The sequence below is a fragment of the Python bivittatus genome, unplaced genomic scaffold (assembly GCF_059951505.1).
Source record: "Python bivittatus isolate LINGU-HERP-01145 unplaced genomic scaffold, Pbiv_v1 ctg000980_np1212, whole genome shotgun sequence".
NCBI classification, from domain to species: domain Eukaryota; kingdom Metazoa; phylum Chordata; class Lepidosauria; order Squamata; family Pythonidae; genus Python; species Python bivittatus.
Window position 1 is genome coordinate 47,125,896 of NW_028277125.1, and position 486,923 is coordinate 47,612,818.

At 37.4% G+C, this 486,923-nt stretch overlaps 4 protein-coding genes across 16 annotated transcripts; 2 read left to right on the forward strand and 2 right to left on the reverse strand.

The window, feature by feature from the left end:
- The first annotated feature begins 4,690 nt into the window (after positions 1-4,690).
- On the forward strand, positions 4,691-152,233 carry NEURL1 (neuralized E3 ubiquitin protein ligase 1). 4 transcript variants are annotated; one of them, XM_007423233.4, is made up of 6 exons: positions 4,691-5,325; positions 102,624-102,865; positions 107,684-108,005; positions 130,115-130,795; positions 141,404-141,550; positions 142,507-152,233. In XM_007423233.4, exons 1-6 carry the CDS (start codon positions 5,241-5,243, stop codon positions 142,746-142,748), a joined length of 1,719 nt encoding a protein of 572 aa, XP_007423295.1. In that variant the 5' UTR covers positions 4,691-5,240; the 3' UTR covers positions 142,749-152,233. The 4 variants fall into 4 exon arrangements, with proteins under 4 accessions (XP_007423295.1, XP_087988535.1, XP_025019192.1 ...); XM_025163424.2 differs by lacking the exon at positions 4,691-5,325 and adding an exon at positions 82,162-82,356; XM_025163423.2 differs by lacking the exon at positions 4,691-5,325 and adding an exon at positions 82,375-82,468.
- A 146-nt stretch (positions 152,234-152,379) lies between these two features.
- On the reverse strand, positions 152,380-413,585 carry SH3PXD2A (SH3 and PX domains 2A). Of its 6 annotated transcripts, none has more exons than XM_088132404.1 (15): positions 412,549-413,585; positions 380,741-380,821; positions 350,023-350,098; positions 316,426-316,502; positions 307,078-307,169; positions 263,562-263,590; positions 247,444-247,488; positions 232,985-233,116; positions 190,279-190,392; positions 187,806-187,889; positions 176,875-176,989; positions 168,679-169,013; positions 166,192-166,241; positions 165,361-165,480; positions 152,380-165,229 (listed from the first exon to the last, which is right to left on the reverse strand). In XM_088132404.1, exons 1-15 carry the CDS (start codon positions 412,618-412,620, stop codon positions 163,334-163,336), a joined length of 3,318 nt encoding a protein of 1,105 aa, XP_087988530.1. In that variant the 5' UTR covers positions 412,621-413,585; the 3' UTR covers positions 152,380-163,333. The 6 variants fall into 6 exon arrangements, with proteins under 6 accessions (XP_087988530.1, XP_087988529.1, XP_087988531.1 ...); XM_088132403.1 differs by having other exon boundaries at positions 176,875-176,992; positions 412,549-413,584; XM_088132405.1 differs by lacking the exon at positions 247,444-247,488 and having other exon boundaries at positions 176,875-176,992; positions 412,549-413,584.
- Positions 413,586-418,993: 5,408 nt separating this feature from the next.
- Positions 418,994-442,738, reverse strand: STN1 (STN1 subunit of CST complex). 3 transcript variants are annotated; one of them, XM_007430244.3, is made up of 10 exons: positions 442,617-442,738; positions 437,596-437,799; positions 434,408-434,503; positions 432,199-432,270; positions 429,812-429,982; positions 429,445-429,556; positions 428,128-428,293; positions 424,727-424,849; positions 423,903-423,975; positions 418,994-422,590 (listed from the first exon to the last, which is right to left on the reverse strand). In XM_007430244.3, exons 2-10 carry the CDS (start codon positions 437,726-437,728, stop codon positions 422,433-422,435), a joined length of 1,104 nt encoding a protein of 367 aa, XP_007430306.1. In that variant the 5' UTR covers positions 437,729-437,799; positions 442,617-442,738; the 3' UTR covers positions 418,994-422,432. The 3 variants fall into 3 exon arrangements, with proteins under 3 accessions (XP_007430306.1, XP_025023706.1, XP_025023705.1); XM_025167938.2 differs by lacking the exon at positions 442,617-442,738 and adding an exon at positions 442,491-442,585; XM_025167937.2 differs by lacking the exon at positions 442,617-442,738 and adding an exon at positions 442,469-442,585.
- A 135-nt stretch (positions 442,739-442,873) lies between these two features.
- SLK (STE20 like kinase) lies at positions 442,874-481,945 on the forward strand. 3 transcript variants are annotated; one of them, XM_088132590.1, is made up of 20 exons: positions 442,874-443,054; positions 443,377-444,157; positions 454,032-454,196; positions 456,307-456,355; positions 456,953-457,102; positions 458,109-458,181; positions 458,367-458,561; positions 458,934-459,015; positions 460,102-460,230; positions 461,221-462,672; positions 466,472-466,602; positions 466,872-466,995; positions 470,292-470,471; positions 472,330-472,422; positions 478,160-478,289; positions 478,740-478,864; positions 478,984-479,172; positions 479,552-479,677; positions 480,217-480,330; positions 481,326-481,945. In XM_088132590.1, the coding sequence occupies exons 2-20, from the start codon at positions 444,008-444,010 to the stop codon at positions 481,470-481,472; spliced, it is 3,804 nt and encodes a 1,267-aa protein (XP_087988716.1). In that variant the 5' UTR covers positions 442,874-443,054; positions 443,377-444,007; the 3' UTR covers positions 481,473-481,945. The 3 variants fall into 3 exon arrangements, with proteins under 3 accessions (XP_087988716.1, XP_007430307.1, XP_087988717.1); XM_007430245.4 differs by having other exon boundaries at positions 442,875-443,054; positions 461,218-462,672; XM_088132591.1 differs by lacking the exon at positions 472,330-472,422 and having other exon boundaries at positions 442,880-443,054; positions 461,218-462,672.
- The last annotated feature ends 4,978 nt before the right edge of the window (positions 481,946-486,923 follow it).

The following is a 486,923-nucleotide window of genomic DNA, read 5'->3' on the forward strand; positions in this document are numbered from 1 at the left end:
CTGCCTGTCCAGGATGGATAACTAGAGACAGATTAAGGGTCCTCCCTTGTGAGGTACATAGGATGTGGACCAAACAGCAGACTTCTCTAGTGGTAGCCCACACGGCCTGGAACACCTTACCTCTGGAAATATAAGTAGCCCCAACCCTCCTTGATGTCTGAAAGAAAGTTAAAATTTAACTACTTCAGTATGTCTTCAGTCTCTACCTGGCATTCATTATAAATAGTTTATTACTTATGGTTTTTAACTTATTATGTATTGAATTATCGTTTGCCATCTAGAGACTATGTGGATTTGCAATTGGAAACTTGACTAGCAATTAGCTGATCCCTATTAGCTCATAACTTTAAAAACTACTTGCAGTTTTCAGACTGGGATTAACCAATCATCACATGAATAAGGATAAAAAAAATACTTTCATTCCAAGATCTTTCAAGTTTGTCTTTCCGCTTTTAATGTTGGAAATATACAGTAGTAGAAATTTTAATAAAAAAGGAGTGAAGCCTCTGTCTTGTTACATAATAATTTTCTAGCTGGGTCAAAGTGGTTTTTGATTTTGGTCACTAGGATTCCACTAGAATAATAGAAGTCAAAGTATGCTCAGTGACAAGCTGAAAGCCAGGAAAGATATTTCCAAAGAAAATATAGGACTTCCCATAAAAATGGTATTAATAACTTATCAATCAACTTAAAACAATGTAAAAGATGTTAATGTGGGATATATATAAGTATATATACATGTACTTATATCAAAGTAATATTCCTTATCATACTGTGAAGCTATCTTTCAGAAATAAAAAGAATAAGTTTTGTATTAGCAGATTTTCTCTGTATCTGACTTTATAAAAAATAAATGATCAGCTCTGACATTTTTGATGTAAATTACTATAGCAGAGGCACAGGATTAACTAGATTCATGCTGCACATAATCAGTGCAGATTAAGGGCCATCTATCCAGAGTTTAGAAACTATATGTGGAAGCTTTGATGTACAAGAATAAGACAACATGTAACACCAATCCACTAATCTGCAGCCTTTGGGAATATGTAGTCAGGAAAGAAATCACCATTCAGTCAAAGGACACACATGCGTTGCTTATAAAAGGTCTAGATTTCAGTTTCTAGTCCTAAGTAAGACTAGATTTTACTGTAGATCTGATGCTGGTTACTTTAGAGAATTCCAGGCCAAATGGACCAGTGATCTGACTGGTGTAAAATTGCTTTCTATATTTCTTTGTAGAGCACAGCTGTTTACAGACTTTTATACCATAGTGAATGGTGTGACTATGAGGTTCTAGAAATCCTCTCCAATACTGGCATGCTGAAACAAGACAACCTCCCTTCCTCCCTCCCTTTCAATTTATCCATTTTCAACATTGAGTAATCCCAAGCATTTAGACAGGTAATGCTCATAATGATAAAAGAATCAGTTGTATAATTCATACATTTAGAAATTTTGATTTTTTAAAATTTGGAACAGTTCAAATTTCATCTTATTCACATATTTTAATTAGAAATGTTTTTATATTTTAAAAAGTTTTCTTTGCCAATGGTTGCTATGGCTGAGTGAGCTACTATGATATTGCACAATATTTACAATATTGTAGATTAAACTATCAACTTAAAAGCTCCAGAATCAGACTGAGACTATCTCAAAGGGGTAGAAAGAATGAAATGTAAATGATAAATATATATTAATTTAGCAGTTGTGCAATTTATCTTACAGCTGCTTTCATAGGAATTTGTGATTTTGCAAAAAATAAAACCACATATTTGTATTAAAAGCTGGTGATTTCTAATTTGAATTGCTTGTTTAATTTACTCTGATAATGTAAAGACTGAAGATGGTGAGCAGGAACCAGCAGTGCATCGGAAGCCACGTCTTTAACTTTCTTTTCTCTTTTCCTTTCTTTATCTGTATCGTTTCTAGCACTTTTTCTTCTTTTTCCTTTTTCTATTTCCTCTTTATATACTCTTCCTTGTTGATTTTTTAATTATGGAAAAACTTTCAATAAAAATTATCTATATCTCTATGGGAACCAGCAGTGCTCAGGCCAGACAGAACTGTTGTGTAAATATTGGGCAGGTACCTCATATTCTTAAGGCTGGGAAAAAACAGATAAAGGACAAAGCTTAAAGACTTACAGCTTCAGTTCTGTGTTTTGCAGTAAGCAGATCTACATATGCATGACTTGCAACCTTGTCTGTAATTAATAACCTCATTAATCCATTGTTACATTAGTGAAGTGAACATCTTAACTAGCTACTGAATGCAGGACTTAGTTTCTAGAGAACCAACATTCATTGCTGTGAAGTCTGAACAGTCTGATTTATAGATGTACTTTAGCAGCTCAGGCCAGGCTACAACTGCAGAATTTGCAGTGCATGTTTTATAAGAACAGAGATGGACCTTTTTCCCCCTTGAATGTCACCTTTCAGAGTCTCCAGGCTGCAGGTCCCATCTCCTTCTCCATATCTGCATCCTTCTCTTTTGAGATCCCAAGGTCCATATTTTGTAACCAGAAATCTTTTATTCACTATCCAGAATATATGGAATTTATCATCCAATTTTCATACTATGGTGGGGGATCCTAGGGTTCTTTGGAAATAAAACACTGACCCCCCAAAAGCGCCTATCAGGAATAGTACACTAGCTTATTTGAAAAACAGTGTACACACTATTTCTTCTTCTGCAGCAAAATACAGAACTAGGAGTATTTCCCCCCACTTCATTGGATTACCCAGTGCATTTTTCCCACACTTTGCATAATTTTAAAGAGTCTATGAAATCCCATTACTCCCCCTTTTTAAACCAAACATTATGTCTCAGCCCACTGAACATTTTGTCTGCCCTTTTCTGGTCCTTTTTCAGCTCAACAGTATCCTTCCTAGTAAAGATAGTTAAAGTATTGATACGTTAAAAGAAAAATCTTTTATATATGGAATACAACAGTGGGGAAAACACTGGAGAAAAGAGAGAACTTGAACAGATCCTTCTTCCCAGTGAGCATAGGCTGCTGACTGGAGATATATGGAAGTTTTAGTTCTTATGCACCTAGATTAGGAAAAAATGGGGGTAAAGCAAAAATCTAATGGTCCTGGTATTCATAGTATAACAGAGACTGCCTAATTCCCAGAGGCCCTAAGGACTTTCCTCTGGCACAAGAAAGGTTGAGTCATCTGGAATTATTTACATTCACAGCAAGCAGAAATGCAAATACACCTGCTCTCAGCTACTTACAGAGATCTGAGTTCTATGGAGAATTATCAACAGTTTGGATAGGCTTCTTGTGTCTTCTGGTTGCTGAAGTGTTTAAGGTGAAGTACATCCCTTTTCAGAATGTCTAATATTTACCTAAATATTTTAAAAAATCTGGGAAGGTAAGTCACTATGCAATTAATTGCAAACATATATTGTAACAATATGGTGTGAAGTTCAGACATACAGATGCAATAATAAAATGTATGGTTCTTCCCAAAATGCATTTAGATAAATGTTAGTATACTTTCCAATTCTCATATAATGTACTTCAGATAGTGAAATTAGATCCATATAAGAATATTTGTGATTTCACAGATTGATTTATAGTTGAAACCCTCCTAAGATAATAAGACTGTCCTAATGACTGGAGTGCTTCAGTCTGGCAACTCTAAGTATTAGACAGCATTTATACAGAGATCTGGTTCCTTTACTTCCTTTAGTGTGCAACTGTAGAAGAGCAATCTTTGGGCATCTAGTTCTTGGACAAATGTCTCAGACATGCGCTAGACATAACTGATTATATCTACCTGACCTTTGGATACAGATATGCCTCACGTTGCCACCAAACACTATTCTTCCCTCCTACCTTTGAGGAGCACAAGAGCTCCAAAAGTATCATTAGAAGAACAAGCACATGGGCAGGCCACAGATTTTCAGCGCCTGCTTTAATCCACGCGGCGTAAAACCCGTCCCTAAGAGGAGGGGAAACAACTGGGTGAGAAGGGAAATATTTTAGGGACGTGCCCAAGACCACTCGTGTTCTTCATTCCTGCTACTGAAAACATACGCCGCTGTGCATTTGGTGAACCTGCCGGTTCGTGACTCTTGCATATGGCACCCTTTCCGTTTCCGCGCGTACAATACTCGCTCTTTCCTCAAGATCGCGGCACACACACACACAACGGAGGTCAACCACCGACCCTCTTCTCCAATTCCTCCTGCAGCAGAAACGCGCGCCTGCAAACACACATACTGTACGTCCCCCCCCCCCCCCCGCATTCTACATTTCATCTCGCGCTGGGGCGCCGAATAGGTGCGCGTGCACCCGCCCTTCTCGCCGCCGCCAGCAAGAGCCTGGAACTGCCGCTCGCGCAGTTTTCACTCCGAGACGCTCGAGGCGATTTGGTGCCTCCGCACCGCACGCAGTGCCCGATGTATGGCCAGGCGACGCTCTCCGGCATCTACCTGTTGGGCCTGTCGCTCCTAGAACCCGTGAAGAAAAGAGGAGAGGTCGTGCGCTGAAACGCCTCTCGGCCCCGCCTCCCGATCCAGAGGTGGCACAGCTGCTTGCCCACGTGACTCGTCCGGTCCCTTAAGTGCCTAGTCTGAGGAGGCAGCAATCTCCATAACAACCAGATCGGAAAGGGGCGCCGCAGCCCCCAGATAAGGAAGAATTACCGGGGGGGGGGGGCGGGAAGGTGATCGAAGGATTAGGAGACGCCAAGTTTCAGGAGCAGCTGTGGCTGAGCGAAGACGGGGCCAGGTGACATCTCTCCTCTTGCTTTGCCTGGGCAAGGTAAAGTGGACGGAGTGAGCCAGTAGGAGGGGAGAGGGACAGAAGGGACGCCGAAGGAGAAGCGGCACTCGGAGCCAGGACTGACAGGAGTCCTGTTCACCTGAACTCCCCGAGGGAAGCAGCGCAGCGCAGCGCAGCGCAGGGCAGCGCAGCGCGGAGCGCTTCCAGGCTGTTAGCCCGGCCGGGAGACAGCTTCTCCCCGTTCGTTTCCCTTGCCAGCCAAGGCGATGTGGACTTAGCCAAGGAAAGGCACTTTCTCTGAGGAAGAAAAGACAAAGGGGATCCTAAGCCGAAGGGACAACGAGAGGAGGAGGAGGAAGGTCCAGAAGAGGGGAGGGGAGAGACCAGCCCTTTGCTCCCCTCCCTCCCCGCCCCCACGTCACCAAGAGCAGCGGAACAAACCTACCGAGGCAGAGCCTTCCAGTTCTTGTCATCCCCTTAGCAGTTAGCTGCCTTTGATGCCATGGGGAACAGTTTTTCCAGCATCCCAGCACTGCCTAGGGGCAACCCCAACCGCTTCCACAGGGTTCATCATCAACATCTCAAAGGTAAGAGGCTTATCTGGTCTAGAATTTACTGTTTAGATGCTGAAATGCTAAGCAAAGCCCTTGAAAGTTTGGACCATTAAGGGGGTCCTCAATCACTGCTTATACTCACTCGAATATCAGCCTCTAACACCCCCTCCCCATTCTATAATACATTCCAGGATGGTTAGAATTACCTGAAGCCCTTCCCCAATAAACACCCTTTTTCTTTTTCTTTTTTACTCTTGTAATGGACAATCTTGTTGCAGAAATAGAAAAATCTCCTTGATTCCTCTGCATGGGTTGCAATTCTGTATCTGGGTACTTGGAAGTAAATCTCTTTCCTTGGAAATAAGTCTCAGTGGATTTTACTGCCAAGTTGTTGCAGGGAGATGGGTTATACCTGTCCTGACTTTTTCTTCAGTTATGAATAGGGTAAATAACACATTAGGATGACATCAAAAAGAGAAGGAGGAAGAAAATGTCTTAAGGTACTAGGTGATATACTTCTGAATGAGTGTACTGCAGCTGCTGTTGTCTTGGTAACCCCAGAAATGTCAGCTTTTTGAGTGGGAGGATCCATTTTAAGAATAACAGATTTTATGTGCATCAATGATAAACTGATCCTGGTGGGTTGTAGTTCAGATTTGATTAGTATTACAATCCTTTCTAGTTGCTGTTATGTTTAAAAATCTTCATCTTGGGATATTGACATAATTCCCAGTAGACTTGTTTGCATATCTAAAGACATAGTAAATGAATCACCTGAGCTGCTTTTGGTCTACCAGGCTCTTAAGCATCTCACAAAAATGTCCTGCTGGGTCACAAAACATGCAGTCAGTGTATACTCATTCCATAAAATGTTTGGGACTAAAGTGACATCAGTTATACCTAATTAACTGACTTCTGGATCATAGGCACAGTCTTATTTTAGAAAGTATTCCCAGCTATTATTTATTTATTTACTTATGTTGTTGAGCAATACAGAATAGTAGGTATACATTTCATTGCATATTACATTAACTCATTCAGTTCTAGAATAAGATGGCCAGGGTTGACTGTTAAAAAGATCGTTCAGGAAAAATGATCCTTCTGCATCCCGTGTTTTCTACTCTTTCATGTTTTTCATGCTTGTTGCTTCATTTGTTCACACCATAAAATTTGGATCTTTATTTAAGGGGAACAGCGAATTACAGATTGTCAATGGGAAATGTTTGAAACCAGATTTTCTATGGTTATTTTAATGAAGCTTCTATATATCTTCAAGAGTATTAGTAGTTTTTGTCTAGTTCTGCAGAGGATGGTCAGGAAGACAATCCCAACATGGAATGAGTCAGAGAGAAATCAGGGCAGGCAATTGCTCTATTTAAAATTAGATGTGCAAAACAGGAGGCAGGCATCAGAATCTTACCCAGAACCCCACCATTCTCTATCAGTGCTGCAGTAGTTGGTATTCAGTTGTAAACTGCCAAGAAAGATTTATCATTAGAACAAGCTTCTCAACTGGAAATTCTTCTGGAAGAAACTTAAACAAATTTTAGAATCCATAGGCTGACTACATGCATCTTCATAATTAATTATTATTAGCTCATGCTTATGCATCAGAAATGCAGCTTGGAATAACCTGATTTGAATTGCTTTCATATGACATGCTTGGTTTTTGGATACATTTCATATATCTTCCTGATCCCCAGTTAAACTGGGTTTGGTTGCTGGGCTGTCACTGCTTATGGCAAAACAACAAAATGGTTTTTGTGTAGTTTAAATGCTAAAGGACTGAAATCATTAAAATGAAGTGTTAACTAAGCTTTCCCTCTCCTTGTATTTTAAAAACAATCCTGCCAAGTAACTGCCAGGGACAATATGTGCTTTTCCCATTTTTTTTTTTCCAAAAAGAAGATTGCCTTAGGTCCTACTTTTACATGCAGAATAAACAAGTTTGATTGTATTTGACAGGTTCCTGTAAAATGCTTTGGAGGCATAGCAGCACAAAATTATGAACGTGACACTGTTTTGTTACATTTATGGATATATATATTTTAACTGAAGATGCATTTTATTTCAATCTGTTTTCCTAACAATGCTTCAGATTGGGAGGGATACAGAAATACTCATAGCTTCAGCAATGTCTGGCTATCTTTAAAATAAAGACTTCGTGCTTCTCTTTGCAAACAGAAACGTCTTCTCTAAACCAGATAGTGGTGCTAATGCTAAAATTCAGGGTCTATAAACATTATATACAGTGGTGAAGAGTTGTAGTCTGTCTCTCTCTGAAAGTCTCTCTCTCTCCAATCTGTTGCCCTCAAAATATATTGGGACATTTTAGAATATGTACTTCTAACCCATCTGGAAGACATCGAATTGGGGAAGGCTATTACTGTACAGTCCTTGCAACCGTACAAATGGACACTTTTCTGTTTATCCAAAACATTTTAAAGAAGACTAGCTATAACTGGATCTGTGAGTTCATGTAAATTTCTCCAAACTCATCAATTTCTGTAAAGAAGATTCAGAGGGAATTTGGTAGCATTTTTTTACACCTTTAGTGTTACCAGATTCCTTTAGATTTTTGGTTGCCATAGACTAACATGGCTTTCCTCCTACAACAAGATTATGAATGACATTTGGTGACTAAGAATGAATCAATCTATCAGTTTCAATTACTGTCGGTTTCTTATTTTCCTGATCTACAGTACATTCACTGAAGCCTATTTTAATCAATCAATACATTCAGCAAATAAGAAATCTGCATGAAAATTCACAACATATTTGTGTGTATTTCTCCTAATACCAACATTGTTATATGCATTTTTCCTTGTGTACATGCTTTTCCCCTAATACAATATATTTTGTACATGTTTCCTTGTTTTACCCATTACTGGATATTGTTTTTCAATACACACTTTTTTTTTGGTACCTTCGGGTCAGTCTTGACTCCTGGTGACTGCCTGGACAAGTCCCTGCAGTTTTCTTGGCAAGATTTCAGAAGTGTTTTGCCACTGCCTCCTTCCTAGGGCTGAGAGAGAGTGACTGGCCCAAGGCCACCCAGCTGGCTTTGTGCCTAAGACAGGACTAGAACTCACGGTCTCTCAGTTTTCTAGTCTTCTAGCCTTAACCACTATACCCAACTGGTTCTCATATACATTTTAGCACTATTTTAAATTGAGTTGCAAACTGTGTTATAAAATATTGAAAAGGGTTAATTTCGGCATGCAAGTGTGCTTCTGTAACCATATACTTTCAGGAGAGATTAGTTAGATAAATGTAATAGAAAAAATGGATCCAAACAGATTTCTTCTCAAGCCCCTCCATTGCTACTGATGACAAGATGATGTTTAGAATTGCTGTGGTCTTAATAGGTTCACATGGAGCTTTTATGCTTTTGAACCTCACCCATTGTATATAATATGCTTCTTGTAAGTTAAAGATCTTCTGAAAACTAGCCAGGTCAAGTACAAACAGGACCTCGATTGGGGATCTCAGGGAGCTCATGGGGGTTCTCTGAGCTTGGTTGTTTTCTTGCAAACGTTTTGTTACCCGGCTAGGTAACATCTTCAGTGCTAGAATGGAGTGGAGTTTGCTCTCTTTTTATATGCAGTGGCTTGCCTTGCCTGTGTTAGTGTGTTTTTTTAAATTGGTAGTTCCTTGATTAGGGTATTGTTTACTGCTTGATTGTGTGTCTGGTGATAATCTTGGTGTTTATCTCTGCTTATCTGGGTGATGACTGCTTGACTGCTGGTGTGGAGATGTTCTGATGTTTTGTTTCCTTTTTATTGTCTCTTTTGAATAGTGTGTAGATGTTGTTTTCTCTATGTGCCTGTTGATGGCTACCTTGTCTGAATACCAAGCTTCCAGGAATTCCCTCGCATTTTTGGATTTAGGTTGGTTTAAAATGTTGACAGTTTCCCAGTTGAAACTATGGTTAAGTCTGTCCATGTGTTGTGAGATTAAGGAGTTTTCATCGTGTCTTCTGACTGCTAGTTGGTGTTCATGGATGTGCTATGCTAGCCTTCTGCCTGTCTGTTCTACATAGCAGCTGTTACAGTCCTTACACTGTATGTTGTAGATGACTCCTGTTTTTTCTTCTTGGGCTAATGGGTCTTTTGGTTTATTTAAAATGTTCTGGAGGGCTTTAGTTGGTTTACAGAGATGCCATGTGGTTGTAATAGTCTAGTTGTTTCTGAGACGTTTCTGATGTATGGCAGTGTTATCCTTTTCATGGCTTGTGATGGTTGTGTTGTAGTAGGTTGAGTGGTCAGGCACTTTCTGATAAAGTTGCGTGGATATCCATTTTGTTGGAAGATGTTGTATAAGTGGTCTGTTTCTTTTTTCTGCTGTTCTGAGTTGCTGCAATGTGTTTATGCTCATTTGAATAATGTTCTTACACAGCTCCTCTTGTGGGAAGTTGGGTTGTTGCTTTGGTAATGGAGTACATGGTTAGTGTGGGTTGTTTTCCAATAGACTTGAGTTTCTAATTTACTGTTGTTTCCTCTGCTGATGAGGATATCCAGGATGGGTAGAGTGTTGTTGTTTTCTTCCTCTCTGGTGTATTTTATTCCTTTGAGGATGTTGTTGATAGTTTCATGTGCCTTCTCTAGTTGTTCCTTTTTTATTATAACAAAGGTGTCATCTACATACCGGATCCATACTTTTGGTTGTATGCGTGGAAGTGCTATAGTTTCTAGGCATTGGATTACAACCCTAACCCTAACACCAAGGCTTTCTATATGGGCAGGGATCCAGAAATGCACTTATCAGTTGGGGATTCCCAACCTTCCCCCCCAGTCCAAAAAATGGAATTGAAACATTCCTAATCTATTGATGCTGAAAGGGAAAGAGTTTGATCCTTTAGGTGGAATGCTATTACATGCAGACCAAATAGAATGATAAACTACCAGGAAAAGTTAATAGAAAGTTAGTAAACTTTATAATAACCAAGAACACCTCTGTTTTGTCAGGATACAATTTTAATTTCTTTACTTTCACCCAATTCCATTTGAAGACTAGGCAATATGTAAAAAAATATCAAAGTGTAGTTTCTGTAAATAATTAAAAGATTATTTCAAAGAGGCTTTAAGGAAGGATGATTTCTAGCTCAGGGAGTTTTTTCATAGAATTAAGTGATACTGACTTTGTTTTGTTTCTGCACTTTATTTAAATTATAAGGTGCTTAGTTGATTTTAATTGAAGTGGCATAAGAGGAGTTTTGTTAGCAAATAAATAAATACAAAACTGGAAGACAAGGTTTCCCCCCCGCAATAATTTCCACTTTAAAATTTGCAGGCACTATTTTAATTGAAGCAAACAAGTATTTTTCTCTCTAAATTTCTATGTTTTAAGGGAAGCAGGGCAAAAAGCAGGACAGCAGGATTACCACCATATTCAAGGATATAGAAGGGAAGTTCCAGAGGGTCTTGCCAAATGACCCCTCAAATCTTAAAAAGCTCTGTCATCTTTATTTTTAAAAAAAATATTCTTGAGGTACCTGTCAATTCTGAGGATAAAATGTAGCTGGATAATTATGTGGATGATAAACAACTGACAGAATAATTTCCTAAAAGGTAGACTCAGGCATGATTGTGAGCTGCTTTTTGTTTATGCAGTTATGTTTCATATTTAAAAGATATGAATAAATGCTAGAGCAGCTTTTCTTAATCTGGCATGGTCCAGATACCTTGGATCTCAACTCCCATCATACCCAAGCCATACTTGCTGGTGAGAATTATGATCCAACAGATCTGAAAGGAACTGGTTTGTGGAGGATTATACTGGAGTGCTTCAGTCATTAATATATTTAGGCACTGGCACTAGCAGAGGGAGAAGAAGAGGTAAATGTATGTCATGAAATCATAATTCTTTCTTCAATTCCATATTCTGTTCTAAATGTATTGGCCTGTTAGGATCCAAGTAGATATACACTTTTCACCAAGAAATTGATAGTTCATCTTAAAAATGAAGTGGATATCTTGGCAGGATGAGGCTGTTAAATGTTATACACACACACACACACACAATATATATATATATATATATACACACACAAACACACACACACATTTAAACATCTTCATCCTGTCAAGATATATTGCACATAATTTCAAAATCTTAGATTCTTAATTGGTTTTAAAAAATGTCATATGGTACAGGGTTCAGATTTTGGATTAGGAATAGAAGAAACCTATATTCAAGACTTCACACAAAAATGGAGTTCTCTGGATGACTATGGACCAGTCCCTCTCTCAGATTTATCTCATCTGGGTCTTATGAGAATAAAACTAGAAGGCTCCATTTGTGCTTCCTAAAGCTCTTAATATGTAGCCTTGAGGGGAGTAAGGACAGAAATAGAATTATAAATAAAGATCAAAGTTGCTTGTAAATCTTGTTAAATATATCTTTTATTTTAGAAGCATTTGTCCTACAAGAAGTAATAGCATATAAAAATAAATTTGAGGATGAAGATGAATTAATTTTGTTAATTGGCTAAAGTTTGAAATCTGATATAAGTAGATTTATTTTATATGAGGCTCTTTTTATGAAAGTGATATTTAGGGGAGATCTTTAATACTTGATTTTTAAAGATTTTTGGTCAAAACCAGACCATTTTAAATCAATGGAAGAAAATGATATTATTTCTGGAAGTTGAGTGTGGACTTCTTTATTGAGATTCTAGAACAGGCTTTTCTTCCAGCCAGCATAGCAGTTGAAATTCCATCATGAAGGCATTCAGCGTGAAGTCTTCTTAGTATAGTTTAGTACTTGTAAAGTGTTGCAGTTATATCCCTTATTAAATCAGAATGATATGCTTTAAAATATAGAATCAGACTTTTAAACCCCAAAGCAACTTGTTATACTTAACTGGGGAGGAGTAGATTGACTTCTTCATTGTATGCTGCAATAGAATATTATCCTGAAGCCAACTCTGTAGCAGCTTTCTTCAGCCAGGAATTTTCTAGATAAGTTGAACTACAGCTTTAATTATAGTGAGAATAAACAGAGTTATATTCCAAGACACCTGAAGGACATCAAGTTAGAGAAGGCTGCTCTAACCTGATGGAGGAGATTACATCCTTTCTACTTCATTGGGGATGTATGTAGATTACACCTGTCCTGCTTCATACATGCATGTTGGTTGAGTTTCTTCAGCTAATGTGAACTCTGGATTTTGACTTCTCTGCCAACTACTGATTTGCAGTCTGTGTTAATAGCTTTTTTAGTAGTAGTGAACTGCAGTAGAACACACAGAGCAAAAAAGCTGTCAGCATAAAGATGACTTTTCTTGTTTTGCATTTGTTTAATCATACATACACTTGGCTCTGCAATGTAGAATAAGCTTTACAAATGACTGTTTATAGAAGTTTAACTTTTGTAAATAGAACACAATAAATCTACAAATCTCAGATTCTGTTAATGCCTGAATATTCACTTGTCTTGTTTAAAATTGTTTTACTTTTGTTTAAACATGCACAGAACTTGGATCTGTAGTTTAAGCTGATCTTTGCAAGAAATAGATTGCTAGAATTTAAAAAGTTTAGAATTTAATGTGATATATCACTGAGGTCAGTTTGAAAGATTCTCCCAAATTGTGAAAGCTAGGGTTAGATGTTCAAGACAAAGTGTATATAGATGGGCTTAACTTATAATAAATTACATATTACAGTACAGTAACATGGATTTACCCTTTATATCAGGTATGAGCAATGCAGAGTCTACATGTTGCACTCATCCTCCATATTTTGTTTTTGTGGTCCCAGAATCAGTCCAGAACATACAGCTGAAATTTAGTAACATAGCTAAAAAAGAAAAGAAATAAATCAAATAGGAAAGTTAAACCATCCCAAAATGCTGAGATGTTTTCTCCCAATAGTGACATCTCTATCATATTCCTGTATCCCCCAGAGGCTGATTTTTTTTTATTGAAGTGTGGCCCCACCTCAAAAAAATTGCCAGTTATTGCCTTATATAATGCAGAAGTCAATGTTGGACTCCTAACTTATGTCTTTATTCATTTATTCTACTTGTGTTCCACCAAATCAATAAGGACTCATGGTGATTTACATACTGATAAACAACATACAGTTAAAATATCCATTTTAAAAAATTAAGAAACCAATAATTGCAAAAAATATTAATAACCAATAATAGAAGTATATAACTAAGTTACAAAACCAACACAAATTAATTTGAAAATAAAGATAGCATAAAATGGAGACTGTCAACTAATCTCCAGATGTTCTACAGAAACGTTAGGTCTTAAACAACATCTAGAACATCAAAAGGGATGAGGGAAGTATTAATTACAAGGGGACATATTTCCAGAAAGCCAGAGCAGGCACTTAGAAATGGTGCCTCTGAGGCTCCATTCCTTTTATGTAAATGAAGTGGGGTATAACTAAAAACATCTCCTGGATAGAATGTACCGATGGGCTGATTCTGTGCTTTTGAATGGAATGTTAATTTGTAAGAAATGTAACATTAACCAAAGGTTCTTAGATGTCAGAATTATCTTTTAGATATTTTTAATTAACCACTCGACCCATTTTTTGAAGCTGGAATACTTTCAGTTGCCAATTAAATCCACTAAAGCTAAGAATACTGGCACTTTATTAGACAATATGCAAAGTAGTTTTTCTTATCTCAGCATTTTGAAGCAAAACAATAATGAATAATTCACTTTCCTTTGTGCACATGCAGTGGCATGAATACACATATGGACTTCATTCTCAATCTGTTTCCACTTGATAACTAAATCTCCTTTGAGAGTTTGTGCTGTAGTTTGTAAAATATCATTAAATATTCACATAATGTTTCTAATAGTAAGGCAGGGTGTTCATTGGGTGATAAATTTTGAGAAGAAATCAATAAGGATATCTCTGTCTCTCTCATGTATAGGTTGCATTAACTACTAAAGAGGTATGGCATGGCCCAACTCCAACAATTTCTGATCTTTGAGAAACTGAAGGGAAATACTGTTTATCTCTGAATGAGTCAAACAAGATATCTCAGATATTTATATTAACAACTGAGGAGTAGTTCAAAATATTCCTGGTGTGATAGACTTCAAGAATATTTCCTTAGATGCTTAAGAATTTTCTCTGCTTGCCACTCACAATGGCAGCGTTACTGAACACGTATTTTGCCAGAGTACTACCACTGACTGCTGTATCCTCTTGCTCCTCATCTTCCTTATTTCAGCCTCCACCATTCCATCCCCAGCACACATCTGTCTTGAAGACTTTTAGAAGTCATTCTGGAGATATTACTGTTGGATGGAGTGCGAATGAAGATTGAGTATGGAGAAGGACTACTGTTTAATAGTAGAGCATCAATTTTGCAAATAGAAGATACAGGAGATACCAGATCCAGGTCCACTCCCTGATACCTCAGGGAGGTATATTTTACTCAGGGAAAATATTTTACTGGAAAATTTCTGACAGAGTACACTGCAAAGCAAAGAACCTTGTATATGTTAATGAGCAATTCAAGAAAATGATTGAAAGAAAACAAATTTCTTGTAATTTGGAACATTCATCACATCAAAAGTTAATTTTGGCCTGTGAGAAAAATTGTAGGCCCATGTATATAATAAATGTGAAGGTTTTATAACTCATTGCTTGGAGTTGATTTATTTAGCTTTAAATATCATTTGAGATATATTGAGAATGAGTCATGTATTTCAGTTAGGTAGATTGTATCCTGCATATGTGAGACAATGTACTTTTCGTTGAAAGGTTCTGAGTGCTCCTTTCTCTGGTAACATGAAAGATGAAAAAAAATATGATAAAGTATATAACGATTCTAAATGAAAACAATGATATTTGCCCCAGCTCCCCTAAAATTCCATGAATGAGACAGATTAATTGAAGAAATAATGTCTCACTGGAATCACTCTAAAGTTGTGGAGTATTACTGCAGGCAAGTCACAAAAATTACTATTCTTCCAGTTTATGGAAAGGTGGTTATTTGTATGGATTTGTCTTTTGGACATACAGTAATCGTTCAGATTTGGCACATGTACAAATTGCAAAGTTACCATGTTCTCAGTTCTATATTTCCCATGAGCACAGGGCCCTGAAACTGTGGTGGAAATAGACCTTAAGCATGCTCTTGAAGTGCATGTATGGACCTGAGATATGTAGTAACATTCTTTTTTCTTTCTCAGCCCAGAGTCCTTACTTTTATTTAAGAATTCTGAACATTGAGTAAACATGATTCCAGGATAAAAAGAAGTTCAAAACTTTATTGTTAGGTATGACAAATATATTATGCAGTTGCCCTTCCTTTGTGCTGGTTTTAATCAGGTGTTCAAAAAGAACTGATACTTAAAAGTGAGCACTGTATTGTTCCATATCTTGTATGTATAATAGCTGTGGTGCATAGAATTGCCTGCACCAGAACCACCTAGATTTATCCCCTATAGGTTTCCTCCAGCTATATGTGGGACAATTGCTGATAGTGGGATCGCAGCTGCTCTTTCCACTTGGCCTTGTAACAATGTGCTACAAATATTGTTTCTCCTCCCATTACTATCCTACTAGTGTGAGGTCTCAGCAGAGACTCACAGCTTTAATGCCGTTCTTCATTTAAGGTGAATCAGAACCATTCTTCTACCAGCTCTTTTGCCAAGAATCAAGAACAAGGAAGAGTATAAAGTTTCATTTCACAATGGGATTGAAGATAGGAATTGCAGAATTTTTGTTGCAGTTTTTATATTCTTCCAGAGTGCAAACTGGGTGCATTACTGTACCTCTCCATTTCAAAACAAGAAAGGTTTTGGGCAGGATGATCATTTTCTCCCCTTTCCCAAATACTGGTGGTAATCGGAAGCAGAATAGTTCTCCAACATGGAGCTCCGTCTATTCCTTCAAGCCCCATTAAGGCAAGAATGGGGACACTCACTTACCTACTGCTGCACTGTGTTTCATATGTGCTTGGAAATAGTCAACCGATCGGTGTCGCTTTCTAGTGTCACTGCACACCCAGGAAGAGTCACAGGAGCCAGGAAGATGGGGAGGGATGTTTTTGCCCATTCGCATAGAGATAGTCCTCCCCCCCCCAGTCCAATGCAAGGGAAACTGCCCGAAAGCTCAGGGAAGGGAAGGTGTCACTTATTTCATGCTTCATCCCCAATTGTGGTTACCAGAAAGAGTGAGGTTGATCTGTATTTTAAATAGCAGGTGAGCTACCTTGTTTTTCCATTGTGGCTGTTTCCATGGTTAGTGAACAGCAACTACTAATTACAGGAGTGTGAATGTGTGAGATATAATTTCCATTCATTTAGCACCCACCTGCCTTCTGCCACCTTGCTAGTTTTCACCTCTGATATTTTATTTCAACCCTCAGGCTGCAGCTTTGTTTCCTATTTATTTAACTGACTTGTACTGTTAACATCTTACTCCCCATAAGACAAAAGTCACCTCAGGTTGGTCTGACACTGAAATACACAGAAATTCACACCCCATCACCCCATGTTTGTCATTTCCACCCTCTGTTTCACAGGGCTGTAATTATTGCGCTTTTATTTACTTTACTCCTCAGTTCCTTTTTTTCCCCCTCGCTTCTTCCCTAAAAACCTCAATAGCTGGTACTGGTTGGTCAGGGTAAAGGTTACTGAGTAAGAGACTGATGCTGTTATTAAGATAACCCAGCAAAGGAAAGGCTGCATCTGTAAGTCAATATTTGAGTGGCAAAAGTGAAAGGGTCGAGACAATTCTTTTTCCCAGGAACTGAGATAAGAATCTTAGCACGTTTATTATCTGCTCCAGCCACTTACAGCCCGTGGATGCCTCTCCCAACTGAATGCTTTCCAGCTGCATTATTCCCAGAATTCCAGCCGGCATGACCAAATCTGGGGATGATGGTATTCCTGACACATTTGGGGAGCAAATGTTGAGGAAGGCTGGAGTACAGGGATCTGAATTTAGTAGACAATTCGTGTGCTAACTTTGTTTGCGTATTTGTCATATACAAGTAGCAGTCCTTGATTGTAGCTTTAGAAATAATATCTGAGATTGATTCTAACTTTTATTTTCAGTTATAAAGTATCTGTAGGCATCTGCAGGAGGTGAGGAGGGGACAGGCGGGGCAAGTAACAAAGCATGCAGTTTATGCAGACTCTGCCCCTTATATACTAGCATGCAACGTTGTGATGCAAGTACAAAAGGATTGAGCTTGCTTTGTGATGTCATGATGCACACTTTGTCATTTTGGTGTCATTGTGTTCAGGAAAGGAAGCCTGTATGTCTGGGGTTAGATTAATATTGGTGATGGCTAGGAAAGTAAAGGACAGGAAAGTCAAGAAATTGGGAGCAGAAGAAATGGTTGTTTGAGGGTCTGGGAAGTTGTTGGGTCTCAGGGTTTCTCTCTAAAATGCAGAAAGCCCCTTAGTTTCAAGGGCTTTCTGCTTTTAAGCCTGTTGTAATGTTGTAAAATATTGTAATATGTGTAGTTGCTTATGTCCAGGTTTAGTTGATAAAAATCTGCTGCAGATGAAGAAATGAAGTTATAAGTGGACTGAAGATTAAATAGAATGCAATTAATAAGCTTTCTTAAGATGTTTTCTGGGAGTTGGGGTGATGTCATCAATATTTCTGGGATGATTGTTCCTTTAATCTTATTTCCCATGAGGAGTTGAAGGAGGCAGCTGAAAACTGTAGATAAAATAATTCCTTTCTTCTACTCCATCATTTGTTAGAAGATGAAAATAGGGAGAATCCAAAGTGGCCTTTTGTGCAAGGGTTATTGAAATGAGCAGGGTATTTGTAAAATAATTTATGCAAACTCTTTTCATACCAGTAAATAAGTCTTTTCTGCAGACAGAGAGAAAAAAAGATGCTTTTTAATGATTGCTGTGCTATTAACTGTAGAATAAGAGGCAGAAATTCAACTAATGCAACTTTTTATGTTATCTCAAAAAAGAGAGGCAATCTTCATCTGCTGAATTTCTGCCTATTATATCACTGTTGAAGACATAGGAGCTCTTAAAAAAAGATGGCAACTCTATTTCCTATGTAATCTGAAATATACAGTGGTAAAGTAATCTATTTTTAACACGAGAAACAATTTGTAGTAATTTTGGTTGTAGGTAAAGATGTTAGACTCTGGTTTGAAGTCAACAATCTCTTGTTATTTGGGACCTAGCAGGTACATTCGGATTTCAGAGTTTTCATCCAGCATGTGATTGTTCTGATGGAGACATTATAAAAGTTGAAGTCAGAAAATCTGGAGGATGCTATATTACAATGTGTGCTTGTACTAATAGCTATTTATCCTTTTATAAAAATAATGTTTTGCCTATTTCCCCAATCTAGATTAGAACTGTGAAATAGGGAGGGGAGAAGGTATTTTTTCATATACCTTATACCCAGCTCTTCTCAAACACTATTTGGATTATCTAGTTAATATTGAGGATCAAGCTTATTTATTGACTTGGTTGAGATTCAGTAATTTTTAACCTCAGAAGTCCAAAATTGTAATTCACATTAAAAAACAGGAAACTGATTGCCAGAATATTATACACTGTTGACAGCATCTAAAGAATGCTTTTGTGTATTGTTCTCATGATTGAGTAATTTCACTGGCGGGTATCAAAGATTGGTGTCCTTGCATGAGCTAGCTCAATAAAATTAAATTAAAATTTGTTAAGCCTGAACTGTTTTTGGATAAACTTATGCCAAAAGACTGTTCCATTGTCAAGTGGAAGATTTCATTTTCTGAAGATCCTGGTTAAAAAGGACCAAGAATGTGGCTCAAGCTATTCAAATGGGAAAGTTCTATTGTAAGATGACACTATCCTGTGATTATATCTTCTGGCTAAGTGGTATTAGGATGTTGTGGAACTTTTATTGGCAGTTTGGGGATGTCACTCAATCCAGGGCCCTATTCTGTTCATTGAATTGTTCAGCTCATGTTCAGAAGGACATGGGATCTTTGAACTATAGATATTTCCAGTTCTGTGAAATATGACTAATTAAGCTTTTAAGGGGGTTTATCTATTATCAATTCATTTTTATAAACTGGGAGTTCATTCTGTAAACTGGGAAGGGCCTGCATTCTAGTGCACAGTATCTACTTCAGTCTCTCCCAACCTGCCATGGATCAGATATGTCAGGTACAACTCTCATATTCCTATATAGCATAGCATGGCCAGGCTATGATGTCTGGGAATTATGGAACCTATAGTCTGTCACATCTAGAGGGACACTGAGCTAGGGAAGGCTGATCTGGACAGATAAAGAGAGGAACATGGGGAAAAAGCTATTACAGTTTTTAAGTAGCTGTCTACAACCATTTGGTTAAATGGAGAAATCCAATAGACTTTACTGCTGTGACAGTTTAATTTTCCTACCAGCACAAATGCAGTATGTGAAGGTTAAGAGCACAGTACCTAATTTAATCATGTTGCTTTAGCAACACCATGTGGGATGCAAAATAGTCTCCTTGGCAACACTCCTATCTGTTTGATTAACAATAGTCATAAACATGGAAGCCGATTTTAATAAGAAGCAGACTCATAGACAAGTTCCTTTTATAGCTACAGAGGTTATGATCTGATACAAGATCCAATTCTGAAATGAATGGAAACATGATTATCTGATGGCCTGGCAAAGAAGTCATGTGGCTATAATGGTGATCCCATCTTATTTAAATTTGCTCTTAAGATGAGGGAAGTAACAGCTGGTTTGTGCCCTAATCACACAGATATTGTCAAAGTTCAGTGGAGTTTTTCCTGAAAGTAAACTCAAATGAATTAAATGGAGCTTCTTTTGGATTGACACATATAGTATTGTGTTTTTTGTTGTTTTGATGATTTTTGTCATTTCTTTTCAGAATTACAATTGCTGTGAATTTCATTAACAATTCTATTTTTTTTAGAGATTTGTTTCTAACTACCAGTATTAAGTAGAGACATTTTAATATTTTAAGTGCTTTTAACTGACCATTAAATGAGTGTTTGGTTTTCAGTTACTATTCCATTCCTTACCTTCAAACTGAGATTAGTATTTACAAATTCAACTATATCTGTAAAAAAAAAAAAAAAAAGATTGGCATTGGTAGATGTTTACAACAGTGTAGGCTACCTTAAAGTGCTGCCAGGTGGCCTTTGGTACCACAGAAAATAAGGTTGTTACAGACAAAGAGATTACATTAGGTAGAGCAAAGGGATGCAGTAGGAGGAACCAGCTATAACTAATTAGGCATTGCATTACAGTTACTAACTAAACTAAGGCATTGTCCCATGCTAATAGTAGTTAACAAAAGGTGAGAACTATAACACTGGCTTCTGCAGTGAAATAATAGATCTTAGGCCACCACCACTTCCTACAACCAGATACAACCCTGGTTCAAGGATTGAACAGTATTCCTTGAACAAGGGTTTGGCCCTGGAACATTTGGAAGAACAGCTTATCCAGAGTTGGAAATTATGCTTATCAATAAACCTCAGCCTTTAAAAAATGTTTGGAGTACAATACTTCATGTTTAAATTTTTTTAAAAAATTGAAGCGACATTCAAATAGAGCAGGCCTGCACAACATAGGGCCTGTGGGCTACTTGCGGCCCACCAAAGGATTTCATGCAGCCTGCATCGCTCGTGAGCGCGAGGTCCGAAAATGCAGTATGTGTGTGTGTTTTTTTAAATAAAGTTTCCATGATTAACTGTCGCAGGGGTGATTTCCGGGAAATAACCAATCAGCGCTCAGCCTGTGAGCGCTGACACGTTATGACGGCGATGAGGGCGACAAAATTACTCACCGAAGCAGTGAAACTCTAACCGATGAACATTTGGAAGATATTTTGAAAACATCGATTTCAAACATGACTCCGGAGTACGATAAACTGATTGCTGACAAGAAGTATAATACCTCCCATTAACGAAATGTAAACGGTAAGAAAACCTTAAAAATATCTTCAAACTTACCAAAGTAATATTTTTTTTCTTAAGTTAGGGTTAGGTAATAAGTGTAATAATTGAACTTTCCCTTTTTTATAATATGGTTTATTTTATTTGCAAAATAATTTAATCATTAATTATACTATAATAATTATAGTACAATTAATGTTTAAACTATTTTGAAAATAAAAAACATTATTATAACTTTACCTGGAAAGTGAGGCGCTAAAAACCTATCTGCGGCCTGAAGAAGTTTAGCCTATTTAATTTTGGCCATTACCTACTGCCAAGTTGTGCAGGTCTGAAATAGAGTATCAGACAAAGCAGTCTTCTGAATGTGCATCAGCTATTAACTGCACAAATAATAGTAGCAGAGGGTAGTAAGTAAGCACAGTAGAATTAATTGTGACAAACTAACTCCAAGATCATAACTTTAAAAGAAAGGGATGAGATATACATATAGAAAATGCACAATATCCTCCAATAATGGAGGCGAATATGTGTAGCTCAGGGTTGAACTGTGGAGTCCTTGGGGTTCTCTGAGCTTGGTTCTTTTCTTGCAAATGTTTCATTACCTGGCTAGGTAACATCTTCAGTGCTAAAATGAGCTGAGGATTTGCTCTCTATTTATCTGCTGTGGCCTGCCTTGCCAGTGCTGGTAAATAGCACTACATACTATTCAAAAGAGACAAAAGACCAGAAGATCGCCTCACCAGCATTCAATCACCAGCAATCATCACCCACATAAGCAAAGGTCACCACCAGGCACACAATCAAGCAGTCAACATACACTAATCAATGAACTACCAGAAGAACAAAACAGAACCCCCACCCCCACCAGCACTGGCAAGGCAGGCCACAGCAGATAAATAGAGAGCAAATCCTCAGCCCATTTTAGCACTGAAGATGTTACCTAGCCGGGTAATGAAACGTTTGCAAGAAAAGAACCAAGCTCAGAGAACCCCATCCTCCAATAAGGCAGAACAATTGCAAAGTTGCTTGTATCTTATAAAAGAAGTCATCTCTCCTGAAGTTCCTTAAAGCTGCTATCCATATTCAGTGGTTAAATAACCATTACATATATCAAAGGAAAAGGAAAGTGTTACTTCTGAGCCTAATTGGCGATTAAAAGCCTCACTGTGAACTAAAGGGCTTGTCTGAGCCTTCAATCTATCCATCTATCTACACGCATACAGTATATATAGATGCAGTAGATATAAATATATAGATACACACACAAAATATAAGTGATCGGTTTTATTTAATTCTTTCTTGAAATAGGATTATAATTTTGAAATGACGGGGTTTTCCAGGAGGAACAAGGTAACTAGGTTTGTATGTTTTGCCTTAAAAAAGTCTAAATATGTGTTTATCCTTTCAGAGGGGGAATAAAAAATTACAAAACTGCTCTGGGGAAGGCAAAGGTAGAAAGTTTAGTGGTTTTTGACATTTTGGATATTAGCCATGAGCTACTTTTGATTACATGGCTGATTTTGATATCATGAGCTCCAGCAACAGCTGCCTTCCTCTCTGTAGAATCAGCTTCTGCTCTTCTGAGTGTCTGCTGTAAGCACACATCGCAGGAATAGCAGATTGAACAACATTTGAAAAATAGTCTTGAAATGATGGAGCACTGAAGTGGGAGGGAATGGCAAAGCCATGTATCATTGTTGGATTAGGGTAATATTCAAATTGCCACTGAGCCATGAAACTCCTCAAGTGACCTCAATCCAGTCACTATTGTTTAGCTTAACTTACTTCACATGGTTGTCATGAGGACAAAATTGCAACATGTTAAGTTCAGCTCTTTCAATATGTGCACCCTGAAGGCATTTTCAGTTAAACACATGCTTTACACATGACCAAAAAGGCCCAAGTTTAAAGAAAAGGATTTGTCTCTGCCACATTTAGACCAGGACTTAGTTTAAACTCTGTTTCAGAATAAAAGGAGATACCAAGGCAAATACCACAAATTAAAGCTAATAACATTGTCTGCTTTTCTTGTAAAGCAAGGTTGTCTTTTAACAAATGTATCACTGAATTTATCTAACTACAGCATCTGGTATTTTCATCAAATTACCTGTCTGGCCCAAGGATCATGCTGGCATTGCAAACAAAACCATTACAAGTAACTAAAGTAAGTAGAGGGACCTCATTTGATGATCTACCTTAGAACTGTATTGGAAAGACAAAACAATAAAATGAAAGCTTAACACTGCACTCCCTCCCAGCCCATTGCACTCATGTTCTTAAAGCAGTTTCTCTTGATTACCTCTGTTTTGTTCAGTTGTTTTGTTCAGTTGCTAGATTAACAAAATTTGTATCCAAAGGACTAATTATTAAGGACTGTCTCCCTCACTTTGCACTCTGCATCTTAAAGCTGTTTATTGGGCTTGTGCACTGCTTCAGAGTCAAAGGCAAAATGATGTTTTGGGGTGCAAACATATCTGCAACTCCTCAGAGTAGCTAGCCATGTCATCTCAGAAAAAACACATTTGGAACATAAACAGTTAAATGTGGCTCCAAAGAATTACAGTGGTACCTCTAGTTACGAACTTAATCCGTTCCGTGACTCTGATCGCAAGTCGAGTTGGTCGCAAGTCGAGGTAAATTTTCCCATAAGGTTCAATGTAAATACGGTTAATCCGTTCTGCCCTCCGAATTTGGTTGCACCACGAGGCAAATTTCCCCATAAGGTTCAATGTAAATATGGCTAATCCGCCCTCCGAATTTGGTCGCAAGTCGAGGCAAATTTCCCCCATAAGGTTCAGTGTAAATACATACGGTTAAACAGTTCTGAAACATATGCATTTTATTTTTAAACCACAAAAACATGAAAAAAAGTACAGTACAGCACAGTATGAAGAGGGAGAATGGGGTGGGGAGGCAGTTATTGTTTGGAGGGAGAGTCCCCCTCCAAAAGGACATCGGGGAGATCTCCTTCAGGGGTTTCCTCTCTTCTTTGCCTCTTAGCTGCAGGCTCAGTTCTGGGGAAAAACCTGTCTAAAGTCAGTTGTTTTTTCCTGCGCTGAATAACCCTCCGGAAATGAGAGAACATGGTATCGTTCATAAGATTCAGCATTCTGCTTGTCACAGTTCTGTTGGGGTGGTGCTTCTCAGTGAAATCCTGGCGCTCATTCCATTTCTCCATGATGGATTTTATCGCATCACTGCTCACCTCCTCCCCCTCCTCCTCTTCCTCAGTGGAATGCTCCTTGCCAAGTGCTTTCTGTTGCTCACTCTGGAGCTCAGCAAGTTCTTCCGTGATCAGCTCCTCCTTATGGTCCTCAACAAGCTCCTCTATGTCCGCATCATCCACAACCAGATCCATGCTCTTGCCCATGGACACAATCTCCTCCACTACCTCTGCATCAGACCCTTCAAACTCATGTTCAGCGACACATTCTGGCCACAGTTTCCTCCAGGCTGAGTTTAAGGTCCGGCAGGTGACATCTTCCCAGGCTTTGTCAATTAGGCTGATGCAGTGGAGGACACTGAAATGTTTTTTCCAAAACTCTTTGAGAGTCAAGGATGTTTCTTCAGTGACATTGAAACACCTGGTGAAGAGCGCCTTTGTGTACAACTTCTTAAAGTTGCAGATCACTTGCTGGTCCATGGGCTGCAGAAGAGGTGTCGTGTTGGGGGGGAGGAACTTGACCTTTATGAAGTCATACTCGGCATCCATGTCATCCACCAAGGCTGGAGGGTGTGCCGGGGCATTGTCCATCAGGAGAAGGCACCTTTCAGGCAGCTGGTTGTCAGACAGGTATTTTTTAACACTGGGTGCGAACACCTTGTTCCATGAACAACTGCCTTGTGACCCACGCTCTCTCATTGGCCCTCCACATGACAGGCAATCTGGCCTTGTTCACATTGTGTTCCCTGAATGCACGAGGGGTGTGGGCGTTCGCACACAGCAAAAGGGTCAATCTGTCCTTCATGGGCTTGTGCCCTGGCAGTGCCTTTTCCTCCTGCATGATGTAGGTTCTGTTTGGCATCTTCTTCCAGAAGAGCCCTGTCTCATCACAGTTGAACACTTGCTGAGCGACGTATCCTTCCGCCTTCATGAAGTCCTCAAAGTCTTTCTGGTAGGCTTCTGCAGTAGCCTTGTCAGAACTGGAAGCCTCACCATGTCTTGCCACACTGTGGATGCCACTTCTCTTTTGGACTTTCTCAAACCAGCCTCTGCTGGCTTTAAATTCCTCACTTGCTGCGCTGGTAGAGGGGTTTTCCCACAGTAAATCACTGTGCAGCTTCCTGGCTTTTTCACAGATGATAGCTTCACTCACGCTATCACCTGCCAGCTGTTTCTCATTCAGCCACACCAACAACAGCTTTTCCACCTCTTCCAGCACTTGTGTCCTCTTCCTCGTTAAGATCATGACTCCTCTTGCCACATCAGCTCCTCTGATGGCATCTTTATTCTTCAGAATAGTCGAGATGGTTGACTTCGCCATCTTGTACTCCGAGGCCAGATCAGTCACACGAATACCACGATTGTGCTTTTCTATAATGTCCTTTTCAGTTTGATCGTCACTTTTTTCTTCAAAGCCTTATTCTTGCCAAGCCTGCTCTGCATTTTCTTTGGAGACATGCTGACAAGCACACCAAACACCTTCCAAATGCCACAAAATACACCACAAGCCTCACCGAACGTCTCCTTGCTACCGCAATCTCGCCCACAGGAAGCTGTGACTGCGTGGCAGCAGGGCAAATGGCCGCGGATCCGGTTCGTAGCTCGAGGCGGAGTTTGCATGTTGAGGTAAATTTTGGGGGCTGGAGCTGGTCGTATCTCGAAAAATTCGTAAGGAGGGGTGTTTGTAACTAGAGGTACCACTGTAGTTTTTAATTAAGGTTGATCGACTCAAACCTTTATTTTAAAGTTAGATCTTGGAGTTAGTTGGTCACAATTAATGTTATGTTATGGTTATTTAACCACTGAATATGGATAGCAGCTTTAAGGAACTTCAGGATAGATGGCTTCTTCTTTTATAAGATACAAGCAACTTTGCAATTGTTTTGCCTTACTGGAGGATATTGTGCATTTTCTATATGTATATCTCATCTCTTTCTTTTAAAGTTATGATCTTGGAGTTAGTTTGTCACAATTAATTCTACTGTGCTTACTTACTATCCTCTGCTATTATTATTTGTGCAGTTAATAGCTGCTGCACATTCAGAAGACTGCTTTGTCTGATGCTCTATTTGACTGTCTCTTTAATTTTTAAAAATTTTATAATAAATAACTGCTGAAGGGAGTGCATTGAATCTGGCCACAGCCAATGCTCTGCAATGTCTTAGAGACTGTTATTAGAGATTGACGATAATCAGTTATCTTGGTGGTAAAAGACAGTTTCCAAGACTTATGTAGCCTTGGTGCCAAACTAACGTCATGTTGCCATCCTGTATCAAGAATCCTCTTCTAAAGTGATCTTTTTGTTTGGTTATATCCTATCCTTTGTATTGCCTCATTAGACAAGCCATAGGCTACCGATTTTTCTCTGATGGATATCTTCCTGGAAGATTGGAAGTTATCTCCCCCTATTAATGAGGGATGTCAGGCCTGTTGGGTTAAAGAGTAGTTTTAGCCAGTAATTAAAAACAACAATCCAGATCTTGGCTTCTATCCTTATAATTCCTAGTTCTAGTCTTAAAGCTGTATTAGATATGCATCTAGGGACTTGCATGATCGATCTTAAGAACTTGGACAGTACTCTCTCAGCTGCAGTTAGGTTAGTGTATGGCCTCACTTGAATCCCATATAATAGTTGTGCCGTAGCTTTTGCCACAAAAGCTTTTAGGGCAGCTGGAATATAATGGCCACCTTTAGAGAGATAAAAGAACAGATAGCTGTGGCATTCCTCTGGGCAACCTGCGATATGTGGGCCAAGTGTGGGTCCCTGCATCCTGAGGAGTGAAAGATAATTCCCAGGTAGTTAAAGCATTTGACTTGCTCAATATTATTGCCATTGATATACCAACTATTAATTTTAGGTCTTTTGTTAAAGATCAGGATTTTTGTTTTTTGGTAATTTATTATCAATTTTTCTTTTTCACAATATTCAGCAAAGGCTCTAAGGGCTCTTTGCATCCTTACCACAGATAATGACAGAATAACCATTTCAGCATACAGGAGAACTGAAAGGTGTCTATCAGCTAGTTTTGGTGGGGAAAATTGCCATTATTGAGGTGTTGTGTGACTGAGTTTATGTAAAAATTAAAAAAGCAATGGAGCAAGGATACAGCCTTGCTTTACTCCTTGTGCTGTTACAGGCAGTCCCCAGGTTAACTCAGACAGTAACCCAGGTTAACAGTTGTCCCTATTACAGACAACTCATATTTTTGAACAGGCTGCCATTACTAAAAATGGCAGACAACCTTCTTCCTTGAGGTGACGAACTGATGAAGCCGGCTGATGTTTTTATGAACTGCTGAAGCTGCATGTTTTTAATATACAGCCAGTTTTCAGCAGTTTGTGAAAACATTGCGCAGCTTCAGTGGTTTGTTGGCTTGAGGAAGGAGAATGCTGTCTGCCATTTTTAGTAATAGGCAGCCCATTTGTAAATACGAGTTCAGACTTATATACAAATTCGAGTTAAAGACAGGCTTAGGAATGGAAGTCGTTCTTAACCTGGGGACTGCTTGTACAATTGAGTTGGTTAGCTGCCCTTGGGGGATCACATCTTACCCTCAGGTTGGTATCGCTACAAAGTTTATATATTAGTAAAAGTAATTGTTTATCTATGTTGGTAAATAGCAGCTTCTTCTACAATAGTTCTCTTGATATGGAGTTAAATGCAGATTTGAGATCTACAAAAGCTGCATAAAGAGAGCCTTTGGATGCAAAGGTGTATTTCTCCACAAGGTGTTGTAGGATTATCGCTTGGTTTATGGTACATTTTCCTGGTCTAAAGCCAGCCTATTCTTCAGCTAGGACATTGTTGTCTTCAATCCAATCATGAAACTTTTCATACAGATGTTTGGCATAGATTTTGCTATTTATATTAAAAAGACTGATTGGCTGGTAGTTGACCAGATTTTTCTTTAATCCTTTTTTTTTTTTATAGATTGGAACTATGATAGCTGTGCCCCAATCTCCTGGGATATGAGTGGTATTATTAATAAAAGTGAAAAACTCTCTTGCTACTTGGACTTTAAACGGAATTATTCAGGCAAGCACTCTTTGCAAAGTCCTTGATTTATGATTCTGTCCATTGTTATCTGCTTAGCTGTAGTAAAAACCTCAACTCCTTAGCAACTGTGTGTGTGTGTGTGTGTGTGTGTATGTGCCTGCAACCCAAAACAGAATAGGTCCTTCAGTGTTTCCAATGGTGCATCCATCACTACTGTAATTGAGTCCATCCACCTTGCTGCTGATCATCTTCTTTTTCTCTTTTCTTCCACCTTTCCCAGCATTATAGACTTCTTCAGGTTTTTGCATAAAATGTCTAAAATACGATAATTTGAGCCTGATCTTTGGTGCTTCGAGTGATTTGTTCAAGGAACCATTTGTTTGCTTTCCTGGCTATCCATGATATTCTCAGGAGTCTTCTCCAACACCGACATTAAAAAGTGTCAATACTCTTTCTATTCAGCTTCTTCAAAATCCAACTTTCATTTCTATAGAGTGTCACAGAGAAAATAACTGCCTGCCCAGTTGTGATCTTTGTAGGTATATACACATCAAGGAATCTGAATATCTTTTCCAAGGCCTTCATTGCAATTCCACCAAGTGCTAGCATTGACTGGTATTTCCTTTACTGTTGATAGTCAAACCTAAAAGGCAAAAGCTATCTACTATTTCACTGTCAATACCTTCATTATCATTTCTACAGCTGGTTGCTGTATCTGTTGTCATTAGTTTGGTCTTCTTTATATTTAATTTTAATTTAATTTTTTTCTCCATGTACCTTGACTTTCATTACCAATGAACTACCCTTAGCAGAAGGTAAAAACTAACCAGCTGTATTTGCTTAGGGCATTTTCTCAAATTATATTCAAGAAGGTTGGCATGGGTCTGTTTTTAAAAGACATGGATTTCTGGCAAGAGGCAAAATCATATTCAAGTCCTATTTCTAATTTTTCCTGGGTTCTTGTAGTGTTAAGGTTAATACAGCTTTCTTTTCAACAAGATCTCATTCTCAAGCAAAATAATTTCAGAATGTTTGTGTTACTTGATTTTCTTCATTTATACCTTTCTTTTATATCTTTCATGTCAACACTTATTAATTCTGATACATAGACTCTTCTTTATATATTAAATATACTTAGTACAGTTAAGAGGTCATTCTCAGGAGATCAGTATACCAAGGGCTTCAGCTTTTGAGAACAAATTGGCAGAGAGCTATTCCTTTTGCAGAACCTAACTGAATCCTAGGGAGAAATTATGATTTTGAATCTTTCACTATAAGAAAAAACACTGACTTAAGTTCTTGTGTATTCTCTATCTGTAGAAGCATCACAAAGCTTTGGTTTGTTTCTTTGTACCTCTTTCTTTCTTTCTATCTGTGGCCAAATTATGTTCCTTCTTGCTTTACAATATTATAGAAACATAGTCTTCCTTCACTGCCACATATATTCTAATCTGTGGCCTGACAGATTTTGGATCTAAACTACAATTACTTTAAAGGGAGCTTCTCAATTGCAAATTTTGTAACCATTCATGCTGGACATACATTTCTAGGAGCTGTACTTCCAACGCATCTGGAGGGCTCTAGGTTGGGGATGGCTGGTTGAAAAACCTAGCATATCTATCTATCTATCTATCTATCTATCTATCTATCTATCTATCTATCTATCTATCTATCTATCCATCCATCCATCCATCCCCAGAGAAAACATCTGGAAGACCAGTATGGATTGCTACTTCTGTTGAATTGCTAATTGAGTATTTATATTGCCCCAAAGTGATTCATTATAATAAATGTGCGTAGGAAATAGTTGAATGACTGTTCTGTCATCTCCAGCAATAGTCATGATTATAATTGGCTGTTAATATAGCTACCTAGTAACTCCATCCTCATCCTGTGTTAGCACAATTCAGCCTTATTTCCACTGGAATCAAATCAGTACTGCAGATTCTACTGTTCTGCTTATCAGAGTTTTTTATAGTTTACCAAATCTTGGAATAAGGACAGGCATTTAATAATTCTGAGTGTGCTGTTCTTTTTTCTACTTTTTCATGTATTTCCCTTCTGCTTCACACTGTTCTTCCAACAACAGTCTGCTAATCCCTTTTTTAATGTCCCCTGGAACCTGCCAAGATCATGTTACTGAAATTTGATGGCAACTATTGAAAAATTGGTGTGCAGTTTTCTGTATTTTAAAAAGAAAACTATAGATTAAATAGGCAAGCTAAACTTTTGGTAGGCTTAGCTTACCTATTTTATTTTTAAACTCCTCTAAAACCTGCAATTTTTTTTTTTTTAAACTACATGTTGTACGCCAGTTATGCCCTTTCCTGGATCGGGAGTCCCTCCAATCACTCACTCATGCCCTAGTCATCTCCCATATAGACTATTGCAATGCACTCTACATGGGGCTACCCTTGAAAAGTATCCAGAAGCTACAGCTGGTTCACAATGCAGCCATATGGGCAATTTTGGGTGCCCCAAAGATGGCACATGTCACACCTTTGCTGCGTGAGCTGCATTCGGTCCCAGTTTGCTTCCAGGTCCAATTCAAGGTGTTGGTTATCACCTTTAAAGCCCTACATGGCATGGGACTGGGTTATCTGAGGGACCGTTTCACCACCATTACATCGACCTGTCCCACTGGTCAAGCAGAGAGGGTATGCTGTAGACCCTGTTGATGAAAGAATGTTGACTGGCGGGGTCCAGAAAGAGACCTTTCTTTGCCGTGGCCCCTGCCTTATGGAATTCCCTGCCCCCAGAGGTGAGGCAGGCCCCAACTCTCTTGACCTTCTGGAAAGCAGTCAAGACCTGGCTCTGCCAACTTGCATGGGGCGATAAGAGGAGCAGCCAACCCTGGGGGTGGCTAGCACCTTGAGATGCTCCCGTATGTTAATATCTTCTCAATCAACAGCACTTTGGAAGATATTATTATTTATGTATGTATTTGGTTTTATTGTATTTTTATACTATTTTTATTGTATTTTAACTAATATTTATTTGCTGTTTTTATTGTAAACTGCCCAGAGTCACTTCCTCATGAGATGGGCTGTGTATAAATTTGAAATATAAAATATAAAATAAATGAATAAAAACAAGGCTGACAAGTCGAGCTGTGACCCCTCTAATGATATTACTGTTCGTGTGCATGTATATAAATATTGCCCCTCGTGTAAAAATAGGTTACTCCTTTATTAATTTGCATCAAGCAGTGTGTGAATAGTGGTAACTCTTGTGTAAAAAGAGTACTTCAGGTGCTGCTGGAAGCTGTTTGACAAACCTGTATGTGGATGATCATTTGCAGCACGTATCATTGCCCAGGGCAGCTCTCTGGTGTTTCTCTGAATGCAAAAAAACCCTACCCTGTTTAATCTCTAATGGATCATTAATGAAATTGTCTCCAATTGCTTACAGGTTATGCTGTTGGGAGCAATAATTTCAATAATACATTAGCAACTACCCAGGATAGAAATTCATTTAGACGCCTTTTTATAGAACAGTTGGTACTCTTTTTTTTCTGTATAAAATGGCCTGAGACTTTCAGTTAAACATCAGCAACTTATTTACAGTTATAAAATTATATAAACTTCTGATAGTCCTTCAGTTGCTTTTCCTAAGAGAAACTTCACACTCCAGCATCTTTCTTCCTTCCTTCCTTCCCTCCATCCCTCCCCACCCAATATGGCCACCCAAGTCACAACAGTGACTGTGAGTGACATGAAAGGATTAAAGCAATAATTACAGGATATAATCCATTAGACACAAGGTTCAGTCAATAAAGGCCAAATCACAAAAACCACAGCAGCAGAAGAGCTCATCTTTACCCTACAAGATATTGGCACTGCCTTCTGTTCTTTGAATACTGGTGCACCTATGTTATAATTTCAACCTGACTATGGAATAGGGTTTTAAGTGTTCAGTAATTGCCTTGCTCCTGTGTAACAAGGTTAGGAGCTCCTTTGAAACCAGGCGTTGAAACAACAGGACAGATCTGTCAGCATTCCCTAGCCCAGGCACTGTTCCCATGATTTCTGACTGGAAAAAACTACATAAATGAGTCACACATAACGTGATTTGCATATTGAAATAGGTGTCATTTGCAAGGAACTCATTGATTGGTGATTACCGATTTTAAGCCCGTAACTCTACCCTACGAATCTTCTTGTAAAGGTCCCAGTTTATAAATAATATTGGCTATATGAAAGAAGTGGAATAGGTTGAAGAGCAATTAGCATCTCAGACTACAGAAAATAAAGAACCATTATTGATTATAGAGTCATAAATAAACAGTTGCACTGTTACTGCTTTGAAGGATTAGTGGTTCTTTTAGGAATATTTATCTTTGGCTCATGAGCTATATTAAAAGGTTAAGGAAGTGTTATCTCTCAAAAGTGAACTTGACCAAGCATGGGTATGTGCCCATGGCCAGCCTATACCACCGAGTGGTGGACTTCTCATCCTTTATTGCATCATTGGTTTGTCATCCAGTGGCCCTTTTAGGGTGGCGCCATCAGGGAGGTCTTCCCTCCCAGCCATTGTGACCAATGTGCATAGCACTTTGCTGGGAAAGTTGCTCAGATTTGCAGTCTTGAATCCGCATTGGCAGAAACTGTAATAGTGTCCAGAGCATCATTTTGCCCTGTTATCTGGAATCTTTCTGGTTTGTGAGCTCTGTGGAAGTGCATAGGGCACTATCTAGACTATCCTCTGCACCTGTGTGTTGGATTGCTGTCCATCCTGGCTGTTGCAGGGATTGGTTGACCCTGTGGAACTGTGAGCTTGTCAGTGCCTCCTTACATGAGGGGTAGTTAATGGCTGCCTTAAAGAAGCCATGGGGTGCCCTTTGCTGAAGAAGCTATCTCTTTGCCCTGTGATCTTGGATAATTATTGTTCCATCTCCAACCTTTCTGTTGGAAGGCTTTTGAGATGGTGATGGCAGATCAGTTATGCAGCACCCTAAAGGAATTGAACCCAAACAAGATGGCATTTCAGTTTGTACATTAGGGTTTTCCTTCGGTGCCAGAGTTGCATCTAGATGGACATGGCCTACTGTCCAGGAGCAGGTTTGTGATTTGGGGGTCTTTCTGGACTCACAGCTCCTGCTTGAACTGCAGGTGGAGATTCTAACTAGGAGGACCTTTGTAGTGGCAGGTGCCTTAAAAAGATCCTGACATTGGAAGCAACTATATTGTGGGCACTGCACTAGATGTCAATTCAGTTCTGAATACAATTTAAAATGCTGGCATTAACCTATAAAGCCCTTCCTGGCTTGCCATCTGGGTACCTACATGACTGCCTTCTCCAAACAGATTCAGCCTGGCCTGTTAGATCATGTACAGGGGGACTCCTTATTGTTGCAGATTCTGGAATGTCAGGGGAGTTGAAGCTTCTCCATAGCAGTGCCTAAGCTATGGAATGGGTTCCCCATTGAGATCAGACTGGCCCCCCCTCCCTGATAGCTTTTAGAAAGTTGTTGAAAACTGGGCTTTTTCAGAGTCCCATTCCATAACGTCACCTGCACATCTTATTCTTATTTTTCTTTCCTACTTTGGTTTTGATTTTGCAATTTAGGTTATTAAGTTTTAATTCTGTTGTTATTTTTATTGTGAAATTGTAATTGCCGAGAGTTGTGAGATTATAATAAAAATCAAATAAATGAATGGTAGAAAAGAGTTATTTCTCATTCCTATCGAGGGCTATGATGCTTTGCTATTTCAGAGAAAAAGTATTGCTTGGATATCCTTTCCTAGAGCATCAGTTACAATAATTGGTTCTTAAGTTACAAGTGTCAATAACATCCATATGTTATTTTATTTATTTATTAGTACATTTATATTCTGCTGATCTGCTTATATAAGGACTCAATACAGCTTACAACAATAAATGTAGAACACAATAAAATCAATATAACTAAAATCAAAATTAAAACCAAGGCAGTTGAATTCTACAAATGGTTGAAAGTGTAGTGAAAGAAATGTATTTTTGCCATTTCCCCAAATACTATGTGGGAAAGGCAAAAAACACCTCCCCAGAGAGAGCATTCGGTAGTCACACAGAAGAAAGTTCTCTCTCACACCTACTAAATAGTCAACCTTTGGGCACAGGGCATCTTCAAAAGAGGCTCTCCTGCTGATTTAAGTAACTGGGCAAGTTAATCACTGATTGCTTAGGGAGATACTTCCTAAGCTGTTAAGTGCTTTAAATGTCAACACTAACACCAACATTAAATTGTAAGCAATTGGGAGCTAGTGCAAATATTTCAATACAGGAAACATGTGACCCCCATCATTTAGCACACTGGCCGCCTCCTTTTGCACCCCTGCAATTTCCAATCACATTTCAAGGGTAGACCCGCATACCATGCATTGCAGGAGTCAGGAACTAGGGTAGTAACCAAGGTATGGATAACTATTGCTGAGTCTGACCAACTCAGAAACACAACTGTGCAACTCATGCCTCACCTGCAGATCCAGTGATAGTTGGGGGTGAAAGAATAGTCCTAAATTATGGAATTACTTTTTAAAAAATGTATTTTTAAACAAAGTAATATAGAGGCTTACCATTTCACTATTTCATTCCAGGAACATTTTTATCAATTTCAGAATCAAAGCATCTAAGAAATTTGTATGTAACTGACTCATTTGCATTAAACAATGTGGTTCTTTGATGTGCATGATGGGAATGCCATAATATTGCTATTGCTATACAGTATCAATTTCTAAACTTGAAAAAAATGTTATACAGAGAACAGTTTAGCAGTTGTAGAAAAGGAAATCCTGAAAGTTGAAATAGTTCTGTCTTTTCACTAGAAATATTCTGCAATAGGGGTTGAGAATAGAGTGAACAACTGATTCTTCAGTTAGTTTCAAATTTCATAATTTTTTGTTTCTTGAGGACTGCTTCATATGTTACATTTCTGTAGCTGTCTGTCAAAGCATTTTTAGATGTACATCTCACCTACAATATAATATACAGTCAGCTGATACTGCAATACAGTGTTGGAAAGCCCACTGTGCCTTATCAGTACCCAAAGTACTTGCTGTTGTGTAGTGTGTGAAATTGACTTTGGTTGCATTATAGTGGTGCTCCCACTGGATTGAAAGTTTTGTTCTGCAATGCTTGTTCAGAAGACACAATGAAGTGCCCTGGTTTTGATTCATACTTCCTTCAGAGTAAATTGAATCTCATAATTAATTCCTTGGAATAAAACGACACCTGCTCCACTGATAGTTTTATTGCTTGTGACTTCCTCTAACAGAGTAGCTTCCAGACCAACACAGTACTGTGGCTGTAAACTAAGACAAGGAATTTCCTGTGTGGGCTGTCTCTGTGTTCTCTTGGAGAATACTGAAGCGTTCCACTGAGTTCTCTCAAAGGGCTACTGTATAAGCTGAACCATAAAATGAAAAGACAGAGTGTAGCTGGGAGACGGAGAATGGAGTGATAGTGGGAATAACATGTTTTTCTGTGTCTGCCTTTATACTTTCGCTTTATCTCTTCTATAGCATTTGCAATACCAGATCAATTAGATTCCATTGGATTCAAATTTCATTTGAATTTTTTAAGGGTTGAGTTCATAAAACAGGACCACCACAAACAAAGGTCACTAGGCTGTTTTTCAGTAAAATACAAGCAAGAGAAGAACAGCCTAAGTTTAATACTGCACGTCTCAGATATGAAAGTAATGTTCTAACATGGGCTAGGATTTAATATTTTAAATTAGATAAATTAAATTAAATCCCGTGTTTAACGTGGTTTTTTTCCTGACAGGTGTTAATGATTAAAAAAGAATTTTATTCGGTTGTTGTTCAAGTTCTACAAATACAAGCAACAAGGTGAAACAGGATAGAACAATACCTTCATCCTGTTTAAAAGTTAGATAAAACAAATGATGGGGGAATTGGATTGGACATGTCTGGCATGCATTTTTTAGAAATAACCAGATATGCATAAGAGCTATAAAATAACAATTTGGAACCTTAAAATATCAAATTTCTTATGGACTGACCAACTTCCAGAATCCTGGCTTTCATGTTGTAGTCAAAGACAATTTCAAAGAGATATATATTCAGTCTGTTGCACCAAAACAAAACTTGAGGGTCCCAGGTTTATGATCCAATGGAAATATTATTATAATAACTCTATATTTCACAAACAACATAGAACACTGCCTTACCTGAATCATATAAATAGTAAAGGTATTTCAGCATAGTCTATCTGATTGGCAGAGGTTGTAGGTGAGTCAAGAATGTTTTCCATGTCTGCTAAAGATGCCAGGGATTGAACTTGGGATCTTTTGCATGCAAATCATATTATTTATCATTGAGCTGAGCTTTTCTTAACTGCAACAATGTCTGGTATACATTTTTGCATGTCAGCAAGACACTTAATCATTCTGTTCAGACATTATTTGAACATGTAGAACAATAAAGATGGGATTGTATGTGCCTGATCTCTGCATATTTATCAAAATGTCTAAAAGAGTTTAATGTACCACAAAACAATTGAGTCAAATGGCACTCTAAAGGCTGACACATTTACTATGGGAAAGGTCTAGGGGACTATAGCCTTCTTCATCAGAAACACGGAGTGTTATCCTGAGATCCTCAGCCATCATTTCTGGTGCAAGAGACTGTAAATAGTAAAATGAGAGGGAAATGCAGAAGGTACAGAAAGTGAAAAATAACTTACTGTTATATTCTGTGACCAGTTACAAAACAGTTCTGAGTACAGCTCAGACAAATTTGCATTGGTGAGCTGATTAAGATATCTAGTATAATAGAAAAGCCTCATTAAAATCACAGGATATAGAGTTGAATCTTGATCAGTCCCTTCTCACACTGGGAAGTCAACATGTTGCTCCATGGTTTTTTGAATATTGCACTTCTGATGTCAGATATGTGTTGTCCATTTATCAGAGGGATAAGCAATCTCATGGCCTCCAGATGTTCTGGATCACAACTTCCACAGTCACTTGCCATTGTCCATGCAGGATGGTAGAAATTAAAAGAGAGAATAATTTTTGTTGTTATTCTCAGCTTTCTTATAGTATTTGAATATTATATTTTCAATGGGTATATATGTGTATGGAAGACCGAATGAATAATATTATTTGATAGCTTTTTTGCATTAACAGGACTAGTTTAACACTCAATGAATCTGTCAGTCTTGTTGAAATCCTGGATATGCATTGCTCTGAATCTCAACAAATATTACTGCCTTTCATGTTTTTCTCCTTTGCCAAGCCTTAAATCCCAAAGTTCTGAGCCTGAGTCTTCAAAGCTGGAAGACAGCTGTACCCATTTAACTTGAAAAATATTTTGGTACTATTACCTCTTGTTTTTCAGAATTTTTACACAAATGACTACTAGGCATGACAGCTATATACTGACTCCCAAATCAAAGGCCTATATCTCTGGATTTCATTTTCTAGATTGAACAGCTTGAAGAAGTTGCTATTGTTCTTATGTCCTACTTTCCTGGTTGGCCACTGGGGAAAACTGGATGCTGAACTAGATAGGTCTTTGATTTAGTACAGCAAATGCTTATATTCTTCTGAGTGCTGCCATCTGGTCAGAATATAACACACAGTTGCTTTTTTCTCCTCCTACCTCTACCTATTACTGTTTGCTGTAAGCACTACTTCTTGGCCTTTCATGATATGATTAATACACTGCTTACCTCATATCATAGCACTACTGCCTTAAGGTACTACTTCTACCCACACTGTACCTACAGTGAAATATTTCAATGACCTGACAGAATTTACATTTTTGTAATTATGTTGTCTATTTAGGAGAGAACTAACCATTCTTGCTCAGTGTCATTTTTGTAGACCTTATGTTGGCAAAATTGGGTGGAGTAGCTCTCAATCTCTGTATTTAAAGTATGTCTTCAAAAGTGATGTGTATATGCAACTCTCTGTTGTGTAGTGCTACAGGGTCAAAATAAAGGCGGTTGAATTGGGAACAAATGAAGCTGTGAACTTATTTTTTATTTCATGTAGCTTATTATTATCTACCAAATCTTAATCTTTTTAAGTAGAGAGACCAAGGAGTGTACTTGTGATCTGTTCTACCACTGTATTATGATCCTGTCCATTGAACTGTGGTGGTAACAAAGCTTAGATTAAGGCTATTTTAGTGTGAGGATAAATAATTAGTGACGTCCAAAAATGTTGGAAGGCAACCATAATTCTTGCCAGTATTCATACTGAGTAAATGTGAAGGAAATTTAAATCCAAAACATCTGGAGAGCATTAGGTTGCTTAACCCTGTGATATAATTCTTATATATAATGCTATGGTGTCTGTCTGTTTATCTATCTGTTCCATCTTTGAATGGTAAAGGAAGCAACCTGGTACTCTTCAAGTGTTTTGAAACTCAGCTGACTATGCTGGCTTTGTTGTTCAAAAACATTTGAAGGGGATCAGGCTTTTTACTCTTGTCATACAGTTATGGCTTACATATATATGACACATATCTATGGCTTTCTGGTGTGCTTATTGAAGTATGTGTGTGCATTCAGTACAAAATGTTACAATTGTGCATGATGATATATCTGTGATTGCTAAGTTTTTATATATGCAAACATATTTTTCATGTAAGAAATGTTTGAATTGTCTGAAATTGAAAAACACGTACAACTTATGGATTGAGCTCATGTGCCACATTTAGAGGATAACTGCAACATTTAATCCAACATTATAGGGTGCATGCATTACACATAGGTTTCCATCCAAAGTCTGAGCAATATTGCATCTGATGTTTACTTAACTGAGAAGTTGTTTAGCTGGAACTGTGAGAAATTTGTGAACTGTGACCTAGGGAAACAGTATAGTAAGCTAATACAGGTAATTAGCATTGGAAGCACATGCTGTTTGACAATCATTCTGTGAGTGCTGTTTTAATACAGAAGAACTCAATTCCTTACCCCTGATGAAAGTGTTAAATAAAGTCCATTGGTCGATTTATTTGCATTAATACCCTGTATTTTAATACTGTATCTGCTCCTGAGATTTACTTCTCTTTCTCTCTCTGTAAATTACTTTTGGGTCACCTTCTTCTGTAGTCTATTAAATAGGTGAGAAAATCTATTTCTTACTCTGTGTGATGTGTATACCCACAATTTTCTTGGTGATATTCTTTGTACCTATTATTTATCACACATCTTCAGCACTAATTAATTGTCTGTGCTCAGAACACAGCTAAAGGAAGTAGGCTTCTTTATTAGCTTTTGTTTCAGCAGCCTATAGTGGGAGAAGTAATGATGGATAATATATATTGACAATCAGATCCTTCATTTACTCATTAAGTTGGATACTAACTGGTTAGGTAGTGTTATATAGGTGGGGTTCCTGGGAATAAATACATTTAACTCACTAGTTGGGTTCACTTATTGCTTTAAGCTATATGTGGTTTTGGCTTAGCATATTGTATGAATTCAGGTGTCTGGTTTGTAAACCATGATTTGAGGCTTAGCATGATGGATGAACAGAATCAAATGTGGTTCCATCAACAACTTGTACTTTTAAAATAACGGCCTAGTGTAAAATGTGGTACCAATTAGTATATCTAAAATGCAGAGAAGTATAGAGACAGGATGATACTGGAGAAAGAGTCCATAACCTATTGGGGCTTGGCAGACACATTGAGAATTTTGAGAGTATGTTTCACGTTTTCAAAATGTAGGCTGGGAAGGGCTTGCCTCTGCACCGGAGTGTTGACAGGGGAGATTTAACCAGATACAAAGCATGGATGTATGCTACAGTCAACCTTCATGCTTATGATGGCTTAGAGATATTTTTAGAAATAAAGTTATTCTGGAGGCTTTGTAGTATGTGAGCTTCCTATTTTTTAAAATAAAAAAAAATGTTTAAATTGTAAAAAAAATAAATAAAAGTAGGTAGGTAGGTAGGTAGGTAGGTAGGAAGCCTTGTGGGCATCAAGGGATTATCATGGGCACCCTGTCATTCTTAGGGGCAACACTGAAATTCCTGCCACAGTTAGAGAGAGACATAGAACAATGTGAAGTACTATAACAAAAATCCAGCAAAAAGTTACTTTTTACTCCATACTTTTCCATGCCAATTAAGTGCAATAATTCATACACTTCTTTCTTTTGCTTCACATTTCATTTTTTTTTCTTTACAGAGCTCTTGTTTTGACAGATAAGACAGACATAGTAATATGCAACTATCCTGATACAGCTAAGCAAATTGCATACCAACAATCATGGAATCGGTTGCTGTATTCTGACTCCTGCATGCAGAGCTTAGACTCAAGGATTAAGTATTAATAAGGATGGGAAAGAGAGGCCTGTGTTGAACTCATTTATGAAGCTCACTAACCATTGGCCAGTCACTGTCCCTTCCTATAACCAACCTCATAGGTTGTGTGAGAAAAAAAGAAGTAGGGAAAATAAGTTACACATGTAATGAAATGGGATGAAAATATAATTACTTCTTTTTTAAAAACCAATCATTCACAGGCCTTGTTCATACAAAAAGTTCAAATAGTGCTATATTTTCATTCATGCAGTTTTGTAACTTCCTGACTGAAATATAAAACAATGGCAGTGCACAGAAACATACCAGTTTCCATATGGCCTTGTATGACACCAAACATGGGACTTCTGAGTGGTTTCATACATTCAACTCCTGGTTGATCTGAGGTACAGTGGTACCTCGAGTTACGAATTTAATCTGTTCCGTGACTCTGGTTGCAACTTGAATTGGTCGCAACACGAGGCAAATTTTCCCATAAGGTTCAATGTAATTACTGTTAATCCGTTCTGGCGTGGAGGACAGGGAGGTGGCTATTGCTTGGAGGGAGAGTCAGGGAAAAATGGCTGCGGACCACGTGTCAGGGGCGGAAAATGGCCGCGGACCACGTGTCAGGGGCGAAAAAATGGCCGCGGACCACGTGTCAGGGGTGGAAAATGGCCGCGGACCACGTGTCACGGGAGGGAAAATGGCCGTGGATCCGGTTCGTAACTCGAGGTGGTTCGCAACACGAGGTAAATTTTTGAGGCCGGAGCCGGTCGTAACACGAAAAATTCATAAGCAGAGGTGTTCGTAACTCGAGGTACCACTGTATATTCTCCCCAGGACATGCATCATTAAAGTGACATGCATGATCCTTTAGAATAGGGGGTTCCTATTCTTTTTTGCCATCACACCTCCCTTTAGTTTAATCTTAATGTACAAGCCTCTCCTAAAATCCTCAAACACCAAAATGAACACAAATGAACAATGTAAACAATACAATGCCTTTAGGAAAGGTGGATTTATTGTAATAATGTAACTAAAAGGTTCTTCACACCTCCCCTGGACTCTGTCTGCACCTTCCCAAGGGAGGTACCCCTCACGGTTTGGGAAACCCTGCTTTACACGTTGCTGTACAACAATTATTTGCATTTGTTCCCCCAATGGGATGTTTATAGTTTCTTCAGCCAAATGTGTAGAATGGGCCTTCTGCAAGGAACTCTGTCATTTATTTAAGAATATAGTGGAATGAAATGACCTAGAGGTATGTAGCTGAGTCTTATATTTTAATCACTAATTTAATAGGAAAGACAACTTTATTTTGTGAATAAACAGCAATATTTTTATGTCATGTTCAGGTTGAAACATTCTCCATTATTTAACACAAGGGTCTTAGGGAACGCAGGAACCTCTGGATAGGGATGAACTACAACTCCTAATAGCCTTTGCCAAGCTACACCATCTGGAGAGCTACAGTCCCCCAGAATTTGTTGGAAGTCACCATCTTTCTTTTTGATTTTGATGAGGGAATGGTATGTGATCCAAAATGCCTTTGTGTATAACTGCTGGTGTTCTTTGCATTTGAAAACTGTTACTAATTGATCTGAGATGTTAAAAACATCATCAGCTCATCTGTTAGGCAGCAGATTGTTGAGGGGGCAGTTAGGTGTTGAGGAAGAACTGAGATCCTTACTGCCTCTGTATCTGGTGCTGTGGCAGCATGAAGAAGATGGTCCATTGTCAATGGGAGGAACAAATATGGCTTAATTCCATCAGAAGAACATTTGGCAAAAGATACTCCCACCCCAACCACACACCTAAGCTGCAGTGTTTCAGCCTGGATAAAGATGCAGATTTATCTGCCTGGCAGATTTCTCCATTAAAGGGAAATTGATGGGAAATTGATGGGAAATTCCCAATAGGTTGTTTTAACTCTGACATTCCCAGAGCTGTCACTAGATGTCACCCTTGTCCCACTAATATACTGCTAAGAACACCACTTGTCTGGCAGTGAACTATGTTAGGAGGACTGAATAAAATAAAGAATATTTTGAAAGGTATGGATAATGCTCGCCCCCCAAGTCCTCCTGTGCTGCCTCATTGTGGTGGTGGGATGTTCCTGGGAGGGATGAGCGAAGAACGTTGGGATGTATGGCAAGAGTGTATGTTCCCAGCAGGATCGCCCAATGCATGAAGGTCATCCCAGCTGTCCAGCTAAAGCAAGCAGGCATCTATATAGGGCAGCAGCGATATAGGAAGATGCTGGAGACAGATGATCACTTTAATGACCACCCCTGTATTTTTACCAAGAAAACTACGTGGATAGAAAATATAAAATGATTGAACACAAAACATTATTACTGATGTACTCTGGATAATTGAGAAAGCCAAAGAATTCAAAAAAGAAGTCAGTATGTGCTTCATTGATTATTGAAAGGCCTTTGATTGCATCAACCGTGTCAAGCTCTGGAATGTGCTTAGAAAAATGGGAATCTCAAGACATCTCATTGTCCTTGTAAGAAACATATATATAGGTCAGGAAGCCACAGTGCAGACAGAACATGGTAAAATAGACTGGTTTGAGATTGGCAAAGGAGTGAGACAAGACTGTATACTTTCCCCTTATTTATTCAACCTACATGCTGAATATAAATTAAGGGAAACTGAATTGAAAGATGAGCATGGCTTTAAAATTTGAGGAAAAAACTTCAATAACCTAAGAAATGTTGATGTCACTACTCTAATAGCTGAAAATGCAAAGGATCTACAAGCTGTAGTAATGAAAGTCAAGGAGCATAGTGAAAAAATGGAAGACCAAATTAATTACAATAGGCACAACAACCAACCTTAGAATTGATAATGAAAATATTGAAGTGCTAGATAGCGTTTGCCTTTTAGGCTCATCCATCAACAGTAAAGGAACAATGCAGTCAAGAAATACTAGCACTTGGTAGAGCAGCCATGAAGATCTTAGAAGAAATATTCAAATGCCCTGATGTGCCTATACCTTCAAAGATTAGAATAGGGCAAGCAATGGTATTCCCTGTAACACTCTATGGAAGAGAAAGTTGGACTTTGAAGAAGCAGGATAGGAAGAGTATTGATGCTTTTGAACTTTGGTGTTGGAGAAGACTCCTGAGAATACTGTGGACAGCCAAGAAAACAAACAAATGGATTATTGAACAAATCAACCCAGAGTTCTCACTGGAGGCACAAATTATCCTACTTTGGACACATTATGTGAAGTCCTAGCTCTCTAGAGGAGGCTCTAATGCTGGGAAAGGTAGAAGGGAAGAGAAGAAGAGGATGACCAACAGCAAGGTAGTTAGACTCAGTTACAGTGGCCATGAGTGCACTGTTGGAAGACCTGAAAGACCAGGTTAGGGACAGATCGTCATGGAGGAAATCTATTTATGTGGTCTCTAAGAGTCAATACTGATTGATGGCACATAATAAAAATCAATGGCTAATACTAACAACTGAGATCTTTGGACCATGAGTAATTAGTGGATTACAAAATAGACCTCTCTGATATAAAATTGATTTTTTAAAAAAGTTATCACATAGTGTACTTGGTTTTTTCACCTTATGAGGAATTTATTTGCATATTCCCCCTACATGTGTTAGCATTGGTTTGTGATTTACTGTTCAAATGACTTTTTAAAGTATCCATTTTTAAAATAGTTTTAGTCAGAGACATTTTTTATTCCTTATGTTGATTTAGTGCTATCTTTTTAAAGAACTGCTAATTTATGAATTAATGATTTATTGTATGTGGTAAAAATTTGGCTAAGGCAATCTTACTTCATATTGCCGAGATCTCCAGTGTTCCATTCTCAGCTTGCTCAGCACAAGGCTAACACAGAAAAAGAGAGAGGAGCAGTATTTTCACTGCTTTGCCTCCTCTTCTTCAGAGCCTTTGAATGTTTAAATTTATTTGGAAAAATATCAAGGAATGGATCTTCACCAGCACCAAGGCTGGATCAGTAGTTAGTTTGGAGGTTTGTCTGAGGCCAGGAAGGTAGTATCTTCTGCTGTTCTCCTATGCTCCCTTTGGTGTGTTTATTTTCTCCCAGTGTCAGAAAAGAATCCCAGTGGACATTTCCATATTAGTTGAAAGGTGATATATGCACTCAGAACTTGTCTTCTGCAATTAAAACTTTAACTTCAAAGGCTGACATCTTCCTGAGCAATTGAGAAAGGGGGAGATGCTAAAACCTTTCTGACCTAAACGTGACTACACCCATTTAGGATGTAGCTAAACAAGCATGTGAGCGACCAAACAATAAAATGTACCCTTCTCTAAAACGTAAAAGAACATATCAAGCAAGAAGCCTTGTTGTATGCTGTGTTTTTAAAATCTTGATTCTGTTTCTTTGTTTCTGCTTCCAAACTTGAACTTGCCTTTGCTTTCCATTCTAAGTTACAATATTAGATTTTTCCCTTCCTTCCTTCCTTCCTTCCTTCCTTCCTTCCTTCCTTCCTTCCTTCCTTCCTTCCTTCCTTCCTTCCTTCCTTCTCTGTCTCTCTCTCTCTCTCACGCACACACACACACGTATCGAGATTAGGTTGAATCCAACTAATCCTCAAACTTTGATACTTGATTGGACTGAATCAGCCTGGCATTATTTAGGATTAAATCTTAATTTATGACATGGAGCAAGAATGCTGAATAATAACATCTGGAATATAGTCTGATTTTAGACATTAGTTTGAGACATCATGACAGTAACCTATTTATTGGACCACACAGGAGTTCATTGGCCACCCATAATTCTACTGGAATCTATAACGAAACTCTGGTCTACAAGGTCAAGGAAAACAACATTTGAGCCATTATATTTTATTCAGAGGAGGCAGGGATAATTTACAACTGCCATCTATTTAGATTAGAACTCCTTTGGTGTAAATCATTACCCTTTCAAAATAGAAAATGAGGAACTGGAAAAAGAACAGAAGATCTTTTTCACATATAATTAATTAACTAAATTAGGATTACAGTCACATATCTTTTGCTATTTGTATTTTGTTCTTCTCTAAGTTTGTCATTTGGTAAAAATTTTTTTTTTTTATTTTGGTGTTGATCTGTTGGCTGCAATCCACCAAATTGGAACATTAATTAAACACAGGGAGACCCACTGAAAACACATGATGAGGGAATGTGTTCTTTGAAATAGCACAGCCAGCTTCCTGGGAGAAGGAAGCTGATCTATGAATTCTGTTCCTGCTTTTGTATCCCATGATCCAGCTTTCCATCTCTTCCTTTCCACTTGATATCACTGAAAGCTGATTCTTTGTTAAGAATTTGGGCCGGGAATGCTGTAAAAACACCCAACCGTTCTAACTATGCTCCTGTTCTTTAGTATACTTGGAGCTAGTAAGTACATATACTTTGAAAATGTTGTCAGTTTATGTTCATGTTAGAAAAACATTTTCTTGAAAAACTTGGGGGATTAATGTACAGTTTGCAATATGTTAGAATAATTTGTGAGGGAATTCATACTTCTGTTCTTTTGACAATTATAATGGGTTTCTGATTACAGTCAGTCAAAGATGATATGAGTGATATTGGCATTAGTAGTAACTTCATTCCTGCGGGCAAAATACAGCAGATAGATTTTATTGAAGCTGTTGTATTGGGAATTGAGAGTGGGGGAGAGAATATAGGAGTTGCAGTTCAACACATCTGAACGGCATCAACTTGGGAGAGATAATATACCAATTGAGGAAATACAAATGTAAAAGATTAGGAATACAAGCTGAATGATCCTCTCTCCATCTGTAAGCAGCATGACTATTTGTATTTGTAGTAGAAAAATAAATGAATCTTGAAACTCCTCTAAACCTAACATATAAACTGTCTCTATTTCAAAGACCTTTTACTGCCTTCATCTGATGAAGTAAGCTCTAGTCCATATGCAAGCTTTTGCCATAATCATAAATTAGTTCATCTTTAAGGGAGCCAGAAGATTTCTTTGGCTATAATGGATCGATGAGACTGCTTCTATGTGATGTTTATGATAAATTATTCTGCATGTTTGTTGTACTAGGTTCATGTTGCAGCCTCAGCTAGCAGGAAAATGCAGTTGTCTGCATATACATGTACGTGGCCCATGTGAGTTTGCTCCTGATAAAACAAAAGGGGAATGAGGAAATTTTAGACAACCATCAGAATGAGATCAACTCATTTTCCCCTTGTTCCTTGTTTATGCCAAATTAAATCTGTTTCTTTTATGTGGAAACTTGATAGGCTGAGTGCTATAGTACTGTAGGGTCCAGAAAGCACTTCTGAGAAAATAAAACTTTTTCTCTTTCTTTCCCTCCCTCCTGGAAACAAACAAGCAACTTTTCACTTTTAGTGGTTAATACTGAAAATATGAAGGTCTGTTTAGTCTTGTCTCTCTAACATAAACCAGCCAGAACAAGGCAGCTTGAAGGAAGTCTGCAACAAGTTTCCTTATTTGGAATAAGAGCCATTGTTTGAATGTAACTGGTGTGAACCTTGTGTTGGGGGAGCAAAATTCTGGACAAGGGAAACATTAGAAGCCCAAGAAGCGAGATGAGGAATCATTCCAAATGATCATTTTTAGAATATTTTTAGAAATGGGTTAGTGAAAAATTTGACTCTGTAACCTGCACATGAATGTGTGGTGTTACAGTATATTAGTAGTATTCGATGTACCAGAGAAATGTAAGCACATTCTCAAGGTAGCAAAAGGGTGAAAGCAGAGGAGGGTCTTGCGTCAATGTCAGAGCTTAAACTACTAGTTTCAGTCTGGTTTCAATTATGTTCTCTTCATTGTCAAAAAGAGGATACAAAAATATGTAATGAATTCTCCATGACCAAATCACAGTGTCTTTCTTTGGCTTCTTGTGAAGCACTTTATATTTAATTCTCTCTCTTTTGCACCTGGTGCAGTATTCCCCACTCCTCATTATGGTGACAGGCTTGCAAAGCACTCATAGGAACATGCTTTATACTTTATTCTGCTTTATACTGAATCAAATCATTGGTTCCTCTGATTCAATATTGTTGATGTGCCAGGGCTTGAAGGGAGGTTTTCCAGTTTCATCTGGAGATGCTGAAGATTAAACCTTGGACTTTGTGCACGCACCGTATGTGCTTTAGCTACCAATAATACATATTATGTATACATAATAGAATTCATTGTGAACATAACTGTAGAGGAAAGGAGAGATGCCTCCCATATTTCAGGGGAAGAAGAGGAAGTTTCTGTGTGCTTCTTTATCAGTTGTATTTGTCACTTTTAATCACCCCCCCCATAGTGGTTGCCCAGCAGCTAATCAGTTTCAGTTCTACATTACAGGCCCTGGTTCATTGCACAGTCATAACAGGATGTCTTCCTCCACTCTGGAGCTACTTCTGCCTTGGTGTCTTTTCATGTATTTCAACATTTCATACAATTTTAAACTTGGAATATGTCTAAATAGGGTGTGGGAGAAGGAGCAGATAAGGAGAAAACAGGCAGAGTCCAGGTCAGACCCAGTCCGTTCCTGCTGCAGTGCCCTGATTGGGGAGTATTTTCTCCACTGTCTGGTGATCAGCTGAATGGGGATGGTATGGTAGCAAAGCCAGAGGAGAAAACTCGTCTGCTTGCTTTTATGAGTTGCCACCACTCACTAGCCAGGGAGCAGTAACTCAGAATTAAATCACACAGAAGCAGGGTAGGGGCTGGCATGGGGAACAGCAAATTCCAGGGTGGCATTGCTCCATGCTGACTCAAGGATGCAAGAAATGTCCTATAGCTTCCAGAATCTCCTGCTAGCAGTATGTTTGTGGGTGGGTGGCTGAGTGGGTGTTTGCTGTGGATCCTGTTGCTAAATTTGGGAAGTAGGGAACAGCTAAGGGTCAACAGAAAGGGAACTTGCATGCTCATGAAAACAAACTCCTTTGAAAGTGGTAGAATGGCTCTTTTAAAAATAGTTTCCAGGGGCCCCTATGATCATGTAAACCTTCCAGCAAAATGAAGCCAGGGTTATACAGTCTTCTTTTATTTATAGTTATCACATGCGATCTGTAGCCTACTGCCTCTGTGAGATAAATACGATCCATTCTTCAGCCTTAAAAGCACATGTTTATGTATTTATTTACAGTCATCAACTGGTTGCTGTAATACTGAGGGTGAGAATTTTTCATAAATAATTCCCTCCCTTATCTGTTAAGTGAACGGTATTAGATGTGTAGAAACTGTAACTTGAAGCAACCAATCACTGATTCCATGGGATTGGACTATGCTGTGGTGATGGAGAGTTAATCAGCTAAAAGGGAACACTCTGCATGTGAGGGAACAGATTAGCAATCTGTTTTGGGCAATTTTATTTAAGCCTCACACAGCCTGTGCCATCTGTCACACATGGTCCAATTCCTACACAGTGCAAGCAGGATGAGAAGGGGAAGGAAGGACCTTTGCTCTGTGCTGGTTTCCTTTAACTGTCTTTCTCTGTAGTAACTTGTCAATGTCAGTAATCAAAACATGATGCCTATTTAAGCTGGCATTTAGGATGGTACTTCTCAAATGTCTTTAGGTGTGGTTATAGAAATATATTGGCACTTGGAGGTGGGATTCCAATCCTGAGTCTGTTGATGTGAGGCCTGTTCTCTGTCACCACACTAGAGTTGTGTAGTGCAAATCAGTACAAATCTGGTCTGTTTTACTGTTTGCCTTAGTAGGCTTTTTTTCCAGATTTGAAGAAAAAAGGACTATGAAAGCAACCCACATATGATTGCTTTCACAAGCTTTTCTGTACAATTTCTCATGATTAGGTATAGCTTTTAATGCTATTTCCTTAACCTATATTTCCCTGATATCATTTTATAATATAAATTTCCTCAAAGCAGATTTTTAAACATACATTTCTCTCATGTGTAAGTGCTCCCTCCGTATTGCTCTCTCTTTTTACTTAATTCATTATTTTTGTATGCAGCCTTCAGAAATACACATTATTTCTTGGATATATCTTGTGTTTGTGTGTCTGTGTGAAAGAGGAAGAAAGAGAGAGAGAACCTTTGACTGGAAAAAATTAACGCTAATTCCATTCAGTTCTGCTTTTTGCTGTGGCAGAGTCTATTTTGGCAGTTCTTGTAAATCCTTCCCTGTCACAAATGGTGACACATTTCAAATCCTCACTTCATACAGGCCATTTCATGAAACTTGGAAATAGTGAGCAACATGTCAGTAATAAAGGAGATGAAAGTCATACTGCAGCATCTTCTTGTAATATTTCTGGATACCACAGCTGGCCAGCTCATAGTTTGTGGGCTGTAGTTGGGCTGTAGTTCCCAAGCCCCCCCAAATCTGACAGCAAAATTGCATATTTTTTTTGCATCATTGATTTCCCTCTTCTAAAAAACAAATGAATCCCTAAAATACTGTAGATGTATTATGTTTTTAATAGGCTTTCAACTTTCAACGTTATTGATTAGTCTTACAACCATATCAACAAGAATAAGAAGCATCAGCAAAGGTGAAACAAAATCCATGATACAATAAAATATTATAATAATAAAATGGGATAGTACTAAATATAATACTACTATAAAATAATAATGTTTCGCTAATATCATAAATCCAGATTCATATAAGACCATCACCCCTACATGATACTCCAGTCTGTTCTATATATCGGCCTCTTAACTGAGCTGCCTTGTCTACAAACTTGGCAGTCCTACTCACAATAAAGATATTTGTGCCTGAAAGAAAATAGGATAATCTGTGTTTGGAGTCCCAATGGACTGGTTTTTAATAGGCTTAATGAAGCCAATCCCTCCTCACCCCTCCAATCCTTCCCAAAACCAAAGTTTTCTGTCTTTTCCCCTCCAGTAACATCACTGTATCACTGCTAGGCCACTGAGGGGGTCTCCATCCAAAAGCAAAATAAAAATGGCTGCATTTGTACAAATTATTCTGTTAATTATTTTTGTTGTTCAGTCGTTAAGTCGTGTCCGGCTCTTCGTGACCCCATGAACCATATTGCGCCAGGCCTTCCTGTCCTTCACTGCCTCCCTGAGTTTGCTCAGTTTCATGCTCATTGCTTCAGTGATGCTATCTAACCATCTCATCCTCTGCCGTCCTCTTCTCCTTTTGCCTTCAATCTTTCCCAGCATCAGGGTCTTTTCCAAAGACTCCTCTCTTCGCATTAGGTGACCAAAGTATCTGAGCTTGAGCTTCATTATCAGTCCTTCCAATGAGCAATCAGGGTTGATTTCCTTTAAGATTGACTGGTTTGACCTCCTAGCAGTCCAGGGGACTCTTAAGAGTCTTCTCCAGCACCACAGTTCAAAAGCATCAATTCTTCGGCGCTCAGCCTTCTTTATGGTCCAGCTCTCACAGCCATACATTACTACTGGACTGTTAATTATAGTGATTCATAAACTAATCAAACAAGCTAATTTTTTATAACATGCCAAAATCTAACCCAGGTTAAAACTAACAAATGATTGTGCAAATGCAGTTGCTAGGTCTTTAACTTGCCTAGATAAGCCTGTTGTGTCTCCAACAAGAGAAAAATGGATCCTTCTTGCTTTACACTCTATCCTTCTACCACCTGATATCCTGCATATAGTGGGACTACAGCTCCTAGAATTCTCAGCCAGCAGGTTCCTATTTCCCTGCCACTGTGTTGCTTCATGTATCATTTCTTCCTAACTCTATGCACTGCTTCAGAATGACTTTAACATAACCATTTCCTTTTGTATAGTAATTTTATTAAGCATTACAATTAAAAAGATAAGAGCTAATACAAACTAAAAAAAAGAATAAAAAGAACACATCGAAAGTGCAGAAAAGAAGGAAAAAATAGAAAAATAGAAAAGAAAAAAATAAAAATTTAGTAAAGAAAAATAAAAGAAATATGTAAAAAAATGTCTTCCCCCTTCATCACAACAAGTATAAACAATTTTATATGTATCACCTTCTTATCACCTTCTCTTAAAATAAAACAAGTGATCTCTTCTTCCCATATCCCATCTCTTATCTGTAAACAAATCTTTAAAGCCTCATTATTCAGTCCTGGTCAGCAAAAGTCCATTAAGGGTTACCAGAGATAACAACATAACTAACCTTGATCAAATAAACCAACTTTATATTCCTTCCTTTTACTTTTAATAATCTTGATCTGTAATCCCTTCTAATACTGTCCTAGAACTTGATTTCTTTTCATTTTTTCTTTGTCTTTTCTCACAAAATCTTTCAAAACTTTAACAAGTATCTTTTGTAAATCCAATATAGGAATGGTATCTAGATTACTCTTTTGGTTATTTGTATATCCTTTTTAATTATTAAGACAGCAGCAAGTTTCATTTGTATATCCAGTGTAGCATCTTTTCCCATATCATTCTTGTAGCCTGTCATTTTTAAATCCACTTTAAAATCAATCTCAGTCTTGTCAGGTAAAACTTGTTCCTTTTCCATAACATTTTTTAAACATACTCTGTCTATAGTGGCAGACATTTTAAAAATTAATTTCTGGGTCCATTGTTCACAAATATCTTTCAACATGTCCAAAGTTAAAGTATTTCACTTCATTCTGTATTAGTAAGTGTTCTTCTCCTTTAATTGTAATCTTTAGTTCCTTTTGGCTCCCTCTAGTGTCCAACCTTCAGAATCCCATCTTATCATTTTTTATTTTTTTTTAAGAATTCAAAACAACAGTTATATCCCACAGGAAGGATTCTTATAATTAATTTCAAAATCTTATTTCAAATCCATCTGGACCCCTAGTCTGTTTGTAACTTTCCAAAATCAGTGTTCTAATCACTCTTTTGCTATTTATTAAAAAAAAAAAAACAGATTTTTTTTTAAAGTCCTTAAACTTGTATTTAAAACTTCTTTTGCTAAGGATTGAAGGAGATTCACCCAGTTCTCTAAAACTTGTCATTGAAAAGGTTCCTAATAGATAAAAAGCAGCTAAGAAGCAATCTCCAAAAGTGAGAAATGAGGCTCAGCAACCTTATGTCCACATAGGCTATATTATAACTGTGAGCTTGGTTGAAATTCCTTGACTCCCAGCTGTTTGACTCACAAGTCGACCACAAAAACCTCAGTTCCTGCAGTCTACTTATGAGAAGCAGCTGTCTGGAGTACAAGTGGGCAATCTCACAATCTCTCCTTTTTCTGGAGAGACTTTGTTGGCCAGAATTCACCATCTGGCTGCCGATCTCTGCCTCAGTGTAGTCCCTGCTCCTTCAGGGATATCTAGTTCACCATAAATCCTCACCGGAAGTCCTTCCTGACCATTTCCTAAAAAGACCAAATGTTTCCATATTTCTAATATAAGTTTCATTAGATTGACAACATTCATTCCCAGACACTGTTACCATGCATTGTCCATTCACATGTACAATACACATTAGCGTGTGTGCATTTTTCAAAATGATCATGGTTAGAGATCTTTTGCAGATAAGGCATATGCACAGTAGAGTTACGCTCTGTGCTTCAACTAAATAAGAAATAGCTAACTGGTAAAAATTAACTCAATAATTTAAACTCAGAATTAAAGACTTAATTTTAACACATATAGTTTGCTTAGTATGTCAGTCTATTGATATACTGTTTCTAGTACCTATAGTACAGAGTTAGAGCAGGACAAAGACTGAGAAATAAGGTGTGGAGAGATTGCCAAATAAGGCATGGAAGGAAATAGGAAGGCAGGGGGTGCTATACTCAAGCACTCCTGGTGAAATTAGTTAGCAGCAAGATAGAAATAGAAAGTCACTTCAGAAAGGAAAAGAAAGGAAATAAAACAAAATAAATTATATTTATCTTGTCCCAGGATGCAAATATTTTGTTTCACGTTGCTTAAGTATTCTTGGGAACTATGTATCCTGAAAGAGTCAATTTACAGGTACCCTCATGGTTCAGCTGGCCAGATAGTAGCTTGGCAGCTAGGCAGGCATTTGCACATATTTTCAGTTCCATGGGAACAGATCCTTTACATTTCATCAACAGTGGAATTGTACAGACCATTAGGTTCTGACCTGTCTGCAGCCACCCAGGACATTCTTCTCAGTTCTGGCTGGCAACCTTCATGCTTATGGCTTGGCTTCCTTTTCTAGAATAAAGGCATTCTTGAGCCAAGATGCCATGGTACCATCAACAAAAACCCAAAGCACAAGTTACACGTGTACAGAAAGTTGGCAGGTTCCAGCTTGTCTGAAGCAACATTCACATCCCCCCTCGTTTTGTTCTTTTTTTTCAAGTTCACTACAAAGAATTGTTTTCTCTCCAGGACAACAATCTTCAAAACTGCTATCTTCTGAGACATTTCAGTAGTGCACTACACTGATTCATTTTGCTACCCTGAGTCTGAATCGTCCAGGAGGAGATTCAAATGTGAACATTGCCTTATAGGCATAAAAAATTATCATCACAAGTCTAATTAGCCATAAAAACTGCTCTGTTCCTTTTCACCAGGCTAACTTTAACCCTAACCTGGGGCTTTGGCAACTGCTCTCTCTTGCTCTGTGAAAAGCTATTGCCCCTTTCCCCATTGTGTTTTGCCAGTTGCTGAGGTCACTTTTATTCTGGCAGTTTTTTTTATTGCTTGTGGTTAAGGTTTTGAATGTTCGGTTTGAACTCTCACCCTTTCTTCAGTTGTTTTATACAACATTCTGAAATATTAAAAGCTGCCTTTGGCTTGATTTTGTGTCTGCGTAGACAGGATGTGCATCCATGCTCATTCTTTGAGAAATGATGGAAATGGTTGTACCACCAATGAGCTGGTACCCAACAGAGATTTTAAAAATGTTCAGACTCTTTCCTTTTTCCTCAGTGGCTGAAGGAGAGTTCAAACTGGACAGCATTCCATGAGTCCAAGAAGTGTCACCCTCTGTAAAGGAGAATGGCCTAAACCTGAAAATGGGTCTATGCGTGAAGGTAGATGTGTTAAAAGAAGTAGTTCTTTATTATCAAGTCTCTTATATGGAATTCATGAACTGTTCTTATGAAACAGTGATTCTATTGCGGACACAAGATTAGCAGCCACTTGCTAGTCCTTCACCTTCCAAGGTGGACTCATTAACCTTTGGAGTTGGATCTCCTCCCAGTCTTCACATTCACATGGTTACTGTCCTGGAATCAGTGAATTATAAGGAATTTGTACATTTCACAGCAACTGCAACATGAATTGAAAACCTTTCCAGTCATTTAAGATGCAGGATTCCATAGCTTTTTGTAAATTTGAGATTTACACACACAGAGAACAAAGACAGTCTAGCAATCCTACATACAGTATAATGCTCTGAGTCCTTTGGAAGGAATTCAGTATAAAATATAGTAAAGAAATTATTTTTGAGATTTTAACAGTCATTGCTTTTCCAACTCAGTCACCATTACTAAAGGTTTTTTTTTTTTTAAGGCAGGTGGAGAATCTTGGTATTATAAGTGCAGTTAAAGAAGCAATATATAAAAACCTTTGCAGAATATATGCAGCTATCATTTTAAGTTATTATTGCTTTGTAAATAATAAAGTCAATTATGTATGTATCTTTTAAAGTTTTTTCTGTTTTGAGAAGCTCTAAGCATGTGACTGCAAACCTCAGCAACATCGTTTTATAGTTATTTGCTAATCAAAACAATATGTAAGAAAACAAATTGAAAATAGTTTTCTTTTTAAAAAAACCCTACAGCAGTAGGAGGTAACCTTCAACCAGCTGGTTTCTAAGCTTCTTTAATCATAATTCTAAGTAAAATCCTCTTTGACTATAGTAGTATTACAGTCTTCTCTTTGACAGGCGGCCTGTGGCTTGACTTTTGTCATCTGCTTTGTGGACTATTTGTAGTTCTGTGGAAAAGAATGTGTACATCAGAGGAGCAAAAAATAGTGCATACAGATGTTGTAGGAAGACGTGAGATCAGTTTATCAGATAGAAGAACCAAGCAGAGTCTCAGTTACTGAATGCAGGTACAGAGAACAAACTCTTCTGTTGAGAAGCCTGGCTTAAGGTGGTCCAGCCTTTCTTTTGTCAGTTACAGCACTTCCAGTGCACAAAATATCTTATACGTTTCCTCTATTAATCTTGTTTCATATTCTGCAGTAGGATACTGCAAGTTGTAAGTGGAAATTATGGCTCATGAGGACCAAACTGCAAGCTAATAAGGCTATCTTAACAGCTGCTGCTTTTGCTCTGAGGGCCATTTTTGGCTTTTCAATGGTTGCCTCAGACTGCGCTCCAAAAATGAGAGGATAGGCAGAAGGAAAATTTGTTTACATTTAAATGTTATTATATTTAATACCAAATATAATTAATGTGACTTCTTCCCAATACTTGGTAATTACCTCTCTAAAATTGCAGGGACCACTTTTGGAAGGACTTTGAGCCACACCCAAGGATTTGGGAAGCTGTAAGCTGGGCACTCCTGCTCCAGAGGCAAACAGGACAGCAGGGAATTAGTTCCAGATAGATACAGAGGAGAACTGGCAATTTGCACCATGAGTCTACAAAGCCATGAATGTGAAGCACCTTTTCATGATGCAGCCAGATAATGTGAACAAATTAAATCTAGCCAATTTAAGACTGGACACTTAACTGGAAATAAAACAGGGCTTCAAAGTAAAACAGAGCTGGATAAGGGATTAAAGTGTGTACTGTGGATTGTCCTAGGGAGATGTACTTTTCGTTTCAAAGGTTTTAAAGCCAAATCCCCTCAGTGCTTTCCTTTTGTAGTAAATGGTAGCATGGATTAACAGTGGTAAGAACAGCACTGATGCCTTTGATTTCTATAAATAGCTGCCTCTACACTTCCACAGATGCACTGTTTGGAATGATTCATATTTGCTGTCTTGGTGTGCTTTGGCCTTTTGAAATTGGCACAGTTGGCTCCTGTCTTTGATGAGCAGTCATGCACCACACAGCCATATTTTAAGCTCATAACTCTAAATGAGAATAGGATACAAATTTTAAACAGGTTTGCGTGTGAAAATATCAACACTATAAATGATCTCAGAGGATGTTTACCACCTATAAGGTTTATTCACTCTGACTCAGGCGTGGACCATGGGGAAACAACGTATCTGATAACATCACAAGAGGACAGAAGAACTTGAGAGCTGCCCTGGTGATACTGCGAACTACCATCTTTTGTAGCATCTTAGCCATTTTTGTGGCAGCTGAAAGACAATCACTTCTTGCCTTTGTGTTATACATATATAGCTTTTTTAAAACAATGTAAGATGACTCAAGTGGGATTTGAGCCAACACTGATGGGGCAGAGGAAGGCTTAGCCTCCCTCGCTTTGCTTTGCTTTTTGTTGTGCCTTCATGTCAGTGTTGACTCGTGGTGACTGCCTGGACTAATCCCTGCAGTTTTCTTGGCAAGGGTTTTTGGAAGTGGTTTGCCATTGCCTACTTTCTAGGGCTGAAAGAGAGTGACAGGCCCAAGTTCACCCAGCTGGCTTTGTGCCTAAGGCAGGACTAGAACTTGCAGGTTCCTGGTTTTTAGCCTGGTGCCTTAATCACTACACCAAACTGGCTCTCCCCTTTTCATTTATTACCCCATATTTGTTTATTGGAGTGAATAAGGAAAAAAAAAATAGCAGTTTCCTGACTGTTGAAGATCTAAAGAGGCGGCTAACCTGAAGCCCAAGAGACGGCTAACCTGAAGCCCATCTAAAGAGACGGCTAACCTGAAGCCCACCCCAGTCCTGCTCAACTGGATAGTCCAGAACAAGGATGACAGTAAGCTAACAACTAACTATGGGTACAATGTGTAGTTGAGGTACAAGGTTCTAGGGTTGTATGATACACTAGGTTTTTAAATAACTTTGCTTAGCATGTCATGTGAACATGCTCTTACTCATTCAGTCTATCAGACTACAAGTTGTATATAACCTATGATCTCATAACTTTCCACCTTTGCTTATGTGTATATATAAACCTGATGTTTAAAATTGCCTTAGCACTTTCCTCGGTCCTGTGTGACTGTAAACTATGTAAAGAAATTCATGCTTTTCTGAGTTCATTCTTCTCAATATGTTATGGTCTGTAAAAAAATAAAAACAAAAACCAGCCTGGTCTTTGCTAGGAGAATTCATCCCAGTTGCTTAATATTTAATGATGCAAACAGGAAAACTTCTATTTAAGGTATTTCCCACCATCAAGCTTTTTTCACTGAACATATCAGTAGATCACATGCTGCCTTTGCATCTTTTCTCCTAGGTGTTTAACTTTTATTTCAAGGCAGCAGATATATTTCTTTAAACCCACTTGCTCACTCCTTAATGCTCATGCTTTTCTTTCTAATTACTCCATTCAATCTAGTGATCCCATGTTTTAAGTTCATCTTATTACTTGACTTTACTGTAGCTTGTCTCGCAGAAATTAAACAGGGAGAGCTTTATTTTCCCATTATTTCATCTTCCTGCCAAGAAAATCTTCATTTGCTACATTTCTGCACACTGGACTGCTGTTAAAAGGACAATCTATCCCTCCTCTCCATGATTCTTTTAACATGGCTTGCCTGTTCACTGAGATAGAAAGATCCCTGGGGAATTTCCTCATTACTTTTTTTCATTCAGTAAAAGCAACAGCACTGATCCCTGCTTTAGATAACATATATTAGGACTGGCAGGAGAATTACTTTGCTATTCTATATAATAATATAGAGGTAGACAATCTGCATCATTATTTCTGCAGCCCCCAGAACACCAGAAGATGAGAACATAGCCTACCAGAGGGTAGTGACATCACTGCTAAAGATCCCTTTGGTGTGAGAAACAAGAACATAAAAAAACACATAATATCACCCCTGAGCCAGAAGAGATTGTCTACCTGTGCTAATAACTATTCCATGCTTCCAGTGGAATAGTTTATGGACTGAAGAATAAATTAAAATATATTCACTGCTGTACTGAAATGTAGAGGATTATGTTGGTAAGACATGGCCCTTCTGCTTACCCCATAACATTACTTCTTGAAGACAAATGACCACAAGCATTACTGTACAGTTTATGTTAATTAAGGTAAGGTAAAAGAAAACTTGTCTTGGAGAACATTGAATCAGGATCTCTGAAGAATTCAGTGTCCTTCCTCTAAGTTTTTAAAAAATCTTCTTCTGAAAAAGATATTACCCTTCTTTCCTAGATAGGACTAGTGTAATATTTTCTGTGATTTAGGAGAACAGTAGGTGATTGGGAGACTTTGTGCATCTTCCAGTTCACCCATGTTTGATGCAGTAATGTCAGATGGATTATTCAAAACATATGTGAAAGCAAATTTTGTAAGGTGTGACCACTGGATTTTTCTTCAATCTCAGAAAGACAATTTGATGCTACATTACAGGGATGAAACACTTGACAGGACAGCGATTTATTGATATGGCAAAAGTTTGCACATTTAATTAAGGGCCAGGTTTGGTAACTAGTAACATGTGCAATGGATTCCAGCTCCCATCTTCACCGAAAACATGCTGATTTTAATATAGTCACATAAGTTCACTTAGTTAGGAAGTTTGTTTTGATATTTAACAGCTTCACTTTGTATGAGCATTTCCACAACAACCTGGGCAGTTTGTGGTTTAGAATGCAATAGTTTTGGAAAGTCATGAAGAAACACAGCTGGAAACTAGTATACTTGAAAAGAAAGGAACACTGTTCCAGCTGAGAAGGTCAAATCATAGTGTCAGACCAGTCCCACAAACGCTGGGTGAAAACACACTTAGGGTATTTCATGCTAAGATCCATATGATCACACATACTTATTGATAGATTTGCTTTTTTTCCTCCCTTTGTGTCTTCTCAACATGGCTCTAAGCTTATTTCTTCAGATCCTCTGGGGTCCATTGCCAAGCATGTAGGATTGCTGCTCAAAAATAGCATCATGGGTTGTTCCTATCTAATTAATGTTGATGGTCTGTGCCAAAATTTTGTCTTAAGCCAATATCTGGCCAGCCTAGAGTAGACAAAAGAATTTTAATAGCCGGATGTTCAGATGATGCTTCTCTATCAAGAAAAGTCATCTTCCAACAATTAGTTCCTATTAAAAGACCACTTTGGAATGTGCTAAAAAGATAGAAAGACGTTTTAAAGGAAGGTGACACATTCCTTCTAGCCCCATTGGAGGTAGGGACACGCTAGGTGTGAGCAGAAAACAGTAAAATTACTTTGGCAGGCGGACAACATGGAGAGACAGACTAGAAGAGATATACAGAGGTTGCTTGTCTTAGCTCTGAGCTAATGGCATCTGCAGAAGCATTTTTGCCAATGATGAAAAGTTAAGATGTAATTCTGCTTATCTTCAGTTTAGAAATAATAAATAGCACAAATATTACAGAAATAGCTTAAGGATCTCTTCCTGCAAAGGGGTTCAGGACTTTGTCTCTTTATTTGTCGGCAGAATAATTAGCTGAAAACCACAAAATCAGACTGAATTTGGTTTGGAGGAGAAAAGTTGGCAAAAGAAAGTTTGAAAATGGACTGGATCCAGAAAATAATCCCACAATGCAAACAGTTGAGCGGAGGCCAGTTGACTTTCCTGTATGGATCACTGGGATGGTAGTGTATCCATAGGAATAAATATACATTCCTCCTGATTAGACCCTCACACACATACATACGTAAGAGGATGCACCCATCCTGGTAACGTTCTCTCTCTCATGTATACACAACAAACACATAGACAACATTTATGTATATACTCTGATTAGCCCTAGAAAGTGCACACAAATGTAACATATTACTTTTACAGAGGAAAATACAGATGTCTCCTATGGCCAATACTTGTTGGAAACAACTCCCTAACATCTCTGGAAATGACATTACACTGTTCCCATGGTTCATTCTGTTCAAAATTACCAAAGGCATGCCAGTAGGTTGTTGAGAGACAAGTTACTGCTCATTTAAAAGTTCTGTTACCCCAAAGCAGTAATAATCCTTCCTACTTTCTGGGGAACATCCATAATGAGGGCAGAATATCTGATTCAACCTTATAGGCACTACTGGAAATGAAATCCCCCTTGAGTCAAGCTAGATTTCTGGTGACTTTATGGATACCTCCACGCAGTTTTCATGGCAACAATACAGAAGCAATTGACATTGCTTTTCAGCTTCCCAGTCTAGCCTTTAGTGCTGTAGCCTCTGCAGGTCTTCCAACCAAGTGCTAACCAAGCCGCCCTTTGCTTAGCTTCTGAGCCCAGGCAAGGAGGGCCCTAATAAATGCTGTCTGCCTCCAGTGCTAAGGATGTTATGAAGTCATTCATCTTTCAGCTGATTTTTTTCAAGATTTGGATGATTCAAAACTTCCCAGGATATCTTCCATACCAAATTCCACAGAGGTTTTGTTTTGTTTTAGGAGGAATAGCATTCCCACACTTTAAAGAGAATGTAACCATAGGGCCACTTATGCAGCTTTGTAGGAGGAGAGCCATGTTAGTCTTTGGTAGTCAAAAATCAGAAGGACCCTTAAATACGTTTTCAGACTAACAAATTGTGTTAGTCTGAAATGCATCTAATGAAGTGAGCTACAATTCATGGAAGTTTATCTCTTTTAATAGAATATGTTAATCTGAAAAGGTGCTACTGGACTCCTCCTGATTTTATGTAGCACTGTAATCTATATCACCATAAGCCAGTTGTTTTGTTCTCCCATTCAGCACTATGTGTTAAAATAGTGGTGACATTTTAGTGTTACTAGCTCATTCAGTGAAGGTTGTACAAAGTTCAGTCCATTACCAGTTACTTAGCTTATCTGTATTGGCTGCATCATCCCCATTCATCAAATTGTTTCCTTCACAGTGCAGAATGTGGAAGGGATCACTTGGTATCCATCTCTGTTCTGCTGCCATTATTTAAAAGGCTTAAACCTAGAATAATCAAAGGCCGCTCCCTTTGGGACTTTCCATACTAATTACCTAAGTACTGTTTCCAGTGGCTCTGGAAAGATGGCTGTCCTTTTGATATGGATACAGTATATAGATAATGTAAATTCTTGTTAGCTGTTCATGTTTCTCTCTCCCTGCTTTGTCTGCCTTTTATCCAATTTTACGAGGTAACTGTTTTTTTATGTTTCCTGATGTTTAATAAAAAAAATATCAAGCTATATTTTTGTTAGCCATATTGAGTGGCATATGTGTTTGCTCTAATCTGGATATAGGAATTGACTGGGAGTGTGCTGCGTGCAACCTAACTGAAAATTATCCATGGTAATGTTTCAACAATCTGTACATGTTCCTACTGGAAGGCAGTTCTCTACTAACGGTTCCTTGAATTGCATATCTCCTTCCAATAGCATGTATTAAAAACACTCAGTACTCTTGCATTTTAAAAAATGTCTGTCCAAAACCTTGTCATCTTTCTTGTTTGGGCTGTATTAAAAAGAATGAGTATTTCCCATGCACTTTTAAATCAGTTTTTTTAAAAATTAAGTTGCTGTTAAGTTTGAAAAATAAATGTATAATAGTGCACAGTCTGTAAACTACAGATTATAATCATTTGTTATCAGACACTATCTATTCCATTTTCTAAGACTCTAAGCAGAACCTGGCTGGACCCGGTTGTAGATCTAGCCCATCATTCTGTATCCCAGAACGCCAGCTGGATACACTTGGAAAACTCAAAGCCTGGACTGGAGACCGAGAACCTCTTTCTACTGTCACTTTCTCATAACTAGTATTTAGGACTATTTCTAAATACTAGTTATGAGAATATTTCTAATTGCCTATTTTCTAACTGAATTTTGTGAGCAGTAGTTATTTCATTTATTTCATCCTTTAACTCACTGCTGCTTTTTCAAGTGGAAATGTTGCCATTACCATATCCTTGTCTTTTTCCTGTTTAAAAAAGAAAGAAATATGTTTTCTTCTGTGAAAGCCCCAAAATCCCGTGGAGGATTAGACTGTCAGAAGAGGACCAATTAAACCCATCTGATTGTTCTAGTTGAGGTTCATAGCTACTTCCATGCTTTGTGGAGAAACCCTAAAAGCAAAAGGACAATATCCAGTTTGGGGTGCCACATTTTAAGGAATGAAACAATGTGAAGTGCAAAGAATCAATCAGGGAATGGGAAACCAAAATTTAGAAGAAGCATTTGAAGTAACTGAGTATATTTAGCTTTGAGAAAAGAATGACCGAGGAGGAATGCAATAAGCTGGAGGCGTTGGTACCTTCAACCCTGTGAGATGAAACAGGCCACCAAACTCCCTTTGTTTTATATTTCCAGATAGGTAAGCTGTTATCCCTCATTGCAACAATCTATAACTATTAAATTTCTACCAGAACACATCAGAAATTGGATTTAAGGTTGCACTTCTAGAGAAGGATAGGCCCCTTTTCCATAGCTTTTCTTTTCTCTCCTTAAGAACCAGGTAAACGGATACACCAAACTTATCCAGCAGCCTAGCACATCATAAGAACATTTCCCACCCTTGGGAAAACGATTAAATGACCCCCTCCCCCAATTTAATACACTTATTAAGGAATCCAGCAGAGAGGGATCAAAAAGAAAATAAATAATAAACATGATTAATTAAAACTTATCCTACTTAGCTAAAGTTTCCTTATAGAGCTATTCTTTCAGATTTCCCATCTGGGTCTGGCCTTTCCTGCCTATCAGTCTCTTGAGGGGGGAGAAACAGTTTCACTCAACAGGGGATTTTTTAGGAGGCTGGGAGTAGCTTCCCATATATTCAGACTGACTGATAATGCCTTGGGTGATCTGATCAGCTTCTTCCAGATGAGCGTAGGATTGAGTCATAGGAAAACCACCCTGGAATGCAAATTCAGGTAAGTTGGGGTTTGGGCTTGCCTAGAAACATCCTTTGTTCAGAGGAATGGCCTTAGTTGAGGAATAGCCATGTAGATTCAGCATATCCTTCAGAGTTAACATTTCTTTGGCAAAAGGAGCACTATTATGGGAGAAAAGTACCCATTCATACACTTCTCGCATTGTCATATGAGCTGGCTTGACCTGGTTCTTGAAGGGTTTTTTTTTGTTATATTAATTTCCTTTCATTTAGCTGGTATGAGCTCAATCATAACAATACACCAGCTGAATCCTCTACCAGAAACTAAATTCTTCCTCGTTATATTTATGCTTAGCTGACGTTTTGTGTCACAAAACTGGATATGCATCAGGAATAGCAGAACAATATGCCTGTAGAGTGTCCAAAGGAAACAAGTTTTCTAACAAGAATATTGTTGTTGTTCCCATGTTAACACCTGCAGGGCACCTTAAACAGTAAGCCAATAAAGGTCTTGAATAAATCATGTTGCACTAAAGATAAGATGCCCAAAGGGCTGTGACAAAGTTCAAGTGTGAGTCCCTTTCTTGATGTTACTGTGTTGTTAACTACTTAATGACTACAGTGGCACACTGTTAAAGTCATCTATAATTGAGTGAGTGAGTGATGCTTTGAACAGCTTAATTAACACATTAACAATGTAAAAGTGTATGTGCTTGGTTGCTAAAAATAAAATATAATTCCTGAAAGTTACAGGTGCTTAATTTGGTTTAATTAAGTATGCATCACAGTAAATGCAAAAGAAGATAATAAATCTGTCTTCTACCACTAAGTGGTGGCTTTTGTTTTCTAAATTTTCATCTGGGTCAAAAAAGCCTTCATTTTGTGATCTGGGAAATATGAAAATATGTTTATATTTAACTAATAAAAATCTAAATATTAACCTATTAAAACTGAGTAAATTAATTGGTGCTAGCCCTAGTTTTTGAACTGTAATATGTATTCTGAATGCTAAGGGGAGAGATAAAAAGGGGAGGCTTTGTGAATGGTGAAGCAGATTAGAAAACAGAACCCTTAATTAGCATTTCTTTTGAGGCAAAAGCAGAAACACAATCTGAATCTGAAGTCCTTCCGAGACAAATGCAAAAAGGAAGATAGGAAAAGTTTTGCACATCCAGAGCCAGGTATCATCTAAGCATGGAACAAGCAGTTCTGACTTGAATGCTCATGTTTTGGATGGTCCTGCTTTTTGGGAAAAAAAATTAACTTTCATTTTTCCTTCTTCATGATGTAGCATGAAGCTACTTTTGATTCTGGGCAGTATGCTTAGGCATGCTCTATATCATATGCTATCATTTGGCTTCCACCAAGAAGAGCAAACAACATAGATTCTTCATAATAGTTAGGCTTTCCGATCAATTTCCAATGTCAATGAGCTGAAGAGTTTGGGTACCATTTACCATTCAGGTAAAGCCACCATATCTGGCTGCCAAACTCCAAGTGACCACTGGATGGCAGCAAGGATATAAAGAAAACTCTAATTCTATGCTACTACTGTTTCTAGATGTCATCTGAGTTTTTGCAACTCACATGTGGTAACCATACCCTCATGTAATGAAAAAAGACCATCTTACTCAGTACAAGTCAATGTAGAGACAAACAAGTAGAAAAAAGAAAACATGGAAGGAGGGAATGGGGAAAATGAAAGAGAGTGACAGAGGAAATTGAAAGAGCTGAAGAACTGCAGATAGACTGGAAATAAAGACTATCAGGGATTATACATCAGACAAAGAGACAAGAATTAAGGAAGGGGCAGGGATCAAAGCATATGGATTTGGGGGGAAAGAGCGGTTAGAATAAATCTAGGTCTCTTTTTCTTTATCTTTTAATCAATCCTCCCTAAAGACTTTCTAGCAGAGACACAGTCAGCAGAGCAGCAATTGTCCGAGTGACTTCATAGGTGGGGTTTTTAAAGGTGATAACGTTCATTTGTTGGCTAATGTCAATATAAGAGATCTCTTCAGGCTTTCTCAGCTTTGTCTACATATAGAAGGAAAGTTGCAAAAATGTTTGAGGCTGTAAGGTCAGAACATGCATTAAATCTCCAAATCTCTAAAGCAATTCAAAGGAACCTGATTTGAATCAAAGGGATGATTTGATCAAATCTCCCTTAAAGTGAATCATCTTTAAGCCTTACATAGCTAATGTTCAGGTCCTATAGTTCTTTATATTTGTGTCCCTTTGTGTTTACTTGTGGTAATAACCATGCATGCCTCCTGATATTTAAGCTGTTTTGGGATCTCTTGAAGTGGGTTGTGTTTCATGTGATTTAAGAAATTGCTCTACTGAAGGATACACATGTAACTGAATAGCAGTTGTAGAGAAATTAGTAAAACTCTGTAATTGCAGCCTCCAGGCATAACAATTTAAAGATAAAAATACATGTTCTTTAAAGCCATTGCATGCTGTTTTGATATTAATAAGTGTTTATCTCTTCTAAGATCAAAACATTTCCAAATACCAGCCTTTAGTAAATTAAACTCTTAGCTTCTCTCTCCTCTGATAACCTCCCACCGTGTAGTCTTTATTGCACTTAAAGAATAAAAGCAAGAATATGTACAACTTGGATGTGACTATAGTACAATTAGGACCAAATAAATAATTTCCAAAACTAATTTTAAAAAATATTGAAATTTTATGATATATTTGAATTTGGCAATATTGTAAAATATTGAGTACTGGGGGGAATGGGGGCATTGGGCTATTTCATGAGATTTAGTGATGGCACTTAGAGTCAGAAAAGGTTGCCAACTGCTGTTATAAGGTAATAAATACATGAGATTATACCATTCTGCAGGGAGGTAACGCTGATGGAACTCTGGGGCAAAAGTGTTTATCTCTCTGATGGGAGTATTAAGAGTGATAATAGAAGATAGTGGGACCAGTCTATTTATCTGTCTCCATCCTTGTCTTCATTATACTCTAAACACAATATCTGAACAGTGTGTGTGCAATTATTTATGCAATAATTAAAAGTGTATAGTGTGATATGAAGCATACTTCAGCCAGCCATACATACATACATAAACTTCTATACTTCCAGCTCAGTCAACCAAAAGGCACTGTACAGTTGTTCCAACGTTTGTTCTGGATTATTTGTATTAGGATGATATCCCTTTTCCAAAATCTGTTTATTCTACAACTTATCCTAGAAATGGATTCTTTAGCTCTATTACACCTGTGCTGGTCTGTGACCATAATATATTATCTCTATCTCATTTTCTCTCTCCTCTCTCTAAATTAGGTCTGATGTTTTAAAAATGTTGTCATGGCAAAACTCCTCTAGGCACCAGAAATCGTGAGACTTTGTCAGCCTTCCATGAATTGATATGGGATGCCAACAGGATTGGGCCAAGTCAGATCAGCAAAAGGAAGTTTTCTCCTGTTTATATGTTTACATAACATAGTAATAGGACTTGTGTTTGATTATAAAACATTTGTCTTTGCACAAATATGTTCAAAATGAAAGACAGAACATGAGGAAGTCGGGGTAATCTTTGGTAGTTAACTGAGAAAGAACAATTGGAATCTTCCTGATGGGCTCTTTATCTCCTCCCTTGACTTTAATATTCTTTCCTTAAATACTAGCTTGAACTTTCTGCTGTTTTTAACTGAGAATACAAATTGGGTTATATGGATTTATCCTCCATGAACAAAAGAGCACTCTGCTGTGTCTTCTTTATCTCCTGAGCATGATAACCAGGACAAAATTATGTTACCCAATTCATCTGACTTAATATGTGCTATTCAAATACAGAGAGTCACACAATACAGTAATTAAATATGTGATGTTTTGCTGTTATCTGAATGGTAGTAGTAATCATAATATTGCTCCACATGTGGACTGGAATTCTGTTTGGATTTTTTATTGTTCAGCAGTTGGATTTTGATAATATGTTTTGGGAAAAGGGGGCTTTTCTGTTCTTTTATCAGCTTTCTCACTTGAAAAGCATACATCTATGCTGGGTGACCTTGAATTTTTGGGTCTTGAAAATATGCTCACTGCAGACCTTAACAGTTATGGCAATCTGACCAACCAAGCATATATGTAGTTAGAGGCAGTTTATTATAGCTCTCTTGCTGTGGAATTTCTTTTAACTGCTTATATTGCCACTGATTTATTTCATTTGGTGTTGCTCCTTTACCAGTTCTGCAGAAGGTAGAATAATAGAAGATAAAGTAGAATAGTGTTGCTGGTATGAGACTTACAGTAGTTGACAAGAGCAGCATCACACTAAAGCTAATTTTCTGCTTCTTTAGGAACATTTATAAATTGGTATAAGCAGAAGTCTCAAGATAGTAAATAGGAGATTTTTTGACTTGTGCTTAATCTATTCCTTCTGTGGCCCCTTAACAGTCTACATTTTGTAAGTGAATTAATGCAAGAACCAAAGACTGATTGGTGCTCTCCATCAAGTACCATTGTTTGAACTACAAACCACCCAAATTACTGCCCTCCAGATGTGTTATACAATAATTCCCATAGATGACATGAGTTCTAGATCAAAATATGTGGATGCTACTAGGTTGGAGAAGATTGGTACCATCTACTGAAATTGACAAACATGTGGGTTTTCCAAAAATAATTTTGGGGAAATCCTGGCCCAAGTGTTGGAAAGATTATGGGAAGTCCCTCTTATCTGTTTACCTTTCACTCTGAACGTGCTTAAATATTTTTGGGCCCCAGATTTTTTAAAAATGGTCTCATTTTAGTCTCTGGTCTTAGTAAATCTGAGCTGTACAGGTAGTTCTTGTTTAGCAACCGTTTGCAGGTATGATGGTGATGAAAAAATAACTTTGCTACCAATCCTCGCACTTACGTTCTTCGCAGGTCTGTAAAGCACAAGAAAGCTGAAGATCTTAAGGACTGGTGCAGTTTCACTTAGCAACCAAGTTGCCGGTCCCAACTGTTGTCACTAAATGAGGATTGCCTGTAGCAAGAACTATATGTATCTGCTAAATATTTCTGAATCAAAATAAGGCTTGGCCATTTCACTGTAACTTGAATAGCATAACAACAAGCATTATTTTTCCTCCTGTCCCATACTCAGGCAAGTACTGTCTTTCAAGTCCTAAAAAAACGATCTTCACATATATTCAACAAACAAGGCAACCAAATGATTGTTTCTTTGTGTTTACTCATTATATTCACTCCAGAAGTAGAGGGCTGTTTATAGTTCCATTCTGGGGAAGATTTTAGGGCCACCTTCTCCCCCCACTTTTTTTTTAATGAGATCAAAATAAATTGAGTATCTAACAGAAGAAAAAAGAAACTCTTCTAAAACAAGCAAGGCCATCTTCAAACCTACTCAGAAGTGAGTCTCACTGGATTCAGTGTGTCCTGCTCCCAAGTAATCTTATGTAAGATTGTTGCCTCCATTCAGGGAACTAAGCAATATACTTGCCACATAAATTACACTGCAGCCTGTTCTAGACATCCCTTTTTTCCCTGCTAGTACAAAAATCTGACTGATTCTGTCTGGGACTGGAAATTGATGCTGGTTAGTACTTGGATAGGAGACTACTAGGGAATATACGGGCTGTAAATTAGAATGGGAAGTAAAAACAACAACAGTGCAAAAGAAGACCTTGGCCATGTGTGGTACGGTATTGTAGTGTGTTCTGTCCAGAAAACTGTGTGGATGGGCCCATGTAATTCACCTGGAATCCAGTTCAACTGGATAGCAACTTTACTTTTGCCTCTGCAGTTTGCAGTACCTGGCTGTCTTCATCTGGACTTGAAAGTTAAGCAGCGCTGGGCCTCACATGGATACCAGCCATAATGTAACCCTGTGAGTCACTTATGTGATGTATCCATGTAGGTCACAAGAAGTCAAGCTGACTTGAAGGAGACCACATTTTGAAACAGAATGAAATAACACATTTAGAACCAGATAGCACTGAATGTATTTGCAACTTTGCAGCAGCTTCTGAAAAATGATTAAAGAACCCCTTTATCTTCTTTTCTTTAACTTACAACACATGACAAAATGTAGTTAAGGAAAACATTTATAATTTATGCCTCAGGCTATATGTATTGGAACAATAAATAAATAAATAAATGTAGCTAGAGTGGGTCACTCAAGAACCAGTCTGCTCTGCTCTCAGCTTTTGCATAAGCAAATATGAACCTCCTGGGTCCTAAGGGAGACAAAGTTGTTGATTTGCTATTATCATTTGCTGTTGTCTTTGATCTTAACTGGATTTCACAATTTCAGTAACAGGAGGATGACAGATCCTGTACTGATAAAATGGGCATCATATGAGTACATCCAGAATAACTCCCTTGGAAGAGAGTGTAGCTGAAATAGCATTAAGCCATTCAAAAGTATATTAAGTTCAACTGTTTGGAGGATTTTCCCATGGCAAAATTTTATTGTGGAACCACACTTTGAAAAGAATATGTCAGTTTCATAAAATTTGTGACACATGTTTAGTATGTACTTTGATGTTCATATATGTTCATTTAATGTCCAGAGGAGCATTTTAATGTCTGAAGAAACTCAGATGAAATCACTCAGAAATGCTACTGTAAAAGGCCACAGATTTCGCTAACATGTGAGTTCTTCACAGTTCATATCTACACATAATGATTGCTAGGTCAAAACTAGATCATAATTACTGGAAATTCTCTGAGATTTGCACAACTGCAATTTGGAATGATGGGAGCAATAATTTATGTTGCCTACATATTCTCAAATATTTACTTGGCTGGCAAGGATTTGTAATAACCAGGATATCCTGTTACTATCTTTCATTGAAACAGCATAATATTATCTCAAGCTCATATATAATGCCCTCTCTAACTTATCTTATTGTCTTAGGTTGTTCAAAGGTGTAGAAAGGAAGCTAGGCTTTGATCGGAAGAGAGAGAAAAGAGGGGTCTCTGGATCTGGCCAACTATAAATCTCACAGAAGGATTTTTAAAACATGGCTTGAAGGCTAAATAAATATATTCAGAGTTTCTAGAAGCTTGTTTATACTAGATACGACCCTAAGGTATAAGCCCTCTAAATATGTGCTACATGGCCTTACTACCAGTTTGCACATACTGTAACAATAAGAAGCCAGAATTCTTGAGAAGTAGGCAAGTTATTGTGGGCTGGAGATTGCCCTTAATATTTCTGGAAGAGACAAGGGTAAGCAGGTGATGCAAAGTTATGTGATGGTGGTGGTGGTGGGGACAGTTCCAAGACTCCCCCCCCCACCTTTTTAAATGATGTTAAGTCTAATTTAAGGTTTACACTACAGTTTTCATGGTTTCCCGCTTCCCATTGGAGGGAAACCATGCCATTATTTTTCCAGCAATTGTGGTTGGAAGGAATCAAGGATATAATCCAATCTAAATAAACCAGGATGTTTGTTAAGCATTATGTGTGAATTACACTTCCTGAACTCCTGGTCTAATGAACCAGGTTCCTAACTAATAAATCGTGGCTTATGACTCTGGCTTGCTAGAGGAGGAAAAAATAATACTGAATACAAGCAAATCTTTTGTGTCTCATTTAGTTGCTTTCCCTCTAAGAGAGCACAATCAAGGAAAATCCACAAACAAGTGTGTTTGATCATTATAAACCCAAATTCCAAATTAATTTGGCTTATCGTTACATGTAAAAAGGCAAACTAACTTACCCACTCAATATCGGTAATATTTTTAATAGTTTTCTGCAAACATTTTTGTAGAATAGGGAACACCTATAAGGAATAAGGAACACCTATAACTGCTTGTTTTTTAAAAGGGGCAAGGGAAAGAAAATTGAAACAAACCATGTTTTGCTATTTTTTTCCCCTTTACTTCATACAAGGGATGTATGCATTTGCAAATGAGAGCATATTACAACAATATCCAGAGCAAGATTTCTTAAAGCTGGTGTTAGTCTATTTCAGTATTTGGTGCTGGTTATAGTGACTGCTGAAAATTCTATTTTACAAAGATAGGTTGGAAGAAGAAATAAGACCTTTGGTGCTTTTCACTTAAAAATTATTCTCTGTGAACTTTTCTCTGTGTCTTATATTGATGTTTTTTCAACTATTTCAATGTTATGTTCAAGGAGGAATCTGCCAACATCTCTTTGTTCCTGGTAACTGAGTAAGCAAAATTGAATTGATTCAAAACCTATAAAAAAACCTTCTTGGATCCTGAACCTGCTTGTCAAACATTTTTAGATTTTTGGGACTGAGGAATAGAACATAGTTAAATAAATGCTGTTGTATGCTTAATAATTCTTCATCACAAATATACTACGCCTATACCCAAGGAATAACTTATCTGGTAAAATCAGTATGTGAAATTTTGCCCCATTATACCTTTCTGCCCACTCCGCTCATGTGAATAAAACAGTTCAATTCCTGTTTTCCAGTTCTGCTTCAGTCAAGCTCTATTAACAAATCTTGAAATCTGTTTCTCCACATCCATGCCACCAGCTTTGTATTGCTTTAAAATACAAGCCTCAAGTTTTGTTCTACCACTCACAAATATGTATTAGCATTTCAAATCTGGGGGTTAGTTACAAAACAAAGCACAACAATATCATATTCACTCATATGCCAAATTCTGTACCTTTTTCCCCCACAAATTCCTGAGTTTTGTAACCCAACCCAAGGAGTTTATCTGACACATCATGTGGCAAACTGTTATATCAGTTTTGTATTATTTTGTACAAGAATTTCCTGGGTTATACAAAAGTGAAACACTTTTTTGGACCTCACATTTCCAGCTCAAGCAGGGACAGATATATAAGACAAGTAACTAGGATTTTTTTTTTTTAGTAAACGTGTAAATTGAATCTTGCTTGTCTGATGCCACAATCCTTTGCTACTTTCGTTGAACATGCAAGGAATATCAGAAAAAAATTGTAACACCATTTAAGAAGTAATGTGTCATGCATAAATTCACTAGGTGAGTTTTCAGTGCAGTGTGTTTGCACACATAAATTGCTAGTCCTAAAGCATATAGAAAATTACAGATGTTGCTGTACTAACTCAAAGGTTATGTACTTTATTGCTGATTTGTTTTTATGATGACTTCCTACAAACTACTGTGTGACCAATCAAATTCGCATTTAGAAGGAAATATCCACAGCCTGAAACAGGCCTGCAGTATCTAGCTTAACTTGCGTAATTTTAAGGATAACCTGACAGCAAAATAAGGAAATGATTAGTAGTTTACCCTAATTTCTCAGTACAAAACTTCACACTGATTTTGCTGGTGATCCTCCAGCTTCAGCAGTGCAGCTGCAGATTTACTGCAGTTTCATTGCTAAAAACGCAGCAGTGAAATTAAGTAGGTGCTATGGAAATGCTTTCCAAACATAAACATACTGATTCACGAAGAATAACACTACCTCAGGACTTGAAGCATCTAGTATTATTGCAGCTTCTTATTTTTCTTATTCATATGATGCTTTATTCAGGACTGTATCTACATTGCAAAATCTGTCATTGGAATGAAATGCTGCCCATACTGAGGTGGAGAACCCAGTATCAGCACAGCTTCTTGTAGGACAAGAAACATGTTTTTTAGCTACAGAGATAGCAATTTAAGATAAACAGAGCAATTCAGTATTGGAATGAATTGACCAGGAAAGTTATGGATTTTTTAAATAGGTGGTTTACTGGTAAAGCAGCAGCAGTAAATAGCAAAAGTGTAAATTGCTGGAGATACATATTTTAAAATATCTGGTTTCATGTTTGTGGATTGAGGAGCATTTGCGGCAGATGAGACTAAATGGACATAATTATCCAATCAACAGTTTGATGACTTGCTATTGTCATTTTATTCCTGTGCATTTGACAAAATTATTACACTAATTTATTTTTCATCAAGTGTATATTAGGCCAATGAATAAAAATCCATTCATGCTTTTTAACCATTTGTAAGGAGACATTGCAGGAACAAGTGACAGATATCGTTTCAGGCTGGCATGATTTTTCTTTTCCTTTCCCTCTTATTCCTGTTTCAAGTTCCCAGGAGTGCTGACAGGAGATAGGTTGGACTGTGCAATAATGACTGTCTTTGCCTGAAATGCCTCTGACTTCCAATTAAGTATTGCAATATTGGAGCAAGGTCCCATGGGGGAGAAAAAAAAATTGCTGTTGCCATTGCCTAAGTTGACCCTTCCCTTTTCAATGCCAGCCATAGAAAAGAAAAAGGTTAATGTCTTCTCCTTAAAATCTTGGTATCAATATTTATTCATGTTGTCTAACGTGACCATACATACCAGACTTGCTTCATTCCAGTAAGTTAATTGGCTACAATGCAGTTCCATATACAGATGGTAAGTTTGAGCTTTTCCTCTTTTCCAGTCTTCACATACTACTAGAGTAAGTGATGCTTAAATCTGAGTAAGATTTTAAAATAAAGAATAGCAAAACTGCTCTGAAATATGAAGAAGCTACCTATGCCCTAAATATAGGTTTTCAGCTTATGCTACAAAGAATGTTTAATAATGGAAAGTGTGTTCAGAAAACCATATGGTTTTACCATAATATGGAACATAAGAAATATGTTCATATAACATGCCTTTTAAAAATTATTTTCATTTTTTGGATTCATCTCCTTTCCTTCAGTAGCTCAAGGCAGCACACATAAATAGTGCTCTGTCATGTAAATTTCGTAACAATAGCAACTCTGTACTATAGGTTGAGCTGAGACTGGCTCAAAGTTATCCAATGAGCTTCCAAGGTAGATTTGAATCTGGATTTCCCCAGTTCAGTCAAATACTTTAACCATAATTCCGCATGGCTCAGAAATTTTTTGTTGCAGAATGCAGAAGGTCTCTTCGGCAAAGGTTGGGAACTGTTTAATCTGCTATTGTTTTGATCACAGAATTGGTCATATCAATTGCAAATGAGTTAGTACAAATATAGGCAACCTGGTGTTCCCTCACAGTCCCTTATCTTTAGCTATACTGTGTGGGATTGGTGAATGCAGGGATCCAAAATCTATAAGACGCCTATGGTAATGTGATCTGGAATTGGGGGATGTTACCATCAATCCATTGCCATGGATGGATCACTCCCTGTTGGCTTTGGTGCTGCATCTCCCTGCAGGAGGCAGGACTTACATCTGTCCCAGGTACCTGCTGGACCCTGTTAGGTTCCAGGGAGAGCTTGGGGTTGTTCCTGGGACTCTGGTACACAGTTTGACTGAAGTCTTAGTTGCTGTTTGGAATGAGATGGCAACCTTGGCCTTGGATCAGCTCATGCCTATGCAAGCCTCTTTATGCATGTAGATCCCAGAGGGCTCCCTGGTTTTCAGAGGACCTTTGGGTGATGAAGTGGCATAAGAGATACCTAGAACACTGCTGGAGGAAAACAAAGAGTGAATCTGGCCAAACATGTACCCCAAGAAAGTGTAAGAGTCTTTCTTGGGGATTACTTCATGGTGATAAGTTCAGTGAAATGTAGCTATTTCTCTGCTCTTATAGTGTCTGTAGAACACCAACTGTTGGCTCTCTTCAAAGTAACCTGGTGCCTCCTTAGTAAAGAGGGGTTGTGGGAATACCTACAGGGGTGTTGTGAAGACTGTTCTAGGCAACTGTCAGATCAGGTTGCTTGGATGTACTTGGAATTGGAATCTGTGGGCCCTGATGAAGTGGTCAGGATTCTTGGTGCTGTGAGTTGGCCAAACCACCTGTGTTTTAGATCCCTGTCCCTCCTGGTTAATTAAGGTCATCTAGGAGGTGACAGATGGTTGGGTTAAGGCAATGGTGAATACTTCTCTGTGGAAGGGGGTAGATCCATCCATCTTGAAGGAGGCATTGTCTGCCCCCTCCTTAAAAAACCATTGCTGGACACAACAGATCTGGACAATTTTTGTCCAGTCTTCAACCTTCAATTTTGGGGAAGGTTATTGAGAAGGTAGTTGGCTGACTACTCCAGAGGGCCCTGGAAGAAGCAGATTATCTGGACCCTTTTCAGTCAGGATTCAGGCCTGGTTATAATACTGAGGCGGCATTGATTATGCCTGTGGATGACCTCTGGCTGGCTCAGGATTGGGGTAGTGTATCTAGTCTGGCCCTCCTTGATTTCTCATCAGCCTTCAATATCATCAATCAGGTCTATCTTAGGGGATTGGAAAGCACTGTGTTATGGTGGTTCTCCTTCTTTGAGGCCAGTTCCAGTTGGTGTTGGTAGGGGGTGAGAGGTCAAGCCAAAGGTCCCTACTTTGTGGGGTGCCTCAGGGTTCTACCTTCTCAGCACTCCTGTTTAACATCTATGTGAAGTCTCTGGGTGAGGTCATCTGCCAGCATGGGGTGCAGTATCAACAGCATGCTGATAACATTTTCCACCTTGGGCTGACCAAGTGATGCCACAGAGGTCCTTACTTGGTACCTGGAGGCTATGAGGGTCTGGACAGGGGACAGCAGGCTTCAGCTTAACCCTGGCAAGAATTGAGTGTGGGTCTAGAGATTTTCTACTTCTAACTCTGCCTGGGAGGGCACTTCCCCAGTCAGAGTCAGTGTGCAACTTGGAGATCCTTCTGGGCTCATGACTCCTGCTTGAAGCCATGAGCTAGGAGAGCCTTTGCTCAGGTTTGGTTTGCGTACCAATTTGTAAAGGATAGAGCTGACACAACTGCACCCATTTCTGGATTGGGAGGTCTTGCTCATGGTGACTCATTCCTTAGTCACCTTCTATTTGGATTACTATAACACACTGTATATGGGGCTACCCTTGAAGAGCATTTGGAAGCTGTAGCTGGATCAGAATACAGTGGAATGGGCAGTTTTTGTTGTCTCTTGCCACACCATATAACACCGCTGCTCCATGAGTTGCGCTGGCTCCCAGTAGGCTTCCAGGTGTGATTCAAGGTGCTAGTTGTTATCTATAAAGCCCTGCATGGCACAAGGCCAGGCTACTTGCTGGACCAGCTTTCTCCCATTGTTTCTGCTTGCCCCACTAGATCTAGCACTGGGAGCATGCTCCAGGTCCCTTCCATTAAACAATGTCATATTGTTGGACCCAGGAGTCATGCCTTCTCTGTGGCAGTGCTTGCCTTGTGGAACCCGATGGCCCCTACCCTGTTAGCCTTTTGAAAGGCTCTGAAGACCTGGCTGTTTCCCCAGGTATCGGGGCCAGGTTAGGCATGCTGTGTTGTGCGTGGGATTTTAGGACTGGAATGTATCATTTACTTTGGGCATTGCAGGTTATTGTTTTCAACTATTGGGTTTTTTTAAATCTTTGTATGCTGCCTAAGGTCACTTCTGTGAGATGGGTGGCCATATAAATCATCTAAATACATACATACATACATACATACATACATACATACATACAGTACATATATACATAAGACCTGCCATCTGTACTAGTGATCTAATCCATTAATTCAGGGTTTTCCATATCTAAAGACTCTGTTCTAGGTTATCCTGCCCTGCAGCAGAAAGGTCAATTGTTAAGTTATGCCTGGTAAAGATTCTGCTTGTGTTCTAATTATAGATCTATTTCTTTAATAAATATGCATGCTTAGCTTTGAAAGATTTAATTGCTACTACTTCAGTGCATAGACTTCAAGGTACTCTTCCAACTGTAGTGCAATATGCTCAGGCAGGTTTTATGCCAGATTTATAGTTGATTTAATTCTTGCTTTAATTCATAGACAAGACCCTGCAGCTATAAGTTCTTCGGATACTGAGAAAGCCTTGGATTTTACTATATAGTATTTATACAATATATAGTACAGTGGTACCTCGGTTCACGAACGCTTCTGTTCACGACCAATTCGGGTCACAAACACCTCCATTCGCAAAATTTTCCCTCTGTTTGCGAACGCCGGATCGGGTGACGAACAGGATCCGCGGCCATTTCCCCTCCCGTGACACGTGGTTGCGGCTTCCTGTAGGGAGGGGGACTCTCCCTCCAAGCAATAACCGCCTCACCACCAGCCTTCCTGTCCTCCACGCCAGAAGTCGCGTCGAGCAAGGTTAGTGTTCTCTCTCTTCGTGCTGTATTTTGTTTCATATTTTTGCGGTTAAAAAACAAAACAAAACATATGGTTCAGAACGGATTAACCATAATTACATTGAACCTTATGGGGAAATTTGATTTGGGACATGACCAAAAATCGGGTCGCAACCAAATTCGGAGGGGTCAGAACAGATTAACCGTATTTACATTGAACCTTACGGGGAAATTTGATTCGGGGGTCAATTCGGGTCGCGACCAGAGTCGCGGAACGAATTAAGTTCGTGAACCGAGGTACCACTGTACATCATACAAATTAAATACAACCCAGGCATATTGTATATTTTATTTTTTTGTATATTTTGTATATTGCTTTATAAACTGTCACATTATTCCTTTGTAATAGAAATTTTTAAATCTCTTTACACCACCTAGAGCCACCTTGGTGAGATGGGTGACTACATACTGTAACTATTATAAATACATAAATAAGTTGATGATATCTTATGTTTTATAGAAAAACCAGGAATCCCTATTCCTAATTTAATTTAAGTAATACCTAAGTTTAGCATCCTGTCTGGTTATTCTATAAACTGTAGTAAATCCAGGTTGATGCTACAAATTCACAGGAAAAAATCCAGAAAATAGTACAGACTGGGGCCTTTGATTATGGTGTGACTCTTTTCTCAACTGTTAAAGTTCAATTTATCTCCTGCTTTGATACAAATGAAAGAAAATCTAGACAGATGGTCTAGAATTCCTTTGAATATCTGGGGTAATAGAAATGTGATTAATATGAATTTAACACAGGAGCTGATTTACATTTTGAGAGGCCATTCCACATTTATTCTGTTCCCTGATTTTAAACATATTTATAAGACGCTGAATACATTTCTTTGGCAAAGACATTCTGTGTGATTTCTGTTGCACAAATTACAATGATATGTTGAGGAAGGTGTATTTAACTTTCCATATTTTCAGGCTTATTGTTGTGCATTTATTCTAGCTTTGGTTATTGGCTAGAATGAAGAACTTTAGAATTCAGCTCTTCTCTGAGCTCTGCTCAAGAGATATTATTTGACTTCATTGAAATCCTGGCAAGTATTGAAATCTCTGTTTCTTCAGGCATTGATTTCAGTATTACACTTAATGCTTCAAGGCTTACATGGCAATTATTAGGTCTCAGATATTATTTTGATCCTTTTCCCAAAAAATCTTATATTATGGGATAAACTTAGTTTTAAAATGGCATTTAAATCTTTTTTGGGGGGGTGAGAATAAACTGGATTTCTCACAATGTTATCACTTTGGATGAGCTCAGTTCTGATAAAAAAAATTTTAGAAGACTTTTGCAGAATTAAAAAAACAAGTTTGATTCATCTCAGAGTACTTCTTGGCAGTCTATTCAATTTAAGCATTTCTTATTTGGTTTACACCACATCTGAAGTTCTACAGTGGTTAGAGGTTTTGGAAGAAGTGACTATGTCTCCTAGCTAGGAGCCTTTTTTAAATAGAAAGATGATAAAACTGATACTGGTTGTTTATGTGACCTGTAGCTTAAATCTTCTGTCCTGATAAATCAATGTAGGTTCCCTTTAAACATGCAATTAGTGTTGCATGATCTTAAAATGAGATTACTGCAACAAAAAAGTTTGTTTCATCTATATTGGACATTTCAGAGAAATTTAATAAGAGTTTATTTACTTATTTTAGTATATCTGTATGATACCCATCTACCAAAGGGTAGTGGTGAACAGAGATAAAAACGGAACCAAAGTCACCATTCATTACATGAAAACAACAACAACAACCCAAGTCAAGGCCTCCCAGAAATCTCAACAGCAACATAATAGACATACCAGCACCCACATTAGAGGTCTATTAATACCCTGGCCCCAGAAGGCCAAGTTTTCATGGCCTTCTGGAAGGCCAGCATCGTCAGCGTAGTCCACATCTAAGGGGAGAGGCTGTTCCACAAGGCTGGCACAACAACAGAGAAGACATGCTTCTTAGGAACCACAAACCTCACTGCTTCACCAATGGGACCCAGAGCATGCACATCTTGCCCAAATTGGTAGGACAGACATAAATCATAAGGGAGAGGTGGTCCCATGAATAACCTGGCCATCTGCCATGGAGGGTTTTAAAGGTGACAACCAAAATCTTGAATTGTACCTGGAAACCTTCTGGGAACCAGTATAGCTCATGTAGCAATAGTGTTTCGTGAATGTTCTGTGGAGCACCCAGTACTGCATGGGCTGCTGTGTTCTGGACCACCTGAAGCTCCAAATGCTCTTCAAGGGTAGCTTTGTGTAGAGCACATTGTAACAGCCCAAATGGGAGTTGATTAAGAGGTGAGTGACCGTGACCGTGCCTCCCAACCTAGGAATGGGCACAACTGGTACATAAAATGTTATTGTGCAAAGGCTCTCCTGGCCACAGCTGCCACCTGCTCCTTGAGGAGAAGCTGTGAGCCAGGAGAACTCCCAAATTGCAACCAACTCTCCCTGGGAAGTGTTACCCCATTCAGAGTCAATGATGCATGATCACTAGAAGTCCAAAACCCACAGCAATTCAGTCTTGTCAAGGTTGAATTGAAGCTGATTCTTTCCCATCCAGATGCACACAACCTCTAGGCACTGGGAAAGCACCTCAGTGGCATCACTTGGGCATCCTGGGGCAGAGATGTATATCTGAGGATCATCAGCATACCAGTGATATTTGGCACCATGCTGAGTTAGTTATAATCCCCCTGCTGGAAATAAAATGGAAGTATTGAGGCATTAATGGTTTATATGATTTTGTCTTGCCCTGTTGCTACATATTGGGGTGATATCAACAGGAGTGTTAATATCACTGTGGATTAATAACTGTGTGCAAAAGATATTTATATTCTTCTTGGTTTATTACTCTTTTAAAATGTAAGCTGCCCAGAGTCACTCTGAAGTCAGGTGGCCTATAAATCTAATAAAACAAACAAATGAACAAACAATAGTAAAAAAACAAGAAAGGAAAAAGGGTAATATAACAGCAAACATTTCAAATACATATATACATGTATCTGTATTTTTTTCTGCTCTTTTTTATTTAATTTTTAATTTGTATTTCTATGGGGAAGTGATTTGCTAGTATATTGCTATTGTCTATAACATTTTTTCTGCGTTATTTGCCTGGAATGTACAGTAGTCCTCACTTAATGATCATTCGTTCAGCGACTGTTCAAAGTTATGATGGCACTGAACAAATGGTACTTACATCCAGTCCTCAAAGTTATGGCCATTGCAGTGCCCCCGTAGTCACATGATCAAAATTTGGGTGCTTGGCAACTCACCCACATTTATGACCACAGGGTGTGCTCGAACTCCTGCCCAAGCCTATCTCCCCCCCCACCTCTCCTTTTGGCCACCCTGCACTCCACCATTCTTGCTGCTCTGCTGCCCTGCATTTTGCCACCCCTGTGTGCCTCATCAGCAGCATGAGGAAGAAGATGGCAAAGGTCAGCCGGGGGCAGCAGAGGTAGTGGTGCAGGGCAGAGCACAGGGCGGCAAGGGTAGAAGGGGTGGCAGGGGTGGCAGGGATGGTGGAGTGCAGGGTGGCAAGGTGGCAGGGGCGGTGAAGCACAGGGTGGCAGGGATGGCGGAGTGCAAGGTGGCCAAAAGGGCAGAGATGGAGGGATATAGGTGGGTGGGTGGAGTTGAAGTGGAGGCAAACACAGCAGGGCGGGAGAAGCATGAGGTCCTCACTTAACAACAGCATGGTCTGGCCTAATGACTGCAACCAGGACTACCAAAACGGCTGTTGCTAAGCGGTGTGGTCACGTGATGTTGCACCTAATGATCGCATCACTTAGTGATGGAAATTCTGGTTCCGTTTAGGGTTGTTAAGCGAGGATTACTTGTAGAAGATGAACAGTGGCTGTGTATGGTTGGTACAGTTCTGCACTCTGGAACTTCAGCATGAGCTTAGCTTGACTCTGAGTTGCAGTAGATCCTAGGGTACATATCTGAAAACAATAGGACTGGTTGGTTCTTATTTGGACTATAGATCCAAAGGCGACAAATTCTTAAAGTAACATCAAGGGACAGAAGCTCAGGTCTATGAGCTCTCCCTGCCCTCATACCAACCTTCCTCCACAGCTTTGTACTTTCAATAATTCTCACTATAGTTATTCAGCAGAGGTAATGGATTGAAGAGCGGGCTGCTTTCTGTCTAAGCTAAACCTGCAGTCTTCCCACAAAAGCTAGTTTGGGAATGTGTGCAGAAGAAAATATTTTTGCTATTGCTGTCCAGGATGAATCATCCTGCATTTCAGAAAATTCTCTCTTGCTCTGAAATTATGAATAATTAAGCACAGAGGGATCTGAGACAACAATGTTTGGTAATACAAGTATTTGGGACTCAGTTTTCCTGCAGCAAATATGTGATAAATTGATCCTCCCTCCCTCCCTCCCTCCCTCCCTCTTCTTAAAAAAAATTATTTAAATTGCATAATAATGGAGGTGGATAGCAAGTTTAATTGACAGCCAGACATTTGATTTATAAACAAATCTGTTTTGTATTTACAGTGAAATTTGCAGAGGCAGCAACTTTGTTTTGCTTAGAAACTAGAATACCTTTGGGTGGGGAACCAGGCATGCTGCCACTACTTTGCCAGCCAAGAAATCCACTATATTTCATCCAGTGCTTTATCTGAAGTGTGACCCCAAGTTAGGAGAAAGAGAACGGCTAGGGTGTGTTTATCGCCCTTGACTTGCTTCGGGACTGGGATGCGTTGTATGTGTAAAATGCTCTGAGCCGCTCGAGCTATTTCAGAGTCATAAGTCTCCTCCTTATGTAAATAATCATGACATATGCCTCTGCTTACTGCTGAGCTTGAGGGGGTCGGAAAGTGGGTGGAGGCTGATTGCAGGCTTCTGTCGTATGTTCACGAGGATGTATTTATGGAGAGCCGCTCCATCTCTCTCGTGTCTGAGGATGCATGGCTCTCGCCTGCCGACAAGGACTGCCTGCCTGGAGTTCTGCACCTCCGTCCTGTGAAAGAGAAAACTGCAAGGTAGCCAAGCCACCTTGCGCAGTACGATGGGGGGACAGCTAACCAGAAGCACAATATACGGTAAGGAGCTGGCCAGCAGCACTGATGGTTAGACAGCAAATTCTTAATGTTGGCAGATTGCTTTGCCCTTTGCCTGACCCTTCTGCAGCAAGGGACAATATGGCTCAGAGAGGTAAGGAAGGTACAGCGAGGAGTCGCAGTCTGCCCTCTCCCCTTCGTGCTCCGTGCCTTTTCTTTGACAGACATTCTTTCTGTGAGAGAGCTTGTTTAATCTGGAGTCCACGAGGGAATATGTGTGTGTGTCTAGGTGCCTGTTTTATCTGACTGCATGCCATATGCTGCTTTGGTTTTATTGCTTCGGACAAATGTTTGTCTAAAGAATATTGCTTCCTGTGGGCTGACAGATATCCTGCATGGGAAAAGGAAAAGAAGCGAGCATTGGGAGTGTTGGCAAGACAGTCTGAAGGCACGGAAGGGGCGTTCATGTAAAAAATGGATCGGGACTTTATCTTAAAGGTTTCTTGGATAGTAGGATACTGCTCTCTCTCTGCGTAACTGCATTTGCTTTAGGGTACACCTTGTAAGAGCTGCTTCATTGTAAACCCATTAGGGCAGAACACCGCTTGCCTTGACAGGATCATGGAGAGGAGTACAGAGGAGAAGAGGGAGGGGCATTGCAGGACAAAACTTTCAGGATGATGAACAAGATGGAATATTCTCTGCATGCTTGTAGTAGGTGATTCTGGCACACATTAAGGCATTTCAGCCTGAGTGATTTCAATGGGAAGCCCAAGCATTCCTTCCCACTGATATCAATAAGGCCAAACAATGCTTAAACTTTGGATCAAGCAGAGTGCACTTAACACAGGAGTGATTTATTCTTCACAGCTGTTCTCTGTTACTTTTTTTATATTACAGGGAAAACTCACTTAATTTAAATTATTAATACGAATGGCCAGATCTCAAAATGGCTTTACAACAGGATAGTAGTTTTCATAGGTGCACCTTTGTTTACAAGTAGTATTCATGTAGAAGGTGTCATTTGTTTTCCAGGATGCTACATACGGTAGCTGTATCTAAGATGCCTGCATCTTTTTTTTTTTATCTTTACAATTTGCTAATAGAAATTCAACTCAATTATTTGTCAAATGCATTGGATTTTCAGTGTTCATACTTCCTTCTCAACATGCAACCAGAACATTTTACAATGTGCCCCTTTTTTAACAAGCGTATCACATGTCACGTACTGTTTGCAAAATAATGCTAATGTATTCTCATAACAAAACGGAGAAATCCAATAAAAAGTGCTGGGTTTTCTTCAGATTTTAAAGGATGTGTGGGGGTGGGGGAATAGATGAATAATTACTATCATGAGTCTGTCTAAATTTTTTGTCTATAATTATGAATTATCTCTGGGAAACTTTATTTAGTAGCAGTCAGTAGTTACTTCTGCATAGTATGGCCATACTGTATTGGCTTTACTTATTTGGGGAATGATTAAAACAAGGAGGATAAAAAGTAACACAGGAAAAAGGATGTATATGTTTAGCATGGTATGGGAAAATTATTTCAGTTAATGGAAACTGCAGGTGCAAGGATTCTAGTTGCTGCAAAAGTTGTATTAAAAATAAAAAGAAATTGTAAATGGAAAACCCTGCAGAGTTTAAGTCACAGATAAATATCTGCAGGCTATGTTGTCATTTATCTTGGAGTACAAAATTATGGTCAGGTAATGAATTTCTACCACAAAATGTCCCTTCTCTAGGTTTCTACTTCTTTTTTTGCATTGGCATAAAAAACCTACTATTGCTCGGAACAAACTATTTTTCAGCATAGAGTAGTACATGTATTTTCCCTCTCCAGGGTAGATTTGACAGATAATTTTTACCTATATAGTGCTTAGCTGATTGTCGTCTCCTGCATGAAGAAAAATGTATTTTCTGGATTTAGTAACTTTATAACTTCCATTTGTGGTATGCCTCTTTTCTTTCCCTTGATGCGTGGTTTGAATCTCTAGGGAACCATTGATTCATTTCTCTGCCAAAATGCATCTTTTGATGGATGTGTGTTTGGGATTATGTATATTGGGTTGGAAGCTGTTTGATCTTCAGCTTCTTCCAAATTTCTTAAAATAAGGCTTAGAGTTTGGATGAGCTTTAATATAGTTATAAAAGTTTTTAAAATTATATTTTAAAATAAGAAATGAGAATAGATTGGTAGTGGTGGTCCTGCCTGCCTGCCTGCCTGCCAGTGTTGACTCCTGGTGACTGTCAGGACTAGTCCCAGCAGTTTTTTTGGCAAGGTTTTTTGTAAGTGGTTTGCCATTGCCTTCTTCCTAGGGCTGAGAGAAAGGGACTAGCCCAAAGTTGCATCGTGCCTAAGGCAGGACTAGAACTTAAGGTCTCTCAGTTTCTAGTCTGATGCCTTAACCACTACGCCAAACTGCCTTCATAGGTCTCATTCTTGACATTTAAAAATCAGGACTAGAAAACTCAGTTATTGTTTTGAAACAAGTTACTGAATCATATAAGAAAGGGATACAAAATAATGAAAAGAGCTGGAATCTGATAGTCCTGAAGAACATAATTTGCATAGATTCTTAAAAGTAATATCCATACTATTGACTGGAGATTATTCCTTTGTAAGTCTTGAATCTTCCCATTATTCATAGAACAGATGAACAAAAGACAAAGACTGTTCAGGGTAATAATACATTAATTTAATTTTGTGCAAACTGAGATAGTCCTTTTCATATGCAATATGAATAAATGCATTTTCCAAAGAACTCAACAAAAGTGGATATTTTCTCAAAGTCATCAGGCAGTCAAATGGCTCCTTCCTTCCCCTTTCTACAAGATTATATTGAAATTGTTGACTAAATTTACATAATATACACATGACATTAATTTGAAGCATACTTGCATGTATAAACATACATTTGGAATATATTTCAGTGTAATAAATGTGGACAGTGTTTCTTTCACAGCTGTTTTATCATTTTATCATTTAGAAATATAAACCACTAATTTACAGGGGAGTTTTATTTCTGTCAACTTTTCTAATTTGTATTAAGCAGGTGTGCAAGAATCATGGATGACACCGTGCTTTGTATGGCACATGGAACACTACTTTCCAAAAGTGGTTGAGAACCAAGAGTCTCCTTTTTAGAGGAAGATTTGTCATTTTAAGGCATGAAATGCAAGGCTTAAAAGCATCTGTTTTGTCCCTCTCCCAAACTCCAAAGGAGCAACAAAACAAAGCAAACCCCATCCTGAAGTATTTCACCCAACCAACCTGGGGAAGGTCTGGTAGAACCCACAAAAGGTATGATTTGGGCTACATGTGACTCCCAGGTGGTACTTTTTGATCCTTGCAGAAAGTGAAGGTGGTTTAATTATTTCACACAATTTATCTTCTCATTCTTTTAAATTTGGAACAAGGTAAATATTTTGCATGTATTCATGCAACCATATTACTGCCTTGTATTTTGTTGAAATACTTTCTGTAAAAAAAGAAGAGAGAAATAAGGTTTTTAGACCTATCTTATAAATGAATTATTTTCCAAATTTTATCTTCTAAATAACTGCATAGTTAGACGTAATCATGGGAATTAAATATATAATACCTAATTCATTTTGATCTTCTAACATTTGGGTTTATAACTTACATTTATTAAATATACAGGAATGATGCATAACATCATCATATTTCTAATGCAGGTTCCCTCTCATGGGATAATATTCAGGGTCTGTATCTTTTATCATTAAAATCACATTTGAAAATCTGTTCTCGGAATTAACTGAATATTTACTCTTTTCAGTTCTTCAAGATAGGCCCATACATGAAAGTTCAAACCATGCATTGAATTTATTGTAAGATAGTGACTGCCCAGAGTTGCTGGGAGTTGGGCAACATATAAAAAAAATTTTTTAGATTTTTTTATCCTGCCTTTATTATTTTTATAAATAACTCAAGGTGGCAAACATACTTAATACTCCTTTCTCCTCCCGTTTTCTCCACAACCACAACCCTGTGAGGTGAGTTGGGCTGAGAGAGAGTGACTGGCTCAAAGTCACCCAGCCGGCTTTCATGCCTAAGGCACAACTAGAACTCACAGTCTCCTGCTTTCTAGCCTGGTGCTCTAACCACTAGACCAAACTGCAAAAAAAATTAATAGATTATTAATATATGCCACATACTATGGATCAGAAATGTAGTGGCAAATAATGCTATTATATGTATGTTTTGTAAGAATTTTAGAATTATTGAAAGTGCCGTCAAATATGTGGATATATTTATGAATAGAAGAGAATATATGTAGTTCAGGGTTAAACTGTGGAGCCCTTAGGGTTTTCTGAGCTTGGTTGTTTTCTTGCAAACGTTATATGCTATGGCACTTCCACGCATACAACCACAAGTATGGTTCTGGTATGTAGATGACACCTTTGTTATAATAAAAAAGGAACAACTAGAGAAGACAGATGAAACTATCAACATCTTCAGAGGAATAAAATTCACTAAAGAGGAAGAAAACAACAACATGCTACCCTTCATGGATATCCACATTAGAAGAGGAAATGATGGCAAATTAGAAACACAAGTCTATTGGAAAATAACCCACACTAAGCAAGTATTCCATAACCAAAGTAACAACCCACCAACCTCCCACAAGAGGAGCTGTGTAAGAACATTATTCAAATGAGCACAAACACACTACAGCAACCCAGAACAGCAAAAAAAGGAAACAGACTGCCTATATAACATCTTCCAACAAAATGGATATCCAACAACTTTATCAAAAAGTGCCTGACCACTCAACTAACTGCAACACAACCAACACAAGCTATGAAAAGGATAACCCTGCCATACATCAGAAACATCTCAGAAACAACCAGCAGACTATTACAACCGCATCTCTGTAGCACACAAACCAACTAAAGCCCTTCAAAATTTCTTAAGTAAACCAAGAGACGCAGCAGCCCAAGAAGAAAAAACAGGAGTCATCTACAACACACAGTGTAAGGACTGTAACAAACACTATGTAGGACAGACAGGCAGAAGGCTGGCAGAGCAGATCCATGAACACCAACTAGCAGTCAGAAGACATGATGAAAACTCCTTAATCTCACAACACATGGACAGACTTAACCATAGTTTCAACTGGGAAACTGTCAGCATCTTAGACCAAGCTAAATCCAAAAATGTGAGGGAATTCCTGGAAGCTTTGTATTTAGGCAAGTCAGCCATCAACAGGCACACAGAGAAAACAACTTCTACACACTATTCAAAAGAGACAATAAACAGGAAACCAAAAGACCAGAACATCTCCTTGCCAGCAATCATCACCCAGTTAAGCAGAGATTAACACCAAGATTAACACCAGACAAACAATCAAGCAGTAAACAATATCCTAATCAAAGAACCACCGAGGGGAAAAAACCCCACCCCCCACCAACACTGACAGGGCAAACCACTGTATATAAACAGAGAGCAAACCCCACTCCCTTCCAGCACTGAAGATGTTACTTAGCCAGATAACGAAATATTTGCAAGAAAACAACCAAGCTCAGAGAACCCCAAGGACTCCATATTTATGAATAAACATTTAAATAAAAATATGATTATTTTTAAAAAGTGGGTTTTCAAGAACCTTTTGTTTCAGTAAAGACTTCTAAGCAAACTTACCATGGAATAAGAAAATCTGATGTCTAATTATCTAGAAACTGGTTAAAGAACAGAAAACAAGGAAGACATGGGTAGTTTTTAGAAGTGCGAAAAATGGATGCCCAAAAATCTAATTTGGAACATGTGCTCTTTCATAAATTATCTCAGGTTAAAGTGAACAGTAAAATGGGCAACTGTGCAAGGGTGTTAAGAAATAAAAACTCTAAAAGAATCTTTGCAAACTGATGTAATGAATATTAAAATGGCAAACAAAGGATAATGTAAACAAGTATAAAGTGGTATATATTGGACCAAAAATATCCTAAAGCCACATGTACATGGATAAGATCAGAGCTGCTAATGACTGACAAGGAAAAGGATATCAGGATTGTGGCAGAGATACCGTATCTACCCAAAAGGAAGGGAACTCTTAATTTAAATTTAAAACCCTCCAAAAGAAATACCCATCTGTTTCAGCTATTGCATTCTCAGCAAATGTAACATACTTCTCCCATTTTAAAGGTAAATTATTTGGGAGAAAATTAGCCATTTTTTTCAGATAAATATAGTAGGTACTCAGTGTGCAGCAGCAGTAAAAAATACAATTCCATGCAGAGTCACTTTGTGTGAGATGGGCAGCTATATAAATCTGATAGATAGATTAGATAGATAGATAGATAGATAGATAGATAGATAGATAGATAGATAGATAGATAAACAAATAAATACATTTCTTAGGAAGGAATTGAAAAGAAAACTGCTGATACAGAGACGCCTTCATACAAATCTGTATGCGCACCAAACTTCAGTTTTTAAAAAATAATATTGTATAGTGGGACAGTGTGCAGGAAAGTGCAACCAAAATTATCAAAGATCTAGAAGAAAATCACATCTGAAGAATGTGAGTGGGGAGGCATGATAGTAAGGTATAACGTTACTTCTGTCGTGGAAGGCGAGATGCTGTTCTCCTACCTTCATAATTCTAGAATCTTTGGTTGTATATTAAAGTTGAATATTTGGCCATTTACTTATTTATTAAATTTATATGCTGCCCAGCTCCCAGTGACTCTGGACAGTTTACAAATTGTTGAAAACAATACAAAACATAAAAAGAAGAAAGATGGCAGACAAAGATGGGAACAAAGAAAAAGAATAAAAGGGGGCTTTAATCACACTTGCCAAAGTCCTGTACAAAAAGCAAGATCTTCAGAGCCCTTTGCAACACCAGCAGGGTGGAGCTGTTCGAATCTCAGGAGAACCTCATTCCAGAGGGCAGGTGCTGCTACTGAGAAGGCGTGTTCCAGGATCCTGATAGTTGCCATTATTTAATCAAAGGAATCTGGAGTGTGCCAGTCCCAAATGAACTAAAGGCAGAACTAAACCATTGCAAAGTTCAATTTAAATCTGTTCCTGGAAGATGGAGCAAAGCCAACCAACTTGAACAGTTTTAAAAAAGGATTAGAAAAAAAGGAAATTAATGATTCAATATTATCTCTTAACACAAGAAACACCAGTGATGGTGGTGGTAGTAGCTCCTAGAGCATCTGATTGGTTACCCTGAGATCCAGAATATGGAAATAGGTAGGCCTTTAGTCTGATCTAGCACAGCTCTTATATACCCCTCTAAAATGAAAAGAGCCAGGTGGGTTCAGCCTTTCAGAAGATTGCCTAAAGATGCCAAGTTCTGATGCCTTGATAAGTAGCTCTCACACTAATAACGGTAGGAGTATACATCACACCTGACCAGCTGGAGGAAGAAATAAAATGATCCCAAATGTTTTAAGAAGAATAACTTTTTTGTCAGATAGAAAAGGGGATTATTAATGTTACTGTGATATCAGACATAAGCAATAGCAATTAAAGATAAGAATGACAAGGACTGGCTACCTTATAAACTAGCATTCATTCTTGGAGAAAAGTATGCTGTAATTCTATTATACCATTTATAGTAATTGGCTGCCAGTTATTGTGCAGGATAGCAGATGTTCATAATAAAATACTGTGTGCATGAAGTTCAATATAATGCTATTGAAAACAGCATAAATAGAAGGGCACAGAGGTTTCAACAGTGTCAGAGAATAAACAGCTCTGTATTCTAGACACAAGAAAAATATTATTTCTTCTTGAAAATTAGAAAAAAGACTGTCTTTCAGTTCCTTAAATATACGATGTACTTCATTGAGGAGTACATTTGTATGGGTAGCCTTTTGTAGAAGATAGAATCTGGTAACATTTGCAACATAGGCTTCTCAGAATAAGACACGTGACATGAAGAAAAGCACATGAAATAGATGGAACCCTTTTCTAATAATATAGCTATATGAAAAGAAAATTATGAAACTCCCTTACTTTCCTCATTAATTGTGACCTATTTATATACCATCCCCAGATAACCCACAATCAATAATGTATATAGATTTTGAACGATAAACAATTAATAAAATGCTCAACACGTCAGCTTTAAGTTTTGCTTCATTTTTATAATGGAGGAAGGGCATTTATAGGAAATGGTCTTATGTTTTAATGCAAGATAAAGCTAGATAATATATAAAGAGCCCTGCTGGATCAGATTCCAGTTAGTCTCAAATAATGTACCAAAATACTTCTGAGAAACCCACAGGCTTTAATATAGTTATTATAAAAGTTTTAAAAATGATATCTTAAAATAAGAAATGAGGATAGATGGTAGGGGTGGTGGCTTTATAAGAAAAAATGTGCAAACAATAGTGAGAAAATATGGAAGAGTTCCAAAAGGGAGACAATGTCATTTCAGTACCCATATTTTGGATGATTACAAACTCATTTGAAGCACATTGTGTCTTTTATTACATTTTCATTTTGTATGCTAACTGTATCATAGCATGTTAACATTTCTCAATTTAAATGGATCCTCTTTCCCCTTTATTCCATTACTTATTTATTTTATTTATTTATATTTCAAATTTGGTCACTGCCCATCTCATGAGGAAGTGACTCTGGGCGGGTAGTCTCAGATACGTAACTAGTTGTTTATATCCTTATCCAGCAAGCATATTTCCCTAATCATTTGACTTACAAACACCCAAAAAGGGAACAAGCATAGGTTAAGACAACATATTATTAAAAATAACTGTGAAAACTTGATTATGCATAATTATATGTGGAAACAAAATCTTAGGGTTATACTTTGCTTAGAGTTGTAGGGTGGGAAAGTTGGAGCAATAGGTTATGTTTCTAGGTAAAGATACAGAAATAGGTATCTAAGTTTGAAACTGAGAAATATCTGCACAATGAAATCATCTGTGAAATGAAGAAGTCAAACATTATTTTACATCTCTGTGCTCAGCCCTTATATTCTCTAAAAGAATGCTGTTTGGTTACTTTTCTAAATCAATCCATGCCTCAGTTGGATTAATTCATAGAAAATGCTGTGGGAATACTGAGGCAATGTTAACATTTACTAAAAATGGATATCTATCTATCTATCTATCTATCTATCTATCTATCTATCTATCTATCTATCTATCTATCTATCTATCATAATTCAATGAACTTGCCAAATTTCAAATTTCTGAAGTTACCTTAACAGCACAACCTGCTGGAAAGTTTGCTGTATTATTATTGTTTTACTAGCTTGTTCAGGAGTTTCAAAGTTACATATATAATGTTGGTATGTGTGGTATAAAGTGATACTGGTTAAAAATTAGTCTTCTCCCAAAAAGCTTTCAAGTATAATTTATTTACATCACTTCTGTACTTTGGGGCTTACCTGACAGATGTATTAAAGAATAGTCAGTGCCTCCAATCTAACATTTTGGGCATTCCTTAATATTGCCATTCAACACCTCGTTCTTTTCCCCCAAAACTTCCCTAGGTGAGTGAATGAAAACAGGCACAATAGTATTTTGTCCAAAAACTAGACCAGCCCACATGTTTTCAGTTTTCCAGCAATACTTTCCGTCCATTCTTAAAACATTGCACTTTCTTCCACACCTAAATTATTAGCCCTTTTTATCAGCGCAATAAAGTGATGAATTACTTTCCCCAAACTGCTCTGATATTCCAGCACAATAATGGAACTACCCTCTCACAATTTTCATATGAAAATATTCCTGGGTTTATCTTTCACTTCTTTGACAAAAGAGAAGACTTGGCATAGATTCATAATAGACTGTATGGGAAAATGTTTTGGAAGTTGTTTTACTGTGCCTATAAGTACTGGAAGTAATGGAGAAGATGATACTGATTGAACTGGATGGGCAATTCAGTTTTATTTGAACACTTATAAAGGGATGACAGCAGGCTATGGGGGCAAAGGCTGACTGGAGCCTCTCCATTAAGGAGAATCCTTCCCTGCCTCTCATAATCTGCCATATGAAATGGGTGCTTCTAATGATAGTTCTGCCCTAATAAATCCACATCAAATAAACCCAGAGAAATACACAAACTTCAGAATTTCCCCCACTCCCATTACTCTTTTACTAGATTAGATGCTCCAGCACAAATATCCCTTATGAGATTAACTACAAATGTATGAATTATAACTTCAATAATTTGCAGACATATTGGGAATTGTAATCCAAAACATCTTGAAAACATTGGGATGGGAAAGGCTTGATGTTACTCTAGCAGCTGAAGAAAGAAGAAAACCAGTCAAATTCTCTGTTTTGTAGAACTAGGCTCAACAGTTTATGACATTACGTATGCCATATTGAAAAGAAACAAAGACAAAATGTTCTCCACGTACACATACAAAACTTCTCTTTCTCTCTCTGTACATACATACACACACAGCTTTCCTTCCCTGTTGCAAGTCCATATGATATTTGTTGTGAAAACTTCCATATGAATTATTTCATTGTTTGTTGTGGTTGGTTTTTTGTTTTCAGGAAACAAACCATACTGTCAGGCGTGCCCACTTCAGCAAATTTTGCAGCAGTCTTTGTTCCAATAGAGGCTAATCTAGGAATTCTTGAAAAAACAACACCTGTACTAGGTTGTTTGGAAAGGGGTGTATCACAGACTAGTTACTCTAGTCAGCATTATTTTTTTTTTTTGGCTGCTCACCCTGTCATTGTGATTTCTTGGTCTTCTTTCAGAAATAATCAGGCAAATTCTACTTAGTCTCTCCTGCAAAAGCCTTCTATCCTCTTAACTAACTTTATTTACAAAGTACTTGATCTGTTGCGGTTTTATTTTATTTTATTTTATTTTATTTTATTTTGGTGCTTTCAAGTCAGTTTTTGACTCCTGGTGACTGCCTGGACTAGTCCCTGCAGTTTTCCTGGCAAAATTTTTCAGAAGTGGTCTGCCATTGCCTCCTTCCTAGGGCTGAGAGAGAGTGATTGACCCAAGGTCACCCACCTGGCTTTGTGCCTAAGGCAGGACTAGAACTCAAAGTCTCCCTGTTTTTAGCTGGGCTCCTTAACCACCAAACTGGCTCTCTTTTTAATTTTTACTGAATCATAACAGGGATTCTCATTCTCCATTCACTAGTCAACCCTTTCCCAAACAGGATACGTTTTATGTTGCAGTTTGTTTTTTTTTAAAGTAGAACTCCAAGGTCCATCAACCAGAGCTTGGTACAAAACAGGAGACCTCAATTCTGAAATTGTCTTTAATTTTAGAATTGAAGGGAAGTCATAGCCCTTCTCAAGAAAATTTCATTCCTTGTAACCTCAGACTTTTTCATTTTAACAGGATAATTTAAGGTACTATGCATATGGTTGGGATAAGTTTTTGTGCTGATATTGTTAAACAACTCAAAATAGAAATGTTTGCCAATTTATTCCAAATTGCTCAGATGCATTAGTGGATCCCAATCTACCTTTTGCTTTGCCAAATCAGGAGAAAGTGAAGTTAAAAATGATAGCAATGTTGGTGCTGGTTCAGATTAATTTAGGAACTGAATAGTAAAGGTAACTCTGCTTCTTAATTACCTGAACAGTGTGCTAATGCATACATACATATTCCTCTTGCTATTTTCTTTGGGGGTAAACAATATATGCAAACACAGAAAAAAGTAAGAGCAAAACCAAGAGATAACAAAAAAGAGAAAGACATATAGATAGGTTAGTCCTATGTCATTCACTGTATCTCTGCATATTGTTCTTCCATGCAAAACAGTCTTGCTTCCACCATTTTTATGCATACATTCATATACTATGTTTTGTTCTTTAAATGTCTTACTCCTCTCTGTTTGAGGAACTTATGAATTAAATAATAATTATACCAATGGTAGTATTAATTGTATTACTCTCAGGGTATATAAACTCAGTAGTTTTCAAAATGATTCCATTTTAACTTGACATTTTTGAAAAATTGCTTTTGCACGAGGATGGGATATTAGAAAGCTTGAACGTGATTCTGGATCCAAAAGGCAGAAGAGTACCCACCATCCTACTAGTGCTACATTTCCAGTTCATACAGAGCAGTGTTTCTCAAACTTGACAACTTTAAGATGTGTGGACTTCAACTCACAAAATTCCCCAGGCAACATGGGAGTTGAAGTCCACACATCTTAAAGTTGCCAAGTTTGAGAGACACTGATATAGAGTATCCAGAAGAACAGAGAGTTCTCAGTTTACATGCTCTGATTCTTTACATGTCTGACTGAACATTGAGGGTAACCATGCTTAAGGATTCCCCAAATCCTGCAACTATACTGAAAGTAAAGTAAGAAATAAAGCTAGAACTGCTACCTGAACACTTGGGACAGGAAAGTGGAATCAATCTAGCTTTTTTCCTCAGACATGAAAAGCAGGAAAAAAGAATGCTTGGAAAAAGCTGAGCGTGGTTAGGTATGTTGGTATTTTATACTTGGAACAAGCATCTGGTTATTTTCAAAATTCTGACATTAGATGGCATCTTGACAGGAAAGAGAAGATATTCACCTGTCCTTAAATTACATCAGCCAACTGTCATCCTTAATTTCTCATGACACTGGTCTTATTCCCTAAACTGGAGAAAATATCTCTGCCACTCACAGCTCATTTGCTTTTAGCCTATGACAGAGGTCTCTTATGGAATATGATGTTCAGTTTTGTTTGCCTTACATTCACCTTCATCAATGTCTGATTTTGATCTCTGACACTGTAATTGCAAAAGTGAACATTTATACTGTCTTGAAAGAGTGCGACTATGACAGAAATGTCATAGCAATGACCAAGCAAGAAGAAAGAAGTGCACAAGGATAGAAAGGACAGTAAGTAGTCAGATTTCTCAGGACATAAGCTTTTTATCCTTTTAGTGCATAGCTTGATGATGTGGAAAAACTGTAGTTTTCACATCAACATCAGTTCCTAAATGTTTTTACTGAAGAAATGAATCAGATATATTTTATATAAAGTTCTTTCTCGTTTTAAGTGAATAGGATGACCCGTATTTTCTTAGTTATTTGGAATCCACCCTTCCCTCCAAATATTGCACTAATTTTTAGTCTTCCAGTAAAGAGACTCACTTTAATAATAGATACTTTGTAGCGGGTCAACAGATTTATATTTCAGTGCTTTAAAATGTTGAATATGTGAATCCCAGATGCAATTACTTCATAATTTTTCATTTTGCAGTTAACCCTAGAACACATCCTATATTACCTATTTCTGAGTAAGACTGCAATCTCCTGGGACAGTGAAGAGAATCCAAGAAACCATATAATTCTTCTAATTTTCCCCTCCAAGATAAAAAAGGGTTCTAGCCTCAGAAGGAAAATCTGACATTGGCAGGAGAAGGATTTAATCTAGGAGATGTCCTTTTACCAGCATTGATGATCGTGTAGGGAAAAAAATGAAAGTGATAGGGGAAAGGTCTGGAGAATTTTAAACTTCTCCCTCAGCTATGTTCTTGGCCTAGAAGAAAACATAAACATTCATTCTCTTCTACTGTTCCTCCACGAAACAGCACTGGACCCATTGGATGTCATTACTCTGGCATCAGAAAGCTCGGAATGAAACAAGGTCTCCCCTTAGAATGTTCCTTAGCTGCCTAGCACAGATTTCTGTCCATTATTTTTCTGCATAATGCAAATGTCAGTTGTGAAATTTTTGCTCTCAGTAATCTTTCTTCATTATTATTTGAAACTACTATAACACGTTAAAAAAAGATGTAAAGATATAGGTTCTCTACAATTTTGTATCCCTCAACAGACTTTTCCCTCTCTTGTCCTCTGATGGTCAGGTCACTTTCTGCAAAGTTTCCTGCTCCTGATGTATTTTATTTACTTTTTTATTGTTTGACATAATATTTTGAGGAGTAAGTACTCCAAATACTATTTCCTCTTGCCTTAAAATCTTAATAGTTTTTGCCAGAACTTGTGTTTCTTCTTGTTCTCCTGATTTGGGCAAGAAAAGGTTTAGTGAAACTTAGAATGAATGTTAGAGCACAAAATGAATAAGCTTACAAGAAAGCTTTCTTGCTTTTTAAAGCTTCCTTGGTTCTCTTCTATCATTTGGGACTTGTTTGTTACTTCTTGATCTGTAATTTATCTCAAGTTAGATTATTTTACATTTAAATAATTTCTGGAAGAGTTTATTGTTTCAGATATTCCATTTTCTTACAAATGCATTTTTCTTTCTTTTTCTTTCAAGAAACTTCTCAAGGTTCCAATTTTTTACTTAGGAATGTAATTCTTATTCCAGTGTTCTCTTTCATGCAAATATATTAGCAGAAGCATGCCCAATTTTTCCTAGTTCAGGGCTATACTTCATCTTTGGGTAACATGCTAGGGGCACACTAAAAACTAGTGAGTGGATCAGAACAATTTTGACTAATAAATTTATTATTTATTTTTGTGCCGTCAAGTCAATCTTGACTTCTGGTGACTTCCCTGCAGCTTTCTTGGCAAGATTTCAGAAGTGGTTAGCCATTGCTTCCTTCCTAGGGCTAAGAGACAGTGATTGGGTAAGGTCACCTAGCTGGATTTGTGCCTAAGGCAGGACTACAACTCACAGTCTCCTGGTTTCTAGTCTGGTGCCTTAACCACTATACCAAACTGGGTTTCAGATTTAATTTACCTTCCATGTAATTAAAATTCAACATAGTTCATATGATCACTCTTCAGTTATGTATTGATACATTCTGAAGGTTTCTCAGGGCTGTAACAAGTGTTTTGAGGGCTGTGTGCAATCCTGGGACTTCAGGTTGTGCACTTCTGCAGTAGCATGAATGGGAAAATAGAACAACACTTGCTGGCCTTGCTCCTTCTGTTATATCCCTGTATCCTGGTCCTCCTGACTTCAGAGTAGCCTTAAACCATAGAGGTTAGGGTCATTTGGCCATGTTGACCCAGCCAAGGAGGAGGTGCACACACTTACCATGTGTCCCAACCATCACACTTGCACATACAAAGCTGTGAGAACTTGGTTCTGGCTTGCTGAAGCAGAGCAGGATGGGGGACTCCTAGCAGTCTGGCTGTGCATGGGCACCCCCAGCCCCAATTCTGATCCCATCAAATGTTTCTCCTGAACTCCCAGAGGATCACAGCTCACCATCTGAGAGCCCGGGTAGAGAATTCTCAGGCATAAAGCAAGCCCCTCTTCAGATCTCTGTCCAAAAGACAGGAAGTTCAAACAACATGTTTCCATTCTTCCCTTTCATGTGATAAAGGTGAATGGCTGAATTGGATTATTCCTTCCTTTGAATGTTGAGATCATTAGGTTCTTTATTTGGTATTATGCACAAATAAATATATTGTATTGAATTTAGGCTAACTTGCAAATGTAAAACATTAGTATTTAAACCTGGCAAATTTTGTTTTGCTTACATAAAAAAGCGAGACTTTTAAGAAATGGTATTGTTCCTTGGTTCTTCCAGCTTTTCCAACTCTGAACCAAATTCCGATTTATAATCCTGCTGAAATTTAATAGGATAGCTTCCAAGTTATAGCAATGTGCGTGGAAAATATGCCCAGGATAGGCTTTCTATTCAAATGTATTTAAACTGGAAGAGAATGCTGGCAGTTTTAGAAATATTCCAGAACTAGATCTCAAAATACTATGACTAGTATTTCTTCTTTCTTTCTACCAAAGATTAACTGTTGGTTTATATTTAGCAACAGAGTGGGTTTTTTTTTTTTAAGTCTGCACTATTTGAGAGGCCTATTGAAGGAAAGCAAACAACACTCACATTGATTTGTAGACCATGGAAATAAACTATCATTAAATATTCACAACTAGAATCTCCTTTTACATGACTGGTGTTTCCAATGTCAGTTGCTGTTTACACTCAGTGAGCATGCTACACGAATGGAAACTGAAGGTCTAGCATATCTCTATTCATCTGTACAACACTACAGGACAGGGAAGAGAAACAAATATTAGGTATCAGTATCCAATATTATTTACTTTCAAATTGGGTTGCCATGGTATTTCCTATATTTAGTGCCTGCGCTAAACCTATTACTGTGAACAGAATGCAGATCACATAATCTTTCTTCCTTAGCACCCATACAGTTTTAAAATAAGGACTTCAAGAAGAGTTTGGATGAATCACTTTGAATACTTATGTAAATTTATTGTTCTGGGAAGCATAAACACCTTTGGCAGCATTTTGTTTTCCTACTTTTCATTTCTGACATAATGAAAAATGCTCTGAACAGAAAATCTAGTCAATTAAAAAAAATATGCGTGTATTGAACATATTGTGCAAGTACATTCTCCAGCTCTTCAAGCCATGAATAATTTTAATCAAATAGTAAAATAAGGTTTGAGTTTTGGTAAAGTATGCAAAGTCCATTTATGTTTTTGTAACTGGATCTAGTCCCTAAAAACATAGGAATTTGGTCGTGTGTCATAACAGTTTGCATCTAATCAAAAACTTTAAAGTAGTAGAGTACTAATCATTCCATCGGAGATTAGGTTAGCCCCAACCCTGTCGGCCTTTTGTAAGGCCCTAAAAACTTGGTTTTGTGCCCGAGCCCAGGCCCCCGGATGTGTGATAGAGCCCATCTCTTGGCTTTGTTGATGGTTATTTTATGATGCTACATGTTTTTATTTTATATTAGGTATTTTATTTGTTTTTATCTATTTTAGATAAAAGCACCCAGAGTCATGTATGTGAGATGGGTGGCTGTATAAAATAAGTAAGTAAGTAAATAAAATACAATAAAATACAATAAAATACAATAAAATACAATAAAATACAATACAATACAATACAATAAAATCAAATAACATACTTAATGCTGGCCAGGCAGTTATCTAGTATTTTCTAGTCTGACTGCCAACAAGTTTATCCAGAATGTCAGGCAGGTCTTGATAACCTGCTACATGTCCATTTTCACTAGAGGAGAATAGAACCCAAGCCTCTGGAATTGCACCTAGCTCCTTCCACATGCAAGGACATGCTCTATCATTGAACTATGGCCAGTAACTCTGCATGAGAGAGAGATCTCATCACAGAAAGCCTCTTCATTTTTCCTTCATCACCATGCTGACAAAAGCACAATTTCTCTATATTTGTTGTTCCATGGCAGCTTAGAAGCAAAACTGGTGAGTGACAGCCAAGAATGAAAACCAAGTAGGGCTGATGTTGTAAAATGACTACCTGTTTTTTTGAAGATGCTTCGCTTGGACTAGCAAGGGATATCTTTCAAGCTTGGGCGCACTAAACAGTTTTAGGTCTAGGTCAAGGTAGCTGCTTTGATATGTTAAAACATGTTCTGAATGAGAACTCATGCTCAGAGGCTTTGGTGATAGTTTTGATTTGGTTTGGTGGAGAGGGCTGATTTCATGAGCTTGTGTAGCCTTTATCATAGCTGACCTGTATAGTACTGTACTGTACTGCTATTCGGGTTTGTATTTAAATATTGGCATAAGGGTTTTGCCATGGTCTCTTCCATCTGATACGCCTCCTGTCCTTTATTCCCAAACTTCCATCGAAAAGTCATTGTTGAATATATTGGGGGTATTCTAGGGAGTCATTGCAGTCTGCCCCAAGCATTTGCTACCTAACTGCATTGCATTTGTTCTCTTTCTTCTTCTGCCCTGCACAACAGCTTAGTTTCCCTGCTGCTACAGAAAGTTGTTTTATTACTACAAACATATGGGGTTGTTTGTTGAAGGCTGCATGGAAACTGAAAGCTGTTTTGACCACATTGTTATCACAATTTTTAAAGAACATTATGTGCCACATAAAAATAAACATGATAACAAATATTACAACAGGTGATTAATCCCCCCCCAAAAAACTTAGGAAGATATATATTTCTACATGTGTACATTATTACTGTACTTCTCTGTACACTTCATATGAAAGTGAACACCTGATTTGCCTCAGGATATGTATTTTAAGAAATTAGTTCTTCGAAGAGATCCTTTTACAGTCAATAACTTTCTTAATAATTAACCCAAATAACCAAAGACAGAAAAAACAACTTGTAGAGAATAATGTAATTGTTCTTGCTTTCCCTCCCTCAATCTTGTTTTGCTGGTTTTATGATCATCTGCCTGCTGAAAAGTTCTTCAGACTGGTTCATGTACTCTGATCTCAAAGATATTAGGAATCATTTCTCTGGTAGGTGACTGAACGTAAATGATATACACAGCTCTACGTATGCAGCACATGGCTTATGCATAAGGATCTGTAAAGAAGAACACTCATCAACTGTGAGGAGTAGAATATGGAATCTCAGGCACCTTCTACACTTGGAATAGTGACATGTAAACCTTGCTTTCTAAAGTGCTATGTAAACACATGGTATTATCCATGCACGAATACATAATACGCTTAACAGGTTATCAATGGAATATAATGTTGTAGTGTATGATTGCCCAATTCATGGTGATCTATAAGTGGATAACAGCCAGGTGTATGATTTTGGATATTAACAAGTTGATAATCAAACTTGCAAGTTTTGCCATGTAAGAAAAGGGAAAGCATGTGATCTTCAACCAATACCTTCTCCTCTATTAGATCTTCAGGACTATGCAGTGTTTCCTTTCATTCATTGATTAAAATAGTTTTATGCTTCCTGCCATGCCAAACATCCTGTGGGTTATCTAATATTAAAATATCTCTAGTACAATATAGTACACAATGAAATATTGTATATAAAAAGAGTGGCTACAAATTGTGGAATGGTACCACCATTCAGTAGGAAATATCAAGATGAATAAATATATATTCAGTATTGTCATATTGTACTTGGATATCCCAGTGTTATTTCCAGACTTTCCTGGGAAGCCATAAATTGTGCCCATTCATTTATGAAAGAATGGTTCTACCTTTTTCCTTTCCAGATACTTTATATAGCTTACTTCTGTCCAGCTGCTCAAAATGTATTTTGTATCCATTTGATTAGCTACTAGTTTTTGTAATAAAATAATGAATTTGCAGAGTGTACACCAATATTTTGTAGTTTGTATTTATTAGGTAAGTTAATATGTCCAATATTTTACTTTGTTAGATTAATAATATGCTAAACAAGGAGATAGGTCTTCTATTTTATTAGGTCTTTTGTTCTGTGAAAAGTTGCATTATCAGCGGCCCCATGAATCTTAAAGAGGGAATGCAAGGCTATCCACTCTTATTATAAATGAATTTAACAACTGATAGAAGAAATAGCTTGTTTACAAGGCATATTGTTCTTAACTTTTAGGTGTTTCCAACTCATAGCTTTTTTATGGTATCATGTCAGGTTAGCAGTTGCAGTACTTTAATGAATTAAATAATTGGCCCATATTATTCAGCATTCCTTATGGCTATCATCTCAAATGTACAAACAGTTTTGAAGGAATTGAAGTCCAAAATATTTAGAGGGCACCAGGCTTGGAAAGGTCTGTCTGGTAACAAATGTTTAAAGATTCTGATAAGTCTTTCCCAAGCCTACCTGAAGATGCTAAGACTTGAATTTCAGATCTTTTGCATGGACAGCATGTATTCTACTCTTGAATGTTGGACATTTTCATAGGAGGTACAGGACAAAGCTTATCCATACAAATGGTTAAAATACTTAACCAAAACCAAGAAAGATCAAGGAATTAAATTCCATTAACCTGAAACAGATTGTAGATTAAATATCCTAAAACTTGTCTTATTTACCTATATTAAACTTTGTTCCAATAGAAGAGAATATATGTAGCTCAAGGTTGAACTGTGGAGTCCTTGGTGCTCTCTGAGCTTGGTTGTTTACTTGCAGACATTTCCTTACCTGGCCAGGTAACATCATCAGTATACTGATGATGTTACCTAGTTGGATAATGAAATGTTTGCAAGCAAACAACCAAGCTAATTAAACTTTGTATTTTTACTATACATTCTTAAATGTTTTCTAAATATTTCCAGAGTTAGTTAAAATCTGCCAGCTAATTGCTTTTTTGCCTGTGAAAACATAGTATACTTGTTCTCTCCCTTCTATATGTAGTTTCATCTATAATTTGTTTTGCAGAATTTATTTTGCACTACTGTTATCAAGCAATTGTCACCAAAGAAGATTTTGGGAGCCACAAAATAGGGTTTTAAATGCTGCATATACCTTTGACTTAAATATGTATGGCTATATTGTAGTTATTTATGTTATATTTATGTTATTTTATTTATGTTATATTGTAGTTTATGTTATATTGTAGTTTTCTGTAAATTAGCCTTGTAGCTCAGCAATGATTTCATTCAATGTCTTTCACCAACAGCGGTTGTTTGTTTGTTTGTTTGTTTTAAAGATTGGCTCTCTCTTTTCGTTCTTGCCTCAGATTCCATTGGTGGGCCCTTTCCTACTTCCTCTCATCGATGCCACCACAAGCAAAAGCACTGTCTACCCATCTCACAGTGTGGGACACTCTCCGTCAGCCCATTGCTTTTCCACCCTCACACCAAGGGGACACAGATCATCATGGATACCACCCAGAAAGTGGTCAAGCGACAGGCAAGTTTCTGCAATGCCATCACCTTCAGCAACAGGCCAATAGTCAACTATGAGCAAATCAGGCTTAAGGTGAGTTGGTGCTTCTTTCCACTTACTGTTTTTTGAACACAACATTTAGTTTACCATGCCAGTCTTTGCAGTGTTTTCTCATATGTTTCCATACTGAAGGGGACTTCATATTTTGCAGAAATAGTCTTCACACATCGTTAGGGCTAATATATCTGGGCTACAAAAATCCATCTGACCACTAGATGGTGGCAAAGAGATAAATAAAATTGTATAGTACTCTTACTTTATGATGAAATGAGTTAAGTGCAGAATTTGCAGCATTTGTGATACTCCCTGCCTGATGAACATCTGCATAAGCTGTGTGGAAAAGTAAACTTTGCAGGAGTCTTTAGTCAGCATTCTTGTTAATTTCAGCTCCTTGAGTTCACTCTTTCCTTGTTCTGTGCAATACAATTAAGTACATTTTCCCAAGTTCCAAGTGTTCCATAGAATAAGAGAACCATGTCCCTCCTTCAGATTTTTGTACAACACAATGAAAATATAATTCCTGTAGCTGGAGAGAGATGAGCAATAGGAAAGTGATATGGCAATGCAAGCTGTGTATAGAATCTGAGCACTAATATATTTAATTATTCTACTTTCTTCCCTACTCCATGCAATTCATCAGAGTGCTAGTGGGATGAAAGAGGCAGTGCATGTGAACCTTTAGGGTACACATCAAGGTATGTCATTTAAAATAGAACACTTTTTAGAGCAATATTCTACTCTGTTCTAATAGATTTTAGCATGCAGATAGGTCAGTGTGGGAGCAGGAAGTCTCAGTGGTATCCTGAGCCATTTAGAGGAGTTACCAATATTTTGACTTATGCTATAAAACTTATTGGTGGTCTGTACAAGTGACTTAGGGCAGGTATGATATGATATTGTGAGTAAATCCCACTAACATCCTTCTTGTCACTTTCTAAGTAGCACTTCCCATTCAAGAGTGGTGTGCAATCTGGGGGTCTTCTTTGACTTTGCACAGCTCCATCATTTGTGCCCTTTCCTAGATTGGAAGGCCCTTCAGATAGTCATTCATACCCTGGTCAGCTTGTGACTTGACTACTGCAATATGCTCTTCTTGGGGCTGCCCTTGAAAACCATCTGGAAGCTTCAACTGGTTTGGAATGCAGCAGCAACAGCAGTGATGGGCATTCCTTGGTATGCCCATGTAACACCTCTGCTTTGCGAACTGCACTAGTTGCCAGTTTGCTTCTAGGTGCGATTCATGGTACTGGTTGTGACCTATAAAGCCCTACATGGCATAGGGCCTGGTTACTTGAAGGACTGCCTATCACGCATAACATCTGCCCAGTCGATTTGATCGGCAGAGTTGGTATGTTCTGGGTTCCTTTGATTAAGCAATGCCATTTTTTGGAACCCTGGAAGTGTGCCTTTGTTACAGTGCCTGTCCTCTGGAATGAAGTTCTCCCTGGGACCTGGAAAAATCTTTTGTTTTTGTTCTCTTTGCAGGAGCAAAGATGGAGTATTCAGAGATTTAACCTTCTGTTCAGATACCTAGCTAGCAGCAAATACATTCTATTCTGCTGTAGGTTACTATTTTTATGCTTGAGGAAATTTGCAGTTTTAGCAGATAGGACTAGCAATCCTGGTCCAGTATCAGGATTGTATCAACATTTTTATTGTTGTCTTTCCCATATTTCAAGAACAACTTGAATTATTTAGGAGTGTGACTAGAGTTGATGGGGCAAGAAGAAATTATTGTTTAGCCAAGGAACTTTGGACTAGTATCGTGGTACCTATAGCTGGTCTTTCTTCCTAGAAAATCTCTGCTTGCTCATTTTCTTTTGAGTGCTAGAGAGGAGGGCTAGATATTATTTTGTTTCTCCATATCTATAAAGTTATTTTTAAAATGTTCTAGCACATCTTCTCTTCTCTCTCATTAAAATTTTGCATAGGCATGACCATTACAGATGTGAATAAGGATATAAAATTATATTAAATAAATGTGGAACCAACAATCTTGCTTTTGTTGAATGATCCTTCATTAATAGTAAAAATCCTTCTCTAAACAAGTAATTAGGCAAAGAAACAATTCCAGCCTGCTCAAACATTATTGCTTAAAGTTTATTTTTGTTATTAAATATTTATTGTATTGCCATTAGGTTTAGAAACATTGAAGATCCACCATATATTGGTATTATCTCTGTTTTATCTTTAAAACTTTATGGCTCTATTCTCAGGTTGCTATTATTTTATTTCAATCCTCCCCCCCCCCAAATGATTACTGCATGTGTCCAATTTCTGCAATTGCAGACTTCCACAATATTTCTTGTTTAGCCTGCAGTCAGCTTTCTGACATTGTTCTAAACAAATCCTTAAATTGTTAAAAGTGTAATTAGTTTGCTTGAAAAGAATCCTTTTACACTTGGAATGCTGTATGAAGATGAATTAAATATAAAAATGGGAGTGTTACTTAACCTCCGCCATATGTTCATCCAATGCATGGACAGGGCAGCAAGAAATACTTGCCCTGACCCCACCCAGTTACAATTTGTGCTATAGGCAGAGAGGTCAAGACTTGTTTTCTCTTGAAATAATGAATTTAAGTTACAGAAAGACATTTTCCAACTGAATATTAGAAAAACATATTTCTAGCAGTAGATCAGTTCATTTTTATAGTAATTTTATTCAAAATTACAATTACAAAGATAAAAATACAAACTAAAAAAAATAAATAAAAAGTGCAGAAAAGAAGAAAAAAATGGGAAGAAAAATAGAAAAGAAAGAAAAAATAAGAATATAGTAAAGAAAAAGAAAAAATATATATAAAGAAATGACTTCCCCCTTCATCACAACAAGTATAAACAATGTTAGTAATTTATCACCTTCTCTTCAAATATAACAAATGATCTCTTCTTCTCATAACCCATCTCTTATTTATAAACAAATCTTTAAAGCATCATCATTCAATCCTGATCACCAAAAGTCCATTAAGGGTTACCAGACATAACAACATATCTATTTTAACCTTGATCAAATAAACCAACTTTATATTCCTGCCTTTTACTTTTAACAATCTTGATTTTTAGCCCCATCAAATAATGTCCTAGAACTAGATTTCTTTTCATTTTTTCTTTAGCTCTTCTCACAAGATTCTTCAAAGCTTTAATGTCTCTTTTGTAAATCCAATATAGGAAAGTTATCCAGGTCACTCTTTTGGTTTGTTATTTGTATATCCCTTTTAATGATTAAGACATCAGTTGGTTTCATTGTATGTCCAATGTAGCATCTTTTTCCATGTCATTCTTGTAGCCTGTCATTTTTAAGTCCATTTTCAGATCCATCTCAGTCTTGTCGAATAAAATTTGTTCCTCTTCCATAACATCTTTAAACACAGTATAACTATAGAGGCAGACACTCTTAAAATTAATTTCTGGGTCCATTGTTCACAAATATCCTTCAATATGTCCAATGTTAAAATATTTTGCTCCATTCTGCATTAGTAAGTGAAATGTAAACATTCTTCTCCTTTAATTGTAATCTTTAGTTTCTTCTAGTTCCCTCTAGGGTCCAACCTTCAAAGTCTCATCCTATCATTTTTTTTTAAAAAGAGAATTCAAAACAAAAGCATTTTCCCATGGGAAGGATTCTTATAATTAATTCCAAAATCTTCAAATCTATCTGGACCCTTAGTCTGTTTGTAACTTTCCAAAATCAAAGTTCTAATCACCTTTTTGCTGTTTATTCCAAAAGAATTTTTCCCCCTTAAACTTGTATTTAAAACTTCTTGCACTAAGGATTGAAGGAAACTCACCCAGTACTGTAAAATTTGTTAATCTAAAGGTTCCTAATAGCTGAAAAGCAGTTAACAAACAATTTCCAATAGTAATTAGAAAAGGAAGTATGTGAACCCAGTGTCCGTTTGAAGGTGCTGACCATGGTTTGAGCAAAAAGATGGCTAATCCCTTGTCTCCCAGAGCTCTAAACCCGCTGGAGACCTCTGTCTTGTGATCTCCTCATGAGAAGCAAGTGTATGGAATACTTGTGGGTGATCTCAAGTCCTTTCTTTGTCCAGAGAGGAATTATGAAGGGCTGGTCTACTTGCCGGCTCTTCATTCCACCATGGTTGTCGGCTCCACTTTTAGCAGAGCCATCTTCAGTTCACCATTTCTTCCCCAGAAGTCTGCAATAGATCAGTTCAGTAGTGAACCAATTACCCAAAGATGTGGCACGTTCTGCGTCGCTGGATATGTTCAGTGGAGGCTAGCCAGCCATTTGCCAGGGGTGCTTAAATTTGGATTTCCTCACTGAGCAAAAGGTTGAACTCAAAAGCCTAAAAAGCCATTTCCAGTTTTCTAGGCTTCTGTGATTCTATGACACATCTTCCCCTGTTTCTGTAATCATGGGAATAGTGGGATTTTCTGTTGGTGAATGGATTGCTACTTTGTGATAGAAAATTTGGAAAATATTAAATAAATAGATGTTTGCCCACGAATAGGCAGGTCAGATTTATAAGCAAAGATTGCATTATATGGATTGAGTCCTGATAACAATTGAATTACCATGAAATTGCCACTAGATATCACTATAATGATTGGGAACCCCACACAATATATTGTTACTTTGTATCACATCCTCATTCCTCTCACAAAGCAGGAATGAAGTCTTCATGAAACTTCTTCTCTCACAACATACTGTATTCAAAACTCGTATTTCCACACTTTGTGTACGGACAGTTCCTTCCTCCATATATACTCATCATCAGATTGTTAGATGTGTTACACATCCTTATCCATTCATATTCCCAAGCCTATGCACACCCAATAAAAATGCAAAGTAATTGTATTGATCCTGTTCCCTGTTTCCCCCTTTTAGATTACAAAGAAGCAGTGTTGTTGGAGCGGAGCTCTTCGACTTGGATTTACATCCAAAGATCCCTCTAGGATTAACCCAGAAACTCTGCCCAAGTATGCATGCCCAGATCTGGTTTCTCAAAGTGGATTCTGGGCTAAGGCCCTTCCAGAAGAGTTTGCAAATGAAGGAAACATAATAGCATTCTGGGTGGATAAAAAGGGACGTGTATTTTATCGTGTTAATGATTCTGCTGCCATGTTGTTCTTCAATGGGGTAAGAACAACTGAACCACTGTGGGCTTTGATTGATGTGTATGGACTCACTCGTGGAGTGCAACTATTAGGTAGGTGCATATCTGAAAAATATGGCATTGTTATGACTTGTTACATCCTTGTATTGTTGAGAAGAAATACTCTAATTCTTTGCTGTATCTGAATTAGTTAATGACTGTCCACTGGCTGAACAACAGACTCAGGACATTTCTATGTAGGATCTGCTTCAGTGTTTGAGTGAACAATCTGCACATCATGCTTAAGCTGCTTAAGCTGCTCCTATCTGCACTAATTCTGCCTTAAGCTGTTTTAAGAAAAACTTGTTCAGACTGAGCTTTTTTGGCAGCAGCTTGCAAAGGACTCAGTCCAGACTGTAGGCTACCATGGCTCTCTGCTGGACAATTCTCCTGCTGCTGCCCTCTCCCAACTTTCCATTCCAGAAAAGCAGTTGCCAGTCGTTTACTTTTCTGACACTTTTATATGTATATCTACATGCAGAAATACATGTATACAAAGTGAAATTAAATGCACATCTTTAAAGCATCAACATGAACATATATGCAAGAACAGCAACCAGCTTTAAAATAAAAATACTTTTTTTGCATTTTTCAGCTGCTGATTTTATTACAGATTTTTCTCAATGACTTAGTGGTTATATCATTTGATATGGAGAATGTCCCTGATTAGACTACTATCTCAGAGCTGGAGGTGAAACCCTTTTAACTTAAGTGACTAGAAAAACTGTGAAACAGTATATCAGTGGACTTTTTAAAAAAAATCCCAGTGGAAAAGTAGGTAGCTTGGAGAAGGAAAAATTCTCTTTCTTTCTCTCTCTCTTCTCTCTCTCTCTCTCTCTCTCTCTCTCTCTGTGTGTGTGTGTGTGTGTGTGTCAAAAATCACTTGTGCCAGGTTTCAAAACAGGGACATTCTGCATGTCAAGCAAGTATAATAACTGCTAAGCCACTCAGAAGCTTCAGCAGACTATCTTGAAGAAAAGGTGGGAAAATGAGGTGAGATTATTTCTGCCTCTGTGCAGTACTTAATCAAACTGCAGTGGTTTGCCTAAAACAATGTAAAACACAGGAGGCAAACTGGACTGCAACATGGAGCCAGCATAAGCCAGAAAACATGACTGTTACCTTGGAGCAGGAAAACGCAGGCAGACATCCCATTCGTGGTGAGCTGGAGGTGAATAGAAGGCAACGTCACCTATTCCTGCCCTCCAGAAATGGTTGGTGGCCCAAACTCATGAAGGGCAATATACCCAATGTTACCCTAATCCAGAAGGCAGTTGGGAGGATATCATTGATGTCAATTCTGTCACTGAGGAGGATGTAGTTTAATGTCTGTTCAGCATGTTAGAGTCTCTTTAAAGTTACTGGTAGAGAACTTCCACATTATCTGTTATTGAACCTGTTACCTTCTGCATGCGAAAATTGTGCTCTTCCACAGATACTGTATATAATGACTCCATTAGCTTTTCAGATGCTACACGATCCTGTTTTTTTGTTTTTGTTTTGCTGCCATAGCATTATACAGCTATTGCTCTGAAAACAATCCATTTGACTTTAAGACTGAAGGTGATGTAGGCTACCATACTTACAGTGCAGGACTGACAGAATTATGAAAAAAGCTGAGTCCATAAGATGCTATTAGGTTTAAAGTATTTCTAAACTTTGCCCTTAAATACAGCACTGCATATTTTATTATAAACAATAAAACATTTAAATACATTTCTGTGGTATTTAAGCCATATTTTGCTTGAGCAAACATATTACACTATATTTGTTGTTGAAAAATGCTGCTTGATGCCTTTTTTTTTTTACATTTTTACATTTTGTTTATAAGGACATCCAAGATCAAGCAAACAATTCCAGGATTGGAAGCCAGAAATCACTATGAAAATAAATATCATTAATAAAATAATTTTTGTTATGACAGACTATTGGTGCACATTTTAAAGCATGGAATGTACTTTGTTTCCCATATCTTGCACATCTCTGTTGCAGCTGGCATAAGGAAATTAATTTCATGCTGCACCCAAAGGGAGAATTAATTGGCTATTGCTTCATATACATCTTAGATTTTAAGTGAAACTGCTGATGTTAAAACTACTAGTTTATGAAACTGATTCTGTTTATTGAACTCTGAGAAAATGCTATTATACTGCTTTATTGCATAGTAAGGTATACCAATGATAACCAGGGCTCTTAGTGAAAGCTGGGTTTTTATATCTAAGGAAATAAATGAATTCATAAATATTAGGGAGTTATATAATTTATTGTGTCTAATGTGTTACAAGGCTATTTTGCATATTATATAGAAGTAAATTGAGAAGAAGCACTTATTGTATTTGTAAATCTTGTATGACAGATGGCTATTTGTGGATATAAAAAGGCAGTAGGTTGATATAATAAACTGAGGCAGGGGATTTAACCTAATTCCACTGCATGAAATCCCAAAGAGTGAAATGAACCACAACTAATTTGCATTAATTTGCATAAAATATTTGTTGTTTCAGTAGAGCACATAGTGACCCTAAATGGTCAAAGCTCTGTCCTGAAATGGAAGGAAATAAATTCTAGAATTTATATACTGTTATAATAGAAATAATTGTAATTTATTAGAGAGATTTTACTAATTCTGTGGTCCTGCTAAATATATCAGAATTTCATTTATGTCACATTTTACAGCAATCTCCTGACATTGATTGATTATGTGCCATCAAGCCAGTGTTGACTCTTAGCAACTACAGTACATAAATTTTCTCCATGACAGTCTGCCCCTAACCTGGTCTTCAGGTCTTCCAGTGGTGTGCCAACTGTCAATGTAATTGAGTCCATCCATCTTACTGTTGGTTATCCTCTTCTCCTCTTTCCTTTCACCTTTTCCAGCATAAGAGCCTTCTCTAGAGAGCTACATCTTCACATAATGTCTCCAGAACAAGATAATATGAGCCTGGTCATTTGTGCCTTAAGTGAGAACTCTGGGTTGATTTGTTTTTTGATACATTTGTTTTCTTGGCTTTCCATGGTATTCTCAGGAGTCTTATTCCACACCAAATTTCAAAAGTGTCAATATTCTTCCTATACTGCTTCTTCAAAGTCCAACTTTCTCCTCCATAGAGTGTCACAGGGAATACCATTGCTTGCACTATTCTAATCTTTGTAGGTATAGGACACCTTTCAGCATGTGAATATTTTTTCCAAGGCCTTCATGGCTGCTCTACCAAGTGCTACTCTGTGGCGTATTTCTTCACTATGTTGTTCCTTTACTGCTGATAGTTGATCTTAAAAGGCATAAGGTATCTGGAAGAATCACAAGCTGGAATTAAGATTGCAGGGAGAAATATCAACAACCTCAGATATGCAGATGATACCACCCTAATGGCAGAAAGTAAAGAAGAACTAAAGAGCCTCTTGATGAGGGTGAAAGAGGAGAGCGCAAAAGCTGTCTTGAAACTCAACATTAAAAAAACTAAGATCATGGCATCTGGACCCATTAATTCCTGGCAAATAGAAAGGGTAGAAATGGAAGCAGTAACAGACTTCATTTATTTGGTCTCCAAGATCACCGCAGATGGAGACTGCAGCTGTGAAATTAAAATATGCTTGCTCCTTGGGAGGGAAGCTATGGCAAACCTAGACAGCATATTAAAAAGCAGAGACATCACCTTTGCCTACAAAGATCCGCATAATCAAAGCTATGGTTTTTTCCAGTAGTAATGTATGGCTGTGAGAGCTGGACCATAAAGAAGGCTGAGTGGCGAAGAATTGATGCCTTTGAACTGTGGTGCTGGAGAAGACTCATAAGAGTCCCTTGGACTGCTAGGAGGTCAAACCAGTCAATCCTAAAGGAAGTCAACCCTGACTGCTCATTGGAAGGATTGATACTGAAGCTCAAGCTCAGATACCTTGGCCACCTAATGCGAAGAGAAGACTCTTTGGAGAAGACCCTGATGCTGGGAAAGATTGAAGGCAAAAGGAGAAGGGGACAGCAGAGGATGAGACACAAAGAGTCGGACCCAAAGAGTTGACTGAACAACATCATCTACCACTTCAATATTTTTATTGTCAGTTCTAAGGCTGGTTGTTATATCTGTTGCCATTAGTTTGTTCTTCTTTATATTTAATGTTAGTCCCATTTTTTCAGTGTACTCCTTGACTTTCAGTACTAGAGATCACAGATCCTTTGCATTTTGGCTATCAAAGTAGTGTCATTAGCATAGCACATGTACTTGATGTTTCTTCTTCCAATTTTAAAACCACACTCATCTTCCAATTTAGCTTTTCATAATATATACTCAGCATATACGTTGATTAAATAAGGGGAGAGTATACAGCCTTGTTTCATTCCTTTGCCAACCTGGAGCTAGTCTCTTTCACTATGTTCTGTTTGTACTATGGCTTCCTGACCTATATATAGGTTTTGCATGAGAACAATGAGATGTTCTGAGATTACTCTTTTTCTGAGCACATTCCATAGCTTGACATGATTGACAAAATTGAAGGCCTTTCTATAATCAATGAAGCACATATAGACTTCTTTTTGGTATTCTTTGGCTTTTTCCAATTATAGTACTTCAAAACTTGTGGATGGGGGAAAATGTGAGCTGTGTTACCCTACATTGGAGTTTTAGAATTCAGTATCAACTGATATGTGAACTTAGTGCTGATTCCGCACTAGCATTCTTCTAAATAGATGTTTTCTCCCATGCATGCTTTATTCCCCAGTTCTGTCAGGTAGCAACATTTAAGCTATTTTGTACAAAAATATATTCATCTAAAGTGAAGTTTATTTTTAATAACAACAACAAAATTGTTCCCTTCTCAGGCCACAAAAAAACACAGAAAGGCAATTCATTTTGGTTAACCAGAATAATTACTTTCAGAGGTACAAAATATACAGGAGTAATCTATAGGATCATTCATATATATATATATATTTCTGAAAGATTAGTTTTGTTTACTACATGCACTATTTCTAAGGAACATTATAATTGCTGAATAGCTTGAATTATTTTGGGAAGCCTTGTCTTTACAAGTCCGAGATATATTATCAGCTTGATGTTGCCCAATTTTTTTGTATCAAGCCGAGCCCGAATGTATGCATCCATTTGTCTTAGTGGCTGCATGATATGCAGAAGTTTGGATACTGCTTATGAGAAGCAGCAGTGTGTTTATGTAAGGCAAATGCCCACACAATTTCAGTAACTGGAAACGCATATTCATATATTCATTTTTATTCATAGCAGCATGTATTGGAAGTAAGGCTACCTGAAGGCAGCCAGAAGGTAGCAATAAATAGTACCTTTTCTTACATAATTTCTACAAGAAGCCAAACTATTGTAGTCCCTGAATCTCAGTCGCATCTTCTTCTTACCCTGACACTAAAATACAGTACTTACAAATTAATAGCTATAATGTTTATGCCCATTGATGGCATCTAAAACCATCTCCCTGCAGTGTGCCTAATGGAATGGCAGCCCTGGTGGAAAAAGATTGTGGTGAAAGTGATTGTAACCATATGGAGTTGTTTTTTATTAATGTTTTCCATTGTTTGTATTGAACTATACTTAACAAACAATATCCGGTAACTACATTAATATAAATCCAAGACGCATATAAAGAAAAAAAAAATAGAAAATACAAAAAAGAACTACTACAATGTAAATAAAGAGACAGGTACTGCACATGTACCAATTTCCTATATATGTAAAGTATGCCATATATAATCTGTTGCTATTGAGGTAAATCATAAAATCCATCCAAATTTGATAAAATTGTGGTTCTAGCCACATAAATGATAGATATGATGGACGTTCTGCTACATGAAGCAGAGAAGTTCTCAGGAAACCTTTGTGCCTTCCTGAAACGTCTCAAAGGAATTGATTAGAAGGAATCCTCCCAGAATGGTTAGGTTACCGTTATCTTGTTCTTAATACCAGTATTTGGCAATGCATAATATTGTATGGATAGAAGATTGCTATCTCTCAGTCTCCTGACTCTTTATTATGGATCTTGTGATACTTAATTCCACAATTTTGGGAATGATTCATGCCTTCAGATTTTGACTTGTGTTTTGTTTGTGATGCCTGCCTATTTCAAAATCACAAGACATATGACATCCTTGTACTGTTCAGCACATGTCTCTGTTTTGCTACTTTTAGTTAGCATATCCAGTCACACTGGAAAATTCTCAGGGTCATGTATTGGAAAACACTCATCCTAAGCTGTCCATCGTTCCTATGCTGAAAAGATTTATGTCAGATGTTTTTCCTGTAGAGGTACTGAATGGAAAAAGGCCAGTCCAAATAGTTTTCTCACACTATTTGTTCTGTCTACACATGCCTATTTTTTATTTATGTGACCACTTGCTTGTCAGACATTTTTCATATGATTGGTCATGGTAGTCTGGATACCATTAAATCTTCAGGCATTTTCACTGCATAGTTTATTACCTGAAAGAAATATCTTGGGTATATTCTCAAGATTCCAAAGATTGTATACTTGGATGCAATCCCACCATGAAAAAAAATACAATCTTCATTGCTGTTGCTGCCCTAATAATGCTTTGTTGCTATAGAAATGTGTTTATGAAGAATATTCTGAAATAAAGGAAATAAATCATTTGACTTCCCATCTCAATGATATGGCTAATGGAGGAGGTGGTGGGGAGTTTGAAAATGATGGGACTTTGATGAAGGGCTGGTTATAGGTAATTTTTTTTCTTGATCCCTTTGGATTTACAGAAAACCAGTATTTCTGCAAGTTTTTACAGGAAACCAACATTTTTACAAAATCCTATCTTTATGTAGTAAGAAAAGGATTGCTTAATAAAAGCATTGTTAATATGGTTAATACTGTCCTAACTTGAATTATAGTTAAAAATTCTACTTGAACTGACATTTTCTTATTAATTTAAGATTTATTTTTTCTTTTATTATATTGTTATAAGTCGTGATATATTATATTGTTTCAATGTAATAATATGTGTGCTGTGTTAATTAAAATTATTAACATTCTATTGCTTAGATTACTTGGAGTATTAGAAATAAAAAAGAGAAATAAGTATTCTATCAATATTAATTACAATTTAGGATATCTATATTACAAGCATAAAATTATTTGACTTTTTCATACAAAATTGAGTATAACATTACAAAGAAGGAAATTGCTCACTTCACTGTGAGAAGTGACAAAGAAAAAATGAAAAGAAAACAAGCTCTAGGATATTATTTGAAGATTAAGATTGTTAAAAGTAAAAGGAAGGAATATAACGTGGGTTTATTTGATCAAGGTTAAAATAGATGCGTTGTTATTTCTGGTAACCCTTAATGGACTTTTGCTGACCAGGACAGAACAACGAGGTTTTAAGGATCTGTCTATAGATAAGAGATGAGATATGGGATGAAGAGATCATTTGTTGTATTTTAAGAGAAGGTGATGAGTTAAGATTGTTTATAATTGTTGTGATGAAGGGGGAAGTTACTTCTTTATATATTTCTTTTTTTTTCTTTGCTATATTCTTATTTTTTCTTTCCTTTATATTTTTCTATTTTTCTTTTTTTCTTTGCACTTTCTATTTTTTCTTTTTTGTAGTTTGTATTAGTTTTTATCTGTATAACTGTAATGCTTAATACAATTATTCTAAAAGAAAAAAGGAAATTGCTACAAATTACATCATATTATTTATTGTACAATTAAGGTTTCAATCTTGACCTTAGTATTAAAGTCTCTATTATATAATTGCTCTCTATATTGTAACATGTTGATAAAGGAAAAAATAGATAAGCAAAACAAATTTAACAAAAATTAAAATACCAAAAATAATTAAAAAGAAAAACAAATGAACTATTGGGTTTCTAACTTCCCTCATTTTGTACATCTGCTATTTTGCACTATTTTAGACATTTAAGACCCCTGAGAAGCAAAACTGTACGTGATTATATTTACCAATTTAAGATTTGGTTTGTATTAATTTTTCAACTAGAGCAATTTCTCATACTTTTTGTACCATTGATCCAATGAGATGTGTCTCTCTCTGTGTTTAGTTTTTTAGGGTTTTTGCTATAAGAACCAGATGACGAACAACAGGAAAAGAATTTATTTCTTATTTTGCATCAATATATATGCTTTGGGAAATTTGGATTTGCTGAAATGAAATTTAAAAGGAATCACACATAGAATTCCACTGAGATTCATCAAATTCAAATCACCCTACCAAAGTTTAATGCTTTTAAAAGAATCTGTCAGGTTTAATCTAAGTTTTATAGAATAGTAACGAAATTCCCTTAATTTTATATGATATAGATGTACATCATTTTCCCAAACTTGTTTATTCTTTTAATTTATAAGATCATGATGAATAAAACTTTGATCTGAACAAACAACAGTTTGGAAGGGGGATTTCCAAATTCTATTAGCTGTATGATTTCATTCTAATAACATAATATGTTTATTGTCAAGTATGGTTTTATTCCAATTCACTTTTATAGTGGCATGATATCACTCAGCTCCTGTTCTTATGTGAAAATGATTTCATGCCACTTTGTTTTTATTACTAATATTGGCAGAACAGGTAGCTAGAAAGTATTCCAACCTTATCATCTGTTTTTTGTTGTAAGTTTTGTCTCCATAAAATGCTCATTTACATAGGTCCAAATGCTCAATCATTACATTTTGGTTTCCTGCTTGTAAAAGTGTTCTATTTCATTTATAACTTTTTTTGACAAGGATATTTATGCTTGAGTTGAATGTTCTGCCTAGCATACATCGAATATGAGATTTTCAAGAGATGATCAAAATGACGTTTTAGGGTTAAAGTTTCTGTTAATATTAATATTGTCTTCATTTATTTCTATGCCTGTTGCTTGTTCATTAATAGCAGTTATAAATTATCTACAAATCCTCTAAAGAGTTACAGACCGTTAGTGGGCGCTGTTAGTGAATTATTTTGTGAATACGCTAATAATATAATCACTTTCTTAGAGTAAAACAGAGTTTATATGGCACTCAAATCTATGAGGAAAAGGCCATGAGAAAAATGGCATAAGATATGTGCAGCAAGAAGGGCTGCAACTTTACTGGTAATTACTATAATATCTGTAACAGTGAAAATATGGGGACCTTGATTAAATTCTGAAACACATGATGAAACACGCTTAATACAGATGACATGATACCAGATTTTAACCTTGGAGGTACCTGAAATCTTATCCTTTTTCTCAGTGTTATGTCTCACTCTTGCAGCTGAATGTTGAGAACAAGTGGTTTACAATGTAAATGGATTAACAAATAGCAAGTCACAGATGTACTTTACATAGAAGATGTTTATGGGAACTGTAAAAAATCTTTGCATAATACAAATACATGACATTTAGAATTTAAAATGGCAAAAGATTTATAATATTTCCAAGAATTTGTTTCTTCCAGAAACAGAACAGATAGAAGACAAATGATATTTCACCCATTTTTATTAGCTTAATGGAAGTTCTTAGATATCTATGCAGCTGATGTTCTCACAGGACATGCTCCCAAATCAGTATTACACATTGAGAAGTTTGGACATGAATAAATTAAAACCAATATGCAAAATAGTTAGCTATGTGAGTGAAATGCTTTGAGAATACTGTATCTGGAAAGCGGTTTACAAACAAAATAACTATGATTGTGCTCAGGGAGTTGGAAATACATTTATTTCTAAACATGTATGGTTAGTTCAGTCCAGCTTCATAATTAATTCCATCTGAACTAATTTAATAGTAGAAAATTATGTCACTTGAATATTCCTTAATCTGGTATACTGTGGGGTGCATATTATCACAGGTGAATATCCTGTGAGGCATATACCACAGACCCCTGTTGTATATATTATCTAACTATAAGGTAAAAGTTCTGTAGGTACAGAGTAGTGGAATCTCTTTGAAATTGTTTCATTTAAAAGGGTTGACTCAAAATATTTTGCTATCAGAGGTGAAAACCAACAGGTGCTAATTTCTCATCCATGTGCAGAACTGACAGGGCTTGCAATCAGATTTAATACTGGCAATAGATAGCGTTAAAAATCATATTTCAGGCAGCAGACTAGCACAGAGGACAGAAGACAGGTTATGTAGCATATACTACTCCAAGGAGAGAAACAACTAGAGATTGCATGCAAATAGCTGAAAGGCTGGCCTTGCTTCTATTCAGTAACTGCCTTCTCACTTTGCCTAAGTTTGCCTTACATAAAACAATCACAAACTTCCTTCAGATATTTGAAGTAATTTTTCTCCTGGTGAAGCAGTGGTAGCACACCTTAGGTATCTAAATGGCATTACTTATCTGAAGGCTGGCCTTTTCATCATGCTTTTTTGGCCTAGTTGTTAGCATTAGTCTCTTTTCTCCTGCATAGGATTTCCTATTTTTGAGCCTAAAAGGAACATGGTATTTATGCAAAGTTTAAAGTAATTGGAGGAATTCATGGAACACAATTGGGCTGCTATTTCCACAGAGTCATCATGAAACCATTTCTCTGTAGTACCTGATTGAGAGAAAATATTGCCAAAGAAGTTCCCCAGTTTTCTCATGCAACTAGGACATTCTTGATCCATAAGAAAATGCCTGTATATGTGGTCTATTTTTTTTCCTATGAGCTGTATAGAGAACTGAAAAATAAAGAAGCTAAATATGGGAAGGAGAAACGATGATTCACAAGGAAATAAGAATGAGTTTCCAGGCACAAGCAATAGATTTAAACCTTCACTGTGACCCATCATTTGGTGGTTTTCCAGCCCTGTAAATTTCTTTCTTACAGATTCCAAGCAGCATGTGATCTAATGTGAGAAGGTCAAAATGTTCTCATATAACATGTCACAAGATTCAGTATTTTTGTCTGAAAACACATGAGATTTGGAGATTTGGAGATTATAGCCATTTAATTATTTTTAAATTAAGTGTTATTTAATTTTGGAAGATATGTAGAGTTTGTGAATAGTTTGATGTTAACTGACACCAAGTTAACCTTTAAACCTAAAGAAATAACAGATTACTGTATTCCTAAAAACTTAATACTTTATAAAGCCATTGAAGATAGAAAAACTTTCAAGCCCAACATCTGAATTCTTAATACTATCAAGCAACATGAGGAACAGACAGCAGTATTTTGTTACACAAGAAAAGTAGATAGCCACAGTAGTTTGTTGAGCTTTTATAAAAATATAATGGAATGTTATTTGAAGATGGAAGGTTATAGGACCATATATAGTTGTGGATAAACTGGGAATGAGTTTAACTCATTGATACCTCTGTGGAAGTTTCTTGATATAATTTTGTAACAGTATTGAGATGATGGGGGTTGTTGACATATTTCAAATGCTATACTTAATCTTTGTTTTGTAGCAACATATTGGGGGTGGGGAGGAAAGCAAAAAGTAAATATCAACAGAAGCAACAGACTGCCTAAACCTGTGCACTGGTGCCCTTGTTAAGTCTTACTTGCTTGTATGACTTTCTCCATAGCAACCCGCTTTCCGCATTAAACTACTCATTCAGCTGAATAGCTGTTAGCATGGTGCTAATGGTACTGGTGCCTAGGAAACCTGATGCTCACATGAGGCTGCTATGAATGAGAGTAAAATGTTCTTCAGTTGCAAAACAGGGCAGTCAAAAGGCTGGTTTATGTGTTTGTCGTTTCCATTTGAACAGCACCAAAGTTGAGAATGAGCATGCTTGATTTCACATAAGCTTTAATATTTGGGAGATTTGTTATGTTCTGATGATCAGAAAAGCAACATAATGAGATATGTATGTATGTATGTGTGTGTGTATATCACTTTTTCTTTTAGTACTTCTGGAAATACTGTATGGGAGTAGTCATGGGTTTAGACCACTGATCTAAAAATGAAATTTGATGCATAGTTATTTTCATTGATAAGTTCTCAAATCTGACAACAGAACAGAATATATCTGACACTGAAAGCAATTTTTTAATCCTGGTGATTAAATGTTTGGATAGTCAGATGGCTTTATTATGTTCAACAAAAAGTAAAACTGATGTTTTACTTTATGCTTTACTCATTTTTTAGTTTAAAGATGGATCATATACAGTAATTGTATCTGGAGATACAATTATATGATCCACAATTTACTTCTTGGTTTGTCAATGGATCATAGCAATACTCCAAGGAAGTTTGAAGGAATGTACTTCAAACATATATATTGGAATTTAATTTTGTAGATATTTGGCAGTGATTATATATAAAAATGCAAGAATTTTTTCCAACCCCATAATAATCTTGTTCTCAAATAGATTTTTAAAAAAAACTCAATTGTTAGCTGATGAAGCATATGATTATACAATATGTTATGACCATGCTGTTGGAATATCATTGGTGCTTAACAAAAAATTATTCTGTTGGTTCTGTTCAGGTGGTATTTAAATACATCATTATTAAAAGATCCAAAGTTTCTTAATCAGCTAAAAAGAGATAGTGATATTTTTTTCCATAAATAGATAATCAATGAATTTGGTGATTATTTCAGATACTGTAATGAGCTGTAGGAATAACTTTGAGGAGCAGGAGGAAGAGCCACAGCCAAGACAACGTTCAGATAAAAAGAATTGAGTCTAAGGCAGAAATGTAATTTGAAAAAACATCTCAGGCTTGACCGTCCTTAGTTCTCTTGAAGATAAAGGGAGGGAGGCACATGCAGACTTGCAAGATACTGTTACTGTAACCTTATAATAAAAGTAGTATTAGCTTTCATAACTTTGGTTTCCTAGTCTGGTCTACCTCAAAGGGCTGACAGATACCTTTGAAACATGTGTTTGGGGTTGAATTATTACATATGCATCTTGGGGGAAAAAAGAATCTTAATGTAATATCTTTTACATGCAGAGTGTGTATTCTGTCAATGAACTATATGCCTTTTCTTTAATCTGAAGGATTTTCTTTTAAATGTAATGAGAAACCAATTAAAAAACACCTGGCATCAAAACTATTAGTATTTCCGATACTAATATTCAAAATTGTAGGATTGGGTCTATTAAGTGTTGCCATGTGTTGATAGTTGTTTGAGGTACTTATGCAACAGTCAATTAATATAGAGATTAATATTTATATGGAGATAGATCTATTGTTGATCCTAAGCATTAGTTTGCCACTATGTGAAATTAAGGATATTGTACAATAGTTTGCACCGTCTGTCAAGTCTCCGTTTTTTGGTACTGGAATGTAGATTGACCTCTTCCAATCTGTTGGCCACTTTTTGTTTGTTTGTTTGTTTGTTTGTTTGTTTGTTTATTTGTTATTATTTCTTGGTAAAAATACAGGAGTGGTTTCCTGTTGCCTTCTCCTGCATAGTATGAATTGATGCCTTTGCCATTGTGACTAAAGTGATCATCTACCACTGGCATCTGCCCAATATTAGATGCCTGTTGCTTTAGCTGGACAGCTTCATGCCTTGGGTGACCCTGTCTTCTTGGCATGGACTCCCAGCGTTCTTCACTCATCCCTCTCATCCCCCAACCACAATGCGGCAGCACAGCACAACTGGCGGGGGGAGATATAAATATTATGGTACCAAGAATAAAATTAACGTTTAAAATATGCAAATGTTAAATTGTGTACCAAAATTTTGGAATGTGATGATTTATAAGAAACTTTGGGATGTTGCAAAGAAGACAATGTGTTGTTGGAAACAAACCACTATCCCAGATGTAAAATCCTACACTGAAGAAATATTTTCATTTTCAGCGTTTGAATAGCTCTTTATCAACATAACAAAAGGACTAATCAGTATGACTGTGTGACTGAAGTTTAATTTGTAGTTCAAAAAAATGTTTTATACGTTATACACACACCAAAAAAGGTGGGATTGGGGGAAGAAGAAAAAGAAGAGATTTTAATTTTTTCCCCTTTCTTCATTTGTATTTTATTTTTGTATCTTGTTTTTTTCTTTTTCTGTGCTTATACGTAATAAAATGTTTTTTTTAAAAAAAGATTCCCTCTCAGTTTAATCCATCACCCAACATACTACATGAATTCATCAATAGTTGAATTTTTCAGACATGTCTTCTGGCATAAAAAACTACAGATGTCTTTCCTTGGTACCGTTCTAGTTTTCACTACACCATGGAATTAAAGTTACCAGATTAGACCTGTTTTTCAGCTATTTGCTTTGCATCTGTTCCTGATGCAAGGAATGCTTAATTTTACATTTATAAATAAGATTACTCAAGGATTCCTTTTAGGCTTTTCTTTTTTACTTGTAATGCAGTTTATATAATGAGAGCATCTAATCTCTTAATATTTTTTTGTGGCATTATCTTAAACTCTATAATAAACTGACAAATGAAATAGGCAACAATTCATATCATAGAATTACTTAAATTGCTTCAGTTTAAAACATTTTTGGCTCCCATCCACGTTATGTTAAACATCTGATCATATCCTTCTGCTCAGTAAATAGTTTGGAAAGTCTCAAATGGGACTTGCAGAAAAGCATTTAAGCACATGTGCAAACTCCTTTTCCTATACCCGAAATACAGCCAAATTGATCAAGTGGCCAAAATACAGCCGAAATACAGCCAAATTGATCAAGAAGGAAGCATGAACACTCTGAGCATTCCCTAGGGGCTGACGCTGGTTGCAAACTAAGAATTCTGAGTTATAACACTGGCATTCTTTGACGTGGCATTGAATACCCTTTGGTGCCATTTTAGTATAATTAAAAATAATCAGAACAGCTCACATATCTGATATCTGGGGTATATACTATAAACTGTATACTGCTGTACAGTTATTTTCTTAGAAAGTATATTCCAAACTATCATCATATCATTCCTATAATTTACAGCACCAAACATATCTATTTAAGTAATTATGTGTTTCTTTTATTTATTTTTCATATTTGTTTACTGCATATTTGTTTACTGACAAACCATGGCAGTTAACTACAACAAAAAATCTGAAGAATATCCACAGTCAACAATAAATACTAAGCTTACCTATGTTCATAAAATATGAGTACAATAAATAATAAAAAACCCTAGCAATAAATAATACATAGCATCATCATTAAAAAAACAGTCTAAAACATCCTACAAGAAAATAAACAACAGTCCTATGGAGGAAGCTTAGAATATAAAAGAAGCTTCTAAAATTCTTCTTAAAACAAGCATCAGAAAGGCAGATCAGGCTTTTAGGGGTGAGAATTCCAAAACACGGGAGCTGCCACTGAGAACACCCTAACCTTATTAAGTTCCAACTGGGCCTTCTCCCAGGCTGGCATGCATCTCTGTAGCTGGTGTTACATGCTTCCCTCAGAAAATATTTGACAGAACTTTAACCACTTTGTTCTGGACCTGCTGTGGTTTCTGAGTTTCCTACAAGAAGAAGAACTCCTGTGACTGAACTCCTCAGTTAGTTCCTATGTGAACCAGATTGCAGAATGGATGAGATGCAACAGCTTAAAACTGAATCCAGACAAGAGGTTTGTGGTTTGTGTCTATGAGGGATATCTCAGCTAAAGAGAACTTCAGGACTCTTCCTGAAGTTGATGGGGTTAATTTTATAGATGTCGAATAGCAAGGGGGGAGAATACAACCCAGTAGCACATCACCGCACAATGGCTGACCTGGAGCAGTATTTCCTCAGTGCCACCCTCTGAAACCTATCCTTACAGTAAGAGTGGAACCATAACAAAACTGTACCTCAACATCCAACCCCCTAAAGCAGTCCAGGAGGATACCATGGTCAATGGTATAAAAAGTCACTGAAAGATCTAGAAGCAGAAGCATGAACATATAAGCTCTTTAGAAAAGAATGAACTGCTTGTCAGGAGCCAGCATGGGCTCATCAAGGAGAAATCATGTCAAAGCAGTCTTTTTTTAGATAGAGTGACCAGTTTAGTTGACTATGGGAAAATGGTGCACATAACGTATGTTGACTTCAGCAAAGCATTCAACAAAATCTCTGAGATTTCAGTACAAAAGATGTTAAAATGTGTGCTGCATCATGTTATCATTAGATGGATACAGAGTTGGTTGAACTAACATACACAAGTGTACCCCCACTGGCTTTGCATCAGGCTGAAGGGATGTATTGAGTGGAATACCCCAGAATCTGTTCTAGACCCTGTATGGTTCAACGTATTTATAAATGAGTTGGATAAAGGGATGGAAAATATGATTATCAGATTTGCAGACAACACAAGTCACCTTGGAGGACAATATCAACATTCAGAAGGATATTGACAAGCTGGAACATTGGACAAAACCCCCCAACAAGATGACAAGCTAGAACATTGGACAAAAAAAACCCCTCAACACAGACAAAAGTCCTATATTTGGGAAGGAAAAATAAAAGGTTTAATTTGACTAAAGGATGCAGTGGGAAACCATACGTGGCATCAGTAACTATGAGAAGGATTTGGGAATCTTGGTGGATCCAAGCAGAAGATGAGGAAACAGTGTGATGCAGCTCCAAAAAGATAAAAAGTAGTCCTACATTTAACAGAAGCATAATTCAAGAGCAAGAAAAATCATCATTCCTTTCTATTCTGCATGGCCAGACCACATCTAGAATATTGTATCCAGTTCTGGGCATTATAGTTTAAGAAGGACAGTAACAAACTCGAGCATGTCCAGAGCAGAGCAACCAAGATGATAATTATCTAGGAATTTAAAAAAAAAAAAACCCTTACAAGCATTAGGTATGTATATCCTGGAGAAGAGAAGATGGTGGGGAGACATGATAGCTGTCCAAGTATCTAAAAGGCTGTCATGCAGATGATGGGGCAGAGTTGTTCAGAGTTGTTCCAGAAGATAGGTAAGAAACAATGGGTTTAAAGTACAAGGGAGTAGATTTTAGGTAGACATCAGGACAAAATCTCAATAGTAAGAACAGGGGAACAGCCTGCCTCAGGAGATGGCGGACTTTCCTTCGTTGGAGATATTTAAACAAGTTGCATGGTATCAGATATGTTCTAATTGTGGATTCCTGAATTGGACAAGGAGTTGAACTAAATAAACAAGGTCCCTTCCAACCCTTACATTCTATGATTCTACTCCTGTCATGCTCCCTCAACAGATATCTTTCAGGATGACCAGTGCTACCTCTTTGCTATGGCTCTGCCTGAAAGTAGCCTGAAATGGATCTAGAAAAACAATTTCACCCAGGAGTGCTTGAAGTTGATATGCTACTACCTACTAACTACTTTGACAAGGAATTGTAAGTTTGATACCAGCTTATAACTATGAAAAAGAGAGATATCTAAATATTTTTTTTCAGGATGGGATCTACCACTGCCTTTTGCTCCCTCCTTGGTTGAAGGAGTATTAATAATATAACCAAAAAGAAAAAGAAAAAACCTAAGAAGTATAAACTCCTGTCAAAAATGAATATGGAAGATGAATATGTTAAGGATTGTATGCTCAAGTGGGCAAAATGTTTTGGATATGTTGGACCAGTGAGAAAACATGTGAAATAAAGGTTTGAAGTTTACACTTAACTACTGTACAACCCGAAAGAATTTTTTTAAATAAAATGATGTATCATTGGTATTTAACCCTGGATAAATGATCTAAGACGTATAAAGGAATGTCAAATGTATGTTGGAAATGTAATCAGTGTGAAGGTACTTTTTATCATCTTTGGTAAAAAGGCTAAGAAATACTGGGACATGATATGTATTTTGATTCAGAAAATCTTAAAAATAGATGTACAACTGAAACCAGAGGTTTTCCTTTTAGATATGATGGACAAATAGATGGAAAGAAATCATGGGAACTTACTTCTTTATAAACTAACAGCAGCGAGATCTTTATATGCACAGAAATGGAAAGATTTAGAAATACCTACCGCTGAAGAATGGATATTGAAATTAATGGAATTGGCAGAGGTGGCAAAATTGACAAACTGATATCACAACACAATATCACAGCACAAACCATGTGACTTACACAGTTGTGTGCAATATCAGGATTCAAATATAAAAAGGTGGGGGTTACATGTTAGCATCATCATGCAAGTTTCATCATTTTTTCTTTGTTGTGATTTGTACCAGATACCTATGTTATTAATTCAACAAATATGTCATTTGAGATAATGGGCTCATAATGATTTCTGTGGTGCTGCAATATGAGGTTATATCTGCTTGCACTTCCTGCATTTGTTTAATTACAATAGATTCATCAGCTAGAATACTGCTACCTCAAGGAGGTTTGGAGAATTAGCAGTGTTGACAAAGAATAAGATTTCTAGATTTCTGAATTATCAGTAAAAGAAGAAAAGCTTATTTATTGTTTGTTTGGTTAAGAGTGGAAGCTGTTAACTGAGAAAATCATGGATCATGTTCTGAGAAAATCATGGGTCATGTTCTGGAAATCATCACTTTTTATCTGCTTATTTGCTAGCTATGAATATGTTGCAACTGACAACTAAACTAGTGCATATACAGTTAAGGACAATACAGATAACTGATCACCATAAGCAAAATAATAATTACTGTTATAAATAACTACCTTGGTTGGTTCTGGCTTATTTCTGTGGTGTTTCCAAACCATCTGATCCCCAGAGGAGATGAGTGATAGAAACATTGGCCAGTTGGACTTCGAAAGAATAGAGTTGTGGACCAGTTATCCTTTGGAGGGTTTTTAGGGACAGTAGGATTTTTCAGACTTTTTCCAAGGCTTGAGATATCATCTTTATCTCAGAGAGGGAAACATCCTATGTGCATCCCTGGAGCTTCCAAAGGTGATTTGTTTTTTCAGTGTGATCTCACAGGTATGCTTGGAGGAGCTGTAGGTCCACTAGATCCAAAATCCTGCCCACCTTCTAGAACACTCTAATGTAGGTGTTTTTATGTTAAATTCCTTCCTACTATTTTCAGTGATAAAGGATCAGATTAAATATGGACACACACACACACACACACACACACACACACACACACTTAAGAACAGAAGGAAAAGCAGAAAATATTTTCTTCTATCCTTTTTCTCTAGAGCTTTGAAATCATCAGAAGTTTCATCATGGCAATCTGAATAACTGTACACCTTATAAAACAGAGATGATATGTTTTATATATATCATGATATGTGATATAAATATCACATTTATTTTTATTTTTTATTTTTTAAATTTTTTATTTATTTAATATTAATATTATTTATTTATAACTTTGTTATTATTTATTTATTATTTAAATTTAAATTTATGATATAAATATGATCTTTATATATATCATTATATATATCATTATATATATATATATATATATATATATATATATATATATAACATGATATGTGCTTCATATATGTGTCACTGCTTTGTGGTGCTTTGCAAATGCCATTGTTCTGCAAAAGCCATTCAGTAAAAGTGGCCTGATATTTTGCTATATTTTAGTAAAATAATACATACATGTTATGTGCTTCAAAGGAACAAACAAAGGCTGAAAAATTTGCTGTGCGTTCTCTGATGTAAATGTGTCATTGCTATGAGCTCCTGAACCCTTGTCCCCTAAAAAGCATTGCATCTGGCTATAAAAAGATTTTTTTTAAAAAAGCATTGCATCTGGCTATAAAAAGATGTATATTAGAACTGAATGTTTGTTCTGATGAGAAATATTATTTCAATTTCCTGAACATTGTTCAATGATGTCAGCCAGTTAATGTCAAACTAAAGCAAAATTCATGAGTTAAACACAGTAATACTCTGCTTGATTTCTGATAAAGAATTATTGGAGAAGTCTTATTCTGGTTCTTTATAATATCCTGCTCTTACTTGATTCTGATGATCCCTTTGACCATTGGAAGAAAAAACAATAAAAAAAAAGAATGTCTTTTGCTTTGCTATAAAGAAAAGCAGTAAGTGTGCCTCAGAACTGAATATTTGTCTTGCTAGAGGTTTACTTCAATTTCCTGTGCATTTTTCAAATAATATCAGCTAGATAACGTCAAAGAATAGTCAAGGACATTCATTTAGTATTGGTATTAATGCAATATCCAGCTACAGCAGCCATTTTGGAAACTTTTGAACACAGATATATAGTAGTAGAATTGTGTTAGGAGTTTCAGAAGGATTTTCCAATCCAGCACGATCACCTTTGTGCTATTTGAACTTCATGCTATTCCAGTAATAATGGGAAACCTTTTCTTTTTTCTTTGTTTAAATAGTGTTTATACACAAGGAACTTTGTGCAGGGAGAATACTGAGCAAACATCAATACAGGTAGTCCTTGTTTAAGCGACCACAATTGGGACTAGCAACTTGGTCGCTAGGGGACACAGTCACTAAGTGGAAAATCACATGACTGTGACTCTGCTTATGTTTTTGCTTCAGCTTTCCTTTTTTCCCCCACTCCCCCAACCTTTGGAATGCTCACCCTGTGCTGGGATAATTAGCAAGAAGGGAATTAATGTTTGTAATTACTAGGAAGGGGTTACAAGAGAGGAAGGGATTACAAGAAGAAGAGATTACAAGAGAGTAAGCATGCACACAATGGGGAATAAACTTCAGAAGAAATGCACTAGTGCCAGCTGTTTAACCTAGTGTGCTCACGGCCCCAAGTGTGCTAGGTAAACAGCTGGTGCTAGTGCATTCCTTTTGATGTATATTCCCCATTGTGTGCCTGCTTACTCTCTTGTAATCCCTTCCTCTCCAATCTCTCCATTATATGATTTGGGTGTAGGAAACAATGGGTCAGGCACAGGAGAGATTGCCTAAAGAGACTGCTTGTTTAGGCAATCTCTCTGCTCTGTGGGAAGGAGGGAGAGAAAAAACAACAGCCCAGGCGTTACTAATTGACTATAAAGGTGAACACATGACAGAGAGAGAGAGAGAGATGCTTCAAAGGTCATAACTGGTCCTTGTTCACAAAGTTATTTTTTTAGCACCATCATAACTTCAAACAGTCGCTGCACGAGGCAGTTGGTAAGCGAGGTCTACCTGTACTAAAGTCTTACAGAAATTAATGATTAAGTCTCATTCCTTTGCTCCTGGAGATACTTAGTCATAACTAATTCCCACTGTGGATCATTCCCATTGTTTGTCACTTTGAATGAAGTAATTTGAAAAGCTGATTAGTTTTTTTTAATGAATAACACACCTTTTCTATCACAATAGAACCTCAGATAATATTTATCACTAATAATAAAAAAGCACTTAATAATGCAGCAAAATGCTATAAAATCAAAATTAATCAATTAAAAAAACCCAGCAAATAATAATATGTGGCTTATGTCATGCTCTCACCTCTCACCCATGTCTTCCAGAAAACAGACACCTCAGGGATTCCAGAAATGCTATTTTATTGTTGTAGGGTATAGGAACAGCATCTTGAAAACCTATCCAAGTTTCTCTCTGTCCACCTTATACTGAACAAAATCAAGGTGGTGTTAGTTTACATTTTTTTTTATCATGCTTCCTTATATCTATGGACTATTTAATCTCTTGTCCAAGTTCCTCCTTAATGGCTTGCTCCTTCCTTTCCCCCTTAACAGTTCTCTTATACCTTCCCCAAGGTTACCTCTAAATTTCTTTACAAGTACTGACTCTTCCAGAAAGCCTTTAGGGACTGATTGATTGAGTGATTGAATGGTTGGTACCATATCAGTCTAATTTGTTATTGTTATCTGTTATTAATTTGATGTATTTATTATAATTGCTTTATTTACTTGTATTATTATTTGTAAATGATGGGACTCTATTAATGGATTGAGGTGGTGATAAATACCATAAACAAACAAACAAACAAACAAAGTAAAACAATGACATGAGCCCACATTTTCTATGCTTTGGGGATAAGACATCTTTTCTTAAAATCTTTATTAAATCCAACTATATACTTAAATATTCTTGTCATTCTATCAATGACACTTATTCTGAGAACAAATTCAAAGCATAGCTTTCAGGACTCTGCAGCAGTCTTCTTAGAGGTTTCACACTCTGGATCCTACTTATTCTTTCCCAGTGTTGCCTCCCATTCCAGCAATTGATACTGATTGAGAGTCTATTCAGAAGGAAGACTGAAATCTTTACAAGATATTGTTTTATGGGAAATTGTTTGAAATTCACTTTATTGCATTGGGGCTTTAAAGGAAAAGAAGATTTTGCATTCCTTGTTGAGCAACTGATAACAAAACTGAAATGCTTTCTTCACCTTGGGTTATCTGTTCCCTCTCTTGTTTGCAGATAGTGAAATTATTCCTCCTGATTGCCTCCGTCCAAGATCCTTCACAGCTATCCGCCGACCCTCATTGCGCAGAGAGACTGAGGATACCCGTCTATCTGTGAGCCTTTGTGACCTCAACTTACAGGAGGACAATTTCCATGTCATGACTGCCATGTGCCCCATTCCACAGAATTCTCTCAACTCTCAGCATTCCCACCTCCTCCCATCTCAACTTGAAAGTGACCTCCGCTTCCATCAGCTCAGGGGAGCCCATATTAAAATTCTGGATGACCAGACTGTGGCCCGTCTGGACCATGCTCGAGAAGAGAGAACTTTGGTTTTTACCAGCAGGCCACTTAGAATCAGTGAGACTATATTTGTCAAAATCAATAAATCCAACACTTCGCGTACTGGGACACTGTCATATGGGGTAACTACTTGCGATCCTAGCACCCTGAGACCCAGTGACCTTCCTTATAACCCAGAGTCTTTAGTTGATCGAAAAGAGTTCTGGGCAGTCTGTAGAGTGCTGGTGCCTCTCCAGAGTGGAGACATCTTGGGATTCATGGTGAATTCAGAAGGTGAACTGCACTTGAGTCACAATGGAGCAAGTGCAGGCATGCAAGTATGCGTGGATTGTTCCCAACCATTATGGATGTTCTTTGGTTTACATGGAGCAGTGATGCAAATTCGTGTCCTGGGTATGTTTGTCTCTTCTTATATGCATGTTGTTATTTTGTGGGTGAATTGGAATGAGTGATAGCACTAAAATGCTGTATTGTGTAGAAAAGAAACAGTTATTTAGATTATGAGATGGGTTATAATGAGAGGACTGAAAAAGCATATTTGTTTTCCCAGTCATTTCAGTTTCAGCCAGATATGAGCACTGAAACAGCAGATGGAGAAGAGGGTAATTAATTATTATTTATTCTGCCATCAAAATTACTTTCCAGTCTTTCTTTTCCAATACCAATAAAATGTAGCAGAAAATTAGTTTGATGACAGCCTCCAATTTGCATACAAATGATATAGGAATAAGACTTAAATATAGCATTTTTGTGACATAAGACAGCAGTTTCTTTATGTGGTACCAATTTTGTGATGGGTCCTATATGTTTCTACAGGCCTAAGCAGGTTGGGGGTCCTTTACCCAAAGGAATATAATGACTATGCACTTCTGATGCATGTGTTGTAATTGGTCCTGATAGCCAAACATAAGCCCATTTTTATAGCCATAATCCTAAAATATCCTTCATCTGTAACTCTAATCATGATAATGTATAAGAGACATATTTTCTATAGGTTAATATTTTGGTGTAGTTGGCGTGAGCATTTTTTTTGCAGGTGGTAGGATTGGCTTCTTGAAAATTATGTTATCCTCCAAGGTTGACAGAAATTGGGACAGTGACATGATGATGTCACTAGAGTGGAAGATGTCAAGTATTTTGCCCTTTTTGGCTTTATTGGAGTTGTTTCTAAGAAGCATGCCAAGCCTAGTAGTAGTTAAATACATAGGTGTTGCTTATTGTTTCAGTTTTTAAAAATATGCCATCAACGTTTAAGTATTTTGACACCAAATTTCAGTTTTGCAGTTTGAGGGGTGGGGTGGGATGGGATCTGTGGACCACAGAAAAAGGAGTTGCAGTGCTGTATAGTACACATGAGGTGCACATTGTCCTCCTTCGTTGGAAGTCATAGCAATAATACATATAACACCTTAGACAAACAAAACACAAGGATATATGCTCCAGAATACTGAAGAAGTAGAAGAGTTAATAAGGAAAGGGAACAGACCATGAAAGGCTGGTGATTAGCTGCATGAGGGTGGAAGTTTCTTGCTTGTGTCAGATGTTTTTTGCTAAAAGGACTTTGTAGGCATCAAATAGCATATTAGACCTATTGCAGGGCCTGACTTGCTAAGCACATATATCAACTGTTCTCCATACATGGTGCAGCTGGAGGATCTCTTTGCTTTCAGTTGATCACCAGACAGTCACTCACATGCTGCTGTGCTCATCACTGGAACAGCCATATTTCTTTTAAAATCCCCTTTTCAAGACTGTAACAGTTGGGCTCTTTCAAACAGCAGATTAGAATGAATCCATCACAAGGAGGGTTTGGCAGATGGAAAACATGAAATGTTCTTAATGAATCTCTTTATCTCACAATTGCTTTCAGGTGCTTCCCATTTTAGGAGCAATCTTTTTAATTTGGCATTATGGAAAAATGGACTTGTTAAAGAGACAGAAATTTAGCAGACCCATCTTTTGAGGAGCTTTGCCAGAAGGCAGACAGCACTTTAGTACTTTGGTAGAAATCTGTTTAGAAGTAGCTTTTGGAGAATAGGATTCTGGTCTATGTCATCTGTCTGTCTGTCTGTCCTTGGTGCATCTTGGAAAGGCATTAGCCAGATGTGTGAAATACTGGGTGATCCCATCCATCAGGCTCAAGTTTTCTTTTTCCTTGCATGTTAGGCATATATTAGTAATTATAATTTGAAGATAATTCCTAAAGGAATTTAATCTTTAAATTCTCATTACTAATATACACAGTGTCCTAAATGTATCTTCTGTTTCAGCATTGTTTAAAGTAACATCAGTGTAAATTTGAAGTTGTTTTGTTCCTGTGATAGTGGGACATTTCCTTTGTAGAGAGCCATGTGTCTTCTGAAAAGACATAGAGGTTTCTTGTTCTATACTCTATTTATCTTTATTCCTTAAGGTGTTTTTGCAAAGCATGCTATGAACTTATTTTAGTTTGGAACAAGCATTCATATTTTTAATAAAAGACAGGGAATGAAAGAAAGCTGGCTCAGATTGAAGTCCATTTTAAAATATGTATTCAGAAATGTATTTCAGCATAACATTTGAAAGTCGTAAGTGATAGAACTGAAACAACTGAAGATTTACTTTACCGCAGAATCTGACCTTAAGATTCCCGAGTTATCTTTTTCAGAGGTTTTTGAAGGTAACATGATTCATGACTTCTTCCTTGGATGAAGTTTTCATGTGGTTACTCATTTCTCTCTTGACATTATCTGTGATTTCAAGAAAATCGATACAGTCCAGCTGTAGTTCTAAGCAATGAGCCGCCTGTAATAACTGGTTGTCCTGGATAAGGATATGCATTGTAAGGGCATCTAGATTAGTTGGGATCAGGAGCATCCCTATGAAAGAGTGCTATGATTCCAGAAATGCTGTGTATCAAGTATAAATGGGAGTCAGTTTCCACCTGCAATGCTTCCTTAATTATTATAATTACCATAACATTGTCATGAAGCGTAACTCAGAGACAAGTACATATTTTGCATGAAGTTCTTACTTCCCTAAAGTGACAGGGAAGGTTTTTTCCTGACTCTGGAGATCTGTTGCTCTTCAGGACAGATTAGATAGTTGGGTAAGGCAGGTTGTGACACAGCACCTCTGCAAGCCCTGGACAGCTTCTGCAAGGAGGTAACCTCTCATCCAGCCTCCAACTTTTTTATGCTTGCTCCAGATATTTATGTGGACAGCAGTTGATTGGAGACTCCTGTACATTTATCCCATCCAGGGAGAGGAAGCAATTACAGGGGATCCCTCCTCTCCCATTCCCATCAGCAGTTCACAGGGATATGAGTGGGATAACAGGAAGAAAAGCTAGACATGACAGCTGACCAAAGATTATTGAAGATTATTATAAAGAATGGTAAATTACAGCAAAGAAACTTTCAACCAGTATATACATTTTAGCTTTTGTACCCCTGTGAGAGTAGAAATAAATAACTTTCAGCATCAGAATAATAAAAGTCTTGGATGAAACAGAATGTTACTAGTATGTTATATTGTTCTCTTATCACATCTTAAGCTTGTGTAGAATAAACTGGATACAGGGTGATTTATCATTGTTTTGAATTTATTTGTCAGGACAGATAATGTGTACCTATTTCTTGCATGAATACCAGAGTTGGTTGGCTTTTCTTTTGCCTTCTTACAAGAGTGACAGAATAGACTAAACTTTCCAATAGCAGCCAAGTTTGTACTTCCAGCAAAACATACAATAAGATAACACATTTTTCAAATGTTCAGATTGCTACTTTGTTCATCTACCTCCTCTACAAAAATTTCACTGTTTTGGAACTTTGTGAACTCAAGGACTTTTGAAACTGCACCCAAGCTGCCATTACATTAATGCATTGGGACTGCAGTTCCTAGGACTCCCAGCCAACATGAACCTCAGCCAAACTGGAAAAAGCTGGTCTACACAGTAACTGCCTCATTAGCTGTTGCCTGTAGTTTGGCACATTTAAACTAATGCAGTCAAACTTAACAATTAAAATGCAGGTCACTTTAATAACTTTTAAATAAGGTTATTTATTTATTAGATTCCTCCATTTCCCCCTCCAACTTGGCATTCATGTTCTCTTTATCTTCAGCTTTTCCTAGTTGTGGGATAGGTGTTCTCATTATCTTTCTTGAACTAGAACTGAGGTTATGTTTATTTATTGTGAGAAGAACAGATACTAGAACTTCCCACCCAACAGTGAAAGCATAGCTCATTTTTTGAGACCTCCGATTTTAACAGTGTTTAAAAATTATGAGATGAATTCTGAAGAAACTAGCAAAAGTAGCAAACAAAGAGAAAGTTAAGCTTGTGATTTCTGGAAAATTTCTGAATGGAAGAGACGCAACAGAATCTTGTGATACCTTAATTCACATCCTTAAACTGTATAATAGTGTGACTTCCTAAAAATGCTAAAGGAATCTGTGTGATCCCCCCTGCCTTAAATACAGCTAATATTATTGTTATAGTAAAAAAACTATACATTTAATTTACCATCTATAGATACTCCAAGGGCTAAAAATGTAGTACTGTACCTCACATTGACGGAGATAATATTTCTGAGAGAATCTGAACCTAGATAACCTTGGTCAATGTCAACGGATTGCCAAAATCCAGTAACAGCATAGGTATCAGTTGTTATACTTTGCAGAAAGAAGAATTTTGTCCATTTCAACTGCATTCAACCCCAACCCCTGAAATATATTACCCTCTAATCACAGCAAATTCCAAAATGTTATCAACATTTTTGATATAACAACTGATTTTAACTGATAAATATGAACATTTTTAAAGCAGGCAAGTATAGAAAAGGTTAATTCCAAATTAATGTGACTGTTTAATTCAAATAAATAATAATTTAAATAATATAATATTGCTGGCATTTCACAGAATCTTTCTAAAAAAATAAACGGAAAGCCAGTTTGTAAGCTCAAAATTAAAAATTCCACACTGAACTACTGTATCATATCTGATGCATTTGTTTCAAAAGTGGACCCCTCTAAGTTGTCTGTGACCCACCAGGGGCCTTAACCCATTGTTTACCTCCTTGTTATGGGATAAGCTTTTGTTGCCTATAATCCACCATTACTTTGTAGACAGCAGACTATTCACAGTTAGTAGATGTGACGTTGATGAAACAAAGGGTTCTTCTCATGCTACATGTATTAATTAGCTTACAAATACCAGAACATATGAGTCACATTTAACAACTGTTATGTAAATAGTCACTATGAAAATGATAATTAACACTATCTATACCTTAAACATTTTATTTCCTTCTGACCTCATTATTTATTGTTTTCATACACCACTGAACAATGAATGTGTATATATTCCTGCCTCAGGATTCTTGCCTTCATACATCTGGGAAGGTGTTTTTAAGTGCATTTTTCTTGCCTTTGTTGCAATATATTATCATAGTTATTATTTTTTTTTACCATTTTAATTTCTCAAAATCACTGCTACATTGGAATGATTGTGGAAAATTAAATGAGAATTTATTAAATGTGATGTTATCTCATTTAAGCCAAACATGATTGGAAGGCTTTTGTGTTGTACATTTTTTACTTGCTGTTTAGTCTTTCTCTTTGTTGTGTGTATATTAATGGCGATGAAGTCTGTCCCTTGCTATGATGTTTACAATACACAGTTTAATTCTTTTCAACTGAACATATTGTGAAGTAGGGAGGGCAGGATAGGGAGAATGTGTGGCAGCTTCAGAACATTTGGATAACACTTACTGGAGTGAACTGAGCCCTGTTTATACAGGACTATGAATAGGACTGCAGCAAACCATTCCAGGATGCTAATGGAGGCAGAGGAGAATGAGTATCTTAAGGTTGCTTAGAAGCAGTAACGAAACTGTTATGCTGGAGATTATTCTGAGCTGACCATACTGTTCCCATCACTGCTGACAGAAAGCATCCTGTGATAGTCTCCCAAATCTCCAGGATAAATTAGTATAGCTAGAATAACTTCATAACTTCAGACAACCACCACAAGGCTTTTTTGCAAATGCTCCAAAGCTTCCAAGATAGTTAATGAGTATTGTAATATCAGAAATGAAAAATACGCATAGTCTGGCAATATCCTAGACTTCAAATGCTTAATGTGTGACAATGTCTGCAGAGAATTAGGAGATGAGAACATTACCTCCTTTCTGCACTGGTCACTACGAGGTCACCACAATTGCAGTTGGTGTGCAAACCCATTCATTTTAGTTTAAACATAAGTGCAAACCATGCCATTATGCTTGTTCAACAAACCAGGGTTAAAAAGCAGGGCATTGTATCATATGTTAATTGGAATTGCTTCAGGAAATTGATACAATAACTTATCTCACAGAAATCTTTGGTTGAAAAATTATGTATCTGGAAAGGATCTTCTGGCTCATTTTGAAATGCCCAAATCTGTTCTATTAGTAGTATGGCTTTTGGTGAGTGCAGGTTTAGCTTTAAAGAAAGCAAGATGAGATTTCTTAAATAATTTCTTAAATTAACATAAACGAGAATATAAGTTGTCATTCCACTTACATTGTCTTTTAACTGTAGCTTTCACCATTTCAGTGCAACTACGATATTTATCGTTTTGTTGTCTCTTACGTCATGAAGTTTGGCTCAAAAATTTGCTTAACAAATAATTGGTGCAGGGTTCTCCACAGAGAATTTGTATGGTGACATTGGAGGGAGAGGAAGTTAATCCTTTTCTTCCAGTACAGTCTTAGTTTAAATGGCCTCCATCCCCGCCAATCTGCTGTCTGCAGTGGGAAAGAAAAACCAAAACTGCACAAGTGGCTTTCACAACCTTGCTAGCAGTTCACTTTTGCAATCCAAATATGACAAAACTCAGTGTGCTCCTAGGGCAAGGGCCTTTTCCTACTACCTACTTGGAATACTCTCCACACACCCTTGAGTTTTGCAGAAAACTGTAGTGATGTGAAATCTGTGTTTCTTTTGCTGATCCCTATCCTGCCTCTCTTGCCTCTTTTCCAGATACCTTCAGTCAGTCACCTGACTTTCCTTGAAGGTAATGGGTGACAAAGTCAAACAGATTTTATGCATGCTGAAGTTTTCTTTGGATCTTGTTGGAATAAGCAAGAGAGTGCTAATTTAAGATCAGTATAGCTAAGGATGACTTAAATGTGTCTTATTCATGGACTGCATGAGGCTTTAAAAATAACACCCATGCTGACGTTAAAATACCATGTATCATGCCATGTTGGGCAAGTTGTTTCTTTTCAACTGGGGCAATGCAGGGTTCAGAGAATGTATAATCTAGCATAGATCAACATTTGCCTGCAAATGAAAACAAAGTCTGCTTGTGAATTTGGTGGGCAATGAACCCTGGCTCATATTTTAAGCTAGAGGCTATTGTCTCCCCATTCTTTTCCTCTTTCTCATTATTGAATTGATGGTAATCAGTTAACGTTTTAAAATAATCTACAAAAGCAGAGTCACACTGACTGCCAAAAGAAAATAGCCAGACACTGCCCTGATTGGCCAAAATTTGATGTTAATTAATGGTCCATTAGAAACAGCTGACTTTTCTCAGAACATTGTCCTCAGTGATCTTGGCATTTTGAGTGGCCTTACTGATTTTATTGCCTTTCCTCTACTGCTTTCCTTTTAAAAATGGTAAAAATGAAGGTTGGAATAGTCACTGTAAAGCCAGTTTATTATGGTGAGATCTGTTTCTGAAGAGCTGTCTTGTGAATGTGACTTGTATAGTATTTACGCTTTTACTGATTGATAAAATACATTGTGGAAACTGTAAGTTCCACATGATTGTTTAGGTTTGTTAACTTTGATTCACAAGATTGCCCTTATGCCATTAAGAGATGCACAGAAAGGAAAACAGTTACAAATCATTTTGTAAAGGGAGGGGTATAAACACTGTTGTCAGAGGGAATAATTTTTTTTAAAAGTACAGTGACATTCACATTCAATGAATGTAGATTTTTGATAACATTATTAGATGTTGTGATATTGTTTGGGTAAATACAGAATTAACACCTTTGGAGCCTGGTTCATGTGTTTGTGCCTGTCTTGTTGTTGATCACAAGTTGTTTTACATTAGAGGGCTATATGGAAACAAGGCCTGTGAGAGAAAAACCTGATTTTCCAGAACTGGCTGTGAGTCACAGATTTGTCAGACAGATTTGGCAACCAGTTGTGTTCTATTACAGGTAGTCCTTGTTTTGCAACCACAACTGGGACTGGCAACTTGGTCATTAAGTGAAGTGATTGCTAAGTGAAACATCACGATTTTACTTCAGCTTTCTTTCGCTTTACAAACCTGTGAAGGTTGTAAATGCAAGGATTGGTCGTGAAGTTATTTTTTCAACACTGTCATAACTACAAACGTTCACTAAACAAGGCAGTTACTAAATGAGGACTACCTATATTTTCTTCTAAAGGCATATGCTTACTGCCAGGTGCCTCCATTGCAGCTACAGGCTACCAACCATTTTGGGAGAAGAGGAACAAATATTGTCCCATACTCCCAGCCTACTGTGAATGCCTGTGTTTTCCTGTTTCATGCAGAAAACAGTGTTTTCTAACTTGTAGCTGACTACCACGTGCAGCGGTAGATATGCCCTCTCAACTGGGTTGGTGGTTGTTGCCCTGCAGCTCTCTAATCTTTTCTGCAGTTGTCAATAAGGGATTTCCAAGGAATAGTGATGATAACCTTTGTCTGACTTGCAGAGGGTCAAAATCCAGCAGAAAGTTCATTTTTAATTTACCATGTTTCTCTCCCATAATGATTCATTTTTTTCTGATGAATTATTTATTTAATTTTAAAAAGTTAAATAAAGCTGTTGAAATGTGGAGCATTCTTTTCTTTTACCCAGAACTTTGTTAACCCAAATGAAAAGTATTACAAAGTCCTTATTACTTATATTCCTGCAAAACCCTTTGCAGTACTTATTCATTTTGGATTGTTTGGAAGCTGGGGTGAAATCCTTCTGCCTCAAATGACGGGGAAAAAATGAAACAGTGTGTACTATGGAACTTGTTAAAAAACCCCAATAAAGTGGGTAGTTCAAGGAAAGAAAAGTAGTACCGTAATTAAAAAAAAAATCTGCCAGGTTTTGCACTGGTGATATTCTGCTTGTCAGGCTAATATAGTCACAATGACACTGAGAGCCTAGCTCCAGCAGACAGTAATGAGCTAAACATAGGAAAATGCAAGAAATGTTTATTTTAAAGCTGGTTATTGTACTGCATATAAATGTAATGTGATGCTTTAACTTGTATATACGAATGTAATTTAACTTTATATACAGAGAAAGAAATTGATGCTCACATTAGCACCATTTCTAGTTTTCCAGGCTTTTAATGGGTTTTTAATTGTACTTTAATTCATATTGTATTGGACTTTGAATGACAGCCTCACTGCTGCCTAGTTTGCATTGTGTTTTCATTTTGTATTTTATTTGATTTTATTGTATATGTTTTTATTCAAACTGTATCCTTTAGTATGTTTTACTGTAAACCACCCAGAGACCTTTGCTTGTTGGGTGGTTTTAAAAAAATAATAAATAGTCTCTCCCCCTCTCTCTCACACACACCCTTATATAAGCCGCATGTTTGAGCGCTCAGTTTGGCTTTGAACAAGTCACTCTTTATGAGTCCAACCTACCTCAGAGACTTAGTGTTCTGGGGCTAAAAGTATAGGAAATCCACAGGATCCCCAGTGTAAGAACTCGTAATGAAAAAGTGGGATATGAACAGGGCATAAATATTCTTCCAATGGCTCTCCAAGCCTCAGGCAGAAAACATTCCCATTTACTGTGGGCAGAGTATCTTTAACTGGAGACGCTCAGGTCTGAATGTGAGACTTTAGCACACTAACCATATGCTTTATTGGTGAATGACACTTTGCCACTTGTCATTCTGTTCATTGAATGTTATTTTTAGGATGTGTAAGAATTCTGGTCAGTGACCATAATAAAAATATTCATTCATTAGGATGTGTAAGTAGGTAAAGGTTGAACTATGTAAACAGAAATAAGGTGGTATGGGCCCAAATGACTATAAACCTAGAGGAAATAGAATATAGATATTGTTTCCAGTCTATTTTCACACACACACACACACACACCTGCCTGCTCTTTTGGTTCTCACTCCACAGATCAGACCCTTGGAATATCTTATTAATTCCCTGGGGTTCTTATTAGTTAAAAGAGGAGGCAAATGGCAAGGACAGAAGATGGGGTGGGAATAGAATATCCACCAGTCTGTCATATACAGGTAGTCCTCACTTAATGACCATTCCTTTAGGGACCGTTCGAAGTTATGATGGTGCTAAAAAGTGACTTAAGACTGGTGCCTGAAGTTGACTGTCACAGTGCCCCTGCAATCATGTGATCACGATTCAGGCACTTGGCAACGAGCTTGCACTTACAACAGTTGCAGCATCCCGGGGTCATGTGATTGCCATTTGTGACCTTTTCCGGAAGCAAAATCAATGGGAAACCATATGATTCACTTAATGATCATGTGATTCACTTAACGACTGCATTGATTCACTTAACAACTGCTGCAAAAAAGGTTGTAAAATCGGGTCAGGATTCACTTAACAACTGCATCGCTGAACAACCTAAATTCCGGCCCCTACTGTGGTTGTTAAGTGAGGACTACCTGTATATACAGTATATTCTCTGCTTCCAGAATAATCAGGCCAGTGTTTTAGATCCCCATGTTCTTAACCCAGGATTGTTTCCTAGCAATTGCATGAGTTCAGTTCTAACAATTTTGTTTCATTTTAATCCCACTGAACTTTCTGGAAGGGAAAAGATTAGTGTGTCATAATTCTCTCTGTTTTACCTGCTCAGCAACTCTGTGAGATAAGCTAGGCTATAATACTGTGACTGGCTTGAAGGAAATCATTGATCTTTGCAGCACAATGAGGATTTGAACACAAGTGTGTTCCAATTATAGCATAATATGGCTATTTCAGCTGCTAAATCATATTACTCTTTTTTGCAGGTTCTACTCTCATGACTGGACACCTGGGGCCATCAGCACCAAGCTCACCCACCTCATCTCCCAATTCACCTTCCATCCTCTGCAATGATGTATCTGATCCTGTCCTATATATATCTGGTTCTGGCCCACTTGGCAGCTCACTCAGTGGTGAGTATTTCTCCTATAGAACCAAGTTGCATGTGTTCCAGTTCTGAATACTTCATTATCTTTAAGACTGAAAATCTGAATTCCTTTTTCTTGTGATCACTCACAAAGGACAAAGAGCAGGAGTTAGATTCCCCGCCCCCCGCAAAAAGATGAAAGAAATCAACATTTATATGCACAATATTTTTTTTAAGAAATTGAGAAATTCAAAATATATGTAGTGGCAATATGGAATTAGCAAGGAGCAACATCTGTGGAAGACTGTGCATAAATATAAATGGAATGCTTTTGGAAAAAGTAAACAGGATGGTAATTCTTCCCCATCATTTCCTCTCAAATATTCAAACCGTGGAATGGTACTTTTTTATAAGAGATATTCATATGGTATCCTTGCTAATGGATTATGAAAGGGGATCCCAAAGTTAGGTTGGACTTAGATGCTAAATATTTCTGTTAATTATAAATCAGTAGCAAAAGAGAGGAAAGGCTGTTTTTATATTATATATTTTGATAGCAGGAGTAACATATACTAAGTATTGGAAGAGTTTTCATATACCAGAATTCAAAGTGTGGTAAGTGAGATTGGGAAAATCATTGTGGAAAAAAAACATGGAATACAAAGTGTAAAAACAATGGATTTTGGACTCTATATGTTGTTTCAGTAATGTAGGTCAGCCAATAGCTTGTTATGTTAGTCTGTAATATTTTGGAAAAAATACATACAAAACAAACACACACAAAGACAGAGAATTCTACTAACAATTCTTTTGATTCCAATGCCCTATATAGCCTAGGGTTTGTCTATTGATCCTGGTTAGATGATGCTTCTTGGAAGTTTTGTAAAAAGGTGGGCACGATAGTGATCTTTATCTCCATATTTGATGCTTTGGCCTAGGAATCCTAGGGCTAATGAGAGCAGATTACAGATTTAAAAAGTGAAAGTGTTTCTTGTATTGCAGGTACAGCTCCGAACTCTCCAATCAGCATGCCAGAATCCCCTCTTTCCCCTTCCATCTCAGGATCTTGGAATGATGAGTGTACTATCTGCTACGAGAACATGGTGGACACTGTGATTTACTCCTGTGGACATATGTGTCTGTGTTATACATGCGGGCTCAAACTCAAGAAGATGGCCAATGCCTGTTGTCCTATTTGTAGACGTGCCATCAAGGACATCATCAAAACCTATCGCAGCACTTAAAAGTTGCATGGCAGAAGGGTAGGAATTAGGAAGAGGATCTTTATAAAACTTAACCAGAGCAAGGAAGGTGGGAAGAAGTGGCCCCATTCTTTAAATATGTAGCTAATTCTGAATGTTGTTAATTGTGGCCACAGCCTCCCCCACCTGAAATTTGAGGGCTAAAATGTCTTCATTCCTTGGCATCTAACAAAGAGCTCCTGTCAACATTTAATATGAGTAGCCAGCAAGAAAGGCTGGATTTCAAGTCTCCCTTTGCCTGACTCCCTTACTGCATTTTCCCTGTCCTTTCTTCCTAGTTGGATGTTACAAGGATCAACTGAGAAAATAATGTGAAATAACGATTTTCATGTTAACAATGATGTTAAGTGAACTAACTGAATACTTGGAAACAAGAGGAGTAGAATAAGGACAAATCATTTCAGAGCTGAAACTACCTTGAAAGGCAAGAGAGCCTCACATAGGATTTTCTTCCCAGTTTTCCTAGTCATATCAGTGGCTGCCACATCCTACAAGTAATTACAATGCAGCACATGCTGCTACTAAGGAAGACTATGCTTGGATAGGTTTTTCTATGTTGTGCTGTGCACAGAGGGCCAGCAGCTAACCATTGACTTAGATTCTACTTTCTGTAGCTGTTCTCTTACTTCTAGTTTTTCAAGGCAGCAGCTGTTCATATCTCATAAGCATGATATCACTTCCTTCTTTAGTGGCTTTCCTCTTTTGCTTTCCAAAGTCCATTCCACAAGGAAGTGGCCTTCACAGCTGCTTTGGGAAAATGATGGCGCATGATGTCAATGCTGTAAGGATGAAGGTTGGCAAAGTTTTATTTTTAATTTGTCATCAGAACATTAAATATCTATTCCAGCTTTGAAAGAAAAGAAAATGATCAGCCATTGTGTAATCTTTTGTCAAACTGAATGTGTGGATCTATTTTGTTTTCAAGGAACAGAAATCAGGACCAGAATGGGTTTTATTTATTTTTATTTGCTTCATTGATTTAACAAAGGATTCTAATATGTGAATGGTAACACTATTGATTTCTCTTACTGCTAGAACTGTATGTGTCCCTGGCATGATGGAATTTTTCTCTGTCTCTGGTCACAAATAATCATGTCATAATGTATATTTCATTTTCAACAGTCCCTTGTTTTCTTGTTTTAACTGTTCCACTTAACAAATCTTAAATCAGAAATTACAGTCCATCATCAATATATTCCAGGTGGGTTAACCATGTCTGAAATGGTTAATTTAAAAAACTCACAACTTAGCCCCAATATGGACACCACAGGTTTAGAGAGTGAACAGTTAAATTAAAAGAGAAAACTGAGAAAAAATGATTGACAGGCCATTTCTCTTCCAGTCCAAATAATAGTTGTTTGTGCTGAACATTTCCAGTACATGTTCTACAGGGCTCTGTGCAGAGACTTTGCTGCACTGCATGGTTGGCATCTTCTATCATCCAAGTGTTGTGTTTTTGTTTTTTTTTAAACCACTCCATTCTATATGATAAATTGGACCTCAGGATTCAAGAAGCCACATTCTCTACACATGTTAATATGTCAGTAATTAGAGATGCTGCCATTTGGTGGTTGTTCACCTTCTATGATAATGGAGGGCCATCCAAATCCTCAATTAACATTGGCTCTCTTTGCGCCTCTTTACATTACAATGGCCATGTGGTGTTTAATAGCAAAGTTTGACTGACTCATACCACTGTATGAAGTTAATTCAGGTGCTGGACAGCTACTACAAACATCACTTTGAAAGGTTGCAAGCCTTCAGGCATTCAACATCATATTCTGGGAACCAGCAAAGAGCTTGTTTGTCAATATCAGTACAAACAGATCAGGCCTAGACAATTGGTGCCTTCGAGATGTTTTAGATGTTGATTTTCATCAGTTCTACCTAGAATGGCCGAGGGCAAGGGACTGTAGCAGCTGCAGCCGTAGATAGCCAGAGGATATCAGCTTGCTTCTCTTCGACCAGATCCTTATAAAGGGAACTCATGTAGGACAACCAGATAGGTTTCATGCTGCAGTTCAAGAAAAGCCCTTATGTAGATGGGAAACTAGTTCAACAGGGGTGGGGAACATGCGCCACTCCAGATACTACTAAACCACAATTACTAGCACTCTTTGGCCAGCATGACTTTTGGTGTTGGATGCTGGTTGTTCAGCAGGCATTGCAAGGTTCTAAGTTCTCCCTTCCTATGTTGCCAGGCAAGAAACGTGTTGCTGGGCTAGCTACAAACCTAAATTGGGATAGTTAGTTCCAAAGTGTTTGCTTGTTCTAGGAAATTTTGAAATTATTGTGTCTTATTAAAAAAAAAAAAAATCTTCCCATCCCATTAAGTGCTGGGTTACTTAATGTAAAGTGGGCATTAAATTTATGTCCGTCAGCTCAGGAACTCTTCCTTGCTGTGTTATTGTAAAGCCATTTGTGTATCTGAGTAACACAGCTGATAATATCTGTCCTATAGCTATCAATTGTAACATCTAAATAAAGAATTCCAACTTTAGATTGGAATCTTAGCCGCTCAAATTTGGCAGTGTTTCTGCTGAAATCAGTGGATCTTATTTCCAAATTAATATTTTTAGGAACAGGTTATATGTTTCCTGCAAAGTTCATAAAGAAGTCAACATCTTTTATATATTTGTGGAATTAAAAAAAAAACAAGTAGAAAATAATGTTTGAGTTGACAATTAGGTAATGGCATTTAAAAAAAAAAAAGAAATGTCAATTTTCTGGGCATTTCTGAGGTAGGGATGACATATGATTCCATGCACAGCAAATTGATCTGATACAGTTTCTTTCTTTAAGGGAACATATAACATTACCACCCAAAATAATGTCTTCAGTTATATTAATGGAGAAAGCAGATCTGCAGACTTCTTCTGTCTGAAAAAGGCAGCAAAAAAGATTTTATGAACATCAGTATCAATGTGTTTCTTGGATATAATTGTGGATTTCAAGGGGGAGACAACAAACAAACAGAGGCCAATCCAGGTAGCAGTTGGAAATTATAAATAATGTCCAATTCATAGATAAAACATTTAATTATTTTTTTTTTTGCCACAAGGACATTTAGGATAACATGTTAACATGTAACAGCATCTCTTGAGGTTGCCAGATTTTGCCAGTCCATTCTTTTTCTCCTTTTCGTGGAATGCTATTTTGATAGGATATGATGTTTGGGGAAGTTTAATCCTAAGCTTTCTGCGTAGCAATTAGCTAGTGTAGCTGGAACCGCTGTCGTGCATGGGAAAAATATTGGCTTCGTGAAAAAAAAATGCTAGGAATGGTGTAATTAGGGCTATGCAGCACTTTGGATTCAAAGGGGGAAAAGGTGCTTTGGAGCGCATCTAGGAAGTCACATAGTGTCTGTAGTCAGTTCCTTATGACAGCTGCCTCTTTAGAGCATGATCCCAGGAAAAGACACAGCTATTTTAAGGACACTACTTTAAGGAGTGCTGCATTTCCCTCTTAGTAATATCCATCTGTTACAGAGGCCACACTCTGCCCATATTTTACATACAGTTTTGGCTATTAAACAATACTGCAGACAAAAGCTGGGGAAAATGTGCAAGAAAGAAATTATTGTCCACTGGATTTCACTTTTACAGTCCAGTTTATTTCATTCTCCCTTTGTTTGAATTACATTAACTGATTTCTTTCTCCTTCTAGTCCACTGGAAGTTTGGAGTAGTCTTCTGTTTCTTGTTATGGTCATGGATTTTGATTAATTTATATTAGACCTCCCAGAAATAGGTCAGACTAATGGTCTTCACTTTACATGCCACAGTAATTTTTTAAAAATGCACAAACACAGACTAAATGATGTCAAAATTAAAAATGCAACTTTGCACAATAACAATTTCTCTGCACTCTTTCTCATGTCCTTTAATATTTCTGTGGATTGTGCACAGTTGTTTTTGTAACCCATTTCTAAGTGCAAAATAATGCTTATGGAGCAAAGCATCCATAAGCAGTCTTCTAAACAGTCTACTAAACAGCTTTTTTGTTGGTGCATTCTCATTCATTCAAATTCCTATTTCTTTATATCATGCAAATGAATGAATGGGGCATGTGGGTGAGGTGTATTCAACACACCTAAATCCCAATTGACTAAAGTTTTTTTTCTGTAGCACATAGAGTAACCTTAACCCTTAATCCAAACTTGCACATTTGTAAGTCAAGCCTCTTTTGAGCTCAGGTTGACCTCTGGTGTCTTCGTGGATACATGCATGCAGATTTTTTGGCAACAGTATGGAAGTGGCTTTCCACAGCCGCCTTTCCAGTTTTTCCCCCCCTCAATCTAGTTTATAGTCCTGATATTATATAGTACTGACTATATAAGTTTCTGAGCCCAGACAAGGTTCATCAGGTGGTGCCACCAGTAAGAATGAGATAATTTTCAAATGAGAAGTCAATGGTAGCCAAAAATGAGAAAGAATGAGCTATGGAAGTTTTTGCCTTATAATAAAACGTGTTAGTCTTAAAAGGTGCTATCAAACTTTTTCTGATTTTTGCCCACCATCAACCAACATGTCTCTTTTTTAGAATGTGGGTTGTTAGTAATATAAGGCCATTTGTTTGACACTGAGGGAAAGGAAGCTTGGCTTCATTAATTTTTTTCCCTCTCCCCATAAGCGGTTGAAATAACAATTGTAACACCATTGTTATTCACTGACCCTTAAATATTTCGTCAATATTTGCATTTAAACATCTCCTCTTGATTACTAATAATTGTCTAATAGGTGCAGCTTGATTCAGTTGCTTGTGTTTTGGCTTATTGTACTACTAATGACATTACACCAAAGCAAACATTGTAAATACCTATGTTGAAGAAGTATTGCCAGTTTGTAGCCTGCAGCCATAATAACTAAGAGACAAAGAAAGATTTTTGTTTTGACTTGAAAATATGGCCTGTTATTTTTACTCAGAAATATCATTAATCTCCCAATTATTCATCCCCCCTGTAAATATCTTAAGAACACTATATTTTAAACAGCTTGAAGAAAAGTCCAAAGTTACAAAATGTAGGAAGCTTGCTCTAGATACGTGTTCAAGCCTTAAGATCAGTTTGGCTTTTTGCCAGAGTCATGTGGCTGTTTGGTCCAAGAAAGCATGGTGTGGAGAACTGCCACAAACTCCAAGGCAAATGCTCACAGAACTGGAACACAGTACAGCCCTCTGCTGTCTGTTTTCACTTGCTTGGGGCTGTGTGCACATATAGACGAGAACCCAGTTCCTAAGAATCAGGGCTTGTCCCCTCTACTAAGCTGCTTTTTCTCCACCTCCCCTCCCTCAACAGCATCTTTTATGCACATGGACACCAAAAATATATTTGCATGGACAGAAAACTGTCTCAGGATGGCACTTGGGAGTGAAGAGAGAGAAGGACTAGAAAACAGGGACCGCTCTCTTTCGATCATTTAGTATAAGGGTAGAGCTTTACATACTGATGACCAAAGATGGAGCAGGCTAACAGGAGACAAAAAAGTTGAAGCAGAGGCTTTTCATACAGGAGAGGAGCATATCAGTGGAACAGCAAGTTTGCAGTTTGATTTTATTTTCTCTGTGTTCCTGTGTAGAATCTGAAATAAGTCATGTGATTCGATGTCATTGACCTGAGGATTTTAACTTTTAATTCCTTTATTTGTACGTGTGCATTTTTGAGAGACAGCTATAAAAGTCTGTTCTACCCAGTGTGACAATTACATAGCTGTGAATAAAATTGATTTAGGTATTCTGTGGCATTGCAGATGTGGGCTACTTACGGCATACAAGGTAAGCAAATAACTACTATGGGATAAGTGTATCAGCACAGAGGGCTGTATGTAATCAGTTACATGGTCATATGTACAGGCATTTGTATGCACAGGTATCACATCACACAATTTCAAGGAGCTGAAAGCTGTCCCTACCGTGTCTATCCACTTCCTGACTCCATGCTACTGTATTTGCAAATTTTTCTGAAAGGTCCAGAGATATGCAGCTAAAAGACTATGGCTGCTGTGTCTACTGGGTATACAGGCTTTCAGAAAAATAAGCAGCAACACAAACATAAATAGTGGGCTGTCGGGTGGAGCTAGTTGTTGCTTGGAGCCCTTGAGTTGCCTGTCTTTCATTAGGTAAGGACTTCAGATGACAGTACAATATAATGGTGTGTTTTTTTTAATGGTAGTTTATGCCTTGAAAGTAAGTTAATTGAAAATAAAAGACTATTTTTGTTGTATGGAATGACATTTCTGGAGGTTTTGCTTCTTAACAAGAGAATGCTTCTAGAAGAAGAAAATTCTTGTGGCTACATTTTGATTACTTTCTACAAAGCCAAATTTCATAGATTATAACTTTTCTTTATCATCACCCTGACAGCTGGATAAGTCAATGCAGGCATTTGCAACTGCATGGTTTGATGTTCTGTAAAAATTGATACTATATTGGTAAATGCTATGTAGTTATGGGTGAGAAAGTCTGTGTAAAGGAGTCTAGGGTAAAGTTTCATTTTTATTTGCTCTCTAAATGTATTTCCTCTCAGAACTAATGCTAGCTAAATTGCCTTCAGGATCTGAATATCCTCTGTCTTGTGGCCTTCTGAACTAAGAGATTCCACTGTATATATAACATTGACTTCTTCTATTATAAAACTCAAGGCAGTGTGTTTGGGGCTCCGAGATGGTTTTTCAGCCATACATGAACAAGGTTAGTCTTCCTTACCTTCAACAAAGTTGCTACATTGTGCAGTTAGACACCATGCTCATAAGGATTTTTCAGTATTGCTCTTCTCCTATACCTCATGTCCAAGAGAGTATCAACTACTCTTATTGTGCACTTTGAGGTTAGAATCAGTTGTGGGTTGTTGATTCCCCCCCCCCCATGGATATCAACTAATTTCTTTCAAATTATTGCCACAGATGTATAAAACCTACAAAACAATAGGCAGCAAGAATAACATTAATGTTGAATCACTACCATCTAGTGGTTACTTTAATGATTGGCACATGACATTCATAATTACCAACAAAAAAAGTGTTTGAAAACCAAGGGGTAAACTATGTATTACACACAAAATATGTGACATATATCTTGACTTTTTCTTAAAGAAAAACAACATATGGAAGCACATATTTAACTCTGTTTATTGGTTAGTTTCTCTTAAAGGGTTTCCCACCAAAACTGATATTATCCCTTTTCATTCCATGATATTCTAGTGTACTTCAGTCATATACTAAGAATTACAATTTTTGTAGTAGCAGCTTGGAGATTTGTTAAATTATTACTATTACATTTTTATACCACAGATCACCAGACTCACATAGATTACAATTAAACCAATTTAACATTAATTAAAAACAAATGCATATCTAGCTTTTGAGTGAAATCTGATGCATGATGTGCAATATATAGTTAGCTCTTAAATAATTGGGAATTACATTTGTGTTATTAACGGAACATTTTCATGTGTTAACTATCACTTACTGGGCAAAATCTTTGTTGCTGCATCCTAATAAACCAAATATAAGTAGACTAGGAAAGGGTTGCAGAGCATTTCCATGAATAAAAAATTTCTCGATAAGTAGCTGATGTGTTGGTCTCCAAGATGCTACAACACTCTGGACTGACATTTAAATTAGTCATGTGTACCTTCACTTCCAATTATTTTCAGTGGATTTATCTAAGCATGACTAAACCTGGGTGTACTGTTTTATTTATTTATTTATTTATTTGCTGGATTGTTTTTGTTTTGATAGATTAAGATATGCACTTTTGTGGATTAGAGTTTGCAGGATGCATCAGCTGCAGAACGTTGCATCCAAAAAACCCTATGCCATAATAAATTTACTGTATGAATATTTAAGATGCCATGAGACAGCTTGTTGTTTCCCCCCATATGTGATCAGAACTGAACTGGCTTTTCTCAGACTCCACCAATGACTGACAGTGTGAAAAACCTGATTTAAAAAAAATGTTTTGGGCTCTTGACCTTGTATATGCATAGAACACATCTATATTCACTGATATACAGTACATAAAACAACAAAGCTTTCTGGTGGAATCTTAGACAATCCTTTCTACTGAAAATATTTTGCTCTCTATATGTAGGTATAGAACCAGTAAGCAGCACCATACATTGCAGGAGTGCATGCTTCAAAAATTATTTGGAATAAGTGTTTCAGGTGTCATGTAAGCATAGACCTGTGTTATTCATTAAAGCAGTCTGATTTTTTTAAAAAAATTGCCATTGTTTTAAATACATTCATTGAAATTAATGCAACTCTTACAGCATTAGCACCAATTTATATCTTTTCTCTAAACTTGTGTGAGCCTGAAAAAATGTAGGGATGCTTTAATGAATAATTTTCATGATTTTGAAGTGTGCACAGCCATTGACCCAGACTGACTATCTCTATCTACCTACCTACCTACCTACCTACCAAAACCTGGGAACCTTGTGTAAGAAGAGAACACTAAGTCTTACATTTTATAAATAATATTTTGTTATACCATGCTTATTCAAAAAGATCATGAATTAACAACCTGAGTCTATGGATGTTAGGTGTCTCTTGTCCACCCTCAACAGCACCCTTACCTCTAAAACATTCAGGACAGGTACATGTAGATGTAGATAGATTACCCAAATCCCATGAAATGTAGGAAATAGACATCTCACACAGAATGCCATAAATCTGTTATTCAATGTACATGCATGAGTTTTCTGATTCTGAAACCAATCCCTACACTTCAGAATGTACCCTTGAATACATCACACCTTACAAATACAGATAAGATTAATCTTAATCGTATTTCTGGCCTTTGGTGAAGGATCAGTATACCCTTGAGAAATGCACACGTTATACCCGTAGAAAAATCAGCTTCCCAGAATCTTTAGATATGCTAGGAAAACAATACATTCATCTGAGTTAGATGAATAATTAAAAGCTAAAATGTAGCTTCCCACATTCCTAACACGTTCCCTCACTTGCAACACCACTAAGAAAATAACAAATTCTAAATTACTTTTTTAAAACTTTGCTTTAAAGATTTCTTTAAAATATGGAAGCATCCTGTCCATGCACATTGTGTTCTTCAAGAAAATTAATTTTTTTCCTTTTGTTTGGTAACATGATAGTAAGGTTGTATCTGCTATGAATTACTTTTCTAATATAGGGGAAGTCTTTTCAAGTCAGTCTTGACTCCTGGTGGCTTCATGGAATCAACCATGTAAGTTTTTGGGGAACAGAAGGAAAGTGATCTCTTCTAGGTTTTTTTTATTCCCTTAAAGTATTTCCTCAGCCTTGGTATTCAAGTCTCTCATCCACGTTTTAACCAGTACCAATCTTGTTCAATTTCTGAGCCCAGAAAGGTTAGCCAGGTGCCACTTTTTCAGGCATTTTTAAAAAAAATAAGTTTTATGAATTACAGTTTTGGGTGATGTTGATAATTCATCAAGAAATCACTTGATCTTAAAGTGAAGATCTCAAGAAGCTTTAGTAACAAGTTTACAGTCTTTTAATGCTAGCAGAAATGAGTTGGCTAGTAACTGGAACACAGTTAAGAACTTTAATCTCTCTGACACAGCAAAGATAATGTAAATAATTGGAAATAATAAAAAGAAATACAATTTGCAATCATTTGAAGGATATCCTTTATTCCTCCTTTTTTAAAAAAAGTATGGCCAGTTAAAACATACAGTAATGTCTGAATCGCAAAGAGCTTTTATGGGTTTCAATGAATCTTTTTCCAAGGGTAAAATCTTTTTTAGTTAAACAGGACATTATGTCTTTGATTTAAAAACAAACAAATATACACACACATAAAACTCAGCAACAAAAAACATAAATATAAAAATTAAAGTTCATATTAGCACCACCTTTGGTCCAAGCAATGAGTAAACTGGGAGATGACTGTGAGGTATAGTTAGTTATCAAGTTCTGTCTTATGCGACGTTTAATATTGTATTGTGGTTTCACATTGCAAGAACCTGGGAATAAAACAGAGACGCTGCAGGCTAGACTCTCTCAGCAGACATAAACTAGTTGCTTTCCTGTATGAACACAAAAGCTGCAGTGTAACCACTGCACATGATCTGAGGAACTAGTGTCTCTGGCTAATAAAGGATGCTGGCTGCAATTCAGTTTATGTTTAGCTGCATATGACCTGAGAATTGTGCCTTTGCATTCTCTAGTTCGGATATAGCAAGGGATCTTGGAAGCACATCTCTTAATTTACCTATACATCTAGTACCTCTAAAAGAATGATCAAAGTGGGTTTCCTGGATTCTTATCCAGCTGGCACCTCACTTTTTTCAAAACGTTGCATGTATGTAGAGTTTTTAACTGCATAGAAGCTTGCATAATGCAGACTTTCTCCTGCTCAGGTATTCTGATGGGAACAAGATTACATTTCATTCTTTGAAACATCATTTCCACAATCACTCTAACATCCCATCCCTGCAAATTCCAACAGAGCATCCCAGAAAAGTTGAAGCAAAAACCACTAAAAAATTACAAAGTTGGGCCAAACATGTCCCCAAACTCCATTCCTATACTTCACAATGAGTGAAACTGACAAATCAACTCAATTGCCAAGCAATACTAGTGCCAGGTGTCTGCTGGGGCCAGGGAAAACCTTTACATTTTTAGTAATAAGTATATAGATGCTAATGAATATCGCAGCACAGAACTGCAGAAAGATGCAACGTTTCATCTGAAACTGCACTCCTACCTAAATCCCATCCTAGGAAATTAAAGACTCCACACTGCTCTTAGATTGAGCATTTAACATCTAGGCATGATTAATCTATGTTCAAACTGACTGCAAATACAATTTATTGGTCCAATATCTCTGCAACTCCAACTAGCTATCTCAAGATAGACATTATCCTTCGCTGCCAGTTTTTTTTATATAGGCTAGTGTAATAAATTTATGGTTGACGATATTCTCCAAGTTCTTGGTACAGAATTAGTAACAAGTTTGCACTCATGTAAATGGTTCCCCAAAATGGCTTTTACTAATGCGACCAACAGTTTTGCAGAAAAAGGATTAATATGCAAAGAGTTATAGTTTCATTAAATCACTGTTATTTTTAAATGCCACACAAGTGCAATCAGTTCCAACACTTGTCATTTCTTTTGTTTTATTCCATAAGTATCCCCATTTAAGATGCATAAAGGGCCAATAAAGCTTGTATTCCGGATCTAGGAGACTGCCATTAAAAACTGACTTACTTTTGTATGGACATCAATCACAGGATCTAATATTGTTCATCTTAATAATCCATTTTCTTCCACTTTTGAAAACAGTGAATATCATTGGGCTCTTTTTTCTCACTCCCCAAAGTGCACTCCAAATTAGATTCCTTTCTGGATCCTTCCTTAATACAAACATCCACAAAATGCCTCAGTTTTCACTCTACACCAGTACCTAGTCTAACTTCAAGAAATGATCTTTCTCAGAAAACTAACCAAACAAAATTAAGCACATCCTCCACCATCCATCTCTATCACCCAGCCCAAGGACCAGCCATACATCCTTCATTATCTCCCTATCAACGTACTCTCTCAGACTTCTAATAATTACATTCTCTTTATTCTAGATAGCAACAATCGCAAGAAGCCCATTTGAAAGACAATATTTTATTAATTCATTGGAAGAATTGTGCTCAGCTATATGGCAGTCAAATTGTAATGATTACTTCTTGCTCAAAGAAAAGCTTCAGCTCATTTTAGTGGCTGTCTTAAATTTAAGAAAATAAAACTTGTTTTTTGTTTCCTTCACGCTTCTAGGTCCTTACACATCTTACTGTTCTCTTAATTTCAGAACTTTTTAAACAATTGGGACGGTCTTTTTTTTTTTTTTTTGGCACATTTTGGCTTTAAATTATAACTGAAGTTTTGCACAGCAAATTTTAAAATACTACAAAATGTGAGGTCAACAGCTGCTTTATCTCTCACTTCTAATAATTCACTGCCTTTGAACAAAGCCCCTTTAGTCTAAACACTTACGATTATACTGTCATGCCATTTTCAATCATTTCATTTTCGCCTCCAGATGTAAAGGACATTACTCCTTCCAATTATAGGCATTCATTAGCTAATTTATATTACATCACACCACAATATGGAAATATCATGTTTGACAATATGGGGAAAAATTGCCTAACATAAAGAAGTGTCACACAAATACACATAAATGGTACCCAGGCTGTCCAATCAAATTTTTTTTTGGGGGGGGGGATGATGTATATATGCATATGAACTAATTTCTGGATCAATTTTTTAATTTAATCCAATCAGCTCCTCCTCAGTCACAATCCAGTTACTTTTGACCATTAAAGAATATTATATCCATTCTCCAATTTGGTGTCATAATAAACAGGAGTCTCAACACAGGACGGTAGTGGCTGCTTTGTTGGATGTGAAACACATGCCAAAAACAAAAAACAAAAAACCCACCAACAGTGTGAAACTTTCTGTCCATTTTTTTTCATAAGTGCACTCTACAAACAATTTCAACAATTGCATGGGGCCAGCCCATCTGGCAAATTTAAAGGCAAAGATTTACTTGCTTCTATCCCTGCTGGATTTTAACACCCTGAAAACAGGGTTTTGAGTCAAATCAGAGTGGGCTGTTCTGGCCCACGGTGAGAATCTGAATTCGGTGAAACTGTTCTAACACTTTACCTTAATACAATTTATACAAGCTCCTCTCAAAAACTTAGGGTTCTCCTAACTGGTATTCTAAAAACCAAGTGGAGGCTGAGGAATATCAGCTGAAGGACCTGGACAAATTCATTGACTTCCAAGATGCTTAAAAAAGGGTCACCTTTACAGTCCTTGATTTAGAGCTTACAAAAATTAAACCAAATAGATATGGTAGATGAACTGAGATACCAGCAGTAATCTTACAATTTCAGAAGGCCATTTGGGGACCTGATACATTTCCATGTACTTTCCAGCAATCTCTATACAACTACTAAAAACTTAAAGACAACTCCCCCACAATCCCCCTGAAAAATATATTTACAAAGAAACTTATGCTCTAACAATTTGTACCTGCTAAAGGCATAAGATTACGTAGAGTACCCCTGATTTAGCCACAAAACATATGGCTGGTTTTTCTGAGATCTGGATTGTGCCAAATTGATTTTGACTATTTAGCAGCAAACTGTGGTTGATATTTAATGTATTATTACAGTCACACATTTTCCTTGCATGTGCAGAATCTGAATGTGAACAAACTAAAAATAGACTGTGTTAACTAGAATATTCTAAAATCAAACCCAATTGGAGTCTATGGCACTCAAGTAATCAATGAGGATCTAAAAATAAGAAATTAAAATAACTAAGTCATGTTCCTCCTAGAAACACACTGATAGTATAAAGAAAGGCATCCTTGCTATCCCTGTCCCTAATTTAGAGAAGCAATTCCAGAGAGGTTATTTTGTCGAGCTAAAATAAGATGTCTACTAGATATGGAGTGGCTAACTTGTAAGACTATTTTATGCTTACTCCCATTCACTTAAAAAAGCTTGTGTTGTTTAGAGAGATGTATTTGAGAAAGAATGCTTTCTTTCTTAAAAACTTCAATAAAAAAAGAAAAAAAAAGATTTCTAAATGGGAAGGGGACCTTTTTTTGGAAAGAAAAATTCAGGGAGCAGTGAAACTCACAGGCCTGAGTTTTGTCTTCCAAATTCATAGTAATTTCATGAAGTACAGAAGTGTCCCAGTTTCTGAAAATGGTCGCCTCTGAAAAGGTTGACTTATAGCACAGCCTTTGCATGTGCATCTGGGAGCACATTCCACTCAGTTCAGTGTGATGTGTTAGCTAAATGGCTAAGAGCGTTTTACTTTCAGTTAAAATAAATCTGGAAATACTTTAATCCAGCCACTTTATTCTTAGTGAAGACTCTGACCTGGGCTACTGAAGTTCTGAATCTTTTCTTCTTTTGAGAAAGGGGAGATCAAACTATAACTTCACAGAAGTTTCCCTTTTTAAACACTGAACATTAATGTAGCATGCAATACAGACATGCTCTATTTCAAGCACTTAATTACTCCTTGTGTTTCTTGCAGACTTAAGAGTAAGTGCTCTTTGTCAACATGCCTTCAGCATGCCAACTTCCGTTCCAGGCTCCAGTATCTATTTCATGCTTCTATAGCATGATAAACAGCACATACATATCTATGCAGGAGTAAATTCCTCTGAGATCAACATAAGTTAGATATGAATTTGGAATTTCTGCTTAAGTTAAAGAGAGTGCATACAGCTGCAAAAATGGAACACCTCAATAGAAAAACACTGAACATTTTAAAGAAAAGGGACAGCTGAACAGCCACTACAACGCTCAAGTTGTCATTCTTCTGTATGAATATGATGAACTTCTGCAGCCACTACCAAAGTTACACAGCCCATTTCTTCTAAGAGTTTTCCTTCTCCACTTCCTCCTGCCTACTTCTACTCAGTTGTTCACTTTCCTCAATCCTCATTTTTTTCCCTAAGAGTGCATGATAAAAAATGACAGATGTTTCAAAATCACACTGTGCATCCACTTCAAGTCCTGGATGAGGGACCTGTTTCTGCCCTTTCAATATTGCACTGATCCTCTATTTGGATACTACATTGAGAATGCAAAATATTGGGAAAATATGTAACAACAATTACAAAAAAAAAAAAGTAAAATGAACACACTACCCAAGATGATCTAAACTTAAATATTACTATTACTATCTTGTAAATGCTAGTAATAATGAAATAATGCTTTACCAGTTTCCCTTCCATTTTTCATAAATGACAGAAAGCAGTAACAATTTTTTTTTATAAATGGAGGGAATCAATGAGTATAACTTTAAAATAAAATAAGCTACTCTAATATTCAAAAGTAGTTCTAAAAAGCACAATTCTATAATGCCATCGTCAAAATGTTCAGTGTTGCTTCTGAAAGGAAGACTTTGGAACCAGTTCATTGGGGCAAATGTAGCTGTTACTGCAGTATAAACTTGAAATGCTTGTGCAGTTGTTCATTTGTTTCAGCTTCTATCAATGGGACATACATGTGTTAAAAAATTAAAGAGCCAATTTTTCCACATAGAGGTAGATTTCAGTAAGGTCCTCAACTGCTAGAGCAGTGTTTTTCAAACATGGCAACTTTAAGATATGTGCGCTTCAACTCCCAGAATTCCCCAACCAGCATGTTGGGTGGGGAATTCTGGGATTTGAAGCTCACACCTCTTAAAGTTGCTAAGTTTGAAAAACATTGCTCTAGAAAGTCAGATAACTGTGGAGCTAGTTCCATGAACCCAAGGAATACTTAGACTGGTTTTCCTCAGTCTATACCTCTCTTCCCATGCTGAATGAACGGATTCAGAAAAATAGAACAGTTTCAAACCTCATTTGTGATACAGTAAAAAAAAAAAAAAAAAAAAATGGAGGAATTTGTTTACATAAAATTTAACATCTAATTTTATAGGGCCAGTTCAATCCTTTTGCATAATTCTACACTGGTCCTTTGATCCTATCCTAAATAATATTTTAATTACCTTTTGAGACACTAAATTAGATAATACCTAGTTCTCACGCAATAGAAAACGTGGCAGCGTCTGCAATCTACCATTTCAAACTGATGACATATGCTTGAAAGACCGATAAAATCTCTATCTGACTTCATTTTTTTTTTCCTGGTCACAAGGGGTCTACCAGGGTAGATCACTCACGTAGTCTTAAGTGGTAACAGCCAAGCTTACTACCACATCTTCTTGCGACGGAACTTGTTACGATCCTAATTTATATTACCTGGGACATTAAAATATACGTACTTAAACAGAAATAAGCTGTAAACGTAACTCACTAAAATTTAGAAATTAAGAAAAAAAGCAAGAGTATTTTTTCAGGCATTATATAAATCTGCAATAACGAATTCAGAAGTGCTCATTATTATTAAAGTTGCAGTATACAGCAGAAAAAAAGTTTTAATTATTTGGACTTTGTCAAAATATTAACCTGCATTTTGAGTTGTTCTTGTTTTATGTGTTGTTTTTGAAAACCAAGGCAATTTTAAAGAATCAGGAAATGATTAGAAGCCACTCCTCTCTCTGTAAGAGGGCAATCTTTGACTTCATAAAATATTCAGTAGGTCCCCAGAATATTTAAAAGGTCATTCTGAAAGTACTATATAGTTTTTTTTTTTAATCATTAAGTTTATGATCAAGGTAATTTTAAAATTAGGAGATGATACTTTGGTGGGGAAAGCTACAGCCCTTTTGAGTGGTATTTCAATATATTTCTTCAAACATTGGCCTAGCACTGAAATTTGAATTCTCCAATCCCTAAAAATGTACCTAATATTTACAAGGGCAAGTTATATATTACATGTGGGAAACAGTGAAATTGACTAAATTAAGAAGGTGCTTGATCGTGCCCTTTACTTATCTTTCTCCCTGTTTTTGAACGTAGATGTTACTTTCATATGACAGAAAATCAGCTACAGGCTCCCTTATGTAAGGCTTCTAGAGATGTAACACACGCATATATAAAAGGTGCAAAATAAAAAATGATAGGTAACTGAGTTTGGCCCAGAAAACCACCTGTCCAGCCATCATACTTACGTAATTCTTTCTATATATTGGGGCACCTTTATGGGACAAACCAAGGCTCACTTTTATGATGCATGAAAAATGCAAATTATTTGATAAGCACAATAGATTTATTGACTGGCAACTGGCCTAATCATGAAGAGATGCTTTAAGAAACCAGTCCTTACAGATACCATACCTATTTTTGCCAATTCAATATTACCATTGCATAAATAAATGCAGCTATGAAAGAGAGGACAGACAGGGAAAACTATTTTCCTTACTGAAAGAATAATGGGCAAACCATATTTATGTAAGGAATACCTATTTTCTTAGGAACTTGCAGAAGCATTTTCAAACTCAAAATGAATTCAGGGACTTCCTTGCCAAAATAACTGCAGAACCACCAAAGGACTTGCTGAAGTGCCTGGTAGCACCAAAGTACAAAAGAGATACCACTAGTCTCAGATGTAATTGGTAATGGTTAACCCTTTGAGGGAACCTGCAAAAGAAGTTTTCAAAATCTCTCGATCATTTTTGGATCAATTTTGTGCACATAACTCCTCAGTGCTGAGATGATCAAGAATATTACAAGCCAATTTGCTTCTTTACAGCAAGAAATACTGACCCCTTTTCCTTGGCAAAAATTTGACTCTTGCTACCTGAATCAACTGCATTTGAAGCATCTGATGGCTCCGTGCAGAATTTTTGGGAGCTGCACTTTTAGCTTTCCCAAGAGATGATGGCATCTTTGGAACAAAACTGTATAGTACAAATTTTAAATAATCATAAATTATTTTAATAAATAGGTGTTTTTAAAATGACAATTTATACTGCATCTTTAAATAATGCACTTGATTTTCCTGCATTTTGATTTAAAATGGTTAAAGTGCATTAATTCAAAAATAATGAACCACTTCATCATCATTATTGTTTTTTTTAAATCATAAACATTAATATGAGTTGCTAAATCACTACTATTAGTACTGCAATCTAGCAGATTACTTGATGGTTTTGCTCTACTTAATACTGTCCAGCAGAAGAAAACAATACTATTATAAATTCAAGGAGCTCTGGCAGTCTCTTAAATTGCTGTAACATTTTAACAAAACATAAATATGAGGAAACACTTGAGATGTAAAGCTTCTAGGCCCCAGGGAAAGGAGCTTTGGGCAAAATCCACACCATTTTCAAATACATTGTGGTGTAGAAACCTGTCTTCTCCAAACAGATTTATTATTGATGTTCCACAGGCCTCTTGGGTTCCCTCTTCATCACCAGACCTCTTTTTCCATGCTATTTCACTGTAGAAACATGGACAGTAGCAGTGGTGATGCACTGTAATAGATTAACCTGAAAGGCATTAGTCACATGAGGTGTGGAAATCAATCCCTCAACTGTTATCTTTGTAATGTAATATATGTAACACACAACAAAAAAATATAAGAGGCAAGAATCAAGTGGTAATTATGTAATTTTCAGAAAGCTAAAACATCTCAAAATATACTTAATTTTTAATTATTCAGAAAAAAAATTAGTTGGATCTTATTAAAAATCTTCCGATTCTTGCATCTTCCAGCAGCAGAATGCAAGTGCGTTGCTGGACGATAACCAGATTACTTATCATTTTCCCCTCAAAACCCCAAACTCTTTTCTTCAATTTCCATATAAAATATTGGGCTTCAAGATGGTGACATCAAACTGCTGTCTGATTTCCATATGGTTTAAATAAAGGCCTTCCGGTGGTGGTGTTGCTGTTGTTGTTGAACAATTACAAAGTTCACTGCAAGGCTAGTATATGAAGATGCATCAAAATATAAACACACTTTGTACCCAAAGCCTTTGCACACACCCCAGTGGTTTTAATCTTTATGCTTTTCCACAAAATCTCATTTAAAAAAAAAATTCTGAAATCATAAATAAAAAGAAAAGGTGAAAGAGGGAGAAAGGATACGTGTGTATAGAGTTCCTGCTTTGTAACATTCGCAGCCTAATGGTGTTCTGTTGAATCACCCTCTGACAATATCTTTCAGTACAAAAGTAATATCCAAGTGAGTAGAACAAAAGAATTTGTACTTGTTCTTTAAAAAATTGTTCAGAAGACTTGTGTTTACAAATAAAAATCCCTCCCTTCCTCCTCATATATAAGCTAAAAACAAGTGTGCAGATGGTAATATCCATGGCTTTTGCTCATCCCCATTCTGACTTGAAAACACAGATAAGAAATGGCTTTCTTTGGACATGAAACGGAGAGAAACTTGATGGGCTGTCAGCATTCTGATGTGCACACAGAGCACCTATTTTGACATTCTTCCTTTTATTGCAACATGAGAGAAATTCTGGATATCCCACATTCTTCTCAGTGAAGTACTCAGGGAAGAAAATAAATAAATAATTTCCCACATACATACAGGTGCGTGCTGGACTGGGCAACTGCCTCCTTACATGCAGTGATTTTCATGTTCCTGTCTGTGCACACACATTGGTGATACAAATGTTGTAAACATGCCAGAACCCTTCCCTTCATAGCAAAGGAAGCAAAACAAATGCCTGTTGTGTGGAAGCAAATTTTGTTTTTTTCAGTGGCACTCATAGTCACCTCATCTCAGCTCTGCCATTTTTATTTTTCTCTACATGATGGTAATGCTACTTGCCACGATCTGCTGAGGGAAGTTCTACTTGTTTGAACTGTCCTCTTTCACATAATGGTCATATCCAGGAATCACATGTAGAACCCACACAGCTGGTTCTGACAGTGCCGCTGGGAGAGGAGCAGCAGCATCTGCTTGGTTTCTCAGATGCAACTATGCACCTCCCTCCACCCCTCCAGGACTGCAAAAGCAGAGAGTCCTGCAGGGCTTGGGGTAAAGCGCAGCACAGCCAACACCGGTGAAAGCAGGGCATGTGGGATCCAGTGCCACTTTGCCCCAGGCAAAAGGTACAGCCCGAGAAGAGGAGAAGTAGCCCAGTGTTTGAGAAAGGCCTTCCCTTCCCTTCCCTTAGAAAGCTAGCTAGCCAAACCATAATAGGCCATAACCCAACAAAAAGAGAAGCAGTTCACACAATGATGCCTTCCTCTTCTCAACTACAGTTCTTTGGCTATGGATGAAACTTGGTTAATTCTTAGTCGATATCTGAAGCTCTGAATAACAGAGTTGTATGGCAAGTACTCTCAAAATAATCACAGTACTTATTATTCAGAAGGCCACAAAAGGAAAACATTAAATTTGAAACCAGTGTGCAGAAGAGATTGTGTGCAACTCATAGTTTTAGTGTGTTTACAAATGTTAGGGAACCACATAAAGTTGAATTACACTTCAAAGTCCAGTTATAACTTTTTTTAAAGACTCCATTCTTGGTACACCTGACAAGGAACATCACAGGAGAAAAAACAGGGTGGATACCACTGGAAGAAACAGAATACTATGTGCTTCAAATCCAATACCAGAAATGCACAATGGAAAAAAACCCTCTCAAATCTTCAATCTAGAGAGCAGAATGCAATAGCTGAGTGCTGGATTCTTTGAAAAATGTTCCACACTTGCTCTGCACACATCCTGGGGAAAGGGGGAAGGAACCAAGTACTATTTATGGCCATGTCACATGGGAGAAATGAACAAGCAGAGTTTTTATAAAACATGTTTGGGTTTGGCATCAAACTCCCAATCACCCAAGTAAACCCATAGTTCCAAACTAGATTGTGAAAGGCACACATTTGGTTTCTGATTATTATAATCATGTGATGGGGTAATGTACCCTGATGCACATCAGTTGTGGAAAAAAGGAAAATAAAAGGGCATTAATTCCAGCTGTATTTTCTTGATATTTGCAGAATGAGACCATTCCTTCAAAACATCCTAAAAGATGGTGGACTTTTTGGGCAACAAGCACAACTGAAATGTCCTGTGTATATACAACAGAGCAAAAGGAAATACATCTTTGTATCTTTTCCCTTTTTCCAAATGTACACAGTAGGGAAGTATAAATTAGTGAATTTAAATACACAGTAATTCTATTTTTTTTTCTCCAAATAATTTGAGGGCACCCAGCCTTTAAATGGTTTCCCACTGTCCATGATCTGGCAGTACCACCAGCCATTTGGGTTCCTTTCCAATACCTCCATGCAGACACCTTCTTGAAACCCAGCAGTTTCTTCATCCCCTTCATAATCTGCAATGGAGATATAGATATCCTTAAGGTTATTATGAATGAACTGGGATTTTTCAATAGGCTTGGGCCTGACTGTGGACACTGGGATTCCATTGCGCTCAGCTGGTATGTAGGAGGCATTATCTGACCCTTCAGAGCCCAGCCGACCAGCATGTTTTATTTTAGACTCATTCATTTGTGATTGGGCAGTACTGAAAGATGAATTACGACGTACAGCCCTCAAATGGTCTGTGGCGGAAAGAGACTCATTCCTACGCAGGGAACAAGGCAGATTATTATCCTTGGGGGGTGGAGAAACAAACACTGATTGTGGCCTCACTGCTAGCTGTCTAACTCCATTTCGCAATTTGACAGGCCCAGATGTTTTGGAGAAGCCACCAGGTGGCTTATTGGGAATAGGGGGTGTTGTTCTTTTGTTCTGGTTGATAGTATTCAGTGCCTGGACCTTCTTCTCTATTTTCTCCAAACTATTGGATTTGCTTTCATTTCTTCTATTTCTTGCCTGTGATATATTGGATGTGGTATCTCCTCCACTGGAGGTGTTTTCTTGTTGCTGGTTATCAGAAGGCATCAAATAGTGAGAAGGAGCCCACCCTTCTGTTTCTCCATATTTCAAATACCACCATCCACTTGATTGCTTTTCCAACACTTCCACTTCTATTCCAGCTGGGAAACTGATTTCAGAATCTTGAACTTTTTGGTAAGAATCTGTGGTTATATACAGACATTTTGAAGGGTTGTTTTCATTCTCTGTCTTGGCTGGCTGGCTGGCATAAAATAAGGTATGGGAAGGAGATGTAATGAATTCTGCAGAATTCCTTCTGAAAGACTCTTCTGAGTTTCCAGAAGCTGTCTGAGGTGGACTTTCGGACTCCTCACTTCTTGAACCTTTAAGTCCACCTCTGAGCTGCCCAGTTGGTCTCAGATGATGACGTAAAGTGCTGATGTTCATCCTTTCTTGACTCTGAGAATCTGCTTTGTTCAGGAATGGTTTTGGCCTCACCATTGGTTTTGCTTTGCTAGATGTGAGCTCCCCAGTATCCCTCTTTGTGCTTGATTTGGGCATATTACTTAAGCCAGCATCTGAGGCAGATCTTGGTTTTGTCTCATCATTACGACTGTAATGAGGCTTCCCAAAGTTTGTTTGAACACTTTTGGGCTTTGGAAGGGAGGATTTAGGACAAATTGAACATGGAGAGTTTCTTTGGATCAAAGATAGCGAGGAACTTCGAGAATCAGAATCTCCACTAGATTCTTTGCTTGACAGCGCATCTTCTATGTAAGGTCTAAAGCCTTCATTTTCATAGATAGTTTCCTCTTCATGAGTCACATCATCAGAAGACTCTCCAACTCGAAATTTTGCTCTTTGGAGGGTTGACACAGGAGAAGGTTTCGGAAGGTGGAATGAGCTTCTGTCTGAGTTACCATCTTCTCCTTGGCTCAGCTCAGATTCTGAGTCAAGACCAAAGGCAGGCACATCGTACTCTGGTTCCTCATATCTCTGCTTGTGTGGGGAATCTTGGGCATCTCCTGAAGCTGTGGTACCAGCAGCTGTTACTTCTTCAGAATCCTTTAGTTTATTGGGAGGAGCAGGGGGAGGAACTTTGGGCCTGGTCAGAGTGCTTGTTCGCCTATTTAAATTGGGTTTCTTCCTTTTATCAATATATGATGCTGGAGCCCAGCCTTCTTTTTCTCCAATCTGAACATACCACCAGCCCCCAGAATTCTTGTCAATAACCTAGAGAAGGATTAAATCAGAAATTAATTATGGATACAAAACAGTAATACATTTATTTTTTATCCAAGCTTCTCTTTGGTTTCTGCTCACTATATGGCAAGTGTCCATCACATTTCCTATTTTAGACTTACCTCTGCCTTTTGTCCCCCATGAAAGCTTATTCCATCAGAGATACAAGACTGGAACTCTGCAATAGTATAGTATTCAACTTCCACTGATGGTGGCTCAGGAGGTTTAGGTAGCTGAAAGCCCTGTGGCAATAAACAGTGACATGTAGATTAATTAAACATGTCAGGGAACAAGGGAAGAAGACATCTAAAATTAAATTATTAGAAATCTACTTGAAAAAGACAGATAAATATAAATTGTGGCTGTTGAAACTCCCTAAGCAAAAAATCAAAGTGACATCAATGGTAGCAAATCCAATCTAAAAGTCCTAATGGTTGGAGTTGGAAATGATGGTAGTTGTATACAAAACACTGAAGAGCACTGTGTTGGGAAAGGCCATCTTAAACTCTCTTAACCCTGATATACTGAACTGCCATACTTTTGAATAAAGAACACACACAAGAATCCACATGCCACAAAATTTAACTGGATGTGAAGCTGAAGTTTCACTTTAGCACTTCTGGTAGAAAAATTAAAAATAAAGTTGACTAATACTTTAATAAGCATATGTTCTTGTACACCTCAAATGAAAGCAATAGCAATACCGTAGGGATAACATTTCATAGTGATCTGCCTAACCACCACCATAGATGAATGCCGTCACCCAGATCATAATATCTTCCCACATACAGTACTAAGAAACTTAACCTACTAATGCCACCACTTGTTTTCCTACTTGCTCAGTGGAGAAACCAAGGGTTGGTTTCCTGTACTTAGGCTCTAAATAGTTAGGCAGTGTGTTTGTGTAATACTAAATATTTAGTGCCTTAAATATAAAAGAAATCACCACTCACCAAACTAGATTCTCTTCTTGGAGGTGGCTTCATACGCAGATTTGGAGAACCTTGAGAAAGAAGGAATATTCCCAAATTATTGCCAGTGATTAAAAAAGGGAAAAAGTGATTTACAGATTATAAGAATTTAATTAACTCTTAAGTCCAGAGGCTTTTCCAATCAGTGAAAAAATACTAAATATTCTAATAGCCACTGTATTTAAAAAGCCTGCACAGATGGAAAGAATGTGCTCTAGAGGGCATCCCAGAACAGAGCATAACAGTATATTTCTTGTACTGATGTACTTGGACTTCTAGCCCTGGAAAACAGGCTTTTTCAACAACTTAATACTCCTGCATGTTCAAGTAGTGACAGGCAATCCTTATGTTTAAGCTTGAATCAATGTGCCAGTATTATTTCAAACTTGTAAGGTAAATTTGATTTCACTATTCCCAGTTATCAACCTAACGCCCATATTTTGTACCAAATGAAAATTCGAGTTACTTCAAAAGATAAGTCTATATACCACATATTACATTAATTTAAAAGGCTTATTACCAGAGAAGTATAACCATGGCCAGGTTCTCTGACAAGAAAGGAATCACTACCAGATACACTACCAGATAGATAACCAGGGAAAGGGCTTTTCCATATGGTAGCTACTAGGGGTTCCAGAGAACTAAGATGGATATAAAAATGCCTCAAGATTCAAATCTGATCTTTTGGCCAGATATGCAGTCTCATCCAAAAAAGCAGAAGACTATATCCCAAATCAAATGAACAATACATCATATTTATCTGGACTGAGGTTTGATTTAGTAGTCCTCATTCCATACGCATAAAGAGAAGAATGATTATTAATACTGTGATTATACTATACTCTATAGCTTTGGATGAACTTAGCAGCCCCATGCAGTTGTTGAATAAGGTGTCAGGTGAAAACTGAATTTGCGTACCACCAAATACCATAAAGTGATGGGCATTAGTCCCCAAATATCACTTTCTAGAATATGGCTATCAAGACGAGCAGAACCAGTCAAATGTGGTGCCTTCAACCACCATATCAGAAGGACACAAGTCCAGAAGGATACTACGATTGATTGTACTGAAATCTGCTAATAGGTTTTGATAAATTAAAAGGATGGCACTCTACTTTTCCTAGGACAAGCAATCTAAAACCATAAACCAGACTGAAATGGCTATAGCAATTAAAAATTATCGAGTCCTTTCAACATACAGATAATACTAAGACTACTAACATGGATTTCAGCTTTGTTTCAAGTCATTTCCAATACTGTAGCTGTTCGGGTAGGGATAAAATAATATGGATTGTTGTTGACCTCAGTGTGCGTGTGTGTGTGTGTCTATGCATCTATCTATACACACACATACAGCTAATTCTACACTGGTGCAAAAATCAATGTTCCTGACAGGTGAAAAAGTACCATTCTTTTTCCATTATAGATATATAGACTACTTTTCCAGATAATTTGTATAAGGAATGGGGTTCCCTACTACTTTTGTTGTGTCCATTCATTCATATAAGTTGATTGGGTATATGACAAATCTTTGTGCTTATATACCTTGCAAGGAAACAGGCTGGGAAACTAGATGTTTAGAAGCAGTATACTGGCTGATCAGAAGGGGGCATCATGGGCCTTTTCAAGAAACAGTAATTATTCTTAGGTACCAAAACTCTGCAGTTTATCATAAATCTGTGGAGGATCTGGGAATTTTACAGGGATTAGATATTGGGTCAAAGCTGAGATAGGAACTAGGATGGCAACCTGTATTCCACAGTCCAAGCACTTTGTTAGCAATATATCACTAGCTAATATTGTGTATTATTCTAGGGACAAAACAAACAGAATGGGCAGCAATGAACAACAACAACTAACAACTAGCAGCAGTTTAATCCACATAGCAGCATAGGAAAAGCAGTTTAGGAAGGCAGCTGATAGCCCTATTGCCAGTCACAGTGTGGAGCTTATTACTGTCTATTTGAATGTTAAGAACTCTGGAATTTGGACTGCTGTAGGATAAAAGCTGCAATCTTACACTAATTTACCACAGAATTAAATGGGGCTTACTTCTGAGCAACACACATTCAATTGCACATTCACATGAGGAACAATATGCAGTTCTCAGTTTTGGGTATTGGGATGCAGTTCCCCATAAAAATTATGTGTAATCTTACACATACTAAAAAAATAACTGCATGCAAAGAAGCAGTATTTTTGTGTAGGTGTTTTTAAAAGGTTTTAAACTAAAGAAATGAATTGAAAAAAACTAAATTAAATTTGGAAAAATGAACAACTGAGAAAAATCAGAATGGCAAGATTTGTTCCTCTCCAAGAGGCAGGAAAAGGTTTCAGTAATAAGCCTATTCTTCTAACAACTCTAAACCACTGTCTTCCCAATTTACAGTCCCATCCTATCTGTGCTCCAGTAATAACTAAGTGACAAGCTTTGGGAGTGGAAAAGTTAGAAGAACATCATGGTCTTACTTATTTGAGCTCTTTGTGGGGCAATCCGAGCTATGGCAGGAGACCCCTGCACCTGTTTTGCAATCTGCTTGTCTTGAGTCATCATGAAATTGCCATTGGAGTCATTGCATAAGATGGGCAAACTTATTTCTTTCTTGGTGACATGCGATTCTGTTGTTTCAATTTCTGACTGAGTTTCCTTGTCACTAGAAGATTTCTTGCTTAGCAAGTTGCTGATTTCCATGATGTTTCCTATAATTTCCACTGGTCCTGTAAGATTCTTTTTCCGAGAGGGAAGCTCATCTTTTGCTTTCTTCAGATATGATGCTGGGGCCCAGCCTTCTTTGTCTAAATATCTGGAAATATGAAAAGTGATTGCAGTTTAGCTGCTTATACCATAATTACAAAATGTGGCATGATGCAGAAATTGAGTTAGAATAATACATATGTTTTGAAAAGATGACTGAAATGATTAAAAGTTAGCAAAACTATTAAATAATCTAACCTGGTATCTTCTAATTCTTTTCTTACATTGTTCTAGTTTGATGACTAGGAACATTTCTATAAAGGATAGTTGCTACATCTGTATCATGCTTCTCCTCCAAAACTTTAAGGTGGCTTATAAGGGGTCTTTCTTCATCTTATCTTTACAACAGCCACCCTATGAAGTAGAGTGGGCTCAGAAAGAGTGATTGGTCCAAAGTCATCAAGTGAGTTTCTGTGGCTAGTCTGGTTCTTCTCAAACCTAGTTCAACACTTCAATATCTTCATCACTGTAGCACTACACCAAATTTCAAATGCATTTGAACTGTGTTATTTGTAGCATTATTTTCTATTTGCAATCATTCCATGCTTTCCACAGAAACGGCTTCTTCTATCTCTTTTTTAACCATCAAAAAAAAAAAAAAAAAAAAAAAGCCAGAAGGGCTGCAACTACTTTTTAGCTGATAGAGTTAGGAACTATCTATTTGGAAGATTCCAAGGAAAACCGTAATTTCCATGCTATGCTTGATTCAGAAAAAGAAAAACAAAGTAGTCTAATTAGCAGAATTTGCTTATTCTGATTTAAATTATGAAATTTTGAAGAAACATTTGAAGTATGATACCTGTGTAATTAAGAAAAAAATCATAATTCCCCAGCCCAGGAAAAAAGGAATTTTCAGGTCAAAAATTGGATTATGACAGCACTGAATTATAGTCCAAATAATAAAGTTATATAAGAAATGGTAATAATATTAAAAACAAATCTGCTTCTGGCAAAAACATAATGTACGCTACCACACATTTAAAATAGAAGATAATCTAAATTTTGCTAGTTTAAAAGGGTCTTCCCAAATTTCCTCTCCACTCTAAGACAAGGACATGGCTGCTTTCAGTCCCAGTATGGTTGGGCAAATGCTGGTGCCCAGGTGCTTCAAAGGGGCCACAGGGGTCAGGTGGGGGGTAATGCCCAGAGCATTTGTTTTCCTTTGAAGGACTCAGTATTTGGAAAGCTCCTGCTTTGGGTGCTCATGCCGTTGCTTGCTTTGCCATCCAGTCATTTGAAAAGATACTCATTTTTAAAATTTAGATTTAGCCTAAGCAGCAGATTGACTTTTGGACAGAACAAGTGACTACAGCAGAAATCCTAAACTAAATTCCAGCTACATGCCTGTTCTCCCCTATATAAATATCACATTTCACTAGTGATACAAGGAAGATGTTAGAACTGCAGTGGTGATAATGGGTTTCCAGCACAATTTGTACATATATTGCATACTGGAGTACAATGCCCCTCCTCTGAATATTAATACAGTCTCAGCATGCTTTTTGATATACTTCTATTAAGTCACGAGCTACATTAACATTGCCTGGTACTTCTCAAGCAAAGAAGAAAATGTGAATATAGGCAGAAAGCATTTTTATAGGCATTGTATAACCAGGCAAGATACTGCCTTAGCATCTACTTCAGGAATTATACATTCTAATCTATGGAAAGATCCAATACTATCCACTATGGAGAAATGGTTGGTGAAGTTGGCAGATTTTGCTGAAATGGATAAATTGATTTCTTTGATTAAAGAGAAGACATTATCTACATTTATTGGTGACTGGAAGCCTCTCATGGACTCTTTGCATAAAAATGAAAAAATGAATTTGTGATTTATGGTTTTGATGATTTGATAGGATAGATTATAGAAAGAAGAGTAATAGGATGTAACTTTAGAGAGAGAGGTTAAAATATAACTGCTGTTATAACTATGGAACTTACGACTACGGAAGCCATTTCTTTATATCTTTTTTTCTTTCTATGTTTTTTCTTTTCTTGCAGTTTTTGCTTTTTCTTTGATTTCTTCCTTACTTTATATTAGTTTGTATCTGTTTTTATCTTGTTTAAAAGTTTTAATAAAAATTATAGGCAAAACAAGGAATTATACATTCTAAATCATCATAAATACAGTATAGTCATACAAAATGATAACAGGATAATATTAACATATTACTATAGACTGAGAAATATCAGGACAGAGAAGCAGATCTTGAGGATGACTGTCTACTCAAAATAAAATGTTAGTAATTTTAATCAAACTCATTCCTAAGTAAATGTGCTCCAAGAATCTCACTTTGAAAATACAGGGAGGAAAAACAGGTATTAGTTTTTATTTCTAATGTATTTTTAAATCAATACAAAAGAAGGATTAATATGAATCAAAGCTAACTAGACTTAGTTATGAATACCACAGTTCAGCCCCAGAAGTATTTAGTTCAGAAGCAAGTGTTTACAGTTCCAGGTTTATCAAACACAGAAGACATGTAAACCCCGCCCCCCCATTTCAGAAATATAGAAGAAATGAGTCTGCAATTATTAAGAAGCATGTTGAGTTTGTTGGGTGCCTCCTGCCCAACTGAGCAACATTACTCACACTCTGGAAGATAAGAATCAGCAACTCTATAGCAGCCTCTTTACAGCCCCAATGGAGCTAATGAAAGGGAGAGATCTCCCTGTAAAAACCACAGGCACTGGGTGAAGCTCATAGAGCTAAGGCTGAGAAACAACTAATTTGAGGAAATACAGAGTTGCTCATAGGAGACGCAGGCACTATCTTGTGATTTTGTCTAAAAACACCTCACATTTTCTTGCTCAAATCTGTGAAAGAAAACAATGAAAACAACATGACAGGCTAATGGAAAGCCTCCTCTTACTTCCCTGCTCTTCCTGAAGTCCCAAAGAACACAGAGCTGCTCTTTTTCATGCAGTGACTATTAACAGAATTAGTTTCATTTTAAACATGTCTTATGTTGTCAGGGTATATATAGCCTACAAATGAATCAGTCACACAGATTCAGTGAAGCAGCTGTGTTTTTCTTCTGAAGTTTTGAAGAATCTTCTCACTTCGGCTGAAAGATTAGAAACTGAGATCTGCAAAAAGATAAGCAAGTTGGAATTGGATTTAGGGGTAACCCTAGGCCATGACACATAGGATTAGCACATTTGGCAAGGACTTATGCAGTCAACAATATTCCTCAGAACTAAGAAGCCCAGCTATACACTAAAAAGGAGCCTCTGCTCCCTCATGTCACCTCAGGAAATGGCTGTGCAAGTGCCCTTCAGGTAGCACTGTAGGCATCACAATTCTTGGTAGGATCAAAGCATCCTAGCAGTGACAAAATCAAACAGAAAGATTGAGTCCTAGAAACCCAAGACTTCAAGGTTCTGTATCTTCTTTGATTGCACAATTCAAACACCTCCTAGTCTACATGATGGACGTTAGAACACTCAGGAACAACAGTATCATGCTGTTAATCCCCTGAAGCAGCCTTTTTGGTATCGTTCCAATAAATGGCACTGGACACAATCCAGCCCTGCTGCCATTTTATTAAACATGATCTTACTGGGCAAGAGAGCAGTTAGTTTTCATAGCTAGCTTTTATGGAAGAAATAAGTAACTTTAAGAACATGTTAGCACAATAACCATTAACAAATTTTCTTAACAAGCACAGAAAAGAAAGGATAAGAGAAAAGAGGATATTTTCATGTTTTGAAAATGGAGTACAATCAGAAGACTGCAACAAGACCATGCAGAAAAGGGGCTAACTATGTTGCTGTCCAAAAATCCAGTAACGTTTCCAATGCTATTTGAAGATAAAACTCAATATTCAGACCATAATACTAAGGGAAAAAAGGCAAACAGGCTAAATTGCCTGTTTGAGCATTTTCTTCCCCTTATAAAACATCTGCTTTCCAGCTCCAGAACACTGGAATTACTCCAGAGGGAAGAAAACCAGGAAGGGAGTTTAAGGGGGAGAGAAGTGAAAATCAGAACCATTATTTTGTATTTATATTTAAGGAGGAGAATGTTAAAGAGTTTAAGGTGGAAGTTATTATACCATTATTAGTGCTATTTCCTCTTATCATTACAAAAAAGCATTCTTTACAAGTACTCTTTGTAGCAATTACCTAATTAGTAGGAATTGTCCTACTGATCATCAGTCTTCAAAGCCACTTCAGTGTATGTTCTCTTCTGTGTCCTTTTTATTCCTAGAAAATTTCATGTGATCTTTCATGAATCTCTGTAACCATCTCTTAGTGAATGGGGGAAAACATAGCCGAGAACTGGATAAAGTATAGAGCCACAAGAGAAGAGAACTAAGAGTGCAAGAATTTCAGTATTTGTGGTTCTCCCTGATGTAAGTGATATATGTCCTTTGGACTTACTCACATTTGGGCATGTCTTGCATTTGTTGTTCTGGTACTGCTTTTAGAAGCATCACATTCATAGTCCAAATTCAAAACTATTATCCTTGACTATTCTACAAAAAAATTCCTTGTCATTAACTCAATTATGACAGTAGAGAAAAGAACAGAATATGAATTTCATATCTCAGAATGATTTAAATAATCAGCCCTCATTATTGAGTTGAAAGTCAGAGCTGTTTCATGAGGTTTATTATATTTGGGTAGTATACAGGCAATGAAATCTGAGCTCCTGGTCATATCCATTGCCCTCAAGGCAAACCTTTTTAATTGGCTAACTTAATATGCAAAGGAGATAGTAGAGGTGGGATTAAACAGACCCTATGGATATCTAACTTCTACTTATAATTGCCGTCATTCTAGGTAGGCTTTTCCTATCAGTGTTGTTATAATCCAAGAAAATACAATGTATACATCTTCTAGCCTGGAATAATATGACCAGCTTTGCCATTCAGTTTCAAACAAAACCTTCAGATATTTACTTTAAAAACTAGTAACAGCCTATGTTGAATCTCTGAAATTATGTGTAAACAAACTATATTTTTCTTTGTACAATTAAGATAGCTGAACTGGCTTTTAAATCATACCAGAGGCTTTATGCTATTGTATGGTGTCATTTGAGGAGTGGCTTGTTTAGATCTTCTCCACCTTCTTCCCCCAGTCCAGTGACTGTACAACCATAATAATCACTGTTGGAAAAAATCTAAGGGCAAAATCGCCAACAGGGTCCCACCCATTAGGGAGGTCCATCTAATGGGACTGAGAAGAAGGGCCTTCTCTGTGGCGGCTCCCTCCCTGTGGAACATCATCCCCGCAACTTGTCCCCCAACTTGATTCTCTTCTGAAAGGCCCTGAAAACATGGTTCTGTCAGCGGGCCTGGGGATCCCAGATTGATATCTGATCAAGTGGTTTGTTTGAATGTATTGTTTTCGCCAGGGGTGTGGGGGTGTAGTGGGTTTTGTATTTGGGGTCTTATTTCTCTAAGTTGCCCGGAGTCACTGTGAGTGAGTTGGGTGGCCATATAAATTGCTTTAATAAATAAATAAACATGTTACCATTTCATCTTCGTAACACACAGGGGCTTTTAATAAAATAGAAGAATAGTAGTAGAAATGTATTGTCGAAGGCTTTCACGGCCGGCATACGATGGCTGGTGTGGGTCTTCCGGGCTGTGTGGCCGTGTTCTGGAAGTTTTGTTTCCTAATGTTTCGCCAGCACCTGTGACCGGCATCTTCAGAGAGCAGGAGCACAGGCAGGAGCAGTTCTCTCTGTGCCCAGGGTGATGTGGCCCTTTTGTGGGTATTTATAGAGATCTGGGGGGGGGGGAAGGGGGGGGCTTGGGTTACTGAGTGGCTGCTTTTTTTGGTGTCAAAATCTGTGTGTATCTTCCTGGGGATTAGGCAGGGTTTTTTCTTCTATTGAATTGCTAACAAGGGGTTGCTGGGGGTGATTAGCAAGTTCATTGTGTGAAGATGCCGGTCACAGGTGCTGGCAAAACGTTAGGAAACAAAACTTTCAGAACATGGCCACACAGCCCGGGAGACCCACACCAGCCATAGTAGTAGAAATGTTGGTGTTCTCTTTTTCTTCATCTTTTTTTGTGTAAGAACAATCTCCTTCCTTTCCACAGTTTTCTGTAATAGCAACTTTTTCCATATTTTACCCAAACCACCAGGTATATCTACATAAATACATGTACTAGAAAACATGGATAGGGCAAGCTAGAAATTTATTTCATTTTGTTTGAAGAGGAGATATGGGATTTTTTATCATTCCATGTACAGTAGTAGCTAAGGTAACAGGACACCAAATGACATTTTTGTATTCTCTTATACATCAACTGGATGGATTGATTCATGGGATTCTCCACGTATTTTCAAAGTTGGTATAAGAAAAGACAAGCATAGCTCATTTTCAGACTGCAATGTGAGAGACTAGAGAGGATGGAAATTCTGATGATGATATAGAACTGCCTTTAGTGTAGTCTTCTTAAATGAAAAGACTGAATATTTTTAAGCCTAATATTTTTAGGTTTAAGATAAAATAAAATTTGCCAGTAACAAAACCAACTTTTAAAAACAAAAAGGGAATTCGGCATTGTTCTTCCTCCTGCAAATGCTGTGCACTCTGCTCCTGCACCCTTGGCTTTGGATTAAAGTCCAGAGAATGATTTAAAAAGAGAAGAATGCAGAGCTGATGCAAGGCCAATCATTCTCTGCTCATAGTGTTAAGAATCTACTCCCACTCTATCAGCTTTCCTTTATTATTGATGGAAAAGTTAGTAGCGAAGATGTTTTTAGAACATATAGATCTCAGTATGGCTCCATTATTCAAACCACTGGTGTTGTAAGATGGTCAAACATCAAAAGCAAATGACAAACTATGAAAAATATCTGTTTTATATGCAAAGTAAAATGAACAGAAGGTAGTTCGCAGAATCCTGGGGTGAAATGGGTCAACCAGAAGAAGGCTCTGTAATGTGATGAGATGCATAAATTTGTATTTTTCAAGGCAACCCTTTATTCCAGATCTACTTAAAAGCCATTCAGGGACAAGGATTCCAGGATTCTTGATCAGGTCTATTCTTTTTCCCAACTGCTACTTGAATTACAATGATTTTACTTAATAGTTGAAATCCAAGGCTGCAATCCTTGGATCACACTACCTTATTAGGGAAAGACCCAAATTCTGCAGGACTATTTCAAAGAAAGTAAAGAAGCAAAAGTATTAGGATCAGGTTGTAAACCTGGCTGTTACAGTTAATACTGAATGACTTTATATTTTGGGGGCTTTTGATCTCTCTTGCATCAACCAGAAATAGGAGTGTATTGTGCTGAGCACAGCAAAGATACACTGCCTACGTGGCATTTAATGTATCTAGAGCTATGTTATTAAAAATAAGTACTCGGTTTCTGCATGGAACTAATCATTTAAAGCTACCAGAAGTGTTTGAATTACAGCCAAGATTACCTCTTTCTCTGCAAAAATTCAACACATATGCTAGCAGAACATCCTCCTCTTTATAAAGCTTTCTGTTACAGCTGCACACAACTTACATGCATGTATACACACAAACATAGAGTGCTAAAAGTTTCCCATATTTTAAAATATCATACTGTAATCCTTTAGAACTTGGTTCACTGTTTTAATTGGAAAAACTAGGAAAATCCATAAGTTGTATTGGAAAGCCCACCATAACAAGCCAAGACATCCTTCTTAAATGCAAGAACAGCTATACTTGGTTTCAATTTTTCTCTCCAATTTATAAGACGTAGGTCTTCTATTCGCTCCCTACCCTGTTGTCAAGAAATCTACAAACTGCAGATCTTATTTTAAATATGGGATCAAAGTAGTTTAAGTGGCTTTACACAACATTATTTGCATTTCTATATATTTATAACATTTTGGGGTCCTACCTTTGATAGAAACATATAGGATTTTGTTGGAACCAGAACACTTGCATACACCAAAATGACATTACCTTATGTACCACCATCCTTCCAGGTTCTTTTGAATGACCTCCACAGTGACTCCCTTGTCGAACCCAATTTCGTCCTTCCCCTGGCTGGTATATGACTGAATTGTGACATACTTTTCTTCTAGCAAAGAGAGAGAAGACAACATCAGTTAAGATCAAACAGCTGTTTTCTCTTCTCTCATTGTGATTTTAAATTATTTTGCAGGCAATTAAAATGCTTGAGCATTGCAGAGGTGGAGTCTTGCTTGTGAGATCATGTACCTATCAACTATCATACTGTAAGCATGCCTGTGTCAGCACCATTACCACCGCCCTGCTCCTTTCATGCCAACAAATGAGACAGGGTGTCTAGAGAAGGGGCTCCCCTGCATTTTACATATGGTATTGACAAAAATCAAACAAGCTGCCAAAGAAGCAAAGCAGCACTGGAGGAACCCTCTCCAGCTGGCTCCATTTAGCATACACATGATTATGGTAACCCTGCATTACTGGAATCTGTACGATGAGGCTGGAGCATGACCAACACTCCTTCAACTCAAGGAACAGACTGAACTATCCTTTTCACACCCCTACAGACAATATCACGTTTCAGTACAAAGCAGCCAGGATTTGTTTTTGTTGATTAGATCATATTCTGCGTTCCAGGTCCTCCATACTCAGAAAAGAAGTGCAAGTGTAATTTTTTAGTTTTATTAAAAAAAAACTTGCTAATTCATTGTTAACATCCTGGATTACTCATTGCACATTATAAACACTTGCACCATCAGGAAAACACATCACACTTTAGTTAACCATGTTCACAGGAACACCAGTCCTTTTAACCCGGCACTGGTTATGCAGAGCGAAGGATTTTACACTGACAAGTTGTGGGCCTGAATCTTGGACCTCTGAGGTATAGCCCTGTTAACCTAGCTATCACCATTGCTGGTATTTCTCATAGACCATGATCCAAAGTAAGGCAAGAAACTGGTCCTTATAATCCAGAAATACTCCTCCTGATGTTTAAAGTGCAACATGCTTATGTATTATTTTTATAACCTGCCTTTCCTCCCACAGAACTTGAGAACAGCTATATATTTCCTCCCACTCTATTATTCTTATAAGAATTGAAAGAATGAGAATAAGCCAAGGCTGTGAATGGTCAATCCAGCAGGCTTTACAATTAAGATTTGAAGCCATCTCTTTCACCTTAATTGGAGGTTGGCATATGCACACAGTAAAACTTGCAGAAGTGGTTGCTCTTCCCCATTCCATGAACAGCTTTCAGGAGATGCCACAAAGGTGGTGGTGGAAGGGATTCTACTGAATGTGATTATTTTTTCCCTAAGAACTCAAAGAGACACATATGGACACATATCTCCCTCCTTGACAACAAACCTATAAGGAAAGCTGGCTGACAGCCCAAAGTCACCCAGTGAGCTCCATGGTTAAGTAATGGCTTGAACGTGGGCCTCCTAGTCACAGTCCAACTTACAAATCACTATACCACACATTTAAGACTGAGTGCCAGAATGGAGGGCAAAGTGACCCAATCCCCTTATCAGAGGTAACCCAAATTTTGTTCATGGAAATTGTGTACTGATATGCTATTGTCTTCTTGTAGAGCATGTGTCCTAAAAGAAGTCAGAGAAGCAAAATACCTGCACATTAACATAAATAATACAGCTGCACATAGTTGTACACTATAGATAAGGAAGACTTTAGCTGCACTGGACAAAAGCCAGGATTCTTATGTAAAATGTTTTCAAGGAAATGAGGGATATCTTTCCAGAAGAAGATAAAGCATTTTAATAGTAGATAGTATGACATCAACTGGATTATGTGGAACTGCAGAAATCTGCACACATGACAAATTAAGGAAGAAAAGCCCCAACAGAAAGGGTCAGTTTCAGATCAATTTAGAGCCAATAAAGATGGATAAAAGCAACAACAACCTCATTAAAAAAAAGCTCATAAATGGAAGGGGTGGGGGAGATTATGGATATCTGGAGCAGATTAGTCTCAGCTGTCTTGAGGTTGAAGGATGGGGTGTAGGACATAATTAGACATAGTGTAGTTTGCCAGGATTCATGAGATTCCAGGCCAATTCAGACAATCCAGTAACAGCTGATGTTTAATCCACCCTTACTGCCACAAAGACTTCTGATTTTTAGCCATGGTACTGAAACTGGTTGAACTTCTTTGTAACTTGCACATCAACAAATCTGGACTATGGTCTGTAGCATTGGTTTAACCTAGGTGCTAGGCATAGTTTAAGGAGTCTTGATACTCTTATTACCAGCTGTGACTGGTAAGACATATACTGATAGGACGGCAGGCAGATAACAGCAATGTGGACAGGATTATTCTTGCTTCCTGTTTATGACGCTGACAGTTTTAACATGTTGTTTTCAGCATAGCTTGTGAATCAATTACGTTCTGTTGCTGGCTAAGAGACAAGGAAAACTTGAAAGCCTATGTGAACAGAATCAATCTCAGTTCTCTCTTTTCTGGCAGTGCACTTTCACAAACCCACAACCTTGCCTCATTAGAATGGCTGCTTTTGATTTCATATTGCAATGAAGGAACTATGGTTACAAGGAGAAAAACTGATAGCACAGCTCTGCTCTTTAAAAATATGTATTGTAAACCTCTCATAAACCTTATAAACCTCTGGGTTTATAAAAATTTTAGCAAACACATAGGTCTTCCCCATATTGATCACCTCTAGATACACTTGGTATGATTATTGACCATACTGACCAGAGATGATGAGTAATGTATTCTAATATTATCTGAAAGATCCCACTATAATACAAAGCTGATATATATAATCTATTCAACATGTACACCCCTCACTCCCTTCACCTTGATGTCTACTGGCATCAAGACATTAATATTTCATATAGAGTAATAGTTCCTTACTTAAGAAATATGCAAACTGTTTTTCATTATACATCTTTTGGTGGAAAAAGGAAGGAAAATTAGTTCCTAAACCACTCTTCCTGCAAACTGATTTTGAAAAGCATGATATAAAACATAAGCTCTTTTGATGAATAATGAGATGTCAGCTTATCAGTCAAGTGTTCATTTAAATAAAAATGAATACAGTTTCCAACAAAGAATTTGGGAAGATTTTGAAGGAGCTGCTACAGCTGTTATAAAGTTCAAAGTAAACCAGCCAAACATTAGAATGCTGTATATGACCCATGTATAACAACATTTTGCTTGCTTTCTAAGCCCCAATGCTTCAGCATCACAAATTGTCTGATTGTGTAAAGAACATATATACATCATCTGATTACTCTGTGCTGACAGGAAAAATCTGTCAGTCTTCATCATCATGCTTCCAACAAGCTTGTTTTAAATTCCCAGAACCAATGTAAGAGCAATGAATGCTATTCTAAAACTAGATTTTGCATGCTATCTTCTAGGATGTAAGCATAAGAAATGTACCTTTCTTTATTAATGCTATGTGCTTTAAAGCTATTTCTTAGTCAAGAAAAGAATTTCTACGTCATCTTGGCTTGCCTATGCACTGAACACAACTCACATTGTTCCCTTTCAGAACAGAACAATAATATCTGAATAATGACAATAATGGAGGTAGTATTGTTGCTGTTAGAGTTGCTGGTACTGTTAAATGTTTACTCTCTACTGAAGAATGAACAGCAAATGCTAGTAAGTTAGGGGCAATTCAAGCTTTATCCCAAAGCCTAAAATAGTCCAAATACTGCTAAAATATACACAGTATATGTAGTTTGAGGAAAGTTTTTTTTTTGGTAAACAAAAAATTGTTTATTTAAACAATTTATATGGCTACCCATCTCATTGCTGTACTCTGACCAGCAAACAAGAAATTAAAACCAGAAAAAAATAGAACTCAATTAATTAAAAAGAAATTTCAACCACAAATTTCAACCAGCTATTGTTATAGTTCCTACTGCTCCACTATGGGGAAAACCTTTGCCAGTTTATTCCATAATCTCTGTATTTTAAATATTAAGTCCCAATATTTTACTATTGTTTCCAGTACCTTTCAAGTTACTCTGCTTTCATTTGGTGTTGCCACATCAATAAGTAAAATTTGCTTTCTTTCAACTACTGAGATATCTAGTGTGTTGTCTTCTAGATGTCAGTCCATCTGAATTTGGAAGTCCCATAAACTTTTTACATGATCATTCTAAAGCACTTTTTCAATATTGTGATCACACCAATATTTTGGGGCATGACATCCATACTTTTTACATAAATTCCAATTTACCATTTTTGCCATGCAATCATATCTTGCCTAATCGGCCTGGTCAGTTTTGCTACAGTTTATTAGTTGGTCAACAGTCTCATCTTTCTCTTGCATGATCTACATTTGATGTTGTTCCCAATTTTTGAATCTTTATTTTTATTACACTTGTTCTAGTGCTTGTAATCTTCTGCTGCAAATACTAAACCTTCTGTTTCCTTCTTGATGGATCCAGTCTGAAGCCATTGCCAAGTTTTGTTACTTTTGTTACCTTACCTCTAATTTCCTTCAGGTATTGAACATGAAGGGGTTATATTTCAAGGTTTATATTTTCATTAGTTGTTATAGCTATTCAGTTTTGTATTCTACCTTTGATTCTATCACAAACTGTTTTCCTTGCAGATATTTATTAATATCTTCTCTTTGCTTGCTTTTTTGTAATCATTTAGACCTTTCATTTTATTCTCCATTGTCTGCCTCATTTGCAACAAACCACCACCACCAATTTTCCTTAGTAAATACAAATGAACTATGTCACCTTTTGGCTGTAGTGCATGATACACTCTCCTATGTTTTCAAGTCTTGCGATCTAAAGTGTCTAGTTCAGCGTGTGCCAAACAACAGTGCCTGTTGTGTAGCATGTTATAGGGACTGCTCAAGTATATTATCACCATTTTAAAACTTTTCTAACTCATTTTACATATTCAGGGTTGATTTGGGTTTTCCCCCCCACTTGGGTATGCAAAATATTACTTGTTTCTAAAACCTCCAAATACCTATAACTGTCTTCCATTGTCAATGCTTCTATTTCAGCACTATTCAGTAATTCCATTTTGAGGTCACCACTAAACATTCAAACTGTTTTTAAAGGGGAATATATTTCCCTTTCTAGATGTTTTTGCATATAATTTCAAATCATCCATGTAAAGCAAAAGAGAAATTGTTGTCCCTTGCTTGGATAATTCATAGCCTCATGGCATTTTGTTCAAAACAATCACTAGTGGAATCAGAACCATGTTAAAAAATAATGGAGACAAAGAGTGTCTTTCAAAAAACGCCTCTCCTGATTTTGACTTTTCCAAGTTCTCCTGTGATTGCCATTAGTGTAGTTCTCTATTTTTCCCCTGTATTAAACCCTTTTCTTATTACAATTTTCCTATTAATTACAAAAATTTTCAAACATTTTTAATCCAACTATGAAGGAGTTGAATGCTTGCTTGAAATTAATCCAGATCATATAAAGGTTTGTTTTATGCCTTTTATAAAATATTGTTTTATCAATCAAAAGCTGGTCTTTTGTATTACTAGGATTTTTGAAATTCTCTTTGTGCTCTATAGGATGAAATGAATTTGAGATCAGGAGACTGGAGATGTTATTGGCAATGTAATTTACAATGTAGTAGTTGTTGTGGTTCTTATTATTAGCACTTCCTGGTATAAGTATTACCAGTTCAAAATTTCCTTTTGCAGTTTTATCTTTCTTACGAAGTTTTATGATAAACACTCACACAGCTGATATAAGCCATATTGCTACAGAAAGCTGACTCACAGTAAACCTTGTTTTAGAAGATTCAGATAGTTCAAATAAGGTTTGGGCTTGAAGTCAAATATGCAATTGCTAAACAGCTGAAGTTTGCCCATCACCAAGTCTGCTTTCCAAAGATTCATTTCCTCTGGAAAAAAGCCATCCAAAATTGAACATGGGTCTTTCTAAAACATTTTCTTTGTTTATTTAAGAAAAAGAAAAGCAAGGCAGAAAAAGACTAAAGGATAAAAGGATGAAATGCTTATAACCGGGTGTTGTAAAAGATTAAATATCTATAGCTATTAGAGCCCCATTTATGGAATGGTTATCTGTTTTATTTTTAAGCCTTCTATTCTGAAACAGGAAGCTATAATTAAAGTTTCTGTTTGCAAAGTGCTTTTGCAGCAAAATACTGTAACATTTCCCAAATTACATTCACTTGATTTCTTGCTGTGATGGAAAAGAGGAGCCCACAAACACACATATAAATGAGATTTATAATTCAAGCAGGCAATCTTGACTATTGGTCTCCTTGTAACCCCAAAGCAATTTGGGATAATCCTGCATCAAGGCTAACCATAGAAAAATTATAATATCAAATATATGCAAGTTGGCATTTATGGGAAAAAGCAATGAAACATTATCATGCAGAAGAATGACTGGTATTGCATCCAACTGACCAAAGAACTTTAAACAATTCCAAGTAAGATAATGCATAATTTAGTACATTTGTTTTTTTTAAAATAAAACTAAAGCCAACAATATGGTCTTCATTGTTTTTAGTTATGTGATCTATTTCTGGGTTTTAAAAAAATATACATTTGATGTTTTAAATATTTTTATGAATAATTATTTTAAGACAAGTGTATACTTAAAGGAGTGGGTACTATCAGTAGCTTCTCCCATGTAGTATTTCTTCCACTTATTTTTAGACATTACACACTGCAACTCTTTCCCTTTCATCTCCAGTTTGCCTACTAATGTCCCAGACAGGGTTAACTGTTTACAGGCAGTGAGCTTGCTAGCATCTCATCAGCTTCTCTGATTCCTTGAACTCTTGTGGATGCTTTGAAATGTAAGACTTGCTAAAGACATCAAGATCCAAATAAATTGCTGAAAATCTAAGAAATGTTGACTTTGTTTCTTCAAACATTCATAGGGTGAGGTTCCTCACTTCAACAATGTTGAAGTTCAACACTTCATTTTTTAATGAAGATATTTTAATGTAAGTGAAAACCATGTTGACATGTATACTACATTTCTATAATGAAGTATTTGCCCCCTTTTAGATTTTCTGGAGTTTTGCATATCTTTGCCACTGAATGTTATTAGTTGCATGTGAGTCTTACCGATATATGAAGGGAGTCTGAGAGAACAATAACATCAAAATTTGGTGCTCGTTTCATTTATTTCATAAATAATATCATCTAACATAGGATGTACCTATGTGAAAAAGTAATCACTCCACTAGTTTAAGCAATTAACTTAAAGGATAAGTAGGTGCCCTAATGCAAGTACTCCTAATACTGATTTTGGTTATTCCTGCCCATACAAATCTCATTCTGCCCCCCCCCCATCACATTGAAGTTCTTACCGCACAGATTATAGAAGCACATCATAGTCTGCTCACAATAAAGTTCTGAAGCTCTGTGTATAGTCATAAATGCTAAACAGTCTGGAAAAGGTTACAAAATAATTTCTAATGCTTGCCCATCCACAATCTTGAAATGGAGAAGGTGTGGGACAATAGCGAGTCTCTCTCAAAAGGGCCATCATATCAAATTCACTCAAAGAGTACAGCATAACATCTCAAAGAATACAAGAACATTTCTTGCCTTGACCTCTCATCAGAAAAACACTGGGTCAAAATGGGAAAGTAACGAAGTGGAAGCTGCAGTTCATTATGATGCTCACCTCAAATTTGCCCAAAACTAAACTTCTTTGTATACCGCAAACAAACTAATAAAAAAATAAATCTACCTTATGGATTGGATTTTATTTGTTTAGCAAATCTAGCCATTTCATCTGCACTGACACTTGTTTTTGAAAAAAAATGCTGATTATACAAATGTACACAAATGGCTGGCATACAAAAGCTTATCTATCAACGCCAATGTACTTTCGAAATCACATAAAGGTAAAATTGGGGCAATCATCCTGGTTCCCCATCTTGATTACTTTCTATGTTATGGAAGAGCTGAAGCAGAGAAATGTATCCACTTGTTTAATTTGTATCTCTGTATCAGTTATGGAACATCACTGTATGACCTGATAGTGTGTTGAAAGAATGTAAGAAATGGAGAAGGTGTGGGACAAAAGCGAGTCTCTCTCAAAAGGGCCATCATATCAAATTCACTCAAAGAGTACAGCATAACATCTCAAAGAATACAAGAACATTTCTTGCCTTGACCTCTCATCAGAAAAACACTGGGTCAAAATGGGAAAGTAACGAAGTGGAAGCTGCAGTTTAGAGGATTATCTAATTAAGGTTCCTAATAAAAAATGCAATAGCTCAAATCTTGTGCTTTCCAAACCACAAAATAATTCTCCTTAAACATATTTTCCTCTTAGTCGGCAGTCTTTTCACTCTACTCACTGCTCTTTCTTCAAATCAGCTCATTTAGGGCAAGTCTCTATATCTGAGAATTGTTCTTCAATGATGACCCAATATTAATGCTTTAGAACATTTATGGCCGTAATAGATCTTCCTCTAATGGCATTCTTGTGGGGAAGTGTCATTACAACAAATAGGTCTCCAAATGGCATTCATTCAGTAACTTCAGGCTTCAAACACATGCAATGACTATCATGTCTCTCTCTTAAATGACTGTACCACAACCAAGGATAACATATTTCATGGCAATAAAAGACTTGAGGTTCTTTTTTTCTTTTTTACTAAGATTTATACTCTTTCTGAAAGGTATAAACAAAAGCATTATATGTAAGAAGCTTACTACAAGTACTCCTCGCTTAGCAACCGTCTGAAGTTATGACGGTGCTGAAAAAAGTTACTTACAACTGGTTCTTGCACTTATGACCGTTACAGTACCCCTGTGGTCACATGATTGTGATCCAGGCACTTGGCAACCAGCTCACATGATGGTTGCAGCATCCCGGGATCATGTGATCGCTATTTGTGACCTTCCCAGCCAGCTTCCGGAAAGTGAAATCAATAGGGAACTGTGCAATTTCCTTAATGACCACCTGATTCACTTAACAATCATGTGATTCACCTAACAACCATGGTGATTCACTTAACGACTGCCCCATAAAGGTTGTAAAATTGGGTGCGGTCACATGATGCTTCACTCAACAACTGCCCCACTTAATGATGAATTTTCCGGCTCCTATTGTGGTCGTTAAGCAAGGACTACCTGTATTGCTGTAAATACTTCTGATAAGAGATAACATGTATTCAGTATAGGATAGTTTGCTACCAGGTTCTTGTTCCGAGGTAGAAAGTAGCATTTACCCTGTTTTTGAATGGTATGCTTTATGAAGAGGACTTGTCTACTTCACTATGTATTATGCAGTTGGAGCCCACAATTTACAAATTCCAGGGCATTTATATACAGCAAACATACAAACCTGTATGTATATGTAGAGCATATATAGTATTTTCCTCTGAAAAAAAATGGAACATTGCTGGAAAAAGCCTCTTTTGTATAGGCTTGGTAATAAGATTGGTACCTTCACCTACACTTTCCTTTTTTTCAGTATAAAATTTTAAAAAGATAAATTTCATAGAATGAAATATATCTAGGTTTGGTGCTAAATACTGCAACCTGATCTGATTTGCGCTGATTCAGTTTAATCACATGGCATGCATACGCTGACTCTAATGTTCATGTTCAAGATACTACAGTTTGTTAAGAAGACAAGCTGAATATTTTAAAAAATGCCTTCAACATTCTCTTGTTCAATCCTTCTCAGGCATTTAAATTTGCCTACTTTCTTTATAACAACTTGAACAAAATACTAGTTCTTCAGAAATTCAGGCTCAGTGATATCTTTCATCTGACAATGTTGAAGGATGAGGGGAGAGGGGAAATACCATTCAATAACATTTGAGAGCTCATGAATGGGAAAGATCACTTCTCTATCAGAAAAATAGGAATTAATAGAAAATAGGCCAGGTTCTTGATGAGCCCAAGGCCTGATTCACATATAATGCTAAACTGTCACATGATTTGTTTTGACGGTGTGATACATTAACTCATTTCTTTGTACACTATGAAGTTTTTTTCCTTTTGGAATAGGTTCACATTTTACAATAAGCCATTCTGTGGATTCTATGTGAACTAAACTTTTGTAAATCACTTTATAATGTTGCTTTCCCTCTCTCCTCTGGAAAAAATCAATTTTAAAAAGAAATTAACTAATATAAACTATTAACTAATTATTTGGAAACCTTTTCTTTTTAATCTAAATGCTAAATGTGGTAGTTTTTTCATTTTTTAAAACAATTTCAAAATAAATTCTAGGTTTGTACAAATTTCAATTGGACATAAATTGCCAAGTGGGGAAGAGACTTCTCCAACCAAATTGCTCCAGTAATTTCTCAAAGGCAGGACTCCCCCTTATGAGTGACAGCAACACTTCTAGTGAAAAAACTGAATTGAATTAGGTAACTCTTGATCTCTTGGAATCTCCCTTGGGAAGCATGGTAGGTCAAGGAGGCTATAGATCACAGGAAAGATGATTAGTCAATGAAAGGCCTGACCATTCAAACATATCCACACCTTGCCACCTCGTAACTGTAAGAATATCACATGCCACCCATGAGAACGTCTCCAAAATGTTCTCATTTAGAAGAACTCCTAATGCAATTTTTTTAACTGAGTGAAAAAAGCAGAAAAAATGCAGGTATATATCTCTGCATAAAGCTAGAATAAATATATAAAAGGATTCTCAACATTTCCAGATTTTACTACAGATTAGATTGCCAGAACAATTATTTGTAAAAATACAAGTGTTTCTAGTGACACTTTTAATTGGCTCCCATGGTGATACGCTATCAGTATACCCTCTATCTTCACTGCAAACAGACTTCTTTCTGCTGCAGGAAAACAAGGCCCTATCAAATATTATGCACCTGCCAGCCATTCTTAGCAGTGTCAAATAGCAAGAGAAGCAGCAACAATCAGCATATGCACCCTTCAAGGGACCACATCCCAGAAAAATGTTCACCTCGACTCTGCTGCCTGTTGACCATCCCTCCCAGTGTCCATCGCCGGTCCAGGCGCCTCAGATGAGCCTTGCGTCTCTTAGAAACTATTTTGGAAAAATGGATGAAAGCATAAAAAAAAGGAAAGAAACATAAAATGTGATGGATGGAGAAAACAAAATTCAACAAAAAAACATGACCATTGCATGGCTTCACCTTGCATTAACAAGAATGTGATGTAATAATATAATGAGATTAATTTACAAGATGCAATAAAGAGAGCAATTATTAAGGACTAGGCTCATAAATCACAGTTTTCACTGTGTATTTAATGGACATTATCCATACCACATACAGGTAGTCCTTGTTTAACAATGCTAATTGGGACCAGAAACTGTCGTTAAGCGATGTGGTCGTAAATCGAAATACCACGTGACCGCTCGGCTTAGCGATGGCAATTCTGGCAGTCCTGGTTGCTGTCATTAAACAAGGACTGCGCAGGTCATTAAGCAAGGACCTCACATGACCATGACTTCTGACTTCCTGCTGGCTTCCCCACTGACTTTCCTTGTGGAAAGCCGGCAGAGAAGGTTGTAAATTGTGATCACATGCCCACGGGACACCGCAACAGCCATAAGTATCAGGTTCAGTTGTAACTACCACTCATTCAGCGCTGTTGTAAGTTCAAAAGGTCACTGAATAAGTGGTCATTAAATGAGGACCATCTACAAGTCTAAGAGGCTGCATGTTTTCAGTCTCTTGGAAGCAAAAGCAGTCTTTAAAACAATGAACATCAAAACCAGTACTTAGGTTTCAGACTTTATGAAAAAGAATATATTTTTTAAGACCTGGTAAATTGGAAGTAAAGTACTGTAAACAGGTGATATCATGGAAATGTGAGCAAGATGAGGGAGAAACACTCTGATCTATCCCCAAAACAGATGATAATTAAAATATTTTAGGCAATTATAAGAATATTGAAGTAATCTGAGGAAGACATGAACTGAGCCAAAGCTTGGAAGAGCTAGCACATGCAATTTCTATCTTGAGACCAATTTTCTAATCCTTTAAAAATGACATTTAGAGAGATTCAAGGCATTTACATGCGCTGTCAGTTATGACAATCTCATCTGTTCAATATGCAGCAGACTCACTTCTGAAAAAAAAGAATGCTTTGTGACTGCATAATTGTTAAAATAGCTAAGTACAGAGGACATTTTATTGTTGCTTTTTTTATAGGAAGGAACATGCTTCTTGCATTCATAACTGAATGTTTTGCAAATCTAATGTGTAAAGAGAAAGAAATAAATCTACCAGCTTCTTAGTTCTCTTTGAGTTAATTTTTTTTCAAAGTCAAAGAATTCCTATGAGAAAAATTATGTAAGCTTGTACTAACCTCCCCACTTAAATTTGATTACTCATCTACAACTGACACCTGATTACTAATCAAACATTATTTTGCCATACCATTGTCTACCATCTGGCCTCCCCTAATATGGCAGCTGAATTTTTCTAATTGTCTAGGTTTTCTCCTCAACTGGCCAAAGATCATCATCATTGCTCTGCTCTCCATGGGGCAAATGCTAATGAATTGCAGAAAAACTCAGTTTCTGCTCTCCACAGCATCTGCACTTCCATTTAAACATAGCTGGCTTGAAACTGACGCCACAGCATGGAGTATTAGTCACTTATAGTCCATTCTTTTGCTGTAGTAAAGGATTTTGGTTTTTTATCTCTAGGCACAGTTCACTGGAGTATAGTCAGAGTGTCCCTGCACTGGGGACCTAATAAAGCTTAATAATGACCCTGTGCAGTTACTGAGGGTTTAAGTGATGAACAACATATATTGGAATGCAATTATGAAAAAAAAATGCTGAAAGAGAGCAAATACATGGGAAAGGGTGGATTCAGTTAGCACCATCCAAGGAGGTTAGTTGAAAGCACTTTTTGGAGAATGGGTATTTGCCAGATTACATAGCATAATCAGACAAAAATGCTTGTAAAGTAGGGCAAAAGTACAATAACCTTTATAATACAGTATCTGTATATAATTATGCATGTATTTCATTTTAAAAATATTTTAAAGTTGGGGGTTTTATAGACATTATACATAGACTTATACACAGACTTTCTTCACTACAAGAAATTCAAGAAAAAATTGGAGTAAGAAGCTATATATGTAAGTTAAATATCTTATGAAGCAATAGGGATACATTACCAATATGCACTGCGGTCATAAGTTAATTGCTAGAATTTTCTGTATCATTATACAGAATTAACATTTATGTTGAATACTTTTATTACACTTTCTGTATAATTCTAAAAATGAGTATTTCTTATATTCCCTTATCAGCCCCAGTCTTCTAATCAAGAAACCCTGGATCATAATAATAATGTTTCACACTTCCTTGCTTCCCCATTTTTCAGCTGCACTGAATATAAGCTAGTCTTTGAACTAATACAGATAAGTGCTTGAAAGTTTATCAGGTTTCTTACCTTCTCCTCTTTTGGACATGTTAATTTCAGAATCATCTCTAATTCCACTTTGGGATTCCAAGTAAGTTGCAGGGACCCAACCTTGCTCTTCTGAAGTACTTACAAACCACCAACCTATGAGGATACAGCAGAATTGAGTTGTTATTATAGACAAACAAGTTCTTACCCTTCATTGTGGGATAAAACTATACTATAATATAGAAAATATAAGGGCCAGATAGCTGCCATGGAACCTGTGGCAAGCTATTTTTGGTATTTCATCAAAAAAGTGTGGGTGGTGTTTGTTCTTTTCTAGAAGCATTTCTGGAAGCCTTGCTGAGGTTCCCTCTGTTGGCATATACAGCACTGGAGAATGTATGTTTGGGAGTAACAGCTAATCTGGAATTCAAATATTTAATAGACATATAATAGAGGAGGGAAAGAAGGAGTCTGAAAAGTGACAATACTTGCCTTTAGTTATGTGAAACTGGCACACTTATAATTGAAAATTTTCTACAGTTCACATACAGCAGTTGAAAAAGAGTAAATAAGTTGCCAAGAATGGATATATCATATTCCTAATAAAATCCTTATCCAAATTTCTCATATTAAGTTACTATGTGCATGTTGCATAATCAGTTTAGCCCAACTTAATTATATCTGTGAATGTCCAAATACTTTCGAAGTCCTTGAAAGTATTTAGGCTGAAGTACATAAATAAATAAAATGCAGACCCACATACTGTATACAACCAAGCATTATTTTTGACCTGCTGTATTTCACGGAATTGAGAGCCAGTTTGAAGTTGTGATTAAGGCATCAGACTAGAAACCAGGAAACTGAATTCTAGTCCCACCTTAGGCACAAAGCCAGCTGGGTCACTTTGGGCCTGTCACAATCTCTTAGCCCTAGGAAGGAGGCAATGGTAAACCACTTCTGAAAATCTCGCCAAGAAAACTGCAGGGGCTAGACCAGGCAGTTGCCAGGAATCAAGAGAGACTTGAAGGCATACCTAAATACACAAAATTTCGCGGAATTAGATATTTTTCCATTCCTAAAAATAGACCCTTATTCTCTAAAACAAGCTACACATTTATACAGGAGACTGATTTCTATCTTAGCTGACTAAACATCCTTTCAAATGAAGTTCTAATCCTTCTTAAACTCCAGTGTTAAAAGCAGTCTTTAACTGTTGACTAGTTCTTTCTGCTTCACTCATCATCTTGAAGAGAAGCTTAAGTGTAAAGAAAAGCGCTATTATTGAGCAGTAAGGTATACAATTTGATTACATCTTTTTGTATGTACATTGATCAGACATTTGTGAACTGGGAATTGGACAACATTTGTTCTGTTACAGTCATTCAATTGAGAGATAAGGAATAATATGTACCTTCTCCTTTAGAATTCTTTCCTCTCACAAACACATTTCCTAAGACTAGCCTTGAAACTGATTATGGGGCAAGACAGTTCAACTCCAAATTAAATCGTAGAAGTTAATATTAAGAATTATTGTTTATTATCTGATTTATCTTCCACCTTTTTGCCCAGGGGGCAGAAATAGTTTGCCTATAAATTAAGAGGAGCAGTTGGAAGAGAGTTGCTAAACATGGGAAACAAGGACTGATGCATGTTCTCTCCTTGCAGGTATTCTTCAATTAACACAGTGGACTCTGTAATAAATGCATGATGTGAGGAGGAGAAAAGTTGGTTGTGGAAATAAACAGCAGCAATTATTCAAAATCATAATGTATATACTGAGAAGCAAACCATTATTTAATTTAATAATTTCACCTGTAGATTCACTACCTGACTGATCTTTGGCACTGCTGTGCCTTAGCATTCCTTCACTATGAAACTCAGAGAGTAGCTTCTATCTGGTATAAATGAAACAGAGCATAAAAGTGCATGCCTTTAAGTTTACATTAGTTTGCTGCTTCTGTCTGATTATGAGCACTTTAAATCCCCCTTTTCTGCTTGCAACACATTTGAGTCTGGATTGCATTGGCTCTACACTGCATCCTATGTCCCACTGCTAGGCTGCATGACTACCTTCTCTCACACTTCTGAGCTCCACTCCTTTTTTACCAGCTAGGCTGATCCTATGGTTCTCCATTCCATCTTTCAGTCTCTCTCCTCTCCCTAGAGATCAGCAGAATAAACTCTTGTAAGAAGAGCAGGATAACTATTTGTATAAGGTGTCATCTATGAGTGCCAAAGTAACACCCAGGCTCCCTACCACTGCAGGTAACGAAGTGATACCTCAAGGGCAGGAGTAACAAAAAGCAGACAGATTTGTACAAGGCCTCTTAAATCCAAGGGAGGCCCTGCATTGCTAGACTAACTACCTCCAACCATTTTGAAGAGAGCTGGATCTGGGAAGTCTAGAAAGACCTATCTATGAGGTTTAGCAAGACCTATTTTTTAAACTATTTCTATTTTCACTGGCCTTTATAAAAACTCTGATATAATACACACTGGCATCTGAGTTTGTGTCTTCCTTTTTTCCCCCATTACTTTTTCCTTTGTTGCCATACTTTGTTTTAATCATAAGCATTGTTACTAATCTCTATTTATATTAATCAAATGTGCGACATCACCCCCATTTTATCCTGCTACTCAAACCCTTATCATCTTCAGGCTAATTTTTCATGCAAAAGTTCTCAAATCCTCAAATCTACAATTGTGAGAATGCATGTGCCTCGATATTCAGCATTCTTAAGGTTTCCAAATCACCTATAATGGATGACATTATTAAATTCAATTTCACACTTCTCAATTGTTTCAAAAGGAATAAAAACAGAAACAGTACAAATTATACCCTACCTACTGCCCCAAGAAGCATAGATTTCCAAAACTTTATCTCATGTTTTTCTCAGTTGGAGAATTTAAATTTAATTAGATTGTTACATAACAGGGGGGAGATTCTCCCAATATGACATTCACCCATGGCAGCTGTCTACACAACGTAATACTAAAAAGAAAATTGACACAGCCAACTCATTTCAGAACAGTTTCATGTAGATAGTCTGTCGCTGAAAATGAGGATTTTTTTAGTGGTAAGAAAGCAGAGAAGGCACATTGAGTTGAACATGCATTTGTGATTATAGCACAGAAGTAAACAGACCAGAAGCTGATATACATCTGATCCTAATTAGATGGAAATGGTCTTATGAACTGTTCTTCAGAAGCAAATGTTAGATGAGTGAAAAGGGCTGTACTATAATTAACACTGTAAACTCATGAACTTTAAGTCTTTCATTTTACCCCAAACTTTGGTTTTGTACATATTTCACAGAAGTAGCAAGTTGGAAAATACTTAAGGGCCATTTTCGGCTCAGATCAAAGCCAACTCATATCACTTAAACAGACAAGCCTTTCCATTCCATACCGATCCTCAGGAAGGCAGAGCACTCTTGGAGTCAAAATAATTCTGACCCATAGGAAAAATTCTTCCCCTTTGCAGCCTATTGTAAGACTTCTTTGGCAATCAGGGGTGGTGGGTGGTGAGGGGGGGAAGAATCAGTAGTTTTCTTCATAATTACAACTCCATAACAAAAATAGTCACTAAAGAGATGCAATTATACTGGGAGCAGATTCTGTGCAATCCTACTCTTGCCTCACTCCAAGAGCTTCTTCTGTTTTGATGCTTTTATAAAGCAAAGACAAAGGAAAAAAGTAGATGGTACTTGTTCCCATATCTACTTGTTGACATGACAATTGGATAGTGGGTTTTGGACTCACTCAGCTGTACCAACTATAGGTCCAAACCTGCTAATAAACATGTCAGTATTACTCTATTTTTCTCATACAAATTAGAATATGAGTTTGAGGTCAAAAGGTATTGGAAGAAATCATAAGAGGCTGATTAACAGAATGCATAATTGGGATTTGAAGTAAATTTTAGGATTAAATCTCTCAGAAGTGCATTGTCAGATAGTTGGTCCACATAAATGAATATAGAAGGATCTAATTAAACTAGCTATACTGATTACTCATGATATCATGCAGCCACACTTTTTGAAAGCAGCACAGAGTTAAATGGATCAATCGATGCTAAGATGAGGAACATGACGGGATTACTGTATTTTTCCAAACAGAATATTATTACAGTTGCCGTAACTTCAGGAACCACACTTGAAGTAAGAATTAGTTTTCTTACTTGAATACACCCAAACTACTTATATATCTGACACAAGACCACTGACAAATTTGACAACATACATGTATCATACCTACTAAAATAATTTGAATAGTTTGGGTTTTATAAATGGCCAATTAAATATTCACATAAAATGCAAGAAGCTTTTTTTAAAGTGCAGAACTAATGTCTGGGATATGCGGGGAAGCACTTCTGTGTAAGCAACTGACTGAAGACAACATCAGTTTAAGCTAAATTCAAAAATAAATGCTGAACAGAGGGACAAATCATCTGAACTTTATGGCTACAATTTTACAAACCATTCAACGTAAGTAAACTAATGAGAACCAAATTAATCTTATGCATTCAACCGAGCACAAAAATCCAGCCTAACTGGATGCATATTGCAGACATCTGCCTTGCAGGTTGATTCCAATTGCCCCAGTAGACAGAATACAGAAGTAGGCAACACATTTGCTTTGTTCAGGGTAAACAAAAGGCACTATTACTGAAGCTCTGAAACTCTGTCCATCATTGTTCACACTCTCTTTGAGACGCACTTCTTGCAACTGAACCTTTAAGACCAAAATTAGCTTTCTTGATAACCCTGTGGGAATCCAAGTCCAGCAGTACTAATGTGTACTACCTCAATGCCTTCTACAAGTTATGCGTACATCTCTGTTTTTCCTCTTTCACAGAAATGCGAGATCTGCGGCCTTTCAACCATTGCTAAAATCCATAGTTCTCACACTTGGCCGTGCTGGTTGAGGCTACCATGGGTTGTAGTTCAGCAAGACTTTGATGGTCTTATGTTTCCCATCCCTGCACTACTGAAGAACAATTAGTAGCATACATAAGAAGTGTTGTTGAAATGACAGCTCCCCTTACGTATATTCGTGGGTGCCACAAATTCTTATTGCCTATGCCAGATTGGAACCATATGCTACAATTAGCTACATACCACACAGTAGTTATGCTTGGATCATTCTACTTGTCTACAACACTGTATCTCCCTTAGAGAAAAAGTTGTCAGTAAAGAAACATCAGGTCAACTGTCTGGATCCTCATCTTCCACAAACTGTTTATCCATTTAAGCAAAATTGCTTAGCTAAGAACCAAGGACTTAATTTTTCAGAAACCAATGCATTTTGGAGGCTGCCTATTCTTTCTCTCTTCCTCTTTCTCCACCCCTTACTTCTCCACGCAGGACTTCAGCACAAAACAGCTGCAGGGGATTATGTAAAGTTCTTTCTGAATGCTGTCAATTAATTATGGGTGTCACTCTTGCTTCTATGCTAATAACAACTACTGAAGATAAATGGTATCTATTCTTCAAAATTAGGTTAAGTACATTCCCTTGCTATCAGATCTCTTTTCTTCTTTTAACTATCAGACAATTTAAAATAATAATGCAGATTGGTAATCCAAATATGCATACATTCAAACTCAAATGGTCATTTCTGGCTTCACAAATTGCTTAGCTGGTTTAGTAGCCCTTCACAGCTATTCAGTCAGCTTGTCACTAGATAATACAAGAGTTTGGTTGGGGGAAATATTCCCACTTAAAACACAATGATAGTCAATCAGTTCTAACCATGTAAAAATAAAGTCCATCTGCTGAGCCTTGCCCAAGAGAAAGTTCTTACACTCCAAGTTCACCCTTCTTAAATATCCGGCTTTTCTGACATTCCTTATTCTATGCTGATGTAAGGGTCATAATGTTTTTCATTTTAGAGGTATTCAAGAAATACACAAAATTTCAAAACACAGTTAACTTCATATAATGGATGTATTTACTGTTCAGAGTAACCCTTTCTTCTGCCATTCAAAGAACATTTAGTACTTGTCCAAAATTTAAGGGCTGACTGGGAGAGCATGTTATCTTTTTTAAAAGTGGGGGGGGGGGAGGGCAGAGTGGAGGTTTAAACTGTTTATTTGCACTTTGGGCAACAGATGAATAATAATCAAATCTATTCAAACTGTAGATCACTGCCAATCAGTAATTTCTCTTGATGGTGCAGCATGTCTAACAATAGTCTGTTTAAAGATTTATGCCAGTCATTCTTTATGTATGTTTTAGACCAAATAGCTATTCCAAATGTTTCTATACTTCTATTAGCATTTGCTAAAATTTGCTTTTAATAGTAGTCAATTTTAATGAATTGCTTAATTCATTGTTATTTCCCTGTAGTTTAGAAAGAGAAAAAGATGGCACCAAACTGAATGATGCTAGTAAGAAATTGGCATGGACACATCAGATTATTTCTAAATATTACTAGTTTGATATGTGTTCATTCATATATTTGTCTTGCTCTGCTTTAATTTCTGTGTTTCAAAACAACACTGCACAAATAGTGTTTAGATATCTGAACTTTTTTTTCAAAGTTCTTAGATCAAATTGTATTATAAACACAGCATGCTATACCATTCAGAAAACTGCACCCTTGAAAGAATAACATTATATTGCACCTAACATCTTAACACCTTAAGTTCAGATCAGAATTAACCCATTTCCAGCAGTTAGTTCCTTTGCATGAGGAAAATATGCATATTTACAGTAGAGGAAGGTTAACTGTATTAATGCAAGATACTCAGTCTTATTTCTAGATATGAGCCAAGTAATTTTGGCAAATGATTAGAACAGCTGCAAAGCCTATCACATTGCTGCTTTCTTTTTCATAACAAAATTTCATAACAAAATTCTCTGTAGCTGCCAGATCAACACATTTAGACAGCAAAAAACTATATTCATATAGCTTAGAGGAAGAAAAACAACAACTGGTTGTTACTGCTATCTATTATATCTCACTTTTCTTCTAAAAGTGAAGGCAATGTATATTGTACTCTCTATTTCTTCCCATAACAACAATCCCGTTGGGCAGCATCAGCCAAGAGAAAGTGACTTTTCATGGCTGAGGGAGGATCTAGAACTTGGCTCTTCCCAGTCCTTGTCCAGCATCTTAACCACTGCACCACTTAACCACAATCTTGATTAATGCCTCATTGTTCTATTAACAATATCAATAGTGATTGGCAACATAACAGTCAAACAAACAAACAAAATAACATTATTTGTAAATGGAATAAAATATAGGAAAGGAACACTTAAAAACCAAAATATAATATTAAATGGAAATAAAATATGTGACATGGTATAACTGACAAAAATAAACTTAGCCTAGATACATGCTGCCTAGACTACCTTTGCTAGGTACAGTAGTTAGGAAAATAAGGGCACATTTCTGAAGAATGACATACAAAGATGAATTCTAATGGATTTCATTTGGGAGGGTGTTCCAGAATTATGAAATGGCATACAATGGAATTGAGAGAAATTCTCCAATATGGATATTAAATCTCAAGGTCACTGTTGCAATGAGCAGCCTTCCAAGTTTCAAGCTACTGAGGAACATAAATGCAACAACCAGCACTTTGAATCAAGCCACGAAATAGGAAGCCATTGGAGGCATCATAGAACTAGCATTACATGCTCCTAACCTGAAAATGTTTGGCCTCTACATTTTAGACCAACTAAAGCCTCATCTACAGTGAATTACTATATTCAGGTTTAGAAATAATTTAGACATTGATGACTGAAGCCAAATCTGCAAGTAAGACTGCAGTTCACGTATCAGGGAAAGCTGATATAACATCACTGTTAGGAATACCATCACTTCAACACACAGAGAATCAGTAGTTGAACAAGACTTCCCAATATATGTACTTGCTTCCTTGAAGGAATTATGATCCCATTTAGAACAGCCAGACTATCTTACCTATAACACTAGTATTTTTTTGCCTGAATTTAGTTTAATAGGTTCCATCCATTTTCAGCTCTGAAACTCATTCCTGACATTCGAATATTTCACTTCTACTACCTTCCTAGAATCAGACAATGAGAAAAAATGAATTTGTATGTCTTTTGCATACTAGTAACATACCAGCCCAAAGAAAATTATTAGAAGAAATTCCCACCATTGTAAGAGCAAGATTATTGTGATTTCTTAAGTTCAGTTTTCCACTACCTTGGAAAAGTAGTGGAATGCTCTTGCAATGGTGGGAATTTCTTCTAATAATTTTCTTTGGGCTGGTATGTTACTAGTATGCAAAAGACATACAAATTCATTTTTTCTCATTGTCTGATTCTAGGAAGGTAGTAGAAGTATAAATGAAAGTATGAAATATTTCTACATCTTTAATTTTAGCTTAAGATAAAAACTTATAATATATAATTTTTTGGAATTAAACACTTTGGATCATAGTTCTGTGACAGGACACTCGCTTTGCTGGCAGAAGTTCCCAAGTTCAAACCCTGTTATCACTGGTTCTCGGATAGCAGGTGCTGGGAAAGTTCCCTCACCTCAGACACTGGGAAGCTGAAGCTGCTATCAAAGAGATAATACCTCCAAGCCTGAAGGAAAAGCAAAGTCAGAAATTATATGAAGCTGCCTTATAATTAGTCAGATTGTAGCCCATCATCATCCAGTCAAGTATTGCTTGGCAGCAGCTTCTTCAAAGTGCCTTGCCTGGCTTTCTAGTTGTTAAATTTTTGAAATTTGTGCCAAACCACTCTGAGAGGAGAAAAGAGACATTTGCCAGAATTGGGAGAAACTGTTGTCAATGTTCATGAAGAGTGATTTTGTGAATTCCTAGACCTTTCCAACAGAGAATCCAAGCTGCTTTATTCTAAAAAGCAGCTATCCTTTAATTGCAAATTCTACTTTTTGTTGCATGATTAAACAGAGGGAGGTACTGGGGCAGTGATGACAGCTCTTCAGCTGTTCCCCTGGAATTGTTCTGTCCTCTTGAAGGGAAGAACTACATATCTTATACATGACCTAGGCCACATGAACTAAAGTAGGCCAGACTAGGAAACCAGAGTTACAAATGTTAATACCACTTTTATTATAAGGTTATAGTAACAGAATCTTGCAAGTCTGACTACACTTCCCCCCTCCCCCCCTTTATCTTCATGAGAACTAGGGAGGGTCATGTCTCTTTGTCAAATTACATTTGTGCCCCGTACTCAGATTTTGTTTATCTATTACTTTGATTGTGGTTCTTCCTCCTGTTCCTCAAGGTTATTCCTACTTCCCATTACACTTATTTGGTATAACAGAGGTAGGCTAGTTTATCAGCAAAATAAATATTTATTTATAAATATTTATTTTTAAATACTTTTTACACATATTTTACACATATTTTAAATACTTTTTACATTAATAAATATGTAAACAAAAGACAAACTCTGTCTGCCTACTTGCTCCTTCAACTTTGAGTACTCATACTCTAAGTAGGCTCACTTTTCTCTAAGGCAGAAAAAAACAGAATTATTTGATATTTTAAAAAAGTATTTTCTACCTTGCAATGTTCAGACATTCACAAAAAAGGAGATTAGCATTCTAATCTTAAGAGACATGATCACAAAAAGAGATGCCCAATTCTTCAGAGGGGATCATCACTCCAATCTTAAACATGCAGGAAATTAAACTCTTGTTCTTAGATTTCCAGGACTCTTGAAAAGAGCACAATTTGAATTTGTGACATATGTTATATTTCACAAAGATCCCATCATACAGTAAAGGGAGTAAAAGGAAGTGACAATGGGGGGTGGGGGAGAAATATACTGGTTTTAGTCATGAAGCAAATATCCTTCTATCCTGACAAATCATGGACCTTTCATTAGTCAAGCATGCTTGTGTGTGTTAGCAAAATGTCTTCAGGCTTCTTCCATGTATTGTAACTACAGTTTCATGGGACCAGAATTATTCACAGGAAATGGCTGGCAACAGATCATCCTTCCTTAAATAGGCAGTCCAAAGACATTTTCCCTCCAATGACATTTTCAGTTATGTTTTTCTGTTCCTCATGGACATTTTTCCATCCAACCAAGTTCAAACAGGAGTGCATTTTTCAGTTGGGGTTATATTTAGTTTTGCTGCATCAAAAATGATGAGGCATAACAAGCATTTGGATTATTCTGAAATCAGGCAAGGGTCACAAAAATTGGCTTTTTGATTATATTTTTAGTTTCCATGTTTAAATAAAAATAAAAGAAGCTTCTATCACTTAGCCTTGTGGAGTGGGAATGCAGGAAATTTATAATCATGCTTTCAAAGAAAAGTAGAGTTTATTCTGCCCAGAAGACAACGTTTCTGTTCCTTACCCCTGCAATTCTAAAACTGTCATTCTCATAGAACTGCTTCTCAGACTGGAACATGGTTTGTACCAAGCTGCTATCCAACAGCCCACCAAATAGAGGTATGTCTATTATAGCTACTCTATATCAGGCAACCACGTTATTATGAGATTCCAATATTTAAAATGACAGAGGAACATAGAGAAGCAGGCATGTTCAGCATTGTTTTAAAAGCATCCTCCAGATTTTTATCTGTCCACTCACTCACTATATAAACATAGCTTTGTAAAAAGTTCAGATGCAGCCAGGGAGTGCTCATGTACTTGAGCATGTTGCTTTGCAGCCACCAACATCTACCCGTAAAAATGTAACAGTAAATCTATGTGCCATTTGAATGAGGCAGCCACCCGCCATTAGCAGAAAATTCCTCTTCCCTTCTGCTGATTAAAAGTACAAAAAGCCACAACATTTTTTTTTCATATTCTCAGGATTTATTTTGAGAGAATTAGTGCATGAAAAATAAAACTATTACTAAAAAGGAAAAAATATTGTTATTGGTATGGACTAGTCAACCACTCAGCAAAATGTGTTAGGTTTGAGTTCACAAGGTTATTAAGCTGTTGGATGATATCCTACTTTTGTTTCTAAAATAAGGCTACCCGAAAGAAAAATTCTAAGTTATGTCATTTGGGATTTTTTTGTATGCAGTTAAGTGAGTAAAAATCAAGTTCAATATTTGTAAATTATACAAAAACATAGTAAGCAATTGATACCTTACAGTCTCAAACAATCCAAATTTATTCTAACGGTTCAAACAGTTCAAACATGTTTAATACTAGATCAGTCTGGCAAAAAAATAAGCAGTGCCACAAATTTTCTCCAGACAAAGTTCCATTATGATCCAATTTTCTAATTTCTTTAACAATCAGATTCAAACACAACATTTAATCTATAGGCAGGTTATCAGGAAACCTGCGTAGTGCCATCAGCATTATTTTACATAGCTTTGCATCAAACCCCTTCTCTCAACACCCTAGTAGCAGAAAGGAGAGCAGAATATAGCCTACCAAACTGCCGACGCCACTTCCTGAAGCAGCCAGGGGCTCCTTGAACATCCCCCATTCACACACCTCTGTCTCACAACTATTCTTGGCTAGCGAGCTCAGAGAAGAAGATGGAAGCAGCAGATACACTTTCAACTTTACAAAGCTAAACCAGCACTCTCTTTCTTTTGCTTCCAATTTTTCTTTTAGGATTGGCTCCTCAAATTTATTCAAACAACATCTCTGGCTTTGAAGCCACGCCTCAAGTAACGGAAACAACAGTCGACCATTTGGAACATGTTTCTTATAAATGAGAAACCCACAGAGCAGTCAGCACATCTAGCAACTGCCAATTAACCAAGAAGGTTGCATTGCACAGAGAAATAGACTGGACGATCAGAGATAGCCACTCCCCAAAGCAAGACAGTAATCTGAATCCACATTTCCTTCCAAGAATGTTCTATTTTTCTAGCCTGATGATTATAGCTGGTAAAACACACAACTAAAACACACCATTATAGAGCATCTACAAATATACAGAGGAAAAGGACACAACATGCTTAAAGAAGAATGCAAATCTTATTTTAAAACCATAGTTTTATACTATGCAAATTTCTTTTCAAACAGCTTAAAAGTCTAATCCTGAGTTCGTTGTCCATATATGCAGCACAGGAAATATAATGTAGGACTCCCTCCTTCTGAAATCCTTCAAATGTCCTAGACTACAATTACATTCATTTATTTGTCCCTTAAAATACAGACAATATATAATTCTATTATAGACTCATGGTCTTACCATTTCAGATATTTAGACTTTTTTAATGCTAACATACACAAATTGAAGGTAGCTGGATTTTGGGTGGAATAATAGTGACTAATCCTACTGTTTTATCATCCATCCATCCGTCTGCTGCATCAAAGCTCATTTTTCCCAACCTGACATCCTTTCAGATGCCTTGAGACTGCAGAATTCAGTTCCACCAGAAAAGAGGAAACTAGGCAGAAGCAGTCGGCAGGAGGTCAGGATGGTGAAATTCACAAAAAAGGGTTCCAAAGACGTTGGAGGATGAATCACAAGGAAGCAGTGAAAAGGGGGAGGGCTCCTATATTACATCAGTTTCCCTCTTGAAATGAGTTGGGATTAAACTTCCAAATTCCCATGCACTATGGATTTTCTGCTTGGGAATTCTGGGGATAGATAAGGAATATACCTCTGAACTCGGCTAACTTTAATATAGCAACCATTTCAAATTGTTTTTCTCACACATTGAGCATTAATGCGTAAGAGATTAGATGCTCTTGCATTTTTGTTCATTTTTATCAGAATGTCAGTGTAAACATTCATACAGCCTCTGTTTAAACACTTCAGCCTTTCTCTCATCTCTGGCCTCTTTCAGCTCAGGTAGAAGATAATGCAGAATTCTGTAACCCGAATCTGCTACTGTTAGGTTTGTGTGACAAATTAATGAAGTGAGGCATAAGAATGCAGTGACATTCCTTTTATTTTTCAAGGAGCATCAGAGACAAGATAAATAAAGCCCCATGGCAATATAATTATTTCAGTTAGGAATAAATCAGCTGTGAAAGAAGAGCTGAAGTTACATATTTGATCAGAATTACAAAATTGCAATGAAAATTCAAGAGCAGACTCTGCTGAATTCCTTTTACAGATAATCATTGTGCTTAGAAATGAAAAAGGAAGTCCTAATACATTATCTCCTGTTTTAAACATACATCAGCCCACCCATTAGAGTTATACTGCCCTTTGGATTTGGGAAAAAGGGGCTTCAGAGTGTTTGGGAGCACACGGGTAGCACCTGTTTGCTTAAACCCAAGACCTCTTTTCCTCAGGTTGTATAACAACTATGCAGGACAGCCACATGATCTTGAGGAAAAGTGCAGCTTCTTTAAGGAGTTGCATATGGGTGCTTTAGAGTGGCTCTGCGTGCAGGTAAAGCACCTTTTTACTTTCTGTTCTGAAAGGGTGAGCAGTCCTATTGCCCATATTCTGAAGTAATGAAAAGAGATCCTTCTTACTTGTCTGCAAGTGTTGAAAAGTAAGCAGGAAGGAGCTTTATGGCAGTCGTGCCATTATCAGTGGAATGAGGTGCTCTCAAGGGATAAGTCAGGCCCTTCGCAGGCTTTCAGGAAAATGCTGTATGTTCTTTTATTCCTTACCTTGCTTTTTTAGGCTGTTATTTACATATAACCGCTGGGTTTATTGCAATATTTCTACAATACACATTTGGTATTTTGGGAACATTTTGACTTTTAAAGGTAGTCTAAAACTATTCTTAAATACATGAATACATAAAACTGGAAGCTAAACTGTTAAGTCACAAAGCTTCACCCCTTCTCTTCCCACTTAGATGGTTACCATATATGGAGAACTTGGAGAAAAATGTATAAAGATTAGCCAACACACCACTCACATTTCTCTGGATTGTTCATAAGGCTACAAAAAGAGCAAGATTTGATTTGGAAGATACCTGCTTTGATTTGGAAAAACCCTACATTTATCCAAAGTAGCTATTTACCCAGAGCAAATACACCTGTCTATAAAGATTCATAATTTGATGAAAAAGAGTGGCACACATATATGCATGTAATTATGTTTATTGGCCTAAAAACATCCTTTGTTCTTATGTAAGATTGGTGTGCACAATCCCTTCATTTCTGCTTTAAGTGTTGCGTAACTCCTGACGCTGGGATTTTAATACCCATGAAAGGCATACAATTCAATCTAAGAATTATTTGAAAGTAAACTTGCTGTCTGTAGAGCAAAACCATCCATCTAGCAAGTTGCAATTAGAAAATTTCAGGTAATTAGTTATATTTTTAAAATACTGTTTTGAATGCAGAATTGAGCAATGAAAATAAAGAAAAAAAAAGTAAAGAAATACATTCTGAAACTGGTCTTATAGAACAGCTTTTTTTAACTTTGTATCTAATGGCCATGTTGGCTGGGGGAATTGAAATTTGATGCAGCAGGACAACATCAGACTGAAAAGCGCTAATATAGAATAATCTGTAGGGTGGAAATTCCAATTGGAATAATATAGAATACAGATTATTCTATATTAGCGCTTTTCAATCTGATGTCGTCCTGCTGCATCAAATTTCAATTCCCCCAGCCAAACCTCCTGATTTCAATCTAATCCTGTAATCCCACAGAGATAGAAGATGGGTGCCTTTCAGAACTAGCTCAGACACCAGCACACGGAAACACAAGAGTTAAAAAGCATCTAACAAAACAGAAATAAATTGACAACGTATTGCTTTGCATTAATTCTAATGCAAGCTTTTGAAACAAATTATGAGACTACAATGAAATGAAAACCATGCCAGTTTTCTAGTGATAAAGTTGCAGCTGCAAGAAAAGCCTGGGCACAAAAAAAAAAAAAAAAAAACGGATTACGTGCTGCCAAGCAGGTGTTGATTCCTGGTGACCACATAGACCTTCTCCAGGATTCGTCCTAAGCCTGGGTTTTTAGGTCTCTCAATGGTGCATTCATTGCTGTTGTAACTGAGTCTATTCACTTTGCTGCTGGTCATCCCCTTCTTAACACATTTAATAAATTTAATTAATTAATTAAATAAAATACATTGAATAAATAAATTCTTCCCCCCCCCTTTAATTTTCACCAGCATTATAGACTTCTCAGGGGAGCTGGGTTTTCACATAATGTGTCAAAATTATGATAGTTTGAGTTTTGTTATCTGTGCCTTGAGTTAGAACTTTGGATTGATTTGTTTTATGATCCATTTGCTTATTTTTCTGGCTATCCATGGTATCCTCAAAGTCTTCTCCAACAGTGTCCAATATTCTTTCTATCATGTCCACAAAAAATAACTACATGGAAGTATTTGGGAACATGGAAGAAGGCAGGTAGTCCTTATTTAGTGATCACAATTGGGACCAGCAACTTGGTTGTTAAGCGAAGCAGTCACTAAGTGAAACCACGACTGTGCTTCTAATCTTATTTCGGCTTTCCTTTGCTTTACTGACCTGAAAGGGTTATAAATGTAAGGACTGGTCACAAAGTTATTTTTTCATCACTGTCATAACTGCAAATGGTCACTAAACAAGTCAGTCACTAAATAAGGACTACCCGTACTTTGTTCATCAGGAAAGATCAAAATGGAAATACTTAAATGACCCCACTTTTAAGATCCTGAGATGCTTTCTCTGAATACTTTCTCTGAACAAGTTGAGCAGTGAGAAATGAGGAGGATCTAATTTGAAAGAAGTAAATGGAAAAAGAACAGTGAAATTACTTAAGATGGGAATTTGACAAAGTTAGCGGAATATTTAAAAACTATAAAACAAAATACAATTACCTAGTCAAAAGTTCTCTGTTGCCATGAGGCCCTTGAATAAAACTGTATACAGTTTTAATATGGCCAAATAGAAATCAGATTATAATTGTTAAATATTTGAAGATCCTGAGGACAGTCCTAAAATGGTCATCTGGGTAAATTCGCATGATCAAACTGTCATACATATTGAGCATATGTAGACTGCACTGTGCTGAAGAGGCATCAGCAAAAGCGTCACTCACAACTAAGCTTGTGGTTTTACCATGTTAAAAAAATGCAATTTTTGACACAAATAAGGGCACTTCACCTGGCAGAGTTTTCACTCTATTCTGCTAGCTGTGATGCTGGAAGGATAGCATGGTGGCATTTTTATATCCAAGAGCTTTTCATAAGCATTTTAATCATGGTTGCTGGCTGTAATTTTGAACTTCTGTGTGGGGAGAAGGCGGGACTATAGTTGAGCTTACCCCAGAGGCTGGGAATTGGGTTACATAAATATGCTGCCTGTTCTAGGCAGGGGAAATCAAACTCAGCAGATGTTTTTATAGAGGTTATTCAACTGATTTGATGGGTTGAATAGTTTGTTAATAAACATTGTTTAGGTATTCAAGGGAAATCAAGCCTTTTTAATAAGGATTGTGCAATTAATTAGAAAGGCTGAAAACAAGTTTACCTATATTCCAGCCACCAGGCATATGGGTCCCAGGATTGCCTCAGATTCTCAAGCCTAGATTTTGCAGCCTGCAGAACTCCACTGACTATCACTGCTGAAACTAACAGCAGAGTTAAGGATGAGGAATGAATGTTTGCTCAAAGAAGTGAAAATAGCTGTGTACAAGAACATGCGTCTGCCCACTTCATTATCAAGAAATGAGAACTGGATATGTCAAGAGAAACATACAAGTTGAACGGGGGACTTAAGGAGCCATGCACTCAAGAATGAATAGCTGATAAATGAATGTGGATGAACACAAATTTAATGGACCACTGAGTATATAAGAAATATGTTTCTTACATACTTACAGAAATAGGAAGTGATTTGGGCATGCAGAAAAAAATAAGTTAGGGTTGTATCACAAAACAAATACATGAAAAAAGAATGAATATGTTGAGAGGAAGGGAAACATATAGTAAGCTGGAGTTGGATGGAGTTGATGAGAACCCCAGAAAGAGAGAGATGAGAAGTATAAAGAAGGCATAAAGTACGAAGTACAAAAGGCAAGATACAGATGTGGTGGAAGCAAGCATGGCTTGCAAGAATTGAATGTAAATAAGGTGTTGTGAATGGTGTTCATATAAACTAGCTATACTTTTTTATCCCCTGATTTTATCCCTTTAATTTATTTTGCTTATGATCATTATTTTTCTACACTTCGGATAAAGTTGCTTACTCCTAAAAGGAACCATCCATCTAGCAAGTTGCAATTAGAAAATTTCAGGTAATTAGTTATAATTTTATTATAACTGTAGCATGTGTGTTACAGTTTCATATTTGGGCTTCAAAGTGGAGGCAGCAAAAAGAAGGAAAAAACAAAAAGAAAACTATTTTGGTACAGGTTGTTCAAATGTGATTGAGGGGCACACAGTGAATATGTGGTAATTCATAGCAGATAGAAAAGGAGCGATCTTATGCCTCCCCAGAACATTCAAAACACAAGACAAGATAATTGTTGGTCTATGGCCTGAGATACTGATGAATCAACAATGGGGCATTTGATCCAACTACTATTTTTGGTTCTTGCTGCCAGACTTGCCTGCATTCTCTCCTCAACTACACCTCTGTCTGCCAGTGCTTATTTGTTCCCCAACTCAGCTTTCAAATATTCTGAGACCAAGCCAGTAAAGTGTAATTGTTTCTGCAGATCATGTGTTTTGAAGTTAACTCTGCAGATGCTGAAAAGAAAAGTTGAAAGGGCCTTTTTTTTCCTGGGAAAGATAAAGCTTGTAACTGCAAAATACAATTAAACACTTTAAGGGCAATCTTCAAGGATGAAATGAATTAATATACAGGGGTGGGGTGGGGAAACCAGCTGACAAAATGGTTGTCAGCACAAAACACCAACAAATGTAGGATGGACAAGAAATCCTTTTCCTAACCATGAGCAGAAACAACCCCTTTCAAAACTTTCAGACCAAATAAACAAAAAGTTCTAGTTTCACACAGATCATATTTATATGTTTGAGATCATCCCATTTTCTTCTCCATTGATAAGGTCATTGTACTGAAATTTGATTTCCTAAGTGAAAAATTCCATGCCTTGCAAAATCCCTGCCATCCATGTTTTCATACATACCTTACATATGCAAAATTAATAAGATTTATCAGCTATCTCCTAGTTGTTGAATTAGCAGAAGGTATTCTATTTAGTAGAAATATGATTTTTCCAGTGTTCTAGGATATGGATAGGTCAGATCCTGTCTTAAGCAAGGCCTCTTTTCTCTCTCTCGAGAGGGAGATGAGATAAACTACATCAACACACACATTAGTAAGAGTTCTACAAGCATAGTTCTGCCCTGGTCACTGTACACCTTCTTCAAAGGAGGAAGCTACTGGAATATGCCGCTGCTCTCAAAAGCAGCTCCTCCCAGAACTGGATGACAAAACTGGGGCAGGGCTTGAGTATGAAACGTAGTGATCCATCTGGTTACCACAAGTGAGCAGCAAGCTACTTAAGAATTGAAAAGCTAATATTATAGTTTTAAGCTGTGTCTCTTGTCATTTTTTTCTGCTAGGATTTTAAAAAGCTTTTTTTCCTCCCATTTTCAACATTATTCTGCCCTGATCCTAACTGTTCATAGGTTCTTCCACTGAAGCCTTTGTATTAAGAATAACAACATAACAAAAAACTGAAGTGTGATCTTGGCTGAAGAAAGGTTTAACCTACCATTAATATGAAGAAAGGAAAAACAGAAATTAAATAAACTGAAAGCCATGTCAGGTTTGCCAGCACAGCAAACTATGTACATTCAGATCTTTGTACAAGATTTTGAAATTAGTAAAAGGAGAATTGTTAAATGATTGTCTCTACAAGCTCACATATCCAAAATTCAAAAATGTAGGGGGAGAGATTTGAAGCAACCTTTGTTCTCTTTTGCATGGAAGACCTATTATCAAATAAATAAAATAATAAGTTCTACCACTGTTTATGCTTATTACATATACAGGAAGAATATACACTTCCACTGTTCAGACTTATAGAAAATGTACACCACCCTATGACCCATAATTAGTCAGATATAAAGTCCAGAGTATTCTTCTTAAGCCATACACAGCTCAATTGAGGAGAAAATATTATGTCCAGAAGAAATGGTTCATGAAGAAATAGTCATCTACCTCAGAGTGCCAGCAGGTATATTTAATCACTCTTAGTAATTTAATTACAGAACTCACCAGTATGTAATGGTGACCCTTTTGAAGCATACACAAAAAAGCTGATATTACAGCCTGAACTCTTGACTGTGGTGGGCTCTGATTTAGTCTGTCATGAAGACTCATTTTGATCATAATAATAGCCTGAGAGCCCCGCAGCTAATGCAAAGGGGATGCTTAACACTGCATGGTTCAATTTTTCAAACTGAACAAAAAAGACAGAAAGTGCTGTAACTTTAAGGAAAAAATGAAATCAGCTGGGCTTCTTTTCTAATCTTGGATGTCTTTGCCTTTAGTATTATTTTGTCACAATGGTTTCCTGCTGCCAAGACACACTCCAGTTTCAAGCACAGGGGTAACTCTATCCAAATCAAAACACATGCGCAGCTCAGAGGATACTTGTTCTAAAAGATTAGATAGGTCTTTAACAATACATGAAATGCTCTTGGGGAAACACACTCCCCCCCCCGTTCATTAATATTAACATTAATATTCCCTGGACATCTATCTATCTAAACTGTCTCCTAAATCAGGGAGTATTTCATTCTACTTAGGAGATATCTTGCCATGAACCAAATACCAGACAAGAATGCAGAGAAGACTGGAAGCTAACTGAGAGAAAGAGAAGTTGTTATTCTGAAGCTTGGCTGTCTGCTCTCCAAAAGGATACATGCACTCAAGAGGAACACTGAACCACTTCACTATGGAACTGTTAAAAACAGGCTAAATTAATCAGTATCTCTGTGGAGACTTTTAATCTGTCTGAGAAACAACCACCTCTCTCCCCTGCTAAAAGCAGAGAAGTAAAAAATAAGTTAAGTGAAGCAAGTTGTTAGTGCCTGACCTGTACTTACAAGTTGAGGTTTTTTTCTACTCTGCAGTTCATTCCAACCCACGTGTATTCCAAGATCCTTTGGTGAAAAAGCCGCAAATAATCTGTTTTGAGTGGACTTACTATTGCCATTATTTGTATATTCCTATGCAGTTATTGTCTGGATTCCCAGTGTGAATTAAACATAAAATATGGTTACAAACTATAATAAACCATAATGCTTTACACAGAGCATTAAGTGAAAACCAATGAAATCACATTATGGCTTAGTGTGATATGTATAACAGTTTACTGCCTGAGATAACCTGAAGGCTTCTTCTCATCAAGTCTATTCCTTGCCAAAAATATTCTACCTTTTCAATAAAGTGTCCTTAAATGCTAACAAATCTATCACCTGAAGAACTATGCTTTTAAAATAGGTGTGCAAAAGTGCAACTGCCAGCCATTTCTTTTGTGGCCCTAGAGCCCTCCCAAATGGGCGTTGCTAAACATTTTGGCATTTTTTAAATGCAGCAATGCACCTATTTGCATTTAAGGAGCAAATTAGGTGTCTTAAGTTTCTCAGATGCTTAAGCACCCTTTTCATCCATTAAAATGCCTGAAACCCCCTTCCAAAATAGGCTTTAGCTTTTGGGATATAGCACTCACAATGCTGCCCCAAGCCTGATTGGTTTATTAGCTGATGGAATGTTGAGCCACAGCAATTAGCCATTCTAGGATACTGTTATATTCATATTTTGCCAGTACATAGGATTCATATTTTTGCTACCACGCTCCAGCACTGCTCACCATATCCAGTCCCATAAGTGAAAAGAGAACGCATTCCTCAGCACGCACATCCTGCTGAAGTTAATTTGCTCAGTGAATTCAAATGTTTTTGTTCTAGAATTCTACTTATGATTTCAATTAACACTCTTTTCTAGCTCTATTTTCTTGCCTCAGCTACCAATAAGCTAGTTTCTTTAGCCAAAATGCAAGAGAAAGTTCAGATTATACCAAACGAAATGTATGCTAGAGAATTTAATTTCTTTTAAGCTTTTACAATTCATCCACCATTCTTTTTTTTCCTCCTCTGATGACCCTCAGGCTTATAGCTGTTCCCAGATACTGCTTCCAGTCTTGAAATAAAGGGGATTCTCCACACAAGCGAAAGGAAAAAGGAAGGAATCTGGTGGTAGCATTAACGTGAATAGTGCTATCCTAGTCCTCACAGTACTAGCCTATCCTTGAAAATTACCTGGTATATTCTAAAAGTAAAGATACTGAAGAATATAAGGAGGAACCTTTTCAACTTTCTATAGAACTTTCACCTTGGCATATCAATGTGTTCAGAATGAGGTGCAGGAAATAATCAGACTCTGCTCAAACATGATAGACAATGCTGGTTGCACAAGTGTTCACCAGCTAGTTTGAGAAAGAAGGCTAAAAACACAGTCTCAACATCTTCTGTGTTGATGGTGAAGGAGGAGGAACTGGGTCTCTATTTATAGATATGCCAATATTCTGGAGACTTTCCACTACACCCACAGAACCGTTGCAGGTTGAAGAGATGATACTGTGCATCGGTATTACAGAGAGATGGGGTGTACACTGAAATGAGTAACAACAGTAATATCAGTTCAGTGATAATATGTACAACTATCTTTATGAAGAGCTAGAACTCTTTCCAAAATGCAAAAACTATTTGGGGAGAGAGAAAAAGTCACAGACTACACAAGGGAATGAGCAATTCCCTTTCCAGAAGTCTTGCCCTCTTTCTAGGGGTCTTTCTCATTAGGCAATTCTGTTTTCTGGACTCCTTAGTCTCCTCCTGTTGTGAAACCACATTCCTTCCATGGTCTCAGAACTACAACATCTAAAGGCAGCTTAACAGCCCATGGAAATCACAGCCAGTACAGTTAAATGTGAAAGGATTTCCAGTTTCCCCACTTTCTAATTCAAGTCTCACAGCATGAAGTTCATAGGAAATATAAGAAAATGCCTCCTAGTGGGAGTATTTTAGAAATATAACCTAACAAGTAGATAACATCTTGTGTCTTCTTAGAAGAAGCAATTCAACATGGAAAAGAAAGTTGCTGTGAAGTTAAAGTAGCCCCAATTTTAAAATAGCCCTTTTCTAGTTTATTGCACACTACATGAAAATACAAGATAAAATTAGTACAATTAGATCTTTTGGGAGACAGATCTGCTACTCACTGGCATGAACAACCTTGACACTTGTACTTCTATACCAGACCTGGACATTGTATGGCCCGTGGGCCACATCTGGCCCTCTGGCTCTCCCTGAATGGCCTGCATGAGGTCATTGGTAAATTAAAAGTCAGTGTAAATATATTACAGTAATACGTGCATGCAATACAACTGCACTCCTTTTATTTTGAAGGAACTGCTAAATTAACGTCTTTTCTCGTGTGACCTTGTGCACCCTCATTTGAATGTGTTGGCAAACATGTTGGACTGCTTGCTTTAGCCCTTAAAGATGTCAGCTAGTGTGAAAAAAAGAGAGACTGATTCAGAATGCAGAGTTTTTAAAAAGGTATGGACTTCCAAGTATTTATTTACTGAAGTCAAAGGTAAAGCTGTGTGCCTAGTTTGTGGAGAACAGATAGTGGTGTTTAAGGATTATAATGTGAATCGCCATCACGAGACGAAACACGCAGAGAAGTACAAAAACTTGACTGATGCAGAACGGGCACGGATGTCTGAATCTTTGCTAGCTAAACTGTAAAAGCAGCAAGGATTTTTTACCAAAGCTCACACATCAAGAGATGCAGCAGTCAAGATGAGCTTTGTGATATCCACAAAATCACCAAAAACAGCAAGCCATTCTCCAATGGGGAGTTTGTCAAAGAATGTTTGGTGGACTCTGCAGTGCTAATATGCCCAGAGAAAAAAGAAGCGTTCGTGAATGTGCCCCTTTCCAGGCGAACTGTAATGAGAAGGGTCGAGGACATCGTGGGAAATCTGGAGCTTCAGCTGCAAAACAAAGCAGACAAATTTGACTTTTTCTCTTTGGCTTTGGACGAGAGCTGTGATGTCCGCGACACGGCCCAGTTACTCGTTTTTGTACGTGGATTAACAAAAAACTTTGAGATGACAGAGGAGCTAGCAGCTATGTGGTCAATGAAAGGAGCTACGACGGGGAGTGATTTGTTCACAGAGGTAAATGCATGCATGGATAAACTGGGACTAAAATGGGACAAATTGGTAGGTGTTACAACCGATGGCTGTCCAAATTTGACAGGGAAAAATGTTGGACTTCTGAAGTGGATGCAAGATAAAGTGACTGAAATAAACCCAGAACAGAAATTGATATTTTTGCATTGCATTATACATCAGGAGGTGTTATGTAAGTCAGTGCTAAAAATCAACCATGTGATTGATGTTATGACTAAAATAGTTAACTTCATCAGGGCAAAAGCACTGAATCAGAGTTTGTTGCACTTTTGGAGGAGCATGACAGGGAATATAGTGACATAGGTTACCAAACTGCTGTCAGATGGCTCAGCCTGGGCAAGGTGCTTAAAAGAGTATGGGATCTGAGAGCAGAGATACATGAATTTTGTGAGAAGAAAGGCAGGGATATCACAGAGCTCTCAGATGCAGACCGGATGGCAGACCTGGCTTTTGCTGTTGATGTGACTGCACTAATGACTAAACTAAATACCAAGCTGCAAGGCAAGGGCCTTTTTGTACATGAAATGTACAGCCTGGTGAAGGCTTTCATGAGAAAGTTGAAGTTTCTCTCAAGCCAGCTGGAGGGCAACATTCTTGCCCACATGCCCACACTGAAGGAAGTCACACCATCAGCTGATCACCTCCGTAGGTACTCATCCATGTTAGGGACACTGCATGGTGAATTTTCAAGACGATTTGAAGACTTTAAAACAGTTGAGAGTGAAATGCACATGATTTCCTTTCCTTTCACTAGCAGTGTGGATAATGATGTCCAGTGATGTCCAGCTTGAACTCATCGATCTGCAGTCTGACAAACTACTGGCAAAGCACTTTAAGTCAGTATCACTGCTGGATTTCTATTCTTCTCTCAAAGAGGAGAGCTTTACAAATTTAAGGAGGCATGCTCAGAGGATGTTGGTTCTCTTTGGATCCACCTACATATGTGAACAAACATTCTCAGTGATGAAATTCAACAAATCCAGATAAAGATCCACTCTAAGTGATGATCACTTGTGTGCTGTCCTTCGCATATCCACCTCAGATATTCAACCTGACTTCAGTGCACTTGTTCAAGCCCAAAACAGGCTAGATTTCTCTCACTGAACACTGAGGTAAAGCAAACAAACAATGCTGGGTGCATTTATTGCTTTTTTGTGTGAAGTTAATGTGATGTTGGTCTTTAAAATACTTGATATTTTGAGTAAAGTTAATGGATGCTACTTTTGCACATTTTTGAAAGTGTTTTTGTGACTGTTCATTAAATAGTGGCATTCTTTTGTCCACATTTCATTTCATTCATCGTGGTAATGTTTCATTTACTGTTTTTTATAAAGAGATACATATTGGGCAGAACTGTAGGTGTACTGGTCCGGCCCTCAACAACTGTCAAAGTTTCTCATGTGGCCCCTTGGGAAAATTAATTGCCCACCCCTGTTCTATACAGTTGTCAGCAGGCAGATAATTAAACCAATGACTGGAGAAAAGATACACACAGAAAATCTCAACTAGGGCCCAAAAGGCTCTGGAGGCTGGGCATTGTCACACAGCACATGTTTAAAGCATTTTGTGACAATTGAAAATGTGGCTTTGGTTTCTGAAAAATGCTTTGATTTTTTTAAAAGCCAAGACATCTTCTAAATGCTTTTTTTCAGTTAGGACAGACAAACCACATTTTGCAAACTAACTTTGTCGGATAGTTGAAAAAAAGAATATGTATTTCAGACCCATCTTTCCATTATCTTCCCTTTTTCTGAAAGGTTTCAGCAGTGCATACTTTTCAAGCACAAGCACCGAACATCACCTGAACCCCTATCACCTGAACCACATATGAACTATCAAACTAGCATGGAAATTACTTCATTTGAGTTTCATTCTTCAAAGTAGTTATCTCCTGAGATCAGAACAACAGAATGAAAGTATCCATGTCCTTAAAGGAAAAAAGTAGCTCAATTCTCCACCAACTCAAGAATTTGGAATAATGCAAAATTCAGTTTTTGCTAATAAAGTGAATGACTTAGCTCAGCTCTTACTCTAACCACCAAGTACTGTAGCACATACTTTCAACCTTCTTCCCATGTCTATCCAATTTAAGATTCCCAGGAAAGAAGTTTCAACACCAAATTTTAAATTCTGCATTGTTACCATAATAATTTATTATCTAGTGACTAAGGTAGGAGGCATAATTAAGTTTCCAGCCTTTGTGATGTTTGCATGTGCTCATTAATCAGTCTGCTTCATGCTGCATCTGTATTTTTTAATCCATAAGAAAACAGTATTCAAACCCAAGATTTGCCATAAATACTTCCAGATATTAATACTTCTTGACATAATTTGATTTCAAAACATGCATTTCTAAATGTAGGCTAAAATTTATTTTTTGGGTGCATCTTGGTTAAGTGAACAGGATTCAGATTCACGCTAACACTTTGACAAATGCAGTTAAGATTAATTTGCTTTAAAATGAAAACTGGAAAAAGATCCTTGAAGATCACTATTTATAGTATAGCTTTTTATCTGGGGATGACTTCAGAAAATCTCCTTTTATAAGACAAAAAGCCTTTTCAAAGCTGTTAGTTGGTACGCATATTTAAACCACAACCATGGTCTACAATTTAGACTCAATCAATAGTTCTGTCAGATACACAAGGCATTCGGTAAAGCCTCAGTAACACTGAGGGTATCCATGCCTATTCTTATTTCTGGGTCGGTGCAAGACAATGCTTCTAATTCTTGATTCATAAACAAACACAGAGCTCTGCTACTAATAATTTCCTAAGGAGACCAAGTCAGTCCCAAAGGAATTACTCTGAATAAATATGGAAATGATGAATTTAAGTTTAATGGCAAGTGCTCCCAGCACATACAGGTTGCAAGTTATGTAGACAGTTATCATGTCAAATTTAATTCTCTTGATATGGTCCCCCTGCAACTGCTTTTAAATTTTTAAAATATTAAATATATTAATTGGAATTGGACTATGTAGTATGAGAAGGATGGTAACTTCTCTGATAGCACAGCACCAATACAGAAGTATGAAAACATACCCTAAGGAGCAGGATTCTAGCTAGACTTGTTTAAAAATATAGTCACAGAAAACTTACGGAGTTTGAATACCCATGATCAGATGGATTGCATCTAAGACATTAAATAAAATTGCTGATAGTCTAGCTGAATCTAGGTCCATTATCTCTGAGAAATCCTAGCGATTAGGTAAAGGAGGAGATAGAAGGGAAAAAGGACCATTTTGGAAATTACAACCAACTAATATCCAGCAGCACAAAATTGGATATGATTTGTCAGTTATCCACAGGCACATTAACAGCCCTCTTGGGTACTGAAGAATTGGTTAAGTACCAGATGATCAGAGGAGGGGAATATTGTGCCTACCAGGAAACTAAAAGCAAGTAAATCTGACATTGACCCCTGGAAAAACTCTCAAGCAGCTCCTACACTGACTGATATGTAAATACCTTGAAAACAATAATTCCTAGGAGTTAGCATAGATTTCTCAGGAGCAACTCTTCTCAGTCTATTATTTCTTTTTTTGCACAGGTAATTCCTCAGTAGAATGTGAAAAAAATGTAGACATAATATATATGACTTCAGCAAAAAATCACCAAGTACTCCATGACATTCTGATAGGAAGCTAGTTAAGTATGACATATTTATCAGGTGGCTCTGCAGCTGGCTTGAAAACTACTCCAAAGTGTTCATCAATAGTTTCTCATCAAATTGGAGTGAGATATGACATGAGAACCACAGGATTTGATTCTAGGCCTTTTATGGTCACATTTTTTAAAAAATGACTTGAAGTAGAGGGAATGCTTATCATAGCTGAAGAAGACACACTGCTGGGTGTGATAAATATACTTTAGAACAGGAACCCCCAAACTCTTCATCTCATCAACCCCTTCATGAAGTTTCAAATTATTCACTGACCCACAAACTTAAATGATATGAAAAATTTTAAATAAATCCTACTTTAACTAACAGTACTATGAATAACAACAACCTTGGGGGTTGTTATTGACCACTTTGGAGAACCCTGCTTTAGAAGATAGAAACAACATTCAAAATCACCACAATAGATTAGAGAAGCAAACTAAAAATAATAGAATAAAATGTATTACAGACAAATTAAAAGTTATTGAACAGAACTTTAGGAAAAAGAAATCAAATACATAGTATTGTATCGTGATATCTGGTTTGATAATATGAACTTGGAATTCTAATTGAACACAATCTGAAAACAAGTCAGCAATGTGATACAGGTGCTAAAAAAGCAAATGTGAGTTTTGGATGAATCAATATAGTTTCCAAATTATGGAATACTAGAGTACCACTGCATGCTGTGCTGATCAAGCCCACTTACAGTTCTGGACACCACATTCTAAAAGAAATTCTAAAAAACTGGAGTAGTTGCAGAGACCGTGAGTTCTAATCCTGCCTTAGGCACAAAGCCAGCTGGGTGACCTTGGGCCAGGCACTCTCTCTCAGTCGTAGGAAGAAGGCAGTGGCAAACCACTTCTGAAATCTTGCCTAGAAAACTGCAGGGACTAGTCTAGGAGTCAACAATGTATAGAAGGCATATACACACAAAGTTATATAGGAAGACAGATTACAGCTGAATGTAAAAAAAAAAAAAAAAGTTTTAAGAGTAAAAGCTATGCAACAGTGAAATCTATTACCAAGATGGAAATGAACTCCTATTCACTGGATGTATCAAAACCATTAGGAACAATAGTTTCTGAACTGGGGTAAAACCTAATCTCTTCAGTTCCTGTTCCAGAATTGTCCCAAACCACATGTCTTGAATCATGTTGTAAAAATAAAAATAAATAAAACCAAGTTCTCTTCCATTTGGATTACCTCTTATGGGCACATTAAAAACAGGTATCTTATTATTGTTTGGGTTAATAGCTGGACAACACCTTAGGCACACTGTACTTCCCTGGATTTAAACTTTAATTCACTTGAAGAGGTCACCTTTTTGAAAAACTGGCATTGCTCAATTTATCTACCATGTACAGTGTGAGACACCTCAGTGAAGAAATTAAACACAGTTGCTACATTTAGATGAAAGCCAGCAAATAACACTCTTCCTTCCCTTGTTACTGCTATGTAACATTGAACTGCATTGTAGTATTCTGTCAATTGGATAAGTTGGCTCAGTTGACTACTAACAGATGGGGCAAGGAAGACGATGATCAAATGCAACAGTTCTAATGCCACAGGCATCGATAAACTTCCTAGATTGGTTCTGGAGATATCTTAGTCTCTCTTCATTACAATAGATCCATATGATCTTAATCCTGAAGAGTGATTTTTTTTTTTTTAAAGAGAGAGATGATATTGAAAGACTATTCATTCCAATCCCCCTTTTTAAAGGGAAAGGCTTTATGTAGCATGAAAGCCATTAGGGCTATGCAACTATTCAAAAGAGCACGGGGAGATAGCCGAAAGCAGCTACTGAAGCAGCCCCACGAGCCTTAGCAAATGACATGATTGGATCTAACAATTCAAAAAGAGGTGCATTGCATGGGCTTCTCTTTGTTGCCAAGCATTTATTCTTCAAAAGCCCTCTACAGATGGTCAATTTGTCTCAGCTTTTTAAAATGCTATGGTTCCATAGCTGATCATTCAATAAGGATGGGAAAAAAATAATGTAGTTCACATTTCATTTGAACTGACTTTATTGGCATTTCATGAATCAAAATACAATTATCTTTCAGTGTTCACACTTTTCATAATTTTCTGTTGTAGCTTTCCGGCACAAAATGTACCTACTGGGAAAAATAGTATTTCTCAATCTTCTACATCAAAAACTGTGGTAAAAGATCCCTCTCTCCTCCTCTCTGATGCATGTATGAAACAATACATATAAAATGCAAAATATGCACACATTTTTATGCAGTCTTTAAAAAAAAGAAGCTAACTGAAATGAAATTGCAGTAGAATTAACCTGGGCTTAAGTGACAGGTTCATGCAACCCTACTTGTCTCTTCTCTTGTTCTTTAAAGATCTGCAATGAATAATTTTTACTACTGTAGTTGAAATTTGTGAACACCAGGAAACCCTTAATATCCTGGCTTCATTCAAACTCAGTTTGCCAATCAGAAGCTGATGTGTACAGCTCTTTGTTTTCACACTCCTATCAAGATTGCAGTCAGACCAAAGGTCTTACCAAGGTCCAACCAAGCTCCTGAACTGTACTTGTATAAGAACCATATCCAATACTCCCTTCCGGAAGAATCATAGGCTTGGAATGACCACTCCACAAAAGCCAGTGACTTCACATCATTCACGTTGAGAAAGGGAAAAATCCAATTTCTAATCTACAGCTCTAGTTATTTCTAGCACGGACCAAGATTAAGAACATAGAATCAAGCAATTGGGACCCTTTTTACTGATGGACTTCTGCTGTTTTTAAAAACAGAAAGATCTCACAGCATTAGAAATGCAATTGGTACGAATAATAAAGGAAAACAAATAGCAGAAGCAATCTTTGTCCTTTGATTTTGAAGCAATATTTGAAGTCTAGGAAAAACAAATACTAGAGCCTCCTCTCACCTCTGCCACCTATTTCTGGACTCTCTGTCTTCTCTATTTGTGCAAGCTTTTCAAAGCAGTTTAGAGTTTGTGAAAATGTATCCAGAACAGCCGCTGACTTCTACATTCATGCTAAACTAAAGAGAGAAAGCACTACAGGTAGTCCTTGGTTAGCAACAACTGGGACCGACAACTTGGTTGTTACGTGAACTGTGACTATGCTTATGATCTTACTTCAGCTTTCCTTTGCTTTACAGGCCTGCGAAGGTTGTAAATGTGAGGATTGGTTGAAAGCTACTTTTTCATCACCGTCATAACTGCAAACGCTCGCTGTATGAGGTAGTCACTAAATGAGGACTACCTATCTATACTATAAGTGAGGTATCAGAAGCATTCTATTTTTGAGATGAGAATGAAACTCAAATATACAGTGGGGCAAAAAAGTATTTAGTCAGCCACCAATTGTGCAAGTTCTCCCACTTAAAAAGATGAGAGAGGCCTGTAATTTTCATCATAGGTATACCAGGTACAGGCATTTCAAGTGATGAAAGCCCTTTCTCTCAATTTTCATGCAGATACTCCCAGAGCTGAATGAGTACATGGTTTGCCTTAAATTCTTCACTACACAGAGATGAGCTCTGAGCTCAACAGTTCAAAACAACTAGAAAAAGGTATTTAAAAATTATAAGGGAGCAATATAGGATTAGGGTTATATTATACCTTAATATAACAGGAATGATATAAATATAAATGTGTGAAATGATCAGAATAAGAACCAAATTGTTATTCCAATTCTGGGGCTGTGAATGTTGCTCCCCTCCTCACTGAAAAAATAATTTCTTTTCTGACTTGTAATCAAAATTTGCATCTTCCCAAAGCAAAGGCAAACTTGGCTTTCAGATGGAAAAGGAATTCTAGGTTCACTGAGTAACATCACCCTTATTTGTGCTTTCTTAACAGAGTTTAATTAGCTTCCTACTTAAAAAATAATAATCTATGGTCTTAGCCACACTGAACATATGTCAACTTATAAACAATCAAACCATTGACCCACCTGGGACCACTCACCCACAATATCCTCAAGTATTGAATGGGGAGAAATCCCACCCCAAAGGGACAAAGGAAAACCTAAACCTGACCTGTCAATCTAGATAAATGGGTAGGGACATTTTAAGTCCACAAAGATCAAACTCTGAGAGCACAAAAAGATTCCTCTCAGAAGAAATGAGGGTTCAGATCTGTCTGTTTTTGCAGATTTGGACTAACAACCAAACAAGGAAATACCTGGACACTGTAGCTGCAGTCCTATTATTCAAATTCAGAACTTTTCTACTGCTTCCTATGTCTCTCCAATTTATGAGATGCTTGCCCTGAACAAACATCCTAAACACAGCAGATATTTCACTGTACTGCTCATCATGTATCCTATGTACCAGCTTTAGTTTTGAAAAACTACCTCCTCCATGGTGTCTCCGCTGTAAATTCTGCCCAAGGGAAGGGGAACAAGGGGGAGAAGACAGAAAGACAGAATGAATCATTCTGGTTGCAATCATAACCACTTTAAAAATGACTGCAACTTCTGAGTATCAAGGCTTTATTGGAACTGCTTATTTGCTATGTAGCTCAAGGGAAAGTAAAATCAACATTCCATGCTTTATTACTCTTGTCCTCATCTGACATAAAAATCGTCATCAGTTTTTTGTTTGATATTTTCAGAGCAATTTGTCAAAACCAAGTTTGCAGAAAAGTCATTAATCATTTCCTGTGATTAAACAGAAGGATTGAAAATGAATTGATGTATGTTGAAATCACCCCGAAACTTTTTGGTGGGTTTTTTTTTATGTTCCTTGAAAAAAAGCACATACACATGCATACAAAGTTTTATGATGTAACAAGAGCTTGTTGAAACAATAGTTTTTTTGTTGCTGTAAACCCTAGAAATCGAAACCATAAGGTAATTACCAAAGGGAATGGGAATCCTTTGTAATATCCCTCAGATCTTTCCGGTTATTGCTCTCTCTACAAAACTGCTGAGCTAGTGACCTATTTGGCGGATATAGAAACCCAAGCATTATAACGTTGGAGTGCTCTGATATAGAAAGCAGATTTTTCCTGAGGAGGTTTCAAGGTCCCCAAGCTGGCAATAGCTCCATAAACAGAGGGGGAAATGTGTAAAGGGGCCTGATGGAGAGGAGGGGGAAAGATCCAGCATATAATTTTTTCCCTTTTAAGCTGCCAACCTGAGCAGTTAGGGAGTTTTACTTCTCCATGGGAAGTAGGAAGAATGAGCCAAAAATCTTGACAATTGGAAGGGGCCAGGAATGAAAACGAAGGGAGAAATTAAAATCAAGTAATGAAGTTTCCAGTTAGTCCTTTCCAACCCAAATCTGGAAAGCAAAGAGGAAAGATGATAATGTGCTGTGACTTTATATAGCGAAGGTTTCACGTTTTACACAAAAATGATCTTGAGATGCATCTTCCTGAGCCTTTTCTTTAAATGAGAGTCAAACCTTTGCTTGTTTTGAGGGTAGACTAATTTACTGTTTCTGGAAATGAATTTAGGAAGATGGGAAACATCATTATGCAGAATCGATCAGGAATCTTTCTTAGCCCTACCTAGAAATGCCAGGATTGAATGGAAATTTCTGCATGTAAGCATATACAGGTAGTCCTCAACTTATGACTATTCATTTAACAACTGTTCAAAGTTATGAAAGTGTTGAAAAAAGTGACTTACGACCAGTCCTTGCACTTACAACTGTTGCAGCATCCCTGTGGTCATGTGATTAAAATTCGGATGCTTGGCAACTGGCATGTATTTACGATGGTTGCGGAGTCCCGGGCTCATGTTATCGCCATTTGCAACCTTCCCAGGGGGCTTCTGACAAGCAAAGTCAATGGGGGAAGCTGAATTCAGTTAATGGCTGCAGTGATTTGCTTAATGACTGCAGCAAAAAAATCGGCGATGACTTACTTAACAACCGCATCGCTTAGTGATGGAAGTTCCGGTCCCAATTGTGCTTGTAAGTCGAAGACTATCTGTACCAATACATTCAGTTAGATTGTAGGCAGTTCAGAAAATCAACTACATTTTGCTTTTGGAACCGCACAACACCATGCAAATTTGCCAGCTTTGGTAAAGATTGTATGGACAAAGTGCTCCCCAGCCCCACTATCCAATTCCGTAATAGCTTACCACATTTTCTTTCAATTCATTCCAGTCTATTCTCACTGCTACATGTAAAGGCTGGATTCTTGATACTCCATTATTTAAATCTGAGAGCTTTTAATGAATATATTGTATATTGCTTGCATGTATACTTTGTACTTTTTCCAGGAAGGAAAAGTTACAACTTTTCATAACTAGAAATTACCAGAACTATGGATGCAGATCTAAAAACCTATCATTGTATGGAGACAAGGACCAATGTGTCCTCGTTTATCACACTAAACCGTAATGTAGTTGGCTTAGTTTATAGCTTTGTATATTATGCCCCGATTCAATAAAACCATTAAAACATTATGGCTGTTTTCTGAACACCTAGGTCTCTATGGTACAATACTATGTGGTAAAAGCACTGTGGTTTATAAAGACAACTTGCTAGTAAATATTTCAGAAATGCTGCCTTTGTGCCACTGGTACTTTGGGGAAGCTTTCACCCCACAAATAATACCAGAAGTTGAATTTTAGGAGCAAACGTTTGGCAAGTCAACATGTAATAGAACCCCACATAATGTCAGTTCATAAGAAGAAAACACACATAAGGGCAGATCATATTTATTAAAAATGTAGGTTCATGTATGGTAGCTGAGATATAATTCTAACATATCCATATACTACATGGATTTTTCTTTCTCAGTGATATTCTATGGCTGTTTCCCCTTCCATTACCACATTTTCTATTAACATAGCAGGTCCAAATGAAGCATTATAAAATAAGTTAGTCACAAACATTTCATCTTATGCAAAAATAGAAACAAAGAAGTCTTTATACCTGGCAAATATAGAAACAAAGATTCCTAAAGCAACTTTTCTTTGATGAGAGCAACTATGCAAGTAACTTCCCTATCAAGCTACATCTCTTGTTAACTTTATGTTCATGATTGCAATAGTGAAAAGCAGGAGATATAACATGCTACCTGCAAAAGAGACAACTTCCAATGACCTAAGTTGTAATATGCAAATCTTTATAAGACATTTAGCCATGGTATAAAACAGTTATCAAAAATGTATCAATATAAAAAGCATTAAATACAATCCCAGTATGTCTTTTCATGAATATGCTTAAAGAGACAGGATCACCTATTGTGCTGAATTGACACAAACAAATTTATAAATCAGGGAGGGCAGAATAAATGCCTGGCATTGCAAAATAGAGACATTATTTAGCAACTGAACAGGCCAAAATACCTGCCTATTTATGTTCAGGAAGGTTAATCAAATCCATTTTGTCCATGTTTGAAATAGGATTTTTTCCTTGACCCATCTTTAGATAAAAATATAGTATAGTCATTTACAAAGATTTAAACAAAGGACAGAGGGATGGGGACTGATAAAATATATGAAATATGTATAGTGCTATGTTATTGTAATTATATCTAATACAACATTTCTCTATTAAAAAAAAAAAAGCTTTAACCTCCTTGCACTTAAAAATCTAATTTTTGGTCACATGAATCCCTTTCCTGTAATTCTTTCCAGCTGACAGTCGTGTAGTGTTTTTTAAGTACTACAACACTACTGACAAAAATAAATTCCCTACTTCTTAGCTGACCTTGAGATAAGGAGCAGCTCTGGTCTAGAGCCATGGGCCTCAAAGACTTGTTTGTTTTCATCTTACTGAAACTCCATCATGTGCATATTTCAACATCCTTCCATGTTCTTCTGAATTCCACTAAAAATGAGAAACATCACAAGACTGCAGTATGACACATTCAAATATGAATGACCATCTTGCTTAAATGTTGATTTTATAATGCCATCTGGTAACAAAGGATTAGGATACAGTTGGGACACACTGTAGAATCTCAAGATTCAGAGATTTATCTTTGTCTAGTCAGATAGCAGAAGTGCTACTGTACAAGGAACATGAAAGTGCAAACATACAATATATTTTAGCTCCACAGAACCCTGAAGATGTAAAGTTTCATATATGTGCATACTCCTTAGAATAATGGCTGTAATGATAATGGTTGTTCAACTCTTCCTACCATATGTACCCAAAAGCAAGAAAACATGAATATAAGATGCTCCTCCCCACAGGAAGATTACATGAAAGAAATCCTATACACATTTCTGCCCAATGCTGTACCTTGTCAGCTAGAGTTGTTAACTAACTGAAACCAATCCTAGAAATCCCTCTTTAATTTCTTCATGTGACACATTTATATAAGGGTGCACATAGATCTGTATGTGCATGTGTGCATATCCCCACACATATAACCCTCCCCCCACATGGACAGGCCAGAGGCCGCAGTTCAAAAAAGGGCAAAATTGGAACAGGAGGAATGGAACTGTTTAGCCTTCCCCCTCCCCTTCTGTTTACAGAAAGGAAGGACTCAATAAAGACTTTGTGCTGGGCTGCAAGCCCAAGAATTCATTGGATGTGTTCAAGCAGAGGCTAGAGAGCCATCTGTCTCAGATGCTTTAATTTGGATTCCTTCCCTGAATAGGGGATTGGACTCAATGGTCTCTTCCAATTCTATGATTCTAGACTGAGTTAGATTATTCTTATTCCCAGGTAAATATGCTTAGAACTTCTGTTTACAGAATTTAAATAATGTATAGATCACTTTCTATTAAATGAAATTGTGTAGTCCTGTTCAGGCAGCATGTTGGTGTCATGCATCCTCATTCTTCTCCACTTATAAAGAGTTAATGTCTATCGTGGAGCACCTCTCCACTTATAAGAGTCTTCAGGGATTGAGAATCCTGATTTTCCAGAAGCCTCATTTGTGTGGAGAGCCTTCATACATAGATGAGACTTTCCTTTGCAACACTAAATTTCTATAATATGGAGGGAAATGAGAGGACAGTGGTCCCATGCTTAAGACTTGGGGAAAAACTTATCCATCATTTGGCTAAATATGGTATATTTAATATTCCGTAAGTCCCTCAAGACCCCAGGGGACCGGTGAGATTTTACGATGGCTCCCTTATTAATTTTATCCCCTCCTGTTTTGTGTATTTTTACTGTTTTTTATATGTAGTTGTTTTTGTGTATTTTTTTTTAATTGTTGCCTGCCGCCCAGAGTCACCTTGTGTGAGATGGGCGGCTACATAAATATGATAAATAAATAAATAAATAATTGTTTTAAAATCATATCACAACAAAAATATTGTTGTTAATTCCAAGGGCCATAAACATTCAACAATATTCCACCAATGGTAATACCTATGGAAAAGAGCATTGGCTGATAGCCATTAGCAAGGCAGATAAGCCAATCTGGAAGGAAGTCTATGCAAAGTGAGGAAAGTTCTATTTTAGTTCAGTGATATGCCGCAGACTGATCAACAGCTTGGTATTAAAAGTTTGCATTTAATGGTTTAGCTGTTTAGGACAGGGGATGGAATGCAAGATATTAAAAGTGGTACAGCAATAGTGGCAACCATTTCTGGGGTAGGAAACAAACTACTAATTGTAAAACCTTTGGAAGACACACAGGTTGGAAGATCAGAACATACTCATTCCTGTTAATACCTCCTAGGGGACGCTGGAGTGGAATGGGGAATAAATTTCAATATTTATTTTCCTCTAGAGATCCTCACTAAGATTATCATTTTCATGATGCTTGTAAAATGGTTATCTTCCTGTAGTCCAACTAAGCAACTGAGGGAAGTGGGCATGGTTGTTTAGGACCTCAGTGAAAGCAGCTAAAGGCTTCATGTGACATATGTATTTGGGTCAATCACTTTGTGATCTAGAAGACATGCCACCATTTTTTTGTTTGTTTGTGTTTTTGTCCTCTCCAGTGGCACTGGTTAATCCACTGGAGATTTGAAAGTGAAAACACAAGACCAGATGTTGTAAAAATTATTCCTTCCTTTTCCTGTTTATTATTTGTGTGTGTGCGCACGTGTATGTGTATATGTCACATTCTTAATGTTAAAAGCTATCTCAAGTGGTTGTTTCTAACATACAAACAGTTAAACAATTGCATGGCTTATGAGTTAGTATACTCAACTAATTTCCTCTTAAATAAAGAACAATCCTTTAAGACTACAATATATAATCAATATATAATCTGCTGTCTTTATTCAATCATATTAAATCATGAATCCTATCTTCAAGCTACCTCTCCCATTATTAACTAATTTTACCATTAAAACATTGATAAAACTTCAACTTAATACATGCTTGGTGATTCACATTCTTACATCTATACAATGTATTTTGTTGGTTAAAGATGGGTGAAAAAATAAGACTACTGACATGAAAGAAAGAGAATGTCTTCTTCAGGTCAAGCTCATCTCCTGGTATGTTTATGGGCATGTTCAGACAGTTTTCTCGGCAACAGCACAGAAAGGTTTGCCAGTGAAACCACTGATGTTATTACTAGCATTTGAGGTTTTCTAAATTGCAGGATTTTTTCTGTCACACTGAGATAGTCAGATAGTAGCCTTTTAATAACTTATCAAGTTGCATGGCTCCACAAAGGACAAGGAATGAAGAAGTGAGGCCTGCCAACACATGATGCACTTAAGTTACAATATACAATCTGTTTTCAATTAAGACATTAAACACTTCATATCCCCTTCTCCACTTGCTTAACACAGAAGAGTATCCACAGGAAAAATATTTGCTGAAATATTTTGGTAATGCACCAGTCGCTATATCAGTCACTACAATGTGGTTTAAGGCATAGAAGGAATTACTCTCACCATGTCCAGCTCTCTCTCTTGGTTTGCACTAATATAAGAGAGGAAGAATGCCAGGAAGAGAAATGGAAGAGTTAATTTGTATTGGCTATTCCCAATGTGCATGTAAAGATTCTTTTTTCTTTTCATTCAGCTCTTTTAAAAACTAACCCTCTGACACATATAAGGCAATGTGCCCCATTGATCTACTGGACCCTTCCCCATCTGATCTCAGCAGGAAGGATGTGTGATGAGGCCCTATTACCTAGCAACTGGTTCCAAATGGAATTTATCCTATTGGAAATCCCTGCTGCCAGGAAAAAAGCAATCGAAAGAGAAAACACACCGAGGTGGCCTGAATCTTTCCAAAAATTAGCTTGAAATATTAACATCCTAACCAAAAGGTTTCAACTGTATATGAAGCTTGCACAACAAAGCAGAAAAATCACCAAGGATTGCACACTCCAAGTGAGAGGCCTTAGCTAGGCCAAGAGTGCATTACACAGGTATATCAATCACATTTTTAAAAAGATGGCATGAAAAAAGCTTAGGCATGTTAGTACTTCAGTGTAAAGGTTTTGTAATCATTGTAGATGCACAGGACGTAAGAGGTACAAAAGACAAATTATACATAGTAAAATTGATACAGAATTAAATAAATCTGCATTAAAATCCTTCTCCACGTTGCTGTGAGGAGCCAGTTATATCTATCCATCAGCTAATTTATAGGAATGAGATGCTCCTGGCAGAATAAATGAGAACATACAGAATGTTATGGAGACCCATGACAAGAGGATCACTGGAAATGTAGCATATTTTTTTTCCATTAGTAAATATTGGTCAAATGAGACAGCTCATATGAAATAAGCATACAAGTCAATTTATCAAGCTGCTACAGGCCTAGCAACAGTGAGACAAATAGAGACAGAATTCTGCTTAGTCTCAGCACATCTACTTGTTAAACGTTTGTAGCCTAAATAAATAAATAAAGGCATGGGTAGACCTTTTGAGCAATAAAGCAAAGCATACAAATATATTAACTTTACTTGAGTCAGACCCAGTTTGGTGTAGTGGTTAAGGCACCAGGCTGGAAACCAGGAGACCGTGAGTTTTAGTCCTGCTTTAGGCACAAGCCAACTGGGCGACCTTGGGCCAGTCACTCTCCCTCGGCCCTAGGAAGCAGGCAATGGCAAAACCCTTCTGAAATCTTACCAAGAAAACTGCAGGGACTTGTCCAAGCAGTTGCCAGGAATCAACACTGACTCGAAGGCGCACACAAAAAAATGAGTAAGCACAATGAAAAAAAAAACAATTACAAAACATTCTAAAAAAACTGGGGATTCTGGGGAGGGATGAAAAAACTGAATCTTTTCCTTCCTTCCTTCCTTCCTTCCTTCCTTCCTTCCTTCCTTCCTTCCTTCCTTCCTTCCTTCCTTCCTTCCTTCCTTCCTTCCTTCCTTCCTTCCTTCCTTCCTTCCTTCCTTCCTTCCTTCCTATAGTTATTTGAAGGCAAAAACCTCTCAAAGGCTGATTAACCTATGTTAGCCAGAATAAATTTGTTTACTGCTACTACATTTAGCTACATTTAATAGTGACTTAGCTATTGAAATAACTACCAATCCAAAAGTGCTCTTCGTCTTATCCCAGCATGAGGAAATCTTAGCTGGAGACCGAAGAGACCATTCAGGCCCACCCACCAAGTTTATGTCAGGATTTCTATTACAAATTATTTCATAATTTGATCATTTCAGTGTAGATCCAAGACAAATTTGGCAAAGTCACTGATTTCTCCCCATCTTTTCTTTTAAAAGGTTCAATCGTGTATACTGAAAAGATAGCTACGTGGGAAAAAAACTGTTTTAAAAACATTTAAGGATTAGAAGCAGCTTTTCCAATACTATTCACAAAGCTCTCCACTCATTTATCTCTGCAACTCTCCTCCAGATGTAGTTTCTGAGGAACCATACTGCCCTGAATAGAGAGGAGAAGCAACACACAGTTCAGTAAACGGACACCTCCCTTGTCTTAATAGTAGACCTTCTATTTCCCAATTGCAACCAGAAGAGCTTTTCAGCTTTTTCCCTAAGCAAGGGAAGTAGAAACAATTTCAGTTTAGTCTCAAGAATGGAATGAAATTAAAAATAGGAGGAGGAGCAGGCCAGCCCAGGCAGAGAATGGAGTTCAAACTTGCATATAACTGGAAAGAAATCTTTCTATCACTAAAGCAAACACCATCCTCAAGATATTTCTCATCTTCCCTCCTTAATTCTTTCCTAACCTATAATGTCTTTGATTTTGTAAATCTGAGGGCAAGGCCCCATTTTTTGGGGAGAGGGGTGTCAATGCACTGGGAGCATCTTTGATTGCAGAGTGAAGTATAGATGCTTTAAATTAAAAATAATACACTAGACTGCAAAGCAGAATTGTACAAATACCATTCACTGGCCATACATCTCTTACATGTATATTATCACCTCTAAAACAGCAACAAAAAGCACCCAGAATAACTCCAAACTTATTTCCCTTGTTTTTTAAGCAAAAGCACAGAACTTGTATACACTCTCCCCAAAAATGTTCTGCAAAAGATGCAACATAACTGTAAAAGATGCAACATAAATATTTGAAGGATTGTTTGATAATATTTAATTTCTTTTAGTTTGAGGCAAGAGCTATGAATCTTTTAAGTGCAGAAAGGGTCTTGGACTATTCTCCTCTTCCATAAGGAACTTACAAGTAATTGTATGTTTTAGCAGCAGTAGTAGTAAGCTCTTAGGAGTATAAAGCCACCAGGTTGTGAATGAAGAGCCAGAGCAAGTTGCATCTTTTCTAGAGATGCCATGTGGAACTTTCATGGGAAATCATGTAGCTAATTACCACTGCTTTCATTTTAGAGCAGAGGCCAGGCACATATGTATGGCCCTTAGGACTTGCTGCCCAATTTAGGTAGCAAATTTCCAAGAAACAACAATAAAAAAAAAGGTGTGTAAGCCTTTGTTTAGGCTTAATATACCAAAAACATTCAATCGTTCTTCCCAACCAAAGGAACCCAAAGTTCCAACTCCACACTCTTCAGTAACATTATTTTATTTGTTCTCAAATCATGTTTAAAAGTGTGGTCCTTAACTGCTAAGCTTCAAAACTCAGCTTGTGTTATTTGGAATTCTGGACCTCCCAATGCTTGTTATGTCTGAATGTAAATAATCAATACAGGAAGGGAGAAGAGAAAGAGACAAGGAAGCTTCTGAAAATGCCCAGTTGGCTGCCAGATGTCCACTCTAATGGAATGCCCATTGTTTTCCTGGATATATTTCTTCTTAATCTGCTCTTTTCATCAGGAGTCCTTCCCATGAATATCACATTATTCTCCTTCAATTTACTCTCCCACCCACTCAGCTGGCTCCCTGTCCCTCAGCTAGTACCTTAACTGTGTGCATTTAAAGAATTCCATGCCTTCCCTCTTTTTCTCTCTTTCTTCTCCCCTTCATTTTACATACTTATTTTTGTAATTGACCAACCTTATCTCACTTTCACCTAAGCCTTCTGATATGCTATTCTTGTGAATGGAATAGTTTTTTTTTTTTTATCAATCTTAAATTCTGCTTCTGTATCCCCCCACTACCTTTGAGCCACAAGTTATAAATCCATTTGCTAAGGACTGTATCACTTCTAAACTTCCTAATCCTTGTGATTCACAAGTAGTAATTTTTTATTCTTGAATATAGCTCCCCAGAATAATTCACAGCAATTGTTTTATTTCTATTTCACAGCATTCCAAACTCTTGACTAGAATTTCTGTTGAGAAATATTCTAGGTGAATGTATCATTTCATGCTATACTGAATAAGGGGAGCCTCAGATGCCATACTCCTATTTCCTTTTCTACCCCTGAAAGCCTTATATATTCAACTGAAAGTCTGGTTTGGCCTCTTCACAGTAACCCATAAAAGAAGATACAAAAGGCTATCCGGTGTGTCTGTATATCATATCATCACTCTGTCTATCAAAAAGTGTAGAAATAAGGGGTTCATGAACTTTTGGTCCATACTAAAGGATTCTCAAAGGAGTATACAAGCTATTTGGATCAGTGAAAATACAGTTTAGTAAGCACCCCATAATGACTTCAGTGGAAAATTTCTTTTTGTAATATTTCCATAATTAAATGACACTTAACTAATTTAACTCCTGAGAATTGCTGGCATTCATGTACAGATAGCTGAGTCAAACCTTTGAGTATGTATATTTTCTTAGGTGGCTTATATCACAATCCTGTTCAGACTTCTTCAAAAGCAGATATAATTTTAAGTGAAACTTAAGCTGAGCCCCAAAAATATAGGACTGCACCCTCAATCTACAGTGTAAATATATTTCCACTTAGAAATAATGATTGGAGTTCCCCCAAAAGATTTTAGGTTGTCTCTCTTGTAAATGAGCCAACTCCTTGGGGTTACAAAAGCCACATGGAAAATAAATCTACACACATAACCCCCAAATCTGTATCTATGTGTCTTATCTATTTTATCTGACAACTTTGATCAGATCATTTTATTCATCACAGGGTAGAAGGTTGTGCTCTAATCAGTCCTGTCTCTTGTTAAAATGTTTCAGTTTGAATGATGGTATTTAACATTCAAGATCAGTCTTCCCCAACCTGATGCTCTCCAGATGTTTGACCTGCAACTCCTATCATTGCTAAACAGTACCTCAGGTTGCTTTTTCATTTCATTCCAACATAAATAATTCTTTAATGAAGATAAATTGCTCTTTGCTAATTTGCATACAGATTGAACTACTTTACTAGGAATTACATTAAAGAAAAATTACTCAATACAGAGAGTTTAAAAAAGTATTTTAAACCTTTCATGGCCATATAATCTATAATAGTCCACATTCACCCCCTGCTCTGTGACTAGCAAAGGTTGAGTTACCATGCAAAATTTTTATCCCCAGAGTGAATTGTTTTAAAATAGCCCATACAATAAATTGTTAAAACAGTGGCAAATAGTGACATCTTTTCCAGTAGACCAACTGTATCACACTAATAAATACAGAACACACATTATGGACTCTTCACACCCCCCCATCCCCAAAGTTTTTCATTGAAGTACATTGGGTAATTAATGTAAAGCTGTGGAGACATTCTTAGAATAGAAGGCTTGGCCCCTAGCCCAAATCAAGGGGTGCGGGAGAGAGCGAAAACTAGATGCAATGCAGAGAAATGCAGGAACACTGATGTGACTCTGGAGAAAAGAAAAGGTCCTTTAAGAAAGAGAAATATATCTTTTTCCAAAAAGTAGTATCTTACCACTTTCATTCTTCTCTATAACATCCACCACTTCGCCAGCCTGCAAGCTGATCTCCGAGTTCTCCTGTTTCTCATAGTTAGATACCACCACATATTGCTCCAGGATCATAGGTTCAGAGCTAGCGTCAGCACCTGGGGAAGGGAAAAAGCAAGCTGTGAGCCAGCTTCCAGCCATGGCTCCTCAAGAGCGACCTCTGTCCATCCGACTCAGGATAGGCTGATTTGTCACCAAGGCCAAGCCAATCAGAACACAACCGTGGCTCGCAGCGTATCCCCAAACGGCTGGCCATAAAGGAGTAGTTTCCTCTGGCCCACAGCTCAGTAGAACAGAGGAACACTGGAGAGTGACTGAGGAAGGGACAAAGGCAAAAAGCAAAACAAAACAAAAAAACCCCACACCCAAGTGTTTAACACAACAGTATAAAGCAGACACTAAAATGCAGGATGGAGTTTGAAAATAAACCTCTTTCCAACATGGTTCCGCACCATACTCGTTCCCATTCAGAGAGAAAAATCCATCCCAATCACAGCCAAAGTAAAAAGAGGGGAAAAAGGAAGTCCAGGGCTGCTTTGATAAAATGGGGTAAAAAACACGAAACAAAACGTCAAGTCCGCAATTTCTTCCCCTTATAAAATGAGCTCCTGCTTTGCTTTTACAGGCTTGAGAAAGGCAAAAGAGGGGCTGTGGACACCAATCATATTTGCCTCTCGCTGCAGCCCTTAAATAGAAAACACATGAGCAATGTTGGAAAAGGGAGGAGGGGGTGGAGGAAGGGAAGAGGGGAGGGTGCAATGGACTGTTTACTTGAAACAGAAGAGTTATAGCACAGAATCCTGCTTACACAACCCCCCCTTCTGCTCCACTGTTCACCTCCTACTAAACACAACTCGAAAAAAGTGTCCCCTTTTAACATAAACTGTAAATAGCAAATCTCTTACTACAACCCTAGCATTTGCAAAGTACATGTAAAACCCACTCCCTCCTTTCTCCACCATCACCTCAGATTCCTAAGTCTCCTCTCTCAGCTCCATTATTATTTTATTATGCATTATTTTTTGCTACATTCTCTCCATGTTGATTATATGCAAAAACAACAAACATACTCTGCTACCATGGACATTTTTTTTTTTTTTTAATTTGCTTTCCACAGCAAGTTGCAGCAGAAACATGCGTGCCCTTTGCTCATCAGTCACTCAGAACATAAACAAGGGCCCGGCCCGCCCACTTCTGAACACCCACAGGAAAATCGACTCTTATACACTGCCCTTTGGCGCCTGCAAGGAAGAAATATGTGCTACAAAAGCATTTTTTTAAGCCAGTAACTTTTTTCCCCTTCAGAACTCTCCCCCACTTCACAGCATACAGACATACTTAGGAACAAAAGCCTGAAAACCCCAAAAGAAGCCAAGAATTTCCCACAAAAAACTTGAAATAATTAAAGTTTGAGAGATGTTTACTAGTGTATTATATGAATCTAATTGTGCATATCATCCTCCCCCCCCCCATCATTCCTACTGCACAATGGCATCCTTCTGTCTCTGTGCATTCTTTTCTACACTCTTGAAGGCCATGGTAAATGAGCAGATACTTGGCTATTGACCATGCTTCCATATCCAGCTCTTTGCCATTTGCAAGGATCGCACAGATGACCACATTCACATTATTTATCCAAGATAACATTCTAACAAGCAAGTGTATCATGTTTTGTGATCAATATTCCTGCACTGAAAGCTTTAAGGTTTGGTTGTTGTTGTTTTCATTTGTTGTTTAAAGTACCACAACAGCAAAAGTTGAAATCAGTGCCTTAGTTATCTTACAAAGGCTATAATTTTTAATACCTGTTAGCTGTTTCAGAGTTCTTTCAATGCCAAAAACAGAATAAAATCCAAAGAGAATCCAAAGTATTTGATATGGACATTTTCGGCATTTTGGGATAGGGAGCTACTATCCCATCCATGGCACACTAACCAGAAATGTATCATCATTCCCATGAAGGCCTCCATCCCTGATTACAAAGGGATATTAACAGGCTCTCAGAGGAAAATAAGCTGTCACTTGATGCCCTAGCAGATGCTTTTTCTTCTAATTAAAAAAATTCCTTGGGTGGGAATTGTAGTCTAAAAAACCAGATGAACAAAGCCAGACAGTTACCCATGAAGAATTTATTATAGGACATACATATAATAAAAACCTGGCAGATCACTGTTTATTACTGTATTGCAAACAGCTCTATCCTAAAACTGTTCAAGCAAACCATAACTGTGCTGTAGCCCATCCTGGCCAGTAATTCTTCCCTTTCACAATTTCTCAGATAGCAGCTCAGCCTAAGACAGCTACAAACTTGTGACATAGCAGAGACTCTCCAAGACATCCAGATGTCAACTATCTATTAGGCACCTACCGTGCCTAATAATGTCACCAACATCATCCTATGTTAATGGACTTACCCACTGCCAGATGTCTGTCTTATCACATCAGCTCATGAACGACCACTGTAAAGAATGGCTGGCTTCACATATTGTTTTAACCATATTACTTAAACTTGATGCACTGGATTCATATAACATGATAAGCACAGTAAATCTGAACACAATGCTTGGATTCAAATAATACATTAAATCAAAGCAAACCATATTATGGCTTAGTATGATGTATGTAGTATGGTGTATGTACTAAGACACACTTTGCTGTAGTGGTCAAGGCATCAGGCTAGAAACTGGGAGACTGTGAGTTCTAGTCTTGCCTTAGGCACAAAGCCAGCTGGATGACCCTTGGCCAGTCCCTCTCCCTCGGCCGTAGGAACCAGGCAATGGCCAAAAAACAAAAAAACAAAAACCCTTGCCAAGAAAATTGCAGGGACTAGTCCAGGCAGTTGCCAGGAGCCAAAAACTGACTCGAAGGCTATATATCTCTATCTATGTATCTACACACACACACACACACAGTGTATGTACCAAATAAATGTACTTGTTATTATCTATAAATTACCTTCTCACATTACAGTCTACAGCCCTAATCCTGTCGCCATCACTGCATGTATGTACTGTATGTCTCATTCTCTCTCCCCCCCGGACTGGATTACATATTCTGCTAAAGAAAACAATACAGATTAGAATGTGCACACAAAGGGAGGCTGAAACTATATGATTAATCCCAAAACTATAGAGTTTGAATATTGCAAATGCACAACATAATCCCAGAATCAAAATGAGAAGCAGAAATAGCTTTGACAGAATTTGTGACTAGAATCAGGGCAGAGTAGTCCACATATTATGACCACGTATTCTAAACACAACTAAATATTGGTTACTCAGTGACTGACGGCAAGAGGATCAAAGGCACAGTTAAGTTCATGTACAAATAATTGCACATGTAAAAGAGAAAGACTGGACTACTGCAATTAAACAAAGGTAGAGTGATCTTAAAAAAAAGAAGGTATTCAGAAATCATATTTGGAATAATGTTGACATTAAATTGCAATTTAATTATGAGCAAATGAAAAGCTTGCTACCATCATTAATTACTTAGAAGACATTGAAAAAAAAAACTTACAATATCTCAGAGAGGAGAAGAGTATCTATCTTACTTGTTGAGTCAGTGCTCACTAAGTCATCTTGCTCTCTAAGAAAGCAACTGTCTAACTGGTTCCATCTATTAAGAGATTATATTTATGGAATGGAAAGATTTTGAAGACAGTGATTTCTTCCACAGACTCATCCAAACACTCTGTTAATTAAACACCAGCAGTGTTCCTTCTTACACACTTAGAGACAGATTATCAGGAAACACCGTCACTCCAAAACTCTCCCATTACATTAATAATGAAGGGGAAGGTGGTGGGTTACATATTTTTTTAAAAATTGCCCTTCTCATTAGCCAAGACTCTTAGGGGAGCTTGCAAAAATTAATTAGATATTTATTTATATTTATTAAATAAATGTATATGGCTGTACAACTCACACACAGTGACTCCAGGTGGTTTACAGAATTAAAACCCATAATATAAGAACCAATAACCCCCACACCCCCATCCCAGTGGCAACAAACACACTCAGATTAACCATTTGATCAGCTCCATATCAGCCTGGGGTCCCCAGGCCTGCTGACAAAAACCATGTCTTCAGGGCCTTCTGGAAAAGTATCAAGGTGGGGGCCAGCCTTATCTCTGGGGAAATGATATTCCATAGGGAGGGAGCCACCACGGAGAAGGCTCTTTTTCTCGGTCCCACTAGATGTACCTCCCTCATTGAAGGGATCCACAACACACCCTGCGCCTCCCTGCTCTGGTAGATGTAATTGGGGAAAGGCAGTCCTTACATACAATGATATAAAGAATTTTAAAGATCAACATTCAACTGAAACCAGAACTTTCTTGCTGGACTTAATGAACAGTCAATTAGAAAAGAGCCATGTAAGATTATTCTTACAGATGATTACTGTGACAAGACTATTATATGCACAAAAATGGAAAGACTCTGAAATACCCACAACGGAGGAATGGTTGGTGAAGATGCAGAACTAGCAGAGATGACAAAATTAACTTGTTTGATCAGAGAAAGATCAACAACTACATTTATCAGTGACTGGAAACCCTTTATGGACCTTTTGCTGAAAAAAGAGAAAAATGAACTTGTGATGTATGGGTTTGAAGATTAGAAAGGTTAGTTTATGAAAAGAAGGAAATTATGATGTAACCTTAGAGAGGGTAAAATATAAATGCATTTATAACCGCTATCAAAAAATTGGAAGTCGCTTTATAATCTTTTTTCTTTCTTCTTTTCTATTTCTTTTCTATTTTCTTTCTTTCTTATTCACTATTCTTTCTTATTTTGTTTCTTTTCTAATATTTGTATTGTTTTCATCTTGTTAAAATTTCTTTGATAATATATAAAGAATTTTAAAGAAAGGCAAGAAATATATGGAAAGGAGGATATTGCTGGATGGTTCAGTGTCCAAATGAAAAAGAATATGTATGCTCATTCTGGATCCAATTATCCTCTGCTTGCAGTGCATCTTTTCTCACCTTGTTTCTCAGCTTTCCCTCCTTTCTTTGCTTTTGTTTTCTGTTCATTTTGCTTTATTTTTAACTTTTTAAATTAATAATGGGCTTGCTGTATTCTCTGAATCCTGAACTGCAGCCAGTTTTAATTATAATTTGAAAAAAGCCAAGCAGACCATTGTATTTTTCTGGTTTCAAAGGTTTTACATTTTTTGACAGAATTGTCTTTACAGTAGTCACAGGATCTAGCCCCTCTGCATATTGATATCCACCAATCTTACTTCTGTTCGCTATAGGCTCATTTATGAACAATACTCTAATCTACAACTAGTGCTTCAATGGAGACTTCAACTTGGCAACAGCAATGCCTTGAGTCCATGGTTAAATATTAGTAGCTACGTATTAGGGTTGTTTCCAGCATTGGAAAGAAGTTCCTCATGAGGTGTGCTAGCCCAAATGAGACACCTTTCTTGGAAGCTTTAAAGCAGCTACACACTTTGCAAAGCTCGTGCAGCTGCACTGAAGGTTGCCTCTGGTTGTCTACTTGTTCATGTGCATGCACAGACCATGCTTCCTACTGGGACTACCACCAAAGCAAAGGGACTGCTCACGCACGTACATATGGAGACAGCCAGGGACAGTTTTCCAAACCTTCCTCCAAGTCTCCTAAAGACACGTGGCTACTTTAATGCTTCAAAGAGAGATCCTTCATTTACACTTCCACATTACCAAAATACCTCTTTTGCATTCTTTGCACAGCGCTGGTTCTCCAGATACTATTGACATTCTGTGTTCATGTAGCATCTGGTCTGCCTTCAAATAAAATCTATCCAGAGCCACAATTTGCTAGTACACCAGTCCCTACCAGACTGATCTTTTACATTTGCTGATCTAAAAAAAAATCCAGCCAAGAAAAAGTTGAGACAGAGGAAAGGGTGAAGTCAGATTTCTTTCCCCAACCACCTCAATTTTGTGGAAAATTGGCTGAAGCTCTACAGAATCCGATGAACTTTTTTTTAAAAAGGCAATGGCATTCCACACACAGATGTGTGAAACCATTTGGAAGATATCCAAGAAACTGCCAGACAAAGTTCTTCAACAATTGAAAAGCACCTAAGTACTTTGCCATTTGATCCATTTCAACTGGCTATAACAACTGTAGATTCTTTAGCTGTGCAGCCAAGACAGAGCTTGATCTTTTGAGAGAAGGAAACTCAAAAGACATTTCTATAAAGTATCAGTTTGGCTTAGAGAAGTTAAGAAGGATAAAACAATTAGACCAGGTGTTCCCTCTTTGGTTAAATCAAGAGCAGAATTATGCAGTTTGGCAGCTAGAGACTCCCCCAATCGTTTTTACAGGGTCCACAAATATTGGTCCACTGGAATCATGTTTAATCCCAGTTTTAGTTGTTTATTCTTCTCTACAAATGCTTCACTATTAGGCCAGCTGCAGAAAGGGAGATATAAAAAATGAAATTACAGGGGACACACACAGAGGAACAGTATTTACTTACAAGTATTTCCCACCCCCCCAACATTAGTATTACAGAAGAAAAGATTAAGAGAGCCAGAATTCCAACTTAAAGGCCAAAAATCACCTTTCCAACTAACACATTAAAAGGCATAAGCTTTCATAAGCTGAAGCTCACTTCTCACATGCCCAGAGTATCTAGACAGATGCAGGATTTAAAACGGTATAAATGCGAGGGGGGGGGGGACAGGTTGGTTGTGCAGGTGCAGGTTGCATGTGAGACAGATTAAGAGTACCGTATTTTTCCGACAATAAGACGCCCCCATGTACAAGACGCCCCCCACTTTTCTAGCCCAAAATTTAAAAATCAGTATTTTAAAGATAGTGCAGAACACATTTTTATTTAGTAATTAGTTAACATTTACCTGATACACTCGGTGGGAGGAGGTCCAAACCGTCTCTCTGCAGCTCTATTTCCAGGCTCTTTTGCTTAACTGATTACATTCAAGCACGAGTGAAACTGCGGATAGCTTGTCTCTGCAATCAGCCTTCCTCCAATTGGTTTGTTCAGCATCAGCTGACGTCAGTTACATCAGGCTTGTGATTGGAGGAAGTCTGTTTGGGAGACAAGCTATTTCACTTGTGATTGGAGGCTAGCAATAGGAAGAAGCCTCTCTGCAGAAACAAAGTTTGGCAGTTTTGCAACCGCGATTCTCGGCTGACTTCCTTGAATAAGACGCCCTTCAGTTTTTAGGGTAAGGATTTTAGAAAAAAGTATCTTCTTATAGTCGGAAAAATACGGTACCTTTTCAATTAGCAATTGTAATGTTAAACCCATTGTTAAATTCATTGTTAATCAAAAAAGGTGCAAGATGGTGCAAAGAACCAATTATGAGCTAACAATATTGAGAATAGAAGAAGAATAAAGATGATGTACTTTTCTTGGCAAATAATTTCTTCCACTTTTCAAAATTATACTACAAAGGAGTTTTTATGGACACATACTTAAGTAGATTCTTGCTGAAGATCCAACTGCTTAAAGTTTGTTGTCCCAACAAGTCTGGCCAGGTAAAATTGAACAGGACCAAACAAAGAATTTAGCTAAGAATATTCTGTACATTTCAGAAGAATAATCTCAGTATCTCAGTCTCTGCATCTCACACCTAAGTTGTATACATGCCTCCCCATGACTGTATAAAGGCATAAGATGGGCTACAAATTTTGGTTTTTATTGAAGTGAAAGTAAAGAGTAAGAATAAAGAGGTAATCTCCCCAATACAGGGAAGTAAGAAATAAAGTCCCTTTAGCATCTGTTTGGGGATTGGTGTGTTTTTTTTTCACTCATTTATAAATTACCTTGATTTAGGGATAAGCAGTGAGCCGGCCAAGTCTGTAAAGGATAGAATTCTGAAAATCAAAAATGATTGTGAAGAGCTCCAGAAGCATCTCTTTAAGCTAGATGAATGGTCAACCACAAGGCAAATGCAGTTTAATTTAAATAAATGTGAAATGATGTACACTGAAGTGAGCCACTCAACTTCATTTATTTACTAATTACATTTGTGCTATCCATAATTAATAAGGAAAAAGATCCTTGTGCCACATGGATAATGCAATGAAGATGTCAATTTAGTGCGTGGCAGCTGTGAAAAAGGCAAAATCCATGATAGGGCTCATTTGTAAAGGTATTTAAAATTGCTACCATCATAATGCCATTATAGAAATATACGATATATTTGCAACAGGAGCATTGTGTACAGTTTAATTTATATTGTCTTTAAATTAAAGTCAGTAAAACGGAGCTAGAGAAAGTGCAGAAGATGGCAATCAGGATTGGACAGTTGGCAAAAGTTAAAAAAAAATCCTCAGGATGTTTAACATTTTTCAAATATGGAAGTGTTAAAAACCATTAAGTACCCAAAGATAACAAAATCAACTTACTAGCATTGCTATTTCTAAGCTTCATATCATACATCCATCCATCCACCTTCCAAGTGTATTTATCCTTTACTCCTATAATTGGTAGTAGGTACTCAATATATCTGGCTGTTATCACACTGGGGAAATCTGAGTTGACCCATCATTACAAATACCATGGTAAAAAGTAATAAGCAGAAATAATATTAAACATGCTTGTTTGAAGCTTTAGCTGGTGAAAGGAAAGCTGTTGTTCTAACCATCAGAATTTGATATATTTCAAGTCATACAAGCTGAAAGGGAAAAAGACATATTAAAAAAATAGAATTCAAATGAAGGTCATACTATGTTAAAATGGAACCAGATGGTCAAAATACAGCACTGTTCTTTGGTAAATAAAAACAGCCTTTAAAGAATAGCCACGATTGCATGGAACAGCTCTATGATGCAAAAACCAAGCCCACTGGCCAAGTCACTGTCAACTATGCTCCCAACAGTTACACCAATAGACCACTTGATCTGATCTGGGCTTTGGGTGCATGTCTTTCTTGCCACTGTAAGAAGCTCCATCAGATCTGTCAAGGAGTTCTGCTAACATCAAGCCAGATAAAGCAAGAACAATAACTGAAGGAACCCTGCCCTTCTGCATGGACACCGAGTAATTCATGAATTTGGTTGCTGGGTGGGGAAGGGGCAAGCAAGGAAGAATCAGTTAAAAGAATTGGGTAGATGATGAATCTAGGAAGGACAGACAGAACCTGCACAGCCAATCAGGCAAAAGTCTGCTTCTTAGCAGATCTACATGTGAAATTGGCTGTGAGCCAATAGTGGTTAAGGCATCAGGCTACAAAGTAGGAGACTGAGAGTTCTAGTCCTGCCTTAGGCATGAAAACCAACTGGGTGACTTTGGGCCAGTCACTCTCTCTCAGCCCAACTCACCTCACAGGGTTGTTGTTGTGGGGAAAATAGGAGGAGGAAGGAGTATTAGGTACATTCACCGCCTTGACTTATTTATAAAAATAATAAAGGCGAGATAAAAAATCTAAAAAAAAAAAGTGCAAGGCCCAACTTCTATATTATCAACCTACTGTTGCCTATTCTAGTCAGAGATTTCATCTAGCCTTCTGCAAGAAATGTGTTTGTATATGTATGTGTGTGCATATAGGTAGATGTGCCAGAAACTACATACCAAAAACACAGTAGGGCCAGTACAAAATATTCGGAATATATGAGGGAGAGGGAGAGAAGTGCACTTACAAAGCTGTGGATGCTGAAACATAAAAGCATCCTTGCTCAACTGATTGCAAGCAAAACCAAATCAAGAGCAGGGACCCCGTTTTAGTTCTGATGGGCCCATCCTTGGCTAGTTCTATTTTCCCTTGCCCAAAGCAATATGAGATTCACTGCATTTCCAACCTAAGATGATGGAGACAATATTGTTGTAAGTATCTTTAGCCTTTAGATGCTTTTATATAAATAAAAATATAAATAAGTTGAAGATCCAAAAGCAGCTGAAATTGTTTGAACTCTGACCAACTGCTGAACAAGTCTTTTGGGGTATGCAGCACAGTGCAGGCCTACTGAGCTCAGGGTTAGCATAGAATTTTCAGGAAGCACAATGGAGTTCTGTAAACCTCCCTATATTTGTAAAAGCCCTTGAGCTGTTGCAAGTTCTTGAAGTAATGTTCAAAAGCCCTTAATTATTTTTGAACCCCACAGACGAATATTCATGCCTCCCTCCATTTAATGGGACTGTTACCTTTTCACGTTGACCCATTTCTAGGTTTCTCTTTCACAATGGACAGTACAAGCAGTCCCTGAGTTATGCAAGCCCCAATTTACATAAACTCAACTTTACACAAGGGGTGCAACCATGTGGCTGCCATTGTGCACAATTTGTATCCCAGGACTGCCTGCATTTGATACTTAAGCAGCACTGGAAAGGGTGGGGAAAAGCAGTAATTCCTAGCACAACTTAAAACTGAAATATTAAGCAATAACAGATTTACAAGAAGAAAATGAATCATTTGATAATATCACTGTAAACAATATTGGAGTCAACATAGCAGATCAGTTTGTTCCTGACTAAAGAACAAAATTAGGATTTGCTCAACATATTCCAGTTACTACAACTTGATTCAGAGAAGCAGTCTACTAAATACCTCTTCCAAATTCTTCATTTCAATTCTTCTAATTTTGAGCTGTGTATTTTGCAAAATTATGCAACTTTATTTTATTTGTATGATCTAGAGATACAAGTGGCATTCAGCTACCCAAGACTGAGCAATAACAGGTCTGTGAAGGCTTACAGTTTGTGGAGCAATTTGTCTGGAATAATTAGGCTCAACAATTAGCAATGGTATTACTAGACTTTACACAGAGAGAGGAATTTTTTTGTCCTTTACAATTATAAAGAAGAGGAACTAAGCACTAACTTGAAAGATGGAGGTCTTCCTCCGGCCAATGCAGAGTCTCTCCTTCCTAGTCAAACAGTTTTTCCTCACATCCCCCTAACTATGGTATGAGCATACCCTAATTTTTTTTTCTCATGTCCTCATGACAATGCTTTTGTTTCATCCCCAGTGCATAACCAGTTCCAGTTTTAAAGTAGTTGTTTCTCTCTTCCCCCAACATGTTTGCCTTTGATATAATATAACACACTTCACTGCCAATGTAGATCACAGACTGGCATCTATCCAGTTCCTATTCATCACTTTAGGCTGCTATGGGCACACCCCTCCCTTCCAGTCACTGGGAAATGCCCTCCATGGCCATTTTGACTTAGCTGGAAGAGAGACTGGACACCTAGTTCTACAGTCACTTCTGCTCAAATAATGCCAGACTGGCACTTTCAAAAGTGCTTCTCAGGAACTGTCTGGAGCTCTTATAAACATGGCTTAAATCTCTTTTAAAAAGAGCAATAGAGCTGTGTGTAGAAAACAAGCCTATCTCCTCAAACACCACAGAAGATTAATTTAGATGGGGGAAAGAGGGCAAATTTCTACCAGGAGTGTGTTGTTGCTATGTTATCAACATTACAGGTTTTCCACTACTTCTGCCCACAAAGAATGTCATGTAGCTGTGTTTAAGGACAGATTTGTTTGCCATTGACTGCTCCCTCCCATTTCACTCTGTACCTCTCCTGCACACTTGTATCTTGTCAACTAGGGTATTTTCGGGCATAGGTTTAACACCCTTTCAGACAAATACTGGATCCAGTTCAGAAACCACAGACTACAAGTACTCCCACACTGGTAATTTCTTAATTGGGGAATTTGATATGTAGCTAAACATGCCATTCTAAGCATCTGCCTAAATTCATCTAACCCAGTGTTTCTCAACCTTGGCCACTTCTGGGAGTTGAAGTCCACACATCTTCAAGTGGCCAAGGTTGAGAAACGCTGATCTAACCTCACCCCATATTAATGAGAGGACTGGTGCTGCTTCTGGGCAGAGGGAAAATAAAAGACTCCTTTTTTTACAGCCACCCACAAGCTCTCCAGTTGCCCAAGAATTCTACCAGTGCTGCTTTGCTGGCTAATGCATCTCTGCCTCACTGTTTCCTAAACCCACCATTGGCCAAAGTTTCCATTCCCCAGCTGACCTGCTAACCAAACAGACCAGCTCCACTGCTGTTGCTCCTGAGTTTTGTGCTAGCTGATCCTCCAGCCAAACTCTTTTCTGTTACTGTTTGGTTCCTATTTCACTGGAATATTTTCTGGATCTTCTTCCCTAGCCCTGGAAATCACTGCAGAACTCCAGTTCTTCAGCTTTTTCAGTGCCCTTAAATGCTCACCTCCCAATGATAAACTGATAGCTTTTAGCAGCCTTCTCTACTCAGTAGCCTTTTCCAGCCTGCCAATCTTTAGAAGCCCTTCTTCCCACACAAGCCCCTTCTAGATAAGGCATAACATGCCATACAAGGAGAGTGAGGAGACCATGTGGGAGCTCTTTCTAATCACCCCACTGCCCTGTTGCATTGCATTCCTAAATATGCATGAACATTAGGATTTTTTTCCTCCTTTATAATGGTTAGAATATAATTGTGCCATGCTGGAGATATGTGCAATCTCTTTAAGCTACCTTTCTCAGGAAATGTCCTATGAAACTGAGGAAAATTTTAAGTCACTACACAATGCAGGGTATCGACACTGCTATAATTAAAGTCACAAGTTATTTATATTTGATACTTGGTTCCTTTAGTATGACAATTAAAGTAAAATAAAATTTTAACATAAAATAACATATTAAAAAACATTAAGATGGACCACTGTACAAATGCTTAAGAATTGTTTAAGAACTAATTAAAATTGACTTAACATCCAACTGTTTTGTCAGAAACAAACTGATGAGTGAGAGATGCTTTTACCATCCTATCCAAAACATTAAAAAGAAAAGAGGGAGGAAAAGAACAACTTAATAGGAAAGGGGAGAAAATTCAACAATGTAGTAAGTGAAAGAGACAAGTATTTGTGGCACCTAACTCAGTACTTCTCTTCAGTTTGATGAAAACCCCCTGGGTACAATTTTCATGGACTTTGAAGAAGCAGGATAAGAAAAGTATTGACGCTTTTGAACTTTGGTGTTAGAGAAGACTCCTGAGAATACCATGGACAAACCAATGGGTCATCAAACAAATCAACCCAGAATTCTCACTCAAGGCACAAATGACTAGGCTTAAATTGTCCTACTTTGGACACATTATGCGAAGACCTAGCTCTCTAGAAAAGGCTTTAATGCTGGGAAATCTGGAAGGAAAGAGAAGAGGATGGCCAGCAGCAAAGTGGATGGACACAGTTACCGTTGCAATGGCTACACCATTAGAAGACCAGGTCAGGGAGAGATCTTTGTGGAGGAAACCTATCTATGTGGTCATTAAGAGTTGTCACTGACATGATGGCCGTCAGTCAGTCAGTCATGTATCCACTTAATTGTCATGCAACCACTATGGATTCTTCTGCTGTTTTCAGCATCTTTTTTTTTTTTTTTTAGGAATACAACATATCTTGCACTCCTATTCCCCTTAGCTTCTCTTGCCAATGAATCCAACTTATTGTTGTTCTGAATTTACTGAAATCTGCTTTATGATAATATAAGATATGCTTTGACTACACAGTTTTGTGAGAGCCAGTTTGGTGTAGAGGTTACGGCACTGACCTAGAAACTGGGAGACTATGAGTTCTAGTCCCGCCTTAGGCACAAAGCCAGCTGGGTGACCTTGGGCCAGTCCCTCTCTCTCAGCCCTAGGAAACAGGCAATAGCAAACCACTTTCAAAATTTTGCCAAGAAAACCATAGGGACTTGTCCAGGCAGTTGCCAGTCAACAATGAGTCAAAGGTGTACGGGCACACACAGAGCTTTAGTTTTTCTTATAATCAAGAATTCCAGCATTGGTCTCCTCCTCTCAAAGCTTCTGCTACTTTCATTTTGTCTACTAAGTCTTCCCTATTGGTTAGGTTCAAGTCAAGGATAGCTGATTCCTTGTGCCTTCTTTACTGTCTGAAGAAAATCTTCAAGACAAGTCATAGAATTTTTGGGAAGTAGACTTTTCTCCTTACATATGTTGGAATAATTCATATCTCCAATCACTATCATTTTATATCTTTTTAAAAGATCTGCTATTTGCTTTTGAAAAATATTATCTACATGTTCTCTTTGGCTAAGTGACTTTCTGCTATTACTATTTTTTAAAAATGTGTTCTTGTTTATAAATTATATGGACAGTACTGTTATCGAGCAGCATAGTCACCTTTATCCAAAAGGGAGATTAGTCTGAATTTAAGATGATTTCCCCTCTCCACAACACACACATAAAAAAATCTATCTGCCTCTTCTGCTGTATGTTTGGTAAGACAACCCTTTCAGTTTAAAAGGCAGACTAGTATTTTCCTTATTATGATTATTATTACTCTTGGGCAAATACAGCTAATGACAATGATAATTATTACATATACCACCTTCATATAATCCTGCTAGGATCTCCCCATAAGCACTATTTAATTTTCTTCTGGATCACTGTAACATTCCCAGAAAGAGCAAGCACAATTTTACACAGAGAAATAATGCAATACCTGCTATAGCCTTCTTTGGAGAATCAGATAAGCTCGACATCCAAACTTCAGAGGCCAAGAAAAGAAGCAGCAGAGGAACAAGAAAAGCAGAAGAGGGATTAGAGACAGGGAGAAGTAGTTTTATAATCCTGCAAATACAGAACAGTTTTAATTTTACATTGGTTTGAATGTACAGAGAAACTGTCTCCATTAAACTCCCAGCAAGGAAACAATAAAACATGTTGCTAAAGGAGAACATCAGCAGATACAAAGGTGTTCCCATGGTAGAGTTTTGCAAACAACAGATCTAAGTGTTTACTTTATATAAGCATTACACATTTCTCTTAGTCAGAAGGTTTGCTTTACAACAATGAAATCATTCACATTTGTGGCAGTAGGTTGAAATCATCCAGACTGCCATTTTTATAAAGTAAAGCCTCATTTGAGTGTTTTACCACAAGCCCAGACATTTACTGTGAGCTGTTTTACAACAAGTACAGACACTAATCCATGAGTTTAGTGAATCATTTCAACCCACTTCATCCTGAGCTAATGCTAGAGCTGTCAATTTATAGATCAATTCTGAATTTATAGAGCTGGCTAGAAGGAATCAGCTGTTTTTATCATTATTTTGAGGTAGTGAAATTTAAAGATTTTTGTTTCTGTTTACTTCTCAAAACTAAAAGTCTCTCAGAACTACAAAGCCTAAAAAGTTAATTTTTTGCGGCTTTACCAACAAAACTTGGTCCCCACTAGGAGACCAATCAACTAAAGCTGTAAATTACTTTCCACTACAATGTATCAACAAAATCTTGCTATCATTATAAAATGCTGAAAAATCTAATTAGATTAAGATATAAGTACACAATTTGTAATCTGCATATGGTCCATAAGGAAATTTGATGTGGCCCCTGAAAGTCCCCCATCAAATCACTCTCTACCTTGTCTCCATCCCAGCTTTTGGGGTGAAGGGACCAAGTCACATGTGCAAATAGAAAAGGGTATAATGCAACTTTTTACTACTATATTGTACCTACTGCTTTTAAAATTGAGCTGTGAAGGAAGCACATGTGACTTCTAGACACATTTCTAAAGACATTATAGCATGAATCAGTTGTAGTGATATGATTCAAAACTACTGTCACTCATGGCCTTTCTGCAGGTACAAAGCAGGACTGAAGCAGGAATCATCACTTGAAACCTTCCTGGTAGGATTTTTAGTTAAAAAAAAAAAAAAAAGCACTCCAGTGAAGAGGATTCCCTTTCAGTTCTTCATTTCAGTTGGAACAAAAGTATTACAGTGTAATTCTGTACTTCAGAATTTCCACCTTCCAACTACCAGAAACCTTATTCTAAAGACTGAACATTTGCCCAAGTATGTGTGTTTAAAAAAAAACTTTGAACTTCTGTGACTAAGAACTACAGAGCTGAATCTTCTATCTAGAGACTATTTAAGCTGGTACCACTGAGAGGTGGCTATTCTTTATCCTCCTGTCTAACACTTACCTTTATCTTTGCCTTACCCTACTTTTAGAAAAAGGCCAAGGAGAAATACAATCACTAATACAAAAGAACACATCCTTTTTCAGGCCAAGGATCATACTTGGCCTTTGAGTGCATATCAGACATTCCCAAAATTGGAAGAGACCAGGACAAACAACTAAATCTGAATTTATAATTGAAGCTAAAATACAATTAAATACAATTACATTAAATACAATTAATATGATTACTTTCTATGTATTTGATCATTTCCCCCCACCCCGCCCTGGTCTCCCTAAAAATTAAAATTTGACAGACATTTTTGCAAGGTTCTGAAAGCCACTTTGAAATCTTGGGGCTGCATGTCATCTTATGTTCAAGGGTTGCATCCATTTTTGTTATAAAAAGAGGTGTTGAATTTGCACTCCACAAATAAACCATGATCTTAAAGCTTGATCATTCAATATGTTGTCTCTGATCTTGGCCTAAGTAGGAGTTAGCATGGATTCTACAGCCATGTCTTAGCAGACATTTCAGAAATTATAAGGTAAAATACTGCACTTTTTCTTGGAAATTACACTGGTTTGGTCACAAAATCCAATGCCTTGGTTAAGAGACAAATTCCTGAAAGACCTTCTGCCCCTGGGTAAGAAGACATCTATGTCACCTGGAAACACTTATGAGTTTTGACCATACCCGTAAGTGTACAAAGGTTGACTTGATGATGATGGAGGGAAAGCACAATTAAGTCTGAATCCAACCTATTCTTGTTTTAGATGTTCCAGAGACATGGCTAAATCTTTGCCATGAAGCTTTTATGTGGAAGGAGTTCATGAGCAGCAGTTAAAACACTAAACCCAACAGTGCATACTGTGTTGTGCTGTTGGGATTTGTCTGGATAAAGAGAAACAGAGGTGACAATATAATGAAATAAAGCCACAAAACAATTCCAAGCAGGGGGGGAAATTCAGCACTCCCCAACTACCCCTAACAGAGTTTGTACTACCCCTGCCAAAACAATACTGAAAAAGCCAAAAAACTGGCACTGATGAAAAATAACTGGAATAAGATAATGCCTAGAGCTTAGGCCTATATTGGAACCATATGCTCTTGCAGTGGCACAACATAGTTTTTAAAATAGTATGCAACTGACCTACTTCAGGAAGAGAATTTGGAGAAAAAGAGAATGAGATTTTTATCCTTGGACTGCATTTTGCAGGAACAGCTGAAGTGTAAACAAGTTATTCACACAATTGCCATTTAATCAGATTGCCCTGAATGGTAACTGGTTGTAAATTTTTAAATGAAGCATCTTTCTCCCTTTGCACATGCTCCGTCAACAGTAACTGAACCAAAACAACACAAACAGCTCCCAACACAAGAAACAGGGAACCGAGAAGTGAGCACCTGGCAGAGTATTTTGCAAAGAAAAGATGTATGCGCCTCTGGTAAACTTACAGACCCCCTCCCCCACTAGACAGCCACTAGACAGAAATAAGAGTGCTTCTGAAGGGGAAAGACAGCAAGCATATTTTAGCCTGGAACATCTGTTTAGTATTACTTCAAAGGATTTAGTTTTTTAAAAATAGCATGACAATCACATCTATTCTAATTGTTCTCAGCCCTTACAACAGAGATGGGCATCCTTTGGCTCCTCGGCTGCAGGCAGCACTCCGCCTTATTTCATTGGGGTGGAAAGAATCCAGGAGAGGAGGAAGAATGGTTTCAAAACCATTGCTAAAAGTAATTTGTTCTTTTCTTAGCAGCCTGCTGGGCAGGGAAGGAAGGAGGTATAGGTGTCACATGGAAGGGAAGGAGGAGGGCAAATGACGACATGCGCATTGCATGACACAAACCCTGTGATCTATAGACTTGCATGCAATGTAGCAACACAAGTACAAAAGACTGGGGTATCATGACGCATGTTGCGTAATTTTCACGTCATTGCAGTTTGTACTGGATGATCGTGGAAAGAACGAAAGAACAGAGATGCAAATGAATCCACCACTCAGCTATTAGCCCCAAAGGGGTTGGACTCTGGCAAAAACAAAACAAAACAAAACAAAACCCCTTTCACTCATGTTCTAATCTGGATTGCTCAAGTGGTTTTGTTTCAGATTCAACATCTTATTAAATGATAATTCAGTTGGTTATATAAACCACAATTACCTGGATTACACATTACATTTTGCCATAAATCAGGATTGTCATCTGCAACCCACAGGCAAAAAAATAAAATAAAATAAGATAAGATAAAATAAAATAAAATAAAATTTTATATGCAGCTTTCACCACCCCCTCCCTTTTTTTTGGCTAGGCTGAGTACTCACTCGCACATTGCAAAAAAATCTATTTTAGCTGGTTTTTTAAATTCACTCCCAAAGATGAAAAAAAGGATTACACCATTTAAATTTTGCCAAGCCCCAAACAACTGGAAAATAATGGCTGAAAAAAAAAAATCAGCACTACTTTGCATCCCCACCACCACTGCATGACATCTTTATACCCTCAGACATCATGGAGACTGACTTTTATAAACTGAAAATGCAGCTACATGAGGAAGATGTTTCAACAAATCTTGATCTACAAACCATACAGCTGGATTCACACAACATGCCAAACCAAAACTATTCAAGTGACTTTATTTCCTGGTGGCCGGGGGCTGCACTTCACATTTGGGAAGACAAGGAGCCAAAGCATAGCCAAAGTTGTCTAGGTTTTTCCTTGGGTGGGGAGGAGTGAAGGTATTTTCTTCATTTTGGTAGCAATGCTAAGTTTATTTCCAGGCTCACACTACAGTCTCAAAAGTAGAACTACAGTGCTGATTTTAAGCCATCATGCTAGAGCAGATTCTGGAGTCTCAGGGGTTGCACATGGCCTAGGACTGCCCACCTTCAGTTTCATGTAATGTGTCAACCCAGTCATTCATTTTCACAGTTGGTTTCCACAGCCTAAAAAGAATTTCTGTTCCTACTGTTTTCTGCAAAAGGAAGTGAAATTTGAAACTGTTTTTAAAATGGAGATTATGAGTTGCTTCAGAAGACAGTTCTCATCTTTGAAAGTCACTTTCCATCCCCTACAAGGGTATTAAGGATACACTTAAAGGAACACATACTTTATTAATTAGAAGTATGTCCCATAGACTATAGAAGGCTTCACTTCCAAATACAATGGTATACTTTTTTGCCACTAGCTCAGCTCCTGCCTCTGTTGTGGATCTGCCGAGGGATCTTGGACGTGGCAGTCTCCCAGCCTTTCAGCTATATAGGAATGCAGATTGCACTCTTCTTCTCTGCTCATCCATTCTGTAGAAAAGACTGTAGGACTGTGTTATTAATTTTATGTTAAGCAGGTCTGGAATCCTGAAGAGCAGAATAACAACACTTCACAAAAGCAACAATAAGGCAAATATTTCTCTAGTCTGCTTTTTTGCAGCCTTATGTCAGCGTGAAACAATTAACTATGCTGCCACTTCTTCATAGACCCACCAGATCCCATTTCCATTTGCCACATAAACAGAATTGCCTAGTTTTGCACTACCTCTTACACAAACTTTTTGAAAATATTTGTATTTGGTATTCATGTGCCTGAAGTGCTTCAGAACTGATCATGTGAGCTGCAAAATGGGGAGGGGGGAACAAGAGAAAGAAATCTCAGGAATGGCCAATCTCTCTTCTTCCAGAAGAGCCATCTTTCCAGACTGTAATTTGAGAAAGGGATTACACATGCTCTGCATAAACAAGACATATTCTAAACTGATACAATTGGTTTTCAGGCAAGAATATAGTTTCTTCCTGGGAAACAGAGCCTCATCGTCCAAGAAATTAAGGTTGAAAATTACCACAGATGTCTTTTTGTGTATAGCACAATATATTTGCCCTTAATCCTCTGGAGGGGGGTGGGGGAACCCATCCTGATCTTATTTAAGACATCAGGCATCTATAGGATTATTTTGTTTTGTCTGGGTTCTCTAGATCTGGGGGAGGCTGACTTAGGGAGTCAAGACAGACTGCAACCCCCTCTTCATATGGCTGCTATATTAAGACAACACACATTCAGATTTCAAGGAGCTGTAACACCACTATTTTAAGGGTCCAAGTAGTACAGCTGTATGCTGAAGAGTCTGGATAATTTCATTGCCATCAATAACATTTACAGCTATGCAAGCTAGGAGGAAAATGCAGGAACTTGGGCAAGAGCTAAATGCCTGCTAAAGGGGGTGGGGGGGGGGACCTTGGCTTACAACCAGACAGTATCACTTAGCTGATTGGAGTCTTAGTAATATATAGATTGCTAAGATATTGCAGTATTCTTGGCTGCGCCAACAAAACCCAGCTTCTTAGGCTGTTGTTTAATAAGATATGCATTTGCTTATTTCTGTCCTGGCAACTGCAATGGTGGATCTGATCATGTGCTGCATCTTGTTTCCCAAATTTCCACAGCTCAAGTACAATTTTGTACCTAATTTAAAGTAGTCCAATTCCCTTTTAAAATGTAGTTAAGAGGTGACTGTTCTCACAGAGGGGTCATCCTTGCATTTCTACAAAAATAATCTTCCAAGCACATCTCATCCAAGAGCAGGTAAGCCTATAGAAGAACAGCTGACAAATCCCATCATTCCAGTTTACCAATTGGAAGTGACATTTATAAAGGCCACAGAAAAAGCTGTCTTTAAAACAAAAACCAAAACACCCTAGGAGTTGGCCCATGCTTCCTGATAGTAATTAACCTCTCTAGGACCTCAAAGTCTTTTTCTTTGGAGGAAAGAAAAATATATAAATGCATTTGATTTATTAAAATGTTAACCAAGTACAGGGAGGAACCAATGTATATTCTGAACTGAGTAAATTCATCTGTTGAAGCTATTCTTTCACATTTTGACTCCATAGCAAATTAGGATTGGTGAGGGATCCAACCATAGGTTCTCCAATGTCGTTCTTCAAAGATCTGACTCCATTCCCCCATCCTTGACTTCAGCCACCCCCGTGATTCATGCAGCCTTCTCTTTGGAAGGAACCCTAGACTTCACAGAAAGTTTTAATTATGCAGTATTATAATTCACAGTGTATTAGCATTTCTCTTATAGCACACAATCTGGCAAGTCCCTTGTACAGACTCTATGTACTGTTGCATCCATAGTAAATAAACTGAACACAAGAGGCAGGTTGATTTATTTTTCTGTTGTTTGTGTCTGCTTTGAGCATTAGCTGATTAACAGATTTAATAGATGAATCATCTCACTCCACTTCCCATGTCTAATTAAGAGCCTATTTCCTGGATGTGCTGATCCATGTTGTATAATTTCTCTTGGCTGCTGTGCGATTCATTTTCTTGTATATGCTTTTACTATTTTGAATACTGTTAACCACCCAGTCAATGTTCATGCCCACAAGTTCCTCTGTTGGAAAAGCAGCAGCATGACACCCTGAGGCTTCCAGAGAAGAGGGAACACAGCATGGGTTGACCATACAGGTAAGTGATGAGCTTTCTAACCTGGTGAAGAGAATTTGCTAGCTGCCCCAAACCTTTGGATCCAGGTGTCATAAATGAACTAAATAAATAAACTTGACAGCACACAGTATTCTCCTTCAAGAGGCAAGTGCAAGCATGTCCATCCATGCCTGGATGCCAGCCACACAAACTTCAACAGGAAATGGTAGCTTTTTGCTTACTTCCTTGTGACTAGTTTGAAGAGGGTGAGGAGAGGCATAGCTTGGGATGCCCAAGCAAGGCTCTGCATTGAACCCAAGGCAAAATGGATCATGTTTAAAATGGTCTGAGTTGAAGTGACTCCCTAAATGTGTATATGTTGCACATGGGTTACTCCATAAAGATCATTCTCCAGTGAGAGGATCAGCTGTCAAACACAGGCATTAACACAGATATTCAGATGCATGTTTTTTAAGAGCAATATGTCAAGCAGTCATAAGTCCAGTTCAAAAAGCAAGGAGTCCTTTGGCACAGCAATATTTTTTAAGTTCCATTTATTATGTTTAGTTTTACCATAAAGCTACGAGTTTCAAGCCACTTGGCAAAGTACAGTTAAGTAATAACAAGCAAGTGACATAGTGAGATACTTCACCCAGAACACAGTAGATGTTCAAACCCTACTTAATGGTATGGGTAAGGTCCTCATCAATTTATGCTCAGTTCCTAGTGACTTCATAGGCACGTTAGTGCAGTTTTCTGGGCTGTAATGTAGAAACACTTTATAACTTCCAGGATGCTTTTTGTTTTTGTTTTAATTTTCTGATCTAGCCAAAGGCTAGATTTCTGGTGATCTCTCAAGTACTAACCAAGTCTGACTTGCTCGCAGGAGATTGCCTCTTGGCCCCCCACAAGAATCTTTTCTCTAAAACTTGGGGCTCTCATGGGAATTTGAAGCTGTGGTAAGATACATGATTTCAGATACAAGCAGAACAAATAACAGTTTCTAACAAGTTAAGAATACGGTGACAGCAAGAGACAGAAACACACCCCGCATACCCACACAGTGTTACATTTTGATTATTTTTCTCCTACCTTTTCTTAATGGAGTGCTTGCAGTCCATTTCTCATATTGCACCTGGCCTGTTTACGAAATGGTTCAGATCTCAGACTCTTTGTTTCACAGCTTGTTTCTATTGCTTGCACCTTGCTTAGTTTTGTAAATACAGTCAAAATAGGCTCAATTTATCCAGATTTATTATAGCCTGAAGATCGTAATTCTTCAGACTGTGGTGAAATAGAGTTCTGATGTAACGCAACTACTATTACTAAAGAAGGATGAGTAGACTGCAACTATTCCAGGGTTCTTACATTGTGATTTTATGGTTTTGATTTATTGATTGTGTTTTAAATTGTGATCTGAGAGGGAATGGTATGGCAGGCAGAGTGAGTTGTGATTAAAACAATTTATAAGCCACACAAAATAAATATATAATCAACTAACCACCATTAAAAGAAAAGGAAAAGCCAGTAACATTTTATTTCTGACAGACATTTCAGTTAATCCAATACAAATGCTTTTTGGTAGCTGGGATAAAAAAAAAAGAAAGAAATCCATCTCATTCATTCTTAAAAGATCTTCATTAGTTACCGCTCTGTTTCTGAGCGTAATGCAAAGCACTGATGTTTAAAAGTCTGCTTCCACATTCATCTTCTGTAAAACTTTTATCAGCTGTCAAGCTTTTCAACTGGAGAAACTTTTCAATGGTGGTTCTCCATTTATAGAATTCTCTCCTTAAAATCTGCTTATTTACTCTCCAGTAAAATATTCTACAGTTATTAAATTGTTGAACAATGATTGTTGCTAACAATTTTGTTGTTCAATTCATGTTTTAATTAACTTTTGTCCTCATTTTTATTGTGTAAGTTCCCTTGAATATATTTACATTGAAGGGTGGAATAAAAATGTGAAGAAAACTACCCATAATCATAAAACTATGCACTCCATTTTTTCCGTTTTCAGTTGGAAGATGGAAGATGGAAATCTAACACTTTAATTAAGTCCAGATTTCAAAAAAGGCAGTTTATAAAGTTTTCAGTGAGAAGAATTGAAGAAATATATAGTTTACAAGCAATCCACTTCTCCTTTGCTCCAATTATATTTCCTACATTTTTGAAAGCACACAAGAAAATAGCATTAATCACTATTCAGAAAGATCTACTAGGGAGTTCTCAAAGGAATATTACCATATTTAGTCAACATTAATATTTACTATTCCATTTCAGAGTTAACATGCTCCTCCTTGGAATAAGATGAAGCAGCCTATCTTGAAGCTATTATTAAACTGCCTGCAAAGTATGGAACATTTGTCCAAACTTAACTAGTGAAGTTAGAAGGACTTTGGCAAAGAAAAATTCAGCAGGATATGAACAGTTCACAACATTATTGTGAAGAGTAAGCTGGCATTAGCAGAATTGCCAGTAAGGTATGAACCTTGCAGAAGTCATATCATGCACAGACAGCTCATAAAAATAAATTAAGATTTTCAAATGATGCAAGCCAGATTTGAGAAAAATCACATAGGAAAATATTTCAGAAGAGAAGACTGCCAGAAAGAGCTTCAGCTGCCAAATCTTTGCAGAAAGCACATACCTTCTCCCAATCCACCCCTAAGCCTGCCTTACAGCATACTTTAGTCATGTCAGATGAAACTGAGATTGCTCAGAAAAGTGTACAAAGCAGAAAGATTACATTTGTTTTATTTCTTCTAATTTGTTCTGGTGTTTTACACTGGTTTTTTCTTCTGTTGACTGCAGTGGTTTCAATTTACATGACTGCTATTCACTTTATCTAGAAACAACAGCCATATTCTAGGAATCAACAACTGATTCAGCCTCTCGGTGCAAGGTATGAGTACAAGTTCAATAGACAGACAGATCTTACAATATATATATATATATATTGTAAGAAAACCCAGCTATTTTACTGCCTAGCCCAGAGCAAGGGTAGGCAACATTTTGATGGCAAGAACAACATTTAACTTCCCCCTGCTCAAAATGAGTGTGAGTACACCACACATGGGTGAGAGTAGGTTTTCAGGTGATATAGTGGGAGCCATATGTGGGTCAAACTACTGGTTCCATTATTTACCTGTTATGTATGAGCGTGTGCCCATTTGCCCATCTATTTCCTTCTCTGTGTAGAGGGGAGGGAAGGCAAAGGATATAGAAACAGAATGGGAAAACAGAGGATAAAGTACAAAAAAAAGAAAAGAAAAAAAAAAGGCCATTGTTCAGTAGCAGAGTACATTTTTAAAATATGAAACAGATCTCAAGAAGAAATTCTTCCATCCCCAATTTAAGAAGTTTAAGTGGCAGATACACCAAAAAGACTTTGCTCAAGACCTTATTAAGGCCAGTTTTTATAGATGGTACTGGGCTAAGACAAATTCCTAGTTTCCTGCAGGAACAACAACTAACAGCAACTGGGATGGGTTCCAGGCCTGAGAATGTTGAACTATTGCTCTAGGGCCACAAAACATTTATGGGAGTATTTTAACTACAGGTAGAGAAGCCACAGAGCCGTGTGCTTCAAATTAATATGCATGTTTTTACACAATGATTGCTCTGTTTGTGCACAGTATAATTTGGCGAGTGGCAGGATAATTGTATCATCTCTGTCTTTGGGCTCCAGGATGATAGGAAGATTTTCCTTACCTAGGAATATGCCAAGGGGTCCTCTGGAAGCTACCCTAATTTACTTAGAACTTTAACTATGTGTGACATGTACACACATGCATATCCCTGAAAGTTGGTGCAACTTTCCTAAATTTGGTGTTGTCTAGTTGTCATAGACTACAGCTTCCATCCACCCCAGCCAGCATAGCCATTGACTGGTACTATATTACTGTTCAGCACAACTAAAGGGTTCCATATTGTGGAAGTTGAGCTGGTGTGTTTCACTACTGCAGGACAAGTTCTATTCCCAGCCATTTTCTACTCCTTCACTCATGTATAATTAGCTCCAAATCCACAGCCAATTCTGCTTCTCCCCCTCCAGAAATTTAGGGAGGCCCCTGATATCCAACACACTTGGCTAAACATTTATGATATACCTCTATTTTTATCTCCCCATCATCAGAAACATGCACCAGATTGGGAAATGACTGTTGCAAATGGCTGGCCCTGTTAGCATTCTCTGTAGCTGGATTTTGATGGGAGAGGGAAGAAATGATTACTTCCAATATTCATTCATACAAGAGTTGGACATCAAATTTAGATTATATTCTACAAATGTCAACTTCCACCAACTTGGCAACACATAAAAATAATTGCACATCCAACCCTCTAAAACTGTAAGTCCTTTCAATTTTTATGAAGTTAGGTTCCATCCCTACAGCACACACTGCCATGCTTCTAATACAGACTAGTTTATTGCAAGCAAGGTCATCCTTTCTTTGCAAGCATCTGCTTTCTCACTACACTGCCAGCCATGGATACCACCTTGAATTTCTTCCAGTCAGGACCAGGATAAAAAAAAATGTTGATCACTGTTGGCCAGTGTGGAAGTCAATAACGATGCAATAGTCTCTGGACTTCTTGTGATTAATCCATTTTGTCAGCAATGCTAAAGAAAAGAAGCCTTTTTGGCTTTCACAGCACTTGTACAAACATGTATAAGAAAAGTGAAGGATTTGGGTGATTTTGAGCATAAACCTTTCCCAATGTGAATTTCAGAGTAGCTGTACACTGAAAGAGAGATCAGACTATTCTGCTATACATTAGAACATTCATCTCCTGTCATCTCATACTATCGCCCAAAAGTTATATGACAGCTCTGAGTTTGTTTGGATAACAGAATTCACAAGCCTTACTGCTATCTCACCATTACATAGTTATTCCCTAGTATGATGGGGGAAATGGAGATGGTGCACTGAATATAACATCATTTGAAAATATAACATCGAAGACTCTAATTTCCTGCTGGATCCTTCATAGAAACTCCTGACAACTTTACTTATCCTGGTGTCCTCCAGCTGGGACTCTTGAGGATTTTCAGCCTTCTGAGGTTGGAAGGCTTACATAAGACCTCAGGCTAGCCATTAACTGTCTCTACTGCAGTGTTTCTCAACCTTGGCAAATTTAAGATGGGTGAACTTCAACTTCCAGAATTCCCCAGCCAGCATGGGGAAGTCCACTCATCTTAAAGTTGCCGAGGTTGAGAAACACTGCTCTACTGTTTTCCATTTATAAAATGGGGATCACAGCAGACAACAGCTTGGTTCACGTAATATACTATACCATAATGAGATTTATTTGGTTTTGGCTCAGTGTATTTGTAATTCCAGCAACTGTCATATGATATATGTGCAAACCAATCTATTGATGATGTGCAAACCAATGTATTTGGGGGGACAAACAAGACTCCCCTCAAACAATTATTCCAAGGGCCTGAGCTGAAAACATTAATGAAATATACTTACTTTGATAAGTCTACATATTATACAAAGACATCATATGATTTGTTTCATTTTTGGCTTAGCCAAAGTCATCATGGTATAAACTATAGGACTGTTGTTTAGCCAGTTTTATGGCTAAAACAAATCATGATACAGGTAGTCCTTGACTTACGACCATTCGTTTAACAACCGTTCGAACTTATGACTGTTGAAAAGAGTCATAATGACCAGTCCTTGCACTTACGACCATCGCAGTGTCTCCATGGTCACATGATCAAAATTCAGGTCCTTGGCATCCGGCATGTATTTACAATGATTGCAGTGTCCTGGGGTGACATGATCGCCATCTGCAACCTTCCCAGGGGGCTTCCAACAAGCAAAGTCAATGGGGGAAGCTGGATTCACTTAATGACTGTGTGATTCGCTTAATAACTCTGGTGATTTACTTAACAACCATGGTAAGAAAGGTTGTAAATTGGGCACAACTCACTTAATAACTGTATCACTTAGTGATGGAAGTTCTGGTCCCAACTGTGGTTGCAAGTCAAGGACTACCTGTAAAGCACAATGTGTGATCTCAGCCATTGTTTTACAAGAAGTAGATCTGCTCCAGAACCTCTGAATTGTTGCACTTTAGGTTTCTTTAGCTCTAGGAAAAGAACAAAGGTGACCAGAAGATGTACAATTCAGTTCTCAAAGGCGCCAAAAGGATGATTCTGGTGCTTTAGTAGCTGATTTAAACATTAGGCCTTTAAGCCAGAACCAAACAAATCACATGATAACTACCTCTGTAGAGGGTGCTAAGCCATAACACACTTAAGCCTAGTGTGGCATCTGAACTCAGATTATGAGTTAAACTATGATACAGGAAGAGAACCTTAACCAGCTTGAAACATTGGTTTATAATACAGCTTTTCACTGAAACCTTAATCTGAACCTGGACAGGAAGGATGGTTAATTTATGGTTAACTCTCCTTTTCTGTTTCTGGAGAGACAGAAGACTAGGCTACATAAAAATGGGCTGTTCTGGCTTTGAAATGTCTTCTACTTCAGACTTTTTCCATGTCCTATTGATGTCTCTGACTCTGTTGGACCACCATTTGTTTTCCTAAAGTAAAATTCAATGTATTCTTTTTTTAAAAGGGTTGGCTAGCCATCCATTGCAAATTGGAGGACAACCAACAAAATATGGCTGGCTATGGTCTGTTGTGTCATCTTTTTATTGTTGCTTCTAAGAGACAGGCTGTTATCACCAGACTTCAGTATATTATATGAACACATTTTACAGCTTAACCATAGCTTATTGGATAAGTCACAATTTGTTATGCTTATATACCATACTAAACCATAAAATATAGTTTCAAACCACAACATCCTTACAACCCATTAAACCCTAACCAAAAACCATAATATGGCTTAGTAATCCATCATGGAAGAAAGAAATTGGTTGGATTTTGTTTTTATAGAAAGGTAGTTCTCAATATGTGAAAGTTCTATACTACTCTGTATTTTGAGTATGGCATAGATTGTTTTGAGGTTTAAAAAGAAAAAGTTCAAATCTGCATCTGCCATGAGATGCTCTTCTCACTATAGTCCTGAACAAATCACCTTATGCCATTCATCTTGGGGTTAAGGGCTGTATTCAGTCCTGGCATAAGCACATATATGGCTGCTTCAGGATTTCTAGGAAAAGAAAAGGAAGAGAAAAATGCCTAAAATCCCATTTGGACAGTTAGGTTCACACCACATAGTGAACTACCAAGCAGACAACCATATTTTAACCTACTGTGTTGGGCAAAGTTAGCTTCTATGGTTAATGTATGGATGTAGGATGATCAAACTCAGAAAAGTGATTGATTGAATCATGATTGAATTAATCCTGAGAAAGTCACGAGCACACAGCAGATAATAATTTGTGATTTACTGCCCTTTCATTCTCCCTATTCAAATGACATTCCTGGGTTAGATGAATTCACGTTTTGCTCTTGAGATGTAAACCAACTCAGGTTAATAAAAAAACTGTCCCTGGGGCTTTAGGAGCTAAGATAATGCTTCCCCAATCAACCATATTGAACCAATTGTTTCTCAGAGTTGGTGGTAACGTTATTGGTTTCTTTCTGAGACATGATAGAGCGGCCTCCAAATAGGGCCTTCTCTAACCATTTCATTATCAGCTTTTACTCTTCATTCTCTGTGGCCATATGGGAAGGACAATTAAAAAAAAGGAACAGGAGGCATGTAAGGCTCCCGACACTAGTCAGTGGTGATGCAGCTCATGATTATATTGCTGATTTATTTATTTGCTCCAGTGGGGTTGGGGGAAGCCAATCTCCTAGCCTCCTTGGGGCTGGGAGGGCTCAGAAAACAATCACTTCCCACTGACAGACTCACAATTTTGCATTGCTGATTACTGCACAAGGGAAAGTTAACTGCATTCTGGGAAATGGATAATTGAATTGTGTTGTCCCAACATGGTAAATGTAGCTAACCTAAAGTATATGTCATATGAGGTGTACAGAACATTATTATAGCAAGCTATAGTCCCCAAAATAGAAACAAGAATTTCTACCCAATCTCTGATTTAGATTTCTCCTTCTCCTCTTTGTGGGTCCACCCAGCATGATAACCCCAAACTAAATTACTTTATTACTCAGATGTATGTACGAATGCAGTCTGTGAGAGAAAATTAGTACACATTCCTCTAAGACTGCATTTCTAAGTTAAGTAAAGCTGCATCTGTGATTTCCTGTCTGCCATGCAGCTATTTAAAAAGAAAAAATCCAGCATAGGACAGTTTACACATAATCTTGGCAGATGAATCAGGAATAACTATATTTACAAATGGACTATGCATATTATTCAAAAATAAGTCCCAATAATTCAGTTTGGCCTCCTCAGAAACAAGTGTGCCTATACTCACGGGGTCAGACTACCTATAAGGCTATAACAGCAATACTCAACTGCTTAGCTGTGACTTCTCATCCTTTTTATAACTGCATAACTATTTATTCCAGTCAGGTTGGTTCTCTAAGGTATATAAAGATGCATGAAGCATTCTTGGCTTCTTCACTGATCCCTCAAGCAAATCAAACTCACACCTTAAAGCAGAGTAGGACAACTACTCCAATCGACAGATTTCAAGTGTCACAATAAAATGACAACAAAGTCATTTTTTATGGTTGTCCCTGGAAGAAGAGACATATTTGAGGGGGGTATAGTGGTTCTGGTTTGATTACCAAAAATAATTTAACTACCATTTGGTATTATTACCTGCTCCAGTGCTTTTAGTGGGTGCTTCAAAAACCCATTGCTTCTACAGCAAAATATCTTGGGCCAGTTCTGCTCAGAAAGCAAGAATACCTGATAGTAACAAGTGAACAAGCAAACTATTTCATTTTGTAGGGTTGGGCCAGGATATATGAGCTTTGGGAGAGAATATTAGATTATCTTGCTTTCAGCCAGATTCTAGCCTATGCAAAATGATAACACTGCACAACAGTTAAATATCAAGCAATTCTTTGCTGAATTTGAGAAGTATAAAAATACATTTTTATATAGTCACATATCAGTTAAATAAGTGGAAAATAGGGAGATTTACATATGTAATAGGAAATATCCACTCAACTTACAAATTTTAGTAACTCCTTTCTCCATTACAGTAAATGCATTTGATTCAATATTTCAAACAGTCATTTTTGAAAAAGCTTGCATATACCCCTCTCCCCATTCAAAAACAAGTAATTTACATGTAAAAAGAGTAGGGTCTCCTACCTGATTTCCTTTTTGAGGATCCATAATCCCTGAAAAAAAGGCAACAACAGATAGACATGGTTAGATCCTGGAGCACAGAGGAGAAAAAGACGAGATCCCAGGCTCCTATCAGCTTGTTCAGAGAGACATTGTGGGATCCTTCTCTTTTAAATTGGAGCTGGGGACCATAAGGCATTGACACACTTAAACAGCCGGTGATCCAGCTTCCTAGATCAGCAGCAGCAGCTGTTGGTGCTGGTGCTCCTGCAGCAACTGAGCATAAGAAAGCCCATGTGATCTATTAGAAAGACCCGACCATCCAGGCGAGGGAAGGGGGAGAGAGAGGATATCAATTCTTTCCTCTCTTTAAATCAAGCTTCTGACCGAGCTGTGGCTGACTCTTAGCTCCTTATTGTTTTTCTCCAACTCAGAGGCACAAGCCTGCTGGCTATTCTCTGTCACGTTTCTACATTTTGCTTCAGGCAGCATTTTGTGATGCTCAGGATCCTCTGGTTTCAAAAGCTGTTTGCCATCTGCACTGCCTGCAGCTCCTTCTAGTTATCTCTCCTAACACTTGTCTGTACAAAAAGAGAAAAACGCCCTCGCTTCCTTCACGTAGGAACAAATATGGTGGGATGATTTTCTTTTCTCGTTGGCAAAATGAAAGCCATAGCAAGCTGGTTCTTTTGACAAGGCTGCTTTTAGGAAAGATCACACTTATCAGGACATCACATGGTGCAGAACAGCACGGCTAGTCCTTAATGAGAAGCTCTTGTATTTCTAGAGCAAAATACTTCTTTAACAGCACAATCCCATGTCGGCTTGCTCAGTCAACTCCAGTGAAAGATGCTAAATTTGAAGAGAGATTCAATGGTATACATTAAAAAAAATCAATCTATTTTAACATTTTGCTTTTCTATTAATAAAGTCCTTTTCATCCAGAAATGGATGTGGCCTTTTTAAAAACGTTTGCTAGCATTTCTTTTTCTCCCTACCTATTTCCTATAATACAGATGGATCTGGGTATATTTTTCAGCACTGAATTAAACATGTGTAAATGACTCACACACTCAGAAAACAATGTAGGAATGTTAATATTAGTAATAATATTTGAAAATTAATTATTCCAGTCCTGTGGGTGAGATAGCTTTATTCACCATATTACAAATAGTGATGTGGAATGGGAGAGAATGAAAGGTGTAGCTAAATTAAAGCCATCTAAATAAAATCCTATATTAATATACAGTATTCAGTTGAAAGCTCCATTGAGTTTAAGTAGGCTTATAGAAGAAGCAAGATTTGAAACAGAGTGACTCCATTGCTTACTGTGCAATGCTATACATACTTACACAGAGCTAGGTTTGAGTAAACTCAGTGGAACTTACTTCTGAGCAGACACACAGAGGAATATCTACTGACTTAAGCTCAGCTCCGGTGCCTGGATGGAGTTTTCTTGCCAATTATTCCAGCTTCTTTGTTTTCTCTTTAGATTTCCCAGTCTAATGTACAGACTTCAGATTTTTTGGCAATCTCCCATGTAAGTACAGTACTAAGCAGTCTAACCCTCCTAGTTTTTCAAGATAAACACTAAGCTATGGCAATTCCCAAGAATCTTCATACTGGCACTGGTACTGTTATTACCATTCTTCTGCAGCAGATCCATAGTACTTAGAATTTAATTCTATAAGGTAGTCAGTTATAATACTGAGTATCTATACCAACCTTCTCCAGATAGGTGGACTTCAACTACCAGAATTCTCTACACTGGCTGTGCTATGTGGAATTCTAGGGACTGACATGCAACCATCAGTAGGGGTAGGTTGATCTATATACTATAAATTTAAACATCATCTGGTCCACAACTCATTTATAAACATGGGAATTCTCCCCCCTCTCCCTGTTCCTGAATCTTTAGCAAGAGCTAAGCGAGGATCTGTCTTCCAGTTACTTCAGTATTAGGAAAACATTTTCTTCTAAAACTCTTGTGAAAATCAGGGGTATAGGACCTTATCAGCTGGAGGTGAAGGAATGATAAAAGCAGAGTTGGGGAAGAAATAAGAAAATAACCAACAGATATATTCAATACTAAAATATTTGTGAAAGTCAGCAAACAAAAAAAACAGACAACACAGTAAGGCCATACAATTCAATTCAAAGGGGAAAAAAATCTGTTCTAGCATGTCTGAGCATGCATGTAGCACCTGTTGGCAACTCCTTAAACCAGTGTTGTCCAAACTTGGCCACTTTAAGATGAGTGGACCACAACTCCCAGAATTCCCCAGCCAGCCAATTCCCCATGCTGGCTGGGGAATTCTGGGAGTTGAAGTCCACTCTTCTTAAAGTGGCCAAGTTTGGACAACACTCCCTTAAACCGAATGTGTCTTTCCTGGGATAAAGCAACAGCTATAGAGGCCAGGTGTATAATCTTGTGAAGAGACTCAGCTGCTTTAAGAAATTGCCAACTTGCATGTCTACTCATTCCCTGAAGCACTCTTTTCCCTTCAAAGCCCTAATATGCCATCCCAAGATTAAGCAAACATTAACTCTTCCACTAAAAATGCCTACTTCTAGATACTTCAATACTAAAAGAATTATCATATGGTTTTATTTAAAAGCAAAACATATCATGTTTAATTGGGCTTCTTCCTGGGTAAGACTGATAGGTTTGCAGCTGAACAACAGAATTCTACACAAGCTGGCTCTGACATAAATCTCACTATTTCCATGTGGCTTATTTCCTATTTGGAATGCAGTACCACCACAATGCTGCATATACAAATACAGCTATATATTGCCAGCCTGTCAGCCCTTAAAGGTAAGCCAGGTCAGGAAACAAACTCTTTGAGAAATACTGGAACTCTATTTTATGGACATAGGCTATAGTAACAGAATCTTGAAAGCCTGACAGTATTTTTCCTCCCTTCTTCCCTCTTATACCCTCGAAAGTGAAGGTGGAATCAGTTTAAATTTCTTTTTCACATTCTCTTCTTTTCCTGGGCTTAAATCATGTTTTACTAATTGTGCATTCCTTCTCCAAGGTTGTACTGTGATTCTCTACACATCTTGAGCCCGACTAGAAGTGCTGTTATTATAGTGTCTTGGTATCTTCAGGCTATAGCCACAGTAACCTCATCATCACCTGGCTGAACTTTTGCAAAAAAACTCTACATGAGGCTGCCCTTGAAGACCATCCAGAAGCTGTAGCTGGTTCAAAATGCAGTGGCCCACGTAGCTGGCACATATTACCAAGAACATATTACACATGGGTTGTATGCCTTGCACTGTCTTTCAATGGGCTTCCAGGTATAATTCAAAATGCTGGTTTTGTCTTATAGAGCCCTCTATAGCTTTGTACTTAGATATCTCCAGGACAACACTCTGCAACTGGAATCAACCTGGCTGCCTCAAATGTCCTGGAAGAAGCTACTGTTGTCTCCCACTTCCATGAAAGGGGCTGAAACAGGAAGGAGCTGCTTTTCTGTGGCAACAACTGGAATAGTTTCCCAGTTGAGATTAGGCTGGCTCCCATGGTGTGTTCATTTTGGAAGATGTTGAAGATACAGTTCTTCCAAAGAGCTTTTGTGAACTAAGCTGTTGTCATTTGGATTTTCATCTGTTGCTGGTTTTGCTTTGTTTTTAGTTAGTTACTTATTTATAGATTTTAATTCACATTTACCACGGATGTTTTTGTTTTTGTTATGTATACTTTCTTCTAAACTGCTAGGAGTCCTAGCAGATTACAAGTTGAATGAATAAACAAATATATAAAAAATTATAGCCTGAAATCTTAACTTGGGGGTTGGAGGACTTAAGAAAAGCTGTACCAACTTTTATGAACTATCGAGAAATACACATCAAGAAAAATAATTTTAAAATACTGTATATCCATTCTCCAAATCATATTGATTGTGACATTTAACTTTTGGTAGAGCAACGTTTTTATGGTAGTGTCTTCAAAATATAAGCATAACTCAGGTTTCTTTTCAAGTGAGGTTTTAAAAATAAATATTAGGTAAATATTATTTTTCAGCCCTAACTATAAAGCTTCTTCAGTGCGGGGGGCGGGGGGGATCAGAATGCTTTTCTCTTTGCCAAGAAACTCTATTATTTTCACTACAGTTCAGATTCATCAGCCCACAATTCTAAAAGTCCATATGATCTGTATATCTAAAGCTGGGGACAAGAGACAAAGTATAACACAAGTTATAGCTGTTTTTTCATAATTCACAGCTTGTCTGTATGAAACAGCTGTAGAAGAATGGAACTTATGTACATAGAACACAGATTATTAGTCAAATAAGGGTACAGGTGACAGATGTTAAACAGAATGGCTGGTGGATTGTTTCCATCTGTGATTTTCTTTTAAAAAAAAATCAGATTTAGTTGGCTCCCAGATGTAAAATGATATCAAATCTAAGCAACTCATAGATGGAGGAGAAGGTAGTATTTAGCTTTAGCCTCTAGAGTGTGAAGTGGTTTCTATATGAACCTTGCCCCATTCTCATTGCACTAAAGCCTTAATGAGTTTTGGTTGGTTTAGGGCTTAGCATATAATGTGAACTAAGCCAACTGTGGTTTATTAAATAAGCCATGATTTAGCACAACATGTAAATCCAGTTCATACTGGGTAATAGGCTTACATAGTAATCCACTGTATTTCAAAACTTCCTGATCCATGTGTATATAGGGGTCGGGGCATCTACAGGGAACCCAAAAAAAAAAAGTCAAGATGGCTTCATCGATTATATCGTTGCAGCTGCCATCTTGACTTGTTCTGAATGTCCCTGATGTGAGATGCAATGCCTTGTAGTCACACAGTTCACTGATACTCAAAGTGAGGCTATCAGTAAACTTACTCAACTTTTCAGGAGCTATTATAAAAACAAAATTGCATTTACCCAGCATGCTTAAATGAAGGTTAGCTATGCTTCATTTAAACATACTTTATTCCATTAATCTTATTATCAGGGTTCACATGACACACTAAAGCATAAACTAAGCATTAGGGTTTAGTTCCCATAATACAGTAGGCTAAAATATGGTTGGCTATCTTGTAGTTCAATGTGTTGCGTGAAAATGACCTATGTGCACCCTGTGTGCAGAATCTATTTTCCATAGAAAAGAAAACAGAAAACTAAATACATTGACTGATTTTTTTTCGCTGTTAACATGTATGGATTTATACTAAGTGTATATCTAAAAATAATTTATGCACAGAGAATGCATTTCTTAGGACTACTATGCCTAAATAAAACTCCATACCACCATTAAATGGCAGCAAAGAATTTTCTGTATCTTTTTGCAGCCATGTTCTGGTCATCTGGAATCTGTTAGCACTGATATGGTAGCCCTCCCTTTTTTTTAAAGGACCAGTAAAACAAACTGCAGATAGTCAACCCAGTAAATGGACAGCCTTCCTTCCTCATTTGTATCCCTCCCTCCCAACTTTAAACAAACTACTACTAAAAAGTTTGCTTCTGGAGTCCCATTCTCCAACCTCACAGAAAAAGGAACCCATGGTGGGTTTTACAAGTCATTACTAGAACTTTCAATTGTTCTCAGAAACTTTTCGGTAGCCAATGCAATGCCTGTAGTATTGGTGTCACACTGCTGAAGTGGCTTTCACCCACTAGCATGTGATCTTGCATCAAATGCAGTTTGTAGGTAGTCTTTAAAGGCAATTCTAAACTGAGTATGTTGCTATAATTTAGTCAAAAATAATGAGAACAATGAGAGTAATTGTTGCTAAGGCTCCTGCTCCAAGAAGGTACCTTACTGGCAGTCTGGCACACTACCCAAAAAAGGCAAACACTTGGTCACAGATTCTATTTGCTGCTCCAGAAGGAGCTGAGAGTCCAGGAGAATCCTCAAGTGACAGACCTGCTCCTCCAAGGGGAGTGCAACCCCATCCAGAAGTAAAGCAAGCATCAGCAATTCTGTTTTGCTGGGATTCACTCAGCTTGTTTCATCCCATCCAGTCCCTTACTGACTCCAGACATCAGGTCATGCCACCCACTGCGTCTTCTGTCTGACCCAGGGTAGAGTTATAAAAGTGAGTACAATCAGCATAGTGTTGATACCTCACCCCAAACCAACCAATGACCTCCTCTAGTGATTTCATATAGATGTTAAATAACATGGAGGCATCCTATATCACAGTAACCAAGGGCTCAAACACACTCCTTTGTCACTACTGCCTGGAACTACCAATTCAGGAAGGAGTAGAACACTGTAACACTCCTAACTTATTCAGGCAATCCAGAAGGATACCATGCTTTAGGGATATGCATATCCTTCTCCTAATGGCAGTTTTCATTCTGCTCTTTCTGAATTAAACAGATAAGATTTCAAAAAATTCTGTCTGCCTCATGTGTTTCTTTTGCTAGAGGCAAGGAATTCTGAGCTCTTGGGCTTAATATGCCATACAATGGGAACCATTCTGAGTCTATGGAAAAACTCAACCCAGATTGTGAAGGGACAGATTGAAGAGGGTCCACAATGCAGCAATTTAGATCAGGAAATGAATAGAATATTTCTTCCTTCTATTTCATTGGTTTATTTGTCTTGGAAAACAAAGGAACGGATCAGAAGTATACACTGCAGCAGGCTTTACTCTGCGCAGTCAGCTGTATTCATCTACTCTGGCATATAAACTTGTTCTTACAAATATAAAAATCAAGAGATACATGATCTTTTGCTTAAAAATCCCAACCAATTTCCCTAAGATCAGTGGCCTAATAAATAGCTTGGATGTTGCAGTGCATGAACTTCAGCCATATGCTATATGTAACCTTATTGTTCATAAACAGGCATTTGCTTCCATGTGCACTAGAAGAAAGGTGGCTTAATGGGAAAGTGCATCTTTTGCATGCAAAAGATTTAATTCCTAGCATCTACACATAGGGATAACAACAGACTATTATCTTAGTCTGTGGGCATCTGTTTTCAATCAGTGGCCTAGATAATCAATATAGGAAGCCATTATTTTTTTTTATGAACAAATCCTACTGCTCTGGTTCACCTATCAAACTTATCTATAACAGGTGAGTACCCACACCATGTTAGGTCAGAAGCAAACATTCCACGTCATTGCTTTGTATCATGAGGAGGACAAGAGATATCAGATGTTTCATGACACCACTGCACAAAATAGGCAAATTACAGAATTCACATCTTTTGTGCTATTACATCAGAGGCCTATGTGTGTGAACTTAGCTGGTGTGGAGACAACAATCAGTCAGCCTTGTTCCAGCATAAGGCAGCTTCCTATCACTTCATTCAACACTGCATTCATTCTTCAGTCAGCGATTTAATTATTAGAGATTTTTTAAAAGGATGCTGAATCCTGAAAAACAGGTGAAACTAACAGAAGTGCATGTGATCTGCTCCATGCGTTCAATTAACGGTCATTCTCTACTAGTATCTTAGGCTGCCTCCCAACTACCAAGGAACATTTGTGGATGTTTGTGAGCAAGACTTCTACATACATACATACAGATGCCTGCAGAAAAAACTCCTACCCAGGAAGATGGGACCTGTTCATTGAAAATCTCTCTTCATACAATATGTGCAAACCTACTTCTTAGAACAAATCAGGGAAGCAGTAAATATGTCTGATAGTGAGAATGTTTCCTACTAGGCTGCCCCAGGGCCCCTTACTGAAAACAGAAGGAGAACTGAGTGCTTCTACTTAGCAGCAATATACAAGGGATTTTTAAAAAATCATCTGGAGGAGATGGGCGGCATACAAATTTCATAGATAGGCAGGCAGGCAGGCAAAACAACTATCCTTGTCAAGTGACTGTTTGGGCATTCACTGTCTTCAAATAAGCCTCATAGGTTATAATTAAACTGAGATTTGTGTAAGTATCACAAAGTCCAGCCTTATGAGTATTTACTTAGAAGTAAGCTCTATTGAGTTCAGAAGTAATGTGTATCAGACTATTAGATGATGGCATATCCTCTGAATATAATTTCTGTACAAGTGTGAAAAGCTTTCAGTCATCCTTTAATTATGGAAAGCGTTAAATAGATGATGAAATGAATAATGAAAAGAATATAAAAGGAAAGAAATAATACAGAGAATACAAAATGGGACACAACAAAGATTCTATATGAGCAAAATTGAGAAACTGGTTGGTTGGTGGTAGAGACAGGAAGCTGACGCACAGAAGATGCTTCAATGAATGCTGTAAAGTATGTGTGAGGCTACACTTTTATGCTGATTTTTTTCATCTTTGAAACTGTATTCCTTTTCTAGATGAAGGCTTGATTGGTTCATCACCACATTAGGCTAAAATATATGACAGTGGCAGACTGGGAAGGCTCTGTGCCTCTTGGTGAAAGCGAGGACCAGGGAGAAACAAAACAGAAGGCTCTGAGAGACCATGGTAATCGATTAAAATCACATGACTTCCTCCTGAAAAGGTCATCCAACACAGGGATATGCAACATTGATGTTTACTGCTAGCTTTTTCCTGGAAAGATGAAGGGTAAAAAAGCAGCAGAAGAAAAAGACAATCTTGCTTAAGAATTATATCTTCCATCTAGTTTGATTTTGCTTGGTTTATCCTCTTGATTTGTAATTTTTACATGCAAACAGAAATAGAATATTTCATTAACCTCATGAAAGACAGATCCTACAAACAACCTATTCTGCAAAGACATCTTTGTAACTATGCTTTCATAAGAGTGTGTATACATGCATTTACCCTAATGCTTCCTATTGCTTTTCTTGAATATATTTTTCACTGAATGTAAATAATGACAAAAAAGTATAATCCTGAAGGACAGTATTTCATTTATTGATTTTGTTTTGAAGTATGATTATGAATAGAAATATTATATTATGAATAATAAAAATAGCTGCAAGTTTCATTTCAATGCTTCTAATATAGCTGGGTTTTTATAGTTGCTAGAAATATCTACCCTACAAATTTAAACTCCTGAGAAAATGATTCCTGAAATAGTTGCTAACTCCTGATTTATTAAACAAATACATGTGGCTAATATCAGCATGGATTAGCTGTTATGCAAAATAAGTACCTGCTAGGTCACCAAGGGAAGAGGGGGGCATCACAGAGTTTTTTCCCCTAGCTGTCATGCCCTTAACTCATTCACTGCCACACTTGATTTTATTTGAAGTTTTTGTAATTTTCTTTATTTGCCATGTTCAGCTTTAATCTGCATTGTTAAAAATGTTTTCTTTGGCATGGTGAGTGACTAAGTTTAAACATTTGGTTTGAAAGGATCATCAAGTATTACATTTATTTCCCTCTCATGGTGTGAGAGTTTCTTTTCCATCAAGAGGCACTGTTGTTGGGCTGTGCTTGGAGCATCAGTTGGCCTTAATCTGGCCTTGGGTAATTGGTATATAACATTAAGTTCTAAAATTGTTTACAGCCCATAGTAGTTAATTCTTTATTGATTTATTTGTTCACACAAAAATTTTAAGGCAAACCCAAACAAGTCACTTATTGGTAATTGTGCTATATGAACTAAAGTTTAAAGTATTTTCATTACTTTTCAAAATGTTTTTGTGATTCAAAATATGAACATTCTTAATGCTGAGTTTTACACTACACCCAGAAACACTGGTTCTAACAACATCTGACTACGATTATAAGTATTTGATTAGACAATATTAAAAAATGGCTCTCTTGTTCATCATTTCAAAGGCAGTTTTGATTTATCAGGCTTCTTGGTTCTGTAACACAAAGAGCCTATTTCTCTCAAATGACACCATGTTTTGTTTCTGTTCATTTTATCTATCTATCTATCTATCTATCTATCTATCTATCTATCTATCTATCTATCTATCTATCTATCTATCTGAGAGACACAATTACTGCCATTATTAGATATCTAACTGGATGTTGGCAAACAGGAAATTTATCCAATCAGCAAGGTTTATCTCCTTAATTTTTCTTCTCAAAGGTCAGTCTGTCTATCTTGGTCCTTACATACACATACCTATATGGGTGTTTGCTCTTCTGTATTATATCCTCTGGCTGCTGTATCCAAAAACACATCCAAGCCAACACTTTCATCATGATACATGTACAAAGGGGTGGAGCTTACACTGCAGCACTGCTTTGATCTTTTGCCTCCCATGACACTCCCACCCTGCCCCCCCCCCAGCCTCTGATCAAGGCTTTTGGTGCTCTTTTTTGTAGAAAACTGTTGATGTAATTTTCAAAGTTAGAAATGAAAATCTTTGTCTATTATGAATAATAAAGAAAGATTAATATAAATTCCCTACAGGTTAGGCATTACTATAACATACATTTTTTGCATCAGAAGTTTTGTGTCCATTTACTGCTGCTTAGGATCATTCATCCACTGTTCTAAGCATGTCATGTTGCTGAAAAATTTCATGAAGGAATTCCTCTTCTTGAGCTTCCCATTGTTATGTTGCTCTGGATCAGTGTGTAATTGATTCAGCAACATGATACTACTTGGAATGCTCCTGTACCCTTTGCCTACATGATCATGCTCTGCCAAACCTTGTTTCAGGGATTAAAAATTAGCGCTGTGAAGAAAATTATCCCACATTTTTATTATCAATATAATAAATTGCTTCAGAAATTTCTTTAAAGAACAAGAACATCTTGGTGAAATTCCCATGGGTGAAGCATGGTGTAATTACAAGGTGGCCAAGAGGTGGGTAGATCTTTGTCATACTCCTCTCTCAGACAGTCTGCATCCTTCAATTCAATTGCCAATGAAAACTTCATGAAGGAATTCCTCTTCTTAAGCTTTCTTAGACTAAAATGGATGAACAGCCTGTAGGCTTCAGACTGATAGAAAAATGTATTTCAAGAAAACAGTATCAACAGTAATACCATTTCCGGATATAAAGCAACCAGAATTTCTAACCTGGAACTGTGATTAGTTTCAATTATGTTTTTGAAAACAAGCCAGGACGGGAAGCCACTAGTTTGTTTATTGATCTACTGACCAAAGTCATCCTTCCTGGACAGAATGACAACATGCACTATAAAAGTGAAGCAGATTCTTCCAACTGCCTCACAGCTGCATCAGAGAAGAACAGAAAAGGAAGAAGTGCAGGAGTTCAAAATTCACCAATTATCATTCCCATAGTACAGAAGTCAGCATCCTTTTTTTTTTCTATTGAGGGCTACATTTCCTCAGGAGCAGTTGGACAGAGTGGTGAACCCATTCTCTCTTAAACTCAGGCCCACCTGTTTTCCTCTCTCCCCCATGCAGCAAAGGGCAAACAGACATCTCTACCCAGAGACCTAAACTCTTGCAGAGGACAAGGTCAGCATGCTGAAGCAATCTCCTGCTCTGTCTCTTCTGTGACAATCCAGAACTATTATGTAAACCAGGAGTCACTTTCACACCTCCATACAAGTACTGGGAGTAAAGGAACATTTGTTAGCACTGGTTCCTTTGCCTATTTCTTCTTATCACTTACTGCAAAAGCCCTGTGCTGCTACCTCTAGAGGAAATACTGGAGTCACAAAAGAATATATTCTCCTGTCTCAGCATGCCTTTCAATCTTTTTTTTTTAAATCAGTCTCAATGAATTTTTCAGAACTAAAGGGCTTCTTTGCACTGCCCAATTGCCTTATTGCCAGAATAGACCAGCAACCATCTTTGGAGGACAACAGTGGACATTGTCACTCTGTACTCTCCTCTTCTCATCATAAATATGATCTGTGTGTATTTTCCAATGGTGGCTTTTGAAGTCCTTTTTTCTCTCTTATGTTGCCTCAAGCACTCCTGTTTCTTTTGGCTGAGTGCAGTTTACTACATTACAGCCATTTCTCCAGCCACTTGAAAAATGACAAAACAATGCACTGCTTGACTTATTTTTTAAAAAAGTCCAGAGAAAAATAGGTAGCTTAGGGAGAAAAAGAAGTTTTGAACCAGTAGATTTAGATTTGCAGTAGTGGTAGAATCCAAGGACCATGGGCTGTGCCAGCATAAACTCTCTTCTTTCCTTGTTTCTTAATAGGTGTATCACATGGATTGTAACTATCATGGAGTGATAACGTACTGACTGTAAATAATAATGTGTTTAAAAAGGCCTTATTATGTAGGAATAGACTCCAGTGTTGCTGTGGTTAAATGATGCCAACAAATATTGTACCCCTGAATGTTTCAGATGTTTTGATGTGGCTCATTGATCATCATGATAAAGTAAATCACCATTATGTTAGAGTATACATACCAGATCACCAATAGAAAGTAAGAACAATACCCAACATACAAAACAAACAGACCTACATATTGCCAAAATCCCCCACCTAGAGACAGAACAGTAAGACAGATAATTATAATCAGAAATGATCAACAGAAGACTTTGCCAAAGAACTGACGAAAGAACACAAAAATGGATTCAAATTAAAAACTTATCAAATTAGGACTAAATATGGGGGGTGATGGGGAAATACAAGAGAGGTGAAACTATTCAATTTAAGTTCTAACAGAACTTAAGACTAACAAATAACAAGAATATATGGAATTTACAGCCTTATCTGGAAGAATAAGGATCTCTTGGAATTAGAAGAAATCAAGCTATACAAAGCACAAACAACTGCTGTCTTGAGACAAACTAATTTAGTTATATGATTATACAGCTTTCAACATCCTTCCTCCATCTCTGTAATTGCAGAGGCTCCAGTAACATTTTCTGTGATTAGAAGTCATTCAGGTTCTCTCCTTCCTTTATTGACCCTTCCCCATTTTTTCATGAATGGAAAAATGAAAACAAGAGTGGCTTTACCAGAAACAGTGGCTGGTTCGAACACTGTATTAATCTATGGTTTGCTTAACTGTGATTTATCAAATAAGCCCCGATGAATGAGTTCACATATCATTAAAGCCATAATCCATGTTTTACATATCTGGGCTGTAAAAAAGCTGGACTACCATTAGAGGCACAACAAACTGAACCCTCTTCTTCCATCTATTGGTCATCTGCATTTCTGCAGACCAGAAATGGCAGCCCTAATAGAGGAGATACAGACTACAAGACATTGATCAAAAGTAAATAAACTTCCAGATGGTATTGGATTCCATCTCCTCATCCCCAGTGTGATCAATGATCAGGAATGATGGAAATTGTAGCCCAGCATAATATCTTATTACAGATACTGTGCATCTACTTTTTTCAAGCTCAGTTCATTTACCAAATGAACTGGGATTGCAATTTCCAGAATTCCCAACTGCAATTCCAACCCATTTGGAAGGTGTCAGGTTGGGAAAGGCTTTATATGCTCTATATTGATCCAAAAATCTTAGCTCTTTGGAGCAACTGAAGCATTCAGAGAATATCAATTAGATTTCTGGATTTTTTGTTTTTAATATCCAATGCATCCCTGAGCAAGGGCCGATATTCCTTCGTGTAAATGTTTGAGACACATAAATTACCACCATCCAGAGCTGGATCTTGGCTTCCCCTGTGTATTTGAGTTCAGCGTTTCAGGCTCCAAGCTGTCTTCTGGATAGTGATTTAGAATGGAAAAGCTTTTATCTAATTGTAAGACAGGATTTTTGCCAGACACCACTAATGGATGAGACACACAGCAGAGCCGGCTGCCTGGTCATTGCTTTATTTTCTCCCCCGTTTGGTAAAACGGAGGAGTGAGGCTATTCTTTCTACAGCTTTGCTGACTTTGCTTTTCACCACATGGTAAATGACCCTCGCTTAATGATCTTAGTGGTTTGGGATTTGACAGATAATTATGTATGATAAGAAGCACATACTTGCATCTAAATTGTTACTGAATGTGCCATCAGGTTCCTCTTCTGTATGAGACTTAGAAGTAAAACAATAGATTAGAGTCCCAGATGTTGTAATTGCATCTAGACATCAAAACGGAGGCTTGTAGCTTTATCAACTGAATAGGTAAGGATTAAGCCTCATCTTTGTTCGATCTGCCATGAGGATAGTTTAGGGTGTTTTCACACTTTCAGCTTATTAAAGCGGCTCTTGTTTCCATCAGCTTGCATATAAATGTCAAAGACAATCTGGGTGAAAATGTAGTCTCCAGATAGACACCATGATACCAGAAGACAGTGAGTTTTTCTCCCTCCTTACTGGCCACATAATTATGCAATATTTGCAAGTGTCATTAAATGCTATTTATTAGGGCTGTGCAATGTGTAGGATTTGATTTTGAAAGGGTATTTTGGAGCACACAGGAAGATATATGCAGCACCTGTCAGAGCCTCACTTAAACCAGACACATTAAGGATCATGCAGCTGTTTAGAAAAACAAGCATTTGTGTTCCTGCAAGTTTTTAAACGCCTTTTTGCAATCAAATCCAAAGCACTGCATGGACATCCTGTCCATATCTTACAAAACTGATTATTCTCAGAACTGGAACATGTGCAATTCCTACTACAAAGGCTATATCAGACCAAGGATCCAGGCCTTTTTAAAGGGGAGAGGGGCAATGAAGACAATTTTCCTGAATGCAAAGAATCTATATTTCTTTTTTCAACAGTGCAGATTGAATGGATCACTTAGTCAATCAGGAAGTAGCCTTTCTCTAAATCATCTCCATTGCCACAGAAGGGCTTAGGGGACTATAACTTTCTGTACTTTTCTTTCTTGCAGAAGTGAAACATAATATCAATGGTTGCCCACACCTTTTTCCCCATGTGACTGCAGGGGGAGAAGGAAACAAAAAGGATGCAGCCAAGAGAAATGCCAGTTTTTTTGTGATGCTTCTTGAGGACTTTGTTTTGAAAGTGGGAAGAGACAGATATAGCAGTTCAGCAACATGGTTGGCCAGGGGAGTTAGTTTACTCCAGTTTATTAAGGCTGCTTTTGGATAAAACTAAACATTCTGTGTTAGTTATCATGGTTAATTAAGTAGCACACACTAACCCCTTCCATCCCAATTACATGTGTTGTGCAAACTGGGCCAATGAATTTTGGTGGTTAAGATTAGACTTGAGTCTAAGGCTCCATGGTTTTAATCCAACTCAGAAGTAGGTAACTTTTTCATGAATCTGGGTCACAGTTACCACTCTGAGCCCAAGGGTGAAGGCAGAATGATAATGCAGATCTTGACTCAGCCTGGAATTTTTTTAAATAGGCCAAGGAGAGCTTAGATATTGCCTTTGTATAAAATCATCTTAAACCATTTTTAGGCCTCATTTTTTAATATATTTCTCACTTCAAAACGTGACATCACTATTTTGGTAACTGTAATCAAAGGTTGCTCTATAAGCAACAATAAAAGCTTACATATTTACATTTTACATCCAAACTTGAGACTATTAGATTGCCCACCTTTGCTCTAACTTTTACACTACACTGTTTCTCAGTGACCATCACTTTCAGTCAAGGGGAGATTCCTAAGCCAGCTCCAAATCCATGTAAGAAAGAGTTTGTACTGAAAGTTCTCAGAACAACCTTTTAGTATCCAGCAGATTCAAGATCACCTCCATTTTGCCACCAGAGATTTTTGTGAATGTAACTAGCAGGAAGGATAACCATACTTTATCAGTGAAGCTCTTTTATCTTCTTCTACAAAAATAGTCCCTTGGCCTGACACAATTTATATCTAAGGCAGCTCCTGAGCTTTGCAAATCAGCTCCTCTTACCTCTACTAATCATGTAGTCAGATGTCTGATTCTGTTGCTCTTTGTTGGTGTATAACAGAACATCTCCCCACAACTAGCCATATGCCTTTCTACCTGCAAGCCTGTCTGGGGTTAACTGAAAAGAAATAGATTGAATCTGCTGTGCTTTGGTATCCTCAACATGTAAACCAACATAATGTCATATTCTATGGCCACAGATGATGAGAACTGCAAGGCTAAGTATCTGGAAGGACTCACATTGGAACAGCTGCACTTGGTTCTCATACACCAAAATTCAACTGAGAACTCAGAAACTCAAACATGCCAGTGCTGTGGTGTGATTTTACACTGTGGATCCACATTGATTCTATGTTTGCATACATTCTGCTCTGCAAGATTTCAAAGACTGGTGAATGCCTGCTGGAGTATAGCCTAGCTGGAGGCTTGTGTTATGGAAGAAATATTGTTTCTCATATGGGTCTCCTCTTGTGTTTCTTATTCTTCCCTGAGATGGAATGGACTGAAATGTTTTAGTGGCATAGTTTCCAGGCTCCATTCAAAGAAGTAACAATAGTTTGTTTTGTGAATAACGGGAGGTTGGGAGATAATATATTGCAAAGGGCAGCAGAAAATAAGACAAAATCTCTTTTCTTGATAAAAAATGAAGGTGTGGGATATAAAGGAAAACACAAACGTTTTGTTCACAGTTTACTTTTTTTACATATATCTGCTGAGATAACCTGAGGTAAGAAAATATATCTAGAAATGGAAGAATGAATAAAAGGCAAAAAGTATAAGTCATGAGGTAAAACCTCTTCAATGTGTTAACAAAAGATGGCAGGAAGGTGCAGGGTAAATTTGTGTGTAATATTAGATGCTTGAGGCAATGGAATCCATTACCCAGACATGTAGGAGGTTGGAGGTTTTCAAGCAGAGGGTAGAGGTTCTCTAACTCTGGGATTTCTTGTGTCAAGCAAGGTTTTCAACTAAACTAGATGATTTACAAAGGTACTCTAGTTCCATATCTCTAAAAAAGTACTTCAATTTCCCTTAAAGGGGCAGTTGCATAAAATACAAATCTTGAATCAATTCAGACCCTTTCTTCTAGTCATAATTATTTGAACTGCACAATAAACTAAACTATTCTGTTTGGTTAATGAAAGAGCATGCACTGCATCTTACCTCCACTCTGCATAGACCCTTAACTATGGTTTCAAATGCAATAAATGATGGTTTCAAATTCTAGACTTTTCCAAGATAAGCTGGCATATTGAAGCATAGGAAAGCTGCCAATTGTGGTTAAGTATGTGGTGTGGGAAGATGGCAGCATATAATTCCCAAACCAACGTGTTAAAGTACCACATGAAGATGCTCAATACAGGTATAAAACGTTTTGGAAATGAGAAAAGTTTTGATCTTTGCTAGTTCACAAGAAAAACTATAAATTTTCCCACATAGGAAAAAAAAGGGAAATTGATGAACACTGTAATTCTGAATTGCCACAAGTCTTACAAATTAATGTCAGACCAAAGATTATTCCCACAAAAGACGGACTGCAGCCAGTTCCTTCAATGAGCGAACTGCAAAGGCATTCAGTATCTAAGGCAATCACCGAGCACAATGATGCCGCCTGCTGGAAGTCCTGGAGCCGTTGGGATAAATGATGCCCAACAGCTAGTTTCTATCTTCCATGCTTTGGCCCCATGTCATGTTTCTGAAAGAACCCTTTGTAGCTTCGGTAAGAGATACACCAGTAAAATATCAGCAAGAATAATGGATTGAAAGCAAAACTGCAAAGCAATCAGGCAGTTTACAAGCAATATGCTGCTTGTGAATCAACAAAAATGTGGCATGTTTGCACAATAAATGCTGGGCTTTCCCTCTTGCTCTCTCTTCCCACTTAGCTGGGGAGGCCACTTCAGTTGTGAATATACCAGTGCAAACTCAGACTTGAATTGTGAATTTGCAAATGAACCAGGGAAACACAAACCTCCCTTAAAAAAAAAAAAAAACCTATTTCAAGAAAAAACAGTCTTTGTTCTGGGTAAATTCGGTCAAGTCATATGGAAAAAAATCTTGCAAATGCAGAATAGGCAGCAGGCAAAAGAGGGAGCAAACCCTACCTTGTGTTTTCCTCACAGACTGCTCCCTTCCTTTCTTATTTTTCTTCACATGGAGGTTATTTCTCAATGAGACAAAGGCAGTTAAGGCAAAATCAGGGCAAAGGAAGAATGCCAGGAAAAATTCTTTTCTCTCCTTCACACTGGCTTTAAGTGCCTTTTATTTTACATGATTTTGGCAAGAATGCAAATCTCTACAGGCCTACTACCATAACTTTGGGCCAGTTTTATACCTGAGGTTGTTTGGAAAAAAGCAAAAAGTCGTTGAATTAGTGTCTGGAATCATGCTGTTCTTAAATTTAACAGCTTCCTTACTGAAAATATTATGCAACTATACCTCATGTTTTTTTTTAAGGAATCTTAGATGCCCCCACATTTGTTGTTCCAAAACTGCCTGCAGTGTTATCTCAAATGACCAACTGGGAATACTATTCAATTCCCTTCCCTTTTGGATTTTTCTGTCTATTTTACTGCTCTGATCCCTAAAGAAATCTGCTTTTGTCTGTTATTTTAAGGCTGTGAGATGAGCTCAGCACATATATCTAAAAATAAGAGCCATACAGAATCAGTTTATAAATGATCGTTTCCTTTTTCAAAGTGCGTTAAAAGTTAAATTAGGCTTAGGCAACAAGTCTAGTAAAACCTCCGGTAGGCTGGTATCTTTTGTGGACTTATTTGCAGTGTTGTAGTACTGTATTTATCAATCTGCATTTGTGGCTACATCCCAAGTAACTCAGTGCTATTATTTAACTTTAATTTGTTTGGAAGAAAACCAGTGTGGTGGTGAAGCAAGTGCAGCACTCTGCCCCAAGTAGAAAACCATCTTCGTTTTCTCTAGCAAGTATGGCCACAGGTGACGGGAGCTGTAGTCAAACACAATAAGAGGGCACTAGGTTAGGAAAAGAGCCAGTTTGGTCTAGTGGTTAAGGCACCAGGCTAGAAACGGGGAGACCGTGAGTTCAAGTCCTGCCTTAGGCACAAAGCCAGCTGGGTGACCTTGGGCCAGTCACTCTCTCTCAGCCCTAGGAAGCAGGCAATGGTAAACCACTTCCAAAAAACCTTGCAAAGAAAACTTCAGGGACTAGTCGCCACCAGGAGTCAAAAACTGACTTGAAGGCACCCCGCCACCCCTTCCCAAAAAAAGGTTGGGAAAGGCTGTGACATTGTCATTTGCTGTGCCAATCCATTTCATTTGTTTTTCATTAATTTTTTTACCATAAATGATGACTTCACACCACTTTCAAGATGGTTTAAACCCACAGAAGTTAGAAGATAATTGTTGATACCAATAATATCCAACAAAAATTCTCTTAGGATAATACACACACACACACATATACACACACAGAGTATATATATATTATACTTTATCTTTTTTCTCATTTAAAATATATCAAGAGAGAGAGAAAGAGACTCTCCAAACAGTGCTTCATGACAGGAGCAGACTTCATGACAGGAGCAACTCCTATCTTGCCCTCCCTTCACTTACCTCAGTAAGCTTCCATGTGTGACAGTGGGATTAGCAGAACACACTTCATTCTTTACTGTCTAGATGTTGAGCTTAGAAGCTTAGAAAGGAGGTTTAAGTTTTGTAATAGTCAGTTTTCCTTAACCTCAATACCTATTGCCAATGTATTCTTGTTGTACTTAGACCGCTGGAGATATGCACTTACCTAATAATGAGGTCTGGATGGAATCTCTGAACTGACCACTATGAGTCAAGACTGTGAGCCCCATTTCCAGATTTTGACTTTCTAGTCAAAAACAAATAGTGTACGCATTTTTCTATGAAACAAAAACATATGTTTATACCCTACTCCATATTAAATATCAAGGAGGGCCTACAAGGAGCTATGCTAAATCAAACCAAAGACCTAGCTAATCTAGCACTTTGTTCCCACTGTTGCCAATCAGATCCCATGCAAAATTACAAGAAGGATGTGGTTAAAAGAGCTCATGTTCCCCAGCAAAATGATACTGAAAGATGGAAGAAAAATCTGCCCGTAACTCTATTAAGAGATATATCTATTGATAGATTTTTCATCCATTAATTTATAAATCCCTTTTAATGTCATACATACTGGTAGCCACACTATTTCTTTTATAAATATGTTTAAGTTTAGTTTAGAACTTAAAGAAAGAAAAAAGAATAGAGAGGAGTAAAAACTGCAAGGAAAAAGAAAGAAAAAAGGGAAAAGACAATAATAAAGAAATAAAAAAAGAAATATATAAATAAGTGACTTCCAACCTTCATCACAAGTGTAAACAAATTTAGTAACCCTTCATCCTCTCTAAAGTTACAACCATTTATCTTTTCATCCCATATTCCATCTCTTACCTATAAACAAATCCATAAAACATCATCTTTTCAGTCCTGGTGTCAGCAGAAAGTCCATAAAGGGTAGCTAGAAGTAACAACACACTCGATTTTAACCTTGATCAAATAAGCCAACTTTATATTCCATCCTTTTACTCTAACAGTCTTAATCTTTAGTTTGTTCAAATATTGTCATAGGATTTGATTTCTCTTATTTCTTCTTGGTCTCATGGCAGAGTTCTTCAAGGCTTTAACAAGCCTCTTTTGTAAATCCAGTAGGAATAATTATCCAGGTCACTCTCTTGGTTTGTCATTTGTATTTCTCATAAAACCTTAGCCAATTCTTTTTGTAGATCCAGTGAAATATCCTTTTTAAAATTATCTTTGCCTGTGAGTTGTAAATCCACTTTCGTTACCATCCCTATCTTGTCAGACAAAATTTGTTTTATAGTTTGTGGTAGTTAATTTCATTCTTTAAAAGTCTCCTTCAGTATTTTTATTGTTAGAACATTTGCACCATCTTGCAGGCCTGTATATCTTTCCTCTATCTAAAATCTTTAGTTTCCTCTAGTGTCCAGTTTTTGAAATCATGAAATTCTTTATCTATGTTATGTCTTGTAAAAACCAAAACAGAATCCATTTACCACAAGAAATTGTTTGTATTTTATAATTAATTCCAAAATCTTATTGTAAAAGTTTCAATATTCCAATTTTATCTGGACCTTTAGTCCATTTATAACTTTATAGGATCAAAATCTTATTTAGTTTTTTGCTGTTTATTTCAGATTCTTTAAATTCTTAAGTTTATGATTAAAAATGTCTTTCACTCAGGATTAAAGGCAGACTCACTTGATGTTTTCAAACTTGTCATTCTGAAAACACTTGGTGTTTTCAAACTTGTCATTAGCTTAGAAATAGTTAATGAGCAATTTCCAAAAGTGATGAGGTGAGGTTTGTGAACTCAGTGTCCTTTAAAAGGCTCTGCTGCGGTTGTGAGCAAGATGGCTAATCCCGTTGTCTCCTGGCACTCAAACCCGTGGAAAACTGCTGTCCTACCATGTCCTGATGGGGCAGCCGTCCAGAGCACAAGTGGGCAATCTTCCATCCTCTCTTTATCTAGAGAGGTTTCAAGGAACTGGTCTATTCACTGGTTCCTTAATCTTTGCCATGGTTATCTGCTCTATGTTCACAGAGCCATCTTCAGTTTGTCATACCTCCCCCAGAAGTCCCGTAGTCACACTAGTTCTTGAGGTGGTTAATTCCATATTTTAAGTATATGCCATGTGAAACATTTTATCTCTGCATTGTGTGAGAAGAAGAAAAGCTATCCTCTGAACATATATAATTTAACTTCTACTCTTTTTTTATTTCCCTTTTTTCTGAGTTAAAGAATCCTAAACACTGAAATCTTCTCCCATAGGAAAGTTACTCCAGCATCTTGATCATTTGACTGCCCCTTTTTGGATCCCTAAAATATCTTTTCTGAGATGAGCAATATAGCTCCACAATATCCTGTTCGAGATGCAGTGACCAGATTTGTGTAGAGGAATCCAAAAATGTGGAGATGTTGATAATCAATGTGATTTAAAGCACATCTCAAACAACATCTGATTTATAGAACTCACAGCAGTCCATCTTATAGGTGCATGAGGCAGCTTGGAACTCTTAAACTTCATGAGCACTCATTAATTGTATGAAGTAGTCTATAAGCCAATACCAAGTGAACGCAAATTTCCAAAATTTCTGAGATAAATTTCTCTCAGAAAACTGATTTGCATTTTTTCACTCTCACTGAGAGATGGATGAAATTAATGTTCCAGCAAGCTCTCACTGTGTTTGTGGGTAGGTGCTTTCCCAATAGTGGGACTACTACTACAAACCAACTTCTACCACCCAGCTCTTAGCTAGTATTCATTCACCTCTGCTGGGGAACAGACCTGGAATGCAGTTTTGCTGGCATACTATTCTCACAGGGTTTACTGCCAAGCAATACTACTAGGATTCATTTCACAGGTCTCACTAGAATTTTGCCTTCACAGAGTTTGCTCTTTAATACTCATCTGGTACTATGGCAAACAAAAGGCTGTTTGAAAATAATCTTCCTTTGTAGCCTATTGGGAGCAATGTTTTGCAAACCACCAGACAAATGTGCATAAATACATGTGGATCAATATGTGGACGTTGTGTGTGCAGAAGGAAGAAACATATTTGCTTCTCCTGCCATGAAGGAAGGAAGAAAAGTTATTTGTTAAACACTAGAAGCTCTGCACTTTGTGATTGGCCAATTCCAAAAAAAAAATAAAAATTAAATAATGATTTGCTGGTATTCTCTGCAGCTAATGGCTGTCTTGGACTGAATAATGATTAACAGATGGTGACCTCTTCATGCTCCAAATTAATAAGCATACGAAGAGCATGATGCAGAAATTACTGGGGATCTGCAGATGGTGAAGACAATGGAGGAATTGTGGGTGCACTGAAAATGTTTTGCAAATGGAAAGTCTAGTGGTACCGTACACCTCAATATGATAGGCTCACTCAACTCTCATTTTCAGCACAGCATCTTGTAATTTGCAGGATTGGAGCAAGATAATGAATATTCTGTATATAGAAACTGCATGTGTTTACATAGGAACGAAGTCAAGAATTAATTGATTATGTGCCATCAAGTCATTGGCGACTCTTAGTGACCCCATAGATATGTTTAAATTTTGAAGGACTGCTTACAGGGAAAAGCTGGGGAATGTCAAGAAATAAAGAGTTCAGATAAAAATTGCTCAAATGTTAGTTCAGTGTGCTAAGAAAACAGAAAGGTAAATGAACAGAAGGAACTTAAAATTGCAGCAAACTGTACATACAACATATCCAGAATTAATTTTAGCAGTTCTCTTCAGAAGCAAAGGAGGAATAGAAATACAACAGCAGAAACAATTCACAGAACCCAAATGACACAGGATCATTTGGTTTATACTGTATACATATCTTTAAATTTATTTCTACTTAGTTCATCGTTACCCAGTTCCACAAAATAAGAATGCTTATTCCTATTCTCTAGTTAATGAAGGAAAGTGTATGTTTAATTTACTAGAGACATAGAAAGATGCAATTCCATATACCTGAAGTGGTCAACCTTGGCTCCCAGACTATATGTGGCCCTTTTCTGCATTTTTCCTCATTTCAAGATGGAAAAGAAACAATTATAGGACCAAAATAGGCTTAACAGAGTTTAATAAATTAAAACAAAAAACAAAAAAAACACCACCATCCATAAACAGAAAAAGAAGAAAATTCCAGTCATAGCTACAATACAACCACATCCATTTTGTAACATCACCAGCCCATCGCAGCTGTCCTCCAAACATATGAAGCACAGTTTGTGGCTTAAAAAAGTTTGCCCACTCCTCCTTCTTTATGCAGGACAAATTCCACTGAATTTAGGGGGGCTGTTGTTTCTGAATAGATCTGTATAATACTGCACTGTAAGCAAACTGTCATCACTAGTCCACCATTACCCTGCCATCAAATGCAGCTACTGTGGTGATAGCATCAAACTGTCTATTCTTCCCCTCACTTCCCTCTATGTTTAATATTCTTCTTGATAAAACATTCTGTAAAGCCAATCATTTGCTTATTATTTTGTGGCATTTAGATTAGTCTTAATATAAATATTTCTCTATCAGCAGATTTTGAATTTTTTGTTATGGATAAAAAATGAGCTGCCCACAAGAACTTGTGCCTGTGGTCCTGTGGATGTTGCTGAGGTATAGCTTCCAGTTTCTCTTACCGTTGTTGCCTATACTTCCTAGTGAAAGTAGGAGTTGTAGTCCAGCAACTTCTGAATGATAACTCCCAACCATCAGTTACCTATCCCTACATTATCCTTGCTTTTGGTCTGTAAACCTGGGATTCCTTTAAATAAGCAAGCAGATAAGAAGGGATTTACAATGATGAATTGAAGAAGAGTCACAAAGAAGCTGCAAACAATGTATTTCTCTTATACCTTTTCTCTCTAATGATTAAACAACTGCTATTTGTCATGATTTTGTGGGAAAAAACAAGGAGTTAGATTGTGTAGTACAACATTTTACCACATGATGGGGACAGAGACCTAAAAGAACCTTAACACACATTTAAAGAAATGTAGGGTTTAAACCATTCTGGGAGATTCACATAGCCCTGTGTTGATTCATGTACTTTCTGATCAGTCTGTTACTTTAAAAAAAACCTACATGAAATGAGAATGGAAAAATCTAACAGGTGCTGAGTTAAACACAGAGTCTGCATCTTCTGGGCATGATAAGAGATAAAAAGAAGAGAACGATGGCTTACTAAAAGCGACTTTCTTTCTCAGAGATTCTGCAGTTTTGCACTTGCTTCCTCTTCAATTTGCAGTGACCTTCCTCAATGACATTTCCCCTTTCTCCTTCTCAAGCCTGCTGTTCCCCAAACTAATTCCCATCCTTTCCCTACTGTAGTAGAGTCTGAGTGAGTGTAGCTGAAATGACTGCTTATACTTCCATTTCTCCTTGCCCTCCTTTCATCTGCTATTGTTCCTGTCATATTTTACCTGGAACATCTTTAGGGTAAGAAGCTGACTGCACTGTCTAAAATGCCATATACACGGGCAGTGTGTGAGTGTTGGACCTTCTGCCTGTCAGTACGGAGACTCTCACTTTCCCCAATTCCTTATTATTGCTTCCAACTGCTCATACAAATATATATTCCAATTTCTCAATGTTCCATAATTCATTATTACCATCAATCTGTATAGTCCTGTTTTACATTGTGCAAAAAAGGGCCAATTTTGCAACCAAAATCCATCACAATTACTTTACCATTCTTGTTTTAAGTCAAAAAGTATTATAATAATATATTAATCATAATTACTTGCAGGCACTGTAGTTTTAAGAAACGTGACAGCAGTTATTGATTTACTTCTGTAATCAGTTAGGACTGTGTTATGGCATGACGCAGAAATTTAGGGCAAAACCAGGTTCAGAACAGATGCTTGGTTAGAATTACATCTGACAAATATAAGAATCTGTTAGCTCAGCATCAGAACCTGTTTGAATGCCAGTATCTGTAACATCTGAAATAATATGGAACAAAGGTGAACTTCTGGCCATTGTGGAATTCAGTTCTCACACAACTGGGTAACCAAATGTTATTTATCACACTGCAGATGAATTCTTTTCCACAAGGAAACAGAATGTTTTCTCATCCTTCTCCTGGTTATTGACACTAGGCTCTGAAAAATGGGAATGAACAAGGTTGTTCATCTGTTCTTAAAGAGGAAATTACATTGATCCTTTCATTACACAGAATATAGACTGATCAACACTGATAGTGCCTTCTGTGCATGTTTTGACTTTAATCATATTTAAATATTTGAAGGCTAGTAGAAATAATTTTCTGGTTTGCTTGGATCAGTTGGTTAAAAATGTTAATATCCACAGTATCCAAGCAATACCAGAACGTAGAACAGCAAACACAAAGAAGAAAACTTGATTACAGGTAGTCCTTCTTTAGCGACTGCCTCATTTAGTGATGGTTTGCAGTTACAACGGCAATGAAAAAGCAACTTTATGACCAATCCTTATATTTACGACCTTTGCAGGTCTGTAAAGCAAAGGAAAGGTGAAGTAAGATCATAAGCACAGTTGCAGTTTCACTTAGTGACCACTTTGCTTAACGACCAAGTTGCTGGTCCCATTTGTGGTTGGTAAATAAGGACTACTTGTAATCAAGAAGAAGGCAGCAATCAATTTTCAAAGGCTTTCTGGAAATAAAAGTTTTACTTGCTTCCAAAAACAGCAGGCAAGAAGCTAATCCTATTACAGGTATGTGAATCAGGCAAGATCTGATTGAACTGGGAAGTTAATTAATATGTCTAAATCAAATTGTCAAATCAATTTGGACCTTTAAATTAATTTAGGAAAAATGTTTCTGTAGTCCAAAGTCATCAGACTATTCCAAATAAATTTGGAGACATTCAGTTTGATTCAACAATTCAAACTGACTTGTCAATTCAGTTTGGAAAAATTGATTAAATGACTTGATTGAATCATCTTCAAACTGAATCTTTGCACACCTCTAATCCCCATCTTTCTAAGAGAATTCAAAAACAGAAAGGTATACAATGTATTTGGAATGTCTTTGAATTCTATGACAGGGATGGTTCTGAAAAGTAGGTAATGTCAGAACAAAAACTAAGTGTGATATAATGAAATCTGTCTGTCTGTCTGCCTATCTATCTAATATGTATGCCACCAGACTCCCGACAACAAAATACAATTAATAACAAGTGAATTTTTTCCCAAGATCCATCACTTTTAACTTTGATTTCCCTTAGCCAAGTATCTTTATCTTCAGAGTAGATAGATGAGTATAACCTATACTGTATTTCAGGAGGTAATTAATATTGTCATGACATTTTTTCGTACCACATTTCTAATACTATTTTCTGGATTCATAAGTCCTTCTCAGTAGGTGGAATGTGCAGAGCATAACAGCAAACAATGAAGTAGAACAAACACTCCAGTTACCCTATAGTAGTTTGATGTTCTCCTTAATATGGTTGAGAAGCTGTCCAAATTACATACTAGATTACATCAGAAATTTGTTTTTGCTCTTTCAGGTGCAATTGGTCTTATCAATTGTTACAAGAAACTAATCATAATTGCCCATAATTGCCCAAGAACAATTCAACACTACAGGACCCATGTTACTGGTCTGAGCTTGCCTCTCTCTTGCATACTTTCTGAAGGAATTTCCCCTATGCATCACCAGTTCAGATGAATGAGCTGCTAGTCAAAGGGAAGTAGCATGACCTCACAGGTTTACAAAGCAGAGTGGTTGTACTTTGAATGTTTCATTAATGACTCAATGACAATTGAGAACTGAACGTGAAACCATGGTGAGACAATGAGATCCACCATACCACAAAGTTTTCCAATTTGCTAATCATGCTTAATATACGTGAAAAAGAAATCATAATTTCTCCATACAATGTGGGCATTGCCATTTATAGCTTTCAAAGCTTTCAGCATGGTGTGTTCTATACACTTGTGAGTCCAGAGCTTGTGAAGAGTACCATTAATCGAACATTACTCAATCTAAGCTAGTCAGAATCTGAGCACAGGTATAGGATGGAGATATGCAGCTTGATAATGGTACTTCTGAAAAAAATAAAGGTGGCGCCTTCAATTTTAGGTTGCAACAACAGAAAGATAGCTTCCAAATCACTGAAAGTTCTGTTCTATTCTGCTTTGATCAGACCCAATCCCAGCGATAGCGAATCAATTATCCAGAGGGGCGATGGGCTTCATTTAATTGGAAGTGTTCAAATAAAGGCTAGAGACCTATAGTCTGGAATGCGTTCATTTGGATTCATGTACTGAGAAGGGGGTTGGATTCAGTGGCCTAAACAGCTCCCTCCAACTTTGATTCTATGATTTTTAGTTCTACAGTTCTTTCATACTGGCCAGTTGCTGAGCGTATTGCACTGAAGTTTTCAGTACTCCACAACTTCAGAAGTAGACATTACAAGAATGTGAAGCAAATACATTTCTAGTGTTCCCTTCCATATATACATGCATGCATGCATATATACCCAGTCCATGTATTTGCCTATGTATATTTGTGTAGATCTGTCTGGTGATCAGCAAAACATTCCTTCTAATAGGTTCTAAGGGGAGGTAAATTGTTTAAAATAGTAATGCTGTAGTAAAATCTTTCTGTTCTTCATGGTACCAGATCAGCACTTATAAGATTTTGTTCCCAGACTGATAGAGATTATTATATAATTCAGTTGCTGGGATTCTTTTATTGATAACATCCTTTTCAAGTCTTACTAAAGAGAACTCTGTGAGAATCATGCTTGGAAAAGAATCACATTTGGTTTAGGGAGCTGCTAAAAAACCTGACAGCACTACACAGTGAATGCTGTATAGATGGCATTTAGGTGAGTCCTGTGCAAGATATTATGTCAGCAACTCCTGAGGATACTGCATGGCTATATGCCCTATGGGAGTGGTATGCCCAGACATTTGCATTCAATGGTTTTTCCTAGCTGGGCTGAATGACCCAGTAAGAGATTGGTGACAGAAATGGCATATAGTTTTTCCAGTGGGAAATCAAGCACAAACACCGTAGAAGCTCGCTCATCTCAGAAGCAAAAGGCAAAAAATGCAAATGGGATCCTTGATTGGTGATATTTTGGAAATCTGCATTGCATTAAAACTGGCTTGCAGGCAATCTTTATGAAACTGATTGATGTGCACACCACCAAGCAGTGAGAGAAAATCAGCATCCAGAATTGATCATAAAACATTCCTTCTGTAAATGACATGAATGTACTCAGAAACAACTTACATACATAATTTTTGGCTCACACTGGAAAAAGATGGATGTCCCATAGAAGCCATATAAATATGAGAAAGAATAAGCAAAGCAGACGTCCATCTTACTTTTTCTCTTGAGGTATAGTTGGCATCCATAAGGTCACAACTTGGGAAGGATATTAAATGAAGGCAAGAGAGATCTGAAATGTCAATGGTGGTATGACAGAGCTTACAAAATAATTACCATTAAATGCATGAATCATATTCAATCACTCCTCCCTGTATCGAAAGGACATACAAAAGAGTTTCTATTTTTTGACTTAATACATGGGTATTACGTGGTTGATCAGATGATCCTAATGTTCTTTCCTCTGTTTCTTGTAAGTTTTGCTTTTTTAAACTTGTTGCAACAAAAACTATGCCAACAGGCTTCCTTTCTTATGACTGCATTCTTTTGCAATACCATAATCAACATTTTCCATTTAAATTTGATTTTGCTTGACAACCTCAGATTTTATTTAATTAAAAAAATCTATTTCTCATGGCTGTATATAAAAGCTTGAAAGCATGTACTGCAGCCTTTATCAACGTCCTCCACGTGTTAGAATACAAGTTTATAATGGCTGGGGAAAATGGGAATGGTAGTTCAACACATCTAGAGTATAAAAAGAAGGCTTGTGTTTGCTGATCATATAAGAAACCAAACGGAATCTAAATTAGCATTATTTGCAGGATTCCTTTTCCTGAACTTATCACACTGTCCTTTATTATTATTCTCCCTCACATCTTATAAAAATTAGCCAATCTTAAAGATACTAATCATAGAAAGAAGCCAATTTACCCAAAAAGACAAAGGTAAGTTGGGGTAGTAAGGATTATCTATAGGGGTAAAAGCAGCCCTACAGGTGCATGGAGGTTTTCTGACCAGCCAGGCTCTAATGGTAGTCATTTTCTGAATATCCAAACCACTCTCCATGGTATTCATGACAGCATCCAGAACATACTCTCAAACTTACAAATATACACAGCATTTGTGCATATGTCTTAAATATTTCTTTCTTAACTATTAATAAAACCTATATATCAATCAATGTCAGGGAGGAATCCCAACATTAACAATGAAATAAAATAAAATACACATGTAAAAATCAAGTTAAAAACAAACTAAAACTGTGCTGCCGGTACTAAATATTGAATGCTGGTATGAGTATCTAGACTTCACTCAACACCAATTTGAAATGACATTTAAAGAGATAGTAGATTTAGCAGGGACTAAAATTACTTATTTACATGTTAATCTTGCTCATACAAAGAAGATAAAATCTATTTGTTTAGGTTAGGCCCAAATACTTCCTGGAGAACCTTCCCAATATTTTGCAAACATTCCTGAAGACTGAAATTCTGGTTAGACTCTAGTCTAAATCACAAGCTTTCATGACATTATGAGACACAAAATCGTATTGACTTGGTTTTTCCTCATGGGATGAGAAAGAAATGATTTCTCATATACTGCTGGCTCGGTTTCCTGATACTTCTCCTTGAAAAGAAACATTTTAATGATTCACAGTACTGATTTTGCCACTACCAGGATTTGAATCAGACTATGCATATGGCATTTCCCCTTAGGAAGACATATTATCACATGGTTGCATATGATATTAAGGTATATAGTATACAAGAGTCCATGTCATTTAGAGCTGAAATTATAGCCATAACTGTGTTTTTTTTTTAATCTAGGAAAATATATCCTAGCAGCTAAGCAACTAATTTCTTCCACTTTCTTGTGAGTCCATGATGTAATATCCTTAGTATCTTTCTAGGTAAGCAGAGCTTATACCTGAGACAAATGGATTACTAGTTCAATGGAAATGGCACTAAAGGATTATGCCTACATTTGAGGCTTGGCATTTGTCCTTAGGATAGTACTTAGAAATCCTGCTGCTTTCTATTCATTATTTAAATGTGCTTGGATTGATATTTTTAAGGTATACAATAGACCAGAATGATTAAAAAGCTCTGGAATAAACTGTTGTGTAGCTCAATATTACTTCTCAGTGTGTTAGATAAGAGAAAGAAAATAAGGTCCTGTATCAAAAATAAAAGGCAGTATATCACAACTGAGCCTATTTATTCCTCAAAAGGGTGAACTGGACAGTTTTATATTACTATTTAAAATATTTCTTAGTGATGGGTAAATGGCAAATACAAACATCTTAACAGCTCATTTGGTCACAGAAATCATTTTACCAGCCCTTCCCAAATATACTTACTATAATTCATTGGTAAAATGTGTTGAGCACTATTCCTAGAAGGAACTACTACTGCCTTTGCTTAATGAGTAACTGCAAAACTAGAAAAGAGCGGCTGTCAAACTTTCAACAACATCTGAGTTAGCAGGCAAACTTAATTTAACTACATGCTTCAGTTCCAGCTATTTGGGAAATAAGGCTTAATTCCTATGCAAACTTCCCTGTGAGTCAGTGATACTGCTCAGTGGCTCATCTGAGAAGGCAATACATGGAATTGTGCTATTGAGTTCTGTTAAGCACTATTAATTTTTTAGTCTAGGATCCCTTGTCAGATTCTTTGATTTAGTTATAAACTTTCTCTAACATTCAATACAGATTTGCTATTCAAAAGTATAACAAGAAAGCTTCAAGATCATATCAAAGGATTTTATGAATTAAGTTGATGACAGAAGAGAGCCCCCACACTTCTTACTTTTTTTCATTAAGTAGATTTATGATATCTATCTATCTATCTATCTATCTATCTATCTATCTATCTATCTATCTATCTATCTATCTATCATCTATCTATCATATGTGTAACATTTATACCAACAATGTCAATGGATTTACTTACATGAGAGTTAAGGCATGTAGTTGTCCTTCTTTAAAAGAACAGCTGGGAAGTACTCAGCTGTTTCGCTTACGTATACAAAGCGGCTTTGTGTTTGTTTAAAGTTGGGAGTTGGGCCATGCATCCCAGCACACAGAAAACAAAGCATATTTACATGCAACGTCTCTTACTCCCACTCACTGGTACTTGGAATGAGAGACAGATTTGCATAAAACATCAACTGCAACCAGTGACAGCAGCTGAAGAAAAGGACAGGAGCTTTGGTCCAACAGAAATGATAGAAGGGTTAGATCACCCAGATAGTAAACACAATACAATTGACACTTTCAGGAAATTTAAAAAGAGAGCAAGGAACATCAGGTTATTTGATGAAAAATGAAAAACTGCTAACGGGGAAGAGGGGTTACTCTAAATCTCTTTGTCTTCTGTGTGCCAGTCCACTACATTCAGGGAGTTATGTTTTTTACATGGAGAAGGACACTGAAGAATATGATATTTCCCACTAGATGTCAGAAGTGGTACAGTCCAAATTTCACATCTAATGCTTTAGAAGCAATAGTATCGAGAGTAATCAGAACTACACAACTTGCTTTTTAGCCTGATTATGGGTGGAATAAATGTCAAGACTCATCCATGTTCTATTATTTTCTTACCAATTTCTGTGACTAGAAATGGGCAGGTATCTTTCTCTCACATTGCTATTAATTGCTTATGTATGCTCACTCAATGTGGTTACAACAATGTCATTAACAATTTCAAGCAGCACCAATGTAGAATCTGGTTTCAAAATGGAAGGTGGGCGGGAGAAGCAGAAACAATCTTTTGCTGCATGTTTTCCATCATTTTAAACAGGAAGTTACCTCTCGCTTTGAAGGACAATTCCCACCCAATATCAAGAATAGTTTCTACCAATCTAAGAAAAACAAGCAAGTTTTTGACATGCCCATCATAGAAGAGTTGTCCACATACTATTCAAGGAATGTCTTGTAAGCTTTGTCTGGCTGGTAGAGATACTGTGCTTTTCTTTCGGAAGTCACATAAGATGCTGAGCATACATGACAGAGACTCTTTTAATGAGTAGAAATTTGGATTTTTCATAAAACCATGTTAAACATACACAATAGCATGCCACTACTCAGGGAAAAAGCCTAGATGTAAATATAATGCAAGCCTATAACTTAAACCAAATTATTTAGTGATAGTCCAAGTTAACATGTCATCTGACATGGTGTCTGAATACTTTTTTCTCACTAGGACCAATATTTTAAAAAGCTTATCTAACAGCAATGTCTGTATTCAGTTATTCCTCCACTCTTGGCAAAAATAACCCTTTTGATATTTGCTGGAAAAGTAAAGAAATGATGCCTGTATGTACACAACTTTACATATGTACAACAACTCATTTCCCCTACTTCATAGTATCACAGTTGACACATTTCAAGCGCTTTTCAAATCGGAATTTATCCACAAAGGATCTTGTCTACCAAGATTAAATTGGAACTGCTTCCAATTCACACTTCTTAGTTCTACTTTCCTCTGTTGTTGAAAAATGTTAATGGTCCACCATTGCTCTCTGTAAATGTGTTGGGCCTGCAGTGTCCCAAAGGATCACAGGGAAAGACTATCAAACAACCCCTGTCCATCTCTCCTCTCCCTCTCCCCCCCGCCCATTCTATAGAGGTAAAGTTTGTTACAGAACTTGTCCTCTGAATACTGCAAGTAATACTTGTTCCTTACAAGTAGATATCTTTTCAAGATTTTCTAGTGTAGTTTATTGAGAAAATTGTTTCATTTTTTTCTTTTTTGTTACTTTACTTGATTCAACCCATATAAAATGATATGATCACATGTCTCAGTTTGTTATTCTTATCTTTCCTGCAACGTGTTTTTGGCCAGGGGACGCCAAATGAAAAATAAACAGGCTGAACAAACTTAGCAGTGTTTGCAGAATGAGCTGACAGTTGTCCACTTACAGGTAGAAACCCATAGATCCTGGAGTTATCTTTACTAACCATCTAGGTAGAAGAAAGACCATAGGCAAGTGGGAATCTTCTTCTTAATAGCTTCCAGCATTAATGAAGACGGCATATGATCTAAACAATAATTAAACTTTTTAGGTTTTATCTGTTGCGTGAGCACAACCGATGTATTATGTTCTGCTGCATAACACTGCCAAGGCAGAAAAGGAGGGGGAATATGAAGTCTTGAAGATAATAAAGCTAATCTTGAGAAGCCAATATATTCATGACTGCCTATACTATTAATGCAGATATTATTTCATATATTCACTATTAAAATTTATTAGAAGACAACACTCATAGTTCATGCAGACCAGATGCAACTTTCTTTTGGATCACATTCAGACGGTGCACACTATTAATTTGCTGTTGCCTAGAAACAAAGTGTAGCTTGCTTTCTGACAACTTAAGATGTAACCTTCTGGAAGGTTCTGCCAAAGAAAACATAATGCTGTAGAATAAAATGTCACAATTTCCCTTGAAACTTTCAACTGAAAGGCTCAACTCTTGATTAAATATGTTTACAAAGTCTCACCTCCTTCCTCCCATCATCATCATTAGGCTTGTATTCAAGCTGAAATTTTGAAAAGCACCAGGTATCTTGTGAAAATTGAGCCTTGGATGGTGCAAAAGGTGTTTATTTTCATGCATCAAGCTAAGACCACGTTTTTCAAACCTCTTTTTCCTGGCTGCTATTCAAAGATGGGCTGGAAGCCAACTCTGTGCTGCTAAATTTGTTTTTCTATTTAAAGTGTTCATTTGTATTAATAACCCTTTAATGTCTACATGCAGGCACTGTTGGAGCTGTACTTCCATGTTATGTCATTGGGAGCTATTATGTATTTAATTCCTATGCCCACAAATCCATATGGACATCATTAAACACATATAGTGCAGCTTTAAAACTCTGCCCCACAAAGACCTTTACAAAAATAGTAATTCCCAACCCCCATTCAAGGTCATGGGAAAGTGAAAAAGGCAAGGAAGAGAAGTTTAACTGTATATTGCTTTAATCCCAACAAGCAAGTCTAATATGCTCCTTTCCCTTTTCTGCTTGAATTACAACATGCAAAATTTAAAAATGTGTATAAGCTAAATTACACAACTTTTTCCATGTTGCCCAAGATGGTAGAAAAGTGACTAGTATGTGAACTAACTCTAATAAATCGTTAATGTAGGAGAATGTAGGTAATTCTGTGGTCATTCTGTAGAGAGCACTGGGAAAGCTCTAATAGGTTTTATGTGAAATATTGAAATATATTTATCATACATAATATTCTCTTTGTGTGATAGGACATAAGTGATCAATCTTTGGGTGCTGTGGGCAAACTACTAGATTGAGGAGAGCTGTAACAGTTGGGATGATAATGAAAAGTGGTGGGTCTGAGTCCCTTAGGTGGGTGAATTAAAATTTTTGATGGGTGATATGCTTTTTCTCTTGTTTATTAACTGTGATATTTTAGCTGCACATCACAGCTTTTGAATGTTTCATATCTCAGAATTACAGAAAAGTGGACCACCAATTATCAGCACCTGGGTAACCAAAATTCAGTTGAATTAAACTCTGAAAACCATACAAAAATAGGTTCAGAGCCATATGAAGCTCTGAGCTACAGGCTGCCCACCACTAGGTTAAAGAGAGCTAGCTCAGTTCATGTGGCAAGTACATCAAACAATGATTAGTCACTATGGAAGGTTCATGCTAAAAGGGATATTTCATTTGCAAAGATCTTTGAGAAAATACCCATTTGAATTCAACACCACCACATATGAGAAAGGCGCTCAGTTCTGAATGTAGGCAAAACATAGAAATTGCCATTAGAACAACCACTAGTTTGGGAATACTTGAGATTACAATTCTGCCACAAATTAATCTCTACTAGTAATCTGAGTTAGCTTTCGTAACTTTCTTTAAACTCTCTATCAGCTGAGGGCCACACCTATTAATGCCTATTTGCAGCTAGTGATGCTTTCTTTAAAGAAGGACTATCCTAAAATCTGAAAAACACCAAGACATTTTCTGGTAGGTATGGTACTATTCTCTTGCCATCTTTTTTCCACTAATCCCATTTGTGATTTCTTTAATTAGCCAAAGAAATTCTATATCATCTTTTTGAAAATCATCAAGGCTGCGCAAAGGAGTTTTCAGGGCATCTGGAGGATAAAATTGCTTGGATACATTCCCAGTTGGATATCAAGCATGTAGCATGGCCTGTGAAGATGCCTGGGAACTTACCCTGTTATCTGGGAACAGTTTGACCAGGTTGGACCTGAGGAAGTGGGCAGGGTCCTCTGGGCTGTAAATGCCACCACCTGTCAATTAGATCTATGCCCCTCCTGGCTGGTTAAGGCAGCCTGGGAGGTGATGTGTGAATTCATCCTTGAGAGAGGAAGTGTTTCCAGCAGCCTTTAAAGAGGTGCTGGTACACACCCTCCTCAAGAAACCATTGCTGGATCCCAAAAATTGTCCAGTCTCCCACCTCCCCTTTTTGGGGAAGGTGGTTGAGAAAGTGCTGGCATTGCAGCTCCAGAGGATCCTGGATGAAATGGATTATCTGGACCCTTTTCAGTTGGGTTTCAGGCCTGGATATGGGATGGAAACAGCATTGGTCACACTTCTGGATGATGTCTGGCGGGAATGGGATGGGGGTAGTGCACCCATCCTTGCTCTTTTTGATGTCTCAGCAGCTTTCGATACCATCGAAACCATGGTATCCTTTTGGGTTGGCTCAGGTAGTTGGGGGTGGGTGGCACAGTCTTGTGCTGGTTCACCTCCTTCCTCCAGGGCCAGTCCCAATCAGTGTTGATAGGGGGTGAGAGGTCCAGCCCACAGCCCCTCCTTTGTGGGGTGCCACAGGGTTCAGTACTTTCCCTGTTCCTTTTTAACATCTACATGAAACCACTGGGTGAGATCATCCACCACCATGAGATGATACCCAGTTATACATCTCCATCCCAGGTGATCTGAGTGATGCTGTGACTTTCACGGTGCCTGGAGGCTGTGGGGGTCTAGCTGAACCCTGGTAAGACAGAGTGGCTGTGGGTTGGGGGCTCCTCTGTATCTGGGAGTTTACCATCTTTGGTTCTGGATGGGGTGGCACTACCCCAGAAAGACCTGGTGCATAATCTGAGGGTCCTCCTGGATTCATGACTCCTGCTTGAGGAGCAGGTGGCAGTTGTGGCCAGGAGGGCCTTTGCTCAACTACATGTTGTGTGCCAGTTACACCCTTTCCTGGATCGGGAGGCCCTCCAGTCACTCATGCCCTAGTCATCTCCTGTATAGACTATTGCAATGCGCTCTACATGGGGCTACCCTTGAAGTGTATCCAGAAGCTACAGCTGGTTCAAAATGCAGCTGTGATTAGGCAACACTCAGGCATACTAGCATCATTAGAACCATGATAAAAAAAAGTTATATACATAAAATGTAAAGAAATGAAGTGAGATGAATACGATAAAAATCATATTACCTTGATACTATGATACTAATACCAAGGTAGTTCTTGGTTAATGACAGTAATTGGGACCAGAATTTCCATCGATAAGTGATGTAGTCCTAAAGCACAACATCACATGACCGCCCCACTTAGCAATGGCAGTTCCAGTAGTCCCCCATTACCATTGTAAGTGAGGACCACGTGGATCATTAAGCGAGGACCTCACAGCTGGATTTTGAACCAGCTGTAGCTTCCGGATACTCTTCAAGGGTAGCCCCATGTAGAGCTGGGAAATCCAAGCCAAGCACCTGGATCACAATCACATGACTGTGGGGGCACTGTGCCAGCTGGAACTTTGAGGATTAGTTATAACTATCACTAGTTCAGCGCCATTGCAAGTGATTGCAACTTCTGACTTCCTGCCAGCTTCCCCACTGACTTTGCTTGTGGGAAGTTGGCAGAGAAGTTGCAAAGCACGATTGTGTAACTGTGGGATGCTGCAACGGTCAGAAATCCAAGCCAAGCACCTGGATCACGATCACATGACTGTGGGGGTGCTGCACCAGCTAGAACTTTGAGGATTAGTTATAACTATCACTCGTTCAGTGCCATTGCAAGTTTGAACAGTCGCTGAACGAGTGGTTGTCAAACGAGGACCACATGTACTGTTGGTGTTTATCCTAGGTATGTGTGTGTGTGTATGTGTGTGTGTGTGTGTGTGTGTGTGTATATATATATATATATTCAAAAGTAAAATCTCCAAGTATTTTTTGAGAAATAGTTGGGGGCAGGACAGGAAAATATTTTCCCATAGAACAGGATGCATTTGATATTCCTACTCTTTTTATTTACTTTCCTGTATATGTAGACCTTTGCAAGGAAGGGGTGCTATAAACTGAAGATAATCAAAAAGATGAAACTATTCATGAAATTAGAAGAAACACATTGAAATAATAGACTAGAAGGTTTATCCCATAAGATTAAGGTAATGTTCAAAAATATTTCTTTTTCCTAACCCAGAAACATCAAAGCACAAGCCTGCAGAAAAGTCTTTATCCTCTGCAAGCATCATAGCCTACTATCCAACCACTCCTTGGTATTTCTATTTGGAAGAGGCAAGCACCGTCCCCCTAAACTGCCCCCCTAATGGCTGAACATGGTATTTTAAGCTCTGCTTCCCACCGAGCCATTTCTTTCTCCACTGCCTGCTCTCATACATTTGCAGTTGCACATTCCATGTGGATTCCAGCTTTTTCTTTTTCTTTTTTTTCCGGCCTCTCAAACCAGAGTCCATCAGAGTTGGGTGGTTAATAAATTCAAGTAAATAAAAATAAATAAATAAAGCTTTGTACCACCAAAGTTCAGGGACAAAACATCGATTTTGGATGATGTGATTTTGTGTGTGTGTGTGTGTGTATAAATAATATACATGTGTGTGTATTTGTACACATGCACATAGCTACCTACTGTACACTTATATGCTTAACATATTTAACTTTCAAAACAAAAAGCCCTCCCTTAAAAAAGGCAGAAAATTCAGTCCATGCTTCCTCTCATGATGTCCCTTTGTCACCGCTATGGCCAAAACTGTTATCTGTAAAAAAGCTGCTTGCCTTGGTCTAACTCCTCAATTAATTTAAAGCTCAAGGTTTTGCCTAGTTACTGATACCTCCTAAAGTGGCAACAACACACTTTTTTCTATCAAAATAAAGTTGCCTTAGAGTCAAACTCAGCAGCTGACAACTTACAAACTACAGAACTGGTTTGCCCTTGCTTTCTTCCAGGATGTTTTTTGACATCCTAGTCTAGACAACAGCCCTGGATATCTCAGAGGTCCCCATCAAAGTAACCAGCCAAGGCTAACCATACTTTGCTTTTTAGATTAGTCAGGACTGATAGCTGTTGCCACTGGCATACCTCCGTTTCTCAGGGGAGATTCCTACATTAAGAAAAAACCCTCTCCATCAAAATTTACAAGATCAGTACAGCAGTCATAAGGTAAAAGAGTACCTAGGAGGACATCATCTTCTTGGACTTAATTTCCCAATCTATTTTTCAGTTTTCATGACTCTTCTGAGAACAACAAATGGCAACTACATCAGTACCATCACAGCCTGAAAAACAAGGGCTCAGTTTATCTACTGAAAGGGTTTCAAGAACAGCGGAAGCTTTTCTTTTATGCTTCTGGGCTGTCTAAAGGCAGCTTCAGGACTGGGGTTCAGCTGTGCTGTGAGAGTCTCTCCACTCAGCAGGTGAAAATAACAGATTGATGGCAAAGCTTGCGCACACTTGCAAAGGTGCATATGTATGCGTTTATATTCAACATTCATACCCAAGTATCAATTTAACATTCACAGCACAATATTGACCTTATTACCCAACATTTTATTATGCCAGAATTAGTTGAAAAAAGTAGGAAGGAGAGTGTTTGCAATGCATTTCCTCTATGCATACCCAAAGTGTGTTTTTAATCTGCATTAATATTTATAGTACATAATACTAGGATTTAGTAGAATGTTAAGGACATTACTCTAAAGGACAATTCATGGCCAGTTGAAGTTGTGAAATTTTAGCGATTTCCACAAGTACAACAAAAAGGTGAACCTCTCCATCTCTTCCCTAAGTCTTTTAACTGAGTGAATGGTGCCAGAAGAAAGTGATGGCAATGCTGCTTTCCTGAAATCTCAAGGGTAACATCATTTGCTGAGTACTGAGATCTTTAACCCCAGAACTATAATTGCCAGAGTTTATTGGAAAGAAAGAACAGCTTGTCAGTTCTTAGGGTTGTAATGCATATGTGCCAGAGAAAGACACAGAAAAGGAAAAAAATGGCTTAAAAAAAGTAAGAAGCCTTAAGTAGTTAACGGGATTTGACAAAGGAGTAGGATCAATTAACTGCAAGCACTCTTTATCACGTACTACCTATTTTGAATAAATGTAGTGTATCCTAATGGCCATATCTGTACAACATTAACCTTAACAGTTAAAAATTAAAAAAATAAAAAGTTACAGTTAATCTCCAGTTAACTGAAACATATTTTATAGAATTAATCCAATGACACAGATTCATACCACCTGATCCACAAACAATCACTTTTTAGCCGTACACTAACATATATATATGATAGTCGCATCAAATGAGAACTCACACATATGATCATTCATGACCATTTTGTCAGCACAACAGTGCTGTCTCTTGGAAAGATAGTTTTTACGAACTTTTAAGCTACTGACTCTACTTTCCAATATGTCATTCTTTCCTCCAAGATATTTGAGTTCTTCTCTGCCCCCAGCAATCCAACAAATATTTGTTTTTGATTCTAACTTTAAGCCTACAATTTCCTTTTAAAGATCAGAACACTAGTAAGTAGCTTCCACTGGTAGGTTGATGATTTTTCAGACTGTAATTAAAAGCAAATGCAATTGGTCATATGTAATATCCTGAGGTTTGTCACACTGCTCTAAAGCTGACCTTCCAGGAAGGATGCTGAAGCCTTTCAGGGTGTGATACATATCTTAGCTGTCTCTCATTGGCTTAGGTTAGAACTTCAATGTCATTATATAACCACAACTGAAAATAAATCAGAAGGGTTTGAACCTTGGCACTCTAATTTCTGAGTAGTATCTCTACAGAGTAAATGTATTTCAGTTAGAAATGCAATACTGAAGAGTTCTATATTGAATAGGCCACGAGTTCATCACAGATTCCAAATGGCCTTTTATTTAACACTTCTTAAGATTTTAAAATATTCTACATAAAACACTAGCTACCCTTACCGTTCTTACCCTGTTCTTTAGTAACCTGAACACCTCACTGATCCGTCTGCCTCCTGACCTTCCCCTCCTTAACTCCCGTTGGGGTTGACTGCTTCACTCACTGCCATGGCCATTCTCTCAATCATCAGCCCTCTAAGAACTGTTCCTTCTCTTACACGATCGCACTTCTAATGGCAATTCCTCTGGTAGCTGAACCTTTGTTCTTACAGGAAGGTCTCAGGTTATCTCTGAAATTTCAATTAAATCAGAAGCCTTGATAATTCAATAAGCTGCCTGTCGTTTTGAGTCAAAACATGAGGTTATTTGATCTGCTGTTTGTATTTCTAAAGACAGAGTGCATCAAAGCCATCAGTGCAGACAGGCTGAAAGACAGATGGTGTAGCAGTGATTTTATCAAGCACTTTTCAAGACACTCAGTGCAGACCAAAAGGTAGTTATCTACCATTTGTTTATATAGTTGATCTTATACAGTACTCTTTAAAAGAGCCTTCACCAACCAACAGACCTCAAGATGTGGTGAGAACACAGACCCCAAACTATCAAACCAGCACAGCCAATAGCCATATTGTCTGGGAATTTCTGACTGATTTAAAGAACAAGTTCTTATTTGAAACAGAGTAGAAGTGGGGATACACAAGTCCTAGTCCTCCTTTACGAATGGAAGCTGGTTGGGTGACTCTGGGCCAGTCAATCTCTCTGAGCTCTAGACTAGGAAGCTGAAAAACATCCATCAACCAATCAGTGTTGGATCAGCAAAATAGATTACAGTCCATAACCTTCGAAGAAGAAGCCTTCATTCTGCAATGGACTGATTCAGGATGATGATGATAATGATGATAACAACTACCCACTCATGCATATATATACACAGATGCACACACAAAATAGAGCTATCAATAGAAATCTTGGTTAATTAATTGTATGAGTTTAAATAATTCATCTATTAGCCCAATATTTTTACATAAGCTTACATATGATTAATACATACTTTCTTCATATTATATTATGTGAGTACTACAGTAACAACCTTCTTTAAAGGAGCTCTTCTTCACATGTCAAGCAAAAGGGCACCTGTCATTTACATCTTCCTAAATACATTTAAAAAAAAAAAAATTATTGCTTGACTGAAAAGATATCCAAGGCCAAGCAAAAAGTCTGTAATTGATTCGATATGATAGGTGCACTGGAGAAAGTGTTTTACTTCCATTGTAAAAATAATAACACAGAAATATTATTAAGCAAGTGGGGTGATATCTTCCTCCTGACCTGGAGAAAAACAAAGGTTACCCAACTGGACTATCAATATAACTTCAGTCTTGTACTACAGCAAAGTCTTTCAGATCTTTAGCAATTATATCACATTGTTAGAAACCAGAGATCAGATTAATAAGCAAAAAATGAACTTTTGGAAGTAGTATTTATTTTACTGACAAGCAAATATAAGTAAGCATTCTTTATTATAAAAAACCTTGGTTACAGAGAACACTATACTGGCTGAGAATCTGGGGAGTTGCAGTCCCAAAAATTTGAAGTATGTCACATTAGAGAAAAATCACATGGATATGTGGATTTCTGATTATTATTTTACTTAGGCAAGGCATTTATGCCCAGCCAACCAGGGCCAAAGACTTAGAGTTCATCACTGCAATTTGAGCAAAGAAGATAATATCAAGGTTATTTCTCTATATCTGTTCACTAATTTGCTATCTATGCATAGCTAATGGTAGTTAACATCAAAATACATTTTCCATTTTAAAGTGGGTTTAATGTTCAAGAGTTGAAATTTATCATACAAAATTAGAAGAACGGCATGAACCAAATAACTAACTGCAAAAATTACAGTTATAATATGCAGAATGATTTGGTGATACAAGTAGGTGACTGCTGATTTTTATTTAAGTATTCTGGACTAAAATATAATCTCCCCTGAGATCTGACTTGCCCCAACCCCACATGCTTCCAGAAGGCCTTGAAGACTTGGCCGTTCCCTTGGGCGTTGGGGCAAGGATGACAGAGTAGCTTGTCCTACAAGGTGGAACGTATATTGGTGTGCCCCTACTGGTGTTTAGTTGTGTTTTCTGAGGAGTTTTGCAAATCTCTTTTTATTGTTGTATGCCACCCTATACTGTAAATAAATAAATAAATACAATCTTGGCATGCACTACCATATATTGCTATTAGGCAATGCCAAACCAGTTTTGCATGATATATCAAGGACCATAATCCAAAAGTAGTTGGGACAGGATTCACTGAGGAAGAGATGAGGAGTTATAAGAGGAAAATGGTTGCCTTAAGAGTTTGCCAGGCTTGGCACCCATTTTGATGCCCCACTCTTCTCAAACCTCCCAAAAAATGACTAAAACCTTTGAGCTCAATGTTCTGGGTACATTCAGGGACTGAAAAGGGGATGTCTTATAGACTGAATGCAGCTCCTAGGCTATACTTTTTCTACCCCTGCTATAGAGGTTTAGGAAATCTCCATGTATCATTTTCTTTCTGTAAACTAGATAATATATGTAATTATTTGTAAAACCTTTCAGAATCCCCAGCAAGAGCAATGTGTAAATTGCTGACAGCCTGAAGGATGTACCTCTAAATACTATATGCAGTATAGGGATCAGAAGCTCTGAGCTGTCTCCCAGCAAGATCTGCTCTCTCCTTGTGACTGATTTTGCTTTCTGCTTCCAAAAAATAGTTTTTCAGAAATTACTTGTGACATGGAGCATAATCAAAGTCTTGCATACCATCTTTGAGCATGAATCCATCCAGGAAAGTTGATGGTAATTAAAAGTTTATTGCTAACTGGCAGGATTTCCCTCAGGATATAACAAATAATGATTCTGCAAATCACCAAAGCATGAAAAGTTCTCCCTTTGACCTATGATGAATCAGACACCACGTTTCTTTGAATTTTCTTCTTGCACAATGAACACACGTATATTCCTCATTTATATTTGTCAAATTACAAAGCCATTTCCCTATGATGTAAAAGGATAAAATAAAACTCTTCCATCCTTTGGATGTGATAAAATGTATTGACCTTTAGCTTCCTTCCTTCCTCACATAGAACAGCAACAGAAATCAACAGGAGCTTACTCTTTAGGAGGGTTTAGGTCTTCTGGTCGGGTCTCAAAAAACCGAAAGACTTCATCACACTGTGAGATGTGAGGTGGAAGCTTTACCAGTGCCTGTTAAAGAAGAGAGAGAAATTAAACATAGAAGCAACCTAAGCAACAAGAATAAAAAGATGAGAAACACTGGGATCACCTTAACTAAAACCTGTTGGTAAACAGAAGAACAGAACTGCACAAAAGCTTTAAAAAGCAAATGTTAGGCTTTTCATGTTAATAATAATTTAATAATTGGTACTGATTTTAATTTTTAAATTTTAATTATAGTAATTTTACAGTTATGGCTTACTTTTTACATGTTTTAAAACTGTTGTGAGCTGCTTTGATTATTTAAACAAACAGAAATACGGGATATAATGTCAAAAATAAATTTTAAATTTTAGCTTATTAACATGTTTTACCAAGCAAATTCAGAGCTGCCCCCTTTTCTCACTCTAGCTCAGAATAGACAATCTGATGCTATACAGAAGCATCACTTTAGTGGTGGGCACTTCGGGTCTGTAATCCCAACCAGCAGAAATACTGGCAAGAGATTTTGGGAGTTACAAAGTTTCGATCTCTGCTTAGTTCTGTGGAGTTTTTAAACAGGCTGAGCAATGACAAATCAACACCACAATTGGATGCTTAAAAGAAGAAGAATCATTCAAACAAGCAAAGGATATTTTTTGTTTTTAAGCAAGCAACAGAAAGCAATGATCTACTTATTTGCTTCATAATTCAAATATTGCTTGTTAGAAATGTAAGAATAGTAGTAGTAGTAGTAGCAGTAGTAGTTATCATCATCATCATCATCATCATCATCACCACCACCACCACCACCACCACCACCACCACCACCACCTTTGAATCAGTGTTGATTCCTGACAACTGCCTGGACAAGTCCCTGCAGTTTTCCTGGCAAGATTTTCAGAAAGTGGCTTGCTATTGCCTCCTTCCTAGGGCTGATAGAGAGTGACTGGCCCAAGGTCACCCAGCTGGCTTTGTGCCTAAGGCAGGACTAGAAGTCACAGTCTCCCGGTTTCTAGCCTGATGTGTTAACCACTTCACCAAACTGGTTCAAACATTGGACATCATAATAAATTATGGATATATATGGGCAGGAAACTATTTTGTATTCTTTGACTCTATTTTAGATATATTTATTTTGTTGTCTAAAGGTATTGCTGGTATTTTGCAAGGCATTAAAAACTTGGCTTTGCTGTCAGGCCTGGAGCCCTGATAGCATGGGTGAGTCTGCTTTTTGGTTACATTGATTTTAGATGTTACAGTTGTCCTTGGCTACTATTTATGTTATTTTATGTTATTTATGTTTTTAATTATTGGTTGTGTTTTTACCCTGTTTTTATTTTGTTTTAATTGTTAGCTGCCCAAAGTCATGTATGTGGGATGGGTGGCCATGTCAATGTATTAAATACATGAATAAGTAAATAATTGTAATGCATCATGGTTTGGTGATTTGGTTAAGGCTTAGGTTAGTAAAAAAGGAGAACAGACTTAATATCATGACCTCCACAGACAGATGAAGGCCTCCACTACAGCCAATCATTCTCACTAGATGAAAAATCCCAACTGCTTTAATCTTGATTTACTTCTACAGGGAATGAATAAAGACACATTATTTCCATTATTCACAATCTTTTTTCTATATAATTAAGAAGAAAGGACTGAAAATAGAAATTCTGGTAGCCATACAACTTCTTTGGTGGCATCTAGCCTTTGCATTCTCTGCTTAGCCTGGAAGATCAAGAATCTGTATAGTCCCTGCTCTTGTATTATCAGGTTAATAGTATATTTTATTTGTTGGATTTCTCCCCTGCCCATCTCCCCCACAATAGGGGACTCTGGGCGACTTACAAAAAACATTAAAAACTATAAATATATCTAAAACACAAATACATCCAGCATTAAAACAATACTAAAAAAGGAAAATCCAAGAAGATGGAAAATCAGGCTGCAGACAGCTGGCCACTATGGGGCTAGCCATCCCCACGCTTGAAGTATTCGCTCCCCACCACAGGCCAAGTGGCAGAACCAGGTCTTCAAAGCCCTACGGAAGGCCAGGAGTGAGGGGGCCAATCGCACCTCTGGGGGCAGAATGTTCCAAAGAGCGGGGGCTATTGCAGAGAAGGCCCACCTTCTGGACCCCGCTAATTGGAGTTCTTTTACTGAGGGGGTCCGAAACATGCCCTCTCTGTGCGATCGGGTGGGACAGGTTGAAGACATAGAGGAGAGGCGGCCCCATGCCATGTAGGGCTTTAAAGGTAATAACCAATACCTTGAATTGGACCCGGAAGCAAATTGGTACCCAATGCAGCTCGCAGAGCAACGGTGTTACATGGGCCCTTCTTGGGGCTCCAAAAATAGCCCGCACGGCCGCATTCTGGACCAGCTGTAGCTTCTGGATACTCTTCAAGGGTAGCCCCATGTAGAGCGCATTGCAGAAGTCTATTTGGGAGATAACAAGGGCATGAGTGACTGTTCGAAGGGCATCCCGATCCAGGAAAGGGTGCAACTGATGCACAACCCGAAGCTGTGTAAAGGCCCTCCTTGCCACGGCTGCCGCCTGCTCTTCAAGCAGGAGCTGTGAGTCTAGGAGGACCCCCAGATTACGCACTGGGTCTGCTGGGGTAGTGCCACCCCATCAAGCACCAAAAATGACGAAGTCCCGGATGCAGAGGAGCCATTAACCCACAGCCCCTCTGTCTTACCAGGGTTCAGCCGAAGCTTGTTGTTCCCCATCCAGACCCTTACAGCCTCCAGGCACCGAGAAAGGGCAGTCATGGCATCACTTACTTCACCTGGGATGGAGATGTATAGTTGTGTATCATCAGCGTACTGATGATACCTCATCCCATGGTGGTGGATGATCTCACCCAGTGGTTTCATGTAGATGTTGAAAAGGAGCGGGGAGAGAACCGAACCCTGCAGCACCCCACAAAGGAGGGGCCGAGGATGGGACCTCTCACTCCCTATCAACACCGATTTGGATCGGCCCTGAAGAAAGGAGGTGAACCAGCACAAGACTGTGCTGCTCACCCCCGAGTCCCTGAGCCGTCCCAATAGGATACCGTGGTCGACGGTATCGAAAGCCGCTGAGAGATCAAGGAGAGCAAGGATGGTCGCACTTCCACCATCCTACTCCCGCCAGAGATCATCCATAAGTGCGACCAATGACGTTTCTGTTCCATAACCGGGCCTGAAACCTGACTGCAAAGGGTCCAGATAATCCATTTCCTCCAGAACCCTTTGGAGCTGTGAAGCCACCACTTTCTCAACCACCTTCCCCAAAAAGGAGAGGTGGGAGACTGAACAAAAGTTGTCCAGTACGGTAGGATCCAGGGAAGGTTTCTTGAGGAGGGGGTGCACCAACGCCTCCTTGAAGGCGTCCGGAAACACTCCCTCCTGCAAGAATGTAGTAACCATCGCCTGGATCCAACCACATGTCACCTCCCGAGCTGCTTTCACCAGCCAGGAGGGACATGGGTCAAGATGGCAAGTGGTGGCCTTCACAGTTCCCAGGACCCTGTCCACTTCCTCAGGAGCAACAAGATCAAACTGTTCCCAGATAAAGGGCGGAGCTGGCGTCGCGGCGATACGGCGGGCGATCCTGGGCTCCCAGGATGGCAGCCGATATCTCCTCGCCCGGACGGTCCCGATGGACCTAAGCCGTCCCGTAGAGATGGCGAACGCAAAGGGCGCGTCCCGCGGATCTCAGGGACGCCGCAAGTCCCAGATCGATCCGGGGAGAAGCTCTTGAAGCCGGTGGAGGAGAGGCAGCCAAAAATGGCTGCGAAAGCCGGGACAGCTCCAAAGGAAGATGGAAGAGAAGGGTGTCAACTGGGTGAGATGGACTTTTACTATTCAACTATTCTTAGAGAACACCTTAAGTAACTTAAAGAGATTTTTAAAAGTGAAGAAAAGTGGATTAAGCGGCGAGATTGAACCCTATTAAAAAAAAGAAGGGGGAGAAAATTTTTCTTTTCAACTTTCCCTTTTTAGTGGAATTGACAAGATGTTTTTCTTTTAAAAAAAATATATTTTTAACTGGATTGGCTTTCTCTTTTTAATACTCAATAACTTTTTATTTTAAGCCTTTTTTTACTAAGATTTTTTTATTGTTATAAGAAATTTATATCTTTTTGACTTTGAAATGGGGAAAGTGGAGTTAGAAGTAAATGAAAGAAAGTTGCACTGCCATTTAGAGGCGCGAATTAGTGCTTTTTTTTTCATTGTGACGCACGCTCAAAGACCCTGTGCTTTCTAAAAGATAGTGGGATGTGCATGTTTATACAGGTGCCATCCGTAACTATAAACAAGAAAGTGGAGTTGAAAGCGACTTTGAAAACATTAAGATGGAAAGTTTGAGCCAGTCACAAGAGCCTTGATTAGTGGCAGTAGCTCTTTTTCTGCTAGAAGCTCTGCTTTGCTTTCTATTCCCCCCAGATGGATTTTTTTTTTTAAAGAGGCTTAGCCTTTTCCTTCTTTTCCTTTTCTTTTTATTTTTCCTTCTTCTTTTTTTTCTCTCCTTTTGCTTCTTTTTTTCTCTTATTTTTGGCAAGAACAAAGATAAAGAATCCTTTGACTCAATGAAGGTTTATCAAGATAATAGACTATACGAGAAACACAATGCAGAAAAAGATCTTTAAACTATTGAGGATGACTATAAAAAATTGGAAGAAGAGCTGCAGAAATTCTCAAAAAAAAAAAGAAAAAAAATAAAAAATATATTAAAGCTAAAATGGACTTAATTAAACATAAAACGGGATCATTGGAAAAGGAAGAAATAGTACAAGAAATCAGAAACATTAAACGGAATTATTGTGAGGCCTATAAACTGAGAATTAAAAGGGTTAATCAACTGATAAATGAAGAGAGACAGATTTGTTCTTGGCACTGAGGGTGAGAAAAAGATTATACAAGATTATAATGGAAAATCGTACTAAGAGAATGTTCAAAAAGAAGAAGTAAAACAATATTGAAAGAAACTATTGCAGATGTTTAAAGAGAAAATCAGGGGAATACAACAATGATGGAACTGACAGAAGCTTCCAAAAGCAGAATGTTCAAAAGGACACTTATTATTGCTTTCTCTTATCCAATAATATAGAAAAAAGGAATGAACAGCCAGATACTTTGGGACATTGAATGAAAAGGGTGAACTCAAAATTATGCAAGCGCTGGAATAAAGTATAAATCTGAGATATATAGTTAAAAATTGTATAACATGTAGTGAAATCTGGTTAGAACTGTAACTTGGTTAGAATTGTAATTGATACTGTAACTGATATTGGTTAGAATTGTAACTCTTAAGAATTGGAAAAATTAAAAAGTACTTATGCAGGAGGAAGTTATTCAAAATTATGGAATGTGCAGAGATGAGTTAAATTGAGATTTGAAATTAGAGTAAGAAGATAAGCAATTTTATATGACACGGGATTTGTTTTTATTAATGATTAGATGAGAAAATATAGTAATGTAATAGATTAGGAAATTTTATAATAGAAATTTGATATTAATTATTATATATATACACATATAATAGATAGATGGAGATGTATTACTAATCCTATTGAAAGTTAAAATTTTTTGTAATATATGATTTTATAGATTAGCTATGAATGATTAATAATTGTTAATTGATAAGTATACAAGTATATTTTTGAATAGATGATATGAGAATTTAAGATTATGAAAGGGGCACCAACGAGTTTAACTGGTTGACACACGGTATAAAATGGAAGATGCTTTTTTATGCCTTTTTATGTTTTTGTTTGTTCATGTTTGTTTTGTGTTTGTTGTAAAAATAAAAAAAACATTATAAAAAAAAAAAAAAACTGTTCCCAGATAACTGGGTAAGAACTTCCCAGTTATCCTGGGAATATTTCCTGACAGATTTGTCAATTGGTTTGCTATAACATCAAAATGGAAATGATTCCACCAAACAAGGGTTGCAAACCATTATTTGCTCTTGGCTTATTTATTTACTTTGTATCCCACTCTTTCCTGAAGGGTGCAGAGAACTTGTTCAAAGCATAGTTTGGCTATTTGGGCACCACAACAAATAGTAGCTTGACAAAATGGGAAATTTCCAAGGAGCCAGTTATATAAGGGGGTGAAGAAATGCATACAGTCATAGCTTATTCCCAATCCTTCATGAGAGAATCTGAAAACAGAACATCAAAATGAAACCTGTACTTGAACCATTAGGTATAGCTAATTCAAGAAGAAAAACATTCATAACGTAATATTTCCTAGAGCCTTCTCAGACAATAAAATACCCAACAGATTTTCTCTACAAATGAAATATCTTATAATGCATTCACTGGTAATCTAATACACTATCCCAAACCATTAATGGACTTTGCTACAGATAAAAGCTTTGATGGAAACAGATTGCTCTTTTTACTTCACGCACAGCAGAACTGAAAATGAACACACAACGTTCAGATGTTTGTAATGAAAAAGTTAATGAAATGACAAGGAATGGATGAGAGAAAAGGGCAGCTCTGCCCCCTTACCATTTTATACAAGGCTAAATGATCCCTCTAGCACTTGAGTAGACAGAAGGGAAGTGGCCTGTAAAGCTTTTTAAGAAGTTCATGAAAGTCACAGAGATGTGAGGAGTAAAAATTTCCATTAGTCTACCAGTAATACAATTAAACAGACTGATGGAAATATAAAATTAGGTTGTAGATCAGTTGTGGCTCAGACTGCAAATTGCCACAGTTGAGCTGAGCTAGATACTGCCTTCTGTATGAAGCTACAGAGGAATATGGAGAGAGCCTTGAAGGAAGACTGCAAAACCTGTTAAGTAAATGTCAACGTACTCCTGAGAAGGAAGAAATAAATTCAAGATAACCCCACCTTGATTCTGTTTTGGCTTAAAAGGTGCAGAGGGAAATTTTGATTGCCTTAAAAGATTCTGCTTTCTTCCAGGACATTTTTTTTTAACTTTCCAATCTAGCCAATATCCTTGGAATTCCCAAGCATTCCCCCTTTCAAGTACTAACCAGGGCTGACCCTCATTATTTTCCAAGATCAGCCAAGGTTGGCTAGGTACTGCCAACGCCAAGGATTGCTTTTTATTCTGCTCTAGAAAGGAAAAAGTAGGAAGGAATCTGTGTGGAAATGAAGGGAATTAAATGTTCAAAAGACAAATGATGTGCTGTTAACTACTGGTTGTCTGATATAGTTGTGGGAGTTGCTCTAAGTTTGTAGGGAAGTCAGTTGCATTCATAATTCATAGTCCATTCATTCCAGAAGATGAATTTCCCTCATATATTTGTCAAATATACATGATATATAAAAGGGTCCATTCGAAAAAGAAAACATAGTGGTTTGCATGTTAGATTATGCTGTGAAGTTAACTGGTCTAATCACTCTTTCTCATTTAGGGCACTTTCCACACAGGCCTTATGCTCTGCTCCCAAATCAATGTCACACATGTGCAACTAATGAGAAGAAATCTTATTGCCTAATAAGTTGATACAATATACAGCACTTGGCAGAAATAGAAGACAAGTATTGACAATCTGTGCTTGTCTTACAGGAAAGCAATGTAGTACTTTTCATATGACAATTTGATTAACAGAGGACATAAACTAGGTGGAAATAAAATTATCAGATTGCTATCATAACTACCATCATCAGTACAATAGTTTATTAAACATGATTTCTCAGACAAGACTCCGAAAATATATAAGAGGGATGGGTCAGGAGTGATCCTTATAACCTTGCAGTGCTTTCCTGCCTTCTAAGAAATATATCTGTTCTGAAGCACAAATTTTGCACTTACTAGCTAAACAATTAATATACAGATTTTAGCATGAGTTTATATAGTTATAGCCTGCGGGCCTTCATTTTCCAGACACTGAATCAATTGTTGCACATAAATATTGATAGCATAAGATAAGATTTTAAATACATTTTTTCCAGCCAAATTGTTTAGAATGGGTATTTCTTTTCTTTGTATCTCAAATTCTTAAAAATCCATTGCAAAGTTTCATCAGTATGTTTTGATTACACTGAAATCCAACTGCACAAAACATACTGAACTGAGTTTAGAAACTGTTAGGACCCTTGTTAATCAGTAACAGCCCAGCTGTGGTACATAGTTACTACTAATATGCAACTGAAATGGGTGAATAAAGAGATTGTAAAAGGGAAAAAGTCAGCAAGCCTTTCTAATTGTTTCTAATGTCACAACTTATATTTAATGTAGTAAATTTACATTTTCCAAGAATACCAAATGCATATTAAACTAATGTTCCCAGATCATAGGTTTCCTCTTCGAACTTTAACCTATAAAGCTCTATTGCCAAGTGTATCTATAAATGCTTCTTCTTCAACTTGCCACATAAGTAGGATCACCAACTCACCAATCACTCAGTCTCAGAAAGTTGGCATTCTCAGATGAGTAACTAGAAGCCAAGAATAGCTTCTGGACAAGGCACAAGATCCACATGACAAGTAATACATCACAAATCCAAAAAGGTTTGATTTCTCTTATGATAAATATCTATGTTATCTATGGTCACTTTTACAAGTCCTCTCAGATTTAACAGATACATTCTGAAATGCAAAATACTTAATAGTTTCTCCTATTTTTCAGCAGTTTAGAGTTCATTCCAGGTTGCTTTTTTCATTAAATGTTGACATGGATGATATTTTGAGAAAGAGGCTGCATAAATATACCAGTGAAATAAAACAGATCTATTCTCATAACTTGAGTCCCTATTAAATATATTTGGCTAATCACTTAGGGAAGATATTTGCCAGATAGAAAGTTCTTCAGACAAGCATGAATAGGAGGCCTGGTATAAATATCTGAGACCTTTGTTGGAAGCACAGGTGGTTGACTCTGATTTCTGTGAGGTCCTCTGGCTTTGATGAGATCTGAAACTTTAAGGACCTCAGAGAAATGTCTCTCATAAACCAATATGTGGTATTTTAGACAAAATAGTGCTTGATCTGAATCTATTATTTGTTTCATTGGCTTTAGATTGTTAAATTAATCTCAGTAACTTTATTTATGTCACTATGGGATACCTTGCCTGTTAAGTCACAGAATGCTCCCAAGCTCTTGGGAAGACACTGAAGACCTTATTTTTCCACAGGGCATCTGAATGATGTTGGTGTAAGGGCTGTCTTAGTTGGATGGGATATTCTTTCATTTTCTATTGCTTCATTTGGTTTTGTATGTTTTGACAATAAACCACCCTCAGCTTTAGAGAATAAGCAATAATTTAAAATGTGTATAAATAAATAAATGCGATGCATTTTTCACTGTGTTCTAAGAGGAAGTGTTACTTACCCTGCAGTATTCATCAATTGGCTTTAATCTCTTCACAGCTACATCTCGAATGTGACTTCTTCGGAACAGGATTTTCCCTGGTGAAAAAGAAGATGCAGAGATTGAATGTGTGTCTTGCCACAAATTACTCATATCCTGGTCATTCTGATTCACATATAGGTGGGAATATATGATACATTCTAGTTTTACATCTAGGTAGGCATAAGTGGGTTTTGCTAAATTTATGTATCATTCCAAAATTTTTAGAGAAGTAAAACTGCATGATTATTCATATTTATTTCTGTAGTAACTTGCTTTAATATGTCTTCAATCTTCAAATACAACCTTCTCTTATCTGTGTATTATTGTACACATTTTGAACTGAGAATTGCAATGCAACATCCAAAGAAGTAGGGTATTCAAAGGATAATTATGTACCGGTTAATCAATACACAAATCTCTTGAGTACCTTAACTACCATTTTGTTTAAGAGTCCACTGGAGTTAAATAAATAAATAAACAAACAAATAAATAGGACATTCTCACTGACTCTTTTGTCAGTTTAGCATTTCCTTTCAGTCCCATTCCATTTCCTATCTCCCAACTACAACTACAGGTAGTCTTCGACTTACGACCATTCATTTAACAACTGTTTGAAGTTACAACAGCGCTGACAAAGTGACTTATGACCAGTCCTCACGCTTACAATGGTTGCAGTTTCCCAGGGTCACATGATTGCCATTTGCAACCTTTCCAAGGGGCTTACAACAAGCAAAGCCAATGGGGGAAGTTGTATTTGCTTAACAACCGTGCGATTTGCATAACAACTGTAGTGACTCACTTAACAACCACAGCAAAAAAAAAAAAAGTAAAATCAGGCATGTTTCACTTAACAACCGCATCACTTAGCGATGGACGTTCCGGTCCCAATTGTGGTCGTAAGTGTCGGGCCTAGCCCAAGGAACTCCAGGAGACCATGCAGAATCAATCCAGCAAGGTTTATTAGCTACAACCCGTTAACAAGAATCTTCCCAGAATGAAACCAGTTCCCAGGCTCAGCCAGTTCACACCGATGGAATTTCTTAGGGAGGTGCCAGTCTCCTCCGCTTATCTCTTCCTCGCTCCTCTGGAGATGAGAGCACATTCTTTACTCCCCTCCCACAATTCCAGTCCATCACAGTAAGTCAAGGACTACCTGTATATGTTTATGTAATACTCTTTTCACAAGAGTATTACACATATATATTCTCCAGAATTGAACAGCAATCTATAAAAGCTTGTTTATAAAGCAGACAAAGCACATTTCTCTGATGTCCCTTAAAGAAGGGAGCCACTTATCTTTATCTTACCAAGTTTTTCAAATCAACACAAATCACTAGTGGCTGAGTCAAGACTTCTTGTATTTGTAGATATCAGAAGATATTTGTGGACAGTATAAACATATTTTTTATCAGGATATCAAAACATTAGAGAAATAGATCAGGAATTGAATTAATAAATAATAAAATAAAATAAAATAAAATAGCCTCATTTTCAGCATTATAACTATATAATGCAAGCAAGCTTGCCAAAGTTCCCATTCTTCAGTCCAAGCCACAAATTGAAAGCCAAGCTAGTGGTGATATTTTAGAAAGTTTAAAGTAACCAAATACATTGAACACATGAAAGGTCTCCTGAAATTGTAACTGATCATTGTTTGATAGATGGCTTACAAGGAGACCTGGATACTGCCAACAGTTCAATCCCAAAATTAATTAAGGATGTGAAACAAGTTTTATATAATTATCATGTGCAGAAGAAAAAAAGACACAAATAAATAAACACAGGGTAAGATCCAAGATATATCTCATATTAACTTAATTCCTAAAAGGGATTTTTAACATAAAAACCATTAACATAATATTAGAAAATAAATCTGGAAACAGGTCCCCGGAAGTGTTTTCTAACCATGCAGTTACCCCAAAGAATTGCTCTATGAGCTTTTACAAGACAGTTACTGAATTATTCTGAATCTGTCACATGGCTATAGTCCCCGTAATAATATGACTCAAATCACACTTATTTGGGAACAAATTCCATTTCCAAAATGGATGGAATTTTCTTTTAAATTAATTGAGAATATTTGCCTAAGGGAGCTATATCTGATTTTGTATCTTGACAGATACACATTTCATTCTATTGTAATTCAGTTATACTCCTAATTCAGCCACCTGCTGAAGAACATGAAGATATAGTATTAAAAAAGCACATTCTCAGTAAAATTACTATAATTACTGTTATTTAGCAAGTACTTAAGAAGCAGGTTGGAAAATGTGCAGAGACATAAAAGGCTTATCCTAGATGGAAAAGGCATAGGAAGTAAAAACCTGCTAAATTACTAATGAACACTAATAAATGTGCAACTATAATGCATTTGAAAAGGCTTTGCTGACTGAGAAGATATTTAGACCTAAGAGTATTACTACTGACATAATCTAATGGTGTCATTTATTGTCCTCAACTTGAAAGTTATGATTTGCTACCCCATTTGTATTAAGCTGCTTCCCAGAGTTCAGAATTCCATACAAGAATGTGAATCTAATAACCACCACCACTAATTTAAAAATTCTCCATACGGCTGCTGTAATTTGTAGTTAAGGCAGTCTTCCTCTTTAGAGGAGGAAAGTAGTAACCTGGAAGAAGGCACTGAGGATGTAGAAAAGTAGGCTAATAAGATCTTATGTAGGGTTTACCCCAGGCAGAAGAAAAGAGAGGAATCAGAAAGAGGGGATAATGGATGAAAGTATTTGGGATATCAGGAGCAGTAGGAAAGATAAAAGAGTTGTTTCCCGGACTTAATATTTTCAATTACTGTATACATCACACATGCATGTAACACTTCTGTAAACCCTATTAAGTTCTGAACTTATATGAAACGTACACAACCAATGTGATTCATTCCAAGAACAAAATCTTCAAGTGGAAGAGCAGGTGGTAGCTGTGGCAAAGAGGGCATTTGCACACCTTTGGGTTGTGCTCCAATTGCACCCATTCCTGGACCAGGAAGCTCTACTCATTGTCACTCATACCCTTCTGTCTGGATTACTTGAAGAGCACTCAGAAGCTTCAACTGATGCAGAATGCAGCTTCATGGGTAGTAAATAGTATCAGGTACTCCGTACATGTAACACCACTGTTTTGTGAGCTTCATTGGTTGACAGCGTGTTTCTGGGTGCAATTCAAGTGCTGGTTGTCACCTCTAAAGCCATTCATGGCTTGGGACTGGGTTACCTGAGGGACCATCTTCTCCCAGTTGTTTCTACCCATCCAATCTGGTCTGGCAGGATAAGCATGCTCCAGGTCCCCTCAGCCAAGGAATATTGGCTGATGGGGACTAGGAGCCATGCCTTTTCTGCTGCAGTGCCTTCCCTCTGGAACATTCTCCCTCCAGAGATTAGGATGGCCCTGACCCTGGTGGCCTTTCATAAGGCCTTGAAGACCTGATTATCTGCCCAGGCCGGGGGCCCTGAGTGTGTTAAGGGGCCCGTTTCCTGGTTATCTTAACATCTATGGATTATAATTTTTCTTGGCTGCTGTACATATTTAATTTTCTTTTGTATTGTGCTTGTAATTTGGTTTTAATTGATTTTATGATTGCCACCCAGAGTCACTTGTTTGAGATGGGCAGCCATATAAATTAAATAAATTAAATAAAATAATAATTCTTGTGCACACATGATTGGATCTGTATTCAATTCCTTCAATAATAGCAAGACTCAAGCTACTGTTTAAAGATTTCTAGAAAACCAGGAAGATCATATATTTCCAAAATAATTACAATGAACTATATTGGTCTATCTCCAGGAAGGGAAAAGAGTTCATCTGGCACTCAAACTTGTTTTCCTTTAAGCCTTCATTAGAGCCATATGATCTACTCCAGCATTAATAAGTAGAGATTTTGTTCCTAACTATAGAATAACATGTATGAAGGGATGAATAAGTGGAACCATGAAAAAAGGCCTTCCCCTTTTAAGGAAAAATCTTTCTCCCTTATCTATAGCTATTATTGTTATGCTCTGAAGAAATATAGATATATAACTGTGGGACAAGCTTCTTATCATGAAATTCTTTCCAACACAATGAACACTTAAGTCCCTGTTACATACAATAAAATTTGCAAAGCACCAATATTGGCAGATTGCTTGAAGCAAGCTGGCCATCAGTATGAGGAAGGCAGTGTTGGGCAAGGCACAGAAAATGTTTTTGGGGCTAAATAGAAAGTTCATCCCTCCCAACAGTCAAAAAGCTGCAGTAATATACAATTTGGACCCATACTGCTTTCCTATAGTTTTTAGAACCACCCACCACTTTATTGCAATATTTCTCTGATATCTCTCTGATAAATAAAAACAGATATAGAACCTCAACAGTTAAAAAAGACAACATAAAATATTAGTGAATAGTGGCAGAATCAGTCTTGCATCTTGAAGTCAAGAAATCTGTGCTGTCACATATTTGGCAAGGGCTTATCAAAGGGTCTGAGTCAGCTGGAAATGCCGAAATCATAGAATGACTGATTGACTAATGAGACAGATTATTACAGTCACAGACTAAATACCAGAGAAGAATCAAATGTCATCCATAATTTAAAACAATAAAAGACGGTATAAACAATAGATTTTAATATCTAACACAATTGCAATTATATCCTATATTCTACCCAGCAGCTGGCACCTAACTTAAAAATCATCAGGGCATCCAAGAATATTCCTAATCAAAGGTAATATAATATGATTCTTTACAACACGTGACCCATAAATAACATTGCAAGATCTTAAATGTGGCCAACGACACCAATACCCTTACATATCTGCTCATGTTTCTTCATTTCAGTCTTGATGTAACTTAAAGAATATAATTTAACAGGACACATGCTTTGAACTATGCATCTGATGGGGAAAATGATAAGAACCTTTCATTCATGCTGGCTTCTCAATGGCAACTTTTGAAATAGCATTCTGGCCTGATCTTACTTATTTACTCACTTATTTATTAATAAGAAGGTCTCACATTCGGTTCTTTCCATCACAAAGCCCTGTTTGAGTCTGTGTAGAACTGGACAAAGTTAAAATAGGCATTGCAGATGAACTAAACTGCTTCCTGCATGGCCTATATGAAAGATGACAGGAAATACAATTCAACATCTGGAGAACCACAGGTTACCTACCCATGACTGCAGAAATAAAAATTTAAATATAAGAATTAATGGCAAAAAGCATTTGCCTTCTAATAAAATCTGTTAGTTGGAAAAGTTGCTACAGACTCCTTTTGATTTTTTGCCACCATAGATCAACACATCTCTCCTTTCACAGTGTCTATAAGAATAACTAATGGTCTCTTTTGATAGAAGGCTGATTCCTAAACATTGCCTTTCAAAATATGTTAACCATTACAAGACAAATTATTTTTATCTAGCCTACAAATCCAACCAAACTAAAAGTTTAATTGCAAGTACGTATAGCTTGAATGTCAAGTTTGCATTCATTTGACACTTCAGCTTATAACAGAGAACTTACTATAACTGCAAGTGTCCATGTCAGAAGAAACATGTTCGTGCCACATTGAACAATCACATTTTAATCACTGTTCCTCCAACAAAAGCAAAAGCATTCAAAAATTCACCCAGGGACTGCTTTTCTGGCCCATTACTTCATTGTCTCTTAAACAGAAACATGTCCTAACCAAAATTTACTCCTCTTCATCTTTGCTCTGCGGTCTTGTGATTAAAAAAAAAAAAATCTTTACAAGAAGGCAAGCATACTGCCAAACCTAGGAGGAGAGATGTAAATTGACAAATGTGGTTTTGGATCTTGAGTAATTGCATCTGAATCTACAATCATGAAAGCAACCAAACTGGTTAGGCTGCTAGAAAAACACTGGCCCAAACAAACTGAGCCTTCTTTCTAAGCACAGCTCAACAGAAATAACAGCTCCTGAAATACTATGCCTTTGTTCCCTGGTGCTGCTGCGCTATGCAGAGCTGCTATCGTTTATAAAATTCTGACACCAGGAATCTTATATTCCTCTCAAAGGGTGGTAGACTTATGGTCTCCAGTTCCAACCTGACGATGGATAGATGCCATCATCTTTACAGGCACATGAACTAAATGCACCGAGAGCTCAGTTGAGCTCCCACCCCCTACCCACATCTGAATGTCACATGGACTATATAGACTGGAAGTACTTTCTGAAAATGTCTTCTCCTCATAAATAGGAAGAGACTTGTCCTAAGAAGCAGGATTTGTCAAGTCAAGTGACCCCCATGCAAATGCAAGACAAAATATTTCAAAGAAACCCATAGTGTGTTTCTTACAATTAGCATGTAAGTTGGGGACTGATTGTTTTCTTCACAGCACCAAGCTCAGTCAGAAGGTGATTCATTCTTTTCAGCTTCAATTTTTAAATGGATGAAAGGGAATGGTCCAGGCAGGGAGTGGCAGAGTCCACAGAATCCCTGTGTTTTTTGTGTCACTTCTCAGGAGAACTTTATAGTTGGAACTTTCAGTGATGCCTAATATTTTGTTCTCAACATTTTACACCAATCTGCTCAATTCAAATAAAGAAGAAAATAGATGAGCAAATGTCATTGTATGAACCCCATTCTCAAACTAATGTTCCTGTCTTTTTTTAAACTTTAGGAGAATTAACCCTATTTACTCTATACTATTTTACTCTGTACTATGTTTACACTACAAACAGTACATTTTGCACATTATCTAAATCAGTGTTTCTCAACCTCAGAAACTTTAAGATATGTGGACTTCAACTCCCAGAATTCCCCCAGCCAGCATGCTGATCATGAGAAACCCTGATCTAAATGGCTGGTGTGGTTCTTCTGGGCTGTGTGGCCGTGTTCCAGAAGTTTTGTTTCCTAACGTTTCGCCAGCACCTGTGACTGGCATCTTCAGAGTGCAGGAGCACAGACAGGAGCAGTTCTCTCTGTGCCCAGGGTGATGTGACCCTTTTGTGGGTATTTATAGAGATCTGGGGGGGGGAAGGGGGGATTGGGTGTGTGTGTTGGGGGGGTTGGGTTACCATGCAGTTGCGGGCAGGTATACATCGGGACCACAAAACACAGCATCCATACCAGGATAAAAGAACACGAAAGACACTGCAGACTACAGCAACCAGAAAAATCTGCAGTAGCTGAACATGCTCTCAAGCACACTGGACACAAAATCCTATTTGAAAACACAGAGATACTGGACAACACCAACAGCCACTATACCAGGCTATACCGGGAAGCCATTGAGATTCACAAACACCAGCACAGTTTCAATAAAAAAGAGGATAGTCTAAAAATCAACAAAACCTGGCTACCAATCCTGAAAAATACAGCCTGCAAAAGGTCAACGAACTCAGCTCAACCACCAGGACATGAACAGTTCACACAATGAACTTGCTAATCACCCCCAGCAGCCCCTCGTTAACAATTCAATAGAAGAAAAAACCCTGCCTAATCCCCAGGAAGATACACACATGTGCTGACACCAAAACAAGCAGCCACTCAGTAACCCAAGCTCCCACACACACCCCAATCCCCCTTCCCCCCTCAGATCTCTATAAATACCCACAAAAGGGTCACATCACCCTGGGCACAGAGAGAACTGCTCCTGTCTGTGCTCCTGCACTCTGAAGATGCCAGTCACAGGTGCTGGCGAAACGTTAGGAAACAAAACTTCCAGAACACGGCCACACAGCCCGGAAGACCAACACCAGCCATTGTATGCCGGCCATGAAAGCCTTCGACAATACCTGATCTAAATGTTTTATAATTTTGGTATTGAGTATTGGATGTGTGGTCTCAAATGCTTCTGTTAATACCTGAACAAGGTATAATTCACATGGAATTGCTCAGATTCAATCCCTGGTAGGGAGTTCAGGTAGCAAAAAAGTAAAAAAGCCTTCAAGAAAATCTTGGAAAGCCATAGCAAGTTAAAAGGAGAAAATACTGGGCAAGATTCTAGTTTTACTCTATACTTCATAATTTATACCTAACAAAGCTGTCTAACAAGACTTTATCTTATCAAAAACAGCAGATTCCAACACTTGATCCCAACAAAAAGCACTAATCTTTATCTAGATCAAAACCTCTGCTATTATACTACTGGCTCCCAGTAGTATGTTTAAGGTCTAGGCAGGCAGAAGTATTTAGCCAACATTGGCTGATCTTGAAAAGTTAAGCAGGGTCAAACCCAATTAGTATCTGAGGACTCAGGACTGTTTTAAGGAAGTAATATGAACCAAAATAATCTGTAGACCCATCTTGCTCCAGCAAATTAATGATCTGATAACGGAGCTTCCAACGATTATTCTTGTTTGTAACAAGGACATCATGGAAATGCGTTACCTTACTATTACTGTCTTTTCATCCCTAATAAAATGAATATTATGTATATACTGTTGGTGTGTGCATGTGCGTGCGTGCGTGCATGTGTGTGTGTGTTCAGGACTACATCTACGTCTAAACACAAATAATTTCTGAACTTTTTTTTTTTTTTGAGAATAAAGCTATTGGGATTGTGTTGAACTTTTATATCACTGCTGACTCCACACACCAACCAGATATTTTTAAAATCACAACTTGAGCTGTGGATGAATAAGACCTGTCTTATTAGCTTATAAACTGCATATCCTGAAAACTAAAATATTATGTAGGATTCCATATACATTACAGATATGGAAGCATTTGCACACTAAAAAATTAAGAGAGGATAAGCTGTTATGAAAAGAAAAGGCATACAGTAGAAAGCAAGACTGTATTTCCCATTCAGAATAACAGCTGTGATTCAGCAAGATTGCTATCCAAAAATACAACAAGAATAATTAAAAAAAAGGAACTGGCTCACTAATTGGGACAAAACCAGGTCATATCTTGTGTCAGTCACACAAAACCAAATAAAAGAAGAAAAGCTGTTAATAGAATTATCTTCTTGTTGCTATTTCAGGAGGCACAGATGGGCTGTAATGGGATCTCTTATTCCATAATTTATGAGTACATGTGTCCCAAATAATTTTCAAAAAGGGACAGTGATCGCATCCTGCCCACTTAGAAGAAAATCACCCTATAGCTTTATTGAGAAACAGTTTTGTACACTGGACACAGCGTCCACCTCATCTCTTTCGGTTTGCATGTAAGAACATCTTTAATATCTTTACATGGAAGCAATAATTATTTTTTTCTTCCATCTTGTTATTTTCTTTTATCACTTAGGTGCAATCGCATATAAATACTTAGAATTAAGATCCACTGGACTGGATGAAATTTGATCCACATAAACTTACCTCAGAACCATATGCTGGGTGCTTCCAGTCATTTGCTATTCCAACAATAAATGTTGCAAATTTAGAGGCAAAACAGAGACCATTTCCTTAAAGTTGTTTACTAGTTATCCGTAATGCAATAATGACACTTATGCAGGGATAGGCAAACACTTAGTAGTTAGGGGCCACATTATTCAGGGGGCAATGCAGTGCTGCAGCATAAATAAGGCTGTCTCATTAGAGCTAGATTTTTTTTCCTGGCAAGCAGTTGGGTGTTTTTTAAATTAATGAATTATTTTAGAGCTTATAATTTTTGTACAATTTTCCTGATTTAAACAGGGTGAAAAACTGTGCCTCCAATTTTTCACAATAATAAACAGAGTCACATGTGGTCTTCAACTCACATTTTGCCACCCCTTCTGTAGTGCAAAATGCATTTTACATGTTTATATTAGTCCATATAACACAGTGACTGAGAAGATTTTTTTAAAGTGTAAGAAGACATTTGTTCATATTCATATTTGCTCATCTTCTATCAAAAATGCAAACAATTCTGCTGAAGATTGAAATGACATGACAGCAACCCTCCAAAACATCAAATATCTAATTTTAAAAATATTTCTTACGTTTCTTTAATTTCTCAGCAAGCCAAACTGTTTTCCCATCTAGACATCTGGAACAAAGCTACTGCTATATCAGGAATTCAAAAAGACAACTTTTGTTTTAACCCGTATCTTCCTTATTGCCAGTAATTCTGTTTCTTCAAAGTTGTATACAATACTATAGGACTTATTTTAAATGCACCATATTCTCTAGAACAATGAAAACTGACTTGTGGGATTTTGTTCTGAGGGCCACCTGAATCAATTTATTAACAAACTATCAGAGGCTTTTGTAAGCCATGAATTAGCTTCAGCTAGAGTTATTCCATTGTAATCACTTGGTGCTTTTGCTTGTTAAAAATCAGCACTTCCTTAACTTGCTAGCAGGGGCTAGAAAAATTGACCACAAAGGCTTCATAGGCTGACCACAAACACTCCATACATGGACTTGCTGGCAGGTTGTTGCTCTGACACTTTGCTAAAGAAGTTTTGTAAGTGAGTCCACTACTGGAATAAAGAAAGGAGACATGGCATTCAGCTCCAGCTGCGGTTAGAGGTGTCCGGACAAGGGTCCAGAGGTGAACAAAAGTTTATCATTAGCATGCTAAAAAGCACACCCAGAGGTGGAAATCTCATATGCTAATATCCTCCTTATTGGACTATTGTGGGATAGAATGCTTTTGTGCACATGTCTAAGACGTGTACCAATCAGCTTATTACTTCCTTGTTTAAACTGTATAAAAGATGGTTTTGGCTTCATGAAAGGGTGCTTGACTTGGACTTGGGTCCCAAGCATACCTCTTTGTTTCTGCACAGAAGTAAAGTGTTGGAATCCACTTTCCTCGACTCTACATGATTTATTGGCTCATCACGCCGGCTGAAAAAGAACCCAGTGTTAGGCTGGGCCAACAGTTCAATTCTCCAGAGAGGTTGACTGAGCTTTCTCTGTAGCTATGTTTCTGTTGATTTATGCACTTAAACAGAGTATGGGAAACAAGCAGGGAAAACTTGAAATCCTAACACAGGAGGTCAAACATGATGTCACAGGCATCACTGAAACCTGGTGGGATGATGCACACGACTGGAATATAGCCATGGAAGGATACAACATATTTGGAGAACTATTCAACAGAAAGGGAGGAGGTGTTACATTAGACCTCAAGAACTCATAGTTTGCAGAGGCATTCACAAACTGGAACATGGAAATCCTTTTGAGACCATTTGAGTAAGAATAAAAGGAGACACGAACAAAAGTGATATCATCACTAGAGCTTATTATAGATTTTCTGGCAGATGATGAAGCCTTTCTGTGGCAGATGACCAAACCTTTAAAGAGGCACATGAGTGACAATGGGAGATTTCAATTACTCCAACATCTGCTAGAACTCAAACTCTGCCAAGAGTTAAAAGCCCAACAAATTCCGGTCCTCTCTTGCTGATAATTTCATTTTTCAGAGGATGGAGAAAGGAGCAAAATGATCTGCTATTCTGGACCTAATCCCAACCAACAGGGAGGAATTGTTTGAAGAAGTGAAGGTGACTGTAACCTCAGGATAAAATGACATGTTATGCTACAGTTCATTATAACAAGGGCAAGAGACCAGATTTCCGAACAGCTGACTCTGATGAACTCAGATAAAGGCCAAGTTGAATTCAGTGGCTTGAAATCCTGAAGGAGAAAAGGCTCTGAGAAGGGTGGAAATAAAATACTGAAAGTGCACCCACAAACAATTCCTATTCAAAGGAAAAATAGGAGACAACTAAAGAGATCAGTGTGGATGTGCACGGAGCTCTCTACAATGCTGTAAAGAGAAAGGGGACACATACAGGAAATGGAAGGAGAGGGGCATTACTAGAGAAGGACACAAGGCAGCCACCAGAAACTGTAGAGAACATGTCAGATAGGCTAAAACGCAGAATGAGCTGAAGGTTGTGATGAAAAAGAGGTGAACTGGCAATGTACGTTGGCAATAAAGCAGAATATCTTAAGCTGTGTTTTCTATTTTGTATTTTTCTTCTTTTAGAAGGGAAATGAAGCCCCAGCTGGCCTTTGTTGTGTCAGTAGTGGAAGGAAGGAGCTGCACCTCAGGCTATAACTGAACAGCTAATTTAAATGAATTCAAGTCTCCAGTGTCAGATGAATTACACTGCAGGGTACTGAAGGAAATAGCAAGGTCACTATAATCTTTGAAAACTCCTGGAGAATTGGTAAGGTCCCAGAAGACCAGAAAGCAAACACTGCTTCTAACTTGAAAAAAAAGAAATGAAGGCAGAGGACCCAGGAAATTACAGGCATGTCACTTTGACATTTATACTGGCACAGTTCTTGAAGAGATGATTAAACAGTATATTTGTGAGCACTTGGACAGGAAAGCAATAATTAAAAACAGCCAGCATGAGTTTGTTACAAGCAGGGTTTGCCAGACTAAGTTTCTTTCCTTTTTTGACAATGTTACTGGCTAAGTAGATCAGGGAATGCCATGGGCACAGTGTACCTTGACTTCAGCAAAGCACTGAGCGAAGCTTCTCATGATGTCTTCGCTAATAACACAGTAAAGTATAGGGTAAATGATATAACCGTTAGATGGATTCATAACTGGATGAATGACCATACCCAGAGATATTCATAAATGGCTCCACATCAGCTTAGATAATAGTATCAAGCAGAGTGTCACATGGTTCTGTCCTGGGCCCTGAACTGTTCAATATTTTTATTAATGACCTGGATAAAGGGGCTAAGGAGATGATGATCAAATTTGCAGATGACACAAATTAAGAGGAATAGCTAACATTTTAGAAGAGAAAGAAAAGATTTGAAAAGTTCTGGATTGGCTTGAATATAACAGGGAGAAATATAAAATCTTGTATCTGGAGAGAAAAAAATAAAAGGGATAAGTACATGATGGGGAAGACCTAGCTTCTTGGTGGTATATGTGAAAAGAATCTACATATGTTCTAGACGATCACAATGAACATGAGCCAAAAACTTGATGCAGATGCTAAAAAGGAAAATGCTATTTTGAGATATATTAACAGGAGCATAGAATTCAGTTCACAAGAGTTGTCTCACTCTACACTGTCTTTGCAGCTGGTATGTGGATCCTGCAGGAAAAAAAGAGGGGCATATTGAGGGGCAAAATGATAGCAGTCTTCAGATATCTAAAGGGTTGCAATATGTGCTTGTTTTCTTTTACCCCAGAAGGCAGGACCAGAAATAATGGATTGAAATGATAGGAAGTAGATTGCGGTCTATCTCAGGAGGAATTTCCTCATAGTGAGAGCTATCAACTAGAAGAACAGACTGCCTCATGAAGTGGTATGATCTCCTTCAATGGAAGGCTTTTGCTGCCAAATTTCAGTGGCACAATCCTAAAATCCCCCAAATGGTTCAGCAAAATGGTAGCTTTACAGAAGGGGCAGCCTTCTATCTTACTTGCCCCAGCTGCTTCCAGAGGAGATTATAAATCTTCTTGGTAGCTGCAGAACCCTCTGTTTAGGCTAAACTGCCACTATTTATAAAAAGATATAAAAAAACCCACAAAGCTTATCCAGATGTTATACATTATCCATAATGCCACAAACGTACAATTTAAGCAAGTATACAAAATAGTCAAGTTCAACTTAAAACTAATTTACTGTTTCTTCCCTTTTTTGTAATCAGTAACCTGGCCTGATGAGCAATGAGCTACAATAGAGGAACCCAGGGTCTTTCATGAACCAAAAGACTGAATCATTCCTTCTAGTGGACTATTCTGCTTATTTTATACAAAGCAGCATCTCAACCAACAAATCTAGGCAGGGTCAAAGATATGTGGAACAACTTGACAATCACTGAGGTCAGACTTTGTGCCAGGCCATGGTTTGTTGAACGACCCATAGTGTTCTGGTTCATATATAAGACTAAGCCATAAAATTGTTCACAAACTACAATGATTAAGCCAAGTCAAACAAGACAGGTTTTGGTTAAATACCAATTGCAAATTCAGCCAAGGAGAAGACTGGAAATTGGGTCATGTAGCTCTCTCAATTGTAATAAGCTGTTCAAACTTAACATTGCAGTGCTGAGCAATTTTAAAAGGAGACTATAGACAAGAAAGCCTATTGGAGAAGGCTATGTTCCCTGGGTCAGAGGAACCTTTTCCACTGCCTGAAACAAAAGCAAATAATTAAAGTGTCTGGTCTTCTCAATGAGATACTAATATATAGCAGATGAAAAGTAAATTATGAATAATTTTGTACACAACTTTAAAACAGATTTCCCAGATATTCTGAGAACTTTTCAGCCAACACTTGGGAATTCTGAATGTGTTAGTTTCAATATATCAAAAGGCATCAGCTTGGAGAAGTCTTTGTTAAATGAACATTGTTCAGTTTCTGTAAGCTTGTGATCTATTTCTAATAATAAAAAAGTCCTGTAACATGTACATGAAAATCAACAAGCAAAGTTCACCTTGACTAGAGTCCTATTTCCCATTATTTTGCCCATGTGAACCTTTGTTATGAAAAGTGGAAGAGAAGTTATTTGCTTGATGACAATGAGCTCTATTGACCTAATGTCCATCTGGAGCCAAATGTCTAAGAAAAGTGACTAAAATATGTAAAATTATATGTGCATTGATTTTGCTATAGAACTGGGAGATGTGTGTGTAAAGCTGTATATACACAAGAACCAAATGGCCACTGAAACATCTGAGGTAGGTTTCACAATACAATGTTATTCCCACCTCAATGTTTAGAGAAAAAAAGTGTCAAATATCCCTTGGTTTCATTCTGAAAATGGCACAATATCATGAAACATACATAAAAAAAAAAAAGTAAAAACCCTCACCAGAGTAAGAATAAAAGAATAAGAGTTGGTGGAAAAAGCCTTGGTGATACATCAAGACTCTAGCACTCACTTTTTAATTTTCCCAAGCATTAAGACACTACTTTAGACTTATTGCCTATGGTTTTGTCTACAGTAATATAATTATACTATTATTTCTATTGCTATTACTACTGCTACTGGTTTTTATCATTTTATATATGTTTGTTTTATATTTTTAATATGCATACCAAGGAAACTGCAGTTGTAAAAAAATAAGTTCCACAGCGAGCATCTTGCTTTAATTTATTCTTTTTCTAACATGTCTAAGATCCTGATCTGCTTCCTTGGCAGTCATGCCTCCAAAGAGTTCCACTGTACCAAAACCATGTGATCATAAGGAACAGCAGAGAGTTAGAGGCATTCTGAAGCAGGGATAAAATGACTTCTATTGCTGCAGCACCTTTACAGCATTTTTCAGGGCGCATGTTTCACGCCAGCCGCTTGTCATGACAATGATTCTGAAAGGTACATTAAGGGACAAACATAGGCACTCTTATTCAGCAGTGAATCCTATTAATAGAATACACACACAGCAAATTTTGTGGCATCCTTAATTCTGAAAGGTTAATTTTAAGGAGGACTGGAGACGCAAAATGAGGATCTTAAACAGCCAGCATAATGTTCCTAGCACATCATGCTAATTAAGAGGAGTTGACTCTCTTGAATTGTATAAAAGTATAGCCAGTTTTTAACAACAGACTGTATATTCACCCCCATCCAACTTTCTAAGCTCTTTGGAACTGCAAGTAAGGCCTTTCTCTCTTTAAACAGAGGCCCTTTGCTAGGAAAGCATTATGTTGCTTTTCACGTCACAGGACCAGTGACTGACAGCTCTGAGTTAAATCCTGGAAAGCTGGAGGAGATGACACTATTGAAAAGTAAATATTTATGTAGTCAGGGCTCTCTTTCCTTTCATTCTCTCCCCCCTTTTCTCTATCTTAAAATGTCACAGAACACTGTTTTTGGTAATGGGGCAGGAAACAAATTTCCCTCTGATTAGCATCATTCTGTTCTTTGAACGCATCCTTTCTCTTTCTAGCTTGTTTTTCAAGGGGAGGCAGGCTTAAGATGTTGTTACAGATGAAAATCTGAAAGAGTTGATCTGCATAAATGACTGACAATTTATGGCATTATAACCTGCTAGAAATACCGCTGGGTAAAACCTTACAGAATTAGGGGCATCTGAAATCATACATATGAATTGGCAGTGACATTCCAGGATCCTGTTGTATCCTAAACATGTATTCCGCTGGGTAAGGTGGAAGTGTTCTGTATAATAGATACTTAAACTAACATGGGAGACTAAAGAAAATCTTGTAGGGAAAAAGAATTCCAGTTTTACTTATAAACAAGTAGTTGCTAAAGCTGACTTGTGAAAAAGATATGGGAAAATACTTGGTGGTTAGTTGTTGTTTTTTTTAAATATGTACTTTCTTCCATGGCAAGTGCTCTTCCAGCCAGGCACTTCATAGATGTTTTCTGTGTTGTTATATCTGCTGTTGAGATCATGTCCTCTATAACTGGGATGAGCAAAAGGAACTTTGAGAGTTGTAACTTGCAACTTTTTCTTAACAGAAACCAAGAATTCCCACTGTTGCTGTAATTTAAGCAGTTGAAATGAAGTTGTGATTATCAACAGCTGATCTTGTACAATTCTCATTCAAATACATTATTCAATTCTACATGTATGGGCTGGATCTAGATTTAGTCATTTTAAAGTATATGCACTGAAATAAGAGGACACACTTTAGTCATGACCAAGTTGTTAAATTTCTGGGTTCTGGTTAAAAAAAATCCCACTAACTTCTGCAAACCTGAATATCTGTCTATCTCCACTGAACAAAACCAGACTGCCCCCATGAAAGCAAGCTGAGAGAAGTACAGAGGCATTGTTGTACACTGTTAAAAATGTATATTGCTTAAGCAAATATTCAAATGTCTGTTGTTAGAGAAGTCCCTTAATTAGTTGCCACTCAATTGCACAATGTCCTTGGTAAAAACATTTGCCCTTTGCTTATCTTGAAGGCATTTCTATCAAACTGGAAAAACACTTTTTGCACACTAAAAGGATTTATTTTTTAATAAGTTTTATTAAAGTTTTAAAATACAGAGATAAAAAACTAATACAAACTAAGAAAAATATAAAAAGAAAAAAGAAAGAATAAAAAGTGCAAAGGGGAAAAGCAGAAAAGAAAAAAAAGGGGAGACTTGACTTTTTTAGGATAATACTTCTAACAAAAGGGCCTGTTCACTGAGGGAGGCTACCTAAAGAAAATAAGAATCCTCAACAATTCATGTAGCTTTTAAAGACTATTATTTTGTAGATATATTTAATAGGTTTGTCAAAAACTAAGTCTACAGCTGAGAAAGTTTCTTTCTTCCATTATCCCATAATTCTCCCCTGCTTAATTCTTTCTAAACATGAAGATTTCAATTAACCTAGTAAATCCAAAGAAGCCACATAGGGATCTGAAATGGAGGATGGATACAAAGAGTTGGGGACTGTGGGAGAGGGGGAGCCTGCGGAAATGCTTCCCTTGATTTTAGCTAATAGGCAACATCTAAGTTGCTACATTGCCCATTCTATGTGGATTATTTTTTCAGCTTTATAATAGCACTCTTTGAAAAAAGTTCTGGAAAGTTGGAGGATGATCGCATTATTTAACTTTATCTCTGCAAGGTTACAGAGACCTCCACAAATGTAACTTTATCCTCTTTTATTTGCAACTTGCTCTGGTATCATTTGCTAAAAGTAACCTAATAAAAATTGGAATCATTGATCAGATTTTAAAAATTTTTAGTAATGATTTTTTTCTTTGTATGCTGATCTCTACCTGTGACCAAATATTAAAGTTTTAATCTATTTATATACCCTTTTTTTAGGACAAAGCAGCAAACAACTCAAAGATCTCTAGTGGAGATCCAATTGTACAGTGAAGGAAGAGAAGGAAGAGGATCAACTCTAAGGAATTAACAAGAAAGAACCTGGCTCCAAATCATTTAACTGTTCAAAGATAAATCCCAAAGCCTTAAATTTGCCCCAAGCACTTCAGGGCAGTCGGTGCTGAAATAGCATAAATTATGTTTTCAGATCACCCATCCACTCACTTCCACATACATACATATTGCATCAACTGAAGTTTCTAAAGAATCTTTAATGCAGAAGACAATTCTGGACAGAAATAAGACAGTAAAAATAGCCTGATGACTCTTATCAGTCAGAAAATCATTCTTATGGAACATAAAGTATTAATCAAAATATTAATCATCTTGTAATAATTTCAATATGCCATGAAACCATTGAGAAATTCAGTAACATATTTGATCGGTTCCATTATAGCATTTAATGGAATTGTTTAATCATATTTTATATGATAGACTGCTGTTCCATTTTAGCTTCATGATAAAGCTATCCCTTGTCCATGTTAAAAGAACAATCCTTATAGAAAATGTAAGATATATTCTATATAATATAGCAGGAACAGATTTCTTGTCACTCTAAATATATAGGGAATGCATTTTTTGCATCCTACCGAGGATTTGGGATGAAACAATTCCCTTCAATTATAATTCATACTTTTTAAAATTTGATGTCTTACAAAAGTCATACCAAAATCAATGATAAAAGTCATTATCAATATAAAAGAAGTATAAAAATATAATAGGAAGGATTCTAGACACGCCACCACAAGAATATGGCTTTCTACTCTAGATAAACAACCTTCAAAAGTTCCTAGGTGTTTAACTGTGCCTGGTTTGTCATATGATACCTTCCCCCATTTTCCTACTTGCTGAAAGAAACAGCAACACTGTTGGCAGCAAAACAAATCTTCCCACAATCTCAGTGTTTAAATTTAGCTCTTTTGAAAAATCCATCTTATCTCCATTAGATTACATTGCCTGTGACAAGAATTTGCAATATTAACACCTAGAAAGGCTTAGCTCTTAAAACGAGAACAAACACATTACCTGTTTCTTCCATTAACCAGGTTGGAACAAACTGAGCAGTTTAGATTTATTTCATTCCATACCTTTGCCTAAAATATCCCTTTCCTGAATCAGTAGCCTCAAGACTGCATAGTATGATAGTATCACAAACATTTTTTCCTGTGACATTTCAAACAATAATCTAGTGTTCTAATTGTACAAGAGGCAAGTTCTAAAATACATATTTTGACAGTGACAGTTCTACCCAGATATTCCTATCTCATTTTACATTCAGACATTTTTGGCATCACCAAAGTGTAGCCATTTTCTTCTAATATATTATACATTCCCTGTATGTTTAGAGCAGACAAGAAATCTGTTCCCGTTGTATTATATAGAACGTACCTTACATTTTCTACAATGATTGTTATTTTAACATGGACAAGGGATAGCTTTATCATGAAGCTAAAATGGAACAGCAGATCTTTAAAATTTTGCAGAAAATTAGATACATACATCTAGCCAATACATACAAAACAAAACACTTTCCTAATACGCTTATGCATCAAATCATCCTACTTCAGACACATTATGCAAAGACTAGTTTTCTGGGGAAGGCTCTAATGCTGGGAAAGGTGGAAGGAAAGAGAAGAAGAAGACAACCAGCACCAAAGTGGATGGACTCAGTTACAGTGGTGATGGGGACACCATTAGAAGACCTGAAGGACCAAGTTAGGGACAGACTGTCATGGAGAAAATCTACCTATGTAGCTGCTAAGCACTGACACCAACTTGATGACACATAATCAGTCACTCAATCTTTATACAACCTTTTTGCTGCAGAAAAATAATGAATTTTCTATGTTGCAATTTCCAAATATTTTATTCAAGAGACAAACTGACAGAAATCTTGTGAAATTCTATGAACAGAGCTAAGAAGTGATACATCTTTTGTGCTAGCAGCTTCCAGGAAGGTCTTATATATAAGGCCTAATAATAGATCTTAGAAGAAGCTCCTCCTCCGAATCAATTTTGATTTCTACCTCTGGTGCTTTAAAAAGTGACAGTTACTTCCAGGAGAACAAATGCCTTCCCCAACCCCAGTCCTCTGTGTTACCATGTTGGCAGTCCCTTAGCAATAAGACACTGTTGCACAGAATGTCTAAAAGAAATATGACATATCTATCCATCTTATGTGGAACTACTTTTGGTTTTGGTCTGAATCAAGAATGCAGCAATCAAAATATTGGTGGGGTCCTGGTCACATACATATGATCCTAGTGCTGACGCAATCTTAGTTCATGCTAGCATATAATGCCCTGAATAAGTTGGAGCTAAGTTACTTGGCAAATGGCCTTCCCCATTTGTATGATTACTAAGAACGTGTATGATCACTAAGAAACCTTTTGTTGACTGTAGCACAACTTTCATATTGCCATTTGTCAATTACTTAAAAGAGGACCTTCTCTGTGACACTTTCTCTAGGTATTTGGAAGATGCCAATTGTGGTATGTTTTAAGCATATGGTCAAAATTTATCCGTTAGGTTTATGTAAATATTCAACCCTCCAAATCAGTTCAGACCTAGTCAGTCAAATCCACTCAACAAATCATATTTGCAAATACAGGTATGTCCAAATCAGTTCAGACTAAATTGGACCCAATTCACGGATTCTTGTCATTATAACCAGGAACATTCTTATGCAAGTGTTGAATGTTAACTTGAACACCCCTCTTCATTTTAAATATTTAAAATACTGAATTTTTCACTTTATTAGTATTTTATTAGTATTTTTCACTTTATTGTATTTTTAGTATTTTTTCTTTCTGTACAGTACTCCACTTTGAGATCATTTAGATATGGGAGGCATTATAAGCATTGCCTACACAGACAATAAAAGAAATATTTCAATAAACAATCATATAAAATACATGTTGGAACTATGTATTAATACCTGAGCTGAAACAACAGAAACTGTCTTAAGTTAGTATATGATTTTCATCTTACTAACAAACATAATAGAAAAGCTTGGCACTAGCTTTATCTTAGGAGTGCCAGATTGTAAAAGCTTGCCAATATAAGGTCAAGAGCAGAAATATCTGTATCCCTCTCATAGCTTGTCAGTGTGTAAATAAGGCTATACTAACACTTACCTTGAACTCAGGACAGCTGACTTGTGTACAAACTTGTATAGGCTTGTATTCTGAAAGATTATTGGGCTGATGTAGATAAAAGGCTGGAAGCAGAGAAACTGGTTGATTCCCTACATCATTTCCAACTCATGTTTTACAGACTATGGTAGCTACATGAGGAATAAAAATGGAAAGCGCGAGATACAGATTGAGAGGTCCAAACTTGCTATTCTGTATGCACCTACCTGGGAAGAAAGCCCTACCGAACAGTGAGATATACCTGGTACTTAGGAATGCATAGTAAATGTTTTCCACTCCCTCTGGAAATGCAGAAATTGTATTTGATATTTGAGAGGTTAACCTGAAACCGTCTATTTCAGAAATGTTGAATCTTTTATAAAGTTTGACTAGTTTGACCAGTTTCAGATAACTGAAAACTTTGCCTCCCTAAGATATTAATAAGGCAGTGCAGGAAAAGAAATGCTCTGGGTATTTTGCAGTATTCATCAAAACATAAAAGCAGCACGAAAATAATTTAATAACTCCCCACTCAGTTCTATCAGGAAGAGCCAACCTGATATGAAGCCTGCAGAATTCTCCTGCAATCTCAGGAGAAAAGATCGCATTCAAATAATTATTCACACCATCTAGATAAAGTGGCCTAAATCATACAGTCCTTGAAAAAGCTCCTTGTGTAACCACAGACTGCCCACTTGTCTTGCCTGAGTTGCTCTATTCTCCAGAAATTAAAAAAAAATAATATATATATATATATATATATATATATATATATATACATACATACATACATACATACATACATACATACATACATACATAATGCATATCCACCTGAAATGCAGTTCATTGGTTGGAAGTCTGCTTTCCCTGTGAATGAGAGACAATGAAAGCAAAAGCCAGGCACGTCTTGAAGAAGGAAAAAAGGTCGTTTGCAGATATTCAGGTTCTTGCAGACTTGTTTCAACTAGGGCAGTTCCTAGCGTCATTGCAGTCCTCACCTATTGCTGTTGCCAGTTGCAGGAATGTGGGTGGAGCATAGACAAAACTGACGCAAACATCCAGGTGTGGGGGAAAATGTTTCTGAGAAGTTAGTGTTTCCCATGGAATCTGGAGATCATCCAAAAAGTATCAGTTAACCACTGCCAGTGTAAGGCACTGCATTTCATTTGGAAAATGTGATGGTACAGTATAAGGAAATGTAGAATACAGGTTATTGGTTTCATCATAGATGTGTCCTGTTTACACCTTCCCAGTTTCCTCTCTGCTTACTCTTACTATACTCACAATGCAATTTAGGAAACAACCTTTAAAAGTGCCACTCCTCCCCCCTCTCAAAGCCCCACCTTACAAATATGTTTCCATTATTCAGCTGAACTCTAGAAATATTCTCACCCATTTCACAGTGATACTGTTCATAGATTTTCTTTATTTACATGTGTTACTAACAACTAAAAATGAACGGAGTACATAGTGTAATTATGTACACTAACTGTACACTAGTTAGACAGAGCCATGTGAGGTGAAAGGGGGTAACATCTTACACTGAGATCTGGGATTCCTTTGAGTTTACAGAACTTTAGGAAGGATACAGTGCTCTATAGCATGAGTTCCACCACTTGTGGGGTGTACCCATGCCCTCCTGGCTCCTTCAGGTAGCTGGGGAGGGCGTGTTTGTGGCCAGATTCAGAAGGTGGTTCATGCCTCTCTGCGGGAAGGTGTGATGTTACCTGCTTTGAAAGAGTGGTATGTCCTTCTTGAAAAAGCCATCTCTTGATGAAGCCGTGCTAGAAAACTAGACGTGCCCCATCTCCAAACTTCCCTTTTTAGGGACATTTGACAAGATCAGGATGGCAGGAATGTCACTCCTAATCCTAATAACACTTTATGCAGGATTCTGTACCAATAGAAGAGAATATGTGTAGCTCAGGGTTCAATTGTGGAGTCCTTTGGGGTTCTCTGAGCTTGGTTGTTTTCTTGCAAACATTTCGTTACCCAGCTAGGTAAGATCTTCAATGCTAGAATGGAATGGGGTTTGCTCTCTGTTTATATACAGGGCATGCCACTGTGTATAAACAGAGAGCAAACCCTATTCCATTCTAGCCAGGTAATGAAATGTTTGCAAGAAAACAACCAAGCTCAGAAAACCCCAAGGACTCCACAGGATTCAGTACCTTAGACCATGGTATCTTCTGGACCATCTGCAATGGTTGGAGGCTGAGGGCAAAACTTGAGTGGATGGTTCCAGTTGGTAGGCATGAGTAGGAGTAATTGAGCCTATGATTGCTCCAATGTGGAACGCCAGTGGGTTCAGTCCTGTCTCCTCTCATATCTATATGAAGGCACTGGGGAGGTAATCCGTTGCCTTAAGGTGAGGTCTAACCAGTATGCTGATGCTGAATTATATACATCACCACCCCAGGCCTAACTGAAGATGTTGTGAAAGTTTTGAACCAGTGCCTGGTAGCTACTAAGGACTGGATGGGGAGAAAGAAGTTCAGGGGAAAGACATAGGTGCTGGTCATCAGTAAACACCTTGATCTTCTAGAAAGTTCAGTCCTTTTTTGGCATTAAATTTCACATTTAACCAAGCTAAATGCAAAAAATGCAAGGGAATTCCTGGAAGCTTGGTATTCAGACAAGGTAGCCATCAACAGGCACATAGAGATAAACAACATCTACACGCTATTCAAGAGAGACAATAAAAAGGAAACAGAAGACCAGAACATCTCACCAGCAATCATCACCCAGACAAGCAGAGATTAACATCAAGATTATCACCAGACATACAATCAAGCAGTAAACAATACCCTAATCAAGGAACTGGGATGGGGGGGGCGGAACCACCAACACAGGCAGGGAAGCCAGTGTATATAAACAGAGAGCAAACTCCACTCCATTCTAACACTGAAGATGTTACCTAGCCAGGTAATGAAATGTTTGAAAGAAAACAACCAAACTCAGAGTACCCCAAGGACTCCATAGTTATTACCTATAAAGCCTTATATAGTGTGGCACTTGAATATATCATAGACTATCTTACCAGACACGATTGTGCCTGTCCTGCTTGGGTGCCTATACAGGGGCCTTCTTGAGATCCTTCCCCCTCAGGTATTGGCTAAAAAGCTGCAGGTCTTCTCAGTAGTGGTCCCCACCTTATGGAACATCTCCTGTGGATGTTCATTTTGTATAGCACCAAAAGCCATTTTGTTACAGCAGACCTGGCCCTTAGGGACTGTGGGTGACTATTTCTGTTACACAAATTATGTAGCATATTAATGCTTTTTATACTTGTGTACACTTCCCAGAGTTTTTAGATTGGGGTGGCATATAACTGTTTATAGGAAATAATTAAATAACCAGTCAACATTAATAGAAAAACCAGAATCGAGTATCAAATTTCTAGTTTTTCAGAACTTCATGTTTAAGTTGTAATGGATTTAATTCAATGGATTTAAAATTCCCTGGAAACACTGAGTATTCAGAAATAATATCCAGAAACTTTCTAGTCTTCATTTTTCAGAGGCTGCTATGTTGAACACTTCTAGCATTTGGCACCCCAGTCATAAATCCTATCACTGAGGAAGAAGAAGGACAAGTCATAATACAGTTTTGCTTACTGGGAAATTCTCATGGGACCTCTGTGACAGAAAAAAATGGCAGATATTGCAATGACTGCTATGGAAATGGTCATTAAAGAAACTGGAGGGAAAGAGAAGGGAACAATGAAAACATTTCATCAGGAACACAGATCCAGGATCTGTGGTAGAGGAGCTTTATAAACAGAATATACAGATGATATTTGTTCCTAAGTCATCAGGTAGCTATTTCACTGAAGGTCTAGAATATTTACATAAATAATACTTAGCCCTTCATTTTAACCAAGAACAGTGACTACACAAATCATAATACTGTATGTTGTAATCTGTCATAACTCAGTATTTCACTATTCTAAAAGCAAAGCACGTTGATCAACCAGTTTGCAATTATTTTGTGGAAGACTGACAACTATGGGAGACTGGCTGTCTACCTTCAGGCTTATTGTATGATTGCTATTACTAACTCAACAGTATTTTAAGTATTTCAAGCAATTAATCATTCTCACCTCTGTGGTGGCCTGATCCCATATAATGTTGGATGCATCTACAACAACCAATTGTCTTACGTATGTGTAACATAGCAGTGGAATGAGGCTGAATTTCTCAAGAATTCTACAAAGCAAACTTCTGCAGACTAGAAACTGAACTTTGGAAGCAAAATGAAAAAAATATATAGTTCATTTATTTATTTAAACAACGTATATGGCTGCCCAATTTGTCTATGTGACTCTGTGTGGTTAACATAGGATTTAAAAACCAAAACAAGATAAACAATATGCATAAAACCAAAACTACACAATATAAAACAACAAAAACTAAGGCCCAAAAGTACATGTTTAAATTCTATAGCATTTTCCAGACAGACTCATCCAACATCCTAACTCAGTACTAAGGAGAAAAGCCAAGTTTTTAAAGCCTTAGAAAAGATCAACAGAATCAGGGGCCAACTGAATATTGGGGGTCAAACTGTTCTACAGGGCAGGCACCACAGGAGAGAAGGCATATCCTTTGAATTCCATTAGACAGCACTGTTTCATGGAAGGGACCTGAAGCATGTCCACTCCTGAGATATCCTGAGATATCATGGGATGGGTGGACATAACTGGAAATAGGCAGTCCCACAAATAACTTGCCCTTGTGCCATGAAAGGCTTTCTAACACTTAGAAGCCAGGGCAGTTTGCAGAGAACAAGCATCACAAAAGTGTACCACGGTACGCTCATAACTACTCACATTACTGCATTCTGGACCAAATGTAGCTTCTAGATGTTATTTGGGCAGCCCCATGAAGAGTGCATTCCAATGGTCCAAGCAGGCATGAGTGACCATGAAAAGGGACTCCTGAATGGGCAGGAATGGGCATAATTGCTGGAGAGTCATGCAAACGCCCTCTAGTCCATGGCAACCACCTACTTCTCAAGCAGGAGCCACATGTCCAAGAGAATACACTGACTGCACTGTTTTAGAAGAAGGAGAAGAACCACTGTAACATTGTGTCCCCCATTCCCAACTCCTGAAGCTGATCCAGAAGAATACCATAAGCAATGGTATTGAAAGCTGATGAGATATCAAAAAGGACCAGGATGGAAGTACCACCCCCATCCAGGTCCTACCACATGTCATCTGCAAATATGATCAACGCTGTCTCAGTGCTCTACTCTGTTCTTAACCCTGCCTGAAAAAGGTACAGATAACCCATTTTATCCAAATGGACCCTTCTCTCCAGGGCCTAAAAAGGGAAGGCTGGAGACAGGATAAAAATTGTCCAATATCAGTGGATCCAGTGATGTTTTTTTCAGGAGAGGATGGACACCATTGTTTAAGAGCCAGCAGAACCACCTCCTCCCTCAAGGATGTATTCACTACTGGATCCAATCATTCATCTCTCAGGAGGCCTTAACCAGCCAGAGGGACATGGATCTAATACACAGGTAACCTCACTTGCAACTCCAAGGACCCTGTTCACATCCTCAAGTCCAGCAGGCTTGAATTCTTCTTAGATAACCATACTACACTATGCCTCAGTCAATTCCAAAGGATATGCACAGAGTCCAATCCAGACTGGATCCCAGCAACTTTATCTGACAGATGCCTCAAATAGTCTTCACAGTGAATAGTCTTCACTACCTAGATGTTTGTAGGTAGGAAGGGCCTATCCCTACCTAGGAGGAACCAGTCACCTTGAATAGGGCCAATAGCTATCTGTCTGAGAATATAAAAGCAGAAAAATAAGCACAATTTTGGCACTCTTATTGCCACGATGTAATCCTTAATAAATGCTCTTACTCATACTGATCATATTTGCTCTTCTATTTCCTCCAAAGGTGCTCTAGGAGTTTTCTAGGATGTACAAGCAGAATGAATCTGCGCAGGCACCATCCTATCCAAGGCTATCACCACCTCCTCAATCCAAGAAGTTGAACCATGTTTTACAGCCGCAGGAACAAACCCAGGTTTACTCTGGAATCAAATATGGTCCATCGGGTATCTGGGGTGGCCCAATTGAATAGGTCCTTCTTTCCTTTCTCTCTAGTTTTCAGCAAATAAATTAGCAAAGAAACCAATTACATTCCTTGGGAGAGAGTTCCATAAGTATGGAGCCACTGCTAAAAAGCCCTTGCTATTTGTGGTCATCTGAGGCTAGGACCTTAACAGGACCACAGATAGTCCTTAGATAATCTGATATAATATGGATATTTGCATTTCAAAAATATTGTGTAATTGCAATAGTGGAGAATACTGTATAATTCTTGGCTAAACTGAAAAAAAAAACAACCTACCACCATAATACATTTAAATGGAGGGCAAGACTGTTCCTGGGCCATACTCCTGTTGTGAAACTGCTCCTTTCATGTCCAGCTGTCATTTACATATTTACACGGCAACCAAAGGCAGAGAAGATTTTGCACACAGTTGCAAGTCTCCTGTATGAACTCTTGATTGTTCACAATGTTAATACCCCTTCCCATACAATATAATTCCAGTTATATCTTTTTCTGTAGACCACAAATAGATACTTTTTGGGTAGACGAAAGATGAGCCTCCAATTTTAATCCAGAGAAAAGCTGGACATACCAAAGTTAAGGGATACATTACTTAAATAATGAACACACACTTAAAATTTCTCATTAATTTACTGCATGAAGCATAAAATCAAGAATCTAAAAAGCGGTGCGCAAATTAACCACTGGCTTAGTAACCAACAAAAGATCCATGACAAGTAGCAGAACCAAATTAGATGCTCCTTTTAGTTTATAGCTTTCCTCCAAATTAACTCTGCTCCAGGCAGATATAGCTGAAAAACAATGGAAGATTCATTTGAATAAATAAGGTCCTCAGTCATTGCCAGTATTCTGAAAAGCTTTCTCAAGTAGCCACACACCTTTTTTATGGCAAACAAAATTGCTGTGTGCACACACACACCAGCATTTCCTGCAACGCGTGAAAGGACTGTTTGCAAGTCTTGTGATCAAGCAAGTATGTCAGGGGTGCCAACATTGCTCATACTTGGCTTCTCCTGTGGGTAGAAGTTACTAAACAAACCCTCTATGCATGGTTTATCATTATAAACATGCCAGTGTTCTAAACAAGTCAGGGTCTCTTAGCTTTTTGGCTTATGACTCTGACTAGTTACAAGAGGAACCATCCAGTAATCCAGCTTTGAAAAAAAATCCTGCAAGAGGGCCTTTCTGGTTTGCCTTACACTGCAACCAGCAGACGTTAAATGGAAATTGTGTTTGCTCAAACATGCTAAGTCAGAATTCTAAAGCATTCTGACTTATTGTTATCTACAAATTGAACCACTGTATGTCTTATATGTATCCTTGAGCAACCCTGCATAATGCCCAAATGGAAATTGCACTACTTGCTTCTCAAATCTCAGAACATCCCAGTTGGTTTTGGTTATTTTGATAGTGGTTTGTGATAAATTGCAATGCTTTCTAAAAATGAGAACATACACCTTTCTTTACCTCTTTAAAGCGGGAACATCTGAAGCCAGTTAAATGATCATGGAAAAAATGCAGCTGCTTTAAAGAGTTGCAGACAGGTGCTACATTGCTTTCCTATGTACTCCAAAAGCACCTTCTTGGAATCAAATTTGAAGCCCTACACAGCCCTAGCAGGGTTTTGTTTGTTTGTTTAAAATAGTTTCTGGGAATCTTTTCTAAATCATCCTGTCCTATATAAGCCTGTTCACATGTGAATGTTACATGAATGAGGCCTTCTTCTTCAGAAAATTGCTTAACCAGGGCAGAAACTTTTGATATTTAGATGGTAGAACTCCTTTTTGAAAGAAATTGATTGACCTTGCCTCTGTTCAATGTTAGCATTGCAGCAAAACTTTTTTTCCATTGTGAACTTTGTTTTGACCTCCTGTTGCAGCATTTTAAAAATGATTCAATTGTTTGATGTTCCTCTTTTATGAGAATTTGATTATTTAATTTCTATACTGTATTTGTTGCTAAGCTCATATTTATTGCATTTTAAGTTGCAATCTGTGTGGAGTTCCCATTTAAGGATCCAATTTTCTAAAATAAACAACTGGGATTGTCCTTGGGCTTACAAATGCATTTATTTATAAGGTTAAGTTCTGTGTACATCATAAATCCATTAGGTTTCTTATAAAAAGTACACACAGCATGCACATAAACAGTAAGGCTACAATACTTGGAGAATCTTCTTGAATAGAAATAACAGGCAGAGTCATTGTTTTACTACGGCAATCTTTCTTTGCAGGAAAAGACTCTGATATCTTTCTAAAATCAGCATTTCATCATTAACTTCTTGTGGCTTGCTTTTCAATTACGAATTATTTCCATTTGTTTTAACAAATGAAAAGTTTCAGCTGTTCAAATACAACAAATTTACTAATAAAGGAGCCACTTATTTCAATACTGTTTTTTCTGATAGATAAGAGTTATTTCAATGAACAAGCTGTTAATTTTAAAAGGTGTTGGGGGGGGGGTTTCAGAGCAGCCTGCCCTTTTCAACTCTATATAGTAGCAAATTAAGAAAAGTGTCTTCAGCTAAAATAATAAAAGAAAACATAAACAATAATAAAAGAATAAAAGAAAATATTAAAAGTAGGGCTAGGTGACCATCTTTCTGGGGCTGGTGACACAATTGGAACTTTGAGAATGTGTTGTAGACACTCTTGCAAATCCTGGGGGGGGGGGGGGAGGAATCCAGTCCCAAAATGGATACTACTAGGGATAATTAATTGCAAATGCGACACACACACACACAAACACACACACACAGGATGCTTATTACTATAGCCTTGCTTATGTTGTGGGTCCTCTTTCTGACCCAGTGGTATTCTTGGATATAAAAATGATCTTAGAGACTAATATTTGTTTTCCATCATATACATGGAAAGGAGTTCACATTAACAGAAATGAGGTTTCTACATTTCCCCCCTTCTCATTTGCAGATGCAAACAAATTTCAAGTTTGTGGGGATTGTTATATATTTTACTAGACCTCTGAGATCCATTATCCAGAACAAAATCAAATAGGCAGGCAGCTATACACTAATAGGAATTTGTGATCACTATAGAATCAACTCATGGTCCTTCTGCACAAAACAACTCCTCCTTCAAATACTCCTTCACAATACAGTATCTGAATTGTTAGAATTCTATTTTAGCATTTTTATTCTTACAGAATTAGGAATCAGAAATCCTATTGTGCCGCAAATCACCAAGACACCTACCAATAGATGTCAGTCTACTACAGGTCCATTCCTGAAATATAACATGCCATTAAAAAGAACCATTTATGTTGTTATGTCATTCACAAAATACTGTGATTCCTTTAGCCATTATGATATCAAAGGCAAGTAAGAAGGAGCTAACTAGAATTAACAATACAGGAAGCTGCCTTATACTGAGCTAGACCTCTGATCCATGTACCCCAATATTATTAGAACAGACTGTATTCATAATATTAGCACAATGACTTAGTTTTGTCATTTGACTAAGCCAATTGCTTAGTTTTGTAAAATACAAAAAATTGTAAACCAACTGCACTAGGTTTACAAACCTAGGTAGCCACAAACTAGTTAATCACATTTCACCCAATCTGTTGTGTATACCCAGCCACTGTATGGCAACAACTCTCCAGGATTTTCAACTGGAATCTTTCCAGGTTCTACTTGGAGATGCTGACAACTGAACTTGGAACATGCAAAGCAGATGTTCAACACTGAGCTAACAGTGTGGAGGGCAGAAGAAAACATACTTACCAAGTAAATAGCTTTCGATAAGGGAAAATGGGTAAGTCAGTTGGAGCCAGTCAGATGAGGGGTGAGAAGAATAAGCAGATTTTGCCAAAATAAGCATCAAGTAATGGCTATTTAAGATATACCAGAATGTAGAAGAAATGGTCAAATTCAGGAGGCGGGCCTTCTCTGCTGTGGCACCCGCCTTGTGGAACCTTCTTGCCCTGGAAGTAAGATTAGCTCCATCCCTCTTAACATTCTGTAAGTCCCTCGAGACCTGGTTATGTGATCAGGCCTGGGGCTCCCAGGCGACCAGGGAGATTTTACAATGGCTCCCTTATTACTTTTATTCCCTCCTGTTTTGTGTGTTTTTACAGTTTTTTTATATGTAGTTGTTTTTATGTATTTATTTTTTAATTGTTGTACGCCGCCCAGAGTCACCTTGTGTGAGATGGACGGCTATATAAATATGATAGATAGATAGATAGATAGATAGATAGATAGATAGATAGATAGATAGATAGATAGATAGGCAGGCAGGCAGGCAGGCAGGCAGGCAGGCAGGCAGGCAGGCAGGCAGGCAGGCAGGCAGGCAGGCAGGCAGGCAGGCAGGCAGGCAGATGTATAGCCTATTGGGAAACTAGAAGTGCTAAGAATGAGAGTTCCAGAAGAGTAGATATGTGTTTTTGAACACTTGCCCAGGAAACCTGTTGCCCCCATTTTGCAAAAAAAAATGGGGAATTGTATCCATTAATATTAGGAATGACGTGGGACTTTACTTCTCATGCAGCATAAATACTGGATTGCACTGAAGCTCCATTTGCATAGAAGTTATTACTAGTTTGCTAGTTGCTACTAGTTGTTCCTGATTTTCCTGAAGACAAAAGTAGCTTGAGATAAGCTTTTATATTTCTACATGCTTCCTTCATTCTCTCTCCAACCCCTCTGCTATAACTTGTTCTTAACCTTGAGTTAAAATCAAAAGCTAATCTTTTAATGAACTTCAAATCCATATTTATTCAGTGCAAAGAGTCAACCTAAGTCAGTTGCCATACTGCATCTAACACCTAATAAAACAAGAGAAAGATGGTCTCAATCATATGTGTACCAGTAATCAACGATAAACTAGAGCTCCTGGAGTTGACAAAGTTCTAGGAACAATTGTGTAGAGACAGATGAAACTACTCTTCATGAAGCAAATTGTATTAATATATACTTCCTTACTCAGCAAATCATGTAAGAACTAAAGGAGATTAATACTATTGTCGTTGGCTTGAATTCCTGAAACTCTCAAGCACGCATCGGCTTTCTTTGTACATAAGCAATTAATGTGATATTATTTGTGTCAAATCACAGCAATACAGAAGCAATAAAAAACAATGAAAGGAGGGCCAAAAGAAACTACACTTTTATCAGTTGCATCTTTTAGTTTTAATGTTTCAGTGGTGGCTTCCAATTTGGAAACCTTTTATACCTGCAAACTACTTATTCAATCTTGTTTGCAACGTAGATTTTTGGCTCATTTTAGTGTCTTACCCTCAGCAGTATTAGATGGGAGGCACAGTAGGACTCCATTTACTAAGTGATGTTGTACTTGTGGTCAGAATGAACCTGAGACCATTGCATGTATTTTTCCACTGCCCTTTCTATGCTAATTTACATGCAGACGGACCTTTAGCACCTCCTAACAAAAACCAAATCTGTAATGAGGGAGAGCTGGTTACTTTCTCATTTGCAAATTGGAACCCCACCATCACCAACTGAGTTGCCAAGTTTCTATCTGTAGCAATTTTGATAAAAAGGCCTAAAATGAAATAATATTGGAATATTGACATTATGAGGTTTTTTCCCCTTTTTATTTTATATACCTTTAGTTTATTCTATTTCAAGTTTATTTTATTTTTTTATATTGTTTCATTGTATCTTGTCCAACTTTTCCTTTTTTCCCCATTTTTTAAGTCTTTACTTTTAGGTTTTATATGACCAATACACTGCTTTTGTTCAATCTGGTCATTGTTTCTGTATTTTCACCTTGCTGGCCACTGATCATAATTAAATAGATTTGATTTGATTTAGTTTAGTTTTAATGTGTGGATTTTATTTAGCCACTGAAACACATTTCCAATTGTCTTTGATATCTGCTTGGAATCAGTTGAACTCTTGCATAGGTTCTATCCCACAATGGCCATTTGATGTGGACAATTCCAGAAAACTTGCTAACATGAATTCACATTATTGACTCTGATGCTTTCCAGACCTTTTTTTCCTCAGTTTAGTGTTGTTTTAGTCCAAGGCTCTCCAGATACTTTGAATTGCAATTCCAATCATTATAATTTGCCATATTGTCTAGGAGCAATGTAAGTTGGGAGTCCTTCTATTTCTCCCTGATGTGATATTTTTTGGAATTGCCATATCACATGGCATGATTGTTCCAAACTGATAGAACTATTCCAAATATAGAAAGTATACACTATTCCAAATATAGAAAGAGTACAGATTTAAATACTGTTCCTTTTTAAAATATTACTTTGAAAATCTTGAATAGAGCATTTGACATGTTCTCTTTCGCTATATACTGAGTAGAAATGTTTCACTGAACTAATCACCATAACCTCAAAATGTTTTTCCTGATTACTTACTACATAAGATCCTGTAAATATATTGTAAAGTTAGCTTTTCTTTTTGTACATGATACTAGCCTCAAGCCAAGGTTAAAAATCACCCTCCCAACTGAACAAAAGAGATTGCAGATCTGGTTTTATATTTTACTCTATCTTTCAATTTCTACAGCAGAAATTTCTATAACCTAGGAATTGGCATTGCTTCAAATATCCTGCCTAAAATTTAATCTTGACTCTTCACCTGAGGCAGAATTGTCTAATTTCCCCCCCCCAGGATTTTAATACTATCTGTCAATCAGAATACTTAAATTAATCACTAAATTATTACCTGGAAGAAATGGGATGATTCTCTGTTTGGGATCTTTTTGGCCTCCTTCAATAGGGAATTTATCCAAAAGCTGCATCTGCAAAAGAAATATTTACTATGAACCATAATTTACCATACTCTTTCCCCAAAGCCACCTCAGCTTCAGCATGGCCTGTTTTTGATTATAACAGACACACACACACACACACAAAGATACAGGAGCAGCTGTGAATAAGAACAGATTTTTTTTTTTTAATGTAACCCATGAAGACAGTCCATGTTCCCAAGAGGCCAAGGTGAGTTACATCAGAGTTGGTATAGAATTAAAGTCTGGCCTTCCAACGATTCTTGTATTAGACATTTTCTACTTCATGGAACACATGAATACATGATTTGACCTTAGTCCATGTTCTGTATAACAATCCAGTTTGGTTCACCTATAATTTAAGACAGACCACCCACCTAGTGAGAACTGCTGCCCCAGAACCACCAGAGAGGTTATTTCAGTGAAGCAACAAATATAGTTGTTGGCAGACTTTCCTTATCCCACACATGACAGTGCTTCTCCATGTATCTTGGAGAGACATATATGGAACAGAAAAGTTGCTTAGGGGTCTGGAAATACTCAGTTACTGGAATCCCTGGAACTTTGTTGGAACAAAATGTGTTCTTATAAAGTTGAAGGTTGTATCAACCTTTCTGAAAGACTCTCCCTTTCCTGCTGACCACACACTGCCTGCATGCTTAACTCAGTGTGTGGTCATAGCAAATGATATACAGTGGATACATAATATATAGAACATTTGGCCAAGATTTTTAATCACAGGATGGATAAATGTTGAATCTATAGAAGTCTTATAAGTTAGGCAACCCTCCAAAACAAAAAACAAATTCTCACAACAGTAAAATTCAAATGAAATTTTCAGTGACTTGCTTTTTTACTGAAGCACCACAATAAACCTAACACTGTAACAACAAAATTGCTAGAAATACATAAATCTAGTACATACATGTGTGGTCACATTTGTGCATCTAAGAATAAATTTTAACATGTGGGGATATAAAAACCCCCAGTTTGGAAAATCTAGAAATTGGAATGGCTGTAGGATGCTATGGGCATGTCCACACGAGGATTCTGAACCAGCTGTAAAGCAGCTCTTCTGGATTCTTCTTCATTTTCACAAAGTCAGCAGTGTTAAAGAGCTAAACTGATTTATTTCCATTTCAGCTGTGGGGTACTTGGGTTGCTGGGTTTTTGTGAGATGTGGAGAGGTGGGGGGAGTTGTAAAAATCAATAACAAAATTAATCTGCATTACAGCCTCCAAGTATAGAGTGAGGAAAGGCTAATCCTTAACCTGATGTGTTTGTTTTCAAAACGTTTTGGCTGTGCCCATACACCGTTAAAAAAAATCAAAGAAGGAACAGTGAAGAGGCCATTAGAGCAGCTCTGCTACATATCTGTACCTTGCACCTTATGCACCTGTACCTGAAGTACTATTGATTGCATAACCATAATGTAACCATTAGTCCAAGATCAGCCAACATGCCAGACTGGTAAAAGCAAGTTAGCCCATAGCAAGCCTTGATTACAAACAACAATTTGAATGTCATATTAAGCCATACTCACACTGGGTTCCCAAAACATGCTTAACCTGGTTGCCGAATTAATGTATTGTTTATGGCAACACAATATATTGAATCATAAATTAACTAAATGGGCTGGATTCACACAACATGCTAAACCAGAAAAAAACCTAATTAAGGTTAAAAGTACCGTATTTTTCCGACTATAAGATGATACTTTTTTCTAAAATCCTTACCCTAAAAACTAAAGGGCGTCTTATTCAAGGAAGTCAGCTGAGAATCGCGGTTCCAAACTGCCCATACTTTGTTTCTGCAGAGAGGCTTCTTCCTATTGCTAGCCTCCAATCACGAGTGAAATAGCTTGTCTCCCAAACAGACTTCCTCCAATCACGAGCCTGATGTAACTGACGTCAGCTGATGCTGAACAAACCAATTAGAGGAAGGCTGATTGCAGAGACAAGCTATCTGCAGTTTCACTTGTGCTTGAATGTAATCAGTTATGCAAAAGAGCCTGGAAATAGAGCTGCAGAGAGACGGTTTGGACCTCCTCCCACCGAGTGTATCAGGTAAATGTTAACTAATTACTAAATAAAAATGTGTTCTGCACTATCTTTAAAATATTGATTTTTTAATTTTGGGCTGGAAAAGTGGGGGTCGTCTTGTACATGGGGGCGTCTTATTGTCGGAAAAATACGGTAATTGAGCTTAGCATGTTGTATGTTATAAGCACTATATGAACCCAGCCTATGGCTTGGCATGTCAGTTGAACTAATTTACAGTGGCCTGTCCCAGCAATCCTGCTAATGCCTGATTAACTGACTGAAAGCATTTCTTAGCCAAAAATGCAATCTTTCCATATATTCTGCTATGGACTAATGGAAGTTATGTTAGCATCACGGTATGAAAACAATAATATTTTAATATGTGTACAAAGTTAGATGGAAAAGAAACCATGAGCCTTGTCTTCAGCAAATCACTCTGAGCTGAAACAAAGTAGCTATAATGTGTCCTGGCACAGATGGAAACCTCACAGAAGCCTGTAAGAATCAACACCGCGGTGTGTTCATACGACACAGCTGACCTAGTCAACTGCTATTCAGTAAAATATTTATTCCCATGTAGAAGCAGCATATGATGTTCCAGTCAAATAAGAAGAAGCCATATTTGACACCTAGTAGTCACCAAAAAAGTGGCTGTATAATGGACCAACTAGAGTCAGCACCCTGGACAGAGTTGGGGGCCACTTAAGTACTTCCATTCACTTCCTTTCCTTTTTCCACTATCTACCCTTTGTGGCTGCTAGGTGATGAAAAGTGGAGTTCCTAGAGAAGCCCCATTTTTGTAGCACTATTCTGTGACTTCAGATATATTCCATAACAAAAATAATTATCCCTCATTTAATCCTCTTCCTCACATAACCCAGCTGACTAGAGAAAGTTAGTTTAGCTCCAAACGACAGAGTTGTTTGAGCTAAAACGAACTCCCTTAACCTCAGTAATAACCAGTCTTAGCTCTTCACACAACATGCAACCTTACTTCCTGACCCAGTTAAACATATGCATACACAGCCAATAAGTGGAAGGTTTGGCTCTGGCAAAACTAAGAATAGTCAGGACCTTGGAGAGCTCAGTGCAGGAAGCTACAAGCTTAGAACTTTCATTAAAAGAATTGTTGTCTAAGGCCTTGTCTTGAACAATTGAGGGCTTAAGAAGGCTTAGCTCCACCCTACTTGTTGCTGTCTTTAGACTTAAGGTTCCTTCTGAAGTCTCAGTTTCCTGCAAGGCTGAGAAATTGCAGGGGTTATGGGATGTAATCTTTTGAGGCTAAGCTATCATTTAATTGGAGGATGTCTTTATTTTTAAATCCTTAGGCCAGGAAGGCTCATGGCTGCCCTTGTGCTAGTATGATTTGGGATTAATCATTGCTGAGCTCCTGACCACAGGGACATGACATGACATAACATGTTTCTTTGCTTCTCTTTCTATGGATGGAAAATCTACATGTATCTGTGTTTTTATGCTTTGCTTTCCTGTAGGCAGGAAAGGCTGTCTTGGGTCAATCAATCCTAAGATTACTTTTGTTCAAAAGAGAATAAAGCTATACCTTCAGCCCTGGGTTTTGCTGTCACCACACTTTCAGCCAGGAAGGTATGTCTCATTTTACTCTGAGAGTGATTGACTCAGTGTGGCAAGAGCTGAAACAGACACATTCCTAGGTTATTCTTGGAAGTAGGCTTGTTTGGCTGATGCAAGCCTTTTCTACCACATCAAAGAGATTATATGGCATTTCAGTAAGCGCTATTTATCCACAGGATGGACATCAATGGAACAGAGGCAGAAAGAATCCAGAAATCTTCCATCAGCAGAATAAATATGAGTAATCTGGAAGCTTGATTGTAGAGCCAGTACTAATTTATGTGTATTGACAGTATTGATGTGGCCTGTATACCGGTATTTGTGTGGGAGCATGGAGTCACCAAAAGGTCAACCAGAACTGCTAGCCCACTATAATCACTTAAAGGACACAGCAACCCTTGCAAGCACATACAGATACCACCAAAGATCAGTATTTGATATCTGATTTATTCAAATAACTTTTTCTTGTTGCAAATAAATTACTTGATTTAGGGATCAAATGAAATTAGTGAAGGGAAACAGTAAATTACCACAACAGTAAACCAAATGGCCCAATGTTAATGGCTGTATCTTCCCATTGTACAGCAGAAATTAAAAAACTGAAGACTCTTTTCTTTTTTAAGCAAGAAACTGGTTCACATTACCAACTCCCCCATACAAAACCCAAACTGTTCTGATCCCTCAGAAAAATAAAATCCAAACAATATTATTAATAATGTGGATTGAAAGTCACAAAATCTATCTTGCAGGGAAGGACTCTCACTTAGTTGTATAATCTAGTAGAGCCTACGCTTCCCATATAGAAAATTCAGTTCAATTCCTGGCATTTCCAGAAATAGCTTAGAAAGCTGAAATGCTAGAGTACTGTCCTCAATCAGTGCCATGTCTACTCATCATACTAAACCAAAATTTGTGAGAGAAACAATGCCAGCCTACAGGGATCTGATGCAGAATCTGATTTATGACAAGTAGTACAAAAGCAGTAAGCAGGTCTACCTGAAACCCAGCTGCTGATCAGTGAACTAGACTTCGTTTAATCGAAACTGACAAGACTCGGTACTGTATTTTTCTCCATGTTAAACAAGGAGGGTTCACATCCTGATCTACAGATTACCACTATATCAAACAAAGGCCAGAATATCCACACCTTTCTCCAAAGAAGCAGTACTTCAACAGTTTTATTTTGCTTTTTTACATGATTCTCTTTAACCACTATGGAATTCACTGGGTGAACCTAATTAAATGTATAGGTATGATTTTTACCTCTCAACCTGAGCCAGCACAGAAAGATATTTTTAAGTTTGTGCTCTTGGTAGCCAAATATATCAAGATATATCTTACACATTCAAAAGGTAGATAAAATTGGCTTTATGAATAGCATGGTTAATTTTCAATATAAATTCAATTCTCAAATCTTAAGCACAGCCTGATATTCAGGTTGAATTTGTTTTCTCTACTTTACTTCTTCACATCAAAAGATTTTTAAACATCTTGAGAAGACTGGTAGAGCAGAGCCCTATTAAGATAGTAACTAGTTTTCCTTCCAGTGGAAATAATGCATGTGGAATCAGACTAGTGAGAGGCAAGGTGTTAATGGCCCTTGTTTTCTTTCCACCAAACAAGTGTGAGCTTCTTAGCCTAACAATCCAATCCATGGAATTGCTAATTCTCTGAAAAGCATTACATCTAGCTTTGTCCTAAACTTTTATAAAGAAACAAAAACAAAAATGATTAAGACTTTATTCTACACATTTTAATGTAATCTGCAATTTGTGCATAAAGACGTTTAGCAGCAACCAGTACTTGTGCTCTAAAACATGCCCACGGAAGCCTCCTGGGAATCTTTGGAATCCTTTTCTGGGTTCTGAAACATTGGTAGGTTTATGTGATCTGTGTTGTCATATGTGTCAGTAACAGAATGGCATGTCATTATTGTTTGACTGCTCTGCAATGAAACTGCAGCTGACATCAGAAGCACATAAACAATAGCTTAGAACACAATGGCACATGAGCTTGGCCATTTGGACTGAAACTGTATCCCATAATGGCCACAGAGGATTACACTGCCTGGAAAAATATAACTGAGAGCCACCTGCCAAGGAAAACAATGACACACTTTAATGACACAGGGGAACAAGGTATTTTTTTCCATTTCTTTTTTAATTCCTAAAAACCTTGAACTATTTTGCTAAAATCACCCACATTCTTTCAAATATACTTATTGCCTTTGATTTGTGAGCAGGGACTTGTGAGCAAGGTCCAAACAAAGACTTTCCTCTCTTGATGCATAGCAGCATATCTTGCGTTTCAGGTCTCCTGAGGATCTGGTAGACAAGGTGAGAGTTTCACCCCACAGAGCTCTTAAGCTGCAACAGCTAGTATGCTTATCTCTGTAGGATTATGTTCTGACCTATTATGCCATTTTTAGGACAGGCTTAGTGGATTTGGAAAAAGCCTGAGTTTCCTAATTCATAGATGAAACAGGGAAGTAATTTTTTCTAATGGCAGAACATATTATTCAACAGAACCTTGCTTTTACACACAATTGTATATCATAGCTGGAAATCTGTAATTGGTGGACAACATCAGGTTGGGGAAGCCTGCTCAATAGCCTCAGGTGTCACCTAATTTTTCTGAGATCTCTCTTAAGTCTTGCCATGTTTTCTGGTTAAGAACCATTTCCTCTCCCAACAAGGGGAATGCCGATAAAGCTAGGGGCAACATTCAGGTTGAGCTTTCCCAACCATCTATAAGAGGGATACCCAGCTTTTTCTCTGTGGAGGGCCAGTCTCAGCCTTAGAGTAGCATGCTGGGATCATACTCTAAAAAATATAAACTAGGGCACTCGGCAGTTGCATTTATGTGTTATTATTTTTCTCTGAGAGGTCTATGAATTTTATTTCCATAACAACTACCCTATGAGGTTGGAGAGTGATTGTGCAAGCTCCATGGTAAATGGAAACATAAATCTCTGTTTCACTGATCCAGTTCAATACCTTAACCATCATACTTCACTATCTCTACCTTTATGTTTACTTTAAATGAAATATAGTTAATATAACTAGCCATGCAGATACTTAATTTGGTAACAACTTCTTTGGGACCATATCCAGTCCTGGGACTTCAGATTGTACATCTCTTAATTGCTGATATGTTTAAACCATCAGAATCACTAAATTATCAAACTCTGTTAATGCTCCTTTAAAATCTTACCCCTTCCATAGACATTTGGTATCCACTGTTCATTTGTGCTACCCCACCTCCACCCATCCCAATTATCTCTAAACTCTGTATCTATATCACTTTACTCTATTTCTTCATTGCTCAATAGTGTTGATACTGTACCCATTACCAGTATGGTGGGTTCATAAGCCAAACACATCTGAAAGGCACAAGTTTGGGAAGAGGAGATGAGAGAGTTGGCCTAGGATTGCTTGAAATTCCACTCAGCTGTGAAACCCACTGATCTTAGCCAAGTCAGAAGTACTGATCGCACAACCACAAATTAGCTAACTACATTTAAACTTAGCCTGTTTTGCCAATCTAGTCCATGTGCTTAGCTAATGATTCAGTGTATTATGCAAACCCAGAAAAGTGACTAGAGTAAACCATACATATGTGCATCATGCAAATATAGGCATTCTTTCTTAGTCTAACTTTCCTGTGAGGAGAAAAGGGGGAGGAAAAAAGAACAAGGCAAACTATCTCACATCCCCAAAGAGGACCTTCTCTAATTCTGTTTACTTCTTAAGGAAAAACTGCTCTAACATGTTGCAATACTGGAATCTTAATTTACTCAGATGTTAATCTCAGTGAGTTTAGGGGAACTTAATTTCAAGTAATGATGCACAGGACTGCAGCCTTAAACCAAGACAGAAAAGAAGAGAAGGAAATTGGAAACAGGATGCCTGCTGCTTTCTCCAAAAAAACCAAAATCAGTTGTTAGGAAAGCATGACACTCAAGGTGGGTAGATCACTACAGAGAGAAGAATATTTAATTAATTGGGCTGAAAGCTTAAATGTTCTAAGCCTATCTTGTTTTAGTAGAAGTAAAGGGACAAACATAAACACGATTGATAAAACACACCAATTATTTTCAGCCAAATGCAGGGAACAGTTGTGAAATCAACTCTTGTCACTCTAAAAACACAGCTATTTTCTGACTACTGTTCTGATCGTAATGAAGAAACTATTTGCTCTGAAAATCCACCCTTTTTTAAACCCACCAAGATAATCAGTTTTTTTTCTAATAATACATCAAACTGACTCAATGAGCCCACCCATCCTCAACATTTTACAGTATTTAAAATCAAATAATCACATTCAGCTATCAAACTAGCCTGCATTTAGAATAATCTATAAGAAAGAATCAAAATAAACCAAATTATCTGGTCCAGTGTTTCTCAAACGTTTTGCAATTGTGGGCCCCTAAATAAAAGTCTGAAAAATGTGGGGATTACCTCTTTCTACATTTCCATCTTTAAAAGGGAGTTCACATTTTTTGACAAATTATAGTTGCATTTCTGCATGCTTTCCATCCCCTCCATTTCTAAATGCCTTTTTATTAGGTATTTATTTACCACTTGAATTATTTTGCACATACTCCATAACAGCAATTCTTAGCACAAATTTGCAGACCAAGAATTGTTTTTGAGTAGAAATATCTGAGTATTAAACACTTCGGGGTAAGTAGATCTCCAGTTCAGTGAAATCCCATTTTTAGGAATTCATCGTACTGTATTTCCTATTTGTACTTTTGGGTTGCTTATGTGAAATACTTATGTGAGGTTCACTTAGCACAGTGCATGCAGCTTTAGTTGGTAACTGCACCTGATGCCTCTTCATTACTGTATTACCATTTTCTGAATCTAAGTACTCACGTTGCTACTGTATTATTAGATAAATACTCAGTGAGCCAGTTTTCAGCCACTGATCCACCCTTGCAAACAGAGTGACTGTCTAGACTCATGGGGAGGCTCTCACCACATGCTGAGCAATACACAGGCTGACATGGCAAGCAGGCTCAGGCTGATGAATATGAGAAGGCTGTAACAAAGCATCTCATGGACCACTGAGGGTCTGCAGACCCCTTCCCAGAATTACTAATCTGGTGGAAAAAATACACTTACCCCTCCCCCCCAGGAATGCAAATTAACCTCTTGTAGGAACAACTTCTAAAACCAGCTTACAAATTTAATTCCAGCCTAAAATGTCTGGTAGCATGAAAATCCATCCAAAAGTTCTAACACCAAACATAATCAATAGGTAGGATTGGAGAGAGTCTCCAATTTACCTAGCCTATCAAATATTCTAAGGCAATTTTGGGATTTAGCTGACTGACAGGTTCATGTGGGAGGAGACTGGGATCATGTGGCTGCTAAACCTCAATTCTCCATAGCCCACTGAAGACTGCCCAGAGTGAAACATGCTGAGAGTTAGCACTAGATCCCTATTTCAATATGGTGATCATAATTAGATCACTTTTTCCCATTCCCAGTTCTTTCTTCCCTGTTGCAATATCTTTCTCTTCTTTTAAAAAAATATTGAATTGAGCTTTATGGGGAGCAATGAAAGTGTCAGAGTCTGATATCTCTCCCTATGACTAAGTTCATGATTAACTATGTTTTAACCAATTAACCAATTAAATTTAATCAACTGAATTTCTGAGTTCACATAATACACTGAGCCATAAACCACAGGATTAATTTTCACAACACACTGAGTCATTAACTAAGCAACTACATTTTAGCCTAGCACGTTATCAATCTTCACACTTGTACTTGGCAGTAAATCACTGATCTCCAGACATTTATCCCTTGGGTCAACTTTTTAGCTTGACTTGGCAGTGAATTCATATACTGCAGTCAATAATGAAGTTTCACACACAACAATTGACTGCCCACTGTAATGCAAAGGTGCCAGAGACTTACATATATTCTCAATTATTATAACTCTAAGGTTCTTCCTCCACTCCTTCTAAATTAAGTAATACTTGTAGGTTTCTTAATAGACTTTGGTAATTGCTGTATATTTACAGAATAGACTTGAAACAGCTGTTCTTTGCTTTGTTAACTGTCAGCCCTTTCACATGTTGTACATATCCAGCCAATGGGTTAAAATAAAAGTGAATGGCTTAGTTGGGTATAAGCCTCACTGATCTCAGTGAGGCTCTTCATCTGGACAGACAGTTACTGAAATCTCAACAATACAACCATCTAATTTGGAAAAAATATAAATAAGCCATTTACTATTTCAGGGAAATTTTGGAGCTAAATATTTGTATTAAATATTATCAAAGCATTAAAATAGTATTGTAAACACAAGCATTAATGAGAACATTGTGTATATGGAAAAAGAAAGAAAACCCCACAAGTCTTGAAATCTTTTTCTGGCAGGTATTGAATTATAGGTCTGTCTATTTTATACTTTAATCTTTCTTTGAAGCGAAATGGCAAGACAGGAAACAGAGAGAGGGAATCTTTAAAAAGTTTCCTTGGTTTGGAGCCTTGGAAATTAGCACTGGTGCAGAAAGCTAAACATGACAGGAAAAGGAAAGACAGTTTGTTAGGGTTTGATTGATTATGGAGGCCACATAGATTTTTCTCCAGGATGATCTGTGTCCAACATGGTCCTTTGGATCTTCCATGTGTGCACCTACTGCCTCTGTAACTGCTGCTGACATCCTCTTCTTCTCTTTCCTTCAACCTTTCCCAGCATTATAGACTTCCCCAAAGAGCTAGGCATTTGCAAAATGTGTCCAAAGTGTGATAATTTGAACCTGGTCATTTGTGCCTTGAGTAAGGGTACAGAGAGCAATAATTCCCCATGTTTCTTTATTTGGAATTCAAGAATGACTCCAGAAAATCATGGGTGATCCATGGTTATTAATACCTTTACAGGCAACCCAGGAACTACATGAATGAGATACTGGCCTTCCATTCCATATAGAGGCAAAATATTAGGTCAGTGGGGGTACATTTCAGGCACACTTAGGTGATGTTCTCATATTATTTCATAGGAAGCCTCCTATTAAGAGAAATAATTTGATCTCTCTTGTGAGAAACACAGACTGCTAAATGATTTCATGTGGTGGTTTTCATTATATGGGGAACTAGTTGTGGGCAATGACTCATCACCACAAAGAATAAGCTTCACAATAGCAAGAACTGTTAAGAAAGGCTTACAGAAATCAACCCAATCTGCATAGCAATCTCCTGTAACAGACATCTCATAATACATACTTGCCTATAATTTATTTAAAAATGGCTTACACAATTAATCTATTTTTTAAATGTTCACATTGAACCATAAAGTGACCACATGAGCTGAGTACACAAAATACACAAAACTAAAATGTGGTTGGCTAATTTGCACTTGAGTGTATCATGCAAATACCTGTCAAGCAATACAATTTAAGCTTTCACAGGTTTGTTTCATGGTGTGAAGCAGCCCTAAGACAACATACCGTGGATCAATTCATGTTCTCTTTCACAGACCATTTCATTTGTAATTTGGCCCTTGGTGCTAACTATATTTTGCAGCAATATCTGAACTGTTAAATTTTGGTTAATAGTTTTGTTCAAGCCAACATAGTATAGCCAAACTTACTTCAATGATGTGTCTGACTGTACATGAAAAAAATATTCATATACTGTGCTAAAGATACTACTTTCTATTTCGTTTAGCATGCCAAGTAAACTCAGCCATTATTGTGTGAGTCCAGGCATTGTAACTTTGTTAACTATGGTTTATGATTTAATGAGATGCATGAAAACAGCTAATTTTGGCTTATTCAACAAACCACAGTTAAACAATAATGGCTTAGCACAATGGGTCACCCAGATCCATAATTTGCTAATTTAAATGCCACAACAGTTGTTCAGTGATTCATTAAATCTACACTTTTCCCACAGAATTGCTCTTTTTGAATCTTCCGGTGGTAGCTAAACCTGTTCCATGGGATATTACTCAGGATCAGTTTCCACCCTTGTCTTTCCAGCTACCTATTATAATTTAAGTCTTCCTTTTGTACTGAGAAAGAAGATACTGTTCTGTCTGGATAAACAGATTCTTCAGTCACATTTAGCTAACAGACACAACAGAGTGCAGCTGTCCATCTATCTCATGATGCCCAAGTTTCTCCTAAGAAATGCCTTTTTCTGATTGTTCCAGTATGATAAAGTGCAACTGAACTTTGGATTCATCTCCTTCCCCTTCTCTTCCGTATCATCATTTCTTCTGCATCTTGGGGGTGGGGGGGAGGGAAAGTCTTGGAAACCAAAGGCTGCTGTTCTCATGTTGCTGTCCTGGATGTGAGCTCAGTCAGTTTTCCCAAGTGCTTGAAACAGGAAACTAATCCAAAGATATGATGGGTGTAAAAAAAGTCTTGCAGAAAACTGATCATCACTAAACTGCAAACGTATCAGAGAGTCACGAGGGGGAGAAGGGAAATAACTTTTCCTCTACCCCATATATGGTGGCTCTGATCCAGACGGAGTCCCTGCAATCCTACTGGCCAATCACTGCAAAAGTACCTGGGATGCCAGCCAAAAAGTAACCAAACTGGAAAATTACAGTTAGCAGTGGTTTGCCAAGTCCTCTGGCACCTGTGGATTGTGGGAATATGATTCTTACAGCTTAATATGATCTGTGACCCGAGGGGGATTTTATGGCAGATGAGGAAAATAATATTAATTTTATTTTATTAACAGAAAGAAAGAAACCTCAAAGCAGAATACCAAAAAAATAAAAATAAAAATTGAAGATCCTACTCAGTACACTAAATAAAAGGAAATCTGTGCAGCTTCCTTCATAAACATTGTGCAACAAATGGAAACTCAATCTAGGAATTATATTCGATATATTTAAGACCCAGGTGCCTCCATCCTCCAAGCCTTCATTTGTGCTAATTAAAGAAAACAACAGCTGCTAGGAAAAATAAAACGAGCTCAGCAGTCCTGGATCAAATGGAACGATTAACACCCCCGGTTTCTTTTTGGAGTGCTGTGGCTTTTAAGGGACCTGATTCAAGCAGAAAAGGCAGTTGTGAAATTGTGGGAGGAGAAAAGGTTTCAACAGCCGCTTTGTCAGAAGAAGGAATTTCCAGAGATTTGTAAAGATGAAGGCCTTTTATTCACCTTCATCTCTGCCCTGAAATGTTACTGATTTCATTCATCATGCTGTGTTAACATATTTCTCATGAGATCTAATTATACCATAATTGGAGGTTTTCAGTATGAATACATGTTCCAGACATGCAACAATATAGAACAGTTCCCCATGGCTGGCTGGGGAATTCTGGGAGTTGAAGTCCACTCATCTTAAAGTGGCCAAGTTTGGACAATACTGATATAGAATGTGGTGGCAGAGACGGTTATGAGCACACCTTGGTACACCCATGTTACACCTCTGCTCCGTGAGCTATGCTGGCTCCCAGTGTACTTCTGGATACAATTCAACATGTTGGTTGTCACCTATAAATCCCTTCATGGCACAGGGCCAAGTTATTTATAGGACTGTTTCTCTCTGATTGTTTCGACCTGTTCTATTAGGTCCAACAGAAGGGTTGTGCTCCGTGTCCCATCTATCACAGCATGTCATCTGGCAGGACCTAGCAAGTGGGCCTTTTCTGATGAAGTGACTGCCTCTGGAATACCATATTCCCTGTCATCTGCTGGCATTTTAGAAAGCCTTAAAAACGTGACTGTTTTCCTGGGCATGGGGGTGATGAGGTTAATGGTGCCTGTGAGATGGGTGCTATTTTAGTGCTTGTTGTTCTTGGCTGCCACTATATGTATATTTAATATTGTTTGTTTGTACTAGGTGTTAACTTTGTTAATCCTCCAACAAAGTTGCAATATAAGCTGCCATATAAATTTACATGCACGCAGATATTGAATGAAGCTTTATAGAAGCTACTAAATATTCTACTGGAGGCAGCTGCATGGTGATTTGTAGCCCTTCTCAAAGTTGGAACCAGCTGAAACAAGGTTGGACTTTCAGTAGGGCAACAAGTACAGCCTCAGTAAAGATCAAGATACAGAGCTGTAGAACTGTGAATGTTTCATGATTGCTAAGAAGTGAAAAAATAGGCTCAGGCTTCTGAGTCCATTCCTCATACAGTAGTAGTATATATCCAAAGAGCCTGAGATGGACAGAAATATACAACTTAGGTTGGGAACAAATTGATCCAATGGGTCCTTTATCTGAAATTTATGACCTGTTACGCTTCAAAAACTGACATACCTTTTGGTCTTCAATATATACTAAAATAATAATCTGTTCTAGACACAGCTTTTTTACAATTTCTGTAGAATACCTTTGAAACTAGCTGGTAGTTCATTGGCTGGAATTAGCATGCACTGTGAAACTAATTGTGTAAACTATAGTTGACATCTTAGCATATTGAATTAATCCACCCAACTGTGGTTTGTTCCATTAGTCATGGCTAAAATAACATAGTTTATCAGTCATAATCTGAGCATACTGCATGACTAAGATTCCAATTAGCCTTTCCTTTCCTGACCTTTTTTCATGAGAAAGCTAGCACTAAAAATGAGGGTGATTTCTTCCTCTGGATATCCTTCTAAGGCCTCAGACTTCCCTGTTATGTCTCTGGGTTTCACATTCTGCACTGTTTTTTAACCAGAGCTGAATCAAGAAACTCACTTCAAAGAAACTCTTAATTGGAGTAGAAGGAGATATCAAGTGGGTCATCTTACACTTGAGACCATATCAGACCCCTATTGGGAAACTTATTCCATTATTGCTCCCTTCCTGTGTTTTCTTATAGCTTCTTCACACCCACTTGCTTATTCCAAAGAAATAGCAGTTTACCCAAAATGTAAATCTTAAGTGAGTTTTCAGCCTGACATTTGTCTGTCCCACAAATAAGTGTCAATAATATTAGCAAATGTAGGGCAGAATTATTAAATGAAGAGTCTACATCATCTAAAAGGTGTAAATTAATCATAGCTAAACTTTAAATTTTAAAGCATGGTGTGGCTATCTCTCTGGAATGTATGTCTTTAAAGTATATGAGTCTGGCATTATACAGTTCCTCGACCAAGGAGCTTACAAACTAATTCTACAAAGGGGAAACAGCAGAATAGGAGGAGGAAAGTGGAAGGTGATGGAAAATAGCGAAATTGATTTTTTTCTTCAGTGAATAATGATGGGGGGTTTAATAAGTTATTGATCTATTTTTTGGATTATGGCTCACATAAACCCCAGGATTGGAAGAGTACAGCAGTCTTGATCAAAATCAAGGATGTCAGATAGTCCTCCCTTGACTGGCTGTGGTTAAGACTGCACTGAAAAGATGATGTTTGGAGAACAATTTGAATTAGCTGAGGAAGTCACACGAAATATGAGTAATTCAGTTCCAGTTACTCCTAAATAACTGGAAATACACTAAATCAAAAATCATGATTTATAAACCAAAATGGCTAGGTTTACAAGCCAAAATTAAACTGACCACATTATTGCTCAGTGTGTGACTCTGATGTTCTTCCTTTAAAATACAATAGCCACGTGGCCATGACATAGTTGCAGGAGCCCTTGGGATGAGGCAAGCTTTTGATGACACACCTCTGAAGGCAGGAATGAGAACACTACAAGTATGTCTATGCAGGTATCTGGAAACAATTGCAACTGTTCCTCCCCTGCACTTTTTCTCTCCTTTGTGCTGGCCATATGCACAGTTTGGGTTATACGCACCAAAGACTTTGGCATTTTTGAGGCTGAAGTCCTATACCCACAACTGGCAATAAGCCTGCTCCAAACAGAACTCTGAACATAAAGTTAAATACAACTAATATAATTTGACGTGGTATCTTGATTTAAAACTATACATTCTTACCAAACATTTAGGTTTGAGAAAAATATAAGAACAGCATATATTTCTACTTCTCCCAATCCCCTATCCCCAATAAAAAAATCTCCCAGTTTTCCAGAAATCTCCTTCTAAAATGCTGGCATTCCCTATTGCTGAGACTCACCCCATTTCAGAATGGGTTCACATGTACTCATGTGGTTTGTGTTTTGGCATATTCAGCAAACTATGATCAACAAAACTGTGGATTAGCAAATAGTGTAAACCTAGCCAGTGTTGGGTAGCTGGATCTAAACTCAACTTAATTTCTTGGGAGAATTAAAATAGACCACAGTTGTCCATCTGGGTCCTGCTGCTGTCTCCACCAGATAAAAGTGTATACACGTTTCAAGAAATGCACCCACTGCATATCCAAATCTATTAAGGAAGTAAGTCCCATTAAACTCAATATGACTTACTTCTGAGTATGTAGGCATGAAGATTACACTGCAGCCCTACATGTACTGTACTGTCCTTTACACTTTAAAGGAGATACTTATCAGGAACAAACTTTTAAGAGGCATGCATGGCATTCATCTCTAAGTTTATAGCAAAGGTGTAAGTGACTGCACATTATGAAAGCTGTAGTCCATCTTGGTGGTAGTCAGATTGGGAAAGACTGGAACAGATTATTTTTGAGTTGTTACAAAACAGATTTTTGCCATGCAACAAATAAGGAGTCTGGAGTCACCTTTTCCAACTTATTAAAAGATGTATAAGCTTTTGTGAGCTGCAGCTTACAAAAGCTTATACACCTTTTAATAACATTTGTTAAAAAAGGTGCTTCTAGACTCCTGATTTTTTGCCACCAGAGACTCATACAATAAATAATGTTTAAGTTTTGATCCCTGGCAAGGTAGGTATTTCCTTTCTGTGGTTCATAGAACAAAAGTCTAAAGAACAAAAGTGGATCTAGACCACAAAGCTCCACAGTCCAAATACTCCAGAAATTTTAAGTGAGAACCATTTATCCTGAGATGTTAAGTTAAACAGTAGTTCAGACTTCCTCTCTGGAAGAAAGAAAATGGAAAGAAATTCTCTTGTCTATCTTGAGCAGGACAAATATGGGCTACCCAGAGACTTGTCTTAGACTCACCTTTGTCCTTCCGAAGAGTCTCTTTCCCTTCATCATTCTTCTTGGAATAAGATTTAAAAGCCTTTTTCAACAATTAAAACTGCATGAAAGTTTTTTTTTTTTTTGGCTTTGCCCCTTTTTCTCACTCTCATATGAGTAGACAGACAGAGAGAGATCAACCAAACTCTCTTCTTGTTTACCTTCAAACACTTTTTGCTACATCGCAGTGAAAGAAAACTCAAAGGCAGTAGCTCTACAAGTCACGCTGGTTTGCCTAACACACCCTTATCAACAATGAAAACAGGAATTGGGTGTCAGCTCAATTCACAAACCTGCAACTGCTAGGTGGTGGGGGGAGGCATCCAAACCAATGACAGCTTGTAGCCTCAAACTTTTAGAAGGCTTAATGTACACAGTACAGAAACCAAGGAAGAAAGTATGAATTAGGTAGCTTTCTAACATTAAGAAACAAATTTATTATGCGTATTACTGTACAACAGGTACTTGATACAAAGACTAAAACTGATTATTCTCCAGCTTGGTGCCTTCCAAATGTGATGGACTAAAACTTTTATTTGGATAATGAGAATTGAAGGTCTAGATCAGTGTTTCTCAAACTTAGTTTGAGAAACACTGGTCTAGATGCAGAAGAAAACTAGAGAAAGTCAAGCTCAGAATTGCAAATAATACTGTAGAGCAAGCACTGCCAATAGCTTTTTATCTCTTTAAAATCTATTAACAGCGGATCAATCATTTTAATCAAATAAGTTCCAGTCCTGCAAAAAAACAGGTTAACTGGAGATAATGGGACAAATACATAGACACACAGAATTTGGGTTGCAAAAGTCTGGTCAACCACTAGATGGCATATCAGTTTTTGGTATATCTTTGCTTTAATCATGTGGTCATCTGGATTTCTTCAGCCTTGATATGGTCACCCTAGCAGCAAAAAAGGAAGGTGGATCTGCCACATTACTTTCAAGATTATTAAAATATTTTATTTTTGAATCAAAGAAAGGCTTTTGCTGGCCACTCTATAGCTCTTTTTTCCTTTTTTATTTACTAAAGCCATGTTTACTTTTAATAGTTTGTTTTAAGCTAAAAAGGTTGCAACCAGTGTACTGAACTACATGCATTTAAATCAGATTCGCAGCTACCTTTCATTTCTGTCTATGGGGTGGGGATGGAAACAGAAGTGCAATTAAAATGGAATGTTAAATTAGCTCAATGTTTATTGTTAGGAGCTTTAATAATGACAATACTGCTGGATTTAAAAAAAAAACAAGCAGGAAGTTATAAACAGCTGTTTTCAATTCTTCTGCTAGGAGTGGCCAGGTATTTGCTTCCTGATCTGCCTGCTTAAGTTTTTAAGATACCAATTAATAAGAGGTGTTGGTGACTCTGTTTTTAATGAGTCCAGAAAGCCTGGGGAGAAAAGGGTTAATTCTCTCTCCCCAATTTTGATCCTGAGGAAATTGTTCTTTTATTAGCCCTAGGAGGGACACTTCTGTTAGTATCAATAGAATTTCCTCCAAGGATCAATAAATGAAGAGGGGACCATTTTCATCAGGACTGCCAACAGATAATGTAGTTAGGACAAATATCTTCTCTTCCATTAAATCAAAGAGAGAGGGAAGCAAATGATGTTTCAGCTCTAGGACTCTGTGTGGAAAATGAATGCAGTGATATATGCAGCAGGTAACCTTGGAACTACCATTTCAAAATATGCAGTGTGATTTTCCACTCACAAAAACATGCAGGCATTGCATTCCTATTTACAAATATCAGAAAAATGCCTCCAGACAATAATTCAGAGCTAAACGCTTCCTCGAAGAAACACAACTTCCATCCATTGTCTATAGAGAGGCAATACCTTAAGGACAGCAGGCAAAAGGTTCATGGAGGTGCAGACAAATGGCAATCTGCAGCTTCATCAATTACTTTTCCAGTCTTTGGGGAGCAATTTCCAAGTGGCATTTATATGGAATAACATAAATAACTTCCCCGTGATCTTGTGCTTGGTATTTCTGAAAGCAAAGAGCGTCTCTCATCATAAGCCAAAGGATGCAAGCACAAGAGGTACTTCTCATCTTGCTCTCTGCACCCTTCATAAAAGTGAATGGCTGCATTCACTGCACAGAAATGGAATGGTGTTTTCGGGCTGTGGGCGTCAACTCCGTACTATTTTCTGGCACCGTAAATAACTGGCCACACGGCAGTTAGCTGAGCAGAAGGGTGTATGATTTAGACTTGGGGGATGTGTTTGCACTTCTACTACTTCACGAAGGAGTTAATACATCATCATAATTCTTTGGTTGGCACCATCATTCTGTGGTCACTAACTACATAAATTCATTTCCCATCTGATGTCATTAGTCTCTGGGCCTCTTTCAAAATAACTCTGAGTGTATGTTCACTGATTAGATTTTGAAAGAAAGTGCATGAGAGTCTACAAGTACAAATGTGATACCTCTGGAACAGAAACAGCTTATTAATGGGATGGATAAAAATCTAATGTCCTGCAGATGGATCTCTCTGGGAAAGGCACAAAAGTACCATATCACATACCCTTGAGCATTTCTCCAAAAAGCAGACTGCTGTCAAAATTCAGGTTTTATTTCACTTGGTCCTATGCTTATTGGCTCACTTAGGAGTGTGTGTGTGTGTTTACTGTGTATGTGTACGTGTCTTGTATCATGCATAGTGCTATTAAGGCACCTAAACCTTTCCACCACTGTACCATTATATACCAGGAAAAGTTAATTTTTTTTAATGTACCATTACAACACAGAATGATCACTGAGTTGCCACAATTAAAATTGCTATCCATAAACTGATCTTATATTCCTGGGGAGGAGCTTCCCAGGCAGAACATACTTTCCTGCAGAAGGTATTTGGGTTCATTCTTGGCCATCAGGGCTGGAAAAGTATACAGCACCCCTAGGCTATATGGACTATGGGGCCACCTCCTGCCAATGTGAAAATTTACATTTTTAGAATGAGTTGAAAGCACTTCCTAAACTTTGGCGCCCTAGACTTGTGCCTACTCAATTTTAGTCAAAAGTGGACCCTGCTCAGGTTAAACTCACCCACTAATTCTACCTAGGTAATTGTATCCAGTTTTCCTTCACACCCAACCTTAGAACTGAGTCCACTGCTATAGCTCCCAGCATTCTTCTCTGGACTGCAAAGCTATATCATGATTTCTATCTCTTCTTGTCTCTTGGAGGTATAGCATCTGAGAAATAGAAAGTGCTACAGACTTTAAATCAGAGAGGGATTTCCTGAGGCAGAGTGTAATCCTACAGAGAGGCTAGAGTCACACTTTATGCTAGATTGTAGATTGCTTAATCTTGATTCACTAAGGCCCAGATGACTGTGTTCATATCTGTGTTCATTCGGTATTCTAAGCCATATTGTGCTAAACCATACTAAGGTTTGATTTCGATGCAATGTCCAAACTCAGGACGGCTCTAAGTTTTGAAATGGAGATTCTGCATAGTTTGCACTTCTGCCTGCGTTTAAAAAAAAAGACTGATTTTTTTCATGGCCATTGGGATTATGAAACTAAGTTACTTGAACTGTTGAAGTGAACTGAATCTCTGTCAGCACATTTTGAGAGGGCAATCAAAAACCTTCATGGAGCCGCCTTGGTGCAATAGAGGCCTCGAGCACATCTCTTGCTTGAATGATTCATTATTCTGTTATCTCCAAGCTTCCTTCAATCTCTTTCTGCCTGAGTTAAAGGCCTAAGTTAAACGACAGCTGCTTTATCTCACAAAATGACAGTACTATCTAATCACAGAATCCACTACAAACTTCTCTATATAGAACCTGCACGTCTAATAAGGGTTACTTTGTATATGCTGCTAGTTCCTTTCTCACTTGCAATCTGAACTGCTGCAAAGTTTTTATTTCGGGGTCCTATACAATTGTTCACATTCCAGGAGCCAGAATTTGGCAAGCCCTCATTATCTATCTATCTATCTATCTATCTATCTATCTATCTATCTATCTATCTATCTGTCTGTCTGTCTGTCTGTCTGTCTGTCTGTCTGTCTGCCTGCCTGCCTGCCTGCCTGCCTGCCTGCCTGCCTGCCTGCCTGCCTGCCTGCCTGCCTGCCAGCCAGCCAACCAACCAACCAACCAACCAACCAACCAACCAACCAACCAACCAACCAACCAACCACTGTGTCAATTGCTAATGACAGCACCATCCTTGGGTGCAAGCCAAACATGCATATTTCCAAAAGCCTTCCTGAAGAGCCAGGTGCTTTTGGCCCCTTAGAATCAAAATAAAGTAGAAGAGAACTGGGTATCTGGGTGTTAGCTCTTCTACAGAAGTGTGTGTGTGGGGGGGTTCACTAACAGGGCTGGCCTCCTCCAGACAATGGGTCTTCCAGGCTGCCATTTGAACATCTAAATCTAAAACATCCAAACACACCCTAGGGGTACAGTATAACAAAAATATAAGTCCCCTGAATTTGGGATTTGGTTTTATATTTCAAGAAACTAGAGAAAAGTCTGTATGCCACACAGGAGGCTTTTTGCAGGGTTGCTGGACATCTCATACCTGATGGCGTCAGATTTCTATTGCAGCAACACACTGTGGTCAAGGTAGCCACAGATATCACCTATTCTGCCATCCATGCTCTGCTGGCCCTCTGAAGGCTTCAGCTGCCTGGGGAGCTGAACCAGCCTCTTTCTGCTGCAGCCTTTGCTAAAGCAGGAAAGCAGTCAATATGGCTGTCCGTCATCAGTGCCTGGTCAACCAATCTTACCCTGAGGAAAGGAAAGGCTTTTCAGAATTCAGGTGCCACTGCATGGTCAGGACAGAACAGAACCATAGTAGCAACAGTCAGCTAGAGAAATGCATTTGGTTGGTGGTGGTAACAGGCAACTCTCTAGTCTCTGTGATACGTTGCCTTAGGCAAAGATTCCAACCTGTCTTATGGCCTTATGCCAGGCCTGTCTCTGCTCAGTGCACAGAAATCCAACGGCTGCTTGCAGATTTATTTTTCTAGCGCTTAGTAAATCTGTAAAGAAACCCAGGAGAAGTCCTTCATTTTAGCTTACTAACACTCATGTTACATGACATTAACCCATTTGGTTATGATGGCATTATAAAAACTCACAAGGAGTCCTTTTTTAAGCTCATTAATATCGCACATTAAATGGCATAATATTATTTAGGACCAACCCATACTGATATACCTGCTTGCTGTTCTTCCAGTGCTGAGATGAAACATACAAGAAAGGTGGATTAAAAAGCTGCAAAGTAAGCAAGTTGCTCTCTTTTCAATTTTTGCCAGGTAAGAAAATAATTAATTTTTTAATACAAGCATTAAAATTACCCATAAAATAAAAATAATCAGGGGCTTCAAATAATTAAAATTTAAAAATAGCAAAAGAAATCTGATTACCAACTTGCTTTTGAGAAACTGCTACACATTTTAAACACACCTTGTCTGGCTGTAGTGGTCAGCTGCAGAGCTCTAGCCTCAGCTGACCACTACAGCCAGACAAGGTGTGTTTAAAATGTGTAGCAGTTTCTCTTAAAAGCAAGTTGGTAATCAGATTTCTTTTGCTATTTTTAAATTTTAATTATTTGAAGCCCCTGATTATTTTTATTTTATCTTAGTTTACATCTCTGTTACCCTTATTTTTCTGCTTATTCTGCACACCTTAATGGTCTCTCAAGGACAGATTCCATATCTCGGGCTACCATATCTGGACTGCAAAAATCCAGAAAAACCACTAATGGGTTCTGCATCTCTTTGCTGCCATCTAATAGTCATCTGGATTTCTACAGCCCTCTCCTCCATCATCAACATCATCATCATCATCATCATCATCATCATCATCATCATCATCATGGTTGGTGGCACAATCAGCCAGATGTTTAGACTGGATTTGGCATTTTTATCCACTTGTCCAGTCCTTCCCAAGGACCTGGGTCCAGCAGGTGTTGTTGTTTGATGGTGTTAAAGGTATCATCGCAGGATGTAAGCTGTTCCAAGTAAAGCTGCCTTTTGCAATTGACTGATGGTGATTTTGTCAATGCCAATGGTGTTTAAGTGGTACACCAGATGTTTTGGGATTGCACCCGAGGCACCTATTACTATTGGTACTATCTTTGCTTTCTTTTGCCACAGTTGTTCTATTTCTATTTGCATGTCTTTGTATCTTGTGATTTTCTCCAGTTCTTTCTCTTCTCTTCTGCTGTCTCCAGGTATTGCAATGTCTACTATCCAGACTTTTTTGTCTTTCTTGTCAACAATTGTTAAGTCTGGGGTGTTGTGTGGCAGGTGCTTGTCTGTTTGATTATTATTTCAATTTGTATGGCTGCCCATCTCATCTAAACGACTTTGTGAATCTCACAACAGGTAAAAACAATTAAAAAAACAAGTTAAAAACCAATATACAAACATAACACAACTGTCCATGATCGATTTAAAAAAACATAAAATCACAGTCAGCAGCAGAATCCATTCTGCATCAGCTCAATACAGCCACTGTAAGAGCTCTCCATCATTGCTGGACCCCAGGCACAGTGGCAGAGCCATGTCTTCAGGGCCTTCCTAAAGGTCAAGAGTGTCAAGGCTAATCTAGATGTAACTGGGGAGAGGCAGTCCCTCAAATAACCCAATCCCGTGACCCCCTTCCTCCCTGCCTTCCAATAAAGACACTTAAATGAATAGCAACCAAGAAATTTACAGCAAGTATACTAGTGGTTAAAGCTGGGGTATGAGGAAAATCTAAGGAATCCCTGGAAACATGTTAACCATCCTTTCCAGTTTAATAAACACACAGTAGATGTTTTTTTGCAAGAGGTGATTGAAACACATTTTGAAAACCTTTAAGATTGTTTGAAGATATTTCAACTCCCTTTTCCTAGAGGGTATGCTTTGCAATACAAATATGGCGGCTACATGATTTTCTTCCTCTTTTTAGGCAGCCTCACTGACAGCAGTAGGATTTCATTTTAAATAAACATACTTAAGACTGGGCAGTCCATCATTCAAGAGAAGAATTGCAAAAGAGAGGAAAAAAGAAAAAGCAAAGCAAACCTCAGAGTTTTGACAATGTGAGAGAAAACCTAAGTTCACCTAGACCATAACATAGTTTCTTTGGGGCTTAGCATGATCTGAAAACTCAGTTTGTAATCCCTCAGTATCTCCAGGTACTGGCCTACCTTGCTGGAAATTCTGAAAACTGCAGTTTCAACCCAACACAACTGGAGGAAGCCAGATTGGTATTCTACGTATATTTGATTTCAAATAGCACTTGCAGGACCACAGCTGTCAAGGTGCCTGGGCAAACTGAAGGTCCTTTCCTTCCTCACTGCAGTCTTGCCCCAAATGCCTCCCTATTTGCTATTTTACATGTGAAAGAAGCTCTCACTGAAATCAGCTGAGGTTGTAAATTGTTACACGTCATCCACATTTTACATTTAAATAATGCTCTAAAGCAAAGGCAGGCAACCTGGTCTCCTCCAGATCTTTTGGATTACAACCCCATGATCCCTTGCCACAGGACACACTGACTGCAGCTGCACTGAGGGGAATGAATGTCCAAACATCCAGAAGGTACTGGACTGACTGCCCCCTGCTCTGGAGCATTCAAATTATCTCATGCTCATTGTTGTCAGTATGCCTGACTCCATGCTGTTGCTGAAATCAACTGTAGAAGTTGAAACCATAGGGACATTTGAACTAGGAAATCCTGCTCATCTGCTTCATCACTGAGCACCCTGCCGAGTTGGCTATTTTTAGAAGTAGGTACATGAAGAGTACAGAGAAATGTTTGCAGAGTTGGAAGAACTTGAGAGAGATTCTTTCATACAGTAAGAAATCAGTGACTTCCCCCAATGATCCCTGTGGCCTGTTCTCGCATGGCAGGCAATTTCCTCCTAGGGACCACATCACTGATTGTTTTACAAAGCTCCTTCCAAACAAAAACTGGAACCCAAACAGATCATATTCCAAGGGGGATGCTGCACAATAGCAGAAATCAGGAATTAGAAACAGTTGAGCTAATAACAAGGATGGTAATTAAATGTTCACCGAGTCGGACAGTAATCTAGAACACTGCTACAGTATTGGGGGGTGGGGGACAACATAGAAAATCAACCATCAAACAGTTGACAAGCCACTCTTTGGCTCAGTTATCTATCTGCCCATTCTTCTGTTTCACTGATGAAGTCACTTTTTTTTTTAAATTCCTCACTTTCAGCTAGTGAATGTACCAGTAGTAATGAGCTTTACTTGAGGGCAGGGAGGGTAGTGCTCCTCTTCCTACATGTGCAACAAGTAGGAACAGAGTAGCAACAAATAACAGCTAGTACCATCCCCCTGGGTGCCTGGTGAAAAGCAGTGGAAGAGATCAGCAGAGCATGTGCAACGCAGCATATCCCTAAATCTCTCATCACTGATCCTGGTTCAGAAGGTCAACATAGGGCATGCCATGCTGAAGAATCCTTCAGATTCTTCTCTATCCACAATTGGTACAGAAGTAGTAGTATATTTGGCAACCTTTTTTTAGCACTAAGTTAAAATGCTGTTTGCCCAGATATATTAAATTACTGTATTTCTCTGCTTGAATTCCTTTCATTTTCCTGTATTGTAGTTTAATATTTGATGCTGCTTTAAACTGTATTGATTATTTGAAATGATCATCTATGCTGCTTTGAGATCATACCCATTTTTTAGATGAGGGTAAGAGGTGTTTATAACGTCATGTAATCTTTCCACAGTTCATGGTTTGGGGCATATTATTGGGACACATCCAAACATGATCAGTTTCAAAAGTAAAGATATAGTGGAAGCATGCTCACCATATTTGTGCCACACAAACATGATCTTGCCCAGAGTGAGTTCTGGGACAGTGCTCTCCTGGTTCCACTACTGTAATGTGCTTTACATGGGGCTGCCCTTGAAGAGTATCCGGAAGCGTCAGCTGGTGCAGAATGCAGTGGCATAGACAGTTATGTGTGTTTCCAGAAGAATACAAGTTGTATCTCTGTTCTGCAAGCTGCACCGGTTACCAGTCTGATTCTGCGTCCAATTCAAGCTGCTGGTTTTGACCTTTAAAACCCTACATGGCATGGAGCCAGGTTATTTGAGGGACTGCCTCTCCCCAGTTACATCTGCCCATCCCATTAGTTCCAGCAGAAGGCATGTTGCAGGTCCCACTGACTAGGGAGTTTCATTTGGTGAGTCCTAGGTGGCGGGCCTTTCTGCTGTGGCCCCCACTTTATGGAACATCCTTCCCCCTGAAGTGAGACTGGCCTCATCCCTTTTAGCTTTCGGGAGGTCCCTCAAGACCCGGTTGTATCATCCAGCCCGGGGACCCCAGGGGACTGGCAAAATATTGAGATGGCTCCTATGTAATTAACACCTCCTCTTCGCCTGATCTCTTTTTTATTCTGTTTTTAGTTTTGTGCCTTTTATAATTTTAAAGTTTTTAATATTAATAATATTAATTTGTATATTTTGTTTTTAACTGTGTTGTATGCTGCCCGGAGTCACTTGATTGTGAGATGGGCAACTATATAAATATGATGAATAAATAAGTAACTAACAAGGTTCAGCAAACAGTGATGCTGTGGTGGTATCTCAAACTGACTTGGGTGGAAAGAAGAGCATTTCAGCTAGCAGTTACAGATTTTGTGTCTACATATCTTTTTGTTTAGTATGAGCTTAAGTGCTCTGTAGTACATAGCGTTCTATTAGTAATCAAGATTATTTCAGGAATAACAGGCAATGTTTTATATTCATTTTCAAAAGCCCTACAGTACTTTAATGTTCTGTTTTTCCTAGTATTCTAAGCAGCTGCATGTAAGACAGTCTCTTCTCACACCTTTTAACTAAAACCTTTTTGGATAAGCAAATGGAACTGAAAAGGTCATTCACTGCCAACTGATACATAAAAACTGAATATGCAAAAGAAAACTATCCATTTATTTGGTATTCTGATGCTTGAGATGGTCCAAAATGTCAGCACAGGATATTATGTAGCATGGCCAGATTTCAATCTTCTGCCTCTCTGAAATTCCAGAAATGGTCTCATTCAGTGGTGTGTGGGTGCATTCAAATCTACCCCAATTAACCACCAGAAAGCTACTAATAAACGTATGAGTCTAGGGGTGAGCAAGGGGGAAATGATGAAACATGCATCACAGTGTCACTATGCAAATCTCAAACCTACCTGCATCTGTCTGACAGCCATATGAAGAGGCAGAGGGGTTACTACTATTTTATTAATATATAACTAGAGAACCAAAAAAGAATGGGAGTTGTACTATGACATACATGTCATCACTTTTTCATCACTGTGGCTAGCTGAGGACACCTAGTTAGTAAATAAAATCATTTACCAAGTAGCAGATTCTAGATCAAAGGTAGGGAACCTTTGGGGCGAGGACAGCATTACATTTTTGGAGGATGATGTCTACAAAGTGGTAAGGGTCAAATTACCCCATAACTGGGGAGACTATTTTGAGGAGAGTTTTGAAGCTTTTTTTTCTTTTTCTTTTTTAGCTACAGGTAGTCCCCGGGTTAAGAACATCCGGTTCACGAATGACCCATAGTTAAGAATGGAGCCTACTGTAGCAAAATGTGAGTTACGTATTCAATGAATCAAGTTAAATACACAATGGTTAAACACACTTAATTATTATACAATAGTAGTGTTCCGGCTTACATGCAAATTTGACTTAAGGACAGACCTTGGGAATGGAACTTGTTCTTAAACTGGGGACTACCTGTACATTATAATATGCCTTTTTTTCAGCTTTATAATACAGTTTTTATATATTTCCCATCTCAAAATGACAGGAAACTTCACTATTAGTTTGCAGCAGTCATACTGAAGAGGCTGTAAGAGCTATAAAAATGGGATCTCTGTTACAGATAATGGGACTATAAGACAGGAATAAATTTGACCTAAGAATATTAATGTCATAGGATGATTGGTTCCAAAGATAGTCGTCAGCTCATGGAAAGAGCCTTCTACTAGTCAAAGGCTCCTTTCATGAGTGAAAGGACTCTTCTGGACCTAATTTTCTTCTGTGAATGCAGTCCACACTGTTCTTATATTAATACAGCTTTTAAAAACATGCAATATACTTATCACATTAATTTACAAAGAAGTCATAAAAACAAATGTTCAAGTTAAATGACCAAAAAAGATACAGAAGACACATTCCAAGTGGACTGGGAAGATTCTAGGCAGTGCGCTACATTTCTCTGTATTTCAAACCTCACACAGGCAAGTTTTACAAACTGAAGTTGAACAAAGAAAGATCATTACATCATAGCTACTGCAATGAATGTTAAGAGAGGAAATGATGGAACAGATAGGAAGGAAATAAATTAAGATGGACTAGGAATGTGATAGACATTGCATTTTTCCTTCAAAGAATGATAGTGTAGAGCAGAATCAACCCTGTCTTGATAATACTAGAAAGACAGGTATACACTGATGAATGCTCCTTAGGGAATATTGTTTACTTAAAATCAAAGAAGTCCCTGCAGAATTAATCTCTGAAAGACAAAGACAGAGAGTGGCTTTTCTTCCAGTACACCCGGCCTCTAATGCTACTCCTCAATATCTTCAAAATAAGATGACCTATTGTGCCTTGCCCTTTAGATGCAACCTATAGATCAGAGCATGTTTTGCCAGTTATTGAATTTTTAGGGACTTCTTAATCTACTGAATTCTTGTATAATTTTTTTAGTCCTGTTGAAAGCCACTTAGAAACGATCAAACGAAATGTTTTAAATAAACACAAGTAAATGAGCCTGTTTTCAATATGCACCAAACATGGATGCCTATTAAACCATTCAAGAATACTGCAGCTTGTTGTGTGTCAACATCCTTCAGTTCAACTTAGAAAACAAAGACAATAATATTCAGTGACAAAAAGATTAAAATAAAAGAGTACGTATTGGGAATGGTGGGAAGGTTCTTGATGTGTTTTCAAGAAGGAATGGGAGAAAGATGCATGTTATTCAGCAAACGTTTTCCACTGTTGCTAAGTCACCCCTCTCCTTCTGCTTATCAATGGGACCTTTCAAGACTCCTTCTCCCCTGATTGGAGACATCATTTCCTGTACAACACACTAACCCTATTGATAATTTTAGTTGATGGGAACTTTTCAAACCTAACAGGAAAGTCCAGGAGACTTGCAAGAACACAGGCAAGGCTGGGGGTGGGAAAAGCTGGTGTTTAATCAAAAGAAATAACTTGAAACTGAGGGGAGTAATTACTTTTAAAAGGTGTTATCAGATGAAGAGGAACCAAGCCTTCTTCATATCTACTTCAGCTTAGGAGTGCCAACAGAAGGAAATATAATGGAGGATTTGCCTTCTCAAGTTTTATAGAAAATTTAATAAGATACCATGAGTTGGGATCATAAAACTAAAAGAATGATAGACATTTGTAAGAAATGCCAGATGCTGGAACTCTCTATGTAAAAGAAAAAAAATGGTTGGAGTTGCTCAGCTCTCAACTTTGGGCAGCTGCTTCCAAATGAACTTTCCTAAATGGACTGTGAAAGAAGAGGCCTTTGTTGGTTTTTAAAACTGAGTTCATATTAATTCCTTTTTGCAAGCTCAATTTGATGAATGCATCCAATACTCTCACGATATGTCTTTGATGCTTTCATCCAACTACAGAAGCAACTGAAAACTACTGCAGTCTGAATTCTGAACAGACAACAGCCTTTTGCCACGTTTTTCTGATAGAGATCAAAGTTTCCTCAAATCTGTAATCTAACCAACTGTATATTACCAGTGCTCCATTGATTCTTTCTCATGAGTCACATCTTAGTTATTTCCTGTTTCCACAGAAATAAATAGCTACACTGACTCGATTAAGACATATCGCTACTGATTTCACTCTTTCATTTAACTTCTGTGGTGGATATTGAGACAACCTTGTATCTGTTCAGAGGGATTTTCCATGTCAGTCATTCCACCTCTCCCTCTTTGTGAGGAAGCAAAGTCTGCAATGCTGTGCATGACATGGGATCCCTAGATAAGGTGCCTCTTGACAGAAAACATTTTTCCTAATAACTATTTTAAGGGATAATTGTGCATATGGATAGAAGAAACAAATACAAGACAGAACAAGAGGATCCATTCAAATGTGACTATAGAATACACAGTGAGAATACATGAGCAAGGTAGGTTTTTAACTCAGGTGCTGACTCTAAGAAATCAAGGGGCAGAATTTTCATCTGAGTCCCCACCCAGTTTCTTACTGCATCCCATGTCAGCCCCCATTATTTTCTGTCCAATTACTCTATAAACAACAGCATGTGGAGAAACCCAAAATATTGAAATAACAGCAGGGATTATCTCAGCTGACTAATGTTACTGTCTTAAAATGACAAGTATCAATCCAGTTGATCACTTCAAACATAGAATTATATTCTGAGTGAGGCCCCTTTCATGTGTGAGGCTCAGGCCACTGCTCCCATTGACCATCCTTCCTCTCACACACAATGACTTGTTGACTAGTAAAGATTTAGAAATATGAGCTCAGAGCTGCTCTAAAGCTGATGAATTCTGATTATGTTGGGTCCTTTGGATTCTTTGGTTAAGTAATGGCTTCACAGTGCACATGAATGCACAGAAGTCACAAAAGGAAGCTTCAAGGAAGTTGGTGGGAGAGACAGAATATGTCCAATATAAACTATCAGCAGAATCACAAAATAGAGGAAGCCAAATTTAAGAGGGAAAGTGTTAGGCTCTCATGGGACACACTCTTTCTGTGGAGTGTGGAGGAAGGAAGAGGACACACAGTTTCCCACAAAAAAGATTACAGAATAATATAGTAATGCTACATCTTTCTCCATGAGAACCAAAGCAACTTCTCCCAAGCCATTAAAACACTATTTTCAAATATTTTGGAAGCAATTTCATTAATAATGCAAAATATGAAGCATCCTGTGATGGTGTTAGATTCCAACAATGTATAACAGCCCTATGAGAGGCTATGTCAATCTGTGCATTCATGTACACATACTGTCTCCACAAAAGAAAAAGCAAAATTCATTCATTACCTGCAAGTCAAAGAATTTGCTATACCTCCGGTAGATCGTCTGGCAAGTTGCATCTGACCATGTTACTTTGATTATATATACCTAGAATCAAAGAACAAAAAAAAAGGTATTATACATTTACCATATCAGGATTATTTTTTTATCACTGGTTCGGTGCTGCCCTGTAATCATAACATAAAGGCTGTAGTTCATTAAGCAAGATCAGAACTGCAGTACCATAAGCTTCTCTAATTCCAGGCAAAGAGCTCTGATTATTTTATTCCCATACTTCCTAATGTTATCCAAAATCCTGAAATACTTGAATTATCCATTGATCTGATCTGTAAAATGAGGAGCATGTCCCCTGTTAAATATGATATAAAGCTAGAGTTCTTTTCTGAACTAAAATCTCTTTAGCACTGCACGTAGCACCCCTTCCAAGGCTACTGAAATTAAAAATTGGAGATGCTGTGAAGGATATCAGTTGATAGTATAAAATAGTTGAGTAAACATTTCGGCTATAAGTTTGAATTATTTCCTAGATCAATGGTTCTACTCATTCACGCATGCACATGCACATACATACACAAACACTGCACATATTCCTTCTCATTTTTCTATGATTTTTGGTGGATGGAACTGCTGACATCAGTTTTAGCTTTCATTCTTTGATGCAGTACCAGAAGATTACAGATACTTAATTTTTGGTCTTCAATGTGATCTGCGATTTGATGCTGTAGTTAGGTTATCTAACATTAAAATACAGATATTCCATGAAGTTTCATATCCTTCTTCCATATTTTGTTTCAGGTGGCACCAGAAAGAGCAGCTGATTTCCAATTTTGTCCATGGACAGGGAATCTAACTATGGGTTTTGGTAACATTGTGCATAAAAATGCATTAACATCAATGCCACAGGTCATGGGTTTACACCATGGCAGCACTGCTAAATCCCTGGTTTTTCTAGTGCTAAAAATGATTATTATTATGGTGTTATCCATCATCCCAGATGAAACCTGAAGCTGTTTTTGACAAGCACCTATTTAATCTCAAAATGGATCAATTTTTCTTGTTGTTGCTGCTGCTCTAGAATTCAGAATCCATAATGTCATGATTAATCTGAAAATGATTTAACATGATTTGATGGCACCTTGTAATGGTATGTAGGAATTACCTTGGGAGACAGGACAAAATGACACAGCCAAAAGAACAGTCAGATAAAAGACAATTTAGCCCACAGCAGGAATGTGGGTGGGGCAACAGGCTCAGAAGACACCTTCCCTCGTTTCTTGAACTGTAAAGGGGACAGGAGGAGAGATATACTTCCAGACTTGAAAGATTCTGTTAATGCAACCTTACAATAAAGTAAAATTAACTCATCTGGTCATGTTTCCTGTCTGGTCTTGCAAGGCTGATAACTTAAGCAGCATACTATGTAAAGGGATTTCTAGGTCATATTCCCAAGGAGGTTTTTTGCTCTAAAAAGCAGAGATTCTATTATTTTAGTTGGACAATCTATAGGCTTATACAGTATATGGTTTATGATTTCATGGTAGTTCAGATTGCAAGTTCAAGACGTTCCATTTTTAACATACTGGCTCCAATTTGTATCTAAAACCCATGTGTATGCTGACAGAGGCCTCACGATGGTTAATCTGGATTATTTCCTACTAAATTTAGGAATAACTTCCCACAACTTGTATAATAGTTCAATGATGATGTTGTTTTGGATGAAAAGCCCTAAAAAGGGTTTTGAACAATCATTTTGAAATATACGTACGTATTACACAGCTAGTCAACAAGAAGTAGCAGAATTAAGGATTGGCACATTAGCTGCTAAGTGTGTTTTAATAGCAGCTCTCAAACCATGTAAAGCACCGTAAAATATCTGATTACCATATAATGATGCATTTCACTCTTTTCTGTCTACAAAGGGAAGACAAGCAAATAAATTATGCTGTACTAGGTCACAAACATCCACTTAAAGAGCTGCTGAGTGAGAGTTCATCATCAAAATCATGATTTTCTCTGGAAAACATCCAACTATCCTTGACACTGATCCAGAGAGTAACATGACATCATGTCCTGATGTCAATCCCTGTTCTTCTGAAGAGGATACATGCATTAGAAGGGAAGCACTGCATTAGCAGGGGTCATAAGTTCCCCTGTTGGAATATCAAATGCCATTTCCTACATCAGGAGGCCCTCAAATAATCATCAAAACTAGCAAGCTAAAATCAGTTAATCTATCATTAGCTAGCCTTTTTATAAGCCCTGTCCTTTCTTATGGTAAGACAGCTTTTCATACTGCAAGTTGTGGGCCAAGAGTTGGGTACCTATTCTGAGATATAGTGCTCTTCCAATCAGCAAGCTGTTTTTTGCTCTACTGCAGTGTCTCTCAACCTTGGCCACTTTAAGCTGTGTGGACTTCAACTCCCAGAATTCCCCAGCCAGCCATGCTGGTTGGGGAATTCTGGGAGTTGAAGTCCACCCAGCTTAAAGCGGCCAAGGTTGAGAAACACTGCTCTATTGTTTGTACTTCTTTCAAATGGTCTTGCAGGAGGCCTCTTGGGACAACAGTCATCAGCATTTAACTAGACCTCTCTTTACTTCCTATCTCTCTTTATGAGGGACTGTTACTATAAGTCTACTTCTCTTAGCTTTCCCCTTCATAGCTTGCTCACCTGTGATCTGTATTTTGCTCATCCTTTTTGGGCAGTGGCTTTCAAATCATGTACCTATCAACTTCAGTAATGTCCTTCACTTACACATCCCTACATAACTAAAATAAATATTTTACATTATTACGGCCATCCAGTGTACGTTACACTATATGAACAGCCAATAAATGTTTTCATGGTGTGACTTGCTCTTGATAGTACTATCACTTCTTGATAGTATCTATCAAAATACGTTCAAGACAACCTTGATTTTCTAACCTTGATTGTGCCTTCCACAACCTAGATGCCGTAGAGATGTATGGACTTTAGTTTATAGAATTTTCAGCAATGGCCCAAGGGCCCAGCAATGGCCCAGCAATGCAGGGGGCTTAAGATAGAGAAGATTGTTCTATCTCTCCTTTCATAACAGTGTTGTCATTTCCTGAGCCTGTCTTAGATCTCTAGACAGCCTTATGATAAAATCTTGTGCAATTTACATTAATATGAACATCTTCCAGCACTGACTCTTAACCTTGCAAGTGAAGTCCAAATACAGTGCCTTACAAGGGGACCCAGGGCCTGGGAAAGACAAAAGCATATAGTCCCCAAAGCCCTTTAGCCACTGTTGAACAATACTAAGTCTCTGGGGACTTCCTTGTTCTAGCCAGTGGAAATTCTTCAAGGGGTGTCTTGCTGAAAAGAAGTGTTTTCCCCCTCTTTCTGAGAAAAAATAAAAAGAAAGTTCATGTAATTTCCAAGACCCCTGGAGGCACAAAACTCAAAACTACTACTTGTCATTCTTTAACTCTAGGCTGCTAATAAAGGGGAAATGTAGCTATGCATCCAATTGTTCTTGCCTTCAGTGTTAACTATTTCAGTCTTTCATGGCCATAAAAGACAAAAGCAGCAAATCACTAGGTAAGCCTTTGATCTCCACCCCCAACTGTAATAAATCTAGTTGACAAACAAACGCTAAACTGTTAGACTTAACTCATAGAACAACTCACTGGCATTTGGAGACAGGGGGTTATAGGGTAATCACATGTATTTCAAACCTTGTATTTCTGTAACTGTCTGAATCCTTTCCAGAAATACTTGAATGGAACAAGTATCAATTATAGCATTTTACAAAGCACATATTTTGGATAATCTGCCTGGAAGATTATTAGTATCTTTTTTTTTTTTTTCTACCCATAAAAGGAAGGGGGAAGAGTATAGAGGGGATTTATTATTCTCATATATTATTACCATGGCATTAACTCCTAGAGGACAAAATGAAACTAAGGATTTGTAATGTTGGGAGAAAGTTGGAGCATTGGGGAACACATGAACTCTTTGTGGGGCCTCACTACATAGAAAGTAGCACATCAAAAAGGGAGAAGTATAAGGAGATGTTCAGGCCTTCAAAGGATTCTGCAAATGAAACATTTTATTGGAGAAAACCTAGTTTTATTTTGTTTTTTAATAGAATGATGACAAGTATAGACTGAGGCCACATCATAGGGAGAGCATGCACATTTAGAATTAAGGAAGCACTCCAATATTGCTTTAAAATGTCTAAAAAGGCTCAATTACTGACACACAGAACCTTCTCCAATACCCTCCATCCCGGAAGTGGTAGATATAAACTCACATACGACCAATCTATTGGCTACAAATTATGGCCGTGGCCGCTGGCTATACATTATGATAGTTGAAGACCAAACATATGGAAGGCAATAGTTTGAGGAAGGCTGATGCATTAACAGAGAATTGTACTTCCTCTTGCACCTCTCCTCATCTTTGCTGAATTACTGTTGACTTTCTGAAAATGTTCCTGTCAAAGAGTCTGAAATTATTGCTACTGGCTCCTTCTGCTATGTAGAAGTTAGTTTGCTATACCAAGAACATCTTCCCAGTGATAGGATTAAAATCCATTAAAAGAATTATTTTTTATGAGAGAACATCTCAAAACTAAGGACAGTTATAAAATTAAGGAAGCACAAAGTTCAGTTAATAAGTCCATTCAAAGACAGTAAGTTAATATTAGTCTTTTGTGAGGAGATAACCAAAAAGTATTGCCTTTGGTGCCAAAATAAGGCCCTAAGCCACAGTTGCTTCATGTGTTGTGTTCATCCTTAATGTGGGTTACTTAGTTTTGTCTTAACGTATTATGAGAATCAAGCTACAATTTGCAAATCACACTTACTTACTTACTATATTGTGTGAATGCCACCACATTAAGGTCTATTAAATAAACTATGGTTAAACAAACTATAATTTAGGACATGTCTGAATGCAACTTCAGTCCCTCTTGCTATACTGTTCTTTACATCCTCTTCCTGGCAGCGTGATGACCTATTCTTAACGTACCCACTGATAATAAATATGAAACATAAAATGAATAATTGTTAAAAGAATGTTGATTTGTATTTCATGCTCTTGTAGCATATTTAGTCTTAGGTATAAAACTTTATTTGACGGTGAGATCCCTGGATGGTCTTTGAAGTACTTCTTTTCCATGGTGAACAAAGAGCAGAGGAGAAGACAGAAAGGCTCTCTTCCATCTTGCCCTTAGTAGTTCTAGCTGTTCTGAACAATGACAGTGGTAGCATGTTTAAATGGTCTCCTAGGTTGCTCCTGTTTTTTAAAATAGGGTATCTCCTCAAGACACTCTTCTGACACTACCTGGTCTCCCCAACTAGTCACTTGCTGGCTGGAGTTAAACTCAACTCTAATGCTGTATCAAGCCATCTTTGTCCTGGCACCAATCATCTCAAATTAGCTCCAGTCACTTTGATTACATTGCTAGAGATCTTTCACCACAGCTCTTCCAACAGAAGAGTTCTATATTCTGATAACAGGCATAAATACCTTTGACTTTTAAATCTTGTACACTATAAAAAGCAGCTCTTGGCAAAATAAATAAATAACTAAAGAATTTTTGAACATATCACTCAGAAAATGTAGCTTAATATACTTCAGTCCATAATTCTATTCAGCTAGGGAAGTGTTTCTCAGTCTTGGCAGCTTGAAGTTGCGTGGACTTCCCCTGGTTGGAGAATTCTGGGAGTCGAAGTCCACACACCTTTAAGCTGCCAAGGTTAAGAAACACTGAACTAGGGGATAAAAATGAAAGTCTTGAGGTCTTCCCACATGTTACAGCACCTCACATAAGCTGATTTGTGTAGACCTGTCAGTATCCAGTTCAGTAACCTTTCACAACAAATTTCTCTTTTCAAGCAAGTGTATGTGGTGAACCATTTCCACCCCAATGTGATCTGAGTGGTGAGCCAATCAATGTGAATGGCTTCCCTCATGAGATGAGGTGCCACATTGAGCACTTTAAGCTAACTACCACATGTCAGCCATAAGGCCAACTACCTCTTACTTGAGCAAACATCAGCCTGATATTCTGATTACTCAAGCCAAAGGATGTTTCTTTTCTGGTAATTCAACTGAATTATTTATTTATTCAATTTGTATGGCTGCCCATCTCAAACAAGTGACTCTGGGTGGCAAACAATCATAAAATCAATTGAAAACTAAATTACAATCACAGTACTAAAAATTAAATATATATCATGCTATGTAATTACATATAATTACTATCATGCTAATAGCAAACAAAGGGACTCAGAGCATGAACTCTAGAATCAACATTTTCATTAACTGACATAGATACTAGTTTGTAGAAAACAACATTTTTATAGGGACAGCAGCATTTTTCACCTTGAAAAGTCCATTTCATAACCTTCCTAAATGAGCTTTGCAACTAGGACTAAAGGCAGATCTGCACATCATCACTGTTTCTTGAGTGCAGGAAGAGATGATGTCATTGTCTACCCATTCCAAGCCCATCACAAGTGCAATTCCTGTTGATGTTCTGAACCTCCACTCTGCTCCAAAACTGCTGTTCTGTCTCCTAAGTCATTTTAAAGCTTTTCCAATTGGATGGTCCGCAGTGCGTCCTTCTGATCTAGTAGCAGCCTCAGCTCCAGTTGGCTACAGCATCTGGCACACTACCTCACCTCCAGTGGCTGGTTACTGCCCTAGGCAGCCATTTCATTGTGGGCTGCCATGCTGCTATGTTCTCTGCTGGAGGGCAGTGGCTTTTTAAAAAAATAATCCTGTGGTTGATTCAGCCATGGTCTATAAAGCCAGTGAATACCCTCACACTCCATTCAATCCTTACATCTTCCAATGGGCACGCTTTTTTCTGTCCAGGCTGAGTGAAGCATAGCCCTCTGTCTTCCCATCCCTTCCCATCCCTTGACCCCAATACTGCAAAGCTTTCCTTTTTTCCCCCCTCCCCTATATCTTTAAGTTGCAACGTAAGATTGGAATAAAGTTCCAAATTTTCAGTGAATGCTATTTACTTCTGTGAAGCTAGACAATCTTCTTTTCTTTACTTCTGTGAAGCTGGATTTCCTTGCTACATGGTTTCTATAAACTTATAGTAGAACACAGAAACAAAACAACCTGTTTCCCTTTCCTTTAGAATCAGAGCAAAATTGAGCAAAAAAAAGAAAGGGTCTGCATTAGTGTCAAAGGAGAAACTTTGGAAAAGGGGGTTGAAGGCATCTATGTGCGCAAACATCTGGGAATCCAAAGAAAAGGTATGAAGACCAGTGAGGAAGGAACAATCTCTAAAAGAAAAGGCAGGCACTGGAAGATCTGCCCACAAGGGGCCAGCCAGCAAGGACTACCTTTCCTGCACAGATGAGAAGGTCAGGAAACAGAGAACCATAGTCAGGTTCTGCAATAGCCATAGTCCAGACTGAGTCCTGTTACCAAATTCCTGCAATCCAGACGAGAATTTTAAAATTAGGCTTCAGGAACAGCTGGGAGTACCACAAGAGATAAGCACCTTAATACTGGAAGATAAAAACATGTATTTACACTCCAGCAAACTGAAGAAATATCTGGCCCGTTTCTGTAATGGGAACCTTCTCATGTTCATAAGCCAAAAAGGCCCTCCTTGTTAAATTCAGCTCATGGATGAAACATAAAGTTGGACTCACAAAGTTAAGGCCTAATTACCTGAATGACCCATTCCTTGGCCGTGAAACAACACAAAGAAGGGAAGCTCCCCAAACTTTGCCAGCCTACAACTTTTCTTCTAAAACACCTGCCGCTCCCTCCCCAGCCACATCTCACCGGAGAATTCAGGTTGCAAGTTTCTATATGGAGAAAGACCCTATAGTAGAGACAAATAACCTAGATCCCAGGTAACATGTGGCCTCCAATCCCTTCCCCCCTTTTTTTATTAATTCTCCCTGGAGTCCTCTCTGACCTTGAGTTCCCAAAGTGCGTGTAATTGTTTCTGGCTTTTCTGAGGTGAGAAATATATGAATATTATAACATTAGCTCTAAAATAGGCTTAACGGTTTTAAACCAAAGACCTCAAAGCTCCCCCCACAATCAAAAAATCAAGGAAAAGTAGAAAACTATAGTCCTTCCATATTTTCAGTTTGCACCATCATCATCTTAACTATGATCCTAGCCATAAAAAGGCTGCCCTTCTCAGGCAAGCAGAAGTATGCCTCAGGTGCAGCCTCCACAACCTTTCTGTAATTTACAGGGAAACTGTTATTTTCAAAGTGGCAGAAGATGAATATTATTAAATAAATAACCACATTACCTTTACTAAATCTAATCAAGTGCTGGTTTTGTTCTGTCTCTACCCACTTATTTGTCCTGTCTCCATTCTTGTTACAAGAGCCCTAACTCATCAAATGTGAAGTTATGTCCTTGGCCTAAAAATGCCTGCATCCTTGAGGTAGAGCAAGAGCTAAGATTTCCCTTCCCTACTTCAAATTATCCCTACTGATGCTGCTTTGCAATGTAATAGGTCACTGGGGGTTCATTTTATGCATTCACACATGTCACACAGTTAAGCCTTGGGGATAGTTTTCAGAGTATTTTTAACAGAGTTAAAAGACTGCAATTGCCTCCACAGCAGTAAGATGAGACTGCAAAGACATTTCTACATGATAATTCATAACTACAGAATTCCTTTATGCTGGGGATTTGCTAAAATCCAGCTGGGGCCATTTGTTCTAAATGCTATAAGTCTGTATTCACTGGCTAGAGTTAAGCCAGCCCAAGCAAACTGAACCAGAGTTCCTATTACTGAAGCTAAGTTGTTCTATTTTTTAAAAAAGTATTTTAAATTTGTTCAGATGAGGTGAGTTACAAATCTGAAAAAAAATGTTCATTTTCCACTGTATTACAAACAAACTTCATTCTGTATATAATTATAGACAGAAACCCAGTTTTCTAATTATTGAAGTTGAAGCTGAAGTTCAGGAAAGAAACCACAGGTTGTATCTGACTCCAGTAGTGAACTCCAGTTGCCTAGTTACACATCTAAAACACTTCAGTTAGGCATGGTGTTTTTAGAAACCTAACACCCTACAATTGATGATCATCGCAGGTTTTATGGTCATTGAAATCAAAACTTCAGGCTGCCTCACCTTTCCCTAACTGTATATCCTCTAGATGCAGTAAACATCAACTCACAAGTCCCAGTCATCATAGCTTATGGCTAGGAATTCTAGCTTTCATTGCTAAACTGGCCTACCCTCATTTTAATGAACTTCACAAAATTCAGCTGCTCATAATTAAGGCCCAGTCACCAATGTTTCCTCTTCAAGTCAAGGATAAGGATGTGCAAAGCACTAAAACAGTTCTCTCCTTTACGGTCTTCTTAGCAATAATTCAAGTCCAGAGGGTTTTTTTTCCAGATTTTGTTTCTAAAATTGAAATGAAATTTTGTAAAATTTCTATTTGTAACATATAGAGCTTTGCATGCATCTTCTCCAAGTTACATAACTATTATTGTTAAAGCATCATTTTTAGGCAAATCATATTGTTTTCACTCTTTGATATACATCTTTCCCTGATAATTTTTTAAAAAGGTAAATTCCTGATGTAAACCTTTACCAGTATTTGCACATGATTTTCTGCAATATACCTTCATTCTCATATACACAGTGTATGTATACACACACACACGCACAAAATTTTGGCAGATCTTTCATTAGAGAAAGTCAACTGCTAGCTGTACATGTATTGATCTACAAAGCTCAATAACAGCAGATACTCAATTATGCAGGAGGGCTTTTGCACAGCTTCAGGTTGTGCACCAGTTACGCCCTTTCCTGGATCGGGATGCCCTGCGAACGGTCACTCATGCCCTTGTTATCTCCCAGATAGACTACTGCAATGCACTCTACATGGGGCTACCCTTGAAGAGTATCCGGAAGCTTCAGCTGGTCCAGAAAGCAGCCGCGCGAGCAATTTTTTGGGCCCAAAGAAGTACCCATATAACACCTTTGCTCCGTGAGCTGCATTGGGTATCGGTTTGCTTCCGGGTCCAATTCAAGGTGTTGGTTATCACCTTTAAAGCCCACATGGCATGGGGCCAGGTTACCTGAAGGACCACCTCGCCCCCACGATTTCAACCTGTCCCACCCGATCCCACAGAGAAGGCATGCTCCGGACCCCCATGGTAAAAGAACTTCGATTAGCGGGATCCAGAAGGCGGGCCTTCTCTGCTGTAGCCCCCGCCCTTTGGAACATCCTGCCCCTGGAGGTGAGACAGGCCCCCTCACTCCAGGCCTTTCGGAGGGATTTGAAGACCTGTCTCTGCCATCTGGCCTGGGGTGGGGAGGAAGGATGTCAGAAATGGAGTTGGCTAGCCCCTTAGCGGCCTGGTGTGGACTCTATCAGCCTCTTGGATTTTTTAGCCTTTTTATCTCTGTAAGCGTGGTTCTTTTATAACTTTTAATCATGTAAGCCACCCAGAGTCCCCCATTGTGGAGAGATGGGTGGGGACAAGTCTATTAAATAATAATAATAATAATAATAATAATAATAATAATAATAAAAAATATTGCACTACATGTATCTGCCTCAATATCTCATTTCCGTGAACAAACCAAAAGCAGAAACATAAAGGATGTGCATATCACCTTCTACTATGTCACAAATAAACATGACTCATGTTGCTGCCTAACTGTGAAAGTGCCAGGAAATTGTCCAAATAAAGCAGCCAAAGATGATACTAGCAGAGTGATTACATGATTTGAAGTACAATACATCTGGACAGCACTAGGTTAGGGAAGGCTTTCATAAAGCAATCTGAACATGTTGCTGTGCTCTCTTTAATTACTATGGCTAATGGATCTGGGAAGACTAATTGAAGTCTCCAAATTCAGAATAGATATACTTCAATTATGATTGCCAAAGCCTACAAACAGGCTTTAAATGAAATCTGTGAAATCTTTTTTAGAAACCTGATGGAATGGAGAAATTACAGTGTAAACTATTGGCCCAAATCCAGCTTCCAATACAAGATGTCAACATGCAGTGTTTGAAGTTCATTAGAATTCTCTAATGTTATAAAAAGGCAGTTGGCCTATATAGCATGCAGAGAAATCATCTCATTTGTGCCAGAAGATCTTGTTACTATAACCCTTCTTCTCGCTGTTTCTCCTCTCCCATGCATGGTCCTTCCAGCAAGCTCACTGGTGATAAAGACTGTGGAATGCCTGAACTAGTAGTGCAATCCCATGTATGCTTACTTGGAGATATATTGCAATACATTCAGTATCACTTACTTTCACATAAAGGTATAAGACTGTAGACCAGGGGTCCTCAAACTCTTTAAACAGGGGGCCAGTTCACAGTCCCTCAGAATGCTGGGGGGCTGGACTATAGTTTGAAAAAAACATGAGAGGAGGAGAGCCGCCAGACCCGGCATACCTGTCATGTAGAATAGTCTGGCTCTGCGATCTCCCTCCTCATGCATCGCCTGCAGCTCCCGACACAGCCCCAACACTTCCGCTTCTGACAGACAGCAGCAGTGGCCAATCAGGCAGCCGGGCTGGATAAATTACCCTGGCGGGCCGTATCCGGCCCGCAGGCCGTACTTTGAGAACCCCTGCTGTAGACTATATTTTTCAGGCTACAGTCTCATTCCCATTTACCAATCCCAACCTACTGATCTAACTAACTCTGGTGGAAATTACTCAGTGAATACTTCCAGCTGGATGCTTCCCTATTGAAACAATTTTGTAAGAGCATAATAGTTACCTGTGCAGGTCTTGTAGCACTGATTACATTAGCTTGTTCTACATTACTAATCTATACAAATCACATGTGCCTTGATATGAGCTTATCCATCACCTTTCTGCATAGCAGACATTTTAGTTCATTTGTTTAATACAACAGGGGAACCAGTTTGGACACTATCATTAAAATAATCTAATGCCAAGTTTATATACAGTGTATAACAAATCTCTTTTCCAGATATATCAGCATATTCTGTTGAGAATCCAGGTGCTAACTTATTTCCTAACCCCATATTTCCTAACAGCATCACCCTAGTTATTGATTTTAGATTTCTTACTTACAGGGAACAGTTTCAGAAGTCAACTTGTTTGGTAAAATGTCCCTGTGTGCTGCAGAATATTCTGGGAATTATATTTTATTATATACTTAGTTTGTGTAAGACTACTGACTCTGATACCTCTGTTAGGTATCTAAATGGGGTGAGTGCACATTTCCTGCTACTCTTGGACCTTTTGGGAGTGGTCGATACCATGTTTCATCATGATATCCTCCTAGAATACCTACAAGGGGGGATTTTTTTGCAGTCATTCCACTCCTTCCTGAGCAGGTAAGTCCAGTCAGTGAGGGAAGGGGAGAGGCTACCCTGGTAAATTCTCCCTTGTGGAGTGCCACAGGGATCACTTCTCTTCCCACTGCTCCATACTTTTTTTTTAGATTTTTATCCCCCCTAATTTTTTTTTATAAATAACTCAAGGCAGCAAACATACCTAATACTCCTTCTTCCTACTCTTTTCCCCATAACAACCACCCTGTGAGGTGAGTTGGGCTGAGAGAAAGTGACTGGCCCAAAATCACCCAGCTGGCTTTTATGCCTAAGGCAGGACTAGAACTCACAGTCTCCTGATTTCTAGCCTGGAGCCTTAACCACTAGATCAAACTGGCTCTCCTTCATCTATATGAAGCCTCTGGGAGAGGGCATCCATTGGTTTTGGAGTATTATCAGTATATGGATGATACCCAGTTCTACATTACCATATGGTCATCTACAGAGCAGGCAAGGTGACAAACATGAATTGTGATGTCATGAAACAAGCTTCATAACTTAAGTACTTGTGCCTGACTTTAAGATGCAAATATAAAAAGCTGGCGTTTGCAGCATGACACTGCAATACACCTTTTGTCATTTTTTTCTCATCTTGGCTGGTAGCAGATGAAGTTGCTGGGGAAGTTTTGACCCAGTGGTTAGAGGCTGTTGGGTTTTGGATGGGATGGAACAAGACGGGATGCAGCTAAACCACAGCAAAATGGAATCACTGTTTGTCCAGCAGAGTTCTCTGCCAGCTCCTGTTTTATCTCTGGTGGTGTCAGCCCTTCCAGGTAGACCAGACAGGAAACATGACAAGATGAGCTAATTCTACTTTATTCTAAGGCTACATTAACAGAATCTTGCAAGTCTGAAAGTAGAAATCTCCCACCCTCACTTTTTACAGCCTGGTAAGTTAGGGAGGATCCTTTCTGAGTTCCTTTCTGTGCCCGTTATGCAACTGCGAGCTTCCCGCCCCCCATCTGATTGATTCCTCAGCAGCATCTCTTCCCCCGTCCCAAGGTCATTCCCACATACCATTACAGATGGGGAAACACTCCTCCTGAAGAAGCAGATCTGCTGGATTCACAGCTATTATTGGATGGGCACATGGAGGTTGTGGCCACAACTTTATTTGGAGCAGGAAGCTCTGGAAAGAGTCATGCCCTCATCACATGTGTCTGGAACACCACAATGTGCTTTACATGGGGCTGCCTTTGAAGACCACCCAGAAACCACAGTCAGTGCAGAAGCTATCAGCAGATGAGAGCCATTGTGTGCACATAACACCTGTACTGCAGGCTACATGTACTCAGAGGCTCTCATCCCACCAACTCTACATTTGCTGGGCTCACTTCCATCCTAGCCCAATGCCTGGGCGAAGAGTCATGCCTTGACAGCCCTTCAGAAGGCTAACAGGATGAGGGCCCTCCACATCTCAAAAGTTCTTGATAGTTGCTCTATATGGACTTTTGGAGGAGAGCAGAAGCAGTTATTCTTGGTGATGGCTCCTCTCCTATGTAGCTGTTGAATCCCCTGTTGTGGCACCAATCCTGATGGTTTCCCAAAAGGTGAAAGTGGGCACCTTGTTTTAAGAATTATTTATTATGCTAGATCTTTAATTGTCTTGCTGTTATTCTGCATTTATATTTAAATTGTTAACTACCTGGAGTATATACAATTATGAAAATATACAAATCTGTTGGATCAATAGATAAATAAAGGCATATTATTAAGATACTAATCCTTTTTGCACAATTGCACCTAAAGGTCTACAATGGGCAGAAGAAGGGGTTGTCTTTCAGAGAATCCTGTCAGCCACTATAACTTTTTCACTGAGGGATGCATTATAACCTTCTAAGGAACCCTTGGGTTCTCTGCAAAGCAGTATGCAAGTGCTTGTCACCAAGCATGAAATATGAGTTTTGCTTGGGGAGGCACTTTGCCAGCATTTTAATACCACAACTGTTTTCCTTCCCATGAGCTGTAAAAATACAAGAGATTTGTAAAACAAAACAAAAACAAAACCCAAGCCTCCCTTCAGCTCTGCAAACACAGACACCAACCCACCCACTTCCAAAATCCCTGAATCAAAGGTGTTCAGCGCTTTACAGGATGAGTTTTTTCCAGCTGAAGCAAGCCTTTCAAAATTAAACATCTAGATTTAATGACTCACATCTAAATGATAAAATCCCAAGTGTGCCTACTCAGAAGAAAATTTTACCAGCTTCAATGAAAACTTCTCCCAGGTGGATATGTTTGGGTTTGCATCCCTGTAGAACACTGTTCCTCAACCTTGGCAACTTGAAAGCGTCTGGACTTCAACTCCCAGAATTGGAGTTTCCCATGGCTGGCTGGGGAATTCTGGGAGTTGAAGTCCAGATGCCTTCAAGTTGCCAAGGTTGAGGAACACTGTTGTAGAACACAGATGGTAAACGTGTGGCCCTTGTGGTTGGACTGTGACTCAAATCTTCCCTGTTCTTTGGGCATGTTAGCTGAAAATAGAGGTCAATATCTAGAAGGCATGTCTACTCAGGAAAAAAATCCACTATGTTCAATGGGCACAGAAAACCCCACAAAGTGTTTTAGGGCAGCAACACTGGTGTGCAGTACTACAAATAGCAGTGAAAAGGTAATGTGCTGAGAGCCAATATGGTGTAGTGGTTATCGTGCCGGACTAGGAACATGGAGACCTAGATTCCAGTTCACTCTCAGCCATGGACATTCATGGGGGACTTTGAGCCAGTCATTTTGTGTCCAACTACCTCATAGGGCTATAGGAAACGCAAGAGGGAATGCAATGTAAGCCACCTTGAACTCCTGAATGACAGGTGGGATAGAAAACAAATAAAATGTAATGGTGCTTACTCTTCTGACTGAACATGTAGAGCAATGATGTAAATATTGAATCCCAGGGCTGAAAGTCCTGTATATGGACAGCTCCAAAAGCATTACCATTTTGTATTATTTTGTTTCAAAATGGGAACATTGCTGAACGTAGGACTGTAGAACTGGAGCATAATCATATTACCGACATTAAAATTAAATCAGACTTAAATCAGTTTTGTTCTGGACCTACCCATTACTTTCTAGAGTGTGGTCCCTAAAAGCCATTCAAGACCTAAATGTGCCCTTGACTTGGACAAAGTTGTACATCCCTAATATATAGGATTGTACTTCTGGTGATTGACTTACATGGCCTACTTTAAAAAAAAATATAAGCAAAGAAGCTTTTTTATCTCTACAGGCAACACAATCATTCAGGGAGCTGTAGCCTTTTAGAAACAGCATTCCCACTGATGATATCATCTGAAAATACAGCTAGAACAAAAATGTATGTGCTTCACTAAAGCTCTATCAAAACAAAATTGTTTTACTTATTTTCCCCGTATTTGCTTCTACTTTTCCCACCAAGAGGAAACATAGGCCAGGAGAGTTGTGATGCTTTATCAGCATTGTTTGAACTTGGCTTGCAAAATCTAAACACTTCAAACGGAATAGTTCTTTAAAAGAATGAATTAAAAAAATAATTCCTGCGTAATAGGAAATAGTGTTTTACTGAGGGATAAATAAAGTTCACAGATGAAAAAGATAATGGTGTCAGGGACTCTTGGAAATATAGAATTAACATGAAAAACTGCCTCTGTGGTTTAAAACCTGGCTTAGAATATAGTCTGTTTAAATAACACTATGATACTGTTTTCCTACATCCAGAGTAAGGCTGGCATATAACATGTAACTGCAATCTTATATACAATACCTCTTCTTCCATTTATCTAAATTCCTGAAGATTTTCCTCTAACAAATAGCATTTCTATCTTTTCTTTCACCCATTTTTTTTGCACTTGTTTTACTATCCTATTTTACCATTTAAGGTTTTGAAGAACTATTATTTTACCCTCTTAAGATTACATAGGGACAAGACAGCCTTTGGCACTGAGTGGTAACAGTACAGAATAGCAGGGAATAAATCTTTGATCTATTTCTTCAAATCCTACAAATTGTTCATGCACATGCATTATGCTTTTAAAACAACTTCAGTCTTAGGAGTTTATTTTAAAAATGTAACATATGTCATGACCTTAAAACAATGAAATTCTAAAACAGTAGACTCAGTCACTGTAGTACATCTGTACTGAACCATCCAACTCTGTAACTGAAATTATTTGCTTTAATTTAATTTAATTTAATTTAATTTAATTTAAAGAAGAACCTATTTGGCCACTGGTTTCTATAAAATGAATGCATGTCCTAGTGGTGGCAGAAGACAGTCTCCTCCTTCAATCTATTTTATTTCTCTACTTAATACTTTTATCTCGTCATTTTTCTACCCCAGATCTTAGGTTCCAAAGTGCTCAATTTTAGCAAGGTGGTAGGTGGCATTACATGATCTGACAGCGTATCTAGATTAGGGATGGACAACTTATAGCCCACCATTTATTTATTTTTATTTATATATACATATATATGGCTGCCCAACTCAAACTGTGCAACTCTGGGTGATGTACAAAAGACAGCACCTTCCTCCTCATAAATAATTAATGCAAAATAACAGCACATTAAAACATACTAAGCAATAAAATGGCGAACAGAACAAGTTCCCCATTCGAGAGGCTGCTCCACCTGACCCCAAAGACAGAGGAACCACTATCATACCATCTTGGGAAAGAGGTTATATAAGGATACCTCTGCTTGTGCATCAACCTTCCTCATAAGGTCAGAATCAGCTCTTGGGGTCATGACTGTGGTGTAGCACAAAGCTCAGTAAGGGAAACATCCTTGTGCTCCTTAGCTCTCACTAGCATTGGACTCTCCCATGATCAGTGTGTCAGTGCCCTTTTCCCAACCCACCATCTTCAACAGGTTCACTGTAGGAGGGAGAATGAAATTAAAGCCTCACATTCACCCCTCAGCAGTTATGGTTAAGATAGTTATTTTACCACTGCTAATAATTATCTCGAGATCACTTTGGAGAAAGAAGCTTCTTGTTTATGAACACAAATATACATACTGGGTAAATATGGTCTCCAACCACCATCAGGTACTTCATGTGAGTCTTAAAGATTAAAAGTTTGTCCATCTTGGTAAAAATAGTGTAGACTGAATTAGGTCTGCCTCATTTCAGCCCTTTTACCCCCAAATCCCCTCAAAACAAAAGAAAAACAAAATGAATAGCTGAAAATGTTGCTTGCCATTCAGTGGGATGAAATCTGGGATTTTCCAGCTATGCTCCCTGAAGCCCTTGGAGGACAAAACCATTAAAAGAAAGAAGTATGACTATCCTAGTGGCAAAAAAGTTGTCCTCTCTGCTTCAGCCTCATTGTTGGTTGCTTATAAGTTTCTCAGGAAGGAAGCATTACATCAACAGCTTAACTTTAATCTTACAGTGTTTTGGAATAAGTTGCTTACAAGGGGATCATTTGATATAGTTGATACCAAGAAGAAAAATACTGTATGCAACTCCCTTATCTATGATTTTGAGCTACAATGTGCTTATATTCCCTCATCCCTCAACCCATAAGAAATAAGTATTTACGATTATAATCCATATGCCAAGGCAGGTGAAAAGTTGCTTTTCTTCTGCCTTTCTAAGAGAACATCCTACATTTTTAACTGCAAAAGAGCATTTTCTGTGTTTTTGCAAGTGGCACTGATACGTTGCAATGGCCTAAAATTGATGGAAGCCATATGGATACAGTTTCCATACAGATTCCCGAAAATAAGACTGGAACTATTCAGTTAACAGGGGATTGGTCTTGGTCTAGAACTAGTTTTTTCAACCTTTTCAGATTTATGTGATATTTGTTTGTTTGTTTGTTTGTGGAATTTGTAACACTGCCCAACTCTTAGTTTATGATGCTGGGTGGCATATATCAATAAAAACAAAAACAAAAGATATAAAACCAAGATAATGAACCACATTCATACACTCACTCTCCCAGCAGAATGGGCTCAATTACCATCCAGGCCAATTGCACAAAGAAAAGCCAGGCTGTATCTTATTTGGGCTTATGGAAGATTTTAGCATCACTGGATGGTTGACACAGCACACTAAGACAAAGCATGATTTTCAGTTTGGTTTACCATGTAGTTGGGCCCATACACTGTAATTGGCAAACTGCGATTTATGCCTTAGTATGGTATATGAACATGGACAATTGTGATTTATTCAGTAAACCATGGTTAACAGGATGCATGTGCTTGAATATCTATGTTTACTGCTGACTGGAAACCCCTTATGGACTTTTTGCGTAAAACAGAAAAAATGAACTTACAATTTATGGTTTTGATGATTAGACAGGATAGATTATAGAAAGAAGAGAGTTAAGTTGTAACCATAGACTAAGAGGTAAATTTATAATTGTTCCTTTTATAATTGTAAAGAAGATCAGAAGCTATCTTTGTATCTTTTTTCTATTTTTCTTTTATTTTTTTCCTTTCTTGCACTTTTAGCTTTCTCTTTGATTTCTTTTTTTTCTTACTTTATATTAGTATTAGTTTTTATCTTCCCTCTTAAAAACCTCTAATAAAAATTTTATATACATGCTTGAAATGTACTTGAAACAGCAGTGAGGCTGAGCACTTTGGAAACTGATTGCCTTGCCTGTTGTCATCTCAATTATAGGACTTGCAGTGCACATACATGAACATGCTGAAAATGTTTCTTAAATAAGGCATTATATCTGAAACTTGTTAAGATAATTCTAGATGTTGTCGTTCAACCTGTAGTAACATTTACTTATAGTTTTTGGGCATTCCAATAATTCCATACAGTCACTAAATGCTAGAACAGAAACAGAGGCAAAATACACTTGTATTTGGGGTTACTCAATCCTAAGGAAACTTGGCAGTCATTAATTACTAGAATAAACAGTTGCTCTTGGCAATCATCTCTACACCTCCCACTAATTCCCACTGGTTCTCTCAAGAAACTGCAATGTATTATATATATCATTCTCTCCATGGCTGTCTTGATAATATTGGGCGGGACAAGACTGCTAAACCTTGAATGACCAATGAAAGTGAGTTCTTATTATTCCCCTTTTCCTTATTCTTCCCACCCCCACCCCAACACTGCAAAGGTTGTAAGATTCTCAGGATAGAAGACTCTATAACTATGTGGCCTAGTGGTTACAACAATGGGCTAAAAGTGCACCTTTACGTCTGATCTCAGCATGGGACTCTGGGTGATTGAGCCAGTCACTATCTCTCAGTCTGATTTATTTTTATTTATCATTGTGGGGAAAAATTATAGGACAGATTATTGTTTATGTCCCCTTGAGCTCTTGGAACAAAGATGGGATATAAATATGATCAATAAACAAACAAATCTATCCATGGTACTGAACAAATAAATGACACCTATTTACAATTATCCTCCCTGGAAATGCGTTTAGCTGAAAACGCATTGTAATATTCTAGATGCAATTGCTCTGCATGCGTGTATGTATGTCTATATGCAGCTTCAAAGAGTTTTTCCAGACTCCAAGCAGTTCACATGTGGTGAGATCTCTTTACTTGGTAGTCATAACTCTTCAAAGATCATGCCAGCAGCAAAGCGAAGCAACAGGGACAGAACTGACATGGGAAAGGATTGCAGCTGACGTCTTTGTAGGCTTGCTGATGATATCAAACTCCTGGAAGGTCTCCAACTGGAACTGGTCAGTGATAATAATGCATAATCTCTTGGCTTGCTTGAAAATGTTGTGGGCGATTTTTTTCACAGCCACGTTTCTAATTGTTGAAATATCCTAGCTTGCCAAAGTACCATGTTTTACTTTTACTAACAGCTTGGCTTACTAATCAACTTGTTTCTACTCTTGTCACTGGAAGCCTGCTTATGTGAGGTCATCAGTTTGTGTTCCCAGGCATCTTTTGCTAAACACTGCTCACACTCTGCACAAAAATGCTGTTTTCTTTATTTATACAACTGGAAAAGCCCAACAAAACTTCCTGGGAAAGCTCTGAAACTGTTAAACTGAAAATGAAATATCATCTTACGACACCTTACCCTTAAGCCTACGTGCATGTCTGTGTATGTGTGCACAGTTCTCTTAGAATGATCTTGCTATAAACATGCATTATGAGTGCTTATGATTTATTCTGAGAAATACGATGGTATTAAAATTGCTATTGGCCCTTCATTTTTACTAGAATAGTCTGTCTCTAAAAGTGGCACGTTTAAAAACATCTCTGTTTAAAGCAGTCAACCCATTTGCAGATGATGGCCAAACCATTTTTTACATGTTCATCCATTTCCTAAAAGCACTAAAAAGCAGGGACACAGTTTTTCAAAGTAAAGTGGTCAGAACAGAGATTGTTGGCTATGGACTGTTTTGTTTAAAGGTGGCCATCAGAACTTTATGGCTTATCCAATGGGAATAAATGCCCCCTTTGCCATCCCTTGAAGCCATCTATACTGAGACCTTGTGTCGGTAGTTGAATTTAAGTTTACCCATATGTGCATGTATGCACATACCACAAACAATCAGAGAGCATATCTTTTCTCTCCCTTACTTAGAATCTGCTCTTTTCCAGTTTATATCACACCAGGACAAGAGTAAGTAACCAAGGGCCCAGGGCTTCAGGAAGCTCCCAAGGCTTTTCTTATGGGGCCTGGAGCCACCCTGACCACAGTTGCCAGAAAATGGTGTTACAGTTGAAGTGAGAAACTTACAAAAAATGGAGTGTAAAACTTAAAATAACATTAATGGGGGGGGGTGTATACACACATACTGCAGTGAGAAGCTGCAGTGAGAAAGCAAAATGGGTAGAGTGAGGTTTTTCATAATGCAAAATGGGTAGAGTAAGGTTTTACATATATATATATTAAAAAAAACTTTACCCATTTTGCATTATCAACTTTATTACTGCAGCTTTTATCTACCCAGCAAATGTAAAAAGCAGCCATCAACTATCCAAAGTGTGTGAGTGTCCTCCTATTCCAGTGCCTGGCTGTTCAACATCATGCTAATATGCATGGAGACACTTCCTTTCTACCCATCATGCTCCATGCCTCATCTGATTGCATTTTTTAAATAAGAAACTTTCCATTATTTTTTTTTAAATGATGATGCTTCAGAAAGAAGAGACAGCTTTATTTCCAGCTTTATTTCCAGGAATGCTCCTGAGTCTGACAAGGCATTCTTACAAGTAGCCCCACCTGCCCAGAAAAAAAGACAAGGTCAATTGCGGATTAGAAGATGTATTTTAGAAAGCTAAAAGGCAGGCAATTATGCTTTCCAGTTTTCCTTCTGGTAAATGGATTGTTTGGGTTTTCCCATGCCCTCCATGGCAGCCATCTTGTGCAAGGAATCATGATATGTTTTCAAAAGTTCCAATTCAAAAGTGTTGGTTACCTTTGTTTCAGCATAGACACTATTAATTCATAATAAAACATCAGAATTTCATTCATATATTCATAATGAATTCATAATGAATGTATGAATGAATTCATACATTCATAATGAAATATCAGAATGTTTCATTAACACATACCTGTAATATTTCCATCCTGCTTTATTTTATTTATTTAAAGGATTTCTAAGCTCTTTAGTAAAACATTCATTCAAAAGGATGAATTTATGAATTCACTATGGAATGTGGTCTAGATAATTTTAGCTTTGTAGCTCAGGAATAAAAAGAGGAGCACACAAGGATAGCAAACAGGGAAATTATTTCATATCTATCTATTAATTAGAAAACAAAGCTTGATTTTATGATCAGGATAAAGAGGGTAGTTAAATGTTCTACGTTGGCAAGGAGCATCTTATATTGTACCATAATATTTCTTCAATCACTCTAGAAGGAAACATTCAGGAAAAAATAACTTGGCATATTGTAACTTAGTTTAATTTTAAAACTAAATATTTACATTAAGCAGTATGCAATTAAAAATGTATTACTGCATTATTGCTATTCCAAAATTTTCCTATCTTGCAAAAAGTAAACAATATTGCACTTTCTGTATACTGCAAAGAAATATTTAATATTACTTCACAATGTAAATTCACATCACACATTTTGTAAATAGTAGCATGGTGGAGCATCACATCTTAGAAACATTAAGAGAAGGCTAGGCAAATGTATTACCATGATACTTACTACTTAATAGTGTAATAGGAGTTAAGAAGACAGACATGTAAAATATGAAGCATTAGGAAACTCACCCAAATACAGTTTGGAACCAGCTACTATTTTTACTATCATTGTATCAGGAGGAAAGAACAGTTTCTTTCCTCATATCCTACATACAATAGTAGCTTTCTACTATGTATGGTTTCCTTGCTAGAGGGAGGTAAAGGGGTGGTGCCAGTACTCCTTCATTTTTATATTCAGTCAGTAACATTTTGGAAAACCCAACAATCATTTTATTGTCTGTTGATCGATACGCCTATAGACACCTGATCAAAACAAAATCCCACTGAGTTGAATTAGGCATGCTCTCAGTTAAACATGGCTACTAGAATCTAGTCAATTTCTAATCAATGTTACATTACCTCAGGGGTTGACAAGATGTGGTCTGCCACCACCCAAAATCATCCAGCTCATGGTCCCAAAAAGACATATATTCACCCAGCCCTCAAGAGAGAAGGAGAGCGGGCTCATCACCTCCATAGGCAAGCATTTTGGTGATGGCTTCACCAATCACCTCAACACGGGTGGAGCAACAAATCCACTGGAAACGATGGTGGCTGCCTGGCCTCTAGGAACTAGAGGCCAGGCAGAAGGTTGCCAATCCCTGCATTACCTATTAAAAGTAAACCAACTTTTGGTTTTACCAGCTTAAGAAGCAGATGAGCAGGGAACTCTTACCTCATCCTGCTTCCCCTGTTCTTTGCTCAATTAAGTCCTTATTCAAGACTCCCCTCCACATGGACTCCACATGGACACTGCAACCACCATCATGGTTAGAGAGATTGTGAAAAATCACCTCGATGCAAAATGCCACCTTACAGTATCACAATTAGTAGAGTCTTCTACTAAAAATGACGCCTTCGCAGCATCCATCTAGCTGTAGCTTCCATCTGGATGGATGGATGGATGGATGCAGACAGATATTTTCATTTGTATGTGGGTCAATGTTGTTGTTGTTTTTCTTTACTGCAGAAACTGTAGCATCTTACAGGGTTAAAACACTGTTTCAGACCCATTTTTGAACAGCTTGAGAAGGAACTGACTGCCTCATGGTGTTCACTGCCTGTTTTTAGCATTCTGAAGCTGAGAGAAGTCAAGAAGTCAAAGGCAGCTTGAAACTGGATTGTGAAGGATTACAAAGGTGGAATCAGAGTAAAACCTATGTTGCACAGAACTGCTCTAAAAGTACAGAATAGCTAAGAGATTAAAGTGGAATTGTTACTCCTGCCTCCAACATCTGTTGCCTGAGGTAGCTGCCTCAATCTGCCTTATATAGTAAGGCTCACTTGGTAAATTTGCCTTGATTTCTAGACAGAAACTACAGTTTTATATTTATTTCAGAAGCTCTATTAGCTAAAGTTGAATTTAGCTGTGGCCAAGTCCAATAGCGGCCAACATTTTAGAAAATATTCTAGATGTTAAGCTCTTATTACAAAATAATTCTTCTAGACATACAACAGCATATATGAACTTTCAGTGCCTCAGTGAGCAGGCAGCTTATCTCAAGTTTCTTTCGCCTCACCACATTTTCCACAAATACATTTGGCCTATTCCAAGTATCACATGGCACCTAAAAAAAGGCCATGCTGCTATCCTTCCCTCTTTACCAACCCCTAAAAAGAAAACAAAACTAGAATGCTCATGCTATACCAACTCTGGAATATTATGTTTGTCAGATTTAGCCTGATTGTTTCTGTGCTCAGTGCCCACCTATTTCTTTCCCTTTGTCATGCGGCTACAGAAGAGGGTGTGAAAACCAAAATGATTACAGAAACACAGGATCTAGAGAGGGACTAGTCTGGGGCCCCTTTAGGACTTTGTCTTTGCTGTGGATAGGGAAAGAGTTAATTAACATGACTGACTGAATTTAATTATCTCCAAATAAGCTGAGAGCTGTTTAGGGCGCCTGTTAGAGATAACTGGCTGGATCAGTTCACCAAACTAGGGGACTTGCCTGATTCACTCCCCATCCCACTTCAGCATCTCATGTAGACAGGACAACTGAATTAGGAAGTTTGAGAAACTTGGAAAGCTCAGATGGTTCCTAGTTTGAAGGAAATGCTAAAAGGGATTTAGTTGATGAGGCTGAAATCCTGTTAAATTCTAAAAGGCAGAAACATCTGCAAAGGCTTGTACAAAGCTGTTGTACAAAGCTTGTTAAAAGTAGAGCTTATTGTGGGCTTTGTTGCCTACAGTTGAAGACAGGCAGAACTCCAAGGTCATTGGATTATAAAATGCCTACTCCAGTGTCTTTTATTTACTTATACAGTGATTAAGTCCTTATGTTTGTAGTATTAACTTCCAGATCAGTGTTTGGCCACTGTGTTTTAAGATGTGTGGACTTCAACTGATCTAGATTCTTCAGCTACAGTAAAGCATCACTGAAACCATACCCTGGCCTTTTAAATTTGTTCTCATGCCTGAATTCAGTCACATATGAATTGTATTTTAAAACAGAGCAAGTCTGAGCCACCAAGGCAGGACAAATATTGGGAAAGGAAATGACCTAGTCCCGAACTTCTTGTTTGTGGGATCAGTGGACAGTGTTTGTTTGTTTATAACATTTCTATATTGTTCTCATTCTTGGAGTGATTTCTAATGAAAAAGTACTAGCCAGGCACCTCACAATACATTTTGTTTTCCATATGTGCCTTGCTTTGCTTTCTGCATTTTTCTTTCAAAGTACAGCTTTTGAAATTTCTGTCAATTAGTTTTAATTCAGTCAAGTAGCTAGGAATCTAATTATGTAAATTACTATTTTATATCTTTTCTGTAGATCTCCATTTTCATCAATACTCAAACTTTCTTCATTGAAAACAACCACAAATTTGTTGTAATTTCTATAATGACTGTCTACTCCTTACATGGCAACATTAATTTTCCTAGCTTCCACTTTTCTCTAAATCTATGTTAGGATTAACTAGAAATACTATACAGTATGCTTAATGTATTTATGAGTTATAGCAATTGTTCCATTTTGTAACATCAGTACATGGGAAAAATAAACATAGGCAAGTTTAGATTTGAATTGTTTCACCTATTTCTCCCCACATTGGATATAATTATCCCCCACTGAATAATTATCCCCCACTGAGATGAAGCAGTGCGTACATCTAATACGTGTATATCATGTTCCTGAATCCATCTTAACACATGTGTATTTTTGTATGGGAATGCTGAACACATGGTCAAGATTCTAGAGAGAAATTTCCTTACCTATAGAACAGATAAACATACAGTTTACAATGTTGGTACAAAACTGAAAAGATGTCGCATTGGTCTAATTCTTTCATTTCATCTGGCTTAGCCAGACTATGATGCAGTATTAACCAATTAAGCAATTCCCTTTCCCTTTTTTCTTTTAAACAAGCTTCTATACATTCTCTATTTAGGGGATTTTTACCCTGGTGTGGAGGCTATACTTCAACAGTAGAACATAGGCAGATGATGCTAAGTTGGATCACCACATTTCACACAGAAACATCCCACAAGACAATAAAAAAGAAAAGAAAAATCCTACGCCTATTTGCAGGAGGAATAGTTGCTAACAAATGACTGTATCAGACAAAACAAATCCACAAATAATGAGGCAACCTCCTGTGTTCGCAAATAATCAGTACCTGAGGCTTGCTAGCTCAGTTCAGATACATCAAAGCAATTGATGACGTTTATATTAGCACAATATTGCAAACTGCTTTCCAAAACACAATTGTGCTTTGCTAACTATGAGCAGTTTCCTTTCTCATGGACACATGGTTGTAAAGTGGAAGCAACATAAACATGGCTACTGACCCCAAACCAGCCTATATGCTGTCTAAGAGCCAGCTGTTTCCACCAAAGACAACCTATACATGTGAGTACCAAGGATCATTACTGAACTGTATTTCACAATTACCTCTAGGAAATGCCATTTTTAGATTGCAAATAGCATCAAAGAATCCTAGATTCTAAGAATTATGTTATACAATGCTCCCATATCAGTTCTATTAGGAGGTTAGTCTCAAAAAGGCAGAGAAAAGAAATCATTATTTTCAGAGAGCAGTCTCCTGATTAGAGCAGCATGCAAAGCTGAGTTAGTAAGTAAATAAATGAACACTTTAACCTGCCAATTTTTTTTTAAATATCCCTTGCTAATGCAATCAATGTTCCTAAATTTAACATGCTTTCATACGAACAAAAGCTGACTGGACACAGATATTCTTGTAGATAAGAACCATTCACATGTATTATGATGTATTAGAAAAAGGAAATGATCTGAGAACTCTTTAATAGAAAGATGGAATATCATGTCATCAATAGGTAAGAATATATTTAACATACATAGATAATCGCATAGGATTTAGGAAAGAAATCCCTTTACTCCAACTTGGTTTCCTAAGGAGTAAAAATATATTTCTCTATGCTGGATAGAGATCCCATCAGAAGCACTAGGATCCACAGTAACATGACACCTAAGTAAGCATTTCAAAAGTTAGGATCCACATTGGTCTTTAGCGGGCAACCTTTTTGCATACAGCCTCCATATTTCAGTTCTTCCTTCAATTTGGTTTCATATTCTTAAAGTATGTTTAAGCAAACCTATTCCCAGCCCAATAAAATGCATGAATAAATGAAAATACCCACAGAAACACCCACATTTTGAAAGCACATGAAGATCACATGCACACGGCTGTTCTACAGCCATTCACATTTCAGCCACTATTTTTAAAGATGTGCTTTTTATTTTGTGCCATCAATGACTGAACTTGAACATGTTCCTCCATTTAGAAAAGGGCCCCTTCCATTAGTAGAAGTGGCAGTGACTCTGGTAAAGCTAATTTTTGTCAACTTGCTATACTAGCCAGCCATGTTGTTCTGGATGGAACCTGAATCCTCTAGAGCAGAAGGTACTACAAGGTAGGCTGTGTGGTGCTTCTGATTCATGTATGTTCTAGGAAAAGATGCAGCTGCTTCTTGAAGGTGCTACATCCCCATCCCCATGTGCTTCAGATAAACCTTTAGGAATCAAACCTGAAGTACTGCACTGCCCTACTCTAGGGTTTTTTCTTCCTTGCATGACAGCACTCAACGAATGGAACTCTGCATAGAAATCTAATTCAGTATTTTGCTGCATAAGGAAAAAGACATGTCCCAAGGAGATCACAAAGTAAGATTTGAGCAAAGAAGTCAGGAGAGTAGAGGTGAAGCATAGGATAAGCATCTACAAATGAAATTACACATATGGAGGCTTTCTGAAGCGTGGTGACATCTCCTTCATTTCCCGATACATGATATTCAGTACAGGTTTTAGGTGGGTCTTGATGATTCACATATACAAATATTTAAGCATGTTGCTTCCTATATGCTTCCAAATATCTAAGATAAAGTAAGAGATAAGAATGAGCAGTTGCATACTTAAAATGGCCTTTGTGCAGCATTCACCTTGAACAGAAATGCCATAGAGGAGGTATTTTTTTTCTCCCCAAAGCCAACAAAAACAACAAAAAACTTCCCACATTAGAACAGAAATACTCAAAAAAGACCAAACAAAGCACATGAAAAAAACTGAATCAAACGTCATAACAGCAGCTGGATTCACTAAACCAGCACTAATGTAGAGAAATTAAGAAAAGGCATACATCCATGTGCATTTGGCCTGAGTCTATATATGAATTTTGAACATTTTGTTCAATATATATTTTTAAGATCATCTTATAATGAACTCAGTCAGCCAAAATCAATCTGATATACGAAGTAACCTGGTAGAAGTTTGAGAAATCAAAGAACATCCTCCAGGCATTTTGAAAGGAAAGAAGAGAATCAGAAGCTCTAATTAGATTGTAGCAGCATTAATCATTTTGCATAGAAATATTTCTCAGCTCAGCAAGTTCTAATATTTCTACTGTTTGATCCCATTTATATAATCAGAAATTAACTATCTGCATATCCATAAAAATCAAGATAATTTTATTACCACAGAAGGTATTTTTTTCAAGTTTTTACATAAGAAAATGTACAAGATGGTTGCAGTTTTGTACTCAATTGCCCCTTGAAACTACTGGCATTAAATTGAGAAAACTAACAAACGGATTGGTATGAAATTGAAAGAAAGCATATGTATTTAATTTACTTGTGTCCTGTTAATGACAGACAAGCTTGTTTACTTTTCAAAGGTAAAATACGTGCTTAGGACACAAGGGTCTCAACTTTAAAAGCACAATGCTTTTAAAAAATTCTAAAGATACAAAGCAAAATTAAGCCACCCAGCCACACTCAAACATAACAGATACGACAGAAATGGTCACTGTTATATTTAATACTTGGTGCCATTGCATAAGACTAACTCTCACTGTAAGTTCATGATCTTTCCAGATGTGACCTGATTTGAAAATACTGTGGTCCAACCAATAAAGTATAAAGAATCATAACCTGTCTATAATACAGAATAAGCGAAGTTTGCAGAGGGATTAGCCATATTAGTCAGTCACAGAAAAACCAACAAAAGGCCTTGTGGCACGTTAAAGTTTAACCCATCATCTTAAGCAGCATATCTGGGATATTGATTTCCAAACCAGGGTAAGCCTGGTATCCAAAAAATCCAGTCCATGGATTTTTTTCAAATGGGCATGTGCCATCATCCTATTTATCTTCCATTCTAACTCTGAAATTTCATCAGGCCTTCACCTTGGCCAGGTTGGAAGCACTGCCCTCCGCAGTCCTGTCGGGTCCTTTTAAAAACATCCCTCTACAGCAGTTATGGGGACAGCTCCTTGGAATCCCTGAACCACATGCTCTCTGTTCAGCTCCTTACAGGGCATCTTGGATGACATTCATCCATCCTCTTTTCAACATATAACCTGGCAGAGAAACAATATTTATTTGTCGCTTCTTCCACCTGACCAGGACTCTTACATATCTTCCCAGGTTGCCCAATTCTGTGCCTCTGTTTGTTCTATTTGTCCCACTTACGACTAAAGATTAGTGCTAATCTTGGCGATCACCACTGTTACTGTATTTGTATTATAATAATGTCATGGTTATGTTGTTTTACTGTCTTTTATGCCTACTTTTTACATATATCTATAATTTTAAGTGCCTGTATTTTTATGTAGTGTTTTCTGTCCTAAAGGCCATAGTAAAAGTTGTGTTGTCATGCATTATGGCATAAGCTTTACTATAATCATCTTCATCAGCTGTATGAAACATCGTGGTCTGCAAGTCTGTATATGAACACTGCAAATTAGAAAGGAATTAGAAAGAAAGATCAGTGGGAAGGTAATACTCAAAGTGGAGACAGTGATGCTTATACAATAGCCATTCATAAAACCATCACTGATGATGGCTAAGTTAATAACAGAACTTGCTTTTTCCATTTAGCAAAATTTGCAAGGCTAATCTGAATATCCTTCCAAGACTTATACAATCTTATGTGTGTTATTCCAAAGTTAACTGGCAGTCCATAAAATGCCAATGTTATCCCTCACTTGGCCTGATTCCCCCCACCTCCGGCCAATATATTGAGCCTACAACATTTAGAATGCTCTGATCAGCATCATCAACAACCACGCAAACCCCAGAATTCTGGAAGTTACAGTTCCAATGCTATGCTAGAGAGCAGCCTCTCCACCCAATCTATAAAAGAACTGGAATACTTGAAATACTTCTACAGCTGAATACAACAGCCTTTTGATCTCTATCGTTCACTTCTGTGGCTGAGTTGCATTTTGTTTTATATATGCAGAACATGTGATTTTTTTCTATCCCTGGGGTAACAAGTCTGGACAAGTGATGTTATTGATTTCAATTATTTAAAGGAGGGGCACACAACAAAAAGTAAGTGGGACGGGAATGAAAAAGTAGGGATGCCCAGGACAAAATCTAGAAAATCTAATTTAATTCCATTTAACTTTATTACAAAATATGTATTCTTAATGTGATTTCTCCCATGTACTTCTGTCACATATCAATTACAATTCAGCAGCTTTTTCGAGGGATTCTGGTCACACCCAAAGCTTTCTTTTGGGGGGGATATGGCTTTTGGGTGTCCATTATGCACTTCTAATTTAAAGGGAGATGAAAAATATAAACATACGATCGGTTAATGGCTAGCCATTAGTTATGACTACCAAATAAAACCTTTATACATGGGGCAGCATGTTACTGAATTACAGGTTTGGGTGGGAGAGTAACAGAAGGAGATATTGTTTTCATGCCCAGCTTATGAATTTGCAGGAAGGATCTAGCTAGTTCACCATGTGAAACAGAACACTGAATACATCTTCATTTAATCCAGAATCATTCTTTTTATGGTCTTACATTTCAATAAAGGCTCCCTGACACCAGCAGCTTAAAACCCAAGAGAACATTCACACTTTACAATGTAAGAGAGCTTCACCCTAGCAGTACCTTTGCTCATGTCCTGGCTTGCACTCCACTGTTTACTGATCAAGCTGGCTCAGCTAAAGTGAATTTAGGTTCATGCATCATCATTGCTCCAGATCTCCATGAGAAAGTCAGGCAATCTCATTTAGCCACTGAAGGGTGACAGAAAAACTAGGATGCTCGGTTTGGAAAATGACAGAAATTATATTCCTTAATGCATACTTCAGGAGAAAATGGCTTGTTGATTGCTGATTTGTGAGGTGAAGTAATTGTCCAGACAAATGTACACTGAATTCCCAAAGAACAGAGTTACAAAAAAGACAGAGAACAAAGGGAACCTAGGGGCATATTACCAAATGCACACTGGGGTCACCATGATGAAGTTGGGTGAAATAAATTGGTTCAAAAAGTGCAAGATGTGCTTCATGTGGTTTTATAGGAAGAGCAATTAATGGCCACGCTCTTGTGACTGAATGAAGTGGCCCTGCCAATGATAAGAGCCATGGATGCAGAATAATGCTTAGGCAATTCCTACACCTACCAGTTCTTAGCATCCTCAGCAGAAATACTGTAGCAAAGATTTATTCATACAGCTTCCAATTCCGATTTTAAATGACACCACAAGGGGTCTCATTTTACACTTATGCCCATTTGGCATGATTTTCTGATCCCACTGATCTCACCTGTTCCATACAAGTTTCTGGTGTCCAGTTCACAAGCTCTCTCATCACACAGAACCATACTCCAGAGAGATGACTGCACTGTTAGCGGCAACTGCCGCAAAGTCCCTTTGCTGACCTCTTTGCCTTGCACAAAGGTAAGGTGAGTTCCCAAAGGGGAAGGAACAGATTCCAAGGATACCCTCTCCCACCTGCTTCCCTTCTCAAATTATCTATCTGGCTCATTGCAGCAATAACTCCAATGGCCAAATCGGTAAAAGGCTTTTTTCCATTGTCAGGACCCGCAGCAGCCTTTTGCACTGCCAGGCATCCAGGCCTCACTGCAAGCATTATTCATCCTGTACTCACATAGTGCTTGGAAGGATTTCGCCTTTTTTCCACGTCCACCACATTAGCATCCCGTACAGTGTAGGACAGCATCTTCGTCCCCAGGAAAACCAGGAAACGCAAACACAGTCCAGATGTATCCTTGTATTATGATGACTGCGCTTGTTCTTTGGCTCCTCAGCACTCAAGGAGGATTTCCTAGGAAAACAGAGCCTCCTCTCCCTCCCAGCCCCGCTTTCTTTTCCCTTGTCTGCACAGAATGGACAAGCAAAGCACCTCCAATTTAGCTCTACCGAACGGCCTACTGCATGCTTATTTTCTTTTTTAAAAAAATCATGCGGGAAACGACCAAAATAGTGAATGGCGCGGTCGTACGCCAGCACGCCCGGCAAGCGCGGGCTCGCACACGCAGACGCACTTGAAACTCTTCTTCTCCCTCCTACGGAGGAAAATCCGAATTGTCTTCAGTCACTTCCAGTATTTGATCCCGGTGGAAGGGGACTCTTCTCGTCCAGACCGCACTGGGGTGGACGGGCGGCGGGGAGGAGTTCAGCTCTGGGGAAGGATCAAGTTCTGCACACCCCCTACACAGATCTCGCGTGCTGCGCGCGGGCGCGTGTGTGTCTGTCTCCCGCTCGTCCACTCTCTCCGCCTGCCTGCCTACCTGCCCCTTTCCCCTCCTCTTCCCCCCTCCCGCACTACACCGGAGTGGGTCGCCGTAGTGCAGTTATCTTCGGCCCCAGCTCCTTGTCTGACAGTGGCTGATCTTTGGCAATGCTTCCTGCTGGGGCCGCGGCTGCTCCTGCAGCCGCCCGGGGGGCAAAAGGAAGGAAGCAGGCAGGCCGGCAGAAGATACGGCGGGGCTGGGCTGGATGGATAGGCGAGCGGGTGCGCTGCTCCCCTCCCGACTCCCGCCGCCGTAGTCTTCGCGGCGAGCCGAACAAGGCGAGGGGCTGGAGGAGGGGCTGGCTGAGCAGGAGGGCCGGCTGTTTGCCGACAGAGGAGGAGGAGGAGAAGAGGACGGCGCTGTCTTCTCCCCGGACAGGAGATCGGAACGGGGAGGGAGCGATCACCTCTCCACGCCCAAAGCCCGAGGGACGCTGAGACGGGCGGTGGCCACTTAGAGCGACTTGACGTCGGTCGGCAAACGTTTGGCAGAGACCGGCGGAGGAAAGAAGCAGGCGTTTCTCTGCTCTCCTCTGGTCTCCTCGCCCCTCCCTCAAGCTGCCAGGCAACACAGGAAAAAAGTGAGGCGGCTGCTGTGTAGCAGAAAAGGGGAGAGGGGCGGAATCGCCCTGATTCTCACCCTGTGAATTTAGAAGAAGCCCGCTTCGAATGCTCCAGTTTTCCTACTCTGCGCTCTCCAAAGCGCACAAGAAGCCCAGATGTTTCAGGTGTAAACCAGGCGATTGCACTAAAGGGGCGCATAAGAATTACGGTTTTCGTCGGCCTGAATAACCTCGCAAATCTACCTCGAGCCCCCCCCCCCCCTTCTCTCTCTCCCTCGAGATGAATTTACCCAACCCGGTATCCCAAATGCTATGAAGTGCACCTAGGTAATCCACCTAGGCTCTGAACTTAAAAGTCTCTGTGGCGGTTTGCTTTAGACAATGAGACAGGCTGATGCTACTTTACAGATTTCAACACATAGTAGGTAGTTATTTTTGACAGCAGCTGCTGTGGAGTGCAGACCAGGTCTTCTACTCCAAAGTAATGGCCCCATGAAGCAGAAAGCAGATGACATCTCCAAGTACATCACCTTGGAGGTTTGCCCATGTCAAGGGAGAACTCCAGAGCCACAGGCTACCAAGTGCCAAAAAGTTGGAAGATACATTCCAATGACGATAAACCATTTATTGTAGTAAGGGATGGAGCATCTGTGGCTCTGCAGTTGTTACTGAGTTAAAACACCCAACAGCCCGCAAGCTAGCTGGGGCTGGAGGGAATTGAAGTTCAACAACATGTAAATCTGCTCACTGGGCTGCAGCATAAGCCAAAGTTACTTGTAGGAGATTCTCTAAAGTCAGCCTTTTCATCAGTTTGCATCAGAAAAAGAGATGGGAAGCAGGTCCCCTTTCCTCAACCCTTCTCTGCTAAACTCCTCCCTAAGCTGCATGCAGCCAGTCATTATATAAGAGGAACTTTAAGTTTAAGCTTAGATGCCTGAGCTTGTGCTTTTCTGCCCATCCCATCCTTTTTTTCCTTTCATGCTGTATTTTTTAGATATTGCAGGCAGGCACTGTTTGGTTTGGTTTTTTTTTTTTTTCTTTCCACTGACTGTGTAAACCTTCCAGTGGGCCTCGTTGGCAGAAGAATGGGGTAAAGATACTTCACATAAATTGATGAATTAAAAATTCAATAGAATTAATACAATTCTATTACAAAGAATCTCCATAATTTATTCCCTCACCAGTTAAATCTGTTTTTACAATCAGTTTAAATGCTAAAAACAAGAATAAACAAGCCTTTGCCTACTGGCTGAAAGACAAGAAAACAGGGAATTCCAGTGCCTGAAAACAGCCATCAAGATCTTTTTTCATGCTCCTGTTGAATATACCTCTGAAGGTCCACTCAGAAACTGCTATCTTCCTAGTAGGTGGGCGCTACCCAAGAAGTTTTGTATCACTCGGAGCCTCTAATTTACTAGCTTAGCAATGGTCTTGTTATGTCAGGAGTATTAAAAGACAGATCATGCCTTGCTATTGTTATTCAACACCCATCCACAACTCATGAAAATTTGCCCTGTATGTGCCATTTATGGGCATTTGGTACTTCCTTTATCTCTGGAAATACCTTGTAAATTAAACATTCAAGTTGGTGCTAATCAAACAAGCCTAAAGTCTCTGCCACAAAACAGAGTTCCCTGCTAAATTTTAGACTCTAGTTGTCTGTAGATTTGGAAGAAAGCAGGGTGCAAGAGTTATGTATTACAAGAACTTCTGCAATATATAAACACATGCATGCGTCCAACACATCCACACATCCATAGAGAAATTTCAGACTGACACTTGAGGGAACCCTTCCACATTTCAAATAAAATACAACCATTGTGGTTGCTGCAAGAGGTGCATCAGTATTGTATATTGGGCACAAAGGCTTTGCAAAAGAAACACCATTGCAAGGAACTGTGGAACAGTTTTTCACCATTCAGTAGGAAAACTTACTTGGCAAATTGTAAACAAGGATATAGCTAGCAGCAATTCTATCTTCTGTACAGTATTTTCCTTGGGGGATAAGCTATTGTGCGATCTACCTCAATGAAAACCCTCTGGGCTTCAAGATATATTTGCTGTGCTAAAGGAATCTAGAACTTCTTAGAGAAAAAGCAGTAAAGAAAACTAAACAAAGAATTAAAATTTAATATCCACTGCTATGCAGGAAAAATTGTAAACATTTAAGAAAATATTCTATATTTTAGACTATTATAATATTCTATATTATATTATTGACACCTTTAATTAGGTGCCAATACTGTCTTAGGGCATTTCTTACACCACTGAGTTAAAATGCTATTCACCCATCCTAGAGATGGCATTAAACAGTGCTGACATTAAATTTGCTATTCCCATTGCTAAACCATATAATATGCTGCCTCATTGTTTCTGGGTCAAGTCATTGCCTGATCTGGGGGTATGTCAATCCTTACAGGCAAGATGGTTGTTTTTCTCCTCTGGCTTCACTGCCATTTCCTTTTGGCATGTCACCAGCCAGTAGGTAAAACTTCCGCCAATCAGGGCACTGCACAGTAATGGGGAAGATCTACCTTCAAGACTCTGTTGGGATGTCTCTAGGCTATTTTGTCTGTCCCTCTCACAGCTCATTTGAGCATCTCCTAAGATAAAAAGTGGTGACGTAAAGAAACATATTGGAAGACACCATAACAAAGATAGCTCCATATAGGAGGAAGGCAGATTCTGCCAAGATCATGCCACTAGCTAAATCTTAGCTAAGTAGGGGGAACTGAAAGTAATTAGTTGTTGGACAACCACTTCCTTTATATCAGGTTCAGGAAGGAAATGATTGAAACTGTCAAAAACAAGGAAACTTAAAAATCAACAACAAAAGATAAAGGTAAATATATGCTCCATCTTCTTCCCCAAACAAAATATTGGGTATCTGGCAACTGCAGAATCTGATTAAAGAGGAGTAGGAGTATTACAAATCTCTTCTTCCTCTTTTCTTTCTTTCCCTTGTTGGAAGCCTAAAGAAGTTGGTATCAAAAATGGAGAAGAATGGGGAATTAACCGGTCTGAGAAGAACTTAGGAAATAAAGTGCTAATGGAGAGAGCAAACACTGAGAAAGAAGGGATTGTGGTGTACTGAAAGCTGACTAGTGACAAGAAGGGAGGGGTGTCTGAAATAGCCAAGATACACCTCCTAGGGACACCTACTATTGGTGATGGGTGGTGATTTGAATAAATGGTGATTTGAACAATGAGCAAGGCTATCCCTGAGGAACAAGGAAGAGAAGACTACTTTTATGATCATGACTTACAACCAATTAAAGCTGGTCCACTTATAAGCAAATCACATGGTTGTTAAGCGAATCCAGCTTCCCCAATGGATGCTTTTTGCTAGAATGCGTTTAATTACCATGTGATTTGCTTAATGATCATGTGATTCACTTAATGAAGTAATTTGCTTAATGACCATCATAAAATTGCAAACATGTGACCACAGGGGGTGGTATGACAGTTTGCAATAGTCATAAGTGTGAGTACAGGTCATAAAGTACTTTTTCCAAGGCTGTCATAACTTCAAACCATCATTAAATGGTCATTAAGTGAGGACTACCTGTGCCCTGCTGTCTCCACGGTATCATTTTGTGAAGTATGTCTTTTTTCTAAAACAGGAAAGGATGTGTTCAAATAAAAAAACAGGTACGACACAAGGGGCCAAAGACTCATTTCTTTGTATAAAATGGATACTAATGATTTGCTTATTTCTATATAGGTCCAGGTTTACTTCTGTTAAATATATGTAGATCTTGAACATGACAACTAGCACGGAAGTTGAATGTTTAAACTCTGAGCAACTAATACGCATTTGATACACTTATGGTAAAAAGCACTTTTTTATTAACTAACACTCATTTACTAACTATCCAACTAACTTGGTAGCAGAGATATAATTCTTTATGTATTAAGCTCTAATGTGCAAAAGGAGACTGAATACAAGTCATAACTTTGGTAACATTCCTTTCTGTATGGGGTAGATGCTTATAATAGAATTGCTTATTTTTCCTCTTACTTCATTGCTCTGTATAGCAGCAAGGCTGAGCTCCTAGGGCAGTGTTTCTCAACCTTCTGTTTGGGGAATTCTGGGAATTGAAGTCCACTCATCTTAAAGTTGCCAAGGTTGAAAAACACTGCCCTAGGGTAAAGAGCTAGAGCCCACTGGATCTACACACCCTGGTCCCACTTCCTGCCCTGGTGTACCCGCTTGGTACATGGTAGGGTGCTTTACATAATGTCCTTCCTCATAAATCCACTCTGTGAAAGAGATAAGGCTCCTACAACCTATACTGCCATTCTCGACAGGTAATAGGGTAAAAACTGAGAAATTTGATTTCTTTTTTCTACAGTACAATCTCCTGACCCTGTAATATAGGGCAACTATAGTTTCCAGCCCTATGTCTCTTCTCTGAAATCAGAATTTATTAGCATAAATAAATGAAACAAAAGTACATATGAAGTCCAGTTTACAAAAATACATGCAGTGTTTTTGGTATATCACAATATGGTGCTGGTCTGCTCTAATTAATGAGTTAGGGCATACAGTAATCCTTACTTCCAAATTAGATTTCAGCACAAAAGCTCACCAAAAGCAAATAAATCTTGGCCACATCCACATATTACACAGAATGCCCTTCTTGTGCAGAGAAATAAAAATGAAACAATAGGACTTCACTAGCTCACACAGAGAAATAAGGATCATTTGTTAGAGCTGTTGTTAGAGCAATTTGTTAGAGCTGTTGTACTAGTATATACCCCACTTGTTTTCCAGGCTAAGCATAGCTTCTTGCTTCATTTTCCTGGCATTCTGTGTCTTAAAAAGATTCAAATCTCCTACATCCTGAAAAAGCGGGAGGAGTTACAGGAAATCTTCCTTTTGTGTACATGACTGAAAAAGCATTTCTTCCTCTGAATGTTGATTAAAACTCAAATACTAGTTGGCTACCAGTCAATGTGGAACTGAGGTTTACAGTCTGCACATTCATTCCACTGTTTCTGTAACAAGTTTATAAGTGAACCAACAGATCTTATCTTATATATATATATATATATATATATATATATATATATAATTATGTACATTATATATTATGTGTGTGTGTGTTTATATATATATAATTATGTACATATTAATTATGTGCCATCAGGTCATTGTCAACCACATAGATTCGTTTAGAATTATGTACATGTATAAAATACAAATTCAAAAACAAGACTAGAATAAAGCCAGTATTGAAGATGTAGTTTATTAGAAAGATATATTCTTAGTATAATGCTAAAGCTCTTCTTCAGTTTGGTCTTGCAGAAGGAAATTAAAAAATACTGCCCAGAGTCTCTAGACATAGAAAGTACCAGGTTTTAAGCCCTATTTCTATTTCAGTCAGGAACTACATACATCTTTCATTTGAACATGACAAACCACCTTAAATTTAAATGTGCATTTAAATAGTTAAACATTTAAATATATAAAGAAAATTCTTTACAAAATATGTTATAAGTTCCGTCATACATAAAGAAACCTCTGTATGAAATGTAAGTTTTCCAAGTTTGCTTCAACAGCACCACACTGTGGCAATATAATATTTGCAAGTAGTTTACTTTTATTTCTTGAGATAATTACCAACTCATAAAACAGATCATTATATTCCCTGAGAATCCAATTTCTATGAAAGAATAAAAGTGCATGATGTTGTACAATATGCTCTTTTGCTGTCAAGGTTAAAAGGTAAGAAAATGGGACCACAGCTTTAGATTTTCATAGCAAAAATGTTTTTCCCTATGTCTAAATTTCTTCCATGAACAACACTGATACTATATTAGGAAAAGAAAGGGAAACAAAACCTCCTGCTTATCAAAGGCTACAATGGATATTAAATAACAAAATACATGGTAGTTTAAAAGTTAAGAATAAAAAAATTAAAATATTTTAAAGAAAAAGCACTGAACTTTTATCTAAGAAATATCTTCCATACAGTAGAACAACAGACTTGTTTTTTTTTTCACTTCACACTTATGGACTTGATAATCATACACTCTAGAAGTTCACAAGAGAAGGATAGTTAACTCTCCTGGGACATCATTTTCAAATAGTTGCTTGGAAAATGAATGACTTTGATAAGCTTGCACCAAAATAGATTCAAGTAAGAGTAAATGAGAATTTAAAAGCTATTCTATTTGCTATATTTGAAAACATATTCCCAGTTGATACATGAAAAAAGCAAGCACGTCATGCTATACTGGGGGATTATTCTGTTCTTACCAAAAAATGTTAGCTTTATCATTATATTGCTAATCTTCAAACTATGTCTTTAATGGAGACAATCTTGGCTGTTGGTGGAATATATGGAATGTTAATTTCAGTATGGGAAACAGCATTTAAGTGCTTTCTTTGAAAATGTGTCAGTATATTCAGAAAAAAGGAGAAAGGGGAGCTGGAATAGCAGAAAGCATATTGCAGGAAAGAGAGTTAGAATGAGTGATTGGTAGGACCCTGGTAAACTAGTATCTTTATTATCTTATGATTCCCTTGGCAGCTCTTTTGTGAACAGGGAAGCCATCAGTCATTATATAGGCTGTAGGGGCCTAGATAGGGTGCAATGGTCTTCGACTCAACCCAAACAAGATTGAGTGCCTTTGGGTGTTTGGGCCTTCCAGTGACAAGGTTTTTCCACCTTAGTCCTGGATGGGGTGGCACTGCCCCAGACAGACCCAGTGCGCAATCTGGGGTCCTCTTGGACTCACAACTCCTGCTAGAAGAGCAGGTGGCAGCCGTGGCTAGGAGGGCATTTGCACACCTTTAGGTTATGCACCAGTTCTGCCCATTCCTGAACCGGGGACTCTGCTCACAGTCACTCATGCCCTTATAACCTCCCATCTGGATTACTGCAACATGCTCTACATGGGGCTGCCCTTGAAGAGCATTTGGAAGCTTCAACTGGTGCATAATGCAGCTGCACAGGTAATAAATGGTGTCAGATATTCAATACATACCACTACTTCATGAGATGCATTGGTTGCCAGTGTGTTTCCGGGTTACCTGAGGGACTGTCTCCTCCCAATTGTTTCTACCCATCCAAGTTGATTTGGCAGGTTGGGCATGCTACAGGTCCCATCAGCTAAGGAATGTTGGCTCTCCCTTCAGAGATTAGGATGTCCCCAACCCTGTTGGTCTTTCATAAGGCCTTGAAGATCTGCTTTTGTGCCCAGGCCTGGGGCCCTGAGTATGTCAAGGGGCCTGTTTCCTGGCTATATTGATACCTAAGGTTATAATTTTCTTGGCTGATTATTTTATTGAGAGAAGAGAGAGAGAGAGAGAGAGAGAGAGAAAGATGTAATGTTTATATTGGTTTTAACTGTTTTTATGATTGTTCACCACCAGAGTCACTTGTCTGAGATGAGTGGCCATAGAAATTGAATGAATGAATGAATGAATGAATGAATGAATGAATGAATGAATAAATAAATAAATAAATAAATAAATGTTTCAAAATTCCAAGTGTGCTCAGCAGCTCAAAAGACTGGGGATTCCTGGATTAAAATGTTTAACGAAGTGTGATTTCCAAAGTTTGTAGATTATTACTGAACAGTACAGGTAGTCCTCACTTAATGACCCTAATTGGAACCAGCAACTCCATCACTAAGCGATGTGGTCATTAAGCGAAATGTAACATGACTGCCCCACTTAGTGATGGCAGTTCCGGCAGTCCCAGTTGCTGTCATTGCCTAATAACTGCATGGGATTTGCTCAAAGACCCACCTGGATCCAAGCCATTCTTGTCAGAAGGTAAGGGACTGCCTCCACTTCAACTCAGCCTTCAAAACATCACTGTTGTTAAACTTTCTGGCTGGTCCTATGAGAAAATTTGCCCTATTTTGATTGTACCTTCAAGTCAGTTTTTTACTCCTGGCATTTTTCTTGACAAGGTTTTTTGGAAGTGGTTTGCCATTGCCTGCTTCCTAGGGTTGAGAGAGAGTGACTGGCCCAAAGTCACCCTCCTAAGGCAGGATTGGAACTCACAGTCTTCTGGTTTGTAGCCTGATGCCTTAACCACTACACCAAACTGGCTCTCTCTTTTGATTGATGTGATACAAAAATATTCAGAAAGGTTGTCATGTTTTTTGCAATTGTTAATGGGAGACTAAAGGTTTTGATTTTTCAGCTACTAACTATTAAACATCCTATATGCTTATTCCCCTCATGGCATGGATAAGATTAATCAACATAGTAATTTCTACCTATTATTTTTTATTTTATATGACCTTTTATCATTTTCACTTTTCTGTATTGTCTTTTTTGGAATTGTCTTTTTTGTGTTATTGGTCTCTGGCAGTAAAGTTAAATGAATCAAACTCATCTTTCCTTTACATACTTCTTGTTTTTTGAACTATGTGGTCCAAAGGCAATGTAGTTCAAAAACATATCTTTTCTTTTATTCAACCACAAGAGGGCATTCACAGCTTAATTTTACATCATTACTTCTGCCCTTAGAAACAGTAGAAATGCTTCAAACAATAACGACACCTACTGGGAATATCACAAAATAAAAGGATTTGCATTCTGCATCACTTTCTAAATTAGAAAAATGATTGAGCAGGTACACAGTAACATTTTTGACATTGCAGAGATCAGTCGATAATGTCTGACTCCAGACATCCATGGCATTCCTTAGATTAAAAGACTGTGTAGTATTCTTCCATGGTAGTGACAACTTCACTGTTGATCTCCAACCAATCAAGGAGACAACGGACAACAGCTTCAGTGACACAAGGATTATAGCTTTGCTGAATACAACTGAGTATGTGACGGAGGTGGCACCCTTTTTCAGCATCTGCAAATAAAAAGCAAGCATGGGATTGCAAATGGGTGAACTGTTGTTCCTTCTCTTTCTTAAAGAATAGCATTCTTGAATCCATTATTCGGTTAGGAGGGCAGCATCTAAAGGTCTGGCACTCTCATTCCTCCCTTTTACTGCTAGCAGTGAGGAATAAATGAGTAGTTTAAGAACATCATGTTCTGGTCCTTGGGTTCATTATTTTCAGACATGATAAAGTATATGTTTTAAACAAAGGAGTGAATAATCAGGAGAAATTACATTCCATTTAGGATATTTCCTCTCTAATAAGAGGAAAAATTGGGGTAGTGATAGGAAGAGAGAAGCATATTATTTGAAAAACAATCCAGATGGTTGGTGCTCATTCATCAAATAACTGGCAATATTTCTTAGCTTTATAGGTGGAGTACATTGTAAGGTGGGTGGGAAACATCTGCTTCCTGGTGTAAGGACTTTTATAATTTTTTGTTCAGGGAAAAGAAGTAATCTGATATTCTTGTGCCTTGGGATACACAGACTTATTCTTTTTGTTATTGTTTTAGTAGCCCAAGTAACATTGCTAAAAGCCTGAAAGTTTCTTCAACAAATATAGTAAGTGTTGTAATAAGATAAGCATTCCATTGTGACTGGTAGAGGTACCTATTGTACAGTATCTATGACTCACTGATGGGGAAAGACAATTACTCCTATACTGCAGTTTTAGAAGTATTACTTTAGCACAGCATTGGATGAGTGCTTGCTACTTTATTACAAGAGTGTTAAGGTAGCTCTTTTTAAAAAGAAAGACAATGCAAGGTCACTCTTACCCTACACTGTTTTGATTCTTCTCCTCTGCCCCAAAAGAGAATGCAATTCTCACATATTCTTAACTTTGTGCTAAAGTACATGTCTTTTGTACCTTGATCTATTAAGACCTCAAAGCTTTCTTAAATGAGCTCACAATTTTAACATTTCAGACTGCCAAATATATAACAAAGAAATATTTTAAAATATCTTGCTTTTCTCTCATTAAAAATGTGTCACCTGCATTCCTAGAAATGCAATTCTGATCAATACAGGATGCAGAGAATCAGCTGGGAAGGGTAAAAGAGACAGTAAAAAGAAATGAGCATGTGCAATTGGTCTGATATTTTGAGGCAAATATTTTATTACAGGAACCAAGAAGTATCTAAAATTATTAGAAAATGTGTAAAAAGAACTTCCTGCAGGAGTTTGCAGGTAATTCCACTTTTTATGATGTGTGAATTATACAAATAAGGAATGCGAAATATACAGTACTTCTGTTTGCAATTAAGATAATGATACTTACATTTTGGCCTCTTACAATCAGCTCTGATAACTTCAAGAGTTACTTTGTGCAATTCTGTATCCTGTTCAGTAACCTAGAATATACAGGATAAATTGCTAAATGAAAACAATTTCTGTTATACTGACACATAAAAGCCAGGGTTACAATTAGAGACTGCTACATTCTACTCTCAACAATATAATAGTGGGAAGGAAGACTTCAGATATCATCTTCATGTAATGATACTTCATCTTTCAGATCTCCCATTCAGAATCATCCCCCTGTTCGGACACTATAGCCAGGTTCATACATTATGCTAAGCCATAGTTTATTGAACAAGTGAGAGTTGATTCATCAAAAATGTTCAAACAACACATTAAACTATAAATCATGATTTACAAACTACAATTATAAGATTCTTACATCATCCTGTGCTAAAATGTGGCTGGGGTTTATAGTATCATATAAACTCAGCATATCACAGAACTACTGTTGAGCCCCAAGATTTCTACTTACTGCTACTATCTGCACTCAGCTCCAATTTCTACTTGAAAGAGAAAATAAATTCTTTCCTTCCACATTTTTAAATTAATGTACCCAATCTGCACCTCCCAAAGTTACAAGTGAAATTAAATGTGCTTGTATCTATCTAATCACTCTACCCATTTCAGATAATCTAAACTGCATTTAGAAAGTGTGCTATTCATTTGCCAGTAGCATTAGCTTGCCAACAGCATATCCCATATAATAATTGCATGTAAATATAGTAGGATGCAAGGAAAACTGCTTGGTAAATTATTTTACCTATTTACTCATTGTCCACAATCCAGGTCTTTGATACTTACATAATACATATATTGGGGAGTCTTTGATTTCTGAAAAAGAACACCATTTTTCTGCAACAACTTTATTGCTTCCATGAACGAGTGCCTAATCAGTCTGGAGCAGGGACCAGCTTTGGAACCTGCCTGATTGGGAAAAGCAGAAAAAAGTAGATGATGTAACTGCATAAGAAGGCATGGAGGAATGTGCAACTTATATGCTTGCTTAGGCTGTTTATTTCAGTATTCTCAGAGAATCAAAAGAGTGAAAATATCTCCCCTTTAAATAGAAATATCTGAAGCTTGACTATATTGAATTTGTTTGCAATATGCACAATTTCTATTGGTTGTCCAAACAGAAAGGTGCTTAGAGGCAGACCTGAAGTGCAAGATGTGCAGCGCTAACCTTTAAAATTAATCTGATGAATACAGAACATCATCCAGACAAGTTCCTATCAGTGATCAAGTTCTTTAAATATGTCCAAAATATTAGTATCTTGCAGCCTTCCTAAACAATTTGAGACAATCTAGCTGTTCTCATAATAAGGAAGTTTTTCTTAATCTATTCTAAAACTTTCCTTCCTGTAATTTAACTTAACTTCTTCATCTATGGCTCCAATGAATATTTGTTCTTTTAAATATTTGAAGATTTCTATCAAGCAAACTTTTCTTTCAGTCAACTTTCCTTGGGGATAAAGTGACATAGATCACTTTCCCCTTGCCCTTATCTTTATTAATATCTTCTGAATGTTGTGCAGTTTTCTTTAAAAAATTGCTAATTAAATGTCACAGTATTCCAACTATATAGTGAAAAGAGACATATTCAGGCTGACAAAAATACATAATCTAATGCTATTTTATGGTGAATAGTATGTTGCAATGCATTATTGCTTAAATAGCTTTGAGTAAATCATCTGGATATAGGCTGATAAACCATAATACTTTGACAAAAAAAATCATTTGTTTATAGAATTCTTTGTTTTAAAGTTGGATACTATTGGAATATATGGTAAGTGTTAGAGGAAGTCTATTCCTTCCTTCTATTCCTTCCCATGTCATAATTTAGTGGATTTAGAGCTCATGTTATTTCCCAGCTGATACCATGTAAGAAGTAGATACATAAAAAGAAAAGGATGAATTCAGCTGTAATATAGGTGTTTCTGTGTGTTGTATTTAAAACTAAACAAAATAATTTAGTCAAGATTATCTTATAGGGATATAGGTCCTAGGGACCTTATACAAGGACTAACAGAGGAAAAAGGGAATTGCTGATTCTGAGGGTGCAAGATTAAAGGTGAGAAGACATTCTGTCTCTACATGAACTGAGCTTGTAGTTCCGAATGAAGATGGAAACAGAAAGCTCCAGAAATTCAGTATGCAACATGAGAGGTCAACAGGCCAAGCTCTTTTATACTTTTATTGCTGGATCATGCTGCTTTCAGAAGATAAAGCTATCGATTGAGTTTTGTTGTAGTGCCAATACTGTATAGCTAGGAAACTCAAAGCCAACATATAGTACACCTTAAAAGAAATTGCAAGACAAATTACATATCAGTATGGATTTAGAAAGGGAAGGGAAGAGGAAAGAAAAACCATGAATTAAATATCCGTGATAGCTAAGCATTCCATATGAAAGTAGCAACCATTTTGGCTGCCTTCAAAAAAGGGTTGGACTTGTTCATGAAAGTCATGAGAATCGATGGCTATTAGCCTTGATGGCAGTGTGACTGCCTCTGAAAACCATCTGCTGGGAGACTAGTGAGCTTCCTTGTGCAGTTGGTTGGCTGCTGGAATAGACAGAGCAGGGTAGGGCACTACTTATGTTATGTTCTTACGTACCAGGAATATTCCTAAACTGGGAAAGTACTCACTGTCTTTTATAGGGAACAAGATTCTGGTTGGTGTGCTTGGACAAAAGTAATGCAGGATACTCAAAAAACTGAAAAGGATATTATTCACAATTTTACCAATGAGCAGCTGAGGTTGAGGAATGTGAGTTGCTAGGATTCTGAAATGTATATAAACAAACTCCTAAGTTTCTTGAGCATATTACCAAATTAGACTAACTCAAATTTCTATGAGTATTTAATTTACTGAGCTGAGAGCTTTCAGCTTCTACCAGAATTACTTATTATGGAAGTTGATTAGCTAAACTGAATCCTTCTTCTGTACTATTTGCTCCTTTTGTTTTATATCACTGTGGTACAGATCAGCAGGGTTCTCGTTCAAATTCAAATCCATTTGTTTAATTAAATTTCAATGACAAACATTTCTTTATGAAAACTAATGGTTGTCAGGAAGCAACCACTAGGAAAGAGTTCATAGAAGCCTTTGTGAATGGGAGGAACAGTTTTATTGTTGCTTCAACTGAGTGATCATTTCTTTTTTAGGGTTAACATTAAACAAAACTATAGTCCACAGAAAAGAAAAACTTGCCTAAGCATTCTCCTTCTCTTGAAAGAAAATTAAAAGAAAGATTGAAATTAAAGAGATACTACTCAACATGTTGATATTCTTACTTATAACACTACAAAAAGGATTTTAAATAATTTTGTTTGTTCAATTCAGATTTTCAAAGGACACAAGTATGCATAACATCACATACATTATGCAAATCTGCACCATGGCTAGCTGGCTCATGATCTTATTTTCTGCATGCTATGAACTTTTTATAAGCAAATTCCTATTTAACCAGAAGTGCAATGAAAAACAGAAACATTATGCTATTGAAAATCAGTCCAACTCTCAAACAAGCATTTACTTTATGTTCAACTCTGATTTCAATTAGAGTTTAGTGGCTTGGAGCCTCCTAAATCCCTCATCCCTAAGGTTTTTTCCAAACAAGTTGAAATGTCCAGGAAGAAAATGTGTAATGTGAGGCAGATGTCAGAATGTTTTTTAATATTATACAGAATGTCCCATCTTTGTAAGAAGTTGGACCTCAGTTATCCTGCTCTTAAGTTCAGGACTATTCTGTCCTGTTACTCAATTGATGCATTATTTGTAAAAGACATCTAAAACTCCAGAATACCTCCCCAATATAGTTAACAGAAGTGAGTTAAAGTTGGAGGTTAAAATCCAACATACAGTATAATGTTGCATTGTAGTTTGGTTTGTAAATTTAATAGGTTTTCATCCTTCAATATTTACTGCAGACACTTAAAAACCATGCATAATATCAGTCATTTCAACCAGTTCCTGAATATTAAAATCTCATTACTTTTTAAAAAATCAGTTTTTAATTATCATAACTAGGGTCTAAAACAGAGGGTGTATACAAATTGTAGGCTGACACATCATTAATAGATGCAAATTTTGTTTCTTAAACTAGCAATGATTGCCTAGCCCTAACACTTAATTCATTCTTAATTAATTTAAATGTTCCCCACATGAGAAAAACTTCTTACAAAGTCACTTTTACTCACTTGCTCAGCAGTGGTACTCAGTCCATCCTGTCTGGCCAATGATACCAAATCCTCAACTGTTTCTAATTCCTGCTTATAGAAGCTCTGAATCTTGTTCCTCAATAGAAAGTCCCTTATTTTTTTACTTAGTATAATAGAACCCAGCTCATCTGATGCGCCATGATTACTATTAATAGAGAATAAATAAAATTAAAAATGCAGAGAAAAAAGTTTGAACATTGACCAAAATGAAAAACTGTCTAAAACGAATAGTGAAACTACAGGAAGCTTTCGAGAAAGGCTGAACACCTAGTAGCCACTATACATTCTTCACAGGTAGAAATACATTAAAATGTGTACATAATAGACTTGTGAAATTAGATATACAGCCAGTTGTCATTTAGCAACTACCTCAGTTAGCAACCATTTGCAAATATGATGGTAATAAACAATAGTAAATGGTAGTAAAAAATCATTTTCTGACCAATCCACATGCTTATGACCAAATTTCTGTGCCTGATAATGCACACTGGAGTTAGAGTAACACTGGCATTGCTGCATAAGACAACTTTATCTAAATGGAGTCAGCAGCAACTAGCAATGTTTGCAGTGTCTCTCAGGCATGTGGTTCAATTAGCGACCATGTCACTTAGCACCATTTCACTGGAACGGATTGCGGTAGCTAAATGAGGACTGCCTATAATTTAGGAATTGGATGGCATGATTATTGCAAATCTCTGCTGAGATGTTGGCACACATAAGAGAATACACTAAGCACATTTCTGCTTAAACTGTGGCTGACACATTAGATTACTACTAGCTACTGTATTAGCTGTCTCTTTCTCTGGCTTCTCCAACCTGACCTGAGTGATTGGGAATTATGTGAATTGCAGTTACAATATATCTGGAAAGAACCAGGTTGAGTTTTATCAAGGAGTATCTGAATCCCAGGAACTGGGCTTTGAAAATGATTTGGTAATACATGGCATGAGGAAGGATATCCATTTACTTTGCTCAATGTGCTGGCCATCTTGAGATCCCACTGATAGTCAAGGATTTTAATACTATTTTTTATTTTTAGTACAGTCTTAAGATGATCTTGCTGAGCGCATCTAAGCATTCTTATTTTTAACTCTACATGTACTATAGGTTCATCAGCTACATCTCTTCCTTATTTCATCCCATATTCATTAATTCCTCATTATTCTTCCTGTTTCCATACAATGCTTCCTATAAAATAGCCTGTTTCATTGTCTCCAACTGGGATTCACATTTCCTTGAAATACTAATTAATGCCATATCAAAACTTAATTATCAGTATATATAGCTCTCACTGACCTCTGTGTCTCTTCTGAGAACTGGAATACCTTATCATAAATATCCCTATATAGACGGGGGAGTTCTAGCATCCTGGAAATCTGAACTTCATACATAGGATCATCAACTTTATCTGAAAAGATATAAGATCATAGAAATGTAAACGTATTGAAATTGTTAATAGTTCTAATAGTGTATTTACTATATTTTATATATAAAATAAAATAATTCAAAATTTGTGAATATCAGAGTACTACATACCAGATAGATAAAGAACACAGATTCAGTTGTGACGGAAAAAACAATCTTTACTGAAAAATGTTTAGATTACAATTCTGCAAGCTTGGTAAAGATAAAAATGCATATTGCTGGAAGAGTAATTACTCACAATACATTGAGGCCTTGATTTCCCGTTGTTGCCTGTAAATTCGAATGCTACCACGGACTCTGATTAGATCACCAATTTCCAGCCTTGTTTTTTTCTGAATTGCTATTTGGAGATTTCTTACCAAGTCAGTAAGATTCAGGCCACTTAAAGTACTAGGCTGAGATTCAAAATCTGCAGAAAAATGCGTACATCTCATAAGGTGTTGTGTTATTAATAAAAATGTTCACTGGGTAATATAAAATTAAAGAAATTTTCTCAAGTACTACAATTATACAGGTCCTGACTACATAGACATGTTGTATTTTTTCTCACTGAAAAATGGCCATTTTCATGCTTGGAAAAGGTTCTTAAGCAGTACCATGTATAGAAAAAATACAACAGCGGGGATAGGTAGAGCTATAAATTTCTCAATTTTCTTTGCTTTTTTTCTTTCTGTGACATGAATTTTTAGATTTATTTAATTATTTACTGAGCTTATTTGCTGCTCCAAACATTATTAACTTGGAGTGGTATGCATACCTGACATCCATAAACCAGATTAAAACAATACAATTATTATAACAATAATAAAAATAATAGCATAAAGTACTGTAATACCTATACTATACTTATACATCAAAGAACATATATCAATTAATCAAGCAAATACTCCATTATGAGTCGAAGCAATGTTACAACATCCCATACCCCAAGGATTGCTGCAACAATCAGATTTTCATGGCTTCCTGAATTCCAATAGGGTTGGGGCCATTTGACTCTCTGGGGGAATGCTGTTCCACAGATGGGGGCAGCAATTGAAAGGATTTTAGGCAAAACAAGAAACTCTTGTTTTTATTGATCTGTAGGCTAAAGAGTGAAAAATACACATTACAAATGCCTACAGAAATTTTTAGAAAAGGACATATTGAAATTGTCTTTAAATTGTGTGAACCACTTGCAAGTGTCATATGAATATCTGATTAACAGCCGCTTGTTAACGTTAACCAACTGATGGACCTGGGGTGCCTCTGTTCTTCAGGAAAGATTTTTGGTACTATCACATCTCCTTTGCCATAGTAGATATATGCATATGCAATATCCAACACTATCTCTGTCCTCAGCCATGTCATACACTTGATGAACAGGTCTTTGTTCATAGTGTCTTCAATAACAATACATGCAGGGACTTGTAACATACGATTCAATTCTGTACTCTAAAATCTTTGCAGTGCTACTCTTCTATAATTCAGCCTGCACACATATATACAACGTACATGAGAATCCTCAGCAAACCAATTTAAAAGAAGCTTTGTGTATTTATTCATCAGCGTACATACTGCCACAATCCTTATTGGGAGCAAAACAAAAGCTACCTCTTGATGTCTATAAAGATATTAATGCGCTTTATGCTTTTGTTCTCTTTAAAACTCAAATGTTGGTGTTTTATTTATTATGTAAATGTATATAACTGCCCATCCAGCAAGTGTGATAATGCAAGTGAAGGTGCCTTCTATATTAACTTTCACCACTTTTTTCTGGCATAGCTGTACATACTTAAGTTTCAGGCTTCTAAAATTTGATTTAGGTTTGACAATTTGATTTGAACGGTGTATTAATAAAATATTTTTTTCCTCTGCTACCTCAGTGAGCAAATACACAGAAAGAACTGCCCCTGAATTCCTGTATTATTCCCTGCAGACTGAAAACAGTCATACAGGATACACCTAAGAATGAAAGATGCCAAATTTAGTAAGCTCAGTATAACTAATCTACACCTTCAAACTTGTGCTAACCTTTCTAAAAAAAACACCACCAACAAAAACCCCTTGTAGTTTCATAATACCTATTGGAAGGTACAATATGGGTAAAAAGTATATTTAGCCATAGGGAAATAAGAGAATTTAACATTTTGCCGTGATTTGTGATAGTAAGAAAAAGAAATCTATACTGAAGAATGGAAAAATGTGCTTCTAATTTCTTTTTTCATTAATTAATCCAAAAGTGTGTTCTATTCTACTTATTATTTTTACAGATTATAAATATGTATGAACTTATTCATGCAAACTAGAACTTATTGTATGAGGACACAAATCCAAATACATTATAAATACATGTAATGTTGCTATAACAAGGACAAAATGGAACCTGAAGAGAAAAAAGAAAAGTGGAAGAAAGTCATACAAAGGAAATATATTTTTTTAAAAAGTCAGATCCTGCTGTATTTAACAAATTACTTGAATTAATAGCTAGAGCTGAAAAAGAAATTCCCCATTTTCAGAGTCTTCAATAGAGCAAGCAAGATATGAAAAAGCCAAACAGGAAAATGTTAGTATCTCTAAACAACACTGACTATAGTATATACTGAATATCCTTAAACATAAAAACAATAGCCACCAACTTATTATTACCTGACAATTTTTTCTTTTCTGCTAAAGCATTTTTCCAGCAGGTGCAGCTTATTACTCCTGTGCTATCATCCACTGGAAGAGAATAGCAGTAATTTATGTCATTTTGATAGAAGTTTACTTCCCTCACTCTCAGAAAGACAGAAGGCTGACATTTTATTTATATTTATATTTCAAATTTGGTCACCGCCCATCTCACTAGGAAGTGACTCACTAGGAACTAAGCATATTTTAGCAAGTGCTATTGGGTTCAAACCTCTACCAGCTTAATCTCATGCAGTTCTCTTAGTTCGAAAAATTACTATTTCCTATTGAGGCAAATAATAGATGGAAAGTATCTGGCTAATCATAATAATGATTCTGTTCTCCTACAGCCGTTATCTGGGATTGATATAAGCATCTGTAAAATGATGTGGTAGAGAAGAATATCAAACCAGATTATTTGGGGTAAGATGAGCAAAATTTACATGTCTGTGGAGTAATATGTTATTAGTGCCAGTCTCCCCATATGTTGACTCTATATTGAAGAACTCCTGGGAAAAGTGTTATTGTTGCTCTTAACGTTTCTAGTAGTTCAGTAACTCTTAATTTGAAAGAGAGGAAATGTGCCTCCATTATGCACGCGTTTCTATTTCTGGTCATTCTTCCTTCACTCCCAGTGTGTGGGAACCATTTCTGCAGATTCTGCTACTCCCATCCTTCTGTTCTGTTAATTACAGAGGCACATTATGACGTTAAGACCAGTAAGTGTCATTTTGGCTCCTGAGAATGGATAAAGCCTGGGCAATGATTTAGCTCCTCTTCATTTTCCTGTTCCTTACCAGTTAAGAAAGAACTTTCTATTTCCATCTTTTGCAGTTTCTATCCCCATACAGGAGAGTTTCATGAATCATTAGGCTTGGGCAGCTGATGCAACACTTGCTGTTCAGCTCACCAGCTGGCACAACTTCATTTTAAACTGAAAGGGAAGTTGCAACTTATTTTAGGCAACTCAGCCTGACTGTGGCTATGAGGACAGGGAGGGGCAAGTTGGCACACAGCCTGAGAAATGAACTAAGAATAGTCTGACCATGTGGAGAAATAGAGAAAGAAGTAATTGGAAACAGGTGAGTATTCCCAAGGATATACTTATTTTTGCTAAGTTCAGTTTGAGTGCCAATGAGAAGCTGGTTACAAAATGAAAAATGAAAGCTTCACACTGAGAGTGAAGAAAGGATGACCAGAAATAGAAAACTATGCATAATGGAGGCACTTTTCCTCTTTCAAACCCAGAGCTGCTGAAGTACTAGAAACATTAAGGGCAAGAATAACACTTTTCCCAGGCACTCTTCACATTCAGTTTTGATATGTTGAATTCTTGGCATAAAGCAAGTGCTATCATTCAGCATTTCATTTAGGTATAGTTCTTGCACCTGGTTCTAAGACATCAAAACATTCCCAGAAGGCAGTGCTAGAAGATAGTGATTCCATTCTGTTGCCTTTCGGTTCATAAAAAGTACAGTATCAAAGTTTCTGGCTTTCATTAACTATCTGAAATCACTGATTTTGGTACCCAAATAACTAGGTTGCAGCATTATCAGTATATCAGTAGCCAGGTCAAATTCTTATTTTTATCATCTATCTCTGGGAGGTCAATCTAAAATAATATCTGGGATAAGTTTTGAAGGAGATGTGAATTAACAAATGGAAGGTTATTCCAGATGGGACTTATTTCTGAGTATACATGTACAAGATTTCACTGTTAACACAGGCAACATTCTGAGTGATATAAGCTCCAGTAAGTAATTTTAAAAGATATTTTTCTCTATATTTGATTTTGTAGAGCACATTAAACATGGTGCAGAAAGAAATATAACCCTGATGGAGATATGAAGATCTGTTGCATAGGCAAAAGGGACTGAAGCATTTTTTAAAGTTATGAAAAAGATAACATTCAGAAGCAGCTCAGGCAGACACCTCCCTAATTCACTGAACTATAAGAAGGAGAAGGTGGTACAGAACAATCAGACTTGCAAGATTCTGTTATATTAGCCAGTCTTAATAAAAGTAATTTTAGCCTTCCTGTAAAGTTGATTTCCAGGTCTGGTCTACCTAGTGGGACTGATACATACATTCATCTTATATATCATTAAAAAGAACTTTCTCTAGAAATACATCTTTAGGATACTAATCCTAATAAAAATGGAAAAACAAATCTTGCATGATCAGTTACCTCCATAAATATAAAAGGCATCTTTTTCTTTTATTAGAACCACTGTGCCAAAAATATCCACTTGTCTTATTGGATGTTTGTTGTAAAAGAATATACCTTAGAAAAGAAAAAAGAAAAAGTGTAAGTTCCCAGATTTAATCCTTTAAAATTCTATATGTCTTAATCCTTTTTTATATAGTTTTAATTTTAAAAAAGGAAAGAAAAACTAACAGAAACTAATATAGAATAAAGAAAAGAAGAAAAAAAAAGGAAAAAGGAAAAAAAGAAGAAAAAGAGAAACCCCAAAGTGCAGAAAAAAGAAAAGAAAGAAAATATAAAGAAGTAGCTTCTGATTTTCTTTACAGCAGTTATAAGTATAAATTTACCTCTTACTCTATGGCTACAACATGAATCTCATTTTTTTCTATAATCTATTTTTTTTATAATCATCAAAACCATAAATTACAAGTTAATTTTTTTCTGTTTCAACAACAGAACAAGTCTGTAAGTGGATTCCAGTCAGCAATAAACATAAAGAATGTCTTTTCTGTGATAAGAGTGTCAATCTGGCCATTATATGTCTTAACCCCAAACACTACTAACATCCTTATTCTTAGTTTTGGTCAACTAATGTTAATTTCAATAACAATTTCACATGCCTTGATCAAAAAATCAAAAAGGTTGACCATTGATATTAACAATTGATCAAAGTACAGTATTAAAACTATCTGATACATTAGTTTCAGAATACAAAGTTCAAATTTGTATATGACATACATGGACTATTTAATTCAAATGTTTTAAAATTTATTCTGTAATTAAGACAATGAAATTTGACTAAACTTTGGTAAAAAAACAAGCTGCAGATTTACAACATGATAGCCAGTTGCCTGTTTCCCCCAACTTATTTGTGTATCAGAATTTGTACACATAAAATTATCCCTGAAATTTTCCTCAGCAATAGCTATTTTCCACATGACGTTATTTTTGTCCAGCAGCTCACAATACAAACTACTGGTAGGTACAAGAAGAATAAAAAGTCAAGTTGGTGGCTGAGACAATGCAATTGAAGCCCCACTCCTTTGTATGGGCATGCAATGCATGTATGATATCCCCATTTCCCATTGCATGTGCCACTGATACAGACTGTCATGGAACTCACTTAAATGACAGTTGTTTCATATTCTACAACCTTTCCTTCCTGCCATTTAAAAACAAAGATGCATTCTAATCTGGACGATAGACCTGCTGTTCCAACTGATGACTATAAAATGCCACACCCTTAGTTATACTGTACTACAATTGCAAACATTATGTTTTCATAGTCTGATTCACTGTTCCATTTGTTCAGAGGTGGAGGATCCTGAAGTTTTCATAAAGAGTATCCAATGATCACTTATAGGCTATTGTGTAAGAAATACAAATGGTGCAAAATAGGAAAGCCAATGAAGCATATTACTGACAATAAGATTGAGCCATTCATAATTTTTTTAATTTCAAGTTTTTTTTCAAGGTCTTTTTTCAATTTTTTTAATTTCAAGGTTATATACAAAAACACAGAAAAGCTGTTATTGTTTGTTTTTTCTTTGTATAATCAAGATTTTTCATACACTTATAGCAATCAGGCAGGATTAAAACAATGATTTCATTTAATTAAAAGCCATGCCCTTACATATACAGTGGTACCTCGGGATATGAACACCTGTACTAACAAACTTTTTGGGTTACGACCAGCTCCAGCAGCAAAAATTTACCTCGATGTGTGAACTCCGCCTTGGGGTACGGTCATTTTTCTGCCCCTGACACGTGGTCCGCGGCCATTTTTCTGCCCCTGACACGTGGTCCGCGGTCGTTTTCCCGTCGCGCGCGGCCGTTCTCCCACCGCGCCGCGCCCGGCCGTTCTCCCGCCGTGCCATGCCGCGCCTGGCCATTCTCCCGCTGCGCTGCGCCTGGCCGTTCTCCCGCCGCGCTGCGCCACGCCCGGCCTTTTTCCCGCTGCGCCGCGGGGCGCCCACCCGTTCTCCCGCCCCTGACACATGGTCCGTGGACTCCAGAACGGATTAACGGTAATTACATTGAACCTTATGGGAAAATTTGCTTCGGGGTGCGACCAAATTCGGAGGGCGGAACGGATTAACTGGATTTACATTGAACCCTATGGGGAAATTTGCGTCGGGTTTCGACCAACTCGGGATATGCCCAGAGTCACGGAACGGATTAAGTTTGTATCCCGAGGTACCACTGTACATCAAGACACAGAGATTTGTGAAATTTTTCACTTGGTTTTATTTATTAAAAATGTGGTATTCTTGCTTGCTTAGCAAAATCTAATTTCATGAACAAGGCTTCCTCATCTTTTTTCTTAATAGTTAAAATATTAACTCAATATATTAATATTGATAAAAAGTAGTTTAAAATAGTCTTCATGCTTTATCTTGCTATACTGTACAGTTGAAATCAATATAAAATTTTCCTGGAAAACTGGTTCCTAACTTTGGGTCTTCAGTTGTTACTGGATAACAATCCCTATCATTTTCAACAACTGCATACACTGTGGGTGACTGGAACAGTAGTTCTTTCAGGAATTCATAGTAGATAAGCAACAATTGCTCAGATTTTACCATGTCAGTACTAAAGTAATGTCAAAAACTCTTGCTACTCAACAGGTCTCTGCAGCTATATTTCTAGTGCTAGAAAAATCATAACATCACATATGCTACACAGTGAATCAATACTTTGGAAAGACAATCACATACAAGAATCAATGGCGGAGAGCAAGTTTATACAATTTATTCTTATAAAGTTCAAGAAAGACAATTAGACTAGAAACACAAAGATTAGAACAGAATCAAGATATACATATACTTTTACTGATTTTTTTCCTGTTAACTAAAAAAAATGACCACAGCACTGATGAATTATTTTGAATTAATAACTATAGATGCCTGTGATTATTGTTGTACAGTTATAAATATATTGGATTTCAAGTTGTTTCTATTATATTTCAAACAAAGGAAAAGATTCAAGTTTGCTCTCTCTGAAAGTAATACAAAGTTGGAATGAAAAGGAAGAGATTTCAGCATAATAATGGAAGAGCCAAAGGAATAGAATTTGTAGTCAGATTATCTACCACAACAACACAATAAAGCTTGATTTTTCACTAAAACAAGTTATACTGTTATAACTTTCATAGCAGTTTTACTACTTACCTGGAACCTGTTTAGACTCTTTCATTTCTAGTATGTCTTTAATGTATAGTCGTGCAAAGGATGAAAAAACGGGATTCAAACCCCACAAAAGTGATGGGACCTCATCTTCTGATTCGATGGCTGCAGCAGACATTCCAAAATGATTTATCCTCAAGAACAGATTAACCAGTCATCAGTTAAAGCTGAGATGAAATATTTGCAAGTCTGGTGGGAGCAAAGCATATGTAATATAAAACCTTCAGATGCAACGTAATTTTAATTGTGCTATACACAAATAAATATTTCATAGGATGTGAACTGAAATAGACTACAGTCAACAACAATATATAACCACTTACTGTACTGAAACTGAAGAAAAAAATAGTATTTTATGAAAATCTGATGTCCAATTATGTAAAAACTTTACTGATATGATGGGGAATCTAGAAAATATAAAGCACATATTTTAAATTGCGAGTAGTCAAGTGCAAAAATTCTACATGTTTCTCCATACATGCCCTTGATCATCACTAGCTTCCTTATACCAGTTTACTCAAACTTCTAAATTCTGACATGTACTCATGAGTAGTATAGCTTTTCTGTAATTACACATCTTACTGGGAAACAAAGTTAGATCCATCAGATCCTAAAACTATATTGCTTTAGAATATAGGTAAACACACAACTATTTAAGGAGAATTTAGGCAGTTTCCATTTTGGCTTCCCTTGTTTAATGCTATTTTAAAATATTGGTGGGGGTGAAGAAAGCAATTATTTTTATTTGTTCCATGAACGAATATTCAGTCTACCTGTTTTTAGAGTTTTGTAGATTATAAAAGTTTTAAAATATTGTGTGATATTAAGAAAATAGCTACTAGTATTACTAGTCTTTTATTGAAATCATTTCTCATGTGCATGAATGTTTAAAAGTACAAATTGGAATCTAAGTTTTAAAATGAGATCTGATTAGCTCCATATTGGTTGGTTCAACTTCTGAGAAAAGTGATGGAAAGGTCTATTAACGAAGTTTAAGCACATAGACAATTAAGACCTAGAAGAACTAGCATGATTTTTAAAGGGAAGCTCTCTGGGGTATGTTGGAGAGTGTCAAGCTTACATGCATAGATAGGATCTGCAAGTAGGGTCAGGGATAGCTATTAAATAGTAGCTAGCCCTGGCATTATACAATGCGTAGCTGCCTTGAAACAAAAAAAAAACTGCTCTTTTGCAGTACCTCGATTTGAAACATTTCACTTGGTCTAGCCACTCAGCTTCAGTAGAAATGTCCTCTGCACATGCATGTGCAGAAGACCACTAAAGCAGCTGGTTCAGTATGCTGGCTTCAGTGTGCAAAAGCAGTTCTAATATGGTGCTGAGAAGTATCTGTAGACCTTCACCAAAAGATGTTTTATTTAAGCATTATCAAAACGAAGCACCCATATGAGGCTTCACACAAGCCTACTTAGCTACTCCCTATACTTAATACAGCATCCAACCTCTGTAGAGAAAATGTGAATATGAGAGTTCATACTTTTGTACTGGCAAATGGAAAGTTTAATATAAGCAATAAGGGTAATGAAATCTGTAGTGTAAACAGAAAAGAAGGAATGTGATATAGAATTTAGGTTTATAGGCAGGTCATTACATACTTTGCAACTGTAACCTGTCCTTCATGCTAAAACAAGGTACACTTCCTATCTTCCTCCTGACATTATACATTAATAGATCAATTAGGAATATAACATCAGTCATTAAAGAATGACTACTGTCATTTCATTCTCTGCAGGTTTTTCTCTTAATTAGCTGAACCTCAGCATGTTCTGTATTTGCTGCACAATTGATAAACACCTCAATCCTCATATAATTGCATTACTAAGAGTGCAGTCTGAAATACACTTAATAGGAGCTCAACAGGATTAACTTTTGAGAAAATATGTGAAGATTGTTTACAGTGCAATTAAAAAACTCAGAAATACATATTTTGCATTTGCTGAGACTAGTCCAGACAGCATATTTTATTTATATATATACATGTACACACACGCACACATACAAACGCACACATGCATAATAAAAATATCAGTTTAAGACAACTGTTTATCCAGCCGACTACCATTTATTTAAGAGAAATCTTTAATGTAAACATCAGAGAACATTTCAGATATACATATTGATGTCTGATTGCTGGTTCAAGAATCTATGTTTGCCTCATATACTTTAAGACCATTTGAAATTCTGCTTTCATTCTCTTTCATCATTAACTCTATAACCTTTTCAGGGAGAAAGCACTAGGAAGATTAGTAGTTCCTAATAATCGCTGTAAATGCAGTACAACTACAATTAAGAATAACTCAGCTGACATTTTGCCACTAGCAGTAGGGCTATTTAATTGCTTTGTCTGATTAGTTAATAACAAACTGCCTACTTTCTATGAACTAAAGGAACAGTTTTATTGGTTTTGAAGGTATTTTTGCTTACAGTGGACCATTTTACAAATGATAAACAATGCATTATTTCTACTCTAAAGAAACAAAGTTAAAATTAATGCTACTGTGCAAGAAGTTAATGTTGTACACACTCATTAAACAAGCCTCTGCACATAAGTTCAACTATATTCAGTGGAGTTTAAGTATGCATAGAACTGATGCCTTAGTGACATATGAAGCACTATTGTAAGCAGAAAACACAGAAAATTTGTATTTATTAATTTAAATAAATCATCTTCCATTATCCAGATATTTGGCTCTTACTAATTGCTAAACAGGATCAGTTCAGTCCTTTGTAACAAGGACATCCTGAATTTGTTCATTGCACACCTACCTACTGCAGCAGCTGAATGGATTAGTTACAGAACTCAGAGACTTGAATCTAAATCAGGCTCCTGTGCCGTATAATCTGCTTTAAATATCTATCTGGATTAATTTAATTTGTAACAAATTACCACTTTACCAAATGATTGGACAAATGACATATTAACTCATCAGGTAAATGTGAATGAAAGAGAAACTATATTAAGTACACAACGAAGCAGCAAGATCATCCCAATTTCACATTCTTGATTTTACCTGCAAGTGATATGTAACAAAGCAAAGCAACATTTAGAACAAAGTTACATGATAATGTTTCTATTCAAAGAGTTATCTTTCCTACTGCGTTTCACATGCAAAAGTGCCCAGCTGAATGCAAGCAGGCAAAGATTTCTCATTTGTGATCCAGCAGTCTGGTCTTATGAAGTTTCTTTACACCTCATATTGCTCAGTTGGGTGGATTCCTTAAATTGTTCAGAGAAAATTGCAGATTTGTCTGCAGTATTGTGATTTTTTAAATTAAATCCAGTAATGCCATATCACTATTATAGTACTGACAATTTTCATGAAGGAAATTCTCCCATCAGGAAGGGAAATTCCCAGGACAGAGAGAGCAGACAGATTGAAAATTGAGGCTTCTTTTATTGTTAGCTCCAAGTGAGTGAGTATGTTTAGGAATTTAACAAGATTAAGACTCTTAAAAGCTGAAAACAAAAATGTTTAAAGTATGTTTATGAAATCAGAATAAGATACAAAAGGAAGTCTATTTAGAAAGATGGACAAATAAATATTTAATTTATTCCTAGTAGCCTGAAACTTGTAAATAATCACAATTTCCAAGTACAGGAGATGAGAAACTAGCAAGCAGGATTTAATAAGAAAACTAAGCTCAGGAATTACCTGAGAAAGGTAGCAATCAGAAATATGGCTTAAAAAAAAAATACATCTAAAGCAGGTCAAAAATCTCCAGCTCTCAAATAAAAATAAAAGAATTTCAATTGTAAGCATGGATTTAATAAGCTTAGTGAGCAAAGGGAAGTTATATACCATGTATAACAAAAACAGTAGAAGTAATGGAACTAGTATGAATTTTCAAACAGATAAGAGTAATCTAGAATATTTGCTCTAAGAGAAGGAACAGCCATAATTGTTCTTCTAGAATAACGAGCTTTGGACACTCTTTTCTAACACTAAGTCAACATAAGCCATTGTATAACCAAAGTATTGTTACAATGTGGAGTTCTCAGTGCTCTCTGAGCTTGGTTGTTTGCTTGCAGACATTTCATTACCCAACTAGGTAACATCATCAGTGCAAGTGAGTGTGGGGTTGGCTCCCTGTTTATATACAGCAGCTTGCCCTGACAGTGTTGGTAGGGGTGTGGTTTTCTCCTTGGCAGTTCTTTGATTAAGGTATGGTTTTCTGCTTGTTTGCCTGGTGTTAATCCCTGTTTATTTGGGTGTTGGTTGCTGGAGAGGATGTGTTCTGGTCTTTTTGTTTCCATCTTGGTTTTTTTGTCTGTTTTGAATAGTGTGTAAATGTGCTTATTATTGCTACAATGTTTCATGCTGATTGAAACTATTTATATTTACTCTAGTAAAGCTCTTTTGAAGTCAGCAGTACTTACTTTTGAATAACATCTATGCACAAAGCTTTTCTTGTTTAAAGACTATACAGTCTGATGTAATTCTCACACAAAATCACTGCAGTTTCATCAAGTGAATGAGAGACAATAGAGATATTCTTTTATTCGTGACAACCATGCGTATGTATATATGACACACATAGTATATATGTGAACTTAGGCAAGAAAAATGTGTCTCATCTTGAGCCCTTTTTTTTTTAAAAAAAATCCCGTCTCCAATACGCTGCTCTGAAACATTATTCCCTCTTATGTGGCTCCAGTAGCTGAGTACCGAGGGGGAACCTGCAGATCTGCCCACAAAGCTGTCACGACTAACCGCACGCATCCAAGCATTCTCCGTTTAAAGAAAGGGGTCATCAAAACATCCGGACGACACTAAAAGTAAATTAAGCCTCATGTTCCCAGCACACACACACACCCCAGTCGCAGTGTGTTTAAACGTACTTTCTTGCTTTAATCGTCCTACCGTGTTACAGAGGAAGCGCCTACACAAACCGAAAAAACGCGGCTCTCCGTAGCACCCCCAACCACACTGCGGCCTCCTAACGCTTCCGCCCGCAGTCATCCCCACCCCAGCCCTCCTCTGACTTACCCGCCAGAGAGACCGGCGCGCTCTCATTGGCTCTTTCACTGAGCCGGCGCGCTCGCGGAAAGGACGAGCTGGCGTAAAAGAACCGGAAGAGAATTCATTCTTTGCCTTTTTTTTCTGTCCCGCCTTTTATTGTCGTAAATCCGGTGGTTACAAATGAAGGAGGGAATTACGGCGAAGGGATAAAAGCTTCGGAAAGACGCATTCGAGGGAACTTGAGTGCTAGAGCGCCTGCGTGGGCTGGTAGGGAGACGAGGCGGCGCTGGATGGGGTGTTGGCGAAAGCGCTGGGAGAGGCTCTAGGGGCGTTTGTGTGCGCACGGCAACTGTTGAGAGAAGGGAGCGAGGGAGGGGGCACAGGAAGTGAGAACGCTGAAAGCGGCGGACGTCATCCTCCCCATCTCCTTTTCTGCGGCGGGGAGACGAAAATCCGTCTCCGCTGGTGAGTTTCTCATTCTCATCTTTCCCCCTCCCCCCTTTTGTTGGAAAAGAAAAGGAGGTGCCACCATTGAGGGTTGCTGCTTGTCCCTGGAAAAACTATTTTTCTTCCAACCTATTTTCCTTCCATCTTTCTACAACGAAGAAGGAAAAAAAAGTGGGGGAGGGATTTTTTTTCATATAACTCTGTTTTTTCATAGGAAATAACTTTTCAATTTCATTTTTAATGTATGTAATATACTGTCTGATGGGGGAAGAATAAAAGTCATTTGTTGAGTATATTCTTATTATGCCACTTATTTTGTCTCTTGCATTTCTCCCAATAGACAAAATGCTGTCTTGAAGGAAAGCCTGTCTTGCCAGTGTAGGAAAGAAGATGCATATTTTCTGTTCTCATGGATTGCTGAAGTTGTCGTCCACCAAGGAAAAGAGAGTTGTATCTGACATGATACTTGGAGTCTGTGCTATTCAGTAAGGGGCAGGACTTGAATACAGCTGTCTGCTTTTTGCACAGATGCTTGCCATTTAATATTTGATGCTTCATCCTGAAGAATCAAGTGGGCCTTTTTTTCACTCCTCCACTTTCAGACTGTTGCGATCAACACATCTTTTTGGATAGTGTCTCTGGAGCCTGGTCATACACATTGTGTGATTGCGAGAAGTTAATACTAATTATATGATTATTAGGTTACTAAACCTGGAGGGATAAACTTGAGGGAAACTGTATGTGGCTGCTACTTGCTCTGGTTAACGTTGGATTATTCTGTACCGAATCTAAAATCTAGGCTGCAAAACTGCCCCTATCTGCTCCTTTCTTAGCAGCATCATTACTGACACATAGCATAGTGGTCACAGTTTTGTACTTTTTTTCCTTTTAGACCATTCAGCAGGGAAAACAACTGCTTTAATTTTTTTCTGAAGATTTTAAAAATAGTTTTTGAACTAAAAAGGGCAAATATGTCGTTCTTCAACTTTCGTAAAATCTTCAAGTTGGGAGGTGAAAAGAAGAAGAAACAGTATGAACATGTCAAGAGAGATTTGAACCCAGAGGACTATTGGGAAATTATAGGAGAATTGGGTGATGGTGCTTTTGGCAAAGTATTTAAGGTAAGAAATGTTTCTTACTGGATGCTCTTTTCATAAATTGTAGTTTTCTAGGTCCTGTTTCATATGAATTTAACAATACTATAAAAATTCATAATCCATAGATTATTGAATGTTGGGCTATTTTTACATGGTATAGTAAAAATTATGGATTTCTCTTGGACCTAAATAGCTGTCAAAATTACTGATAAAAGTCAGAACTTCTAATCACTGCTTAGAGCAAAGAACTCAAAAAAGACCCATTCTTTTTGAGAAGACCCATTCTCCTCCACCACATCATATTGCAAACTTATTTTTTGTCTGTATTTTCTACTGTCTGTGCTCATTAAAAATAGAAATGTGTGGGATTGTCTATAGATGAAAGAAAACAGCGTTCACATTTTGGTTAAGTGGTTGTTTGGATTTTAGTGTAATGCATGTTTTCCTTCACCTTAAAGACTTCAGTTGCCTGAAAGTTAGACACTGAAAATATGTTTAGAAAACAGCTTTTAAAAAGAAAGTTGTGGCTTATATTTATTTGCTTTTGGAGCTTTACACTGCTGATTTATAGTGGGTGGCAAACATATCTTAATACATGAGCTCATTAAGACAGCATTTTTATTATTATACAATTTATAGGCCTCCTGATTCCTAGCGACTCTTACTTAATGTTGTTCTTTTCCTACAAAGTGTGGGAAATGAAGTACATATAGAATTGTAGTCTGACTCATGATATGAGATAAAGTTTCCTCATGTGTTTCCTTGGCAACACTAAAATGTTGGATTCATTGTGCGATTACATTGATAAGAACAGAGATTAGCTATTACACATCAGATACTTGAATTCCTGTAATGAATTAGTGGGCAACTCTTTCAGTGTTATAGATTGCCATGTTAGGGGTTCATGTGTGTGCATTCCTTCCCCACCTCATTGAACTTTTCACATTTCTTGCTTCCATAAACATTCATAACCCAGAAGTTTCACCCTACCAGTCATTTGATCTGATGATCAGTTGCCCATTTAGTGGTACTAGACTGTTTTATTTTCTTCCATGAATGTCAGTAAGAAATTAGTAATTTATTTACTGCTTACTGGCTACCCAGTGAGACAGAAGCCAGAGCTTCCAATGGCCACACTTTATTAGTGATTAAGAACTTCGGGTGGCCCACCTATGCTGTGACTGTTTTTTTTTTTTTTTTAACTATACTAAGCTTTTTCTATAGTAGGTGACTTTTTAAAAAATCCATTAAGGAAAAAAATCATATAGAATGTTAAGCTGAGAGTTTTTGAACTTAAATGTGAAACCTTTTTTCATTGTTTGTGTTTAATTGTCAACAGCTTAAAACGTGGCTTGGATTCTGATATAGAACAGTTTAACAGAACAAAGTTCACTTCATGTAAGAAAAGATTCCTATTTGCTTCCTGCAGGCTATTGGAAACTTCAAGAGTTGGGGGGACTCTCCAGTTCCTTGGTGAAAGGACTCAAGGTGCAATGGAGGGTGGGGTGATTGATCATTGCCAGTGTTGGCAGGTGTTGATTGAGTTAAGGTAACTCAGAGCCCAATCCCATATTCTTCAGGAAGTTTCTCATACTTTGCCAAAAGCTGGCAGGCCTAGCTAAGAAACTTTGCTTTGAATAATATACTTTTAATATACAAACAGGTATGATCAGCTTTGCTGATTTTATTTTTTCATATGACTTATGCTGGTGATTTTTTTTCTACTTCAGTCACTATTTGGACTGCATTTTGTGCATTTCAGTCCTAAAGCTGCTAACTTGTCGATGTCTAATCTTAGATTTGAATTACAAATGGATATTTTGGATTACAGTGAGTATAACTTTTTGGAAAGGGCAATATTTATAGCACTGTAGTTGAATCCACTGAATGCAGTCATTCAATACAGTATTATTGTTGTAATACAAGCTTTTTAATTTAATTCCTCAGATCAAGGAAGCATGGAAGGCAAGTTGATTCTTGCATTTTTTATATTAGTCACTTAAGTACCAAGCACGTACTGAATAATCTGAAGTTTTCTTGTCATGTTTGAATACATTCTGTGTGTCAGCTCAGACATATATGCTGGTTCCACCCATTTTTTTTTTATGCAGCAGTCATCTTTTCCAAGGTATAAATTAAATCTTATCTAACTCAAACATATTTATTTAAAAAGAAGGAAGCAGTGTTTTATACTTTGCATCTTTACCTTTTGCTTTAATGAATAGGAAGGACTTTTTATTTTCCTTCCAGTTCAGTTTTATACTAGATGCATTCCTAGGCACTATTTTAAGGAAAGTTTCTTGACTATGGGAATTCACCTTTTGTAACTTGTGAAGTTCTGCAATATTGATAGAATAAATAGGTTCTTTTTTTCCTTAATGTGTTTGAATCTTAATTGGTGACGTTTATAGCAATATTGCCTTCATGGTGGAATAACATAATATATAATAAATTGAGAGGAATTGCATAAAACAGTTCCTTTAATTCTCCTTCATTCTGTATCCCGGCCCATCTCTAACATCCCCAAAAGTTGCTCTGGAGAGCTGGCAGAGATCCATTTAGCACAGGAAAGAATGAAGTTAGGTTGCCATTCCAAAGCCAGTTTAATAGTAATGTGAAAGCTTTTCCAAAACAGTTCAAAGTGAATTGACTGAACAGAAATAGTGTATTAATCAAAATAAACTAAATTAAGTTTTTAAAAAGCGCTTTTCATTTAGAAAAGATCCAGTTTTAGTTTCTTGTTCTCTGTATGGAAATAGCATGTTGAAATCCTGGGGTCTGTTACTCATCAACGTTGACAATATGAGATAAATAAAAGAATGGCCTAATTTAATATATCTGTTTATGTTTACAGCTTTATAGTTATCCTTGTCATTTTATTCTTACTACTGTAAGAATACTGCATTTTTACTATTGTATACTGTTATATTGTATTTTCTTAGCTAAAGGATTTGATTTTCATAATATGATATATCAAGTCATTTTTTTTATTGTTACGATTGAAAACCATTATACATACAAAAATTAGACTAAACTAAAACTGCAGTAGGGGAATTTTTATAAGCAGGAAGAACATTTTTTCTCCAAGACTTGAGACTGTTTTGTAATAGAAAGAATTTCATTAGAATAAGAAAATAATTGTTCTTGATGATCATATTACAAAACTGAAGTTTGTGTGATAACAATAAATATTTGCCATCGAGTCACAAAATCTTCAATCATTTCTTTTCTTCAGAACCAACAAAGTTGTATTGGTATAGTTTTATTTGTCAGCTAACATTTGAGGATAAGCATTTCAGTCAACAATAGCTGTTGACTGTAAGTGATAGATGATACAGAGCAGATAAGTTGCATCTGACAAAGGGAGTTGTAACGCATGAAAGCATATACTGCAATAAATATGCTAGTCTTTAAGGAGATACATAATGTTTGTAGGTAAATGATACTCTATCTGAATTTGTAGGTATTACTGTTCTGCCTTTGGCATATAATAATATCCATGGGCTAGGTTTAGAAGTTTGAAGCTTGCATGTCATTATGGCCAAAAATAAACATTCTGATTTCTTTGACATTATAGACAGAGAAGTGTCTCTGTATTTAATTTTGTGTATTATCCTGGTTCTGCTCTGCAGAGCTGAGAAGAAACATACTATGTCTTTACATTGGCAATGGAATGAATGACTACTGGAAGCTTGCATCTCCTAACTCTCAGGGAGAATAACATGGTAAGCAGGAGAGCAATCTAACCCCATCTAACAGCCAAAGGAAGAGTGGCTTCATGGTGGTTGCTTATACCTTCCATTCCAGAAGTTTTCATTTTCAGTTATCTGTAGTCTGGGGCAGCGAGAAGAAGGCAAGCATGCTCTGGCTCTATCTGCTGGTCAGGAGATAGGCTGTTGGAGTATGTATTGATTGATACATTATTTTAATTTATTCTAGTGTTTTGAATTTCATTCATTGAAAAAGAGGAGGATTAATAAATAAAAATAAATTGGAAAAGGATTAAGATAACATTGGTAGAAAAACTTTGAAGGAGCCTAAGGGGGGGGAGGGGCAGACTTTCCAAAGCATTCAGAAAGGGTGCTTCATAAAGCATGTTAGCATGAGTGAAGTATTCTCAAACTTCTGATCGTCTGGAAGGCTCACTCAACTGCTTCAAAGGCAGTCCTCCATATAGGAGGCAATGGCAAACCACTTCCGAAATCTTGCCAAGAAAATTGCAGGGACTTGTCCAAGCAGTCGCCAAGAGTCAAAACTGACTTGAGGGCACACACACAGATAATTATATTAAAGATGTTGAAGAATTTTTCATTTAAGATTGAGAGAGAGAGAAGAGAGAATGTTTCTTTTCCTAGAAAAATACTTCAGAAAGTGATGTCACGGGAATAGTGTCCAACCCTACACTATTTGCTTATTCTTTTCTATATGTTTTTGCTTTTATTTGCATTTATGTGCAAAGGCATCTTCTGAGATATGTATGATTTAGCCCAACACTAAATTACAGGTGTACATTTGCACTTCTTTCTTGTGATTGTTATCTGGTCTCACGTACATTAAAGTTTATTGCAATGGTAATTATTTCCATGCCCCAACCATTTGGATACTGATACGGGTTTACCCCAAATGTATTTTGTGATGCAAGGAATCTATGCTTTCAATCCATATTTAATTTACTGATTGTCCTGAGGTTTATAGAGCGAATGTTTTAAAGAGGAACAATACCATGGTTGGGATAAGATAACAGTATCATCAGTTGTGGACCCTGAATTAAACAATAGATGGCATTTCTCTCCTCAACATTTAATGCTTTTGAGTTGTTCCTTGCTTTTGTATAAGTTTCATAAGAATGCTCCTGTTTAAAAGAGGGCACCTTGAAACATAATTACCATTTTAATACGTTCTTAGGTTTAAATTACAGAAGAAAATGGTTAACACTTGCAAAAATGCACACATATGTGTCCTGTTTGTAAATATGCTTACAAAGAATTCGTCCATTGTATTTGCTGAACACAAATACAGTTAAGAGCTCAAACTGAAATAACTACAGTTATTATCAACACAGGAAAAAAATAAATTGTTACATCTTAATTGGAAGGTTTGTCCCATTCTGCTAATTAGATTTACAAGGTTATTTGATTATGCTGATTGCAGTATTCTCACCATAGTCTTATAAATTTCAAATTGTGGGGAAGTTTATATTTCGTTTCCATTCCTACTTGTTTATTACATTTATTTATATCCCATCTTGTAGGATACATATCCCACCAAAGTGGGTTACAAATATTACGGTCATTATCAAATATTACAATGCAAGGCGCCCCAAGTTTCAACTCAGTTCCATTGTCATTTAACATATATATACAATTGCTGGGTGAGGTTATTGGTCAGTTTGGGATTAGTACCATCAATACACTGATGATACTCAGTTGTACGTTTCAGCCCTGGGGGTCCTTATAGACTCATGACTCCCACTTGATGACCAGGGGACAGACATGGCCAAGAGGGCCTTTCTACAACTTTGTACAGTTGTATCCTTTCTCTACATGCCTTACTCACTTCCCACTTGGACTATTACAATGCACTCTACATGGGCCTGCCCTTGAAGAGCATTCAGAATCTGCTGCTGTTCTAGAACACACCAGTGCAGAGAGTTTTGGATACAGACTGATATGCCCATGGAACACCTTTGTTTTGTGGGCTCCAGAAGCTTCCAGGTACAATTTAAGGTAGTGGTGGTCACCTATGAAGCTCTATATGGTACTGGGCCAGGTTACTGGAGGGACTATCAATCCCTGGTTATATTTGCCTGTCCCACCAGATCCAACAGAATGGGTTTACTCCTGGTCCCTTCTCTGAAACTCTGCCATCTAATGCAACCCAAGAAGCATGTCTTTTCTGTCACAGCATCTTTCCCTCTTATGGAACAGAAACCCCAAAAGATCTGGATAGTCCCAACCCTATTAGCTATCTGGAAAACCTTGAAGACCTAGTTTTTGCCTCAGACTCTGGGACCAGGTTGTTAGTAGAGCCCAACATGTATGGTTTGATTGGATTATAGTTTTTAGGGATGTCAGCTTTGTTACAGTTTTTTTATTTCTTGCTTTTCTGTTTTGCATTGTGAGCCCCCAGAATCATAAATGTTCAGATATAGATATATTACATACATAAATAAATAAATAAATAAATATTTTTAAAACAAGAATATAACAGGAATTTCTTTTGGGAATCTTTCCAGAGAGCTGTTCGTAATGGTCATATGAATAGGAACTGATAATTATCCAGCTATAGCAGGGTTTTAAAATGGTTGTTCTTCTCTTCTGAGATTACAAACCTCAAAGCAAGAACTGTTTTCATTTTTATTGATGTACAAGCTACTCTAGGAAACTCTGTCTCTGAATAATAATACTATGTTGAAAAGAAGAGGTGAGGTTTTTTTAAGGCATGTATAAAATTATGCTTCTATGCAAACTGATAATTCTTTATTATATACATCTTCCTCCTCTAATAATTGAGGAATGAATTAAAGGATGATGGGTTTTAATCCGCGTTTCTCTTCCTCTTCTATTGCCCTCATAAATGCTATTAAGTATGTATAATATACTAGGAAAAAAATCTGTGGATTGGTGCCATGAACTTCTGAAATTATTTTGAAAATCCTTATGTTCTAAAGTTGATTCTAGATTAGTAAAGATAAATTTGGGGTTACCTTTTTGCAGTGGTTTTGCTCTTTCCTCTGTGGAGAGTTTCAGTCTGTTGTGAGGGACGAGAGGTCAGCCTGATGGTTCCTCACTTATGGGGTACCACAGGGTTCAGTCCTTGTCCCTCCTGCTTTTTAACATCCATATTAAACCACTGGGGGAGATCATCCAATAATTCAGAGTAACAGTCTCATCAGTATGCTGATTATGCCCACCTATATGTCACTAGCATAGGTTGTGGGGGAGATTATGCTAATTCATGTTTTATCCCGTGCCTGGTGGCTGTGAGACTCTGAATGGGAGAGAACAGGCTCAGACTGAACCTAAGCAAGATGGAGTTGCTGTTCATATACAGTGGAACCTCGGGTTATGAACGCTTCTGTTAACGAACTTTTCGGGTTACGACCAGCTCCGGCCGCAGAATTTTGCCTCGGTTTGCGAACTCTGCCTTGGGGTATGGACAGGATACGCGGCCATTTTCCCTCCTGTGACACGGTCCGTGGCCATTTTTCCGCCCCTGACACGTGGTCTGCGGCCATTTTCCGCCCCTGACACGTGGTCCGCGGCCATTTTCCGCCCCTGACACGTGGTCGTAGGGAGGGGGACTCTCCCTCCAAGCAATAGCCGCCTCCCTGTCCTCCACGCCAGAACAGATTAACGGTAATTACACTGAACCTTATGGGGAAATTTGCTTCGGGTTGCGACCAATTCGGGCTGCAACCCGAGTCACGGAATGAATTAATTTCGTAACCCGAGGTTCCACTGTATTGGGCTTCTTTCGTGCCATTGTTATCCCTGGCTGCCCCAATGCACTTTACATTGGGCTACTTTTAAAGATTATGTGGAAATTGCACTTAGTCCAGAATATGGAGGCCCATATCTTAACTGGTTCCTGATGTTGGGAGCATATTACACCTATATTGAAGGCCCTGCACTGGTTATGGGTTCAGTTCCAAGTACAATTTAAAGTGCTAGCATTAACCAATAAAGTCTTCATGCCTTGGCACCTGTGTACCTAGAGGACCTCCTCCTTCAAGTGGATTCATCCCAGCCTGTTAGATCATGTAGGGAGGGGCTTCTTGTTGTTCCAGATTTCCGGGATGTCAAGGTAGACAATTTAGAAGGTGGAATGGGCCGTCCATTGAGATCAGACTGGTCCCTCCCTGATAGCTTTTAGGAAGTTGTTAAAAATTGAGCTTTTTCACAGAACCATTCAGTAACATCACCTACATTTCTTGGTATTATTTTTCTCTCCTACATTAGTTTTGCTTTTGCAATTTGGATTGTATGTTTTAATTCCATTGTTACAATGTCATGTAACAGTTGAGAGTAATGAGACTGTGGTGGGGAAAAATCTAAATAAATAAATAAATGACCAGTTTAAGTATTTTTCTGTGTTCTTATATTTAATAGCAAGTATTAATTGTTAAGTCTTTCTTAGAAATAGTATTAAGAATGGTAGCCATATAGTTTAAAGATTGCTATGTCTAGTTGGAAGTCTAAGGATGTTGGAAGAATGAAGTGACATAAGATTATTACAATTCCAGTGGTAGCTATGTAAGCCTGTTGTGATAAAGCTGCAAATGTGTTGCAGATAATTAAAAATGTACCTAATGTATTATGCATATGTAAACTTTTGTGAATTCTGTCTCCTTTACCAGATTTATGAAATTTATCCTGACATAGGAGTGTATATACACCACCAAGTATATGCCCTCTCTCATGGGTGGGAAGAATAGTGAATAGTACAGAGAGAAAATGAAAATATATTACTTACTGTCATTGTCATTATTGATAGTTTTGAGAAAGGACTGTTGAGTGATATATATTTTTCTACACAGAAAATATATATTGCAACTTTAAAAAAAATATTTTTATTCAAGTTGTAGGAGATGGTATTAACTCTTGCTTATAGCTTATCCATTTCACAAATAGTCTTTGTCAGTTTACCTTCAGATGTCTATTCATGACCAGTATCTTAGAAGTTTGAATGTTGCCCACTATTTATGCAGATTGCTATTTCTGATATCAGCTTTGCAGTAATTTAATCTTTTGTGGGGAGTCTTGTTCAGTGTGGACAGCAATGGGTGACTGCATACAGGTATCATATATGGTATTGGAATATTAAGAGTTGCCTGAAATCTGTCTGAGCTCTTCTAGCTGACAAGGTAAAACACTGCAGGTATATATTTCTTAGGATATAAGTAGATTTATTATTTATTATAGCAAAAAGTGAAGCTATTACAAAAGAGTTACAGCAACTACTATATCTCAAATGTGAGCTTTGTTGATACAGTAGTGCAATCAATATTCTGCCCAACCTATGTAAAGGAATAGAAGCAATTCTCTTTTGGGTGGGAAATACAATTTCCATCTGTTCTTTATTTTGACAACGGCCTGATGTAGTATCATGTTGTTTAGTTTTGACCATACAAGAACTACCTTTAACAAAATAAGGATTCCATTATTAGATCCTGTAGTATTGCTGCCAACATAGAGACATCTGAGTTTGCCTTGGGGATCAGGAACTGTTGCACAGGTAATAAATTATTACCTAGTTATCCTGAAACACAGCAACTCAAAATCACTTTTTTGTATTAAGTAAAAAAAATTGGAGTACTCTCCAATAGTTTAATAAGCATGAGAGCATTCCTAAGATATAAGAATCTGACCTGATATATAGTCTTGAATATTCAGTAACCTTTAGCAAAGTGGAAATGGTTGGTCCTGCAAAGATGCCATTGCATAGTGGTAGATCACATATTTTTACATGTAGAGAATTCCTAGTGTAGTCTCAGTTATGTGTGCCTTTGCTTTCACATATGGTGTTTTCTACTTTTTGGTCCTCTAATTAATTTGGAAATGGGACAGGCTTTAGTAGTGATATTTGGAAGACAGGTGGAGTATAATACTATCTAGACAACGTAGATGAGTTCTGTTTTCTGCCAAAGACTTAGCAGGCAGCTGTTCTAGAAGTAAGATGGTGCCATCTTGAAGGCTCTGCCGAAGAAGGAATGGAGTCAATGAATAAATTAAAGAGAGAGAAGTTAATAATATGTTCTAGATGGTACAGTATATGCTAGTTTTACAAATATATGCACATTTACAAATATTCAGAACATGGAGAAACACTCATGTAAAATGCCTGCAATATAAATGAATAAAACAACCAACAAGTTCTGCTTTAATGTTTTCTGCAGGCTCAGAACAAAGAAACAAAAGTCCTTGCTGCTGCAAAGGTCATTGATACTAAATCTGAAGAAGAACTTGAAGACTACATGGTTGAAATTGATATCTTAGCCTCCTGTGATCATCCTAATATTGTCAAACTGCTAGATGCTTTTTATTATGAAAATAATCTTTGGGTAAGTGTTTTTTCTTCACAACTATGTGCTTTAGGGAAAAAAAGATAGAAAAGGTACTGTGTGTTAAATCGTAACTAAACATTGCTTCTGTGCAATCTGCATTTTTTAAAAATACATTTTTAGAGACAAATTTGCTGTATTTATTGGAAAGAATGAACATTTTAAACATTTCAGAATAATCTTAAATCTGCTTGCTATTGATGAAGAATCTTTTTGTAGAAATTGTTATTTGTACTTAAGCATAAAGAAAAATATTGTCTTCAATATCAGATTTGGGATAGAGTGCTCTGGCTTCGCCAATCAAAGTAGAAAGGCCAGATTCAATCCCTCTTTAATACTTTGTTGTGAACTTAGGGTTCATGCTGGAATGAGATGTGTGAGAAGTATGAAAGAAGGTGAGCAAAGTGTCAAAGGCCATTTTTGAATATCCTTGAATAATACTGTACCTAGCCCATTGCCATGTGAATGATTGAGTTTTGACATAACTGTAACCTAGGATTTTCTTAATGATGATTTGTTGAATAAATTATAATGGTCTAATCTATATATCACATTCATCCTAATGAGCACATTCATACCTTTTTCAGTGGACAACAATTAACAATATTATGGCTTAGCACTGTATGTGAATCAGGTGATTTTACTCTCCCTTTTCACATGTGGGAAAAATCGGCTTATAATTTTTCTCTCCCCTTCCACTCAGAAGGAGGAAGAAAGATTCATGCCATTTTTTGATGCAAGGCAAATGCCCTTCATATTTCCAAAGAACAGGAATTGACTCCTAAACTAGTCTGAAAGACACTAAAGCAACTAGGGAGGAAGAAAAGAAAGTATAACTGATAGCTGACTACTAAGGCAAGTCAGACTTGATGACCTCAGTATGACCTGAAGAAAACAAACTCTGTTCTATTCACTAGTCATGTCCTGGCTTAATTTCTCTAATAAAAGAAATACAGAGGCCGGGTTGTGTGACTCCTTTCTATTTAAGTCTCAGCAGAACAAACTTAGAGAAGTAAGCAGTTCTTAAAGAATGGAGGCATTGATACATGTTGTCAGCTAACACATCATATTCAAGATTTGTACCAAATGTCATCCAAATGCATCCCTTATGCTTTAATATATTCTAAGAAATATAAAGATCATGAAACATGTTTGATTTTTGAATTATACAGGATTTGGGCCTTTTAATGAAATTAACCATACTTATTAATTTCCCCAAAGTTTAATAGAATTGCAGTTCCCATTGACTTTGATATCATAATTAATATCATGATATCGTAAAAGTCTATTGATTGCAGCGAGTAAAAAAACCCAAAATCTGTTTTCCTTTGTTCGCATTTTTATTTTAAAGATATAAAATTTTGAGCCATATCCACAACTGTCATTTAATTTGATTTAAATTTATGTTCTCTCTAAAGGAATTACAGTAGTATTCACCCAGTGGAAACTTTAAAATTCACTGCTTGCTGAACAACAGCAACTCATTTCCACAAGTGAACCAATATTGCAGCTAATAGAAACCTGTCAAGTTGTCTCATCAAGTCTGTCTAAAGCAGGGTTTCTAAACCTTATCAACTTTCAGATGTGTGGACTTCAACTCCCAGAATTCTGGGAGTTGAAGTCCACACATCTTAAAGTTGATAAGGTTGAGAAACACTGGTCTAAGCAATGAAAAAAATGGAAAAAGAGACTAACAAAACTTCAGAAGTGGAGATGTGCAAAATGTTTTGATTCAGAATCTTTGAAAACAATTTCAGACAATTTCAGGGTTTGAAGAGAGCTATCCTCTCTTCAAACTCTGTATTCTGATGCTGATCCTAACATACTGGAAGTGTTCTAGACTGAAGATAACATGGGCAATTTTGAGCAGACAATATTTCCAGTAAGGTCAGAACACTATCTAGGAAGACAGAACAACATCTTCAAGCTTGAAACAACTCTTTCAAACTCAAAATGGGCATTTTGAGTTAAAACATTTCACATTCAAAATGTTTTGCACACTTCTAAGTAAAAGTTTAACTAGTATAGTTTGTTAGAACAGCTTAATTCATGTTCCGTGATGAGCCAGTTTGAAAAGGAAACATCTATATTTTTTTCTTTAAATATACAGATCCTCATTGAGTTCTGTGCTGGTGGTGCAGTTGATGCAGTAATGTTGGGTAAGTACAGCTTGCTTAATATATAAAAGGAAGATTTTGAATGTTGGAAAAATTGATAATTTCATTTTTAGTTTCTGTTATTTTCTAGACAATTACTACATTAATGCCTAGCCTATGTTTTCTAGTTTAATTTACAGAGAGAGAGAGCGCTCACGTGAGCGTACAATCCTAGATGATAATTTTAAATATTCATTTTAATTTGTAAACCTATGTGTAATGGTATGTGGGAAAGACCTTGGGAGACAGGGTGAAGAGATGCTACCTAGGGAATGGTCAGATAAGAGATAGCATAGCTTGCAGCTGGATAGTGGTGGGGCAAGAGGCTCAGAAGGGACCCTCCCTAGTTTCTCAGGTTGTAAAGGAGACGGCGGGAGAAATGTACTTTCTGTTAATGTAGCTTTACAATAAAGTAGAATTAGCTTATCTGGTCATGTTTCCTGTCTGGTCTACCTGGTAAAGCTGACACTATGTCATTTTAATGTTAAAATCTATATAATTTTTTGACCTGACAACACTCCTCCCCCAACCTTTTGCATTAGTTATCAAGACCTTTGTCAAAAGAAGACATTAAAATCCAAGAGTATGCTTTCCTTCTAGAACTTGAAAGACCACTGACAGAGCCACAGATCAGAGTAGTTTGCAGACAGACTCTTGAGGCGCTGCATTATCTGCATGAAAACAAGATCATTCACCGAGATCTAAAAGCTGGCAATATTCTTTTCACATTGGAAGGAGATATTAAACTAGGTGAGTGTTTTATTTTTTAAAGTTGGATAGAGGAAGATCTCTCTCTCTCTTGTTTTAACACTATTATATCATCAACAATAGTTTCTCAATAAATGCAGACTTCTATTTCCAGGTCATAAGACCTTATTTATGCTTTAGCAGATTTCTTTTCAATTTCAAAAGCAACAGGGTTCTGTTTTCTTCCATTACAAGTCATACATTAACTCAGATAATACTCTTTAAATCCTGAAAGTGAGTCAGATTAGTAGAAATTGCTTTCCTGCTATGCATGCAAATAAAATGCTATAAAAAAAATGACCAAAAGTATCATATTCATATTTGGCTTTTATCCCTAGTATCTCGCAGTTATAGATACAATCTTGATCATTTACTGCTCTTTTGCTTTGGTAGTGCTGCTCTTTAGAGGCAGCCTTAAATCTCAGCCTTTCTTCCACGTCTAGGAGGCTGAGACAACAAATATTGTCCAGTAGAACTGCATTTCTTTGATACCTTTAACATTCTTTCCCCTCCCCTTCCCTTCCTTTCTTCCTCTTCAACTCATTTAACCTCCTTTAATTATCATTTTAATGTATATTTCATGTATTTCATGTATATATATGTATATGTTGGTCAAAGACTAATAAAGGTTTACCTACCTACCTATCATTAGACTTTGGGGAACTGACATCAGCGAGAAGTTACACTGAATCTGACACTAAATCTGCATAAAGGATATACAAGGCATTTGTCTGTTTATTTTTTAATTGATACCAGTTAGTAAAAGTACGTGTCTTGAAAGTAACTTTTTGTTATGAGATATAGATATAGATTTTAAAAAAAATGTTAAATGCATAAAGGTAATTGTTCTAAAAATGTAACTTGGGGCAAAGTAGAAAAATTAAAATGGAATCAGAAAATAGACAAGAATGAGATGATGTTTTCTCATTTGGGAATGCAGAAAGCAGGTAGCTTTGAAGCATAAATGCAAGTTGCTGTGTGTGACGAAATATTTTTCATTTGTTTGAAGCGGATTTTGGTGTATCTGCTAAAAATACAAGGACAATCCAAAGACGAGACTCTTTCATTGGCACTCCATATTGGTAAGCCATTTTGTAGCCTTTTTAAAATAACCTTTTTTATATATAACATTTTTAGAGCTATGTAAAATAAGCAAAATGACAATGTTCTTCAAGTACAACATTTACAGACTACAATGCTCTTATATCCTTTAGGTCTTGAAGGCCTTATTTATTGCTAATAGCTTGATTTTTTTTTCTTACCCTAGGATGGCTCCTGAAGTGGTTATGTGTGAGACGTCTAAAGACAGACCTTATGATTATAAAGCTGATGTTTGGTCTTTAGGTGTCACTTTAATAGAAATGGCTGAAATAGAACCACCTCATCATGAATTAAATCCTATGCGTGTTCTGCTGAAAATAGCGAAGTCAGAACCACCTTCGTTGGCACAACCATCAAAATGGTTATTCTTCAGGTTTTATTTATTATTAGCATTAGAATAAACTGACAAAACATAGTGTTTGCTCCAAAATTGACAGTAATTTTCCCCCAGAGTCATCTTAAACCTATATTCTAAACTTCTGTAATAAAAGAAAACCACTTGTTATATATGAAAACCACATGTTATATATGAATGTAAATGTTAAGAGAAATTGGATTTTATTCTGCATATAATTTGGATCTTTATTTATAATGATACAGATCCTAACCCCATAGTCTTGTGTGTCATGTTCTTAGGCTGACAAGTACTTTTATGATAAGAGGAATTTTTAAAAAGAAAATGTCATTATCCAAGTTCTGTGTAACAGTTACTGATTTAACTACTTTTATGCAGGTCTGCTGATTTTAAGGATTTCTTAAAGAAATGTTTGGAAAAGAATGTAGATGCCAGATGGAACATTGCTGAACTTCTGCAGGTATAAAGAATGAAATGTTTTACTGTTTGGACTTCTGTTTTCAAGTCATTTATATAGAATTCATAAGGAGCAATTGAAGACATTAATATGTTAAATGGAAACTTTATATGTTTAACATCATAGTAGCACCCACCAAGGAAAGGTACTACTACAGGGAAGTGCTGATAATTTATACTCTACTCTTTCAGCTAAATGATAACCAAAGCAATTAAGATTTTTTTAATGCAATGATAGATATAATCAAATATACAAATAGCACTTTATTTTAAACATTAATTAAATGTCCATTACAATACACTAAGAGAAAAACAAGATAGGACCAGACAAACCTCCTTCCCGTGCTATCATGGAAAATGGACATAATTTTACTTATTTTCAAGCTGAGCTGAAATTAAGGCAGGTTCATCTAGGAGGGAATTGTTCATCAATTTTGGCATCTACTTTTAAATTTGATTTCACTATCATGATCTAAAATGGTTCTCATATTTAACAGAATAATTTGTAAATTAGGCTTGCAGGAATTTCTGGACTTGACAGATTTGAAAACTATGGGTTTAGGAGAAATGTTTTGAGAACGTATCTCCAAATACTTTGGTTTGTATAGACACATTAGGATCCCTGTACTGCTTGATGTTGTTCAAGAAACTAGAGTGCTTATACATCTCATTCATAATTGTAAAATTGAATAAGCTATGACTTGTATTTATGTTGCTGTCTTCCTTTCATTCCAAATTCATGATTTTAAGGTAAAATAACTCCTTAAATGGGGCCAGGCAGACAGGACAGTTTTCCAGAAAAATAATTTGTGCTTCATGCATGCAGTAGATTTAGGGAACTTCAGAGTAAATAAATAGAAACAGACTTAGACTTGCAAATATAAGAAGCTACTGAAGAATAGAAACAGTTTCTTTTTTAAAGAAAAGTTTATTGTTTGGCATTTGATGCAAGAAGTGTTAAGTAGAAAAATGAGTTAAAAGCCTTTTAATAGAAACAGATGTTTCTCCTTAAGACTCCTTGCATGAAACTTTTAATTTTGATTTTAAAGCCTTCTAATTTTGATTAAATTGTATATGCCTTTTTTACCAGCATCCATTTGTTACTGTAACTTCTAATAAACCAATCAGAGAGCTGATTGCAGAAGCAAAGGCTGAAGTCACTGAAGAAGTAGAGGATGGAAAAGATGAAGATGAAGAGGAGGAATCTGAAAATTCTCTAGTGAGAAATTTAAAATTTGTACATTTTAAAAAGAAAAAAAACTTTGCACTGCAAGCCAAGGTTATAAATTTTATTAATTTTTGTTAATGAAAAAATTTCATTACAATGCTAAATTAAGGGAAATACGTCAGAAAGACAGATTTGCTCTTTTAATTAATATAATTTAAAATAAAACATTATTTAGCCTTCTAGTATAACTGCTAAATATTAAATAGCAAACTAGACCTAGACCGGTTACAGTATGCTATCATTTCCCAAACAGTGAATTTCTATTAACAATGTACTTGCATACTCAAACAGATTATATCATTTACCTATGAGCAAAATGTTCTGAGTTCAACTTGCTCTGAGCTTGAAACAACCTTTTTGAATTTCTAAGACGGGTACACAGCAACCTGTCTTTTGGAACTTTATCCTGTTCTTGAAACGTAACCAGTTGAGTCTTTTTTTTTTTGTTTGATTTCTCTGACATTGTTTTGAGTGTTCTGATATTCCTCCAAAGCATAAGAGCTTTCAGATTTCATTAGCAATAAAATGGCAGGTACAAGTTCCGTTCCTGTTGCAGTTGGTCAGAGCTAGTCGAGTAGAGTGGTATGAGTGTCAGTTAAGCATATTTGGACCTTTGCTATTTTATGTAATTTTGTATTTATGTGTTCTATGTTGTGCTTCTTTTAGGGAAGGTTGCCAAATTCAGAAGTGTGCACTGTGCTTAAACATTGCAGATGCTGTAATACATAAGCTTCCAGGTTGCAAATTGCAAAAGCTATATCTCTTTGTGAGGTATGCATATAAATTGCCAGATGCAAAAAATGTACATTGTACAAGGTGCACATTAGGAAGAAGCCTATCCAGAGAAGTGTGTTTTACTATAAATCCTATACACTGTTACTGTCAGTTCTACATAATCTTAACTTCAGTAATAGGATGAATATAAAAACTTTTAGTAATAACATGTTCAACTAATAATATTTTCAATGCACATTTTAGCAGTTACCTGCAAATAAGCGAGCCTCATCTGACCTCAGCATTGCCAGCTCAGAAGAGGATAAGCTTTCACAGAATGCGTCTATCCTGGAATCTGTTTCTGAGAGACTAGAGCATTCATCCATGGAAGAGACAAGTACTAATATAATTGAAAGAGAAAAGATGGAGCCTGGCAGAAATGAAGATGAAGTATTCACAGAAAACACAAGTGATACCAAGCAGAACAATATTGAAAAAGGAGAAAATGAATTGGAATTACAATATGAAGAAGCAAAAAAGAGTGAAAATGCTGATCAAAATGCAATATTGAACAAAGATGCTATAGCACAGAAAGAAGAAAAGGAAATCAATACAGTATTATCTATAATGAATGCCAAGCCCAATCTGAAAACAGAAAAAGAAAATGCTTTGTCAAACAAATCATCAGTTGAGAACAAAATAACTCTTGAAATTGAAGCTAACAATGCCGAAATCAGAGAAATAATTTCTAATGAGACTGACGTGCAAGAAGAAAAGCAAAGTTGCATGGTCATGCAGGAAAATAAAACTGTGGAGGAAATGTCAACAGAAAGAAGTAAAGCAGTTAAGGAATTACAAGGAAATGAAAAATGTGAAGATGATGTTTTAAAAGAAATTGAAGATCAGAAAAATGAAGCAACTGCCAGTATGGAAATGATAGATATAGGTGAATCATTTGATAAGCAGCAGAAGCAAATAAAAGAAGACACCTGTAGTGCTGAAGAGGGAGGTATTACTAGCAAGGCTCAGATCACAGATTCAGTTAAAGTGATTGAAAGCACCAAGCAGCCAGCAGAGTGTACCTCTGAAGATACTCAGGGGCAAATGACCTCTGAACCAACTTTTATTCAGAATGATGTCAAAACAATGGATTTTGATGAGCAACAGGTAGCAGGAGATTATGATGATTCTAACCAGAGAAGCACCTCAAAGGAAATTGAGGTCAACGATTCAGAAAAAACGGAAGTAATGAAACAGAAGCCACTGGAAGAAGATGTTGTACATGCTGAGAAAGGAAAGAGACCTGAAGAAATAAACACAGAACATGAGGTTTACATTGCAGAATGTGATGATAAATTAGAAAGCATTGCTGAAGGAAACCACAAGAATAATGTTCAAAAAAGCACAGATCTTGAGGTGGCTTCCTATGACTTACCAATTAAAAATCAACTTAAAGATAGTGCAGTGAAACAATCACTTGAACATGAGGCATCTCCAGTACCGAGTATTAATGTTAGCTGTGTAGAAAATGAGACAGAAGATAAATTAAGGAATCAGGATAATATTGAACACACACAGTATCTTGATCCTGAGAATGCTAAAGAAAATGATACAGATTCAGGCACGGGTTCTACAGCTGATAACAGCAGCATTGATTTAAATCTGTCAATTTCCAACTTCCTCACTAAAAACAAAGATAGTGGATCAATATCTTTACAGGTAGGTGTCTTAAATTAAAATTATGCCCAGCGTGAATTTGAATGGATACAAATTATACACTGAGAGTCCTTTTCATATTTACCCTAATTACTTACGAATGAAATAATTTTCATAAGACTGTGTCCTTAGAATGTTACAAGTTCTGTATTTCTGCACAGTCATGTTTTCTTCTAATTCTATATGTCTATTATATGCCTTTTAATCCAAATGCTTGTATGGTACTTTATATAAAAATGAATTCCGAATTTGAAAAGAATTACTGTAGTACAAAACTCTGAAGGCTACAGTTCTTAACATATTTAATAGAGAGTACTACTGGAGTACTGAGCATGAAACTGAGCAAACTCAGGGAGGCAGTGAAGGACAGGAAGGCCTGGCGTAATATGGTTCATGGGGTCACGAAGAGTCGGACACGACTTAACGACTAAACAACAACAACAACTACTACTACTGGAGAGTACTACTACTACTGGAGTACTGGAGTGTACTTCTGTGTAGCTCAGAGAGTAGTAGTATTCTGTTTTTAATTCCTCCTGTAAAATGGAGATCAGATTAAGTACATACATAGATGCCCATCGTGGTCTTCCCTTTTGGAATAAGCAGTGTTATGCAAACTGCAGAAAATGAGTAAGAAGTGGCAAGCAAGTAAACTAAAGGCAATAGATAAGAGAACAGGTGTAACTAAATCTAGTTATGTATTTTACCATACCTATACCCTTCTATCCTTGCAAGTGTCCTTCTTTCTGCTATGTTTGTATGCCAATTTATACACTGCCTTTTCTTTTTTAAACTTCTTGCCTCTATCTTTTTGAGGATTTTAGCAACTCCATCCAATTACAACTTCCTTGATTTTCCCATTCCTTTCAGCTTGTTCATTCTTCTTTCATATGTTTAATTTGCAGTTTCATTCTCATTCATTCTCTCTCTCTGACCAAACCATGTCAATGTATTTCTATTTCTCTTTTGTAGTCAGTCCACATTAATTCATCTCCCATTTATTCTTGACCCTGTCTCTTCTTGGTTTATCACAAGTACTTAAATATCCCATTCCCACTGCATTCAACTTACTTTGTTTCTCCTAGCATTATCAGCTCTCATTTCTGTAGTACGAAACGGGCAGAGACATGCTGTTATACATAACCATTTTAACTTAGGATAAGGTTTAGTATATAGACCATATACTGCCATTACATTTCTACTGCCATTTGCATGTCTTAAAATTTTTCTATCCAAGTTCCTATCTTCAAAGTAGACAAGTTCATCTATTCACTCTATTTTTTGCCATTTATGTATAGTTGTAATTCTCTCCATATTCCCTGTCAAACACAGCTACCTTTATCTTTGATGCATTAATTATCAGATCAGAACTACAGTTTGTATCATTTAATATAATATTCATTGCAAATAATTTGGTTTTCAATAACATGGCATCATCTGCATACAAGGTATGCATCTGTGATAAATGTACCTCTGTAAGATTACCACAGACATTCTGTATCCATCCATAAATTATTGAACAACAAGGAGACATCAAGGCATCCTTGTGTTACTCATTCCATTTATTCTTACTTATATACCACTATTATGGCCTTCAACAATTAACTTTCAAAATCATGTTTGCGCCAAAAAATCCCAACATTTAAGCTGATTAATTTCATTATGTACTTCGTCTTCTTCTTCATAATAATAATAATAATTATTATTATTATTATTTATTAAATTTATATGCTTCTCAACTCCCAGCAATTCGGAGTCATTTACAAATAAAACATTAAAAACAAAAACAACAGTGGACAAAAATGAAGAGTAAAAATGGCAAGGATGACAAAAACTGGATGGGATGGGAAAAAACCCAGCAACCAACCCACACAATCCAAAGAGGGCTTTGCTCACCCTCACCAAGGGATGTATAATTTACTTTCTCATGTTCGTATGTTTCTCAGTGATTTTCTGAACAACAAAAATCTTTATACTCCTGCACAGAAGAAAGCTATTTTGCATCTTCCAAATCATGCTAGTTGTTACTTCTCATTCCGTTTTGATCAGAATTCTGCCAAATACCTTTCCAGGGACATTGAACACACTATTTTCCCTGCAGTTTTTGCATTCTCTTGTACTGGCTTTCCCGTCGTTTAAGGAAGCAAAAATGGCATTCTTCCAAATGTCAGGCACTATGTACAAACACACCGAACAAGTCTCACACCTAGCTTATAAGCAAACCTGCTTGTAACATTCTCTGTTTACTCCATCTTCACCTACATTTGTAACTTCCTTTTCAAGCTGGGTACCAACATTTATAGTATTTATTTCAATTCTTCTGTTAGATATATCATTATTATGCCCATACAAATCTCTGCTCACATATGCTTTTATTTTTGTTTTAATTTGACATATTCTTTCCAAGTTTCTCATTAGGACCGAAAATGTTATCATTCATTTATTTATTTTATCCTTGGGTTTTCTTTCTTTATGTTCAGCCATATTGTTTAATAATGGTTGATATGTTTATATGTGTTTTATTTGTAATTATTATTTGATGTTTGCATTGTAAGGATGCATATTTTTGTCATGCAGAATCCCCTGAAAAGATTTTCCCTCAAAATATGTCAAAATTGGAATTTTGTTATAAAGTATATGTGCACCATTCTTCTTTCTTTTTCTCTTTTAATCTTAACCATTTCTCTCTCTATTTCTTTACAATTCTCTTTTTATCTCAATACACATTATACCTTTCTCTTCTGATTTTTTTTTGCAGCAAGCATTCTTTTATATGCACTTTTGTTCTTTTCCACAGCTTCTTTCACTTCATTTCATCAAGCATCCTTTTTCATACTTTGCTTTCGCATAATTCCACAGTGTAAACTATGCCATGCACAAATCAGGCAGTATTGGACAATGTATACATGGATGAAAAAATATGTGCTTTGTCCATATGCAGATTGAGAGCACACAAGTTCTTCCAGAGTTTTGGGGTGGGAAAAATGAGAACTGGTGGCTCTTGGAGGACAGGTCCATTGGGTGGGTGTGGGACAGCAGCAGAGGGAGAAGGAATGGTAATGGTAAAGGTCTGTAATGGTAGAGAGAGAGGTCAGGACTCTTAGGTGGGTGCAGGGCTGGAGGAAGAGGATGGGACGGGAAAGGGAGGTAAGGCACACAGCTTTGCCATATTTGCTTTTTAAGACTGTTCCAGATTTCCGTTTATTAAAACCTGGATCAACCTAAACAGTATAGGTTTTGTTTCATTTGAACCATGTCAAAATATGTGCCTATGAATATTTATTTCCACTGTATATCATGGCTTGGTCAACCAAGGCTTTCACATAACAAGTTTTAGTTAGGTAAAGAGAGTGTTGTCTTAGTTCCAATATTCACTGCTAACCAGTTAGTTTTGGCACATTTAAGCCAGTGTGCTAGAAGTACAACCAAAGCCTAGTTTGCTCATGCTGTTTTATGCAAATGAGGACCTCTTATCTAGAAACCATCTTGCAAACCAACATACTGTTGCTAATATCCTACCAACTAAGAGATCCATGTAGTACACTGACATATTCAGATAATAGTAGGTATTTATAATGGTTGATGCAGACATGTTACATAGTAATTATCTAGGAAATTACTGCCTAATATATGAATATTCATATATTCATTAATACGGAGGCAGAAAATACCCAGTTGAAGAAATGAACTTCCTTTAAAGGACATACATTAAAACAGATTTTACTTAATCTTGGTTATAAAAAGAATAGCTTGAAACCGTGTTTTTATGAGGTCAAGAAATAATGCATCATCTTTTATTTAGGAAACTAAAAGACACAAGAAAACTTTAAAGAAAACTCGGAAATTTATTGTTGATGGTGTAGAAGTAAGTGTGACTACTTCAAAAATAGTCACCGACAATGATTCTAAAAGTGAAGAACTTCGGTATCTTCGGTGAGTTTTAAAATATCCATTTCAGATGAGAGAGAACCCTTATTCACATATGGACTCACATACATACAATATGCACACACACATATGCATGTATGCACATATACTGTGTACTGTATTAGACTCTATCTCAAACAGTTTGCATTGTCTTAGTCTTATAAAATGCAGTAGCTCAATTCCATTCCTCAGTTGTTAGCCATATTAATGCAGAATTCTAATTTTACTTTGGTTATTGATCACTCTAAAATCACTTCCCTCTTCCTTAATACCAGACGTCAAGAATTACGAGAGCTACGGCTTCTCCAGAAAGAAGAACAACGAGCTCAGCAGCAACTCAGTAATAAACTATTACAACAACGAGAGCAGATGTTTAGACGCTTTGAACAGGAAATGACAGTAAGATTTCAGTTTCCTGCTGTTATATTTTTGTACAAGCTCAACATTTATGGTTTAGTGCTCTGTGATGAAGAGGTAGATTATGACATTCCACTAAAGTAAAGGGTTAACTATGCCTCCTTATAAAGGACAGAAAGCTAGGATAGTTGATAGAGGAAAAGGAGAAAAGGAACAGAAAAAGACCATTATAATGAAAGGAATAAGATACAGGTGGCTCTTGTGACAAAGGAAATTGTCATTTTGAAAATAAGCACAGGGTTTGTACCTCTAAACAAAAAAAAACTTATATCCAAAATTATCTGTTCATACAGTGTTACTGCTAAACGAAGTTTTAATTGTTTATAAAGAAGTCCTTAAATGAGAGTAGGATTATAATAATGCATTTGATACTGTACTCTTAATCTAATATATGCTACAAGAAAAGTGCTGATAAGAGAGAAGATAACATCAGTATAAGAACTGGGGTAAGTGCAGCAGGAGTTTAAACTATAGTGTTTTTATCCCCCAAAATAGAAGAAGTATGCAACTTGTGATCAAAAAAGCATGGTTTTGCGAAATATTTTCATTCTATGATTTAAAAAATTTTGGGGTGTAAAACCATTTCAGAATTGCTTGATCTTAGTGAAGAAATGTATGTCTCTGCATTTCATATTCCCCATCTTGTTGAGTAAGAGATTTATTTGTGCTGATTCAATTCTAAATATGCTAATAGTTTCAGCAAAATCTAGAAGGAAATCTAGAAGCAATTTTGATTAGACATCACTATTTTGCTTGAATTTAATTAATTGCTTATACAAATGAATTAAGGCAAAGAAAAATTGCCTTGATAACAGATTTTTTTTCCTCTCTTCTTCCACATACAGTCTATCTCTTAATAAATTTTGTAACTTTAATAAAGATTCAAGCAATTGACATTACTATTTGTCATGAGATTCTCCTGTTTCATCTCAATACTGCTCTCAGAAGACTTTATCAGAATGCATTTGTTCTGTCTTTCCTTGACTCCTTAAAATATTTTAAATAACTGCATATGGGGAAAAAAGCTAGACATTCTCATTCCATATGCAGTAACTCACCAAAATGCCTAAACTGAACTTTACCTACTGCACTGGAAGCTATTATGTGTAGTTGTACACTCCCAATAGTGAAGCCCTTAGAATGGTACTTGAGATTACCCTATTAAAACATGATCAGTAAAACAGATGAAAGATGCGACTGGCAGATAGTAAACTCCCTGTCTGTCCTTTGTAGATTGAAAATGATTTATTTTTAATTTAAACATATGGAATATAACTTCCAAAAATAGTTCTATGCAAAAAAAAAGTTGATATGTCATACTTCATCCATAATAAAATAATCTAAAATAATTCACGGTCTGAATTCAGGAAGAAACTATAATAGATTGAGCAAACTAATAGGCAGAGGTCTGGATCATAAGCCAGTTGCAATTCCATTTTCCCGCTGATTGATTGGTTATGTGCCATCAAGTTGATGTCAACTCTTAGCAACAACATAGATGGGCCTTCTCCAGGATGTTCCCAACCTGACCCTTCAAGTCTCCCAACAGTACAGGTGTCCTCGTTTAACAACCACTCGTTCAGCGACCATTCAAGCTTACGACAGTGCTGAACAAGTGATACTTACGACTGGTCCTCATATTTACGTTGGTCACAGTGTCCCTGTGGTCACATGGTCATGATCCAGGCACCTGGTACCCGGCTCACAATTATGATATTGCAGCTCCTGTGGTCGCATGATTGCCATTTGCGACCTTTTTTGCCTGCTTCCTATAAGCAAAGTCAGTGGGAAAGCCAGCAGGTCACAAATGGCGACCATGTGACTTCACTTAATGACCTGTGGTGATTCGCTTAACAACAGCAACCAGAAGTGCTGGAATTTCCATTGCTAAGTAGCACCGTCATGTGATGTCACTTAGTGACGGAAATTCTGGTTCCAATTACCATTGTTAAGCGAAGACTACCTGTACCTTATTGCTACTGTCAGTGAGGCTCTTTACCTTGCTGCTAGTTGCCCTTTTCTCCCACCTTTTTCAACATTTTGGAATTTTGAAAGGGAGCTAGGTCTTCACATAGTGTATCCAAAATAAAATAATTTTAATTATATTTAATTAATAATCTTCATTGGAGGCAAAAATTAAAATATGCCCTCATATCAAAAATGGAAACTTATACTCAAAATTAAGTATGAAACAAATGTACTCATGGTAAAAACATGCTTATATACAGTGGTACCTCAGTTCACGAACGCTTCTGTTCACGAACAATTCGATTCACGAACAGCTCCGGTCGCAAAATTTTGCCTCCCTTCCGCATCGGGTGACGAACAGGATCCGCGGCCATTTTCCCTCCCATGACACGTGGTCGCGGCTTCCTGTAGGGAGGGGGACTCTCCCTCCAAGCAGTAACCGCCTCCCCACCCGCCTTCCTATCCTCCACGCCAGAAGTCGCGTCGAGCAAGGTTAGCTTTCTCTCTCTTCGTACTGTACTTTGTGTCATATTTTTGCGGTTTAAAAAAACAACAACATATGGTTCAAAACGGATTAACTATAATTACATTGAACCTTATGGGGAAATTTGATTCGGGACGCGACCAATTCAGTTTGTGACCAGAGTCGCGGAATGAAATAAGTTTGTGAACCGAGGTACCACTGTATGTTGTCTTTCAAATATTCATCTGAGCTGGAACTTCATATCACAATATATCAGAAGTGAAAAGTTCGCCTCTTAATTTTATGCAATGACATTCTAATTCCTGTTTCAATTCTGCAATTTTTTAGGTAAAAATAAATAATATATAGGAATTAAGTATTTATGTGTAAATGATTCTTTGAGAAAGGGCATTTTAAAGTGATTAAAATAATAGTGTATGAAATGTTTCCAATCTGAAACATTTTGAGCTTGAAATACTCTGTTTTGAGTTTGAAACAACTGTTCTGATCTCACTGGAAACATTCCAATGCTGTTCCAACCATTCCAGAAAGGTTCTGAGCTTGGAATCCTTTCAGGAAGTGTTGCGAACAATGATGGAACTTTTTGGACAGCACATTTCAAACTCAGAACAATCCATTTCAAACTGGAGACAGGAAACAAAATGTTTTGAGACAGCACATAATTAGATTAAAAATCATCAATGGTTGTGTGGCATGTTCGTTTTTAATAAGTTATGTTGCTAAAGTTGCAAATATAGATCCTCATTTTGTATGCAAATTCCTCACTTTCACATCCAAAAACTTTTTCACTCAGGTAAACATTAAAAATAACGCTATTATTTTTTAGAGCAAGAAGCGGCAATATGACCAGGAAATTGAAAACTTAGAAAAACAGCAAAAACAGACAATAGAGCGCTTAGAACAGGAGCATACAAATCGTTTACGTGATGAAGCCAAACGCATCAAAGCAGAACAAGAAAAAGAATTGTCAAAGTTTCAAAATATGTTGAAAAACAAAAAAAAGGAGGTAAAATCTTTAAGTAATTTGGAAAATACAGTGAATGTTTTTGGCCTTACTGATGTTTACATTTACATTCCATACATTGCATTGTGCATTCACACCTACATGTACACTCAGGGTCTCCAACACCTTATTTTCAATTATATATTATGGTGTGCTTCACTCTGTATTTGAGATAGTAAAAAGTATTATTCACTCAAGACCTATGATAGAGATTTTCTAAGTGTTTGTTATTCATTTAGAATAATTGCTAGAATTGTTTGCAGAGAGATTTGGCACATGTGCATTTAAATACTGCATGTGGCTAATTATTGAGATTTTTTTAATTGGTTGCTTTGTAACATAATCACAGGTAAAAGCAATGGAGACTTTTATGAAATATATCATAGCAGAATCTTTACATTTTTCTGCATATACTTGTGTAATCAGAAGGGTGATCTTTATATTAGAGGATTCAGAGATAATGTGCTGTAGAATGCTATTTTCTGCTCAGATTACCCTACATGGAATATAAAACAGTTTTACATTTAATTATAATTGTGATTGAAAAACTGCAAAATTGATGCCACTGTATGAAATAGAAAAGGGATTGTTATATAATATAAAGATATTTTTAAAAATTGAAGCAATGGTTAAAATTACCATTTTGGCTTTTATTTGGACCTAATTCAGTTTAAATGGATAGGAAGCCTGAGTCTCAGGCTCAGTCAACTTAAAACTCAATATTTGAATATATTGTTCCTTACTCATAGTGAGACAAATTATGCAAAATGAGGAAGTTGTATCTCAAATCTTGGTTTCTGAGTTTTTTGTTGACTGTCTGACTCAGTTGATATTTCACTTTTCTGCTACCATCTTTGACAAAGCACTTCTCTCAAAAATCCCCCCAGCTAATCACCTGCACTAAATAATACAATCACAGCACAAATTTCTAGACTCTCTGTTTTGATATATTTTATTTATAATTTGTTTACTGCCAGTGTTTTTATCTAAGCTGTTTGATATTGTTACTGTAATATGAAGTCCAGTTGTTATTTTTTAAATCTGTATAATATTAACTTCTTTCTTTTCCTAAATTTCTTGCACTGAGTCTCTAATGGTGATTGGATCTCAAAGGGGAAAGCTGGTTCAAGATTTAATGCACTCATAGAAACAGGAATAGCATGTGGTGATTTGGGCTTTATTTCCTATGGATGCTTTAAGTTTTAAAAAAATAGTAATTTAATCTTGGATAGCTAGACAGTCCATCCATCAGAAATATTTTAATTGTGATTTCTACACTGAGTAGGGGGTTGGGCTTGATGGCCTACATGGCCTCTTCCAGCTCCAGTATAAAACTGAATATTTCATTTACTTTTTCAATGATTTGTGAATTGAGGTGATTATGGCTTTCCTACAAGTTATTCTTTTGACAACGATGATCTGTACTTTTATACAACAAGGGCAGAGGTAGCTGCTCTTCTTTTTAGTTGTTTTATTCCATGCGTTTTATTATTTGGGAAAACAAAATCCTTTCTGTTGTCATTGCAAGAGGCTTTCTATTTTAATTACTGTCTTTACTTTTTGTAGATACTGAATTATTGCATAAACATTGATTATGAAAGCAGTTTATTAGTACTAGGATGCAAACAGAAATTTGTTCTTAGATTGCTGTTGGCATGTGCACTTTCTTCTAGAATACAATCAATAAATACTTCATGCATGTATGCTCCACCCTCCGTTTTCTGGCAAGCTAACTCTTCCGGCTTTGCATGCATTTGTAACACCTTCTGAATGCTTAACTGCTCCTCTTCATTCACCATAAATGCTTGCTGTGGAGAAAAAGGGTTATTTTCCCCACATTCTGCATGCTTGTGCACTGTAGGTTTTTAATGAAGTGGAGAAAGCACCAAAAGAGCTGAGAAAAGAGCTCATGAAACGCAAGAAAGAGGAGCTTACTCAAACCCAGCATGCTCAGGTAACCACAGCAGCTTCATGCTTCTAAATCGCCCCAAACCAGCTTTGTTTGCATTGCTTTAATAGTTTGATAAAGATTGTGCATTTTTCCCTCTGAATGAATCCATTTATCAGTAAGGATTTTTCCCTAGAACTGCAGCTAGAAGTGCATTAGATTTTAATGTTAAAATATTGCTATTTAAGAAATACTTATTTATAGAACAGCATACAAAGTCATTAAAATTCCGCTTAAGTTAAGTATTAAAATGTCTGTCGTGTATACTGTTACATCTACTTTAACTGAATCTTTTAGCATAAAAAATAATGGAAAGGTAGTGATTATGATTTTGCTTATCCTTTTTTTTAACCACTGAAATCTATAATTTCAGACAATGCACCTGATGTTAATTAGGTGCATGTTAATGAACATGGATGATCAGTACCTCTCTTCCAAACATGCTGCTGTAGATGGTATTTTTTGCTGTTTTTGCTGCTTGAAACAAATTTTCATTGAATATCTATAGGTTTGGATGTGTGAGGATGGACCAGAACATCATGCAGAGACAACTTATTTAATTTTGTTGAGATTGCTGTATCTGTAGTCTAGCTTTTGATATTAACTAGTAGTTAATATCAACTAATACATTAACTTTTGATGTTTAAGAATACTTCTGATACAATAACATGCAATTTGACTGTAGTGGGCATGCATACACATGCACAGGATAATGGTAGCTTGGGCCACACTATTTCCCATGAGGGAACTCCTAAACCCTCTTTCCACAATTCTGGTGCATCTACCCCACAAATCCTGAGGGGAGCTGACCAGATTATGTTGCCAAATTCCCTCTGCTGCTGATTTATCAAGAAAGAGGTAAGTGACAACCCTTATCAGTAGTTTGATCTGTCAAGGAATCGTGTGCCAAAGACTAGACCCTTTTCCCAGACTGAGTACCACTGACCCATTAAATTATTATTACGTATAGCAAGGTTGGAGAATGTTGAAAAATAAAACAGGAAAGGAATGAACAGTTCCTTCTGAAGACCATGATCCCAGTCAGTTGGTACCTCAGCCCAGGCTCTTACACAAGCAAACACCCCAGAACAAATTCATGGAAGCCAATTATAAGAGTCTCTACTGCATCTACTTTCACAGATCCTAGTGTGCTGTCCAAACCCACGAGATTCCGGCATGGCTTTTGTTGTCTGTGCCCATTACCTGGATGGATAGGTCAGCTGATTTTCTTTTAATCCTTGCAACATCTGGACCTCTTGAAGTACATTTTCTCTATATTCATTACATAGACTAATATGATGCTTAAGTTTACATTTTATCATATATACTACATAGGGAATGGTGCAGAGAGAATTTAACTCTTCCCAGTAGGATAATAATAATAAATAATAATTATTAAACTTGTATGCCACCCAATTCTCAATGGCTCTGGATAGCTCACAACAAACAGAAATTAAATAAAATCAATAAAACATGCTTTAAAATAAAAGTAAAAAATGGCAGGTGCAATGAAAAGAGGGATCTTACTCTCCCTCACCAAAGGCTCTTCTAAACAATAGCAAACAAAGTGGGTTGGTGGGACGATAATCATAAAAAACACTAATAGAATTTATTTAGAGCGAGATAGAGAAAACAAGTTAGACACTGCTGAAGTCTATGTGAATAATAATAGTTTGCCGACTAAGTGATTGTTCAGATTTCTCCCATCCATGGAGCAGAATCCTGCTTTTAATAGGCAATTATTTTCCATTGCAGTGTATCATACCTTTCCCCCAAACTCTACTATTTTTATTCAAATTAGTAATTCTCCGTAGAAGGTGTATTTGGTAAGTTGTCCTTTTTGTGTGACTTTCATGCTAAAAAGTAATTGCTGTATTGTATAATAGTCCTTAAAGTATTCGAAAGAATATTAATATCTTGGACATAGGAAAATAAATAGTGAAGATTATTCTTTGCCTCATTTAGTTTGCACTTGGTACCTGCCTGCGTAAACACTAATTTGAGATATAAGTGTAAACAGTGTTTCAGAAGTACCGTATCTACAAATAAAGGTGAATTAGTATAATAATTCCTCCTTGTAAAGAGGTGGTTGCTGAAGTTGTAAGTTCTGTTGTCATTTTGCTTCTGTCTGGTGTTGAAATGCATTGTTTGTGGTTATTCTCACATGGGAAGTACCTTGTATTCTGCTCCACAGGCCATTGCTCAGGTTATGATTCAGTCATTTCAGTTGTCCTCATCTGCTCTCTTCAGTGCAGTAATGCAGGATGTAAGTCTGTGTACCTCTCCCATAAAAAGCATATGTCCCCTGTAGTGTTAGCTTGTTTTCTTTTTTCTCTTACATGCATGTGCTGTTAAATCATTTTTATTTTAAATTACTATATGCAAAATTATTAATCTGCACAAAGAAATTAGTAGATCAAATTAGACCAGTTTTCAGCACATGTGTAAAACTGAGCTGTTACTGTATCCTCTGTGTGCTGTGAAACTTGGCTATTCTTCAGAGTGCTTGTAGATATAATTTGACAGTGCATTTTCCCTTCTTTACCTAATAACAGTTCTCCTACGTTTCGGTTATAAGACAAAGAATACCCCTTTTCCCACCTTAAGCAGTAGTGACAATCTTTTAAGCACCTTCTGTTTTTTGAATCTTTGTAGCTTCTCTACCCTTCCTATTAAAAGGTAGATAGGGCTTTAAGTAGGGGTTGAATCTTGTCTATCCTGCATATTTTGCTTTGCAATGCAACCTTTTTTGACATGGCCTTTCACTCCTTGGCTTTAAAAACATTGTTTACTCAGTAATAGGCAATATCTCTATTAGCATTATAGAGTTGCATTTATAGTCATCTTTGATCTTCTGTAAGTAACAAAACCGGTGATCATAAAGATCTTTTTTCACCATATTGCTGCTGATATATTGGTTCACAGAAGCTATATAGTAGATAATGATGATACTTTGATGTCATTCACATGTTGAATTTTTTGTTTAAATGCTTATAAACGATTGTATAGAAGTGAAACAAGAGAACTGTAAGGTAAAAGAAATGGCCTTTTTGTATTTAAGTGATTTCAGGTTCTGCTTTGCATTCAGGCTCTTCATCCCTTTGCCTTCCATTCTGTTTGGGCTTGTGGCACTGTCTGGAAATTCTGGATGTGTTTATTGGTCCAGAAAAGTTACAGAGATCTTTAATATACAGGAACAATTTTTAGATAAGTAGCTACATAAAAAGCAAGGATAATGATTTCATGTGAAGTAGGTGAAAAGATGAAAACCTACTGTATTATAACTTCTGTTCCTTAATCATTTTTGGTCACAGATGGAATGGCTTTGTGATAGCATTTCACAGGAATGGCATAATTTCTCTGCAGCAATCTGGGAAATTGCACATGCTTTTCTGGGAGAATGCTGTATGTATTTTCATACACATTTTTGAGGATGAGGCCAGAACAGATAAAATATTTTTTTTTTAATTTTAAATTGAATTTTCATATTTTCTTAAAAGTGTTGCATAAAAATGAAGCCAAAGTTTCGAAATAATTTCTCATTCGTTGAAATGTTGGTCTGGATAGTTGTTGAAGAAAGCTAACCAGAATGAGCAAGTATAATTTAAAAGCCTATTCTGTGATAGCATTTTTCCATGACAACAGTATCATAGATGAGCATAAGAGAGAGTTTCACTCCAGTCCTCCTCTAAAAAAAAATCTTTCACTGGCATTGAGCAATGATGCAGTGGAAGCTTTGCAAACATAGTCTCTGATGTGTTCTGGAATTTAATCTGTGACCTTGAAGACCCACATTGGTTGAGACTCCTAAACTGCAGATGCAAAAGAAGCAAATTATGTACTGATAGCTCTGGGAGGAGAGAAAGTCTTCTTCCAACTTGGCAGGCAGAAACTATAGCAACACCTTCATGGAAAGGAAATTTCTAAGTTTCCACAGTACATTTCATACCTTACATTAGAAATGTTGTAGTTAAATTTCTGAATGTTTGCAGTGTAAATGAGGGATTAAATGTGCAAATATTGAACATTCTCATTTAGCTAGGTACTTTTGGTCTTTTCAGGTTCTTTTTTTAGCTTGGGTTATCTTTCATTGTTGTTTTTGGGCTTAGATTGTTGCTTTTCAAGAATTTGGGTTTACAGTTATAAGCTGTAAGCCTTCTTTAAATTCACAAAATGTTTTCAACTTATATTATTGAATTCAGATATATCTGTGACTGAATCAAGAACATGTAGTTATGTATTTGTTGTAGGTATATTTGGAGATCTAATGGGCCATAAGTTATCCCACATATTATACATTTTTATAAGCCACTATAGAGATGCTTTAAATAGGTTAAAATCCTGAGGATTTTTTTTTCAGTTTGATTGCACATGAATTGAAACAAAACAGCTAATTGTTCTCCCAAAGGAAATATGATTTGTCATAGGTTTGTTATAACTAGATAGGAAGATTATTCAGTCAAGTATTATGCAGCAAATACTGATATTTACTTAGACTGAAAAGACACTTCAGCTGAATATTTGTGTCTAAATAATATGCTAAATGTTATCTAGAGTTCCTTTTTAATTTTAAAGTAATGATTTATGTAGAAGCAAAAACATATCCTTTTCCCCAAAAGACATAAATCCTGCCTTCTCCTTTTCTTTCAAGGTACATTTTTTACTTTACTGCTTTTTTCTGAAAACTTTCCCCCTCCTTAAATGAACCCAGCTATTTAATACTGACTATTAAATATTGTGTATGATGATGTCACAGCACTATATTTCCAAAGAGATGTGACTATTTGCTATTTAAAGAAAAGTCTATAAGTCCTGTAGAATTTCCTATACTGTATAGGCACTTGAACAATTTTGTTCTCTTATGAATCATAAGCTTACTACTTTCTCAGCTTCTTCTGCAGTGACCCACAAAAATAATCATCTGAAGATTTTTAAAGCAAAGGGCTGAACTGATTTCAATAAACTTGTTGTGAAGCAGGACACATTTTTTGTTCATTTAGTTCACCCTAATTGTTTATTGGTAACTTCTTCTCTTCCCCCACCCACACATTTAGAAATTAGTTTAATTGGTAATTATGAGAGCTATGCATATTTGTGTAGCATTTTAATAATATAGTTATTTGAGAGAACTGAAGGTCTTGATTAGTTCATTGCCATGTTTTCTGTTTGTGTTTTTCTTTAGCCCTAGATGCAACTATACAACATGGTGGAGCAATTTGGTTGCAAAACCAACACATCAATCAGTTGCATTTCAAATGAATTACAGATTTGGAGAGGAAGAAGCAGAATTTATAGGGCCAATTAAATTTTCCAACAAGTCATTTTTACTTTTCAGAGATGTGTATATCCATTGGGTTGAGTGTTGCAGCTGTAATATGTGCAGGAAGTCCTCTTACTCTGAAAACTGGGGGTGGCTTTTAAAACATTGAACTGCATCACCCTTAACCATGCTGCTCAGATTGCATGGGTGTTGCAGTTCAGCAAAATCTGGAAGGTCATAGGCTCAACACACCTTCTGTAAAATATTAATTTTTAGATAAAATGTGTCTGAATCTGGGAAACCCTGTTATTTTTGAAACTGCTAGGTGGCTATGTTGGGAATGTTTTATGTCTTTCTCTGACAGTGTAACTCTCCTTATACATTAATTTTGAGACTTCAGAGCTACTTGGAGCTACTGTGGGATACAAATCAACATTTCTATGAACTCTATGTAATTACTCAATTTGGACTCATTTTTAATAGGAGCAAGAGTTTGTGCAGAAACAACAGCAAGAACTGGATGCATCGCTAAAAAAAATAATTCAGCAACAGAAAGTAGAGCTGGCAACTATTGAACGGGATTGTCTTAATAACAAGCAGCAGCTCATGAGAGGTATTTGTTCCTCTTTGTCATAGCTGAATTGAGTCTTTATGGATTCAGAGTAGGATTAGGCGCTCCATCCATCCAATATTGCTGAAAAGTAAGCCCCATGGAAATGAGTAAAAATATTTGTGGAGTGGCATCCTACATTCTGTCCATTTGATGCAAGACTGTAACTGAACTTTAAATGAAGTCCTCATTCTGAAACAGAAAAAATGATATACCAAATCCACTTTCAAGTTTGCTTTCCGTTTTCTGATGCGCCAAATCTGTGGGTGTGTCAATTCTATTAAATGTTTGTCAGAAAATATGGTTGGAAATAATTGCTTCATAGCTTAATACAAACATAGTATTTTACTTGGGATTTTCATTAATTCAATCACTGCATAAAATACGTTGCAGAAGAAATGTTTTGGAGTGCCTTTTCTCATCCATCTCAGAAACCATTTTTTTCCATTCTAGCCAGGGAAGCTGCAATATGGGAGCTCGAAGAGCGACACTTGCAGGAAAAACATCAGCTGCTGAAACAGCAGTTGAAGGATCAGTACTTCATGCAGAGACACCAGCTGCTTAAACGGCATGAAAAAGTTAGTGTAATTTCAATTTGTTTTATTTTTTGACTTACTATTCAGGTTTAGGTAGGTGCCTTTACTATTCTGTAGGCTTTCCTTTTGATAATGGACATTTATCTCTTTCTTTTTCTAAGGAAACAGAACAAATGCAAAGATACAACCAACGACTCATTGAAGAGTTAAAAAACAAACATACTCAGGAAAAAGCTCGATTGCCCAAAATCCAGCGTAGTGAAGCCAAAACGAGAATGGCAATGTTTAAGAAAAGCCTCAGAATTAACTCTTCTAGCACTCCAGAGCAAGATCGTGAAAAGATCAAGCAGGTAAGAAGCAATAATATTAGTTAAAATTTAAATTATCTTTGGGAGTGAGAGTGTAAGTTCGGTGAAACTGATCGTCTTCTCTCCAGAGTCTGAAAGTATTGTATTTAATCTAATAGTAATTACTATTAAACTTTTGACTCTTTTGACAAGTTAGAATTAATTTGAAACCAGTTAACTTTTGAAGATTATGAACTTTATAGGTTTAACAGTTTATGAAAATTCGAAATTACCATAGCATGTACCAAAATTAACAGAAATTGTTTTATAAATAGCATGTGAGTAACAGGTGTAATTTATTGTTATATAGTATGTGCCTTATGTATATGGCTAAATATAAAACTAATAAGTCATTTTAATTTAAATTCTGTTTTTGTACAAGTTTGCTATTCAAGAAGAAAAGAGGCAGAAAAATGAAAGATTGGCTCAGCATCAGAAACATGAAAATCAAATGCGAGATCTTCAGTTGCAGTGTGAAGCTAACATTAGAGAATTGCACCAGCTACAGGTCAGTTATATAAAACATAATGTTGATTGATTTGTAGTACAGAAGTAGCCTGCAGTATATTGGGCATGTAATGGTATTTATACATGAGTTGATGTATAGTGACATTTATGTTAAGCGTTTACATGGAAGTCTCCTATTTGAAAATGGCTTTTATGATACTCATTTAACAGTTGCACTGGGAATAATGTGTGTTCTCTTAAACAATAATTTTGTAATACTGTTTTCCCAATGAAATGTGAAAGTAGTCAATAAACATAGCATTAAGCATTATGTAATAACACATAATCTGAATGTCACCTGTCAAGAACTGATCATCCTCTTGCTGCAATAGTGTTTTGGATTATTTCTAATACAGTGCTCAGGCAACTCTACTTTTTATTATATTAAAATAATATATTTAATATATTAAAATAATATATTATAGAGACTATATAGTATATAGAGACTACACCTAATTAAAAAATTAGGTCAGCATATACTGGTAACCAATGGTTAAACTATCTGGTTTAGTTAACTAAGGTATGATATCCCACTTTCAGAATGAGAAATGCCATCTACTGGTTGAACATGAGACTCAGAAACTAAAAGAGTTGGATGAAGAACATAGCCAAGAGCTCAAAGAATGGAGAGAGAAACTAAGACCAAGGAAAAAGGTAAAACTGCAAACTGGGAACTGTAGAAATCCAAACAGAATGCTGTATCTTGGAGAGAAGTATTTGCTTTTTGTATAGTAATCCAGTGTGTTTTGATATTCTGATCTAGACTTCTTACTAGAAAAAGTATACATTTTTATAATTACACACTAGTGCAAATGTTGAGATACAGCATGATATATATACACATTCCCTAAAAGCTACAGTGGCAAAACACATTAAAAATATTCTCTACTGAATATTAACAATAAATAGCATGACAAAATTAGAATGATCAGGGGGATTTAAGTAAACATAAAAAACCCCACCCTGCATTTCTCACATGAAATGTATTTTTGTTATACCTATTTGAAGTTTCACACATGATATGAACCATTTATTCACTAAAGGTGCAATTGGCCGTGGAGAGCCCACATAGAACCCTAGTTAGCAACCCCTTTTTAATTGGGATACAGAGGTTGCCAGAGGTCTCTTTTATATAATCTCAGAGTCCAAGTCCTTCTTTAATAAATTCAGTTGCTCATCAACATTTGACTGTTTTGGTTTGTATGTAGTATCAACAGTTCAGACCCCTTCCTGTAGGAGTGGTTTGCAAAAGTTGTTATTACTGGTCATATTTTTTTACCTTTTTTTTTTTTTTTGTGGTAAATGGAGGGCAGATTCAGATTAGGCTTCCTGAGAAAAAGATGGAAAGACTTTGGAGAGAGCTGGGGAGGGTAAGCTTGTTTGCAGTTCCTAAATAAGTATTTAGGAAATAAGGTATTTTAGAATATAAGGACATTTTGTGTAAATAACAAATAATCCATACAATTACCTGTGGGTCAAAATCATTACTAATATTTTTTTTCACATACTCCTTGGTTTAACATGCTATTGCTACACATTATTTCAAGATTGTTTTATACAATGTCTTCTACAAATCAAGAAAAATCCTAAAATTATTTCTCCATGTCTGTGTGTGTGTGTGTGTGTGTGTGTGTGTGTTTAATCACTAGACATTAGAAGAGGAATTTGCCCGGAAGCTTCAGGAACAAGAAGTTTTCTTTAAAATGTCTGGAGAATCTGAATGCCTTAATCCTTCAACTCAAAGCCGGATTTCAAAATTCTACCCAATTCCTAGCCTGCATTCCACTGGATCATAACTCCTGAACCTCTGTGAGGTGGCTTTCAATGTGCTTTTGACATTGGCAATTTACCATATTCTGTTTCTGCAACTCAGTCAAACTTCATCCGCTTTCAGTGGAGACAATCAAGGATGTCAGAATTTCCCTTTTTTGCTTTTGTTTTGTTTTGTTTTAATGCTGGATAACAATTTAAATTAGAAGCACAGAGGCTGGTCTTGAAATAGAATATGGTACAGTGTGTTTCAAAAATAGATACCTGTTTGAAACCTGATCTAAAAAGTGTATACCCAATTTATTTGCACTGGGAGGAAAGCCTAACCATTTAAGGTTCATCTGCAGTATCCCAAGAATTAAATACAGACAATTCTTAGAGAAAACCAGTACTGCTAATTCAACCAAATCTTTATTATGAGGCGATAGATCACCAGCCTCATTCAGTGCCTGAAACCATTAAACATACTGCTCTTTTATAAAAGGTTTGTGATTATCACTTAGTAAACTGTTGATATTAATATAATATAAATGGTTACTGTTACTGTGACAATGTTTGTCAAATTCTTGCACTGAGCATCCCTGCTCAACTTTAAAATGTACAGTTTATACCCCCCCCCACCTTCCATTTTCTATTTGGCTAGTAATATTCTTCAAATTGCAGTGAAATAATAGAATTTGTATCTTTTTAAAAGAGGGAAAAATGCATTAATTCTCACCCCCCTCCCCATGCAGTTCTCTATCACCACATGTAGAGAACTGTAGATTATCAGAGCAGCATTGTCAGTTTTCAGCACTGCAAATGTCTTTGACTGCCTCCATCCTTACAAATTAATGTTTTGATTTCCAAATACGAGTGATTTTTTTGGTAAAATTTCAATATATACATTGATCTATGGAAGGATTTAAGTTAAATACAGAGACAGTTTAATCTGCTACATCATTTGCTAAGAATTAAGTAAATGGTTTATTTCTAAAATTCATAGCTCTACTATAATTTATTTTCTGCTGGGGATGGGAAATATTTCTGTTAGCAGAAGATGTGTCTACATTCAATGAAAAAGGCAAGCTTTTCAGAACTGAATCATATCAAAAACTACTGCTTTTGGTATGCCAAAATTAAGTTTGTAATATAAATGTCTTCTACAGCCTAATCCTTTAATAGGTAATTTTGGATTATTATATGTACATTTTCATATTTTGCTATCTTTCATTAAAGGCAAGACTGGTTTACCTTTTATACAAAGGAAGCAGATTAAAAAAATTACATACTGCCTTAATGAAATGAGATCAATACTTTGGCTACTGAATTCAAATACTGAGTTTGACTTTATCCTGTTGTTCATTTGCTTCAGTATAATAAGTATAGTTTGAAGGTGCACATTTTCAGTTAAATTCTGTTCATTGGAAATAATAATTTGCTTGCAATGTATAGTTAGCCTTAATATCTGATATCTTATTTTATAAATATGTACTGTGCACCAGGTTGTAAATTCATTTATACTTTACTAGAGTGTTACGTTGGCTATATTACATTCTTAATGTTTTTTTTCAGAACTGCATAGGTGAAAAAGTATCCAAAAGCCTTTACTTTTTTTAAGCCTCACCTTGTGAAATTACTAGTATTGACTGTAACATTAAATAATCTCTGTTTAATCAACAGATAAGTCTGCTTAAAAATCTGAAGTCCATTGACTCCTTTGGGGAATGTTGTGTTTCTGTATTCATTTTCCTTGTTTGGATTTCTTTTTTTCAGTCATTTCTGGTGATTAGTAGTACATCAGCTTTCTGGGGCTAAAACAAAGAAGCTTGTTCAGAATCAAATGATTGGACAGCATGATTAAGGCAGAATTCTTAAATGTGCAAATGGAGGCATTTTTGCTAATCCAAATGGTTTTCCTTTTGGTGTGTGGTATTTTGTGGGAATTCATTAAATAACTTCTCTGTGTTGTATTAGATAATCAACAAAATTAGGATTACAGCTTAATTCTGCTTGGTATTTTCCCATGTTAATGGCTATCTGGGGTGGGGCTTTCTCCTTATGAGATTTATCTCAATACAGTATGGTTACAATTTCATGACATAAGTTGGGTTTGAGCTGCATTTATTCCTACTGTCATGGTCTCCAATTTCTAGTCCTGACTGCCACATGTTGCTATGACGTCATCACAGAAAACCATGATTGGATACCTACTGGGATCCATAGTTTCCTATTCTAATTTGAAAGAGTTTTTTGCTTTTCCGTCACAATATTTTTGTCTAATTGGTACATAATATCAAACTGGCTACAGTGAGCCAACCAGTGAAAGATGGGAGCATTCTTAAGAACAGCTCACAAATACCTTAAGAAAGATGGCAGTTGGATGACAGAATAAAAAGCTAAAATTATTCCTTGCCTGAGATTTAGCTCTTTCACCTCAACCTTTCTATGTATATCCATTCAATTGTTATTCTGCCCTAAGCTTTGTGATCTTTTTGTGGTAATAAGGGTATCGCATGATATATAAAAGCCTATGAAATTCATGTGATTTTAGAAATTGAGATAAAGGGTTCTTTCAAATAGAAACATCAGGTGACATATCCCATTATGAAGATATTTACATGTACAAATATTTAAGAAGGAATATTCTAATATGTTCTCATTTTGTTGTTTGCTGCCTCATTGGCTTAAGTGTTATGTCAGTTGGAGAGAGTAAGTTGATACTCTGTCTACCAGTAATCATAATTCTGTCAACATATCCCTTTCTTCACCAGATAACATGAAATGTTAAGGCTTGTGCTCTGTTATAGAATATCTGAAGAAGTAAATGTACAGAATTACTATTCCATTGAACAGTATCATTCTGATACAGTACAAAAATTTCATACTCTTCATGGACTTGTAGCTTTGGCATATGAATCTTTGAGCAAAAAGGCATGGTGAGTTTCTACCACAAAATGCTACAGGCAAGCAATGTGGGTTTGTTACTACAAATATATTTTTTAATCACATCATTAACTTCTTAAATAAGCTGATAGAGCATTGATGCTCTACTGGTTTTTCCTGCTGAGCTCAATATTGTAAAAGCAACATTTTAAAAAATCATTCTGATTTCAGTTTTATTGTGTCAAAGAAGTGAGTAAGCCAGATACTGAAGCTTACATCATACAGAATAAGGTAATCTTTCTGTTCCATTCCTGATTCTATTTATATTCAAATCAGTGGAATATATTAATATAGTTGATGTACAGAGCTAGTTTGGTGGAGTTGTTAAGGCATCAGGCTAGAAACCAGGAGAATGTGAGTTCTAGTCCTGTCTTAGGCACAAAGCCAGCTGGGTAACCTTGGGCCAGTCACTCTGTATCAGCCCTGGGAAGGAGGCAATGGCAAACCACTTCTGAAAATCTTGCCAAGAGAACTGCAGGGACTAGTCCAGGCGGTTGCCAGGAATCAAAATTGACTCAAAGGCGTGTGCATGCGCGCGCGCACACACACACACACACAGACCCAAACTGTCTCTTTTGACATATTTGTGTATGTGTATGTGCAACTTACTTTCAAAATTACTTTGACAGTGTTGAACACAGGTTCAGATTCAATAGGTGATGATCAGCTGTGATAAATATAAGATTCTGTGTCCGTATAGAAAAGAATCAGATGGACAGATACGAGACAGGGAAATATTGGCTTGACAGCAGTGCTTGTGAGAAGGATCAAGAAGTACTAATAGACCTGCAGCTGATTATGAGCAAGCAGTATGACAAAGTGTTAAAATGTTTATGCTACCTTGGACTGAATAAACAGAAGCATTGCATCCAGGTGACAGAGGGTCATTGTTCCATTATATACTGTATTAGTTAGACCACATTTGGTGTATTGTCCCATTTCTGGGCATCTCACTCTAGAAGGGATATGAGAAGCTGGAACAGATTTAGAGAAGAGCTGCTAGGTTGCTGGAAACTGTCTGGTTGGGGCAATTAGGAGGAATTTCTTGCCAGTAAGAGCCATTAAGCATTAGAACAATCTGCCAAGAACAGTGAGGGACTGTGCTGTCTGGGAGCTGGATGGCCATGTGTTAGGGATGTTAAGTGGAATCTGGCACTAAGTAGGGGGGTTGCCTAGTTGACATAATGAAGTCCCTTCCTGTTCATACCTTCTATGTCTCTGTGACAAGTTGACAGCTTTGCCTCACTAGGCATGGTAGAATCATTCTCTCAGCCCAATTCACACGCAGGTTCACTGTACGTATAAAATGGGGAGAAACCCCCATATGTGGCACTGTGAGCTCCCAGAGAAAAAGTGGATTAGTGGTACCATACGTAATCATGTTTATTTAGCTCTTACTATGTTTTTGCTTGTTGCTGTTCTAAGGATGCAGTCCAATCATGGGGACACAGAGTCAACTGGCTTTTACTTTGATGTTTGACCAATAAATAAATAATCAGATATTGTGTTCGGTTGATCACTTCTTTCCAGTTGGCCCTTTCCAATGATAGGAATCCCCAACACTGGAAAGGTCTTTAAAGGGAATTATACTGAAAAGGAAAATGCTAAAGGAGCCTCAGTGTACATCACGCTCACAGGTGTGTCAGAAAATATAAGCAGCTCTTGAGCTGGTCTATCCTTTTCTTTTACCGCCCTCTGTAGCCACTAAGTGATCCTGTGAAAATTCATAGCTACTTTATACCTTGATGATGATGATGATGTCTTTTTTAAATAATTTTTATTAATGATTTTCACATAAGTAAAAGAAAAACATATAGGGTGAATTATATAGGGTGAAATTAAAGAAAAAGATAATTATATAGGGTGAAATTAAAAAAATAAAAGTAGAAAAGACTGCAGGTAGAAAAAAAGAAAAGATATATAAAGAAGCAGCTTCTGATCTTTAGAGCAGTTACAAACAATTCGTTATCTCTTGTCCTTCTTTCTCTTCTTCCCATATTCAACCCTTTTTAATCAGCAAATCCATAAATCACAAGATGATTTCTAATATTGTGATAGTGGATATCTCTGCTTCAAATTCCTTATTGAAAAATGTTCCTGATCAATTAGTACTAATTACTGTTTACTCAACTGGATATAGCTGGTTAATAATAGAACATATTCATTAAGTAAACATCAATTAGACCAGTTAAAATGTAAATTAGAGTCAATCCAATTTTGCTCCCGTTTGTGATTGTACCCCACCTGGTTTTTGAGAAAAAACACACTATAAAATCTTAAAGTAACTTTATTTTTAAAAAACAAGTGTTTCATTTACAAATGACAGTTGGATTAAATACACAGCACTAGTTATATGGCAAAAAGACAGCTCAGAAGGATTCTTGTTTCAAACTCCTGCAACCAACTCCTCCCCGCCCCGCCGCCCATACGTCAGTTACAGGTTATTCATTATATCCTGAATATGTTTTTAAAAACAGTACTTCAATTAAAAAAGAAAACCTGGAATTCATTTTCCATGATAATGATTATAAGTTCAGAAAATGATTTAATGC

Coding starts and splice junctions, on each gene's coding strand:
- NEURL1 (XM_025163423.2), top strand. CDS start 82,381: ATGGTTAGACAGCAAATTCTTAATGTTGGCAGATTGCTTTGCCCTTTG. Junction 108,006..130,114: donor TCGTGGAGTGCAACTATTAG/GTAGGTGCATAT, acceptor TCTTGTTTGCAG/ATAGTGAAATTATTCCTCCT. Junction 141,551..142,506: donor ACTTGGCAGCTCACTCAGTG/GTGAGTATTTCT, acceptor CTTGTATTGCAG/GTACAGCTCCGAACTCTCCA.
- SH3PXD2A (XM_088132403.1), bottom strand. CDS start 412,620: ATGCTGTCCTACACTGTACGGGATGCTAATGTGGTGGACGTGGAAAAA. Junction 187,890..190,278: donor CATGTCCAAAAGAGGAGAAG/GTAAGAAACCTG, acceptor TTTCCAAAATAG/TTTCTAAGAGACGCAAGGCT. Junction 165,481..166,191: donor CAAGAAGAGAATCTAGTTTG/GTGAGTGGTGAT, acceptor TTATTGCCACAG/GGCTTTCAGCTACCTAAACC.
- STN1 (XM_007430244.3), bottom strand. CDS start 437,728: ATGTCTGCTGCAGCCATCGAATCAGAAGATGAGGTCCCATCACTTTTG. Junction 429,557..429,811: donor AATCAAGGCCTCAATGTATT/GTGAGTAATTAC, acceptor ATATCTTTTCAG/ATAAAGTTGATGATCCTATG. Junction 422,591..423,902: donor TGATTGTAAGAGGCCAAAAT/GTAAGTATCATT, acceptor TTTTATTTGCAG/ATGCTGAAAAAGGGTGCCAC.
- SLK (XM_007430245.4), top strand. CDS start 444,008: ATGTCGTTCTTCAACTTTCGTAAAATCTTCAAGTTGGGAGGTGAAAAG. Junction 458,182..458,366: donor TTCATTGGCACTCCATATTG/GTAAGCCATTTT, acceptor TTCTTACCCTAG/GATGGCTCCTGAAGTGGTTA. Junction 458,562..458,933: donor TTGGCACAACCATCAAAATG/GTTATTCTTCAG, acceptor ACTTTTATGCAG/GTCTGCTGATTTTAAGGATT.